General features: G+C 38.0%; 2 protein-coding genes, 3 long non-coding RNA genes and 1 other non-coding gene across 39 annotated transcripts; 3 read left to right on the top strand and 3 right to left on the bottom strand.

Annotated features, from left to right (window-relative positions):
- Nucleotides 1-52,509: 52,509 nt before the first annotated feature.
- LOC148225553 (uncharacterized) lies at nt 52,510-134,393 on the bottom strand. 8 transcript variants are annotated; one of them, XR_015808260.1, is made up of 3 exons: nt 134,087-134,393; nt 131,122-131,416; nt 52,510-61,656 (listed from the first exon to the last, which is right to left on the bottom strand). It is a non-coding gene; the product is annotated as an uncharacterized LOC148225553 (long non-coding RNA). The 8 variants fall into 8 exon arrangements; XR_015808262.1 differs by lacking the exon at nt 134,087-134,393 and adding an exon at nt 133,908-134,076; XR_015808256.1 differs by lacking the exon at nt 131,122-131,416.
- Nucleotides 134,394-153,858: 19,465 nt separating this feature from the next.
- ABRA (actin binding Rho activating protein) lies at nt 153,859-161,013 on the top strand. Its single transcript, XM_014879376.2, has 2 exons — nt 153,859-154,760; nt 158,969-161,013. The coding sequence occupies exons 1-2, from the start codon at nt 154,015-154,017 to the stop codon at nt 159,444-159,446; spliced, it is 1,224 nt and encodes a 407-aa protein (XP_014734862.1). The 5' UTR covers nt 153,859-154,014; the 3' UTR covers nt 159,447-161,013.
- A 3,192-nt stretch (nt 161,014-164,205) lies between these two features.
- On the bottom strand, nt 164,206-423,068 carry OXR1 (oxidation resistance 1). Of its 23 annotated transcripts, none has more exons than XM_088178110.1 (18): nt 422,825-423,068; nt 388,726-388,804; nt 301,520-301,685; nt 294,046-294,242; nt 226,139-226,221; nt 220,337-220,444; nt 219,121-219,240; nt 215,805-215,957; nt 207,384-207,568; nt 203,338-204,128; nt 200,080-200,248; nt 196,825-196,987; nt 179,019-179,099; nt 175,579-175,704; nt 173,291-173,443; nt 167,613-167,708; nt 166,951-167,024; nt 164,206-166,217 (listed from the first exon to the last, which is right to left on the bottom strand). In XM_088178110.1, exons 3-18 carry the CDS (start codon nt 301,576-301,578, stop codon nt 166,082-166,084), a joined length of 2,694 nt encoding a protein of 897 aa, XP_088034236.1. In that variant the 5' UTR covers nt 301,579-301,685; nt 388,726-388,804; nt 422,825-423,068; the 3' UTR covers nt 164,206-166,081. The 23 variants fall into 23 exon arrangements, with proteins under 23 accessions (XP_088034236.1, XP_014734810.2, XP_088034231.1 ...); XM_014879324.2 differs by having other exon boundaries at nt 422,863-423,067; XM_088178105.1 differs by lacking the exon at nt 422,825-423,068 and adding an exon at nt 422,240-422,354.
- On the top strand, nt 238,550-247,920 carry LOC148225552 (uncharacterized). Of its 3 annotated transcripts, none has more exons than XR_015808255.1 (4): nt 238,550-238,805; nt 240,326-240,584; nt 242,301-242,381; nt 247,340-247,920. It is a non-coding gene; the product is annotated as an uncharacterized LOC148225552 (long non-coding RNA). The 3 variants fall into 3 exon arrangements; XR_015808253.1 differs by having other exon boundaries at nt 238,550-239,012; XR_015808254.1 differs by having other exon boundaries at nt 238,550-239,012; nt 240,326-240,609.
- On the top strand, nt 371,484-371,566 carry TRNAL-CAG (transfer RNA leucine (anticodon CAG)). The gene has a single exon. It is a non-coding gene; the product is annotated as a tRNA-Leu (tRNA).
- A 2,593-nt stretch (nt 423,069-425,661) lies between the features above and the next one.
- On the bottom strand, nt 425,662-511,758 carry LOC148225550 (uncharacterized). 3 transcript variants are annotated; one of them, XR_015808250.1, is made up of 8 exons: nt 511,581-511,758; nt 497,850-497,895; nt 486,192-486,223; nt 485,469-485,513; nt 476,471-476,578; nt 448,527-448,680; nt 426,300-427,729; nt 425,662-425,960 (listed from the first exon to the last, which is right to left on the bottom strand). It is a non-coding gene; the product is annotated as an uncharacterized LOC148225550 (long non-coding RNA). The 3 variants fall into 3 exon arrangements; XR_015808251.1 differs by having other exon boundaries at nt 448,561-448,680; XR_015808252.1 differs by lacking the exon at nt 476,471-476,578.
- Between the last annotated feature and the right edge of the window lie 11,937 nt (nt 511,759-523,695).

Here is a 523,695-nt window from a genome sequence, read left to right as displayed (position 1 = left end):
AAAGATGCAAATTGAAATGTGATGTTTTCCTTGCCTTATATGTTCTTCTGTCATCCATTCAATCATGTTGTGTGACAGAGACAAATCTCCTCTGATCTCTTACCCAGAAATTCCTTCTGCTCCATTCATTTGTATGCCTTTTAACACTACAGTGATCAGTTTAAACATCTTTTAGTCAATTTATCCTCATTCTCTCAGGAATTTTTTCTTGATTGACTTGTTTGTTATGTTCCTTCAGGGACACACAGCTTTTCAAATCAACACTAAAGGTGCAAGAAACTATATACATAAGAACATATTTTGCTCCTAAAGTTGGATGAATATGTACTACATAAATTGAAGAGTTGCAATTCTTAAAAATGCTGGGTTTGGAGTAGATTTGTATTAAAATCTTACTTGCCTTGAGAGATAATAAAAAAGTAGTCATTGGTCAGTGGTAGCAGTAACTTTACTATTTACCCTTCACAGATAACTGTTCCCCGATTTATAAAACAAGAAGACAAAAAATTTTGAAAAACTAATAGATGTTTTTTCCAAAGCATATTGCTCCTTAATTTTTAATATCTTTTGAGGCTGAAGTTGTTATTTAAATGCACACTTTCTTAAGTGTCCTAGTATCCAGTACTGACCTTTTAAGTAGGTAAATCATCCACATTTATAGTCATTTGTACAACTGTGTCCCAAGACAAAATTCCTTAAAAAATCCTTCCAGCTATAAAAACAACTTTCTTCTCTGCAGACTTGAAGCTCAAACCACAGCTCTGACCATGCCTCAAACAATCTTGTTTGGGATTGGCACGGTTTCCCCTTCTCCTCTGGGAAGAACAAAACTGAAATAGCAATCACAACAAGAGCTTAATTCTCTAGGTAGGATCAAGCGTAATTTACAACCAGACTTGTGCTGCAGTTGTGCCAAAAAAACATTCCTACCTACCAGCTTTTACATGAGCTGGACAGCTTGAGGAGAGAGGCACTAATCCTGAATACAGCTGCTGCTGCTGCTGTTGTCTGACTCTCAGCTGTGGTGTGCACACAGACACACATCCACACGCAAATCCATACGTCCAGAGAAAACTTGACACATCCAATCAAAATGATCTTGCCTAAATTTTAACTAAAGGAGCTGTAATCTCAGGTCAAAAAAAAATTAATTAAAAGAGCCAATGTCAAGCAGGAAGAGCAGGAAGGGGAAAGACAGGGATGAAGAGAGGGAAAAACAGACAGATAAAAAAGAGTTGAAAGGAAGGGATTACCTGTGAGACACAGCAGCTTCATATTTACCATGCCATGACTATCACACATTGTGGGAACTCCCTTGTCTTCTAGGACTGTCCAAACCCCCTCTGCCTGGCTCTTGCTCATATGAGTAGAAATCTATGGATATTATTTCTTTTTATATGCTCTGAGTGGTTTATTTGTCTGTATGTTTTTTAAATCTTTGCACAGGGACCAATTTAGTATAGATTTTTGAGAAGACATGCTGATTATGGCTATGTCAAGTTAGCTGTGTAGCAAGTCCTATAAAAATGAAAAAGTTCCATTAGAAAATATTGCACTCTGCTTTGTGACTTTTAAGCACTGATGATGAAATAGAACCTATGCTCATCCAAAATCTTGTGAAATTAGAGATTTTGTTCTTCCACTAGATAAAATTTCTAATGCCCAGTGCAGTTTTCTGACCCAGTGAATACAATCAAAGAACATTAAAGAATGGATATATACTGTAAATATGACTCCCAAATGATATATTAAAGTACATCAAGGCCTAAACACTAGTCCTGTGTTTTGATAGAAAGAATCTTGAGCCCTGAAGTCTTACCACAAATTTTCTTTCTCCTCTTCCACTTCTCACCTTTCTCCCACTTTAACAGTGTCCCTATGACTCCTTTGACTCCTTTTAAACTGCTGGCAGCGTTTGCCTTTTGCTGCCTGGAAATAGTCACAGGAGGCGACCACCACATTTAGCAGATCTGTAGATGCATGTGTTCACAACCACAACACCACCTGTGGGGAGAGCAAAGTCACTCCCCACCAAACTGCAGGTAAGGAACATTTCTTGACACTTGTCATTTGCTCTGCAAGGTTGTGAAGGGAAAAATAAGGCACACAGAAGTCCTTCTTTCAATTTAAACAAGAAGAAGATGCTTTGCCAGGCCAGCCCTGAAAGGGACTCCAGAAGAGTAAATTGTAGACAGCTTCTCTGCCACAGCAGAGAAATGGAGGGGAATAAATATCTCCAACAAGGTAAGAAAAAAAGAAAAATGAATAAGTTTGATACACTAAAAGTGGGTAAGAAAGAGTTGAGTGAGAAAAATGTTTATTATGTGATAAGAAAACGATGAATGCAAAGGAATCAGATTAGAAAGCTGAAGGCAAGGTCAGCAAAAGAAGGCTGTTAGTCTGACAAAAAGAATACAGAGAAATGGCAGAAATGAAAGCATTGGATAAGAAACAAATTAAGACGAATCCAGCAGAAGAATCGGTTAACATTTTTATTAAGGCATAATTAGCATCCAATTAATTTTCCAAAGCCTAAAAGGAATAATACCACCCTTTCACTTTTTGCCTTTATTATTTACAAGGCAGTGGAGGTACACTAATAAAATCTAAAACAATACTTAGAAAGCAGTTCCTTCTTAGAGGAATTTTTGCTAACATGCTGCCTGAGATACAGTATATGCTTTTAGCATGAGACACAAAGCCACCAGTAGAACAATCAGCTTTGGATATTATTTATTATTCCGCTAAAAGTTGTGTATCTCCATCCTTTTGTAACCCACTAATACTTTTATTAAGAATCATTGTCTACTCTAAAAGAAACTACACATCTCTGACCTGATGTCATTCAGCTGCATTGTGGAACCATTGCCTTATTTTATTTTGAATAATGGAGCAGAACTCCTGCATATGTTTTACTCCTCTTTCTTTGAAGGAAATTATTTTTATTTTCTTTCCTTTTTTTTTTTTTTTCAATTTAAATTCTTCTAATTTGTAGCTCATATTTCATTCAGAGATGCTTATTTAACCTCTTTGCTGGCTTCACTTAGTGCTGTTTCTTCTGTAAAACCTCCAAGCAAAGTTCTCCTGAATTAATGCAGTGGTTCTTGTCGCCATCTTCTGCTCTGCCTTCATGTGGACCATCACACAGCCAGAAACCATCACAGTACTTTTTGAGGGGTTTCATTCAGTCCTTCCAGAAATCTGGAACTCTTGAGAGCAACATCAGTGCTGATCCTGGTGCCCACAAACTCTGGTCGTGGGTCCCACATCTCCCTGTGCCCAGCAACTGCCCACTGGCCAGCCACACCAGGGCTGTCTGTACCTGCATCCAGGTAATGGGGGCGTTATCACATCCCCATCCCACCCCTGTTTCCCTCCTCCCTGTTTCTCTTCCTGTCCCAGAGCAGAGAGAAGAACGGCCCAGCAGCATCTGGACAGCTGTTCCCATGGGATGCTGTCTCTGCACGCCTAAGGCTGTGCACACATTAAAGCAGCGCTTCTGGAGTGACTTTAGAGCACCTGCTCACAAGACAAAGATGATGCAAACACATGTCGATATATTTGAGGAGTACAATGGCATTAGCCAAAAGCCTTTCCACTAATTTATTCTATTTATTAGATTAAGGAATCAGTGCTAGTTTTGCTACAGGAGCAGGCAGACAGTTTTCTAAACATGTAGGTGAATATGTGTCTAATGCCCCTTGGTTTTAGTGTGTTACAAAAGCTCTGGAATTAGTTTGGAGTTTTCAGGGCTTTGGGAAAAGACAGTAATAAATACACTGGATTTTGTCTGGCAAAAATAAGTTTATAAGCAAGAGCAGTTTTACCCAAAGCAATGTGAAATGCAGAGACAGAAAATTTAAATCTCTAAGTGTGAATATGAGTTTATGAATGGAGATTTAGACAGGAACCAACAGATCTCTCACAGCTTCTTTTTGGTTGAGTGACTTATGCAAATTCGCTTGACATCAGCATCTCCTGAATGTCCTTTCCAGACTGTGTGAGTTACCCCGCAGCCCAGAAAAAAGATCAGAAAAACTGCCTCAGTTTGATATAATCTAAAATAGATTAAGTGCAAGTATATATAAAATGTTGGAAATCAAAGATTTATAGGGTGACTAACCTGTTCAGGTTAAGGTTTATTCATGTAAGAACTCAGTAAAAAATCAAAACTGTTTATATTTTCAGTACACTTAGCTATAATACAAATGAATAAAACATATAGTTTAAGTAGCCACTGTATGTGTGGAGAAAATATAAAGAACATTCATTGTGGAGCAAGGCAAGCTATCCTGCCATCTCAGCTCACTCAGAGATGCAGAGGAGCCTTTATTCATGAAGCTTCTGCTGTCTGCTGCCACCTGTGGTTGGAAAAGAAGCTTTTCCAAAGATAAATACGTCATTTGAATCACTAAACATGCAATGAGAAAGAGAAGTAAAGGAAACTGAAAGGACAAGTAAAAATGGTCAGGATGTCTACCATAGATATCAAAACGAAGTCTATATTTAGGTAGATGTTTTCAGTTTTAAAAGTACTGAACTCCCACTGACTTCAGTTTATTCTAAGTGAATTAAAAATGCACTGGTTTTATAGCAGTGTAGACCCTCCCTAAAGAAAATAACTATATGTACAGAGTAAAACGTTGCTCAAAAACCCACGGGTGATGAAGAAAGGGGAATAATATAAAACCATTCTAAAAATATATATTGCAGTTATTACATTTTCACTAGACCAGAGTTATGTATACAGACAACACCCATCAAGAGGCCAAAGGAAGAAGCAAAAACCAGAAAGCCATAGTTCAGAATGGGAACTGAACTGCACTTGAAAAATTCCACATTAAAACAGTCTTCAAGACAAATTCTTAGAAGTTGTAAAGGCAAAAAATCCGATTTAATCTTTGAATCTAAATTTAACCAATTTATGCATGAGTTATCCTAAATGTTTTAATTGCTGTCTCATAGGTTTTATATTATGCTTCAAGAATCACATTTCAATGGGATTTTTGATTAATGAAGACTAATTAATTTGGAAATTAAAATATATACTTATAATATTTTATTTTTAACTTCCCAACTAATCAGCTTATTTCAGTGTCTTTATTTACTCTGGAGTCATATTCAGCAATGCAAAAGATACATTGTCTTTTCAAGAGTTTAAAAATTCCTTTCTTCCCCTTAAGTGCACCTGAGTGATATGTGCCATGGGATGGTCCAAATTAGTATCTTCAGAGCAGCCCAAACTGCTAATCCTGTTGCCATACATAAGTTATCTCATTTCACTGACCTTTCACTTTCTAGTGTTCAAACCAGAGTCGCACTGAGGTTAGGATCCACAGGTCACAAGGCCACAGATAACCTTAGATATTAGCAGGATTTCATGTCATTTCTTACAGAAACCAGAAGTAAATCAATATTTAGAAAGCTGGAGAAACCCATTTGTTTGTGCACTCTTGTCCACTTTGATTTTCAGAGGCAGCCAACATAGCATCTCTGTACAAATGAAAACGACTGCAGATGAAAAAAAAAAAACAGAAGCAATTTGGTTACCCACTGGACGCAAGCTCGATGGACAAAAACCTTTCCATGGTTGCCCCAGAGGAGCTCCAGCTCCACAGGCAGGTTTGATGGTGCCTGAGGAGCAGCATGGAGGAGCTGGCACTGTGTTACACAAGTGGAGAAATTTCAACCTCAGAACCTTGGCTGTTAAGAAACAGGATTACAGAATAGGTATCCTTAAAAAAGCAGAATTTTGAATGGTGGTTTAATGGCTGAAAGGCCATTTTTCACAGCAGCTGGGCCCTAGGCCTGTGGGTTCAACTCTCATCTGCTCTGCAGGTGACCTGGAAGGCTGGAAGCCATGGAAAATGAGACCAATATCCTTCCTGCCATCTTGTTTGGGTCAGATGAAGCTCTGGCCACGAAGGAGCTCAGATGCCACATCTCATACTAACAAAAACAAAGCCAACTCTTTCCAGGGTTGTCACTATTACACAGTCTGAAGGGGCCCAAATCAGCATCATTATTTCACATGCTTCTAGACAGACACTTCCACTCAAAAGTTAGACACTGAAATGTTTTGCAGATGTGATTCTAACAGATCAGTTTGTTGACTCATAACAAACCTCACTGCTACCCAGTTGTGGAGAACCCATATTTGTACTTAATGCTACAGATTTCTTAAATGAGATTTTTTCCAGTTGACTACCCTACAAGGAGGACATCCAAGAACCAGCACTTTCAGAGCATGTCACACCTAGTGAATAAGAGAAAATGAATGTCCTCATGACAAACAGTCCTACTCCTACAAAAAGAAAGGCAAGCTAGAACATAAAATCAATGTGCTTTTCAAAGTACTAACACTTGTGCATTACATGGACAGCCAAACTATTTCAATGGGGACAGAACTGCCTCCTTGTCCTACCTTTTCTTCAGATTTTAGCACTGTGTCTCTTGATGTCTTTATCTCCTAGAACTCTGGGACAGGTTCAGGACCTATCAAAATGGATCGTGAATTTGTGGCCTTTAATCTGGAACATAATATAAATAAAACCAAACCAAAACAGAATCAAACATTCTTCTTTCTTCGCAAAAATAAGTCAGGGAATGCTAGTTGACATTATTTCTTACTGTATTCGTTTTTTTAGAAACAGCACTCAACAAGGATTTACACAAAATAGCAAGGCAGGGAAAACAGAGATTTTGCAGTCCATGAGATTTCTGTATTGTCAATAGGAACATGGAGAAATTCCATTTATGCATGCACCTGTCTGAGCCTCCTGCTGGCATCACAAATCACCGTATTAAACTGCTTTCCAGGAAAGAACATGAGTAGCAACATACCAAGCATGTCAAAACACGGAACGGGTTATCAAACAGATCTAATTTGTAAGAGAAAACTTTATTGCTCAGTGAGTGAATTATGTGATTAGTGTCATGGAAGGGATAAGTTTGGTATTCCACCAGGAAATACCAGGTTACTCTGTGCATCCCAAAGTATTTGTCTCCAGATAGTGCTCTGCACATTGTTATCAGAAACAAGGTCTGCACAATAAGCTCTAATGAGCAGTCAGCAGGACCCTGCCAAAATGAAATGCCCTCTTTGGTACTGTAAAATGAGCTTCACTGACAAGGGCAAGATTTCACCTTCCTTCTTCCATAAAGGCCAAACCCTCGAGGGAGTCTTTTCTGCTCTTGTCATCTTTCCTTGTTTGCACTGCTCAGCTTTAAACTGAAGTTTCCCTAGGTCATCCTTTTTTCTTTTTTTTCCCCTTCCTTCTATAAAGTGCAGATGAAATGTTTTTAAATATTAATATTGACATGTTTCTAAAACGGCTCCATTCATATAGTACCTTTCAACAGCCCTGTTGCAATTAATAATTTTGAAGCCTTTTTACTGTTCCTTCATATGACACTTATGAAGAGGAACCAGAAATTTTGCTAGATATGTGTAAACTGCAGCTGCACTACTGGGACAGCTAAGTAGGTGCCACTCAAAGGCTTGTCGAGGACTGAGTTGTCCTTTTCAGGCTTCATGCCTATACATCATGGAGTTAAAAGTAAACAACACAAAGCCTCTCCTTTCCTTTTTCAGTTTGCTGGGAATGGCTGGACCCTAGGAAGCCCCTATGTGCACTGGCAAGACAGTACAGGCTGACAAGGAAGATTGAAAAGCTTCTTCTGAGGAAAAGAAAAAGTTAAACATTCTCTCTCTAAAAGTCATATAACTGTTTGTCAGTGGCTTGGAAAGACTGGTGGACACTTCAGCATCCAGGGGCATCTGTGTGGTTTGAAGATGGCTGAGGAGTGAGACTGTCGCCTGACAGTCTGGTCAGGATTCCTCCTTAGCTTCAAGAGAAGTCTTTTGCTGCCAGCCAGTTTTTGCTTTGCTCAGATTGGCCTATTGCCATAATTCCAAGATCAGGCCCTTTGTGGGATGATGTCCTGTCACCAACAGCATTGCTGGTGATTAAGGGTGTAAGAGCTTTCTTTGCAGAGCAATCAGTGCCTGGGCTATTCTCAACCAGGACCTTGCTTATTCCATATTGGCTACAGTACATGACCTATCCAAAAAACTGATGGGCAATTTCTCAAAAACAGTATAGATCTTAAGACTTTCTCATATTTCACAGCTTATAAACTTTGGAACACCATACACTATTTTCTAGAGGAAGTTTTCTGCTGAGTTGTGATCCATCTTAATTTTATTTTAGATATCTTTATCTTACTTTGTATATCCAGGTGAGACACACAAGCTGAAAAATGAGAATCTGTCACTTCTTGCGTGTGTTTAATGTTGGACAAAGGAAAAAAAGAGCAGGCTGAGGAAATATTGAGAGATTCCCACGGAGATATTCTTAGAAACTGGGATAAACAGAGTTGAGGAAGAGAAGAAAAAGTAGCAATTAAAAAGGTTTAAAAGTATTTCTGAGCTTCCATCACACAACCTGCTAGAAATAGTAGGAAAAGATGGAGCAGAATCACCCCAGAAACAAAGTTTAAAATAGTGGTATGGCGCTGGTGATGCTCCGTCAAAAAAAAAAAAAGATTACAAAAATAACAAATATATTGCTTGTCTTTGTCTTGAGGTGACCGTCTCACTGAGGTGTGAAAAGTGAAGGAAGGATGGTGCATGATCAGACTCTCAAGTCCTGGTCAGTTTTGTGGACCTGGGCAGTCACTTTGTTTGCTGGTGATGGAGCTGCCCAGTTCGTGTTCACTGGCCCCTCTGCTCCCTTTAAAGCTCCTTCACAAACACAGAGACTTGAAAGGAGAAACAGTAATTCAGGAAATCTCTTAACACAGCAGGGTTACATTTGCAATATGGAAGGGTTAAGATTGAAAACCAAAGTAGTTTAATTCTATTTTCAAAAATCAGTACCTAACAGGATTATCTTTAATGACAGACATGAAGGTGTCAAAGGACTGTGTCAGGTTTCAGACCTTTCCATAGTTTAAATTCCTGTGTTTAATCAAAGGTTAACTGAATCATTGCTGGTAGAAGAGTTACTTCGGTGCAGTGCTGTTGTGGGTGGCCTACAATAAGTAATCCCATACTCAGTCTGCAGTCTCCTACATGCAAAAATATTTCACATGTATGTCTCTACGTATAGAAAATATATGTGACAGAATATACAGACTTTCTCAGGGAAGTGTAAAATATTTCTAACTTAAATTATTTCTTAATAGTTTCATCCCTTAGCTGAATAACTTTATTTCTTTTGGTTGTAACTCCACTAAAATGAAACTGCATAAAAAGAACTAGTAGCACTTAGTTTCTTTTAATTCTTGAGTGTCAGAACTCATATCAGCAGAATTTCAACCATTTTGTAAGGTTGCATTTTCTTATTTTTTCCTGCACAGCATATTACTTATAGAAAAATACAGGAATTAAACTTCTATGAACTGATAATTTATTGGTTTGGCAATACTCAGCATATATGCATAAACTAGGATATAAAATAGAAATTGATTCGTATCCTGAAGTTGAAACTTCTATGTTATTTTTTCCATCTCTAGTAACTAGCAGTGCAAATAATTTCTGTGAAAAAAATAGTATGTCTGCAGAATCCATAGCTATTCTTTGTGTTCATACAGAGCTTTGTACGAAGTTCAGAAAAATATTCCTTCATCTCCTTTATTCCTTGCTATGGTAGCTTTATTGTTGTTCAGTTTGGTTGATGTTAACACCTGGAATGTTAATGACTTATATTGATAAGCTTTCTCCTAAATACTTCTTTTGATGAAATTTATATTTTCATGCTTCACAGAGCTTGGTTATTATATATAAAATTTCTATGATACAATAAAGTATGTTAACCTATAAAGGCTTAGTGTATCTTATACTTATTCTAAATTTTTTTTACAAGATTTCCAAGTCTAAAAAGCTGAACAATGTCATCAACTGAGTTGTTTTAAGAAAATTTAAACCTCAAAACCATTCCACTACAACTAAATATCAAAAATATGCTCATCTATTTCTACAAAATGTGCTTTTACACAGAAGGTTTGCTAATAAAAAGAAATATTCAGGGAAGGGGAATTTCTCCTTGGAAATATTTGTGGCCCCACTGAAAACCTCAGAATGAAGTGTGTGGGTTTCCAATGAAAGATCTACATATTTTGGTATTATGGTGGAAAAGTTATTTTTTTTTTTATGTACTCCTCCCTTTCCACCCCCAAATTTCGCTAAGGGAATCGGCAATTAAATGTGAATAAGAAACAATAATTATTGGTTTTCTGAAAAGGAAATCGTGGGCAAATTTGAATTCCTGCCCCTTACCTCTCTATTTTAGGTATTATAGAAATGTGATTAAATATCTGAAAGAATTTTCTATATTACTTCCTCTGTAATACAGCACAACTATTCCAGCTCTTCTAGAAACAAAATTGTATAAGGAAAGAATGATAAGTTGAAAATGGGAAGTATTCCTTACTTCAAGTGTGACCAAGTGTCTTGTATAGAATTTAATGGAAAATGGAGTATTTTTTGATTATGTATATTTTTCAATAACATCCAAAGGAAAAGCACTGTTTGTCTCAAGCACCTCCAAAGATAACACAGGACTTGAAAACCATCCAAATTTATATAATAAATAAACTGGCAGTCAACTTCCTACTCATTATCCTGAAACTCTGAAAATGACATGGCAAACTATAAGAAGTAGCAGGAATTCTTTTTCAGTTCTGGGTGGTGCAAGAAATCCTTCTGTTCATATACCTTTTTTCTTTTTTTCTTTTTTCTTTTTTTTTTTTTTTTTGCCTCTGGCCTGATTCCAAACTCACCTTCAATCAAGCAGCTCATATGGAAATGAAATTTCTCATATTTAAGAAAGCACAAGTTTCATGATAGCCTCACAAAAACCTGCCCCTTCATTCAATGAAAAAAGGAGATCCATTCCACAAAACAGAGTTGCAGCATTCTGTGTGGTCTGGATAGTTCACTAAATTTCTTACCAGTTTTGGTCAAACATAAGGTCAGCCCTGGGTGGGTGAATGGAGAGCAGTGAAATCTGCTGGGCATCCAGAGTTATGTAAATGCACTGCACAGCCAAGCCAGCCTCTCCCATGCTGGATACATAAGGACATTAAGAGAAGGAGAAATCTGCATCTGCTCTGTATTTATGGACAGGCATAAAATGATTATTGCAAGACTTGTAGATAATATGATCTAATGTGGATACAAACCTCTGGAGTATCTAAGGAATTCATTTTAGTTTTGAGAAGGCTTTGATCTGTCAACATTGACATTTTCTGCCCTAAATAACAATTAAGCCAATGGAGCAGTATGAATGAAGCCAAGTTGTCCGTAGATTCCCACCCCACAGCAATAGATGTCAGACTGTAACACAGGATAATTTATATAACAAAAGAAATAATCCAAATTTTGCTCATCAGAAAAACCCTTAATATAAAATCAAATCCAAAAATGACATTTGCAATTTTAAGCAAAATGCTGTTACTTGAGTGATTAGATATCATTTTTGACCATAAAGCATTCATGGCCTGCCTTTATTCCAAAATCTATCGAAACTGTGAATTTCTATTAGTGATTTGTCCAATAATTTAGACTACAGTAAAAGTAATTAAATGTGTCAATAATTTGTTACTTTAGACTCCTTGCCTCAGAAATCTGTTTTCAATTCCATCTGGACTAACTTCTACTTCTAACAAGTTTAGATATTTCAACATATCCAAAGCCAAAAAACAAGTCTAGTGCTAAATCAAAAATCTGGGGAAAATTTCAGTGACTCAATTGGAAATAAGAATGATTAGTAGTCACAATGTCAACGCTAAAACTTAAAAAACAGCTATTGAACATAGGAATGCACTCCTTGATTTTGTGTCATCTTCAGTGGGAGCGAGCTTCAGCGAGATTTCACAATGACCAAGACTAAGGCTGGTGCTGAGTAGGACAAATTCCACAGCAGCTGCAGGGTTCACCTGAAACCCCCAGAGAAGCCTTGGGGATCCTGCTGCTCCCATTCAGCCCTGCTGGCACACACCAAACCCAGCCTGCACCGTCAAGGAGCAAAAATGCCCCTTGCTTCTCACTTGTTTCTCCTAGTGAGACTTGTACTCATTTGACAGAGATATGTGGGAGACACTTTATTCAAAGAAGCCCAAAAGTCTGTGAGAAAGGGCTAGGATTAATTTTCATGGTCATGTCTTGACAGCAGCTAGAGAAGGAGAAAAAAAAAATCATCCTCTTCTTCTTAAGTCTTCCCTTTTATTTTATGCTATAACACAAAATTTCAATTTTTGTTTTTTATATAAAGGCAAAGGCGATGTTGTGATGTGTTGCCTCATTTTCTTTAGGTGATAACAGCATGCTTAACTTTCTCTTATGAGTAGAGGTTTCACCGCAGAAATTTAAAAAATACTGAAGATGCAACCACTATTTGTAGATGTCTTTTTGTATTTTTTTTTTTTTTATTTCAAACCTGAAATTGTTAACATGCACAGGTTAAAGTCGTCCCATTACATATATTTGCCACTCCTACAGTAACAATCTCTGGTATTTTCAGTGGATACAGGGCTCTTGAACTTTATTGAATAACTTGGGATATATTTATTTTGAGAATTTAGCTATTACTTTGACTTACTGTAATCCCATGTCACTCAAAATAATTTACCCTTGATATAATTTGATTGTTAAAGCTCTTTCCTTAAGATCTTTTGGAAACCTTTCATTTGACATCTGTTCATTCTGTTAACTGACTCTTCTGTCTAATCCATGCAATCTGGGAATTTTATGGTGATCATGAAATCTCAACAGTCATCCAAGCTGCAAAGTTTAAAGTTCCTAAAGTAATTCTTCTTGGAACAGTAACTTCAGTATTCTCAGAAGATGTCTTCTCTCTGTGTGCTCATCTAATAATCTTTCCTGAATGTATATTTCACGACTGGCAGTCAAAAAGAAATCAGTTGATCCTGGTAGATCTGCTGTAATTTAGTGCACTAAACCAAAACCAAAACCATTAATCTTAAAGTGATTCTAACTTTAAACATACTGACACAAGAGCTTTGCAAAGATCTGCTAAGCCTGTACTAAGCATTGTCCATGTCCACAAACTAACCAAACCAAATTAAAATTCCTTTTCTGTAGTCTACTAGAGACACACAGTGCTCTTCTGAGTCTCCCAAGTGGCAGAATACAGTTTAGAAAAACCCTAAAATGTTTCCAAGTTCCTTTTGCTTCCTGTCTCTTTTGCATTTCTCTTAGTCTTAATACTGCAGAAATGGGAGTATATTCAGGAGTATTCTTTTCACTGTGTACAATCCTACAACATCTCAGACATTCTAAATGCAAAGTTTACGTCTGAAAATGGTTTAAAAACCATTAATCCAAAGGAGTTTAAGAAACAACTTGAATTTCATGAATCAGTTTCACTTGTCCTTGAATCAGAGAACATTAATCCTCACCAGTTTTGAGTTCTAGGATGTTTACACGATCAAAATACCTGAACAACCACAGTGCAAATTCTGTGTTTTTTGTTTGCTACTTTAGCAAGTCAACCCACACCTCTCTAGTAATAATATCCACCAGGAATTCCAACCAGCTGAAGCATGATCTCCACTTCCTGAGAACATGTGGCTGTTCTCAGGCTGTCGATTTTTCTAAGGGTATCTTTATTTGATCTCATGAAACACTTCTGTCCCATATGAGGCTAAATGCATTGATATATGTTTTGTAAGTAAATCCCTAGAACACTTTTTTAATAACAGGGTTATGCAAAACATGGCCCAGTCCTTGGAGAGCTTGTTTGTACTAAGCAAAATTTTATAAATATCTGCTTAAGCTTCTCCAATTTCTAGCCCTCTTCCCTTATCAGCTTTGGACAAATATTTTTTGGCTTGATGCCTTGTCAACAATATCATCCCTTGACTCCTTAATAATCTTTCCTAGTGTGGTTAATACAGTCTTTAACTTTTTGTTTGATTTCCAGAAAACCTGCATTGCTATTTTAGCCTTCTCAGACTTCACAGTTGAAGCAGCATTTACAGCACAATCATTCGGCACCTTTTCTATTCCCTATGGTTTGCTTTTAAACTTCAGACTGTCCACACCACCAGAGACAGCCATGTAACTGTAGTTTGCAAAAGAAACTTGATAAATGGAGAATTCTCAAAGAAAATTCATTCCAGCAGTGAGTTCACATAAACTACAGCAGTTCAAAGTGACATATGTTGCAGTGAAACAAATTTTGGTTTGATGAAAAAGATACATTTTTTGCCTTGATGGCTATTCCCCTAGAGAATGAATTTGTGATTGGAAATATCTGTACAAGCTTAACAATTTATTTTCCCACTGAACCATTTACTGAAGATACCACTGTCACTAAATGCATTTTATGTCTAAACAGGTTTCTTCTTTACTTTCTCCCACTTTTAAAGCTGTTTGAGACCTGCTGATTTTCTGAGTCCAACACTGTCTGACATTGCTCAAGTCTGAAGTGTTTGTTTTCTTTTCACTGTGACTCTCCACTGCTGAGGTGACCCTCAGTGAGGACAAAAATAAGTGTACTTAGGGAAGATCAAAAAGCTGTCCATAGATTACTACTGTATAGCTTTTACACAATGGAAGAACCTAAATACCAATTAGAGCAGGAAACCCTACCCACACAGTTCTTTTCTGTGCATGAAAGATATACACAAAGCAGCATGTGTCCTAATAATTAACAACCTGCCAGAAGAGAACAGATGGATGAAACAAACATATTGAGTTGTAAATATGTCATCTGTTCCCAAGAAATCTCAAAGCTCTAATTGGAGTCAAAAGGCTAAATTTATACTGAGTTTATAACCATTGAAGGGATGAGAAAAATTCACTAACCACTGTTTTTTAATCAAAATTGAGAGAAAAATATTTCCTAGTATATATCACAGTGACACAAGAACTGTTACACTGGAATACGAAAGGACTGATTTTACTTGGAAATTTAAGGATTAATTTAAAAACAAATGTTAGTTGTTGATTGTCTCAAAAAACGTTTTCTTTTTTCTCATGGTTCTTTGAGTTTCTATAGTTGGAAAAACTGAATAACTGTTTTTGCAAATGTATCTCAACTAATGCTTTTCAAAGTTATTTGCTGCTGTGTGGGCTATCAGATATTAGAAGGGGTCAGACCTGACAGGTTGGCAGCCACTCTGCTTCAAGCAATTGCATTGCTCCTACACATTGTCCCACATGATGCACAGCACTACTTCACACAGTCCTGCTGTGTGAACTGAAGCAACCTTCAGATCCTTGAAAATCATCCCAGCAAGGGATAGACACTTAAAGCCTCAGGTGGGAAAACCCATGGCTATTTAAATCCCACATGAATTTCCACTCAAGTGGTGGCAGCTGTCCTGCCCGGGGCACTGAGGGCTCTATCAAAAGCCTACAGTCCATGAGGTTTGCTAAAATACATTTATAAGCAGCTGTGGGTGGTACCTTGCTTGTGGTTCATGTGCTCTCAGCACAGAAGGCATCCAGCCACACTGACCAAAACATTGAGCAGACAGTCTTTAAAACAAGTAATCTTTCCTAAAATCAGCAAGCATTGCAAAGTTGGGACACAGCATTATTGCTTCATGAATTATGAGCTAAACATGCAATAATCCCACATGTACTGTTTAGTCCTGTTGCAGAGACTGAAAAATGAGGAGTAAAATGATAACGTTTTATCCTTTAAAATACTAGTTTTTAAATAAAGATTTGTATGTCTGTCTTATCAAGCCTTCTGTGCTATTTTATTCTTGTCTTTCTTTTGTGCTTTTAACTTTTCATTTTAAATTAAACTGACACTGCAGTGGTGGTCTATCACATTTTCTTTTCTCCTCAGCCTTTCTCCCTCCTCTGGACAACTGGTATTTACAAGCTACAACTTCAAATGGATAGCAGTTTCCAAATTATAACATAGGAAATCTTGTATTAGGCAAAATCAAACTTTTTCCTATATTCTGCTTTTCTATAGAAGAATCCCTATGCAACAGTTAAGTCTGAGAAAAGGGATAAAAGGAGGCTCAGAATGTAGAGATGATTTTCCATAAATATTGATCAGGAACTTCTTTGTTCAGAGGCAATGTTATTATCTAAAGACTGTAGATTTTTCCCAATATTTTTTCAGATTACATATTTTAAACCATTTGAATTTGTAATATTTCCAGAATTCCAGGCTGAAGATCACATCTGCTTGTGCAGGAAGGACAAAGACAGGAACAGTTATTGTCTGCTCTACACGCCTATTATTTCCATGAACTATATATTCCTTCCTTTTATATCTTGCTTAGTAGAGTTTCCTTCTTTATTTCTTTCATAGAAGCTGTTCCAAACCTTTATTAATTCTTCTTGCCCTCCTGTTTTTCACCTCCTTCTTCTCTTTCCACTGCTATTGTATTCTCTTTTTAATGGAGGCAACATAAATGCAGTCATAATTCAAGCTGTAAGAGCTCCATACCACTGTACAGTAATTTCTATTTTTTCTTTTCTGTTCCTTTCCAACATATGAGCTGCTTTTCTGACTACTGCTGAATAATGAGCTGATTAGATAACAAGGTAAACTCTAAGCTTCTCTAATATAGCTCTCTCCCACTCTTGCATATGCACTAAAAAAAAAATAGCAGATCCAGTCACAGAGCAGATGTTTTCAAATGCTGCTTGTCAGAAAATTTAGTACTCATTTGCAAAGCCAGAAAAAAAAAAAACCTGTAACAATATTTTTGATTCTATTGGAAAAAAAATAGAATATTTTCTTGTAGTTATTTCAGATAGATTATGGAATATTTTTTAATAAAAATGTTACTAAAAGCTCCCTACTTTTTAAAATCAAAGTTTCAATTCCATGTCTAAAGAAAAGAGAAAACTTCCACTCCTTTTACCCATGTTAATAGCCTTTTTAAGGCATAATGTGCACTCACTAGCACTGACTGAAATCCAGCATAACACTATTGGCTTAATGGGAGTGGATAGAACTTTGGAGTAATGTAGCACTTTGGCAAAGTCCTTTCAGGAAAACTTTTTTATGTGACAAAAAAAATTTAATATTAACTACTTTTGAAAAAAAGCTTTTAAGAACAGTGGATGTATTCTCCATTACACAGTCATTATAAATATCTGTCATTTGCTCCTGAAATTACTTTATAGTGTGAAGCAAAGTCCAGAAAAATCAGTGGGAAATCTTCAATCTGGCCCCGTATTTGCAAATTCATTCCTCTGTTCAGATATATATGAGCAAATCTATTTGACACTGATGTGCTAAAGCCTACTGTCTTTTCTCTTAATTAGTTTTGACTAATTCAGTTGATGAAATATGAGTTTTTCCACACATATCTAAGATCAGAATTTGGCAGAGTGTTGACAATATATCTTAAGATATAAGATATTGCATAACTTTCTTCGTATGGTGTACTGCTGAATAAATATTTTCTCTGAGACCAAGATCAAGTTGCTTCAACATCCCTTCCAAAGAGTGGAGTCATATTTGACTGCAGTATCCAGCTTTTCCTTAGCACAGTCTGTGTGAAGGACACATTTGTGTCAAGAACAGCATGTCAGAACAATCACTTTATAAACTGTCACGCAAAGTTAATTTCAAGTTGCCATAGTCAGTCCCTTCAAGTAAGTAAAGAAGTTGTACTCACTGGTCTTGGTGGCTACTGTGCCACCATCACCCTTGAGAGCAATTCCTCATTCTTGAGAAGGAATCATTCAGAATCATACAGTAGAAAAATTGTCATTTGAGCCATTGAGAGTGTTAGCCTTTACAAATAAAGTGTGTCAGAACTGGACTATGGCATGAAAAATTATTAGCAATTTACTCACAAAATATGCAAGTTAGCATTGGCACACAACAGTTGGACCAAATTCAATCTTGTTTGGAATGGTTAATGTAGGCTATGTGACAATCTGATGAAACTTTAATCCTGATGCCCACATGTGTCCCAAGGCTTGGAGATGACTGGCAAAAAAGGCAAGGCTTGAAAAGACTGCACTTCTTTACCTCAGTGCAGCAGCGCTCCCTGAAACATGAAGGTAAATCCCCATGCAAGCGATTTAAAAACAAATAACAGTGGCATTTCATGTATGGCTACCTGTTTGCATATTGTAAGTTGATATGTTCACAGTCCTGTGAAATACCAATGCCAATGGCTGGTTACTTTGTACTCCTGAGACTTGAAATCGTTCATCTGTGCATATTTTGAACCTGGGGCACTAGCTGTAGCAGCTGCAGTGTTGTACACACTTATGCACACACATATTGTACCCTTAAATAACTCCTGGGCAGAAAATTGGAGCATTCAGACATCCAGGATAAGGCAGCAAGCTGACAAAAATGGACATCTGGATTTTATATTAACATTTACAGAGTGTGGTTCCCAAATGTTCAGCTTTATATATATGAAATGGAAAAGCAAATACAGAATCAGAGAATCACAGAATGAGCTGAGCTGGAAGGGACCCACAAGGATAATTAAGTTCAACATGATAAATCATTAGAATATATTTACACTACACTGTAGCCATGGAGGTATGGTCTAATTCAGGGTTTATACTGTGACCTATGTGAACAAGGTGTTGATTTTAGTTCTCCTGAGAGTTCCACCTAGGAGACCTGTGGGAAAATGAGCTTGAGATGGCACAAGGAGCTTTCGTGCACCAGTGAGGCAACAAGAACTGCTGGTGCTGAAAGGGGGTGTGTCCCATGAAATAAGAAAACTGGGAATGATTGTCTTGGCAGAGGATTGTGTTTATTCAGCATTTGTCACCAACAAGACTACTGTGTTTCTCCCTGTAGAACACATGGTGGAGAGCAATGATGAGGACATCGAAGCCCAGGGATGGCTTTTGATGGCAGACTTCAGGTTGCAATTGCCATTTCAGGCTTCTCAATGATTCAGGCTAGAGCATGGAAGAGGTCTGTTGGCCAAATACCCCATAGCTCAAATAGGTCCCTTTCCAGCTCTCAAACCCTCTGTCTTCACCAAAGGGCCCTCAAGATTCAGAGGCAAAAAGGGACAACAGAATAAAAGAGTAGCTCTCTAACTACTCCAGCTTCCTCTACCCCTCAGAGGCTTCAAGTTCCTTTGCTTTCCAAAAATCTGTAAAAAAGCTGTAGTATCCTAACCCCTCATTTTAAGCACTCAGGTTCCTTACTCCTTCACACCATTTGGTTTTCTTGCTGCTGCCAGATCCAGTCCTCACCATGATGGTATTAAATCCTGAATTTTACAGCTATGTCTACATTAGTAAAAACGGACTAGGATACATCCTGTATGTCCCCAAACTGTAAGGACAAGAAATCAATACCCTGCCCAGAAATGGAAAATGGAAAGAGTTTCAGGTGATGAGAAATTTAGGGAAAGTGTTCATATCCCTTTGATCCAGCATCACTTCCTCTCTTCCATGACCTGTGAAGGTATTTATGCCTATTTTCACAGTGGTTTCAGTATATTTTCATAAATAAAGCAACCGAGGCATCTTTTGAGCAATATTAACAAATAAGACCCCAGAATACTTAAATCATATTTGTTCTGTTATTCTGAAATGACTTTGCTGACATTTATGGGTAAGGAAGCTTTCTTTTTCCAGAGTGTTCTGTGACATTCTGGTAGCTTCAGCTGAACATTTTACAGGACTCAAGACAAATTCACTCTGGGTCAAATAACTGAAATTAATATTTCATGCAGTGTATTTTAGAAAAAGAAATAGAATGAATCAATAAGACATGCGGAATTATAAAGCTTAATTAATAAAGTTGAGAATCAAACATCCTCAAAAACTCTTGCCAGATATCTTGGATTTACATTCACAAGAGAAGGCTGTGATCAAAGTGTGTTTTGGAGATATTTGAGAGTGATCAGGTAAGTGTTTGCTAATGTAAAGAAGAGGTGAAAATCCAACCTCATTAGACATAGAGCATGTACTTTTGAAATTATGAAATTTGATTGCTTAAATTGAGTTGATGGAAATTATTCAGTTAAAGACCTATGGACCATACATTTGATGAATATGTTTTTAAAAAGAATACTTAATATTGATTTTTATTTGTGACTATTCAATTTCTGCTAAAATCATCAAAACCCCCAAATTATATCTAAATAAAAAAATATCTCCTAGTATATGAGTTCAGACAAAGCTGATCTACTAAAATATGTTTTCATTCAGAATTTTAACTAATTTTAGAAGTTTTAATTCTGTTGCCAGTGCTTCTGCTAAGACATGTTTTATTCCATGTGTATCCCAATATCTTGGGATAAAGAACAGAAAATCTCTCCTTCATCCATGACTCTGATTCCTTACAAGAACTCTGATCATTTCACTCACTCAGCTATCCCCACCATCACTCACCTTGGACTCATCAGGACAATTTACCATAGCTATAAGACAAATTATTATGGCAACTTAGGGGCTGAATCCACAAAGGGGAAGGCTGAGGACTGCAACATTTAACTCATAGGTATTTTACTGATATCTTCACAGTGAGAAATAATTGAACAGCATTTTGCAAATCTCTGTTTTGGACGCTGGATGTGTCTGTGGTAATGCAGTAGTACTGCAGACACTTGGAGGTGAGCAGGACTAAATAATTAATGCAGCTATTTTCAATATCCAGCTGATTTGCCCAGAGTCAGCTCTACAGCTATGTCCTGTTGGAGACAGGTACAGCTCTTTCTCAAGCTGCCAGCTCCCTAAAGAGCCAAGAATTAATAAGATTTCAATAATTAAATTATTAAATAGAAACAATATAAATAATATAAATAATAGTCAATATAAATTATTGAATATTATAAATATAAATATTGACTGTAAATATGAATATTAATGTCATATTAATAGTTTGCCTGCATTTATTCTTTGAGAGTAAAAAAAACAAAAAAAACTGCTATTCATTCAGTGGATTAACATTAGCAATGCAGACATTTAATATTTTCTTCAGCACAAAGTTGCTTCTTATAAAAATGAAATTTGAAAGATGGAAATGATTCCTTAATTTGAAGTTAATTCTGGGAGAATAAATTCAGTCAGAGAGGGGGAAGATTCGGAAAAATTCACATTGTTATTTAGGAAGGAATTTCTTTAATTTTTAAAAATTTGCAATTTCAAAATTGCAATTCTTTAAAAATTGTATCCCAAAGATAAAGCAAACGTGTCTAAGTTTGGCTCAAACAGTTTATTTTTCTTGTTCTATACAATATACCTCAGGGTTTGAGGGTTTTTTAGTTTTTCATGGAAGAAACAAATAAAAAAAGTTGCTCTAAATTTTTAAGTTATTAAAGTTTCTTCCTCTAAATCTTTATCTTACATAGACAAAAAAGAGAAAAAAGTTCTAATGTTTGACTTCCAGATAAATATATAGCAATTGTAAATACTCATGTTTATATGTATGCTCTTGCAGTGTCTCAAACAAATTATTGTCAAGCTGCCAGTGCTACTGTTTTTGACACAGAAATTTGCTCCCTAGCATTGACTCAATTCTGCAAGGCAGGGAGCAACCTTCATATTGTGTTGACAGCACTGATTCACTTCAAAAGTCTTTGCATAGACACCAGACAGTGTCCCTGAGTGTGGTAAATTGATGAATAAGAAGCAAAAATGTGGGGCTGTAGACCTCAAATTCAGTCCTCTGTTTCCCAGTGAATATTTAGTAGGGAAAGACTGCATCCAATTGCTCCTATTGCAAGGCTTTGGAAAAGAATTTTCAGTCAATGTATTCTGGTTTACAGAAATAACCCTCTCCAAGAATAATCTCTGAGGGCTCTATTGAACAACAAACAGTTCCTGAGCTCTCTGAGCAGAAGCCAAGGAGAGGCCACAAGTGACAGAGACTGGCTCTGTACACAGACAGCTGATTTGGCAAGGCAATAACCAACACACTGAAGAAGGCTCTTGGTTTTCCTTTCCTTTAAATCGTGCTCAGTACTGAAACTGCAAGAGTTGTAAACAGGTTGGTGCAAGCAAAAGCATTTCAAATGATCCTTCTTGTCCTGGAGCCACTGGCTAAACTGGGATAATTGCTTGAACTGGTTGAGGTAACCACTACTTTGGTAATAAAAGCATTTTAATCCAGTGTCACAACAGCTCTTTGTTACATTTGTTGCTATGAAAGTGGTCTCAAAAGAGACAGTATGATTATTTTTGTACTTAATTTTTTTTCCTCCCATAGGGAAATCTTCCTTTAACTGAAAGGGATATGACCTCTGGTGCTCTTTGTGCTTATTTTTTTCCCCGTTTTTGCTTTTTTCTCTGTACACCCTCAAACAGCTTTCTGGCTGACCTATGTGCCTATTGGCTGACATCAGCTGGGAGAGTTGAAGAGTCCTGAGAATATCCTCATCATTAGGACCAAGATGTTCAACTGATATAAGAGCCAAACAATTTTGGGACTCTCAAGTGCAGATTGATTAAATTATATTAATAGATTTACAAGAACTTATTTGTATCTTTACCAAAAATGTTGACAGAATATAGTAAAAACAATTTTAAAAGTCACTAGAAAAAATCACATCTATTTTTAATTAAATCATCATTGTTACTTTGTTATACTATAGCATCATCTCCAGATTTTTCATATACTGATCTCCTTCTAAAAAGTGGCTATAATGGAGTAAATAGAGAATCAGTAAAACACCTGCCATGTCAAATTCAACACAAGCAAGAGACTGACACTGACTAGGCAGCCAGTCTAAGCTTTCTTGAAATCTTTAGAGCTTTGAAGGGATTTTTAAGATTCATAAAATTACATTAATTTTAAAAGCCAAAAAAAAACCAGTTTAGAAACAATGTAATATAGGAGCTGAAAATTATCTGGAATTTAGAGACAAACACCAAGAACCACATGGGTGCATGATATGATGCAGGAGCTGGGGCAGATCCATTGGCATCACTGGAATTATACTAACCTAAAAAGACAGCTTACATGTGAGATCTACTTTAAAGACTTTACACTCTTTTAAATAATGTGAAAACAGCTGGAGTCAGTCCCAATACCAACACATTTCAATACCCGCAGTATAAAAAACGTCAGATTACTTGAGACAAAGTGAACCTCATGTTCTGCCATTTTCAAACATGTCATATGTTGGTAAATTGAAGACAAATTCTAAGAAATATCACTGAAAGACTGTCCTAGTCCTTAGTGCTTTGCAAATCAGATTATTGTCACAACAAGAAAAGATAATCAGGTCTTCAGGTGCCATCTGCCCCCTACCCACACCCTTTTCCTTGCTGTTGTCTCTGACAGGCAATATGATTTGACCAAAGATCAGAACACCAGGTCAGAACTGCAGGAGGAAGTGTCTGGATTTGTCCCATAATGAGTGCATTATAGAGTTAGGGGAGTTGTGGTGATTTGATTGACTTTGACACAAATAGGCCTGAAAAGGAGTATAAAATTCTGCTGGAGACTGGAGCAGCTGGGCAAACTGGTCTCCGTAGCAGGCAGCTTCTGGGCTGATCATGCCCTGGCAGGGAGGTCTGCAGGGCACATCCAGCCCAAAGACAGGCAACACTCACCTTTGGAGAGGTGAGTTAAAACGCTAGGATCTGGTCACATGCAGAGATAAAATCTTAAAGTAGCTACATAGGTGCTTTGTTGCTTTCCAATTATTCATTCTGTAAGGCCAAAGACTTTAAACCTGTATGTTTCTAGCTGAACCTGCTTATCATAGCACTTTAAACTTGCTTATATTTTATACTGCACTGATAATATTTAGTTAATGTATTAGCAATAAATATAATCATAGTCACTCACATAATCAGTGGAATTTCTCATGCCTGACTGAGAGACTTCTCTTTACTACTTTGTTACATTTGTTATTATTAAATACTAGCAATTTTCTTCTTCTGTTAAGTATTGTAGAAAATGAATTCTCATGAAGGCTGTGATTCTCAAAGGTTGCATGGCCTTGCCAGAGGACACATCACCAGAGAAAAATGAAATCTCATCTAAAAAGTCTAATTCTCAAAAGTAATTTTAAGATCAGTCAGAAAAGATTCCTAGAAGAAACATCTTACTTTCTGATAAACTATGAGTGTATCCGGAAGGACTCGATGCAGTTGCCTAAACAAAGGCTCCTGGTGCCTTTTGAAATGTCCAAAGGCAGCTGACAAGGTGCCACTAGTGAAGAGGAAACAGATCCTACCAGAGAACTGCATTGTTGTGGAGCAGCAGTTGGAAGCTGGGTTGTAAATCTTGTTGATCTACCTCCTCCTTTTAGGCAGCTGAAAGGAGAATGAATGCTAACATATTTATAATTAGTAGGGCATCAGAGTATAGAAAAACTCTAAAAAGTTAGCACATATTTTTATATCTCTAGCTCTGAAATTAAGACCCTAACTCATCCTAGAATTAGTACTTTATATTCTGTTGAAGTTAAAAATAACTTTGGGGTACTAGAGCAATTTTTCCATTAAAAAGATGGAAGTCAAAAGTTCTTGGAAATTATTTTATTAAATTGAAAAAGAATTGAACATAAACATCTCAGTTTCAGTAAACTCTTGGGAACAAGTTTTAGAAACAAATCAATAAGATACTGCTAGATAATTGATTAATCTGAATTTTCTTTGGATTTGTGTGACCTATGTGGTAGATATTTAGCTGACAAAGTGCTGAGAAATATTGTGGATGATTTATGACTGATAATGTTCCTGTGTTTTAGAGTTTGCAAGAAATGCTTGCTACTATCTCCCACTGGCTTTAGGATAGCATCCGGTCTTCTGTGATTCAATGCCAACAATGATAACTCATTTCTTCACCGTGCTCCACTTTGGTTACAGCAATGCAATTTACTGAAACTGGAAAGCATCAGCCCTGGGAAAGTTGCAGCTGGTACAGATGCAGGAGATGTTCTCGTCCTCAGACTCATCAGTCACAAACCCTTTGATTTGCACTTGCAGCTCACATACCCTCTAAATTGGTCTCCAGAGATGAACTCCATCTTCTCATAAGTCCAATAAAATCCTGTGGGTCTGTGTGACGCTTGTTTGGGACACTGGCTTAAGGCCATGCAGTTGGTAAGATGAACTCAGGCCAAAGTGAGGCTGTGATTTCTATGCCATTTCACTTCATAGGAGGCACACCTCAGTCCCTTTCCCGGACTTTATTCCTTGTCTAGAAAATTACTGTATCAAAAGCCATTTTACTATTTGGGAAGCCAAAATAAAAGAAGTGGGTTTTTATAAAAATGAAATATAGGAAGATTTGTTTCATTGCTCATGGGATAAAGGAAGTTGCTGGGTGTGGAGGCAAGTACAGATACCAAATTTGTTGGCTTATATAAATAATCAGGTGTCCACCTTTAACACATACAGAAAACTACTGTAACATATCTTATTGCTAATTCTCCAGGGTTTCTTTTAGATACTGCTAAGCCTTTGAGTTACACTATAAATTAGAATTGCATCAAAATTTAGAGTTTGATAGAAATTTAGTTGAAAGCCTTCAGGAGTACAGTGGTGGATTGTCACATATAGTACAAAGACCAGAGGCTAGAAGTAGACTGTCTCTTTTTCCAAAATGACCTGTGCTTATTTACAAACCTAAGAGTATAATAATATACCCTAGAATAATAAAATTGCTTGGATTGAAAGGAATATTAAAAATCAGATAATTCTATCCCTCCTGCCATGGGCAGGGACACCTTCCACTGAAATGTTGCTCAGAGACTTTTTCCCTATGTACACATAACCACTGCTATCAGTTTGCTCTGCTTGCTAAGCAGAGGATATCCAGCACCCAAAGGAAAACTGACTTTGTTGATTTAACCTTCACGATTCTTTTGTGGAATATTTTGTGTATGTTTTGCAATAATTAGAAGTGGATTTTTGCAGAAAGCTTTAAGATTTTTTTCCTTTTGTCTATCACCTAATGTCTCCTTTGAAAATGCCTTAATCAAAAAAACCCTTGAAAAATAACCTTTTTTCTTGAGGGTGGGAACTGTGCTTTATAAAGTCACCAACAACAAAGTGCATCCAACTGACATCAGAAAATATACATTAAAAAAAAAAGGACAAGGGCTTAAAAAAACACAAAGAAAAAATCTGCTATGAAAGGTTTGTGCATAAAAAAGTTATATAGAAGAACAAGGAGAAAAAAGAGAGGGGATGGAGAAAGAGAATGTCACCACAAGCCATACCAGCTAAAATCTTGATAACAAAATATGCAAAATATTTCTAAAGTATACTGCAGCCTACCCGCTAGCCACAGAGTAATAAAGACCTCACATAAGCAGAGACATTACTTAATATCTAATCTTCATAGACAGATCAGTTCCATATAGTCCCAAAGTTCAGAGAGAAGCAGTCAATTACATTTATTGTGAATATTTTGCCAAGTATAGACAGGGTTCAATTGTACTGAATGGTTCCTAATGTCATCGAATATCTTTTTGCTAAGGCTTCCAGCTGGCAACTTCATTCTCTCACTGTCTCCTTTAGTCTCTGGTGTTTATTTTACAAATGTACTCATGACAGCAGAATTACTGAACCAGTCTGTGCAGCCATAAGATGGTTGTTTTCAACAAAAAGTGTGTGAAAAGTGGTTTGTAAGCAAGTGATTCAGATTACACTGTTCAGCCCTGATCTCACGCTTATAATTCATGTCCAAACTCTAATTTGATTTTTTTCCGGGCGTTTTTAGCTTCTGAAAGTCATTGTCCAGGAAAAGGAGGTGAACTGTTTTACCAGATTTTATTAGTAAATAATAGACACTCCATTTGTAAATTGTGGTTGTGTATTCTGGGAAACAATGGGAATTAGTGTTAGCATTTATTGCACATAGACCATAAAACTAGCTGTGTGTTGAGAATCAGCTCTTTGCTCTCACAGACAGTCTCCTTAACTAATCCACTGTCTACAGCATGACAGCAGCTGAGCCCTCTAACAATATGTGCAACAGAAGAGTTTCACTATTGACCAGTCAGATCCTTTGTCCTCTAAATCTGGCAACATTATGCTCGTTCTGTCTTGGCAAGTGCAAAGTTGAAAGCAGCCCATTGCTGAGAATGACACCAGCTACATGACTGCACACAAATCCTGGAAGTTTGCATGAAAGACAAGAGTAAAGGAATCCAGTAGGGTCTGAAAAGAAGGAAAGCTTCTGTACAAAACTGAGGGATGTCATCTTCAGGTGTTTACATGGAGGCAGTTTCACAAGAGACAGGTGATTGCAAGGGGGACCCACAGGCAGAGCCCTGAGCAGCTCAAGGCACCGTGAATCACAAAGCCCCAGCTGATCAGCTGAGCATCTCTCACTGCTGGTCTAACGATTTCATGTCCACAGGCCATGAATCTGAGTGCACAGCAGACACACATACAGACACCCAAGGTTATTCATCTAGGTCTGCTTCCCTCTGTAAAGTTTAGCTGCCTGAACAGAGAGACAGAATGACATCTGATGTGTCTGTGTCTCAGGGGCCCCTGTTCTGTCCTTCAGGTGGGTGAGGTTTTTAGCTCCTGTGTCTTGTGTGTTGCATGGATAACAACCTGAGAAACAGAACCACAGCCCAAGAGAGCAAGAGAACCCCCCCCCCCACACACACACACACTTTGGGGAGGAGGGGGACATTTATTTTAGGATTTTATTTCTATAAAGATTTTTGCATTGGACCAGTAGAGGATGTCTGAGAAGCAGATGGACCTGTTTTAGCAGGACAGTGGAAAAATTTACACTATAACATTCCTCTTATCACTTTATTATTATTTTTAAGTTCTATGCCCCTAAAGTAACTTCAGCATTTGCTTCTACTATTTTTTGTTTGTTTGTTTTGCTTTCAATTCCTAAATATCTACTGTGGGGTTTTGTACAGCAAAAATGCCGGGTTTGCAGTATCCCATGTTACTGCAGCACTGAACATTGAATTTCATTAATACGTTTATCTTCCCATTTGCCCAGGGCCAGCCACTTTATGTTTAATGAAAACATATACTGCTCTGAAATGGGTGGTTAAAATTTCCTGGGTTTTTTACAGATTTGGTATTAAAAATGGTTGGATAAAATCCCAAACATTCCAAAGAGGAGATAAGGACCTTACAGCTGTGTGCCCCAGCCTGCAGAGAGCATGTCCTAGTGGGCCTGGGTCCAGGGCCAGACACTAAACATTTAGCAGACAGAGATTTTATTGCATTTTTCTTTTAATTATTTCTTCTTTCTCTTAGCATTTGCTAAATTCATACAGATTTAGTTAGGCAAAGGAATTCTTATTTTTCTTTTGAATTTATATCCACCTGTTCTCACTCTAGCAACTTCTGCTTATAATCCGTGACATCCTTACATTGTGAGATTTGCAAAAATGTACCACTTTATAAAGGAAAACAAGGGTTCCAAACCTATATTTAATGATATTTTCCCATTTGTTTTGATGTGGTCTGAAAAACAGCATTTCTCTGTCTGGAAATTAGGACTCTCAGACAGACATGTCACGCTTATAATAATTTTTGACTTTTTTCTTTCCCTAATTGTAAATCTTTTACCCTCCTGAAAGTAACATTTTCCGTAAGTGGAAAGCTAGTCATCCTAGCACTTAACAAACGGAAAAAATACCCCAGATGCTACTGTCATGCAAAGGAATAAGTTAATGAAGTACTAAATTTATTTTAAATGTCAGGACTGAGCCAATACTTCACAATAAACTTCTGCTTTTTCAGACTGTGAACTCCAACATGAAAATGCAGCCACTGAACTGCTAGGGGTTCTAAATTATAGGTTTTTCCTTACTTTTGCTAAACTGATAGATAATTTTCATTTGAAATACACAAGGAGTCAATTTACGTCAGATATTTTTCTGATATATAGAAAACAAGACAGGAAGACAAAGATGTGGACATAAGAGCCATTGCTCCAAATTCTTGCATTTACAATTGAGGACATAACTGTGAGAAAATATATTAGAAGAGGAATATATCAATTCCACTGGACTGTGAAGGAAGAATTGAAAATCTTCTCCTTTTGCCACAACTTCGACAGCTGAAGTTGTTAAGATACCCTAAACTGCTTTAATCTGTTGGACTCCTGCACCTTGAGAGTTTATAAATCTCCAGTGTGATATTTTTGAAAAATTCAGTTCAAATTTTTCTGGAATGAAACATTTAAAATGTTCTTCCAAAGGAAATATTACATATCTACATTGTGAATGGCTAGATAGGTCTATCCTGCTAAAGCACTTGGGTTTGACAGTAAAAAAATCCCAACACATGGGAAATCTAAGTTCTTAAACAGGTCTTACGTCTTCCCTAACACACACACACACACATTCCAATGCTGGGGAAATTCCCTATTTAACAGTGAATTATGTGTCCTGTCTTTCAGAATCAAAATAATGTGACGGGCATTTGAACTCATATAGCAGTTCAGTCAGTGTTTCAGGTGATCTGACGTTTAGGGAAACAAATATTTCCCTTATTAGTCACTTCCTCCTCCCCCTCCCCCCCTCCACGCTCCTTCCAAGGAGTAGTAGGAGTAGTAGGAGTAGTAGTAGTAGTAGTAGTAGTAGTAGTAGTAGTAGTAGTAGTAGTAGTAGTAGTAGTAGTAGCAATTTTTTAAAAAGAAAATGAGATGGGGAGTTTAGGCTTGGGAAAGAGGACCACAGAAATGTTGAAAGGAAACATTAATAGAGTGTTAATGGTTTGCTATGGCTACCTCTTCTTCCACCTAATCATAATGAAAGTATCTCTCTGAAAAGAAGCTAATTGCTCCACTTTGCTGATAAAAGACCTTTTCATGTAATTCTTATTTTTTCCTCTCTAACCTTGCATCAACAGAAATTAAACAGGAATTTGGCTTATAAGTGATAAGAACCTTTTTTTTTTTTATGGTTAAGTAGTTCAGTCTAAACTAAAAGAAAATATTATTGCAAGTGATTTAATTTTTGGAAATTCAGAAGTGGAATTTTAGTCAGAGTCACTTTGTATTTTGACTGTAGATACAGGAGGTACCTACAGTCAAAAAGTTAGAGGCAAGAACTTGTTTAGACAATGGGAGAGGAAGGGAAGAAAGAAGAGCACCTATAGAGAATGAGCCACTGAGAAGGAAATGGCTCTCCAGCATCAGCTCCTACATTCCTTCACCAAATACAACACAGCACTAGTGGTCAGTAATCATAACCCACCTGGGTGTGTTAAACATTCACCCATGTGCAGGCAGCCAGTGCAAAACCAATGCATCATTTTCATGCTCAATTTATAACTTCACTCATATAATGCCTTTCCTTTGCAGAGGTGCACAATCCTGAGATAAAAGCAGTAGTTATATTGCATGAGCTCATGTCAAATACTTTCATCAACCAGTCCTTAATACTCTGTTCTGCTTTTCTTGTTATTGAGTAAACCCAAAGGTATAGTATTTTTGGCTTAACAAGACTGGACCCCACCTGCCCACCCAAGATAAACATATGCTAAAGAAAAAAACTACCTTTTGTTCAAATTTTTAGATTTAAAATGTAAATTATAGCATTAGGTCATTGGCCTGTTTTATGGGTGAATAAGTGATGTTTATAAAGATTTTATTACTCAGTAATGTCTTCATTCAAAGCATGAAAAATTACTAGATAACTATTTCCAAATTTAAGCACAGGTGGGGAATTCTAGTCACTGGCAGACAGAACATTCCATATGAAAAACATTGATTCTCTGGGCTGACTTGTCTACAACTAAAGTTGGTGATTAGGAGACACTTTGTTAAGCATCTAGCATTTCTATAATAAAGATGTTAGTTCCTTTCTCTCTCATCTTTCTTGCCTTACTACTTATCTTCTATGAATTATGTCTGAAATTTTCAAACATGTCCAGTATTTAGATCAGCAGGATTTGACTTGTAGACTTCCTGAATGATTCTGTAGACTTCAATTCATTTCCACAAGATGGAAAATGTCAACCAATGTGCTTTATTATATGCTTCATTCCAGAAATTTTATGTACATAGAACCAAGGAGACAATGCATAGACTGCTGTGCAGAATTCCATTGTTCTTATGTCAAAATCAGTTTGTGAGAGTTTTGTGAAATGAGAATGCATGATTTTACACAACCATGGGGTTTTTTATCTGAAGAATAAAAATGAATTGTGACCCTTTCTGAGGAAAAAAAAAATGCTTTCCTGGAGTTTCTTAAAAATACAGGCTAAGAGATTTTTGTTCCTTTTTTACTTCTTGGTTGCAGTTATCTTTCTGCTAGACTTTGGGGCTTTAGGGTGAGGATCTTTGAACCACAGCTGATCTGAGTAATAAAGTAACTTTTAAACCTTAGGAAAAATAGCATGACAAAGGAAACCTAGCAAAATATTCACATTGATGTTGGCATTATGGAGTAGAGTGGTATATAGAGGCATAAATCTACAACAGTGCTACATTATTCTTTACAAAGTACCTAAGTAAAATGAGGAATAGGTTAAAAAAGGCTGAAAAACAACAGCAAGCTTTTCCCCATCTCCCCCAGGCCCCGCTCCCAATTTTCAGAGTTAACAGGCAGTAGAGAAAATAGATGGACATATCTTTATTAATTGCATTTATAGGTCTAGAAATGACCCACAGAAAGATTGAACCAAGTGATGTCACAGAGGTTGTTTGTGACATCCTGGGACAGAACCCTGATCACTCAATCCTGGATGAAAATGAAAACATCTAGTTTCCAGAAACTACTGTAGATTAAAATGCATCTTGTCACTGATGCATCTTTTACAATTAAATTACTTTTACAAGAATTCAGTTATAAAGGAATTGTTTGATTTAAATAGGAGCGACCCATTTCCTTGACCACCAGATACATTCTTCTTCAGCATCTTCAGCTTTCAAAGACAAGCACCCATGACACAGATTCTCAATTTACCAAACACAGTTGCATATAGAAAAATTACATATTGCCTAAGGTTTAGTTCTTCTGAAGTGGAGTGCTATCATTGTTTTATAGAATATCTGAATTTCATCATATTGTGGTCATCTGAAGTCCATGCTAAGCAGAATAGATGTTTGTTGCTGTGCATACGTATAAGAGATGACAGAATATTGAGTTTTACACAAATTAGGGGGTTATAAAAACTCAAAATAGTTAACAGCTTGTTCAGATTCATGAAAATTACCTCCAAAAAGCAAGCATTAGGCAGATCACACATCATGAGGCTAGGAAAAAATATGTTACTGTCAGTTTCTTCTCATATATAAAGGTGGCATTTTACAGACACTATATGTCTAATAAAAATACATATATTTGTAAGCTGACTTTTTAAATATTTATAATTTTAAAATTGTGTTCTTCTCTATTACTGGTCATAATAAAAAACTTCAGCAACTGAAGTTATTCATTTCTTCTCAAGCATATTTCAATATTAAATGAATATTACAATATTATATTATTTGTAAATAACAAAAATCTATCAACATAGTTTTTCTCACATTTTACAAGAGAATATTGGATCTGCCTCTGCAAAAAATTGCAACTGCTGTATCAATTCTCATCTTCTTTCCAAAAACCTGGAAGCTGGTGTAGCTTAAAAATTCAATTTCTGTTGAACATCATCTTTTTCAGTAATCTCCATTACTAAGGATAAAACAATTGTGCACTAATGGATAACTGTTGTAGGAGCTACTAAATGATTGTGTGTTTGAGACACATGAAAGGCCAAACAGCTTGGAATTAACTTCAACTGTTGAGAAGATGAGATAAGAACTTGGTTCCCACATTGAATTAATTATCCTAAGATGATAACTGGCAAGAGTTGAATAAGTCTTGATTCTTTACCTAACCTAGTAAGGCTTATATAAGACTTTGGGGAATAGCTGCAGACCATGTTAAAAGTTTCATTTGAAATATTTGTCAGGATTTCCTCTGAGAAGCTTGGAGGACAAAACTGTCTGTCTTTCCCACAGGTTCTTCAACCACAATATCTTCCAAATACCTTTTTCTATTACATACATTTTGTACCTCGACATCGGTGCCTCAACATTTATTGTATTTGGCTCTTTTGCAAACCACCTCTTTCCTATTTAAAAAGTCTCACAGTTATCGTTTACACCTACATCCCTTCTACAGCATGTGAGAGAACAACTCTTACTCCCCTGTGCATACTTTAATGCACCAAGCCTTTTTAAGTAGCAGAATTACTGGGGTCCTGGATGTTTTGGTTGGTCAAGTGTGAAAGCAACAAAGTATATATACTCGAATACAAGTTACTATTTATCAGGATGTAAAAGAATCTCATGTCAATCAGAATTAGAAAATTATATTTCTGACATGGGAAAGGTTCAGACACCACTGAAGAGCTCGGGAGCAACTTTGAATCCACGCTGGGCCATTATTGCATTAAGTGTGCAGAATCTTGAAGTACAAACAGAGCTAGGATATCTCCGAGCATTTTGAAATACGAGGTTATGTATTGCTTAAGTATAAAAGTCAAAAGGACAAGGTTAATATAGCATAAGAGAAATAATAAAGGTGAGAACAGACTATATTGGCAAAAATTACTAGAGAAGGAACTAAAATAAATCGGTCTGTATGACACATTAGCAAAGATTCTGCCATTTCCACTGAGGATAAAATAAGAAGGGACAACGGAAAATCTGGAAACTAGGAAAAGACATCTCATTTTATTTTTATTTTTGTACAGAAATAAAATTACTAGTATATATTCTGGTGTCTTCATTTGGATTAAGGATTCCTTTTTTTGTTGTTGAATTCAGACAAGTGTCAGACAATTTAATAACAAGAAATCAAAATACAGAAAATTCTACATAGTACACAACCAGAGCTGAACACTGCTTTATTTTCTAGTTGCTAAAGCTGGATAATTATTTCAGAAATTTGACTATTATAAGGTATAGTAATTTACTATTACTGTGTTCTGAATACACTCTTGTGTTAAAGTAAAATTTCTGAATCATTCAGCATTCAATCATCAAAATCCAGGGGGTTTCTCTTTCTATGTGTGTTTTCAATAAGGTAATTATTTAAAACTTTCTAATTCCTTTGTAATGTAAATGGACACACCCAAAAGTCTGTTTCATTCCACTAAAAAATATTTAAGGATGTAATTAGGTCATTGCCTAAAATTGGTCTCTTGTTGTTCAAATATGAGTGTTAGAAATGATGAAATATAGAAATAGAACAGAAATAACTAGTATGTAAAATTAATTTTACTTGCAGGTGTACATTTGTGAGCTTATTAGAAAGTTATGCCTAAAGAAAGCTCTTGAGGAACAATGAGGTAATGATCTTTCACAATGTATTGCACAGTCAGAAAATGACACAGACTGCTTTCCTCCATTTACTGCCACAGGAATAGAAGCAAAACCCAAATATTTCCTAGGGGATAGGAGAGAATAGATATTCCTTTTCCCTCCATGGTGTTCAGTAGCCACATTGAGCTAGAACAGCTGAGAAAGCGTGGTCCTGTGCAGTTAAGAAACAAAGACTAAATTAAGTTCAAATCCATCCTGCAAGGAAAAAAGGAAAGGTAGCAGAAAGCAGTACCAACAGCAAGCAACAATGCCCTGAAATGCCTCACACATCCAGAAACAGGGAACCTTAGTGTTAAACACAATAAAATATCAGCATTGTCCTCTACTCCTCTACTGTTGAACACAAATACTCTGACACATTGCCCATATTAGCAAAACTCTTCTGATTCGAAACATGAAACCTCTAGTCTGTGATAAGGGGACAGGCAACTATGGCTAGGATTAAAAAGTTTTGTGTAAATATCCAGTGTTGTGTAAAACAACTGCTAATCCACTTACATGGTACTTTGTCAGATCTTTTAACCCAAATCTCCTTCTGGGTAACTTGTAATACAGAAGGTTAGGTAAACATTTTCATTGCTCAGAGTCTTCCAAAATAATTCCAGTCTACTTTTGGTGAACAGAAGACCAGATCATTACATAATCATTGTAAATTATTAATCTTAATTAATTGTAAAGCAGCTTCTCACTACTTATCTTGAAACTGAACTCCAACACTGATTCCCCTGTCTGCAGAATTTCAGGTCTTAAGATTCTCCTGATGAGCCACAATTAACATTTCTAAGTACTGAGGGCTTTTGTTTATTATTTTCTGTTTGGGGTGGGGTTTTTAGTTTGTTTGGTTTTTTTCCTTTTTGTATTTGGCTTTTGGGTTTCCATTTACATATGTTGGCACATGTCATGTTGGCAGTGTAGGCATCTATAATCCAGCACATTTAGTTATTTATTTCTCCCTTTCCTGGTCAGTAAATCAGTAATCAGCTTTGACTCTGGTCTATGGTATTAGCTCTGCAGGTTTCGAGGAACTCAATAGTAAAGAGCTATGACTGTTCAGCTCCCAGCTTACTCATTTATAACTAATTTCTAAATGTCTGTTCAGAATTCAATTTCCTCATTACCTCGAAGAAAAATCGCTGGGAACTTGCCATGTCCCATGTTTCTCTCTATCATGAAGATTTTCCTTTCTAACATGGTGAAATGTGACCTGTTGTCAGATAATATTTTTTTTATTTCTTTCTTGGATGAGAACTGTTTACAGGAACATGGTTATCCCAGCACAAATGCATTTTGCTGTAAATGTTACCTCTTATTACTCCCCACAGGATTCTGGCATTGTAACAGGCAAAAATGATGACCCTTGTGCTTGATGTGACATCAGCTGCAGCTCTACTAATGAGAGCAAGAGAGGGGTGACAACTGTAGGGCAAAAAACACTGTTATAATACGATTAGTAGAAAATAGCATTTAGAAAAGTTTCAAATTTGGTATGAGTCCTAGCCAGTGCTGTAAGCTTAATGCCATATTCTGGCGATTCCTTCATGCCACATCATGAGCAATGTTTCAATTTTCCTTTTAATTTTGATGAAATATTTATTTATTTCTTAGTCACTCCTTATTTGGGTGTCAGATTAAGATAAATGAAAATCAAAACAAGTAATCAGACATTAGATTTTTTTATTGCTCGTGGAACAGAAACAGCAGTAATGTCACAGACCATGAAGGACAACACCATTTGCTCTTCCTTGGGTTCTCTGCTTTATCAAGAGCCACTACAGATGTGGGGTGAACAGGCAAATTGAGTCCTGGGCTACAGATGAGAATCTGTATTGCATGTCCCTTTCTCTGAAAAAAGATCCCTATTTTTATAGATGTTTCTGAAGCAAACATGTTCACATCCTGGTTTGTATTAATGGATTATTTGCAATGATGCTATTCAAAATACATCACCTGAGACATACATGTGAGAATGTCTGCTTTTTTTTTGTTGACTTGCAGCAATTGCACCATCATGACATAGCATAGATCATAGATTAGATACCAGAAAAGAGGCAGAAGCATTAGCAAAATATTAATATCCTGAATTAGCAATAAAAAGTACATCTTGGGAAAAAGCCTGGTTTTCATTAGAAATAGAATGTCTTGGTACTTGGCAAGGAATAACCCTTGCCCACACTTAATTCTGTTTCCCTTCAAAGCATGGTTGGCCATATTGAAACTGTCCACTGAGAATAGTTCCTGGCCTGTGCTGAGTCCTTATTTATGCCTGGAACTTGTTGGTCATGGCTGTGACTGTTCTGAAGGCCAGTTCCAGCAATTTAGTGGTATGGATGATGGAGTTTCAGGGTCAGAGGGCAGTATTTGGGAACATTCTTTTCACTAGTAAAGATGTAGTCCCAAGAACAGCTCCTGGGCTGCAACATCGTTTAAAACACCTTCAAAACTAGGGAAAAAGATACTCTCTTCATGTTTTGTATACCAAGTATATATTTCTGTGAAAATTATTTACAGAAAGAGAAATGAGAGAACTATTTTTATTTCATTTAATGAGAATGACAGGAAGAATATGGTGAGACTGTACAAAGAATGATGTTCTTATTTTAGGAAAACCCAAACTAGAAATGCATTTGCTAATCTGATGATTTGGGGTTTTATAGATATTTTATTTTGTGGCCCCAACAATTTAAACTCTTATTCTGGAAGAAAAGTAAGACAATAGATCCCAGCAGAGTGAACAGAGAACACAGCAGTCAATAAATATAAAAAACATAACTCTGAACTATTCAACACCACATTTTTACAATTTTCTAGCAAAATTAAGGATTTAATGTCTTCTAAATGTTGATGACACAAATCTGAAGTTAAATGGCTGGTTTTCAGAGGCAATGGTCATCTGCTTTACTCATAGACTTCTGAAGATAAAATATTAAAAATATTTTAAAATCAAGAGTTTTGGACTAGCAGTAGAAAATAACATTTAGAAAAGTGTCCTGGATGGAACACTAAACACTCAAGAAATCCACATTTGCAAGTGCTCCATGGAAAGGTTGTGTTTGCATTCAGGCCACTCAATGGAAAATGGCTCAAGGCAGCCAGGAGCATAACAGTGATTAATAACTCCCTTTTTGTTGTTTAACTATAATGTATCAAGCAAAAGAAACAGCTGGACACTCCTAGACTTTACAAGACTTCTGGATTCTGGGAGAATAAAAGATTCACAGCTTCAGTGAGCTTCTTTGAACAGTGCACTTTGCTCACTTACACTTTGGGAAAATCCAGGGTGAGTCCAGGCCTTCAAGTGACCCTGCACCCTCCTGGACTGGTGCCAAAATAAGCAATGGACAGGCTGCAGGTGAGATGTCTGAGCTACTGCAGGCAGAATGAAAAGAAAAAAATGCTGACACACGTGTGAATCAAAGCTGTAATTACATCATGTATCCAAATCCAAGAAATTTCTCAGCAACTCCTCAAAGAAGTTCTGTCAGATGCCATACATCATTGAGATAGCAAACCTGCATAAAAGCAGTATGGATTACTTTTCTTGGATGTGAAAGCCCAAGGCAGGCTCCTCCCGGAGATCTACCAATGGGATTTTAAATTACATGGAACCTCTAAGCCAACACAAATATAGGATCAGCATTGGTGTAGTGCCTATAAAACATTTGAGAAGCAAAAAAATAAATTAAACAGATAACAAATGTGAAAAATCAAACACATTAAAAGCTATACACAACAGAGACTCTGAAATTTGCTGTGAAACCATGTTGATGAAGGATGAAGAAGATCAAGAAGAATAAATTTAAAAAGCTATAAACTATATCCCACTAAAAATAAAATTAAAATGTCAAGAACATATTTATGTTTTATTGATAAATGGCGACTTAAATGTGATGGAGGAAATACTTCTTTATTTTAAAGAAGAAAGACAATAAATAATAGCTGTGTATGTAAGAAAAACAAACAAAAAATTTAATGAAATTATAAATAAATAAAGGAACCTGATTTGGTTCTGGAAAAAATTGCAAATAAATGAACTTACTGGTAATTCAATTTGCCATTTTTCAATAACGTGGTGGCATATGTAATCGGAGCTCTTGAAAGTCATCTCACTGAAAGGGACAACGTTGCTTGAATGCTGCAAATAGCATTATGAACCTCAGCTGATCTGTGTAAAGAATCATCTCCAGCCTCTGTGATTCCAGAAACATCCATCTGCACCCTCTCATGCATGGAGATATGCTCTGGAAGTTGCAAAATCAGGTCCTGCAGCATTACATCCATAGAGACAGGTAACAAGTAGAATTTCAAATTGAAGTTTGTGCCTGCAGGAAATGCCCTGCTTCTTTTACCAACCACAACACCAAACTTTGATCGTGGTGTTCTCTGTCGGGTTCTGTCCTACTCTATCACACCTCAGTGGCAGCATGGCCTTTTCTGATGCTTTACAGTTTAAGATACCACCTCTCCATTTTAATTTGAGGTGACAGTCACCAGAACCCTCACGTTAGGATGTTTTTATCCTTCACCCTGGCCAAATACCTAAGAGGACATGAGACCTATAGATCCCTCTGCAGCAAGCATGACACCCTCCTCCCTACTTCCAGATTTTTGAATACCTTTCCTTGGCCTAGTAGTAAAGGAGGACATGCCATGCGTTCTACAAATAGGTCTTTAATCTCTATTCAACAGTCACTGTGTTGAGAAAATAAAAATAAGATCTTAAATGATCTGAAATGTTCCAAAAATGACATAAATAACTCTAAAATCTTTGTTCTAGAAACAAAGTAAGTAAAGGAAAACATACAAACCAAGTGGGGCATATAAAATGGACTACCAGTATTTAAAAGAAGACACACAATATAATCTTACAATTTCAGAATTTTGAAATTTTACATCAGAAGGCCTAGGATGTTGCATTTACTTAAGATTTTATATTTATGTTTAGGAAAAAAGTGCTCCATGTCAGGAATTCAGTCTTCAGGAAGAGGCATTAAGATTGTGTAAATAGACAGACACACAGATTATTCTCTTCCTGTACAGAATGTAAAACACATTACAGATTTAATCCTGACTGAGTCATTAGACATTAAGATGATTCCAGATAATTGGAAAAATAAGGAGAGAAATTACATAAAAACCCTGATAAAATCTTTAAGGATGTGACAAGTTACACTAGTTAAAGTGTGATCAATCTCAGGAACCACTGAATCACTTCGTTGTATTTCGGATTATACAGCCAGCCTTCCTGCTTAGCATCTCTGAACAGCTAAAGCATGACAAGGAGAATTCAGCACTCTGTGGTAGGACTGAGGGAGAGCTGAATTTACTGCAGGAGTATTTCTGAAGTAGACAGTCATGATCCTTTCCTTTTTGGGACCTGACTTGTCTTGCTGTAGATATAAGCATGTAGATATAAGCAAACATCAGTACTTGAAGGAGTGAAGAAATAGCCAGCACCAGCCCATGTGATATCTAGGACCAAACACGAGAAGCTGTTGACACTTTTACTCCTCATAATGTATTTTCAGGATCAACACTTGCATAACCCTGAAAATAACTGTAACTGGCAGTGAGTGACAGTTCCTATGACAGACCCATGCAAGGCTCTTTTTTATGTCATACTGAGGCCCTCTCCTTTGAAATATGTTGACTAAACCTTGTTTGCCAGAGGAAATCATTAGCACTCTCTTCCTTTCACATGTGAAAACTGTTCTTCAATATTGTCTTGGTATAAGGCATTGTGTTAGGAGATATCTGTCCAGCCACAGTGACTGGTTTCAAAACTGCAAAAATCACTCCAGATTACATCTCTTAGGCAGTGACTTGCAGTGCTAGAAAGAGGGACACAATGTCATTTATATGATGGAAATTTTGCCATAAAATGGTGACTCAAAATGTGACTCTGGAACATAACATCATGTTTTGATGTACAGAAATTGCATCTTCTGTCAGTTTTAGTGGTTTTAAACCACCTCAAAGGATCTCCATTGTGTAATGGTACTTAAAAGGAGTGTGGAAAGGACAGGAGTAGCAGAGAGATGGGGGCAAAGAGCTTTGCAGTTGTATAACCACTATAACTGCCCCCTATCACGCCTCCTGGCACTCCTTTTCTTGTGCTATTGAGTGCTCAAGCTTTGCTCACGAGGTGTGGTGGCAGAGGGGTGCAGTGAATGCAGGACAGAGCAGGGCAAAACAGAAGTTTGGATGTGCCACAGGCCGGGAGAGCTCTCAGAGTGACATGGAGATAAACATGCAAATTCAGAGAAAGCACAAATGACAAAAATCACAGTACTTCATCAGCAGAAGCAGTCACTAGCAGCACTACTGACTGTATCAGCCTCTGCAGCAGCTGAACACTGAGAGCAGGAAAACAACTCTTTTCATTCCTTTTCTCAGCTGGCTAATATTTGTTTAGTATGTTGTGTTGTGTATGTTTGTTTAGTATGTTGTGTTAATTGACATTGGTAGTAGAAGCACAACCATATTTCTTAGCTAATGAAAATGTGAGTATAAAAAGATATTTTTACATTTTCTTGTTTTTTATAACAATGTAGCAATATGTTTATTTAGGTTCTTACACTTGTGGAAAGCACTTTTTTTTTGGTTTCAAGAAAATCTTTCCTTAAGTGGTTATGCATGGAAAATATCAAACAGTAATAATAAAAAGCCAGATAAAGTGAGGATTAGGGGGCAGGATTAAAATTAAATAGCTACAAAAGCAAGAATGGCAATATATAAATTCTGTGTGCTTAATCACATGATCAGCTATATTCATCTGTGTTTCATCTGTACAAAATCATGCTAAAAGAAGATGATAACCTGAACTGAAGATGTTCAGAAGACATTATAAATTGCAGTCTCATGCTTTAAAACATTTGAATAAAAATCCCAAACTGATAATGTTGCACTTAAAAATAGAAAAGAAGCAAAAATGTAATTGTCAGCTAAATCGATAGTAATGCATTATTCAGTTGTAGAACATATGTACTAAGAAAAGGCCAGATTGAGAGTCATGAGTTTGTAGGTGCCAAAACAAATGAAAGTCATTGCAGAAACTAGCCAGAACAGCACATCTGCAGCAGAAAAGAAATTAGTTGTCAATCTGGCAGTAGCCACTACAAAAAGAAAAGCAATATGTTACTTGATGGTAGAAATTTAGCAGATCTGAAGCCAGTTTTGTACTGAAGATTTACATACTGGAAAGAAGTGTCTTTATCTGGGGAAAAAGACCATGGATACCAGGAAAGCTGACTGTCTGTTTTTCGTGGTTTATGAGGTTTTATGGAGGTCCCTTTCTAAGGAAAGCAAAGTGTCCAATTTTGCAGTCTCGAGCACTTTTTATATCTATATAAATTTAATCCAAAAATTCCACATACTCTTATTTGCACACAATATGCTAGGTGCCCTGAAGGCAATCATCAGACAGTAAATAAATATAGTGAGGAAAGAAAATAATAAAATTCTACATACAATACAATATCCACTACCCTCTCTATAGCCTAAAACCTTTCTTATGTCCACTGTGCTTCATGAGGAATTAATTGTCTGCATCTCACCACTGCTGTATTTGAACACCTGCTCAACTCACCCTTTGCCCATTGCTAAAAAACTCCCAAGACATCCTTTTTTGCTCTCTTTATGGAAGGAATGTAGGCACTCTCACACAAATACAGGAACTCTGGCAATGAGTTGACAAATTGTCTGTTCATTTCTGTTCATTTCTCATGTACTGACACACCTAAGTAAACGTTTTTTAAATGCTTATGTTCAATGTTAGTGACAATTCTAGACATTTATAGGAAACTTTTCAAGTTTTTAGTCTGAAAATCTTTCAAGATTTTGGGCATGCAAACAATCATAGTCACCAATATGACACTAAGTGCCAGGATATAAAACATCCCTTTATCTCTACATCACACATGCATACCTGTTATGTTTCAACATTTGTTGATTCTTCCAGACCTCTAATTCAAGGATATAAAATACACTCAGTATTTATCTATATTTCTATACTTGTATATACCTAGATAAAGAAATGTCACATAAAGCAACCTACAATTGCTATGGATATTTTACCATTATCAAATCTATCATAAGTGTAGGTAAAGAGAAGTAGTGGTGGTAGATCTAGTCAAATGTCTTCGACCTCATCCTTCACAAGCATTTCAGCATTAGGCCTACTACCTTTCTTTCTTATTTTCATTTCAAGAATAGGCAGGAATATTTTTAACCTAAAAACATAATTCTTCACTTAAGATCACTTAGTTCTCCCAGACAGGGAATGGCTTTATTTGACTTATTGGTCTAAACAAAGCACGTGTTTGTGTTTATCTGCAAGTAAAATTACCATCCAAAGCACCTCTTTACCTTGTATTTAATTTCAGAATTAAGAATGCAGAAAATCATATGTTGAGTCCTAGGGCTACTAAAACATATAAGGAGGACTCATTATTTTTTGATGAGACTTCTTCTAAGTCACATTCTGAATTACAAATATTTTCATTACTGTTTTTGTACCAGAAAATAAGAATTGAAAAAACATGGATATTTTGTTATTTTGAGCACCATATATATCTTTTGATTATCACATCTATATTAAGATCCATATTACACAGAAGGTTTGTTCCTGAGTCCAGTACACCTATTATGACCTATAAAATGTCTAAAATTAATATTATCCATAAAGGTTTGCAATACGTTTCAGTGGAAGTGCTTTTTCTATCACTAAAATCTTCTGAAATCAAAATGTTTGTATCTGTATTTGCATTAAGCTGTATGGCAAAGAGTGACGCAATGTAGCTAAAAGCAGGCAGTATCTCTTTTCTTGTAATTTCCCCTAAAAATATCACAAGATTTCTGATAGTTATGGAGGCTGGCCAAATTTCTGGGCTATGTCCTGTCTTGGACATATGATAATCCATGAGATAAACTAACTTCTTAAAACTAGTCTCCAAAATCCAGTATAAATGTCACAAAATAAGTCACCCTTTAAAATTCCTCTTTTCCAAATAATTTTTTCAGACCTATTTTATGCTTCTGAGAAACTAAAGGGTATTTTTATGGCCATATTTTAAAACACTTGAGAGCACATGTTCTGCTGTGAGAGGTCCATCAATTTGCAGTGAAGTAACTACCCCCAATTAATGTGAGGTATTAACATATCTGAGAGCTACACTCTGGAGTATAGAGAAAGCAGAACTGAACCACCAGAGAGTCTAATGAACCAAAGCTGCTAATTTATTCAGTGCTAGATAAGAAATAGGATTGCAAATCTCACAACATCATCACAAAAATCCCTCTGGGAAGCAATACAATGTGTCAGTTTGGTGCATGGGACCCTAGAAACCATTACTGAATCAGGATACCTAAAATGAAATGTTTCCTTATTTAGAGCAATGAGAGCATTGCAAGTGAGTTCTGACCAAACACATATCACAGTTAAGGACAGGCTGTTTGCTGATTTCAAAGGGTCTAGACACACTGTTCATAACAATCATGGAACACCTTGGATGGGAAAGACCTTAAATATCATCTAGTGCCAACCTCTTGGCCATGGGCAGGGACACCATCCACTAAAACTATGGAAACAGCAATTTGTACATGCACACAAATATACATACATATATTTATAAGGCATTTACTTACTATGCAAATAGAGTAGATTGTAGCCAGAAGAAGAGGGAGAGAGAATCAGGGAGGCTCTGGGTAACATAAATGAACTTTCAGGTTTTCACTGTTTGGGTTGTTTTTGGGTTTTTTTTTACCTTATTAACTCTCAGCTAAACAGAACATTGAGCTAGATTTTAACCTCAGTCAATTCTACACAACTTAGATTCATGGGGTCATATTTAAGTTTGAATCCACCTGTTAACCCAACATTGTGTTCACCATTAAACCATATACCCAACAGCTACCTCCAAGTGCCTTTTGAAAACTTCCAGGGACTTCGATCCTATCACTTCCATGGAAAGCCTACTCCAGTGGTAAAAGTTTGTAATGCAAAGATTGGTGGTCCAAAACAGCTCATATAAGAGCAGTATATTGGGCTGGAGCACCCTGTAACTGCACTTGCCTCCTTTTCTGACAGAATAAGGAGCCCTGACAACAAGCAAAGGACCCTGGGCTGGATGTCTGTACCAAAACATGAGCCCTTCCAACAGAGTCTGAGGTGAAACAGAATTTAGATTTATCTGTGCATAGTTCTGGGAAATGATTAAGGCATACCCAACAACTCCAGGACAGGCTACAAATTTCAAATGAAAGTGGTAGTTGTAAATTGACATCCTTCATATGTTCTGACCCATAAACCACTCATCACTCCCTCTCTCATTTCTACTGTACAGGAAAATGAAGAAATCACAAGAGACAGCTTTTGGTTTAAATTTTCTTGAAGGGTCAGGCTGATGACAGGAACATCTGGCAATTGAAAGTGGCATACTTCTAATAGCTACCTAGGAGATGAGGTGTGAGAAGCACTATTACTCAGCTGAGACCTAAAAAATGGAACAGACATGACAGAAGAGAAAATCATGGCTTTTAATTGCATCCAGTTGTTACTTTGGAAGTAAAACAACCAGCCTTAGTGATGGCTTGATTATCATATTGGCATCCTGTCATCTCATAATAAATTTAGGAATAAAATTGCTGATAGCCTGGTATTTAGTGTTTATCTACTGTGTATTTTAAGGTTATTGAGTTACACTTGAAGGCCAAAGTCATTTGTAGTGTAAGTGACAAAGCACAAACTGCATTCTACTTAATCTCTGGACAGGTGTTGGAAAGAAGGCCAAATAGTGACATATGTATCAACACCTCTGCTTAGGATTTTTTGCCAGTGATGTATTTGCAACATCAGCCAAAGTCTTTTACTCCTAACACTCCTTCTGCTAGAGTACAATCATCTTCAGTACCACTAAAATAGAAAGTTGTGAGTTTTTTTAATCACCAAGGAAGAATCATTGCAATGAAAAAGTAGGAAAAAAATTGTGGCCTGTCAAATTAATTAATTACCAGACAAAATAATTGCTTTTCATATTGTGCATGCTTTCTGACCTCTTAGTGCCCGATAATTACATTGACAATGAAGGGGAAAAGGGTGATATATTATAAATAGAACAACAAAATATTCTCACCTAATGAATCTTCTTCACCCTCTGAGTGACAAACTCAAATTTCTTGGCAAAGCCATGCTAGCTCTCTTGAATCACAGCCCTGTCTTCCACATGACTTAGCAAAGCTTCTAGAAGGATCTGTTCCATGATGCTCCCGGGCACAGAGGTGAGGTTGACAGGTCCATAGTTCCCATGGTCACCATTTCTAATGGTTTTTTTTTAAAGATGTGTACAGTGTTTCCCGTTTTTCAGTCACCAGGAACTTCACCTGATTGCATGACTTTTCCAATATCATGGAGAGTGGCTTGCCCACTCCACCACTAGGATAGGCTTGCAATTAAATGGAATGTTTTAAAAAAAGACATTAAAAAGGAAAAAAAATATAAACACTTCAGTGACGAAATCAGTGGTTAAAATTGTTAACACTTCCAAAAGCCTTCTTTTCATAGGTATTAGGAGACCAGACATCACTAGTCAAATATATTTATATACTTTTTATACTGCTCTCTGTTGATGGCCAGAAGCTAGACCCTCACCACAGCCTCTAAGTTTTAACAGAAGTGTCAACAGCAAAATGTAGAATTTTACTTTAAATTCAATTCTATACTTCTGAAGTATTTTTTTAGCATTTTCTGGAGCTGATATCCTTATTTTTCCCCATCAATATTATTCACCAAAGCAATGGATATTATTGAATTTTGTCACACCCGTTTATCAGTAATTTGTAATCTTCACCCAGTAGAAGCTCTGGATTTAAAGAGGTTATTTGAATTCAGAGAGTTTTTTTCTGAATGTAGTGGCTGTTGTCCATATGTTGCTGTTTCATATGCCAGTACTATAGCCAGATAGGAGAAAAAAATCCACTTTTAACTGAGCCTCAAAATGATTTAATGTAATTTCCTATGTTTTTAGCAGTGTGGTTCATAGCAAGTGCCTTTCTCTTAATTCCACAATCTGTTCCCTTGATCTCCTTCAGGAAACACAAGCTGCAATATATGACCATGCAGTCTCTCTCCTTAGTTGTTTCCCCAGGAATAAAGTGATGTTGTCCAAGAATTGGGGTAAACACAAGCAAAATGCTGAAAACATGATAGTTATTTTACATTTTTTACATAATTATGTCATCTTCCATTTTCAAGAGAGAAGCCTCTAGTACGTATATGTGAGAAGAAAATAAAACCATTGAAAAAGCAAGAATTTATAGGACGTTTCCCAGTGCAGTTAGAGACTCAGAAGTTTTAGGGCTGAGGAGTGAAATCACTTATCTGGATCTATTCTGATTCAGAGTCTTCTCACATATTCTTCTTTACTAAAGTTAAACATGTATTGGTCAACACGGACTATCTAGGAGACAAGAAATCAAGAGCAGTATAAAAATCACATGAGAAATTTGCAGACAGCAAAAAAAATTGGTGCCATTTTTATAAAAAAACTACACAAACAATAGAACAGAATCAGGGTACCATTTTCATGTGACTGTCAAATAAAGTTTATCAATAATGATACAGAAGCATATATAAGCAGGTATACATGTGGAAAACGTAGCAAACAAGTATATATAATAAAGAATACTGAAAAGTATGTGCAGCCAGCAGAGAAGTGTTGTATCTGGACACATATTTCATACAAAAATTTACATGAACAGAATAAATCACATTGGCCAAAATACAAATGTTTAGGTTTTTTATTTTCACTTCTAGAGTGCTTGATCTAAGACCACTTAAGGCGTTTCTATTGGGTGAGAGCTCAGTCATCATTGCATTGGAGAACAGCCATGAGAGACACAGAAATGTCATTCAGAATTGATGCCTTAAGGAACACATGGACCCCTTTATCTTGTATCTTAATATTCAGTGTAAGGTTTCTCAATGCTCTGGTTAAACACACAAACATCAGACAATTAATGTGAAGTCCAAGCCTCTAAAAGATAATGAAGACTGAGTGTTTTGAGATGGATGGCTGAAATCATTCAAGATCCAATCCCTCTTTTCATAGGGGTTTTCTGGGAGAAAAATTTCAAGTATGTATTTCTAATTATTCCCTGAACACAAGTAACTTCTGATGTTAATTACATGAATGCCTGTATTAATAGCAAGTCACAATTTTTTGACCTCTTGCTAAAGTTATTCTGTCATTAGGACTGCTCATATACTAAAAATCCATGTTGACTGTAAGCCCCATGCAATCTTTCCTGGCATGGTTAATGCAGCTGGATTTAATTTTTTTAATTTAAAAGCCTTCTGTGGTTTTAAGATGTTCATATAAATTAAACGCTTCTATTTGAAGCTACTGGCAGTATGGCAGATGTTTCTGTCAGGCCTTGATCTGTGCAAGCAAAAGCAGGAGAAATACACAAGAAGGATTGAGTTGCAAGAATTGGCCCAAGCTATTTCTGTGTATACAAGGGCACTGCAGATGGAGTTTGCCCCTTAGGTACCACCTCCCTCAGTTCAACCCTACCAACATACTCATGTAACTTACTGGCAGGCTCAAAGATGGTTCTGCAAGGCACAAAGTGTTCTCCAAGCCTGCACTGCCCCAGATCTGCATCCCCCTTTCCAAACCCATGTCCAAACCCTTCAGATACTGCCTCTACTGCCCACAACACTTCCTGCCCAGGCTGATTTTCTACTTCTCTGGCATGTGATATCAGCCTCCCCAGACCAAGGTGTTCACCCTTCCACATACATCTCAGCTCCACAATCAGTCTAATCACCCTGGAAATGCTGAGTTGATGTGGACATAAAGGCTCCCTTATCCTCTAGAGCCTGAAGAGGAGTGCTGGGGAAGGGAAGTCCGAAGAAGCATCCTTGCTCTGCAGTACCCAGGAGGAGGCTGGAAGGGACAGCCTGTGGCAGCTCTATATTTTGCAGCTGTACATGGACCAGCCACTGCTTGCACTGAAGAGAGGGCAGGAGAACCTGCTCCCATTCACCAGCCAGGCTGGATCTGCTCTCACCAGTTTGAAAACTTGAATTATACTTTGTATGTAATAGCAGATAAGAGAAGATGACTAACACACAGGTAAATTATTAGGGTTTTTTTGTTTCTTATTTCCTTCAGCCTTAGAGCTTTATTTATATTCTTAAGAACACAGCAACATTTTTCTGGACAGTAAGAGAAATAAGAAAATACAAGGTAGTTCCAGATATCTGCATTTTTGGTGCCACTTTCTTTTTTGCCTGCATAGAGTCAAAAGTTCTGTCATAAGACCAAGAAATTTTAGACTAATTAAGACAAAAAGAGCTGGCATGGAGGAGATCACAATGGCTACACAATTTGCTTGTATCCTAAGACAAACAAGGCAAAATTTTGCTTGTTAATCTTTATTCCTACAGTAGAATTTCAAACAAATTTTATAGTCATTACAGAAGAAACAAAGATAATTTGTTCTGACCCTTTATTCTATTTTGAAAGATGACTTTCAGTTATTTATTTTGGAGTACTCTTATTTTACCCTTGGGATAAGAGATAAACCAAAATCAAAGGCTCTAATTCAAGGCTTATTGACTTCAGTGGCCCCTTTTCCTCCATCTTTACTGGAAGTCTCTGGCACACTGAAAAAATTACCCTAAAACCTTTACTTTTTTGTGAACAAGTTAAATTTTATATAATAGTAGTAACTGAAACTGCAGTGGTTTAATGTGGATTAATGGGCTCTAGGGAATTTCTGTCAACTATGATATGGGTGGCTCATGCTGACAACTTCCTATGTGTAACAGCATATCCCAAGTCTGTGACTACATACCAGAAAGTACCACGATTATAGCAAAAAATACATTTTAATGTCTAAAAAATTCCATGTAAAAAGGGTAAATGTATAGTTTTAAAAGGATGTTTTCATTTAAAAGCAAATATCAATTTAAATTTTTTAGAGTTTCATTAGCAACAGCTTTACAAAAACTGTACTTTTTAAACTGATAATGTCACCTCTTCCAGCTCTGACAAACAGCTATTTTTTTTTTTTTTCAGAATTACATTTATGTCAGCTAAATAATTAAAATAAATTCCTTTATGTGCTTATAAAGCTCCTTGGTAAAAGTCCTTCTTTTCATTTATTTTTCTATTTGTTTTATTATGTTGCCTATCCACAATAAAAATAAAATTGTTCCTCTCAAATGATCACAGAGATCAGCATCTTTTATTAAGCCTATTCTAGACATGTAGAACTTCTGAATTAAATACAATCAGAATTAAGTGGCAGTAAAAAAGCTTATGTTACCTACTTCCCAATCCATTTCTTGTGTGCTTGATTTATGATGGCTCTGATAAGATTTTTTGTGCCACCTCATATCTGTGTAATTTACCACCAGGACTAGATCAGTCAAGAAGGATATTAGACAACTTTTTTATTACCAGCTAAGACTAATGCTATAAACTCAGGGATTAAACAACATGTACAGACTCATGTCTGGACATTTCAGTTTCCAAGTCACATTGACAGAGCTCATTTATAATGTTCTCTTCCTTGGCCAGAAGTGTAGATTTAGACATTGTCATTTCCATGGAGAAGTGGTCAAGTTGAAATATTTTCACAAGCTTTGCTGTATAATAAGGCAGTTTTCAGGAGTATCCCTAATGTAGTTCAAAATTATCCCCAAAGTAGTCCAAAGGATTTTGTCTCATCTGTATCAAAGCAATAACTCATCAACACTTTAAAATACAGTAGGAAACACGTTTCCTTTCCCTAATGGCATATTTTGAATGTAAACTCATCTAAAAAATGAAATTAAAATACTTACTTTGTCTTCACAAGAAATGTTTCCAAAACCATGTCTTTATATTACACTTTAGTTATATGAGTTAAGATTTTTGGCTAAGATCATCCATGGTTCAAGGAAAAACCAAAAGCTATCAGTCTATTTCCTTCCTCTTTGCATTCCTTTGTTTTATTCATAAAGCTAAAGATTATTCAATTTGCTCCAGCAAATTGACACTGTTGGGTGTCGTGGGAGGCAAAGGGCATGCCCTGCTCAGGTGGGTGCCACTCGGTTTGGCCATGGCCAGCATTACCCAGATGTGACCCAGCTCTCTGCTGCAAACCTAGAGGTTGCACAAATGGGCTGTTAAATCCAATTCAAATTTTCCAGCTGAAAAACTGGAGACAGAACAGCCAGACCCTGCTGGATGGCTTCCTGGCCATGGCTGTCTTGTGTCAGGTTAGCAGAGAGCAGACTGGGCACAGGCTCAGCCATGCTCATCCTTTGGCCTACATCCATCTGTCTTTGAATTACCTGGGATTTTAGCTCTATTGCCACATTTTAGGATACTTTAGAAGTCAAAAATCAGGAAATTTTCTGTTGTTTGACATCAAAGGCACTTTATTGTCACCCAGTCTTTAATCATGTAGGTTGTTTTTGTTAATGGAGAGTTAGTTTGATTTCACTTGGATAAATAGAACCCCAAGATTCTTTACCTTCGCTGGGTCCTTATTCCACTCCTGGGAAAATACTGAGCTTTCAGCCCATACCAGATATTTGGTTGTTTTTTTTTTTGAGAACCAAGAATATTTTTGTGCATCCTCAAAAAAGTTATATGCATGTGTCTTCCATTTTATCAGTCAGAGATATTCTAAGGAGATAACTTTCTTTTCCAGTATCATCAGACTGTCATAAAGCTGTTAGTATTTTTATATTAAAAACAACAGGATATTTGCCACTGGTTTTAATGAGGATAGGATTAGGGCCAAAATCTTAACTGAAGGGTTGTTTTTATAAAGAAGAATTATTTCATACCGTTCCCTTGGTTGTGCTTTATCTGGCTAAACTGCATATTCTATGTTAAGTATTTATTTTCAACTGGATAAGGCAAAAATAATTTTCGTTGGCATTTACTCTTAAGTGAATAAGTCCTTAGAAAGCCTTCAGAAAAGAATTGAACTCAAACCTTTTTTTTAAGCATGGATTAATATTTTAATATTTTACAATTAATCTTTAATGTATTTGAAATTTCTTTTATTGCAACAGTAGATAGAAATTGCATCTTCAAATAAAATACCTTGAACTAAGGAACTACATTTTCAGTCCATCACTTTAAAATTCTGTGGTGAATATTTTCACTTGTATAAAACACTTTGTGTGTACTATCTTAGACATTTCTTCATGACTGCAATTCACAAGGTTTTAAACTCATATCCTGAAAGTTATTTTATTTTTATTTTTGTCTTTCAGTTCAACAGTGTGTATTGATCAATCCTAAAATTTATAAGGACAGCAATTGTAAAAATGTCAAAATATGCTTAAGAAACATACCATAGAAAATAGGATACAAGCAGATTTTTCCCAACCAGTTTATAATTTAAAACAGGACTGTAAAAGCATTGAATAAGAAACAAAAATTTATTTAAGTATTTACTCACTTGAATACTGTCCAATGTTCTCTGAAATATAAGGTTAAAATAATGGAGATAAGAAAGAACATGCTATCTTCCTATGTAGTTCCAGTTTTACTTTGATGTTTAGCAGCTCATTATGCGTTATTTTTAGTAGTGGTAGGTCAGTTTTCTGTTTTGATTTTATGGGTGTTTCATCGAGTGATCAGTGGGAAATAGTATTGAAACCATACAAGAATGGTAATCCTTCAAATTGTTTTGGTTTTTTTTTCTTATGTAGCACATTTTTATGTAAGCCACTTATGTACTATTTTGTCTCACAATATCTCCCTTCTTTTGATTCATAGTAACCTTTGAATATACTTTGCAAGTAACTGTGAAAAGTTATTTGTATAGCTACAGCAAAACTTACATTTTGCTTACTAAGCTTGACAGCCTCTTTCCCATCTGCATGTCACTAGCATTGCCAGACTATGGAAGACATATATTTCTGTTCAGAAAAAAAGATTGAGCTCAAGATCTTAAAGTATTTTTCTGTAAGTTATTTGCAGTACATATTCTGCCTTACTTTAAAATATTTCAGAATATTTTATATAAAATACCCATATAACTAGTATAACACAAAAGGTTATTGGCCTGGTTTTGGCACCCAGGTCAGTGGGAGAGGGTGTGGCCAAGACCCAAATTATATTTGATACCACTCCACTTCATGGTTGGAGTAGGGCAAAGAGACTCTCATTTCCATGAAGAAGGGCATTCCTTCTGGTGAGAATGTGTCAGGTAAAACAATCTGGTGTTGTTTTATTTTGGATGAAAATAATTTCTTTGTCTTATACCTTTTTTGTTATTAATATAACAAATCTTACTCTTGATCTTACTCTTTTCTTTTGTTTGCGAGTTTGAAAGCAAACCAGTGGGAGATCCCAAGTCAGAAATATAGTTTAATAGGAAAATTAAAATAAAATACAGTAGTACAAAACCAGTCACAGAGTCAGAATACAACCTGACATCCTGTTGGTCAGGGTGTTGGTACAGTCCAGTTAAATGGTGCCTGCAGTCCTCTTGAAGTGACAGATGTGGTTCTGTTGAAGCAGTGATCCTGTAGAAAGGTGTTGTCTTCCTCTGAAGATCCAGTGGTGGTCCAAGGTGGAACTCTTGTCCTCTGGGAATTCAGTGGACAAAGGCTGCTCTGATGTTCCTAATCTCGGATTGTATCCAGGTACGAAATGCTTGGCTCTTCTCCCCGGGTGGAGCATCTCACAATGGGATGATGTAATTTTATCAGTCATGCAGTGGGACTCATGGGCCATTAACAGAAGATATCTCCCTGGAGGAAGGATGGGTGGTGGACAAGATAAAGAACACTGCCCCACCTGGTTTTAACAGTTTATGAAGATGGTGATAGTACACAATACTTTCAGATACATTTTACATTGTAATCTAAGACATTAAGTCATTCCTTTTCCTAGAAAATGAAAAGAAATGTAAAGATCTTTGTCTTTTACGCCTCCCACTCAAGAGAGGAGAGGAGTGGCTCGTGGTCTTTTTAGTGGGAATACTAAATTGGGGAAAACTATTTCTAAACCACAGCAGTTGTGGAAAATGTTACTGAGTCAAGAATGATATGGCAGCCAAGCTGAGTTTTCTTAAGCAAAATCATCAGATATTGCTTTCATATGTATATCTATGTTCCTTATAGAAAATTATGGATAATTAAAGCATGGCATTCAACAATGGCATGGCATTTGTCAATCTTCAGTATTTACAGACCTAACTCAAACTGAATGAAAACATCATAAGATTTTCAGTTTTCTGCATTGAATTGTTTATTATGAGCAGTACAGCTTTCTTCAACATATGATAAAAAGCAAAATTTTCATCAAACTAGCTCTGATAGGACCCTATACAATATTTTTTGAAGAAGATGTAGCCCTCTTTTTTTTTTTTGTTTGACTGGCTTTGAGATATCCTGTGAAACTATGAGGACATTATATATTTACATACTTTAGACATTCTTAAAAATTTAGATTTCTGGTAACTAGCTGAATCTGTAACTGAAATTTCTCCCAGAAAAATATCTGAATGTGAATTTAACTGCATGCACATACTTAAAATTCATGCTACAGCATTTTATTCTAATTATGAAGTTCAAAAAGGCTTGTCCAAAAAAAAAAAGGCTGATTTTGCAGTTATCAACAAATAAAAATAACCTCATAGATCTGCTTCTAATGGAATTAGGTGATACTGTCAAAAATGAGGGGAAAAGATATTGCTTTCAATCTTTCAACCATAAACTATTATACTGTACTATTATAACAGTACTATGCCATTTTATAAACTGTCATTACAAATAAAACAGTAAAATTTTCTACATTTGCTGCAGATTTACAACATATCTCCCTGAGTTAGTTCTGGAAAGCATTTGAGGTGATCTATTCCTCGATTTTGCTCATTATTTGAGGCAGGGTTGAAAGCCAGACGTGGGTTTATTACTGTCACCTCATCTGAGGGAATGGACCCCAGCTTTCAAAGGTTCAGAATATTTTGCTTCTGCTACGCTGAAGTGTTTCAAGATTGCACTGAAAATCCTGCAGCAACTCAGCTCCAAGTTAAAGTGTTGGTCTGTATTTATTTTTGTTCTAGTGTATGAAAAGCCTGTTAAAAGAGAAAAAATCTTATTTGCTTAATTTTCATGAGATAGCAAATATTTTAAATTCTAACAGCTATTTCTATTTTTCTTAATTTTGTTTTCCAATCTCCACGCTTCTGATACTCATCAGAAAGATCCAACAAAGTTGTCCAAAAGTTTCCTAGTGTCAGTGATTTGTACTTGAAGTAAAACACTGGTCCAACTGAAAATAAAAACACTTGATTTTGTATTACTGGTAAAACACAGTCAGGAAACCAAACTAAAAGAAGCACCCAATAAAAATGAGAATCTCATTTTGACATCAAGCCAATGCACATTTCTCTCAGAAGTAACAACAAAGTATCCAATGTATTTTCCCTGGCTTAAACTTTACTATCAGAAAGATAACTAAAAATCTTCTCTCTATTTAAAACAAAACCAAATGATAATACCCAGTTGATTTCCATTTTGACAGCATGAACCTAGGCAACTGTGTTGGGACATCTGAAACGAAATCTCTGACCTGGGGCAGATACAAGTGGTCAAAGAGTTCAGTTGAGTGATCAAGTATTACTGCTGATGAAGTACCTCATCCATCAAACAACAGCTTGAGGGAAGAGCTGAAAGAAGGAAAGAAAGGCAAAAAAGAAAGTGTCTTTCTTTTGTTGCATTTCATTTAAAAATCAGTATAAGATTTCTTAACCTCTTCTATAACCTTTCTTAAGGTTTTTGTTACCTTTCTGCAGTATTACCAGAAAGTTGCCTTTCTTTAGGAAAAGAAAAGCCTTTCCTTGCAATAATGACAATTGCTTACCCAAGTTTCCATTATGATTCTGATTTAGCTTTAGAGCAGATCTAAATCACTCTTTGGGACCACGGAATTAAGCAGAGCTCCTGGAATCTTAAGGCTCAGTATGAGCTGGAAATTACTTGTGCCTCAACTGGAGTGAGAGCTAGATAACAAGGATTACCCATAGGCATTAGGATCTAAAGGAAAGCTCATTGGTAAAGCCACAGCAGCAGGAAATATGCAGACCTAACCTAAAGAGTGAGGTCTGGTGAGATGAGAAATAATTAATTGGCTTTTTGGGTGGGAAGGGATGAGATCACTCTCTGGTCTCTCCATTAAGGCTGGCAAAGGAGCAGGATGTCACTAGATTTAAGGGTGATCAATCTTTTAAATTTTCATAAGGAATCAGCGTAGTGGGATCTCCAGCAAGGGAATGGGAAATTGTATTCCCAAACCCACAGAAACAGTGCCAGTTCTGTTTGACTGGCAGAAGGAAATTTTGGTTCCTTTCCCTTTTAGTGTGTTTTTGCTTTGAAGAGCTATTTGTGGTTTCTGATGTTTTCTAATAAACACATACATGAACACAATATGATGGACAAAAATTTAGGAAAAAACAGTTGAAAGCAGTAAGGAAAAATCTCAATAGATTAAAATTCAATGGAAAAGCAAACTGTTGTTCTTTTGCTTACAATTGAGAATGTCTATAGCTTACTTAGAATGTACTCATTATTTCTGAGTTGCTATCACAGAAAACTAAAATTAGATTTATACTTCACATCATCACCCTCATTTGCAGAGCGGGGGACTCAAATTTTTTGGAATTAACTTTCTCCTGCATAAGACTTCCCTTCTGTCTGGTTTTAATTCTGACTACAAGGACTACCTCTTGTAGCCATTTCATTATTCAGCTCCTTGATAAACTCATGGGATGGAGATATTCTAAATTCCTATAGACATATGTAGTCAGAAAATATATTAAATTTGTATTAGTAGCAGTCAAAAAAGTCCGTTAACCCTCTTGGCTTTCCTGAGCATCTGGGAGTGGTATCTAAATATTTTCTTTTGCAAAAGGTTTATGTCTTCAAATTCGAAAACGCTTACTTGCCCCAGTATTTTTTAATAACTCCTTGACAAGGAAAAGAAATTTCCTACATTCTCTTTATAGTCATCAGTGGGGCTACCTGTCTGCATTCCAGAGTAAGTTAACAAATCATATTATTTATGATCATATCATAAATAAATATCATATATTTATAGCTTAAAATTGCCTCATTGCTTTCAACTCAAATTCATGACTACAGCTATGTAAACACATTCTGAACTTCTAGAGTTTTAATTTTAATGGTTCATGATCCCATGCTGTCACTGTTTGTTGCAATATGATAAACACATTGAAGTAAAAGTTATACATTTATTTTAAGGTATTTAATAGAGTACTCACAATATAAGGTTTTTACCAAATTAGTGTATAAATCTGACAAGTGTAAATAGAACCTGTTGTTTTACGGACTCTTGCTTTGGTAGATCTTTCTGGAAACATATATTCATTTGTGAAGGCCTTGTTTACAATTCAGAATAAATTACTTTTACTCAGGAAACCTGAATATTCCCAGGAGCCACTTAGGAGCAAGTGGATCAACCTATTTGGGTAGGAGTTTATTATAGTTAATATTTATTTCCAGATCACAGAGTATTCTGGGTTGGAAGAGACCCACAAAGATCATCAAGTCCAGCTCTTAAGTGAATGGCTCATAGGGGGATTGGACCCAGAGCCTTGGTACTGTTAGCACCACGCTCCAACCTCTGATCTCAGGGTCATTCAGCAATGGTGAAGAGACATCTCTGAGGGAGGGTTCAGCTTGAGTTGCTTTAAAGAGTAAGCAGTTTATACCTAGCTGGAAACAGACATTTATCTTAGCTTTGTGCCAAAGACATCCAAAAAGCAGTAAATAATCTCATAATATGCAAGGGTATCATCGTCTTTTGCTACTGGCTGCTTTTCAGATTCTCCTTTTAATTTGTTAGCATTTATTTGAACCTTTTCGTCAATGTGGAGCATAGTTGGGGCAGCACAGAGGTAAAGTCTGCATGACACCTGCACCAGCCTTAAATATCAGCCAGAGATGGTTTTGACTCTGCTTTCCTGAGCATTAAATTCACTCAAGTGCTGAAATGCAAGAAGTGACGATTATTACAGACAATTAATTTCTGACCATTTAAAGAGAACAGGGTATGCGACTAAATCTTCATCTGGATTTAATGTTTGGACATACCAGCAAATTTACAGCAATAACAAGGTGTGCTGATATCACTAAAATTAGATACTGGCTACATTTTTCAATGGAGAAATAGATAATAGACAATGAGAATATATTTTTATTTCTGATGAAAATGTTTTCTCACTAAGAGTTTCAGTCCTGATTTGGCCTATGTTTTTTTTTGTATGCTCAGACTTTTCTCACTCTAGGCCAGCTCTCCTGGTTATGTGCATTATCACAGTGAGCTCATTCTCATATAGTTCTTTCTATTTCTCAGAATCTGGAGATTGAAGGAGCAATTAATTTGGATAGGATAAAATTAAATAGACACATCCAGAAAAACTGGAAACTTACTTGTTGATGCTGGCTACAATGACTATCTATTTTTATTGCACTGTTTTTCTTTGCAATACACCATTACAAGTTGGAAAATACTCTAAAACCTGAAAACAAGCTTGGAATGCTACAGTCTAAAGATTATCATTACTCTCCACTAGAATTATTGACTGCATCAATTAACTATTTTAAATAGTGCAGAAAGTTTAAAAATTAGATGCAGCAGAGTTCAAACTAAGCCCTGCCTTGTGTTCTAATTATGCTTTAAAAAATTACAGTAAATTACTTTTGTGAGCATACAGTTTGGCAACTATAACTTCAGGTTGCAAGATAAATTACCTAGGGAAGTGCTCTATCTTGTGCATGACAGGCACCAAGGAAATCAAACTTTCATTGGGAAGAAACAGATCCTGAAGTAGGAGAGAAGCAAAATTCTTGGCTTGTTCACCGCATGCCTCTCTAAGCAATTTCTCTCAAAATTATGGCAGTGTTAAAGGACGTGTAGCTTTGCTTTAATACTGTGTGCTAATGCAGTATTTAATCTCTATGTTAGAAGCCATGTTTCCACAGTTGCCATATATTTATAAATCCTAGCTCATACATTTTCACCCACTTTTCCTGTGAAGCTTTGATAAAGCTCATCAGAAAGGAACACTCATGAGGGATTTTTAACTGATTTTTGGTTTGGTGGAGATTTTGTTTGAATAGAGAGTTGCTCATGGAAATTTATGTTCATCCAAAAACTTGAAAACTCTGGAGGGAACTTCTGCCATAGAAAATCTGGTAAATGTCACTGCAATGATTGTAAAGCCCTTAAACAGACCAAAAAGGATCTACAACTGCACCTACAATTTCAAAGTTTGGTTTCAGGATACTGATGAAACCACTTACTGATGTGGAAAGGTTACCACAATGGTTTGTTTGCTATAATTGGACAATATTGTGTCAAAAAACATAAAATTGAGAGGCAGAAGCAAAAGGTGGCTTTGTGCTATTGGTACAAAGTTGAGTCTGTTTAATTTAGTAAAATTACTATTGTGCATGAATGTAACAAATCATAAAATCTGTTCCAGTGGTTTTCATTTACCACTGCAGATGCAAATGTTTACCTTTAATTTAAATGGAAGATCTTAAGGAAACTATCTCAATTGTAAGGGAGAGAGAATTCCAGTGGGGAAGAGCAAAAAAACCAAAAACCATGAAGAATAATATGTCACCTTCATCTTTACTGCTTTCCAGGGAGGACTTTATCTAACCAGCAAGGAATGAAGGTCTTGTGTCAGTCAGCAAGAGAGATTCTCTTACATCTATGCAGAAGTAGTGACTCTTAGACATAAGCTGATAAAGCAATACCATAAGATGAATGAAAGCATTAAAAGAAATATTCTGATTAAGAATTGTACATAGGTTCTGTACCATTAGTATTTATTTGCTGATATTCAAGATTAAATAATCATTTTATGATAAATCTTCATTTCATGCAATATTTTTATCAAATGAGGTAATTAATAGAGGTAGAAGGGGAAAAAAAGCTGTTTAATTAGTTGATTTTAAATTTTATCATCTAGAGCTCTCAGGAGCTAAATATCACTATCAAAGCCAGATAAACATATGGGCAGAAACTAGTTAAGCCAAGTTCCCAGTGTCAGACAATTATGTAAAATATGTACTGATCTCCAGGTGCAGGCAGATATCTCAACAGGAACAGTGCCACGCCACCTAGGATTTAATAAATTGGAACTAACATCTATACCACTCAGTGTATATCCCACCTGCCATATGAGATTCAGTCATTAGTGAGATGTCTGTGATAACTTTTGGTGAGTAGCTTTTAGTTTGACTACTTGATATATAAAATGTCTGCTTTTGTCAAATTTTAGCCTGTTAATTGCAGCATTCATTTCGCTCTGCACTAGAAATGATAAAATGATGACTTCCAGTCTCTTCTTCTCACACTTTTATAGGCTTCTGCTGGATATCCTCAGGCATTCTTTTTCAGCTTGCCAAGTCATAGTCTCCATAAGATGTTCTTTGTACAGAAAGTCTTTCACCTTCTGTGTTCCTGTTCCAGTCTTGTATCTTTTCTGAGATGTGAGGACAAGGCCTTTGCAGAGCAGGCAGGACACAGGCAATTCCTAGAGTACACAGTGGTATACTGAGGCTCTGTTTATTGCCTGTTCAACATATACTCCAAATACAGGTATTTCTGCCTGTCTCACTTTACACCTTTGTATTTCGGAAGCAGACCATCTCATAGTATTTCTTCTGCAAAACTTTTTTTCAAAATATTGTGATTTGCTTGGTGGTCTGTATATGAGAATAGGTCTCCACATTTAGGTATAAAAGAGAAAAATGTTATTTAAATTACATATGAAATTAAGATTCTTACTGCTTCTTAGTAGCAAATCAGGAAAAATCACACCTTGCCCAAAATAAAATAAAATGATGAAATGAAAAATAATTACATACATTGTAATGTGAACACTTTATCCTTCTAGAAGAAAGCATTATAGGTTATTTCTTCTGAAGTGAGTTATATCTGGGAAAGAAAGGAAGCTTGGACTGGTTCTTATAGAGATTTCAATACATGTAGAGATAGAGAAGAACTCATTTAGAAAATCAATAAAATTTGAAAGAGTCCTCATCATTAATAGAACTTGAATGGTACCATATGTATAAATCTACAGATATGAGCAATATTCATACAACTTGTGCTTCCAGGCTCTAATATATAGAAAATGAGAAACATAACTCTTTTTCATTCTCTTTTGCCCATTATGGATAAAATTACAAGCCCCCATCGAATAGAATAAGTTTCAAACCAGGGATCAATAGTTGATTGAGCTGAAGGAAGTAAAACATCTACAGATATCTACAAACAAGAAAATCAAGACAAAAAGGTTACACAAGTATAGCGACCTTTTTAAAGAAGTCATATATTAACAATACACTATGAATATATATTAAAATCAGATATAGTTCAGAACACTCTTTTGTAAGTGTGGAAAATTAACAGCATGGGACAGACAGAACTGCTTCTAAGAGCTGAATTTACCAAGAATTTGCATTGGCATGGCAACTGATTAATATAAAAATTCACCAAGAACTTGTGTAAGCTTGAGGAACCTTCACTTAGATTCAAAACCAATTTCTCTATGGTGAAAAGCCACTGAAATGTATAAGAAAAGAATACATTTTTTCTATATTAAGCTTCTTTAGTGTATTTTGCATAAACCAGCTCCAGCTGACATTAACTCTAAAATCCACAGTATATCCTGATACCTAGTGCTGAGGTACTGCTCTTTATTTTGGCAGGGTTGTTACTTTCACAGTCACAGGTCAAGAGATAAGTCTTTGGCACTAGAACTGATTTTCACTTGGTTTAACCCGCTTTTGTGTGAAGTCTTCCAAATCTGAATGTTTCCAGTGATTTGCTGATTTCATAACCCTTTTGTAGTTAGAAGTAGATCTAGTAGTATTGTTACTCTTTTTGATAATTTTCAGTCCAAAAAAAGGAACTTTGATTTAAGGGAGAAGTACAAGTTACCTTAATTGCAAAACAGAAAAAAACAAACAAACAAACAAACAAAGAAAAAAAACCCAAACAAAAAAAAACCCAAACAAACGAAAAAAAACACCCTAGAGGTATTAAATTTTTTCTTCTTGAATGCATTAGTAACTAGCTCACTTGTACTAAGGACTTAGTCCAAGATACTGGAATCAGTTAGAGCTAGGAGGTAATATGGTAGAAGTTAACTTATCTTGAGTTCTAATTGTTTACTTTCTGTAATCTGCAGAAGCAGACAGAGAGGGAATCAATACAGAAATGTAAAGCGACATTCCTCTGGACGCCTGCAGATTCCTCTTTGCAGAAATGGACGGGGGAGAAGATAGAAAGGGATCAGGATGGGATCAGGAGGAGTTGTGTTCTGTTTCTTCAGAAGCATAAATCTCCTTTCTGAAGCAGGAAACTGCTTAAACAGACTTTGAAAACTGCTGAAAACACCAAAAACATATTTAGTGGTCTGTGTTAACAACAAAAATTGTGGATAAGCATGATCTTTACTGAGACACTAAACAGATTCAAGTGTGACTCAGACACATTGAGGCATATAAGATTGTAAAAAGATTGTCATTCTGCATTGACAATTAACAAATGAATGACACTTTCTTGTTATTCACTAATTTAGCTGAAGTACAGGAAGGCATTAAAAAGATAACAAGTAGGACTCCCCACAAGAGAGTGGGGAAACAACTGCTACACTTAAACATTTTAATGGTATCTTTAGGTTCATTAGTTAGTTTTAGATACGAGCCAGAATGTTTCATAAATCGCTCCTGCTATCCATAATTGAGTCATCAATCCATAGCCAGATAATTTTCTTCAACCTCTAATTGTACAACCTTGTTCATAGGGGCTCTCTATCTATTTCCTCAGAAATTAAGCAAAAGCTAAAAGAATAGATTAATGGATTAGGGAGATTTTGAAAGTGTTTCTAAAAGCAGAGCAGAAGGAGAGCTCACATCCTTCCCTCTATGAATCATCCAGCACCTGTGGGCTTTATCACATAAATGGTAATGGAATGACAATTATGCCTTAGGTTTTTTTCCAGGCATCAACACCAACAGAAAATTCACCTCCCATTCCTTTTCCTCCTCCTTTCACCATTTCTTTGTCCCTTGAGACAGCCCATGTGGTTCTGTGGCAACTGGAGACACATTTTCCTTTTGTCACAGCCACCACGACTAAACAATGACATGCAGTAGCATTAGAGGCTGAGGATGCACAGAAAAAAAATCAACACTGTAGATACACCAAGGAATTTCAAAAGGATTATATTTCACTGTAAATAAACTTTATTTCGTAGGTCAAATCCTGCCATTGTGTCTCTCCCGTCAATCCTCCTGTATTCATATAGACAGTGCAATTGAAAATTAAAATAAAGTTTACAAGGTATTTTAGAAATGTTCTTTCTTGGTCACGATCAATGTATAATTCATAACGAATTGTGAATATTTTCTGCTATTAGCAAGCATCTTGCTTTTGACGTTTATATATAAAAAGAACGCTGTTTAATTTAACCATTGCAAATAAAAGCTGAAATATCAACTAAACCAGTAAGCAGGAAAAAATGCACTAATGTTGCAATTTCACAAGCTGGTACTGTGTAAAATGAATTTGTAGTTACAGGCCATGCTGTGCCTTTGAACAGTGAAATTTTTTAATATCTATTTCATTAGTTTGTTCTAGTTGAATCTGTTTCCTGACACAAGAATTACTAGTGAGTCTGCACATACCTCCTAACTCTCATGCAAGTGAAAAAGATGCTTCTACTATTGGGGTTGCTCTGTTTTAGTCGATCAAATGATCCTTCTTGCAAGAAATGCCATCCCTCTTCTGGCAGCCAGGGGTCCAGTTTCTCCTACAGGGCAGGAAGCTGCCTGGATAGAATTCTGCTTCTCCTTTCCTACCATACTCAGGGTTCCTTCCCAATCTGTCTCTAAAGGAAACGAGATCTACAAATCTGGCATCGGGGTCACTTGTAAAATGCCTGTGTCACCTCTGACAGCCTAAGAAGAATGAACTTTTCCTGGCTGGGTCCTCTCAGGAATTGTGGTAAGGATGGCCCATCTGACCTAAGTTCGGATCCCAAGTGAAAGCAGTAGTGCTGAGACACCACTTTTTTTTTTTTTTTAATCTTAGTTCTAAACAGTTTTCATATATCTTCCCAGTCTTCCTGGAAAAGGCTCAGATTCAGTTTGGTTTAAGCACTGGGCAGAGGTTCAGTAAGACTGCATCAGTAAGACAGAAGTTTTCTTGAAAAGGCAGATTCACGTTCAGAAGAAAAATAAAGAATAAACAGTTGAAGAAACCTAAAGCCTCTTCCTACTTCCATCTCTATAAAATATCAGCAAGTGATTAGATTATATTTCTCCTACTCATTTTCTTTAATGTAAGAAAGGGACACATATAGTTTAACTCCCAGCAGTAACTCAGATTAGTGTGGAAAATACAGTTCTCTGCTGGACTCTATTTACATTTAACCTATTAGATAAACGCACAGCCAAAGCCTCTTCTCATTTACACAAAGAAATCTACTAGTTATAGCATGGCTTGGTTGTTACATGAGGAAGGATTTGTTCCAGTTTCTTCCATATAGCCTGCACTTTTGATTAATTCCTTGCAAAAATCTATCTTACCACCTTTGTGCCAAAATACTCTCAGGCTTAAGTAACTTTCAATCCGGTTTTTCCAGCCTTGAGACTCATCATGGCAGTTTGGCTTTGGTGTATGTGCTGAAAACTAGCTAGAATGAGGGAGAGAAAAATAACTCGATATTGTGCTGTGGATTGGCATGAAGGCTGTGCTGGCACACGGGTGAGTTAATCACATTACTCAAGAGTAGCAAAGTTTCAATGAAATTATTCAGGTCACCCCAAAATCTTTAGCAGCTCTTGTAATAGGTCCAAAATATACCATAAAAGCTCATTTAGAACAATGAAAGTATTTTTGCTCAATATATATTAAACAATACCGAGTGCATCGTAATATTATTCAATGAGATAGTACTGGTCTTCAAAAAATGCTTGTTTCTTGGTTGTTTTAATTTTAAATATATAACATGGAAAAATAATTCACAAAATGTCTTTCCTTGAAGCATCTTCAGAGGCACTGTAGCACAAGAAAAAGTAGCTTAGATACCTATAGAGGATTTCTGCCTCTCTCTTGCACCCCCCACATATGTGTTTATTAAAATATATATTTTTAATGGCCTTCCAAGGCATTCTCTAAAGAAAACAGTAATCCAGTAAGTGGAAGGCATTATGAAAACAACCGAAGGAGATATTGAACCAGCAAGACAACCCTCTGCAGGGATGAACTTCAAATCTGAGGGGCACAGCACTGAAGGCAGATTGACTGAAGGAATTCCTTCTGAAACCTGGTGTTGACAGGGTAACAGCAGTGCTGGCTCCTACAAGAGCATGCCAGCATATAACTCAATATGCAAGCTGTGACATACATTAGCTAAAATTAAAGAAAACATTAGGCAAATCAAGATAATGGATTCTCAGTTGACAACAGGGTCAGTAGTAAGAATGTAAATTCAAGTGTCAGACTACATCTCCCATCAATGAGATCAGTCATGATGTACGCGGCTTCTGCTATTAAATTCAGTGACCAACACCAATACAATTTTCATGAAAGAAAATAGAGAAACAATCAGAAATATACGTGACTGCCCATCTGCATGTGGATCACTTAAAGATCTCTTCCTTACTAATAGTTCTTTATAGATGATCACCTGAATCAAGGACCTCAGTGCAATTTTATATTTCCTGTACACTTTAATATGGTCTAAAAATGGGAAGAAGGAAATACTCAATACTGCATAACTCTAACAGAAGGTTTTCTACAACAGTTCAAAACTATTTATAGTATTCAAACCATGTCTTCTCTTCCGGAAAGCCCTGTTTTGTGAAAGTATAATATAAGGAGGGAAATAACTTGCACACAGCACATGCTTTGAAACTGTCCAAAGTCAGGGACCAGGGATTATAAATTTTTAGGCAGACATAGCACTTTTCTGGGTCTATGTGGTGTGAGAGAGACCTGCAAGGTTCTTTTTAGTGGTATAAACAATAGTTGAATGAAGTGCAGCTCCAGCTGATATAGAAACCTCTTCTTTACTAGAAGAAGTTTGGAGAGGAGAGGAGAGGAGAGGAGAGGAGAGGAGAGGAGAGGAGAGGAGAGGAGAGGAGAGGAGAGGAGAGGAGAGGAGAGGAGAGGAGAGGAGAGGAGAGGAGAGGAGAGGAGAGGAGAATATAGCAAGTCAAAGTCCATTTACATTTTCATCAAAAGACAAACATAACATCAAAATATTTTCTATTTTAAGCATAAAGTTATCATCTCTTTTTAGAATATATTTGGCTTGTTCTGCTCTTTCTATATGCTGGTATGAACTAGCAGCAGTTTTATTTTCTTTATCTGGTAAATCTATTATCTTGAAATATCCTTCTGTAACACTCTTCTAACACATCTAAAATTAATATATTGGAAGGGAACTGTAGCCAAAAGCTACATAACCTCTCTTATACATTAATTTTTAATCTGGGTATGGAAACCAAAATATAAAAGTCAAAAAGTCAAAAAGTCAAAAATATAAAAGCCCATTCTAACCTTTTAAGTATAAGATAGGCATTTGATTTGTACTTGATAAATGATTTTTTAAGATGGAAATTTTTTTTACTAAGTATAGTGCAACCTCCATTGTTTTCACTTGCTGATCTTACACTTTTTTTAAAATATTTTTTTTCATGAAATAAAAATTTGTAACAGTTTTGCAAATTATAAGTGCATCTTTTCAAAAAATTCTTAAGGTTTCAATTTCTCAGTCCAATTGCATTGAATCCTTAGACTGTTCTTAGGAAAAGAAGCATGCTACTGTTACTTCTTCATTCACATCAGCAAAAATCTTTTTAAATTTACACCAAACAAGATTGTGACTTTAAGAGATTTTTAAGTATATGGCTATTAAACAGGTATTTACTGCTACCATTTGGAATATAAACAGGAGCTGTGTGATATAAGCACTGATCAGAAATATACTGAAGAGGAGCATCATGCAACCTTTATATCAGCAATAGGCACTCTTAATCCAAAATATAACGTGAAAAATTTTTGTTAAGCAACTTTAATCTCAGCTAAACTTTAGCAAGTTGTTATGATGAGCCTTCTCCAGTATCAACAAAGGGAGCTGCAGTGTGACTAAGCCTGAAGCACCTTCATTCACCTCCAGAGAACATCTGGAGCTCATCCAGTCCAGTCCAGCCCCACTTTGAGCAGGGTCAGCCAGATACGGCTGCTCATGTCAGGTTTGGAATATCTGCAAAGATGGAGACTCCATAACGTCTCTCAGCAGCCTGTTCAAATGTTTGACCACACCCACAGCACAAAAGCTTCCTCTACCATTTAAATGGAGTTTCCTGTATTTCAATTCTTGCCCTTTGCCTCCTGTTATATCAGCGGGCACCACTGAGAAGAGTCTTGATTCTCTCTTTTACACTCCCTCCTGAGCCTTCTCAAGTCTGGGCTAAACAACCTCTGCTCTCTCAGTCTCTCCTGATTTGACTGAAGCCATTAGCACCCCTTTCAGAAGGTAGTGTGTGTATAATATGGCCTTGTTGCACTGAGCTCAGAGTTCGATGTTTGATACACAAAAGTGCAATGTGTCTTTTGTGTATAGCTATTTACTTCATTAATTACCTTATTGAAATAGTCTGGTGAGAGAACCACATTTTAACTTTCCATCCAGCATGTATATAGAATTTTGCAGAAATTCTTCTGAAATTTGAATCATCCACTGTATATACCAAGATCTACCGTACAGAAATCTAAACTTATTTTTTATTTTCCATAAAATGTGCCATGGTTATCACAAATGACACTTCATAATTCCATTAGAACTGTCAGTAAGAAAGAAATGAACATTTATATCTCTCACATTTCCTTTTAAACTTGATTCCCAGAACTTCTGTGTTCCAGTCCATTGTTACAGTAATGTGAGGACTAATGAGTTTATTGACCTTATAGATAGTTTTCAATTAAGAGGAAGGAAAAATTCTTAGAAACAAATTGTGCCTAAGATCTTCTGTCATCAGTGAGAACATCTCTCAATTGGACAGTAATAACTGTCTCCAACAGAAATATATTCAGAAAAAAACTGGCTCAAGAATTATTGTCTACTTGTATCAGATACCATTTCAAGTGCAGATGAATAGACACTTCCACTGCAGGAAATAAAATGAAAAGCTAAGGCAAAGAAAAAGCTCTGAGCAAGAACAGCAAGGCATGGAAAAGTAAGGCAGTATAAAGCCCAGTTTCAATGCACATGGACCTTTTATAGCACCAAGTTAGGAGCTGCCAAGCATCTCCTCAAAGGAGCTGGCAGACTCACCTAAAAGACAACAGCTATTGGCAGTTCAGAACAGAGATAACCAAAGTCACATGCAGATTCTTAGTGTGTATACATTTGTACCTGACATGGCGAAGGGACATTCATTTCCAGGGCCATCAATCACATCCAGATCCCCTAATTTTGCACTTTTAAAGCCAACTGTTTTGAGGAAGATTTTAAGCCAAAAAGAATAGCAAAATTTTACTATAAAATTATGTTTATTCAGATTATATTATTAAACTTCCACTCATGACATTCAAAATGCTTTATATAATGAAAAAATGTATCATTTAGGAAATTTTAAAGTGACTAGCACTAAAGAGATATCATTACATTGTTTTTTGTCATCATTATACTGTTCCAATTTAAAATTGTTATATCTATTCTCCAAAGGATGTCTTCAAAATAGTATTTTCTTCTACTTTTTCCTTTTGAAAGTCTATTTTTCTCAAATTTATTAAAAAATCTTGACTTCTGTTCATAAGAAAACAGTAAAACTTATCTTCAGCAGTCTAAATGCACCTCTATATTAAAGATATGAGCAAAATAGAATGAAACACTTTAGTATGTACCATAAGTCTATCTCTAATGCCAGATACAATTGAAAAAATTGGTATGAATATATAAAGTAATTTTGCTCCTATATTTTATCTATATATATAATTATGCCATTAGTGTCTCAATAATTAGACATAATATATTACTCATCCTTATAGAAAAATATATACATATTTCAGTAGACAAGGTATTGCTAAAAATATCCTCATTTTGTTTCAATGCCCTTTTTGTTTCCAAAAAGACTAAATAATACAATAACTTATTCTTTCAAAATATCTGGATTCTTTTTCTCAAACATCAGTGATCTAGATGAAGATTAAAATATTGAATTAACTAATTTTCTCTGTAGTTATTCACACATATATCTGCACATTATGTATTCATATGCCATAAATATATCAGTCAATACTAAAGAAATCTGAGAACAAGAAGAAAATATGGTAAATGATTTTTTTGTTCTTTTGCCATAAATAGCATTTCAGAGAGAAAACAGTTGTGCCAAATGCTAAAGCTGCTCTCTTTCAATGGTTTATGGAACTTTATAATATAAAGCACATTCTTCAGGATTTTAGCTCAATTTTTCCCCTGATGTAATATTAATACTTTCATAAATATTACTGATAAGATTCTGAACAATATTATTTCCAACTTAAACTTAACTTCTTTCTCCCACAGTATAACAATGATGTCATTTAGCCCACTAGAGTCAAAGTGAATCATGCTATTAATATAGTAGACTGTTAAATGTAAATCTAAAGAATCCTTTGAACTATTTCTTTAAAGGTTTTCCACCCTGTAGTAGTTCCATGAAAGTACATTTGAAGGGCAATGAAGAGGAAGGTCATCAGTCTGAAAAAATGAAAATATAAGTTCAGATCCTAAATATACCTTCCTCTCCAGGTCACAGACATATCCTCCTCTTTTTTCCACTCATCTGTTATAACTGTTAACAAATTTCCACCTCCCAAGGGACCATTTCCATTTCCAGGGAGGAATTTAGTGAAGAAAGCAAACATTTTCTTTTCCTATTCCACTTGGGAAAGCATATAGTGGAAAATAAAATGAGAGCTCACCTCCAGCATCAGAGGTATATGTCATTTGTAAGAGACAGGCTGGGAGAAGCTAATGTGAAGAATATAACATTACAGTGATATTTTATTTTTGCATATCTATTTTAGCAGAAGTCTTCAGTCTTGTTCTTTAAATATTATGCAATCGAATCACAAAATGTTGAAAATAAACTGATGAAGAACAATAAATATTTAACTATGTTTGGAGATTTGGGCTGGTTGTGGGGTTTCTGTAGTAGGAAGAGAAGAAAGCAAATCAAAGACAGTGAAGAAGTAAACAATCAAAACACTAGAGTTTGCTAATATGTGCTAATATGTTTCCCTAAGGAAGTTGATACAATAGAGATTATTTGTGTTTTGAAATAGGAGCTAACAAGAACAAGAGCATCATTGTGCTGCGTGTTATATGGTGTGCTATATGATGCATATTTCCAGCAGTTTACAAAGCAAATATAAATTCTATCCTTAATCTAATTTGCAAGTGAAATATTCCCAGTGTCAATATTGCTAAAGTACAAGAAATGTAAATTCAAAGCTCTTCTCATAATTCTGTGTGATTTAATTTTTATAGTGGCTAATCTGGAAATATGGGAAGTCTCAGCAACTTCTCCAGCAGTCCTTATTTTCCTTGACCAACTTATAAGAAACAGTAATATTATCCAGAGTACTGCCACTTTGAAATGTAAGAGGAAAACGTACCTGGCCAGTGTAAAATTAAATTTTTAGCAAAAGCGACAAAATCTGTGTTACCATAAAATATTTCCCTGCTGACATAGTGTCAAGTAAACATTTCTTGTAATTAAGGACAGAAATGTTTTCTCATTTTCATTTTCGAGACAAGTTTAATTAAAACAAATATTGAGAGAAATCAGACGTGTATGGAAGAAAAAGTTTTCCAGTGAGTGAAAGATAATCCCTAAGGGATAAAGTTACAGATTCAAGGAATACATTAATGAAACCTTCATATTTTAAGACCATGACAATATTGGCACTATAAAGCATCCATATGGCACCAACAGTAAAGCAGTACTAGCACATTAGCACCACATTGTTCTGATATTTTGTGTAGTGTTTTCAGAAACCTTCACACTGGACTAATCATATTAGTGTACTGTGCTTTCTAGGGGTTTGGCTTTATTTCGACAAGATCTAGTGGTAACAGAGCCACTTTCCTTGCAAAACTCTTCTACTCATATTTTTGATCACAAAACCTATGTGATTTAAAGGACTGACTCTAAGCATAGGAATATATTGAATTTGCTTATGAAAAGAAGAAATAAAAACACAAAGTTTGGAAGAATTTTAAGATTGTGACCCGGCAAAGATTGGCATAGTTGGTTTTAATCCCTATTCACATTTGAGTCACAGTCATATTGATCAGGAATACCAATACTTGGATTGGATTAAGGTTTTCTTTAGTTAAGAGAAGTTTTCTTTAGTCAAGGGAAGTGATGATACTGATGAAACTGTGCCCTTTTATTTATGGTCTGGTGCACCAGTAGACAGCATCAGCAAGTACGTTAAGAAAATTAACTTTGTGCACAGGTTTTTGAGGAAGTATGCCCAGAAACAACCCCTTCTCCTTTTTTACACGTATAGTACTGGTTCCTGACGTATTTCTTGTAAATACATTGGTGGAAAGATTTCTAAGTAAGGTAGATGGCTTTGTACTGTGTCAGTGTCACCTTTGGCTCCAACCAGATGTGGAGGATTACTGGCTACTGCTATTCTGCCCAAAATGTCTCAGATGTGACATTTAAGCTGGGGTTCTCCAAGGGAAGTAGCTTCTCAGGCCACTTTTCTATGCCATATTTCCAAGGATTTCCAAGGATTGGAGGTATTATGACACTGAAGAACTACAGTTACAGAGGCCTGTTCAGTCAAAGGAAGGACAAAAAAGCTTAGACACCTAGAAAGTAAAGGTAAAAAAAAGTAATTTTAGGTCTCTCAAAGGGAGTTTATCAGAATCCTCTTTTCCTTCCAGTTTATTCTTTCCTTTGTTTTAATGAAAGCAAGCATGCAAGTAAGCAATAAAATGCCCCTGGAAAAACTCAATTATACAGACAGTTTCACTTATGCCTCCACTTGCTCCCATTGAGTGTATTACGCACAATGAATTACATCAGTTTATAGCATGCTATTTTTACAGGATTTCTCCTTGAATCTGAGTACATTCTGAGAGAGATTTTTCTGAGGGGTGTGGATGCTTTTTTAGAATTGGAAATCTCCCTTGGGGAAGTTTTCATGTCAGCTAAACAATCTATAGAAGTGTACAAGTGTTCTGTATTAGAGTTCCTACATAGGCTTATGCATGCATTACCATAAGTGCTACATTTACTTCTCTCATGTGTTCTTTTTCCTTTGGATTTCAATCTCAAAAATATTTTTGTTAGCAGAATTTTGTGAATACTTCCAAGTTTGAATCTTTGAGGTTATTGTTCTTCCCAAAAGAGATACTACTAGTGCCAACACAATTCATGGATGACTGCATGTTATTAAAGTTGGAATTTATCTTTTTTCTGATGATGATACTGACAGCTCAATATTAAGATTTGAAAAATAATCTTTTAGTTTCACTGTTTTTATCTACCTGTCTGACAAGTTTGGTTGGTTTGATTGCTACCTAAATTGATCTTTTTCTACCTAAATATTTGCTGAAAAGAGTGTTTATTCTATGTCCTATGTGCTGCCTGGTTTTTATCCTGGCAATTGTTATTTCAAGCTTAAAGTATTCTCTGATTTATGAAGCAGGGTAACATAAAGAAAGTACTTACATAGCACATTATGCACTAGAGTAATGAACATCTCAGGTTTGCTACCCTAATTTCCATTTTCCAGTATGTCGTGTCTTTTATTTGAACCTGAATGTTACAATTGTTAGTTTAAGTATCCAAAGTGGAGATCCACTTATTGCAAAAAGCTTCATTCAAAACAGCATACTAATGTGATTCTGTTAATTCACTGCAAACAGCCCTGACAGCTTCTGGGTTCATTCCCAGCCATTTTGCTGTGGGAGATTCCTTCTCACAAGTCATGCCGTTGTTCTGCACTCTACCACCAGCTGATGCCAGGTTCCCACACTCCTGGCTCCATGGTCCCTGATGCCATGCTCTGGAGGTGGCAAGGCTGAGCAAGGGCTGAGCATGCTGATGTAGTGCCCACCATTCAGTTTTCCTTGTTGTGACAACGTTGTTCCATAAAGAAATTTCCTTTGATATTAAGTCTCCTCAATTTAACAACATCAGAGAAACAAAGCAGCTCTCTCACTAGGAACAAAATGGAGCTAAGAAAATCATATTTGGCTAAGTTACAGTGGTGCTACTAACCTTAGCACCAAATACATCGCTTCAGACCTCCTGTCTTCAGTTCATTAGTCAAAACTCCTCTGACACGAGCATAGTTTTTGTATGTTTCTATCTCACAGCCCTTGTTTCTGTCAGTTTTGATGTTGTTGCTATGCATAAAATCAAACTAAGTCTTGTTTTACAATCCCAGTGTTGCCTGTGGAATCTGAGCAGTGCAAGAGCTCCATTAGCAATGTTATTCTTCTCTATGGTCACTGTCACACTCAATTTAGCTCCAGTTTTATTTTTTGTTGTAAAACAGCATTCCTGGCCACAGTAATTCTGTTACCACAATGATCTAAGAGCCACTAAAGGACATTAATGAATTAACAAAGTACATGGCTTAGTGCATAATCCCCAGGCTTCATTGAGGTGGGAGGGCTGAAAGCTGTATCAGTAAATGTCCATCCCTGGGGGAGACCACAACCCAGTGAGCTGCCTGAGAGTGGTCTGCTGAGGTTGGGCATCAACTCACAGACAGACCCTTGGGGTTTGGAGTTCTGAAGTGAAGGCAGGACAGAAAAGACTGTTCAGAGGGCTCTGGGAAGAACTTGTGTACTGGACTCTGCTGGTAAGGAGAACTCTGTCAAGAAAAGGAGCTTTAGAATAAAGTAGTTCCCCAATCTCCAGTAAAATACACTTTCCAAATGTCATAAAACTCATGGATTGAAAACACATGCTCATGGCCATCTGTTTGTCCCTCTAGTGAGAGATGACCGATGCTCTACATGGGAGTCCAGCATTTTGTTCTATGTCTATGAGAAGATCCTCATGCTGGCAGCCATGGGCAATCATCCCATCCCCTTAGCTGTCTGTGGCTGTCTCTCAGCTCTTGGGTGCTCTGTCACTTTGAACCCTCTGTTGCTTGCTCCAGAAAGGGAAGAGTGAGAATGGCTCAGCATTTGACCAAAGCTCTTTCTGAAATTGATGGTGGTTTAATGATAGTACAAAGATATGAAAGCAAGGCATTGTAAAAACATCAAGTAGTAAATTATTTCTATAAACTGTTACCATATTGCTGGGCCTAGGAATGAGATCCACATATTGTATATGGGCAGTTGGTTTTCCTGTGGGACCATTAGTGACCCAGGCATATATTAAAGACAAATGAAAACTGAAGCTCCTATTTTCATATATATCTAAAATGCTAGTAATTTAAAAGCAACTCTGAAATAAAGAAATAATGCTTAGACAATTAAGTATAAATGAGTCAAACTCATAGTCAAGGCCATATTGTACTGTTTACTGTACAAGTAGAGGACAAGAAATATATTCCTGCTTCAAATGTGCAAGGCAGGCTGTCATTACTGCTCACCTCCAGCCTACTTTTTCTTAAGGCTGCTATAGGACAAAATTGTGGTAGAAAGGGTGAAAATACTTGATTTGTCTAGTAAGTTAAAAGTAAAGTTTTACATGTTCTTTCTGATACTTTCAATGTCAGGCCTGTGAGCTTTATAAAGGTGAGCAATAAGAGTTGGAAATCTATTTCACTCTATCACAATATTTTGAGTTTTATTCCAACATTTTGTCCTATCTTTTAAAATATTATAAACATGACAATATAGAAGTCACTTTCTCCAGCATTCTAGCTTCTTTCACAGTTTTGGGACAAGGAGAACTAGGAATAAATGCATGTATTAAGAGCCTGACTCATGGAATGTGGTGGCAGAGTGCTGGCTTCTCCAGATGTGAGAAGATAGTTGACAGTTGTCTATTGAAATTACAAATAGAAGCCCTACAAAAAAAGGCTGAAGAGGCTGCAATGATGAATACCAAAATGTGATTTTCCAAATTAAGACTCCATGCCAACCCTTGCTCTGGATATCTTTTGAAGTTCCGGTTAACTCAGTCCCTCTGTTCCTCAGGTATCTACCTGGAAAGTCGTCCACTCATATAGTTCTTTTGGTCTTTAGGTTCTTCAAGGGAAAAGGTAATTTTGTGTGGCTGCCATTCGAGACAGAGATGTTTTAGGCAACAGAGTGATACTATCTACTCACTTTCATTCCCCAAGGACAAATAAAATAAAACCAAACCCAAAACAAAACCATCAGAAAAATCAAAACACAAAATGTAAATTTTTCAGAAACTAGAAATCATAGAATTAATATTCTTGTATATATATACTTTATGATATTAGGTTTATTCATATAATGTTCACTGTTGCTAAATACAATGGAAGTTAGTCTCTGAAAACAAAGTTTTAGAAAGAACATATATGGAACTTCAGCAGTTATAAAATTGAGAAAACACATGGAGAGTTGGAAAAACTAAGCACTTCTTTTTATGATAAGAGCACACAGAAGAACAAAGAAAGGGTTCAAAGGCAATGAACTTTAAGGTGAATTGTTCAGTAGATATGTTCATGCCTTAGTATTGAGTATGGAAGAAACATGGAGGACTAAATTTTGGTTAGACACTTAACTTTGAGCTGGCACAAGTTTTTCAAGTTAAGCCTTATCCTAAATGACAAATTGACCTTAGATAGTAGAATGTGAATGTTTGTTTTCCATAAACTTTTATAGAAAATACTATTTTTAAATCCTGCACTTCCTATACCAGGAATTCTCTTTAATTTAAACTGGAACTCTCAGAAGCCTTTAGGCATTATATTGATGAATTAATGATAACAAAACAATGGTTGTTTTTCCTGTGAGTGATCATTAGCATGAAATGTTTTATGTAATGTTTTATGGTAAGCAAGACATTCTTTCTGCTGCACAGTCAACCAGTGCAGAAACTTGAAAACAAGAACTACTGGGAGATGCAGGTTTAAGAGCTCCATTCAAAACCATGCTATAACTAAGAAAGTTTTGGAGGTTTTTTAGCTCTTTTCCTGATGTTCTTCAGAATATGAACAAAATTATGCACTGGAGGAATTCTTAACAGATGGTTGCCATTTCAGCCTCAGATGGCAGAAAGCCCTAGAACCAAGCAATTACAGAGTTCTTTGATGCAGAACCAGCTGAACAGATTTTAATAATTTCTTCCAAATTGGAGACACCTGGCCTCCCAGAAAGTGCTGCAAGCTGGATGATAGTGGAGTGCAATAGAAATACATTCCTGATGTCACCAGCATTATTTTGGTGACAAAATCATGAAGACCAATAGGAAATAATATGAAAATTACCATTTTTCTTTCTACTATAAATGCTATGAAATGTTGCAAATGGCCTTGTAAAATAATTTTAAAAATACTCTGAGGCAAGACTGTTTTGTTTTGATTTTCCATTACTATAACATTTTATCTCCTGTCAAAGAATGCTGTACAGGATATGGATACTCAACAACACCAGCTTTTATTGCTCACCTTTTTAAAGCTCATGGGCCTAACTCAGAAAGGATTTAAGAAGCCCATGTAAAATGTTACTTCATCTAACTTACTCTTATTCTATTTTCCTCATGTAACTCCTGCCTTTGGGAAATTCAGATATATTCCCCTAGATGCACCATGCGCCCTAGAGAAGCCACTAGGCCAAACCCACTGGTATGACACTTCTGGGACAATTCTGCAACATGGAGAGAGAAGAAAAAGGGCATTATTTCTGATGTTCAGCTTCACCTGAGTCACTGCCAAATTCTTCCATTCTCTTCCCATTCATTCAGCTCTGTCTCTGCTATCATAGGGTTGCATTCATCTCGTGCTTGGCAAAGCCCTGCACAATGCTGTTCATTCTCTAATACAGGGGAGCTGCAGCCAGACAATTGCCTGGCTCTGGCATGGGAAATTAGTGCTATGAGTGGTGCAAATGCTTTGCAGGGGATCTGGTAAATCAGTTTGCTTTGGTGGCTGACAGCTTTGGTCCAATGAGCCAACTGTACTTGAGAAAATTGAAAGGAATTTTACAATGCTGTCCCTGGACTTCATAACCTAAGACTTCTACCCTGTGGGTCAGTTTTCCTGAAAAACTTCTCCTTCTTAGTAAAATTAATTTCTTGGCATAAAACATTAAAGTAATTTTGACTGTGTTTTTAGAATATCATGTATTCTTTGGAATTTGAATTTTGAATATAGGTGCATAGAAGGGACTGTAAAAGTGCTAAATATTACAACTACAAGTAATAAGAACATTATTTGTTATTAAATGTTATTTGTGTTACAAAAAATGTACCATTATAGCATTTCTGAAGAATTCATTTTTTTAAAAAAAGAACAAGAGACACAAATAAAATTTTCTGATTTTCTCAGCTAACAGTATTTTTGAAGTGTAGTGAAATGGGTTGAGTAAAAATGAGGGGAGGAAATGCCATGATTCTATTTAGGAAGCCACATATCCTAATCCAAACCGAGCATTTAAAAGGCTAAAACTTGCATCCCAAAGCTGTATGTACAGTACAGCCAAGATAACACATTTTTAACTTGGCTACTTTTATATGTATAGAATCAGTTTTCATTTTCATGAAAATCAAAATCAGAAAACTACCTGTGCATAAGATGCACAAACTCAGTACAGACATCACACATCCTTCTGGTTTTCCTTGTCCAAATTATATTTGACTGATTTATGCTACGTTATCATATACGATAGCTTTTTACAATGTATATCTGGCAAAGTTATCCATAAAATTGAATACAATAAACATTATAGTGCAATCATTCAGTTTTGGTTTGAGATTTGGGAATTAGTTCTGTTTAAGTGGACTGCTTTTCACAATATGATCCATTCAATTGCATGCTTTGTCTCTTCATTGGAAGAGCCTCAGTAACAGAATAGATTTGTATGCAGTGCCTTGCAACTTAGTTTGATCTTTTTGTTTCCTACAAAAAGGAATCAGTAGACTCAAACACTAGTGACCATTTTTTACAGTCAGAACAAAGTGAGGTCTAATGGAAAGCAAGCATCTTAAATTCATTCCCAAGTCTTATCGGATATTTTCACATAACACATAAAATGTATAAAAATACTTAAACAAGGTTACACAGAAATCTCTTTTCAGACCTTTCTTCACCTTCACCATAAATAGAGACACAAAACATCAAATTTATTGGTAGTCCTCCTCAATCTTTAAAAGTCTCCCTCAGTGTTTGCTACATTATTTTAAAATGCCTTTTACACACCCACAATTTCTGTAAAGTAAGTCAGTGTCCTGTTCCTGTTCCAAGTCTGGACATTTTAAAGTTGCAGATGACAAGACCCAAATTATGTCAACCATATTATGATGACTAAGTGCCATGCTGCTGCAAAAGTGGGGAATTAAAGGTGAATTCCTGGACTTCCTGATGCAGAAGATAATGCTGTTAAAAGAAAAGTACTTGGCAATGCCCATTAGGAGAGAAAAAAATTATGAAGAAATTGCTGACTTGTTCTGTGAATGAGCTGCAGTTAATATGTGCATATATGTGGAAAGAATGTGCAGCCTTGAACTTTCTTCTAGAAGTATAACTTCATTTAAAAAAGGAGTGAAGGAAGGAGGGTTTGAAAAAATAAACTTATTCGTGCTTTTGCAACACCTCGGATTGGTAAAGATAATTGGGAAATGGTTGTCCTAAGCAAGTGTCAGGTATGGAGGGATGGAGGAAGATTTATTCCTTAAGTTGGAACACAGTTGAAGTTGCCATTGCCTGGTTGCTGTGAAAAAAAGCACCTACTGCTTGTGATATCTGACAGTGTTATGCCTTCAACCTAGAGTAAAGAGATAAGTATGAAACATCCAGTTACAAATACTTGCTTTTTTTTGTTACAGTACTATGTAAAGCACACTGTAACTGGCAAATGCAATGAATTCTGATTCAATCTTAAAAAACTAAACTAATTGCTAAAAAGCACAATCACATTATAAAATGGACAAATCAATGGTATGTTAAATTCTAGGACAACAATTATGTAAGATCAGAGTACGAGCTCTTAGATTGGTTTATGTAATTTCACTCACTATGACATTGATTCTTCTTTTCCATCAGTGATGAAATTATATTCACGAGACTTTGCACACTTCTCTAAAACAATTTGCCATAGTTTTTTGCCTTGCAATTGCTGAAATTTGACTGAAGTAACTCAGCAGATAATTACCTAGGTCTCTCTTGAAGACAGAGAATATATCTTCCATCCCTCCACATTTTGCAGATCACACTCAAGACGGGTGTAGCCATGGTGTGCCTCCTGATTCTGCACAGCTGCACTGTGATTGATGTTGGCTGACATGGAAAGATCACACTGTGGCTCCAGCAGTTCATCCATGTTCCACAACTCACAGGATGGGCCCTTGGTAATGATATTCAATACCAATATAGTGGGATATAATCTTCGGCTGTGCTTGATACAGGTGAAATAAAACTATGGTATTGGAAGTCCTTTAGGAACTTAGTAGGGAATATATATTTATCCATGCAGCAAGCATGAAATGAAACATTACTGGTCAAGAAATGTGTTTTGTTTCTTAGTGTGGTGTTTTCATCATTATAGCTGTGACAGTTCAAAAATTATTTCCTTGGTCTCTATTTATCTTCTGCCTCTCACAAAAGCCCATCCTGAAATGGCTGGTTAATCTTTTGCTTCCCTAGTCAACTTTTCCAACTCAGAGTACTATTAGTGTTACCATTATTTATAAGAAGGAAAGTCAATCTTCTGTAGCAGAATGGACAGTACCATTAAAGTCTCTCAGAAGATCATACAGACTCTCATCCTGGCTCCAAGAATGACTGATTATAGACTGATGTGAAGGTCAAATTCCATCCTACTTCTAGGTTTTCTCCATTCTTTTGGGTATTAACATTTGTATATGTAGATCTCCTGTCTTCTGTGTGGCTATGATGTGTGACTGAGAAATACTTTCCTAGTGTGTGGTAGGTTCTGTGGTTTTGTTCTCTTTGTTTTCTGTGACCTTTTTTTGGAACTTGTCTTCTTTTTCATTATTTTTCATGATTCTTACTTGCCAAGTACTGCTTGATCTCTCTGCTGTCACTGTGTTTTTTCTCAGCTAAAGACAGGAGAGGTGTATGTGCCAAGACCAGGCAGCCCATTGACTTCACCTCCACAAACTCCTTCTCCTCTACTAAGGCTAAAACCAGATGTCTGGTGAGAAATTTCAGAGCAGAGAAAACCTAAAGGATGTATTCAGTCAATGATTTAGTCATTCCAAAATATTCTTCCAGCCTCCAATATTTTGTGCCTCGGGAACTTCCTAAGCCTGCAGATCTGAGTAAAATGATCATCATCAGAAGAGGCAAAATCAAATATTATTAATTTTTGCCTAGTAACATTGCACTGAAATTGCACTACCGAAAGAGAAATGTATGCATTTCACACATGATTAACAAAGGCTTAAGTAGATGAGTATGACTGTAAAGGTGGCAGGCTAATGCTGTGTGCCTTCATCTTCTGCTGGTTACTGGCACGGTAGCATGGGCAGCAGAACAGAAGATACTCAGCACAGCTCTGGTACTCTGTTAGCACCTTTCCTGGAACTGCCTTTTGTGGTTTGATGTAACTGTGAGCTGTGATAGCTGAGGAGAGAGCAATCTGAGCTTTGAGACATTCCAGTCTCCATCAGGACCTTCAGCACAGGGCCAGTTAGGACAGCTGAGGGTGACACTGCTGCCTAATCTAAGGAAGCCCCAACTTCCAAAGCAGGGGACTCAAAGTCACTCTTGATGCCAGCTTCTGCATAACACTGAAGCTAAGCTGAATGAAAGAACAAACATCTGGACTCTTGTTCCTATGAGATGAGGGTTCTTGAAGACCTCTTGTCACCTTATGAAATTTTCAGCTGCCCAAACAGAAGTGATAAACTTCAGTAAAAGCATGTCTGTTACTTATTGACATTTGAAACAGCTAGGGAGTATTATTTGGCAGTAAATCTACTGTCTTTCAATAGCAAACATGCTTTAGTAAATAACTCATACTTGTAAAACATCTGTGTATCACATTAATTTAAAGGCTACAGAACTTGCTAAAAATAAGCATGGACTTAATAGAAAACATTTTATGTCCAAATCCCTAATTAAACTGCTGTAACCAATTTAGTATAACTTCAAACTCTTCCTGCCCTTCTTTCTTTTACCACTGTATCACATTCCCCCATAAAAGGAAAATCTCTGTTGATAATGTTTGATATTCTTTAGTCTACTGGAGCCAAGCATAACTAAATGATATTTTTATTATATTTCACATTCTGCTTACTAATATTTGTACTATGTGACTAAGTTTCACTAGAAAAACAGTCAGTGTATCCAGCAACAGAAGTAGAATAGAAAAGAGTACATTAAAAAAGCTTGTTTCAATAGTGTAATTTATGAACTTCAACAATGTAAACCTTAGACTGACACACTCTTTCTGGTTTCTCAAAAGAACACCTATGGATGCCTGCTGCAGCACAAAATTATAGTATTTGTGTAGGTTTATACAACTCTGGCCTTAGTTATAAAGATTTCAATACATATTACTTTTAAATAGATTTATAGCTTTTGTGTCTTGTTTCCATGACCTTCCCAATTCAGTCACACTTTTGTCTCAACTTTACAGAAATGCTTTGGGTCATTTGTTTATTTTAATCAGCATGGAATAACTCTATCTCAGTATACTCAGAGAGAGATGAAACGTTTGAGGAAAGGGAAATAAATCCCACATGTAACCAACAGGGAGGTATTGGGGTACCAAAAATATTTCTGCTTACTTCTGTCACCACAAGGTACTTTGAAACCCCAATTCTTTCCTAGGCCTTTATTCCTTGGAGAATTTAAAGAAAAGTGAGAATATTTAGACTTGTAATATAGGCATTTCTGTTGGACAGACTAAATATTAGATATGCTTGGCAGTGAGTCAGTTGGATTATAATCTGGACAAGTATTTGTTGGGACACGCAAATGATATTTTGATTCTTGTTCTGACACCAACACTGAGTTTCTATCTTGCTCTGAAAAGCTCATGTGATATCTTCATTTTTCCCTTTTCTAATTATTTTCTGTCTTGTATTTTTAATTTTTTTTTAAAACCTCATTAGTGTTGGGACTGTCACATTCTAGCAGATTGTGAAGTACCTCACATAAACCTGGTCCCAATACAAGATGAGTACCATTCCCAAAGTACTATATGTAAACATCTGGGAATTCTCAAAATTAAATTTCAGGGATCCAAAAATATTAAAACTTGTTTTTCATATCTGTCACTCTGAACTAATAATTTCTGGGGAATTTTCAAAATATATTTGTTATATTAGAACACAGTGTCCACCCACCGTCAACTGCTAAAATAAAAAATCCCTTCTTCTTGTCAGAGTACTCAACAGAAGAGCCTCTGAGGCTTTTGCTGGGTAAGAAGAAAAATCAAGAAAGGACACAGATAAACATGGTGCTAAATTCTGGACATGAGATAATTCATCATACTAAAGTTATGTTTGCTTGCAGAATTGCCAGGGTCACCATTTAGGAAGAGCCAGCATTTCATCTTGAAAACAACTGGAATTCTGATACTCAAACTGATTCAAGCGCTAATTAAAGTAAAAATATGTATTACCAGCCCTTTGTCAAGCAGATTATGCTGTTCCAAACATCATACTGAATACACAGCAGATATACAGAAGACAGGAAAAATCTTGAGATTTTCCTGCGTTTAATGGCATTTTCAGAGAACTCTACCAAGAAAAAATTCTGGTGTGAAAATGAACTCCCACCTTAGCATGACTTTTAAGCTGTGCAAAGTAACAGAGTGTCTGTGTCAGTAGATTTAGTGAAAACCTACCACTTTACAATTGGAATGAAAAATCAGCTAGCTTTATAAAAAATGTGTGCACCTCTGAAGCAATGATTAGTCTAAATTCAGATTTATTCTCCTCTCTGGGCTACCTTCAATCCCTCAGAAGACAAGTGAGATGGCTCTGACACCAGACCTGTGACTTTCACCAGAAGCAGTCAAGGAGAAGCCACTTTACTGATCCTACCAGCAATTTCACTAACCAATCAGTTCCCTGAGAGCAAGATACTCAGCTAAATTGAGTGGAATAGAATGGCTTATGCCCAAGAGAAAGCAAAAACTTATAGAGGCTTTTTCATTCTTTTACCTAACTTAAAGTCATTGCATTATCTTAAGAGAGCAATTTCATACAGGAGGACTCTGAGATGCCCATTGTGAATCCTGATGGACAATCTAGCCTCCCACTTTGCAAGAAAAAACTAGAAAGCATCACATTCAAAACTGGGTAGCCTGCTTGTGTGTACAAAGTCCCAGCTCACTGGGACTCCTGGGCAACAGGAGTACAAACTCCTTGATACATATTTGGATGTTCAGGAGTTGGAAGGAAGTTTGGCACATGGGAAATGTAACTGCTTCCCAGCACATCAGCAGCAGAGGCACGTGGTTTTGCATGATTTAAATCTTGGGTTTAAATGCCTCAACTTAGCCCCAGCACTCACTCTCTCTACTACAGGAAACACTTTAGCTGCAGAAAGTGTGACCAGTTTGACATCTGTCCAGAATTCCCTGTGCTAATAATGTTTTATTGCATTTTAGAGAACTCCCAGCAAGGTTCCTGCTATATAACTCCTCAGGACAGGTGGACACCAGACTGCAATAATACACTACTATAGTTTTATATATATATTGGATCCTACATGACAGCTATTATATTTTAAATACTATGGTTATTTTACAGGTATTTCAAGCATAAATTTTGTCATCGCAACTGTGTTACTTACTGCTTAATTGAAATAAAAATGCCTTACATATTTTTCCATCTTGGAAGAAAATCCTCCCCCATGCCCCCCAAAATTTGCACATTCCTACAAAGTTTACAACTCCCAGTGGAATTGTAGTTTAAAGGATTGAGAAGCCCACTATGACTGAACTCCTTTCTCTGTAAAAGAAAAAACAGTGACTTAAATATTTAATATTTTAGACTAGTACATGGATATTATAGACTAGATTAGAAACTTCTCTTTTACCTTTCATTTACCACCGTACAAGGAAAAATTACATATTGTAAAGCATTATGACTTTCAGATACTAATAAATTTGATTTTCCCAATCACAGACTCTCTTTAATAGTTTTGGTAAAAATTAATAATTTTTTACCACTATGCCATTTTTAGTATTAATAGAATTCATTACCTGTTACAAGGAACAATTATATGTAAAAAACTTATCCTAGCTAGTAGCTCTGATTAGATGTCTAAGTGGTCTACTGATATTTTTTTGAGTCATAACCTCTTTTGGTGACCACTGTTCACTAGATGAGAAAGAGAAAAATTACATACAATGGTTTAAGCATCTTAGGGGGATATTACTAGGAGGCAAAAGTTATTTTATGGCATTTCATACTGAAACACACCATGTGAATATCTTTTATGCATGTTTGGAGAAGATCATGGTCTAAGTTTGTATCATGGTAGCTCTACCTGTGATATGACTGCTCATTTGTGTGGCCTTTGGGGCAGAGGATTTGCATTTTAAAGAAATGCTTGAATCTGAATGCTCTTTGTTAACACTTTTATTTGTATTACAAATCCAAACCCACCCCTTATCCATATAATTTGTGAGTTTTCTTAGTAGTGCTTAGTGGTAGAACTGTGTTCTTAGAGGGCAGGATGGAAAAATGAAAACAAAACCAGAAGGGTTAAAACATATATCTAGTGTTCTACTGGCAGCTATGACTTTAAATATTTACCTCCAGTTACACTACTTATAAAATTAAGTATTGCTATCACATTCTTGAGGTTTTCAAGCTATTGGCATATACAATTCTACAGCAAGTCTGTAGAAATAAGACCTTTCCTAGTTTTTTCCTTTTAAAATTAATTTAGGAAACTCAGATATATTATTAAACATTCATTATTCTTTTTGCATTGTTTTTTGTGTTTATTTATTTCCATGTCCTTGGATTAAGATTTTTTTAAATTTGATAAACCAATATTTAGACATATAATTAATTTTGGACTCTGAGGGTTTTTATTAGAAACAGTAGAAACACTTTATTATATTGCTTTTGGTGTGGGCTTGTGTTGATGTTCCTGAATCACTCCTATACATACTTGGAGATTCAGACAGATAACCTTGGTTTTCAGGCATGAAACCTACACAACATTTTTGACTCTGTGTCCAGAATTCACATAAGCAGCAACAAAGACAGCTTTTCCATGTATTTTAAGCTGAACAGGATTCTGAAAGGTTTGCTGCATGAAGAACATAATGCTACCTCCAGTCATAGGTCAAAAATATTTATGAATTTTTACAGTTCTTGTCACTTTTATGAGATGAACCTAATTCTTAGAAAGGCTTCCTAAATGGAGATCTGGGCTGCTGCATACAAAAGGCTTCATTTTTGTTAGCTATTGAATGACTGCTGAGTGATCAAGCCCGAGATTTGTCTCCTTTATTTTTTTTAGTCTGAATAAGTTAATGAAATTTTCTACTCATAGATCACAAGCGTGTTCTTCGTGTAGGTATCTTACAAGAAAAATAGAGTTGCAAGTCTTAAAATGTTGATGAAGTATTCTCTATGTTAAACATAGCACAAGCAAATTTCTCTTCATGAGAAGAGAATCATGTACATTATGATTTTATAGAGGGTTAATTTTTAACCCTAAGGAGAAAGAAAAATCTCTTCTGTGCTAGTTATAATATTACAATAATTCTGAAAAATTGTAAAGGATTGAATCAGCTATATTTTATTCCTCTGTTAGACACACTACCTCAAGGGTGAAGCAACAATCATAGTTCTATGTAGTCCAACCTTTCCCCTTGTTTGCAGTGTATGCACCAATCTGGATTTATATATATTTATATATTTATATATGATGGAAGATTTTGGCATGGAGATAAAATCTCCCTGGTTTTCCTCCAGAAGATCAGGATACCACAAGCAGCTGTTGGCAGATCTTCGACGTATCTTCTCACTGTCAGCCCCAGCTCCACCCTGAAATAAAATCTGGGACTTGCTAGAATTTAATTGACCATATTTGTGTTTACACATGCACATGAATTTACTAACACAAATAGAACGTTTCTGCATATGTGGACAACTAATTGTTTATTGTTGTGCCAAGCATATCTCTCCTCAAGAAAAATGGTTATTTTTTTTATGCAATAGATTTCTTTGCACTCGTATCCAGATGAATATACTTGAAAAACAGAACCCAAGAATGACAATATAACTTGTAATGAGCTTTCAAGAAGAGGAAGTAGCTAAATGAAACTTAATACTTTGTTAAATTTGAAACACTAAATAAATATGTCAGGAGATTTTGAAAGTTGAATATCAAATCTTACTTTTGCAATTGATGAGTTTTAATTGATGCATGGGTTTGAGTGTGCTTTAAGTTACCTGAACATGGTTTTGGTTTTTTCAGTTATATTATTACTGCTACTAATTTGGGCACAGGTTGAACCTGTGATGCATTATGCAGGAATGAAGGCGTGGTACTCTGACAAGCAGAGTCTTTCATAATTAAAAACTGCCTACATCAGTTTTCTGCAACTGTGGCAAAAGAAGGAAAGTCAGAGATGAAAAAATGGTGCTTTTAAATAAAACTGATGGTAGAAAAAGATAAAAATATTATGGAAACATCTCTTCAAGGCAAATACTGAACTACCAGACTGTTGACCTTCAGGTTCAACAACTGAGCAATATTAGGTTCAACAACATGTATGTAGAGTGATATAATGTTATAGGGGCCTGACCCTATTGAAACCAATAGGAAAAATTTCAAAGAATTTTGAGAGCTTTGGATATGATCCAAAAAGTAAACTGATACTCCTGGGGGAGAGATTTTGCATACCACTTTTGGATTGCCATTTGCACTGTTATTGAATATGTCATTCACCTTAATATTAATGTATAGAACTTGTAGGGATCTTTTAGTGACCAGAAATTATATTTCATTCTAGCAATTACTACATAATTGCAAAGGACAGGATATACTGTGTTTTTCATGAGAATATGGGTGTTTTTCCCTAGAAATATTTAATAGTATCTTATCTTGAAACACTTAGTAGATTAAATGGCTTTTTTCAAGTACATCTAGAAAGTAATTGTAGCTTTTTTTTTTCCAGATTTATTTGCATTTAAAATTACTTTTTAATTGTTTGTTGTTTTAGGCCTAAAGTCTACAAGTAGAATAGAGCATAATCTGAGATTCTGGTCTTTCATCTGTTATGACAGAGATCACACTGAGGACTTTTTAGTTCCTGAACTTGTATTCTTGTTTCATAAAGACTGTAATGTTAAATTTGGGTCAGTAAGGGAAGAGCTTTGCTGACCAAAGGTCTCAGATTTGTTTGCTTCAAAAGAAGAATGTTTTTGAAAACATTTTATGTTCTCATTATGCTCACTATAAATCACCAGACTGCAATTTTTTAAGTTTAAAAGCTGACAAGTTGGGACTTTGAAGCTGTCACAAAACTATTTCTCCACTGGACTCTCAGTCATGATGGTTCAGAGCATTAGTCTCTGCACAGGAGTAGTCAAGCTTTCTGTGCTGATAAAAATGCCATTACTTCATGAAAACTGAAGTATTGCCCTGCTCTGCTTCCCTGCTATTACTCCCATGGACCCACCAGACTGAGTCTCTTCAGAGCTTCTGGAGGCATGTCTTGAATCCTGCCCACAAGATCACTCAAGCACATCCCACAGGGCAAAAGAAGTGAAATTCCTTTCTATACAGCAGAGAGGGAGCAGAGAAATCAAGACCCAAAAGCAAACACCAGTTCCTCTAATGTCTCTGGATACCAATAGGCAAGTGAACTTCTTCTGGAGGACTTCAAGAAGAATTGGGCAATTGGGGTATTGGTGTCCATATTTCTTCCATGTCATACCAGGGCATATTCAATAACTTTTTTTCAGAGCTGTGTTATAAAGTATGAGGGTTTCATATTCAGTGTCTGTTTTCTTCGTTGAACACTCCCCCTTGAGGACAGCAAAGCTGGCAATCTTGTCCTGTGACTGATACTGTCAATGGTTTCATTAGCTGGACGGAAAATTTAGTTACAAAAGCCAGCTCTCCAAGATCAGTTTTTCTTCTAGGTTTAGGTAAGCTTTGAAAACAGATATTACAAAAGGAAATCCTTTACTTTCTGAACTACTAGGAGAGATCAGTATCCCTGGTTAGTGTATGAAGGAATAGTCATTTGGAATAGAAAGACATAAAGAAGTGATTATTGTTTCCATGGAAAAAAATAAAATATACTTGCACTTTCATTTCACTTACAATTGAGACTAACAACAATTATTTATCCATAGCTTTAATTTGTGTTCTCTATATGCCAACTCTTCATACATTATAAACTCAAATAGTTGCAGAATATGAAACCTTCAGCTTTCTTGTTTTCTTTTCTAATGTACTTTTCTAATGATAACAGATGGTTTTTCAGCTGAAATTAATTATTTTCATATGCTTGTATTTTGTATAACTTGGAATATAGCTATTAAAATGTGTGGATATTAAAATGATTACTGAAATATGAAAACCTAATTTGTGAGGGTTTTAAAATATATTTTAGTACACAAAGACGAAAATGCCAGGGAAACCTTCTAGCAAACTTATACTACCTAAAGGTGGGGCCTACAAGAAGGCTGGGTCTGATCTTTGGTTTTAACTATAAAGACAAAATTTTTTTAAAAGTCAAAAAATCTACATCTGTTAAATGTTTGATTGGCATATTTTCATAGTTTCAAAACAACTGCTTATTCAAGAGTCTGTCTCCTTGCCTATTAATAGCTAAAATGTATCAGCAAGAACACTAAAAATGTCACTGGTCATTTATCCAGGTTATCCTGAATTTTCTTCTCCCTGCTATCTGTAGATATATCAATATATTTGAGCATGCGTGTCATACCATGTGAATGGTTAAAGAAGATATTCACAAGTGGTATTACCTGAATTTATGCTCTGATGCTTCTTTTGTTGTTCAAATATATCAAATATCAGAAAAATAGATACAGACAAGTAGGTGAGAGACTTGCAAACAGGTGTTCCTATGCAGCTGTTTAATCAATATACATTGGCATAACCTTGAAAGAAAAACTTGACAGAAATCAGTCTCAGCTGATGGATAAAAAAGGAGGCCTTCAGGAAGCCATGGAAATAATTAACATGGAAGATAGACCCAGAAATTATTTTAACATTAAGTATAGAGAAATATTTTTTTCCTGGCTGGTGCTCTACTGGTGTCAGTCATGAGACTGACAAAGCAGCTGCTCTCGCTGTGATTAACCAGCACTGAACACACACTTGACACATCCGAGATTTGTATCTGCTCAGGGCAGGGTGGGGTAATGTGAGCCTTATGTTCTCACTCTGACTGTGGCTGGTCTTGGCAAGCACTGATCCTTACAGGATCTCAGGCTGACATGCTCCAATACTATTAATCTGATTCATCTGTGTTTGCCTTTCATATGCACTCCAATGTATCCTGAAGAAGAAGGGCATGTTTTTTTAGAAAAGCAGAATATACTGGCCTGAGGGATGATCTATTTTGATAGAGATGCCTTTATTTGCCATACCAAAAAAGAAAATTATTTACTGTATCAGGCCAAAAATACTTTGCATTTTCAGCCTTTCCCAGTAAAATATTATGTTTAATGCTCTCACTACATTTGAAGGCATGGTCAATAAAGCTGCTTCTTGACAAGTTCTTGACTCTTGAAGTTGTTATTTCTTGGCCAGGATATGCAAAATAAGATTATAAATGTGTTAATAACAAAGTCCTGATGTATAATTCTTGAAATAAATGTATATATTTCAAATGGTTTGAAGTGAATCAATTAATACCACTTTTGCAGAATGATTTGGGCACTTAGACACCAAGTAGCATTGGTTTCTCATTGAAATTCAGGTGCAGGAACCAATCTCTTCTGGTTTGTAAGTCACTCAACTCTTGCTAAATATAGAGTAGTACAAAATTTGAGGTATCTAAAGGAGTTGATTGCGAAAATATGGGATAAAGGGAAATGAATAGGTCCTTAAGCAAGTGATCTTCAAAAACAGTGGAAAGTTGTTGGGGTAATCAGAGGGACAGAAGCTGTCCAAAGTCCCAAGCTTGTGCTTTGGGTCTGCTTAGCTTTCCCCATCCCCCAGTGTCCTCCTGGTCTCTGCCAGTTGGAGCTGATCCCACAGGAGATGCCCTTTGCTCCTTCACAGATGTGCCTTTCATCCACCCAGATCCCCTCCCTTAGATCACAGACCACCCGATCGGAGGAAATTATAGAAAACATTCATTTACTGGGTAAAAGATGTTACAATTAATTGTAACATAGTTTGCAGAGATATAAATCATTAGAATGTCAGACCTAGCAGTTAATTTCATCCAGAATATTAAAGAAGACAACATAAAAGGATGTGATCTAACAGTCAAGTCAAGATCTTGTATCAGTCAGCATAAGAATATAATTAGCTTTGAAAAGAAATATCAACTATTCCAACCTGAATTCCACATCATCGTGGCTTTGGAACAGGCTGCTCAGGGAAGTGGTTGAGTCACCGTCCCTGGAGGTATTTAACAGACATGTAGATGTGGCACTTAAGGGTGATATTTCGTGGTGGGCTTGGCAGTGTTAGGTTAATGGCTGGACTTGAGGATCTTAAGGATCTTTTCAATCTAAATGCTTCTGTGATTTCTTGCTTTACCCTCCAGAACTACTGATTAATGTTTTTATATTTCGCTCACTATAGGAATAACATTCTGTAGTATAGGACAGATGTGAAGACACAAAGGAGAGGTACAATGTCCAGCACTAGCAGTGATAATACAGTGTCACCACAAAAGCTCAAAGGACCAGAGAAGTTGTGACCATAATAAAAAAAAAATCAGTAAGTACATTGAGTTCTCTAGATTATTTAGCAACACTGCCACAAAAATAGGTTTCTCAAGACCAAATGTGATGAATTTTGATTCATTATAAGAATAAAGTACTCATTGCAGGGGCAAGTTGAATGAGCCCGTATATTAACAAAATTAATCACACAATATCTTCTCTGCTCCTTGATTTCTCATAGTGCAGCTGAACTTGTCTTTCAGCTACTTGGCATCTTTTTGTCTCATTTGTCTCACTCCTGCTGACAGAATAACATCAAAACTAAAATCAGTGCTGAAGCAGTCCAAGAACTAAAGCCATGTGATCTCAGCTTAGGCTAGAGCATGGGGAATGAAGCATTGCCCAAAGCCAGTGTCCTGGTGAGTGACAGTATAAAGCTGTGGCATGAAATCAGCTGACTGGACTGCACCAAAATTTACTTTGTTCTTTCACCAGGAGCACTGCTGGCAGCCTTAGAGCATAGTGTATGCTGTATTCATCAAAAAGAGCCTGTTCAGCCTCCCCTTCCAGAAATCATGGCCCACCTAAAGCAATCATGATTTACTTGTCTTCACAAACCCTTCTACTGACTTATCTTCAGCATGAAGTTCAGAAGCTCTAATCTATTTTTACTGCCTTGGTCTGATGCAGTTTAAGATGACCCTGCTGACCACACTGCAGCTCTTTTAAAGTTAAAAATTCTCTGTGTTTCTGAAGATCCTCTGCCAAGATGCCTGCATGCACACCAGAGCCAAGGGGAATCCACAGGTTGCTGGCTGCTATTTCATTCCTCAGGTACCATACCTTCCCATCTTGCAGAATACTTCTGAGCTGTATGAAACAACATGCCAGGGCAAATTTTTCCTCACTAGATGCTAGAATTATAGACAGAAGAAAACACAATTGTCTCCAACATGGACTGAGTCCCAAGAGACCCATGCAGTGCGTCAGTCATGGATTAGAAAGATGATCATCAGGTTTTTTCTGTGAACTGGAAAGGCTGTGAGAGAAAATACCAAGCAATCAATTTTGTTTCCTTAGCAATGTTAGTCTTCAGGACAGTAACAGAGGTGAGCCCATTTCTCTGTATAAAACTATCAACCCTGATCTCAGTCACTTGTTGATTGAGTGGCCTCAGCCATTCAGTAAAACACTAAATATGTAGAAATGTAATCATGGAAAATGAAAGAGAAGTAAAACATTGATACATTAAATCTATAGTAAAAATGAGATGTAACTGTCTCAACTATGATAACCTTAGATTTTCTAAAATCATCTATTACTTTAGATTTTAGGAAAATAATGTAATAGAAAAATCAACTTTGTTTTAATTTTTAGACAGTAATTCCATGTAACCAAGGGAATTATGCACTCCACTCACCACAAACACTTTTAGCATATATTTTTGTCTTAAATTTTGAATAATTTCACACAATTACTCTTTTCTCAGTATGACTGTAATATCATTATTTTTTACACCTAGATTATTAATCTTTGGGTGTTCATGGGTCGTTTTTAAGGAACTCACTAAATATAGTGAAAACATCTTTTAGAAATACAGCAGAATCTAGATATTTTAAGTATCTGTGCATTGATAAACCTGCTATAACCTATGTATCCCTGTTACAACTATAAGCAAAGACTTGCATCGGATGTAAGATGCAAGAATTCAAATGGTATGAATACACTACAAATAGGACAGAATAATTCCAGTTTTATCTGCAGCTACTGTGGTAATAATGGGTTTGGAATCCTACAATTAAGTCCATTTCCTTGTGTTTAAATCCAGCTTACTTTCCTCAGACTCATCCAGGACAGCTTTAGACATTTGAGTAAGAAATATCATTTTTCTCCACTGATTTGGTAAAATGTCTCTATCCCATCAGTCTGTGACTGGCATGAGATTTCTAAATGGCCAAAAGCAGTATGACAACAATCCTATCATTTGCTTATTAATTGCAACTAGTTGAAAGAAGAGGAGATACGTTTTTCTTTTCTGTGTCAGCCACTGTAGCTCATGAGAGATGGGCTGTGTTTCCTGCTCACTCCTGATGCTATTGCATGGAATTAGGCTATCATTCTGACTTTCCAAGCTTTAGAAAATTAACTTATTTTATGAGTACTACTTAATACAGCAAACATGGTGAGTGAATTCTTTTTCAGAAGTCCTGTCTGCATCATTCCAGATATGTTTTATCAGGATCTTTCCACTAGAGATCAACTTCAATTAAGTTCTTGCTTGATTGATGTGTTTTCTTTTGCAGGAGAAAAGGCTTTTACATTTTGCAAAAAGAAAACAATATCCTTTTTTTACAGTTAAACATTTTCATGTGAGTAAAAGTATATAAATTTAAATACATTCTTTTGCATTTATTTGAGATTTTTGTCCTTTCAATGACATACTTTAAATTTATTTCCAGGTGTTTTTATTTCATTTTAATAATTTTTTTTAACTGCATGCTGAGTTCTGATGATCATATAGCCTCAGACAGGTCTTTGGATATGTTTCACTGGTGCCTTCAGTAAACAAAAAATTATGACAGTAATGTTTCGATCATTTTTGAAAGTATTGCTGGAATTATTTTCTATATACTTGTTACAGTAGGTTGAGATATATTGTGTTATGAAAAACTGAAACTACAGTCCAGTCCTGTAATCCTCATGATTTGTAAACCTGAGCAGTGATATGGCTGAAGTATAGAATGAACCAAACAAGAGGAATCACCTGGAAATCATCTTGTTCAACCTACTAACCCAGATCACAGAAGGTATGGTTGGAAGATACTACAGTGACTCCTGTGGTCCAGCCTTGCTGCTCAAGTGGGGTCATCCCAGAGCACATCACACAGGATTGTGTCCAGAAGGTTCTTGAATGTCTCAAGTGAGGGAGACTCTGCAGACTCTCTGGACAATCTGTTCCAGTGCACAGTCACTGCACTGTAAACAAATTCTACTTTACCTTCAGGTGGAAGTTCCTGTGCATCAATTCCTGCCCATGCCTATTGTCCTGTCACTTGTCACCACCAAGAAGAGCCTGACTCCACCCTCTCGATACCTTCCCTTCAGGTACTGATAGGCAGTGATAAGGACACCTTTCAGTTGCTTCTTCTCAAGGCTGAACAGGTCTCACTCTTTCCTCTCTATTGTCATAAGAGAGATGCTCCAGTCCCTTAATCATTTTTGTCACCCTCCTTTGGACCTGCTCCAGGAATTCCCTGTCTCTCCTGTACTGAGGAGCCCAGAACTGGACACAGCAGTCCAGATGTGCCTCACCATGGCTGAGCAGAGGGACAGGATCACCTCCCTCACCCTGCTGGCACTGCTTTTCCTGATGCACCCCAGGACACCACTGGCCTTCTTGGCCACAAGAACACACTGCTGGCTCACAGACAACTTGTTGTCCATTGAGACCCCCAGGTCCTTCTCCAGAGAGCTGTTTCCCAGCAGGTCAGCATCCAGCCTGTACCCATGGGGTTGTTCTTCCTCAGGTGCAAGAACTTGCACCTCCCTTTGTTGAATTTCAGATGATTCTTCTCCGCCCATGGTTCCAGCTGCCAAAGTCTTTCTGAAGAGCTCACAGCACTCTGGGGTATCAGTTACTCCCAGCTTTGTGCCATCAGTGAACTTGCTGAGGAGAGATCTGCCCCTTCATTCAAGTCATGGGTGAATAAGTTAAAAAATACTGGGCCCACTATTGCACCTTGGGGAACACCACTAGTGACGGGCTTCCAGCTGCACAGCATGCCACTGACAAAACATTCTGGGGTGCGTCGTTCAGCCAGTTGTCAGTCCATCTCACTGTTAACTCATCTAACCCACGCTTTCCAAGTTTGCCTGTGAGGATGACATGACACTGTTGAAAGCTTTGCTAAAGTCGAGGCAGACAATACTCATTGGTCCTTTTCTCCACCCAGCTAGTTGTTTCATTGCAGAAGGCAATCAGGTTGGTCAAGCCTGATTTACCTTTAGTAAATCTCTGCTGAATACTTCTGATCACCTTCTTGTCATCCATATGGATAAATACAGCCTGCAGAATGAGGTGTTCCATCAACTGGGAAGGTGATTGAGGTGAGGCTGAATGGCCCATAACTCATTGGTTTTGCCCGTTTTTGGAGACCAGAATGGCATTTGCTTTCTTCCAATCCTCAGGCACCTGATTGCCACAACCTTTTACAGATGATTTTGAGAGGCCTTGCTTCACCTTGCTCACCTTGGTTCACCAGCTCTTTCAGCACTCATGGCCCATACTGAGGTCAGAACCAATTTCAAATTTAGATCAGTTGAAGCTTGTATTGGAAGACATTGCTCTTCTCAATCCTCAATCCAATATTCTTCCAATTTTCTGCATTCCATAGTGACATGGTTTTTACTGTGACATTGGAAACTCCTGACTGAGCAACTGACAAACTATGACAAGAATGACCCTGGCAGCATTTTAGCTTTTCCATCTATATGCTTGATTTGTGATTCTTCCATCTTAGGTATCTTCAAGGTTTGATTCATTCCATCTGAAAAAGTTGATTGTAAATTATGTGGTATTATTTTCTCTGTATTTAAAAAAAAAATCAAATTGGCAAATGAACAAATTTCAGCTCAGAGACAGACAGATTGACACCAAATGTTATCTGTGTCTTATGCCTGTGGGCTTTATGCTCACAGGTAGATAAAAACAAGCTGGACTCTGGGAACTCGGTTTACAACAGGAAGGAGATGTAGTTTCTTCTGCCTGTGTATGGCTGTGTTTAGATTTAAAAGACCTCACTAATATAAAACATGAATTTTTCACCAGTGCAAACAGAAGAAAAATCAGCCCCTTGGTAATTGTTTTTCATGCTGGAATATGTTATTTATTTTATATTCATCCTCTTTTCTGTAAAAAAGTGGCTTTAGTGACCACCAAAAGGCTTAGGACAGATTAGATACAGACTTGTGACACAAAACATTTATTTTCAACTGGAGATTCAAAATGTTCTATTCAGCAGACATTAAAATAACTCAAAATGTTGTCTCTGTCTTTGATGTATGAAGCCTGAAGAAATGTGGCTGCCAGCATTATCTGAGTACTGAATCTTTATGGTCTGATACATTCTAGGATGCAGAGTTCAAGAGATGTTTGCATTAGAGTGTATAGGTAACCTAGGAATTGTCAGACTTTAGCAGACCAGTAACCAATTATTCTCTCTCCAAGTATTAGCTCTATAAGGGAAAGGTTCCAGAGGTCATTGGTAGGGAAAGACTTGCATACTGTATGTAACTCATGTTTCAGTCTTGTATATAAAAAATCACTTATCCATTTGAAAGTTAGAAAAATTTTAAAATAACTTTTTCATATACAGTATAAGTTATTTAATTGCAAAAATTCCTGTAATATTTTTTTAATATCTAAATGAGTCATCAGAGAGGAAAAAGTTTCATTTTCTAAATGTAGATGACTGCCTATTCATTTCTCATACATTTCATTCTTATCCTTCCTAAACTAATGAGGACCAGCTGCAGTTTAGAGATACTGAGCCTAATGGAGAACTTTGATGACATAGATGCAACTCTTCATGAATTTAATAGGTTGTTTAGTTGCTTCTTTACATTCTTATTCAAGTCCAGTTAATCAAAGTGGCTAAAAGGAAGGAAGTTTAGACTTGAAGATTCAAAACAATGTCTATTTCTTCTTTTTTCTTACTGTATTTCCCTCTCTTTCTCTTCTACATAGATATCATTTTATACAGTATTTCCCAGGATGCAGAGGGAAAGATTTGATGTGATAAAATGTGCCATAGAAATCCTCAGATCCAAATTAATTGGCTCTGTCTTTTCATTCATTCATCTTTTTCACTCATTTTTCCAAAATCTTAAAATAACCTAAAACATTTTCAAAAGTATTTGTCACAGAAAAAAAAAAAAACAAAAACAACAACTTATTTGAACTTTTCCTTTACAAAATTTCCCCCTTTATCAGGCCTGTTTCCCCCTTCCCAAGTTCTTGAATATTTCTCTTTTTTAATCATTTTCATTCCCTATTTCATTTTACCTGAGATCACTTCTCCTTGATTCTCACTTTTGTATTAAACAACCAAGTCCTTGTATTTTATATTAAAATATATATTAGTATTTGATTGTGGAAGGAATTAGTTACAAATTGACCCTTATTTTGTGTTTCTGGATGACCAGAAAACCTCTTGATTTATTAAAAACTAATCTTTTTTTTTATTACAATTGTCATGTGAAGCTCTACCTTCCTGATCTCAGCAGCCTCTTTCCCCACAGCTTCCATGCTCAGTTTTGGAGGGAGAGCCTTGAAAAAAAGTCTTGCAATCCTCTTGGAAAATAAGTGGTTTTACTCTTCTTGGCTACACCGGGAATCTGAAAGTCTGAGATCCAATCCACCTGTTCCCATTATAGGAGTATTCTCGGTCCTAAAAGTTTTAATTTCCAGTGTAAATGACACATTCTGTTTTGGTTCAGAGCTAGACAACTGAAGCTAGGCAGGTGAGGCATGTCTAAAGAGAAGGTAAGACATAATTTTCTTATAAACTGGTAGAAGTCAGGTTAGTTTAGCAGCAAATATATTGCTTTTGTTCTTCCCACCCCCAAAATCGTTAGAGGAAAGTTTTGTGTAATTATAGAGAATAAACTTGCAAACACTGTGCACTTTGATTTGCGTAGAAGTTTTGAAAAAGCCACATCTTATTTGATAATAGACTTACAAAATTTACTTCCTTGGTCTCCTTCAGAAAAGTGTCATTAATTCCTTTGCAAAAGTTTAGAAATTGAGTTTCTGCTGAATGGTCAAGTTCCTAGATAATACTGCAGCATAAATAAGCAATTTCTGGCATGCTTTGGCCTCATATGAACCTTTTGAAGAGAAGGCAATTATTTTCTTTCACCATCAAAAGCCATTTCAACCACGGTAGTCCAATTTTGAGAATTTGCTGAGGTTTTCTTATTAATTGTCTTTCATCCTTCTGAACACCATTATTAAAAAGAGCATAAATGTTAAATTAAAATAAATCATTATTATAAATTGGACCTAAAAAAGAATGCACCCTGAAGTCCCATAGAAAGAATCTAGTTTTACCCCTGGATTTCAATACATTTTCCCAACTGTGAAAATTGTGATAGAGATTCAATTGAATTGATGCAATTCAATTAATTGTGATACAGGCTCAATTGATATTGAATCAGTGAGAAGTTTAACAAGACTAGGAATGATACACTGATATCATTATAAAATCAGAACTACCTTTGGATTAAGGGAATTTATTTTAATTCTGACCTTGGAAATTCACTTGATAATAGCTTTTAAAACTGTTGCATTCGTGAAGAGAAAAAATCTACTTTGGATAAGTTAGCTATTTTTTTCATTTTGCTGCTTTCTTCAGCTCAGAATATCTTTAATGAGCAAGGTCTGGTTTTAAGTGGGGAAGTAGAAATTATACCAGATACACATTATGTGTCCTACACTTATGCAAATGGCAGTTTTATTCCTGGAATAAACAAAACTCAATCAAATGTCTACTAAAATGCCTGGAAATTGGAACATTGCCACTCCAGTTCTGTGTTCATTAGCACCAGCAAACGCGTGAACTGACACTTCTTGGGCAGTGCCAAGCATGCATAAAGTCAGGGGGAGTTTAAAAATGCTCCCCAAGCAATAATAACTGAGTATATTAAAGTCAAGCTGAAACTTCATAGCAGCGGCCAAAGGACTTGCAGGGCTCCTTGTATTCCTTCTGTCCCCCACCTAACCTCAAGGTCCTATTTCACTGTGTTTGGTTTGCGAGAATTTTAAACAACTCTTCTCTAAGATATTTTTCTCATGGGAAAACTATCATGTCACTCCTCCACAGCCTTACTTCTCAGGAAGAGTTGAACTGAATTGTCCCAGACTCCTTGAAAGATTTTAGTTTGAATTGGCTATCCTGGTGCTTCAAAATGTAAGAGACTGAAAGAAGGAACTAATGACAAGAAGCCTTACTGAAGTCTAATGACAGATAACACTGAAAATCCAGCCTCAAGTGGCACATAAACTAAGCTGTCTAGCTCAAATGTATTTTAAATTAGGTTCATTTGCAATTTTTGCTTCCTTCCTTTCTTTCATTCTTTTTTGTTTTATTTTAGTTTTGTTTTTAATGATTTAAATCTAAATCGTACTTATTTATAGAAGTTCTGCTTTTAAGGTATGGGGAGATAAATATGATTTTGGCCAAAACCTAGGAACAATTTATATGTAACTTTAGTTGTTGAGCATCTGGGATTGATCACACCGAACCTGTGTTAAAAAGAACACATTTGATGAATCCCAGATGTTTTAATATGGCACTCCCCCCAAACTGGATCAGGATGGGAAACAAATAAAAGATAAAAGTTTTAAAATTAAAGAGCTAAGCAATCTTAAATGTAGGCAACTTGAAGGTGATGGAGATGGTGGCATTGTGTCCAAGTAAGTGGACACAAGTCCAAGTCTCTATATTTTCTTTATTTGGTTGTTTTTGAGGGCTGAAATCTCATATAGACTTAGAACTAAAGGAAAATGCTTGACCTTGACAGTGAAGATGGTGTTTGGATTCACTTTCTCTTGCTGGTACCTGTGCTTCAGCCTTGTTTCATTCTACAGATGGGCATGCTAATGATTTTCTAGCAAATTTTAAACTAATGCACATGGTAACTTCAAGGATAAGAAAAGCAAATAGCAGTGGCAGTCAGATAAAAGGCTGCTAAGCTTTTACCAATTTCTATGTATATTAATAAGAGACAGACCAGCTAATTGATTAAAAAACACACAGTAAGTTTGTTAACATTTTCCTACAGCTGACACTCCCAAACATAGCACTATCTTTGACTGTTGCATTTTTCTCTTTTGGGCTATTTTCTCGTCCTTGATTTTGGCTAAGTCAGGCATAAAGTATATTGTTCTTCATAAAATAGTCTGGCATTTTATCTTTTCCTCTTTCCTCCTTCTAACCCATATAAATTGTGAGAAATATGATTATACAATAAGAAGGTTGCTGTTGCTGTGACTTGGAGAGTTGTCCATCGTTTTTGCTAGTACAAGGAACAAGGAGGGGACAAGGGTCTTTTGCTTCATTGTGGTAGTAGATCAGCAAAAGCCTAATTCTATCCTTTCCAGAGTGCTGTGCAGACATAAACAGCCAATACTTAAGATTTTATTCTCTGCTTCCCACCAGCAAGCCATGTCCAACCCATTCCTGTGAAGCTCTGGTATACAGGGAGGTTTCTCAGGAAGAGAAGTAGTAAATAAGGAATGTTCCCACTTCCTTCTCCTTTTTCCTAGCTTGTATTGCTGAGAAACTTTAAAGATTTTGCCCAATGCCAGCCTGCTGGTGAGGTGGGAATGTTGGAAAGAAAGCCCTGGTGCTGTGTCAGCACCATCCAAACACCTTCCTCATTACCAGTGCAAAGCACAGGACTGTGAGAGCTGCTCTGGAGAAAATGAGCTGCCTCTGTTTGGCCCACTCCTATGTGGAAACTGCCCTCTATTGTTCCAGGAAATCCTGGGCATTATCATCTTGATCATCCATACCACTTCTATTTTATTTATTTTCTTTTGTGCTTAGCTGAACCTTTTTTTGTTCGTTTTATTTATAGCCAGAATTAATGTGTATACTGTCCTCTAAGTGTGTGCATGTGTGCATACCTTTGCTACCCCGTGGAGTATGAAGAGAGATTGCTAACAACATGAGTAAGTTTCACTCAAAAAGTATGTGCTATATTATAGAGAAATAAAGTGTTTCATTTTCGTGAATGGGAATATACTGTAAACCTGTACCTACAGAAATGAAAGCAAGTGCCTTTACAGAGAACTTAGTTTTATTTTGAGGCAAAGTAATTAATTTTGTAACTCGTGACTTAAAAAAGCCTACATTTAAATGTCTAAAGTATTGAGTTATACTTTTTCCACCTAAAACACTGAAGTATATGTAGTCAATACAACTCCTAAAGCAAATGTTATGAATTCATGATGGATAAAATTATTAAATCATTAAATGATTTAAATTGGATTGGAAAATATTGAAAGAACATATTTCAAGCTACATTAAAGACTTGATTAACATTCCAGAAAATTTAAAACTAATATATTAAAAGCACATAAATCAACAGTGACAACACAAATCCAACATGAAGACAGACTTTATGTGATATAATATTACAAATACTTTCACTTTAGAAGAACCAGTAATGATTTAATCAGAATTGATAAAAGGAAAATAAGTCAGAGATAAGGTTCTTACTTTGAACTACTCTTGACCTTTTTTTAGGTGTCTTGTCAGAGTAAATGATCTTTTACTGTTTAGCATGGGATGTCTCAGGTGCAATAAAGTACAGTCTGGTAACTTATTTTTCAGAAAAAGCCCTGTTTCTTAGGAAAAAAACCAACTGTGCTTGAGCTCCTGTAAGCATGGCTGTGATGGGCTGGACTAAAGATTCTTCTAGTCCAAGATCCTGTCTCTGACACTGCCAGTAGCAGTTGTTTCAGAAAAAAGGAATAAAAATCAAATGAGTATAACATGATAGTCCCCGTGGCAAATCCTTCCAGATGCTGGCAATCTGTGATTTAGGGAAACCCTGAGCCAGAGGTTGCAACTTTTCATTCACATTTCAAAACACTCCATGAACTTACTTATGATTGTACCTAATAGCTTTTTGAACCATTTCTACTTCTGGCATCCTGCATACCTCGTGGCAATGAGCTCAACAGATTATGTAGAAAGCTGTGAACAGCTGTAGCTTCAGTTTGTTTCAATCTCAGACTTGATCCTTGATTATTCTTCTAATATGAGGCCTAGTAAGTACTCACCACCTTTTCATTACTTCTGCTTTTTCTTTATCTTTAGTTATAAATCTTCTCAGTTGTCTTTTTCTTCACTGAGTTTTTGAGGTTTTAACTGAACTCTCCTTCAAAAAAGGTAATTCTGAATCTGTCTCTTGAAAATGTCTTAATGCACCTACCTTTCAGAACTGAATTGCTGAAGTTAGGGTCTTGTTTATTTATGATTCCTCCAGTGGCAGGTGCACACATGGACCAAGACAGAGAATAACTTTTTATCTGCCAGGATTAAAAGAGAGCTACAAAGACAAGCATGGCATTTAACTTTAAAAGGATCTGTTGGTGTTAGAAGCCAACTACAGGTTCCAAACCACCGAAGACAAGTTGATCTAAGGGCAAATTTTGGCCCTAAAACTGCATTACATGAAGTAAGTGCTATTGGGAGAAATTAACAATTCACCATCTGCCAATAAATACATAGATATTTTCTTTTGGAAGAATAGGGAGTGAGTGATATATTAGGTACCATTTTGTAATGACAACCACTGTACCAAAGTGAAAGTTTTAAAACACTCAAGAGGTCTTTCAGAAACTAAATCTTATGCCCTTTGTGTCATCAGACCAAATATATGACACACAGAGGAAAAACTGGGACACATCAGAAAATGTGTGTAGTGCAAATACTCTCAGACCACAGTCACAGGACAAGGTTGCATTAACATGAAGAAAACGAGGTTGCATAATACACAACTTCAGTTTTAAGGACTTATGGAGAGTTTGTAAATAAAATTATAATGCAGTTAAGAATTGGAATTCTTCACCTTAGTGAAGTTGCAGTTGAAGTTCAACTCATAAAGAATAAGAATGCATTTAAACAGGAATCCTAGCAGGCATTTCAGAGTTATGTGTTACCTCTGAAGAGGCACACAGCTTTATGAATGAGCACCAGTAACATTCAGCCAGAAAATCTGGTTCAGTCATGAGAGAAGACAACTGCTTTTCTGATTTGGTGAGCTTGACCAAGGCCTTGCCTTCACCCAGTCCTAGATGCAAACACAGGTTACCATGCCTGTGAAGAATGGCCTCCAACACAGCTCAGCCATTTGACTTCGTGAAGACATATTGTAATGGAAACTTGCTGATGAAAAAGAACAGTTTTAAAATTTCCAGGGATAATTTTTTTTATAAACTTTGAGAATTTCCCATTATTCCTCAACTGTTCTCATATTATTTTCATATTGCTGCTATATTACTTGTGCATATCACATTAGTATTCTTCTTATACATGCCCATAAATATTCAGTGTTTCATATTACTCATTAGTAAGTATTGAATTTTATTTTAAAGTAAGTTTTTCTACTAATGAGTTCCATCCTTTTAATTTTAAATTTTTCTGTTACACTACAGCCATCCACCTGTGAAATGGAGCTCTTCATAGAGAAAACATAGTACTCAATCAGCCTGTAATTTTCTCCTTGATAAACAGGCTATTTATCAATCCTTCATTATAAAGTAAAATTTTCAAACAACAAATTACCATCTGAATTTTTTAGGAACCTCATTAAATATTTCAATATTTTTCTTAAATTACATAAATTACATATACTAAATCTGGGTTTCTTTGAGAACTGCAGAGGAAAAAAATACTAAATTGTACATCACGCACCTACTCCTTAATATTTCACTTTATATAAAAGATAAAGATTCCATTAACATCTTTACTCAAGGAAAATCTTCAAAAATTTACAGTGAACTGACTGTGCTATCAAGATCACTATAGCGTTTGCTACTTAAACAAGTCATCAATATTATTGTAACTATGACTTACTATTTTAGTTCCACCAAGAATAAATTTCTCATTTTGCCATGAATTGATTTACATTTCATAGGTTGTCTCTCATCTGTAGGGTGATCCACTCAGTCAACTGCTTTATCTCTCACCTAAATGTGGAATTATGTGTAAATAAAATCAGTGGTAATATTATGTTTCTTCATTTATGATAATTTTTTTAAGCTCAGGACCAAGAAACCTTAAAAAAAATGCATTTTAATACAATTTCCTCTTCTATGCCAGTAATAAACCCCAATTTACATTCACATACACTCAAGGCTTAATCCATTCAAAATGTATAATTTGTAACACTCTGATTTCCGAAATGAAACCTCAATGGTATAATAATTCAAATATTTAATAGCACATTCAATATACTATGTCATTAATATTCTGTCTATGGACCAAAGGGATGATGCAATGTTGATATGACCAGTTCTACAAGCCCATGCTGACTATTGTTAATTTTACTGAGTCCCCCTTGATTCTTTATTAATTGATTACCATACCATCATTTATCAAAGTTATGATGACAGGTCTATGAATTATTCAGATTTTTTAATATCTCAGTTTTGGCTTGGCATTAGCTTAGTTTGGATTTTTTTCAGTATTCCCTGGTTTACTAAAAATAAATGAGACAGCTCCCAAGACGTAGTTTTTAAATCTCTTGGACACAGTTTATCAGGGTTAATAATTCAAAAATACCTAAAATTTACTAATCACCTTATGAGATCTGGCTAAGATTCCACTGGAGAGCACATGTGTAACATTATGTAATGTAATCCTATTTTTTTATCTTAAAGATAAATAATAATCGAAATAAAACTTTCAAATTTTTTACATTATTTTTCAGTCCAATATTAGTATTGTAATTTTCCTTGTTTCTAGCACCAAACGAAAATTCATCAGAGTTCTACTTTACTTTGCTAGGCTAATAATTTTCATTTAATTTTTTTCATTTCATTTCAAAGGTATGTTTTATTTTTCAATTCAGATATCACAAAGATATTCAGTTTTCACTAAGAATCATTATCTCCAATTCCCATCTCATCATTTATGTCCATTGCTATAAAATTAAGTTTAGATTATTCCATTTCTTTTCTAGACCAGGTTGTTATGCTTATGATTTGGATTTTTGGATCAGCATGGATTTTTTTTTCCAGACTTTAGTTTCTGAGGAATTCAGTAAAGTTTTCTTCAGCATTTTCAGATATGAATTATAATTTTCTGTTTAAATTTTCTTTTTGATTACTTGACTCATATTAATTTGACTTTTGAGAAGTTAGTCTCTTATGACATTATATAATTACTTATATGAATCAATTTCTTTTAATTCATTCACAGTATTTTAAATCTATGTATCTAACAAATTTTTACCTTGTGATTAATTGTTTCATATGTGACAAGATGGGAAGAAGTAGAATTTCACATAATGGCTGTAATTCATTTACTGAATAAAATTCATTTATCATTTCCAAAAATTGTGACATTTAAATATAGTCAACAAGACAGTACAAGCAGCTGCTTATATTGAATTCCACCATGATATTGTTGTTTTACCTTCCCTCTGTAGTTCTGTCTTCAGGTGTCATTTGCTGACTGATTAACACTAGCTGTCACCTAAGTGACCATATTCTGTGTATGTATTCAATGAAACGAGAGTAGGCAAGGTGTTTTTCCTTCTCCTTAACAGATTAGAGGTCTTAATTTTAAATACAAGAGTCATGAAAATCTTGTGAAGATGTCTGATTAACACTACAATACTAATTTTACCCTTCCTTATTGCTCTTTGCCATCTTATACATCAGTTTGTTTTTTCTGAAAAATGAGATCCTGTTTCTATTCTGCTGGGCTATGAATGTATTCAGATCACATAATTTCCATCTAAGATAGATCAAAACATTCATGTGTACAAGTCTCAGGATTCATATTACCTGTTCTCAGGTACCTAAAATTATTGAATAACATCTTTTGGGACTATAACGTAGAGTTCCTTGAACTAGACTATGAAGTGCTTTGCGCTGGAAACCATATCTATGTCCTGGTGGAAGGTACTAAATTTAGCTCTAAACTGCCACAGGAAAACAGTCCAATAGGTATGCTTAAGCTCTCAGTTCCCTTGGATAGAACTGAGTCTAATGCAAAGCTCACCTTCTTTCATTGCAAAGCATGCACAAAGAAACACAAAGAGAAATGATAGCCTGAAAGCAATGACCTACTCATGAAAGCATATCCTCAGGAAGCTGGAAAACAGGTTTCTAGGTTCATTTCTGCCCTAGGTGGTTTGAACTCACTTTGCTGAGCAGCAAGATGCAACTACCAGGTTAGAATTTTCCAATTTTAATTTTGAAGCTGGCATAGTGTTACCAGAAATGTGGTAATTGAGAAGCCAAATAAAGACTTAAACTTGATCTTGACCCTGTGTTGATCAAGAATAAATGCTAATTTTATTCCCTCAATCACTGGAGTAAGTGGGATTGTCCTTGGTGCCTCATCTTACCTAGAAAGGATGAGGGAAATCATCTTCATGTGATGCAAGTGGGGTAATGCTGCTAGAGTTGAGTGACATCACACCTCTCTGTGGCTGGTCACTAGTTCCACAAATACACAATGAATTGTGCTAAACCTTTTTTTCCCTCCTGTAACTATTCCAACTGCTGCATTACCCTGTGTTTAATTTTGAGGCCTCTGTCTCATGGCCTGTCCCAAAGAGAAACTGTGCAGAAGCCCCGTGCACAGGGGCGTGCTGAGGAGCACAGCTGCTGTAATGTGCAATGCTGCAATGCTGCCCACTTGGCCACAGCTCACAGCCCTGGGCTAGAGAGAGTTTAGACTGTGGAGTCTAACACAAAGAGGACAAATTGCTGTCCCTTTAATGAGTTCATTTTAAAATCCTAGAAGCAGGCAAAGGTATGTGGATGGGCTGAAAAAGAACACCCCAAACTTCCCACCATGTAAGGCAGTGTGACTGCCAAAGCATGCCCACACACAGAAACGTGGCCCTGTAAGACAAACCTAAACCACAGAGACATTCCTCCAGCCAGGGATTCCCACAACATCTCCCATCTGTCTGTGTTTGTCACAGACATGCTCTGACTACAAACAGGATGGTGATACACATCTTACCCTGCTCCCTGTAAGACATAGAGGAATGACATAACGGGGTGTTAAAACCCCGATGCAGCTGGGAAAGCATTCTTTCAGAGCAGGCAAGACAACATCACACATACTCCAAAAATCCAATCCACAGCCTTGGAATAATTCGAGCATGTGTTATGTTTCCCTGGACCCTGAGTGACTCCTAAACTCAAGCACTTTAAGAGATGACAGCACAAACACCTCTGGGGCAAACAAACACTCATGTAAAGACATACTTACAATTTCCCTTTCCCCAAATACACTTTTGGATGGAATCTGAGATAAGAATTTCTGAAGGAGAAGAATGTTAAAGAAAAGTCTCTATTCAAATGAGCATTGAAAGATTTTTTTGCTTGGTATTCCAAAGCTGAGTTTGTGACACCTTAAAAATGCTGACCTTGGAAAGTAAACCATTGGTGAAAGCCTGTGTTTCTAAAGGAATGAACTACAGGCAAAGATAGAAGAAATAAATATAAATAAATAAGATTAATATTGAAAATGTTAGCCTGGCCAGAGTATAGTGAGGCTAGGGATGTGTTAACAAAGAGAAAACACTATTTGGTAATAAAACAATAAGACTAAAATTTATCTGATAAGGAGTCTTTAAGAATGAGAGAAACCCACATCATAGAGAGTATGCAAGATTCATTGCTGTGTTTCGTAAACTTTGCAAGTGAAAGATAAAGAGTGAGACTGATTAGAGCTATATGGCACTTTTATTTATAACTTTTAACACAATGTATACTGTGTTAAAATATTTGTACCCATTAAATGTGGGCTTGCAATTTACCATCTAAGCTGTTCTCACTGAATTCAGCTTACCGAGAAATGCAAACACTGTCATATGCATGGTAATTAGGTACAGATGTGATTATTTGACAAATAATCATAACGAATAATTGTCACTTCCTTGTTTATAAACCACTAATTTAAAACATGTGTGTGCTGACCTAACCTCACTAGTGCACCCTTTTCTAATGTGGGGAGTGAAGAGGGAGAGAGGTTCAAGCTGTTATCTTTTCTCCAAGAAAACTAACCTTTTGTTCTCTGGTTCTAACTTTCTGCTTCACAGAGTTACTTTGCTCAGAAGCACGTTTCCCACTGGCTTCTGTTTTGCAACACTTGTCATGAAAAACCACTTTAGGAGAGAGGAGCAGGAGGACAGAGGCACAAGACATGGTATGTGGTTGATACCATTTCTTCCAGACATAGCAGTGAAAGTGGTTTACATCATTAGAGGGCTGCACAGCCCCAGACATGAAGGATACACGAGTATCTTCTCAGTACCATAGCTTAGATTAGGGCAACAACGTAATTGAGAGATATTTCTTGTGTGAGACAATGAAAAATTTCAGAGAGAGAAACCCAAACTACTTTCTCGCTTTGCACATAAGAAAAGTTTTCAGTTTGTTCACAAACCAGACATGAAACCAGTAATGGCATTTAAGAACACCTCCTATGTTCATAGGAGACACATGAAATTTAGTTGTTTACATATTAGAAAATAAGAATTTAAATTTGCCCATTTGCATTAGTAAAATCAAAGGTAATTTCACTTCAATTAATGATGTTAAACCAAGGATAAACAAGTAATGTCATCAGTAATGATTAAAATGGTATATTTCTAAGATTGCACATGTCACGTAACAGTGTTTACTTTGAAGTATGTTGTTTGTCAGTACTGAAAAATGTTAAACCCACTCTTCAAACAATTTAATTTAAGTTTGTAATCAAGTGCTGATGTTGAGTCTTTAGGAAAAAAGAGCAAGACTCTTGGTGAATGTTTATGTAAAAAAATACTGTTTACATTTCAGCTTCCCCTCAGGATCTTTAGTGTTATGTTTATAGAAAGCAGACAGCAAAGTTGTATAATTTTATCATAATGAACAATACCATTTAAATTAATTATTATAACTTTCTCCTAGATCACCATTGTAAAAAATGGAGATAAAAGTGGTCATGTACAATCACAGGTTGGTGATTGCTTGTCTCTTTATTGTAGATGTTTCCTGTAGCACAATAGAAACCCAATTTTTTATGTTCCTGAAGATGCTGCCAAGATCTACTCTTCACAGTGATATCAGTGCTGCTCTCCATGCAGAGACTCTGGCCGTGGTGAGGATGCAGGGTGGGTGCACCCACACCCCTGGTCCTCAGAACACTCTGTCTGGGAAGATATCAGAGCATACCACAGATTCCTCCCTGTCCACAACCCCAGGTTGTTTTTGAAAGGAAACCAACGTACATAGGAACATGACAAGCACACAGATCTTCTCTTGGAGCTGAGTGAGAATGAAACAGATCCTGGTAACAAAACAATCAGAACTGGGAAGTGAGACATGAACCACATCCTCCTGCTCAGCAAGGATTCAGCATGTTCTTTGGGTGTAATTGAGCTTTTGTGTATCTGAATCTGCTAGAGCAGTAGAGACTGCAGTTAACAAACTTTCCAACATTAATAAATACTTCTCAATTGATTAATATTATTCTCAAATATGATTTTGAAAAATATTTATTCAACTCATACCTTAAGGCAGACTTTAAGAGCAAAATCCATCCAAGATAAGAGAATTATACTTTTCTGAATAAAGTCCTCCGTCCTGCTTTTGAATTTATGAGTTGATCAAAATTATTCATACTACACTCTGAATGTTAGTGTCCTGGGTCCTGCAGAGAGTGTGCACAGCTAGTCTATCCCAGAAAAGGCAGACAACAATATCCTTGATCAGCACATGACCCTGTGTAGGACCACAGCACCTCAGAATTCTCCAGAATCCTGCACCTCAGGAGAGATCGGGGATCATACACCAGTCTTGTCTCTCCAACAACATCCCACAGCATTGGCACTATCTTCCTTCAAATCCTCTTTACAGCAACCTGTACCACACACCACCACACACCACCACACCTCCCATCCCAGCCTTTTTCTCTCACTCTTTTTTATTTTTCTTTTCTTCCATGACTTTGCAGTCACTCTACAGAGCAGACCCAAAGCTCATTTCAGGAGAGCAGTGGGAGCCCAGCTGGACGTGCCAGGTTGCAGCCTTAGCTGTGGGACTGAGACAGACTTGCCAACCCAACAGCTGAGGTTGACTCAGTGGCTCTGACCATCCACACAATAAACAGCTGCTTTGGCTCCCAGGATTGGGAGAAAAACCCAACTACCACACCTGATACTACCAAACCTCTCCTCCCTTCTCTTCTCTCTACTTTTTATCAAAGAGAGCAAAAGACTGAAATCAACTCTCTGCTTCAGAGTGATTTGTAGAAATCTTCAGTAAAAACAGTTCACTTTTCTCTATTAATAATTAATACTAATCTAGACTAAGAGGCCCTGACCAATATCTCTGACCAAAAGAAAGGCTCACTAAACTCCCAAATAAATTAACTTTACGCAATCAGACTGTTTCCTAAACTTTCAGCTTCAGAATTTCACGTGTTTTGGTTTGTTTTGCTGTGTTTTTTCCTCCAGTACAGTCTAATCTAAATTTTGTGTGTGTGTGTGTGTGTGTGTGTGTGTGTGTGTGTGTGTGTTTAGCACGAATATTCCAGTTTATTTATCATGGGAATTAACCATGGTGATCCAGGGTCTCTGTATTCCAATATCTGATATACTTGTGACTGCTTTACAATTAATTGATTCAGGTTAACACCTTTGTGATCCTTGGGTCCATTGACTGTATCAAAATTAATTCCATATTTTGATTCCACTATGATTGTACATTTTTTAAAATGTCATTTAAATGCATACATCTAAAGTAAATAATTCTACAGAGAAGCTCATTTTCTGAATAAAGTATATGATCTTTCCTCATAGAAATTTCCTATGGAAAAACATGTATACTTTTAAAGCTAAATCTGTGTTTTGCTAGATTAGTCCCTAAATAAATGCAAAAGGAGATCTAGTTCAATATAATTTAGTTAAATTATGAAGACAAAAAGGCCAGAAAGCAACCTTTACTCCAAAACAATTCAGAAGGAAAGCACTGTTGATGCAACATCTGTCCTCCTCAGCTCCCCTTACTGTCTGATCTCAGCATATTGAGACATCTGTTATTTCTGTGTATTACTGGGGTCAGGGAAAGAAATTGGCTTCTTTCATGTCCTGACACAACTGTGGAAAGAAAATTTCCAATACTGAGGTCAACTTCTGCTCACCCTGCAAAAGACAGAAACAAGTGGAAGCAAGGAGTAACTGACAGATATACTGAGAAATATATATATATATAAAAGTAGTTTAAAATTTTAAAAGGAATGCATTTACTTATTTTTGTCCACCACCTTAGGAGAATGAAATGTGCCAATTCTAGAGTGTCAACAAAAGAAATTGACTCATTTAGTTTATTAATGTATCTTTGACTATGGCACTGGGAATAACTTTTCTATGGGTGTGTGGTAAAAGAGCAACAGGAAAACAGAAAAGATGCAGTGAAAACCTGAAATTCAGGGAATTATCACAGCTTTTCTGAATTCCCTGAGTAAGCTGGCTTGCTAAGGCACATCAACCTGATGTGAAGCTTTTCTGTGTCCTTGATTAACACGTGTATAATCAATCTTAACCAAACACAACTCTCATACACCTGCTCTGGCTTTGAGAAAATTATTTGATGGGGTAGGTCTACAGAAGAAGTACTGCTTAGCACTTGACTCATAATTTTCCCTGACTAATGGTACTGCTTACCCAGACCTGGCTCTTACTTGCTCTCCTCAATCTCCCTGGTTGACTGCTGGAGGTTTGATGAAATATGAGATGTTCCTGTACCCTCAGTCTCACTGCAGCAGTCAGCAGTTCAAGTTGTCTCTTTCCTGCCCCCTACAATTTGTCTGTGGGTTTGTGTCAGAAAACAAAGCAAAATACATCACCACTGCAAAGGCAAAAAAAAAAGAGAGAAAAGTAAAACCATAAAAAACAAAAAAAAAGACCCACAAAACCAAAAGCATAATCAATCATACTAAAGGCTCAGTGTATGTGGTTACCTTGTTATAAAAGTCTTAGCACCTTACATTTCAACAGCTCCTTCACAGCAAGTCCCCTGTGTGCAACTTGTTTCTTGAAAGCTCAGATGCAATTGTTTGCATTCCTTTAGACTGGGGCTCACTCTACAAGTGAAAGAGCTAAATTACATCCTCTTACTGGCCAGAAGCAATATAATTGAAGAAATGTATTCACCTTAGATCATGAAAAACTGCTTACTGCAGACCTGTGTTACAGATATATATCTGATTTTTTTTTTGTAAATTCCTTTAAAAACTACTAGAAATAAATTTTTAAGCATGTCTTTTATGCCATAAGTAGTATAGAAGAAAAAAATATATACTGTTTATCCATGGAAAATTGATTTTCAGAAATACTCTACTGTATCACATTTTAAATGTTTCTTGAGTGAGTATTTTAGTTATTCCAGGACTTCATTTTTTTTTCCATTCTGTTGGTCAGAATGCAATTTCCATTTCTGTACTGCATTAGTTACATCAAAATGCTTGTGGTGTGACTTTGGGAAAGCCATTCTGATTAGTAGCAGATGAGTAACAGTCAATTAAGATCCCTCCCTAACAGTGTTCAAAATCCTACTGAAATAAAGAATATTAGAAACATAGAAACATTAGAGTTGGAAAAGACCATCATTGAGTCAAATTTTTATGCTCATGTTTATTTATTTTCTTTATCTCTGATTTTTTTCCACAATTATGCAGAAAAAAAAAATGTCATTGATTGAAAAATCTCAGAGGTTGTGTGAAAATAAAGTATTTAAAGGTGGATGGGAAAATATTGAAAATTGTATTTAGCATATCAGTTATTGTTCTTTGTCACCAAAACATTTAAATTTAGGCAGAAATAATAGGGAAAACAAACCAAGACGATATCTAACAGCTCTACCAAAATAATTACGTATGTTTTGGTGAATAGCAAGCAAATTACAAGGTAATATCACATCTTTCCTTCCTGAAAATTGTAAAGCACCTGGAAAGACTCTAGAGGGAAGGAGTAAATGATGTCTTAGAAAGATCTTCACTGAGGAAGGGATGAAAGAAACAGGATTGTGCAGCTTAACAAAGAGGAGGATGGAACCAAGAGAGTGGAACAGAGTAGTACCCTGGTATGCAGATCATTGATACAATATATTTAATTGGAGACTTTGCTATTAGCTATGCCCCCCCAAAAAAAAGTGAGGAAAAGAAAAAAAAATGTGGAAAATAAGATGAAGGTAAGAAGATTGAGGAAGCTACTCAAAAAATGAAATAATCAAATATCAGAGTAGCTTGCCTGGAGGGAGGCCTGGAAGAGTCCATTGCTGGAGGCTTTAAGGCTTGGTTATAGAACTGTCATTGGGGACACAGATAGACCTGAAAGCTCAAGTGTGACCTGGATGCTGCTGACTTTCCATTACTAACTGTGCTGTGATCTGTGTTAGAACAGCAAGTGGGTAGAATCTAACTGCTGCTAAATTTCTCAGCTAAAAGTCACTCAGTGTCTGCTTTGACTCTTCATTATTTGTGCTGAGGGAAAATTACTCTCTATTCTTTCAGGTCCTCCCTGAATAGTTTTGAAAACAGAAGATTAGTGACCAAAATGACAAGAGAACAAATAATAAACTGTGAGGAATGGATACTCTTTGACAGATGTGCTTGGTTGCGTGTGAATATGGGTATTGATACAGATAGAAACCATTTATCAAAGTCTTCTGTGAGAAGAAATCATCTGTTTATTGAAGACAATAGGTTGCAAATTGGCGAAACAAGCAAGTCTTTAAGATTCCACCCATTGTTACAAACCATATGCAGGGTTTATCCAGCTCCACTGTAGGTTACAGAGGCAGGGCCAGGGCCACTACTGATGCAGGCACTGTTCAGCAGTTAATTACATTAGCTAATCATAGGTAAAGGTCACCAAAATTCCTCATTTCATCAGGATGATTTTGGACTGGGTTCTATTTTCTCCCCCTAACCTTCTGGTCTTGTCAAAGACAAACCTGTCACTTCATGGACGTACAGCATTCATTTCATCATGTATTTATAGTGCTAAGGTCAGTTCTGAGTCTTAAGCCAGAGGAAAATTTATCATTTCCATATCCAGAGTCACAGTGAAGTGTGGCATTATTGGGTCCATTTTTTTGACATCTTCAGTCTTCAATAAGACTCATTTCTATTTCTTCTTATCAAGTCTTGCTTAGCTTATGTTTCTCTTGGTCTGAGATGTTCTTCAGTCAGTCATTACCTCAACTGTCCTCCCACAGAATAGTCATTCCTGAGCAGCTTTTCATCTCTCTGTCTCTCCTTAACTTAGGTTGTTGGTAATTTATAAATGTGATAGCTGCTTTCAAAAGAACTGAACACTGGATGTAGCACAATGTGTGTTGGGGGACATCTACAGGCTGATTCCTGGCACTGAAATTTAACAGAGAAGTTTTTCCAGGCAAGTCAGGGACATCTCAGTCTCACCTAGGTGGTCCTCCTTTTTTGTTTTAATTAGTCAGTCTTGAGAAGTTATATTATCACTCCAAAAACAAAAACAATAAATCCATGATTCCACATGACATATATACAATTACAAGAAACTGCTTATTGCCATCCAATACCAGGAAAGCAATGATTTTATTTCAGAGCATGAAATGATATGGTGTTACACTATAACTCTTATGTCTAAAGATTTTGGCAAAGCAAAACCAAAAACAAACAAGTAAAAAGCAAACAAACAAAAACCCCAAAACAAACAAACAATCAAACAAACAAACAAACAAAATATATTTTAAAAAAAGAAAACCAATCAACCAAAACAAAACATAATTAAGTATTCCCACCTCCAAAGTAATTTGTTACACACTACTCCAATATCATAGCTGTGAGGTAAGCAATAGGCAAGTTTTTCACAATTTTTTCCTTTTTATTAACTTCTAAAAATCAAACTAGTGAGAAAAATGAAAGTCTGCCTGACATGAAAAGAATATGGGTAAATCTAGCTGAAAATTTAATTTCTCACACATAAAATTAATATCTTTCTTCTGAGTCTGTGAAGATGTCATTAGGGCAGCAAAAATCAGGTCTTCAAGGAAATGCCGGCATCCATTTCCTAGTGGACCCAGGGATGTTGAGAAATAAAGTTGGCCTAATTAGCCTATAAGAAGATGCATGTTGAAATGTACATAGTATATCATACTCAAAGTTTGCATTAAAATATTTTGTGAGAGACAGAGTTATGGATGAGCTTGGAGGATTTCCACCTGGAAATGTCCTGTGGCTTTCATATATCCTCTGTGGCAGAAATTACCTATTTACCAGTATAGTCTGGTTCACCTATAGCATAACTTTTCTGGAAGAAGTGTGCAGCTGTCATTATGAAGTGTTTAGTTTACATATTTTCTAATTCCCAAACTGTGTGGTCACATTTTACTTCAGTCACCACTGCTGAGAACTCCCTCAGTTGGGATAGGGGACAAAGCAATTTTTTAATTCAAGATTCTCAGCCATATCTTCCTAGCAGTTGAGTATATAATGAGCGTCAGTCCCAAAAAAACCCAGGAGTAAATGAAGAAACATCCACAAAAATCATATTTTTGATCTCTGGCTCAGAGTTTGCCTGTTCAACTCTAGCTTATATTTAACACTCAAGACTGGATTTAGAAAGGTGAAAGTTGCCTCATAGAGAAATTTTCACTAGAAGCCTAATTTGTTGGGATTTTAGTGGACAGAAGGAATCCAAACCTCATAGAAACCCAAAGACTTTTAAGCAGGAGGCAAAGGTTGCATTCATAGCACCAAGTAGGTCAGTCCTCTTCTCTCCTCTGGCATCTCATACCCAGATTTCTGCAAGAGCTCAGCTACATGAGTGCCAAGCAACCAGAACAAAAAAGGTTTGTGTGCTTTCAGCAGATATTCAGGACTGTGCTCCCAGTGCTTATGCAGCTGAGCTATTGGCAGCATCTTATTACACATTTTCCAGCAGAGAAAATCTTTTCCAGACCATTGATTCCTTTTTCTTCGCATGTGCCAATGTATTCAAGTGGCTCCACACAGGTGAAATTATATTTCCCATATTAGGCTGAAGGACTGAAGGATCTGGGATTTAGGCTGGAAGCCCTTTGTTGAATACAGGCATCTAGTTCCTGTGATGATATTTCTTTATATCACTGACTAATGCCAAGGTCATTTCCCTTTTCCCATCTCTACTATGACTGAACTATGATAAAGAGTGACCAAAGGGATAACTAGTGGAAGAATGGAGGGGAAGCATTGAGGAGAAGCCCTTGGTAGACTCTTGTGGTCTCTTCAGATATCTGCAACAGAGGGCTTTTGAAACACAAATGATATGATATTCTCATTTGAGTCTATCCTAGAACTGCAAGAAAAATACAAATGAATTTTCAGTTGGCAGTTAAAGACTAATCGACTGGGTTAAGGTGGTGTATTTTGCAATTTTCCCTGAAACTCTGCAGAACATTTTTTAAAAAGGCAAAGTGGTAGTGTTATTTGATATGAAGTTCATCATAAAGATTTCCAGCCATAATTTAGTTGTTTATTAAATTTCTTCTTCAAATTATTCACTTTTCTTTCTGAAATAACTAATTTTCAATTTGCCTTCCTAACATTTCTTTTTGAAATACAACTAATCCATCTGAAAGACAAAAACACTAAAAACATTTTCCTTGTGTCTGGAGCAAAAGGTAGGTTCAGTGGTGTGTTGATATTCTTAGTTACTCCAAAAATATAATTCACAGTCCCAGACCAAACTTCAGGGAGTTGTTTTAGTAATGAAATTTTATCCATACATTTAAATGCATTCTTCCCTAACAGCAACCTGGGATAGAGGATTAAAATACCATCGTTAAAGTGTGGGTCAGATTTTAATATAACAATACTTTCTATGTTAAAAATATTTATCTGTACCATATGCTCACATTCTGGACACATAAAAAATAAAGATATTTCTCCCCCTCAATATTTTCAGTCAGCACACAATTCTTCTGAAGATATTGAAAAATTGCTAACTTGCAGAGGTAAAGATCTCAATTGTTAAATGAAGCCATATTCATTATTTATTTGCCTGACAATCTAGAGAGTGACAGCTCTCTGCAGGTCATGTGGTGATACAAGAGAAGCAAAGCAGGAATTGGGCCAATATGAGAACTGTGATGCCATTTCTGAGCACCTGAATTCCCTGGCAATTGGTGACAGTGTCAGAAGGACCATGCACAAGCTTGTAGGTTTTCTACCTTTACGCTCAAAAATGATAATATTTTAAATGCAAATTTCTTCCTCTAAATCGGCTGATATGAGACTTAGGAAAGAATTTCCCTTTATATGCCCACAAATACTTGACTACCTTGAGGACATCATAAAACCTGACACAATCTGCTGTGGTTCAGAAATTCAGAAGAGGGAATGCAACATTTCAATGTTAACATTTCAGCATCCATTAATTACCGTGTTTTTTAATAGCAGAAGTACTGCAGTTCTTGGAGAATAACTTGTCTTCTGAACACTACCATTTTAAACTAAATAGGAGACCAGGTCGCCAAAATACTCTGGCAAATCATGATCTGCAGCTATGGAGAGGGCCTGTGAAAAAACTCCTTGTAACAGAAGAACACGAACAAGATTTCAGGGTCATTCAAGTGCTAGTTAAAATCAGCTCTGTTTCTGTTAGTTTTGTGCCTCACAGGAAAAGTATCAAACAGGCATCATCTCTTGGCATAACTCTTTCTACTCCTGCAGCAGGTATGGATACCCAGCACTGCACTATGGAAGAGAACACATGACAATGACTGTAGTCATGTGCACAGATACCTGCCATTTCTTCACAAAATAGTCACTGTCAAAAGCTAAGATCATAAATCTGTATCTTTAATCTTAAAGTCATACTAAGGTATCAGCATGGTGTACTATGCCTTTATAAATTGATTACCTGAGGATGATCTCTTTACAGAGATGAAAGCTATCAGCTTTCAGGTTTTTTTCCAAGGGAAATATTTGCCTCTGCTAGGCCAAGACAAGGTCTTAGAAGTGTTTCTTGTCCCTCATCTGCCTCTTTCAGCAGATACAAAAAAGGTTGAATGTCCATAAGATACCTTATTTTCCTGAGAAGAGGTAAGGTTTTCAGGCACAGCACAACCATTTTTCAGAAGGTCTTTTTTGCTCAGCTTCTTCATTTTAGTAAGAAATCTGTCATAATGGCATCCTGTGCATGGATGGCACATGATAACTGCATATAATGCATATAATGCATATACACAGGCTGCTTCTTTACACAAAAGCCAAGGTTTCACTCTTGCATCAACACTGGTCACCAGCATCTTGATGGTCTAGTGAAGGAGAGTGTGCTGGGCTTTGCACCACTAATTAGTGGTTTGTCATCAGTCTCTTTCTGTTCAGGATTATTAGAAAGGCAATTGAGACAGATTCTTATGTTCGGACATGGATATTTATTATATTTTATCAGAGAACTACAGAAAGCACCTCTAGCTCCTTGCTAGAAGTAGGAAAAAAGGCTCCAGCTGAACTTGCTTCAAGGCCTTTTAAAGCTAAACACACCAATAAAAGTTTTACACCTATATTATTTATACTTTTGACCCATTAATAGATTCTCACGAACCTTAGAGTGACTTTAGACTGACCAACCAGAGGTTACTACCTAAATTCCGTGAAGAAGAAGGAAGAGAAGATGAACCAGAAGAAAAGACACCACCCAAAATTCTCTATCTTGTCCCCTAGCTACCACTATACTATAAAACCCTCAAATTTAAAACCTATCACCCAGTGAAAATACACACATCTAACCCACTACACATTTGTGATTTCTAACTCATTATTTATATTTACAAGCTTTCTCCAAGGTTTCAGGTCCAGAGCAGTGTTTTCCAGGGTGTTTGTGCCTGGAAGCACAGAAAGCTCAAAAACTCCAGATTCCTGAGATCCAACAGTCTAGCAGCTCTGTATGTTATCTCCAATACTGCACAGACTGCTTTCCTGGCCATCCTTCTAAGTGGGTGATATGAATTGCTGTCCAGCCACAAGACTTGCTATTACCCTATCACCTCCTACATCCTTTTATCAGATAGAGACTTCATCCACATTCTCATCCCACAAAATCTGTCTTTCTCAATTCCTGCTCTGTCTCTTCACTTGACTAACAAAGGCAACCCCAGTGTCCTAAAAAATACGCTTTTTTACTTCACCTGTGTTGTCCTTGTGCTAGCAACCTTGAGGGAAATGCAGATTGTAGGACTAGGGGTGTTTCCAAAGCAAGCACTATGAACAGATGAAAGATCACAGGAGGAAGTTATCAGCATTCAAGTGACAAGCACTCAATTACACCATCTGCAAAAACTGCTTGCATTAATCTCTTTGTCTTCTGAGTCTTATGGCAAACTGGACACAAAAGCATAGACCAGGCTATTACCAAATGATACAGAGAGAGAGACATACTCACTGACACTAAGGAATTAAGTAGGAAAAGAAGTACTTTATTTACATTTCATGTTTATTTATAGAATTCCAACAATAACCATGAATTAAACAGTAAAGATAATACCTCCTAACCCCATAAGTCTTATCAACTGTTCATCAATTTTCTTTTCTTCCAAAGAGAAATACAAAACATTCATTATTTACAAGAACAAAGTAACAATCAGAAAACTGAAACACAAAAGCAACACCAGATTGTGCAAAACTCCTGGAGAAAGTTGTTCTACACCTCAAGTAAAAAGCCACAAGCAGGGAGGGTCAGAATGAAAGGATGACTTCATGCAGATAGATCACACATAAAGAAATTCTTCAAGAAGGGCCAGGGAGGGGCTGCATCTTTAGAGTGAGAACTAAATCTATTGAATTAAACTCAGTTGCAACAAGGAATGTACCCAGGCCCAGGGACTCAGCCACTTTTTCTATTAAGTAATTAAAATGGTCTCTGAATATGTTTTGGCTTCCCAAACAATCTCCTTTTCTCTCTCTTGTGCATATTTTTGGAGTCTGAATAGGCCACTGTTGCCATCAATAGGCAGCTGTCCTGCAAGTGACCACTTAGATGTGAGAGGTAGAGTAAAATAATGACAGTGATCCTACTCCACTCCAGGATTCAGTGCCAGGGAATGGACATGGACAAATTTAGCCAGAATGGATGAGAAACCCAAGGTCTGTAACTACAGCTCTAACTGAGAGACACAAGCCAGGAAAGCTGTGACAGGCAGAAAGCCCAGCTCAACAACAGGAGATTCATCCTGATGCATCCAGCACTAAGCTGCTCTCACTATCCTTCGAGGCTGAACAGCCTCAGCCAGGCCTCCTTCCCTTGGCTGAAGGCTCAGCAACCCTATTCCAAATGATCTCCTGAAAATAGTATTTCCTGTGTGCTGAAGATTTGCCCCAGAATGTTGTAACTCTATGCAGCACTGCAACATTCGCTTTTAAGGGATTCATGTATCAGCAGTGCACCACAGCGTGGGAACTCTGATTCATGTGTCATTAATCCTGCCTGGGGATAAGAAAACGAAGTGGGTGACCTTTTGAGATCTTTCCTATCCCTTTCTTCTACGATAAATATGGATTCAGGAAGCAAACTTTCAATTTTCTTTTCTTTTTTTTTTTTTAAGTCATTCCCCAATTTCGATACTTCACCAAAAAGAAAGAAAATATTTAAGGAGATAATCCAAGCCATGTTCATTTAATGCCTGAGAAAATAGATAGGTCTGCCAAGCTCTGTCAGGCTCTGAGACCAATCAAGGAAGCCAGTTTTAAATTCTGTGGATGTCCCATGAGAACACTTGGCTAATATTTATATCTCTGCTCCAATTTGGGTGATTGCCCAACCTCCTCAGCTGAACTCATCCACTAACCCAATGTCAAGAGAAAAGAGACAGTTGTTTCTCCCTTGTGAAAGCTGCACCACAGGGCATCCAGCCCAATTCCAAATCCCAAGCAGTAGCCACCAAGAATAAAAGATGAGTAAGCCTAACTGCTCTTTTGGGTCAAGAGACTTGGGGTTTTGTTGTGCTGATGCTTCCAGTGATGCTCAGAGTATTTATTTATGTTTTCATATCTAAGTTCTGAGACATGATCACTGACTATATAGAAACACGGCTACTTTCCCTTAAAGGTTGATTCCTCCTGGGCAGGAATGCACTTTCTCAGACAGGATATGGAACATCCAGTTGCTTCTAATGCTATGGCTTCAGCTGTGCCACTACCAGCATATGAGAGACAAAACTCAATACAAGATTCTGACAGAAGATTTCTTTCTAGGTCCATCATTCATCCAACTGTCATCTAGCTATCTGCATTGTAAAAGTATGCTACAGATTAAAAAAAAAAGCATAAAAACTTTTGAACCATCAGAAAAAAAAGCTAACTAAACTCAAATTATTTTCAATGATCAGTGACACAAAAAAGCTTATTGATATGGAGTTTAGCAAAAGTTCTATGTAAAATCAAAACACATAATGGCCATGGCCAGTATGCAATTCTTCCAAACACCAAAAAGTCAAAAACCTGCAACTCTTTTCTACATCGTTATTGACCAAAGCCAACTCAAAGAAGAGAAGGAAGATGTTCTTTATTTGAGAATATTATTTTAGGCCTCTCATAACTATGTCTTTAAGAAAGCCCTTTTAGAAAGCAGAACTGAGAATGTTTGCTCTTTCTCACCTTTAAGAAAGACTCCTGATTTTCCAAATTCCCCCAGCGTTTCTAGATAAAATTATTTTTAACGTACCATATTGCTTTAAGGCAAGTGCTCCTTTTAAAGTCTCACGTTAACACAATAAAAAGAATTGTCAAAGATCCATCATGAAATATGAAAAAATAGTCTTCATAAATCAGAGGCTCTGCAGGTAAATGAAAGGAAGACCCATCTCTTTGTTCACCCATCAAAAAACCTACAATTGCAGAAAAATGATTTTCACACCCTAACTACTGATTTTAAAATATCAGTTTGACCACAAACTTTCCTGTTCTAAACCATTATACTAAAAATGCAGTAAATTCCAAAAGAAAGGTTACTTACACATCCAAGCTGGTGAATAACTTCCATGTAAATTGACTGTATCTTTCCCAACATGGAGACAACAAGCTTAAACCACAGCATAACTGAAACTATAAACATGTGTTGCCAACACAGTCTACATCCACCATGGATTTCTACTCATAAAATTCCATATTTCATAATTCACTAGTAAGTGACTCTCCATCTTTTACTTGTGAGGGAAATCTACTCATTTCTGATAATTTCTTATTTTTCAGCTTTGGGTCACAAGAATTTTGTCCACATCTGAGGGCCATTCCTGACAGCTTCATTCATTAAGGCTTCTGGAATTCTATTTCAAACCTTAGAGCAAAACTTTTGTAGCAAATTTAAATTAGAACAGAGGAAAAACAATCTGTTTTTTCATCACATCTATAAAAAACAACTCCTCAAACAAACAAAACGTTATTCCCCTTTTGCTGGTTCCTTCTGCTCACAGTGTGAAGAACTGTCTCTGCTAGATCAGCTAATTTCTTGCATCACCTTCTGTTACACACTCCTATAAAAAAATTTTGCATTTCAGGTGCGACTGTTATTTCTCAGACTAAAGTCACACAAGCTGTTGTGTTGGCTACAGATTAAATCATTCCAGTCTCCAGACTTCCCTTAATGGTCATTCCTGCTATTCTACTCCTATGATGCCAGCAGGATATAACATTTGTTTGACCATTTTATGACCTAGATTGATAAAGAATTGGTTTTTATTTCAGGCATAAGTTAAGGAGCAGGAAATTCAGACAGGTACAGAGCTAACAGCTAGGAGTGAGGAGGGGATGAAAATAATATAAGTCAGATATTTTCTTTAACCTAATTAACTAGTGCAAACAGGCTGTAAGTGCACTTGGCAAGTGGAAAAGCTGACCAGAAAAAGTTTTAAAAGGAGACATCCTGGTATAGAGGTCAGATTTACATTTTGTTCAACAGCAATTTTAGTAGCACATATGAAGGGAGAGGGACCTGAGGCATGGAATGAGAGCTGTGGCTGAGGACGGGAACAAGGAGGCAGGAGGAAAGTTTTCCTAAACCAGAGTCTCTGTCATGACTACTACAGAGCCTCATTCTTTGCAGTGACTCCTACCTTGGTTTACCAGCCCCAGTATCAGATATTCAGGAGCAGCACTGGGCTTTGTACCTGGGCTCCAGCAATGATCATACAAACCTCAGCACCATGAAAGCTGTTTGCAGCCTCCTCTTGGGAGCACAGCCCCATCAGCCTGCCTCCCACTGGGCATCCACTGCCTTCCTTTTGAGGAGGAGGCAGGCCACCTTCCCAGCCAGGATTGTCAGCTGCCAAACATCTCTACAGGCTCTTCAGAGACTAATCCAGGACTCAGTCCCCAGAAGAGTTAATAATTTCATACAGACTTATCACCTTCTGTCACAGATTTGCTATCTTCTCACTTTAAAGATGTCTGTCTCTCCCCTGTCAAATCAGTTCCTGTGTCTATACAGCTCTCCTACACATGGTGAAAAATTTGGTGTTGTGACTGGAGCTCTCTGTCCTTGCTAAGCTGGGGGCTGACTGTGCTCCTGCCAGTGTTTGCACAGCAGCCTGCTAGGAGGGAAGACAGCCTGGCTGACACTGGAAGTACTTCCCGATTGTCAGAGTACTTTGATCTGAAGAAAAGATGTCATTCTTCCATAATGGTAGTATTCCAAAGCTATTGAAAGCTTTTTCAAAGTTCACAAAAGGCAGGTGCATCTCACAGCACAGAAAAGTGTGTCTTGAAAGCCAGAGCAAAGGATGAGAAAGTGCTGAAGGAAACAAATCTGTTCATATCTGTTCCTTTGCCTTGCCAAGGACTCCAGACTAACCTTGATTCGTATTGCCTCTACTCCCTGTTTGTAATCCACATTATGATAAATTATATGAGTTGATAAGAGCCAAATAAAAGTGATATTTCTAGTTGCAAGTGCTGGATCCACCTTAGAGAAAGATGTGTTTCCTCTCCTTCTCAGGTGGTCAGAGTGTGCACTGGGAAAGCCATAAGGGGGGCTGGTGGTCATAGATTTGTTAGGAAATGAAAGCCTATTGAAATCCATCTTAATCCACAAAACCAAGATAACACTACAAAGTACTCTGCCTAAGAGGGAGCTGGCTTTCCTACTTCTTTAATCCACATAAGGCAGTGGCTTATAAGCTTTTAGGCATTAGTGCCAATGATCATTATTTCAAAATGTCAAGAATACTTTTTAAAGTCTTAGTCCCCTTACCACCCTAGCTCCCCTTGTTTTTCTTTTTCTTGCATTCTTGATAAATTGAATGGGAATTTAAATCAGTTCCAGTTCACCTTCCTCTGTGATAGATTTCAGCTTCCTCAGAGCAATACATCAGTGTGCTGAGAACTGTCTGCTAGGCAGTTCACTATAGGCATAGGCTACATTAATTCAGTGATGAATTAATGGGGGGAAATGCAAGCAAGAATGGAGGAAAAGATACAACCAAATAGCTGGTTTTTAGAAAAAAACATCAAAGTAGTGCATTTAGTGTTGCTACTATGGTAGCAACATTTGTTTTCTGGGTATTATTAAAGTAGTTCATATGTCTCAGCTAAGACCTGGAAATAAAATTCCTCTTTTAACTATAAAAATGTGGACTAAGCTTCAGAAGCGACTGTGTAATAAGCTGGCATCCAGCCTAGAGAAGGGAAAAGCTCCATTCGGGTAGGCATTCATGTACTAATTTATAATTCTAGACTTAGAAAACACCCACTTTGTCATTTTATATTGTGGTGAGACTAAATTGCATTTTCTTTAAAGTGACTCCTCATTCTGCTAAACCAATAGATGTTTTTCCAGGAAAACATTAGCAAGAGTAACCTGATTGATCTTCTGGATGAACAGAGTTCAAACAGAAAAATACCATAGTTCACCCTAGTGTAAGAGTAGAGAACCCTGGGCTTGCAGCATGGGAGGCAAAGGCACAGGGCTCATCCCCTGAGGGAGGAATGCACTCAGAGGAGCCAGATAGGTGTGTGTGCATGGCACCAAATCCTAGCTTCAAAGCTCTTCACTTCCTGCTCATGTGGATTTGAAGAAAGAATTAAGGAAGAATTTCTTTCAAATCTTGTTTTTAGTGCATCCTTCCTTCAAAATAAATTTACCAGTCTATGTAAACAATCCCCATGGCCTCAAGCCCTAGGAACATAAGTTTCCTTTCCCAGAAGTTCCCACATCTGCCATTCTCCAAGCAGGCCATAGAAATTTGGACAATTTCAGCGTAATCCCAGAAGTCTACTGGCAAGCCAAGACGTGCCCTGTTTCTTTTCTTTTCTTACTTTCAACAAACTATGTATCCTAAATGATGTCCCACTTGACAGATCAGCATTTTGTGTCTGAAACCGTTTCCTTATGCAACTCTCACACTTTTTTTTGTTATTTTTTAGCAACGGCCACCACTGAGCTCCACAAATTATCCTTCTCTTTCTTGTAATGGGGAAAAAAAAAAAAAGTACCCAAATAAAATTCCTAAGCAGAAATTACCATTTCATCTGAATTTTCAGGAATCAAAACTTCTAGAGTTCCCATGAGGACTTCAGCTTCAAAACATTTTCCTTTATTTTGTAGTCCTGATGTAGTCCATGTTAATTAACAATGATTTCTACCATTATTAAAGATATTAATTAACATAGAATTGCCTTTTTGCCAAACAAGATGCAGCCAGAAATGGAGATAAGTAAAAATTAAAAAGTAAAAAAGTAAAGATCATAAATAAGTAGGGAAACCTAGAAAAGATGCACCACAGTGCACTGCTTTACAGACAGTCAAGTCTACTGACAGTAGTGTAGATGCTGAGCTCTAAACTTAAAGGAGAATGAAATTATGTTCTCCTTATTCTGTTCATACCCCACTTTCCTGTAGATTCAAGTGATTTCTGAAGGAAAAGAGATGTTATTCAACCGGCAGGAACAAAAACGCTGTCCTGGGGGCATCAGGCACAGCATGGCCAGCCGGGCAAGGGAGAGATTGTCCTGCTCTGCTCTGAGCTGGGACAGCTTTGGGTGCTACAATACAAGAAAGACATTAAACTACTAGAGAGCACCCAAAGGAGGGGAACAAAGGTGTGAAAGGCCTTGAGGAGAAGCTCTCTGAGGAGTGGCTGAGGTCACTTCAGCATGGTCTGTTCAGCCTGGAGAAGAGGAAACTGAGAAGAGACCTCATTGCAATCTAGAGCTTCCTCCTGACCTCTCCTCTGTAATGACCAGTGACAGGAGCCAAGGGAATGGCCAGATGTTGTGCCAGGTTTAGGTTGGAGGTGATGTTGGAGGTTTAGGTTGGAATTTAGAGAAAGGTTCTTCCCCCAGTGTGTGTTTGGGCACTGGAACAGCCCCCCAGGGAAGTGGTCAGAGCACCAATCCTGACAGAGTTCAAAAAGTGTTTGGGCTCTTGGACACCTGGTGTGACTCTTGGGGACGGTGCTGTGCAGGGCCAGGAGCTGGAAACAATGATCCTTGACAGACTTTTCCAACTCAGTTTATTAATCTGTGATTCTGTGATTCTGTGATTCTGTGATTCTGTGTGTGGACCGAGCTCTGTACATGGTGGCACTGCTGGTTAGACCCATGAGGCTCAAGTGAATAGATTTTATGCCAAGCTAGAAGCAATAATTTACAATGAAGAAACACAAAGAATTATTTTTGCAGCCAGCAGCATACATGCAGTAATAACACTGTGTATGATAATTAATGAAAGGCTTTTCTGCAGCTATTTAGAAGGGTACTATAGATGCAATCTTGAAAGAGCTAATGGATGACTGTTTGAATACATAAGGAAGAAATTATTTGTTTAATCGCTGAACACAATAAATTAGGATTACATGTTATTTTGATTCCCTGGGAAATATGGTTCACTGCATTTGTATTTTCAAAACTATGCCTAAAAAGGGCCAACTCTGTAGCCTAAGAACAGAACTTTTTGCTGCCAAACAAGGACATACATTCAAATCTCAGGTTTGGTAGGATTTAGATAATACAATCCGGAGTAGAAATGAATAGTCCTAATTTATGCCACAGAAATATTATGAGCTCACAAAGGTAAGATTGATTGTTTTGCTAAAAGTGTGGCAAGCCTTTCCAGAGATCTCCATGCAACATCAGCCTACACTCTGTGTATAAAGACAAAAATAAGACAAATAGAAATGCAAAGAGGTTTCATCTTATCTCATCAGCAATTTAGTTACTCAACATCACTGCCTCTGACCCAGAACACTCAGTACATACTTGTGCTCCCCTGCTGTGAGGAAACACAATTTGCTTCATGTCAGGGACTAAATGGAGAGAGCACTTGGAATCTCTGAGCCTCTACCAATTGAGCTGGCTAAGAATATCATTCATGTTCTTTGAAAATAAAGCCTGCATGATTTAGTGACCTTAGTACATACTGAAGATTTCATAGATTCCATCCTAAAGGTGTACTTCAAAGAAGAATATAAAATCACTAAAGGGAAACTTTATCTTTGGATTGTTATTATAAGGCTTATTCTAAATAAATTTATTACCAAATTGCCTAAGGAATATCTTGATATAGTGCAAGATGCAGCATAGTGTGAGTGTACTCATTTACTTATGCAGAACCCAGAATATCAAGGAGATAATTAAACTGGATTAAGTATGAAAGATTCCTCTACCCAACAAATAGACACAAGGTAACTCTTCAGTTAGTCACTATTTGATATGAATACACAAATTAATCTTAGGGAAGTGAACTCTGTTAGCTGTCGTTCCACTATGACCAGGAGCTTGAGTGACTTTTAACAGTGATAAAACTGTCCCACTGAGTTACCTGCCCCTTTTCCCAAAAAAAAAAAAAAAAAAAAAAAAAAAAAAAAAAAAAAAAAAAAAAAAAAGAGAAATCAAGTGCTTTCTAAAGCACACTCAGAACTTAGTTCTGAGAGAAAAAAATTGCAAGGGAAAGATGGAAATTGAAATGTTATCACCACCTTGAAAGATTGGCCAAAAAATTACCACCCCATAAATTGTCACTGTCCTAGCAATTGGATAGATATTTCTTGATCCTTCTACCTTGCCTCAGTTTTATTTGAATATTTCCTACTTTAATTAATAGATAGTAACTTTTATTTCACTCTGTTTTGGTAAGATTTTATGTTTACATGCATTTCTGTTTAGTAGTTTCTGCTGTACAGCAGATTTTGCTGGGTTTTTTTTATCCTACCATCTTTTTTCCAAGTTGTAGATAACATGAAATCAAAGCCACATGGAAATAATTGAAAACTTGTCACAGATTAAAACAAGTAAAAGAAGTTCAGGATAGAGTTTATAACTGTAAATTGTTCCAGCCATCTAAGCTTTTCTGATTGATAGAGGAAACTTCACAAAAAGACACATTTAGGTGAGTCAATTTCCTTTATCTTTTTCAGACATGTAAATGAAATGACCTTGATTAGTTACTGGCCTTCTATAAACTAAGACAGCCTGGCTACATCTGCTTCTAGAACTGAATTTAAATAGCTGGAACTTGATTACACATACTTGATATATGAAAGCATGGATGTTTCTGGTATGTGGTTAGGATTGCAATTTAGAGTGTTTCTTAATTCATGCATATAAGCTTAAGCACAGGCAAGTGGGATAATGCACAGATGTAGTTCAGGTTTGTGTTTGTGTGCTGAGAGCTTCTCTGTGGTTGCAAAAAAACAGATCAGGAAGAAGAAGTAAAGAAAATTTCTTAAAGACTCAGTCAATATTAATGTTCCAGTCTGAAATATTTCTCTAATGACCATGCTCAGGGTAATATAGTCTATATGTTCAAATTAGGAAACTGAGACATTAGCTTCAGTCATATAACACCAAGGGAATGGGAACATGGAATCACATTCTAGCAAGTTTTCTTATCAAAGGACAGTAAAGAAGAGCTAAAGTCTATTATGCAAGCTTAAAAAGCAAACAGTACATACAAATACAGATTTCATTTCCTTGTCCTCACATTTGTATCTGATCGTGTTCTCTCTTAGCCAAAAAGCATTTGATAAGCTGAATATATAAACAGAAGTGTCTATCAGAGAGGTTAATTATATCAGTTCATTAATGAGAGGCTATGCCAAATCGAGCCTGTGTCTGTCTTTGCTGACTTTCTTGGCAATCGGATCTATCCGGACTTAGGTGAATATGATAGTCTATTGCATGAGATATTAATAGTTAAACCATGAAAAATAGAAGCAATAAAAGTATTATGAAAGGCTGAAAACAGCTGTGGGTAGTGGTGAAAGGTGAAGTATCAGATTGAGAGAAGAAAAAGGAGCTACAGTGCAGCCCCGCGAGGCTTGGCTTGGGGAGGACTTTCATTACAGATTTTGTCACAAAAAGTAGCAAGCTTGTAGGGCTTGCTGATGACACATAGTTGGAAAGCAGCACCAGAGGTAAATCAAAACAGCATACAAGATAGACTGGTGATCACTGGCAAGAGAGGGACATAAGGACCAAGAGTGGGAATAGGATGAAATTCCAGGTACATGCCTATGTACAAAATGACTAGTGAGAATTTTGGTATAAATTGGCACAGTGTCACAGTGCAAAATGAGAGGCAGTGACACACTGTTAGGCAATCCTAAAATAGCTATGTGTTCTCAAATGTTGTAATCTAAACAGGATATACAATGCAAAGGGTTTTTACCTCCACCAGAGGCTGTGTCAATACCATTTCATAAGGTATGGATGGGATGAGAAGAAACACCAGGGACGGTTGTGTCTGAAAGGAGGTTTGAATGCTGGAAAGCACTGAATAGAAAGAATAAATAGATTTTATCCAAGCTTGTGTAGAGCCTTTCTAGGGCACAGAGACTGAGTCCAATGAACAGTTTTCTACCTAGGAAAGCAGAGTTTTCTTTTAACAATTATTCAGAGTAGACAATTTTTTACAACATAGAGGTAGATGATGACTACTGTTCTCATTAATACATGTAGGGTGTACTGAAGATAGTAATCAGCTTGTAGTGAAACAGTGCTGGGTCTCCAGAGGATTACAGGAAAAGGCAGGGGTAGGAAGTTAGAGCTGATAAGATCTTCTGCTTATCAGTTACTGGAAAGAAAGGACAAAAAATCCAAACAGTCACTGATGAAAGTAAGGCCAGACAAACAGTGTCAGTGGCTTCTCTCTGGTCTCTCTTAGTGATCTATGAAAGGACAGCCAATGGGCTGATTTTGAGATGACATTAAATTCTAGCACATCCTTAGTTATTTTGTGTAAGGCCTTCAAAATGGGCAATTTTAACAAGAAGCAACCAAGTTTGGTGCTGAGACAACCTTCTCAGCTGGGTTTCCTCCCCAATACCCCGTTAAGAGCAGACAGTATAAATTGTTTCCACAAGCCCAAGAATAAAGGATTATACTGTTTATTTAGTTGTATTAGCATGCAGTGTTAATTTGACACACAGATGACTAAGATCACGGTAACTTTTTTGTTTAAACTCCAAATTAAAAAACATACTGAGATCGTACAAGAGGTAGTTGATTTAGAAGCCCAATTTGTTAAGTTTGGATTTAACCAGTGATAGAATTAAAAATTCAATCTCTTAATCTCCTTAACAATAAACCCACAGAAATAATCCTTGTCAAAAGTTTCTCAGCATCCACCACCTCATACAGTTTCCACACAGTTGTCACCATAAAGAAGTTGACGTGCTCTCCCAGAATTTCCCCGTGTAGCCTGTCTACAGGAATCAGGTTTTCATAGTTTATCTGTCACTTTTCTCTAGCTCACAGCCCTCAAAGACATCCTGTTTCTGTTAGTTCTATTGCTAATAGAATGTTGCAGAAATCAGAAGAGGCCTTCACTGTCTGGTTCTTAATGGAAACTTTATAGTTGTGAACAGAACTAATGCTGGTAAAGTCATTTAGAGGAAAAGCAAGCTTGAGAGAACATCCAAACCTTTCAGTATCCTTTGGGTGTGTGACATGCAGAGGTAGGTGAGGACAAATTCTCCTAGTTAGGAACTGCAGAGTTGTCACCTCATGATTCTGGGCTTTTCTGAGATCATGATAAAACCTGTGGGCCTACTCCCAAATACTAAAATGGATTTTCTCACAACAGTACCTCAGCTGATTAGAAGGGTAAGATGTCTCAGTACTAAACACTGTTACTTACTTCTTGTAAAAATTTGCTTTTTGAAGGCCTTACACTAATATACTCCATCTTTCCAACATGAAAACATGCTCTGGGTTCTGGCTAAGGTGTTATTTTTGTTTGAAATGCAGTGTCCTCCATCTGGAAAAAAAATACAGGTGTTGACATATGCTCTCCCTGATTTTTAATCCAGATTTCTTGGTTACAAATTCAGTGGTTTTGGTAGTCTTACCCTTCTCCATCTCTCCACTTACCATGGTAAGACACTCCATTACTGCTCACCTCTAACTCCTGGGGAATTGTTTTCTTCTACCTAGGTGTTGCATACACTCAGTTTTACCTCAAGCTCATCATGTTCTCGAATTTGGTTACGACTGGTAACTCTCAAAAGGCAAAAGCTGGAGTAAGGAGTTTTTTATACTTCCTGCTTAGTGGCTGTAAAAGACTCCAGCTACATTTCCATATGATGCAGTAGTAAGATCCTAAGCCAAACAAAAGGGCAGTGCTTTCTCTTGCTCATCAGTGATAAACACGCTGATCATCTCTCATCTGAGATCTGTTTGGATCTCATAAATTCTCAACAGCACATCTGAGATGGCCTCTATAGGTGTCATCTGCATTTGCTTACTGACACAGACAGGGAATGCAGCCATTGATTCACAAGGGTTCTATGTCTGGATGTCCATATAGTCTCCAGAAACCTGACATCCCACTTTCCTTGCTCCGGGCAGTCAGAGGGAGAGCAGGTGAGGGTTTTGCATACAATATTGTCCATCTGGGTCTACTCATATTTTGATACTGTATGCCCCGTGTTTGATCTTGGTTTAGGAGTTTGGAGAGAATTGGAAAACAGAAGCGGGAATAACATTACTATGCTTCTAGTATTGACAAGGACATTTCTTTGCCTGTTTGTGCTGAGCATCCACATCTAGCAACAAAAAAACCCCACTGAACACAAATCCTATAGGAACGTACCAAGAGGCTTGGAGAAAGATGTCTGTTGCCATCTAATTCAACAGCTCCATGTAACACATCATAAACTAGGTTGTGGTTACTCTATTTTGTATACAAAAGGTCACAAAAATATTTTCTGTGTACAGGGCTGCTGCTCCTGGCTGTAAGATGTCCTGCTCTGTGGCCAGTCCAGTCTGCTGAGAAGAATTCTCTGCTGAGAATCTCTGGTAGAGAGAATGGATGGGTCACTGCTCCCACTGCCTTGGCATCCTCCCAGTGAGTTTGCAGTACTGCTGAAGCCAGAAAAACAGCACTCCTGGTTGAAGTGATTTATTTTGATTAGTTAAAAATTAATAAAAAGTATGGAAGTAATGTGAAACCATCTTTACTTAATAAATTCCCAAAGGTATAATAATTTTTAAATTGTCTTAAAGCTGTAGCCTCGTTCAGTGCAGTCTCAGTTCCCCACACGAGATGGCAGCTCTTCTTTCCTTCTGCTCAGCTATTCCTCAGTGAAAGCTGTCCCTTTCACACTGACACTGCAGGTGCTACTGCAACACAGTAATGAACCGAGCTGGCCCTGAGACTCTCATCATTATTCACTCCAAAAACAGCATCTCGCACAGAACAGCATGGTTTGTGAGAGCAGCACTGTTTCATTCAATACTCAATTTATCTAATTCCAGTAAGTAGCAGTAATTGACTTGTACTTTTGCTGGTTTGGACTGAGCTAAAGTTAATTTTCTTCGCAATAGCTGGCACAGGGCTGAGGTTTGGGTTTAAGCATGATAACACAGAGATGGGCTTTTTACTGCTGAGCAAAGCTTACATAGAGCCAAGGCCTTTTCTGCTTTTGTCCTGCTGTGCTGACAATGTTGGGGGTGCATGGGAGACCGGGAGGAGAAACAGCCAGAACACGAGACCCAAACTGACCAAAGGGATGCTCCAGACCATGAACTATCATACTCAGTATATAAAGTGGGAGCAAAAAGAAGGGAGGATGTGATGGAGTTTGTCTTCCTAAGCCACTGCTACATGTGATGGAGCCCTGCTCTCCTGGGGATGGCTGAACACCTGACTGCCTGTGGGAAGGAATAATAAATTCCTGGGTTTGTTTTGCTTTTGCTTTCCTTATTAAACTGTCTTTATTTCAGTTCAAGGGTTTTCTAATTGTTACCCTTCTGATTCTCTCTCTCTCAATCCTGTTGGTAGGGGAGTGAGTCAGTGGCTGTGTGATACATGGTTGCTTGCTGGCGTTAAACTGCAAACTTTTTTGAAGTTTGAAACTGCAAACTAAAAGGAGAAAAAAACCCAGACCCTCTTATTTCAGTTCAGATCACAGGACATTCACTTGCAGAGAAGGACATGACCCCATGCTCAAACTTAGACCGTGTCTGCTACTACCCTGGCTGCACTGTCATTTAGGGAAATGTAAAGTTGTTTGCATTTCATATTTGTTTTAGCCCACTAAATAAGTGAGTGTATTTCAGGCAAAGCAACAGAAAATTAGGTCTTTGTACAATTCTGGCTTGCTAGAAAATAAATACTAGGTTCTCCAGCCTGGTATCTATTTGACCCCAGCATTGCACTGAGTGTCCCTGTAAAGTCAGAAACTCTGAAGTGGATCTAACAATTAATTAATGTTTCACAATGTCCTGTCATAAAAGATGCCAAATTGCCGGCACTGCTGTTTCATTTTGAAACATATGATGAGTCAATTTGCACTGTACAGCTTCTGCTCAGCTGAAACTCTTGTTTTCTTGAGTAGGTTATGGGATGCCTCATTCTGTGGTGAGCCAGCCCCCAGCTGGTGTGAAGTGAATCTCTGCTCCATTGTCACCACCTTGGCCTGTCCCATTTTTGAGAAGAGCCTAAAAGAAATACTGAAGCACCTAAGGATCATATTTGCAGTCCTCTCGGGTGCAGAGGGGAGATATATTTCTTGCGCCATGGTCATGGCATAATGTAGGCTTAGCATGATAAATATTTGTTCTAGATGTATAAATCGCCTCTAAAGTTCAGCAACCAGCAGCTTAGAGTATAGAAGGCAGCAACAGCGAAAAGAGAGGAGAGGAGAGGAGAGGAGAGGAGAGGAGAGGAGAGGAGAGGAGAGGAGAGGAGAGGAGAGGAGAGGAGAGGAGAGGAGAGGAGAGGAGAGGAGAGGAGAGGAGAGGAGAGGAGAGGAGAGGAGAGGAGAGGAGAGGAGAGGAGAGGAGAGGAGAGGAGAGGAGAGGAGAGGAGAGGAGAGGAGAGGAGAGGAGAGGAGAGGAGAGGAGAGGAGAGGAGAGGAGAGGAGAGGAGAGGAGAGGAGAGGAGAGGAGAGGAGAGGAGAGGAGAGGAGAGGAGAGGAGAGGAGAGGAGAGGAGAGGAGAGGAGAGGAGCTGCCTCTCTTTCCCACCCAGATGTCCTCCAACATTCTGAGCTTCCCTCCAGCGGGAGGCCAGCAGGTGTCAGCAGGAGTCTGGGAATGGGACAGAAGCACGCTGAACCCAAGGAGAAGCAAAACCTCCTCGCTGATATAAATTAAAAAAAAGACTTGTTTACTGATTAATCAAAAACCCCCAAACATAGCAACAAACAAAAACAAAAAAACAAACAAACAACAACAAAAAAAACCCTCCAATCCACATCTAAACCCAAAGCAAAACAAAACATAAAAACCCACGGCTTTTTAAGGGGATGTTGATCTCAAAAGAGCTCCCGGTCCCTTCCCCCTGACTGACTTCCTGCCGCCGCGGCTCGGGTGGGATGCTGCCTGTCCCCGCTCGGAGCCTGTCCCCCTGCCCAGCTCCCTGCCGGGGACTCACCGGTGCTGCAGGGCTCTCTTGGCACAGCGGCCGATGCTGCCGGCAGCCAGGGCTCCAGCGGAGGAAGGACAGAGGGACGGCGACTGCTCTGCCCAGCGCCGGAGCCGCCGCCACTCTCCTCTTCATCCCCGCTGTGTACCTCATGGCAAGTGTGACCTAATTAATTGAAACTTACTTACTTCTCAATTATGGTGCAAATTAATTTGTTTTTCGTCTCTTGAAGAGTGCCTGGTAGCTGAAGAGTGCAGGAAGATAGTTACCATAGAGAATTTACCATGGTAACTTGTCCTTTGACAGCTTGTTTGTATATCAAAGTCTTTATTTAAATATGCGTCTTCCACAAAAAGCCCTGCGAAGTCTGGCTAGAGAGACCGAGCAGTTAGCTGAGGATTAGCTGCCCATCATCAGCCCTCTGCACGGGTCCTGCAGCGCAGCCCTTGTTCCTACAAACACCTCACGGGTCCCTTTTGTTCCAAACAAGAGAAGATCCCGTGGGGGACCCAGCACCATGGAGCAGTGTTGCTATGCACCAGCAGCTGTGGTTTGTTATCAGGGTATCAGACAGCATTACATTATTTTCAACAATGTTTCTTCCAAATTAAGTGAGTCAGGCCCTTTGGTAGAGTCATAGAATGACCTGCGTTGGAAGGGACCTTGAAGATCACCAAGCTCCAACTCCCCTGCCATAGGCAGGAAACATTCCAATAGACCAGGTTGCTCAGAGCCCCATCCAACCTGATCTTGAACATCTCCAGGGATGGGGATTCCACAACTTCTCTGGACAAAATGTATCAGTGTCTTACCACCCTTATAGCAAAAAATTTCTTTGTAATATCCAATATAAATCTATCCTCCTTCAGTTTAAGGCCATTTCCACTTGACCTATCACTAAATATCCCTGCAAAAAGTCTCTCTATGGCTTTCTTTAGGCACTGGGAGGTGCTCTAAGTCTCCCCAGAGCCTTCTCTTCTGCAGCTGAACAGCCCCAGCTCTTCCAGCCTGTCTTCACAGGAGAGGTGTTCCAGCCTTTGGATCGTCTTCATCGCCCTCCTCTGGACTAATTCCGGCAGGTTAATGTCTTTCTTGTGCAAGGGAGCCCAGCTGGACACAGTACTCCAGGTGGGGTTTAACAAGGGCAGAGGAGAAGGAGAGAATCACCCCCCTCGACCTTCTGGTCATTCCTCTTGTGATACAGCCCAGGATACAAGCCTTACTGAGTTTTTATTTGCATGCTTTTTTTTTTTTTTTTTTTTTTTTTTCCTTTCTTTCTTCTATAGAGAAGTTTGGCAATGCAGCAGTGTAGCAACTTTAAACAAAAATTATTAATTTACTAATAAGTTGGAAATTTACTAAGTTTTTTTACTAATAAGTTTTTTATTTACTAATAAGTTGGATCACCAGCACTTGAAATATGTGACTTTATGAACATATATACAGCTAATGTTACATCTTGGAAAAAGTTGAGAAAAACAAAAGAACAAGAAAATCATTTTGGTAACAAAGTCTTGGGTTGCAAACACAAATAAAAATGTTGGGGGTTTTAAAAATATTTTGATCTGTCATTTTCAGATGCATTTTCTGGTTTAGGGGAGGGTATTATAATAAGATCTTCCAGCAGCTCTTCAAGAAGTGTGAGAAGGACTAGAGTACAAGCTGTGTCACATCACTTTTCTTCAGATTTTTCAGGGTGTTGGTGAGCCAATCAGGGTTTGTGTGTATCCTGTAATCAGGACAGTGAAAGCTGAACCACAGCTTGTATCATTGCAGTAGGAAAGTGCTGCCTTACACTATTAGTAACTGACTGTCAGTGCCTGCATTAGTTTTGCCTTCATTCCCAGGTTTACAGAACCATTTTTCATTACCAAATAGTAAAAATATAATACCTATAGGATTTAGTGGCTCCACTCACCGATTTAAGTTCTGAGTGCATAATGACTTTCATTGACAGACAGTGTCTTGATGAAAAATAATTCCTTGTGGAGGTAACATAAATAACATTAAGTATAAGAAGGGTCTTGAGAAAACAGTACACACTGTTCTTATTTAAAGGTATGTCTCAGGGTGTGTTAGGAATCTTTCCTGAGATAGTTATTTGAAGTGTAAGGTAATACTGATTTAAAATTTCTTTGTAATGTTAGAGGAGTTGAAGGCTCTATAGATAGCAACATTACAAAGTAGAAGCAGCTTGATACTTCTGGACAACATTGTGCAGCCAGAATGGCAAAGTGCAGGTGCCTGGTCACAAACTGAAAATACCCACTGACCTCAGAGGGAGTTGCACATTCCAGAAGAGTCTTGGGAACAACCCTGAGACATCTCATGGGCTGCAGCCAACTTCAGTGGCAGTTTAGCGTGCCCACCCCAGCAGAGCCCTCTTGCACCCACTGCATTTGAGTTTCCCTGAATGCTAAGACAATGTGGCTTGTCACCCCACTAAGCAGAGAGAAGCTGTGTGATACAGGGATAGCTGCAACTTCACCTGGGAAAGGTGCTAGCCCAAATGCGGGCCCAAATTCCAGGAGAGAAAAATGTCCTTCTCCTCCCTCCAAACCCCTATTGCCAGAGTGTTCCTTCCCTGGAAAATGTCACCTTTCACAGTGACTGCTCTACAAACAGAGGAAGCAGCTGCAAGACTTAGTTGAATATGTCTAAAATATTTTTTGCTCTCTCTGCTTGGAAATAGCTGGGCCAGGTTTCCTGGGACGTCCCAAGTAAAGCACCTAAAGGAAACATCCTGCTGAGCAGCAGGAGTTACAATATAGGAAGTTGCCACTGGAAATGCTGAGTAATTGTACAAAAATGTGCTAGCAATATTCCCTTAAAAAGTATGTAATCATCTTTGATCCAAGTTTATAGAAATACTTCAAAAATAATTGCTCCTTGATTTGTTTGACAAGCCAGGTTCAAAATTCAGTTTCCCTGACAACATCTGAAGACATTAAACTACAATGCATTTAGGAAAGAAAATAAAAGGGAATGGAAAATTACTCCTAAAAGTTAGTTAAAAGGATATGCAGAGAGAAGGGAAAACAAGAGTGGGCAAATAGTCACACATCAATAACCTCAAAGATCAAATATTTAATCTTTCTTACTTTTGCAGGAAATAAAAGACTAAAGCTGGTAGTTGCTCCTGTTGCTTTTATCATCCAGTTGATTTGATTGCTGCAGTTAGCAATATGTGGCAAAAACTATTTTGGCTGCTTCTAAGAAACAAACAGGCAGAAGACTGCACACTTTTCTCCTTAAGCACAGCTGGCCAAGGCAACCTTGCACAAGCTGGGCTAAGCAGCCATCTGCAGAAGTGAGCACTGGCACCTCTTGTTAAAAGAAACCACCCGTGTCTGTGTGCAGGGATGATGGCAGCCACTGGTGAGACACAAAAGCTAATGATCAGAGAACACACTGAGGGTCCTTGGGGTCCCACAGGCATAGCCTCCTGCACAGCTCTCTTGCCCTGCACAGAGCCTGGCAGTCACAGAGCAGGGAAGGTGAGTCACGTCCAGCCTGCAGCACAAGCTCTGGCACCCGGCCATGGCTCCTGCCCCCACAGAGCTCCTGACAAGCAACATCCCAATGGAGCCACTGCTGAGCCCACCAGAATGGGTGAGAAGCTTGGCAGCACTATTTGCAGAGTGGCACTGTTTGCAGTGTGGCCTTTCTGAAGTTTTCATTTATATGAAATATAAATATATAATATATAAATATATTTATATGAAATATAAATATAATTCATATAAATGAATTATCTTCCCCTTTGCCTGAGTTCTAATCTGCAGCTGGAATATTTCTGGGGATTCACAGAGCAATAGCTGATTAAGAGTACTCAGAAGTGTTACTGTACTTCCCAAAAGTGAAGGAACTCAGTGAACTCACTGAAAGTGCACTCAGAAGAAAACGAGCAGACCCCTCTCCTACCTCCTGTACAAATGATAGGAGAGAGTTCTTTCTGCACAGAATCACATTCTCTGTATTGAATAAACCATTCGACCTTCTGGCCTATTAGACCCACACTAAGAGAATAATACAACAGAACTGTAGGTACTGTAGGTACTATGCCTACATGTCCTCCATATAGCAGTAATGTTTACCTGGAAAGACAACACTGAGAGAATGTGACTTGTTTAAGAATCAGACAGCTGTGTCATCCAAAATGATTTGTGTCTGTGTGCTCCAGTTCTCAACTCCACTAACTGCAAAAAATAAACAAAAGCCTGAAATTGCAATGAAGCACCAGGTATTTATTGAGCCATTTATTGTGTCTCCAGCCTGTTTGTCTCTAGATTGATTTAAGAGCTCCTATCCATGTTTTGTAAATTAAACTTGTTTTCTAGCCTCATTTCACACTAAGAATGATTTTAGAGTGATCTGGCACATTTCCTGCCCCTTTCCTCAGGAAACTGTGGATGTACTTAATGTGAACTATATTACACCATCCCCCTCGGCCACAGGAGTCTCTCCTGTCCATAAGGAATACTCCAGGTTGAGGGCTGACAACAGGAACTTTCAGATTTCAGGTGAAATATCCCCTCTGTAACTGCTAGCCACTGCCAGATGATCAGATTTAGGAAAGCACAATGAAAACTGCCATAGCAAAGGAACCAGTGGCTCTATTTTCACATGAATGGTCCAGTGCTGTTGATGATACTCCAGGGGGGCAGCAAATACCTCTGATGCAGTAGTGAATGGCTGTGACTGTCATGCTCTTTTTGATTATGTTTAGCAGGAGCTAGTAGGAAGAAATGAGTGTTGCACAAGGTGCAAGATCCTCATTGATCATAGTATGAACCTTCTTTCAAGAAAAGTTCCTGTTTCTGTACCTGCCCTTTCTCTGTGCAAATTAGAGGAAGGAGAGCAAATCTGATCAGAGCAAAGAAAGATCAGTCTTAGTTATGGGAGGGAAATTAAGCTATTGGAAAAAAATCTTTAAAGAAATAAAAAGAGCAGGTCTAAGAACCAGTCAGTGGCTAAGAAGCTATTCAGGTAATACCAGGTAGGATTTGAACATGCTCTTGATGTGAAATTCCCTCGGTCTTCAATCCTATAGTCTCAGTATGATTTCAAGATGTGAGGACCAGAAAGGTTGCAGCTGGCATTCTCTGTGCTGAGATATGAGCCATTGACACAGAACAGCAGATTGTTCCAGCCACTGGCTTCAGCCACTGGCAGAGGGAGAGCAGCAAATTATCATTAAAGTGTCACGTCTGTGCCCACGTCTGCCCAGGCTCCAGTTTCAGGAACATGGCATGGTCTGAAGCCATCCTCTGTCTCCAGCAAAATAAACATCAAATGCCTTTCCTTCGAAGAAGCAGCTTTCCATTTTTGTACCAGCCCTGGGTGATTCCTTGTTGGCAAAGTTCTGCCCTCAGCTGCAAACCAATATTGCCTGAGACTGTTCTGCCAAACTGATCATGCTTCCTTGAGATGTGACTTTTAAACTTTAAAGGCTGCCCTGAGTTGCTTGGAGAAGCAGTTTACGTAAGCAGGTGCTGTATGAGAAACAACAATATATGAACAGTCGTTTGCTGAGGAAGGTTACAAGGCTTATTCTTGCTCTTGTGGAGCTTTATTTCAGAGAATGGCCCCAGTAAAGACTCCTGCCTCCCACATATCATTATTAAAATTGGAGGCTTCCTTGTACCCAGGAAATCATTTTTATCAGTGACCATCTTCATACTAGAGCTTTATGCAATCATTAAAAAAAACAAAAAAAAAAAAACAAAAAACCACAAAACCAACCAACAAACAAACAATTTTACTCTTTCCACAATAAGAACAAGTTCTCCAATATGGCTTCTTTTCTGTGGAAAACCACTATGGAGAAAAGCAGAGATTTGAGGTGCTTGTGAAAACATCTGGTGTTGGTACGATGCATAGTACTGCTTTGTCCTGGCTGAACATTCCTAAATACACTTTGCTGTGTGTTCATTGATGTCACCTGGCTCCTAAATAAGCATATAAGCTTAACTGAGGACAATTTTGTATCCATTAGGCTGGAAGATAAGGCTGAGAAAGAACACTTGCATTGTTTAAGGAGCCTTTATGTGTTGCCTTTGCCTATAAACAAACGAAAAAGAGCCATGGAAAGAGAGGGAATGATAACAAGACAGCTGACACCAGCCATGGCTTTCACAGCCTGCAGCAGCTGACATCCACACAGCCTCCATTTCCCACACAGCTTTCGATAGACTTGTGGAGAAAAAAAGAGAATTACAGAATATGGCTGTAGGAAGAAGACAAGGTCTAGTGGCAGACATTCCTTTCTTAACCTTTTGGGGACCCCCAGGAAGAATCTATCAGATTTTAGTACACTTCTCAAGGCTTTACTGTTTTTTTGTGGTCTGCAGAGAGGTCTAAGGACTGAGGATCAGTTCCTGCCCAGCGTCTATTACCAACAGGGGACCATCCATCACTGACTCCAAAATTATTTCCATTCCTAGTCATGACCTGAATCCATGTTGTGAATGATCCACTGTTACATTCAATTAGAGAAACTTGCAAAAAATCTTAGCATTTTGTTTGTGATTGCTGGGGAATGAGAGGTTTGACAGCCCATGGCAGTGCTAGGTGGCATTTCTTCCATGTTGGCCATGCTATGATGCCCTAACATGGAACAGGAAAGTTCTCCCTGAGTGATGTGCTTATTGTAATCAAATCTGGCAGCAGTTTTCCATGATTCTCACATTAGTTAAAAGATCATGGAACAGCATCACAAGGTTTGGGTCAAGATGCCATTAAGATAGTCTTTCACCGTGCCATATCACACACACAGTCATTCTTTTTTAAAATGTTCTGTGTATTTGGAAGATTTTTAAAGACTTTATTTTTATAGTAAAATGTAGTTAATAAATGTGTTGATGTTTAACATTTGCAATCCAGTTTAAGGTGTTTGATTGAAAATTTTAAGCCCAAGGCTCTGTTTATCAACTTTTTATGCTGTCAGCTCTATTCAAAGGAATATTGCAGAACAGCCACTGTATCAAATGGAAATACCATTTGAACAAAGATGGAGCCAGTGAGGTGCAATAAAACAAAAATCAAGAAAAAGTGTGACCATAGCACTTTGTAAAATCTAAATTAATGATTATAGCACTCATATACAGAATGCTATTAAGTTTAAATTACTCTAAAACTTCTTTGGGTTTGATGAAAAAACAACCTGGGCAGTCAGTGAGAAAAAAAATTCAAAAGAAATCATAGTCCACAGAATTGTCGAGCAGCCTAATTTCAGTGTAACAAATACTTGAGTTCACAGAAGTCTAGCCTAAATCGAGATGAAAAAGTCCAGAGCATTGTGTGGAAATAAAATTCTCCTACATATCATTATAGAAACACATAAATAGGTTATTTCCAGAATTTCTGGGAAACTACAGAACTGCTGAAGTCTCAGACCCTGGGAACTGCTGACTGAAGGTGTTGCAAAACTCATCAGTTTTATTTTGGGAAGGCAGTCTGGTCAGGGTGGTAATGGCAGTCAAGATGAAGATAGGAGGTCTGACAAGGACTGCAATACCTTAGTTCAGCAGCTGGCAGTGCACACAAAGCACACGTGTGTGACACAATAAGTAACTTTCTTTTTCAGATGAGGCAAAAAATAAAGTCCCCTGCTTTCCTTCCAAATGAAAAATCAGTGAAGGAATCAGTATTTAATTAACTAAGAAACCCAACAAAAACGGTTTTATTTTCTTTCATTGCAGAAGTAAGGCTTACAGTGTGAGGTTACATTTAATATTACACACTGAATAATGAACTGTCATATTTTTGATTTTCAAACTTTGAAAGGGAAAAGTTTTGAATTTTTACAAATTGTTTTTTGTTTTCCTTGTAAACACTTTGGGTTTCAGAGAGTGCAGGTGAAAGTTTTAATGTGGCAACAAAATATGAAGTTTTTTAAATTCCTGACATTTTGTCAGAATTTTGTTGAGACTGAACTCTTTCCAATAAACTTTTGGATTTTCTATAACGTTATATTCCAATAGAGAAGGTGGCCCATAGAAAATTTTCTACTAAACTGTAATATGCTTTGTGGCATGCAAAACACTGCTGTTGTTGAAGTACAGTATTAGGGGTATAATTGTAAAAAAATTTTTAAATTGTGCTTCTGGACACCTGCTCCCCCTCCGTGCCAGGCACTTCTCTCTACCCAGGAACTTTGTCACAAAAACCTTCCACAGAAAATTCTCTTCGTTCAGCCCACAGGGATGAAAATATTTTGCCACAAGCCATTATTCTTTTTATCTGAGGTTTGTTATCACACACTACCCCAAGAACATCAACAATAAAAAAATGTTGATAGCAGTTGTCTGTACTGATAGTGGTCAGCAGTCATAAAGCATTCAGCAGCAGGAGATGAACCATTCCCATCATTCAGATAAGAGGTGTTGATTATAAGAGCTCTTCTTAATGTGCAACATAAAACATGGCATTTAATATAGTTGAAATAGAGCTCACTGACAACTTAGTGGATAGTTAGTAAGAGTTATCAAACACTATTTGCCACTATTTTGGCAATCTTTCTAGGTGGGTTCAACAGTCCACCCATATTCAAACAGGAGAAGCTTTATTAGTCACTTATTCCTGATAAGCACACGTGCAAAAGCCATGGAGTGAGGTGGTGAAGGGGTCTCAGGTGCAGAGGAACGTGTGCCTTCTGGGGGTGTCACACAGACGAAGACACCTGACCCAGGGTGGGCTCAGGTTTCCCAACAGATTGGTGCTGGGAAGGTTTTGCTGCTAAGTGACTGTGCCAGTCAGATCAGAGCTGAGTCTTTCTTGTTATGCTAAACCCAGACCAGGCCCTGGCAGCATGACCTCCTTAACCTCATGACTCTTGATCTCTCAATTATGTCTAAGTCTCCACTCACAGAAGAATTCGGGACGAGTCTGGCTACAACACTAATTTATTTATTTACATAAATGATCTGTTTACATTGGCTTGGAGGTCAGCATCTTTTTTTAAAGACAGCCACACTTCAAAGAGATTATGTTTTTGAGATGCCTTAATGGTCTAATAATACAGATGTGGGACAGAAGTGTTGTAGAATTTAACCTGGGAATCCATTTACCATCCAAAATTTCAGCGAGAAAACTAAAAATTATGTGTTTGAAATTACACTTGAGATTTATTGCAGTCATGCAATTATATGAACTAGTCCTGCTAAGCAATGAAAATTCCCTTGTTCAGAAAGCAGCTGAAATATAGAAAAGAGCTAAGCTGTAGGAATATATCAAATATGAGCAGAGAAAGAAGACACCAGTGTGCAAACAGAAGGAGGTGATAGCTCTGTGCTTACACAGAAGTTACCCACACTGCTCATTACCAGGAGAACATTTCTATATGAAGTTATCTATATATATATATATATATATATATTATATATAGTAAGCAGGCTCTGGATCAATGCTAGTATCTTAATCCTGTTATTATTTCTTCTGCAGCCCTTGGTGTCATGTTCAAAGTCAAAACAGTCACAAGGACTTTTACTTCTTGTTCTATCCTAGACTCACACAGGATGCAAAACTTTCGACACAAAGTCAATGTCAATTTGGCAGAGAAGTTTGCTGGCTATTGCTTCAGAGCTTCATGTGCTTCTCATAAATTCTCTCCAATAGTAGCTACTTCTACTACTATTTTCATTTACAGAAGTACATGAGGAACCTTGAATCAAGAGCTTAATTTGATGAAAGATTTTGTCCAGAGAGGTTGTGGGGACTCCCTGGAAATATTCAAGAATCTTCTGGATGCAATCCTGTGCCATGCGCCCTGGGATGACCCTGCTTGAGCAGGGATGTTGGACCAAATGACCCACGGTGGTCCCTTCCAACCTGACACATTTTGTTATTCTGCTATTCTCAGATTAAAGTCTTTCTAGAGTTAGGCATGCATATAAATGTCCTATGGCAAATGCTCAGGATTATTCATGACAGCCAAGACAGACAACTTTTTATTAGAATGGAGTGGGTAGGAGTTAGTTTTAGAAATATCTTTGTAGGTTAATGTGAATTAACTCATCATACATTGATGTTTCTCTGATTTTCAGTGTCACTGAGGTACTTTTAAAACTACTGCCATTGTTATTCTCAAACACATTAAAGTTAGCAGTTGCCAAATGAGCAGGCAGGACACTTTTCTAAAATTCATATAGTAAGATGCATCATGTGTTCCACAGGGAAATTCCATTCAACACTCAAAGAAACATTGATCATGTATTCAGATTTGTTTGGGTGATTACACAGTGACTATTTACCTTTGTGTTAGTATGTGATATATGTATTCATCACTGCCATCATTTAACTCTGCACCTTTAGCCTGGGCAGCCAGGAGCCTTGAATTCCATTCCATGCCCTCCATCATCTGGTTTGTCCACGCTTGTGCATGTCTTCCCATCCCAATAACAAGGGCTTTCCCATAGCTCAATTAAAATAGAAGTTTTTTAAGTCATCTGATGGACCACCACCCTTCATTGGATCAGATGAAAATCACTTATCTTGCCAGTGTACCCACTAATGCCATTGCAATTCCCTGTGTAATGAGCCTTAATCAGCAGCAGTAGAGATCAGAAACTGATTATTTCAGATTTCCCTAGATTTTAACTGCTTTCTTTAGTAAAACATTAAATATGCTTAAAGTAAGATATCCAGTATGGTTTTCATGTAGAAAAAATAAATTAAAAAATAATAAATAAGAGAACTACAGCACTTTCATCTGTGTCTAATACTGCAACTTCTGAAAAGTGCCATTCCATAGATGGACCATGTCTCTGGTCTGTTTTTAATAAATCTCAAGGAACCATCCTGATCTAGAGGCAAATCCACAAATATGGAAGATGGAATGATTCAACACAGTGATCTACTGAAGATTAGATAAAATTACACTCACTCATAGAAATCAAACCTTCCCTTAGACATTCTTCTATATTGTTAACCTACACTCCATGGGAGCACTGAACACTCTATGGGAGCACTGTACACTCCATGGGAGCACTATGCACTCCATGGGAACACTACATTCCACAAGAGCACTGTGCGCTCCATGGGAGTGGTTGATGGGCAGGAGCTCATCACAGCAAGCATTCCTCCATGGACTATCAGGAGAAAGGACCCTTGAAGTACCTCATAAGGAATACCTCCTAAACAATGACAATGAGAAATGTTCTTCCTACACCCAACGCTTTTGATTGCAGTTTCAGTGTATTCACAGCCGACACACTTCCTGAGAAGGATTCTTCCTAAGCTGCAAGTTGTGAGGAATACTGTATCCCTGGAGTCTGAGCAAACTGTATCCTTTTTATTATTCAACTCACAAAATAGGAGAGGCCTGAAAGAAGTACATATCCCTGCTCAGTCCTTTGCTTTGTACCAGCCTTTGCCTCTGGATTTCACTCATTGAAATGCTTCTCATGTGATTCTCATGGGTTTCAAAGGTATGAAGATTTTATCTTTATTACATCTCTCTTACCATTCAAAAATTTCTTCTTTCCTGAGTAAACCTGGAACCTTATAAATCACTGTCTGAAGAGAAATACCAAGAGGGAAATAAAGAACAATATTGATACGCTGCAGTAATTTCAACAACAAAAAATATTGGTAATTATATGGCTAAGAAAAGAGAAAAACATAGATTACTTTCAGCTGATTTAAAATTTTGATGTTGTTATTATATTGGGAAACCTTTTAAGCCCTCAGGGACAGATCCATTGCACTCTGCCACAATCCTTAACAGGTTCCACAGAGAAAAAAAGAAAAATGCAATTGGCTGAAAATGACTATATCCAGTCAAGTAATGTGAGTACCATAATACTCTTCAAATGTAAACATATGTTTCTCCTTTATTTTAAGAAAAGAGCTAGAAAAGTTGAGGAAGCACTCTGGAGCTCTGTGATAATAATTTTTTAGTGTTCACTGAAATTCCATGCCTACCAATCTCCTGATATATACAAGACTGGATTAATTCAGCAGTGACTAGTGAGTGATGTAGGGAAAGGGCTAGGATGGTCCAGGTCTCCAGTCCAGTGAGAGCTATAATCAGTTTACTCGCTTGAGAAGCAAAACACTTCAAGCTGACCATCACATATTTTCAAATATCAAAAATTATCCTTGAAAATTCACCACCTCCTCAAATTTTCTGTACTGAAATGGCTGACACCATCATGAGGGATATTGACTTGGTTCAGTCAAGCAAATGAGATGAGAAAGTTGTTTTTTCCCTCAAAATCACTGATAGTACATTGATCTGTATTTTGAGTCACTGTCATTTACTGGATTAACAGGCATAGCTGTCTCTGTGCTGAAGCATGAGGTAGCCACATAATTAGAAGATCAACTTGATGACAAAAATGAGTATCTACTTGTCACTGCCTCCCAGAACAGTTCATTCCAGTTTGGGTGCTGCTACCAGCAATTAGGTATCCTTGCATCCTAGAGGAAGGCATAGCTTGCTCCCATACTGCAAATCAAATTATGGGCAGTTTTAAATAATGACCTCAAGGTCCCAACTCCTTTCCCCTCACCTTCTTTTTGTAAAGAATTTTACCCCATAATTATGGCCCGTTAATTACTGTCACATCATGTAAGAAGTCAGGCAGATATCTGAAGCATAGTTTTAAAATGAGGTAGGTGTGGAATTTAGTCTAATGTGGTTTAGAAGTTTCTGATGAAAACTAGGCCATATTGGGCTTCTCAGCTCTTCATTGCCAGCTTCGTTGGCAATTGAAGCTTAGTCATTGTTGGAACACTGGTCACTGAAAATTTTAGACTTTCTGTGCTGACAAGCACTAACCCCCAAGAGAACACTGCATTTGACCTGAAGCCATGGAGAAGGCTTCCAAAATTGAATTATAAAACTAGAATCATAGGTGTGTAGTTTGAATAGAAGTGTGTAGTATCACATAGTAGAAAACCTAGAGTTTAAAGTTTTAAAATATAGTAATATATATAAAACAAGATGGAGGTTTTAGGGCAGAGGCTAGTCCTTCTTCTTCACCTTCTTCTTCATAGATTTAGGTGATATTGTGTAATTAAATAAAAAAGTCCGCATTGCGGGCCACAGGTAGATAGTTGTTAGATTAAAAGTAAAAATAATTTAGGTGGCATTTCATAATTAGGCAGTTTACCATTTAAAGGCTTTAAAAAGCCTTGTAGAAACAATAAATAAAGCGCCATTTTTAGTTTATTAGCTTAAAGTACTGTCAAACTCACAATTTGTAAGACTGTAATATAAATAAAAACTAATAAACAAGTCATGAGCCATGGAAACACCCATATGGCACTGTAAATATCACATGATCTTCCAGCAATTCCCATCACTCACTTCTTGACACCTAAAGTCAGGGGGGCTCAGGGAGCAGCTCCTGTGGCAGGCTGGCCCCGCGTTCCGCCCAGCTAAAGCCGGCACAGCCAGGGCTCTGCTGCGCTCCAGCACCACAGCTGCACGCTGTTAGAGCAGCTGCTGGCCAAGTGAGAGCTAATAAATAAGGGTCTGTCCCCCTGGGGCAGCGGAATGTGATAGCGGGGGAGCGGGCAGAGCCAAGGGCTCCCGCGGGAATTCATCTGCGTTCCCAAAGGTCAGGAATTGCAGGCGCAGGTTACAGCTTCAGCACGCTGCTACCGCCGTGAAAATGAGACCCTCCACACCGCAAGAAAAACTGCAGTCAACTAGTCAAGAGGATTTCTGCTTCTTACCATAGATACCTCCAATCCTGAGACATAACATCAGCTGTTTCAAACAATCCTTTGTGTCAGGATATGGAGTAATAAAAGAGCTGAGCATGATTTTGACTGAGGCATTGAAAATACACTAATTGCTTTAGCCAACTGATAGATTAAAACAGAAATGCAGTGTTTACCTAATTCAAGGTATTTCCCTCAGTGAATACTAAAAAAAAAAATTCACAATAAAATACCAAAATTATACTTAAGGTTTGTTTCTTGAGTTCTGAATTACACTTTAAAGCAAATCATGAAATATTGCATTTATATTATATGCAGACTCCATTTTTCTGGTTTTTTTTTCTTTTTTTTGGTGTAGAGTTTGCTGCATTCAAACATATTTCCTAAACTTTGCAGTCTGTTTTCACTTCATTCTCAAAAGATAGTCTCAGAAACGAAGTTTTAATTTTTTTTAAGTTGCAGTACTTATAATGTAAAGACAATAACTAGCAACTGCATTAGAAGCTAAATGTAAATTTTCAATGATCCTTCCAAAACCCCCTGGTAGGTCCACTATACACATTGAAGGCACAACTGTATATGTTTTATACTTTTTATTGACAGATTTTAATATGCTATTAAATATTGTGGACTGTGAAGATGATACAGGTGAACCAGGTGATGCACATACAGTGATACGTGGAAGAAAATCCACTTTAAACAGACTAATGATAAAGCAAACACTTGTAAAGTGGTTTATTCAGGTCTGCTCTAATTAACCAGACACTATCCCTGACAGGAATTTTTTTTTCTAATTGTGAAAATTCTATTATCTTCTCACATTTGTCACCTTGAAATCTGAGAAACATCCATTAGCAGAAACATGCAGTTAACATTACTCTGAAAACTAAAAGCCACAATGCATGGAAGCACTGCCTTGTTAATACCTGGAGGACACTGATTTGATTATGCCTCTTATCTGTTGTTTGTAATATATTTTGACTATATAGAACTGTGCTTTTATTTACTTTATTTACCTGTGATTTCTTTCTTGTAGATGTGTAAAATACATTTATTATCTCTCACATTACATCCAGGTGTCTGATTTCAAGTTCTCCTATTTTGGTATGCCTCCTGTCCGTCTTGTATTGCAAAGTTATGTGAAGACTTTAAATTCCCTGTATCCAGTGTTCTTCTCAGATTTCAAAAGCAGCAAAAAGCCATATTCTCAAAGCCATAAGACTATTTCTAGGTAAACTTTATACTAAGATATATAATCAAGTTGGAACCAGAAAATTAAATTACTTATAATATTACACAATTTTCTTATCAGAAAAGGATAACCATTCACTGACAAATAGATATGATCAGTATAAACTTGAATAGCAACATATTTGTGTATTTATTTCAAAGGCTATCTTGTTTAAATAATCTTCAGAAATTCCTTCATAATGCAAATAGAACTAAACGACTGATGCAAATGATTTAATGCGTTTGCTTATACTTTTAAACAAAATTGCTTCATCACTACTTGTTACTTGTTTCTGTTCATTTACTATAGATATTCAAATAAGAGATGTATTTATGCTCAAAGGTAAAACGGGACTAAAAGCATGTGGTCTTACCTCTGCTTTCATTTCCTGTATAAATTTGATTAAACTTGTATGGATTTCTTGCAGGCATCTGATTCCAAAAAAAGGCTGTGGGCACTATATGCAAAAGTAGGAAAAGGGTGCCAAAGTGCTTTAAGGCTCCACATCCCAGTCTTAGTTTTCATCTTTGAAATGTGAAGACAACTTTAGAGGAATAAAATATTCAAGACAGTGAACAGTTTTGTCACTTGAGTAGCAGGGCTTGGGTACGAACTTGAAGATATATGGATACATGTAAACTCATCCTGAATTGGGTTTTTGTTGAGACAGGGAATTGAAAAGTAAGGAATAGTTCATCAAAAAACCAAGACAATGAGGAATGCCTGACATTTACTCTGCTTGCAAAAATCGGGAGGAGAGGCAGACTGCTTTGTGATAAATGGAGCCAGGACTTGCAAAAAGGGTGAGGGTGCAAGGCTACCAGTGATAAGTGATAAATCCAAGCTTTACCAGCCAAATCTCTCTACCAGACTGCAGTGAAAAATTATGCTGAATTCTCATCCTCAGCCAGTTGAGAATCTGCAGGGCTGTTTTCTATTACTTGGGTGGCTTGCATTTAAATCTATCTCACCTGGAGGGAGAGGAGCTTTGGGGCTGCACTCCACAACTCACTCACTGCAGCTGCTGCTACTGGATAGTGCATCTTCCCTCTGCCCCATTACCCTTCTACAACTAAGAGTCTTTCAGCCTTGGTTCTGACTAGGGTTTTCTTGACAGTTTGCTGGATTTATTTTCTTCACAAAGCAGGGCTGCCATGATAGGTCATGGATAAGCCCTGATCTCTCATATAGGTGAATCCTGACGACATATAACCAAATGCAGACTCAAAATTCAGTGTAATTGCACAGGGATAGTTTTTCAGTACAACATAATTTCAGCCAAACAAAAGAGGCTGTGGCCAGATATAGGATACAAGTGTAAGAAACTGCATGAATAAATGCATAAACTGCTTTCAGTTAATGGCTGGACACAACTCAGTTCAAAGACTCAGGAGCATCCATTTCTTGGAGCTCAGTCTTGTCCATGTCATGGACATGGATTGTCTATGAAACTGCACACTGAATGAGACACAGCTGCTCACTGCTGTTGTTAGAAGGAATTTGTTTGACGTGAACTCTCAAAATAAGGAAATCCCAAACTCTAACTCTTTTTACAGGTTTCCTGTGATAACTGGCAATGTATGATGTTACGACACTTGTCATGGTGAAAAGAATTCCTGAGATTCCTGATAATGGCATCTGGTTATACTTAAGAAAAAAACACATCTTGTTCTCATTATTCACCACTAACTCTGGGGAGGAAGACAGCATCTTTCATACACTTACAATTGGTAAATTCCTTCCTTACAAAATTAAATTCCTTGGAATCAAAAACATTGAATGTCTGCCGAGGTAAAATAATGTATGAAGGATCAATTCTACCTTTAAAGTTTATTATCCTTAAACAAAATTTAAAAAAAAAAATGATGGCATACTGGTCTCCCAGAGACTGCTAGTGTTCAACAGCAAAGAGAAAATTAAAGGATTTTAAAATAGTTTATACAGAGAAAAATCCATGCACGGGGAAAACAAAACCAAATCATCACACAGCAAAAACATCCCAACTTTTACCTCTGACACTGGCAACCTCTCAGCTGGTCCTTCTCAACTTTGGATTCAGGAAGTCAGAGGTATCATGTGAAATGCAGCAATCCACAAGCAGCAACAAGGTCTTAGGGACATGTGCAGACTCGTCTAAAGGTGTCAAAGAGATTAAATCCCAGAACTGTAGGCAGTCAGGGTCAAGGACAAAGGGAGTTTACAACTTCAGCATGTGTCAAGCTTGCTCATCAAAGTTAATACTTTCTCCAATTACATTTTCTCCTGTAGATCTTCTGCAAGAAATGGTCCCTCCACTCTGGCCTTAAGGATAGTTTCTGAACTTGTGAAAGCCTGTGACAGTCACCCTCACCTAGCCTTGCTGAGCATTTAGAGATATTTTTTGACCTTGTGATGTATGGAAGACACATAGAAAATACAGTTCAGGTCCAGCCTACCTAAAACATAACTGTGCCTTTAGGGCTGGCTATTGGCTTGTGGAAGTCACAGTAGGGAAATTACAAGCAGAAATGTAACCTTGGCTGATTATCTCATTAAGAATAAAAAATTTAAAATCATAAAGTAATAAATTCTAGTCTTACTGCAATAAAACATTTGCAAAGTAAACAACACACAAAGTATGAATATCACTGGATGATTTGGACATAATTTATAATTAACTTCTTGCTGGCAGCACCACCATATAAAATGAGACAACATTCAACACATTCAAGGCAACATCACTGTACATCCTAAAATTAAGCATTATAAAGATACTTATCCTCAGAATAATTATATCAAAGTATCACTGGCACTTTGGACACATCTGTGATAACACTTCAGCTTAATATAATAGTGATAGATTTTAACTAAACATTTGTTTAACATATTGTTGTGCAATATGGATTTAATAGTAGTTTAGATATGTAATCTTGGTTTTTCATTAGTCTGTACCCTTTCATTGTCATTTATCTAAGCTATGTAAGCATTAAGTCTGTAGGACTATGACCAGTATACCAAGGTCAGGTCTGTTAGGAAAAAAAAGAAGTCTCTTTATTAACAACTTCTTTGAGATGTGCTGTAATTTCTAAATGTTCCTCAGGAATGCAATTATTTTTCAGTACCATGAATTTTAATAGAACTATTTGCAAATATTGTACGAGAGCAAAAGTGTTCAAGAACTTCAAGAGTATATGCAGTAATAAACTGAGAAGAGGTCTTTGATTGCAAAATACAGCCAGTTAACCAGTGGAATAGATTGCCTAGACAGTGGGAACATCTACTAGTCTTTAAGAGCAGGTAAAACAGAATCCAGGACACGTGGAGGTGGAGCTGACCCTGCCTTATAATAGGGGTTTCTATTGGCTTTAAGCTCCAGGATTGCCCTTCCACAGTCACTTGTTTCACTGCAGTCCATCCTTGGCCTTACCCCTTATCTGTATTTAGCTTTCAGCTCATTCTAAAACCCTCAGCCACCTTCCAGAAACCACACAGAATGACGTAATGAACTGGTGTAATACTTTATTCTGCATGTACATTATTTTCTTTTACTTGCCTCTTCCTTGTATTTTAGGGAGCATACACTCCCCTGCATGGATGCATAGGCATGTGTGAATTCTATGCACCAGAAGTTCCCATTCCTGATTAGCCTTAAAATGACCCCAAAATAAATGTTTGGTGACACATGTTCCTTAATCAAGTTGTATGGGTAAATCTCACAATGTCATCTCACAGCTATGACGCAGTGGGCAATAGCTGAGACTGTACAGTGCATAGAGGTGACACATTTCTTTCCAAAATAAAAGCATGAGTAAATATGTAATAGCAACACTAACTTGATTTATGTCATCAGTTTTAAAGAGGAAATTACTCCACAGATTAATGAGGAATTCTACATGGAAGTCAAAGGTATGTAGTCTTAAAGCATTAATCAAGAGCTAAATATGATCTGACCGACTTCCAACAGCCCAGCCTTTAAGAGAGAGAAGATAAAAAAAAGGCAGAGTATGAGAGCCCATATTTATCTCTGATGTAACACCAACAAAGCCAACAGAATTCCTTGAAGTTCAGTGTGCCTCAGAGCACACGTGGCAAGTGGCATGGGTCATCCTGTAATCCGCAAGGTATGATGGATTGAAAAAGCAATGACATTTTCCGTTCCTATTTAGGAAACATTATTCTAAGAAATAAGAGATGACAAGGACTGTCTCTCAGAAAAATGTTTATTACCATGCAACAATGAATGTATCAATTCACTAAACAATTTCACAAATTTGAATATGAATGCACTCTAGGAAGTCCTCTGGAGTGAAAAAATCACAAGGTTTCCTAGAAAAACAGATTTTTTTCTATATTGTACACAGTAAACATAATTATGTTGTATATAATTCTATTAAAAAGCAGTGAGAAATTAAATAAGTTGTATTTTATTTTCTCAAAACCCTAAAACTTGTAGATCATTCATCCATCTGATCAAGTCAGACTTACTATACTGATCCCCAGACATAGTGATTGCCTCTTCTTTAGTGCTGACACCAAACATGATAGTGTTCCCAGGCCCCCCTGAAGGTACATTCTAAAAAGAGAGACATTAATAGATAATGATTGGGAAGAGAACACATAAAATACCTTGTAAAAAATTAACAAACCTCGATTTCCTTGGACACATGAGCAATAAGAAAAAGACACCCAGTATCTTTTTAGGAAATACCTCTAAAAATGTCTCAGTCATAACTTGTCATCTGGCTTCACACTCCACGACAAGGGCCACTATTTTCTTGTGATGATAAGGAGTGTCCACTCTGGCCAAAGTTCCTAGCCACTGACACAGCCCTTCACATTTAGCATTTTCAGTCACTCTGATCAGGATCTCTAACTGAAGCGCTGCATTTCCAAAAGAACAAGACCCTTGCCAGCAAACTGGGAATTCAGCAATCCCAGGGAGAGGAGACGAAAGGAGCTGTTACTGTCCCACTATTTCCAGCACAGGTCTGTGTCACACTGTTCACATCATGCATCATTCATCTGCTGTGATGAAATGTAACCCCGCGTTTTAAAAAAAGACCTCTGCAACAGTGAGGATACTTTATCTTTGTGAGAAGCATTTCACATATTTTCCATGGGCATCAACTGCTCCTGCTTCTATTTAAATCTGTGTGCCCCTCTTCAGAGGGCATCATTCACTTCAGGAAGTCCATTCAGAAGGTGCTGAGCATAAGAAGAGGAGAAGCCAGGATGGCAGCAGACATGGCTCCTGAAGAAAAGCCGAGCACTGCTCCTGTGAAAAGGGCTGTCCACAAGATCCGAATGGCCAGCCAGGTCTTCAGCTTGGCACGAGGCTGGCAGCAGTGGGCATCTGACCACCATGTAAAGCAAGAGCAAGAGCCCTCTGGATGGGTCCCCAATGCAGAAAGCTCATCAGCTCAGCCGGTACAAGAAAGTTCCCTTGAAAAATGGCAAATTCCATCCATCAAGAGGGACCAAGAAAAAAATGGTGAAAAATCCTTAGCAAAGGGATCGGTGACAATAAGAGACGCTGAAAAAAAATCAAGGGAATCGGATGAAGACCTCCAAATGTTCAGCATTAAAAGCAAAGAGGTGACCAAAACAGTCGTCAGCAAAGCCTATGAACGAGGGGGTGATGTCAGCCTGCTCAGTGAAAGATACGAGAACAACAACAGCAGCTCCGAGATGACCAAACTCAAAGAAGAATCAAGTGCCATTGACAAACTTCTTAGTAGCAAATTACCTTCAGCCGAAAGGAGGAAGTGTTCAAATGTGGTATCAGAGCTGACCAAGGGCTGGGAGAAGATGGAAGAAGAGGACAAAAATGGGGCCAAGGGAGAGCTGCTGCTTAAGTGCCATGATGACAGCCTGGATGCCCAGGACAGTGGCTATGGGGAAGCAGAGGACAAGCTCGAGCAGGAAGACAGTGACAATGAGGTGATGGCTGTGAGGATTAAACGGCCTGTCCCATCTCTGTAAGTAAAGCATCCTCATTACATCAACACAAATGGCACAGCAGGACAGCTTTCCATGAGGAAAATGGGCGGGGGGGGGGTGGATAGTAGGAAGTGGTCAGAGAAACTATTATTCTTGACTTAGAAGAAATTTATCAAAATTCAATAGACTTTCACATATCACTCTGTGCTTAAGTAGTTACTCAACAACATTGGACTATGTACCTACTACAAAAAGTCACGAAGTTATATTTAGGAGATGTTATTTATATTTAATTTTCACACTGGATTTACTGGTTCATCAAAGTAACTACTTACTTCTTAATATTCAGTCCATATTTCAGAATCATTACTTTTACCTCATTAAGAGCCTTCAATTATTAATTTATTTCAGCAAATGCTGTCTAAATCAATATATTTGACAACTAATATTTCCAAATATTACTTTAGAATAAATATTACTTTTTACAATATTTCCAGTATTTCCACTTATTCATTATTTTGCTTAGTATAAATCGTAAATATTCTCAGGAGCAACTTGAAAAGAATGTCCCAAATTAATGTTCCAGAAATTACTTCCATATACTTCTTACCAAAAGTTGGGTTCACTGATTCTCTTTGGGAGCCTTCCATGAATTTGGAATTTACCAATTCAAATAAAGGAAAATTCCACAGATCTTGGACCCCAATTCATACCATATCTCAATTGCAATTTCAGAAATTAAAATCTGGATCATCACTGATGATGAAAAAGTGATGAAAATGCCAAAACAGACTTTGTGATCCCCGTGCAGACAGGCAGGCAGGCTCTATCATGGTCACTATTTTGGTTTTACACATCACTACTGATGAACATTATCGTAACTGTTAGATTGTGACTAACACAGTTATGGATTTCAGCCATACATTTACATGTACATTTACATACATGTACATTTAAGCACAGCTATCTGAGCACACACCCCCAGAGCTATTTTAGCTATTCAGATGGGATTAAAACGATGCTTTGCTGTACAGCTGAGCAGTCAGCTCCTGTAAAAAGAAAATGGTTAACAACCCAAGTGAAAAAAGCTCCCCAGTAACCCAGGGATTGAAAGTTTGTGGTACCTGCTTTTGGCAAGGACTGTGCGCACCATCCTTTTGCAGAAATTAGGGCCTCAAACCAAAGATTCCAAATATACAGTAGAAAAAGTATATATTTGCAGCACTTATCGGAAAAAGACTTAAATTTAAAAAAAATTTCAGTTTAAAATGTTACAGTAGAAACAGACCAACTATCTAGCTTCTGTGAAGCTCTTCTGGTATTTTCCACATATGTCTAATTGTAGTGCTGCTATCTTGAAAAAAGTTTGATTAGCCATATTTACTGTGGCCAAAATGATTGAAATAACACTCTCTGTTACTTACAGCTCTTTCTTCCACTGAAATTGGACACAAAAATAATTTTCTGCACTTACAGTGCTGCTACCAGTACTGTACTATCTTTATAAACATTTTAATGTGGTTTAATCTTCCAAAAGGCCATAAGCATGCAGTTGTTAAAGTGTATGTCCCATTTTCCTCTCTACATTCCAGGAAAAAAGCATCAGTGGAAGTATTTTGTTTTCCTCTTATCAGCACCTTCATTATATCCAGCTTCACTGCTTACTGAAATAAGGTTGCTTCTTTAGTAGAAGGCCTGTTGACTCCTCCTCCTTTAAAGAGACACTATTCTGTTCCTGCTTAGGAGCAAAAGGGATGCAAAAAAAGGGTTATGAAACTCAAAACATTAAAACGGGATTCATCCCCTTCCCCTACAGACAGAACCAGAGTGAACATGCAACATGGATATTATTTGCCTAGAAGGTCAGAATGCATTTAGGATGATCATTCTGGTTATCAGGTTAATTTAGCTGATTGTTGCATGTACAACAGTTCTCAGAGTGGGTGAAGGTTCAAAATCTTCACTTTGGATGCACAATCCTTTGTGTAGGTGCAGTAGAAACATGAAAAAATGCTTCTATGTGTATACAACTCATGTTTTAAACTTGCCATTAGGCTAAATAATGGCAAAAATAGCACTTCAGCAACTTGAATTGGCTGGATTACAAGCTGCATTTAAAAAGTAAGGTTTTTTTCAAGCCCACATGAAGCATGGTAAAAGCAAAAGGATAGATAAGATGGTTTTCTCAACCACTGAGAAGATGATTTGGATGAGGAAGGCAATAATATTCTACTAGAAAGGAAAATTAGTTTCAGTAGAAAAAAGAGGGATTACATTCCGGAACGTGAAATTAAAGCAATTAACAAAGACTGCACAGCCTCCTGCTGTCTCACTCCCCCTCTTCTCTCCACTCAACCTGGGGAACCGAAGCTCTAAGACTTTCTTAAGAGGTCATAGTCCCTGGAGAGAAGGGGAAGCAGCTGGCTGTGGAAGAGGAATAAGCCCTCCATGATGATAGCTACTCAAAAACTCCACTGAGACTGATGGCATCACTTCTTCAAGGCAATTTTGATTCACTTGGGATTTTTCTTCCCCTGCCTTAACTGATAGCTACACATATGAAGAGCTAGTGAAGCAATCTGAGCTTCAGTTGGAGTTCAGACTGTACTGGCACAGGGTTTCTGTGACCTTTGAGGTAGTCATAGGTTTCAGGAGACAAATTCCTTTGCATAGCCAAACCCTGTACCCACAGTTCTCTGGACAATGGAGACACAATTCAGGCAAAGGGACAAATGATCACAGCTTTCCTTTTTTTCTGTTTGACAATAGCTCATACAGAGGAGCATTTGGTTTATTGTCAGGAAACCAAATTGTCTAGATTTACCCCAATAGGATATTTTAATGCTTTCCTGCCAACACTTGTTAGTTACTTACAAAAAATAATTAGGTACAGACATGCTGCCTACTCTTAGGATGCTCTGTAGGCACATCACAGAAGAAAGGTGCACTTAGCAACTCCGTACGCTCACTTCTTCTGACGGTTTTTCACTAGATTGATAGGGAAGAGTATTTCGGAGCTTTTTAAACACAGCTCCTCAATACAGCTAAGCCAATCTTTGGGCAAGTCCAGCTAATAAAGTAGTGCAGCTCTCCTAGATCATTTTCTATCCCTGGCACTAGGTGTTTGCAATTCTTAGCCTAGCATAGCCCTGCCCAATACAGGCACCTTTCTGGGGCACCGATCTGAACTGGGGACATCTCTGTGACTCCTATTCTCTCTTTCAAGCAGCTTAGTAGAAAACAAAGGAATGGCCAAACAGCGGGGGAACAGAATTTTCTGCAACTTTGCAGCCCTGTACGCTGTTTGCAAAGTACATTTTGATTCTCCGGTGTTAATATTCAGCTGACGTTACTGGGGAGGTTTCAGAGCAGCCTTTTGGGGAGTAAAAATATTAGAAAATAAATTACTTTGGCAAAGTCACAGCACAACACAGTCCCAACTGAGTTCTGTACCTACACATTGACAGGATGTGGACAGCACAAAGACTAGCTCAGACTATCTATAGCTCCCCCATAACATGTGAGATTGGCCACGAGAGGATAGAGTGTCTGCCTGGAGTCATCCAGAACTATTACACACAGAAAAATAGAAAAAAAAATCCAAAGGTCTTTCGTTATCCTTTGTCCTTGACACTTTCATGCTTCTACCCTACCGATGGGAATGTGAATTTTGGACTTCAATATTTGTTCAGAACCATACTCCAAATACAGAAGCATAGACAGAGCTACTGCACTCAATTAGCTTTTTGTTGTTGTTCTAATCATAGACATCTATTACAGAGGACAGATTTTTCTAGGCACTACCCTCTAGTTTTCAGCCAGGTCATACACCTACAGCAATCAGCATCTCTAGCCTCAGGGCAGGCATACTTCAGGCTTGACCAAGCATACAGAAATGGGGACCTGCGTGACTGGCCAAAGGTACAGAAAGTGCAGCAACATACTGTTTCGCTCCCTTACAGAATTAAGTCATTCTGGTGCAAAGTTTGTCCAAATGGGCTCAGACTGGCACTGGAAGGTGGTAGTGTAGACAGGATAAAGCTGTCATCACAGAACTTACCTTTACGTGCAAACTGAATGTGGACGAACAGCCCCTAGAGAACTAATTTACAAGTGGTGAACTCGTGCCACCTGGTGGATTCCAGCTCGTCCCAAAAGCACAGTAACCCAGTTACAGCAGAGAGCAGGAAACAGCAGAACCGCATCAGGAAAGCGAGGCAAGGCTCAGTGTGTTTGTGTCTTCCAGCGCCAGCCGGCTGAGCGAGGAGGCGCGGAGCAAGGCGCGCAGGAAATGCAGCGCCGTGCACAGCCTCAAGGACAGGTGGCAGGAATGGGCCGACCAGCACATCACAACGCAGAAGCTGAACCCCTTCAGCGAGGAGTTTGACCACGAGCTGGCCATGGCCACGCGCCTGCACAAAGGAGATGAAGGATACGGCCGCCCAAAGGAAGGAACCAAAACTGCTGAGAGAGCCAAGAGAGCTGAGGCCCACATCCACCGGGAGATCAGGGACATGTGCTTCATCATTGAATCCATGGCCAAGCCACGGCCTGATGGCAAGATCCAAGTCACTTTTGGGGAACTCTTTGACAGATACGTTCGTATTTCAGATAAGGTTGTTGGGATCCTGATGAGAGCCAGGAAACATGGGCTGGTGGACTTTGAAGGAGAAATGTTATGGCAAGGAAGAGATGATAATGTCATAATTACTTTATTAAAATAAGTTAGGCTATAATCAGAACAGCTTTTAGAAAACTTTTCTTCTCCTTTGCCATTAGCATTTGCACATTTTGAATACAGGATTCCCCTATTCACCACATACAAAAGAGTATTTTTTGAAATGTGCATTTTATAACGAGTGCATGATAAACCAAACATCCAAATGGACTCCATTTTGCACCAGAAGTGCTTGCAGGACAATTAAGTTAACTACTACAAGAAAAATAAGGAGAAAAATCTATATGAAATATAAGCAGCTGATGATAAAAGCTCATAGCAACATAAATAGCAACAAACTAATTCCAATTTCTACTTCTTGTTACATTAAGATATTCCCAACCTGTTTAAACTGGAATATGAAACATGCCAGACGAGAAGCTGAATGATAACATAAATTCAAAGTTTTTGATCTGAAAAATGGTCTGTGCACGCACTTCCTAATTGATTTAAATACAAGTAGAATTACCTTATTTTAATACAGATCAAGGAAACCACATTTGTTTTCTTTACAAGCACAGTATGGAACTATTACTGCAGCACTATCTTGTTGATCCAACTACTGACACAGCTTTCTCTTACATATCACATTAAAAAATCCTTTTTATAAATGGGGTTTTATATATTTATTGTATTTCTAGAACTAATTTTTTAGATTGTTTCATATTTAAACTTATGGACGTTGGAATGTAATGAATAAGAGTTTTGATTAGATAGCAACCTAAAACATACCTTCTATGCAACATTGTGCAATGCCTCAATGTCTCCTCTGATTATCTATGTAGATACTGTTCTTATAAATACAGGGAAAAATAATATGTAACATATAAAAACTAGACAGGTACTTGTACTTTTGCATACAGCACAAAAGTGACTAGTATCATCATCTTGCATTGAAATGTAGCTCTTTGAGAAAAGAGAGAAATGGCATCCATAACTTTGAGGAAAATGTTGTTCCACATTACACAGAAATACCTAATTTTATAGCATTTTAGAGCATTCTAATGTCACTAAAATAATGTATTTCAGTCCAGGTGATGCTGAAGAGGACTGAATGCTAATGAACTAATGCTTCTAGGACTTCAAATTGTATTTTCACAAATTTGAGATCTCTGTAAGGTCTCTGCTACTTACTGGATTTGAGAGACAGTAAAAATAGCTGTCCTATTAAATGTGTGTGCTTCACATGAAAAGCATTTGTTTCAGAGCAGATGCCTCTGCAAGTAATGAAAAAGAAGTGTTTTTTCCCCTTATGATTCTTTCAAACTGAAAGAGCAAATATCTTCTTACAGAAGAAGAGGTGTACTAACATCTTGATAAAACAAATATTGCTGTCTTATTAGGAGTACAGGTACTCCAATTTGAAGCTTCAATGTAAAAATAAACCAAATATTTTATAACTTAATGATATGAGAACTAACTACTACATCTATTCTAAATCTATGTAAATCATTAATACTTGAGGCATAGTTATATTATGTGACTCCACAGAAGAAAAAAATTTTAAGATGGAATCAACTGAGCTTATTTAATGTTTTCTTGAGATCTCAGACTACTCAAGTTGACCTATAAAACTGACGTCTTAGTGTAATACTTACATAATATCATAATTTAATATGTAATATAATTTTTACCTGCATATTCTTATTTCTTTACATCTTTATATAATGACCTTTTATAGCTAAGTTGTCTTGACAAAAATTTGTTGTCAAAGGAATATATGAACTATAAATAAAACCCTTAATTATTTCTTGAGTTATCCTCACATACACCAGAAAACAAATATGTGGCATATTCAGTGAAGTAAAATATCAGTAAGTTGCTTCAGAGTATAAGCACATTCTCCTTTTCATGGCTATTAAACTACTTCCTGTGAAGGTTTCTCCATCCAAAGCACCAGAAAAAGATTTCAGAGTACATGGCAATAGACCTTACACAAAACACCTGTACAAAGAATGCACATTAAAGGCATGTAAGTGTTAACTGAATTACCTATTTCTGCTCCTGAGAATTCCCATCTTACCACAGGAAAACACAGCAGCTGTAACAATGTAAACACTACTATGTATCATCAACCTCACTGACTGACAGCTCACTGCAGGTAACTTAAGCCTCCCATTCAGTCACCCCAGTGTTAAAATCTATGCAAAATAAACCAAACCCACAACTTTTTTCTATTCTTCCCCTCAAACTATTTTATTACCAACTGGATGAGTAAACCACGTGACATAACTAAGAATTGAGTATTTTTGTTCATACTACCCTCCACTATTTGAGTGGGCAGTATCATGCAAAAGCCCTTTAATTTCTGAAAAGAATTTACTATTTTTGTCAAAAAGAAACATTAAATACTGATATAAGTTATGGTGTATGGAAGCATTTCATGTAGGTTATATGCTTTATAACATTTGTTTACATTAAGTTTCGTGACAAATTTATCCATGGTGTGGGAGATAATAAATCTGACCTCATTAAAAAAACAACCAAAAGTACTCCCCGAATTACTCACTCTAACTCTCCTACTATACTGTGTTACATTCCTCTGAAACTAGCATAACTTCAGCCAAATTTAAGTATTTCCTAGTTCTGACTTGCTTTGAAAATAAAACCTTTCACCTTTGAGACAATAAGCAACTCTCAGCTACTCTCATAGTATCCCATAATTGTACATCATTTTCTTAAATACAGTATTCACTCCCAAACTTTTTTTTTAATGTTTTCATGTTTCAGTGTTGCACTGGAAACAGAGCTCCCACACTCTCCTGTTTGAAGCTAGTGTTGCTTTAGAACATCCTTGGTAGTGAAAAAAATTTGTCTTCTAAGGAACTTACATTTTTCATATTCTAATACAGCTATCAAGCTTAAGAATCAGCATGGAACTTGTATCACAAGAAATAAATTTGACTTATACACCTTTGTATTTTTTCAAGTCTTAAAACAGTTGCTGCAGTGGCTTGAAGTGAGTGGAAGGTTCACTCCCAGCCAGTAGAAATCAGCTCCCTCCTCCACAGCAATAATTCCTTTTTACAAATATTTCTGTACAGCCAAGGCTCAGTAATACAGCTCATTTTTAAAACAGGGGAAGGCTACTGAAATAAAATTAGCTGTAGTGAAGAGCATACTATTCATGGTGATATGTTCAATCACAGAAGAGATACTGGCAGGCCCTCTTCTCAAACCATTTCAGTTGCTCTGCCCCAACATCTCAACTAAAGCCACTGCTGACACCTCAGGGCACAAAGTAGTTTAGCATTCACCAGCACATGTACTATCAGCAGTGTACTTATCACAAGAGAAAAAGGATGATGACAAAGCTTGTAAGGTAAGCAGGACAGCAGAAAGCAGGGCTGGCATCGGCACTTCTGCAGTGAGACAGCCAGCAGGACTGGCTTGCATATACAACACCAAGCGTACACCATTCTCAGCTGGACAATTCCTCTCTCTGCTCCAGGAGCACAGTGTAGCCCTCTATCATTGCAGTAGCCTGTGCTCATAAGAGAAGAAAGAGGAGGTTTGCTCCCTTAATTGAGTTCCAAACTGCAGTGACAACAGTAAAATACCCTGATGACATCTGTTCCTTTATGAAGGGAGAACTTAAAAGTAGGATTTTAGATTCAAATACTGTATGAAGAACACAAGATTATTATTTTTTATTTGAAGCTGAAGGAATAGTTAATAGTCATAGTTCTTACTCATCTTCCAAGAGTAAATTTTATGCAGACATTCTAATTTATGTACCAAAAAATAACTCTAATGCAATATAAACAGGTGAGCAGGTAGATACAAGCACAAGCTTTACATCACAAATTATGACCTTTTTGCAGGTTACACAAAAGCAGTAACTAACACAGATAGGATTTAGAACCAAAAGATCGTACTTGAAAAAGCCTGTGTTTGGATCTGAGGTACCCAAATAAAACATCAAGTGACTCAGTGAATCCATCCAAGTATTGTATGCTGAGACAGTCTTCTGGCAGCAAACTCCAGATAATGTGTCTCATAAGCCTTCAGCGAATGTCAAACCCTGAGCTTTACAATCACAGAAGCAAACCTTGCCAGGAAGATGGAAAGGAATTCTATTGCAGAAAAAGGACAATGAATTGAAGGCAGAAGGGACATCAAGACAGTACCTTTTATGTGTGTCATACAAAAATTACCTACATCTCGGGTAATAAAATTCATGGTCTTGCTCAAATAGACATGCACTACTTTCTATAGATCCCTTACAAAGCCAGTTGCTTCACCAAGTGTTTCCATAGTCACTTATACTTTAAATCAAATGTTCTTCTATTCCTTAATTAATTCAGTATTTTACAAGCATGATTACTACTGTACTGCTTACTAAACACTATCCTTGATTTCCATTTTTTTGCTTTTCCAAGACTGGTCCGACACTTGGAAACATTCAGCTACTGAAGATTTTTGTGCGCTTTCATTCAATTCTTCAAAGTATAATTCTTTATCAAGTTCTTCACATTGCTCTCTAAAAAATTAAAATATGCTTTATTTGCAATATGAGCTTAGGATAGAGACTAAGCAGTTGAGTTAATGGTTTTGTCAGCAAGGATGATCTGAGACCTTTTCCTTCTCCCTCTTCAAAATGGTTGAAGTCAACATATTTCATACCCATTGCTTCCCACTGGGCTTTAAAAAGCCTCAGAAATGCCAAAAAAGATGAGAAAATGCATCCTATACATTCAGTTGTTAAATGAATGGCATTTGTGCTTCTACATGAACTTTACCTTCTAAACAAACTCCAACTCAAGTTTATTTTTACATATATTTAGATTTATTTGCTATACATCACTGTGAGCTTATAGAACTTAGAATCCATTACAGGATTTTTTTGTTGTTGTAATAATCAGTTGTAACTCCACAAAGACAATAATACTGCTGTGGAAGACCAAAGGGGAGAAAAGCCATTTCAATTTATTTACAGTTCCTTATTTTGTAAACATTTACTCTACACATTGTACTAAGTTCTAATAAGGATAAAGAGATATACATAGAGACAGGAAACAAAGCCCTGTTTTTCTATTCATATTGAGCATTAGCATATTATAGGTGAAACATCTGCCCTTTCTCATTACCATAGCAGTAAGCTGTCTTCAAATAAGTTTTTTTTTTAACTTTCCAGAAATGTAAATATTTTGAAATATACAACTACATCTATGTAAGCCAACACATTTGGCTTTTATTCCATTTCTAGAATAATTTAAAGTGCTATAAGCAACCCGTCAATCAACACTTTTCTATAATAACAAAACTACTTTAAACATTAATTTACAAGAAAATATACAATGTTTGTCCGAAATAGCTGAAATTTCAGCACAAAGTCAGTCACTGTCACACTTAACAGCAATTTTTTTGTTCTTTTTTGGTTTTTTTTCTTTTTGCAGAACATAGAATAAAAGCTTTGAAACAAACAGTTTTGTTGAGCTGTTATTGCCACAATGGCTTATCAAGTTTTCTACAAAAGTGGACAAGAGCTACTGGAACTGTATTCTAGCCTGTCATTTATTTTTTGAGGTCACATGACAGTAAGTTTGCATATTCCACAAGTCTACTGAATTACAATATTGTCTACCTATGATACATGATGTTATTTTAATCAGAGCTGGTGCTAATTGTAAATTTACAACATAGACCCACTCAAAAACATCACAAATAATTTTTTTCTTTGGACAGGAATAAGCTATATTCTTGGAGCTGATGTGCTACACGGCTACAACAGTATAACAGTATATATCTGACACTTTATGTTGAAGAAAGATGCATCTGTTTCTGTACTTTTAATGCCCTACTATAGCTACAAATTGTTCACTGAGTTTTGCTTGCTTTAGCCTTTTAATTTTTTGGAACTATCATATTACATTCGCTTGCTATTTTGTAGTCTTTGCCACTTAGCTCAATATTTTCAGTATTTGTCCCAAACCTGCAGATCATTAACAGCATGTGCAAAACACTCTACATACAATCAGCATGCAGCTACAACACATATTAACTGACTTTTTTCTACACATGAACAAGAAACAAGACAAGTGGCACTGTTGACTTTGGATACCTTCTAACTTCACCACGTGTGTACTGGGCTGCGTTAAGAAGGAATGCTCAGCTTCTCATCCATTTGTGGCACCAATTGAATAACCCATCATTGGTCTGGACCAATCTCTGCAGTGCTGCTGCCAAATACCCACACGCAGCTTTCTCAGAGGTTCACAGAGGGCAACTTCATTCATAGACATAATTTGAATACAAAAATAATAACCTATATTCAATGAAGCAGCCCCCTAGCAGGATTGCAGGAAAGGTGTGTGTGGGAAACCTGGGAGGCAACTGTAATATGGATAAGAAAATTTTGCAGGCCACAGGGCACAAACTAATGTTAATTTTTAGTCTACAAGGTCAATATTTTGTAAAAGAGTCTATAGCTTAGAAAAAGTATGACAGTATATTACAGATGCAAGAGCATGAAAAAACTTCTGCTATTTAAAAATAATAACTAATGGCCACACTGAAAAATTAGAAAAAAAACCCAAAAAACCCAGATAAGTAAAATACATTATATTGCTCCTAGGGATTTTTAAGCTGCACTGATTCATGTCAGGTTTGGGACAATAACCTGTAGAAATAGTGAAATACTTATTCAAAAGCCCATATTTCTATGTCTTGAATAGTGAAGTCTTCTCGCTTAGAAAGTGTGTGATTCCCAAATGTTTTACATGAATGACTTCTTCCATGGTAGAGATCACCATCAAGCCAAAGAGCAAACTCTCCTCTGCAAGACAGACAACATATTAAAGCAAAGACTGAGGGAGTAAGCATTGCATCTATCAATGTATTTTTAATTCAAAATTTAGAAATTAAAAGGAATTAAGTAATGATTTTTTAACACAAATACCTCGTTGCTGTTAATAAATTTATGCTACAAGGATTTAATTATTTTTTAGTATTATTAATTTGGGAATATCCCATCTGCAGATATTCTGAAATAAGCTGACTAAAATTCCTTCATTTTCAGCCTCTTCCATTTTTATTAAGAGATGACAAATAGCACTTTTATATCTAAAGAGAACGCTGATAACAAATAAGGAAAACATTCCAGAAGCATATGCACCTGCATGGCAGGAAAAAGCCAGGACAAGATGATGTATGATTCCTGGAGACCCTGGCATGTTTTGGGATGGTTCAGTTTCAATTCAGGCCTCTTCTAGTTACACATAATTTTCACATTTACGTCTTTCCACAATCATATCTTTTGAATACAAGAAGACACACATGCAAGTCAAGCATGAAAGGCATCATAACCTTGCAGGGCTGAAACTTTATGCCACTCTATGGGGAAGACAAACCTGTTTAAGTTTAGTCTGCATTGGAAGCTAAACACCCGACATACTAGTTTCTTGGCTGGTAACCACTGACTCCTGAGCTACCAAACTGAAGTCAACTCTGATTTTTCTTTTCAAAGGTGTCCAGACAAATATTTTTAGCAGATTCTAATTGTAACTTACCCTCCTCCACCAAAAGCAAGAGAGTCCATGTCTCCTTTAATGAAGAACATGTTGTCTCCTGTCCATTTAAAAACCTAAGGAAAAAAAAAAAAACAAAACACCAAAACAGACTAGGCAAGTAAAAATACCTGAACTTTTCATTTGGGCAGAAGGGAAACCAACCATCAGTAAAGACAGTCTATGGGTGGCTAGAGGCCAGTTTAATGTTGTTGACACAGAAAATTCAGGAAACAGATAGTTGCAGACAAAAATTGAGGTTTTACACTAATTAAAATAAGGCCATTCAAACCAAGTCATCTTTGAGCACCAAAACTCCTATGCAATGAACAATACCAAGAAAATATACTTAGATTAGTTGATATGCCCCTAAAAAGGATGCAGTTTGTGAATTTTCAGACAGACACCTGGAAGAATTTAAACAGCAGAAAAATCTTCAATATAATTAAAGAGTCAGGTTGAATGTGTTGTTTAGCATGCAAACACTACCAATTCACCGTGCATTTAAAGATTCCATGAAAAAAATTAATGTGATGACTTCCTTTGGGCCAACTTGTAACATTTTCAGATTTACAGTCAAATTTATTCCTTAAGTATTTTAAGATCATGCATTTGGGGTGGTGGTGAGGAAGGGAGCAAAAGCATACAAAGTCATTACTACTTACCTCAAAATCTGGAGAAAAAGTGAACATAAAGGTCTCCCCAGTGCCATAAAAGCCATCGCTCACTTTAAACGGTTCAGATGCTAGTGCACCAAAAACCTGCAGCAAAAATACATCAGAGCAAGAAAAACTTCAGAGAAACTACACAGAATTCAAGAATCTCTAACAATAGTAACTGATAAATCATATTGCAAATACTGTCCATTTGAAATTCACTCCATGAATTTCACTGTACCACGGTTTTGAGGGCACTGAGATATGATACTGTGCTTTGTGGTACAATAGAAACTAAGAGCACTCATCCTCAATAAGTGAGCACAGTAAGAAAAAAGAAAATCTAGTGGATAAAAACTAAACTTCAAAAACTCTCAAAACCAGTGTATACATACTTAATATTTCAGATTAGAAAGTCCTTCTTACACAACTCCTATTTCACTTCACTAGGCTATTTTCAGCAAGTTCCTAGCTGAAGCTGAGATATCTTCCACACAATTTATTAATTTTAGTCCAGATACCAGGTAAGCACCGATTACCCTGTCTTACAATGGGACAGATTTTAACAGAAGGACAGGATGCCATCCAGAGGGACCTGGACAAACTTGTCCTGTGTGAACCTCATGAAGTTCAGCAAATCCAAGTGCAAGGTCCTGTACCTGAGTCAGGGAAATTTCCAACTTAACTACAGACTTGGAGATGAACTCACTGAGAGCAGCCCTGAAGAGAACAACTTAGGGATTCTTATGGATGAAAAGCTGGACATGAGACAGCATGTGCTTACATTTTGTTGAATTCAAGAATTATTCTCTTGCAATAAACTCTTATTAATTTTTAAAAATTATGGACAACAATTTGATGCAGGTAGTACTGTACATGCTTTGACTCCATTGTTAGAGAGCAGACAAGAAGTAGGACTTTTATACCAAACTTTCTTTAGTCACAGTGCGTACATAAACTTCCTCATATTACTACTACTTTATTTCTTTATATTACCATTCTTAAGAACAAAATGTCACTATACTGACAAGTTACTTTACTCATGTAAAATGGTTCCTTTACAACAGTGCAAAGAATTACCTTTAAACATGTATGTGACCAATGCTTATAATCTAACAACCTGATTCTCTAGAACAATATTTAAACTCACTTGACAAGGGGATGAAATGAAGTTTCAGAGTCAGCTAAAGGTGCTCACTTTTCTGATACCTGTATCAGTTTCAGACAAACTGTTAAAGAACAAATTCAGTCTAAAGACTTGAAGATCCCTCAACTGAGATGCATGTTTCCATACCCTTGTTTTAATGCAAGTTCACGGGAAAACTAGCTCAAAATTTTTTTGCAGAGGTATTTATTTCATTCAACATCTAGGATCCAACACTGGGAAGATATTTCTTTATTATTCCACGGTCTCAATGTCAAGAACAGCTTAAGACAGAAAGAAACTACTACATTTTTGCTCTTGGGGAAATCAGGCCAAAATAAATGAATTGTATGTTTTCTTGCTTGTTTCCAGAAGATGCCTTTCCCCACCCATATATTTTTAATTCAAGGCTTGAAATGAGTCCCTAACATTATCAACACCTTTTTTTAGCCCATTACTGGTTAGATGGAATCATGGGAATTGGAACTTCAAGACAGTATTTAATGTTTAGTTGATCTTTACTACCTGTAGTTCAACTACATGTAACTGTTAAGGCTAGAATTTAAAGATGAGTCAGAAAGAACTTACAATTGCTGTAGTAATTTATGCCTATTTCATACTGTCTTTGTGCATGTAAACTCTAAAAAGCAGGATAGATGAGACACTTTTTCCTTTTTGTTATTTCAAGCATCTGGGTCTGTAGACTAGACTTCAGAAAACTCACCGTTAACTTTTCTCTGTCAAATATTTTGTGACCTTAGACTGCACTTAGCATATGCAGATAAGTGAACTTAAATAGAGCATTTTTTAGCATAAAAATCCATAATGAATTCAAATTTAGTTTCATCAATGAATAAAACAAAATGTGCTGGTGAAATACATAATATTCCATATTTAAGTAACTACAAGCATATTTTCAAGCAATGGGAACCCTTGCAACTATTTCTTAGTCCTCTAACTATTAGAGTCTCTGTATCCTAACTTCTTTTAAGGGCTCAAGTCATTCTTTGAATAACTGCAGCAGTTCTGGTAGCTAAGCTACAATCAGGTAGCTATTGCAGAAATACAGCTGGAGAGCAGGGCTCAGAGCACTGCTCAACTCATGACTGAAGTGGACATGCCTTACTTCAGATAAACATCCTTAGGGCTGACACTACATCGAGTAAATAGAAATAAGTAAAAAAGATAAAAGTAAATATAAGATTTCATTAACAATAGACATTCCTTGAGAGGAATTAACCTTCAGTTAAAGTAACAAACAGTTTTGTCAAACCTAAACTATCTCAGTTCAGCCTCCACACAGGTATAAACTTTTCACACAACACTTATTCCAGTGGTTGTCTTGGATCCTCTCAGGGATGTTATCTGTATACCCAGCAAAACACAAGACTAGTACATTCTAACCATGTAGAAAACCTACAAAATAAAAGTGTTTTACTTTAGAGACCCTGAAGCTTTTTTTCTAATTATGGAATAAATTAAGCTATTAAGAACCTCAGTCTCCCACATAATTCCCTGCTCAATGGGGGACTGATTCTGAAGCTATTAGGTTGACTCAGTTTTGTCCAGTTGAGCTTTTGAGTACCCTCAGGAATCAGGATTTGACAATTTTTCTATGTTCTATATACTTCAAGCTGAGTCTTGAAAGATCACCTCTTTGCTAAAGCAACAATAAAAGAAAAAGGCTTTACAGAAAAAGTGCAATTTGCTTCCCAACCGTTATTTTAGTTCTTGAGAAGTTATGTCCCTTGGATGTTTCCATGAGATCTGACTTTTGTGGCTAGTTGTTAGGGTGGATAACTACAATTCCCACATCCTAGGTTCCATGCAGTGCATACAATCTGAAGAATGACTTTTTATAAAACTAGACAGTCCTTGAGGTGGTTAGCTGCATTAATCCCATTTCTAGACCACCACTTATTTAGTGACTCATTTTCAGGAATCAGGTACCAATTTCTTTTTAAATAGCCATCGGGGTTCACTAACAGAAGCACATACCAGTAGATAGACAAGCCATAATAAAATTGTAGTGATGTAACTATAGGTTTCATGGGCACCTTTATTAAAGGATCTCCTGGAGTAGGTAATTTAGGTGGTTTTAGATTCCAAATTCCAACCAGGCATTGCTCAGCTTTTACACAACTAAGGTTTGCAAAAGTTCAATGGTTTTGCTTATTTTTTTCTTTTGTTTGTTTGGGGGTTTTGCCTTTTTTTTTTAACAGGCATTTAAATAAAATTACTAATTATTCTGAAAAAGAAAGCAAGATTAGAAAAGATTTTTGAACAAAATTCAGTAGAGTGAGGCTTAGCAACCCTTAATGGAACATTATGAAATGTTACAAGGTACACTTGCTCCTTACTCAACCTATTATCAATGTAAAAAAGAAGTCTTCATAAACACAGACAACAAAGAAACATATCTCAGGGGAAGCAGCTCAGGAAAGAAATTCATTCCAGTTTAAAAGAAAAGTGCCTCAATCAAGGATAGAACAATTCCAGTATCCTTCATAAACACTGAAGATACAAAGTGAGCAGAACAATGAATACCAAAGAGGACTGAGCAGATATGCTCAGAAAGTGTCAAGAAACTATCGGGTCATAATTCTGTCATTTTTCAAAATGGCTGAATCTCATTTAGGATCTTCTCTGAACTAGTATCTCAGAAAACAGGCAGTGATCTTGGAGGGTAAGGTATGAATAATCACCTGATCTCTTAAAACACATTTTTGGAGGGCATATACAGTATTTATCTTAGCATACTGCTAGGGAACTATTCCTGGACACATTATCCTCTGAAGTATTTAGAGTCTTTTGCAGTCATGGAAAGCATTTTTAAAGGACTATCTGCCAGGAAAATACAAGACATTAAAAATAAATTAACCTCTTCCAAAAAAAATCAGTAGCTTCACAAATAAATGAAATACCCATACTAATTCTCAAAGAGCAAAGTTGGTTACCATTGTCTTATTTTTCATGATTGCATGAACAGGAAAAAGATTCTGTGCTGAATATCCGTATCTGCTAACAAATGTAGACATTTTTCATTAATAACATGAGGCAGAGCTACTGAAAATACCACTCCCACCACACTGGTGAAGGACTGAGCATGTAAAACTCATCTGAACCACTCCTGCATATACTGCTCACTGAATAAACATGGATTTCCCCCACTTGTGTGGAACCTAGGTAAGGTTTGGCATATGCTTGAAAACTCAGTTCAGTGACTGCTTAACCCAGAATTCCAAGGCATGCTTTCATACATATTCCTAGGTATAAGGCTGCAAGCTGAGATTCACCAAGGTTTGTTTCACCAAAAAAAAAAATGTATCTATGAACTCCATGTTTTGACAGGGAAACTGTGACACTTTTTGAACATTCAAGCCAAGATGCTCATATACAGAAAGAGTATGAATTAATTCCTGCAGCAACAGACAATACTACACAGTGGTGGCAAAACAGCCCCATGAGAAAAAGGACATTTTTTTTCTGGGACAGATAATCAGGTATTAGGAAGCAGGTATATCTTACTAATTTATCTAGAGAAGCTAATAAGTGAATTAGAGAAGTCACCCAAATACATTTATGAGACTGATGAGTCTGCTGAGACATCTCAAGTCAATTCAATAGTTTCTGTCCTCAATATTAAAAGGTAAATGAAGAAAAATTTTTTTAAAGAACTTCTGGGAAAGAGTGTGCTACCAGTGGAGAGTTAGAGGGGATTCTTATTTTTAAGGGACCCTTGGGGTAGGAAACAAGGAAAAAAATCAAGTTATGACTTGAAAAAGAAAAGATACTCTTCATTTACTGTTTTCAGACTCCCTGAATGAGACTATGGTTACCAAACTCAGAGAGGTAAGTGATCTGAATGCTCCAGTGGTGGATTTTTTATGGTGGTTCTGGCAATTTTTCATGACAGCAGTAGCATGCTTCCACAAGCAAACACAGAAGTTGCAGAAAGAATCAAGAAGTTTCATTCTGCTTGCAGTGTTCATCTGTTCCTAGATTATTCAAGAGAGGATGTTTGCTATTCAAATAGTGAGATGTGAGCCACTTTCTGAAATCCATAACCCAGTCAAAGAAAAACTGAGCACAACTACAGAGGCTCAAAGAACAAGTTAATAATGTAACAAAGGTAGTACAGTTCTTGAAAGATGCTGGCTGCAGGCGCAAAATATACCAAGAAGCACTAGCTACAGCTAACAACATTGCAACTCAACAAGACCTTACAGCCTAGGGAAGTTTTAGAGACTGCATTTCTCATGCCTTAAGTGCATTAAAAAAAATAAATTAAATTAATTGGATATTACCAGACTCCTGCATTACAACAACTAATTAGTATCATTAAAATATTTCCTAGACACATAGTATGTTGGATAACTGCTTAAGTGAAACATTAAGGAGAAAATTTGCTTGATACAGAAAATTTTAACTTGCTTGATAAGTACAATTTTATCTCCCACGATGGATTGAAGCATCAGCTGTTCCTTTGTATTCCTCAAACATTTTTCTTGATGGGTCTACTGCCACACAAATATTTTCCTACCTGTCCATCACTGTCTTTGATAACCAACAGCACAGGCGTGTCTAATCCCATCATTGTCCGATACAAGGTCTTCAAGCTCATGCCATGCTTTGCAGTACTGTAGACAAGAGTCCATGGATAGCCAATAGTCCGTGGTGGAAGAGACTTTGTGAGCTATTAACAAGAAAATTACAACCCTTTATTCAATATATGCTTTATATTTAAGAATGTTTTGCATGTAAATGAAAGAAGATTATGTTCTGCTCAAAAATTTTTACATGGCCTTAAAACCTAAGAACTAAATCTAAAATTTCACATGTATAGTTTCTTCTTTTGGTCACTCAAGGAGGTTTCTTTCCTTCCTCTACTAATGACCTACAGAAGAATGACTTCTCAACTAAAGAACATGTGCTTGTTAAGGTCTCTAAAAGGTTTATCCATATAATTACTCTTGCATAACAATATTTCATGTCCCACCAATGTCACAGTATTGAGTAAGCAGATCACACAAGTCAGCAGGTAACAAGCTGAAGGGTAAATGCTGCTTATTGCCCTGTTCTCATGCTTTTTAATCCAAAACTTCAATTAACACATTTGTAATGAAATCACTTTGGACTGGACAGCAAGAACTGCAGTACTTTCACTGATGTTTTCAAGAAAGAATGAAAGTAAGGCAAAGACAGACAAGAATCTGCTTTTTTTTAAATCTTAACTTTAAATAGAATACACCATGTATTCAGACAATCTATGAAATGTGCTCTGCTTCAACACTTAGACAGACACATGTCTATGATGCCAGATGGGATCCACGCAAGGAAGCAGATAGAGCTGGCAGATATGCTCACTGAGCCACTTCCCACCGTTCACCAGTATTCCAGGATAACTGGGGATGTCCTGGTTAGCACATGGTAGTGTCCATTTACAAGATGGCCTGTAGGAAGGATCCCAGGAACTACAGGCCTGTCAGACCTCAGTGCCTGGGAAGGTCATGAAACAGGTCACCTTGAGTGCCATCTCATAGCACATGCAGGAAAACCAGGGTATCAGGCCCAGGCAGGGTGGGTTCATGAGAGGCAGATCCTGCTTGGCAAACCTGGTTTTCTCTATGACAAGGTGACCTGTTCAGTGGATGAGGGAAAGGCTGTGACTATTGTCCACCTGGACTTCAGTAAAGCCTTTGACACCACTTTCCACAGCACTCTCCTGGAGAAACTGGCTGCTCATGGCTTGGACAGGTGCACTGTTTGCTGGGTAAAAAAACTGGCTGGATGATAAGGCCCAGAGAACGATGGTAAATGGAGTTAAATCCACTTTGTGGCCAGTCACTTGTGGTGTTCCCCAGGGCTCAGTACTGGGGCCAGTCCTGTTTAATGTTTTTACTAATTAACTGGATGAGGGGATGAAGTGCATTCTCAGTCTGTTTGCAGATTACAACAAGCTGGGCAAAAGTGTTGATCAGCTGGAGGGTATGTAGGCTCTGCACAGGGATCTGGACAAGCTGGATTGATGGGCTATGGCCAACAATACAAGGTTCAATAAGGCTAAGTGCCAGGTCCTGCACTTGTGTCACAAAAAGCCCCTGTAGCACTACAGGCTGGAGAAACAGCAGCTAGAAAGAGGAAAAGGACCTAAGGGTGCTGCTTGACAGACAGCTGCACGTCAAAGTGTGTGTGCCCAGGTGGCCAAGAATGGAATCATGACTTGTTCCCCTGTACTGAGCACTGGTGAGGCCACATCTTGAATATCATGTGCTGTTCTGGGCTCCTCACTAAAAGAAACATTGAGATGCTGGCATGTGTCCAAAGAAGGGCTGATGATGGGTCTGGAGAAGACTGAGGGAGCTGGATCAAGTCTAGGGAAAAGGAGGCTCAGAAGGACCTCATCACTCTCTAAAACTACCTGAAAGTAAATTGCAACAGTCAGTCAGTCTTTTCTCCCAAAATAGGACAAGAGAAAATATCCTCAAGTTGAGCCACTGTAGGTCTGGATTGGATCTTAGCAACAATTTCTTCAGTGAAAGAGCTGTCAAGCATTGGAACAGGGTACCCAGGGAAGTGGCTGAGTTACCATCCCTGTTGAAATATTTCAAGGAGGCATAAGATACGGCACTTAGGGAAAGGGTTTAGTGATGTACTTGGCAGTGCTGAGGTAACAGCTAGACTTAGCCATCTTTTCTAATATATATAGTTTATTTTCTTCTGTTTAATATCACAAAAGATCTTTTTACTGGTGTGTTTTACACTACAGTCATAGTATTTGTGTTAAATTAATGCGTTAGAAGAAAAAAAACGATATATCCAAGTCCATACCTTTTCAATTTGTTCTGGCTGTAGTAATTCACTTGGATCACTAAGATTTGGCCGGAATGCTTCAGGCTCCAGGTCTGTTTTGATATTTGTTGCCTGTTTTGAATTGGTATCTTCTCTTGTTGTTATCTATGAAAAGAATAGCAAGAAAATAAGTATATGCCATCCTATTAGCAGGCAAGCTAAAACGTCACAGGTTTAAAATCATGCAGTTATCAATTATGCAAATCCTTTGGAAGTTTAGAAATCAAATAGATTTGATCTGACCAAGATTTTCACTGTTTCTGATAGCAAACTGGTACACAACTATGTAACAATAACTTACAGAACCATCTAGTCAGTAGCAAGCTATGGTTTTATGCTAAAACAACTGTGTATGCAGTTCTCATACACAGCTGCAGGGCTTCAAATGCTTTTCAGAAGATACCTTAAAAAGTTATTGTATTTTAATAGCAATATAGAATTCTAAGTGCAATTTTAAAAAAATCAGAAAGGAAAGGAGTTAAAATTTCAACAACGACATTTCTCAATACCTTATGAATCAATACTCTTTTAGAGTACTTAAGAAATTTTTCAGATATGCAGTAGACATCTGGGAAGACTGCTGCCATAAATTTTGAGTAAGCCATTTGAATAAAGCCTTAGAAACAGTGCTGCTCCATAAGCTGATCTGCTGGAGTACTCACAGGAATCAAAGAAAGAATTGAGAAGGTGGGGTGGGAAAGCAGCAATAATACTGAAGTTGCATAGTGAGCACTGAGGTCTGGGAAAGATGCACTATGCAGAAAGGTCCTGCAGTAATTTAAAATACCTGACCTACGTATCTATCCTATTGAGTGGAGATGGCAGAGGTCACAAAATTCCTTATCAGATGTAGCTCACAACAGCTTCTTACCCAGTCAACACTCACTGGCACTTCTAAGTTAAAATGCCGTGCCTTGATAACTAGAATAGCTGATTTCCAAACATATTTCCATCTACAAATCCAGCTGCAGGGATATTTAAAACTCACTAGGAACAGTGAAATCTGACAGAGCAGTAGGAAAAGTGAGGTAGTAAGATAAGCCACTGCAGCAAGACGTACTAAAATGTTGAGAGAAAAAAGAAATCTTAACAAGTTTAAGTGCATCTGAAAAATGTATCAGCCTAAACCAAGTTTCACTAAAAGCCAGACAGTCCAAATGAAAACCTGAATCCTGAAAATTTCAAGAAAATACCCACCAAATCCAGTTTGCCACATTCCTCATACTTTAAACATACAGGATACAACTGCAATATTTCACAATATCACCACAGTAAACTTTGCCAAGCTTTTGTGAACTTCCTTAGTTAATTAAAAAAAAGCCAAATCAAAGAAAATTCTGAAATACAGATAAGAATATTTAAAAAAAATACAGCCACCTGAGCAAAACAAACAAACAAAAGACATCTTTCATCTCCCTCAAGAACTATGAAAAAAGTTCCTATCACAAAATCTTGTTATTTAAAAACAGGCTTATAAAGTCAATATATCAAAATATATTCATACAGTAACTCAATTACAGAATTAATTCTAAATCCAAGAAAATGTATGCTTAAATTGAGTATCAAGCAAGAAAAAAGCTGAAGCTTTCCTTTTTTCAGTGGAAGGTAACAAGAACTTCCAACATAGACTAACTTCCATATCACAACAAAAAAATGCAATTATCCACATAGATAATTTTTTATTTCACATACAAAAAGATGACCTGCAGGTTGCTTTACAGAGTGCTCTCTCTAAAATGTTATTTCATAGTCCAAGTATTTTCCACCTTAAATGCTTTGCATACATCACATTACTGTTTCAGGTCCAGAGAAGTTCGACATTGTCCAACTGTAGAGTAGAAAGTTTTTTCCCTTGTTATTCTTTAATTCCTGATTAAAGACTACCATGCAAAACATGATGGTCTTGATATATATATCTGTGGTCTGAATAACTTGGATTCAAGTGGTGTGGGGAACCGAGTTTCTTGGTTTAGAGTTTTTGGGGATTGGGGTATTTTTTTGGATGGATTTCTTTCCTTTCTTATTATTAACGTAAAGCAGTTTTCTTCTAGGAAGAAGCAGTCAAAGAGTATCTGTTCAAAAGAATCTGAGAGAAAGCACTCTAGCTTGAAAATTTTCATATTTCCCACCAAAGTTGGGCAGAGCAGACAGACTGATAGTCAGATTCCAGGGGCTTCCATGATTGGTAAATGTCACACAGTCAACACCACATTTGAGACCACAACTGTCAAATGGCCTCAGAGCAGAGTTTATAGGCTGCAGCCTATCACATCGGACTTTTCTAGTCAGCCTAAACCTGGAGTTTGAGCATATCAGGTGAAAGGTATTTGGAAAGAGCTCCTACACTTTCAGAATATTAATACAGGGATTCTCCACCACCACTTGCCAAAAACAGAATAGTTCTGTTCTCAAGCAGGAATAGTTTTGGGGTTTTTTTGGGGGGGGGCAAGATTTCTGACTTTCCTCTAATAGTGCAGCTTTTGGGTTCAAGGTTCATGCTCATTATTGATCTATGTAATTATACTACTTACACAACATTTTAAAGTGATTAATTACTGATTATTAAACAAACAGAAATAGCAGAGCTAAGAAAATGTTTGCTTATGTGTAATTATATTTAAAAGCCAAGAGCAAATAAAAAAAAAAACACCCAGAAAAAAATTTTAAATTTTCAGTAGCCAAGTACTAGAGAAAAACAAAATACTCAATGTTTCTAAGGAAATCTAAGCTATGCTTTCCACCAGTAAGGCGTGTATGATGTGCACAGCAGCTAACCATTCTTTAAGTCTCAAAACACTATGGAGCACCTAAAGAGAATGCAAATATCAGTTTCAATCCATATCCACAGACCTTCAAAAATCCAAAGTACTGATCTCAAAGTACTGTTTCGTGTGTATGTGTATGACATTTGCCATGTTGAACGGCCTCAATTACCTGCTTTTATAATGCAAAAAATACTTACCTATTTCAGAGAAGTTGTGAAGCATCATACTTGCCATGTACTGTAAGATTCTTGATGAAAGATTCCTATATAAAATTAAACACCCATGCAACAAGGTTTTGGATTCTTCACCTGTTTTGCATTCTTTTTAGGGAAGCTTCTAACACAACACACCAGTCTAAAGTAGAAGTTAAAACACAACACTGCAAGTCAGGCAGTACTGAGAACAAATTTTCAAATTCTAACAGAAAATTCCTGTGTGAAAAAGGTGGAAGTAGTAATTCCATCATAAAATTACTGATGCCATCATAGAATTGCACAATTAAATACATCCAAAACAAAGAAATTTTCTGTTGGATCCTTGTAGTGCTGAAGACAAGACAAACCCACTAAGTGCAGGACTTGCCCAGATCCAAGACACTACAAAGGAAGATGTTTTAGTATCTGGAGATGGGGTTTAAACTACTGAAGAGGGCACCTGGAGACGTCTGCAGAGTGTGCGCAGTTCTTCGCTATTTAGAGCATCGATCCTGCGGTGATACTCAGCCACTGACACTACCTGAATATGGAGACAGGAAGACAATAATTCCACTGACAGTTGAAGAAAAGTAAAAAGGTAGGAAAGAAAAAACTGGAGGAGAGTAATGAAGGGAAAATGCGCAATGACAACAAACAAACGAGAAGGGCCAAAAGATGTTTTTGTTTCTGCAAGGACAGTGCACATGTAGATGATTTTAGACATATGAGTAAACACAGCAAGATTACAAAATAAACACTACGGGCACTAGCAGTCAGATATCTCACTGATCTAGGATGAATAAAGAACTGATATAGGAGTGCATAAAGTTTCCAGTATCAGGATGCTAAATGAAAAGTCAATCAGAGTTACATGCCTTAACCCAAACTCTTCAGCCCAAGGTCCTCTCAAACATTCTTTACACTCAGATTAATGAATCCTGTGAACCTGGTTTGCTTTCCTAGATGAAGACTAGAAGCAAATCTCAGGCTTCTCAGAAAGCTCTAACTCTTGTGTCTGGCAGTGAAGATAAAGACAGTGTAGCAGGACTACAGTTTAATAACATCCCAATAGCACCCGACAATTTCTTTACCCGGGACTTTCTATTCCCCTCCAAAGCTTCTGGAGTTGCTCATCTGTCAACACATTGACTTCAAATGGCATCTCCGCTTTGGCAGGAGGTGTACAGCCAGAAAGTCTTTAGTCAGAAAGCTCTAGAACATGCTGCTCTGGTGCAACAAGCTGGCTAAAGGACTACAACAGTCATTTTGATGTAACTAGAGCAAATAATGTGATTTTGAGAACAACTCAAAATCATCATTGGTATGAAAGCATCTTAAAACAGCTGGTGGAGAGATTAAATGGATGTCCCATGTAGTAAGAGCATATTAAAAACTTCTAGAGCCTACCACAGTGCAAAGGAAGACAACCACAAGTCCAGCAGCTCCCCATCTACCTGTCCCTACTACAAGGAGTTTGGCCAGATACTCGCCACTGTCCTGAGTACAGAGCCCACAGTCATGCATGACTGGCTCTTGAGCAGCGATGGTTCACTCTACCCCATGCAACTGCAAGGCAAGGAAAAAGGAATACTTGTGACATCCAGCTTTATTACTGAATAATCCGTAATTACTAGCACTCAATTTATTTCCGTTATTTTTCTACTGTTCTCTTAAAACAGATCATGGATATTGTTGCAAATTGTATTATTGGCTTGTGCATTCTCAGAGTTAAATAGCTATATATAAAACTTTAACAGTGTTCCACTTGAACATGTGATAGTGTAGTTTTATCCTTTTATTTGCTTTGACACTTCATTGCAAATTTACACTGTTCATACCAGCACCTTATGAACATAATCCTGAAAAGCAGTAATGTAAGGACCCATTAGCCTTATTGCTTCTTTAAGATACACCCTACCACATGAGGCAGTAAGTAACTTACAATAGGCCATAAATGTGTGGTAATTCAAGGAGATTCTTTAGAAAAAAAAATCTCAAATCCCTGACATCATTATATAGTTGTTATTTCACATAATGGAAATGTAGTTTTATGGGCACTGCCATCGTGTCTTCAGCCTCTCAAATGCATACTTATCATCTTGCATCTGTGACTTGCTTATCAGCTTTTTAACTCAGAGATTGACCTTTCCATATGCCATGGCAATGCCTTATTTTTCTTACTTGAGAGAAACATGAATAACTATCCAAGTGTATACAATATAATAGCTTCTTGGCATGCTGAACCTGTTGCACACTGTCACATTCCATTTGTTTTGCGAACAAAAGCCTGAATAATGGCAGACCATTGGTATGCAATGACAAACATCAAAAACAGCATATCAAACAAGGTCAAACTAGCCACATGAAAATTAAAGGAAAAGAACCCAAGCTCTCAAACTCAGAGCTTATTTTAAGTATACAATCTGTACTTAGTAGACAGTTCATACTAAGTTCTGCAAGTAAACCATGAAACACTGTCTCAAGTTTATCCACTCATCACTGAGCTAGGTTTCAAATGATTATATTAAGATACTTCAACCTTTCAGATGCAGCACCTGGCCTTCTATATAATGCCCGTGGTTTAGGCCAACATGCTTTATTCTTGCTTTGCAGCGGACAAGACTACATGCTTCTTGATCGAAAGAGCTACTTAAAGACACATATGTCTAAGCTTACTAGCAACTACCTTCAACTTAATTCAGGAATTGAGATACATCTTACAAACAGACAGCATTTTGTCACTGCCAGGCTCAAAAGCACTGCTTTGAAACATTAGTACTAACATTAGAAGGTTATTCTTCCTTATAACATGGTTCAATTCATAGTCTGCTTATGTTATTTCCTTTTCTATCAAGATTTCCTCATGTTCCTTCCTTGTGGTCCTATTCATCTTCTAGTCTACTTCATCAAGCTAAATAAACCAGTGTTTTCTTCCATCTCCTGCCCTACTCCCTGCCCCCCATCAGTTGTTTTTCGATCATTCCAGGACCTACTTATACTTTGTTCTGTGTTTGAGAATCAAAGCTCAATGTAGAATAGTCTTGCATACAGTATGAGAAGTACCTAGAAAGCAAGACATTTCATTAACTCCTATTCATGATAGTGGACTGTAGTTTTCACTACAAAATTCTTCGTTGTAATAAAATTCTTCCATTAAAGTAATTAGGTGAAGGTGTACCTATATAAGTTTGCTATGTGCTTTATTTACTATGCTCTCTTCACTATGCCATATCAGCATCCAGTTTCCTGGATAACCAAAGTTAATTTTTTAGGATTGGGAAATGCTCCAGAAGGACACACTGTTCTCTCTAGTCGTTTTCTGCTTTAAAAAGAATGCAGGAAAAGAGAACAACAGCTAAACCTCTTAAAGTTAATTTGGGCACTGGTTGGCATAGAGCAAAACAAGTAATGTGTGTAGCCTGGATTGTTCATGTACTTCAGGGCAAAAAGGGTTCTGCTTAGGGACTTGAAATTGTCTACTGCAGATGATACAGCACTGGGAAGAGCTGCTGACTCTCTTGAAGGCAGGGAGAGAGACCTCAGCAAATCAAAGGACTGAGCAACCACCAACCACATGTATTTCAACAAGGGACAGTGCTGGATTCTGCTCCTGGGATGCAACAACTCAGGATGCAGGTACAGACTGGGGAATGAGATGCTGGAGAGCAGTGCCATGGAAAGGGATCTGGGGGTCCTGGTCCATGAAAAGTTGGATAGTCAGCAGTGCCCTGGCAGCCAGGAGGGCCAGCCCTGTCCTGGAGGCATCAGGCACAGCATGGCCAGCCAGGCAAGGGAGGGGACTGTCCTGCTCTGCACTGGGACAGCTTTGGGTGCCACAAGGAAAGACAGACAGAAAACTATTAGAGAGCATCCAAAGGAGGGCAACAAAGATGCTTTGAGGGGAAGCTCTATGAGGAGAAGCTGAGGTCACTTGGTCTGTTCAGCCTGGAGGAGACTGGAGAGAGACATCACTGCAGTTACAGCTTCCTCATGAGGGGAAGAGGAGGGGCAGGCACTAATCCCTGCTCTGTGGTGAGCAGTGACAGGACCCAAGGGAATGGCCTGAAGCTGTGTCAGGGGAGGTTTAGATTGGGTATCAGGGAAAGGCGTTATCAGAAGGTGGTTGGACACCGGAACAGCTCCCCAGGGAAGTGGTCACAGCACCAGCCTGACAGAGTTCACGAATTGTTTGGACAATGTTCTCAGGCACATGGTGTGACTTTTGGGTATGGTGATGTGCAGGGTGGGGAGCTGGAGTCGATCCTTGTGGGTCCTTTCCAACTCAGCTTATTCTGTGATTCCAAGTTTGAAAAGACATAGAATATATCCTTAGAGATCTAACACTACTCACTGTATTCATATTGGCATCATTGGTGAAAAAACAGGATGAATTGTATGACTCATGGCATGACTCTTGAACCATTGACTCACCATGTATATGCAAGTTAACCACTTAGCAAAACACATAACAGTTTTAATATTTAATGCAGCAAGTCAAGGGTTTGCATACTAATGATTCAAACAATTGAGAAGCCAAGGACTCTCCTTTTGGAGGATCATGCTTTTAAACATTGTTTTTTTAAAGATATGTCAAAAGTACCTAACTTTTACAAGCTATGCTGGCCATTTGTAGTGAATGAAACTGAAGAAAAAATTCCAAATATGGAACATTTCTTGTCCTTCAACAACACACATGAAAATGCAGTTAAATTTTTTAAATGTTTGATCAGACCTTTCAGCCACTTGTCATATCATCCTGCTGTAGGCAGATTAAGCAGATGTAAAAAGAGCTTTTTACACCAGTGAAGGATTCCTCAGTTCAACAAAGCCACAAGTGTCACTCTCCTCGCATCTCCCCCCCCCCGCGCTGTCCCCTCCATTCCTGTTTGCTAACAGGGAGGAGCTTTCATTGCTGCCCTCAAAACAAACACAGCTAAACATTCAGAGCTAAGGAGTAGCTGAAACTGTCTCCTCCGAGAATGGGAAGGTCTTATCAGAGCTGAACAGTGCCTCTGGAAGTTAAGAACAGATAAAGCTTAACGGCAGAAGCGGCTTTCAAACATAAGTTATCTATAACCTTGTTACCAACACAGAATATGAAATAAAAGTATTAAGAAAGAACACAAGCCAAACAATTTTACTTTGCATCTTAATAAATAGGTGTAAGCTCAGATGAACTGTAAACTTCATGAACCTTATTTCTTGAGATTCAGAAGTATTTCAGGATATTTAATTGAAAAAAAACTCAATGTAGTTTTCTTACAAGTTATTCTAAAGTAACTTCGAATAAAAAGTGCCTATGAGAATTGAATGCTGCTATGACTACTTTAAGAGAAAACACTAACTTTATTTTTCAGACAAATTTAGTTTCCTCCCAAAAATATTAGACTGCTGGAGAGAAGACAATATTGAAGAAGCAGTCTGCTCCATCGCATCAAATATGATTATTTGGGACATATTGATTAAATCACAAAAATGCATTAATTCCTGGGGTATGCCACACCAGATAAACAGTTGCAAGGTATCAATTGAAAAAACCCCAGATCTTAAGACTAACTTAATTCATTTTTAAAGCATGTGGCTGCAAAGCTATTAATTTTCTGGTTTGGGTGGTTTTCAGTCAATTCTGCTCCCTGTCACTATTGGTGGCAAGGACAGGAAGGGATGACAGCTGGCAGAAAAGGACCATAGAATGACAGCAGTTCCCTGGTTTGATTGTCACCACGATTCTTTCTCTCAGTATTTTTAAGCCATCCTTCTCCAAAGTGTTGTGCACACCAGGGTGTTTTCCAGAGCAGGGACAGAAATGCTGTGTAGGTCACATGACAGCAGCATTCTCCCTGTGACCAATATTGTCCCCACAGCTTTGCAGAATGTGCTGTTAAATATCTGCCTCAAAGTGCTCTAAGCACATAGCAACTGTACCAAGCTGTAATTAACATATACTGAAGATAAACTGAAGTATCTGCAATAACCAGAATAAATGAACTTGAAAAGAATGTAATCAAAGCCTGAAGCACACAAAGTGTTACATCAAGTCTGTAGACCATAATAAAAAGCTATGTTTTTTCAAGATATGAGAAAACATTCATAGAATAGACGTGATAATACCACCAAGATAACCAAATTTAACATGCAAAGCATTAAACAGTTTAGGATGTTTGTGCAAAGAACTAAGAATTAGATTTAAGAAAATTACTTTCTAAAAGAGGCAGGCCAGACAAATTTACTCATTTTGTCCAAATAAAAAAATATCTGTAACAACATGACCAATACAACCCAGCTCCCTTGCAAAACTATTTAAGGAAGTTTCAACCCTTGCAAGCAGAGGAACTAGAGAGAGGTTCAGCTGCTGAAACCACAGCACCTGGTGCTTGAGCTCAAGCTGCCATTACAGGAGAAAGCAGACTGAGCAAGGTTACATCTCAGTTCTAATACTGCCCTGCAAAGATCCTCTCAGGCATGACAAGAAAGCACTAAGCAGGCTTAGAAAGTAACTGAATAACAGCCCAGTATGAAAATGTTTGTCTCTTGCTTGAAGCAGAAAAAAAGACAGTTAAGGATCAACTTCAGATTCCACACATCACTAAAAACATACAGGAAAAATATAAGCCTTCTTAATCATTTGCTTTTTTAGACTTATCAATCATTTCGAAAACTTCTCTGCTACTCTGACTTTGTCGAAGTAGACTAACATTTCATAATTATTAAAAATGCCAACAATATAACACCAAATAATTCAATGGAAGAACTATAATTGAATAGTTCAGGTTGGAACAGACCTTACAGATAATACAGCTCCAACCCCTCCCCCTGCCCCCCACCATCATGGGCAGGGAATCTTCCAATATACCAGGTTATTCAAAGACCCATCCAGTCTGGCCTTGAACTCTTCCAGGAGTGGGAATTCCACAAATTCTCTGGGAAATCTATTCCAGTGCCTCACCACCCTCAGAGTGAAGGATTTTTTCAGAGTATCTAATCTAGACCTTTTCTCCTTCATATTAAGGCCATTCCCCTTTGTCCTATCACAACACATCCTTGTGAAAAGTGCTCTCTTACAAGAGAGCCCCTGTAGGCTTTGCAAGGTGCCATAATAAGATCTCCCCAGAGCCTTCTCTCCTCCAGGCTGAACAGTCCCAATTCTCTCAGTCTGTCTTCATAACAGAGGGTCCAGCTGATACCAAAACACAGCCCTTGGATCAATTTACTGGCTCTCCTCTGGACTTGTTCCAGTCATGGCAAAAGCACAAACACGATGCATAAACTCCCAAATTACCTGGGATAATAGGGCAAATATCTGTCATCATGGAAAGGTTCTAAGATAAGTGATCTGTATAAGAAAGTACTGGATTTCACTCTGCTTTTTTATTACTGAAAATATATAATTAGTTGACTATTACTTAAAAACTTAATATGGAAAACTGATTTAAAAAATATTTCAGTAGTATTACTGAATTGATGCAACCTCGCAATTCTGACATCCACAGAGAAGCACTAAATTCTCCTCTTTCACACGTAAGCCCCTATTATTATACCTTCATAAATGCCAAAGAAATACAGGCATTAGCTTACCAAATAAAGTTAACAAGTAACTCAAAACGTCAGAAGCTATGCAAGTCTCAAACAGTTCAAGCTATTAAAACCAACATTTTAATTCTCTTTGCATGCTAATAACTTGAGAATATAAAAGCCAAGATCAGTTTTCATTGTTTTTGTCCCCTTTGGCTATGCTGCCCATCCAAGCTGTGCAAAGCACAGACAGGCATTCCCAAAGATGGCAATCCACCTTTTGTTCCCTTGCATTGTCTGGTATCTTTTGTCTGAAATGCTTTAATAGAAAGAACATTGCTTGCATTTTTGACATTCTAGAAACTTACTGGCATCTCCTGTATTGCCATAAAATAGAGACAGTAAATACCAAACATTTACTAAAACGTGGGAGGCTGACATTACTGGCTTTTTAAAGGGGGAGCATAATAGACCAATTAGTCACCAAAATCTTTATTTCTTACCCTGGGAAAGCACCAAAACCTTTCAAGGCTCAGCTCAGATTAACAGTATCATCAGGAAAGTAACAAAAGCCTTTCATGTAAATAATCTAGGTAAACTTAGTTGCTTCAATCTAGTGTTTTTGTTTTATTGTATCACTTAATTTAGCCCAGCAATTTTTATTTCCTGTCAGATGAGCCTTCCTTGAAATTCGGAACAAACATTAAATGAGATTCAGTCAGAAACCTGTAAACTTTATATGCTGCCAGTCTGCTTAATATTCTTTCCACTGGTTTTGCGTAACATAATTATACCAATACTCCTTCCTTTCTGTAAAAAGATTACACTTGCACTTTAGGTTTATGAACATTCATTGAAGAAAACACCCCAACTTCGAATAGAGCTTGTCTTATCAACATAGCAACATTTGAAAAATATCCCCATCCGTAGATACTTCTGTACTTTCTTTTTCCAATTTGACTTTTACATGTTAAAATAATCTGTTCTCTACCTCTCTCATAGCAAAGTTGATCCTTATTCTCACAGAGTCTTCTTTAGTTAAACTGTCTTTAAAAGTTGATAAGTATTGTTTTTATAACATAGTTAGACTCTGGCTAAAGTTCAGTATTGGTCCTAAGGGAAACTATTATAACAAGGGATACTACTACTTTTTAAAATATCTGTGCAAGTTATATCTATTTATCTATGCATCTAGACACAGGATAAAAAACACATTCTTTGTAAACTGAACTTCAGATAGTTTTTACACTGCTACAGGGTATGCTAGAATAACCTTTCCGTTCATTTAGGTAATGTATCTCCATTCTACTCCACTACCACAGAGGAAAGTTAAGGGCCTACTACTTCAAAAATGTGTTATTATTTAGGATCACACGTTTTACAGAACCATTTGTTGCAGCAAGTCAATTTCATATTTTGCAAGTATCCTGGCTAAAAATAAAAACAATACATAAGAGATAAAGACTAAAACCTGTTAACAAATAAAAAATAAAGCCTCAACTCAACATCACCTTGAAAGTAGTATGTTTGAAAACCGGCTAAGATGTAATTCTTAAGAATTAGACCCTCCTGTCACAAGGAGAGTCTAAATGAAAACTATCTTCCAAATTGAACAGCGGGTAAAAGCACAGTATATTGTCAAGATCACTTCTTCCCTATCCCAAAGATGTTTTGCAAGTCTCACTGAAAACTTTTTCCTTTAGATACTACTACATATTAAACAGTACCACAAAAAGTCTTCTTGGGGAAAACAACACTGAAAAAAAACCCAGTTCCTTTCATATATCTAAAACTGCAAAACCAGTATTTTTGCTTCCTCCCCTTCACTATAAACATGAGAATGGGACTACAGTAGACTCACATCTATGAATTTAGAAGTATTAGCAACCTTTAAAGGGTTGACTGACTTCTGAGAAGGCAATGGTAAGTCTGGAAATTTACACTTGTATGCCCATGCAAACTCTTGTTCTTGGTGCTTTGCTATAAAGCACATTTTTTTTGTTAAAAAATGCATTACTCCAAGGGAAAAGAAAGGAAAAAAACCCACCTTAAAACTGCTGAACCCCTTAATGCTCAAAGTACTTTCTCTTATCTAATGCCAATGGAGTCTCAGTAATTAGGTTATGTTTTAAAGATAATGAAAATTTGTGACATCCTGTTTACACATTCAAAATTTAAACTTCCAGAAACTGTCTCTGCACCATAACATTTAAAGACCGCAATAACAGACATGAACATACTACACTGAAAATTACCAGAGTGCATTTACGATTAACTGGCTGGTGCTTTCTTCCCTTCTTCCCATACCAGAGACGAGACATTTCCCTTTAAAAACAAAATGAGACTAAAAAAAGAAATGAAACAAAAAACACGGTTGAAGGCTGTTAGAAAGCATTCTCTGTACCTGCTGTCAGTTCCAGGCACAGGCAGATCCCCACAGCGCCGTGACAGGATAGTTTGCTGGACGCTCGCATTTGACTGACAAGGCAGGGAGCAAATGAGCGAGTGTTCAGCAGGGGGATGTATCGCAAATGATGACGATACACAAGGAGGAAGGCTTCCTGTGCTCAAGGGCGGCTGCAGAGCACTAGTTTGTCAAAAGGCGAAAATATTTAAAGATACAGAACTTAATTGTTCATACACAATATTGATGAACACAAAAATAATCCCCAAGAACTGCTTGCAGTATTCTGTTACAAGGTAATTGCTCATAAACAATTTCTAATGGTAAAGTGTTTGCATTCAATATTAAACTAATAGTTTGTCTTCCTTATGCTGACAACCTTACATAAACCCTGTCAGTCATTTCTTAGAGTCCAGAAACAGAAGAGTGGTCAGTGAAGATTTAAAATACTAAAAAAAAAAAAAAAAAAAAAAAAAAAAAAAAAAAAAAAAAAAGGAGGGGGGTGGTTTAAAGCACTTGCAAACTGTTAGCCTTGCAGCCTTTCCAGTTTGTAAGCTACAAGAAAATGAATTCTTTTGTCTACAAGCTAAATTTGCTGTATGGGTTAAATGCTAGTCTCAGTAAGAAAGTATTTTGGAATCATGATTATTTTTTCCCCTTAATAAAGGATGTTTATTTAAACAGGCATGCGCAATAGTAAAAAGCATGACAACCCTGTAAGAATCTCCTTGTAGTAGCACTTGCAGTCTTTCTAACCCACACCCAAAATTAAACACCTCCCTTCCCCCTCAACATCCTCTAAAACAAACAACAATCACCAAAAAAATCCCCATATCACCCATGCTCCAAGTCCTGTGTGAAAGTATTAAACTTTCACGCAGTTTAATGAAAGTGTGAAGGGCAGCAACTGAATATTTAATCATTGTTCACTCAGTCTCTTGCACTGTGATATAAAAGCCAAGACAACCAAGCAGAGAAAACCAGGATCAAAACTTGTATTTTACTGCAAACGACTTATTGGAACACCTCACCTTGCACTAGTGTCTAACATTGTGATAGATAAATTTTTTTTTTCCAGTAAAACCTTTTATTGGGAGCTGGTATCTCTAAAAGTAAAAATGTTCTAACTTATCAGAACTATTAAGGTGGCAAGTAAAAACGTTTTTATCATTGGAACATGAAGCTGGGATTTAAGAAATTCAAATATGCAACTATGATTTGACTAAATATATACTCAAATGGTGTACAATTACAATAATAAGCCATATGCCTATTTATGTGTTTGAGTTTTTTGTTGGGATTTATTTTCAAGTAAGTGAACTAATATTGAGGGTTGAAACAAGAACAAAAACCAGACACCCTTAAAACTGTTTCAAACAAAAATTACCATCAATATAAAAATGTAACACAAGGTACAGACGTCACCCCCTTGTCTGCTAAGACTGGGGAATCTTAAAGGAATGGAGAATATGCAGCAACAGTATTTCAAACCTTTTCTGGAAACAAAACCTTTAAGACAGAAAGCAAAAGCTAGTGATACAACTAACTCTTCCTCAGCCTACTTTATCAGTTTTGGGTTTTTTTTTCCCTGAAGGGCAGGGAAAAATTCCTCCCTAACAAGAGCCAACACGTTGTTTCTCCAAAGCTGGGAAGGAAGAAAAGAATCTGACAAACTGAATCCTCTTTTGTCCTGCAACATTTAAACTTAAACAATTCTAACAATTCGCTTAAAAGTTTCAAGCTTCTCTCTGAATAAAAATTACTTTTCCCAGAGCTTCTCAAAAGAATTTTGAAAACTTGCTCAAAAGAAAAGAGAGCAATAAAGTTCTGTTCGAGCTGACAACTGACTTTTTCACTTAATTAGAGCTGCAAAGTTAAATGGGGATGAATGCACAAGTAATGTTAAGAGATGCCTTGACAGTGTTTTGCTGTTCAGTCCTGGAGCAGCAGCTGCCCCCATGAGCTGGCAACTGCCCTCAGCTGGGAGCATCTGCTGCAGAGGGAGGGCAGGAGAACCTGAGCAGCATCAAGACACAGCACACTCAGCAAAGTTGTAAAACTTGTCACCTGTGACAGATCTCCACCCCAGCCACAGAAAGAAGCCCACATGAGAAACGTGACCCCAACAGCAACACTTAAAGATAATAAATTGCCCTTTTATTTTTTCATGCATTTGGGGATTGCAGTACTGCTCTGTTAACTAGGATCAGAATCTCATATCTTGTTGCAATTAATGTAGGCCTTGCCATCAGTGCTCTTAATAAAAAATTCTAGTGAGGAGCACCAGCTCACATATGACATCTGTGCAGAACAGCAGCAAACACAGAGCATCTACCTATTTCTTAAATACACAATGGAGCAACAGAAAATGTATCTAATTACACTGAAAAATATTGTTATTGTCATTGTCAATTTACAACCAAGATAAAGATCTCTACACAATCAATGTGCATAATCCTTTCAGTAATTTTACCTCACAATGTCGTTTCTTCTAATAAATTAATCTGTCTCAAAAAAATACTGAAGTAGTAGCAGAGAAAAAGGAGTGACAACAAATAAAGGTACAACTTACAGAATATCTTATTTCTACTCCAAACCAATTACCTGGTTTAGACCTTTTGCCATACCAGATTTCAAGTTATAACACAAACAGGACAGTAAGCATAGTAACCCTCAACTTTAGTAGGAAAACCAGACTTCAGGTGTGAGAAAAGGTTTTTGCAGCTGGATAAGATGGAACTATTTTGTTTCACATAGTCACCAACAACACCCTGATACCAACTGCAGCAACAGCAAAGCCGTGACACTGAATTCTACAATCCCTACATTTAATATTCATGCCTTTTGACTGAGGTTACATCAGTAGACGGTATATTTCCTGTGCTCCATCCCTCTTAAGAGACCGAGGTTAGCCTAGAGGGATAACAGGACAGGCAGGGAGGCATAATTACTCAGTTCATTACTCCTGAACTTGACACTTATTCATGTGGAATCAACAGCAAGTTGTAAATAAAGTTAGAATGCAGTTAAAATACTAAAATAGGTACTAGCTTCCCAACAAAATTACTACTATGTCTTCTAGAACAAGTGAGTCTAAGTAAAAACTGTTGCAGGTGAAGCTAACCTGGCATTACAGCTAAGTGAGGTCTGATCCCTTTTCCTTTCACAGGTACAAGAAACATTATAAAAAGCTATCTCCTGTAGTATCAATACAACATGGATTGGCACAATTTCCTAGTTGGCTGAGAAAGTTTCCATAAGAAAGGAAGTCTAATTTGAGAAGTCATCCTTTGTTTCCTGTCAACAACTTAGGGAAAGGGAGTGGGGAAAAACAGAAGTATTTTTCCATCACAAAGTTTTCCTGAGGATTTTCAAAGGTATGCTGAAAGTCATTAAGAATCTCAAAAGCACAAGCTTTTTAGTTGAATGGCTCTGCTTTAACTCTTAGCAGAGGGGCCATCCCAGTTCCCTCTATTAGATACCTGAAATAGTCATCAATTACAATTGCACATTCACAATTCCTACTACAAGACATTTCCAAGCCATCAAAATCTCTGAATTTCCACTTACAAGTTATAAATAGATTTGAAATAGATTAAGTAGAACAGCACAACAAGAAACACCCTAATGCATGAAGTTGAGAGACAGTACGATATCATTCAAGTTAATTGCAAAATCAAGAATGAAAGTTACCAATCTCTACAAAGAGCATTGGATTGCATAGACAAAGTCTTATTCTTCAACCACAACAAATTAACAGAAACATTTCTACTATAGCACATGACTGCTAGAATTGAAGAGACTCATCCTCCAGTACAAAAGCAAAGCCTATTAAACATTCTGTGGTAATGCACAGCAACACATGCATAGTGACACATCCAATCTCTTAACTGACAATACACAATATGAAAACCAAATAACCATCTAGCTTGTATAACCAATTCATTATCTTAGAGACAGCCTTTCCAGAAACATATTGGAAAAAATTCTTATTCTGAAGACTGTTAGCATGGTACATCTTTACACATCCTAAAGCCTACAAGTTTCAGGCTTCCTCTACTCTCTGCTGATCCAGTATTATCCAGCTTGTCATACAGCATTATGTTCATATCACATTTTAAATTGTAAGACACAACAAGCAGATGTTGCACCAGCATCCAAGCACTGAAATACACAGTAGAGAACAGAAGCAAGTTTATAGAAGGAATATGATTAAGAATGCAAAAACTAAAGACAGCAGTGCATTCTGAAACTGCAATATCCAGTTTAATATAGAAATGTAGGCTCCAGTCCAGATCTAATAAAGAACTTAACATCTGAAAAAGGTTTCAAGATTGGAATATTGGACATAGGTGCTTACCTAACCAGGAGACAATCACTGTTTGTGACTTTCACATTTCCATAAATACACAGAAATAGAATTCTGATACACTCCAGAAGTTACAGCTTCTGGAGAATGGTAGATTGCTGAGTGTCCAAGTCAAACAACATTTCAAGATGACAGAACTTCTATTGCAATTAATGGTTTTATCTAGTAGGTATTTTCAAACCACATCTTAAGTTCTAACTGAAATTCAGTTGGAACAAGTGAGCTACTGCTTTTCAGAAGCATTGTATCTGTGTTTTCTACAGACATTCAGTAGGCAAAGACAAAGGTAATTACTATGAAATGCAAGTCCAGAACATGACCTATCATGTCTACGAAAAAAATATTTGCATTAATGTATCAACTCAAACTTTATTTTGGAAATTAACTTCTAGATAGTTTTAAATCAAACTAATTTTCGGTATTTCCTCCACAATTAACAAGTTAATGAAAAAAATAAAACTGATAAGCTTCCAACTATTTTAAGACCAATTTGTGGGTCCTAAGACAAGAAATATCCTGTTTTCAAATATCTTGTGAATGAGCATTTAGATTTATATGGACATTAAGTATGACTCAATCTTGAATAATGGCAATGAGATCAAATGACAGGGAAGGGAAAGGAAGAATAAACGCTTTAAACAAGAATTACTCCAATGCTGAGCAATTCAAATGTTTCCTTAACAGATTTCACGTTTAAATAGGATATACTACTATACACATAACTTGAACTTAAAAAGGAAACAAGATTAGACCATAAGTACCAATGGAAATTGCTTCTGAGACACTGCACAACAGAAGGCATCAGCTTGCTGTCAAGTCTTGCCATGTTTAGATGCAAGTATAGAATATGCTTAGGAGAAGAAGTTTATTAACACATAACAGTATACATCATTTGTGCTAACAGATACAGAAAGCCATTAGCACTTGAACTTAGATCAAGTAAAAAAATACCATGATAAATACACCTTATAGCTCAGTACAGATGGTAAAAAAAACCAGCACCAAAACAACCCCAAAACAAAGCCAAAAAAAACCACAAAAAACAAAACAAAAAAACCCCCAAAAAACCAAACAAAAAAAGAAATCAAAAAAACCCCAATCCCACACAACTCAAAACACCCTCTTCCTTGGTGTAAGCCCATTCACTAAAGTACAAAATAAAGGAGACACTTGAGAAAAATGGATGGGTATAACACAACTGAGAACTTAGCATCACCGTTTCATTTCTTAGATAGCATATTAAATAAAGTTATTGCCTAGTCATTTCTAGTGGCTACCAGAGACAAGTCTTTAGCATGGGCTGATCTTAAATGAAAAAGTATCCTTTTATAAAGCTTTTCAAATGACACAGGAAGGGGCCTCTCTGGAAGATACTAAGCAACATCAGCAACAGCAGCTACAAGGTGTCTCAGACAGATTGTTGCAAACTCTATGAATTAGTCACCTTTACTGACAGTAAAGCAGTAGATTCACAGGTATTTCTAGTAAGTCAGTTACCTATCAAAGGTTCAACACATAAAAAGAGAAAGCTAAAGGATTTGCTGGACTTTTCCCTGACACTATGCACAATGCAGTATTTGATCAAGGTAGAAGCAAGCAGACAAAAACTGAAGTTCGAGTAAGAGTTGGGTCCTATTCACTCAAACTTAATAAACCAACACCTACTACTTGTTTCATGTTACTGATCTTTGCCTTTGCATATTACTTCTTCCCCACTAAAACATAGGGTTTCTCAAAGTTAGAAAGCTGCTCCTGAATGTATTAACAGAACTAGCAAAGAAACAAAAGCTGTTTCAGAGAGCCACATCTGGGTTACCCATTAATCATCTTCCCTAATCTTCTAGTTTTAAGATACTGTACACAATGACAGCAGGGAGAACATATTTTTGGAAAAGACTACTACTCCATTCCATAACCTACATCCTTTGGTAGATCAACAGTACTTTGTCATATATTTCCATTTCACTTCCCCAGAGATATCCCATCTTTGTCATCTGAAAAAGGCAGCCTGTTTTTCAGCCAAATACCCAGAAACAGCCTTCAATTATACTGTTCACCTGCTATTTCAGATTGCACCTGGAGCAAAAACTGACAGAAGAAAAGCTTGTTGTATTGAAGGAAGTATATGATTGAAAATAATGGCTGAAATTCAGTGGAAATAATGAGTATGACGGCCATAACAAGGGCTAAAATTCCCTGCATTTACTCATATTTTCTAGCATACACGTTAAAAGCTACTAAAATACAGTTTTATGTAAAGACAGCTCAAACCATCCAGTACTGTCAAACATTTCTGATTAGAAAGTTTAAGAGCTTTGAGATTTGTGCTAAAAGTCATAGGAAGTCACATTATTCAAATTAAAATGCACAAAAGACCACATTAGCATATTCCTTGTACTTGCATAACATTTTTTTATATCCTTATCCATCTCACTAATCACATTAACATGTAAATCCAGAAATTATTTGATAATATTAAGAGAACCAAGTTTGACAATTTCACATAACACATAGAAATAATATTTTTAAGATGTTTCCTATAACTGTTTCCAGAAAAGACCTAAACACAGGCTTAAGGTGTGGCTTCATTCTGTGGTAAATAACTTACAGATTTTAGTACTTGCAAAAAATGTATTGCCTCAACTACTTTCAGAAATAGCTTCTAAAATCTACCACATTCCATCATGAAAAAAATATTTTCATTATATTCTGTGAAAATTATTCCATAGTTATATTAAGGTGCATAATTACTGAAGAGCTCACTAAAAGAGAGCTAAACTGTGCTTTAAACCATAATACAGATCACTAGTCACTGATCTCCATGCTCTAAAAGGACAAATTTTAAAACTCCAAATACTTATAAAGGCTTTGAGCAAGAGTTAACACCAAAATACACTGCTGGTAAAAACTCAAGCAATACATATGCTGAAAATACAAAAGTTAGAGACGTGCTTTTATGGTGCTAATTTCAATGTCTCAAAGCAAAAATGCTTCATGCAATACCACTCAGTTGCAGAGAATGTTTTGCAACCACAGCCTAATACTTAAACTAGCTACATTTCAACTCTGAATTCAGAGTTCTGTGGTTCTAAGTTTTGGAGCTAAGCAGAAAACTATTATCTGTAATTAGACTATTGCAGTTCTTCAAAATTTCTTTTATGCTCTACATAAAACAGTGTAGACTTCCTTAATTTCAACATGTTCGACTGCAGGGTAGGGGGAAGAAAACCAAAAGAAATCTTACAGTCAGAGATGGCAATTGCTGTCCAAAGAATCAAATTGAACAGTGCTGATGGGATGCTTCTACAATATATATACGACAAGAATCATCAAACTTTTGACCAACACTTGAATGTACAAGACTAGAAGTGCTGTAACTGCATGTACATTACAAAACAAAACCATGTAGACGTGTAAAGATGTGTCCATAGAAACACAGTGGACACAGAGTCACATGAGAGAAATGCAGTTATTATTAAAAAAAGCAATAGTTCCACTTAACAGCATTTCAATGCATGAATAAGTTTCAACTGAAAAATTAATTAGTAAATTATTGAAAAAAGTATGTCATTAATAGCTGTTCTTTTCTGCTTTTGTTGTCCCATCCCTTTTTTAAGGGTCTTACCAATGACTACTGAACACTCTAGATACAGGAATAATAAATAACAGAAAACTGTCAGTTTATGAGACTGAAAATTAAGTCTGCTTCACCAAAATTCAAACTTGGTTGCTGTACTCACATTTCTTTCCCCAAGAGTTTTAAGTTACAATTTGCTCCACATAAAAATGATTTGGAATTGTGAGATGTTACCCTGATCTGATGTTAGAGCAAAGCATTAGGATGGCATAAACTGAACAGCCATGACCATGATAATCAGACTAAGAAAGTGCTTTGTTTTTCCCCTTGGAAAATAGTTCATAACATTTTAATATATTCTTAAGAATGTATTAAAAAAAATCTTTGATACTGTTCTTCCTTACCTCCCATTCTTTAGCAGCATCTTCAGTACTTGATTCTTCAGTAGTTTCAGGCTCTTCCTTCTTTTTTACCACTATAAATCCAGGTTCCCGAAGAGACTCCCCAGTATCTTCTGCATATATCTCTGGACTCCACTGGATAAAGAAGACATACAAATGATCTGTCCTAGAAAAGTCAAGTTACAACAAAGAAAAGAAAAATAAGGTGAGTTTGTGATCTTTACAGTTGTGTCTAATAATATTAGGTATTTAAGTTTAAAATAAAAATACTATTTCATAATTTACTAAATATTAGAGACACATTTTAAAAAAATAGCTATTTTTTTTTATTTTTAAATATATGAATCTGACTCTGGAGAAAAAGTCAGGAAACAAGTTGGCAGTGGATTAGCAGTGATTTCATATACAAGCACTGTCTTTCAACCACTTCTGACCAATTGGATACCTCTGCTTAAAAGTGAGGTAACTCCCAAAATAAAACATTTAAGACTTGGAATTATTTAGAAAGAGTTACTTAAAACCAAAGTTAGAATTCAAAAAATATCTGCACGTCTGTTTTCCCCACTCCTGAAGAATAGCTGAGTACTTCCAAGATATAATCAGAATCATACAAATTGTGGGAAGTACTGCAGATGTAGAGTCCCCCCCCACTTCAGATGTGGGGAAATATGGCTGGAAGCATGCACATATATGTATAAATCATACAACCATCAACTACAGACTATTCTAACTATCACAAGTACCAAGATTCAAAGTTACCTCCTTTTAGGTTATGTGCCACAAATGGCACTGTTCTACAGTTTAGAAGAGCAAAATCACCCAAATTCACAGGAGGAAGTTATTTGCAATCCTAACAGATGTCAGTCTATCCTGTATTTACTGCAGGTGCACAGACAGAGCATTCAGGAAAAGGACTTGCAATGCACCCAGTAGTATCTCTTGATCACGGAAGAGAGATTCAGAGCTAGAGCTTCATGGCTCTGGTTACAAGAGTTTGAATACACCTCATGTCTTACTTCTGAGATATTTGCTATATCTGTGCCCTGTATTAGCATGAATAATATTTCAGCCTTTTTTTCTCCCTTCCTTAATAATCTTTGAAAAATTGAACACTTGAAGACAGCAAGAAATACAGAACTGCAAACTTTCTCAGAAGTGTAGTTGTATTTTTCATGTGCTTCCACCTAAAAGAATGCTGCACACAGGTATGTAGTAACTGCCTCTGAATAGGGTCAGTTATCTCAAGTCACCCTTGTTAAGGTTTAGGTTTGTGAATAGCAATGATAAAATGAAAAAAAAAAGGGAGGGCAAATCTTTCTGTGGCAGTAGGAAAGAACAAAACATTCTGGGTGCGTAAGGTTAGGTAAACTTTATCACAGAAGTCCAAACAAGAAGCTGCAGACTCCTCATGGACTGAATGAGACATCAGTTTTAAGTTGTCATACAAGTATGAAAGTTTGCTATAATTATACATAACTCAAAGTTCTTGAAAAGTTAAAATTGGGACTTAACACAGTTATAAAAGTACATGAAACTTGATGCTTAAGGAACTCTAAGACACTCCTTCCCAGACTGGCTCATTTGAGACTAAGAGCACTGAAATAAAGCTGGTTTGTCAGATACCTACTTTTCCCTCTTACTGTTCGGTGACAAAGACCACTGGATTGGCACTAAGTACTTTCACCTATGCAGACTAGCACTCAGCAAGGTTAACACCAAAATAAGATAATAAAACACCCCACTATGAGGACATAGCTTTTTCTTTACAAAAAATATAGGACACACGTTGAATGAATAAAGAACTGATACTGATAGCACACTGTCCCATTCAGTTAGAGACCCTTCACACCTGAAATAATTTCCAAGGAGATCAGTACAGACTGCAAAATAAGAACCATTTCTTCCAAAACAGGTGAGCAATTCTGCTTTATGCTGAAGCAAAGTGCTTGCTACATTAGAAAATGAACCAAAGAGACAGTAATAATTTTAAACAACTAATCTAGATATCATTGCCATATATGAAACATTTATCGGTTTTCAAATTAAATATGATACTACTACAACAAGCAGATTTGATTGTAACTGCAAGAGAACTCCTGGCCCAGACAGGATTAACAGCAGCAGAATTAGTGGGACAGATCTTTGACTCAAAACTTTGCATCTCCTCTACCACTTAAGAGGTTGCAGGAGTGATGTTTAAAAGCAGGTTAGTGATGCACTACCATGGACTCAATTCTACCTCCTGGATGAGTATAATACTTGGATGCAATTTCAGTCCACAGTGGCTATGACAAAAAAAAAACCTCCTGCGTTTCTTGTAGCATCTAACTTCAGTATAAAGTAATTTTGTCTGTAATCAACCTTTTCACCTTTAAATTAAAGAACCCCACTTACTTCTAATTTTCTTTATATGTTACACTTGCTAGGCATTAAATAGTCTTGCTGTTTTCCTCTGGACTCTCCAATTGATCCATATCTGTCCTCAACTGCAGTGCCCCAACTGGACATTCTATGCCATTCAGCTCAAAAGAAAAGATGGAAAAGTGACTTGAGCATTGTGGGTAGGGATTTATACCAGATGATAACTGATAGTTTTTTGTTTCTTTCTTTTCCCCAACTCTTTTACAAGGATCCTAAAACCCTTTGACAACAATCCTAAAACTCCTAAAAAACACTTTTGAGTTGAAAAGAATTCAGCATTTCCTAGTAGTAAAGATCATTTCAGTATACAAGATTGTACCAGTGAGTGAGAATGAACATCTTATGTCTTTGAATGAGTTCAACAAATTTAGGTATTTTTCCAGTAGACATGCTTAAGTTGATTCATGGAAAGATTATGTTCCATACACAAAGATAAGACAAAAGAAGCTCAGCTGGCTCTTCTGAACTCAGAAAGGAGTTTTAGGAAGTTTCCAAATAATGGGAAGCACAGGTTTTGCTACAGAACTTACTCCACCAGATAGCACTTGAATCTTTCTTTCATTATTTACTTGCTACAAACAAAAGCCTAAATAATAAAATGACAAACTACTTCCATACTTACAAGTAACTCAAGTAAATCAGTAAAATACCAGTAAGGTTATTAGGTACTCCAACGGCAAATATAATAGAAGCCAATCAACAACATTCTCAGATGCTGATCCTTTTCTGTGATTATTTAGAGATACAGTCACTGCAAAATTTTGAATGGTGCGAAAAAATAAAAAGCTGCAACACCTACTGTCAATTGCTGATTTTTAAAGTTTACCTATTTCTTACCTTTCTTGTGGAACAGCAAACCAGTACTCATGTTTTTTGTCCCTTTGTGCATACTGTTGCATTGTTGCACTTGCTTGAGAAACAAATGTTTTTCTCATGGGTTTTCCAACCCTGAGACACAGAAACTTGTGAGATCGATGCCGTCTTTTTTCTTTCATAACAGAAGAACCTATTAATAAAGACAAAGTAAGCTGTCCACAATGTACTGAAGAGCTTAACAAAATCATAAACTAATTTTATATTAGACAATTGAGGGATCTAGGACTTTTATATAAATAATGGGAGATGGGGTAAGATAGGTAAGTTTCAGCTTCCCAGGACACACCTTTTCTTCACAGCTGAAGTTCTCTTTCACTGTTTATGCAGAACACAGATCCACTAAGCACAGAAAACATCACCTTCTTGCTCTATAAACATTGCAACTATGTCTTCTCAATGGGATTTTCACCATGAAGTTTAGAACATCACTGTTCCACAGAAGACTATTTTTCTCCTAGTAACTATTTAAATGTGTGCCTCCTAATTTTAGATTTACACCTGCAGCATACAGTATAGTAAATTAGCCATAATAACATGCATTATTTGAAAGTATTTTATTAATGTGTAAGCACAAAGGAAAATTGTCAGATTGAAACAACACACTAAAAAGAAACAAAAATAAACAAAAAAGCCTGTTTCATAGGACTGGCATGCAAACTCTGTGGTAGTATTAGATAAATACTCTTCAAATTATTTGTTATTTGTGATTTTGGTCCTTCAGAGGCAGCAGATTAGGACTTCCCTGAGCTCAGAGAAGTGGGATTAAGATTCCCCGCTAACAGATAAGATAAAAAACAATTTAGCCCTGTCCCAAGTTTCAAAAAGACTATTTCAGATGCCTTTTCTTTGTGAATTCTCCAATATCTTCTTGTATATTTGATACAGAATTAATGAGAAAATATTTCAGCAATGGTTAGTGTGTCTCATGTTTGTCTTTCCTTTCAATGTCTGCCAATATTCAGCTAAGCAGCAAATATTTTGACATGTTATCATTAATGATATTTTAGCTTGTTTATACACACACAATATTATAGCTTGTTACAATTTCTCCAAAGTATCAACCACATCCAGCTTTATTTCAGTCCAATGGTTAACGAAGGTGTCTATAAAAACAGAAGCTTGGGCAACAAAAAAATAAAAGTAGATACAAATGAGACCTTTTTAGTTATTCTACTACTTTTTACTTAGTCTACTCATAAGTATCTACTTGCATTATATCACCTGTTCAACATTCAGAACAAACATCCAGATCATTAATTCCAAACTCAAACATCTGATCTCTGTTCAAAAACAGTAGTTCTCAAAACCTAAATTGTCAAAACTGCCACAAAAGAGGAAAAAATTCAACTAAGTTCCTGCTATAAAAGAGACAAAAATACTATCTAGGTAAGTTAAAAACTCATAGTATGACTACTTCAGTTTTATTTTGAAAAAGGTTACTTGAAAATGTTTGCTATATTTCAAATTTTAAATGACCTGGTGTTTTTAGTGACCTACTCTTAATAGATGTCATATTCAGTGTGATGGTTTTCAAGACTATAACAGATCTTTTACCTTGGTTCTGTTTAATCGTGCCTGTAGAAGCTCCACCAAACCTGTAACTTCATAATTTACTCGTTTATTTGCATTCTGCTAATACAACATGCAAGAATAACAAATGTAATACTTCCTACTGAAGTTGGATTGAATCGGTACAAATCTCCAAAAAAGGATTTTGTGCTTCTTTTATTTTTTTCTTCATACTTTACCCCATCAAACTTGAGTGAGGCAGCAGCACTATGTGCATATAAGTTTTCTAGCCAACATTCTTCTGTAGGATTGTATGCAGAAACTTTTTTGGTTATATATATACATATTTACTCCACAAATGCACAGATCACACAACATGCGAATAACCTGCAGTCCTTCAATGATACAATCTTACAGAAAACCAAAACTAAAGCATTTAATGCAACTGAGTTACAAATACTCATTTGTAAAAAGAGCAGCAATTGTGCCAAAGAACAGTTAGTACCTGAATTTTTTTAAAGTCCCAACTGGCAACTACTGCTTCCTAGCTGACATTTGCCAAAGAACTACTTCTAGTATTTACTGCATAGAAGTCAAACTTAGCACAGAATGATGCAAGTATTCATCTGCTTCAAATTTCAAAATTCAGCTACCTCATTAAAAGAAGGGAAAAAAACCAACCCGACCAACCAAAAAAACCCAATAAAGCCAAAACTATTAGATAGATTTTGAAGTGTAGACAAATTTCTGTTAACCAAAGAATGTACTTCTATTCAATATAATTTCAACATTAACATAGTGAATTTAACCTTCAAATGCACTTCACTTGTCTTTAATGCCTGCCACACACTAATAGATTCTTTTCTAGTCCCCCAAATATTGCACAATTAAAACAAATAGTTCAGTTATCTCCATTAGTAAAATGAGAAGACATCAGAAAATAATTTGCCAATTTTTTAGAAAGCAAAATCAAAGTCATCCAGAAACATATTTAAGTCTTTTAAAGGCACAGCATATTTCTATATGATAAAAACTTTACCAGACTTTAAGTGTAACTTCCAACAAATAATCCCAGAATCTGATCTTTGCAGAAGAATCAAGGTACTCAAGAAATAAAACCTACCTCTTGTAGTGCTGTATCCACAGCACTAGTTTCCTAGCACCTAGACTTTATTTGTCCTGAACCAAGTTTTTTGGATTCTTAACCTTGTTCTAGTCAAAGTACGACAAGATGCAAGTGAAAGAAGATTCTGAAAGCAAACACAGGTCTTAACACTCCAGTGTTTGCTGCTCACACCATAAACCTTGACCACAAAGCACACATGCTACAAATAACATCAAATTAATTCCCTAAAATTCATTCACACGCATGTGCACTGGGATCAAAATTTAAGCAACAGCTAGCTAATTGCTAAAGAACACTTTCAAATATCCTACAAAGATACTGTGATTTAATATGACCATAAATATCATTTCAATGACAAAGAATTACAAAGTTATCTCTGTTCTCAGTTTCCTAAGCAATACTTTCTCCAATCATTTATGTAAAATTTAACTTTTGAATATCTTTGAGTCATTGAGAACTATAACCAAGCACATGGAGAGATATGTTGTACAGAACAAAGAAATCCAAAATTTCCATTAAACTGGAAGGTGATACATTGCAAATCTGAAGGTTAATACTGTATCCATAAATACCCATTGACTCACCTTCTGACCGCCCATCTCCTGCAGATACAGCTTTCTGACTGATTTCTTTTTGGGAATCCTGGTGCATGTTTTCTCTTTGTTGTTTTGTTTGTTGCATAGTGTGAGTCTTCCAGAGCTTGCGGAGTTCTTCAACTTCTGCCTCTGATGTTGAGTCTTGACTTGGCTCTCCCATTTCTTTTCTTTTGCTAGATGTCTCTTGCTTTCGAGAGTCTGTGGTATCTTCACAACCCGGACATTCCTCTTCCATCTCATTACCTGCTTTTTTTCCTACTGAGGAACCTTGATCCTTGCCCACTTGTGTCTCCTTGCTGTGCTCCTCACTACCCTGTGATCTTTGTAAAGACTGCTGGAGGACATCTGCAGTATTTTCACCAGGTTCTTGTCCTCCCTTTATAGACTTTTTAGCATGTTCTGAACTTAAGTGGGTACCAAACTGTTTAACATCTCCAACCACTTCGGCACTGGGCTTTAAGTCACTGGCAGCTTCATTTGAGTCTGAAATGACTGTTAAACATTCAGCACTAGTCTGGTTTATTGTTTGGACAGATTCTGATGATGCTCCAGAAGATTTATCTTGTCGAAGCTCATCTGAGGAAATAAGTTCCTCACGTATTGGAGAGAGTTCTGATTCTGTGAATACATCTTCTGAAAGAGACTCCTCTGTGCTTCTTGGGGCAGTACTAGCACTGTCATTGCCTGTGTCCCGAACCCTGGAATCCGTGTCATCTGTATTGCTCTTTGCAGCTTTCTTGGAATGGCCAAGTTCCCTTATTGACAGCTGGTCTACATCTCTGTTGAGAAAAATAACAATGTTGTTATAACAGGTACCTCTAAAGTATCAAGCTCTTCACTATGTTTTTTGTTCAAGCTCTTAAACACCCTAAATAACAACTTAATCTAGAGCATTAGTAATAATCAGTAATAACAAGCATAAAATGTGATACCATAATGGTAAACATGGCTGATCTTTTGCCAGCATAACATAGCTGGGACTTCCCAAGCTCATGACATTACTTACACAGGAAACTCTGTTATGAAACTAACAAGATTGTGAGGGGCACTTAAAGTGTAAAAATAAAATAAAAACCAAAGTAAAACCAACAAAAAGCTACACACAACTATAATTTCTAAAGGTAAAAATCATCCAGTCTTTCAAGTTTTGTCTCCCCAAGAGGTCCTAGGAGGGGACAGATATGTCCCCACCCTACAAGGAAGCTGATACCTAGCTCACAGATAAAAAGTGAATGGCAGAAATCATAGAAATCAATGGCAGAAATCAAACCTCAGATATCAAAGCCAGTAAATGCAGAACAGTAGGAACCATCAATGTATGTCTCACTATTCTGCCTATAGAAAATACTTGAAACAGTGTTTAGTGTCTTCAGCAAGTACTTAACTTTGAGGATATCATTGTTTGGCAAAATCAATCCCAAACTACTTGATACAACTGAAGAAGCTGATAGTGTAAAAAAAAAAAGCAAGCATAAAAAATTATTTTACTCAGAGGAAATAATCTTGCTTAAACCTGCTTTTCAAAATAAACTAACTAGAAATTCTATGACTTTTAGAAGAGGAAGACTAGAAAGGTACCATGAACATGCTCAAGTAGACCTACAGAACTCAAGCTTTTCCCTGTTGTCAAAAAAACCTGGGCAATACACAGCCTTCACAAAAAATTCTCATATTGAAATGTACTCTTGACTAGAGTTCTGAACATCAGCTTTTTCACTATGAGAAGCACACCAACTCTTCCATTACCTAGCACTAAATGCTTTTAAGAAGGTTGTACATTAACCTGTTTTGAAGGACAATACATTCACTCCACAGTCTCACAAAACTTTATATCCAGTTACATCACATTACTGAGATGCTGCTAAAATTCAGCGAAGTGTTTGAAAAGCATATGCTCTTTCTTATCTACTCATTAACATAAAACTTGTAATAAGCTTTAGCTGACAGAGTAATTTTGCTTACAAAGCATGTGGATTCAGCTTTAGAATTCATTACCTATGAGACTGGGCCATTTCTTTAAATTTTCAGGATTATACTCATCATAGGTGCTCTTATACAAGCACAATGTAAGGTTCGTGAAATCCATAAAACATCTCTATGCGGTCAGACATTTTTGGTCCAGTTTCAGCATAGATTGTGGCTTATAAATAGAAACCATACTGCACAAAATTTCACTTTTAAGAACAAAAGCATCCATTTGGTTTATGACCATTTTCCATATCAGTCTGAATAATGAAAATAAGATTGCTTTCCCAAGTTTAAGCAGGTTTAACAGTTGGCAAAATTGGGAGAGTAGAAGAAGATTAACTACAACAGTGCAACATGTAGAGAAAAAAAAAAAACAAACAGTGAGAAAATATGATTTAAGTGTCAAACACCACAAGACACTTGGGTCTTGTCAGATCTAGCTGACTAGGCCTTCTGTTTATGGACTTAAAAGATTTGATTTTTGTTTTCCCCAAAATTTACAAATATGCCTCATATTTAGCTAAGGAAGAAAAGTGCAGGGACTGAAGAAAATGCTAGCAGCTAGTGTTCCACCCACTAGTTTATAAAGCTGACAAGAAAGATATATCAAATTGGACATACAGGCCTCTGAATGCAGAGTGTGACCTTTTATTAGCAGACACCTTTTCATTCCATATGCATTCATGCTATAAACAAAACAGAAAATGCATGTGCTACAGGAGCACAAAAATCAGAGGCATTATTAAGTCATTAATAAACTAAACATCTTAGAAAAATACTTGTTTTGCAACCACAGTATCATGATCCAAGCACAGAGTCATCTAATTCTTTCCACTGTGTATCAACTGAAATAGGAATTGTGAAAAACTTTTTAAAACTCAGTCTGGAAAATAAACTTCCAGAAAGAAATCATGCTGAAGGCATCATCATTCTACATCAAAAGCCCCAAAAGTACTACTGTAGCAACATGTACTTCAGCTGCCCTTTCAACAGACATGTGACATCAGGCAGTAAACAAGGCCATACCAAGATGGCACTCCCATGTTTACGACAAAACTGAGCTTAAAAATGGTGTGAGGCAAGTTACTACTTCTGAGTGTCCCTATAGTTAAGACTATCAAGAAAGAGGTGCCTAAGGTACTACCTATATGAACAGTAAGAGGGTATTTTTAAGAGTTACTGAGTATCTTAAAAAAATACAACTATTTTAAGTAGGGTATAGCGTTACATAATAAGCAAACAGCTTTACACTCTCTCGGTTAAAGAAGCCCACTTCCCTGCAGCTAGATAATCAAGGAAGTCTGTAAATGTCTGTGCTTTATGGGCTGTGACAGGTAAATGTGGCATGATTTTTTTTTAATCCTTTTTGTTTTTCAAAAGCAGAATTTATCTTTTTCTGATAACAATGTAAAAGCATAAAAACCAGAGACAACTGAACAAGGATTTCTCATAATGGTCTTCAAAGTTGATTTTAAATGCCTGCTGCAATAAACACCAGTGCTTAGAGCTCACCAATCCAAATTCACTGTTTAAACCAAAAAAAGACTACACCTAAAGGTGACTATGCAGTCCCTCCCCCAGCCATAAAAGGCCCATGATAATATATACAAATCTTAGAAAATGAGTTTATATCATTTGTCAGAGCAACAAGATTGAGAAGCAAATGAAAAACGCTAAACAATAAAAACTTATACCTAAAATTGTCAAAGCTACACTTTCTTATTGTGAACACCAGTTTTTAAATTATTGAAGAACCAAACAACACCTATTAACTGTTGCCACAGTGGGGAAGGGTCAGAGGAAATGATGTGGCACCACAGAGCTTTACAAGAGACTATTGGAGGAAATTAGAATCCACATATATATAGAAGATTTATCCTGTCTCATACATAGGATGTGAGAACTGAAGATAAAGCCAACTTTCTACAGGATCTTTCCAAGCCAATCTTTGATGTCCTTTCCTAAGAAGAAAAAGATGCAAAATGCTGGCCTCCTATACTGTATAGTCAACAATGTGGCTACAGTTCAGATTTACTCAGAACTTTACAAATACTGTTCTATCTTACATGCTTAATGACTCCTTAATTTTGCTGTCGACAATTTCCTTATACAGAGCAGCTGACATCACTTCTTCCATTGGACACATGATGCCATATTCTTCACAGCCATTCTCTTGGACCAGAGGATCCATTTTATGAGGATCAAACATGATGTTATTTGGTGTCACTAGCAGCACACCATTGACCGTACCCTAAAATGAGAGGGAAAAGAAATGGTAATTTTTCTCCTTCAAATTCCAGCTTATTCTTCATTTTTCAGTAGGAAAAAGGTGTTTTCAATTTTTTTAAAATAAAGCTGTTTTTAATTTATATTTAAGCAACCTGCTATGTTACTAAGTCACTGTTAAACACAAGAAGCTGTAACATTTTCTGGGGAAGCAAATTAATACCACCTGCTTTCCTAAAAGAAAACAGTTTTACTCTTTACAACTAATCAATAACTGGTGTTAGTAAAGTAAGAGAAACTCTTACACACTGAAGAGTACACTAAACAGCTCCTCTGAGATAAGGAGACATCCTTCCCAGATAACCACAGGGCTTAATTGGTAGGTTTGAAAGCAATTTTTGTCTAAAACTTGACTCTTAACTCTTCTCTCTCACTTTCTAGCATTTCAGAGAGACCTTCAAAACTTGTCATTTATCTTAATTTGCTTTACACGAAAGTAACAGAGAGGCCGATACAAGTCCTACTAACTTAACGGACACATTGACTGATTGGACAAACATTTACAGAATGAAACCAGAATAAAAAATACTCAAGATGATCAAAGATGAAACTTTGGATGGTTTTAATCACAATGATACTGCTCCAGTACATGAATGCAAGTAGAGTTTAAACTTGCCTATGAAAAACTTTGAGGTTGATATTGATACTATGAATTGTAGGGTTCTTATACAACACAAGTATAAAAACAAAGTTAATTTACAATATGCTGAACTTTTCTTGAACAAAGAAGTTAGAAACACATTCAAACAGCAATTGCCTGCTACAGAAATTAATTTAACTGTTGGAACAGTAGAGTTCGAGCTAAAGAATACTTCAGTCCCAGATCTTGACTTCTAAAGATCTTATAAATCTGGACAGACATTCCAAACTTTCATGCAAGAACTCACTTCACGTGCTGTTGAAGGAATTAAATATTTATCTTACTGATAAAACATTCACAAGAATTATAAACGGTGTGTATTGGAGGAGATCGTTTTCAATTTTGTTGTAAGAAGACATTAGCAGAGCACAAACACAGATACAGTTCTTCCTAACTCAAGAAATTTTGTTCCCAGGTGATGGCTGATAACCTTCACAGTAGAAAAACGAAGATCTCAAATAGTAAAAAGAAAAGTACAAGTTATAAAAGAATCCAAAACAAAAATATTATTAAAGTCTACAACAACGAGCAATGCCATTTCTAGTACGGAAAAGCGAAGACGTGTCTCAAAAGTAGCCCAAGCATCTGTATTTGAGTTTCTTAGTTGTTCAGTGCTTAATCAGATTTTACATACATCTTTTAGAGTGCAACACATGTGCTGAAGACTTTGAAGTCAGGAGAAGACATTTACATGAATTCCAAGGTGTTTAAAGTACTCAAGGCTGTTATGGGCATTTCTTTTCTATATTGTGGAAATAGACTTTCAAGGTTGTCCTCCAAGAGGACAGCTGTCAAGAGAAGTCAACTTTTTTTAATATATCTATGTGGTCTAGAAAACAAATTTAACATGACTTCAGAAGTCAATGAGTTTACTAGAAGAACAACTGCTTCTCTTTGAAGAAATATAACTTCTGTAAATTCAGTACATAATTAAAAAAGCAACAGCTTTTCTACATCGGAGCTCTTTCATTAACGGTCATGAAAACTGAATTTCATTAATACTCTCTAGATCTGACCCAGAAATTGTCATAGTCTTGATGGCAGTTGGATTAAATAATCATTGTAGATCCCTTCCAACCAAATATCCTGCTCTATTCTTTCACTGTCCATACACTGCTTGCAGATCTTCAAAACAGCCAAGTTGAAGAGAAAACGGTAGGGTTGTGTATGACTGCTCTATCTGAAGGATTTAAGTGTTCAACACCAACTCCCACGGTTATCTATTACTCAGTAGGAAAAAAAAAAAACAAAACAGTAATTGAGTTCATTACAGAGCTCTTAATTTCTAGAATAATATTGTCTTCATTTGTGCATTATCTCATGGACCTTCCTTAATAAATTAAGTACACAGGAAGTGCTAAAGCTTTTGAGGCAATAAAGAGATTATATTTTTCTGTCAAAGGGTGCTGTGAAAACTGAGATATCACTCACGTCAACAAGCTCCATAACTGTATAACTTGCTTTCAAGAGCACAGATAAGACTGCTTCACCTGACAGCACAGGCAAAAAATTAAAGAAAAAAAGCTTTGTATATTTGACATGGCTTATCTGAATACTAGAGAGTCACATCATCAGAATAACATGTATGAAGAGCCATCAACCACTCATTTCAGTTGTCATGCTTCAAATTCAGTTTTAGCAGTTCAGAAAACACCAACTTACCCCTCCCAAAGCCCCCCTTAGTGTCTTAAGGAAATATCATTATATTAAGGACAAAACATCTGTGCATGTGAAAGGCTACTCAGTATATAAGAAAAACAAGCTTAAAAGGCCTCCTACTGTAAACAGAAGCTTCCTAGACAAGACTGACAATGATACATCTAATGGCAAAGAATCCCAAACCGGTACCTTGACATGGCCTTAGCATATATGGAACACCCTAAAGCCTCCCCCTGCAGCCTCAAAGACACAGCTAGAAATAACAAAAGCTTATCTTGACCTTAGAAGAAACTCTCAACACCAATAGGTAGACAGGCATTCAACACGAAAATTAATTGGGAAGTGTATTTCCACGCAAAAATTTACTACATCAATAGAAATTGAGAATTAAAGACTCAGATGTATCAGACTTTTATCCGTATTTGATCAAACACTTCACTTGCAATTACTATAAAGAAGTGAAAGATTATAGAGGTATCTTCAAAACAATGGACTTATAGCATCTTAACAAGATATGACCTATTTCATTCTCATCTATTTAAAAAACATAATGCAACACTACTGACTCACAAATTACTAGACATGGTCCACAGTTACATGAACACTTCAGGATATTTTTCTAGAGAAGAACTGCTGGGCCAAATTAATAAAAATTAAGCTCCTAATAATACACTAATTAGCATTAGTATTTCTGTCACTTTTTATTATTACCCCCAAGGATCACTAAATATTAACCCAGGTAGCCAAGTAATGCTCAGGTAAGAGCCAGATAAAGAAACATTTTGTTTGGCTGCAGATTTTAATTACTCTTTTTCAGACAAGTCAATGTTTCTGGCACTTTCTCTTAAAATTTCTATGACTCTTACAGGAGAAATACCTTCTGTATTTACTACCTTCTAACTTGTTTGCAGGAGTAAAGGTTTCCTTAAAACCTATTACTCAACAGATGTTATTTCTAGTGTGGACAGAAACCAAGTGCTATTGATTCTGGGAGGAAAACAGGATAACATCAGAACAAAATATACAAGTGGGAGCACACAAGCCTTTAGCCAGCTGGTTAAGAGCTGCTCATTGCATTATGCTAGTCTTCCCTGAGAGATGGAAACTGCAGCAACTCCAGCCTTTGAGAGCTAACACCACAGCTTTGTGTAAGTCAAGAAAAAAATTGCTTCTTTATGTACCTGAAACGTCATTTCCTTGTTGGCTTGCCATTAAGGACCAGACAGATTTTTATGTCACCATTCCTAAAATATATATACAACTATTGTATCACAGCACACAATGATGAACTCCAGAGCATTTTAGGACCATGCACTCATTTAAGGTTCTGAAACAATTTTTCTGGTTACTCATACACATTTATGCACTATGGCAGCAGATGTCACAATTGTCTTGTAAAATACCCAGGAATGGGTAATGACGGTGACACAAGAATAAAAACAAAACTACAGCATCTCTGTATCAACAGTGTGGCTGGCAGGACCAGGCAGTGATTGTCACTCTGCACTCAGCACTGGTGAGGCCACATGTGAAATACTGTGCTGAGCTCTGGGTCCCTCAATTCAGGAAGCACATCGAGGTGCTGGAGCAAGTCCATAAAAGCCAGTTGAGCTGCTGAGTGATTTAGAGATTAAGTCCTGTGAGCAGCAGCAGAGGGATCTGGGCTTGTTCAGTCTGGAGAAGAGGAAGCTCGAGGGGGACCTTATTACTCTCTACAACTACATGAGAAAAGGTTCTAGCCAGGTGGGCCTTGGCCTCTTCTCCCAGGCAACCAGGGACAGGACAAGAGGAAATGGCCTCAAGGTGTGCCAAAGGAAGTTTAGGCTGGGCATCAGGAGGAACTTCCTCACAAAAAGGATTGTTAGGCATTGGAATGGCTGGGCAGGGAGGTGGTAGAGTCATCATCCCTGGAGGTTCAAGAAATTACTGAATGTGACAGTGCCATGGTCTAATTGACAACGTGGTGATCAGGGAAAGATTGGACTTAACTTTAGAGCTGTTTTTCAACCTAAATGATTCTGTAATGCTCTTCCTGGTAAGTTACTTCCAACAAGCTAATTGCCCCTGCTATCTTACAAGTACCAAAGATGACTGAAAGCCTAGTCTACTCCCCATATAATCTCCTTAGTTCCTTGCTTTTGGAGCGGGGAGAAAGCTCCCAGGCTCGTTCTCTGGCCTGTAGAGCTACTGAAAATATTTTCAGTGTGAATATATTCTTCAGAGTGAGGAATATCATGGGGGCTTATTTATGAAAAACAAAGCCCTTTCTCTGCCCTTGTCTACCAATATTAAGACAAGATGATGAACCCAGCTTCTCCTTTGTGGGCTATTACATTGGGTCTTCAGCCCAGATCCATTTAAAATAAATCAAATACTCACTTAACATTTCAGAAACAGCTCTTCGACTTTATTTTTTACCAATTCAGTTTTTCAAAATAGCCACGAGAATTATTTGTATTAACAATGCTGTTAGAGAATATGGTCTACAAATCAGAGCACAAGTTCAAGCAAAAACACTGGACCAATGGCATGCACACTACCAACTGTTTTATGACTCCAGTATACTGATGTTTGCTCTCATCTCCTAGTTTTCTAGTCCTTGGGGGAAAAAAAATTAAAATTAACATCTATATGTTGCTACAGAATCTTGGGAAACAGCTTTTTAGGACATACTCCACAAAATAACCAGTGATTTGTTTCTCTTGGACCATAATTACTAAGTACTTGTTGAAAGAAAAAATGCTAAAAATACTGTATGAAAATGAAATACAAATTAGACTCTGCATGTAGCTAGTAAGTATTACAATATGATACTGTTACAGGAAGTTCTGGTTCTGGAACAAAACTCCCCAAAACAGCACACTTGTAGAAGTCAAGTTTCCTGTACACAATGCATTTTTTAAGACATGAAGTAAAACTCTGTTCAGATGAAGTTCAGATTTAAGATCCTCAAAGAGATGCTAAGCCACTCTTGGTAAAAACCATGCGGACATACTAGGTTATTAAAAAATAGATCCCTTGAGTCTTAAAGCTTGTCCAGAAAATATTAATCCAGATATATAAAAACATACATATTGAAAATAGATTAAAGTGCACATGGAGATATTCAGTTCTGAATCAGTTTTATCTTCTTACCATTAAAACTCCTTACATCTCAGGAAATGGATCATCCAACTCCTATGCAATACCTGAGACTGAAATCTGAACAATCCTTATAATTGGAGGTTTAGAGCTAAACTATCACACTGGTGAGCCCGCACATTAAGATTAGGCAGTTCAGTAAAACCTTTCTAAGAAAGTTTGAAAGGACTCCTAAAAAGAAATTTTCAAAGATAAGCTCTCTAAATAATTCCATAACAGTTTTCAACACAAGGTTGAATAAAAATTGTAATTTATGATTTATTAAACTTTTACATGAAAATAACATTGATTTTATGTTTTGCTTCTTGTAAAGGTTTTGAACCTCGTCAGTGTCCTTTTCACTTAATGAACAATAAATGTGTGCTTTCATTTCCACATCAGTGGTTTGGGTTTTTTCAAACTTCAGTATTAGGAATTTCCCAGTACATACTACATTTCAAAACAGTTAAGTAAGTTAGCAAAAATAACAAAGGATTCCAAACCCCCCTTACTAGTTCCAGTTACAATCAAGTAGCATACTTTTTAAAGTACCTTTTATTTGCCTCAAGGAACAGTGCAAAGAATGAAAAAAAACCCAGAGCAGCACACTTTTCTATAGCAGAAGCCAACAGTTCAGCTGTAAGACAGGGCACACCCACATATGCAGGAAGCAGTGAGTGAAGCAAGATGTGCCTGCACATACTGGTTACACTGATTTATTGTCTGTACAGAATGTGGCATATTCACACGACCCTGCTCCTTACTGGGCTCAACAGGCGTCTATCAGCAGCCATAACCAGTTAACACAGAGCTAGTGCAATGAACAGACCAAGCATTCCAGGTTCCAATCACTGCTCCTCAGAGAATTCCTCTGTGCTTGTCCAGAAAGTCACAAGTGTGACTAAACCCACCTCCAACCATATACAGAATAAGCAGTCTCAAAAAATGGGAAATGAGACAATCTTATCCTAATTAAAGCCTTTTTGCATAGACACGCTGAAAAATAGGCTTTCACTAGATTTCAGTTTACAAAGCAGCAGTCACAGTGATGACAAACTTCAGAGTTAGCTATTCTTCAGGGCTTCAGCTATGAGCTTCAAAAATCACTTTCAGAAGCAGAGGATGAATCTTTTAAGCTTTCTCCAGAAACCTTTTGAAAGTTTATCATCCTGCATCGTGAGAAAATGCATCAAGGAGAGGCAAGACAACATTCAAGAGGACATTCTTACCATATGTAGCACAAAGTCTAAATTACATTCTAAACTTACAAGATCTGGCACTCAGATCTGAGCAAATCAGAATTCATTTTTCTCCCACCCACCTCTCCAAGCATGGATAGACACCGCAATGGGTTATACAACTTTTTAGAAACAGAATTCTCCCTGAAGCTCTTAGAAAATAAGCTGTAATGCTGCAAGTCCAATACAGGTGCAGTTAATACTCCCTGTGTAGTATTACACTCCACTACCTTGGAGTGCAATTTGAGGAGAAATTACAGCACACAAATAAGCTATAAATTTCAACCCCAGATTTTTTCCAGTATATCCAATTTCTAACAAAGGCTCACAGGTCTCAATTTCTCTGCATAACAGCACCTAAAACTGGTAAGTAAGCATGTGCCTAGGATCAACCTAAAAAATTCACCTACAGACAGAATGCAACAAGTGAAGACGATTACCTGCAAAGTAGAATGAAGTTAAAAACAAAGTTGTTCCAGTATTTGCCTCACCAACTTCAAACAATTAGCTTTTGTCAATACACATATTGTCAAAAGGCTCCAAGTCTAGATATATGTAGATTTGCAATCCTTTCCCCATCAGCCAAAAAGCCAAAAAATTGCGGTTTTAGGAGATTCTTACTAATCTGTTTATCATTAATGTACCTTATTTGCTAAACTATGGCTGAACAATACAGAAACAGTGGTAGTTTTATATACATACCTGAACTTCAGGCAAAGGAGGAAGTATTACAAATACTTTGAATTTTATTGCATTCATGGAGTGAAGGCATTTTTCATAGATAAAGTGTCTAATAGTATTTTTTTCTGTGAGGTAAGGGAGCAGTATATTTTGACTTTTGGTAAAGTGTTCTGAGATAATGTCAAAACACTTTACCTCAGTCCCTAGAAGTCTGTGCAAGACTCGTGCATTGTGAGCTGAACAGAGGTTAATTAAGTGTCACTAACTTGGAGGCACTTTGTGTAATGATGCTATTTGAAAGAACTGTAACTGTTTCAAAGAAAAAAACAAAATCAAGGTTTCTAACATACCACACCAAGCCAAATGGCAAATGCAAATGGCAAATACAGAACTTATTTGCAGAATCAGGTTTATTCTGCTTACCTTGTTCTGCTTTAAAAAGATTTAAAAAAGGAAGCAAAGCTATACAACTATGTATTTCCTAGTAGTTTCCTATTTCCTAGTGTACTTCCTAGTACTGTTTAAGGCATGTTTTTCTCCACTGTAAGTAAAGAAAATTACTTATGAGAGATACTAACATAAAGAACAAACAGACCTCATGCCCTCAACATACAAGACTTATGTAACAGTACAGCATCAGGGATGTCTGTCACGTATCAACTGCTTGCATCATGTCCTGAACAAGAGACCTGGAGAATCCAAATGAAACAGTGAGTAAAAAAATTACTATATTTATACAGACACATGCACGTGAGTTGATTCATGTATTCATCCCTGACTAAAGTCTACTCTATGTCTATTCTTTAAACATGTTTAATTATTAATTCCTATACAGTAACAGTAAAACCTGAATGTTTCAGTACCTTGCCATTAGTGATGTACTTGCAATTAATTTTTAGAAACTTCTCTGTAAATGCTTCCTCCTCTTCGGAGGTAGATGATACCACTCTTGAAGGACGAACACACGCATGTGCTGGTGAAACAGCTGACTCCTTCTGTTGGACTCCATCTGAATCCTGAAAGGAAATACAAAGAAATGAAGAACTTAGCAACTTGCTTTTTTCAATATCAATTTCTGGAGATTTTCTGCTGTGTAATTTGACCATAATCTGATGGGCAGATTATAAAAGAACTGCCCCAATAGTGACTCCCAAGGATTTGAAACTGACCATCACAGCAAACAGTGCTTAAGGCCAGGCTGGATGAGGGTCTGAGTAACCTGGTCTAGTGGAAGGTGTCACTGCCTATGGCAGAGGGGCTGGAAGGATATCTTTAAGGTCCTTTCCAAGCCAACCTAATCTATGATTCTACAAAAGATTTTTTAAAATGCTGAGTAAGTTTGAACACAATGATTTTTCTGGTCCATGTTCTACTCTACCCATTCAGTTCACATTTTTCCAGTATTTTAACAAGGAACAGTGTCAAGGGCCTGGCTCTAGTCAGGATAAGAAACAAGCATTGCTCTTCCCTCATCTGCTGAGCCTGTCATTCCCACAGAAAGCAATCAGTTTTGTCAGGTATGATACTGCCTTAGTAAATTCTCTCTGGCTGTTTCCAACCATCTTTGTCATTCACATGCCTGGATTTAACTTTCAGAGGATTTCCTTCATGACTTCCCCAGGAAGATAATAGAAAGAGCTACCTAACTCACTATCTCCTATATCCAACTATGTAGTGAACATGTCCCTACCGGGGACATGACAACAAAAAACATTTGTTTTGAAACTAAAGCTAAACAGTAGACAGACTTCACCAAAACCTATTTTATAGGCACAGAAACCCTATTTTGGAGCCTCACCCACATCTAAAGATTTCATTTTATACATAATTGCTCTCTTCTGTTACTAATAAAATATTACTATTTTTAGAAAACAGGAACTCCCATGTTCCCTTTGGTTTTCTGCTTTCCTGTTCAGTCTTATTCATTAGTACAGATTACAGATAAATGCCATTAATCATATCTAGGAACATTATGCACAACTGTTTTCAGTTCATCTCTCTGGCACTACTTTAGCCTTTGCCAGCATCTTTCAACATTCATTACAGATCAACCAAAAAACCAAAACAATACACAAAACACTAAACTGAATTCTGCTGAAAAAGCTAATCAAGGTACAATTAGGAAACAAACCTCCCGGAGATGAATTCTCCTTCTACACACACCTTCCTACTGAAAACTACTGAAAACTTGTGACACAACTCAGCAAGTGCCTCTGAAAGTGCTCAGCTGATATCCAAGCCCACTCTGAACAAGCCAGCTATTTCTCACCATACTGCCACATGACACAATCTCAGATCCCAGTATGGCTTAGGAAAGGGAGGGGCAGGGGGGATGCACTACCACAATGGTAGACTTTCTAATTTAATGTTGATGCCCCTTGTCACTACATATTATTTTGAAGTGGAATTTAAGCTTTATAAATAGCAAAGCACATAGGCACATATTTGAGAAGATCCTAAGACTGCTGAATGAAGAAATCTTTTACAAACCCAGCAGCAACAGAAAAGCTTCAAAATCTAAGCTAGTTCTTAAATACACACTGACAGCAACAAAATTACTGAAATACACACTGAAATTTTACCTTAAGTGTAGCAAATTTTTTTTAAAAAAGCAAACAAAACAAAAAAAAACAACCAAGCAAAAACCTACCTAACCCCCCCCCCCAACTTTAACAAAATTATGCAGGTTTTATAACAGCCACATGCTGGTTTGTATCCAGCCACATAGCTGTGGTAAGTGCTCCAATGTTCAATAAAACAGAAGAACAAGCAAAGAACATAACCGGTTATTTCTGACTGAACAGGCATTCACATATTTTTTAGCCTTCTTAATAAATCATAACAAAAAAATCACTACTTCTATCGACCAGAGCAGAGAGAAGATGCCTTTATATATGCAGAGCAACATATCTTCACCTTGAAACATGTTCAAATTTCAACTGCAAATGCGTAGTCAAAACTGGAGGACAGTCACAGAAGACAGACATCAAGAGTATTAGAGAATCTATACTAGTATTTCTTTCTTTCCTTCACAATGATAGCAATCAGTAAAAAGAAAAAAACCATGAAAGACAGGTGCTAAGATGAAGAACAAAACCCTCCAGCCCTAGCTGCTCACAGAGAAGTTGAGTGCCTTTTGTGCTGCTGGAGAGACTGAAAACAAAATCAAATGCAGAGTCCACACTGTGATTTCTAATAACTTTGTAATGCAGTTTGGCAACCTGTTCAGCAACAAAGCAAAACCTTTGTATTTAAACCCATCTGGACCAAACCATATAAACAAATAAGTAAATTATTTAAGTCTCAAACCTTCCTAAACTTTGAGCACATAAAATTCTGGAATAGATGTTTGACAGCTTGACTGAGTACTGTCAAAATAGGCTACCAAGAAAATTTCTTATTTTGAGAGGAAAAGATAATAACTGGGAAAAGAACAGTGGTGATACATGAAGAAGCATCCAAATAAGATCACAATTGCAAAAACTGCAGAGAAGCTCAGGCTCAAATACTGAATCTTCCTGGCTGGACTGCTTCCTATGGAATGCTGCTGAGAGCAAACCAGTGTTCCTGGAAAGACATGCTTCTACAAAGCCAGCTCCTAGCCAAAAATCTACATTTGAGCTGAATAACAGTGCAATGTCGATGGCTAAACATTTTTAGTATTTTGAAAGTCCACAAATGTAGAACTACTGAGTAAAAGGCACCTGCAATTAATTCTGTATTACTCCTTCATCAAAACCCCCCTTTTTTTAAATGTCATTTTGTGAAATTAAACTAGAGGATCCTCTCCCACACTCAAGAGCAAGTGGGGGGAACCTGAGCATTCCTACCAATACATATTTTTCTATAAAAACTATCAAAAAGATTACAGACAAATGTTTAGTGAGCTCTGAAATGTAACAAATTAAGAAATGCAACAGTAACTAATTAACGTTTCAGAGTGCAATGACAGTATTTTGCTACAAGTAATTTGCCTTCAAATCAAGTTTTCACATTGAAAACTGTAATTTACAAAGATTAAAATCCTTTATTTATAAATATTTACTTTTAAAAAGGAATTATTTTACTTTCAACTCTAAGTGTTGTCTTATACTTTCTCCCCAAAACAAAAGGATAGTTTAAGAAGAAAGCATAGCATCTGTAACATTTATCTTGTAAGGGAAAATTAGGTATACCTACATTTACTGTAGCCTTGTCAAGCTCTGCTTCGGAAGATGTAGGTGATAGGGGACTTACAGGACTTAGAGAGGGGGAGCTGTCCACACTAGAAATGTAGTCTGGGTCAGGAACATACAAAATCTACAAAGAAGATATAATGTAGTTAGAAATTAGTTATGTTTTCAGATTTACTTTAGATTTCCCACCACTAAGATATATTTACTACACTTTCTCAAAATAAGCTATGCATTCCTGCTTCCATTGTTTTTAAAAGAATTATGAGTTGAGGGAAAAAAACACTATACAAAGTACTTGAAATTTTAACATTTCAAGTTCTTAAAAGCTATATTGATATAATTTTGATTTCCAATCATAATAACCAAGGAAGAAATTCAGATAGATAGCATTAAAAGTATACAGCATGCCGGAAATGACAGTGTCTAAGGAAGATGTCCAATTATTTCCCTTGCTATGACTATTTGAGCAATGAGGAAACAGACTCACAAAATATATTTTTAAAATTTCAGCTGAAGGTGTTCATGCCTTTAATACATTATTTCAGCCATGGTAGGCATTCAATCTACCCAGAAAAAGTTCTGCAGCAATCAAAAATGAACACAGAACTTTATCAAGCAAAGAGCAATACCAAATGGCCAATGGCTGATATCACAGTTGACCTATCACTTGTTTCCAGGCCTGGCTTTCAAGGAGTAGTGAAAACTGAAGACAGAGACAGAAAGGGGGAAAAAAAAAGGCAATAGTGACCTGTATCAAGTGAATGGTAGTTCATATACTGCTGGTAAAAACATCAAGTTTCCAGAGCAGAACAGAATCATTATTAAATTTCTTAAAATAGAATTGCAGGCTGTAATATGCAGTCATGGAATGTTGTTTGTAATGCAATAAAGCACAGAATGCTGTATCTTGAATGTGTCTGCTGAGCTAGAGTTGGTAAACAGCCAGCAATATTTGCAAAGTGTTATTATTGTACCATTAAGTACATCTAGTTTTAAAAGCCCTCTGTTCTTAAATAAGGGACCCAGGTAGCTTCCTTACATGCTTCCTTTTCAGCAGTTATTTAATAGGCATAAGGAATAGACTACAGAAAAAGTAAAAACTCTTTTACAAAGCCAATAAGAAAAATCAGTAAGAGAAGTACTTTAGCACTCCAGTAGGAATAGGAAATACAGGAAAAGAGGACTTTGTTGTATAATTAACATATATAGTGTAATGGTACCTGTCCAGGAACAACTGCTCTGGAGAAAAGCTTATTTAATTGAACCAGTTCATTGGGTGTTGTATCAAATTTCAAGGCAATACTGTTTAAAGTATCTCTTGATTCCACCTGTATCAAAAAGCAAACAAACAAACAAAACAAACCTGTAAGCATTTAGTTCAAATACTGGCCTACATATTTTAACATGCATAGATTTACCAAGATTGTGATAAACTTTAATATCTTAATTTCTTATAACTGCCCACCCTCCAAAAAAACAACAAAGCCATCACAAAAAAACATACCTACCCCCTAAATTTTAGTCTATTGCAACCCCATGTAAAAGTAAATGCCTTCCCACTATGTTTCCAGGTGGCCAGAAGTGTCAGTCACACAGTTTGAGCTTTAGGCTCAGCTACTGTACCAGAACTTCTGGTCTACAAATTCACTATTGGTTACCACTGGGCAATACATCATTGACTGGATTCACAGAATAATTCATTTCCCCTCTTCAACTGTTTTTCTCCACTCCTTACCAACAGAAAAGCTGAAGAGTTCTCTCTACAAATATAAATACAGCCTCTCACTATTGAAATAAGCTTCTGTTAGATTCTGACTTTCAAGTAAAATCCATTGCTGAGAAAATGCAAAAATCCTGAAGCAAAGCAGGCCAACTACTATGACAGCAGATGGAGCATAAGCATTTTGAGAAACTGATTCTCAGCTAAGGAAAGTATTTTTTTCAAGCTCAGATTCTTGGGAGACCTCCATCTCCCAAAGTATATTCAAAATGAGCTACCAGAAGAAAGCAAAAGGAAAAAAAGTTTTATACAGAAAGACTATTTCAGAATAAAGAATTCATAGTCTTAGGAATAATGGCAATACGAGGAAACAAACAGTCAAAAGATTTACTGCATAATGGCACAAGGCTTCATAAACACTGTACCAGGAAAACACAGATTTTAGCAGTTAAGACAAGATGAAGCTATATAAGCTAAGATACATTTGCAGCTAAATGTAAGCAGAGTTAGAGAATTCTTTTCCCTATAATCTTGTAAAGGTGCACTTGTCAACCTAGATTCACTAACGAAAAGATATAAGCACTGCCAAAGAAAAAGCAATTAGCTTTTTGAAGATAGGATTAGAAGTCTCTTATGAAAATTATTTATACAGGAAGCCAATAAGCTAAACAAAGCAGCAAACATCTCTCTACACTAGTATTTCCAGTATGGAAGACCATTGTAGTAGCTCTCAGTTATTCAGTACTGTATGATCACACATATGCAAAAAAAAATGAGAATATTTTCATATGCCACGTTTAACTGGTACTAAAGCAGAAATCAAAACAGGACTGTAACAAAACCAGATATGTACTATGACTTAACAGATCATAACAAAACTAGTCACCAAATCATAGAACAGTAAGGTTTCCATCAGAGGCTCTACACAATACAGAAAGTTTGCAAAAACAAACTGTAAAGTAAAAGTCAAAAGTTTTGCCTAAGTTTGCTCTCACATACATGTTGAGGGACAACAGTCAGCTGCTGGGTAAATATTTCTTATGCATCACTTAATGATTGAAGCAATTGAGATTTTAGACTAACTTAGGACATAAAACAAATTAAAAGCATTCAAACCACAAAGCTTAAGCCTTTTTAGAGTGCATTCACTCTTTACAGCCTTCTGAAATAAAAACATCTTGTGAGATAGCTTGGCAACATCTCACTCATGATAAACACAATGACAAGTATAAGCTTCCTTTTTGTTTGGCTGTCAAGTTTGCACAGGCAAATTTCCACAGTACAGGGCTCTTCAGTGACCAGCAGAGACACCTTCTCAAAACAAAGACACTGCTCACATAACAGAGACTTCCTGAAGTGTCTTCCTAGATTCAAAGGCGTATTTCCCAGTTCTCAGGCCCTCTACTATTCTAAAAAGCAAAACCTGAACAGCCAAAATCTCAAAGAATAACTTGGTAGAAAAGCACAGATCTAACAAGATTTGATTAGTGCCACCACACTGGATCCCCCAGCTTTTCTCCTATCATTTCACTACTGTAAGAGAGGGAAGAAATTATTCCTTCTCTCTCAGAAAATAAACTTTCTATACATTGAGGTAGCTACTTAAATGCTATTCTGAATGTTAAAAATATTATCTAAGTATTTGAATATTAAATCTTCATTGAGAATACACCCATGTTTTCCAGGTGTGCTTATGCATAATAGCAGACAGAGAACTTCAGGCACCATGATCTCTGGTTCAAACTACCTTCACTTCTCTCAGATCAACAGCTGGCAAAAAAACTTTACATTTAAAAACTTTATTTTAAACCGAATTCTCTACTGGTATTTTAATGAACTTTACTGTAATTGCATCCAAACAGTCAGAATTCATGCATTCCCCCATTAAAAATTAAACATCAAATACACATGAATCAGAGTGCAGAAATAATTATTTTTTAATTTCAGCACTAGATGTCCAAGGGCCAGAAAACAATCAAATAATATTTTAAGGACATTGAAATAAACTAACAAATGAAATAGATAGGAAGACTAAAAAAAGGGTGAGAACAAAAGAGCAAGTAACACAACTTTGGCACTGTACCTGAGGCTTTAGAAATACCAATTATGATTGCATTAACTAATTGTTAACAAGCCTAATTTATATAATATGCAACATCAGTAAAACAAACCTTGTAAATATCATAAAGCCAACTTCAAAAATAATTAGCAAAAGACAACAGATGAAGTAACATCATTATGATCTACATTTCCAGTATTCCCCAAAATGGCTTAAGAGTATGACAATGGCATGCTCAAAAAAAAAAAAAAAAAAGGGCCACCAAAAAAAGAACACATTCCTTAGGTTTGAAATGGAAGAATCAAGAAATTAAAAATAAACTCACAAAAAAATCCAAATTGTATAGCTTTCCAAATAGCATGAAAAGGCTCACAATAGCAATAGAACTAGTGGCACCAGGAGAGAACCCTTAGCACTCTCTACATACAGGCTGAAAACTCGGTCTTGAGGCTATGATCTACTAAAGGCTTCTGTGACCCTCAGGAATAGATAGTGGGCTCTTTCCATAACCTGGACAATATAATCTGTGTATTAAGTACTTATTCACGACTTCAGGAGAGCACAGCCCTCAATTCTCAGAGAGATAAAGGCAAGTCTTACATTAGAGCCTCCAACACTAATAAACCAGATCATCAATTTTAACTGCTCACTTATAAATGCTTTTTTAAACAAAAATCAAACTTATTTGTAAATAACCACAATTATTTATTTCTTTTCCTCAAAAGGAAGAGCAGTTAGAAGGCTTTCACTGAAGTCACAAGACTGCTAGCATGCTACAGTCACTGGTGATCAGTAGGCAATACTCTGCTCATGCTCTATTATTCACCTGTAGTTGGCTCTTCTGACACCTCTAAGAATGCACCAGATGTGTTCCTACAACACAGAATGCAAAAGGCTGAAGGGGAAAACATGGCTTGAGCAGCAACTGTGAATTCTGAAGTAACAGACAATATCAGCATCTAATATGCTGACTGACACTGAGGAAAGGAAAAACTTTTAAAAGATATCTGTTCACCGTCTAAGCAGTATCAGCAAAAGTGAACCAGTTTTTTCGGTACCATTTAGAAGCAGTTCAGGACTTACTTCTATTAATTAGTACCGTATCTGTTGACGCCTGCTGCTGCTACATACAGAATAGCAGGTTCAAGTTTTCATGCCTTGGGAATTTTACATTAAAATCTAAAATATTAACTGCATTGTCCTTAGCTTTAAGGAGAAAATGAATTTTATTGTTCATTTGTCCCACAGTAATTTTTTTTCCTAAAAAAATTCTGGTGTAAAGTCTACTTCATACTAAAAACCCAAAGTTTGCATAAGTGAGATGTCAACTCACCAAACTTCACTAATAGAACCTTCCCTCCTAAAACCACCTAGCAACTGGAAAAACTAACATATTAAATTATTATATTAAAAAAGGCAAAAAACATCACTGACTTCAACAATGTTAGAAGGTGACAGGGAGTCTGGTTTCTGCCATCATTCTCTACTACTTCTCAAAGAAGCAACACATGCAGGTATATAAATGTATGTGTACGTGTGTGTACACGTGTCACCATTATGACAGGAAGTAGGACTGTCAGAAATCAGACACAAATGCACCTCTTCACATTTAATAAAGTAAGAAATAACAAAAGTAGCAGATTACCACAACAGCTACCAGACCTCTCTTACAGAAAGCATAACTCAGTTCCCAAAGGTTATAACCATGCATTTTATTAAAATATATGCACACAATATTAACCAAACATGATTCTACTCAAGTGTTTAACGAGCAAAAGTACAGCAAGACCTGACAGAATACAGTATTTGTGAAGCTGAAATGCACCATGTTCCATGCATGCAACCGGCTCCTTTAGAAGGTGGACAAAGTTTAATGACGAAGTCTTTGATTCCTGTGAATCATCTTTTTGACTCACAAGGAAGTGATGCATATTTCAGTACATATTAAGAAAGCTATTTTTGGATCTAAAACTCCACCTACTGGAACACAAAAACCTGCAGAAGTACATGGCAACTTGACACGAACACACAACAAATTAAAAACAAGAAAAAGCTCGTTGCTTTTACATTGCCTGGAATGCTACATACCAAAGTAAAAGCACTCACATGGTGGCAAGAGCAAAATTACAGGTTTTACTGAGTATGGATGCCAGTAATACAGAGCTACACTTGAATATTTTTTTTCAGACCAAATGAGGTTAACATAATATCAACAAGAGTCACATTAGCATTCTTCAACTGCTAGAAACTAAGAAGCAAGAATTTGTTTTGAATTTCAATTTCAAAGAAGTCTTTAGAGCAGACTAGAATTATATTCAAATTCCAATAAAAGCCACGCTAATGAAATGCTTCCTGCTCTACTACACACATACTCTGTCTCTCTCCAAAAGACTATCACAGCCTTCTCAGTACTAAAGCAATTATCACAGTTTGGCTTAGTGTAACAGAGTTAAGTCTTCCCCTTACCTCTTATTCCTGGACTAAGAGAACACCAAGAGGTCAAGTGAAGACTTTTCATAAAGAAGTTCTCATTTTTATTTCTCATGTCCAGCTTCAAAAGCATTCAAAGATAACTATGGCAGACTTTCCCTATTTTAACAACAACTCTATAAGCATTATTTATAGGCTTAATTATATTTCCAGTACATAACACAAGATAGATACTTCTCACTTCTGTTTCCCTTAGTAACCACAAATGTGAAAGCTGACTGCAGCACAGTTTGAGGGTCATTTCAAGAACAGAACAGGGAGAGAAAGGCTCCATTTTCAGATACTGAAGCAGAAACAGAGTTATACAGTAAAAGGCACAGATCTACAGCAATTATTAGAAGAATACCAGAAAGTCATTATCAAGATACAGCTTCCTTTCCCAACTTTATTCCGTTACTTCCCCTGACGGCAACAGTTTATTAATAATGCTCAAAGAAAAGAACATGCACATAATTATATAACTACTGTTATTTGTTGCTAACTAGTTACCTAAAAGTGAACCAGTCAACAGTTTGATTAGCTTGGGATTTCTAAGGAAAAAAAAAACAAAAAAAAAAACACTTAAAGGGAAAAAACAGCCTTAGCACTACTAGCTAATTCCCTGATTTAATTTCTGTCAGATTAAACTATCAGATACACACAATCCTAACATTAAAGGCAATACATGTTACAGTTCTGCTTATATTTTGTAAAGCAACTTTTTAGCCTGCACCTGCTTTGCAGTAACATTCTAACAATAAAGCAGTAACTTACAGAATATTCAAGAGTCCCTCTAGGTTTTTGAAAAGACATTCGTCGCCCATCTTTCTTGTCTGGGGTCTTCTTCTGGCCAGCATCTGAAAAAAATTGAGGCAATGCGTGTGTTAAATTCATTTTTCTCTCTCAATACTGTCACAGGCTGCTGACTACAGCCTCGTGGGCAGACATCTAATCCACCAGTTACACAGCTTACTCCTGCTGATTCCAACAGACACCAGCTGCTAAAATAGGGACTTCATTCCTCTGCAATGCCTTAAGAATTTGACCAATACAAACAACTGATAACTGGAAACCAACTAACTGCAAACGTACCTGCTGCTATCCAGGAAGTGATTAATGAAGACTAAGTAGGACATTGACCCCAGGCAAACAACATTTTTGGAATTGCTGTGTTTAATTGATTTTGTATCATACCCACTCTGCCTTCATACGAGAGGAGATGATCTAGAGTTCCTGTATGTTCTAATCACTGGAGATTTTTTGTCACTGTTTGATAAGTACAGAGTATTTAAAGCTTTTTTATAAAATAAAGAGCAATAGTATTAAATTCCTAACTATCTTGACTGTAGCAAATACAAGGAGCTAGTAAATAAACACTAAAGATTCTATATATATAATACAAATAAGAATGTTCATTTTATTGGGACACTGTATTTTGATGACTCATTTCACAGGCCAAGCAAACAACCATTTTCAACTAAAGCATACTCTATTATTTTATACTAACTGGCTTGATATTTATGATAATCACGATGCACCAGTGTAGTTATACAGTTCAACAAAAAGCACGTACATCTCTAGAAAAGTGGTTTAATATCTGCATCTATACACACACGGATTTTTATTTTTAGATGAATCTCCTTCACCACACGGCCTCCACCTTCAGCAGTTAAATATCTGCTATTAAGGAGCCCAAAATACTCATGTGAATGAGACCTTAAGTTTTCATGCGACAATGGGATTAGTTATACGCTCATTTTGATACATTCAAATTTGTTACCATAATTTGCCAAAATATTTTAAGCCAAATTGAACAGAAGCAAGACACTAAAATGCAATAAATGTTACAAAATGTATTTTTTAAAAATATTTTAGCATGGCTACATGGAGAATAGAAAATGTAGTGTAATCCTTTTAAGCCTCACCTGAAGTACTAAGGAAACATGCCATAAACTAACAGCATCTTTAGTGCACTATCAGATTTAATCAGTATCATGACTCCAATACTGGAAAAGAGACTAAACAAATACTAGCACAACCTTCATACACTAACTCCCAAATTTCTGTACAGATAGCCAAAAGTATAAACTATAGAGGGCAGGGAAGTCACAATGTAAATTACATAGCAAGTTCCGCCAAAAAAGAAGAAACAACACAGCAATTTTTAGCAGATCCAACATAAATAATCTCCTGTAGTACTCTTTATATAGACTAAAAAAAAATATAAACTTTGGTCTAATTCATCCTTTTTATATACTGAAAAAAGCCTGAGGAAGAATGCACCCATACCTAAAATTGATGTAGAGATGGTAATAATTATGGTAAGTTTTTGCAACTAGTTTTTACAACTAGCCAACTCAGAAACAATAAAACACACTAGAAGCTTGTGCATAGGCTTAGCAGCAGCCATGTTCTCATCTAGGTCAAATATTTTGTTACCAAAGTTTTTACCTGACCTTGCAGCACAACAGGTGCCAGCTCAGCAAGCTACAGAAAATCTAACAGTTGCTTGACTGTAGCTGCTCCAAATTTTTCAGCTCTTATCAAAGCTTTGCCAATAGCCTAATCATTTTCTTTCAAGAGCAGTCTGGGTCAAATAATCCTAAGCAAAAGTCAAAAGATGCAACCGAAAATGGACCAATCTCATCCGAGATCCCATACATGCCTTAATAATCTATAAATTGAGAACCCTTATTTCATAACAAGAGTGTCTTCTTCCCCTCCTCCTCCCCATTAGATGCAAGTAAAGAAGCCCCATACTACAAATATATGGACACACTCTTCAGTTGTGTACAGCCCAATGTAGTTTGTGAAGCATTTTTCTCAACCCAAATTTAACTTCCTTTTTTCTTCTTACTGGCTCAAACGTCTGAAGAGCTTGCAGACAGGTGCCACTCAAGAGGTCAAGACAAATTATGTTCTCCTTCACCAGTAACTGAGCAGCAGAATGATATCTTGAACAGATACCCACTTCTGCTGCTCCTTATGCCAGAAATAAAAGTGGGAAATTATTTGTTCTTCACAGCAAAAGAACCTCTGCTTTACACTTAGAATCACACAATCATCATAAAATATCCTGAGTTGGAAGGGACTCACAAGGATCACTGCATCAACTCCTGGCCATGTCCAGGACAACACCAAAAATCACATCATGTGCCTGAGAGCACTGGCCAAACTCTGGCAATCTTGGTGCTGCAACCACTTCCCTGGCGTGACTGTCCCAGTGCCCAGCCTCTGCTTGAGGAACTTTTTCTTAATACCCAGCCTAAATCTCCCTTGACATGGCCTCATGGTGTTTCCTTAGGTCCTGTCACTGGTCAGAGAGAAGAGCCCAGTGCCAGTCCCTCCCACTTCCCTTCTCGAGGAAACCTTAGATCATTACGAGGTCTCCTCTTCTGCAAGCTGGACAGGCCAAGTGACCTCAGCCATCTCTCCTATGGTTTTCTTTCTAGACCCTTTGCAATCTTCAGAGATTTGAAAGAACTCTGGTAACTTCAGAAAAGTAAGATCAAACAGAGGGCAAGGATCAGGAAGGCAAATCTCTGTTGAAGGTACTTTTATAGGAAAGCCAAGAAAACTCCTACCACAAGTTTTCCAGGAGTTTATTATAGTCTGCAGTTTGGGTTTTTTGATGTCCTCCCCTCCCATACCTAAGGCAGTAAATGCTGCCCTTCCTATCAGTACCCACTTCCATTCCTTCGGTCTGTGAAAGCATTACCTCCCCCTCACTATATGGGTACAGGATTCAAGTGTTTCATAACCTGACACGATGTAAGTCTCCCGAGTTAACAAGAGATGGAGGCAGGCAACTCTGAGCTCCATGTGTGCTGACTACCCAGCTGGCCAAGCTATCAAAATCCACACCTCTGCCCACAGCCCAAGTGCTTGAGCTGTCTGTTCATATCAAACACATCAATTTTGACCTCACCTCTCAAACAAAACTAGGATGTATTTCAGCTGTGAAAATAGGTCAGAGTAGTAGAAACACGAATTCAACCTCCCTGATAACACACTACAAAGCCTCTATCTCTTACTAAATGAGCAGGCTATTCACTTTTGAGGGCAAAGAGAATGTATCTTTCAGCCATTCCAGTGCCCCTGGTATTCTAGGAAGCACATGCAAGCAGAAACAACCGCCAGTATAGAATGCAGTGGTCTGAAACTGCTCACACCCAACAAAAGTCAGTCTGATGCTTTCATTTTACTTATTTTCCAGGTAACTGTTGCACAGGAGCTCATTTTGTTAAGTTACCACAACCATTACTTCATCTGTCTGCAGAAAGCCAGTGAAACTAACAAAGGCTGATGCTCTTAGGCCACACCAAGAAAAACCTCACACTAACGATCATACAAAACACAACCTGAAGAGTCAAGTAACTCGTTTAACACGGGAGATGAGGTGCTATGTTATCAGAGCTCTTAGCTGTGCTGTTTAAGGCAGAAAGAAGACAAGACTTTTTGTAACATCAGGATTCACGCTTTAATTCTCAACTACCTTTTCACAGGACTAGATGGGCCTCCACAACAGCTTGAAACACTGAAGTGAGAAAGTGCATGCCAGATCCACAAATGACAAGAAAATATTTCAGCTAGGATTTAAAAGACTAGAACTAGAAAGATGCAGAACACAGTGTTCAAAATGACACCAGACCAATATGTAGTCTGAATGCAGGTGCTCAATCTTGCAGTTAAATGACTGTAGCATAAGAAAAATTACATATTCTCATCCAACACAGAGAGGTCAGCTTACTGCCACAACATACTTATACAGGATAGGAAAAGGAGGTTTATGAACATTATGTTTTAGAAGATGCAGTTTCCAATAAGGCAGCTTTGACATTAAAATATGAACTAGTCAGTAGCACTCAACTGAAAACAACTAAAAGTCAAATTCCAACACTTATAGCTGGGCTTCTATAAAGTGCCTCTATATGGTCCTGCGCAATTGAATTTTGGTTGACAAAAAATATTCTTGTGGCATGGCTAGCTCAAATTATTATGATAAGAGTGGCATTTCTCATTTCTTAGTATGCCATCTGAGATTAATTGCAGACCTCCAATTTGCTGTTTATTGATGCTTTTAGCACATTCTTTGGACTTCTGGAACTAAGAGTTGGTAAAGATAAGGATACAAGCTAAGAACTGCTTAGAAGGCTCTCAAAGCTCTGCACAGAGCAAAACATATGCACTTTACCCTTCTTGTCTGCACAATAAGATTAAATCTCAACTTGCAATATTTCTCAGCTGCTATTCTATTCATTTCAATATAATAAAAATAACAAAAATCACTTTTTCCAGACAAATAAATTGATAAGCCAAACAAGTATCCTCTGAGAAAAAGCAAAGAAGCTGACAGGTCCATGATTATTGCAAATAGTTTAAAATAATAAATGAGCTTATTATGACCAAGAAGCTAATAAAAAGATTATTCATCCAGCATCCCCCAACACACATTTTTGCATCACATTTACAGATGTTTAAAAAAAAGGCAGCAACTTTGATTCATTACCCCATATGCACTGCATGTTTAAGATCCTGTGAAAAACTGTCCTAGACAAGAATTTGACATAGTAATAAAAGTAGTCTGAAATATTTTCAAATACATTTTTATTTAGCAGTACATGGAAACAACGCACTAATTGATAAAACAGGAAGCACAGATATTACATCTTTATTAGATTAGTTCTGCTCAATAACAATTAGATTATAATCTATTCATAAAGAAATGAAAGAGATTAAAGTAAGAAATCTTTATATTCCATAAGACTCAGTGACCTGACACTCCAAACAGCAGGGACTCCATTTCAGTCAGCAACTGTCTCATTAACCCTTCTCTCCCTCCTGCAGTTAGATATGCTTACAATAATTACAGGAATATTATTTTCAGTTTTCTTCCAATGTCTTAGGAACCAGAAGCAGAGGCCCTAACAACAGCCTACAAGATACTTGTAGTCTGCAGGTTTTTTTAGCCAAAATGGTAGGTTTTCAGACCAAGGCAATGTCATAATGCCTCCTTAAGTCTCTTCTTGCTAAGCAACTGCTATTTATTATGTGATTCAGTCTTCCCAAGTCATGCTCTCAAAACTCTTGATCCTTATCACTGCTCTTCACATGATGCTTTTGTTCACATTTTTCCCAAGCAAATCCCCAAGCTCAATGAATCTGAGACCTTGCTAATGTTGCATTAGCACTTTGAACACATCAAAAAAGCTTTTTCCTGCAACAGCATCAATCCAAGTTCATTTTGTGATCCCCCTAACACACAACACTTATCCAATCAGATGCATAGCATGTAGGTAGAAATAATTAAATTTATGATTTCAGGAATACAAACAGCTGAAAAGAAACAAACTTAAGACAGGACACTTCTCCAAATGGCTAGGAGACAAAGTCAGCTCTCTGTGCATGACACTCCTGGTATGTGAATCACATGGGCTTTCTTCTAAAATAAGACTTCACATTCAAAGTAAACAGAAGTGCTTTACCAAATTTTCAGATTATGCCACAGTATGTGCTAACAAATAGTAAACTTCCTTTCCTGTTCCATTTGCAATATACATGTATACACTTGAGTACCTTAGAAACTACCCAGCTCCAATTTCCACCTTCTGTACAATCCCTCTGCAGTCCAAATACACCTTTCAATGGAAAGTTGCAAAAATCTTGTCTGCACTATTGATACAGCAAGTCAACTTCTCCAAGAACTCTCCACCTCTTTTAGATATTTAAGCCAAATCAGTCATACTTACTCCAGCCTACACAATACCACACCAGCAGTTTGACCATCAAGCAGCAATATCAAGTTACATCCTTACACACCTTCAAGAATTTTCACTTTGCCTTATCACACTTAAGCCCATGGTACCTATCTTTTCTAAGAGTTCAAAATCAGTCTTCTTATCCTGCTGACTTGTGCACTACAACTGCTCTGCCCACATGAAAAGGGACCTGCTGTGGATGTGGAGTCATTTCAGAGCCTCAGTCAACATATTACTGTACAAGTTCATTGCATTAGGTTTGCAGATAAACTGAGGGGACCAGTCAACATAGATGGTAGGGCTGCTGTTCAGTGGGACCTGGACAGGTTAGGGAGCAAGCTGAAAGGAACCTTAAGGAATTCAGCAGGACAACAGTCTTCTGCACAGGAAGGAAGAGCCCTTGGTGGTGTACACTTGGCACTGGCTCAGCCAAGGAGCAGCTCTGCTGGAAAAACACCCCAAGGGTCTTGGTAGGCAGAAGCCAGAAGCATGACCTGGAAACAAGGAGGGCCAACAGCATCCTCAGCGGTATTACTATGAACAGAGGTCAGCAGACTGAGAGCACACCTACTATCCTTGCACTCCAATTGCTTTCTGGAATATTGGCTCTAGTGCCCCTCTCCCTGCCCTCATTCAGTATAAGGAAGGCAAAGATAAACGAAACTATTCCGGTGAAGGGACACCAAGGTAACTGGGGGCTGTGAGAAGAGGCCAGGAAAACAGAGCGTCTACAGTCTGAAGCAGAGGTAGTTTTGAAGGACTGTAACAGCAGCCATACTGCACCTTCTACATAGCTTTCCTAGAGGCATCAAGATGACAGAACCAGTCTCTTCAGTGACATACAGCAGGAGAACAAAAGGTAACAGACAAAGAAACAAACGTGCTTCTGAGTAGACAGAAGACAAAAAACCTAAGTGAACAGTCCAGCTGTGCAGTTTCCATCTGTGGACATTTCCAAAGCAGAATAAAGCACTGAGAAATCTAATCTGAAGGCATCATCTTCCCTACTTTAGCAGGGCTAAGTGATCTTACCTGCAATTTGAGTTATCTGTAACTATGATTCCTTCCATTTTTCTGGCAGGCAATACAGATTCATAAGGCCACCCCACCAAACAAAGTCACAGGGAGATTTACACATATAACACAAGGCGTGTTGCTTACTGATCAACAGAAACTTATTACTCATACATGTAGTGAGCTGAAATGCTGCTATGAGTACCCAGGTTCTCAATAAAATATCACCTTCTAAACTGTTTGAATGTTAGAGATGGAAATTAACCAGAAAAATTAAGACAAAAACACAACCAACATGACACATTAAAACAAAAATGCAATACAGTCAAGGAATACCAGAATACCAGAGAAAACTTATGTTTCAGTCATCTGCTAGATTAGGTTATAAACTTCAGTTAAACATTTGATACATCAGAATCCTGATGAACAGAAAAACTGGATAAAGAATTGTGAAATATGTAAAAAATTCAGTAAAGGGGAGAGAGAAATAGAAATCAGGAGAATGGAGTAGTATATTAATGAGATCCCAATGGAATAGTTTTTAAACACAGTTCAGTTGCACATCAGCAGACAAATTCAAAAGGACAAGCAACAGCAAAGGCTGGGCAAAAGGATACACAATGAATTCTGAAGTTCCAAAGCTTGGAGGAATAAAAGCAGGGAAAGATACAATAGTACCAAGCAGAACCTGAAGTAAAAGATCATTTAACACCACATGTACCAAGGGAATACTCAAGAAATCCTGTACACGAGTAGTGCAGAAGCCTGAAGAAGAGCTTGTGCATACATTAACATATCACAAGATGACTGAGTCACCAGCCTGATACATTCCAAGACCACATTTGCTTCTTATGCCTGTACCAACTGAATTATTTTCAGACATGAAAGCAAAGCATTGGCGTCTTTGTAAAGGGTGTTGGTACATTTCATATGTGCTTCATCCGGAACAGTGTGTACAAGAAAACTCACAAAAGTGCATCTCCTCAGTTTGAATCCTCATTTCTACTTTATCATACACCTGGTAATTTCTTAAAAATGAGGTACTGAATAAGGATGAAATGAGAAAATAACTTGCCTTATTCTTGAATTTGCTTTACTTACTCTAAGATAAGTTTTTAGAAAGAAAGATACTAACTTTAATAGCAGGACTTAAAAAATGTATCATAAGTTGGCACTGCAAATTTATCTTTCTAATGTACTGCTGCTACCTTATCCATAGTACAGAGGACTGACAGGTCACACAGTTTACTAGATATACTGTGTATGGTAACCTTACCAATCGAGACTCCAAAGCTGGTATGAAAGAAATGTAAATAAACCCACAGGCCACAAGGTTCAGAACTGAACAATCAAGTTGAACCTGAGGGAGAAAAACAACAACAACAAAAGTTTCAATAGAAAGCAGCAGAAGAACTTCCCTGACAGACTGGTTGAGAGGAGTCCCTGAATCACTGTTTTTAACTTCTGTACTTGATGAGAGCCACCAGAGGAAGTCAGCACTACCCTTGCAGTATATCTTCTTCCTCCATGAAGTGACCACAGAGAGAAGTGAGGTGAAAATACGTAGGAGGAAGAAGCATAAGACTCCATGTATGAAAGTATATCCTCACAGAATCAAAGGGTTATAGCATGAAATCAGGTCAGTTTAAAGCTGTCCCAGTGATGGATCACTCCGTGTGAAGTTTTTTTCTATTGTCCAGTTTGAACATCCTAAGCTAAAACTCATGGCTGCTGCTCCTCCTTGATCTCTTAGCACTGAGAAGAGTGTGTCCCTCTAGGTAGATGCAGGGCATAATTAGATTGCTTCGGTCTCTCTCTGCATCACTAAGGCCCAGCTCCCTCCACCCCTCCTCACAGGTCCTGTGTCCTGGCTGGACCCTGTAGCTCCTCCAGCAGCCCTCCTTAACAGTGGTGCACAAACCAAAGAGTACATTCAATGTATAGCTTCAGCAGTGTCACAGAAAACATGCAAAACCATGTCACTCACTGCTGGTCACACTCTCCTTACACAGCAAAACAAATAGCAGACTCAACTATGCAATGTGCTGTTGGCTCATTTAAGTTAAAGGTTTGTATAGATAAGACTCAAATTAAACTGAACATTCAAGTTAATTCTGCAGAAAAGGTAATTCTTAATCACACATTCCCTAAAGCCTTGAGTTGCATCTTAAAGCAACTAAAACCACATGCAACTTCAGCATGCTAATACCTATAGTACATAGCAATAAATAAGAAAATGATGCTATTCTAGCTAAAGCTTCTAGGCTTGAATGCACACATATAGCTCTTCCTATGAATTATCAATAGATTGTATTAGAAATTATATTTCAAAGCTTACAGACCTTTTTAAAAAAAGACTAAGTTTACACACTGACAATACCAGTCTTTACTAAAGCCAGATGCTTTCTCTTGATTTTCTGATTATATTTGCATTTTTATCCTCCATCACAACCATTAAAAGACAGAAAATCTTTATGAAGTTTTTTCACTGACTAGGCCGCTGACACAAACAGTGTAAACCGGATAAACAGGTTTACAAACCTCCTATGACACTACTCTGTCGTCCAGTGTGTCCTTTCTCCCTACTAAGAAATACTATAGATTGTTCTGCATGTATCCAAAACAGTGATTTAAAGCATAGCATTTGAGTAGACTTGCTTCCCTGAACTAGGAAACCTGATAGAGAAGAGTTTCAGCTGTTCAAAAAGACAAGCATGAAAACAGTAAAGGTAAAATTATTAATATTACATTAATTACATTGACATACTTCATTGTACAAGCTAAAGAAGGTTGATTTTTATTCCAGAGAAGTTGAAACATAGTTTTGAGGCACTTATGAAGAACTAGTCTCTTATGTAATGCACAGCCACAAGTGAATCAAGCAAAAACAAAATCAAAAAAAAACACACAAAAAACCCAAACCACCACTGAAAGTTTTAAATGGGGAAGAAAAACTACAGGAATAGGTAGGCCTGGATCCAGAACACTGCAGAGACTAAGCATTTCAAGCATTTAGAATCTCCATTAAGTCTTTAGCTAACTCCAGGAGACCCATCTCTAATTAAAACAGAAGTTTGATTTCAAGTGAAGCATTGTAATAATTGTTACAGCTTCCACAGAACCCATTACCAGAGCATAGGTGGTTTATGCAAGCCAGCAAAATGCTTGACAGAAGAATTCTACAGTCACAAGAACTTGTTTCTGCCCATAACTGAGAGAAATCCTGTGAAGGGGAAGGCAGCACGGGAGGGCCAAGGTCTACTTGCCTTGTGCAGTGTGCTTTGCCTACTGAGGAAAAAGGCACATCAAAGTCCATATACTCAGAACCTCACCCTGCATTCTGGAACTTGTCATTAACACAAATTTTAAACATTACATTATGAAAGCATCTGAGAAAATACATTTGCTGCTCAAATCTAGAGAAAAAAGACTGCATTGTGATGTTTTGGGGTTAAGTTAATCCCTTCTCCCAGAAGAAGAGGGGGAAAAATAGAGCCTTTCCATCCAAGAAATCCCATGTATCATAGGAGATGCTTTATACTAGGCTTTCTAAGGGATTAAACAAAACCAGAAGACGCTAAAGCATTTTACTGCTATTTTGGTCCAGCAAAAGACTGTAAGTAATCTTTGTCAAAAAGTCTTTAACTGTTTGCAGAGGCCTTGTTCAAGGAACTTCATTTCACTGCTGAAAAACAAGTTACTGTTTCTTTCTCTGTGTACGCTGCAGGGAGGGACGTGAAATAAATAAAGAGTGGCATTGTAAATACAGCCAGTTACCAATTATCCTTTCTGTGCAAGAAGTGTGATCCAACGCACACAAGGAAACACCATCTACATCTGACTAGCTGCATGGGCATTCCTAGCACCTTGTCTGCTACGCTGAGTACAAGACCTAATTTCCCTTCTTTCTGCAAATCATCTTCAAGGAAAACAACTATTTTACTCTTCCAAAATAACGTATAGTAACAAAGCAACTCAATGTATTTTAAAATTTCATTTCAGGAGAGACCTGGCTTCAACTTCATCTAAAAACTATCACAAACATTAATTCATCCACTTCACACAGAGCTTCTCAAAACAGGGAAAAAGAGGAAAACATTTACTATTTATTCTATATGCCTCTTTATTTATTACAAAATACTTTCACAAACTTAACTTCATATGCCTTTTTCCTTCCAAGCAATCATTAGATCATGCTGCTCTTACTAGTTGTGTCATGACTTGTTTTAAACTCCCAATCAATAGCATTACCTCTCTAGAGTTCTCACTGTGCTCCTCTTCTGCATAAAGAGGTGTGTATGCATTCACTGACCACCTCTCCAGTTTTCATGGTATTTCTTGCCAATATAAGTGCTCACATTACATACTTACAACACCTATACCAACAGCAGCCCTCTTACTCTAGGCACAGGACAGGGAGTCACCTCCTACTGTCTCCTGGCTGACCTGTTTGGCCACTGAGCGGCAGAGATGCTGTCTCTATCCTTAGCATCCCCGAGCCTACTTCCCAGTAATGCTGCCTGCTCCTCAGGAGCACCTGAGAGGTAGAAACAACCCCGTACACAAAGGACATCTCCAAAGGTCCAAAGGACCTTTTCTACACCCTAGTCTGCAAAAATACCAGGAAAAGGAAGTTAGCAAAGGAAGTGGAGGAGTTGTGTCACAGAAATTAGGACGCTCAGTCGGTTTACTGCTGTTAGACGCAGCCCCAGCGCAACCCCTCCGCGGCGCTGCCCCGGCAGTACCCGGCCCCGGCCCATGTGCCGGCCCTTCCCCGCCCGCCCTGCGCCTCCTTCCCCGCCGCCTCGGGAGCAGGGCACCAGCCCCTGTCGGTCTCCCTGACTGGCTCGGCTGCGAGCCCGGGACACGGCGGGCCGCTCCCGGCTCAGAAGGGACCCTCTCCCCCGGCTGCTCCCGCTCTCTCTCGCTTCCCCCCGAAGCTTTCGCACTCTAAGAAGACTCGCAGGGGCGAGTGGCCGCGCCCGCTGCCCGGGGAGGCCCAGGCCGCCCGTTGCCCACCGTTGCCCTCCGGCCACTCCCGCACCCCCGACCCCTTCCCCAGCGGTACCTGGCGTCGGCTTGGCGGGGCCCGGCTCCCCGCGGCTCCGGCCATCCTGGCAGCGGCTGTGGCGGAAGCCACCGGGCACGGCGCCCCAGAGGCGGCTAGCGGTGCCGCGAAGCAGGCGGCCGCCCTTGCCGGTGAGGGCGGTCAGCGAGTCCATGGCGGCGCTACCGGCCGGGGGGCGCCATGGCCGGGCCGGGACCCGCGCGCCGCCGGCCCGCGCCGCAACTTGGGCAAACTTTGGCGCGGCCCCGCCCCCTTTTAAAGGGGCCGCGCCGCCGCCGCGGGGCGGGGCCGGGAACGGCCGGCGGCCGAGCGCTTGTCGCCGGGACGCCCGGGACACCCGGGACACCCGGGACACCCGGGACACCCGGGACACCGCTTCCTTCTGGCCTCGGGGAGCCTCACGGCCACCTCTACATCCCTATGGACTCACCCACAGTTCGGGCAGTTGGGTGTGTTTCGTGGAAGCTCGGTGCTTTACAACCACGTGCTGCAACGCTTTCTATGAACTTCCAGCTTTCCTGTCTCAGCGTTCCCAAGCGTGAAAATCAGGGCAATCTCTTAAATCTTTTCACAGTCGTGGATAGGAAGATGTTTTTGCACTGTAAGTGTAAAACGGGACCAGCCGTGACACCGTGTGGTTTTGCAGCTCTGTGCCTTTCTCTGGGTGTCCCTGCCGTGGGATGCCACCATCCTTGCCCGTGCCAGCCGCCATGTCCCGGTGCCCTCCTTTGGGTGTTTGCCAACATCCATACCCGACTCAACCTTTGAACCCACTAGGTCACCTTAGACTTCCAGCAAAACTTACTAGGTATATACGTTTGCTTTCTTTTTCAAAAAGACATCTGATTTGTGGCATTTATTTGTACTTTTGCATTCTTCATCCCCATAATTCTTAAAACTTTTTTAAATTTTGAAAAAATAAGACTAATCGAAACATGATCCAACAGTTTCACAGAAAACTAAATACCTAAGGCACTGAATGTCATTATTAAGATCTGCCTTACGATGTGTCCTGCATGTTTTGAGGCTGAAAGAACAGCCATATAATGATATTTATACCTGTGCCATAAACCTTGAGAACACAGAAATGTAAGCTAACATGCTTATATTCTAATATGAGTATGATACAATTATATGCTGCATCTAGCTGCAAATGAAGGCATTGTTTAATAAAAAATGCTCGTGTTGAGCCAAATCTATTGTGTACATGCAGAACAGTCGAACAAAGTGCTGAGCTATTTCAACTCCTATTCACTTGTAGCAGCTGCTCAATTAAATCAGAGTTTAATGTCAGCATTTTAGAGTGCTGATTTCTGAGGGTTACTTGATTTAAACGGTACATTCAAATCAACCTTTCTGCTGCTCATATCTGTTCTTGCTGAGGAGATAATGATGTTCAAGATTTTTTCAAATAAAACCTTTCACTGAAAGAGAACAAGAGAATTTTGACAGAATTAGCTCCAGTTACTTTTTCCCAAGATCTCCCAGTAGAAATGGGTGAGTAATCTGTCTGTTCCAAGACTATGAATAAATCTGAAACTGTAGTCACTGCATGGTCTAAGTACCAGTAGATGTTTAGAATATAAACAGTTCTACCAACCAGATATGTCTTGCCCTAAGCAGTGTAATTAGTTTTCATTTTATGTGACAGGGTTTCTGCCATGAAAAAGTTATGATTAGTCTTTTGCCCTTCTGATTCTATTTTAGACAAAATCTATTACATCTTTGCATGAGAAATGAGTTTACAAACGTGATGATCAGCACATTTGAAACTTCCAGATCAGCTGCCCACCAGTATTCCAGCCACAAACACACCTCTGCTATTGTATTGATTGCATTGTATTGATTTCTTCTGTGGTCTGAATTAGTCCTTTATATATATAAAACCATAAAATTGTTTAGGTTAGAAAAGGCCCTTTAGATCATTAAGTCCAACTGTCAATCCAGCACTGCCAAGACCACCACTAAACCATGTCCCTAAGTGCCTCACCCTCCAGGTAACTCTACCACTTCCATAAGCAGCCTGTTCCAAGGCTTGACGATCCTTTTGATGAAGAAATTTTCCTTAACATCCAATCTAGATTGGTTCTAAATTCTATTTTTTTTTTTTTGCATTTACAGTGATCTTGAACACCTTTACAGATCATTCTACCTTTCTGTCCTCAAAATGTCTGGAAACAGCCAGGATTTTGCTGAGGAGGACTAATAAATCTGATCTCTGAATGTGCAACAAGGATCTCTTCTGGGTTTATCTTCTGGCCTGTGGTATCAATAGAGAAAAGAGTCTCTCTGTAACTCAGCCACTTAAAACTGTCCGTCCAAAAAAAGGAACTGGTCCTACTTGCTTTTAATTGCTTGTTTCTGTTCCTATGCTATGAATGTAAGCACAAAGATTCATTTGGCAGGTGAATGAACTGTGTTGTAAAGCTGATCAATTTAAAAGTAGCTTTTAGTTTAGTAAAAACTAACTAAACTTTTTTTTTTAATTTGTTATTATTTTGTTTTGAGGTTACAATTATCCCCAGTTTGATCTCCAGATCTCTCTGAGTTGTGTGTAAACACCTGAAGAAACACAAGTTGCAAAACAAGAGATGAGTCTAAGCGGCTAGGAGAGCGGAAAGGGAGGGAGGGAGAGAGAGAGGAAGTTTCATGCCAGCCTCTGTGTCTTCAGTGCCGGTGTATATTAGCTCAAAATGAGAAGTCAGACTGCACAAATAGAGATGCCTTCATATTGGTATTATACACAAACCCACGTTCAGTAGCAGCAGAAGTGTCTGAGAGAATATGTCTGCATTTATGATGTAATATTTCCTAACACATTATGCTAATCTATTGCACAACCTGGTCTTGTAGCTGGATCTCCAAATCCTAAACCAGAGCAGGTAGAGAACTGATTGAGCTGCAACCTAAAAGATGGGAAAGAGACCAAGAATCCATTTTGGTAAGATAGAAAAGGACACAGTGAGATAAGAGTATTTCCAAAGTATGAATATGTAATTCTATATAAAAGTATTTCATAGGAGAATAAAAAGATAAAAACATAGCAAGTGGCAGCTTTATCAATTTTTCATGGATAGATTTGTTGCTTGTGAAAATAAGTGCAAATTGTAGCTACTAATCCAGCAAAATGCCAACAGATGCTGTTTAACTTCCTTAGGGCTGGGCCAGTTCACGTGCCTGCTGTACAGGATATGGGCCTCTTGCAAAAAATATGCCAAATTTGCAGTGCGACCAAGCTGCAGGCAGAAGTGCACCAGGCAGTAACAGAAACCCTTCACTCTATTTTGTGAGAAAGGGGGTTTGCACATGACAGTCTAGGTGTCAGTCATTTGGCAATTAGTCAGCGTTCATTTGTATATAAACAACCTCTAGGCAAGTATGTAATTCTGGCAGCTTGAACCAACTGACCCATTTAAGCTTCCTTAGTCATTCTGGAGGCACTGACTGCCATGTAATACTCTGAGGATGCTGCATGCCTTTGTTAAGTATTCTAAATACCACCTCTGGTCAAGACACTATCATTTGTGTGTTGCAAAACCCTTAATTGGCAAAAAAATGAATTTGAATTAGAATTTCTTAAAAACTTAACCTCTTCCTTAATTTTTAATGAAATCTATTTTTAGTAATGAAAAATAATTCAGGATTTGTTTGGGTTTTTGTTTCCTTGTGAAAAAGGTAAACTCTTAAGACACAGAAAAACATACTGCACTCTGTTTCCAATACAGTTTCAATAAAAATTGAACAGAATGTAGAATGCACGTGCAGTCCCTGAAGGAGGGACCAGAACTCAGGCATGCAGAACTCCCACATTCTCAGGTCTATTTCCCTAGGAACAAACTAATTTGAATGATGAAGTATGGAAGTACACAGTTCTAGAAGCAAAAAAACATTTGCACAGATCTATTTTGGTGATTAAGAATGTTCAAATTATTCCAAAAGGAAATTCAGTGTCGGTATAAATTTGGGAGAAATTAAAAAGAGATAACCAGTAGGTGACACCAAGTAAATGGGTGTGTTTAAAGCAGGTTCTTCATAGAGAACTGTGGGCTAGGTGTGGCTGTTAATAAGGTTTCACAGTACCACATTCTCTTTTCAGATTAGGCACTCAAAAAGAAAGAAACTCCCATCTGCATACTAGCTTCAGAAATGGCAAACCTGGAATTTCAGACTTCAGCAGGTATGGATATAATTCTGATTTTACTAACCAGCTCCCTGTAAGATTGAAATGATATGGGCCCCTGACCACCAACGGTGTTCACTGTTCAGCAGAAAATGTCACTCTGAAGGGATAAGATAGAATAAACACGGGCAGCAAGGGAATTTGGCAGTCCCTGATTCTGGACTGGGATACTTCAAGTATAGGTTATTTTTTGTATACAATTACTCTTGAAATAACACTGGAAAAGACAAGAAGCTGTAAGAGCATCTCTTGTAGGAGAGCTGTTTTCTTAGTAGAAAACTGAATCAAATGCCTGCTATGTTAGTATTTCAAATATGGCTCAAAAAATCTTTAATTTCTTAAGAAGCTGTATAAGATAAAAGTACCACACCTAGATATGAGGTTTCTCCAGGCTGAGGAGAACATTTGGACCTTAGGCATCTCAGCTACCCTTACAGTATATTTTAGCATCAAATGATGCACTGCTTTTTATGTTTAATTTCATAACAGCTAAGTACTATAACATTCATCGTGTGATTTTGTGTTTTTACCAAGAAGTTGAATACATAAATATTATGGTTTTGTTTGTTCGCTATCTAATCTACTCCAAAATAGATGATTTATAATTAGGACAGCCCAAGTCCATTTCAACTTTAGGGACAAAGCAATTTCTGCTTTTCTAGCCAAATTTCAAAAATCTTCATACAATAATTTAAATTTAGATAGTAAAGATAGAAACACCATGCAAATAAAACGAACAATCAAATCTGGGGCATTACTGTAATACATTTATATGAAAAATGTTAATTGATTCACAAGTGTCCTGTACTGGCATATATAGCATAGTTACAGGAATGCATACTAAGCATATGAAACCCAACAGAAGTGAGTATAAATTAAGGAGATTTTACTCCAGTTAACCTCATCTTGCAAAATAACTTTATCAGATTTCAAAAACATGCCACAATTTTTTGACACTTTTGGATGTCCCCAATTTCAGCTGTATATGGTCTGAATTTTCAGAGATTCAGGTAAATAACAAGCTTTGTTGCCCAGCTTCTCTGCAAAATTACAGAATCATAGTCACCATCCAATTTGTACTTATGCTTTTTTTTTCATAAAACAGTGAAATAATTAGCATTGCAAAAATGAAAATTCGAAGATTAAATATGTATTTTTCTTATTTTCCCAAAGTATACTTATGTTTGGATGTTGAAATGATCTATTCTACAATAACATGTCAACATTTGTTAGAATATCGGTGATATCAACATGGAAGTTTTCAAACATGGCTTGAGAACAAATGCTTATCATATGGGGACTTCTCCATGTTTACAGCAGAACTTTAGTTTCAGCTGCAATTACACAGCTCTTTATATAGACTACCTTATCAAATAAACATGAAATGACCTCCAGGTCTTCAGTTCGTATTTTTCTGGTCAGTAGTGGCTCATTATAAACAGAACACTCTGTTCTTTCAGGGAGTTGTATGAAACTGAATTTGGACCCAAGGCAGTATGAATGCATGTTCATAGAGACAGCCATACATTTTAAGGATGTTCACTAGTTATGCCACTTGCTGAACAGAGTCAGTTTTCAGTACATGTCTTCTGTCTTTGTGTCATCAGCTCACTGACATTATTTTGCTTTCATCATGTGTTTTGCAACTGAATGTGGAAAACACTGACAGTATAATTGATGACTCTGTAGTATTTACTAGCTAATCTCATCCTCCACAGAGGCATAAATTATGCAAATGATAAATAATTGCTTATGAAAGGTGTTCAGAAAATTGATTATTCATCAGATATTTGCATCATAAGCAAACAGTATTAACTTAATATTTTTTTCCTTTTTGCCATATAAGTGTAACTGTTTTTTCCTTAACACTCACTAAATGCTTATCAAGTTGTTAATGCACTGTATTCCTGTAAGGAGGTTGCTTGTACTTGCTGAGAAACAATAGAGCCAGATTCCAATTCACTTTTTACATTGACTGGCTGGTTCATGATAAAATAGAATGTCCCTCTTGTAGGATACAGTTGTTAAAGTTCAGTCTGGTTCTATTCTATTTCTGAAGACTAAGCAATCATAACACAACTCAGATTTCAAACTAAAGCCTTGATTTATAATATTAATAAGAAAAATGTTTTGTGATCAATATCTCACCACCTCATGACCGGCTGTATTCTATTCCTCATGTTTATAGGAAAAGCCACATACTTTAGAAATCCAGAGTCCTTCTTGGGGTTATAACACTAATAATCTTCAAATAAATAATGTCTTTAAAATGATATAATGAACTGGTTCTGTCTGTTTGAAGAAATAATGAACTGCTTGTCACATGTTCTCATTACGTTTGGTTGGCACCAAATGAGTTTCCAATTCAGAAAACATTATGGCTTTTAGTAATAGGTTATGTATTTTCATTGCAACATTTAGACCTGAAGATATCTAAGACACAAGATCCTTTCAATTCACTAGAACAAAATTATTCTTCTCAGACACCTGGAAAACACAGCCTTAAGAACAGTGATGAACAGTCAGTTCTATGTAGAAATGCCATCTAAAGTACAGATATATTTACTAGAAAAATGGGTCGAAAATATAATCAGAATTTATCTTAAACTAGAATAAGGCTAATGGAAACAGCTGATTCTTCTGATTGGAAATTTTTTTATTCTAATAAGAATTACTGATTTTCTATTTTACTTGCTCCTGCTTAGGCAGTGCATTCTAGGATTAAGGATTAGTTAAAAAAAAGACTGAATTCTGTTCCTGTCTGCTACCTGTTTTTATTCTGGTTGTTTCCCTTAAGTAAAGTAAGCATATGAAAGCCTTTTGTACATACCTTTTCCCGAGCCACCTACATTTGTGCAGGACATTCTTGAAATTTTCTTTTGAATGAAAGCCCATAAGAAGTATGTTGATCTTAGTAGAAGGAAGTTCTGCTTTTTCTTTCTTGTTAAATCTTGCTTCTTAAGGAACATCTGGTGTCTCTCCCCTCCCCCACTGGCACCACATCACAAGCATATGCCTGATTCATTTGCTCCCATAATATCATGTAGAAAACTTGTGGATGGTTATTCATTCTGTCCTTTTGGAGATAATTACTACAAATTATCCTCAAAAATCAAATCCACTGCATCTAGCTAGCTAAATCATTTGAAGGCTGTCCATTACTGTATTATCTCTGATTTAAGAAACTCGATCCTTTATTCAGTAGTTTTTTCCCCTGAGATTTCCTATCTTAACTCCTGTATCTCTCCCATGTTTTATTATCTTGGCTTTGATTACTGTCACAATTTCCTCTGAAATGATTTGCAGTGTGTTGTCTCTCTTGTGTTCAGCTGCATTTAGCTGCAAGGCTGTACACACCACTGAGAACCTATGCATATACACAGTTTTATAGATCCTACTTGCCTCTTATTAATTTCCTTCTATTTGTTTAGATGAGATCTTCTGTAGGCTTCATTTAAAATTGTAAAAGGTATTTCTTGCCTTGCATTTCCTTGTATTTCATCTAAGGATGAAATATTGTGAACATATATTGTGTACAAAATCTCAAAAGAACAGTTCTTTTCATAGGTAATTAATGGTTATCTGTCAAGGTTTTTTACACCAGTGCTTCAGGATAAAGACTTGGAATTTGTAAGTGATTTGACAGACAGAGGTTAAGGGTGAAGCACTAGTGACGTGCTTTTTATCAGGGAACCAGGCTGTTGTATTTCTCAGAAGTCAAAAGCTTATTTCTTCCAACTATAGGTCCTAATATTAATAAATTAGGCTATGTTGGAAATACATACAGCATACTAGTTTATCATGAACCTTAGTATAGTCAACAAACCTCAGTGAGAAGGGAAAAATAAATATTGTCTAGCCTTGATCTATTTTTGTATTAAATACAAAGAAAAAATTCAGTTATTTGAATCGGAGCTTGAGTTCCTACTAATCTGTCGTTGAAGTTCTGCCTTGGCTATGGCTGATATCTCAGTGTCATTGAAGAACCTCCCAGGCTGCTCCAGTGCTCTGGAGCTGACACAGATGGAGCTGCCATGAGAACGCCCAGGTGTCCGTCTGCCAGAGCCTGGCACTGGCACAGGAGGGCAGGAGAGATGGATCCTGAAGCCAGGGGGGATGAGCTGCTCAGCAGGGTGGCACAGCTAAAGAGGGGGTAGAAAGGTTATAAACTATCAGGGGCTCTGAGGAGGAGACTGGTGGAGACAGTCCCTACCATCCCTGAGGCACACATGCAGCAGACCTCGCACCAGCAGAAGGAAAGGATCCCCTGTGGCACTCTTCCTCCTCCACCAATGGGATGGGGAAGGGAATCAGGAAAGAAAAGAAAATAGTACTCATGAATTGAGATAAGAACAGTTTAATGACTGAAACAAAGTAAAAGATAATAATAATTACCGAAGTAAAAGATAATAATAATAATAAATACTAATAATACAACTAATAATAATTGTAATAAAAAGAAGAAGGAGGGAGAAATGTGAAGCCCAGGAAGGACAAGTGGTGCACAACACAATTGCTCACTACCTGCTGACCCCATTCCCGAGCACTGATCAGCCCCCTTTCAGGTAACTCTCCCGGTTCATACACTTGGCATGACATTCTATGGTGTGGAATATCCCTCTGGCCAGTTTAGGTCAGCTGCCCTGGCTGTGGTCCCTTCCAGTTTTTCTGCACCTCCTCACTGGCAGAACATGAGGTTGTGAAAAGTCCTTGACTCAGAGTAAGCAGTGTTCAACAACCAAAACATCCGTGTGTTATCAACATTATTCTCATGCTGAATTCAAAACACTGCACTGTACCAGCTACTAAAAAGAAAATGAGCTCTGTCCTATCTGAAGCTAGGACAGGATCACTAAAGCAATTCTGAAAAAACCGAGCACCACAATCTTTTAATAATTTAGGCTTGTTTTATATCCTCAGTAACTTTCTTTTTGTTTTGATTTTTTTTTATGCAGAAAGCTTTGATGGACTCTGTGGTGTAAAAGGACCTCTGACTTCATGAAGAAATTGTAATAATAATAATAATTAGAAATTAGAAATAATAAGAAATTGTAATAATAAAGTTAGAAGACATCTGGAATAAGTAAAACAAAAAATCAACAACTGTTTTCATAGTGGTTGGCAAATCTATAATTTTCTATAGGAGCTGATAATCATTTGGATAAGAACAATCTGTTGATAGCAGTGTACTTGTACTTTCCGGAAGTTTTTTACAAAGTCTGCAGCAAGGAAATGAAGCTGTTGTAGGACAAGATGGCTCATCATTTAGGATTGTTTAAAGTACAGTAAGCAAGAGCCCAGGCTTCCTTTCCCAGCAGAGGAAGAAATATTCTCAATGCAGCCCAACAGAGATGCATGCTTTTGAATTTACTGCATTATAAGGCTAAGGAGAGAATAAGAAGGTGATGGAGTTCGCTGATGATGCAAAATTATGTGGAAAAGTAAAATATTCTGGAAAGAGTTAAAACTGTTTCATAATACAAAATATAAAGCAGCAAGGTAAATTAACTGTTAATAAATGCAGAGTAAAGACAAATTTTCCTCTAAGTGCCTAACCATGTTTATACATACACAGTGATGAGCTTTACATGAGCTATCCAATAGAGATATATGAAAATGTCAGTCAATAAACATCAAAAAGGCAAAATAAATATGAATTATTAGAAAAAATATAGTTACACTATTCTGTATATTCTTCAAATCAATATAGATTGTACTGCTGGTCACACAGTCTCAAAAAAAAGATGCAATGTACTCAGAAAACGTACTGAGAAAAGCAACAAAGGTGTTGAGTTCCAGCTTTCTAGGAAAGCAGAAAAAATAATAGAATGTAGGTAAGCAGAAAATAGATCAGTGAAAAACTATTCGCATTTCTCATGGTAAAAGAAGTAGGGGCACCTAATGAAATTGCTATGAAGATTTTACAAAAAGAAACATTTTATTACACTACATAACTGAATCATAGAATTCATTATCACAGGTTGTTGTGTATGACAAAACTATGAATGGTTCAACAAGTAATTAGAAGAATTCATAGAAAGCCCATCAAGACTCAATAAGCCAAAGAATGCAAATGCAAACTCTGTTTTCTGGAAATCCCTATGCCTCAGAGTGCCTAAAGCTCAGAGGAAATATCAGCAAAGTGTCCTTTCATACTTGACCTCTTCTATATTCTTTCCCCAATTACCAGCTGCTGCTGGCTGCTGTGGAAATATGACACCAAGCTGGACATGAGAAGAACATCACCTTCACCTCACCCTGCCCAGCCAGCTGATGTAAGGATTGCCATGATACCACCCTGTCCCTCTGCTCTGGAACCACGAGAAGTTCTTGGCAAATGCTTTCCCTGGGTAGCTTGCAGTCTGAAGGGAATGACCTCTGCAGATGGAGGAAGCTCAGGAGAACAGGTCTGGGGTCTCAGGGAGATACATAACACCACAATCACTATGGATGTTGAAGCAGAGAGAGAGAAAAGCTATTATTTTGCTTTCATTTTTCTCCTTTTTTATCTCCTGAAGTGAATACAAGATGGTGTGGCTTTTCTACCTCAGTTGCCTTATCCAGAAAATTGGAAATCTCACCAAGTACCAGTGTTGTTAACTTAGTTTAAGGAGGAGTCATGAACATAAAGTGTTTCTGGAAAAGAATCCAAATACACTATCAGAACATTTTCAGATGTCTAAGTCTTAAGGGCTCTGAAGTTGTACTCTACACAGGGAAACAAATGCGAAAAAAAAAAAAAAAAAAAGCGTTGGAGGAGTTGGAGGACAACAAGGAGATTTTGCCAAGCCTGGGTATATTGTATTATAGTGGCTGTAGACTGCCCTGAGAAGCCAGCTGTGATGCTGGAAGGGCAGGGAATGAATCCTACAGCAGGTTTAGATTTAGCACACAGATATCCCTCTGTGCTGGTGCAGCTGCACTGCCAAGCTTGCTGGCAGGCAGGGAGAGGAGCCTGCCCGTGCCCTGACTCCATGGATGCTGCTTTGCACTCTAATACAAATAGCTGGCATAGGAGTTTCACAGCACTGTTCCTCCATGTGCAGACATAGGATAAGGGATTCTTTGGTTTTCAAAAATTAAAGCTAATCTTCAGAATTCAAGGCCTTTAGGAAAAGAGATTATATTTTATGCATGTTTGTTGGTTGTTTTTTTTTTTTAATCCAAAATTATATTTTACTGTCATGCAAAGTTATTGTCAGGAATGGAAAATCTGTTACAATTAAGAGATGAATTGCCTACAGAAGGAAAAGGTTCTGAGAAAAGCTTGTAACCCACTATGCATATTTAATTTTTTAAAAATCAACCTGGAAACAGTTTATCATCAAGTATAATGGTCTGTTCATATATGACTTACCAAACAGAATGATACTTTACCAAAATAAAGCAGCAATATCCAAGGTTTGTTTGCCAAAGTCTTACAATGTCATTAGAGTCATTCCTCTAATAAGGTACAAAATTCCTACTTGAAAAAGGTGCAAGATTGAGCTAAAATAATTTCAAAACGTAGTCAGAGGGATGGTTTTCTTAGTGTTGATGCACAGCACAAAGCACTTTGCTTTCTTTAGCAAAATACAGAGACTTTGAGCATGACTTCCCCAAAAGTTCTGTTCCATGCCCAAATGAAGAGGAACCTGAGGACTGTACCATGGAGCTATGATCACTTGTGATTTAAACTTTCAACACTCAGGTGTTCTGACTGCTCAAGCACTTTGATAAATTACCTAGAAACTACCATTTATTTATATTTACATTTATTATACCAGTTTGTATCAATTGCCAGCTGGTATGACCTGGTAGAAGGCTACCTTTTACCTTACCTCTCTTGATGCTACCACATTTCTCCCTTGTTACTGATGGGATAGTATGGGATAACATGGGGAGTGCTGGCTGCTTTTTTAGAACACCTTTCTGATAGTTCAGTAGTGCAGTCAGAGTAACAGCAGAGAATTAGCTCTTCATCCTACCATGGACCACAGGAATCAGGTACTGAATTAACAGAATTAGTAAAGTATTTTAATAAATACCATCATTATTATGACTGTCAACACTTTTAGGAAAAGTGAAGGCTGGCAGACAGTTTGGATTTGTTTGGCACTGAGATTGTTTTTAGCTGAATGAAATACATGGATATAAAACAAGCCTGTGGCCCAAACAATTAATCATTTAAACAGATTTCTGCAAACTAAAGTCATGGCTTCCTGATGCTGAAAACCTTTTGATTAAATGATTTTGCTTCAAAGGTGAATGTAGGCATCACGAATATGAATTGGTAGGTACAAAATGTCTACCCACCTACAAATATTTTACATTCTTCGTATCCTCCATGCTTCCCATGTCATCTGGATTAAGAATATTCTACCTGATTCTATTTTGTATATAATTCTTTATTTGGCTGTTGGACTTTGGACATTTTATAAGGAATTTTATTGTATCTGTTTTTATGAAACGTAATTGTCGTAAGCCTTAATAAATAAATATGCATCACTTGTTTTCATATAATGCTCATTTTCAAGTTACATGAAATAAACAATTTTTAAATTAAGATATTCCCCTCTGAAAATTATTTTAGCCATAGTACCATAAGGTTTCTAAGCTTTTTACTGTGTAATTTGTATTCTGCATAAGGACATCAAAATAAATACCATTTCTGGCATTAAATATTTTATTTCAAGCAATAATTCTTCTAGAAACAGATATGTATTTTGTTTTGTAGTTCACAGAAAAACAGTAATCATTCAAATGAGATGTATAGTAAGTTTTAAACTGAATCGTATTGGCCCTTCTGTAACTTCTGTGAAGACTAATGTTTTGCCTTTACATTTTGAAGCTAGCAGGTAGAAAACAAGATAAAGTCTCATTTTATGTTTTCTTATGCATGCAGTGTTTACTTATGTGATCAAAACTGTTGAGGTCGATTAGAACTTTGAGGCAGCGCATTAAAGCTCACTATTTCTCAATAGTCTTAACATGTAATATTACTTTTAAGAGGCACGATGACATGCCACTTTCCAAAGTTACTCACACTGGATGACACAAGGACTTGCTTGTACCATAAACATTCCCCACCCCTCCTACATGGACTGCACGTAAGCCTGCAAAACAAGCTTTAAAGTGCTGCAGGGCCTTGGAGGGGTGGTTTGGCAGCATGAATAGCATGCCACATGAATAGCAAAGGGGAGTAAGCCTCTAGTGCTGATATAAATAGGGATTTCAGGAGCACTATAATGGTGTGTGTTCATCATAACAAAATGCTACCTGTGACACATTATGACCGAATGGTCTGGATGTAGAAGCTGTGTTTCCATTTTATAAATTGGTCAGAATCAGGACAATGGTGTCTCAGTCAACAAGCCAGCATCACTGGGTGGTTAGTCTAGGCCATATCTGTCCTGGGAAAGAGGGTGTATCACACATGTTTGATATCCACAGCAGTGTGATGACTGTTCAAATGCTTTTCCATTTGATTTTGTAACAAGAATCTTCTTCAAGTATCATTATTATTACCCTGAAGAAAAAGGATTAGGGATAAGTTGTGTGCAGCTTGCACAATCACACAAGTCTTTTGGAAGAAGTAATTAGACTTTTGAGGGCAGATTGCCATAGCATATTGCAGATAGGAAAATCTTGCTAAATTTTGTGGTCTGCCATGACTCTTGCATTTTACAAAGGCATCTTGCATCATTTGAGGGTAAAACATTCTCCTAAATATTAAAAAGCAGAGGAGCTATGGTTTGTTTTATTGTCAAGCAATATTGTCCTTTCCTCTCCCAAAATTAATTTTTCCCTTTTCTTAACAAAAACTTTTATAGTCAGATGTTAATACCACTAAATTCTGACACTTTCTTTTAAATGAACTGCTCTTCTAACACTTTTTCAGACTTGATGTGAAACAGAATCTTGTGGAAGTTATGAGCCAATGAAAGCATAACCATGCTGGCCAGTCAGCCCTGCTGCGACACAAACACACTTCATAAAAAATATTTTATTGCCATCTATATATGTAATGCAGAGTTGTATTTTTGATAACAGGATCTTCAGACAGATCTCCAGTGTCTAGAAGTGTTTTGTAAGATCTTTGCCTTTTGTTTTCCAGAACTCACGCTTCAAAAAGAAAATACAAATATTAGTCTAAGTGCAAATAGATCCATAAGGATGATCTCCAAGCAATTTTTAGATGGCAGTCTTCTTAATTGCTTAATTAAGAAGATGTGCAGTCTCACCCAAATATACTTGAGATACTTCACATTTCCTCCCTGTTCTCCCTGTTACAGATCATAACAATGTTTTTAGGAGGGAAAAAATGCCCTGAATTTCAGTGAACAGTTGTCAGTAAGTGCAATACATTCTCCTTCCATTAGTTAAAGTTGAAGGATCCTGTGAGCCAGTTCATTACTTACAGCAGAGTAAAAAGCAATTGATTCTGTTGTACTTCAGTAAGTTACATTCCTCTGATGTCCTTTATTCTTTTTCCTCTTTCATGGTTTTACTTATATAAAACACAGGAAATGTTTTAACTAATGCTATTGTACATCTCTAAATTAAGTTTTCAGGTGCTCAGTGGGCTGGTTCTGTAACAAAAGTATGGTGCACTCAGTGAAAAGAGGGCATTGCACAAGTTGAGACAGCTCTTGCAGATTTAGGGACAAAATGCTTGGTTTCTCTAATAATGATCAAAATAGCACAGCAAGGAAACAGCAGAAAACTGTAAGTGGCAAAGTGTTTTCATGTATGATAAAATACAGTGGATTGCCTACTTGGAAATCTTATTCTTTGCATAACCACTAGATAAAGTATTTGAAAGAAAGTGTATGGACAATCCTCTCAAAAATATTACCTTTCAAAATATGTCAGTCAATTAAAACAGCATTGCTAGAAAACAGTAATAAACTGCCTGACTCACCCAGTTTTCTCAAGGACATATTATGCTTGATGTCGTGAATGAAATACAGCTGTTTTTCAGAGTTGCAGTGCTAAATGCTTCATATAGTTTTATATGCTTCATATTATTTAATTTATAGTTTTACAGAGTTGATGTTAAAGATAGACACTAAAATGTCTGAAGCAGCATTGAGGAGACACCAATTGTATATTAGCTTAGTGTCAAATAGCATCTTTAGAGGTTTCTTTTCTTAAACACTTGGTCTCACTTGATTCCTTTTATTATCAAGGACTGTGTACTGGATCCTTCAGGATGGATAATAGGGGGGAGAAGCTAAGAACTGTTCCACTCACAAGAAGTGAAATCCTGTGGCCTTTTTCCTGTTAAGAAAGTTTGACAAAGGGCATGAACATTTAAGGCTGTATCTTCCATTACAACCGACAGATATTGTTCTGCAGGACAAAACTTACAAGTGAAGAAAGCAATTATTTACCACATCTGATGTGATTTCCTGCAGAAAGGGCAAAGTATCATTACATGATTTTCCAAAGAAAGGACATAGCACCATGAGTCACATACCCTGAATGAATTCCTTATATGTTCAGGAATAAATCTTGCATTACTGACCTCTAAAAAGGTACAATCTCTGGTGTTAGCTTTATAAATCATATCCTGGAAACTTCTCCACAGGACAGTCTCATGCAGGAATATCGCTTCAGTACAGAAATATTTGATGGCACTGGTATAACAGCTTGACTCCAAGGCATATGGATCTAGTGAAGGAGCATGGTCAAAAATGTAAAAGATGCTCTGAGCCAATTTCTTCTGGCTCCCTGGGTCATACTCTTAGCTTTGTTTCTGGGTTAAGAAGGGGTTTGGTTGAAGAGCACAGAGTGAGATGGAAAGCACTGAATGAGGCTCAACAAGATTTTACAGCAGAACTCCTGTAGTGCTACTGCAAGTCCTGAATTTTGCTTCTCTTATTCCACTCCAAGATCTTATTTCCAAATGGCAATAAACTAGCTAGTACCCTGGGCAGCAGAGGGTTAATCAAGAGAACCGTGAAAAGGAAACATTCTCTACTTCTTAATTGTTTTCAGAGCTAACCTGGCATGCAGAAGAATTAAAGAAAGCATTTGACCAAGCTTTGTTCATGCCAGCCACACCTTTTCTTGCCTCCTCACAGAATACAGAAATGTGTATCTCCCTGAGGACATTCTGCCAAGTTTTGAGATGTAAGGTCTTGACAGTGGAAAAGTACAAGTCTAAATATAGTACATTTTGTCAAACTTTGTTTAAAGGAATGTTCCAATAGATATCTGTTCAAAAATGCACCTTGCTATGGGTTCCTATGCAAACCCCTTTATTAATAGTGATCCTGCAAGCCAATAGTACCAGTATGAGGCCATATAAGTGACTGATTGTTTTGGCAAATATTCAGGCCACACCATGGCCTTTGGCTCACAGTCATATTTGTCACAGTCTGGAATGGAGAAGGTTTTACTATTTTGTTTCTTCATTTTTGTTTACTCACTGGTTCCTCTTCTCTGGCACATAAGAAAATGTGTCCTTAAAAGGCACAAAAAGTACAGTTAGCTACTTCATTTCCAGAGCATTTCTTTCCATAGCTCACAAATTTCCATTTATACAGAAGGAATAAAACCTTGTAGTGAGCAGGCATAAAGAAGGAGACTATAACAAGTCTTTGAAACATGGAAATTCAGAATCTGAAAATCCACACAGCATTGAAATCACAGACATCAGAGGTAGAGTTTTAAGGGGAAAAAAGGTAGAACTAGTAAAAAGACCACTTTGTCTAGCAGCCTGTGCTTCCATCATTATAGACTCCCCTCATTATAAAAAAAAAAAAAATCCACACATTTCATACTGCCAGGAGTAGGGGAGGCACAGGCACCGGTACTGGAAGAGAAGGAAAGATTCATGCAATTTTTATTGCTCTCCTTAAAGCTTTTTCTTGGTGCAAGTGAAGGACTCACAGGAGGCACTTCATTCACTCCCCCACTTCTGTTTTTGATAGAATCCCTGATCGGGAGAAGGTGACCTCCAGGAAGCAGCATGCAGGGAGTAACAAGCAGGTCAGGATCTCCTCGTGAATAACAACTCTAAGAAGTGTGATTTTTCACACTTTACTGAAGCATTAAGTCCAACCTTTCACTCCTCCTCTGGGACCACATGCATGGATTCTGCCTCATCTAAATACCTAGAAAATACTTTATATTCCCCCTCTTTATTTTCTTATTTACTTCTAAAGCTACCTATTCCTTGCAGTAGGTTTTTGCTCACATTGTATAAACATCTCTTCAGGCACTGCTGTGATATTGTGCATGCCTACTGGAATGAGAATGAGAGAATGACAAGGAAACAAAAATTACGAAGGTACAAGAAAAAATCTCAGAAGTGGTGAGAACACATGCATTTTGCAGCACCCCAAGTTAGAAGATGAGATTTTAGATTTCAAAAATGTTTTAAGGCAGAAATTATGTCTTCTACACACTCTGATTACAGCAATGCTTACTACTATTTTTCTTTGCAGCAGAGAAACTCTGCTGGAAGATATGGCTCCAATTTCCCCGTAGGAAACAATGTGGTGGGGTATACCCTCCACACCTCCCACCAGGAATTGTTAACAGCAGGTGAAGACCCAGCAGGACACAGAAATGAAGATGATTTTTTCAGCTCTTTTCCCCCCAGCTCCCAACCCAAGAAATGCTTAGGTAGCCCCTGATCTGGCCCCTGGCACAAGACTACCATTTTCCTGCTGAGGAAGCACAAGCATTTCCACGTTCCCCATTCCTCTTTGGGAACTTCTGCACTGGCACTGTGACAAACTCACTGACCTCTGTGGAGGGACTCACAGCCTCCATTGACATGGGTTATGAGAAATTGATCCTACATGTGGCAACAGAAGCGGCACAACCTGAAAAGAAATTCACAAATGCTTGTACAGAACTTTGTACTTAATGTAGCTGAGCAAAGCTGCAAGTCATACCATGGCTCAGACTCTCTCAGTGTCAGCTGTGAAGACTCATTTATGTTTAGTTAAGGCTCATCCTCAAGTTTTAGTCTATCTTTAACAGCAAACTTAAACTACTTTTTCCTGGAGAACTCTTCAACCTACATGCAGTACAGCTCTAGAGTATGGGACAGGATTGGAAAAGATTGCCTGCATAAAAAAGTATTTAGATAAGTTTCTCCAGTATCCAAAAACATATATGATCATTCCTGTGAAAGAAGAATGAGAGATTTGCAGAGGATGCTGGATGTTCTATGTATTTTTCTGCTGAGTAATTTCCATATATGTGAATCTTCCCTTGGAGCCATGCTGGAGACAGAACTTACTCTAAACTTTAAATAACGAAGCCAAATTTTGTATTTCCAAGGAGTTTATACACATAGCTCCCCTTTTCTAACTGACCCTCTAGAGAATTTTTTTAATTAACAAAATATTCATTTATTTATTGGATCAAAAGCTGTTCTCTTTAAAAATTCTGACCATGTATTATAGCCATGAGAAGATATGTTCTTTCCTCCCCTCAGAAATGGACTGGCAAAGGGAAGAGCCTCCAGAATGCACAGCCTGGGAAAAACAGTGGCCAATAGCCACGTGGAGATGTGTTTAGAGAAGTCTCTGCCACATCCAGTCCCAGCTAGGAGACAGATACTGTCCCCATCCAGCTGGGAAAGGTGGGGATTACAAGCACAGCTACAAGCTTCTTTTAGTTAGCAGCATGAAATCTTAAGTAATTTCTTAGAAATGTCTAGAACTCTAACCTACTGCAAGGAGATTGTCAGCCCGTGGCTTTGAGAAGGCCTGCATGAGCTGTCTGTCCCAAAATCATAGCATTACAGGATCATAGTATGGTTTAGGCTGAAAAAGACCTTTCAGATCATCAAGTCCAACTGTTAAACCAGTACTGCCAAATCCACCACTAAATCATGTCCCCAAGTGGCACAGCTACATATCTCTTAAATACCTCCAAGGACAGTGACTCCAACACTTCCCTGCACAGCCTGATCCAATGCTTGACAACCTTTCAGTGAATAAATTTTTCAAATATCCATTTTAAACCTCCCATGGTTCAGCTTGAGGCCACAACCTCCTTTCAGACAGTTGTAGAGGTCACCCCTGAGTCTTCTTTCCTCCAGGCTAAACAATTCCAACTCCCTTAGCCACTCCACTCCTCTTTAGTCTTGTGCTCCAAACACTTTACCCTCCAGTTTGTATCCTCTCTGCTGTGTTGCATTTCCAGCAGACATCTGGTAAGTTGAAGTCCCCATGACAGCAAGGAAAAGCGAATATGAGAATATTTACAGAATACTTTCTTTGTCTCTTTATCCTGGTTGGGAGTCCAAAGCAGACTTGCACCTCAATACCTGCCCTGCTGGCCTTCCCCCTGATTCTGACCCAGAAACACTCAACCCTATCCTCACCATCATTAAGCTCTGGACAATCTGGACAACCCTGACATAGAGGGTTACCCCAGCGCCTCCCCTTGCTTGCCTATCCCTTCTGAGGAATTAATAGCCATCCATTGCAGCATTCCAGCTGTGTGACTCACAACATTTCCATGATGCCATGAATGAGGGTAAAACATGAAGGCTGTTTGTGTATAAGACAGCATTGGATAAACACCAAAAAATCCCCAACTCACCACACATTTTAAAACAGAAGTTATATATTTGTTTACCACTTGGCTTTAAGGTAACAATCATTTATCCAAGTGTAAGAGTATTCTAAAGACACAGTGTTCTCATTTGCTATGCTTCTGAAAGGGTGCTCTGTAATTTCCTTAGTAAAGGGTGCAGATAAATATTCCTGCCAAACTTACAGGCAGGAGCTGAAGATAATTTCTGACTCAACGTGGATGTACCAGTCTGAACCCTAAAAATTCTGGTTTCACTATATTCCTATAGAAACTCTTGGTCTACCAGAGGCAGATCTTTCAGGAAAGACAGAGCACTGAGAACTTCAGTCTTTCAAGTCGTATCTCCTGACAATTACCATCCTAGCATAAAGAAACTGCCATCACAAGCTGTATCTGCTATGTTCTTCCAAAATTTTTTGCCAGTAAGTAAAGATTTAAACTGTCAGAGGGGCTTTTGACAAGAGTAGTGATTTCTCCCTGCTCTCCTCCAGTCCCTTTTACCTTCTAGAGAGACTCTTCAGTGCAGTTTGAATTTGCAGGCGGCACTTCTGATGTTATTTCCCTTAAATTTTTGCACTGCACCTTTATGCCTACAGAGGAGGCATAAGAGAATGTAGTTGCTTCCTCTATGACAACTTTTCTTCCTTAAAATTTTATTTATGTAATATCAATAGATGATAAATGATATGCAGAACTACACAAGGAAAGCACATTTAAAAATAGGAGTTATGGTCCCTCTCTATCAATTTTGATCTTAAATAAAAACAAAAAACATTTTTCAAAACTTTTCAACCCCTGAATTTGAGTTTGTGCTGAAGGAGAAGACTACATTCATTTTAAATTGCTTCTCCTTTTTATTAAAGGTGATCTAAATACATCTGAATTGTTTTTCTTTAACAAATGATGCAGTGCAACAGAACCTACACTCAAGGAGTAAGAGCAGCTTGTGTAACTCTGTGCTGATGGTGACTTCTGAGTACTCTGGATACAAGCTGTAAGTTCTGACTGAAAACGTTTTGTGTGCATAATATTAATGCTAAAAGGAATGCTCATCAGGACAAGGTCAGTTTAAGCAAAGAACATTTTAAATTTTAAATTCACAACAGAGCCAGATGTTGGAGCCATTTGAAAATCCAAGCCAAAAGCTGCCAGCAGTGGGGGAACTTCACAAGAATCTCTCAGCACTAAGGTGAGCACCAGTTTGCTATCAGACTCAACCCCAGATTTCCCTCATCAGACTTTTGCCAATATGCACATTTTGTACATGATCTTAGTCTGTGTATTGCAAATCTGCATTTCAGCTTCACAGATGGTAGCTTTGGTCTTCTGGATGGAAATATTACAATTGGTCTTTTAAATTTTAGATCTGGGATTCCTTTCGAGAGAATCTCAAGTGTATGTTCCAGTAAATGCATCTATTTCATTAACTAGCCAAGCCTAAAATATGAAAACTCCAGTCTTCCTTCTGTGGCAAAATGTGCACTGCTGCCATTCTGATCAAATCCAAATGTCCTAGGATTGTGAATACAAACCATAAGAATAATGACTTGTAATATATCTTTGTAGAGGTGAGGAATTCAAAGCCACAAAATACAAGTTTTCTAGTTATGTGCTAAAATAAAACTACATTTTATGATGAAATAATATGTTTGCAACTACTTGCGAAGTTTCCAGCAGCAATGCAATCCTTAATTAATATTTACAAAACTGACATCCTCATTCTTGGTGATTCAGTGGATTGCGAAAATTTTTCTTAAAAAAGGGTATTTTAATAAACCTTACGATCTATTTCAATCCTTTTTTCAATCATAATTGAAAATAATTCTTCCATGAAAATGTACTACCTTGACATGGAACAGAATGAGGAAAAGACAATTCTAGTTGAAACTTTATGTTAGAACATTGGACCTGTCTGAAAGTATATAATTAAGTTATTTTTCTTATCCTTGCTGTTTTATTGAGGAAAAGAGTTTCAAGCTAATACTTCCATACAGTTAAGGTTTCATATTTGATAATTCTGTCATTGCTAACAGTTCTTTCTAATAGACAGCACCAAGCTCACACTTAAACCTGCTGCCAAAGATGAAGGGGGTTGGACTTTTAAAGGTCCCCTCCAACCCAAACTATTCTATGGTTTTGTGATTCTAAGACTAAGACTAATCTATCACAGACTAGCCTAGACTGCTAATGTCTCATAAATATAAAATATACAGACACCACAATAATTTTAAAGGAAAATTGCACATGCTGGAATGGAACTAAATAATGAAACATACGAAGTACATCAAATTTGTTTAGGGAATAAAATAAACATTTCCTTGTGGCAAAGGAGGAAAAAATTTAGGAGCAATGTTACTTGCATTGCTGCTTGTAATAAAAAAACCTCAATCCTTCAATTTTTTTTTTTTAAGATCTTCTTTCACATTTCAGGTATCACTTATAACTGAAAGTTACAATAACTTATGGTGACATTATACATTTATAGATATCCATATTTTAATCTTTTTTCCCCTATAGCAGATTGTTTCAAATTATAATAATAAAATATTTTCAGCACTAAACTGTTTTGCTATTATTTTTTAACATATGGATTGTGGAAATAATTATTACTTCTCACTTTTTCTTTCTTTATTTTTTTTTTTAATTCATAGCTGCACAGGTTTATATAGCAGATAAAATTTCCATATAAAACTCTAAAATACCATAATTGTTCCTGAAACAGTTCAGTATAGTTCCCAAAGCAACCTACAGTTATCATAATTACTTTTATAGAAATTAAGTGTGGTTAGACACTTTGCAAAAAGAAGGTTTAATTCTAAATCACATCTACAGTCAGTTGAATATCTGCTGTTATAAAGCTGGTTCATCAAAGCCCCAGTCCATAGTAACCACATCACTAGTCTGAAGTATGTCAGTTGAGAATGTCCCCAAAATGCCAGCCACCATCTGGGAACAGATGTAAATCACAGTAGCTACTGCTCTGATCCTTTCTGTTCCTCCAGTATTCTTCAGGCAAAGAAGCCAAAACAAAACCAACTACATCAACAAAACTACTTCAATGGCCTTGTGCAATTTATGCACTTGGTCTAGTTTTGTAAACTGTCTTTTGCTATTTTTTTTGTCTCCAGGTTATCCCCAGCTTTCCCATTCTGACCTCTTTCATGTCTACATCTTCACCAACATGCCCAGATCCTGGGCATCCACATGATGCATAAGCTTGGGTGTACTCGAAAGTGCTGGAAGAAAGTCCTAACAGGTATAAGGGGGTCACTAAGACCTCAGGTCTACTGATCCTCTGCAGCACTCTGCATTGGATACTCACTGGCACCTTGGGATAAAAAATTGGCATGGGAGTGCCTTAGGTCACTCCCATGTAGTGACCCACAAACCTGAGCTCCCTCAGGGCTCAAAAACCTTCATGTGTAGGAGGGTTCTTGGGAAAAAATTAAACGGCCGAAACTTTTCACCTTGAGTCAGTTTTGGCTCAGGTAGTTTTTCCCTCTATGCTGCACAGCCAAATGAAAGTTTGCTCAGTTAGCATTGGACTATCTCAAAAGCCAGCCCTAGCAGAGCCTGGGTTTGAGCTGGGACAGATGCTGTGCACTGGACATGCATACTTGGCAAGGCTGTGGCCAGGGGCCTCTTACAGGTCCATTAGAGGGCTCCTCTTATTGTTTGGAGGCTGATGGAAAAATACTGAGTATGGTTTTCCTTGGATGGCTCCATTGTTACTCACAGGAGCAAATATTGCTGCCAGAAGAACATAGTTTTTTGAGGAGAAAGGTGGGCATTTTGTAGAGGCCAAGAGGTTGATCTTGGTATTGGTGATAAATCACATATAAAACAGGGAATACTGGACTTGAAAAAAATAAAATGTTTCCTTTACTGCAAGATTCACCAAGTGGGCTCAAGGTACTTGAAAAGAGATCTCTAAGAGGTCTTCAGAACACATGGCCTGAACAAGAGAGTGGTTGGTTGAATGGGAGATTTATAGGAACTTTGGTTTTTTGGATGTGTATTTCCAAAGTTCATAAATTGTGGCACATTAATGTATATAGATGTGGTTGATCTCAGACAAAGCATAATCTAAAAAGGCAGGGTATATCCAACAAAGTCAATTAAAAATTAAGTACCAAAAGAAGGAGGTAATAGCCTTGCTTTGCAACTCTGCTCTGTGTTCCAGCAAACATCATATGCTTTGAGGTTGGAAAGCATTGCTTGACAATTATATCAGATCTAATCAATCTAGCATATTTAAATGGACTTCTTTTGCAAGTACATACTCTATTTATTCATGTTTTAATTCTTAATTTCATTCTTGTCATCTGGTTTTCATGTCTAATACATATAGGAAGGAACAAAAACAGGTTTGGAAAACTAAGTCCATTACAAGCAAGTATTTCCTGTTTGCATGCTCTGTGCAAAGGAGCCTGTTCTCCCCAAATTTAAGGAGAATTTAGGTGCCTATGGAACTGAAACCATAAAAGTCAACCTCTTCAAGCAAAGTAAATTTACAAAAAGTGCAATATCCTTTTTGGAGTTCATGTTTCAAAAAGGCTTCTACGTTCAGTGGAGTTTTAATATCCCACACATCAGTCTGCAGTCAACTCCAAGCATATGGGCCATGGACTGAAGCTAAAGCAGCAGCTAAAGCAGCATCATGGTCAATGCCATGAATGAGGAAAGATGGCAAATTATGCATACAAAAATAATGTGTTACATTCATTCCCTCTCCTTACAGCTGAGTAATTTCCACAAGCATCATGCAATAGCTCTGGTTGCTCTAGCCACAGGCAGTACATGTCCTGCCCACACCTTCCTGCATCAGACACATAAGTGAATCAAATGCAAGTTCATTAATCAGCCATGATTCCTTCTCCACAGTTTTGACAAGCTTCTGAGAGCTACTTATCAGAAAACAGATTTTCATTTTCACAGCAAGGTCAAAGTTCCACCTTTTATTTAATCATGCAACCCAAATAAATTCACCAGAACATTTTTGCATAAGTTTGTGAATGCACATGCACAGATCTGCAACTAGAATAACAGAGCTGACTTTCTATTATCCCTGCTGAAGTTAGTGAGACATTTACCTAATTGTACATTTCAAAGAAAAATAAAAAGCCTTTTTTTGACATGAGAAACTTAAATTACTGGTGGCTTTTTATGTCTAGGAATTAGAACTTTCACATCCATTTTTAAAATCACATGAGGGAATATCCATTTTGGAATTCATAAGCAATTTCACTTAACAGCAAAGTTAGTGTTCCTTTCAGTGAGAACCAATGTAAAAATAAATTTTCTTCTACATATATGCTGTTATTGGTAGAGAATTAATTTTGTATGTTTGAAATGCAACAAATGCTGAGCCAGATAAAAAAATAAAAAGAAAATGAGAATTGAGTTATCAGCATTAAACTGATGTCCTGTTTTCTTTAGCAATCAAAGAACTCTAAAATAATAAATCCACCACAGTGTTGCTTGATCATTATTAACAGACCATTAAAATTGTTGTCAGCTAACTCTTTTGCAGGCCAAGCTGCAATCTGCTTTTGCAGGCCCATATTGAATGACTTCCCAATTTTTTAAGGATAGAGCATGTTCAGGCACGTTTAACACTAAAATTTACAGTAATATTTGAAAATAGTCATAAAGCACAGTTCATCTTTTTAATGAGACATGTAACATTATCTTCTGTCAGCCAAAAAGGCCCCTGATTTTAAAGACAGCAACTACCTTTCAATTTTACAGAAGAGAAATGTGCAGCTCTCCTGCCCACTTACAGTGAATGATAAATGACATGCAAATGTCTGAAGTTTGTCACACAGTTCTCCTTTTTAAGTTAAATCAAATTATCTTTAAAAAAAGCCCAAAATTTTTGCATCCTACACTGTAAAACTACCACAAAATATTGTGTTGTCCTGTTTCTTTTTTCCTTTAGAAACAAGGTCATTCCTCTGAGTCCAGCATGATGTAGCATATTTTTTTCTGTGAGTCACAAGCCTTTCCAGTGCAGCAGTTTCCTTTTAGCCAGCGGCCCAGCAGTTGCAGGCAAGGCATGAGGAGCTGACACTGAAGCACTAGGTATCTCCTGATGAGCCACTCTCCAGCCAGCCCTTCCTTCTCCTGGACACAGGGAAGGGACCAGCCACCACCTTAGGGCTCTGGAATCCACATTGGAGGGGATGGATCCAAGGCAGAGAGATGAAGAAGCCCTCAGGGAGGATGAGGAGAGGAATGGGACACAGCATGAATGCTCTAGTTCTGACCTGTGCCTTGATCACTAAAACACAGGCGTGTGAGAATACTACTTGCAGATTGACTTACTTGTATACTGACCAAATCTGGATTGATTTATGCTGAGATTCATGCATAGCTGATCCGAATTAATTTTTGCCATATGCATGTGCCTTGATTCTGCACAGACTTACTTTGCCTTCTGGAGGGAAGCAGGCAACACCAGAACACACTCATTCCAAACTAGGATTTACCAGCTTGTACCAGAAGCAAAGAGTAGACGTTGGAAAAGATGCAGTCATACAGAAATTTGGAAGAATTATATATGATAATGAAATCATAGAATATCCTGAGTTGGAAGAGATCCACATGGATTATAGAGTCCAACCCTTAGTCCTGCAAAGACAGTCCCAAGAGTCACATCATGTGCCAACACATGATCACCTTGTCCAAACATTTCTTGAACTCTGTTGGGTTTGGTGCTGTGGCCAATTTCCAGGGGAGCCTGTTCCAGTGCCCAACCACCCTCTCTCTGGGTGAAGAACCTTTTCCTGATATCCAACCTCAACTTCCCCTGGCTCAACTCCATGCCATTTCCATGAGTCCTGTCACTGGTCATGAGAGTGAAGTATTGGTACCTGCTCCTCCTCTTCCCCTCATGAGTAAGTGGTAGACTGTGAAGAGGTCTTTCCTCAGTCTCCTCCAGGCTGAACAGACCAAGTGACCTCAGCCTCTGCTCATACAGCTTCACCTCAAGGTCCTTCACCATCTTTGTTGTTCTCCCTTGGACACTCTGTAATTGTTCATATTGTGGCACCCAAAGCTGCCCCCAGCACTGGAGGTGAGGCTGCCCCAGCTCAGAGCAGAGCAGGACAATCCCTCCCTTGCCTGGCTGGCCATGCTGTGCCTGATGTCCCTAGGACAGGGCTGGCCCTCCTGGCTGCCAGGGCACTGCTCATGTTCAACAGGGTTGCCCCATCCCAGGTGCAGAATCTGGCACTCTCCCTTTATGAACTTCATATGTTTGGTAATTGCCCAGTCCTCTGATTTGTCAAGGTCTCTTTGCAAAAAATATAATTGAATCCTTAAGTGTTCATCCCATTTTTGATCAGAACCTATGTTACCTGAAGGCACTTCATATGATGATGCATATCTTTTTTTCTGCTAAGTTGTTCAGCTTTCATGTACCTGTTTATTTCCAGAGTGAAAAATGACTAATGACTAATTAATTCTCTGTGCCTTTCACAACACACTATTTTTCAGGGTTTTTTTCTCCATGAATTTTAAAGATTAGAGTTAAAAATATAAATGCATACACATAAACATATATCTCTCCAATACATTCTAAATTACTAATGTGGAGCACCATGATTCTCCTAAAATAACAGTTACTCTGATGAAGTACAGCAAAGCATTATACTTAAAATCACAGACAAGTGATTTTAAGTCAGGAAGCAGCATCAGGAATAACCTGGCATGACCTAAGAGAAAGAAGCATGCTATGAGGGAGAGTTCAAACCCTGGAAATGTGAAATGAAAATCATATCCTTATTCAGCATTCATGTGCCTTCAGGGTTTAACCACAGTGCATGTCAGTACTCCTGCTGTTGCTACAATTTAGGACAAGTGAAAAATCAAAACAGCCTAATCTAAATTAGTTGAACATCAGTTATTAACAAATACAAAATCATAATGTACAAACTCATTGTAAAATTAGCTGGTATCATCTACATGGGCAGAAATCTGTCACATTTATGTCTCAAAACAGGGAACAGCTACTGTAGATGGCAACTAGCACCCTATAAGCAGAATCCCTACCTGTGTTACCCTGTTCCAAGTGCCTCAGGAGAGCAACAACACTGACACCTGTTAGCTGGTATTTCAGGTTGTACCTACGAGGAAGCAAAGGCTCAAATGGGGAATGCTCACAGCAAGAAACAGTGGCTGACAGGAGAGGTTGCTTGTGTGCAGAGCCACAGCAAGGCTGTGAGGATGCCCACCCACATCTGGAGCTGCCCCACCACTGGTGCCCAAAGGGAGACAGCAGTGATTGAAAATATGGGTATTCCAATACACATGTGAGGTGAGGAATGGGACAAGAGATTTGTGGCTGGAGCTGCTGAAGAAAAGGAATCTGCCAAACAGAGGCAGCAGTAAGGCAGAAGAAGTTATAAAGATATTTTGAGGTAGTCTTTGTGATGTGCCTACGTTAATTGAGAAGATACATATGCTACCTGCTGGGACTCTGCCTGACTGCCAGCTATATCTACAGATGACTTCCTGTAGAAGTATTTGCTCTCTGGGGTCTGAAGAGGAAGACAAGAACAGTACTGCACAGTAACTTGTTCACTATTAATAAAACTTCCAACTTAACGTAAACCAATTTCATTTACCCTGAAAATCAGTCTTGCATTATGCAGGAAGAAAAGTAGGGTTTTATGTTGTTGCTGCACCCAATGAAAATACTGAAATCTGCATTAAGCCACCTCTCTAATATTACTGAACCATCAGGAAAACAAAGTTCAATGATTAAAAAGAAGTAATTTCCTGTTTTCTGCTTTTTTTATATGAAAGACCTGATTGATGGGAAATAATCAACAGAAGTGCTTTCTAGCCAAGGAGCTGCCCCCACCATGGGGGAGGCGGCAGGGACAGCCCAACATCAGATACTCGGCTCCTTTGCTGCTGATTTCCATGGGGTTCGGGGAACAGGTTTGGCTTGAAATACAAAGTGAAAGGCAAACGCCTCTCACCTTTCATCCAAACAGCGACCTCAGGGGGAAATCCCTGCATTTCTCCCTGCACTGACAGTGCAGCAGGTCTTCCAGCACAGAATATGGAGCAAAACGTTTGTGCATCTATGTCAATGGGTTGTCACAGTGTGCACTCTCTGCTGGTTGTATTAAAATTCCACAGTGATCAGCATCTGCGTATAATGAAACACTGAAAGCTCAGTTGCTTATTGAACTAAATTTCTCTTGGACAACAGATTTATTCCTGGATGAAAATTAGGAATAACAAAAAAATAAGACCTATAACAAGTAAACACTCCAAATCCAAGTACAGCTCATAAAGCAAGGCTAGAGATTTTTTTCCATGTGTAATATGTTATTTTTCTTTGATGACCTAAAGGTCAGTCGCACTAGCTGTAAGCAAACCCAGACACATGAATTGGACAAGTAAACAAGACCCAGTCCTTCTCTTTTTTTTTTTTCTGCAAATTCTATCTTCATTTCTCCTTGCAGAAATGCATTATTCCAGTATCATAGCAAATACAGGGAGTTAATTCCAAGACTGGTGTGATCATGTAAGGACCTTTCTGCACCTTAGGAAAAGGTATCAGAGTCTTGGCTTCTGGAGCAGGGACTTTCAGACCCCTGAAGACACAGCAGTGAGCCAGGGCTCAGTCTGCAGGGTGTGAGGCACTGCCCCTTCCTCCCAGTGTGACCTGGCACACACAGGTGCATCGATGTGCAAAGACACACTTTGGATCTAAAATACACTTTTGGCCAACCTGTTTGCAGGATGCATTGTGACAGAAACAGATTCAGTAAGAAGGGATCTCTGTCCCAAATTGACTGTCATCAAATATGGATGCAGAAGATTTCAATCAGTAGTTATTAACAAACACTTCATTAAAGAGGGAGAAGAAAAGAGAAAGAACAAAGCAAGCTTGTCTCCTGAATCATGAAAGGAACAAATCCACAAATGCTGACAAATTTCTTCTAATTAGTCTTTAGTAAACATCTGCTGCCTCATTTAAAAAAAAAAAAAAAAAAAAAAAAAGAAGAAAAAACCAACAGAAGAATCCAATAAACAGCCCCCCAAAATATACATTCTGCTTAGTAATAAACCTGAGCTATCTCCCATAGATTTTCATGAGGGCAGAAAAATGTTCTCTTCAGATGTTACCAAGGTTATTTATCTAGACGTTTATCATTACTTCTTTGAAGTTCACATGAAAAAGATCCTAGAAGGTTGCAAAAGGATATAATCTATATTTTACCATTAGTGACTACAGAGGGTTTGTGACTCATTCTTGATCTCACCCTAATCAATGGCATTATTCATTCACTTTGATAGGCACAAGATGAAACTAAAAAGTTGAAATCCTATTTTCCTGAAATCAACAAAATTTTCTATCAATTTTGCTGGGTTCAGGATTTCAACCTGAAGCTTTGAAGAGAACAGAATATAATCGCTCCTCTGCAGAGGTCTAATATAGTTTCTGTGTGCCTAAAATCCCCCTAAATCTGGTCTGAAGGCTCTGATAATGTATAGTGCTTGCATGTCTCACCTGAATTATGGCAAAGTTGACCCCAGAGAGTAATAGAGCATTTCTGGCATATTTTAAAATGTAAAAGTCTATAAAAAAATACAAGTCTGTTTGGTTTTTTTCTTCTCCCAAACAAGACTGCAAACCCTGTATGTGCACCCAGTTAGTAGTTTACACTCATATTTAGCCCTGTGCTGAGTGGCAAAATCTGTTTCCTACTTATACTCCAATACCATTTACAGACATTGTAGTATCAATTGCGTGGATTACACGGGTGCTATCCTGATTCCGGGGGGAAAGATTTTCTTCTGTTAAGAAAAAAAAAAGGCAGGAAAATAATACTTTTATAACATCAGCTATCTAGACTACCTGCATTAAAAATAGACCAGAATATTCTCTTCCATATGTATTTCTGATTCTCATTTGGTTAGGTAGGAAGAACCCCAAAGATTTAGTGTTCAAATTATATCTTGTACACTTCAGACTCAGCCTAAATTAGAATGCAAGAAATGGCAGGGGACTCATTGGCCAACACTTAAATGCTGAATATGTCCTATTTGCATAGCTCCTACTGCCTTCAATGAACTGGTTGATTTGATTCCTGTTTGCTAGCTTAGCATTTTATTCTCAGAAAAGCCCCACCTATCTCTAGAGAGTCTGTTCTAGTCTAATTTAGATCAGGAGTAGCCTCTGGAAGTCACTCCAAAACATCCATTGCTGTCCCTCCATTCAGTGATCTAGTCACCTTGCCAGAGGATGCATTCAGTTTCTCAGACACCGTTTGCCCTTGGTAGCCCCATGCTGGGTGTACCCAGTCATGCCTTAGCATCTGTGGGCCTGCATGTGGCCTCTGCTCCCACTGAGGTGAGCCTGACTGGTCCAGATTCTCTCTCCTGAGGACGGGTGTGCATTTGTTTATTTCCACTCCCCAGGAATATCCCTGATCTGCATGGCCTTTCAAAGAGACAGGGACAGAGAGGTCTTACAACTGGCCAACCCCTCAACACCTTCAGATGCATCATGGATTCCTGTAAACTCTGGTACAACCTTCATATCTAATTAAGGAACTGTCTTTATAATTTTGACCTTACAGACAGGACTTTTAAAACACTACATCGTGTACTTACATACAGAAAAAGAAAACCCAGTTATGTTCTTATTTGGTTAAGAATACCAAAAAATGTAAGGCATATATATAAACCTGTTCTAACAGTAAGTGATGTAGCTTCAGTTTATCCAAGGCATTCTGGCTTCCTGGAGTATAAGGTCTACTCAGTTTCCTATTCATCTCTTCCACCTTTTTTTTTTTTTTTTTCTCTTCCTGTCATTAGTTTTGTTTATGCCTCTCTCAAAAATTGGGGATTTTCTTCCATATTCCTTATGAACCTCAATCACAGCTACTAATGTTACAAGCTATAGGCCTAAGCTCAGGAAGACTAAGATAAGCTTTCATTACAAGGTATCTTTGTAATTAACCTTTTATAACCATGTATAAAACAAGGTAAGAACAGAAAAGATCACATACAACTCTTCCATCCTTAAATAAGTAATAAACAATTCTCCTTACTAAGGAGCAGTATTCTAAACAAACTTTTTATAGTAATAGATGTCACAATATTAGTGTTGCACTCACTCAGTCCTGGCATATGGGACATCCAGGCAATGATACTTATGATTCTTAACCCATGAACTTTACATAAATGGGAAGCCCTCGATGTTGATACAATGATTTTTATTCCATGCACTTTAACTATATAAATAGGAAGCCCTTAATGTTACGTATAAAATACTTCAAAGAAGCAATGGAGAATCTCTCAATGAATTCTATGCATGGATGCCAATTCATCTGAAGCATGGCAACAGGGCTTGACTTCAAAGTATCCCAATACCAGGGAGAGGACAGAGCCTGAATGAGTGACACTCACATTGCAGGGGAAGTCCCAGATGACTGGGACTAATCAAAAGGAGCCACAGGATTAGAACTGCTCAGGAATCAGTTCAGCTCTCTCCCCAGCCCAGGGGTGACACAGAAGAGGATCACAGGTTAACTGAAAAGATCCTGAACCCACTGGTCTGGATCGACCATGAAGAAATCTTAACAAGAGATGGTGTCAGTGACTGCCATCAATCACGGCTTTGATCTCTACACAACATTAGATCTTGTCTCTAGGCAATGGCAGCTCATAAACTGAATGGGTGTGCTAACAACCCTCGTTCAGGCTACAGGAAAGCCACGGCTGAATACTTCAGTGGACTGAGATAACGAGACAATAGAAGCTACTGCCCAGGGCAGTCCTGCGCATGATAAAACCTAAGTAAGGCGATACTTTTAATATTCCCATCTGTCTTATTTGGAAAACAAACGAACAAAACAAAACCACAAACTAAAAACAAACAAAACCCCAACAACTTTAATTCGTTCCCCATTTAACCAGAGCAGATAAAAGTCAGCATATCCATTAGCTTCCACTGTATTTGAAATTGCCTCAAAAAAACTCAGAGGAGCCAGCACAGTTCATTAACTCAAGGGCAGCGCTGCTTTTGTTGCTTCCAGGATCTGTGGACAATCTGACCACTTGAGTTACCCAGGGCAACCATCCTGCAGAGCCAAGGCAGCTCACAAGCACACTGTGAACGGAGTGACATGGGCATACAAGTGGCTCTGCAGAGTGTGTTAAATTCAGTGGGATTTCCTTTGCTCTACTCGACCTCCCAGAATCTCTGTTTTGCACCAATCTCAGCATGCATGGCTTCGTCAGCCCTCTCTCAGCTAGGTCGGAGACAGCCGAGTGCATCTCTGTTCAAGTTAATGTAGTCTTCCAGAAATGAGAGCGCTGAAAAGTAAAATGAAGAGATGCAAAATAGCTCGGAGAGAGCCAGGCTGTCCTTGACATGGATGGCAAGCAGATCCTGCTGCAACCTAAGCAGCTGCACTCAGTGCTGCTCTCATGCCTTTGCAGCACATGCAAACCTTCCCTTACCCAATTGTCACAGGTCTCTTTCCTCCCTCTCCCAGCCCCTGCCAGATAAAAGCAGGCGATTGGAGAGAAATCCTCAAATCGCCACTTTCCCAGAAAGACCTAACAGGCTGCATGGGGTTTTGGGGGGTGAAGTTATTGGTTTTTTTCTTCCTCTTTCAGAGCCTGCTACTTTTGCCAATATTGTTTCCTAAAGAAAATCTTACACTTAGTAAGTGTACTAAGTACACTTTAGTAAGTAGTACTAAAATACTCACCAGTCCTCAGAAAGCTCAAAATCACAGATTCTAGTCTATGGATGCAGGACAACACATACCAATGAACAATAAAAAAGCCCACACAACAACTTAAAAAAAACCAAAAATAACCCAAATGAATTCAGGTTTTTATTCTGATTTTCTCTAACATGTTTTCCTCTATCATAAATTTACACCACCAACATCTAGTTCTACATAGTGAAACATGATATTCTAAACCCATGCAATTATTACCAGTAACTAAATATATATTTTAAAGTACTACTACTGTATACAGCTATTGAAAGACAAAAGGTAATGACAAGTTATTTACTATATTTCTAGAAAACTAAGGCATAAATTCATTTAAAATACACTGTAGTATGATTGCTTCCTCAGAATTATTATACTGTTAACATCTCATATAAAATTGAATGATTAACATGGTAAAATAAACTTACTTAGCAAAAGAAAAGCTCTGTCACAACATTGTATTTTAGGCACAACACTGTATTTATAAGCTCTCCTGAAAACATACTGGAACTGCCAGATCTGTGCTTGACACACAATTCATACAGCTCTGCTAAGAAAGGAGTGAAACCAGGCAGTGCTAGGGATGTAGGCGTGCAAATGCCATCTGAAGACATCTTTGTGGAAAAGTGCCATTTTGGTTGTGTAACTGGAGGCCCAGAACTCTCATCAAGGAACAATTATATTCTCTGCTACACTGGCAATGATCTGATTAATTCAATCTAGTTGATAGATGTCCTTAGCAATTTTGGTTAGCAAATTGACTCCATTGTATTTGCAGGTGTGACTTTAATGCTATTTGAGGGCTGTGCCATGTCAAATGGCAGGATTTGTGTCTGACCCATGTCTGAGAAAGTTATCCACATCATATGTCAAGAAGAAAGCTTGCTGAGCACGTTGTGCCCTTTAAAATGCTATTCCAGGAAGAAGCAGTCACCACGCAAGTTGTTTCCACAGTTCACTACTGCAATTGCCTGTCCTACATGAACTCCATAGGCTAACAGCAATGATCTCATTTGGAACACAAAAGTAAAAGAGAAAAGTAGGACTAAAATATCTAGCAAGGAATCACTCACAAAAAAATCCAAAAAAACAAAACAAAAAGAAAAAAAAAACCAAAAAACCCCCAAAACCAACAAACTAATCCAACCAACCAATCGACCAACCAACCAAAACCACCCCCCACCAAACAAAACCCTGAGATGTTTGTGAACCATTTTTAAAGGTTAAAAATATTTTCAGACACTGTACCAGAGTTCTGTGCACTTTCACAGGAGCTTACAGAATCTTTGTGGTTTCTGTAAAGACATTAATAACTAACATTTTCTTTTATTTTAATTCATCCTTCCATTATTCATCTCTTTTTGTATGCATAGAAACTGCAGATCCCTCCTCACGTCATTTCTATGCATATTGTGTCACATGAACTTCCAGTCTGTCACATCTGCTGGTCTTTGTAACCATTTAAATGTATACCTGAACCCTGAAGGCCCAGCTGTGTGCTCTGAGGGCAGAATAAAACTACAGCAAAATAAGATGGGTGCTGAGAAGACACTTTTATCTAGGGAACATGCACATGCCAAATCCTTTGGTAGTGACTGCTCTAAGGGCTTTTTAGGCAGAGCTTGCTCCTCTGCTCCACAGGCACCAGCTGTGTGCTCTGTACAAGCCTGCATGGGTTTTGTTCCAGCTTCATCCAAGCTGGATGGTTCACAAAAAAAAAAAAAAAAAAAAAGTCCTCAGCAACCTTTCCCTGCATATAATCAGTTTGAAGGTGGAAACAGTTTGCCCCTGAATCCCTACGCACATTCTAAATTATGCATGTCTTCTAAATTAACATACCATACAGTCATAAACTCACAGCTACATTGTCTTTCACCATACAGTAACTAAATATTTAGAAAAAGGAAATAAAAAGGAATATTGTGATGACTTTTGGCCTGTGTTCAAGGTGCTTAAATGGTCCAAGTTTGGGCTGGTGTCATTGTACCTGACAGCCCTCCAAGGTACAAGCCCAGGTTAGGCAACCTTCAGATGGAGCTGTAAGTTTTGCTGGCATAAGTAAGCAAAATGCTTCCTTGTGCCACATACAGCTGGCTTGGTTCCTGTTCTCCAGGAGTTACAGTAGAATCTAAAGGTAATGATTATTAAACTGGAGCACTGCAGACTGGAGACTCTGCTTATTTAACATGACAGACAGACTGCCCTGCTGCAGCCTGAGCACATTCTCAGTGCCTTCTTACCAATTAAGTTAAACACTGCTCTGGAGAGTCCACTTCATGGGTGAGAGACTAATATTTACTTTATGTTTCTCCACCTTTCAGACCCCGTGCCACAGCTGCTACTACAGCAGCCCATCAGTATTAACTGGTATAGTCTTTTATGACACACTTGAAGAGTAGAAACCATTCCCATATCACCAGTTCATTCCAGAGGCACAGATTCTGCTCAGTGCCACCAGCCTACATTAGTTCTGGGCTAGTGACCAGAGTTGTAAAGCTTGCTATCCCCCTGTTAATTCAAAGAGCTCTTACTAGCATAATTACAGAATATTAACTCAAACAAGGGTAACACTACTTTTCCCATCAGTTTAAATATTTCTTTTCTTTTCTTAGTTTATTTAAAAATGTAACATTCAGTGTTCAGTTGGGAAGATGTTTATATTCTCTACAGAATCACTTAAAAGCATTTGACCTCTCAAGAAGAAGTAAGTACTTCAGTAAATTCAAAGTATCATAACAGTGAGTTATTATTACATACACAAAAAGAAAAAAAAAATAGGTCTTGCAGTTTTAATATTTAGAAAGAAAAGAGTTTTTCTTGAGAGCATACATGGTCATAATAATTGTGTTTGTCAGGTACTTGCTGTTTGTCTTTTCATAAAGAAGGACAGATTTGGAAACATTTTCCATATATATTCCTCTGGCTGCACCAATAAGATCACCTCATTTAAAACATAAACTGCTATATAAAACATAAAACACTTACAGTAAAGTCTTTAAATACTCTTCTGTGAAGTACAAAAACATTAGATAAACAATAAAGAAACTGTAGGAAATCATGAACATCAGCAACTTCAGGACATCAATTTGATAACATCTATGCTGGATCCCTTGGCTCAGTTTATCACTTTATACACAAACCCAGGTATCTACGGGCAGGACTACAGGTGTCTTCAGGCCTGCCTCCTGAGCTGGTAGCTGGCAAAAATAGGTTGTTTGATGAAAACAGGCAGCTGAAAATCTTCCTATCACCTCTACTATAGGTCTTAATAGTGCTGTTGAAGAAAGTTTTGCAAATAAATGAGGCTTAAATCAGATTTTTTTTTTCTCTTGAAATTTTATTCTGTATTAAACAAGTTTTAAATTGTATTTCAAGTGTTCTTTCTTGCCTCTGTGTATTACCTCTCTGAAAAAGACAAAATAAATTTACATAAAGATTTTAAATAAAAAATGTTTCCCTTCTTCCCCTGCCAGATCAGCCCAAGTCCACCATGGGCACAATCACCCTTTCCTCTGTGCTGTTTATCTCAGATGAGAAATCTGAGAGGCTCAAGGGCTCAAGGAAGGACAATGTGGGTCTCTGGTCCCGTTTGTAATGGATCAAGCACTGGAGGTTCACTAATGGGGCTCCCAGATGTCAGAGTAATTAAGAGTTTGACCACTTTGTATTACTTGTAAGCTGCTAAATGAGATAGGTACTGGGAAGACACTGTGTTCATTACACATGCTGTCACCGCTTAATAAAGTAATCTTATAATTAGCTTGAATCAGTCAAAAATTTTAACTCAAAAATTAAATAATGGGCTTTAACAATGTTGAGGTGTCCTCATTATTATATTTTAGTAAGTGTCCAACATTTGAAAAACCTGACATGATGAGGGAAGTGGTTAATTCATTATGTGTTCATTAGTAAAATGTTTGGAGGTAAGTTTTTGTTCTAAATTAAAATCTTATAAGGTTTGAGAACAGAACAAACAGAAGTATTTCTGTTTTTTTTAATGAGCCACTTTTTCCACATTACATCTCCTATCTAAATAATTATGAGCACAAACTATTTGTATCATCTCTGCTATGAAGATCACATCATTTATTTACACAATAGATGCAGAGCTCATGTCTCACAAGTTGTGCTTTCATACTGACAGTCTACAGCAGTAGCTGTAACTACACATATCCTGAAAAAGCATTCTTCTGCCACATTAATGTCACAGCAGAAGTTAAGAACTCTTAGATTTGATTACACATCGGCACAGGACAGATGTCTACAGATGGTTTGGGGTGGATGGTTGTGAAACCGCAGTGGCTGCGCAACCGTGTGCAAGACCAACCTGGCGTGAAGAGGTTTATTTCCTTTGCTGCTATGATTACTTTATGCACCAACCAGAACATAATTTCCCCTCCCTTTCGTGCCTCAAGAAGTTTTACTTCAGTGATCAGATCCTGATTAACAGAGTTATTACAAATTCCCACATGGTGCTCTCATTGCATGTTTTTGTTTGAAAAGAGGTGAGTGGTCTCCAAGAAGGCAATTCCTGCAAAGTAGTTTGGCTAAATTCTTTCCTGAGTGTTGTTCAGCTGTTTCAAAGAAAAAAAACCACACAATGCAAACAATTATTAAAAAGCACCCATCTATCAAAAATCACCATGATTTGTAGGGTACAAAAGCAGATATGGACACCTTTTGGGCACCACAGTGGTAAACAGCTGGAGAAAGCAGAATTAAACACTTCCAATTAAGTTAACAATTATACAAGTTTAAAAGGAATTCCAGTTCCTGGACTGAAGCTATGAACTCAGCAGGGCTAATTTACAGTTCTATTTTTGGTGCAAATCTGTTGTGACAAGAAGTGAGGGAACAACCAACCAACTTTTGTCTCACACACCCCTCTGCTTGGGCAGTGCACTGTGCGCACACACGCCCTGCCTGGAAGGTAAGGAGCTGCCAGACTGTTCCTACTGACCACATAATTCCATTCTTGTATTTGAATCACTGTAATTCCTAACACACCACCTTTATGCAGGTGAAGCCAATTTCTCCATTACTCCCTGCAGCCTCCTGGATAGCATTATGCAGAAATGATGAGCACATTCTGCTTAAAGCTTTGATGAAGCAAACTCAAAGTCAACTTTATGAACCCTGACAGCTTGTGCAGATTTATACCTTCATCTAGGACTCACTTCTGGACATAGTAGGATAGATTATATTGTACGTGAAGAATTACACATTTTTGCCTCTGCCTCCAAGTTTTGTGAAGCTTACTTGTTGTTTTTAAATTATCTGAATTCATACAGAGCTAAAGGGAAGGCAATCTAATTTGATAATCAGATTTGTAGGCATTGATGCTTTGAAGTGGTTAACTGGGTAACAGCTAATTTCCCTGTGGGATGAGCAATGCACTAACCTCTCCTCCCCCTGAATGACGGCAGCATATAAATATCTCCTGCATTTGCAAAGCTCTTAAATCACAAGCCATTAAGAAACGCTAATAACTAATACATAATTTATTATGAAGAGACTAATGTGGTCTGTATCAGAATATGTTTGCAACCCCTGAATCTGTTGAAGTTTCTCCCAACTTCGGTGACTTCTGCTAGGATTTCCAGTTGGTCCAAATTATTATCTGCCAGCACTGCCCTTTACCAGGAAATTCTACTTGTCTGGTTAGGACAGCCTGCCCTCACATATTTGTAGAGTTGTTCACAGGCCAGAAATATGAGCTGGAATCAGGAACAAGGAATGTTACGACAGCAGAGCAAATAATCTGCCTTGCAAAGAAACTAATTTACCTGCTAGTATTATCCATATATGAAAACAAAGGGGATCAGCACTCATACAACAGAGGAGAGCTACCCATTTAATTTAGCCCATGGCCACAGTGACTGAGTTTGAAATCCATGGGAATAGTTTAGTTTACTTGAACAGGAATTTGTATATATTTCAATACAAAATGTAGAGCATTACAGTACTGGAAGAAAAACTCTTGATTTCTTAAGAAATTAATTTATCTCTGATTTCAACAGCCTTTTTGGTGGGATTCTGCTCAGAAAGGTGGTGGCAAATTGCTCAATCCTGTTTGCATCATTGAAACAAAACCCAAGATGAAACATAACGTGATGAATAGAAATCATCTGAATTGAATAGTCTGAGCTGAACCTGCTCCTGTAGCATTGATGGCAGCAGTATTACAACAGTTTGTTGGATTACAGGCTAAACAGACCAAAACCATTCTCTTTATAGGTCACGTAAATACAACAAGAAAAAAGTAACTTTAAACCCTCTACCCACCAGCAAATACTACAGCTGTCTACAAAGTATCCTTTTATCAAGTTTTGTTTATAAAAAGAAAACTTTATAATGTATCTATTTTATATACAATCCTACTTCTTCAAGTGAAGGATTCACTCTAAAATAACTGAAAATATCATAATGGCATGAAAAATAAGGGCTCTTATAGACCCCAATACAAGTAGCACAACTTTGAGTGTTTATAGAAGCTTGCAGAAAGAAACCCTAATTCTGCATTAACTGTTTGCTGTGAATTTAAAGAGAAGGAAGGAAGGAAGGAAGGAAGGAAGGAAGGAAGGAAGGAAGGAAGGAAGGAAGGAAGGAAGGAAGGAAGGAAGGAAGGAAGGAAGGAAGGAAGGAAGGAAGGAAGGAAGGAAGGAAGGAAGGAAGGAAGGAAGGAAGGAAGGAAGGAAGGAAGGAAGGAAGGAAGGAAGGAAGGAAGGAAGGAAGGAAGGAAGGAAGGAAGGAAGGAAGGAAGGAAGGAAGGAAGGAAGGAAGGAAGGAAGGAAGGAAGGAAGGAAGGAAGGAAGGAAGGAAGGAAGGAAGGAAGGAAGGAAGGAAGGAAGGAAGGAAGGAAGGAAGGAAGGAAGGAAGGAAGGAAGGAAGGAAGGAAGGAAGGAAGGAAGGAAGGAAGGAATCATCTTCCCTCCCTCATTTGTACAAGAAAACTAATTTCCAAGAGTGAAAGAGTGAGAAGACTTATTCTGTTTCTTATATATCCTTGCACCCCGGGAAAAAACAAGTTCTGGTAGAGGGAATACAAGTATTAAACTGAAAGCATTGGTTCCCCCACTATACATTAACTTAGCAACTTACAGCATTTCCCTGAGTGGGAGATGCTTTGGGGGCAGCTTGCTTCAAGCAAGGAAATCTGATTACACTTTAACTGAAGACTCTGATTTCATTAACAAACTTGAATACAGCTAAAGAGTAAACTATTTAAAATCCTTAATCATTCTGTACGACTTTATCAGTGCTTCCTGAATATACTGCAAGGGACTCAGTTTATGCAATTTTCTCTTGCTATGATAGTAGGCTGAATAACAACAGGTTTATTGTGCTAATACATCTACAGTGTTAACAAACAACTGATACTAGTTGGCTGAAAAACTCCTCAGAGTTGCAAATACCTTCTTTTGTTAATATGAATTTCTCCACTACGATGGAATCGCATTCCTAGGTACTTTTCTACATAAATTACTCCAGCAGGATCATCACAGATGTCACACATAAATCAAACCTGCCTTCATATATCATTAATTGATGCTGAACTGTTCAACATCTTTGTGGATGGCTCTCCTGGAGACGCCGAGCTGTGTGGTTGGTCAGCACACTGGAGGAAAGGGATGCCACAGCTGGACTGGCTTTAGAGGTGAGGCTGTGCAAACCTCATGAAGTTCAACAAAGTGAAGTGCAAGGTTCTATACCAGGCTCACAGCAATCCCAGTCCCAGGCACACCCACAGATTGGGCAGAGAACTGATTGACAGCAGCCCTGTGAAGAAAGACTTGGGGGTGATGGTTGATGGAAACCTCAATGTGATCTGGCAGTATGGCCTCAGAGCCCAAAAAGCCAACAAAATCCTGGGCTGCATCAAAAGGAGCATGGCCAGCAAGTCAAAGGAGGTGATTCTGTCCCTCTGCTCCTGTGAGACCACACCTGGAGTGCTGCATACAGTTCTGGCGCCCCCCAGCATAAAAGGGACATGGAAGTGTTGGAGCAAGTTGGGCCATGAAGATGGCAGGCTGAGAAAGCTGGGACTGTTTAACCTGGAGAAGAGAAGATTGTGGGAATCTCACAGCACCTTCCAGTACCTGAAGGGGCTTACAGGTGATCTGGAGAGGGACTCTTCATCAGGAACCGAAGTGATAGGACAAGGAGCAACAGGAACAAATTAAAAGAGGAGAAATTTAGATATTAGGAAGAAATTATTTGCTTTTAAGGGTGGTGAGGTACTGGAACAGGTTGTCCAGGGAGATGATGGATGCCTCATCCCTGGCAGTGTTGGGGTTGGATAAGGTCTTGAGCAACCTTCATGGGAGGTGAGGGTTGGGACTAAATTATTTTTAAGGTCATTTTGAACCCTTAACATTCCATCATTCTGTGAATAACCTAAATTCAAACTGCCATCGTAACAATTAAAACAATTATCCCACATGCCTTGGAGTGTCACAAAAATAACATTAGACTGATATTTGTTAGAACATTGTCCTGATTCTTCTCTCATTTGTGCTATATTAGAAGCAGGCAAGTTCAAAGGGATGGATCCTTCTACCACAACCAAAGTATGCCTCCCAGATAATAAATAAAATATGATAAAACAGATAAAACATGCCTCCCAATTTTTCTGATACCCAGAAAAATTGCAAAGAATCTCAAAAGCAATCTGTTCCTCTCCTCCCTCCCTCCCACCAAAAACAAAATCAATAAAAGCCCCGACATAAGCACTGTGGTTATGATGGAACTTACAGCAGAAACATGTTAGTTATGTATGAAGATTTCCAAACACTAGCCTTGGGAGGAAAATTATGCTTTACAACAGAGCTGATCTGCAAATATTTGTTGAACCAAATTCCTGTAGCAGCAAACCCTACATTTTATGCTATCACCTGGTGGCACTGTTATACTGCCTGCTACATCTCTGTTTTCAGCACTCAGCTCTGGGAGTGCACATGGTGTTGCAGTTACCTTGGGGTTACACAGGGTAACCTCCCAGGAAGCTTTGGGATGGAGGGAGCCAACTGACCTAGACACTGGGTTTTGTTTTGGGCTTCAAAATATAGCTGGTCCCCCAAAATAGGCATTTTGATATTTGGGAAGAACAAGTATCTAAACTCCAGGCTGGTGTTGGTATAGATAATATCGAATATTAATATTAATGATAATAATAATAATATGTATAGCAATTGGCATGTAAGTTTCATATTTCTGATACTTCTTCCATAAGCAACACACTAGCAAGCTAACTGAAGACTTGGGAGGTTTCAGTGGGACAAATACCAGAAGAAAGCTGTAGTATTACTGCAGATGGTTTTAAGGGAATTTGTTTCACTGAGCAGATAAATATGAATGTCATGTAATATAACCCCCCAGAAAATAAGAATAACTGCAAATATTAACAATCTGCCCAGATTGTAGAAATAATATTTTTAACTGTTTCCTTTAACAAAAATAGAATATGTATAGAATACATATATAGAATAATCTATACATACTGCTAAAAAACTCCAAATCAAACGGACCAAACCTGCATCTCCTATCTTCCAGATAGTATCCTAATTTACAGGCAGCTGATGAACATTCAAAACTGAAACACCAGTTATGCTAATAATCAACAGATACCTCTTCAGTCTATGAGGTTAGTTACCACTATACATAATTTTGCATTCAGACATATGATGTGTATTGGTTAGAATAATATGATCCAACTGAAGTCTCAAACAACTAAAAATCAAATTATATTTAGGTTTTTACCCTCTATTTTTACATTCTGTTCACATGTAAGTCATCCTGACAGTAGGAAAGGGGCAAGCATAAGTCTATAAGGCAGTGAGTACCTAAAACATGCTAAATGTTTCCACCTTTTTATCTCACAAAACTATAACTGAAGCAAAGTACTTACCAGTATATTAGAATTGAGATTTCTGTATTTTTCCTAATAAGGTACATTACCTAGAAATTCTCTCCCTGTTCTTTAAAATTAAAAATGTCTTAATATCAAATGTGATTGATAGGAACATTGTCAGCAGAACAATAATCTGAGAAGGCTGATTTTATTAACGGAACACTGGATTATGAGACAGGGCTTTTCTGATGTTCTGTATCACTACTTGTGCTTTTATCAAGTGAATGTTTTTGATAGCTCTGCTCCTCTTCATTGCCCGGGCTCCACTCTCATTTACTTGCACACTTAGTCTTGTGCTGCCCTCTTCTTGTATTGGTACATCACTGACACTCTATTCTTCATATCTGTGGTGCTGCCATTCCTTGTCTCCAGCACCTTAACACTGCAATCAGGTACCACTTTCTTTACCCAAGCAGAGTTTAATAACTCATGGTTTATTCAGATGAAATATACAGCCCTCAAGACATATTTATTTCAATTCTATGAAAACATCTTTCAGCCTTTCTTTGCTAAGTAATATAGATTGAAGTTGTAAAAAAGAATTTTTGTTACCCCTCAGTGTAAGACAGTTCCACTATTCATGTTTAAAAAATAAAATTAAGTATCCTTTTTTCAACTTGTCCCTAACTGTCGTTTAGCCCGCTCTCTGCTTTGAAAAATACAAAAATTAAATAATTCAAAAGAACTTGAAGCATCTTGTTGTTAGCAGAACGAAGAAAAATATTTATTGCTCTGGAGAAGAAATTTGCCAACTATCCAAAAGAAAATGAAGTTATGCTTTTTCTGTCTCTGGTAGATGAAATAAGAAAATCAATTTGATGACATATATGGCAGTAAAACAGTGAAAGAGATGGGGCTTTTAAAAGACAATCAAATGCAGGAACCTCACTCAATGAATACTGAGACTGTTGAGTTGAACCCAATCCACCTTTATTAATGGGGCTTATTGGAGAAAGTGTTTTCTGGCAGGTTATTTACAATCACAAGTAACAATGACATGGCACTCCTAAGACTACACTATTCCACTTGGATATATTCTCATTCAAGCAAACAATCTTTCAGAACCACCTCGTCAAGGAAAAATCATTTCTCCTCCTTTGGAATATCCTGCTGTAGAGTTCAAAGTGAGCCCTTTACTTCTCAAATTATTTATCTTTACTCCCATATTTTTTACTTGTGATGAGTTACAGTCCCACTAGTAACCCTAGCAAAGAAATGTGGTATTTAAGGAAGGCCAAACTGCTTGGGCTAGGTTTGTTTTCCAGCAAACATTGAATAAGAAGTTTTATATTTTTCATGTGGTCTATTATCTTATTCTACCTGATAGGTTTGGAAAGTGTGCATTTAATAATGATCAAAAAAATCACAAGAAATCAGTGCAGATTTAGATCAGTGTCAGATAACATGACAAAGCTGTTCTATTCTAACTAAAAATACCAAAATCAACTCAACTGTGCATTCTGTAGTTGCAAGCTCATAGGGATTTATCTTTTTCTACTGGAGCTGAGTTGGGCCAAACCACTAGATTAATTTTGTTAGCTGAGAGTCAGCAGTGGTGTCATTCATCATTTTCTCAGGGTTCACACTGGTGCTGGTTTGTCTCCAAGATCCTGGCAAATTTCAGTACCTAACTGATGCTAACATTAACAGCTATGCTGGGAAGTGTTTACCTGTGAACAATCAATGTCTCAGGTTTTAATAAAATGAGAATTTATTGTTTCTAAATAGAACATGTCATCTAGTTTGTAGATGGAATTTAAGCAAATTTCTCAAATCATCATTTTATTTCCTAGTACATTTAAGTTTTAAAAAATGACTGTAGGGAGGAGCTATTTTCTCTGAGATTTATTCAGAGCAAGACCATCAGAAACTTGGCAAGCTATTAAAGAGCCAAGCTCAGCACTGTTTTACATACAAGTGTAAAGGGAAAAACATAATTCAAAGTGTAGGTAGGTGACAAAAGCACCTAATTCCATACCCATGTGGTCAGAGGTTCCTAAGCAAATGTATGGCAAAAGTACCTGAGAAACTGCAAGTCAACAACCCTCAGAACAGGTGATGCTTGCCACATTTCCTCTGGCAGAGGAAAGAGACTGTCATTCTACCTCCTACAAATTAAAAGAATAAAAGAATCTCTCAAGCATATTAATTAATGAGATTCATTGGAAACATAGCAGGCTGCTGCCACTATTTAGTTTTCATGAACGTATCTGGCCAATTAGTATCCAAATTTATAAAAATAATTTTTTGTACATGTTGAATATTTTATGCTTGTAAAGTCTTTGTATACTGCTATGTGCATACTAATGCTCTGTAATTGTGGAATGTTCAGCAGTACAATAACTCCATGATAAAATCCTACTGTTTTTCCTGGTTCAAGATAAAAATCCGGGTTTAGCCACAGCACTCAGTTCCCATAATGTTTTTGAGGGAAAGAAGCAAAACAACAAGCCAGTTTGTTAAAATATAAAAGGACCTTCACAGCAAGCTGAATTAGAGGTGATCCTAACTCAGATCTGTCTTCTGATAATCCCATCTCACTCTTCTTTATCTCGCAATATTTATCTAGCAAAATCTAGAAAAACAGTATGATAAATAATCAGAAAACATGAATAGAGGAAAGGGTAAAAATTTGTTAAAAAGGAAGAAATAAAATGGCAGTTTGTTTGAAGCCCAGTGCATGCTGCAAGATATTTGGTAGCCCCTCATGTTAAGGACCCAGAACTACTAGGCAGTGGATAAGGTCTGTTCTGGCACTGTATAAATGGCTTGAATTAGATCTTTGAATTTGATCATTTTTTGCAGGAAAACAACCTCCTTGAACAGGAGAGAGACAGTCCCACCCCATCAGCACAGGCCACCTGGTGATGGAGACTGAGGGATGTCGTGCCTCTCAGGATCAGCATCCCTGCACAGCTGGATTCGGTCACTTTATTCCAGACTGACTTCAGTTTCAGTGTAGTTATTCTACAGCACATAAGATCAGATTTGGATCTTAGATTTCATGCTCACATATCTGCTGTATGCAAGGAAACTCAATGGCTTCATTCACCATCTCACTGTTAGCTTCTAAGGGTGAGGAAGTCACACTGCAAACTGAAGTTACCACCAGTGTTTGTAGTTTGAGCCTTTTCATAAGATCTTTTCTTCCATCCCCACACCCCCTCGTCTCTGCAGGGTTTTTTATGGATTCAAAGAAAGTTTAAGGGAAGAATTAAAAAACATATGAGGACTTTTGATGCTGTCAGTAAAGTTGAGTTTCTGATTAATGACCCAAAATCATAGCTTTCATGATATATATCCAGAGAACGGAAAGAATTCCTAAACCAGAAATATGACACTCCCTTTGGGCCAAGAGATCTTTCATGATATTTTAAGAACTTTTAAACATTCTTTTTTGTTTGTTTGTTTTCTGAGTGGAGAATCAGAAAAATTCCACTACCTTAAACTTTATTTTAACTATAAAATATGACATTTTTTTATAATCAATTTTAGTACATTTTTTAGCTATATAGAATTATCAAGCTGTCTGAAAACATTGCACTTGATTTCAGAACGAATAAAATACAAATAATCACAGCAGGTGCTTTGGTGTGGTAACATTCCCTTTACTTATAGAAGATAGAGTTGTCAGGTCTTAAAAATCTCTAAGGATTGAGACTGCACAACCTCTTTGCACATTCTCATGCACTGGGAATTAAAAGGTTTTCCTTACATTAAGTCAGCCAGTCTCTAGGCTGGTTGTGTGCTGTTGTTCTGCTTTGTACCACTGCAAGGAGCAGATGACAGATATCTCATTTTTGGCAGCCTCCTTGCAGACAGCAGCAGGCTGCTCTAAGGTGTCACCCAACTCTAAGGTGTCCCTTCTCTACTTCCCTCAGCTGTTCCTCACAGGGCCCCTGATGATCTTGGTGACTGCTGCCTTTAGTGTTTTTTCCCAATCATGAAGTAGAGTTTTTTCCAACCACTTAGGCCACAGTGCCCCAACATGGACATAGGACTGTTCTGGAAGATGATTAGACCATTAGAAGTGAAGCTGAACAGCCTATGGAACAGCCCTGGACAATCCTTCTTGCCCTTTTTGAAAAGCAATCTAGCATTTGCCTTTTCCTAGATGTCAGGGTCCTCCCATGATCTCCATAACCTTTCAATGATGGAGAGTCTCACCATGTCCTCAGCAGTTCCTTCAGCATCCTTACTATGTATTCCAATGGGTCCCATGAATCCCTATGGATCAAGATCTTTCTCAAAATCACTAACTTAGCTCTTTTCCACTACCAGCAGTAATTGTTCTCCCAGAACTATGTCTCCAGATTCAAAAGTCTCAGTCCTATCTGCCTCTGTTATCACTAAATCACAAAGCTATTTCAGCACTGAATCAGTATTTTACTTCTTTGTTCTTGCACTGGTAGGAGGAAGACTTTGCTATTTCCCAGTGCCCAAGAGACTGGTGCTCAAGGCACACTATGCTAGAAATCACCTCCTTTCCTTTCAGATATTTTTCTCTTCTACAGAAAACCTCCAAGGAGAGAGAGTGAAGGTGATGCAACCTCTAGGAGCTGAGAGCTTATGGGTCAGATCAGTTTTTTTCTTCCCACAGAGATTCAAATATTAGTATCCCAAGTGTACACATGATTAGCTGATCCTGCAAGCTGGGTAGCTTGCCTACAGAACTATAAAATATTTCATCTTTACCCTGATGTGAAGCAAGAAAATTAGAAAATCCTGAAATACTTCTTGCCCAAAATGACTCAGCAGATGATATGATAGCATTCTATATGATTAAAACCAAAACCAGATGCTAAGAAAAGGGAAATACTGAGATGAAAGGACATTAATGAGCATCACTTTTCTGGTAGATGCTGTCTCTGTAGCTCAGAACTCATTTATATTCAAAGGATATGCAGAGAGTATCTTTAAAGGACAAAAGAAGGATACAACACTAAAAACTGGCTTCTAATGGCTCCAAGTTTGAAATACTAAAAAAGAGAAAAACAAAGACATGAATAAATGCTTGCTTGCTCATCCAGAGTAGCTATGTGATCTGAATCACTAATAAAAATCTTCAGAAAGGTTGAATGAGTAAGAATTTTGCATAGTTACTGTTGCTATGAGAGATACTTTCTTTATTATCCACACATTCCCCAAATTATTTCCCTTCCCTTATCGCTCATAAACAGGTAATGAGGTGCTAGGAAAACAGCCTCCTCTTCTAAAAGTTTCTGAAATCATATTTGAAAGAAGGCAGTCAGAATGATGCTTCTCAAAAAGTACTGAGTTTTCAATAAAGAAATTATAAGTGGAGTGAATGGGACAGAGTCAAACTCTGCAAATGTGTCCGAACAGCATCTGGATCCTCTGAGACAGAACTGGCAGCTCCATCTCCCATCTGTCCTTCTCGAAAAGGGAGAAGATGCAGCTGAAATTTACAGCACCTACTGCAACAAACTCCACCACTTATCTAACAACTAATACACCTATGTATGTTATGTGCTTTGCTAGTATCAGCAACAAATAAACAAAATAATTTGGGAGTCACTACAAAAAGGAATGACATTAAATTATGCAGAAGAGTAGAAGCAAATATATTCAATGGCCAAATGATAAGAACATTATTTGGAAAGAAAGTGAAGTATTCTTTGCAGGAAAATCTCTACAGTAAATATACCAAATATCAGATAATGTCTTCTAAAAAGAATAATATCTTTCTAGAGCACCCCAAATAAAATCTTGCAGAGCAGGAAGGGATTTTCACACTGAAAACAAGAGTACCACAAGTCACAATTTTGTCTTTCAAACAATTTTCATGCTTGTTTTAGAGAAGGTAAGAGGCAAATCCCCTGTTTTAAACAGTGGCTACAATAATGGGTAGTCCCAGGAAGTAAACTCCATAAAACTCTCAGCTTGACTGCAAATAAGTTTATATTTCCAGGTGGATCAATGTTGTCCTTTTCCAGTTTTGAGTCCATCAGCAGATTCACTGTAATGTCTGACTAGCTGTCTCACAGCAGCTCCAGTATTTCCAGCAGGGTCAGAGATCTCAGATATGAAATCACCACTTGAACAGATGTTAGTTCTTATTAATTAATTAACACATTAATTTTATATTGGCAGATTCTGTGACACCATATAAATTTAGTAATAACTGTGCAAAAATTCACATTTAAACAGATAGTTCTGACATATTTTAAACTAATATTTTTATGGAAACAAACTGGAATGTATGCAAACAAAAAGAAAATTCATCTATTGCCTATCTAAACAATATGATGTTTCCAAATCATTGTAACAGTCATGGCTTAAACAGACTCACTGGAAAGCACATAGCACAAAGGTGAGGTATAATTGTATCTACTAAATAGTAGCCGATACTTTTCATTTAGTTCTTCCTTTCATAACAGGAAGAATAGATTTATTAATCACTTGAAAAAAACATTATGTTTTAGGTTTCGGTTTATGGGGATAAAATCATCTCTATTATACACTCACTTTATAAACACTCTTTTATACTTCTTTTTGCATTAGTAGTAATTCCTGTGACAAGTTATAACTTCTATTTCTATGCATTAAATTCTTTGGAATATCCATCTTCTTTTCACAACAATACATTTAGAAGTTCTGAGTTATTAGTGGTGACTTGGGGGTGCTGGTTGACAAGGAGCTCAAGCTGCCCCAGCAATGTGTGCTCACAGCCCAGAAAGCCAAACGTATCCTGGGCCTCATCACAAGCAGCGTGGCCAGAGGGTCAAGGAAGGTGATTCTGTCACTCTGCTCCACTCTGAGAGACCCTCCTTGAGTAATGCTCCCAGCCCTGGGGCCTGCTGGAGTGAGTCCAGGGGAGAGACACCAAAATGATCACAGGGCTGAACAGCTCTCCTATGGAGACAAGCTGGGACAGATGGGGCTGCTCAGCCTGGACAAGAAAAGGCTCCAGGGAAATCTTATAGCAACTTCCCACGACCTGGAGGGAACCAACAAGAAGGGTGGAGGTGGACTTTTGGCATGGGCATGTAGTGACAGGACAAGGCTGTAAACTAAAGGAGGCTTGGTTTAGATACTAGAGAGAATTCTTTACTGCGAGGGTGCTGAGGCATTGGCACAGATTCCCCGTCCCTGGAAGGATTCAAGGCCAGGCTGGATGAGGCTTTTAGAAACCCAGTCCAGTGTTAATGTGCCTGCCTATAGCAAGGCAGGTGGAACTAGATCAACTTTAAGGTATCATTCAACCCAAACCATTCTGTGATTCTATGATTAAACTAATGCCAGCAAAATTTAAAGTGACTACCCACTGAAGCTTTGTTTCTTATAAACAAGATTAGGAACCCACATAAAAATCAGTCTTTTCCCAGTTATCACTTTGGCATTAGTTACTAGACAATTGTTTCGGAAACTTAGTCAATTAATATGTATTTATTCAGACTTGCTTATCCCAAAAGCTTAATTTCTCTTCCACACTGATTTTATATTAGTTAATTCAGAGTACTAATATGGCAAGGTCAAGCTAGCAGAAAATATTTTCTCTGTTAAGAATTCTACTGACCTCATTTGCAAGAGAGTATGAAGGAGGAAAGGGCTTTTTTCTTTTTTTCCTTTTCTTTTTTTTTTTAAACAAGTAGAATATGATTTTTTTTTTTTAAAGGGATCACTGGAGGGAAGGGAACTTTGGCAATTAGTATTTCCCAAGTGTCCTCATGCTGCATATTATGTACACACATACATACTTTGGCATTCTGTCTAAACTACTAAATGTGTGTAGTTGTAGCAGCAACACCTTCCAACAAAAGATGCTTCCCGGGGCAGTTGATAGGTGTCTTCTAAAGGAAATGAGCTGTGCAAGCAAGAGTCTGACCAGCAGCATTTGCATTAAGGCTTTCAATAGAAGATACAATTGGAAAAAAAAAAAAAAAGACTGCATTCCTCATCTCCCCACCAATACTTTACTATAACATTTCATAGTATGAATTTCTGTCCTTTTTCATAATTTCTTTTGCCTGATCAGGACATTATTTATATGTGACCTTCTTATTTTTAAATAATGTATTTACTCTATACCAGTGCTGCAGTTTTATTTTAATGGCAAATAGAACAAAAGAAGGCCTTTTACATCTACAAAAGCAGGGTTATTAGCTAGACAGTCCACTGGGTATGTCTTCTTAGAGGTATCTAAGCACTACACACCAGGCTTGCACAGCTGAGTATTCACCTCAAATGCATGTCTCTATAGGGTAACATTAACTACTGCATTCACCTTCATAAATTGCTAAAAGTATATCCTGAGGCATCATACTGTGAACTATAGTCCTACAACCCTTCAGCTGGGTCCTACAAACAGCACAGCTGTGAGGCAGCCACCTGAGAACAGCTGTAGCTCTTGAAATTGGACAGGTCACTAAGCTGATACAGCCTGACTGCTTTGAATTCAGGTTACCCCTATCATTCTCCATTGTTTGGTATTCCAGCCCCTTTTTCAGAGTGCTGAAGACTCAGGCACCTTCTTCTTCTCTCTTGAGGGAGCTGCTCAACAAAAAGCATTTCAGAAATAAGTGGCCTGAATTTTTAAATGCCTGAAGCATCTAAAAAGTCTAATTTTAGGTTTTTATTTTTAAGTGTCTTGGGTGCTGTTTCTAGAGTTCTCCAAAAAACTTCATCCCAACCCACCATGCAGACTGTTTTTCCTACACTCATCTTATTAATCTAGAGGTTCCCACTCAATTTCTTCACACCAGTTCAGCACTGGAGGTGCTGGAGCCTTCCTGCCTGCTGAGCCTGCCATATGGAAGAGCTATTTATCCCCCTTCACTGACTCTCCATTTTTTATTTCATTGCAAGCAAGCACACAACTTGTTCCCCATTGCCTATTTCTATCCGTTCTCTTTCTTACCTACTTTTCCCACCTCTTTTAAAAAGTGTAGCTAGACTCACTAAGTTTGGAAAGCACCTGAAGTGTAGTCCGTGGGAAAGATGAAATGCAAAATAAGTAACTTGTTTATAGCTGTCTAAAGTAGGAGCAGTGCTGATGAAATTTTAAAATCTCTTGGAATTACCAGATATTCCTTCCTCATTACTCAATCAGTTTTGGAAGGTCTGGGTAAATCTGTGTGCACATAAGGTGGCAAAAAATAAATTAAAAATATTCTGATGCTAGAGAGCCTTTAGAAACACAACCTCTTAGACAATTGCCTGTGCCTACTCACAGTAGCTGCAAGCATACACAAACTGCTACAATTTCTTCCATATGTGTGCAAAGTAAATGCTCACATCTCTGGATCTGCAAAGCAGAGTGTGATTATAGAAAGATCGCTGAAGTGTTTCCTTCATAGTCAAATCAAAAAAATCCACATATTTTTAAAAAACCTTTGATTATTTTTAATACTTCCCATGAATTGATAAAGCAAAACTGGTTACACATTTCTTACACATAATCATTAGCTGCATGGCTATTTAATAAAATGGGCAGATATTAACAAATCCAGCTAGGCACTAAAGCAAGTTTGAATTTAATAGACAATGTGATGCTGACAGTTCCGTTTTAAAGCACAAACTGTCTATATGCACAAGTCTAAACATAGATGTGATACTTTTTTATGTATTTGAGCTCAGTTGTCATATCTATAAAGTACTTTACACATCATGATAACTACTAAAAATAAATCCTTAAGGAGCAAGAAAGTAACACGAAACACATTTAGCACTTGTTAGCTCAAGCTCAGTTACTCACTGCCATAAACACTATCATTTGCCAATTTGTTCTGAGGTTAATGTAATAGAATACTAATTTCAAAATAAAAGAAAAAAGTCAGCTGAGAGCATTAATTTTCTAACATATTTTCTTAACCCATTTACTTGATCTTGAACTCAGGTTGCTTTTAGTAGAACAACATGAAAACCAGGGCAAAACATGGTAAACCTCCGTGTAATTGTATTAAGTCAGCAATAGATCTAATGGGCTTTTTTATGCTATATAACTGCCAATCATGTGCAAAACATCACAGAAATCTGGGGTTTTTTTTCTATTTTAGAGTATGAGTCTATTACAGGTGTGTCAGTACATTAATCCTCAGAAAGTAACAAAATATTTTATAAGATTTAAACTATATGAAATTATTTTTGAGACAAGTCACAGAAAATTTCTTTTCAGTCAAGAGGGTGACATAGGTCATAAATTAACATATGCTCTATGAAGATAATTATTCTTTCAGGTTACCAAAGCCATAGACTCAATATTGGAACAATTCAGTCAGTACAATAAACATTTTCATCTGGTATCAGTACTGTGCTGTCCTAGATTAAATCATTCATTTTCAGAGTCATCAGGAACATGTGCCATCAAACATTTGAGAAGATACAGAGAAACTCTTGTGTCTTTCATTTACCTGTCAGCAAGTCCAACATAATGCACTATGCAGTAATACTAGCTCTAGCAACTTAATCTTTATGATTTAGAGAAGTCCCAAAGGCAAGGCTGTATGTATAAGAACAGAAAACCAACACCTCTCCCATTCTGGGTCAGTCCAGATGTCTCTGGACTCTCCCATTACCCTGTCCAAGGATAATGGAAGATGATATTTGGAAAAAACCACACAAGTTTGGCCACTTTCTGTGGTCTGTTCCCCTCACACTTCCCTAGGGTCTGCAACTGTTTTTCACTAACATCAGCATCTGTTTATGGGCAAGCTGCCCACGACTGCTGTTGTCTGTGGACACACTGTCCATGTTCCAGCATGACAGGCAGAGAGGCAGTGGAGTATCCACCCCTGGAGACTGTCAAAATTCAGCAAGACAAAGCCTTGGCTGTTCTATCTGGTGTTGGCTGAGGTCCTGCTTTAAACAGGACACCAGACTACACAACCTTCAGAGGCCTTTTCCAGTCAATCCAAACAAATTATTCAAATGTATGAACAACATTCTGTTCCTTCAGCACAGGGGTTACATCCTGAGCAACTAGTGCTTGTGATCACTCGAAGCACATACAGATGGGAGTTCACATTATAAAGATTGTGTAGAGTCCCAAAAGAAACTGCAGTGAATCAAATTTAACAAGTAGATAAACACAAACCTTAATCTGTAGTTCCATATGCAGACTGTGTTTTGGGTGGTCACAGAAGAATATTCAACTATGGTCAAATTGGCAACAATATGTTTTAATACTGAATTAGATTTAGAACTCATTTTGATAATGTGGGATTTCTACTTTCAATGTTACTCTTATGAAACCCACCCCACATTCTAAATCCTACTTCATGGATAAAGCAATTTTGGTTTATCTTTGACATTCCTGTAGGAGCATTTGCAGAAAAGAGGAGAAAAAAAACCACCATAGAGCAAATTTTTGGGCATCAGAAAAAGGCAAACACATACAGTCACTCACCACTTAAAATACAGGCTTCATTATTAAAATGGGTAGATTGCTAATGAAGTTTCCTTCTTTAAAAGCAACATAACTTACAATGACAGCCAGTTTCAAGGGATCAGACATAAAAGAATGAAAGATTTCTAAGGAAACACAATTTTCTTTATCTTTTAGACAAGTTAAAGACATGTAAATAGCTCCTTTGGAGCAGAAGAAGCAATCACATTATACTGCAATAATTCAACAGCTCACAAATTATTGCCAAGCAATAGGACAGGAGGCAATGGGCAGAAATTGATGCACAGGAAGTTCCACGTGAACATGAGGAAGAACTTCTCTCTGTGCAGTGACTGAGCACTAGAACAGGTTGCCCAGAGAGGCTGTGGAGTATCCCTCACTGGAGAGATTAAAGAGCCATCTGGATTCAATCCTGTGCCATGTGCTGTGGGATGAGCCTGCTTGAGCAGGGAGATCAGACCAGATGACCCACTGTGGTCCCTTCCAGCCTTGCTGAAATGAGTTAAGCACAATCTCAAATTTATTTATGGGGAAGCAGGCTGCAAAACATGTTCCAGAGTGCCTAAGATGGTTTTATAAGAGCCATGGAGATGCTGACATCCCAGATGAAGATCCAGAAAACCAAAATATTCAGGGAAAGGTACCGATAAGCCCCCTAAATAATTCTTCACACTCAGAATACCTCCTCCCTCTCCAAACTGGAAATCCTTTCTAATCAGGAACCTTCTAAACAACCTCTATTGAAATTCCAGTGCAATCCATTGTAAGAATTGCATTTTTCCTAAAGCATTCCTTTCAAAATTGCTTCTATGCTTTTTTTCAATACTTCTTCTTATGGAATTAAAAAAAATAAAATAAAAAAGGAGTAAGAAAGAATTCACGTAAATAAAGCAGGTTAATTCTTTAGAGTAATTTGACATCAGCATTAGGATATGATAATTTCTTGCTTGTTGTAAGTATTTGTCAACTTAGTAGCCAGCCAAGATTAAGCAAAAGAAATAAACCACAAATAAACAGTCAGACCCTGCTTTTGCAGCAAATATAATTGATTTTTTTCTGTGAAAGAAAACTCACCAATGGTGTAATATCTCTTCAAATCACTCCTCCGTGGGTGACGCCTCTGGGTGTTGGTGGTGTTGTCCTGCTCCTCCTCGGAAGCTGCTGTTGGAGTGGCAGGTACAGCTTTGCTGGGCTGAGGTGTCTGAGCTTCAGCTGCCACTGGGTTGCATCCTGGCCCACTAATATCCACCGACTGGGACTTCTTCTTTAATCTAATGGCAATTTAAGACAGCAAAGTACTATTAATCATCATTCTATACCTAGATTATGTGTAGAATAACAGCGATATTCCACTGTTCATTGTACAATAATTTGTGTATGTCACAGCCGAACACGGACCAGCAGTGATAAATGAGGCCTTGCATTAATTTCCCCTTTCAGGTTCTGCTAAATCAGTTACAGCATATCCATCTCCCATGTAGCTGCAAATAGTAAACTGCCCTCAGATCAGATGCAGAGCTGCTTGAAGGATCAGTCCCTAATCTATTCCCAAAATGAGCTGCACACCATTCCCACCCTATCATTAAGTTGCTTGGCTTAAGTTTCCACAGATGAGGGGAGTACAAAGAAATTAAATAATTTGCACAAAGTCACTGAAAGCCTTGAGAGAAAAGAATTGATGTATGATCTTCTGAATTCAGATGTAACTCTACAACTGCATTTCCCATTCTGCAATATTTCAACACATTGTTTCTCAAGAATCCCACTAACTCCAAGTATCCTTTTTGCACTGCAATAGCAGTGGACAAAGAAAAACAAATTCTCTATTCTGCAGAAGAAATTAGTGTTCAATCATTACTGGCATCTGGGTAGTGTATGAATTATTAACCACTATTCTCTGAGCCCAACATCCAACTAGTTTTTTACCCCTCTAATTGCACACACATCCAGACATCACACCACAACCTGTGCACAAATATATTCTCAGACATTGTAAATATCCTTTTTAAAGTGGAGGCAAAGGACATTATCACTCCCAACTCCTCTTCAGACCTAGATATTTTATCAAATTTCTGAGGGAAAGACTTAACTAACTCTAAAATCCTACTTTGGAGTGAGGTGAGTACACCTCCATCAGTGATTCACAGTAGTTCTGATATCTCCACTTTCTCTAGCAATGTAAAATAGAGGTTACTATGCTGCTGAAGTTAATGAATAGAGACAAATTACCTGTTACAATGAAATTCACAGCATACACATTGGATTTTGTCAATACTTTTCTTAAATTAGGTCTCTATAAATGTATATTGCTGACTACATGATTTGATCCTGGAAATGAAAGAGGTTTGTGACATTGCAGTGAGATATTGATTTGAGAGGTAGGGATCAACAACTCTGATACAACAACTCTGAAATTTTGAAGCAAGTGAAGTAAAATGATAAAGTTCTGTAATGCTAGAGGACAATTTTATTAGGCTAACAATTTAATGCTAAGCAGCCCCCTCTTAACTCTGCACTTCCTTACTTTTCAAATATTTTCTCCAGGTATCGGTTGTAATTAAACAGCATGGACTACTCCACTGAGAATGGGATCTGCTAGTTTAAGATATTAACTGATTAAATATTGTCATAATAATAACAACTGCTCTAAATAGATTGGAAAATACACCAGTCATGATCAACCTCTGGAAGATATGCTAATGTATCAATGTGCATGTAGAATATTATGAATGACACTATGAGGGCAAAATAACTATACTCATAGAGAGTATCAATTAGTCCAGGGAAAGGACTAGAAGTTAGAAAATTGACAGTTAGAAATCTACTTCTTTATTCAGTAAAACTACTTTCACTAGAATCTTTTTATAGACTAGTCCAGGGTGTCTTGCATTTGAAGGAGTGGTTCTCAGCTCCAGTGACTGCACAAACAGCTCAGGTTGACAGGGGCATTAATCCCTCCTACATATAGGAAAGGCTGTACTGCATCATCTCAACTAATATCTCTAACAAGTCTATCAATGGATATCTTTCCAGCCTCTGATTCTGGTTTATGGGTCTTTTAACTTAGACACTGCACTTTTGGAGTTACATTTCTTGGTTTTGTCTTTAATTACTCCAGAACTCATTTAAAGTTCTGAGGTAGGCAGCATCCAGCCTTGACAATTTCTGGTTTAACTCTGCACTGTGTTCATGCAGAAACACCAGTAGCTTATTTTAATGACTTATAAGAGTGACATTATGAGTAACAATGAACAACTACTGCTCCACATAAACCAGCTGCCTACATTTGCTCTTGCTGTTCAAAGAGCCCTACAGGTATGGGAAGAACTCGTTACTGTGATAAAATATCTTTACTTGAAGGGTCTTGGTCAATGGACCTGCATATGGAGTCAGTGGAGACACAGCTTGGGATAAACTAACAGCACTACGAGCACTGATACATGTAAAATCAAGAATGGGCAGGGCATCCTCTCTGAGTAAAAATTGTGTGAGAAGAAAAGAAAGCTCTTTTGCTTGAAATTATGTTCCTGAAACTGAGACTTTTTTTGAACACTTATAGCTTTGAGACTCCAGCTGATCAAATATATTTACCCAAAATGAAGGCTGGAATATTTCATTGAATCATTAATAGGGAAACGGTATTCCATCATAATGTTATTCTGCTACATTGTTGAATATACCATCTCTCAGGTGATATAAAATGTCTTTTTAATTCCTTACAACTAGAAACCTTTGAAGATTTAAAGGATGACTTTTGAGAAGACAATCAGTACTTTTTAAGAAGTAATGCTCTGCCTCAGACCACAGCTTTCACTGTGATTGCAGGATATTGCTTCTGTGTTGTGCAAAATAACTGTGGGCAAAGAGGCTACAAAATGTTTAGCACCTCTCCATAATCCCGAGGCCTCCAGATCAATAAGTGTACATATGTCCTGCATTATGCAAGTCTCTGTTCTGCCCCAAAGGAAGACAGCAGGTGAGTGGAAATAAATTTTACAAATTGAAAAATATTGTTATGATTTATATTTTCAGCTGTGTTACGAACACATTTTTCACCACCAAGGCTGTCTGAAGGACAGTCCAATTAATAAAGCTGTCTGAAGGTAGCTAATAAAATAGCTTGCTGCACTGTGGGGAACACCAGATTGTTATTACAAATACACTGTCTATTCTTCTAGCATCACATAGGAATAAAGGGATAATACCTGTCATCTGTGCAGTAAAATTTTCACATGGCCTTTTTCAAGTGACTTATGATTAATGAAAGACTTGGCTGAAATGCCTGTAGCAAATTAATGTCAAAGAAGTTATCTATTCTTGAAATTGAGAATAATTTAAAAGTAAGACTTCCAAAGAAATAAGTATCAAAATTAACAAAGCAGGAGCATGACAGCCAAGCAAGTGCATGTAATATTGTCAAACTGTTCTTGAGAGACCATGGTGACAGTGCTTTTTCTGGCAGGAAAGACAGAAAGATACAGGGTCTGAATTAATCCAGACTGCAATAACAGGGTCAGCTGAGTAGGACACAGGTTCAAGCAAGGACACAATTTCATGGCAATGACTTGGCAAAAACAAACAGTTTACTCTAATGCATCTTCCTTCAGCCCACCTGAACTGTATATTGATACAGCCATGGCTAGAAAATAGTTTGAAAAAACACTGCAGTCTTCGAACTGCATCTTCAGTAGACCACCATGTCTTACAAGTAAGTCTGAGTTCTGCATGCATTTTAAAGCCAAAAGAATGAATTCTCCGTAAGCCTGACCCTTCTCCAACACCCTGCTTTATTGCTAGCTTTGTGTTGCACTCGGTTTTGGGTTTTCTGCTGTTTTTTTTTTTTTTTAATATATATTACAGCTGCACAGTTGGGCTGAAATGATTTATTCTTCTTCAGAAAGGAATCTGAACATGAAATGCCTTGGGATCACATTCCTCATTCTTGCTTTGTTTCAGGCTGCCTGCTTGTAGGAAAATAAATAAAAGATAAAAGAAATACGGTGGCAAATCTTTTTTATATTTTATTCTGCATATTTTGTAGCAGTCTTCACCTAACTTTTCAACAATTGGTAACAGAGGTCTTTCAGTATTGCCTGATATGACACAAAATGTTGCTGCTTGCTGCAGCCTCCCAGCTGACAGCCAGATAATGATGGCTGCAAAGACAGGCTGCACTGGTCAGGCTGGGAAAGGCTTATCTGACAGCAAGGACTAAGTCCTAACTTGACTGAGATCTGAAGTAGAAGGGGCAAAAATTTCCTTTTCTGCAGCTATCCTTAAACCATAGGAACTCCAGGGGAGAGAAAATTATGCAACAAAACTAGAAAAGCTGCATCCTCTGGGACATGTGGAACCCTGAGCTGGTTACTGCTGCTGGCTACTGGCAGCTTCTGTGAATTATGGTTGTGCTCTCCTTGGGATGTTAGAAGAGACAGACACATTCCTAGCAAAAGTGGCTAGTTCAGAGGAGAAGCTATCAGGGAATAGCTCTGAAGGACCAGCTGCTGACAAGTAATCAAGACAACACATCCTAAGGCCAGAGCTGGGGTTACTCACCTGCTGGTGACCAGGTCTGGAGAGGCTGTGTTTCCTTGGAACACAGCTGAGCAGCACCTTGGTTTGACATAACCTGCTCAAACACACATTTGGTGCTCCTGTTTGTGTAGTTCAATTTCACTACTGCTAATAAGCCATTAAACTCCCATTTTCTCCATTTCTATCTCACGGTATCTTCCTAGGACATACACTGCTCATCCCAATAACTCCAGCTGTTGGAAACCTTCTATGCAGTCTTGGTACCTCTAATCTACTGAACAGAGGCATAAAACCCAAACCTGCCTCTCAGCACCCTCTGGTTACCAATCACTGAGGGTTTGTTCATTCAGCCACTCCAGGAGGAATGTGCATCTCCAAGCTGTGTGATGACATCCCTGCAGGCAGATACATGACTAGCTGTTGAACTTGCACTTTATTTCTCTGTCTTTCCTCTGCATACAACTGCAAGGTTTCCTACTGCATCTTAAAAACTACCCAACAGATGCTTTGACCTCCTCCTGCCCAGCTGGCACCCTGAGCTCTCCAGAAGCACTTACCCAGGAATGGGTCACTTTGAACAGTTCCCTACCAGTTCCCTCAAAAAGAAAATGTCATCAGGGGCTTGGTAGGCCATACGTGTAGGAAGTCCTGGGGATAGTGAATTACCTGGAAATTCTGCTGTAGAATTTATGAGCATTAGGATTTAATTCCTGGCATTTGCTATAAAAAACCTATTCCAATCCTAACAAAATCTATGCATTTTTAAAAATATTACAATGTCAAACAGCATTTTTGTAAAGCAGGGTGACAAAAAAATAAGGCACTATTTTCTAAAGAGGTCCTGAAAGCCATTGTGGCTGGCAGTCCAGTTTGAAACAAAAGAGGGGGAGAATAAAAGGAAACATTTAAACCATTTATGATGGAAACAAGCAACCATAAGAAGCATCTCAGGAGCTGGGAATCCGTACAATTAGGTCTTTGCAAATTTCTAACTGCAACAAAAATTTGGAGGAAAGCCTAGCTCATTCTTATCTACTGAATACAAAATCCCCCTCTCTGTGCCCCTTGTGACTATTGCACAGATTTTACTACACAGTTAATAGGAAAGGCAAAACCTTTCATTTGACAAGTGATGTTTACTCCTCAGATATATATTTAGTATTTTTGAATGCTCTGAAGAGCTGGTTATGAATTTAATTTCTTTATAGCAAGAAATGTGATTCAAACTGATGTCAACAACCAGTTTTTACCTGATTTTGGGAAAAAAACAAACAAGTAAACCAGGTAAACTTCTGTTTTAAACCCAACACTGCAAAGGTCTGACAGCTTAAACACAGGAGAAGGCCTAACCCCTCATGTCTGCACAGACAGCTCCCAAGACATTTATTTTATTCTCCTGTGGACACACGGCTTGTTCCCCACAGTCAGGACAGAAATCTGCATTTGCACATGGTTGGGGCATTTTTTGGCTGCTTTGGCATTTCAGAGGGATCAAGTAAAAGGCTTGTGGTCTGCAGGTGGGCTCCACTTACAGCCCAACACTTCTGTGTGCCTGCAGCATGAGGCAATGCCATGGAGGGATAGAAAATATTTTGTTTAATGCTCTTGAATACGACCTGGTTATGGCTCCGGCCATCCCCTCCCAAAAGGAAGATAGCAGAATTAGACTGGCACAGAAAAAAACACCTGTGGTGATGATGAGCTGGTTCCTCATGGTGCAAGACGAAACAGACTGTGGGAAGGAATTACCAGCAGGGAAACAGCCCAGGGATCTCTACAGCCATCAGCAATCAGAAAGGGGGAGGCAAATGGTTTTACACCGATGGAAATTGCAGAAGAACCAAAGGAAGGCAAGAAACATGTTTGGAGCAAACAGAGCTAAGTACTTCTTTGAATGGTATACATAATTGCACAACAGAAATAATTGTATAGACAAGGAGGATCACTTGGTACAGAAAAGAAAGACACGAGTCAGGCAGAAAGCATCCATCAGAGGCTATGAAGCATGCAGGTAGTTCAGCAAACATATTCCTTGAGCCAAGGATTGCTGGAAGGTGGAGGTTTTTCACAAGGAAAGAGTCACTCAGTACATGCTCCATCTTTTGTATTATTACTAATTATCCACTGCCAAGTACTGTAGGCAACCGAGTGCAACAAACCTGCAATTCAAATCTGAATTGGCCATTATGAATTGCAGAGGAAAAGAAACCAAACGCCACATAGCAAACTAGAATATAGGACAGCGCTAAATCAATGTCTCACAGTAAACAAACAAAAACCTGCAGAAAAGCCCTTCAGTCTGTTCCTTAATGTGTTGATCATGCAGTAAAGTTTTCAGAAAATGCAAGCAGCATATGAGATCATTCGACGGCACAGAGCAAACACAACGTGATCTTCACATGGGGGGCGATAGGAAAGGATTGGGAATGAATCCACACCCACACAGCCCACACAGCAATTGAGAGTGGCAGGTATGTATTAACAATGTAACATTGAGCCCAGCTTCAGCAAAGAAAACATTGCAGGCATGAGAGCTATGTAAAAAATAAATAGAGGCATTTCAACATTGTTTTTGCTTTATACTCCTGACATTATGTATTTGAGCAAGTAGAGGAAGAATACAAAACACCCTTTTTCATTCCTTTATACGCATTCCCAAAAATTACCTTGCAAAGACACGGCAATTGTTAATCGTCAGAGTACCAGAAAGCAAATCAAAACCACCCTCTCTCCACATCCTAGTCATCCTTATGGAACTGGCCACAGCACATGCACATAGGAAAACTGCCACCATCCCTCACTCTATAGCAAAGGACAATGTCAAACCAGAAGTTTTGACCAGGCTTCAGGGAGAAGATGAATAGTGTCTAAATAATTGAAAAATAGGGGTTTTTTTTTTGCTGTGTGGAACAGGCAACCCACACCCTTTTAACAAGATTTATAGACAAAGCTGGAACTTCATGGGTTTCAAGGGCACATCACAGAATAAAGACTTACAAAAATAAACACAAACCTTGTGATTATTCCTGGGAGCATGACAGCACTGCTACAGGTAAACCCTTGGAGGATCATTTACAGAAGACATATAGATTGGTTGCTGCCAGGTTAGATCCATGAATTCCAAGCGGGAGAATCCAGAATCCACTTGTGGTTCAAGTGTGACAAGACATTCTCACTGCCTGGGAGAGAAGTGTTAGTGAGTCCACGGGCAAAGGAGTCAAAGTGCTCTCCACACCACACATGGGCCTGGAGATGTACATCCAGGAGGATGAGGCATGGCAGGAGTAGGGAGAATGGTGATGATGATGATGATGATGATGGAAGAGAGGAAAATGGCAGCGATCACGCTAAATACATAATGCAACTCAAATAGTCATAGCATATACAATTCATTCTTCTTCTCCTGCCTAATCCTTTGTAAGGATTAACAGCTCACGATCATATGGCTTCTCCAAGGCTGTATAATATTTTATAGCTGCTTTACGTGGTGGAAATAATATGCTCTGCTACTAAGGTTTGTGTTTTGTCAGGGATGAGAATTTCTTGATCTGTTCTTTCAGAATTTTGAGAGGGTGGGTTGCAATGCTGTACTATTTGCTGACAGATATCTTGATTCTGGACATGTTTTAGAAGAGATGTGTAAAGTAAATTACTATTTTGAATCTCACTATTTTGTTAATAGCTGCTATACTGTTATTTAAATAACTCCCACTAGTTCCATTTTCACAAAAGCTCTTCCAGTGCATTATGCAAATCTACTTCAGTACAATTTTCATGGGTCTTGAAATTTCCAGCTCTATCATATTCAGCAAAGAAAAATTTTGCATAATGGTTGAAAAGTGATAATGATTTCTATTTCATTCTTATTTGTCTCAATAATGTTGCAGGAATATATCTATTGCAGCTTTATTTATAAGGATAGATTCAAACTATCCAGACTATTTTAAGGTTTTATCTCTAAGGAAAGTCATTACTTCACCTGATTAGAAGTTCTTGAAAGTTGCTTTATTATAGGCTATGCAACCAGCACCCAGATCCTACTCCCCTGAAAATGACTGTGAGATTGTCACACATCCTGTATTGTGAAGGATCACATTCTACATTACCATCTTCTCTCCCATACACTGAGTTGAGAGTTTTCAAGGGCCATTGTATCCAGTGGTCTGGGAGATATAAGGTATACTCTTAGACATACAGAATACCTTGCTTACAGTGAAGCCATACAAACTCACAATATTTTTCCATGTAATTAGGCTTGTCATAGTATCAATTATTTTCTGTGCTAGCTGCAAGTAGTTTATACATCAACAAAGCTGTTTAATCCACGGACTTTAGGCAATTGCATTTATATTTCTGATTCCAACCCTTTGCTTGGCTGTTTTCTGAGTTGTTTACAAGTCAGCTGCAATATCCCCAGGCACTTAATGTTCCCGAGATTTCTGTGCTATATGCGATCATAATATGCATACATTTATGTAGTCAAATTTGGAAGCAAAAGGGCTTTTTAACTTCTCAAAGAGATGGCAGAGCAGGTTGAAAGTTACACTGCTCTTACAGTACCACAGATTTGTGTGTTCTAGTTCTACCATCTCAACGAATAATCATCGGCACAGCAGGCAACCACAGCCCAGGTTCAAATAACATGCTGTGGATATGCTTGTCATAAGATATGGAAACGTAAATCTGCATATTCTTCTGCCTTGCCCAGTAGATCATATAGCTTGAAAAAACTTTAAGACTTCTTTTGAAATACGGAACTAATTTATACATCATTATGACCTCTATTCCATAAGATAGAAATGGGATAAGACATTCTGATTTCATCACTGAAAATTTAGTGATGTATAAAGGCATTTTGTGAAAGGGGAATTGATAACAAACCATCAGTGATGGAGATCCAGCCAGCAACATCTGAGCCCAGGCAGACACAAGAGCCCTGAGGCTGCAGTGCCCCCAGGCAAGTGAGGACCTTTAGGTCTGGCCTTCCCCCTGCAGCCGGGCATCCTGCACTGCCTCCTGACAGCCCCTGCCTTGTTACCAGGGGCTGCTTGGCAGCTGGAACGCCAGCCCTGGGGCCAGAGGTGCAGCAAGCCAGAGTCCTCAGTGAGAGCAATAAGACATGCTGCAGAATGTAAAGACCATGCTCTGCGAGCTGCCAACAAACCACAGGGCTGAGGAGGGGAGCCAGTCCAGGGCAGCAGTAGCACAATCTCACAAGAAATCATCCAATCTCTCCTCATGATCCTCTCCAAATGGAACATCATCTTCCTTGAGCCACAAGATTTACCCTTGTACTGAGGTTAAAGTGCCTTTTGGGCAAAGTCTCTATAGGGAGGCTAAAACAGCTAGAATTTCTCCTTGCCAGGAACATAAACTGATTCTCAGAGCGTTCTGCAGGATATAATTTTATCAGGTAGATCTCTGCGGAGACACCTAACTTGTCAAAGGCAAGTTAGAGACTAGGCAAAATGAGAAATCTTTCCTCATCATTGCCAAAGCAGAATTGAATTTTTGCCTTCCAACTTATGCATAATTCAAGTATTTTGAATAATAAGTAGCCTTTTAGCATTTTAGTGAAATGTGCAGAAAACATATAGACAGGATAAAATGAGCTTTATATTGGCTGGCTTTTTTGAATATTTGATCTATACACCATATCCTCCACTGAAAACATGTTAATTTTAGCTCTGTTTTCTTGAGGGAGTTTTGCCAGGTACTGGCCGCACAGGTTTTAAAAATTCTTATCTTGTTCTTTGGGCATTTGTTATTCATAAATCAGGTTAGCCTATACTAGATGGGAAGATCTTCAAAGATACAGGAATATTTTATACTTATGACAAAATGATCCTCCTACTCTTCTGTCAGGAGACCCTCCTGCTCTAAGCATTTGAGCTCTGATTAACTCCAGCCAGTTTTCTCTTTTCACCCAGGGTCTTTAACTTGGCCAAACTTTTCCAGCAGAGCTCCCAGAATGGCCCAGGGGGCTGAGTGGGGATGCCAGCCCATGCTCTGTTCATTCAGCACTGCAGCTGCACAGTAGATAGAGATCCAGAGCCCTGGTAAGGGCCCACTAGATGCAAATAGAAAATGGGAAGTCTGTTAATGGCACCTACTGAGAAAATGCTATCTTGGGCATATGTTTTCATTTCTTGTCAGCCTAAGAAGTAAGAAATGTCCCTTGATAAGCTGACTAATAACAGGTTGTACTGAGAATCTATATATAAAGGAGAAACATAGTTCAGAACAGATAGGTTGTGAAATACTGCTTACTTATTTAAAAACAAATGGGAAACCCACACAACTATTTTGTTTCTCGGTTTTGTGGAAGTAGGAGGAACATTTTCAACAACTTTTTACTTTGTGTTCACAAGCGTATAAAGGTTGTAAAGACATTTTTTAATGCCTTCACCCTCCAGGCACAGCCCACAATGATGGTGATACAGCCCTTGGCTGCAGAAGGGTCTGTGCAGCAGGGGAAGCTCTGCTGCACCAGGCAGCAGGAGCCACAGGAGGCACAGAAGCTGCAGGAGTGGGAACCAGGGCATGAGCGTGCCCAGGAGAGAATGAAGTGGCTCAAGCAGGCATAAACATGTGCTTGCTTTGCATGTGCAATGATCGAAGCATATCACTGGCTGCCAGAAGCCACTGAAGATATAGCTAGCCATGATTCATTTGGATTTTCCCCATTTACTGAAAAGAAGGCACTTCTAGACTGCAGAAAACATTGTCATCACCAGATCTCCAGCTGGGGCTGTGTCTGTGCACTGTGCCAGGGCTGTGGCTGCTGGGGGTGGCACAGGTGTCTGTCTCACCTCATCTTCAAGCAGGCAGGGTAGACATTCCACTTACAGCCATCACAGAAAAAATAAATATGTCCTCCAGTACTTACATAATTCAGATTTATATAAATATGTAAGATTCTTTAGAAGGTGTATATTTTCAAAAATCTACTTTAAAAAAATATTTAAGCACACCAAAAGACATTTTTCAGACTTTCCTGAAAAGAAATCTATACCTTGTTTCTATTCCATATAGTAATAGTTTAGGAAAGGATACATTGGGAAAGGATATAGCCTAAGAAAGGAAGGTACTCTTGTATTTTATAAGTTATACAGTTCTTTTTGTTATCTACAGATAGAAGGCTTCATTTTGAATTTGTGTGTTTAATAAACCCAACTTGACATAATGTACTGCAGTAATGAAGTTTGTCAGCATTTTTGCAGAAACTGAACTTTCTTCTGACAAATGTTTCCAGTCAATTAAATTACAATAGAGAGCAGCACGATGTAAGTGTGTTACTGCTAAGTCTTTAATAAACCAGTTGTGCCTTCGTGAGTCTCTCCCAGCTTCCTGACAGGGGTACTGAGTCCATGGCATCCTTAGGTCCCTGCCTGATGCTGAGGCCACCAGCAAGGTGGTTCAGCTGTCTCCATCCCGGGAAGGAGGTGACCATTAGTGCACCCCACGGCTAATCAAGGGATACCACCCAAGCTTTTTAACATGTGCAACATAAATTTCCAGCTTTCAATTCTAACGTCAATGGTAAAAAGAAAGCTCTGACTTGCAGGAGGTTAAGGTACCTGGGCTCTTCTCAGCATCCTACTCTGGCAGAATTACATTTCTTGAACCAGCTGTAGAGGCAGATCACAGCTTGCCAAAGACCATTTGGCTCAGTAGAAAATGCACGTGCTAAAGTTCAAGAGCAGACAGCTTGCATCCTTCTGTGGATGCAACCCACTACACCACAAAAGCTCTTAAACATTGAAACACTGATTATGCTGCATTTAGAAGCCTTGTAAGAAATTGCATTAATAAACATGAAGTAGTTGATGCCTGAGAGGCAAGAAAGTGCCCAGGATGATACAACCCTGTTCAGATTCTTGACTTAAGGCACCAATCTTGGAAAGCAAAACATTTCAGTGTAACACCAAAGAAAAACTACCCCTCTCAGCTTTTCCCTTCCTTTTTTTTAGGACACATCTTGCCTCTGTGTTCCTGTGCTTCAATGAACTCCCTTGGGTCAGCAGTGTTTGAGCTGCTGTGTCTTCAGTAACAGCACTCTCTGTCAGGAGCGTGGGGAGGATTTTTGGGACCACAGCCCCTGGGCTTGCACACTGCAATGAGCACAAGTGCTTTATTCTTTCCTTCCCAGAGATTTACACAGGAGCTGCTTGACATTTAGGAACAGTTACAGCTACAGTCTTGGTGGATGGAGCAGGAAGGAACATGCTCCTAGAGGGGCAGTTCTCACAAAGCCTGCAGTGACATTGCAACAGGTTAAAATGAGATGACCAAGCTTTATCCACAGATTGGAGATCTTCTTAACCTTTCAGCTGCAGATGGGGGAGACACTGGGGGAAAGAAAGGAAGAAGAGGAAGGAAGGGGAAGACAAGCAGCACTCCCAGGCAGCCACCTCTGCTTCTGTAGAGGCAGCAATAGCTGCTGCCCAGGCTGCAGCTCGTGTGCACTGGGAAGGGCTCACCACCACTTTATCCCTTTGCAGATGGGACTCACAGCCAGCACATACTGAGATTCAAGAAGGCAGTCTAAAGCCATAATTCAGTTTCATGCCAAACTAAAGACATGTCCTCTCCAGCAGACGTGGATGACCTTTCCCTTGAACCACCACTTAGATTTATGCCTGTGACAAGCAACAATCTTTTCCCATTTTTTTTCTGCTCACAATGATACAAAATAGAGTTGGACAAGCATAGAAACAGGACATTACATAACACAGGTGCCCTGCAGTGGTTTTTTATTATACTTCTTTAATCAATAAATCCAGAGACTAGAATAAGCACTGCAGCTACGCCCACTGCCAGACACTGGCAATCTATAGGTACAATAAATGGCATTAATGAAAGAAGAATCCAATCAAAAAGCACTATACTGAGGTTTATCAAAGCACAGTGAAGCTTTTTTTTTTTCCCTAGTCCAGAATAAAGAGCACCTCAAGGCTGGTGCCTGGCTGACATTGCCAGGTTAAGATCCCCATGATCAAACAAACCTCAATGGATTGATGAACAGAGAAATAAATACAGGAGATGAGGACTTAGTGCCTGACAGTCTGAAAAGAAGAAGCCAAGGAGATATTTAAACAGTTTCAAAGGATCAAAACCAGAGTCCAGAAGACAAATGAGGCCACAGCATGTTAAATGAGGCAAGTGAGTTTGGAAACATTTGTGTATTTAGCTTCTAGAGCTCAGCTCCAAGACAGTAGTGTTAACCACCTGATCAGAATTTGTAAGGAAACAGCATATAAGCTAAAACATGGAAGCTGCATTTAGATGCATGCAATAAAACTGTCAAGATTTTAGAAGTCCTGTTAGATAAATCAGATGCTTTTTGTCTAAATGCTAAATGAGAAACAGTAAATCACTTTTCCTTTGCAGGAAGTATTGGCAGTATTTCAACATGTATTTAACTCATCTCACAATATGTGGTTTTTTTCCTTGGTTAATCTTCTATGAAAAGGAACTATTAGAAAATCAAAATATTATGGCTAAGCCTTGCTAATTGCTCTTAGGCACAGAAAGGTAAAACCTCTTTCACTTCACATGAGAAAAATGTGAGAAATAGGAAAAACTTAGGAATATAAAACAACAGAAAATAAAAATAAGAGATTGGAATCCATTCCCTTAATGCTGTTCAATAGCGCTCTGTTTATATATGGAGTTAGTTCAGATCCCAGTAAATTTGGGGGCAACTCCTTACCACATTAGTGGTAGAACATATCTATTAAAACCTGTGCAAATCTTCACACAAAATTCAAAGGAATAGAAAAGGAGAAAGGCAGTAGAATTGCTCACTCTCCTGCCCATCCATACAGGATGGAAGCACTGTTTGGTACCTGCCCTCACTGAGCATATCCTGCTCCTGCCTGCTCTACTGGATGGATGGCTCTGCTCCAGCTGCATGAACCAGGCAGGATCCTCTCCTGGAAACCCTGGGAGCATAAATACTCAAGCCTAGCTGCTTCAGTAAAGACATCCAGTGTTTCATGAAGTCAAGACTTCCACTTTCAGAATAGTTTAGGCACAAAACCCCCAACTTTCCAACAAAGTTAAAACTCAGAAGTAGTCAATTTGGATTGGGAAATTCTTATGCTTCCCAAATTTTGTCTAAAATACTAATTCCCTCTAGAAAAATGTATGGTTTTTGTAAAATAACTCCAGAATTAACAGACTTGATCTGGCTGTAATATTAATGATAGGTAAGATTTATGATAGGTTTGTATTTTCATAAAAATATTTTAAAGCAACCACAAAGATTCATCTGGAGATAGCTAAAGTCAGACAGAAATCCAGCCCAGCGTCTTTCTTAGTAGTGATCATTACAGGGACCTCCTGCTGATCCAGTCCCACAGCTTTCAAAGATAATTGGGTGCCCACAAGATATGTATTTTGAACGCTGCTGTACTCATAATTTATGTGAACAAAATGCAGAGTCCCTCGACCTTCCATTACATTTATTCTGCAGTATATAGTGCAGGGGAAAAGAAAAGTACATATATTCTGAGAATATAAGGCTTTTGATGTTAATATGGTAGAAATTAGTAATTTCCTTCTATAAAATGACTTGTAACAAACAAGTGGAGAAAGGGTAGATACAGTATGTTATGTATGAGAACTGATATCTTCATCTGTGCTGCAGCTACTGCATTTCATCTTTACAGAGTGCTGAGAAATCAAGAAGTTATATAACTTAGTGAAAAGCTGATAGGGCCAGTGACATTTTAAATCCCACTCTGTGAAAATCAATTGCAAGATGTGAAAAGAAAAAAAAAAACCTCTTCAGGAACCAAAATCTCCATCCCATAATACATCCGTATACGCGTACACTTTAAAATAAAAAAGAGCAATGGAACTTTGAAGAAAAAGGGAGTGTGGGAGGGAAGTGGAAGGACAGGCAGAGCAGAGAAGGAACAGATTAATCACAGATCATTTCAAGATACTGTTATGAGGAAGCAAAAAGACAATTTATTTTGATGGCACCCTTTTGATTCTGCTTATGCTAAATAGTAAATAGGTAACATAGTAGCAATTTACAACATGGAGCTTAATTGGAATTAGAAAGCCAAACAATCCAAAAGCATATGCTTTTTTTAACCTGGAAACACAGCACAGTCCTACTTGGATCAGTGTACTTTTCTAAGGGAAAATGGCCCCATCAAAAGGATTTAAAGCTATCTGTGATTGGAAGCAGATTAGGAAAAGTCAACAGACCTAATTTATTTTCCAGTTGTCTCAGCAAGAAAAAACAAAAGAGACAATGATACTGACTCAGGAACCATAAAATAATCTCTACAATCCACAAAAATAGATTTTTTTTTTTTATATTCACAACCATGACTCTCCCTTTTTATCCATTCAAACATGGGCCACCATGAAGAAAAACGATCTGGTAATTCTCATTTGATTCATATACAAGTGAAGTGAACTTTCAGAGAAGGAAAGCAAAAGAAGACTTTTTCTGTAAAAAGGGTGTAACAGATGAAAAGGAGCCCATTCAAAATACGCCCAAAGCACATGAAAAGAGAATTCACTGAATTAGTGAAATCATGTTTCTGCTCGTCCAGAAAGCAGCTATTGAAAATGTCCACAAGACCAAGGTCTGCACATTTTTAAGCACAGAACTACATCTGGATCTAGTCCTGGGAGCAAAGGTGAGAGATGCACAAGCACATGGAGACAAAAAGCACCACTGCCATACTCAGCAAAGGAAAACCTTGCACTGAGGAGAATGCCAAGAGCTAAAACTCTTGCTTGATCATCAGCATCAGCAAACTACAAGCATTTTGATGAGCTGGACTGTTATAAAATCAAGGCTGACTCTTGAGCACAGCAAGCTGGCAAAACACAAACCTGCCCTACCTGCACAATGCTTCCTACAGCAAACAAAAAGCAGTTTATTTTACCAATAAATTTTGCGTGATAAGGACAGCTGCCAGCTGAACCTGGCATCTGCTAAACTTGCTTTCACAAGAACACTTTTTCCTCCCAGAATTATATTTAGTATATTTTAGAAACAAAGAAATGTTCACTGCATTTTGTTCAGCCGTTTCAGGATTCCCCCCACTCAAACAGCAGCAGCAGAATTTTAATGACTGGAAAAATGCAGCAGGGCTGTAAGAGAATATTGTACTGCAGCAAATCACTGCTTCTGTTGGTTCCCTTCACTGTAGCTCTGATTTCCTAAATCTGCTACAGCACTGGTACATATTTCTGTAAAATGCAGCTCTAGCAGAGATTAATTAGGGGAAAAAAAGAGCTTGAGAACTTCTTAATCAACTTCTATAGTTACAATACTTAGGAAAATGCTTAACCAAAATCCCAAAAGCAGAATTCCCAAACAGTTCCCAGTGCCATCTGATATTTCTTTCTTTACTTCCTTCTTTTTACCCCAAATGTCTTTGCATTTTAAAGTATCCATACATTCACTGTACCTTTCTGCCAAACTGCCTTCCATGAAGCAATTAAATGTATAATTGAGATCTTCAAGTCATTACAAAGCAAATTCAATGTCTTCTGGAATGATTGCAGGGAATGAGATGACAAATCAATTTTATGCCAAGATATACTTTTGAATGCATATATTCAATATGTATCACACAACCTCTCATATGCCTGAGGGGCTGCTTCTTCCACAAAGAACATTTCCAAGGTTTTCAGGGAAGGCATTTTCAAAGCTTTAAGATAAAGCTCTTTACTGTGAATGAGCTCATCAGCTAAATATTAAGATTTTAAACTTTCTACTGGCAGTAGGTATTTAAGGCTAGATTTATAGATAGCCATGTTGGTCCAAAGAACATTTGCCTTTCTCCTCTCATTTTGTTCACTAGTCATTAGTGGAGCTAGATTGAATGTTCTTTGAGACTCATTCCTCTATTTGCATCTTAAGGCTTCTGACAGGAAGCACTTTATCACTACCTTCTTACAGTTGACATTCTTGTTTATTCATGAGTGCTTCAGTTCACCACTCACATGGATTATTTAGTCATTCATCACTACTCAGAAAGAGTCATTGATAAAATTGTGTTTCACTGGGGGGTGACAAAGCTAAAAATTCAAGTTGCTGCTTCCAGGTTTTGTCACAATCTCCAAAATTGCAAGAACAATATACCTGCATTTTATTGCCTTTTTCACCTCATCTTGACACAAAATGTTTCCAAAAAAAGACACTATTAAGTCATTTTTTACATCTCTGTATCTTCACATCCATAGGAATGGCCCATGATTCAGGATGTGCAGGCTCAGCAGATGGTAAGTGCTGCCTTTCATCTGGATGACCCTGTAAAACCACATCAAGTCTCCTGCTTCCCATGCTTAGCTCTCCTCTAATTCCTCCTCATGCTTCCATCAAGCAAATGGCACTGCTCTGAAGATCTCTCCATCCTAACCTCCTTGTTTTTCTCTAATACTTCTCCATTCACATTGCTCCACTACCTCCATGATTTCAGGACTAAAGGAACATAAAATAAAAATGCAGATAAGAAAATTCATAGAACCGAGCTGAGCCACTTCAATAACTAGTTTCACATGGACTCCTCTCTGCAGGAGGGTTTTTTTTCATTTTTCCTTTTTGTTTAAGGAGAAAAAATGGGTAGAGAAATAATATAAGCAATTAAACCTTGGAAGGCTTCCAAGAGCAAAAATGTCAGGAAACTACTGCAGATGCAGTAACCTGCACATTTCAATCAGGAATACAGACAATAGCTCAAAATCTATTAAAACTAGCTGTGCATAGCACTGATAAGAAATCACTTCCATTTTGTTTCTTAGGCCTTTGTTTGAGCAGCAGTTTGAAATGATCACCCCCTGACAGAGCCTTTCACTCAGGAAGGCAGGGCTTTATCACAAAAGGTGTGGCCAAAAGACATGAAGCATCCCTGCCTTATAATTTCAAATTCTCTCCCTCTTGCTCTAGCAAACTGCTTTTCCATCCCAAAGGCCCATTCTGAGTGCTCCATGCCTTCTTTTTGTGTTCCTGTTGTTTCTTTCCTCACAAAAGGCTTTAAAGCCAAAGGTATCCCCTCTGATAATATTATAATGTGCATGTGTCTTTCTAAACCAACTGGAATTGTTTTACCCATTGGCCTGCTTATGAGAAAATGAGAGAGCCTTAATACCACAGCATGAAGTTGGAAGCACCTTAGACAGGATGCTGTCAGTAGTTTTAGAGCAAAAAGACTGCTTCAGAAACTGTGGGTACTTTCAGATACCATATACCAAAAAGAAAAGCTGTTTTTTAATATTCCTAATCTCAGCAAAACAAGACCTGCATTAAGAAATGACAGCAGCATTCAAAAATCATTTCTCCATGGTGCTCCTCTAGTACCAGGAATGCTTGGTTAAAGCAATTCATTTTCTAAGTGGCTTTCTCAGCAGCCACTTGCCATGACACTGATGTCAGCCTCTCTCAGGTCAGGGCCTGTCATCATGAGAGTTTATCTCTTGTCACTCCAGAGTTGTCAGTGCCTTCACAACTGCTTCACTCAGGAGACTGCTTAATCAGTGCCATGATTTAAAATGCAATTCAGCTCTGAAATTAATAAAAGAGAAGGTTGAACATTTCCTTCTCCAGGTGCAAGTTTCTATTGCCTTTATCCTTTGACTTGAGACCACCAAAGAGGTCACCTTATCACTGATGAAGCCAACTCCATCAAAACTGTTAGGGTCACCAAGGAACCACATCAAGTATTTGGGTTTTTTAGCCCTAGATACTCGGTGGAGAAGGAAAGCTTCTGCTTTTCCCTACCTCTTATCCCATCTCCTGTACCTCCTACCAAATATACCAGGGACAGATTGAAATGAAAACCCTTGGAGCCAGTTACCTTCCCTCATCACAAGCCATCTCACTTCTACTTCAGTGACTCATCCAGGGCAATCAAATAAATTGGAATTCTCCAGCTTTTCTTCAAGTCACATTTTATTTCTCATGCTCTTCATTTTCACCAGCAGTTGTTGAGTGCACTAGCTAGTTCTTAGAGCTATCCTGACACATGAAATGTGAGAATATAGCAAACCACAAAATTTTATCAGGGATAACAGGCTTGTGAAACTGCAGTTTTAAAGAAACTTTGCAAAAGGTTTCTGCTTAATAAACCCCATGAATCACATTGTAAAGTTATAGACAACAAAACAGTATTAATCCTGTTGGAAATTGAGGAACTGCAATATGACTCTTTTTCTGATTATAGGAAGGATAAAAACACTGAAGGTGATCTGTGAAAGGAGGAATACATCCCTAATTTCCCAGAAGAAAAACAGTTTGAGATATAAACAACTTCTTGCATTGACATTAACTACAAATATGGCAGGGAAGTAAAGCAACACCAGGGCTGTTAGCAAGCATCTCTGAAAGCAGGTGGCTAAAAGTAACAATTGGAAACAGATAAGCAATTTATTCCCATTTAGCTGTCATTTACAGGAAGAGGGAATATAAAAGTAAGAACTAACTTAGTTATTTTCCCCATAAGATGATGTATCATTGACAACACCTAAACCTGTTACATTTAACATTGTGTAAGAGTGAGCCATCCTTATGGCAAGTGTCTTTTAAAACAAAGCCTCATAAAAAAATTAAAAAGGCATTTAGGTTTCTATTTGATTCCTGGCTCCTGTAATAAAATTAATGTTCCAAAGGCCATAAGAATAAAATATCCAGTAAAATCGTAACTGTGATTATTTTAATAATCTTGGCCTCTTAGTTGCATCTTGAACTAAAAGGTTTAGCTGGGAACGTGCTGACTCTTAGTCTAAATTTTTGTTCTAGTGGCATCTAAGGGACATATATTGTATTTCAGCACTTTTAAAAGGTTGAATGCAAATTCAGGAACTGATATCAGCAATGACCTTAGGTTCACCATTTGCATTTACCAAAACAGCAATGATCAGATCATTAAGATCACCTTCCAAACAAAGCAAATCACATTATGTAGCCCATGGTGTTAACATCCATGCTATTATAAAACATTACTAATGCAGTTTTGTTTTTCTGCAATGGTGTCTTTCTTCCTGTCCTTTCAAGGTGAATACATGGACAGCCTTATAACTGGCACAGGCCCTGACCATTACTCTTCTTTGTAAACTTCCACCTCGTAAACTGTCAGATCAAATTTCTTCATCTTGATATTTATGAAACAGAAGCGTATCATTAGAAAGGCTCATTTCCTAAATTAAATGGTTAGCTAACATCCTTCTTTGTATTACATAAAGGTACTAAAAAGAAAAGGTACCCAAAAAAGAACTAGCTATAAAAAAAAATTTAAAAGAATAAAAGATTAGACCACTCATGCTGCAATATTTTCAGTTTGGTATTTCTAAGAAGCTTTATGTAAGGTACTGCTTGCACACCCAACCCTACATTGCATGGTATCCTCTCTAGCAGAAAAGTTCACTGCAATTTCTCTTGTTCCTTCGTAATATAAAAGGTACAGAGAGTTACGAGCACCAAGGCACATGCCCATAAATGAGAGAATACAGTTGGGCAGAAATTAATGTCTAGAAATGTGGAGCAGAAGAATGTCCATTCTCTGTAAAATCTACTGATGAATGCAGATACACCAGAAAACTGATATAGCAATCATATGACATCTCTAGTAATTTAGGCAGTGCCTAAACTCAGCTTCCCATTTAGGAACATACTGCATCACTGGTCAGAATCCTTGCAGCTGAAACTCTACAGCTTTACTTCTCCATGTTTGTCCCTAGTCCTCCTCCATATCTCCACCAAGTGGGTGAACACCTTTCTTTGACACATGCAGCAAATCCACTGTGCTCAATTCCAGATCTTCCAGCTTCAAGAACTTATGTGCAAGGAAACTGGAGAGCATTTTAAAGGCTAACAAGCACAAGTAAGCAAATAAGAGAAAAAACTACATGCTGTGATATTCATGGCATGGATGCTACAGTTAATTTTATCTTAGCAACAGTTTTAGCATCAACCTTTCTGGAAAATGAGTGTACATATGTACCTACACTGCTTTGGAAGGCAAAGCTTTATCAAGTGTATCAGCTCAGTTGGTATTTCCCAAATTCAGTAGATAAAAAGTGAAGTACTATATTTCTTTCTCATTATTTACTTTGACATGTTTCCTGTTCATCAGGAGGAACATTTAGATTCAGACCACTGAAAAAGTACAAGTTGTCTCCCTGTTCTGTTCTCTGCAGCACAAATCTTTCTCTTCAGCAGTTTTCTCTGCTTTGAAAGGCAATGCAATCAGATGCTGAGGGATAGAATGGAATTACTATTTCAGGCCATGAATTGCACTATTCCCATTTAGAGGAACATCCTGTGTTCAAAAGCACTGAACAGTCAGAAACACCTATTGAAATAAATGCTAGTTAGTGCTCAGAACCACAGCTAAGTAATATTTTTTTTTTTTTGCATTGAACGAAGAGTTTAATTTCAGCATCCAAAATGTTAATTCAGTATTAATCTTTAAACTCATGGATTTGAGGTTGGTTTTGTTCACAGAGTAAATGCCTTGAACTCCATCTTTACCAGAGAGTTGCTAACACCTCCATCTGTGAGTGGAAAATCAATAATGAACTGAAAAAACAGTAACAAACCAGTCAGAACACAGGAGGGTTACCGTGCCAAACCTCTCTGCTCTGCACATCTATAACATCTTCCACTGCTGTTCATCTTCCGGGGTCATATTCACCATCAAATACAAGCAGAAAAAACAAGACAAAACAGAAGCCACCAGCCACTCAAGGTGTAGGCAGCTAACTGGGACACAGAGCAGTTCTGGAAAGTGACACCCACAATTACAAAACCCACTGTCTTTTCTCTGACTGAAGCCTAAGGGCTGATACGACCATTTTAAGGTTTTGCCATAAATCCATGACATTAAATATGGATCCATTGACATGGAATGTGTGATCTGTCTAATTAAGACAAATTGAACTGTGAGTCCAGGATGCAGAGATAGAAGTTGGCAATGTGGTACATGGGCACACAGGTCCCGAGCTTTCCTTGGAAGACCATATCCCTCCTCACTCCCCAAGAAGCCATATTTGTAACAAAGCTGGGTTGTGACAGGTCTCTTTAATACTAAAGCACTGGTACTGAGAAGCTCTCATCATCTCTGTACAGCCATTTTCACAACACTTATATTTCCTGTTCTTTAACCTCCTCTCTTCTCATGTTCATGGCATCATATTTGACCCACAGCTTCCCAAAACACCATCAGCTCATTAGAGCATCCTCTAAAGCTTCATGTCATGGAAACCACCCACAGCTGAATGGCATCACAGCATACCCACCCTTGAGCCTGTCCACTCAATGGACAGAGAGGAAGAACCTACAGTGTAATCCAAGCTGATCCCTTCCTCAGAGGTGTATTTCATTCCCAGTGCTCATTACTTCACCTCAACTCCCCACTTTGTCAAATGGAAGTGGCATCTGTACCCTTACCTCCAGCTCTGCAGAACACCCATCTCAGAAAGAGCAAGCAGGAATCAGCCAAAAGGGAAACATGCATGACCATATGGAGGGGAATTCAGGTACTAAGAAATCTCTGGAGTTTCCACCACTGGTCCTAAGGAAAGGCAGGACTGATACCCTGGTAACACTGCATCCTCAAAAGCTTCTGGGAAGAGAGTAAATACCATACATCTGTTATTTATAAATAGTTTTTCTCTTTACATGTTCAGTACATGTGCATCCTCTTCCAGGACAGGTATCCTAGATTAGCAAAGCTTGACTGGCAGTGGGTAAGGCCTAAGTATACATTGTGACCCATCTCTGCTGATATATTTTCCAAACCCTTAGAGCAAAGGAAAAATGCAAGCATGAAAACAAAGCATCACTATTTTTAAATCAACATTTTATTTATTTTTTCTAAAGCTGGTGGTGAAATAATTAGTCCTAAGATACAGCAGCAATCTCCCATCTTAAATAAGCTCTTTAAGAAACTCTGACTTGCAGCAACAAGGAAAGGACTAGGAAGATCCAGAAAATAACATCCTGATGTGGGAAAAAAAAAAAAAAAAAAAAAAAAAAAAAAGCGCAGAAGCATGCTTGTGAACTCACCAGGGGTTCCTTTGGTGCAAGTAAAGGATGTGGCATGAAGACCAGTCTCACTTAGCTCAGGTCACACTCTATTTTCACACAATCTACAACACTAGGGCCTGTGGAGCCCTCTGAGCACTTGTCGAGTTGTTTTCTTCAATGAGCCAAGTAGCTAAGAGTTGTTACAAAGTTCTTTATTGCAGAAGCACATCAGTCTTAAAAGTCACAGATGGTAAAGTTGCTAAGTTTTGGTATAAAGTTTCAAATAGAAGCAGAAACAAGGCAAAAGTAATGGCAAAAAGCAATGGCTCTCTTTAATGCATGTTCTTATATAGAAACTTCCCAACAAGTTAAGACACAAACTCTCCTAACCTATTAGAATTTTAGTATTTCAGCAAGCTAGGAAACGTATAAACTACACATATGGTCTATCTTGCTCTATTTGAAAAATGTAAGCAATATTTTTACTATAGCTTTATTATGTCTAAAACTATGTTCTTGGAGCCTCCATGGAAACACTAGTATTTAGGACTATGTTTTTCAACCTTCACTAGCAACTCACGCTTTTACACTGGCATTTAAGACTTTTTGCTTACTAAAAGTACTTAAAACTTATTCTATTTACTTACTTATACTGAAACTTAAACTTTCACCTCTGCCTTATGTGTGAGTGGCTTAACATACTTCATTCTATCCAAAGGCTTTAATTCAATTCCTACACTCTGATATCTCTGAATTCAGAGAGAATCCTGACTTACTGACTCCAACAGGGCCAAATTCCTGTAGCAGTGTAAAAAGCAGCAGAACCATTTTCCTGATGCAGCACTGCACTCATGAGGCTGGAACTGAGGCTTGCATTTCTGTAGGCACACAAAAAAGCAGCAAGTGCCTGTAGAGATTGTGGCACATTTTCCCTGCTGCCATGGTCTGATCAAGGCTGGACTCTACAGCCAGACACAAATGTTCATTGCAACCTCACTACTCCATTCTGCCAGGAATAGGAGACTGACACATAACTGCAGGCAAATTCATGGACTTCAAGATTTTAAGCCCTATCTAAGCCCTGGTTAACATCCCTTTATTTATTCACCATATTGCTTGGAGAGGAGAATGAGAATTGGGCTCACTTCTGGCACCTGATAGAGCTATACCAGAGAAATAAAGCTTGGTAATAGGTAGGAATGAAAAATTAAAATGAAAGTTTTGACACTCTGTCATTGAATCTTGCTAAAAGAATACAGGCTGTTCATAAATTTTCCATTGCAGAGAAGCAAACAAAGTCAAGTAATAAAATGTCTTTGCAAACTGAGGGATACAATTAAATAATAGTTGAGTAAGAATCTGAATAACTGTTCTGTTTGGTTTTTTTTTTTAATTTACTCACCACCTTGTATTATGTGGAGGGTGATATGACCATTCTATGGCAACATCATGTATATTGCATCCCTAAATACTTGGAAGAACTCCAAAGATTTCACAAGTCTACATTTAGTTTAAATGTAATAACAATAATATTTGCATAGTAAGGACACATCCTTCTGCAATGGGCAAACTTTGGTTTTCCTTTAGGCTGACTGGTCCACTCTGCCCTTCCTTGCACTCTTCCAGGTCAGGCAGTTGATTATGTGACAGGTACTGTGAATTCTCAGAGCAGTTAATACTTTACACCAAGGGAACATCAGACTTCCATACTCCATTGCAAGCACATGCACTTGCATGTAAGGTTACGTGAAATGAATCCTTTCTATCTTAGATTTTTTTAACTGGATATTCCACTAATTTTTTTCAATTCTTCTTCACTTGAAAGTTGCTCTTCATATTTTGCACAAGTTTTAGTGATCTCAAATATTGTACTGGTCCTCAACAGAATAATACATTTTGGCACCCATACATTATCACTCTCCTTTGTCTCGATTTTATTTCTCCTACCTATCTGTCTTATTTCTTCTTCTCATTCTTACATCTCATTTATTTTATTGCATTATTTTTCTTTCCATTTTCCTTTCTCAGTAGACAACAAAAAAAGTTAGCAAGTACTTTAGTTTTACAATGTCCTAACACTGTTTTAGGGATGCTTTAGGAAGAAATCTCAACTGATGAAATTTTTTGTGAACCTCTGTTCTCTCTAAAAGAACGTTTTTATGCCCTGTCATCATAATGTTGTATAATCAGCAGTCAGAGCATCATGTGGACATGGATGAATTCTGACTGCATTGGCTGCACAGAGGGCTCAAACTGACATTACAGGACTTGTCACATGTCTTTTCTGGGTGACAATCTAGAAGAATCTCGTGGGAATGCACTTTCCCAGAGAAATGGGGTATCAATAATGTCGGAACCAAAACAGTTAAAAAAAATGGAGATGACCTAGATAAAAGAAAGGCTAGAATTTATAGGATATGTAGACAAAAGTGTTTTTCTTCTCATTCTGTTGCATTGCTATGGCAAAGCCCTTCTCTTCATGGCATATTTTGACAGCTTGCCTCCCAATTTTGTCCATTCCAAACGAACCAGTAACACAAAGCAGAACTGGACCTGGCAGCCTGTTAGCATGGCACTCAAGCAGAAACTTAAAATGTCAGTTGTATTTAGGAGTGGAGGGAGAAGTGGCCCTTCACAGAAACATCTCTGTTGGAAAAGATTTAAGAAAACATAACAGAAGAACAAGCAATGTCTTTGTCTACAGTCTAATTGGCTTAATTACACTACTGTAGGGCTGCTTTACTCTGCTACATCTACACATCTTTTAAATTACTCCAGGGATGATGACTCCATCTCTTCCCTGGGCAGCCTCTACCAATGCTTGACAGCTTTTTCAATGAAGACATTTTCCCTAATATCCAACCTAAAACACGCCTGGTAAAGCTTGAGGCTCATCTTACCACTTATAACTTGGGAGAGGAGACCAAGACCCACCTGGCCACAGCCTGGTCTCAGGGAGCTGTAGAGATCTACAAAGATCCCCCCAGCCTCCTTTCCCTCAGGCTGAACAACCCAGCTCCCTCAGCTGCTCCTCCTCAGACTTGTGCTCCAGACCCTTTGTCCAGCTCCCCTGCCCTTCCCTGGACATGCTCCAACACTTCCATGTCTTCTTTGGAGCAAGTGACCCAATACTGAACACAGCACTCAGGGTGTGGCCTCACCAGTGCCCAGCACAACAGGACAATCCCTTCCCTGGTCCTGCTGGCCACACTATTGCTGGCACAGGCCAGGATGCCACTGGCCTTCTTGGCCACCTGGGCACACAGTGGCTCATGTTCCAGCCCTGATACCCAGCCCTCCCAAATGACTTAGTGAAAAAGACTGCATTCATGGACAGTTTCTCACTGGAGCAACAAAAAATCATTGGAAAACCCTACATTTCAAATTTTTTAGACGTTAACAACAAATACTTTCTATTTTCTTAAACAATAAGAAGCATGAGATTTGCTTTTGCTGTATTTTTTGCATTATTTTCATCAGTTCTAATGAAAACACAACAAATACTGCAGTAAAGTGATTAGTCTAGGAGAAAACATCCTATTTTAGCAAAAGCCACAGTAATTTTGATTTCAGTGAAAACTCTCCTATAGTTCCTTTCCCTCTCTTAAGGAATGCTGAGAACTCTGAACATTTTAAAGACTCTAAATACTGAATATAAATAGATATACCTTCCTGCATCTAATATGAAGTAAGCAAGTGGACTGCATTGAAATACAATCTATTTTCTACTCCAAATAGGCACATTCCAGCAATTCATAATAAAGGCAACATACAATGGGGCATATTCTCAAAACTGAACAAAGCTCTTCATCTTCTATTTTTTAAACATACTGGAGAGAAAAAATGAGATTCTTAAATGTATCAATTTCTATTAGCTCTCCAGCAGTGATATCTTGAGTGTTAAATTCAAATATGCCTCTCAATAAAAATGTCCAAGAAACAGACCTATTGTGATATTTTTGCATTTCAAGATTTAATTGATTTTGCACCAAGAGCATTTCCCATTCTCTACAACATATCTGGGTTCTTCCAGAAGTTATCATACCAGCTTAACAGTAACTTGAAATTTGGCTACTGCAAGAAAAATAAGTGTAATATCTTGGTTTCCTTGTTATTTCATTCCTGGGAACCAGCAAATGGCAATATTCCATACTACAGCACTCTTTATTCTGAAAAATTCTCTACTTCTTTCTGTAATTTTAAAGTTTTTTCTACAGTCTTCAGCCTGGATCCTATGGCATGACAAGCATCTGCTGGGATGAGCAAGAGAGGCTGAAGGAACCCTAAGTTCAATGCATTTCACAGGGAGAAATTCATCCTTGTAAAATAACATCCCTCCTTCAAAATCCTTTTAGATTTCTTGTCACAATTCACATACCATTAGAGAGGTCTAACTGCGAGCAAGGATCAAATTTAGACCAAAATTTTAAATAAATTTTGTGCAAGTGAAAAATGGCTACCTGCATAGACACTTTTTGCAATTAAAGGTGACAAATTATTGCTGCAGAAGAAACTAGCTCGAGGTCAAAATCTTATCACTGTAGAAAATAATAATCATAGTTTTGCTTTTCAACAGAAAAAAATGGCTCATTTCTATGAGCCATTGTCTACGTCTATTCCTAGTCAAGAAAGAAGTTATATTAAAAAAATTAAAAATCATACAATGCCAGCACAAATCTTCTAATTCTGTGACAATCAAGTTAGGTATTTCCCTTTTCAGCCAGTGTCACTTTTTCTTTTTTAAGAGTAAAAGAGAGCAAGTTGAGTTTAAATGGAGCATCACTGGAAATGTAGGATTTTGGGTGTTTCTTTTTCCCTGAATGTCTGAAATATAAACTATGGTGCGGCACATGCTGGTATGTTGCATCAGTAAATTATTTTTATTATGTTTAACATATTTGGAAACAGTAAAAAGTGTTTATCAAGGAAATGCATCTTAATTGCAGACATTACTGAGTTTCCAGAAGGTGTAAGGAAGATGAGTGTGGAAAAAACAAATGGTTACCTTTTTGTAATGGCAGACAGTAACAAATATTGGGAAACCAAGTGTGAAGAACTTAAAAGGTACAGATTGCTGTGGTGGTTGATCCCACCTGACAGCCAAGCAACCACTGGGCTGCTCACTCTCTCCATCCCCAATGAGACATGAGAGAAAATAGGAATAATGAGAACGAGAAAGCCTATGGCTAGAAATAAAGACAGGGAAATCACTAACAAAGTACTATTGCAGGCAAAACAGTCTGACTTAAGGGACATTTAATTTACTGTCATTAAGTATAAATATTTAATTAATGATTCGTATATTGGGAAAGAAACAAAAGAGGAAGAAAAGCCTTCTCTCTCTCCTCTGCCACAACCTTATTCCAGACCTCTTTTCCTTGTCTTTTCCTGGACTCCACTCATCCTGTAACCACTGTGGGCTATACTCAGCCCCTTGGGTGATGGCCAGAGGATGAAGGGTCAGGTCAGACCACAACAGTTTTTCTGTCACTCTCTTTTCCCCCACTCTTCTCTTCCACTGCTCCTTCCTTCTCATTTGTTCCATCTGCTCCAGCCTGAGCCTTCCATGGGCCATGGTCCCTTTGGGAGAGCACCTGCTCCAGCATGGGCTCATCAATGAGCCACAGTTCCTCTGCTGTGGAGCTCCTCCTTCTGCTCTGGCCCTGCTTGCTCTGTCTTCCTCCTCTCCATATGGGTGCCCCTTACCCAGGCTGATTCCAGAGGTGCCCCCAGGGTGGCTGATGGGCTCAGCTGAGCCCTGGGGTGGCTCCCGTGCAGGGCTGGCTGAGCACAGGGCAGCCCCAGCCTCTGCTCACAGAACCCATCCCAAAACCCCCCTCTGGCAAAACCTTGGCAGGGGTACCAAATACAACAACAATACACCAGACTAAAGATTTAAAGTATCTGGAAAAAGGCTTTTGTAAATAACAAGCATGGAGATATTTTTAAAATACATGCTGCATTCTAAATTTAAAATATTTACCTTAGCAAAAACAATGAAAGAGAAAGATCTTATTATAAATAATAAAAATGCTTAAATGAGAAAATTAAGTAGTTAAATTATTAATCTGCAACCAATTGCTTATATCTGGAGTAGTGATTTTCTCTGAAAGGATCAATAATTCTGGAATTGCTTATTGTATTGATATCTACCATGAGAAGGATCAGATATTTTTCTGAAAATAAGGGTTTTCTAAAACTTTCTAAACTTCTTAGGTTTATACTGGTAAAATTTGTTACTTTTTTATTCTATCATTAAAAAATTCCTATAAAGTACTATTTCTCAGCTTTATACTTACTTTGTTTAATACATAGTAATAGCAGAAAAGGACTCTTGACAAATGTAGTTGATGGCTTTGGCCATCTGTTTCTCAAGATCTGTGTAGGAAAATTGTAAAGTATGAGAAACTGCTTGTAAAACAAATAGTGTCTTCAGTCAGGTCTTCTTTCCCCCCATCCCTGTTCCAATTTAATTTTGCAGCTTCTAGCTTCAGCTAGAAGAGGAGAGAAAAGCCTCACAAAGCTGCAGGTCTCTAAGTCTGCACATCCTGGGGAGGATTGGCCACAGACCTCTGGGCTCCACAGGGTAGTTCTTCCAGAAGTTTATTTCACTGGCTTCTTGTGGGGTTCAAAGCCCATCTGAGCTCCTGCTGCACACATTTATATACACAATTTGCTGGTGTATTGGAGAAGATCAAGGGATTTTGAAATTCTTCTGGATTTCCTTTGAAAACAAAGAACAGTTGTGGGATGATTTTACTGCAACAACCTAATCTTCCAGTAAATCTGATACAGCCAGGCTGTACTCAGACAGTATTTGATGTGAGTTACCAAAGGCATGAAAGCAACTGTGACAACACTCCAGAGTACTGCCTGAAAACAGCAGTGGAAAAATTCAGGTATTGAACTAGAGCTACTTCATCTGGCAATAAATCAAACTCCAGAGAATTTCAATGGCTGTGTGATTTACATTCTTATGAATTTCCAAATAGTTTCTCCCATGAAAAACAAAGTCTTAAGAACATACCTACTCCTTAACTTTCCCATACATAACTAAATCTAACAATCTCAAATCCAAAGCTACTGCAGAACATAAATCTGGAACATATTTTGGATATCAATCAGAATGCTTTTAGACACAATGAATCCCTATACCCTAAGGGTGCTTCAACAGTGCATAACTTAGACAGCTTCCCAAAGGCCAGAGCACCCCACAGCAGCTGCAGGAGAGGAACCAGAGGCAGAGGCAGATCTACCACCCCCTGGCATGGCACATCCCACCAGACAACCCGGGCAAAGCCTTCCAAGAATTTTGAAGCTAACAGAGTTCAAGGTCTGATCAGAGATGTGCTGGCAAAGACATACTGAGGATATGCTGGCAGGATACAACACACTTGGCCTGGCTTGGCTGATAAAAAGCTGCCAAACATTCAGAAAAATCCCTGCAGCACAGCTGGACTGAGCAGCGTAGCAGCGTGCTTAAAAACAATGATCTGAACCCCATTTCTCAACCTGTTCAGCAATAGGCTCTTGGAGTTTGTTTCTTCACCTATTGTCAGGGACTTCAAAATTGAAGAGCAGCTGATATGAATACGCACCATACATGGAAAGTTACGACTTCAAGAACAACTGGCATCAATGCTTCTTCTAGACAGGAAAATGACACCATGCAAGTACCACAGAACTGACCAACCTCAACTGCAGTGACACAAACGCAGTGACAAACACGTGTCCAGAGAGCTGAATGATACACTACATCAGCCAGGATCACACAGATCTGCAAAATTCCAGCTTCTTTGCACAAGTAACACCATCCTCCTTACCTTTCCTCTGCTAGGAGATCAGCTCTACCACAGGTCCCAGCTGGGAGTGCAGCAAAGTCACCAGCTCCTTCCTAAGGGCTACATCAAACAATGAGCTCAGTCCAGCCCTACTTATTCAAGGAATCTTTGTTACAACAGCTGGTTTACACGGTATGTGCTGCAAACTCCAGAGAACACAAAATGCATCTGGAGCACACACTTACGTCAGCAGAGCCAAGCTTGCGTCGAGGATGACAGCATAAATCTAAAAACATTTTCAGCTTCTCTTTGAAGAGAGATTTCCTTTCTTGGCTAGCACTATTTATTCAGTGCAGAAGAGTCACTGGGTTTAAAAACAAGATGACTCATACTTGTTTAGATGTTTATAAATTATGTGCAGTTAGGGAAGATGTTTGGAAAAGATGTCAGGAAGGTTTAAGTACTGTTCTTTGAAGGTGGGGTGAAGTGATAGCTAATGTATTAATTTCTGAGAGCAGGGACTTGAGCACTAAAATCAAAGTGACTTGGCTTTTTCCTTCATCATTTTATCAGTGTACACCTCTAGTTAACAGATCTTTTAAATATAAAACAGAGTTTTATAACAGTGTGCAGTGTTTAAACACATGGAAAACATGATAAGGATTGTCTTGATGTTACAGCCTGAAAAATGGCACCTCAGCACTGACATTTTACAACAAAGACATACAACTATGGCTGATAGGACTGTAGAATTGATGTAATAATGCTCAAATAACCCAAAAGAGGGTTGTTTCTTACTCCTGTCTGTATAATTAGAGCAGCACAATTTATCTACTGCACACAGTGGTAAATATGATGAAATTTTCAGTATTATTATTATAAAATTATTATCACTTATGGCTTTGGTTTCTTGCTTGGATACCAAGGGCAGAAGAAGAAAGCTGTGTCATACCATCCACTACCAGGTACTCTTGAACTCTGCTGCTCTGTACTCACGATACTCCCAACAACCCACAGAGGGTAAGAGACAGAGAAATAACTTTGTACATCATGTGGTAGTGTTTGTTCTTTTTACTTACTGTAAGGTCTCACTGAGTCCTAGTCCACATCTTTTTCTATCCCCTAGAAAAGGAGGCAAATGCATAGCACACCCCAAGCTAAATCTCCTCTTCCCTACCCTTCATAAAAGCTAAGTAAAGACAAACTAATCAGAGAATAATTAGCTACAATTTGCACAGTTTTGTCACCATAAGTAAAAGAACTTTTTCTCAAGATTAAAGAGACTGGAATGCACTATGCAAAACCTTTCTTGACTTTTTCTTCTCAGGGGAATTTTTGCAAAGCTTTCTTTCAGTACTTGGTGCAAGGATCTGATTATATATTTTCATTTGCTTTCCCTCTAATTAGTCGGAAAAGCTGGGTCATATGAATATTTAAGCAACTTTAATTTGAGCAAATCTTCTACAGGGATAGAAATTATATGAGTTAGAATTTGGGGCACTGAACTCAGTATGCCCACTGGTTTAAGAAGCACTAAACAGCCTTGGAGGATTGGCAGCTGCAAATGAGATTCTGATTCTCTCCACCCCAAAGAAACCAAGAATTCATGCATTTGCTTAAATTTAAAAAAGGTCTACAGAGCAAGTTCTCAGAATAGCAATCTAGGTCATGCATAAGGATATGGTCAAATGTTCACCTGTCAAGCAGAAGCAATGATTTAAAGGAGTTGTACCTGTGCTGCTGAGATACGATAATTCACCACAGTGCTCTCATAAACTGTGTTAAACTAATTTATCTTCCTCTCCACTGAAACAGATCACAAACACCCATATGTTACAGTAGAGGGGATAGCAACATTTTAAACAGCTTTGTCTCACAAGGAAACACTTTTCGAGGAGCAAGCTTCCAGCCTAGCTGGCTGTCACCAAGTGCCCACTTCACAAAGAGCTCAGTGCCTCCTTTCGCTTGCACTTGGATCGTCTGCCCTATGAGCAAAGGCATAGGCATAAAACTTGGCCAGATTAATTAGTTTTTCTAAACATCACAATAGTAATGAAGGCAGCAGAGGCATGCACACCCACAACACTGATCATATTTAGGATTGGGAGACAGGGTTAAGAATATTCTCTAATTCAATGTTTTTGAGAATTACACAAAGAAATCACTAAGCCTTGCTCTGAATTCCAGGTACACCAAAGAGCTGCATGACAAACGATATATCTGCCTTTTCGAACAGCTATATTGTGAGGGCAGTGTTTGCTTATTGCATAGCACAGTCCGGAATCAGGACTTCCTCAGATGTTTTACATTTCTTTTTTTCTCAAGAGTATTTCATTACTCTTGATGAGTGCTGTTAAAATTCCAAAAGCTTACAATCTCCTGTCGTTGTGCTTGAGCATGAGATGATTATATTACTGAAAATTTCGTTAAATATTTTTCTTTATGATGCTGACCTCAAATATTGGTGATATATTTTTCCTTGATCACATTATTATATCATCACTGTAAACAGTGGAACATGCTAACTGTTTATTGCACTTCTTGTTCTTCATTAATAAAATGTATTAGTCTAACATTGTATTAATGTACCATTTGGTTTGGTATTTTAAAATTTTAATCTTTAAAAGATTATCAAAATCACACGTTCAAAAATGCTGCAAACTTAGAATCCAACAGCACGTCTTCTTACCCCAAAATTTCCCAGCCTAATATTCTTTCAGATTGAACTGTTTATTCCACAAGTCTATTGACATCTGAAATCAAGGAATTTCAAATTAACTGTCCATTTTAATAAATGGAAACCAGTCTGTCAGTACTATTGAAAACTGTCAAAAGTAAAGGATTTGTATATGTTAAATTGAGCTTAATTCAGGTGATGGATGATTGAAAAAGCAATCTTATAAAGATAAAAAAACAAAAAAAAATGCAGGAAGATTTTTGCAGCTGTAATAGAAGAGAGACAATTCCTTCCAACCATTTACTACTAACAAAAATGTCGATGAATCTGGAGAGCTAACAAAATTTAATCCAAAATGAAATTTAAAGTCCAAAATGAAAGCCTAACTTTAAAACAAAAAATATAAACCAGGGCTGACAGTATTTTACATTTAACAGGGATTATATTTAACAGACTTTGTATTTCTATTGATACCTACTTTTACCTCATGTGTAGCATTAATATAAGCATAATATTGATACAGCTATTAAATTGTTTACTTATAGCTGTACTTTCTGGAACTGTTCTTTAAGCAGTACTAGAGAGGAGTATTTCTCCTTATCACCCAGCCATAAGATGAGCTTCTTTTAGATTGGACAAACCAGAAATTTGCTGGAATACACCTCATTATAGTCAGGCCTTCTACAATTAGGTCAGTTGTCAGGCCCTTAACCCATTCTCACTTTAGGTTCCATGTAAATTGTGACAAGTACTTTTCTTTCCATGCAAGAAATCCAGTGACACTGTCTTTTTACTGTTACACATGGAGGAGAGCTCATGCTCTGTCACAGATGTGATACAACTAACACACATATTTCTGTTGCTTAGTACTTTATCAATATATTCATCATATTTGATAAAGATCAGCATGAATCTGCCATTTAGAAAGCCTCATAATCAGTAATGGATATAAGGCAAGGAAGAAATATCCCCACCTTACACTTACAACTGACATCCAAGACAGATTTAACCCAAAAATACAATTTTGGAAAGGCTTTACTTGAGCCAGTTCCTATCTGATGTCCAGACTACACAGGTCCAACCAAGCTTGGGCTCTGTGCAGGCTCCAGAAGAGCAGCAGGAGCAGAGCTGAGCAGCACAGCTGCAGATCACAGAATCATAGAACCATTCTGGTTGGTCTTTGAGTCCAACTTTTTCCTACCCCAGCCCTGCCAGGTACACCACTAAACCATGTCCATAAGTGCCACATTTACCTGTCTTTTAAAAATACCTCCAGCCATGGTGACTCCAAGCACTTTCCCGGGCAGCCTGCTCCAATACTTGACAACTCTTTCTGTAAAAAAAAAATTTCCAGTATCCAAACTTTCCTGATGCAGCTTGAGACTATTTCCTTTTGTCCTATTGCTTGTTACTTGGGAAGAGAGACCAACCCCCACCTTGCTACATCCTCCTCTCAGGTAGCTGCAGACAGTGATAAGGTCTCTCCTGCCCCTCATTTTCTCCAGGCTAAACAACCCCAGTTTCCCCAGCTGCTCCTCATAAGGCTGGTGAATAAACAGGACCTGGCCACGACCACCTCGGCTCAGCTGGGTTTTTAACATATAGGCAATATTCTTCTGTGGTGACCACACGATATGAGAGACACTCAATAGACAGGATGACCAGGCTTTTTTCAACATCACAGGCCTGTGGTGTTGGGATGTGGGATTTGCAAAGGTTTCTCTTGAAGACTGCATTCACACAGGGTTCAGGACAGGGAGTGTGCTGCTTTGCAAGCCATCTCTCGAGCTCTATCACTGATGATGACACAGATAAATGACCGAGACATCTTCAATTAATAGAGATCATGGAAAAGAAATCTATAGATATGCCAGGAGGTAAAGCAGTTTAGCACTCCTCCCCTTCTGCCTCAACGTTCAAATTTTTCAGGATCACAAGAGGTTTCCTTCCCACCCCCTCCTTCCAGAGACTCAGGTAACTCTTCGTTATAGCTCCTTCAGAAAACAAGTTTACCACAATCTTCCTTGCACAGAGCTGGAAGTTCATGCTGTGTTCTGTTTGCTGAGGTACTTCTACAGCCTGTGCAAAGCACAGACATGCAGATCATGTCATAGCATATTTCTCTGTCTCTTCTCACAGACTGTCTCACACTAACATGCTCCTCACCATCTCAAGGCTATGCTGGCTATAAAAAGAGTTGTGAGGCACTAGCAGCAGGCAGCCAGACCTGCAGCACATTCTGGCAACCATGAAGCAGATGTGTCTTCAGAAAATGTGTGCCTGCTTTAGATCCTGAGCTTTGGGGAGCTTTGTATATCAGAGAGTACATGGAATGAGAATTAATTAATTTCTCATTAAAAGTTTTAATGACAAAATAGATTGTGCTCACTCTCCTAATACAGCTGGGAATTTATCCTTGTCTCCAACCTGTAGTTTCCCTTCTGGTAATTTCCTGTGCTTGTTTCACACAGTGAAGTGTTTGGTAAAGTCAGCCTTGTCCAGAAGGATAAATCCAGAACAATAAAATAGATGTCCAGCTCCTAAATAACTGTTTCATCTGCTTTGTTTCACCTTCTCTTTGGCTGGCAGCTGAGTTCAAGCAGTCTATTTTAGTTACTAGGCGGGGCTCAGGCTTTGGATAGTTTTCTGTCCTTGTAATGTGTTATTTAAGCACTTCATAGCAATGGTGGAAAGAAACAAAGAAATAACTGGACACAGAGTGGGAAGCTGTGTCCTTTGTGTGTGCCACTGGTGTTGGGTGACAGTCAGGCCTGGAGGATGGAGGACACAGGAACAGCAGCCATTGTACATGATTTGGGTTTCTCCTACATCACCTCGCAGCTCAGTCTGCAAGTTCACTCATTTGCTGTGCTGCTCTGTACAGGCTGTCTACATAGACACTGAGTCTTAACATTTCATGTTTAAGGTGCTCTGTGAGCCCTTCGAGAGACATATGTTTAGACTTTTTCATGACAAATGCAGAGGTTTGGGATTGATATAAAAACCTACCTCTGTTTTACAAAGGTGCTTCAAATTGTCTTCCTACACAAAGAAGGTAGGCAGACAAAACACAGCAGAATTTCCCAAACTTTTGGTTTTTGAGCCCTAACATATGGACTCCTACACTCAATCTCTTATTATAAATTAGGCAAAATACGGGGGAAAAGACACAGCTTTATCTGATTCTAGCTTTCCATTTTTCTTTTTGCAGTAAAATTCATTAATTAAATGTAGTTAAAATAAAGAAAAACATTGAAGACAGTCGTGAAAATTTTCATAGTCTACCACTGCAAAACTTCTACAAATGTAAATTTTCACCAGACTAGTAAGAACTGAAAATGAATATTTATGTTGAAAACCTTTTTCACTCTAGTAATCTGAATGTGTATGAACAAAAGTAATACAGATGCTATTCAGATATATAAACTAAGCAAAATTCTACAAAAATATCATTACATATAATGTGCCTACAGACTTTATAGTACCAAAGAAGACAATACTGAACACCTAAGTACTTCTGAGCTTTTATCTCACCCAGAGACTGATCCAAAACCTGCTGACATTGAGCTCTGTTGAGCAGAGTTGACTTTAAGCAGCCTGACCCAGAGAACTGCTTGGATTAGACACTCTCTGACACACCAAGGAAAATGCCCCACTGGTAATCAAAAGATTAAGAGCCATCTCACTTTTCTCTTGGCTCTCTTCTGTAGTTCTACAACCAAAACCCTTGGCAGTTCTGTTTTAGAAATAATGCTATTTTTAAAATATCTCTTCAGACCTAGCATTTTTTCTGTAATTTTGAAAAAGCTCTAATTAAAAACAAGAAAAAAAAAAGTAAATCAAAGGAGATATCAGTTTAAAACAGCAATATTTTCAGTGCCTCAAAAGAAGGGCAAAAACATGCCATGAAAACAATCCTTCAGAAGCACACTATGCTATTTTGCATCTTAATACACTTTTCAGTACCAGCACTTTTCCTTCTCTCCACATTAAATCAGAGGCTTACTGGCCTTAGTAACTTTAGAAAAAGCAATTTCTTCAATTCCCATAGTATCTGGCACATGGTGAGCACTGGTAATTTCAACACTTACAAGAACACATTACACCTGCTTTACTGTTTGCTACTTTCTCTGAAGGATATAATTTTCAAAGAAACATATTAAAACGTTTAGAAAACAAGATGCTGAACAGAAGTAACTTATAGCATTATGAAACCACATAATTATCAATCCTGATGTAAAATATATTACAGACAGCTACTGCAAATCTCCTTGAAATTATATCAAATCATTCTAAAAGATCTATGCCTTATTTGTTTGCAAATTAAAAACAAAGCAACTACAGATAAAAGCTCTTGGATACTCCACATATGCCCACAGTTCCTGAATACCAAGAATCCTGATTTTCATGCAAGTTTCATAACAGCATAGTTATACACCTTACTGACTGTGAGAGAAAGGGACATATGCACTTTACACAGTTCACTTGCAAAATGTTTAAATACATTGGCATTTTCAGCAGAATTGGTATTTTCAAGCATTAATGTTGAATAGCACTGTTATTGGCAGTTTGTTATTCTACACATCCAACAGCATGCAAATAGGAATTAGCTACCACATTTCTATCTTTGAGCAAGCACGTGCAGCTGAGCAGTCAAAACTCCAACAGCAGATTTCCGTCTTATCCACCAGGAAGTCACTGTAAATCATGGTGTCAAAGAGACCAAGCAGGAATCCTGTCTTCCTCAATCAATGCACAGGCTCATCAATATTACATGGACCCTCCTAGTTGCATGCAGAGCCTTAGAAAGGCAGCCAGGCACAGCTCAGCTAAGCAGGCATGTTTGGAATAGCAGAACAAGTGGGAATTTTTTTTTTGTTTTCTCTTTTTTCGTTGTTTAAATGTAGTTTCACTTTCCATTAAATACCCAGCATAACCATGACAGTACAGGAACTGTAACACCAGCCTAAAAAACTCTTTTTCTCTTCATCAATCCTATTCCCAAGAGTAGCCAAAAACTGGAACTTACAGAGAGAGCTTAAGAAAAATGGCAAACATACTATTCCTCTGTATTTATCCTGCTGAAAATTGGTAGCTTAAGAACTTGGTGAATATACCAAAGAGATTATATCTGGACCACTGTGTTTGATCCTTTTTTCAATCTATTTATGATTTTGGTCTCTGCAGGAACCTGTGGTAGTTTACTTTGGTCTGGGTAAAAAAATAAGTTCCTCTGTTTCTGTGTCTGATACCCCATTCCTGGGTCTGGGAATATGTTTAGCAGAAACAACACCATTTTCTATGACAAACTACACAATATGCCAGTGTGCTGATCACACCCCACCCCTCTCTCTCTTCCCCCTTCCAACAGTGTGGCTGTCACCAGGATGTGATGACCGTGTTACAGAAGAGATCACTGTCCTGTCAGCTGTACAAGAAGACCATTTGCCCACCAAGCACTGTCACTGGGTTATGGGGACACCATTAGGGAATAGGGAAGGCATGTGAGATATTGCCCATAAAATCCAGCAGCTGCAAGTCCTAAGTGGGATACAGACTGGAACTGCTGCTGGACAGGAAAACCTGTGGCTCCTGGTGGTCTGGAGCATTCCTCCTATTGCCTGCTTCCTCTGAGACTTAGTGACTCCTATGACTTTAGGCCAAGTCTGACCCTAGACTGTGGTTATTATATCACATACAGATTATTAAGAGTTTGACCCAAACTGTAGCAGGTCCAGGTAATGAAAAGCCCTACGAAGCAAGAAAGTTACACTAATTACTAGAAATTCTGTTTAACTGAACACTATGATAATTGCTAAGGATATTTTACAAGCTATGCTAAGGGTAGCTAAACTGCACTAACTGCTAGAAATAGTAGATAAGAATAACCTATGCTGATTATTAAAATTTTAATGCAATAATAAGTCTCTAATTATAACTACAACCCCGTGGCCAATCCTTACTCTGCCAAGAATCCCTAAAAGAACCGGCATGCCCCTGGGCAACAATTTCAAACCTACCAACAGCTAAATGTAAGGGATGCTGTAGAGACATTATATGTGTGTGTGTGTGTGTATACATATACTCAAACCAGAGTCCCTGCACACTTTCTCCTTCTGTGGAGGTTATGCTATACCTCTGAGCACCTTTGTTTCCCTACTCTGCCTGATTCTGGTAAAAACTGATTAAACAAAAAAAAAAAAAAAAAAAAAAAAAAAAAAAAAAAAAAAAAAAAAAAACACCACCCTAACTAATGCCAAAATTTTGCTATATACAGAAATCATCCATTGCCATTGGTAAGCACATGCTAAAGCAAATGTGAAAATCTGCTTAGAAGTTTTCCACATAAGTACAGACAGCTCAAGATGGCCGTGAAGCCAGACTTCAGGTTTGTGTCTTTGCTGAATTGTTGTTCTACTTGAAATAGGAAAGAAACAACTAACCAACCAACCAACCAAACAAAAACAACAACAAAAATTGAAACAGTTAATTTCATTTTATTTGTTATATTACTTCCATATGTGGTTTTCCATATATAGGGCAACTGTGCTAGGATATTCCTTATTCAAAGTAAGCATGATGAATTATAGAAATACAAATGAATTAAGTATTTTGAACACAAAGCTGCCTTGGGGAAGCACAATTTGAAATAAATATGTTAACTTTGAGTTGCATGCTAAAAACCATACCAGTTCCAGCACTGGTAATAATTATGCATTTTGGATTCATCTGCAGTGATCAAGCAGAAACCCAGGGCAGACCTGTCTGCTGGTTAACAAAGTACCACAGCTCAATTACACAGTGCAAAAGTGACCATAGGCTAACATTTTGTGCTTGAAAGAGGCATTTCTGTCACCATGGAACATGATTTGCCCTTTCCAGGATAGTTCTTTCCCTTGAACCTCTGAATGGGTGTCCAAATTGCTTATTTCCCAAGAGATACATGACATGCCATTAACATATTACAAAATCTTTTGTGAACTCTCAGGTTCCATCACCACCTTTCCCTCTGCAACCATTAAGAAAGGTGGATCTGTCTTATTTTGAAGTCTAACTTAACATGCAACCTCCCACTATATCTAAGTAGGTGAGCCAAGGAGAACTTGGAAGCTTCACAGAGCACTCTGGTTGGAGTCTGAGCCATATAGCAATGACCTCACCCAGATCTTGGTTATTTGAGAAGGAGACAAAGAAACGTGGGTGAGAAGGGTCCTCATTTGAGACAGTGAAGAGCTTAGAAGCAGAAGACAGGCACCACTCAACCTAGAAATGGTCATAAAGGCACAGTGCAAGTTTTCCAATAAAGCCTAAAATCTGTACTGCTGCGCCCAACAAACTGTTGGTTCCCTGCCCTACCCAAAAGAAATATGTGCTCCAGACATGAATTTACAAAATTAATTTTCAAACAAACCAAGCACTTTTCAATAAAAGTGAGTTAAATAGTTCTATTCACATATATAGTTTTATTCACTGCAAGGAGAGTTTGCTAAAAATGTAACTCGAAGCCTAGGACAGGCTCCATTTTGCTGCAGGGACAATATATCCCAAAATATGCCAAATGCAGGCATCTCTGAGCTCAAATTACACTCGACCATTTGAGAAGTGTCAGCTCCTTAGATCTTGAAAAGAGATGTAAATTCAAATCACTTCATATGAAGTGATAGAATTAGCCTTTAAAAGACCATCCTGAAGTTCGAGAAAAAAACAGGACGCACAGAAAATGTCTTGCATGCAAAAAAAAAGTCCTTTTTTCCTTAAAACTGTCTTAAGGGAGAGGTGTCTCAGATTTTGGTCACTTGACAAAATAATATTAGACCATTTAGACCAAGTTCCTATTTCTTTCATCACAGTTTTCCACTATTCAGCTTGATATAACTTAATTCAAATAGTCCTGTTCAAGAAACTAAAAAGAAAACTGAAAAGGTAAATAGCCAACAGGAATGATCAAGACACTAGCACTGCCTGAGGCACTTCTGCTGAAAGGGAACTAATTAGCTTAAAGATGCCCAGATGAACCCAGCAAGGGAACCACTAAGTCCCAAGGTAAAAGATCTGTAAGATGTCAGATATTAAGAGGTCAGACCTATCATTTTAACTGCACAAATGCAAAGAAATAAAACTTGAATCAATGATTCAGCAACAGAAAATCTTTCTACAAATACTTCTCTGAAAATTAAATTTCAGCCTAAAATTGCAGTCACACCAAAAATCTTTCTGCAAATACTTGCCTGAACATTTCGTTTCAGCCTAAAATTGCAGTCACACTGAGAATTTAATTACGTTAATATTCTGGGACTTAGGAACTTCAGATTCATTCATCTTTTGATTTTTGGAGGCAGAGTGGAACAGGAGGAAAGAAGTATAGAGCTACATTACCACCCTTTCAAAATGAGTAAGCAAAAAGTACAACCAAAAAAAAAAAACCCAACAGATTAAGATTTCTTAAGAATAAGAAAAACATTGCAACCACTGTAAATTGAAATAACATTCATTTCTAAAGGGCAGGAGTTCTGAGGGATGCACAGAATCTATCAGGGACTTGTTACTGCAGACAAGTTTGCATGACTCACGCTTGGTTGCTGATGAAGTACGGCAGTACGAAGCTGCAAAGCAGGTCAGGAAGACCTCGGAAGCAGAGAGCCCATCAGTTTCACATCACGGCCAGCCTTGTTGCTCTATCTCCCCGAGTGTCACTGAGATCTAATCTTTCACCAGCCTAACATTTATACCAGTTTCTAATGTTTGTAGTGGCCCCTGGGACCTGCTCAGAACAGCTCAAGGAAAACAAGAGAAGAGGGCCCTTCAGGCTGCTGCTGCCAAGAAGCTGCGAGATGTGCAACAGCCCTGTACAAATCACTTCAGGTCTGTCAAAGCACATCCAGGCAGCTTAACTTGCATGATCACACTGTGTTCCCTGGTGCTCTTACATTGCATACCACAACAGAAATCACTGGCACGAGCAGGGCACACCACCCTTTACACCCATTACATACATAATGCAGGCATGGCAGCTGCCTCCATCTGCTGGGAAGGGGCAATTTCATCATGGGAGGTTTTGCCTGTGCTCTTCTGCTTCTTGACAGCAGTCTCAGTTGAAAAGGACATCCCCAGCAGTGCTGGCAGAGTTCTGCAGGGATCCCGGAGCCCTCCTGCCACCAGGAACCATGACCATGAAAAGGTTCAAGAGGAACAAGTTCACACCCCCGAAAAGGCTGAGGATGGCAAGCCCTGTTAGGCAGGGCTGTGGATCTGTGGGGTCAGGGCTGCAGCCAGCACTCCCTCTCACTCCTCCCAAACCAGAGCACAAGTTCGAGGTTACTGAGGGCAGTCACACGAGAGGGGCAGCCAAAAGCCATGAATGCCCAGAGGCGCTTGCACAGCTCCCTGAAATGTGGGTCAGCACATGCAGAAGGGTCCCAGTGGGCATCTTCTAGGCTGGGTATCCTTTCAGGAATGCTGCTGCAGCACAGACACTTCTGATTAATTTCAAGGTACCATTAAAGGGCCTTGGGTGTAAAAGGTACCACAGAATATAACAACACAACGACACCTATTCCCTGCAACACACTTTCGTAACATTTTCATATTGTTGGCATGCTCTTATGTGATGATATGTGAATGAAGATATTTTGCACTGATTTTGCTAAGAATTGTGCCATTGGATTAATAGCAATAATATCAAAGCAATTAGCCTTAAATAGATTTTTATCACAAATTTCTTGATTAAGGTTGCTGGGAGATTAGATACAAGTTTAAGTCATTTAGGGAAAAAATTCTTAGCTTCTGTTTAGAAAAAAGTTCAGATAAAAAAAATTCTTTTACTTCAGGAATGTTTGAAAAATTTGGGTCAGGTTGTTATTAAAGTAATTTTCTTTCCTTCAGCATCTCAGCATCTTGAAAGGGTAAAAGCAAATATATTGCTGGAGATATGGTGGAAAGCCCGATGTTTTTTGTAAATAGCATATGGTTTTACACTGTACAGCACCAGGTCTTTGCTTTGGGAATTCACGTCCTTACTGACATAGCTAGTTTTAATTATTGCGTCATGAATGTTTTTTTTTTTTATATATTCCAGGAAGCACATCAGTTTATATTTCAGTCTCTGTGAATTTGTTCAAGTGTTGGAAAAGAAAATAATGGAATCATTTAGGTTGGAAAAGATCATCGAGTCCCACTGTAAACATAACACTGACAAATCCATCACTAAACTATATCCCTAAATGCCATATTTATACATGAAGAGATAGACACAGCACTTGCCTACTGATTAGCTTGACTTTACCTGTTTGAGGGTTATTTAATCTCTCTACTGATGAGAGGGAAGTCATGGGAAAATTTGTCAGCAAAATGTGATGCGAATGAATACAACTCAGTGTGCCAAACATTGTGCAGTTCTCTGAATTCAGGCAGAGAGGTCATTTGAGCAGAAGCTGTGCATTGGGGATTAGGCTGCTTTTGTTAGAAATGCTCATAAAGCAGAACTGTCCTCAAATGGCAACAAAATTGAAATTAGGCACTGTGAGAAGATCAAACATCTGTATTTGAAGAAATAAATAATGATCATGTTTATATTCTTCTTGATTTTAAGTCTAATATATACCATGAATTTTCCTTTACCAGAATGAAACATTGAGTAAAAAACTTCAAGGGTAGAGGAAGCTAGACAGGAAAGGAAAACATCTATAATAAAACAAAGCAGGAACTCCTTTAATAAAATTAGCAATCTAGAGCTACTGTGCACAAGTATGCTCTGTGTATCTATCTGCTGATGTGCATATGTGCCTGTTTTCCCAATGCCTCCCCTGATTATATAGAAAGCATATGCAGGAAAACAAAAACCAAAAAGCAAATGGAGGACAATGGACGATTTTTTTTTTCAGTTAGACACCTTGAGTGTAATAGGATTTGGGGAAATAAATCCTGGTTTTGATGCTACATGCAGTTTTCTGAACAGCATAATTTCTTCTAAATGCTCGGTTAAGTAATTAGAACAGATACTTATTTTGTTTAATCCCAGTTACAAATTATTGTTTAGGTTCCTGCAAGGATTGTAAGGCAAAATATTTCTGCACCCTATAGCTAGGAGGAAAAAAAAAAGCAACAATACAATATTAGTAACTGAGAAATTTCTTACGATTTTTCATGTAAAGCTGGAGTATAAAATACAATAGAGTCTCTGTCTCTTTACATATCTTACATCAAGTCAAACCAATGGCAGGGGAATTGTTTGTCCAAAGTGACTGTGAGTTCTCATTGCTTGGTATGCAGATCAGCTGTCATGCACTGGCATAACAAATTGTTTCTATTGGACATGGTGCCAGGTTTTAGTGATGTATTTATCAGCTCTTGAGACAAGTTAAACAATGGACCATGAAATATTGGAGTTTGCTTACAACCCATGAGCCAAAGTCACATAAAGGTTTCTAAAACTGTCCCTATATGAACCATCAAAATAAACATATTAAGCACCAAGAAGAATACAGAGGTTTTGAGGCATTTTCTTCATTCTGAAAAACTTAAATTGTTCAATGCTTGCATTGCAAACAAGAGTTAAAGTATTTGTGCTGAGTCTGGTCTGTTCAATACAAAAAGTGATGTTAGACATGCATTTTTGTTTGACTTTTAAATCTTAGAGATCCACTCTAAATTTTTTGTTACAAATTCTGCTGTCTTTCATGGCACCTGTTGTTTGTGTGTGGTGGGCCTAGGCTGTCTGTGGAGTGCCCACCCAGCTGCTATCATTCCTCCTCTTCAGCAGGACAGAGGGAGAAAATAAGATGGAAATGTTCGTGGTTCAAGATAAGAACAGGGAGATCACTCACCAATTACCATCACAGGCAAAACAGACTCGACTTGAGGAAATTAATAGCAAAGTAGGATGGTGACAAATAACAAAAAAAACCCTAAAACCACCCTCACCAACCCTCTTCCTTCCCAGGCTCAACTTCACTCCTGATTCTTCCATTTCCTCCATTTTTCCCCCCCCTTTCTTAAATATTTTACCCCAGAGGCACCACCACATTGGCCAGTGGGCTCAGCTGTGCCTTGCAGTGGGTCCTTAGAGAGGCCACTCCAAAACCCCGACTGGCACCCACTACACAATGGTTGGTTTAAGACACATAAAAACCTGTTTCTTTGGATCCTATTAACAACTTTTAAGGTAGAATTGCATAATCATATTCATTCACATCTCAAAGTTAATTTCAAGCAAATTTAGATACATCCAAAGATCTCCAGAGAGGTCTATGAAACAGAAGTCACAAAGATGGGCCTGGCTCACCCACCCTCACAGCTTCTTTCAGTGCAAACATTGCATTTTCAGAGAGGGGAAAGCCATATAAGATATCTGTTATACAAAGTAGTGATTCAGAGGGAGGAAGGGGAAAAGCAGTGCCTCAGGAGGAGAGAGAAACATTTTTATATTACTGACATTCTACTTTCTGTCCAAGGAGGGATGAGCAAACACATCCTGGATCATGGTTACTGAAACACAGACTCTTCAGAGAGCAGAGATGAGAGGGCTGTAATATCACACCAGGTGGATTTGTGTAGTTAAAAACGTAACTGCTGTCACTTTGTGAGATTTATTAACCACACTGCAGTTTTATAGGAAGAGTTGTCCTCTGCCAATCCCAAGTAAAAGCATCTGATAGTCCTTCCAGGATATTCATCTTTCATTGGGATCTCAAGGTACACTGCAGGTACAGGTAGTTTTCCATACAAGCTAGGAGTTTGCAAGGGACCTTTAATTCTCATCTAGTCAATATTCCTGTAATGAGCAGGACATCTTCAACCAGATCAGGTTGCTCAGAACCCTGTCTGACCTCACCTTGAAAGTTTCCCAGGATGGGGTATCTACAACCTCTCTAGGCACATGTAATAGTCTATTTCAACTTTCATTAAAAGTTAATCACCTTCTATAATCAGAATAGCTTCAGTAAATAAATATTTTTGCTCCTTAAGAAAAAAAATGTTTAAAACTTTTTCACAATTACAGATATCCTCAATTAATTGCAACTTATGGAAGTATTATTTCTTTTCAAGAGACCTATGATAATTAAATTTCCTTTGTGATATTCATGCTACATATTCAAAAACAGATTCATTTTTTTCCAATTTCAAAGCAGAGCTTTCTGCCTCACACCTTCCCAGCACTTATGCAAATCTGTAGACAGCGCAGTCACATCCAAAGATGTTATAAGTCAAGAATTCAGTCACTTGTCTGCGCTGCTCTTCCTCCGTGGCGCTACAAGAGCGGCTCGGAGCAGGAGCAGAGCGGAGCATCCTTTACAACCCAAAGCCAGGAATGCGGTGGGCTGGGTTTGGCTCAGCCTGCGGACCGGGAAGCACCTATGGAACAAGTCACACTGCTACCTACAGGAACTATTTATTTTACTCGCTGTTTCACTGCAAAGGGTGCCATAAGCTTGTGCCAGGATCCCACCCCTGCAGGATTCCATCGCCCGCTGCGGTGGGAGAGGAGGATCGCCACAGGAGCGCCCACCGCATCCCCGGGACGGTGGGCGGGGGGTGTTGAAGCACAGCTACGTACGGCTCTTAGAGCATTCTGTACAGCCAGGAGGGCACGGGAGGGGACAGAGCGGCTCTGTAATCGCCCTTGGCGCACGAACACCGCCGGGCTCGCAGCTCCCTTCGCTGTCTGGCCGGGGAGGGGCGGGGGAGCAATGGTCCCTTCCCTTCCCTTCCCTTCCCTTCCCTTCCCTTCCCTTCCCTTCCCTTCCCTTCCCTTCCCTTCCCTTCCCTTCCCTTCCCTTCCCTTCCCTTCCCTTCCCTTCCCTTCCCTTCCCTTCCCTTCCCTTCCCTTCCCTTCCCTTCCCTTCCCTTCCCTTCCCCCGGTCCCAGCGGAGAACGGAGGGGTTTCAGCGGGCCCCGGGGCGCTGCCGGCGGGCACGGAGCCATTGGGAACACCGGCACTGCGGGCAGCATCAGCCGAAGGACACAGCGTGTGGGTCCGCCTGTGCCCCATAGACATGTGACATCACCTGTTAAAGTATGCCCCATGTCACTCTGGGTTGGGTTTAGCCCTGAACGCCAAAATAAATTTTAATTTCACACATCGAGTGTGGAATGCTGTGGAATCCCTGTTGGAGTCCAGAAGAGGCCACCAAGATGATTAGAGGGATGGAGCATCTCTACTATGAAGAAAGGCTGAGAGAATTGGAATTATTCAGCCCAGTAAAGGGAGGTCGCTGTGAGGCAAGGGAGCAGCGAAAAAATACAGTGATGCAGGCTTCATCCAGAAAGTAGAAGTGATTTACTGCAGGAGTAGGCACATTTTTATAGACTGGTTCGCTGAACCAAAGGATAGAATAAGCTCATTGGTCCAAGGAAAGCAACATCTCTTGTAAACATGCTTTGACCAAAACATCACGTTCCTCATGCATTCCTCCTGTCCACAACACCAGGTGGTAAACTTTTTTATTAATTCTTTCCCTTCTGTTTTCCTTTGAGTAGCTTGGGAAAATTCAAACTGCTGTTTTCCCTCGCTCTCACCAGAATCCACAAAGGGAAGGCTTGAGGAAGCCAGTTCCTGAAAGGAATCTACAAGAAAGTTGGAGAGGGACTTTTGAAAAGAACATAGCATCATGGAATCACGTTTGGGTTGGAAGAGACCTTAAAGATCATCAGGCTTTAACTCCCTCTGCCATGGAAAGCTGGAACCCATCCTGTGCTAGGTGTCCCAGAGCTGGATGTAATACTCCAGGTGGAGTCTCATGAGAGATCTTGAGATCAGCTTTTAAACAAGCTGATCAATATACTAAATAAAACTTTTCATTCATTTATCACCTGGTACTTTAAAACAAGCAGTGTGAAATGTGTCACTACAACATTATTAAAGCAGCAGTGTATTTTTTTAGTGGACAAGCTCTAACCTATTGGATCTATGTGCACCACATAGTGCTCCTGTGAGTACAGAAATAATGTTTGCAGGGACAGAATTTTGACTGATATGTGCAACACACTGCACATGCCAATGCATCTGATTCTGAAAAACATCACCAAGTACTAGCACTTGTCCCAAGTGTTGTGTATCCCTTTCTACCACGCATTTGGACTAAGCACAATTTTGTCAATTTGTTCTTTCATACATAGGTCTGTAGTCCGAGGAACAGGAGGAGACAGACTTTGTTAGCATCTATTGACAAATTAGAAAAAGGCAAATGATAAGGGCATATAGAGAAGTATTCAGCTTTTCTAGCTAACATTTTTAAGTCTGAATGACACTTTTGTTCATGTTAGTTTTCAATGAGACATTTGGTTCCAGGCCAGTAATTTTTTATATCACCTAGCAGGCAGTGCTAGATGCATGCTTGTGTCAGAAGGCCAGGGGCTGCAGTATATTTAAAAATATATCTTTTTAGGGAAAAACTGTTCCTTTTTTTCTTCTTTCTCTTAAGAGAAAAAAAGGGAAGCAAATAGTTTTAATTAATCTGTTCACTCTGAGACTTCTCTGAAAAGAGACTAGATCTTGTTAAAACTTGACAAAATATTTTGGGTGGTTTTTGCCATTTTCTTGGGTTTTTTTCCCACCCCACAGATTTATGCAGTTCCATCAAGGGTATAATGTTTCACAGGGATGTATCAATTTCAGTGGAAAGGTTTCTGTATAGCACATTTTTGTCACTTGTGGTCCATTTTTGTTACTTTTGAAAAAAGATGCCAAATTTAAAATAAATAAATAAAAGAGTCTCTCTAATCTGAAAGCAGACACTTTCACACAATTTCATTTGTGATGTTGATATGAGCTGTTTGGATCTGTTCCAGCACAGAAACACATGGAAAAATGAACTTCTTCAGAAAGTTTAACTTGGAAATCATAGATCTGTGTCAGCATGGCACTTGTGTCATCAACATAAGCACTTCTTTATTTGCATGCACCATGACAGATTCTTTATGTCCTTTTAGACCATATTAACTTAGAAACAAACATATACATTAATTTAGAAGCAAACATATATAGACCTTCCTTCTGAGGCCTTTAGTTAAAAGGTTATAGCTGTTCTGACAACTTCCATGTGGCCCAGGGCACAGTTAAGAGTGATGCTCTCGAAATGCAGGCTGTATTTTCATATTTCACCACTGAACAGTGGATATAGACTCTTCCTTCTTGGGATCTATATCCAGACCATATGTCTGTGCTACATGAATCTGTCAGATTGAGGTACATGAAACCAACATCAGCTGCTGCCCTCCTCTCTCGTTTCTCTGGCACTGGTGATTTCGGGCATTTTATTGTACTCATGCAGCATTGTTACTCCTACAAAAGCCCACATTTCAGATGGAGATCACTGACTTGCCCAATCAATACATCCCCAAAGAACTGTGATGCTGCACTGAGCTGGTTGCCATGTGTCTCTTACAAGCATTTTGTGTTCAAAGGGTCTTCCCAAGGGAAAAAAACGCCACAGATTCTTGCTGGTTACAGCCTTCTGTCACTGCCTACCATGTGACACAGTGCATAGAAACAGTTTAATTACAAAGGGATAGGAAGCTGTTAGACTTAACCCAAATCTGAGAATTCATGAATAAAAGCTGGACAATATCCTACGCCAACATAAAGAAGCAATGACAAGAAGTAGGGAAAAAAAGAAACCCAAACCCAGCAGTGAAGGTTTAGCAGCTGGCTTCTAGAAAAAGTATTGCTTGGCACCTTGTCTTGCACATCATAAAAATCCAACTAGCCCAAACAAATAGGAGATCTAATTGCAAATGTATTTGTAGTATATTTCTATCCACCACTCATCCTAAGTTTGCATATATTGTGTTCTTGTACTGGACTCTTGAGAAGAAAAGGAACTTCCCCTGATGAGTAATAGCCATGGTGGTACTAGTTTCAGAAATATCTATGCAAGCTTCCTATGCAGTTATATTTTGCTAATGGTTTACCCAGGACTTATAGGACCTATAATTTTTACTTCCCATATTCTTCCCATGTAGTTACAGGTTTGAGAAGCACAACAGATGGAAGAAACATGAAATAACTGTTTCTCACTGAATTTCCAATGCACTTGATAGACTAGATTTATTTCACAGTACAACAGAAAACTGCTCACAGCAGCAATGTGAATTGGAAGGAGTTACTAAGGTGATGACTGTCATCATCCCAAACAGGGATGATCCTATTAGGGCTAATAATGAAAAGATTCAAGCAAATATATAATCAGTGCATGGAGGTAAGTTTTCCTAGGCTATAAAAATCCTCTAAAAGCCTCTTGCTATAAACAGCTCTAGCTCTGCTCCTAATGTACATTTTCTTTCTACATGCATTCCAAGGACTCATGTGGACACAGAAGCCTGCAGTTTACATTCAAGATAACAAACAAATAGGAAACCAATGTAACATAACTAAAAATAAACAAATCTCCCATTACTATTGTTGCTGCAGTGTTGTGCTAATGGACTGGGAACCAGTTTGTCTCTAACCCCCTTCTTCTCCAAACAGGCTTTTCTTTGTCTTCCCTAGCAACCATTTAAACAGCACAAAGGCAGAAGATATATGAGCCTCCTGAATACCAGGGTTTCACACTCATGTTGCTGTTGCTAGACCCCAGCCATCAGTGGCAGAACCACTCGGTGTGCACAGGTCAGGCAAGCTATGTCAGAGTCACTCTGTCTGCCATCACAGCCACTGCAGTAATGGCTTCTTCTGTTTAAAAGTAGCTGTCAACTGTCAAGTGGTATTTATTTCTTCACTTGGAAAATGGTGCTGCACTAATAATAGCTTAGAGATTTTTAGTACAATACAGGAAAAGTAAACAAAAACCTACACCAAAACAAACTCAAACCCAGAAACACAGCTAATGTAACATACAGCCTATTTTACCATGAAGGGTACTGTGAAAACAAAAGAAAACATAAATATTTAGTATGATTATGGAATAATCTGTTCTAGGGTTCAGACATTATTATGGGCATAAGTAGACACATACCTACTGAGAGAAGGATATGCCTGAGATCTGGTAAGAATTACAGCAGTGCTGCATCTACCCCAAATTAGCAGCAAATTAACTAAGGATAAAAGTGTTTTTCTTACATTGTTCCCTTCCAGACAGCCCAGAAAGACCAAAATAAGATAAATAAATACTAAAACATCAGTAGATTTTGCACACATAGCTTGAGTGCTCTGCAACATTAAGATCTGAGAAGAGGAATAAAGAAGAAGAGAAGCTGGGAAAAGGACCCCTGCTTTGCTCTGTGCAATGTACAGTAGGAAAGGAAGAAACTAATACCAAAACCAAGGCATGAGTGCTGCTGCTACTGCACTGTTTGGCTTCTCAGTGCACCACAAGGAGATTTGTGGGGTGGAAGTCTTTTGCCCGTGTTGAGGGATGAAAGCAGAGAAGTGACAATGCCCAACTCTGAAATTGCTCATGAGGAGAGTACTACAACAGTGAAAGTTTCCGTATGTTTACTACATTCTTTCTTACTTTCAAGATTATCTAGTCCAAAATACTAACTTTTTTTGCCTTTTAAATCACTGATGAAGAGTGACTGGCATGACTACCCAGCCTACCACATTGCACTGGGAACCACCTTCCCAGGAGGAACAAGTATTTGTCCAAACAGGCAGGAATTGCAGTCTGAATTATAAATAAGTTTGAATGTTTTAATAAACAAACATCGCTAGCTTTCCTTTATCTTCACTGTCAAGCAAAGTGTTTTGTTTTATATCCCCAAACTGAGTTTATAGGTTTCAAGAATTTTTTTCAGAAAAAGGTAATAGCATAAATAATCACAGAAAATTGGTCTTAGGGGAAAAAGATCAGTGTTGAAATTAAGACAACACATTAATATTTACAGAAGGAATATGGAAAGAGGGGAAGGGAAAATAATGACACAAGGCAGAGATTGAATGCCAATATAATGATTAGCTCTGTCCTTCTGCAGAGCAGCAGCAGATGCCTCAGCCCCTGCAGTTCTGCCTCTGGGAGAAGGCAGGAGAATCAGAAACCAGTAAGATGTTGCTATAATTTTATTTGCACACATTTAAATCCATCTGAGGACAAAACTGGACAAAGAAGACTTAAAGACTGTTCCTTTTAATATTATTTTCATGTCAGACTCGTAAACATGTGATGAAACACATCTTCTTCCAGAACAGACTAGTGAAAGGACTGATGCAGCAACTTCTTTGCTATTCATAATGCTTCTGGCAAAAGACCAGAGAAAAACTCAACACTAACCTGTTGTTTCACACAAAGGCATTTAGTCTAAGACTAATAACTTGCTCATCTACTACAAAAGGTCGCTGTATTATTACTTCCCTTTCCTAATGTTATTGTACAACAAATATTGAACTGTTTCCAGCACATCATTTAATGGCAGGCTCTAGCAGACACAATGTATTTTAGTAACAATATATCTCCAGTTTTGAATAGAAGTTTTACAGTGGGAGACTCACTATTTGGATGCTGAATATCACCTGACATAATAAAAGCCCAACTTAAAAAAAAAGGAAATAAATATATAAGGTGATAAAGTTATAAATCATTCGGATAGGTGTTTGGCTTTACATTTTGCCAGTAATTGCTTGGAACTTATTTAGCTATCAGTGCAAAAAAAATAGGTCCAATGAGTAGTTCCTTAAACTATCAATCTCAAATTTTCATTACCTGAGAATGAAAAAATATGCTTTTCAGAAAAAAAGTCACAGATTGAAGCAATGGTTAGAATGTCTCTAAAATATCTTTTTTTTTTTTTTTAATGAAAAAAAAAAAACCCCAAACATTTTCTTAGGTATTTCTAAATTTTTTATCAAAATTTAGTTTAAATGCAAACAGATTTTTTCTTTTCTTCTGCTTTTCAAGTGGAAATATTACCAAACTAACATGCAAATGTGTTTGTTCCTAAGCCCTCATTTAAAAGAACAAAATGGAATTCAAAATTTGATAAAATATTCTTTATAGTATTTATCTTAAAAACTATTTTACTATTTAAATTGACCATAGTCAATTCAAAGCTTCTCTTGTTTTCAAAATATTTAAAGGTTATGGATGCCTGTTGACCATTAATTTTATGTGGTTTTAAATTTAGACTAAAACCACTCAACATTTTTGCCAATTTTTTTAGCACAATGTGACATCTGCAATATTTGCTGAATGAGAATTTTAGTCCCCACTCAATTTCTGCAAATGCAATGATATTCTTCCTCCATTTCAAGGATTAATTTTGCAAATGACACTTTAAACACTCCAAGCACAATGGAATAAGTCAAAAATAAATCCTACAAGTGCAAGAGGCCAGTGCAGATGTGCAAGAGGCCAGTGCAGATGTGCCTGAGTCTCAAATGCATTTCATTTCCCATGCTGACAGTCTTACTGTGTCCGATAAAAAAAGGCCATTGAGAGCACCACACTAGCAACATTAAGCTTCATCTTCTCTCCTAGCTGGAAGGGCATTCAGGTTTATGTAATGCAGCCATTTTATTTTCACCACAATTCTTTTGCATGCCTGGGCAATGCCTTCAGAAGGCAGAAGTGGTTGTCCACCCATATCTCAAAGCAGACCAGCCCTCTAGTAAGGATTTTGGGGGGGTTCAAAAAACTTCTCATAGAACTACAAGCCCGGGATTTCTTGGTGCTCCCAGTATTCAGTTTAAGCATTATCCCACATTGATTCTTGTGCCAGTACTTTAGCTATCCCTCCTAGTCTTTCACCTCCAGCCCAAGGAAACCAGACTCTGGAACAGTATCAGATGCTGGAGCTAGCAGAGACTGTCACCACTCCTGGGGACACAAAATGAGCAGGATGCCTGCTCCAGCTCAGTGCCACACATGGGCAATATGTGCTGCTGAGTTTGTGCACAAGCAGATAGAGTTCCTCACCGTTTTATACCTCCTTGGCACCCACACTGCACAACAATGAGCAAGACTTGGCATCACTGTAAAGGAAGCAACACCACCCCAGTCTGCAGGAGTCCCTCTGCAGCTGGGACATGTGCTCACACTTTTAAAGAAATGTCTAGATGCATTCCTTGTTTTGTTTTTGAACCCCTACTCACTGGATATAAAAGGCTGATTTACTATTTACATAATTTTCTATCTAGTTTTACAATATTCAGAAAAAATGTGTTCAGAAGTTTCTAATGGGTTGGACACCTTCAAGCTCACTGTAGGAACTGGAGTGAGAGAAAGGGACTGCAGGCAGAGCTCAGAGCCAGGGTTCATTTCTATCGAAGATTGTTTAATAGCCAAAGGCAAAAACACCCCGAAGGTCAGTGACGTTCCCCTCTCTATTTCCTGAAAGCAGATGGTGGAAGAGTTTGGAATTAATAGCCCTGCAGCGCCCAGCTTGGCACCAGCTCCCTGCAGAGATGATCAGCCTTTTCTGCTGACAGCCTGCGAGACAGCTCTGCATCCACGTGGCAGCATGTGTGCCCAGAACCCGCCCTGCAAATAAAATCTGGGAACATACATCACTGAATGGCATCAAGTGCATTAAGAAAACCTGCTTGCTTGTTTATAGTAGATTTTACTGTGCAATTCTGTGAAAGTCACTGACTCTTTTCTTATTCGGTAATTCTAATAAGGAAATGTGCATATCAAATCAAACCCCAAACAGTGTCTTGCTCCAATGAACAATGTAGCAACATAAAACATTGCTTTTGGTAAAAGGCCATCCTCTCCTCTCCTACACACACTTAAAATTAACTGTAAATGTCTAGATTTAGATTTAAAAGCTAGTTCAAAATCTTTTCTCCTCATTAAAATGCGCTAGCATCTACTGCTACCTAAACATATCCTTACCACTCACAGAAAAATTCAAGACCTCTAAGATTTTTTTTACTTTTGTCATCGTAGTGATTACCAATAATTAGATGTAAGAAAACTAATTAATGCCAGTTAACAAGATTTTTTGAAAAAAGTTTTGTCACTTCAATGTTCTTTTTTTGTTCTCCAAGATAATATGTTCCCCAGTAAGGTTGAAAGATTTTGACTTGGAAGGAGGCAACTCAAAGAGAGAGATTTGGTTATCTAAAGCCATGCCTGCTTTCTCATAAAACCTGGGTCTAGTGCTAGGATAAAATAGTTCAATCTTTCTCTGTTTGTATGTGATTGAATTAAAACACTACCAGATTAAAATGACACTTCTGATGATAAAATTTCTTATTTCTACTTACTTCCTGAAAACTTTGAAGGAGAACAAAAGTAACCCTGCAGTTGAAAAATAAGCCCCACAATGCTAAATTAGAGTTCAATCTACTCAGCTCATAAGGGAAGGATGAAAGGTGAATTGTCACTGAATTTAAATGATTACGTATGGAAAATACTTAGAGGAAAATTACTTTCCAGTCTTGAAAACAAATACAAAGGATTCAACACTTCTAACCAAACCTTAGATGAACAAGATCTTAAAAAGATTAAATTTCCAGACAGTAAGAGAAATTAAATTTCTGCCTATACTTGAGGAAAGGAAAAGAAATTAGAAAGGTGTCAGTGCCCAAGCCTGGTGACTCATTATCCACAGTGGTGATACAACTGTCCTTTAGGTACAATTACAGCAAAATCTAATGTGAATACAAGGCTTATACTGAGGAAATTTCTCTTTTTTTTTATGGCTATCCCTCAGCAACAAAATTTCTATAAAAGAATGTACAGTTGTACATTCAACTGTTCATTTGCTTTTATAGAAATATTTGTAAAGGGAATATAGGAGGTGATAAGCAGTTCAGCGATAATGTTACCAAGGGCAAGACCACATAATCACATACACTTTCATGTTATATACCATAAAATTACACATGGTTAATAACTCATCCAGACTCACTCCTATCACAAGGGATATAATATTCCATGTTCTATGTAGGTCAGAAGTAGCCATTGTAAGCTGATAGCAGCAATTAAGAGGCTGTGTTTTTGAAAGATTTTTTTTAATTTTTTAATTTTTTTTTTTTGTGGAGTAGGAATTGATTGAGGTTAAATGGAAACATTTAGTTGAAGTACTCCTAGTGTTTTAGGAAAATGAATCGGAGATCCATTGGTCTTAGGAGCCACCCATCTAGGTCACACAACTCCCAGAAGAGTCCTCCTCTCTGCCACCCTCCTCTTACCTCCTATGTTCCTTGAGAAAAAAAACCAAACAACAAAAACCAATCTCTGCTAACAGTCTGCAGCATTATCTGAACAAGTTCCCATGTCCTGCCCAGCACATTCACTTGACATTTGGACTGTTTCTGTAATCTCCTCCACAAAAGAGTCTGATTTGTTCAACGAGTGGTACCTGCTCTGCTTTCATCAACAGAAAGATGCACTGAACACAGTGGGAGTTAGCAAAGTCTAAAGCAAGGTGCCTGCACTCTCTGTTCCAGAAAATATTTTTAGTTAAAGAACAGTGATCTAGCTCGAAGTCTCCCAGGTCTACACACAGAAAGTTCAATTTTCTCAGATTTGTCACCTTTCAGCTGCTGCTTCTTCTGCGCTGTGTCTCTCCACAGGATGCCCTATTTCATATTGGTGCCACTACTTTGTACCTCCCACCTGGCTTCCACTGCTGGCACATTTTGGAAATAAAAGTCAGGACAGGCAATAGACTCTGAAAACAGGGAAATATGCAAACTGCAGCGTCCAGCAGAGATGTAGTATAAAAGTTTTTTATAATTTTGTCTCCAGGCAAAGACTACTGGAGAAAAATCCACATAGTAATCAATTTCGGAGGTATTTTAGTTCCCTAAAAACTACCACCCAAAAAATGCAGTTACCAAGATGTCCCAGTAATAGTAAAAACTACTCTTAAAATCATGGTTAAAAACTGAGTATCCTCTGGGCTTGAAAAACAAAATCAACACTAAAAAAATATTTTTAAATGTACTTTTCAAAATAATCCAGGCATCTACTCTGCATGTCAGTTGCAATCCACTCTTAATACATCAGAGCACTCCTCTGTCCAGAACACAAGCCAAGCATTTTCCAGGCCTCCTGACAGCTCTAATCCCTAGGGCTCTGGCCCACCAAAACTCAAATAGTAGTAAAAGGTCAGAGTCAGACCTTAGAAACTCAGTACTGATAATGAGGAACCTTGCATGCCCAACAGGACTATTTCAGAACTGTTTGTGGAATAGTAGTTCTGATTAGGAATATTAGAGAAACAAAAAAATTTAGTTATAGGTATGATTTTTAGTGCCACAAATTATTTTTTATTTTAGATTATTTGTATCATTATTAGTCTGCTGAATAATTTCATATTTAAATATGCTGTCTTAGAAAATCAAAATAACTAGTAAATAAAAAAAAAAAACAAACATCCTTTTAAGTTCCCCTCTTCCTTTTATAATTTATCTGAAGAACTCTTGGTTGAGCATCTCTGCAGATTTTCATAAAGACCATTGCGTAGTCTATTACAAGTTCTGTGAAGTACTTCTCTTTCATTTCCTAATCTACTGTTATAGAAACAAAAGAAGAAAAATGCCACAATCCTCATATGCAATGAACAAGGATAAAGCCCCATCAAGAACTTGCAGGCCAATCTGGTTCTGTAAATACAGCTTTAACACGCATCCAGAATCCCTTCCCCTGAACTTCCAGAGGAAAAAATATAATCAGTAACTCAGTGGAAAGAAGAGGATGTGAAGATTTAGGAGGTTGTTTTGTTTCTGGAATTTTTTTAAATGGAAAGCTTGATTTATGAGAGTAAAGCAGGCATTAACCTTGGTGAGATGGCTACTGCAGCTCTGTAGGAGCCCCTTCCCAAAGGAGCCAGCGATCAAAGCTGGCTGTGAGAAGCTGTTAAAAACTCTGTGCCATTCCTACTGGGAGTACAACTAAAAATACCAGCCCAAATTAGCAGTGTGCAAAGACAGTCATCAAGCACCTTAACACCTTCCTGATACATATGCAGAGCTTCTACTGAAATTTTATTACCATGCACCTGAACCAGGTATTGGTATTGAACCACAGCAGTTCAAAATATTTTTAGGCTACTGCTGGGAAAAACAAAAAACAGCAAAACAACAGCAGAAGTATTAAAAGGAGACTATTACAAAAAGAGTTCCTCTCTCTTTCATATATTCATGGAATAGTTACTGTTGCCTTTTTCCCAACCTGGAAATGAAACTCGAGATAATTTTAGTAAGGAGGTAATATAAAAGAGTATCTTTATTTGAAGGCTTTCAGGAGCAGTTATGGAAAGATGTCCACAGAAGTTCAACACACCATCCCCCTAGGGGTGAATACATGTTTGCAGGTTTTAGGGAATTAGCATAATTGATAAAAAGCACCAATTAGGAGGACAAGTGGTGATGCAATTCCCCCCTAGGTCAAGCCCCTTCTCTGGAGCCCCCCTTTCAGCACTAGTTGTATTTTGTCCAGGAGAATGTATCTCGAAGAGTTGTTCTCAGCCTTGGTTCCCAGAAGAACCAAGAGAGCACAGAGCCTTGTACCTCCTGGGGCTTGGAGTTCTGGAATTTGCTTTGTCTTTCTGCTTAGGGAAAGGCCATGGAAAATTACTGGGAAACTAGCTACTAATACAATAGGCTACAGAGCTATAAATGTATGTGTGAAGAATGCAGAGAACATATAAAAGTTAAAAAAAAGGTAAAACCAAAGCCGGTATCACTACAAGTAGTATATTTATGTATAAACCACTTTAGCAGAATCTGCAATATCCTTTAGAAAAGGTGAGGCTCAGACACTAAGCTCTGCTGCACAGCTATTGAAAGCATACACCATACCTAGTCATGCAACTACTTACATTTCCTTTTGCAGTCATAGTTGTTCCTTGTATCACTGCTTGTTTTTAACTTCCAAAATCCAAGCCTGATTTATAACATGATTTTAATAACAGGAGCTGGTGGAGGTACCTGATTAGAATTGCTCAGGACAGCTGATGGCTGATAATTTATAGTTATTAGTGACACTGTTTCACCTTACTAGTTAGTTAGTTTTGCTTTTTTCCTGAACCCGTTTGTGTCAAAGCAACACAGGAATGAGGCAGCTTGGGATGTTGCTAATTCAGAGGATGCTGGTGTTTGGCTGGGATAGGAGCAGGGAACAGCTCATCACCGACCACTGGGAGACAGTGGCAACAAAGCCAGCCAGCATTGTGACTGCGAACCTGCCACACACTACATTTCACTTGAGCGAAATGAAATTACTTGACTGCTTTAACTGCCCTTTTTTCTGGGTTTAGCAGTGTCAGCTCTGCCTCCAACTCTACCTCTTCCCCTTCCACCTTCCATCAAATGGACACACATCTGGACCTCTAACTGTGACCCTTATCCATAAAATCCTTTAATTTTCTTCCATTGTTTTAATGTCACTGATCATCTCCTTGCCTCCAGGTAATGCCAATGTCATTTCAATGCCATTTTCAGTGCAACTCAATTTTGGAGGCTGAGCTATGTAGGCATCTGAGCATCCCTATCCTCCTTTTTTCAGTACAACCAACAGCTTCATGGATGTGCAGTGGAGAAGTGAGCAGCAGCAAATGGCCCATACACTAAATGTCACCTCCTCCAGCTGTGCTGCTGCTGCTCCTCTGCTGCCTGTCAGCAGCCAGCACTCAGATAAAGATCACACATTCACTTTAAAAAATCAGATACAAGGTTTTGATACTTGTTCCCCTTCAAATATAAATGCATTCAACTCTCCACTGAATCACTTCTGAGGATTTTCTGGTTCTACACATTTCAGGATAGAAGATGGTAACTGCTACACAATTTTGTGCATTTTCTTCTCTCCATATCCTTCAGATCTTCTAGGCGGCAGCTAACTCACATTCATGAGAAATGAAAAGAGAAAGGGAGTAATCACCATGCTTGTTCTCTGCTCTTTATTTCAAAGTTTTGTGGAACACTGTCTCTTACAATACTCTGCAAGGCTCTGACAAACTGCTTTGCTCACAGAGCCATGGGCTGCCTATGCTAGCAATGCCTCCAGCCCTCCTTCTCCTCTCCTTGCAGGATCTGGCACATCCAGGGAAAGCAAAAAGGCCTTTTTCCTTCTGCAGAGGCAGCATATCTGCTGCTGCTGTGACCCTGCAGTGTGAGACATGTGCTCCACAAAGACTGTAAGGCTCCCAGCACAGTCTCTGCCATCATAGCAGCAAATGCAGCACCAAAACTGATCATTCGTGTGTGAAATATTGTACATAAGCATTCCAGATAATCAGTCTTGGACTGATTTAGTTACAAATTTTCAGGTGTAAGGGATTCTAAATCCAGACTCTCTCAGTACAGGTACCAGTGCTAAAGGCTTTGCTTTAGGTGTGGTAGAAACGCCCATCAGGATGTTGTGGCATAGCTCGAGATTTTGGCATGTAAACAGACAGGATGGAATGGTTACTGTATTTAGCAGTCCATCAATAAGCTGCAATCTAATTTAAAGTGACATTTTTACAATTCTTGCAGAAACAGGAAAATTAGAGGGTCAGCTTCTTTAATAAAATATGGCAGGGTTTTTTTAATATGACATTTCTCTTTTTTCTATTCTTATTAGAAATAATTAGAAATTTAATTAACAATTGATGCTCAGACTCACTGATGAAGCCATTACTATCCACATATAAAACAAGCTAAAAAAGGCCTACAACTAAAGCAGGCCCCAAAAGTAAACTTACATTAAGTTAAAAAATCCTACAGACAAGATTCTCAACTTGAGTTGAAGCTATCCTTCTTTGTAACTGGGTAGCATTGACTTCCACAAACACTTATGGCCTTATACTTCCCGAGTAGAGTGTTAGTTCTCTTGCAGTCTAACCTTCCTTGTAAGCATCTTCTGCTCTCTGGTTAAAAAGGAACCACTAGAGTTAAAAATACTTCAAAGTATCTGATTTCATTCTGAATTTCTGTCTTCACCTAGCAGTAAGAGCTGTCTATCATTTATTGTTTGTAAAAATCAGGATCTAAATAAATAAAAAAACCTTCATATTTGAGAAAAAAATCACAACAGCAGCAGAACAACAGTTGTATAACAATAGTGACTCAAATGACAACTTAACAAAATACTACTAATTTATCACTCAGTTACCAGTTTGTAGTAGTCTGGGATAGCTGCTTAGGCCAAATGAAGTCCTTCTACCCAGAACAGTAAAGTTCACAGAGACTGATAGGAAATATATTTTTCCAGATTATCATTGCCTCAGGCTTTGATATCTGACCTTCCTTCTAAAAGGAATATCACCCAAACAGCAAATCTCATTGGAAAAGAAAAAAAGAAAGATGGTTATTTCTCTGCTATTCAGAATGAGATAGGAGCTTCAGCAGACAAAGGAACAATTCACTGATGCTTGTATGTAATTTTGAAAAAATAAAGATCGTGCTTTGATCACGAGAATTACACCACTTACTCAAAAACTTGCCTGCAGTTAGGAACTTAAAACATAATTTTTAATAACTGAAGTGCACGGAAGTGAGCTTGAGACTCTCAAGAAAGAGAATAAATCAATAAAGATATCAACAGCCAGCCCTCCTTACCCCCCATTCCTGATACCATCAATCCAGCCTAGATGGATTAGTGAGACATCCTCCTGCATGACCTTGCTGGCACAATGAAGGGTGATACAAGGCTGATCCCCCTCTCCCCACATTTGGCCGTGGGTAGGGGATTTCAGGCGTGGGTGATCATGATCATATGTGCAACATGATGAGACCTCCCACCAGCACAATTTCCACACCCACACAAAATGTGTCCCAGGCACCACAAACATAGGGGATACTAATGGAAAGTAGGGAGAGCTCTCCTTTCACTACAGAAAAATGTCTGAGGCCTGGCATGGACTATTATATGTGCCTCATCAATTTCCACTCAAAACCAAATTACTTCATCTCTTGATTGATATCATAGTGGCAGGAATACATCACAAGGTACAACAAAAAATGTTGGAGTGATCCTTGATTCCCCATAGGGTATCTTCAGGAAAACCAGCCACAGAACCTACAGATATGCATCAGAAGGGATCAGGTTCTGTATTTATAGCCTATTTTAGCTTTTTGTGTTTTTAAACTTTTACAGAGATGGGGAACACCAATAAACTATGACTCAGTAAATAACCTAGCAACTTGCAATGTGGAGCCACTGAAATTCTGGAGTTGTGCACAGAAGTCCATTTCTTTCCCTAGGTTAGCAATCACTTATTCTGAGTGCTACACTGGAGAAGTCATTAGGTGCCAATTTCTTTACAATACAAGACCATTTAAATTTCAGATCTAGCATTAGTCCTGAATAATATGTTACGATCAGTTACCTGCTTTTTTTTTTTTTTTTTTTTTTTTTTTTTTTTTTTTTTTTTTTTTTAAATAGCTTTAGGCCTATAATGCCTCTGGTTTACCATAGGCTAGGACAATATATTTTCTTCCATACGTGTATTTTAACCAGGCAGGGACACTCAATAGGCAATTACAGTATAAAATTATACAAAACAATTTTCATGCCAGTCTCTCTCTATTTCTATGAAGAAACATGAAAGATAGCCACTTATAAAACAATTTCAAATACCAATTGTCAATCTGCTTGCAAAAGCAAACTAGCAACCCTTGTTTAATCTCACATTGTGGATCCTGCTGCCCGGAACTCCAAGTGTTTGATCTATCCATCCAAAGTTTGATTTGTGTTTTGTGACTTGGCTCAGATATATCAGCCTGCACTGAAACAGGCCTGCCACCTTCTAAGGGAGAATAGTATATTAGTGACATTCATTTCCCTTCCTCCATAGATTAAAAGCTGTGGTTTGTCCTTTCATAGTCTGTGTGATGATGTTGACTGTCCCCCAGAACAAATCTTGCAATGCCACCAGTATTTGAGGACCTATTTCTGAACTGTAAATAGAAACTATATCATTCTGGAAAGTGGAGATAGAGCTGAGGACACAAAGCATATTGATTTTTGTTGTGTTTATCTGTCTCTTTATATCGCTGAAAATCTCTAGTGTTTCTGATATTACTTTTTAACAGTGCATTTTTCCTGTTTCCCACTGAAATAAATGTCAGCAGATGACAACTTAGTCTTTGTTGTTGCCATTTGGTAATTTAACTGCACTAAATAAGGAACTGAATCTGATTGCAGAATCTTTTTGCCCTAGCTGTGTGTTATCTTAACATCTTTTTCTGCCGTCTTACTAGGTTGAAGATCAAAAGTGTAAATGGCAAACCTGTTATCAGCTCGTAGTTCAGCATCAACCACTTAAACTGTGATTCAGCAACTTTGCAAAGGTGACAGATAAAATTTATATAAGAATCATAGTTTTGGCAAACATTATTAACTGCTTAGATTTAAGGGGTTTTGATAAGGTTATCTCAGGGAAATACAAATAAACCATCCAGCATATTATGCAGAATCACAGAATCAGTTGGGTTGTAAAAGACATTTAAAATCAAGTCCAAGAATTACCCACATATACTATACCATTCCCAGTAATGTAAACTAATTTCTGCCTATTTTCTTGCACAAGACCAACTTTTTTGTCCTGTGCTGCCAACCCTTCTGTTTATTTTGATCTATGCCTTTGGTGTGTAAACCATCCTTAGAGTTGGTTCAGCCCCCCCTGTTCACATCAAGACTAAATATCTCAGTTCTGCTCTTCTATCCTTTTTGCCCCGAAGTCCATTTATCCCATATTTCCAGACATCCTTTAGAAATATTTTCATAAAGACTAAGAGAGCCATAGCACCTTGAAAGAGTAGTTATGCTGCCTCTGGTGGTTTTTTAACCACCATTTCCTCACCTCATTCACAGGGGATGCAGACTGCTCTGGAGGACTCCCATGGGGCTCCAGGTCAGTGAAAGTGCTGGTGGGGGAACATGGTCTAAGATCAGCCCTAAGGGTAGGAAACAACCTATATTAATTCACCTTTAAAATAATTTAATAAAAAATAACCATAAATTGGAAAGCATATGCATTTCGGCATTGTTGACTACCCTAACAGTTTATAGGAGCTGTTCTAGATTTTGAGTAGCTCTGACAACTAGATCCAATATATAAGCAAAGCAAATTTTTAATACTTATAGGAAACTACAAAACCCAAATGCTAATGTCTGCAAGTAAAACAGAAGATTCAATGGCTAAAAATTTAAATGGTTGCTAGTAAGCCACATGCTTTAAGACTTTATCAAGGCACTGTCAAATCAGAGAAAATCACGTTTGCATGAAGTTGTCACCCGTCACCTTAGATATTCATTTTTATTTATTGGAGCTTCATCTCTTGTGCAATAAGTGACTCAGGCTGCTCCAGGATCCAGCATCTTTCACAGTAATGGGTTCACTAAAGCTGTAGCACTGCTCTTGGCTTCTGCTCAGCAGTTGGCCTGAGGTTACAAACTGTACTGTTTATTGAGCCTCATTAAAACCACTGTCATGTGGAATCAGCTTAGCTTGGCTTTAAGAAAATGTAGAATTGTCTAAACGTGCAATTCCTTTTGAAGTCAGAATGCTAAGTTTGTACCATATTCCAGTGATTCTAATAATGATTCTAATCCTATTCCATGAGCAATAAATGACCACATGTGTTTGTTGGTTTAAAACCTGACTCTGCAAAGGTAGTAATTATACTAAAGCCATTTGAAGTCAGCTTGCAATTAATGTTGCAAAACAGTATTTGTCTAAGTAATAAAACTCAGATCCTAATCATGCAGGAGTTGTAAATGCATAGTATGTGTCCAATACTTTTGGCAAAAAAACAAAGAAGTATTTTAAATTTCATATTTAATGTTCAGTTTATCTAGGCTGGCCCAGAATATTTATTGAGCTGTTATCTCACATACTATAAAGCAGTGATGAAGTGGGTTCTGCATGAATGCTCTTATATATCCTCAATGTGCCATTACAACTGGTAGTCTTTTTGTAAAACAAGACCTTAGCAGCCTGTGATATATTGTACAGTAATTGATATAACAAGCCTGTAATATATTATCATAGTGTTCCTGCTCCAGAAGTGGAGCTGTCTTCTTGGAGATACTGAGGAGAAAAAACCTTCCCCTAATATGTTTGTACATTCCCTTAGAACTATTTTATTGGTCCATCCAGAAAGAAAGTGTTAGAAGACAGAAAGGAGTATTTAAGCAGTCATTATAAAGATGGAACACGGTTAATAGTTTTAAAGTGGCAGAGAAACAGGTTTAATAAACCTTTCTAAGCTTTTTTGCTACCATAAATTGTGATAAAAAACAAAAGAGAAAGAACTAAGTCAAGCTACAATAAGGAGATAATTCTGAGCAGAAACATCAATTAACAAAGAAATCATCCAGGCATTGAACTTGCTTCTGCTAACATCAGCAGCAAAATTCTTGGCAATTTTGTAAGATGACATCCAGCGCAGGAAAATTAAAACTTCCTTATCAAACTACGTGCTGCAGTAATTTCCTTTGGGAATGAGGCTCTTTTTTTTGGAAGTTATTCCTATTATAAACTAAATGTAAATGAACTTTCACCTACACAGAGAATTCCCTCTCTTTTGTTGCCCAAAACTTTTTAGAGCTGGGACATAGCATTAACTTATGTAAGTTACAGATGAAGGTCTTATCTCCTGACCAGAAAGTCCACTGTTACCTCCCTGAGCAATGCATGTGAAGGTAGAGTGGGGACCAGAATAAAGATATATTCGGCATCCTTGGGGTACAGCCCCTGGGAAGCGTTACCATATTCTCATGGACCCAAATTGCCTCCATAACTTGTCAATCCATCTTCTTCATATTCCTTCTTTGAATTCTCTTCACTTTTATTAGTTTTCACATTCTTTTCTGTACCTTCCAGGGAATTGCTCTACACTACTAAACATATATGGAAAGAAGACTACTAAACATATGTGTCCGTCAGAGAAAAATCAGATATATGAATTTCATCTTGTATATGGAATACTTGATAACTTCTACATTTTTATGTGACTGTTTTAAGTCTAGACATAAAATAGGAAGAAGGCTGTGAAAATCCTCTGCTAGTTTACTCACAGGGCAAAATGAAAAGGAGCTTTCTTTCTCCTTTTACTCTGACTTGCATATTTTTTTACACAAAGTGAATTTAAGACTCAGTAGTGCACCAGGAATTAGCTCTTCCAATGTGACATTATCTTTACATTTAATCCAGTGTTTTTCTGACTGCTTAAATTTAATGCCATTATGGTTCTTAGCTGTAAATCATACTCTCAAGTAATCACGGTTTGCAACCATGAGATAACCAGGTCAATTCAAGTATCCTTTTTCCTGATGAAAATCAGAACCTAGAGGAAGAAGTGAGTGCAGCATGGCTTGTTGTCCTCCATAACCCAGCAGGCCAGAGAGAACTGTGAGAAAATAAATGCAAAACTCTTCAACGTCACATTTGATATAATGATATCAATCTAGTCTTTTTCTTCTCCTCTTTGAAAAGTTATTCAAATTTCTTTTCATCTCTCTATCATTATGATCATTTCAAGTGAACAGTAATCTGATAGTCCGCTTTATAGCTTCTTTGAAATATTCTTGAAAGTCTAGGCTTATTTTTTTTGTTACTATATCAAAAGTGGCTATTATTAAACTCTAAAAGAGAGTTTAAAAGTCAGTAATTTTAGTGAAAGAAATCAAGAAAACAGGAACAATCCCACTCCACCTCATGGTGACACATAAAAGCAACACATTAAAAAGAATTGGCAAGTTTAAGAGCAAAGAGATGATTGAGATGTCTATGCAGGAAGCAGTAATAAAGCAACACTTCAGCACTGAAAACCTCAACTCTCCTTTCATTAGCCCAATGAAGCAAACATTTAACTATTTTTTAACAACAAAACACAAATAATCAGGAAAAAAATCAAAGACTCTTCTATTAGATGAAGTAGTTCTATGCTGAAATAAAAAGGTAAACCCTCTTTATGACCCAAGAAAAACTAAAACAAAACTAAAGAGGCAAAAATAGCAATACATGCCTTCATCTTGTGAGTAAATTTTCATTTAGTTGTACTTAAACACGTCACACAGAAGTATGAATTATTAAGTTTTGATTGTGGTCCATTATTATGGCAGATGAAAGGCCAGCTAATGTGACTCATTACACCTACACCTAAAAAGCTTTTCCTTCACTGCAGAAATGGGAAGTGGATGGAGTGGCAGGCTGTAACTATGATGGCTGCAGTCTCCTTTTTGCTTGGCCATGACTTCAGAAGTAACCTTGGCAGATCATAATGTTTTCAGAATGGTGCATCACTTTTGGCCACTTTTTTCTAGCATGAGTTTTGTGATTTAGCCTCATTGCATAATAAGAACTAAAACACCACAAAACCCAGTGTAAAAAGCCACAGTGAGAACAGGGGTCCTATTACTGACAAGCAGCAGCACCCACGAGTACAACCCAAGGAAGGCTTCTTCCAGACTCTTGTCAGCCAGAAGTTTCATTCCTTGAGCAATAGGGACTTTTCCTGCAATCCTTAGAAATAACATCACACTGTCTTCACAAAATCCTTAGTGTTTCTTTGCTGCTGACAAATGTGAAAGCTTTTTTTAACTCCCTAGAAATTTGGTCTCTCTGACATCAGCTCCACAGGTTAATTAACTTTTTGTGTTAAAAAAATACACTTATTTTCAGTAGGCATAAACAATCACCTTTTAAATTCTTTGAAATGTTTGGGGCCCTAAGTATGACTCAGAGCATAAAATGCACTAGGGTCAAGTGGATTTAGGTAGCCTTTCCTCTCTGCTTTTCTTCCTTTTCAGTCACCTTCTTGATTCTGTGGTCCACTATTCAGTTTTCCTTTTTCTATTTTTGCTTCAATTTTATTTTCTAAACTCAAGTACTTGGAAAAAAACCTAAAACTTATTTTAAAAATAGCGATTTCTTATGTTCTTTGTCTTTCCTCAATAAATAATTCTGAGTCTCTTCATTTTCCTAGAATCGTCAAAATATTTATACATGTGTAACTTTTCTGTTTCTAATTTTCATTCACTCCCCACTCCTCTCACCTCTCTTTTCTTCATCTCCTTTCTTTATTCATTCAGTCTTCTTCTTGGCCCTCATTTATTCAGTGTAGTGCAGTGAGGCAAAAAAAGCAAGCAGAGTTCTTATAATGAACTAGTTATGCTCAGAAAAGAATAACAACAGAAAATTTTATGGCCATTTAATGACAAGCAGATTAGGAAGTAATTAGCATCTGCAGGTCTGTGGCACTGAGGTGTAAGATGCAGTTCTGGCTGAACAAAGCCCTCTTCTCCTGGGATGGGCATGGATGCCCATTTTAAGTCCAAGATCCCCATGACAGCAAGCCATGCCATCCACATTACAGAAAACATCTGTCATTATTTTCACCTCATCTATCATGGTCCTTAAAAGCAAAAGACTCTGCACAGTGAGAGACAGAAATCTGAGCCACACATTAGATTCAGTATGTTTACTAAATACCGAATTTAAAGTGGATATTAGATGGCTCTTTCTCCTCTATCTGCCAAACATTTTAAAAATTGACTGGATAAAACTATCCATCCTGAAGAGCATTTTAGCTGTGAACATGTTGTAAATCCAGATTTTTGCACGGCAGAAAGCCGCCCTTCCTACATTAATGAAAAAACTGAAGGGCATTATTTTACTCTTGAATGCACCAAGTAGTTTCTGTTGAGGCTAATGTACTACTCACAGTGGTAAGTGCTGCTCTTCATAATTACCAGCTGTGGTCACTGGGTACTTTAGATAACATTCCACTTTTGTGTAACACCCCATACATCTCATAATAAGTGCCATACTTTTTGACACTCTCCCATGGCCTGGGCAGCACTACTGGGCATTGGGCAGAACACTTGGCTACCCTGTACTTTGACACCTACTCACAAAGCAGAGCAGATTACTCTGTGGGAAGTTGAGAATGTATGCCTATTGTACCTATGATTCTCAATTCCTGAATCCTACAGATTGTCTTTCTGAAGCCAAATGTCATCTCTACTTCTTTATATCCAAAGCATACTCATAGAGGACACCTCTCACCTCTCTGCTTTCCTATCTACTGAAGCAACTATTTCACTACCATTATGTGTAAAAAAAAGGCACAGGGTGTTGGGTTTTTTAAGCAGCATACAAATACAAGTCTACACTTGAGGAGGAATGAAAACAGAAACACTGCACTGCACAAATATTAGAATATACATAATTTTAAAAAGTTCCCAAATATTAGACAGTAGGAATGAGATTTTTACCTATATAATGCAATTTGTTATTTTTCTTATGTTCCTGTATCCCTGCTTTTACTAAAATGCAATGTTTTAAATTAAAAGGCCTCAGCTTCTTCTCTTCCTTGGGAGACATACATAGAAATTCCACTGGGAAGTGAAGATTAGTGCCTGAAACCAGAAGACCTATTCTGATAGCTGCTCCTGATCTTACCTTAGCTGAGAGGACCCACCCAGCCCAATGGGTTACATCTCCCATATAGTGGCATGAGGGTACAGAGATCTCTCACAAGGAAGGGAAAAATAATATTGCAAATACATGCCTGAAATTGCTGGAGATTCATGAGGCTGTAATATTGCTAGAAGACACAGGCCATCTGCCTTTACATATATAAATCTAAGAAATTTTCATAAAGAAGGTACAGCATACAATTAAACTCTTTTGTAGGCATTACAAGGAAAGTAATTTGATCTTGTCACGACACTAATGCCTCAAACATGATTTCACTTCATGATTTCTGGCTGACTGCCTCCAGCTAATGATACAAGCAGGAAGGACCATCTGAGAAATCCTTAATCAAAACACTAATTGAAAATGTTTCTATCCACAGGTCAAGGTCAATTTTTTCGTTATGAAACACATACAAGACAGCCAAAAGGACAATTTACTTAAATCAGTAAGTAATAATACCTGCAGCGATTTACTGCAATAGTAGAACAACATGCACATTCAAAAGAAGAGTATCTCCTCATCTAGGTTACAAGGCTCTTTAAAATAGAGCCAGAGCAGCATTTAGTTCCCTTTGGTTGCAGTGAATAGTTTGAAGGTTGAAATTACATTCTCTGTTGATCACTGGAAGACAGGGCTAGGGACAGACTATTGAAAAATTTCAGTGTCCTTTTGGCTGCCTTCCAGTCCCATCTCCAAGTGGCTGCTGTTCTATTTAATGTAACTGGAGTCTACCCTTAGGATGAGTATCTTTCTTCCTGACAGTTTTTGTTCTTTTTCAAGGCTGGGGAACAGCCACAGACCAACAAAGACTGCCTCTTGAAGCCTCAGCCGAAGGGCTCAGGATGGAACAAACATGGCCAAGATGCTGCTGCTGCATGGCTCTCTTGCAAACGAGTTCCTCTACACTTTCACTGAAAATGCAGACCATATAATAGCTGATAATCCCAGAGACAGAAATGTTTTTCAGTTGAAAAGATTTTAAAACAGCAATGGGTTTTGAGGAAAATCTGTCCCATAGCTGCAATACATGAACAGTCAGAAAAAGATATAGTCTTGCTAAAAGATTGCAAGCTATAACTGATTCTTGTTGGAGCAATATGGGCATTTTTAGTGCAGACAATTGCTAAACAGGCTGTTGCATATAAGAGCTTCAGATTTTTAATCCAGGATTCCAGAACAAAACCCAACCTGCTTAAAAATTCTTCAAAACCTTCACCCATAAAAGGTTACATAAATTCTCTAAGTGGACAGCCCTGGGTTAATAGCTAATGTAATTATGCCCTGTTTGTACTGACCAGATAGAAAAGTTATGGCAGTGCACAGGTTCAGCTCACACACATCAGTCTGTGTCTAACCTGCAGTGCCCTTGGGGCACACCCTGCACATACCAGGGCACGTTCCACTATGTGATTGTTCTCCATGGCTACTGGTTTCAAAATTAGCCAAGCCCCAGACTGACCAATTCTGTGGGTAGAGTTCCAAGCTTCCCTGGCCTTCAGGCTTCACCAATTACCAATGCTCCTCATGGACCTTCTTCCTGCTCTGCACTGCAGATATTTGTGCAGCACAGAGTCTCTGAGGTACACAATAAATTGGTACCTTCTGCTTATTATATCTGCAAGAAGAAAAACACTGAGGAGTTTAGCAGACATTTATGCTCCCCAAAATAGCCAGGACTGATTCACATTTACCCTGACTCACATAAGTTATCACAATCACATTACTTTCAGCAAAAACATCAGTTAAAAGGAATTTGTGTCAGGGCCACAAGCAAAGAACTATTCCATTACAGCATGCCTGTGCTGGGAAGTTGTTAACATCTTCAGCAATTCCCTTAGGAAATGTCAACAGCAGCACCAGAAAAAAAGCAAACATATTTGTTTGTCTAAATATTAAGAAGAGCCTGGAACAGTTTCTAAAATGTCAACAAGAAAACCACACTCCAAACCAGCATGATTTCTTTTTGTTGCAAACATAAATAGTTCTTATGTTAGTTTGGAAAGCAGTCGAGGGGGAGTCAGCCTGGGTACCAGACTGAAGCAGATATTCCTCTTCACAGTATGCAAGGAAATAATAATGCAAATAGAAAGAAAGCCTTTTGAGGGAAAGACAAAAAGATATTATGTCTCTTTGGGATAAGAAAAGTAAACATGTAAATACCATGCTTTTAGAAAAAGAGAGACGTCTAAGGCACAGCTAATATCTCACAGCTACTGTGTTACTGTTTTCTGTACACAGTGAAGGGTGAAGTATCTTGCACTTAACATATTGCTTATTTCCTTTACATACTGCATAACACAGCACAAGACTCTAGTATTGACAGTTGCACTAACAAAACCCACTTTCCAAATATACAACACTCTTAAGAAACCTTCCACATTTTCTAATAAGCTAATAATTATTCAATACTTTAGTGTTCTTATTACATAATAGATATTATATAATATCATCGTAACTTCTCATTATCTTTACTGTGTGATAATTAGCAGTGCTGCACACTGGTTGCAATCTTTTTTATTGCAAATAGACCCATATAAAATCATCTGGAGGTTCATTTCCTCTGCACCTCAGAAAAATCATTCACCTGTTATCAGGGAGCAAGTGGCTGCAGATCCCATGCATTCCACCTGGAGAGGAGAGAAAAGCTGCAGTGTTCAAAAGGAGGTGTCAAGCACAACTAATATCCAATACCAACAGGCCTGAGATTTACTCTTCCATACAATTTTAGTAAGTAGGAAGTGGTTTTATGACATGGAAATAGAAACCAAGCTCCAGTAAGTTTACTGTCCTTTATTCAAAGCTTGTTTATTATCCTGCAAAACATCTGGAAGAGACAATCACCTGCAACACTCTACATAATCCCATATGGTTCTCTCTTCTCTAGCTAACATGAGGCAAGCCTTTCTTGAGCTCTCCCTTCACTAAATCCTCTGTTAGCTACATCCAGCTCTCCACAGCCAGGTCTATCAAACTAGCCAAACCCCTATTTAGCCCTGTTTAAGCTAAAACTTCTCTACCATGTCTCAGCTTTCCTGGAAACTGCCAAGAGAGGACACAGGGCCTCCGCCACAGGTCACGTTATAAACTACTTTTGTCACTCGTTTTTCCACTTGAGACTCTGGGCTACACAACATCATCTGATTCATTTAATATAAATAATTGACAAGACTCCTTCCAATTCAATAGTTCGTTTGCTATTGCCTTTATAAATAAGGACAGAACTTTATAATAGAGTAAAAATGTGCAATTGTGCTTCAAATATTTTAGGAACTTGCTATATAAAAGTAAAAATAAAGTCCCCTTTAACAATAAAATATAGTTATTCTGTCACTGCAAGTTTCCATGTGTATCACATCTCCAATGATTTACAGCTTCTTTTCTTTTTTCCCTTCTCCTAACAAACACAAGGACATTTTTCACTGCTGAACACTTGAGCTGGAAGCTGAAAGTCAGGTTAGATGCTTACTCATCAATTAGTAATTAGGATTTTGCAGGTCAAGTTCTACCCCAGAATCAGCTATCAAGTTATCTCTTACTGCAGCCATTTTAAATACAAACCTGCGTCCATACCCCTGCACTGGTAATCATAAATTTAACTACCTCCATCCATGGGAGTTGATGGTCACCAGACAGGAAGAGGACACATTGGGAACAGAACTGAGCTCAGCTCTTCACCTGAATGTGTTCTAGTGAAAACAGACAGGAAATCCACTGACTAACCTCACAGCTTTTAATGCCTTGCCTTAAGCAGGAAAAAAAGCCCACCTATGGCTTCTGTGAACAGCAGACATGAAAGATGAAGATGTAAAGGCAGTTCTATCTTTTTTGTTTTGAAGAACTCTTCAATTTCACTTGGAGTTAAAAGTATTAAGAAAAAAAGTTATTTCACTTCAACAGGCAATGAGTTCTCCAGTTGGTGCTCATGTTCCTGATGAAATAGTGATTTGTGAGGAAAGAAAAGCTGATACTCAGCGTCCATATCAAAGAGATAGAAGGAATCATACTTCCCCTGCCTCACACATCGATGTTGTATCTCTTCTGGATCCTGCTGATAACATATGCTCCTGAGGCATCTTCTCTTATTATCACAGACAGTGCAGACATGCTATGCTATGCCAGCCTTCTCTAGTATTCCTGATCTCCTATAAACACCACATGGTTCCACACATTTAATCTGTTTTATATCTTCAAAGGGAAGATATTATTTAGGAAATTTAAAGGAATGCACTTAATTCAAAGGAGGTTCATGAGTACTCTTGCCTATAAGTTGTTTTGAGCATGAGTTATCTAATAAGAAAGACCCATTAAATTGAGTGAGATGATTCTCAACATACTTTGACTAGAGTAAGATGATTACTTTTTTTCTCAGTTGTGCCCCTCAGATCTCTAATTCCCACTGGAACAGGGAATATGCCCAGGAAAAAGCCTCTATTACTATTCCTACTTGTGACTACAACATGACTCGAGGTTCTGCTGCAAAGACAGCTGGCAGCTGAGACAACATGGTTCTGACACAGAGCAGTCTCGTTTCCAGTCTATAATCTCTTTCTGCTAATGGTGTAAATAATTTTTTCTTATAAATTAGTCTGGTCCCTAAAGATTACAGGAGGCAGAAAGAGAGCTTCCTGCCTTCTGGACAACATTTTGAGTCTATGCATCTCTTCATATTTCTCTTTGTGCAACCGAAAAAGGCCTGAAAACAGGATTAGAGATACCTGTAAAGTCAAGCACATCTGTTTTTGCAGAACTAGGGGCAAAATGTGAAGTTATAAGAATAGTCAGAACATGTACTCAGGAACCAGTAGAGGAAACCTTTTCAATGGGTAATAACAATGCACTTTATATCCCAGGGACTTTCCTTTTAGTGGATAGGAACACATCAGCTGGAGCCCAACAGCATCCTGCAACACAACAACCTCCAGCCTCAAGTCTGATGAGTCTGAATGTGTGATGGACAGTAAGTCTGTGCCAAAGCATTTGGGGAATACATACATCTTTTTAAATATGACATTTTTATTGAGGTTTTCAGTTCAATTACTAGAGCTCAATTCAGTCAGCATGGCAGCTGCATACCAAGTACCACTACATTTTGACCAGCAAGTCAGCCAGCTCTGCAGATTTTTAGGGAAGACAGCTAATGCTACAGAACTTTAGCTTTGTAGTTAATGAAGTTCTGGGCCTAAAAACACCCACTGTTAAGAGAGAGTTGCCCAGGAACAGCCTTGAGCAGATTCTTCACCACAGTCACTGCATGTTTGGTATGCACTTCCTGAGTGACCTACCAGTCTGGAAGCCAATGGGTAATGCTATCTTTATGACTTAGCCCTGATTTAAATTAAGACCTATTTAGTTAATTTCCCAGCAATTCAAGACACATTCAGTCAGCTTAACATCATCAATATGTTTTGAAGTAGGGAACACAAGGTTTTGGAACTGCTGGCTGAAGACCCAGACAGCTCTGTGCTGACAGCAGAAGAGTGTAGGCTGCAGCTACTGCTTGTTCTGGAGTTACTACATTATGAGTAGACTTTGATGGTCAAACTTCTGCCATCTGTATTTCTGCTTGTTGGACTCTGCTCATCTTGCTATACACCAAAGCTGGAAAAAGTCTATTTCTGTTCAGTCAACTTGCTATTTAGAAAAAACCAACCACCCAATCAAACAAACAGCACCACATTGGCTAAGACTCTTATTTCAGCACATGTAAACATGATATTACTAATTCTAAATATGAGACAGTTGCACAGTCCAGTAAGTCAACCAAGCCAACCAAAACTGCTGAAATGCATTACAGCATAACTCCTGGCTCCCAATATAACAAGGAGTATAACATTTCCAGTATGTTACAAGAATATTGGTTACACAGGCTCATCTTTTCATTCTGCTAGGCCTCAGACAAGACTTGCCCTAGAATGAGTAAAAGGATAAAAGTGCAAAGGTTCAGGACACATTACAGCATATCCAAGATACAGCATTAGTACTCTCAATTCATTGTTACATAAAATGGCTCAAAATTATGGCACATAGTTGTAGAATTACAAGAGTTTGGCTTTGAGCACTTTAGCACTTACCTGCTCTAAAGTCTTGCTTGAAGCAAAGTCAACTTTAAAGATAGGACTGACTCTGAAGTCAGGACAAGAGACAGCCTTGTCCAGTCAATTCCTGTGTGTCTCTGAGGAAGGACATGGCCAGTAGGTCAAGACAAGTCATTATTTTCTTCCACTCAACACCCATGAGATAGCACCAAAGTATTGGGCCAGGACTTTGGGCTCCCCAGTGCAAGAAAGACATTAACAAACTGGAGCCAGAAGAATTGGTTTCTCCATACAGCAGCAACAGTATCAATAAAATCAGTGCCAATTTTTGGCCAATCTAGTAGATACAGGTGCCTTTTTTTGGTCATTGTAAAATATTGCTTCTTAAAGTTCTAATAAATGGTTATATAATTCAAAATAAGTTATTAAATTTATATTAGATTTATATTAAATTTATATTTAATATAAATTTAATAATTTATATTTTAAATAATTTTTTTCTTGCCATTTCTGACTGTCAGTTTCTGGTTGTCTCATTTCAATACTTTTTTTCTCCCGTAAGTTTATATTCCAAATAGAGACACCACACTTTAACCTGATGCTTCCAAACAAGCACACCTCTTGTCCTTCATATTTACTTATTTACTTTTACTCCCAAATCCTGACCAAATTTGTATATTTAGAGGTTCCTAGATTCAGTTTTCAAGCACATGAGGTTTGTTTTTTTTAAATCTTTATCAAGGAGACATACAATTTGTTTCAGTGTCACAATCCTATTTCAAATATCAGATAACTCTTACCATTAATAACTTGTACATATCTCAGGGGAATTTTCATAGACATTACAGGAAAGAAATCAGCCTTAGGCAATGTCCTTGTAAAACATACAGCATACCACATTTCTATTACAGCTGTACAGCTTCAAATGTCTGCTTCATGGCGTATGTAATATATGTGCAAAAGTACCTGCTTCTTTCTCAACACGCTAACATTCACTCACAGAATGCAAAGGCTGCATGTATAAATAAACATCAGTTATTGTGGTTACCAGAGAGTCAACACAAGATACATTTTCATTCGGAATATTTTTTACCACCCACCGTGCGCAGAAAAACAATATTGCATCACTAAAAATATCCACAAATAGACAGCAGCGGAGCCGCCACAGCACCCCCACGTGGGTCAGGATGGCCGAGCGGTCTAAGGCGCTGCGTTCAGGTCGCAGTCTCCCCTGGAGGCGTGGGTTCGAATCCCACTTCTGACAGCCCAGTTTTTGGGCCGCAGCTGAGGATTTTGTGTTTGTCTACTTCGGGAAAAAAAGAGGCTGAGGAAAGACTTGTGGCACTCCGCACCTTCCTGAGGAGGAAAAGGAAGAGATCCTGCTCTCATCATCCTGGTACCCACTGACAAGAAGGTGCAGGAATGGTTCAACGCTGCGTCAAGGGAGACTCAGACTGGATAGGAGGAAGCACTTCTTTACTGAGAAGGTGACAAAAAGCTGGAACCTCTCATTCCAAAGAGGTGGATGTTGCCCAAAGCCTGTCAGTGTTTTAGAGGGTTTTGGACAATCGACTTAAAAACTTGCTTTAACATTTGGTCAGACCCGAATTGGTCAGGCAGTTCATGATTACTGCAGGTCCCTGCCAACTGAACTTTCTATTCTATTCCGTTCTATTCTAAAATTTTAAAATGGTATCTTAAATTAAAATGGAAAATCTAATTGTTTCAACCTAAAGCAGGGAGCAGTTCATAGTGCAGCCCCCAAGATCTGGTGGGGTTTCGCTTGCTCTCCACCCCCCCCAGCAGCCACTGCACCAGCCCCCCACCCTCCCTGCACTAGCTCTGATGTTGGATGCCAGGCCAGCACCTCACCTGTGCACTGAGAAATGTTACTCATTTCTCAGATGGGCTTCTGTTGCTTTGGGGAGTGGCATCCACCTGCCAGGCAATCATCTGCAGGGTTCTGGCACTGGTTTAAGTGGCAGGAGAAGGGGAGTGAGCAAAAGAAAGCACAAAAAGGAGAAGGCAAAACCTCCCTCTCTCCCACTTTTGCCAGAGGTGAGCAGTTATTTTGACTCTAGAGGTTTTCTAAAACTGCAGCTTCCAATGCTAGATGCGTTTTTCTTACTTTTAACTTCCTCTCCAAAATATTCTGGATATTGCTTTGTGTTCTTGATTTTTTTTTTAATTAAAAAACCTCTCAAAAGCAGATATGAACCAGTAAACCAATTAAATTTTCATGTTATATATTTAGAGTTAAATAGACATTAAATGAAATCCTAGAATACAAAGTATTTCTGAGAAACAAGATCACAAACATTCTTCCCATGAATGAAGTGGAAGACTAGGATTTTTAGTTAATGTTAAATATCCAGCACTGCAAACACTCAGCAGACGTACAGTAATGATCTCTGAAAACATATAACACTAGATCATTATAAATGAGCAGCTAAAATAGGTGAATCAATGGATAACTATCCCAGCGGAAGAAACAAACTGAGGTAGTGTTTTAATTACATGATAATAACATAAACTCTGACAAAGGTAACTTATTCCTTCCATCTGCAGCTATTACTGAACAGTGCTTGAGCAGAGTGCTTACCTGCATGAAATACTTATCTACCACACCTTGTGTACAGAAGTTCTATATCTGTTTTTCTCCAGGACTTAAACTATGGGGTGGTGTTAATTCATCCATTCTTACTAGGCAAGCAGCACTACAGGCTGTCAACATACACAGGGATGCTTTCACCTCCTGAACTGTTAAAATGTTTAATTCCATTCCTGACAGCAATTCTACCAGTATAGGAATTATGAAAGCAGCACATTTGTCTGCTATGAACACACAGCAAGTTCAACATGTCTGGGTCTGCCAAACAGAATCAATAGGCAGCCACCTAAAGCAGTAACCCTGAACTCTGAAGCTGCAGGACACAGAGGTGGATGGTCTTCCTGTGGGATCCATTTTGGACAAAACCTGAAATCAACATCATCAAGTCCCACCAACACAATTTACAATAGTAGTATATTATCTATCTTACAAAGGAACCAAATCAATATTATTAGGAGTAATTTAATCTAAACTAAGAGTGTAGACTCTTCCTAAAGTTTGAAAAAAAAATACAACTGAATTAGATATATAGATATGCTCATAAGCCATTAAATAACTATATGTCAGAAGATAAACAGCAACATTGAGGTCTTGAACCTCCTCAGCTTCATTTCAATTATAATATGAATATTGAGATCATATAAATCAGAATAGGTGTATCTACAATATGAGATATTTTGAGCATCCTAGAAAACTGTGAATGAGAAGACCATTAAATAATTATGCATTTTTTCTACAATCCATTCCTGACCCTACTTTAATCCCCACTCAGAGGCTTGCATGTGGGGCAGAGAGAGACAGAACTACAAAGGGCTCCTGCCACCATTCAGGATAAGAAAAGCCCCAATTCCAGTGGCAGCTCACAAGTTACTTCAGTGGTCCTAGAATTCATCCCATGATGCAAATCTTCTGTGAAACAGCAGCAACATTACAGATGCACAGAGCCTCAGGATAAAAACTCTTCAGCCCAGAACTCTTCCTAGTTTGTAGTTAACAGCATTTCCCTTCTAGTAACACATTGTAATGGGTAAATTACACATGCAGATAAGATTTAATTTGGATTTTCAATATAATCACAAAAAACCTTCATAATATTCTTCCAAGGCAACCCTTCCATAATTACAGACTATAAGAATGAACAAAACTAAAAAGGGAGAGGGAGGGTTAAATCCTAGGCTATCATAAACAACAGAGACCATAGGACTTCATTAGGAAATCTCTGCATAAAATTCTATTACTTTTCTCAACCAGATAATTTTTCCTGAATTAAAGGCCTGAACAGAACAAAATAATCTGTCAAATCCTTAATTAATGTTATGTATATAACAGTCACTTTTACAAATATGCACCAATTTTGGCAAAACACATGAAAACTTACAGAACTGACAAAAACTAATTCTGTGGAGACAAGTCTCTTCCTATAAATTTGCTTTCAGAAACTTTCACAAGATGGAATAGACAGAATCTAGAGAGGTATTTGAGGGGAAGAAAACAATCACTTTTAAAAATATGATTATAAGCATGTATGCTTGGTATTTCATAATCACATGCCGATATCTGCATTCATTTATATACATGTTGTTTGTGACTCTAGGAAACTCTTCACATGAATATCAGCTCTGTAGTCAATTTAAAACTAAAATAATCATAGTAGACAAGATCTTCAGACTTAAACAACTTTCATTAGTAAAGGAAGCATATGATCAGCTTTTTCTGAGATAGAAACTGCATATATCTCAGCCATTGCTAGTCACAAGGATTGAGACCAAACTCTCAACATTTGCATGTGCTGCGAATATTTTCTGTGAGAAAATGTCGCAAGGTGAGAAGTACAGAAAAACAAAGGGTTCAGATTTTTTTTCTCTCTATGGTATGGTGTACGAGGCAGCACTTCTGTTAAATAAGAGACAGAGAATGGCAAATATTTTCTTTTTTCTTTCTCTCTCTTATTTCAGAAAGGGACTATACATGTTCTCAAACAAACACATTTCAGGGAGCCAATGCAAAAAGCCACAGAAAGCTCCTGTGCTTTACCAAAGGCCAGTTTGCTTTAAGGAAGTCTCTATTAAATACAATCTTTAAATTAATAAAGAATAAGGATTCCCTTGCAGCTCCAGCCCGGACTGTACATGTGAGCAGAGCCCTTATTGAACAGAAGGGGAAAGAACAGAGGCAGACCCCGCACTCTGTGTGAAATCCCCTTGAAGGGGTTTCAGGGAAATAGATAATTTTATGGGCAAGCTGGGACTCCACCACCACTGCACCATCCTACATCTGAGGATATTGCCACATAGAACTTATTCCTTCAGGTAATTTTTTTTCTCACAAATAAATGGTTATCAGCAAACTTCTCTCAACCTGGTTTTACGTATGTTGCCCATGGACTAGGGCAGAATGCAGCACAGCAGAGACCATCTCATCTGCTCATCACAAAGCATAACAGATACCAGATCTGATCTGATCTTGCCCCTCAGCATGAGACACTGAATGACCGAAATAGATGGGAACTACTTCCAGTGTTTCTCTCCTGACACCAAAGCCGCACGTCACTTTGAAAAGATTTAGATGAAGTTCAGACAAGGATATGCTAAGTATGTGGACACTGAAGGAGTTTTGAGATATCTCATTACTTCTACTGCTCATTAGTGGCTGGGACAGGATATTTCCAACATTTTCTGGTTTTCAAAGTTTTTTTTTAAAAAACAAAGTGAAAAGAATAATCAGGATACCACAGCTCACCAGCTCCCTTTGTCATTGAAGCAAGCCTACACTGACAGTTCAAAGTATGTCTGAATTTGCACTTATCTTACCGAGAAACAATACATTACCAGCCGCTAATGGCTTTTGGTTTTCTTTTTGCCCGAATGAATCTACCTTGAAAGGAATCTACCTGGGGTTCCATGCCGTTCACAGCTATTAAAACATGAAAATTGGACTAACTCTGTTAAGGACATTGATGGTTACCTCTGATGTTAATTAAACGTCAGCTTTATGAACTGGAACCCATTCAGACAATGCCAGTCAATCATCGTATTAAAGATGATGCATGCAGCAGCTCATCTCTCAGTACACGCATCCTGGATCTCTACTGGCATAACTAACCCTGCAGAGGGGCAGGCCCAAAGGGCAGTTTTGGCATGAGGAAATACAGGTGCCTGGAAAGTGAAAGTAACACAGAGCTGTTTCTGATAGCATAAAGATCCGTGTGACAGCAGAGGCAAAAAGCTACCTGCCACAAGTCATGCTTGCATCTGGATCTCCTGCAGAGACACATGGTCAGAATATGGGGCAGCTTGTTATTCTTTCTGCTGCTAGTGCTCTTCATAAAAATTATTGGATAAAACGGTATTTTTTGGGAGGCATGCCTATCCTTAAGCCAGTCTTGCTCCATTTGCAAAAGCCACATTCCCCTTTTAAAGGTAATGCTGTCTTTTTACTGTCAGCCAAACCACTAGTTGTTTGCTGCTAGAAATAGTAACCTTTATCTCAGAGTGGTAATGTCACACTCATGTTTAACTGGAATTAACTTCGGAAAGGAAGGAACTTATGTTCCTTCAGTGCTAGTGCCAGTGCTACTGCTATGCTCTGGCAGCTCCCACTCTCCCCAGCACAGCACAGCATTAGTTGGATGGTCAGACCAATGGTCAGCCCAGCTCAGCATTCTCTGGGATGGTGGCCAAGATCAGCCCTGAGACAGAAATCAATACAGACAGTGGTAATCAGCAGGACAAACAGTAGGACAAAGTTTCATTGCTTCCAGAAATTTGGGTTTCAAAGTTTCTTATTGTAGAGGTATTTCTTTGTTTCATACCCCACAAGAAAGTCACTGGGGCTGGTGGGGCCTCTTGGGGATCTTCCCCATCAGAGCCAGCTCAGCTGCAGCAGATTGCTCAGGGCCACAGCCAGTTTTGATTGTCTACCAGCACAGAGACCATACAATCTTGTGGCAAACTCTTTCAGTGTTTTACCACCTTTCCATTTAAAAAAGTGGGTTTTGGACATTTTCTGAAAGTTTTAGGATTCACATGCTGCTTCAAAACATTCCAGAGCGTGCCTGTGCACTGCCTGAGGAACTGTGTGCCAGCCAGTGTATGGGTGAGGGCAATGTTCCTCATGTCTTTCTACACTGGACAGGACCACTGCTCTACCTTAATGTGAAGCCATGATCTTATAAATCTTTTAAGACAATAGAAAAAGGTTTTAAGAGCACAGCATTCATTACTTTAATTGGAATACTCTGAGATACATAGTGTTTCTGGGTTTTCCCTATGTTGTTCATAAAGCTTTCTGTCTTTGTCACGAGCTGTGGAGGCATCTAGCATTGCTCTATAATACCCAGAGAAACAAGATCATTCTGTTTACAACAAGTTTATCATAACAAATGCCAAGATATTTCTCATCTCTCACAGTAATAAAAGTCAGGCAAAATGCAACGATTTGCCAAAAGGTAAATGACCTTTTAATACCATCTTTAATTCTTGGAACTAAACTACTCTCATAGCTTTTTTGCTCTTACTGTGCATCTGTTGCATTTATTTCTCCCCTTGCCAGGAGACTCCCCATCTACTATATACATTTGAAAGAAGTTCACAGGCTAAAGGAAGCTTCATATATTTCAGTCTTCAGACTCACATTTTCATAACATTAGCAGGAATAGAGAAATTATAGAGAGGTTTGGGTTGGAAGGGTCACCTAGTTCTAATCCCCCTGCCATGGAGGGATGTCCTTCCTGCTACACCAGGGTGCCTCAAAGTCCCATTGGCCTGGTCTTGAACACTTCCAAGCACCCAGAACTTCTCTGGACAACCTGGTCCATGGATTCAACATCTTCACAGTAAGGAATTTCTTCCTTATATCTAATCTAAACCTACTCCCTGTCAGTTTAAATACATTAGCCCTAGTTCTACCACTATAAGTCCTCGTAAAAAGTCTCTCTCCTGCTCTTCCATAGCCCCTCTTTGGGTGCTGAAAGGTGCTATGAAGTCTCCCTGGAGCTTTCCCTTTTCCAGGCTGAACAGTCCCCAGCTCTCTCAGCCTGACTTCCCAGGAGAGGTGTTCCAGCCTTCTGACCATCTTTGCTTCTCTTCTCTGGACTTGTTCCAGCAGGTTCATTTTCCTTCTTGTGTTGGGGACACCGGGGCTGGACACAACATTCCAGGTGGGATCTCACAAGAGCAGAGCCGAGGACCAGAATCTCCTCCACTGCCCTGCTGCCCACACTGCTTTTGATGCAGCCCAGGACACGTTTGGCTTTCTGGGCTTTGTCACATCCTAAGCTACTGGTCCACCAGCAACCCCAAGTCCTTTTCCTCAGGGCTTCTCTCAATCCATCCTCTGCCCAAGACGATGCCCCAACCATTGTGCAGGACCTTGTATTTGGTCTTGTTGAACTTCATGAGCTTTGAATGGGCCCACTTGTCAAGCCTGTCCATGTCCCTCTGGATGGCATCTCTTCCCTCCAGTATGTCAATCATACCACACAGCTTGTTGTCATTGCCAAACTTGCCAAGGGTTCCTGCCAGGTTCAATTCCCCTGCCCATGTCCTCAATGAAGCTGTTAAACAGCAGCAGTCAGCAATTCTGACCCCTGAAAAATGCCACTTTTCACAGCTCTGCACATGGATATCGAGCCCTTGACAGAAACTCTTTGATTTTGACCAACCAGCCAGTGCCTTGTCCACCAAGTTGTGCATCCATCAAATCCATATCCATGTTAGAGTCAAAGGATGTCATGTGGGACAGTGTCAAATGCTTTGTACAAGCCCCAGTAGATGACATCTGTTGCTCTTCCCTTATCTACCAATACTGTAACCCCATCATGGAAAGCCACCACATTTTTCAGGTATGATTTTCTCTTAGTGAAACTGTGTTTTCTGTCACCAATCACATCCTTATTTCGCATGTGTCTTAGCACAGTTGTTAGGAGAATCTGATCCGTGGTCTTGTCAGGCACAGAGGTGAGACCAACTGGCCTGTAGTTCCTCAGGTTTTTTTTTCCTTTTTAAAACTAGCTGTTATGTTTCTCCCTTTCCAGTGAGTGGGAACTTCACCAGACTGCTATGACTTCTCAAGTGTTATGGATAGTGGCTTAGAAACTCCTCTGAGAACTCCCTCAGGTCCCACAGATGCATCTCATCAGGTCCCATGGACTTGTGCATCTTCACGTTCCTTAGATGGTCTTGAACCTGATCTTCTCCAGTGTGTGGTTCTTCATTCTCCTGTTTCCTGCCTTTGCTTTCTGCCACTTGGGCAGTGTGGCTGGAGCACCTGTTGGTGAGGACTGAGGCAAAAGAGGCATTGGATGCCTCAACCTTCTCCATACCCGAGGTAACAAGGTCTCCCATTTCCTTCTGGAGAGGGTCTACAATTTCCCTAGTCTGTCTTTTATTACTGATGTTCCTATAGAAACTTTTCTTGTTGCCCTTGATGTTCCTGACTAGATTTGGTTCTATCAGGGTTTTAGTTTTCCACACTTGACCCTGATTGCCCAAACAATTTCTCTGTATTCCTCTGAAGCCACCTGTCCCAGCTTCCACTCTTTTCTGAGTTTGAGTTTACCCAGAAGCTTCTTGGTCATCCACACAGGCCTCCAAACATTTTGCCTGATTTTCTATTTGTTGGGATGCATCTCTACTGACTTTGAAGGTGATTGAATATCAACCAGTTTTCTTTATTTCCTCTTCCCTACGATTCTTTATGCCATGGTACTCTGCCAAGAGGAGTACTACAAAAGGGACAAGGTCTGCTTTCCTGAAGTCCAGGGTAGTGGGATTGCTGTGCACTCTCCCTGCTGCCCTAAAGGGTATTGAACTCCATCATTTCATGGTCACTGGAGACAAGGCTGTTCTTGAGCTCCACATTTCTCCCCAGCCTCTCTTGTGGGGTGAGAACAAGGTCCAGCATAGCACCTCTCCTTGCTGGTTCCTCTATCCCTTGGAGAAGGAAGTTACCATCAGTGCTTTCCAGGAACCTCCCAAATTGCTTATGCCCTGCTAAGTTGTCCTTCCAACAGATATCAGGGGGTTGAGGCCCTCCATGAGAGCCAGGGCTTATAAGAATATGAAGCAGCTCCTATCTATCCATAGAGGGCCTTGTCCACTCAGTTTTCCTGCTTGGGTGGCCTGTAGTAGATCCTATAATGTCCTAATTGCCCTCCCTTTGGTCCTGACCCATAAGCCATTGGTCAGCTCTTCATCCATCCCAGAGCTCCATGTACAGCTGGTCATTGACACAAAAGGTGATGCCTCTCATCATCTTCCCTTCCTGCCCTTCCTACAAAACATGTATCCTTCCATTCCAACGCTCCAGTCACAGGAGTCATCCCAGCACATCTCTTTGATATTGGGAAATCAGATATGGAATTCTGCATTCAGAAAATAACCTTGTTCATGTTAAAAAAACAACCAAAAAAAAAAAAAAAAGAAAATGAGGCCTTGGGAATGGGGGAAGCTTTCACAGAAGAATAGGCATTTAAACTAAGATGTCATACAGAGGAACTAAAGAGTCCACCATGACAGGGCTTGAGTGTTGTTCTTTCACTGTGGTTATCTAATGCAAAGAATAACTCATAATTACACTACAGATGGAAAATCAAACAGGGACAAAAGTTAAGACCGTGTGATCATCTCTAGCTCCTCATGGAGTTTGTTGCAGAGTTTTGGATTGGGTGTTGAGGAAACTCTAGTTCTTCTGGAAAAACATTTAGTGAATAATAAAGCATGGTTGAAAGGTGGATAAAAGGATGGAAAGCACTCTGTATTAAGGCCCTAAAAAGATTATAGGGATTAAGTCAAATCCAATATGACATAACGAGCCCTGTACCAAAAAAAAAAAAAAAAAGGTTGCCCCCTTTGAGCTTTGCTGTAATACAGACAGAACAATAAATTATACACCAAACATTATCCAAAATAAACCATGGACCATATCTAGTGGTAAATTAATTATCACTGCTCCTCAGAAGTTCTCTTTTTCATACAGAGCAATCTCTCTAGACAGTCTGAAAAGAACTGAGTGCATTTTTTTTTCCTGTAAGGGTGAGAAACAAGGAAATAGGGCTAAAATTCCCACGTGATAAGTTCCATTTCAACAGCTAAATTTTAATATGTCTACCTAGTTATAAAATATTTGCTACCAAAATTTTACCTTTATTAATGTATTTTTGGATGCTTACAAGCTTAGAAACTGCTACAGAAAGGACAAATCAAAAATATTTGCTGTAGGCAAGCCGGTTTCCAGTGTTCTAATAATTACAGTTAGGGAGCTTAATGAAATCCAGCGTATCAGATTAGTTTTACAACCTCTACTCCTCTAACTTGTACTACCATGACATGTATCTAAACTATTTCCTCCATTCAACAAGTATGAGGCAAATGGGTTAGATCTACAGAATAATGTTATATAGTCTTCTCTTCAGACTCTCTTCAGATTTTTTTTCTTTTCTGATAATATTTAAGAAAATATTTTCCAATTAATTGAGAGCCTTTTAGTACTCCCACCAAATTACTCCTCAATGACTCCTCAAACACCTTTGATTTCTTCTCTGCACACACAGACATGCACTTAATTAAAACTTTCCATTGAAGTGGCATTAGTTAGACACATAAGGCATACCAAGTTGCTCTTAGGCTTCCTGCCAGAAAGCCAGCAGTGCTGATGCTTTCCTTCATTTACTTTAAAGTGTCAGCAAAACAGGCAATTTATGGCCACATAAATATGGAGCCAACAGCCCGTGACCACTATCTGCAGCAACACAGCACAGACAGACGGTGAGCTGGTCCTGCTCCCTGGGCCTGATTCATGTTAATGAATACAGAATCAGAACACACTTCACCAAAGTGTCTTCTGTAACACCATAACAAAATACATCACCACTATGAGTGTTTAAAAAGGTATCAGGGAGCAGCATAAACAAATCTCATTTACAAAGCATGGAACTTGTGCAGGTATATATTATTCACCACGCTGAAAATTTAACCAGGGGATTTTTTACACATACAAGCAGGATGCAGACATATCACATTGTGAAATTAAGTTTGGTTTTTATCAGGATATTGGGATTTTTGTTAAGAAATAAAGAACAGGGAGAAAAGCCTTTTGGTCTGATACAGTGTTGCCTTTTGGGCAGGGATTTAAAAAAGCATCCAAAAAAAGGGAGACATCTGAGAATTCATGTAATTGCCAGAAGCATCTGAAAAAGTCTGTAAGACACAGCAACTGCTTTCATTATATGATACCAGTTCTGCTTCAGAAGGCTTCAGAGATGTATCTGGCAAACTAACCTTGAGAGAAAATATATTTCTGACCACCAGTGTATTTATTCCTCCACATGAAAACGCAGCACAAGTTGGATGATGCCACTTAGCTCTGTTAAGTGCTTATTGCCACATGTGAGCTTTTCACATTGAAGTTGGAATTAAACAAGAGTAGTTTCAAATTGAGAGTAAGTTTCACATGTAGCAGCAATAATAATTCTCTAATCTACAGACCTCATTTCCTAAAAAATCAGAAAAATGTTACTAAGCTATTTTTGCAGCCAGAATCTAGCAGGAGCAGCTCTGTTAAGATTAGATATATACCACAGGAGATATCTGCAGGGCACTGAGGCCCCAGATCAGCATGAAACCAAAGCATGAGGAAAAGTTCATCCTTGTCTGGGAAATTTCTTCATGCTTTCTATGCCTAAAGAAATGACTGAACTGGGGCATGAGTACCTTCAACTGACTCCATCATTCAGCAAGACTGACCTTCAGTTTATACCTTGGCATATTTTTCTTCCAAATGCACTTTTAAAAAAGAAAAACAAAACATTTTCCTCATCCTGCATACTCTTGCTAAAGAGCATTATTAGGAAATTCATGTGAAATACTGACTTCTAGAATAGAAGTAAAAGAATTCCACTGATAATGGAAATGCAGCAGTTTTCCCTTCAGCAGGAACCTGAACAGGGTGTAACAGCAAACACATCCTTGTGTAGTAAAAAGCCAAGCCACACACACAGTATATCTGAAGGTCTTGCTCAGAAGTTCTGCACCTCCTGAATCTTCTAAAGCATAAAGGATCTGGAACCACAACAAGAAAGGTATCTGCAGTTTTACTCACACATTTATTGTTTGAGATCAACTGAGAAACAAGCACTTTTCATTCCACTGCAAAGAAAACAAACAAACAAAAAAAAAACCCCATCACTCATATATTAGGTCTTCTTTGTATTTTCAAGTGCCAGCCTTTGAAAGCTTCTTCCTTTTGAAGAAGGAACTTGTGGTATTAAAGGTTATAGCTGAAGTGCAAGTGTAATCCTATAATTAAATAATCCACAGGCAATAATCAGACATTTCTACAGAAACTCCAAGATAAAGCAAATAAACACATGAGGATAATTAAATACTTCTGAGTACTAGACCTACAGCATGAAGTTGGTGTAGAAATAGATATTACTTTCTCTAACAAAATACAATATGCCAAGTTAGCTGGTTAGCTTATGTAAATGCCTTTTAAAGGCTCTACATGAGGCAGAGTAGAGCCTTATTGTGAAATAAAATTCTGTAAAAACAAAATTGAGAACATATTAACAGTCTAGAAAAATTTAAAAACACTTAGATTTCTTTTATATTTTCATTTCTTAAAACATACAATATATTCAAATATTTATTCACATTTTCTAATTAGGGATGCAGTTTCTTACAGCAAATTTTTAAAAGCTGTTTACCATTGTGTAAAAATTTTGTGAGTTTATTTGTAAATACAGGAAGTCAAATTTTTATTGGATGGATTGTTAAACTAAAAAAAATTATTTTCAATCTTTTGTTATATATACAATCATTCTATTGGAGCTTAAGCTTCAGCATATGAACACTGATTGGGCTTTTGACATCAAACTGGTTTGGACTGGAATGCAGTTTATTTTCTTCACAGCAGACCATATGGTGGTGTGTTTTGAATTTGTGATTTAAAAACTGTTGATAACACATCAGTGTTTTGGCTACTGCTTACACAGTGTCAAGTCCTTCTCTGCCCCCCACTCTGTACCCCTGTGTGTGTCTGTTACAAACTGTGTTGCCCATGTGCATCTGTATTCTAGACTGGGTCTGTTCTGGTTGAATAAAATCCAAGACTCACAGCTGCCTTATCATTTTACATTAATCAGCCTCCAGATCCCTAAGCAATGAAACAGTGCAAGAAATTAAAAGTTCACATTTTGTAGTTGGTTGTAAACTTAAAAAGAGTCCATGTCAATAGATTTTTTTTTTTTTTTGCAGTTCACCACCATAACAAAGTTCAGCAATAAAAAAGTTAATTCTGTAACAGAGAAAATGACACAAAGTATGTTATTGTTTCATTTAAGGAGTGTCACTTCCAATTAAAAAGCAATTGAAAGGGGATGATGAGCACCATGTGAATTTACGTCAAACCAGATAATTATTTTTGTACACTTAGAAATCCCAAAGAAAAAACTCTGGCATGTGCTCCTAGTGCTCAGTAATGGACAGAGCTTTGTGGGCATCCACTGGCCATGCTTTAGAACCTGGCAGGGGTATCAGAACAAGCACAGCAATAGTCCAGGACTAATGCAATTAAAACCATGAAATTTAGAAATCCTGTGTAAACACAGTTTCCATACAACAATAATAAAAGAAGAAAGTAGGTTTATATTATCTTCAAAATAATCTTGGAAACACTACAGTCTGTTCATATCAGGAGTTCATAAATAAACTTTATTTCCTTAACTTTCTGATCAAAACCAGATATGAGGAAGTCAGTAATTGTCAGTAACTAAAAAGCTGGCATGTCTTTCCAAATCTCATCATCCTCCTATACTAATCATAATATTTGTCCAGCTTAACTATTATATAAGTTTATAAATATAGAAATATGATTAGACACTGGAAGAAAGGTTTGTTTTCTATTTATCACAGGATTCAAATTGCTTCTGACAGACCTGGCCTAAGAAAATTGACTACAGATTTCCAGGATGGCTGATTGGAGTATGATTTGGAAAGAAAACTATTTGCCTCCAGAAACAACTGCTGTGTTACGAAACTCTTGGGCCACTGGCCAAGACTGACCTGGCCAACCATCACAAAGCACCAAAGCAGCCATCAGCACCTAGCATAAGCTACCAGCTGCATTGGCCACAGTGCCTCAGGCTGGAATCACACCCTATAAATAAAATGCTCTCCATAAAGAAGAGTGCAGTAAAATAAAGGCTGAGTTCATATCAGGGCAATCAGGGTCCCTAGAAATAAGACTCCTTTCTTAATTTTTTTTTCTTTGCTTTTTCTTTCCTTCTCCAAAATAGTTTGAGTTAAATTGGGTAAAACCCCTCAATAGCCTAACAGCTGACAGCAGATCACAAAAGAGCCACACTCTTAGCTCCATGGACCTTTCTGAGGTTCAAACCAAAGGAGAAGGAGGCACCATACTTATTGCAGGAAACAGAGTTGGATGTGGCAGCTAATTTCTAATTACCCAGAGGTACTAGAGGACCCTCAGTGGACTTCACAGGACCAATGTGGTATTGTCTGTAAGACCAACTCAAACATGTACCAGTGCAAGGCTCTTCAACAAAGGGACAAATGGATGCAGCTCCAGGAATGGAGCAATATCTCACACACACTTAAGAAAATGTCCTTGTGCTCTTCACATCCTGCTTCTCACAACTGCTTCCTTCAGTCTGATAAATTCATTTAGGGACCAACTGGCTTGGCTCTGAGGGCTGGATTTGTCACTCAGGCTATCTTTTGAAGCACTCCAATCTAGGCTAGAGAAAGAAAAGAAAACTGAGCATGCCGCACGGAAGAAATACTCTCCAGTTACATGGACACAGTTTAAATGAGCTACATAACACGAGGTTTCCAAAGTGCAGAACATAAATAACTGCAGCTAAGAATACTCCTGAACATCACAGCAGTGGTAGGTAGACAGTCAGACCGACCTTGCACATCCTGAGGATGCACTGATTTGGGCCTATCTTTGCAGAGCATCATCCATATATAAAGTTGGTTCCCATAAAATAAAAATCCCTTCCCTAAAGTTATTTAAATAGTTTTGCCTTCCACATGAGGAGAATGGTATCAGCAATTGCTCTTGAAAGATGGAAATATGTACACAACATGAATAATACAACACACAGGAACTCATTGGTATATGTATACTGACCACTGCTATTTCAATGCTGGTGTTTATTGCAGATTTAAATTAATTGGGGAAAAATTAGCATGATAGAGAAACAGATGAGGGCAGAAAACAAGACCAGCACAGAGAAACAACAACAGTTCAGTATTTAAAATCATGGGATCAGCTCTCAAATTAAACTGAAATTAAGAGGAATTCACCTCTTCATTAGCTATGTCAGTTCACATTAACAACACAGTCTCTTATAAAGCAGGTGAGAAATATTTGCCTCACATACAAAGTTTGTCAAAGCTGTTGTGCTTGGAGAGTCACTTCCACCAGCTCATCCAACTACGATTACCCACTAAAAATTAACTTTATATGCAAAATTAAGAGACAATTATCAACGAAAAAGGAGTTGAGATATTATATACATCTGATAACTTCCAACGACATCTGGTGACAGGAGATAACTCCATTTTTTAGTCATGCAGTTTCATGAAAAGTTCAATGGAGATCATAATTAGTAATGTATTATTAGAACTAATTAAAACCAATTTTTTCAAGAAAATAAACCTTAAGTCATCCTTTCCTCCAAAAAAACACATTTGGTCTTCATTATATTTCCAAATTAATACAGTATTTACTTTTAGGAAAAGAACTAAGCCAAGATTTCAAAAACTCTGAACAGAGGCAGTTTATATATAGAAGTTTATAACCTTTAAAAATTATCAATAGAACCTGAAAATTGTCTTGCTTACAATATATAGTTCTCTATGAAAATTAAATTCAAAATGCACTGAAATAATTAGAACAAAATAACTGACAAGTACTCAATCACTGCCTAACTATAACATGGTACCAATCTCAAGAATACATGATGGAATGTCCCAGTATACACATGGAAGGCTGCTATTATGGAGGTCTCCTATGACTCTTTCCCTCCAGAAAGTAAAACATCCTTTATTTATTGCAAGTGGTTCAGAACAGTCTGCATAAAATGAGATATGGCAGAACAAAGTACAGTGGAGAAACAAAGAGCTTCTCTTCCCCAAATGCACCTTTTTTTCCAAAAACCTTGTTTACAGATAAGGAAGAAAATTTCACATTGTCTATAATATTCTTTACGGGGAATTTTCATTTGCACAGTAATCAAGATTAAATTTGAGAGGAAAAAGATAAAAAATTACATTTCAAGCCTACCAATCAAACACAATTCTTAATTTTGCCATTGTTTTATAACACTAAGAAAAGATAGAGGTGATCCTAGGAGGGAAAAATTGTTCAGGCCAGGCCAGAGTGTTCATATAGGGTTAAGCTACACATTGGCAAAAATAACTAGCCCACCTAAATATAATGCAATGTAATAAATTATTTCACTTAGTAGAACGTCTTTATTTACTTGAGTGTTAATATTCTGCAGAGACAACTAATTGACAGCAGAAATCCTCAAATGAGAAGTTTGTAATCGTTACTGTACCCTCTTCAGCAGTCATCTCAAACTCATCATGCTGACAAAACAACACGTTCTGTCCTTAGCTAAAAATTAGCTAAAGTTTCCTTTTATTGGAAAGATACTCTAAAATTACATTGCATATGCATCTGGTGTACAAGGTAACAGTCTGGAGTGGGCTGCCAATCCCACTTCAGCCAGACACAGAACACCCTGCAGAATTCTTGGCTGTGTGAGCACAGGGGAGTCCCTGGTAGCATCCTGACCCTGACAAGGCTGCAGCTCACACTGCAGCCCTGTGCAACTCAAGCAGGAGCTTCAGAAAACCAAGCTGATTTTCCTTATCATTTGTCACCTCTGACTCCTGCAGGCATGCAAGATCCTGCTTCATACGTGTCTCCTATGGGCAAGGCAGCCTCCCCTCTTCTCAGCAGTTCAGAAGGGTGATGCATTTCCCCAGGTACAGATTAAAGGTGCTCTGCTGCTGCACAGGGCAGGCATTTCACTAGACTGCCATGCAACTGGGGCACAAATTCTAAAGTCTTTGACTAGCTTTTACTAAAAACCAAAGAGCCTGCCAACAAGCACAAAAATCAGGGAGTTCACAATGAGGGGAATGGTCTATAGTATCTCTGTTATGCAGGGAAATCACACTCCCCTGCAGAAAACCCACAGGTGCAGTAGCTGAAAACCTGACAGGATCCCTCCAGGTGCCGTGGGGGCTCCTGTGGCTGCAGGAACTGTGGGGGAAGCAGGGGCTGATGACAGATACAGATTACCTGATGCTTATCAAAGATGCAGGAAGTAGATACCATGGACTCAAAACCATTGATTTTTTTGGAGACATTTGGGGTACGACATTTAATCACAGAGAGTAAGAGATGGATGTTACCTTATACCAGTACAGACTCCCTAAAATGACAGAGAAGAACTTACACTTGTGCTTTGGTGTTATTTTCCATACTAGAAAGCAGGAGAGATGCACTAGCACAGTATATTATTTGGGATTCTTGCCTTGGGGATGCTATTTGCCATTTAGGCTACCTGGCCTGCATGCCACTTACCTGACAAAGTAGGCCAGAGCTTTACAGCAAGAAAACCTAGTCATTATAACAGAAAAAGTGACATATCTAGCTGATGAGTTTTGTATAAAAATACTTTTAGAAAATGCAAGAATTTCAGATTAGTCACAACAGCCATATTATTTTGGTTTTTTGAGATGAAAAGCTTAATAAACATAGAAACTGACCTCTTAGTGCCAAACATGATGGTGCGGGCTTGTTTCACATTTATGAAGGCAGTGTTCTGCACAGGCTGCTTATATTGACCTGGATGAGAAGAAAAAGATATTTTTAAATTAAGAAACTCAGGACCTTGATTTTAACATCCTGAACAATAAGTACATTAGTAAATATCTTCCAGTGAAACTTCAGAGAATACCTGGCAATTTCACAGAAATAAAAAGGTTACCAAAAGTACAAAGGCTAACAAACACAAGATAAAAGTTTAAAATACCTAAGACCAAATCCTACTACTAGAGCTTAAACCTGACATTATTAGAGCCATTACTCAAAAAGAGTTAGGCATAAAACTATATGATAGTGCAACATCTTAAAGTCTTTGCCTCTTACAGTGAAATTCATATGCTCAAGTAAAATGCATGTACTTTAAAGCAGCTAAACAGGTCTTCCTATATTTTCAGTCTGAACAAAGCTATATAAATTTAAATACTAGCTGTGTTTTGGTGCTCAATTTGTTGCATGACTATCTCAGTAACTAGTAATTTTTCCAGAAAGAAAACATTATTATAAATAAGAAATTTCTGGTCTGTGTCTATTTAATACCGACCTTGGGAATTAGTATTAGCATTACTACAAATAAATTCCAACTTTTACATAAAAATATGAGATTACAGAATATTAGAATAATTAGGTCAGGAGAAACTGCTAGTCCAGCCTTCAGCTCAAAGCAGGTACAAGTAGATCAGGCAGCTCAGGGGTGTGTCCACTTGGGTCTTGAACATGTCCACAACCTCTTTTGGAAACCAGTTCCTGTACCTCATCACCAACATGGTAAAAATATTTTTCCTAACATCTAATGAGACTTTTCCATATTACACCCTGTGTGCACTGCTGCTTATCATATCTGCACACCTCCAAGAAAAATCTAGCTCTGTCTCCTCTATACCCTTCACTCAGGTATCTCTTCTGACCCTGAGTTGAGTCAGTTCTCTCAGCCTTCTGTTGAATGCCATTTATTACAGTCCCTTGGCCACCTCATTTGGTCTCCATAAATTGACATCCTTCTTGTGGGGAGCCCAAAACTGGACACAGTGCTCCACAGTCAACTCACAAATATCAAGTAGAAGGCAAGGATCTCCTCTAAGCTTTTGCCCATGCAGTCCAGGCAAACAGGTGACTTTTTTGCTGTAAGGGCACCCTGGTTCTTGTGCAAATTGCTGCTCACTAGGCCCCTCAGATTTCTGTACCACTGCCTCCCAGGCATTCTGTCCCCAGCCCATCATTTCACATAAGGTTATTCCACCCCATTGGCAAGACCTTGCACGTGCTTTTGCTGAACTTCATAAGATTCCTGTCAGCTCATTCCTTCAGCATGCCCAGGTGTCCCTCAATGGCAGCATTGTCCTCCAGCAGCTCCTTCCCCAGGCAAGTCAGTGCCTCACTCAGTGTGTGGGTCCCCAGGAGAGGCTCTGCAGCCCCACACAGGCAAGCAGTAGCCTCCCTTCATGTGCCACCCAAGTCAAGGAGTCCAACGTGCAAAGGGCTTCAGCACCAATCTGTGACACGGAACTTGCCCTGTGGGGTGCTGAGACCACCCCTGCACACTCTCCACACTCCTGCAGGCAAGTTAGAGCAGAGATGCTGCATGTCTCTGCTGTGCTAACAGCTGTGCAAAGGTTGACACTGCTGCTCCCCAGGAGCTTCACCCTCCTCGAGCAGGATTCAGCCATTCCCAGCAGCCAGAAGCAGCTCCCAGCAGAACTGAAAGCAGAGACTCAAAATACTGCACAAACTGGGAAGAGCAACCATGATGAGAAGCCCAGGCAGTGTCCAAGATTCCCTGCACGCTCCCAGCTCCACAAATGAAGTCACTTTTGCAACACCTGTTCACAGCACTCTGGTCCATCATTGCCTAAGGAGCACTTAAGTACCACCTGGAAAGTGCAGGCATGTGCCAGCCCTTCCAGCCTGAAGCTTCTGCCACCAGGTCCTTCACAAGAGAATGCAGCAGTTCCCAGCCCTGGTTCACTTCGCTTGTGATTGTCATTGCACCCACCCACTGCCCTCAGAACTCATAATATTGATGCTAATGAAACCTTTCTGCCCTTCTCTCAAATGTTCAGTTTAAAGCAAAAATACCTTACAAATTCAGACATTCTATCCTAGTTTAGTTGATTTGTTAAATGTAAATGTGATATCTAAATGCAAATGTTTTGTCCATCAGGAAGAAGCTGTGATTACATGATCTTGACTGACAGGAGAATTTTTGTCTACAAACTCCCTTCTAAATTTGTAAGATGCTCTGGGGGACTTCACGTCTCCATGTCAGATCAGATAAAATGACACCAGGTGAAATGTCTTGTTACTTCCAGATGAGGAAGCAGCTTTTTCACAGCACTTATATTTCATTATGGGTTGGGGCAATGACATTTTTGTCTCAATTTACCAGCTGCTCTTAAAGGATTTTCTTGTTTGGTTTGTATAGGGATTTTTTTGTTGTTGTTTCAGTGTGTCTCCTTAACTTGTACAGCTGCAACGAGTTGAAGGGAACCTCCCTCTTCCTTTCCATGCCCTCTTGTTCCACAATTACAGCCTTGCAGCTGGGCAAGAAGCACAAGTATCATCAGCCTGAAGTACATTTTCCTTCCCATGCAATTATTCTCCCTGCCACTTACTAACACCAGTCCCTCTACACTGAGAGCAAAACAAAAGCCTGCTGCCAGTTAGTTGTCTTGATTGGGAATTTCTAAAGGCTTTAAGTAGGCCAAGTGTCCACTCCAATTGAAAATCAATGGATTTGGGGCATGCACATTGCCTGCATGTTCTGAGGAGTCACCCTCCAGTTCCCTATTTGTGATTGTCAGGCTAACCAGAAGCTATGCCTACACTGGCAGACATGCAGCTCAGAGATGAACCATGGATGAGATTAAGGATTGCAACTCAGCCTCTGCCCCAGTGCCTGTATTGTCTCAAGCCATTCAGGCAGCTGATTATACAATGTGGAACCTAAATGTGTAAATGTGCTAAGAGATCTGAGTCAGGCATTCCTTTTCTCTTAGAAATAACAAGGTTCAAGCTCCAAGATTCAATTTTCAGAAGCATTTCAGTTGTGACCTAGAAGTCCAGCTCTCATATTTAAAAATGGCACAGTTGCTTACGACCCCATGAGCATCAGTGGAACTTTGACATTGAAAGTTTTAAGCCAAATTTATTTAATCATTTGATTACCTTCTCCATTTCCACTAAAAAACATAATTCACAAGCATCTTACATTAGTAGGCAGGACTGCCTTTATGTTTGCAAGAACTTTTAACTGAAGAGCTCTGATGTTTCTGTCTCTTTTTGGATATAAATAAAAACATTAGGGATTGCCATAAGGTGCTGAAGTTCTCAGGGAACAGCACAAGCTATTTGAGGGAAACAAACAGGTATAAAATTGATGAGTAGCTGACGCAGATTCCCTTCCCTTGAAGGTGACTGATGCAGAAGTAGGAAGAAGGTGTTGAATACAGAATCACTGAATTGTTTAGGTTGGAAAAACCCTTTAAGATCAAGTTCAGCCATTAACCCAGCACTGCTTCCTACCTCAGCAGAAACTATGCTAGCCTCATCAACTTCCTTTTCCTCCAGGCACAGCTATATCCTTTTTTGGAAAAAAAAGAAAAGACTGATCCAGTAACCAAATATATTAAATTAAACACTAATTCAAACTTTGGACTTTCTTCCTTTACACAGAAATGTTTCCCATAGCATTTCACTGGCTTTTTGAAGGTAACTGTGTGTCAACTGCTGCCTTTCGGCCGAACCTACTCCCTCTCTGGTGGAAGGTACTGTACACAGGGCAAAGTGGCATAATGGCCCTGGAAAACCACCCTAACTTTCTTATGAACAGCCACTTTGCACCGAAGCAGATGCAAAATATAATTTATCTACTTGGAGCCAAATTCTGAAAGCTATGACTTTCAAAATGAGAACCTTCTTAACAGTAATACTGATTTCTAAAATGTCTTAAAGATACCACTAAAACTGGCACAAAGTCTCAGTGAACCTTTTCATTTGCACCAGATACATTTAAGCATAGTTGACAGAGATTCACACTGACTGCTTAAAGCCATGTAAATCTGAGCACAAGGATCAAGAATAAAAATATTTTCAGTTAAGAAACAATTGTATTATAGCAAAAAAATATGGCAAAGGATGTTCATACAGAATTACACAATTAGATCTTTGTCAAAGACCTGGAGGAAGCAATGGAATGCACAACCATCCAGTTTGCAGATGGAGATGGCCCCAAATTAAGGGAGACCAGTTGAAATACTTAGGGACAGGGCTGGCACCCAGGGAGAGTCAGACAGGCTAGAGGCATGAGCTGACAGGGATCTCATGAAATTCAGCAAGGACAGATACAAAGTCCTGTATTTAGGAAGGGAGAAACTCTTGCAATGGCATAGGCTGGGCACTGCCTGGCTGGAAGGGCAGCAAATTGAGCATGATTCAGCAGCATGTCCGGGCAGAGGGATGGTAAACAGCATTCCAGACTTTATTAGCAGGAACATTGCCAGCAGACAGAGGGGAGGGATCCTACTGCTTTATTAAAAAGCCATCAGACCCTTCCTGAAATACTGCATCCAGTTCTGCAGCCTGCCCTTGATGCAAGAATGACACTGATAAACTGAGTGAGTTCAGGTCAGCACTGAACCACATGGCCCAGAGAGGTTGTGCAGCCTCGCTCATTGGAGTGTCTCAAAACCCATCTGAATAAAGTTCTGAACAACTTGGACTGACCTTGCTCTGAGCAGGAGGATGGACTAGAATCCTTCAGAGATTGTTTCAGGATAACTCCAAATTGAGTTATCCTGTGATCCTGTAAGTCTAGCTATAAAGAAGGGAGAACATAGAAGGGGATGTAAAATGATGGTTGAAGCTGGGATAACTAAAATATAATGCTGGTACAAACACAATGCAGGATAACAGATAGTTTTCTGCTTGAAGGAAACAGCAAGTGTAGCTTCTGACAACAAAGCCACACAATATATTAAATGTGGTGGTGTAGCTGTGCTCTATCACTCATTCCCTGTTAGATCATGCACCTCTGTCTGTAGGCAATTCAAGATAAACCCTAAACTACTGTAATAGGAAAGAATTTCTTTCCATGGTCACAGAGAACATGCTAAAGAAATGTATTGATTTTAAAATCAGAGAAAAATTAAAAAAACAACAATTTGCCCTAGATATTTTACCCTCCTTCACCTCTGTAGCAGCACATAGAGCTTCCTTTCCTACGATTTCAGGATAAAGGGACATTCCTCTACATCCTTTAGACAGTCTTAAAATCTAAGTTCCTTGAAAATCTAAAATGGGAGGAGGGGGAAAGACTGTTAAGAAGTGCTGTCCTTCTCTAGGCACAATTGCTGGACCATTAATTATTTATTATTAATTAAGCAGTGGATGTGCAGAAAACAGCATGAATACAGAAAAGACTCACAGGCAGTAGCCAGGATTGATCAGGTTTTAATTATTTTTCTTTATTTACAAAGATTTATAAAGCTTGACAAAGTTTCTCCCACTCCTCCCTTCTTTCCAGGCTCAACTTCACTTCTGACTTCTATCTCCCCTCTCAGGCAGCAAGGAAGATGAGAAATAGGGGTTGTGGTCACCCCAAAATGCTTCGTCTCAGCCATTCCTGTTCCAGTGTGGGGTTCCTCCCACAGGAACCAGCCCTTCAGGAACTGCTCCAGTGTAGGTCCTTTCCATGGGTGCAGTCCTTCAGGCATGGCCTGATGCAGCACAGGTGCCCTGCAGGGTCACAGGTCCTGCCAGAAGACCTGTGCCACTGTGGGCTCCTCTCCATGGGCTGTCTGTGGGCTGCAGTCTCCTTCAGAGCTCGAGCATTGCTGTGGCATGGGCTCTCCACTGGCTCAGAGTGGATATCTGCTCCACCACGGTTCCCCATGGGCTGGGGAGGGCAATTAAGTTTCTTCTGGTCTTCTCCACAAGCTGGAAGGAATGTCTTCTCTGACACCCAGACCACTTCTTTCTTCATCTTGGGATCTACAGAGTTGTTCTTCTCTTTTCCCCCTAACTCCTCTCTCACAGCTGCCCCACAGATTTTTTTACCCTTTCTTATAATTGTTATTACAGAGGCACCACCAGCATCACTGATGGGCTCAGCTTTGAGCAGCAGCAGGTTCATCTTGGAAAATCTGGAACTGGCTCTGTGAGACATTGGGATGGCTCCAGATGATGTCTCAGGAAGCCACCCCTGCAACTTCCCCACTACCAAATCCTTGCCATGCAAACCCAGTTTTCCTTCTATCTGATTACAAGCCATTTGAGAAATTGTATCAGATTTCCATATATCATTTGCTAATGCTGCAGACAAAATATAACACAATTATATAACCTACATTAGCAGAGGGAGGACTGCAGGGATCGTAAGTAATTCCACATGAATAAAAATGTAGAGATCAGACAATTCCTGGGACCAAAGCTGATGAACTGCACTTTTCTGTGCTCTTTTGCTCTATTATGAAATGTAGTGGTGCTGTAAGTCAATCCAGCATTTCACAAGCATTATGTTTTTTAACAGGTAAACACCCTCTCTCCTCAGAATAAAATAATGTCAGTTAAATGTGATCAGCAGCAGGGAACAGAACTTTACAGACTGGAGTCTCTAGTCAACCAAACCAAAGGTAGCAACTTCTGGAGGACAGAGAAATGAAGATGAGCTTTGGCTGTAATTATCTGAACTAATTCAAGAGACTAGAATGAGTATGACTTAGATAAAAAATGAATATGTCAAGTACATGAGTTTATTAGCTATTATCATAAAAAAGAGACATAACAGGGTTTTTGTACCTAATTACAGATGCTAGAGACAACAACAGTAGTAGATTCATCTTAGGAATACAAAGATTCTGTTCTTCAAATTTTGACTTTAATGCTATGATAATGATTTTCATTTTAACTACAGCTCCAGTGGTAATTACTTATATCTAAATTAAAGATGTCACTTAACTACACAGAAATAGTGATTTCAATATATCAATTTCCTATTAAATAGACACTCAAACACTTTCACTTTGTTTAGCTTGTTATTCAAAAAGAAGAAAATAAAAAGAATGACATTTATTCAATACAATGTGAAGAGTATTTGTGCTTAGTCACTAGCTAGTTGAAGATTATACCTGAAGATATGATAATGCAGATTTTCCTAACTGTATTAAATAAAGCTCTTCTCAGTTCACTTATTAAGTCTCCCCTAACCAGCTCCCAAGTCTATCTATGTATTTCCATGTTATCAACACTAAAATATCCCTTTCATTCATAATCACTGTGATTGTCTCACTGCCATTCACTTAATGATATTAATGGTTTTCATTCTATCTTTTGAAAGTCACAAATACAGAAATGACAAAAGAAAATATTTACAGCACCTTATTTTCCTTTCACAAATTATATAGATCCAGTTTTGCTGCTTTCTACTTCTGCCCCTTTTGAAGATGAAAGTTATGTAGTGAAGTTCTCAGCTAGAAGCAGATCCAAGAGTGCTGTTGCCTATAGACTGTGTCACTCTCAGTCCAAAATTTTGGACCAGATCGGTAAGAGCTAGTAAAGAGTAAAGAGCTAGTAAAGAGGTCTTTTAGATCAAAGCTTACTTACCCTTTCAGTTTGATAAATAACTAAGTATTCCACTTCTTGGCACTATGCAGCTTTCACCCCACCAAGCACAGCTGTAGTAAAGGTGGATATATCATATATATATAAAAGATTCATGGGTGACTGTGGCCCCTAAAGGTAATTCTTCACTAATTTCTCTCTCAGTACCACCCTGAAAAACACTGGCTGCAGCCACAGTTCTAACTCTCCACTCCTAAAGATCAACAGACCAAGTTCTACTGTTTTTCTTTCCGAGCAGAAGTTACAAAAATAACTCTCACAGAAGATACTATTCTTAGGAGACATATTTATTTATTTTACAAAGTCAGCAGAAAATAGAGAGGAAAAAAACCCAGGAATACCCCAAAACTGAAACCAGCCAAGGATATGCTCAATGAAGAAAATCCTCAGCTTTGTACAGCTCTATTTGGCAGACAGGTGGAACAAACAGTAAGTGGATCACAAGAAGTGTCAGAAATTTAATGAATACAGAAGAGTGCTAAACAGCTAAAAGTTGTCAGGAGACTACTTATTGTTTAATCTTTGTCCAGAGCAAAATATGATTTATTTAAGCAATTTCTAATTTATTTATTCTAACATATTGGCCTAACTGCTGTTAAAAACCCCAAAGCATGGAGATTGTACAACCTGAAATTCTTTGTGATTCTAAACATTAGATATCTGCTCCCGAAAACAGAATTCTTTGCCACAGCTCAGGCAAATAACAATATTTGTTACTTTCCCAGCAGACACAGAGAACAATACTTTACTCTTTCTCACAAAAGCACTTCACATACTTGAGTGGTTTTCCTGCGTGTCCCCAGTGTTTCTTTTGTACCCACAACATCCACTTAAAATTCATTTTTTACCAGACATCATGTTTTTTAGGTTTCTGATCACCCTTATTCATGTTTTAAACTGTGGATGCCCAAAACCGGAGTTGGTATTCAGTGCAAACTGAGTAAAATAGGAATTATTTACTATCCTGCATATGGCAATGCTGGTTCTACATTCCATTTTGGTATTTTTCTTTTTCCTCATCAGTAGCTAACATTCAGTTTGCTGTTCTTCTCTCAGGATTTTTTCCTAGTGCTCCTACACAGCTAATCATTCCCTGTCTCATATTTGTAAATTCTTGGAACTCAGCAACATATCACACTTCTCAAAAAGAATTTATTAATGAGATTGCTTCAGCCAGCTTCCTATATGTCTTAGTGTGGAAACCATTAAGCTCATAGGAGTTAAGGTTTGACTAATAAATTAAAACAATAAAACGTCTAGTCTATCAATCATCTGTGGGGGCCAAAATATTTTTGACATTAAAGCTACAACACGTAGTCTGAATGCAGTATATTTTACCACCATCACCCTGCTCACTGTCATGTAGAGGTACAGGAAATACTGCACTGCTGTTAACCTCTGCTGTCCTCAGGCCAAGAGCTGGTAAGAACAAACCAACTCAGAGAATAAAAGATTAAAATTACTTTCCCATCCCTTACATCTTCAGATAAGAAATGCCTTATCTGAATTGCACTAGAATGCAAGGTATTTCTGTATTTTCTTGACATGTCTCTTAACACTTGCAGATTTCAATTCACTTCCTCTACTGCCCTCCCCCTGTCAAAAAAAAAAAGTCAGCTCTAGACTGCCAGAATCTCATATTCTGCAACTGCAATGTAGCCTTTGGCCAGAAAGACAACTACAGAAAGGTCTTGCACAGTCCTGAGCTGCTACAAGTTTGCCAAATCTCTGAATAGGCACCTATGTCATACATACCTTTCTCTAGCAGCTTTATAAACATAAAAACATTTATAAACAAGGAGATTATAGAATCATACAATATGTTCAGTTGGAAGGGACCCACAAGGATCATCAAGTTCCACTCCTGGACCTGCACAGCACACTCCAAGCATCACACCATGTGCCTGAGAGCATTGTCCAAATGCTGCTTGAGCTCTGTCAACCTTGGTGCAGTGACCACTTCCCCGGGGAGCTGTTCCAGTGTCCAAACACCCTCTGACATCATCTTTTTCTAATATTCAAATGAATCCTCTCCTGACACAATTCCAGGCCATCCTGTTGGGTCACTGCTCACCACAGATGAGTCCTCAGCCACTCCTGACTGGATGGTGACTTCCAGCCCTTTCACCAGATGTGTTCTCCTCCTCTGGCCACATTCAAGCACCTGCACGTCCTTCTTAAATGGTGGGGTACAGAACTGTGCTCAGTGCTCAAGATAAGGCCACATCAACACCAAATACAGAGGGATAATCCCCTCTTTAGCCCAGCTGCTCATGCTGTGTTTGATGCACCCCAGGTGCAGTTTGCCATCTCTGGGCTGCCAGGGCACACTTGGCTCACACTGACATGCTGTCCCAGACCCAGCACCCCCAGTTCCTTTCTGCAGGGCAGCTCTCCAGCCACTCCTCTCATAATTTATACTTGCGTCCAGTGTAACTTTGTCCTAGGTTCAAAATCTGGCATTTGGACATGTTAAATTCATGATTGGGAAGGTAGCAGAGCAGACACCAAGAGTTAAAGCTGAGTATTAATATGACCCCTTCAAGTATAGAAAAACATCTCTCAGACCACATAGACTTTTGGAATGAACAGCCCATAAGGCTACTCACATCAAATAGTTTATTAATAAAAAATAACATATTTAATTTGGCATTTGAAGCTATGTTCCAAGAAAATTTTGCATGGTATCTTAACTTTTCCCAGCAGAAGGTTAAACATGGGAATTACAGATCTTTAATATAAACACTTGTGCCTGTTCTACAGTTGAAATGACGGCTCCTCCATTCACCAATGATGGTATTCCTATTGCTGCAACAGATTTATAACACCACCAGATTATAAAAAGCCTAATCAATGCAAGGGTGTTGAAGGAAGTTTTATTTTCATTTTAATAGTTCATCATTTACTAATGTTAAAAAAGTACAGTGAAGGAGTTTTGTACGTGCCTAATTTTACTAGTCAAATTTGACAAGGAAATTGATACTCTTCCAAGACTAAATACAAGAGTTGGAGAGATGTCTTTTGGCATCTCTTGGTACAATACTTTACCCAATTTCTGCAGGGAAAAAGATCTTTTTGCCAAAAGTACAAGACATATGGTTGGAATGAAAGGGAACAAACCCACAAACAAACAACACCATGAAAAAGTCCCAGTTCATTTTAACTGTTTGGAAAGTTTTGGTACCATCTTTTGGGTAGCTGTGATGCAGGAGAAATGTAGGGTCACTCATGAGGTCTGTAGGTCACTACTACAAGCATGCAGAGTCCCATCTGCCAGACACATCATGATCTTGGTGTCCAGTAGAAGCCACCAAGGGTTCTCCACAACCAAAGATTTTTCTTTCGGATGCAAAGGACCATATCTGATGTTCAAAGCTGAATACCAACTCTTGTATGTGGTAGAGAAACAAAATATGTACTGGTACTGGAAGTGCAGTGATCTGCTGGAGACTCAGAAACTTTATTTTGTAAGAATAAAATCTCCAAGAAAGTATTAGGCAAATGTCTTTTAATTGTTGAATCAAACACATGGCTTAGCAGAACATTTAACAGCCTATAACTCATAGTCCCAAGTTACATCACCTGTGAGTACTGCACTTGTCCTGTGTCACAAAAATAAACTGCCTTTTCCCCCCCTTTCTTTTTACTATTATTATTATTATTATATTGGAGTTGGGTTTTCCAGAAGTCACTAGTGGACTTCTATGTAAGATGAAAACAAAATAGGAAAACTAGATTACTACATGCTTATCTTCAACATAACTCTCAAAATCTTTGCTGTGACAGAAGAGTACATTATCGACATTGAAATGCAAATTTTCATGAGAAAAAAATATAAGCCTTAGATTTCACAAAATTTATTTCATGTTTTCCTTTGGAAAGCTCTTTCTTGCCTCAAATCCATGTAAAAGCAATTATTTCTCTCAAAATATTTGGAATGGATACACTAAGAGGTAACTTAATCCAGTGTATCAAGTTACAACATTTGTGGGAGACATCAGTCTCAGGGTCACATTTTCAAGTGCTCATGAATTCCCCATCTGCACACCAGCTCAGACCACAGCCCCTCTGGGTTCCAGGCATGCCAAACACAGATGGCTGTTCTGCAGGGTTTGAGAGAGGGCTGCTCAGATATCAGTTAACTATAATGAAGACCAGTTCCCTGAGTGCCAAACTACCTTCAAACATAGGATCTACAACCTTTTCTTCTAGGATGTTTTTAGGGAGACAGTATTCCAAGAGGAAAGACTGTCATATCTGTTGGCCCTGGCACATCCCTGGCACTCTAAAAGACAGCTACTAGAACAACTGAAAATGGTCCTTGTCAAGGATAACATCAGTATTACAGGATTTTGCAACCAGAATAAGCATTTTGGGTAATATAGGAAACTGATTACAGCTGGCTAAGAACACAGGTCGAGCTAATGATTTTGGGGTCACATTCAACTATTGGAATAGCTTTAAAGGACTCCATTGAGAGTACCTCCTAAAAACATGCAAAAATGCCACACTGGGAGCTGAGCCCAGGAAATCCCAGTTGTAGAGATGCCATAGCCTTCAGCAAGCCAGAAAACCAGGCAACCTGCAGGCATGCTGCAAATCCTGGCACACCTAATCAAAAAACTGAGACTATCACTCAGTGTGTGCAAGTGAAACTGTTCTTCATCTCTTTCCTGGCACATTATTCTAAATCAAAATTTATCACAACTGTTTGAGAATCTTTGGAAAGCGTTGCTTTTTCCAGGTTCTAGACATTGGAATGTTCTGTTTGGACAACAGCCTGCATGTCCATGTCACTACCCTGCAAGAGTCTAGAGCTTCAATAAAGTCAGAGTTAACTACAGGTTTTGAGAGTAAGACATAAGCAAGAAATAGATTATTCTGGTCATCTTTGCACCCTGAGGAATCAAATATGTCTGTTGCATAGTAAGTTCTGAAAGAATCAGCAACACCCTGTTAGATGGAAACAGTCAAAAGCCTGCTGTAGCTCTGATGTAACAAAAGCATTGCACATCATCACTGAAGACAAGAAAAACATTTTAGGATAATTGAATTGACCCTAAGATTTTTTTTACCCTCTACAGCCACCCTTCTTCCATTGAGTGTCATAGCAGTGTTCTTTTTCTAAGACAAAAAACTAAAGACAGCATTTGAAAACTAAATAATGTGATAAAAGCTAAAGGATTTTTCCAAATCTTTATAAGCAGAATGATACAGTTTGTGTCACAAACTTTTCAAGATGCCAAACAAACCAAAAGGTAAACGTAAAATAAATAAAAATCATGCACCAGACAACAAGAGAGAAGGAAGTTGACTCTTAGAAATACTTTGAAATTCCAAATTCATCAAGAACTGATAAAACTACTGCTGCAATTATCTAAATACATGAAAAGAATATTCCTACAAGCAGATAAATGTGGCATTCTTGGGTTTATTTTGTCTGAGAGAAGAAATCTAAATCTGATCAATTTTGTCTTGATCAGCTTTATTTATGAGAAGCTTGGAGCAACCATACATAAGTCAGATATTGAAATACATTTTTTGAAGCCTTGAGAAAATAATAAAAACTAAAAATAAAGTCACCATGCTGTATAGAGAACACTAAAAAAAATTTTTCCTCCAATTGTGCTAACTTGCAGTTCCTTCTGCCTGTTAATAAAATTAATTTTGTTAGTTGGTTACTCTGTACACAACAATGAACTGTAGCACTTTTCCCATTTTTTAGGATTTTTAAAAATTTATTTCACTGGCTAAAAATAAGTAACAAAGCTGAGGATCAGTTTATTCTTAAGATCTTTCATATAGGTCTGCTGGGAGGCACAGTCAGCAACTGAGAAGTGAAGTCAGGAGGGATGTCATTGCCCTTGGGTAGCCAGCATTCATCACAGCAGGCAGTCTTTATTGTCCAGCATGCTGTAATAGTTTCTCAGTAGGGAAGGCAGCATGTAGTAGCATGATGACGTGCAAGATAATGCCTAAAAACACAAAACTGTTTGAGAGGGTCTGGTAGGAGTGAGTGTTTACAGTGGCAGCAGAAGGGAAAAAAGGCAGAATGACCTGGTTCTCCTTTTAGTCATGAACACTGGTAAACATTTTTCATTCTGTATTGTGTTCAGGGAACCAAAATAAGTTTCCTTCCATTATGCAGTTTTTATTTGGTCATTGCTTGCTTACCTCTCTTCTGCAGTTCTCTCCTTAACTCTGCCATTTATGACATCTTGTTTTCCCAAAACAGAAACTGAATATAAGCAGGAAACACTTAGGTCTTTAAAATACTACAAACTGCTTCATAGTTCCTTATATGACAGGCAGATCAATTATCACTGTCACTGAATATATTTTACTTACTTAAAATGGCTGGAGAAGCTGAACTGAAGACACAGAATCATTGAATAGTTTGTGTTAGACCATCTAGTTCCAACTTCCCTGCCATGGGCAGCAACACCTTCCACTAGACCAGGATGCTCAAAGCCCCATCCAACTTGACCTTGAACACTTTCATTGATTACTTCTCCGGGTAAACTCTTCTAATGCCTTACTCTTCTTAATGTCACAGGAAATAATTTCTTCTTATCTAATCTACTCTTTTTCAGTTTAAAGCCATTGAAGTCAGTTATGGTAATTAGAATTAGCTGAGGAAAAAAGCAAACAAAAAAGGATTACAGCAAATAATTTTATGCAGAAAAATGGGTAATTCAGATCCAAAATCTTTCTCTGAATATCAGGCCACAGTACAGCATGTTATTTTGGCATGTTAAGCCAAATTGCAACTGATGCAAATTTTCCATTAGAGACACTACAAAGGTGCTGTGCACGTGGGTATTTGTGCACACATGTGAACGTGAGTGAGATGGCCATTCTCCTGTTTCTCAGTAAGTCTCCTAGATTTCCTTGAATCAGATTTTAAAACTCTGTTTACAGATTTACTCCTAATTACATAGTTCCACTCACTTCAACAAATTCAGTTGTTATTTAGTGTGAATTAAAATGGTACCAGTTGGCATTCTACTACACTGAGTAACAACAGAGCCAGTGAAAGACTAAAACACCTGAAGGCAAAATCCAAAATACCTTCCAGAAGCCTGTCAGCTTTTCTAGTGATGCAAGGTGACACTGATATCAGGGATGCAAGAGGCATGAAGTCAAGACAGGCGAGCAGGTGCAAGAGATGCTTCAGTCTGCTATAGAGTTACTCAATTATGTTTACAGAGTACCTGTCCACTGATTGCAAGACACGGTGTGCCAGGACAAGATGTGCTGCATGCCACCTTCACAGCGGTGCAATATTCCCCAGTATCAGAGCCTACTCTTTTACTTTGGGAAGATGCAGGAGTCCACTAAGCATAAAAAATACAGCAGCTCCTGCAAGACTAGGAGAATTCACAAAGCAATTAATATAAAATCAACCAAAAGTTCTTCCGATAGAGATATTACTTAGCAATGTGCTCTTTGGTTCAGCTTCAAGTATACTTTTGGTTTAAAAAAAGAAGCAAGAGTAAATAGATTACTTCTCTATTAGTAGGAGGAATTGGCTGCAGCCAGCACTTCTGAATAATTCACACTGTCTAACTACTTGATTCTGAATTTGACGTTTTTAAATCACAAGATAAAAAGGTTATGTAAAGGGAAGTGGGTTGCTACAAGGCAGTAGTTGGATCCATAGACACCACTACACTCTCACTCTGCAGCTAGGATCCATGTGTCAAGTGCTGATACTCTGAATGGACATACAGTATGAAAAGGTCTCCAAGGTCTTCCCATACAAAAGGCAGCAGGAATACCATCACCCCACTGCCCAGCTAAAGCACCACTGAACTGACACAAGAACAGATATGATTGACAGGGCATAAACTGGGCTGAGGAAAATGCAAAAATATGTAGTCTTTGCAAAATCTGGTCCTATTTTCTTGATAAAATTGCCATAGTATTGCCCAACCTGACATTTTTTTGGTTGGTTTAATCTCAGAAAGAAAAAGGTATGCAAGCAAATTTCCAAGGATGAAACGTCTCTGAGACTCCCACTAAGAAACTTCTGCTTTCTGTGTGAGAAATGGAAGATACAAGCCACTGGATTACTATTTTAAATGTCACAGCAGTAATATCTTTTTAATAATTTTAATTCCTTTTCAAGTACCTTATTAGAAAACAAACCTACTTGATGTTCCTTCAGTCTTGCAGATGTTTTGCTTTCAAACAATTATAATAGTCATATTGCCTCTCAAGACAGTTTCTACTGAGAAGCCCAATTAAAACACAGCACTTTTAAGAGGTAGAATTTAAGAGTTTGGTGTTCACCTTTTTTTAACCAGCTAAATGACAAGCATGATTTATTTTGCATAATAAAAACAAGAATAAAAAAGTAACAAAAAAAGACAACAGGCCCAGCAGCAGAACACTTAAATGCAGCTTGTTATGAATCAATTTATTTCACACAGTGGTTTCTAAGCAGCACAAGTGTATGTGTATTGTGAGCCCATAAAAATAATGGGAGCAAAAAACTGGACACTAATTCTTAAAGGATGCCGATCACTGAGGATTAAAAGCATTGCATAAGAACATGAAAACAGCACTAGGCCCTCAGCTATGGGATAATGCAGTTATTTGAGAAATCTATGGCAGAAAGCTCTGGCTTCCATTTTTATTTGAGCAATTTAGGTAATGGGGAAAATGCATTATGCTTTTCTGGAGCTATAGTGATGAAGCACATCCAGAACGAGCAAGGTCAACAACCGTATCTGTTTACAAACAGTCAGATTACAAATCTGCTAACTTGCATCCTGAAAGCTCCTTACTAAGTCAGATTAACATGGAGTTTCTGCTTATCATCCTGACATAGCTAAAGAACACAGCCCAAGGAATACAAATCATTCCGTTTTCAACACTGTAAACTTCATTAAGAGCCTGCCTATTTCCTGAATTTACAGTAGAATGTCTACAATATTTCTAAAGAGCTGTATAGGAATCACAACTCATCTATCCAGGTACATCAACTGTAATCTCATTTATTACCTAAATGAATTTTTGAAGGTTAAAAAAATAGTTACTATGTTTTATTAATAATTTAGGCCTTCGGCACATGTATGCATGCAAACCAGAATTTAAAAACTCTTTGGCCAGCAATGAATGAACAAAACTATGATGTTTAGATGCTTAAATCTAGCGGGACACTCCACTTATGGAGGTTTATGGAGATTTTAATTTTAAGTCATTCAGGACTAAGTATATACAGCAAATTACAGTGAGACAAGCAGATTGCCTGGATTGCCCTGTCTGTCACCCTGTCATGGGGTATTACAGCGGGCCTGCCTTTTTGGGAAGCAGCACTACTGTTTGGAAGCATATTTGCTTCCATCAGAAATCTCATTCTGCAGTGAATGCTGTTTTTCACAGGTCTAAATGTATTTTTTAGAACTGAAATCCTTCCTTTCACTAAGACTAAATTAAGGGTACAGAAGATGATAGAAATTAAAGACTCAATATTACACATGCACAGAACTTAGGAAAAACGTTGATTTACATATTCTGCCTTTAAATAAACTAAATAACCATTGCTCCAAGCCCTTAGTCTACTCCTGAGTAAGAGAATGCAAACCACCACTGTTCAAGACGTGCTGGTTTATGAATACACAAATACACACAGGAGAGAAAATAGAAATGAACAAATATCAGTACATGTGTTTAAGAAGATGAACTACAGGTGAATAAAGTGGCCTAGATGGTGGCAGAAGCATCCTCTGGGTCCACACCTTCTCCCAGAGGGGCCTCCTTTCCTCTTGCAGGCATCCCTGCAAGAAATTACAGTTTCCCAAGGAGGCATGGGCAAAATCTGGAAAATTGGAAGATTGTATAGAAGGAATACACTCCCATGAGACTGTAAGGAAAAAGGGCAAGTCACTCACAAAGTCTACTGAGTATCAGATTTTGTCTGTGATGAGAATTATCTTTAAACTATTACATTTTTTATTTGCTGCTATATGTCTATGACCTAACTATTGTATTTTGCAGGAGCCAAATGTAGGTAAAGGTCAAAAGAGATCATTCTTTCTGCAAAAATAGTCATATTTTCTTTTTTTTCCTAAGCAGTTTTACTGAAACTCATGAGACTGTCTCCAAGATGCTGCTGAATAACTTCTTTTTTTTTTTTTTTTTCTTATCTCAATGCCACATTTTTCCCTGGTTTTCTTCCTGATATGAAAGGATGCTGCTGGGCTTTTTTTTTTTTGTGTTAATTAGAAACAAGGTCTCAAGACCAATCTAGCAACAGCAGAAGAAACTATTCTCTCTATGAATACTTCACAGTGTTCCTCTGTTATATGATGCGAATTTTAAATATTGCAAAAAACTGCTCACAGAACGCTGATCCTAAATTACCAACTTCCAATTACATATGGAAGAGACAATAGTTCATGCAATACTTGACACAATACTTCATCTGACAGCTAAAATGCAATTTAAAAAAAAAATTAAGCCTTCCCATTCAAGTTGAACTATAATTTCCAGGTAGTATGTGCAATAGAACTTAAAGAATTTGCAAGAAATCTAGCTCAAAGCAATTTTGGTTTTGACTCTGTGAAATAAAAATAAAAAATAAAAAAAATAGATGAATCCACATGAAAATTAACATGTTTGAGAGAGAGAGAAAAAAATCACAGACATACTCAAGACAATATAGATCAAATAGGACATGAAGCAGTCTGAAACTGTATGTACACATCTAAATATTTTTTAGTATATTTCCAAAGGAGTCATTCTTTATTTAACATACCACTGGTCAAATCAGTCCCAGTTCGAAACAAATAACTTCAAGACAAGCTGCAGCAGAATCACAGTTTGGATTGATATCTTCTCTGGATGGAGCTTTCAACTTAATGAGCAACAAGTCCATGAAATCTTGCTGCCAAAATTATACCCACTCCATTCTGAACAGGGGAAGAAGCACAGAGATGAACTTTAGGTTCCACTAACCACCCTAAATACATGTCTAAAACTGTCTTTATCCTTAGCACTAGAAAGGACGTGTGATGAATGACTCAAGATATTAACATCAGACCATTCACTAAAACACAGACTACAGAAATTCTAAGGAAATGTGGTATGACAAGGCCAGAGTTGGATCAAAAAATCCAATCAAACTTCTTAACAAAAGCCTGTAAAATCAGTTCAGTGCTTATCTTGTACATAGAAATTTGCTTCATTCAAACAAAAAAAGGAGACTGATTTCACAGCAGGGAGCTTCTTGACTCATAAAACTGAGGTCATAAAGTCATTCTCAAGAAGAAATTAAAATATAAAGCAAATTAAAATTCACCACTGCAGTAATGAAACAGCACACAGGTTTACTTTGGCAAATGAGAGATATTGTAGAAAATATATGAATCAAACTGACAAGGAAGTAATTTACTAAAAGCTACACTATTTTCAAAAGTAGGAGGCATAAGATTCACATTTAGATACTCAGGAAATTTAACACCACAACTAGGGAAATTTAAAAGCACGTTATATAAATTCCCAAAGGATCACTGTAAAATACTTCACCAGATATTTCACTCGATTTGTTAGCATGCATCTAACATGTAGTTTTGTGGCCAAACACCTAACAATGATTCTTTGTTTTTAGTTTTCCTATAACATGGACACAAGCAAGAAGTCAAAGGGTTGAATTGAGTTACACGTACTGCCATTTACAAAGCACGAAAACAAAAAATGCCATTCTCAAATTTAACCTGAAAAATAAAGACACAATATTTGTGAGGGCTGAATTTAAGAAAATAAGGTAGTATGTCAAGTAGTTAGGGTCATACACGATAGAAAGATAATCACCCTCATTGGAAAATTCAGGAGCAAGGGTCAAATTTAGTTACGCAGAATTAAATGAATGATGGAGTCTGGAGAGATTAGCCTTGTGTATACTCTGCCCTGGCATGCAACTTTGTCTGATTTCAACCCTCATCACCACACACAGCTCTTACTGGCTTCAGTGAAGACCCAAGTATTTTTGAACTTTTAAAAATCAGTAAGAATTTAGGACTGCAGAAAATCATATGACTGAATGACTGAATTGAATTCTGTTTAGGAAGAGATAAGACCCAAGATTTAGAACAGAAAAAAAATAGCAGCACAGACATAACACTGCTTTGATCTTAGCATTGAAACAATTAGCCAATTATATGAACCTTTTATTGTGATATTTCTTTTATTTTCTGGTCAATTACACATACAGGCATAAGACAGAAGCCACAAGCACCACATATACTCTTAAGTCATTATGCTTTGCTTTGATCACTAGGAATGCTAAAAGTGCTATCAGTACTAGAGTTTTCTTATTTTGAAAATAATTAAGTTCTGTTGAAGCCCTAGATCCTATCTTACGAAGCTGTAATTCCACTAAAAATTCAAAAGAGAAACAATCTAATTATTTGGTTTTTCAGAGAACCTTGAATTTATGGACTGTTACTATTGCATTCTGAACCTTTAGCAATCAAGTTGTTTGAGAACATTCCTTAAAAACTACTTGGGACTGAAAACCGCATGTAAACAGAAAAGAAACTGAAACAAACCTGGATGGATTCAGAGGTATTTGCATTATAATATTAAAGTGCAAGAACTGCTGAATGACAGCAAATGGTAATTGAAAAGACAGATCTCAGATAGAGAAGCCTCATGAGGGAATATCATGAAAATGGCAAGCACTTCAATTTTAAGATGGATTTGCAATTGTCTATTTGTGAGTGTTGATAACACTGTAAGATCAATAAGACAGAAGTGAAACATGTGGTGCCTGTATTCAAGTCTCCATTTGCAGAGTTTTAAGATTTATAAATGCTCCCATGGGACATTTCAACTACAACACAGAAGAAGAAAATGGGACCTAGTTATGCCTTTGTAATAAAGCTAATTATACAGTTAATCTTTTCCTAATTAGAATTTAGAATTGGTTTTAAATTTTTTCCTATTCTTTTTCCTAAGAAACATATCTATTTGCCTCTTAATGTTCTATTTTTTGCAAGTCATTATTAATATGAAAATCATCAAAAAGTTAAGTAATATTTTATTTTTTATTATTAGATTCAAGTCTATAAGCAATGATATCAATAATAAAAGTTCTGCTTGCCCAAGTGTTACTAAAATGACACTGCACATTCATCCCACTGTTTAGTAGTCTGATTTTTAGGATTACAATAGTAGAATTGCAATCAGGATTGAGGAAAGACATCACATCACATATTAACTACCAAACATTTTGACAGATCACTGGATAAAGGTCAGAAACCTGCCTACTTTAGGAGGCTGTTCTCAGCAGATTAAAACAGGAGGGGACCAATATGGGAAACCCCTAGATCTCATTAGCTGAGGAGGAAGGGAATTTTTATGTACTCTTGCAGTTCCAGGTGGAAGTCCAAAGGAAAGCCTACATGTGCGTCATCCTCAAGCTTAGCACTGTTCTTTTTTTAGCCAAAAGGGGCTTATCTTATTACCCTTCTTAGCTGTGATGTCCACTTATAACCTGAGAACTGCATCATCCCAAAAAGTACAGGCAGCACACAGGAAAGGGGCCATGCAGACACCTGTGCCTTGCCAAGGCCTAACTGGACACTGTTGTTAGTCCAGCTTTGTACATCTCGTTAATGTAAAACCATACTGCTTCTTTGCTCTTCATTCAGATTAAATTATACACTGTAATAATTAAGCCCATGACTATGAGTTTTAAAAACTCATATGGCTTTCTTGAACTAGAGTGGAAGCCACTATTTTTTCTGCCAGGCTGGATGCACACACAAGTTTTTCACCAACAGCTGATGATTCAGGCTGTCTATATTTGTGCATAAATAGTTTCCTTTATTCTGTTTCAGGTATTAAAGTGCAGCTATTACAAGCAGTTTTCCATAATTTCAGACTGTCTGTGTTAGGCACTTTTCCCAGCAATATTCAACTGTGGCACTTGCAAAGTGATTCAGCAAATAAGAGGAGCAGGACTGACACTGTACATTCTCACCAAAATGACTTCACCACTATCCCAACACAACAAATGAGGGCACAAATTACTTTCCATTCAGTGTAAATCCATGCAAATAATGGGGGTGCTGGAGAACAACAGAGCCCTCTGACAGAAACCAAACACTATCACATAATCGAAATAAAATCTCAACACTTGTCAGAGGTTATTTATTTAATGTTCGTGCAGCTTACAAATTCTCCATTCATGTAGAAAACTCACTGCCACAACCATAGCATCATAAGTAAGAGATGGAGCTGCCTGCACCAACATAATTATAACAGTTCCTGAGTCACAGACAAAAATCTGGCCCATGCTGATGCATTATGCAGAGCATCCATAAAAATGACTGTGCTGAAAGCATTAAATAAGAACTATGACCATGGAATGGGAAATGTCATTATTGATTCCACAATGCTAAATTTATCCTTCAGACAACAAATAGAGGGATATGAAAATATGAATACCTTAAAAAGATGAGAAATTCAACAACAAAAAATTCTACTGTCTACTCATTATTTTTATTCAGGTCACCCAGTATATAAGCCAATATTTACTGAAAGATTTGAACTGTGAACTACAATGTTTCAAGGTCATTCCTTTCCAAACATAAACAGGATTTTAGCAAGAATCAAATTAATTGGAAGAGAATGAAGGGGGTTTTTGCTCTGTTCCTGTAATCTCTTTCTTTTACTGGCAAACACAGTAGAGCTACTTGAAATTTTTGAAGCAAAAGAATCACATAAAACATTACTGTATAAAAAACTTATTTTTCTTGCCACGTCAGGCTGGACATCATAAAGAACAAAATTGAGGCATTTGTTCCTATCTATACTACAATTAAAATTAAAACAGTCAAGGATTTATATCAGAGTTATATGTGTTCTCTCTTCTGACCACACGACCAACAGCAATATGTTTTGCTGCCATTCTCTTCATTGGGGTAAACAACATTTAGGTACCACTCACATGTTAAAAAAAAAAAAAAAAAGAAATATATATATATATAAGTGGCGCTGGACCAGAAAAAGTCTTATGTGCTTTTAAAGCTCATAAGAAAAAAAAAATACAAATTCATACTTATAGTAGCATGCATAGCCAGTTCATGGTAGTTTAGTTCCACCAATTAGCCAGAAGGTAGAAGACAAAAAGTACACATGGACTGAATTATAATAAATATATAAATATAAACATGCAATGGTTGCTTCTCTGTTGACGAACAGAAGGTAGGAATATTCTCCACACATGGCTCAAAGCTGTTAACAATACTCTATCTGACCCTTCACTAATACATGGGAAGAACCTATTTTATACTACTTGTTGATTTGTAGAGCTGTTCAAGAGAAAATTATCCAGCATCTTCCATATGTTAAAATAAAATTAGTCAAAATCCGTCCCTGTCCTAGACTCTAGAGCCTGATGAAGTAGCTTTTTAAAGGAAGGCTTAAACTTTTTTGTTTTACTGAGGAACTACTGTAATTCTATACAGTTTCATTTGGTTTAGATCATAAATTCATAGTAAAAACATCTATTGATAGGAAAGATCAGAACTAGAATTTCCAAATACAGACAGCACACAAGAAGGAAAAAAAATACAAGTTTAGGCATGAATTTCAGTGTAGTAGTACTCTGAAAGAGACTAAGCCATAGTTTCTGTAATCTCCTGTCACAAGCTCTATTACTTAATACCCTAATTTAAGGTTGAAATTAAATGTTGTTCTTGTAGCTCACCTTTAACCAACCATTCCCAAGTCATTTTAGAGGACTAGGCTCCCAAAGTACAACCCTTCTTAAAACATTCCCCTAATGCTCTCACATAAACTACTTTTTTGCATCAACATTGTTTTAAAAAAAAAGGAAAAATTAGTGTAGACAATTAGCAATATTAAAAGCATACCCATAAATAACTAAAGATTCAAGAAATCCAAAGCATGCAGAGGCAGGCTAGATGATTCGGGGTAGGCAGAAAAAAGTTTTGACCCAAATGATCACCTCAGATTCAGTGTTCTTCTTCATAATTAGGAGTCATGCACTCTCACAAGTACATTAAATCATTATTATACTGTATAAATGCAAATGCTCGTTTGCACAGAGTCAAACTTCTTCATACAAAGTGATACATATATTTATGCATCACTACAAGCATGTTCTCTTCAACATCAAGTTCCTAGTTGAGACAATGTCAAAACAAGTAACACAAAAAATTACTGTTCCAAAGAACAGAAACTTTTTCTAAATGTCACATGCTGGGGAACAATGACAGTAATCGTGTTTTAGCTGTGATGATTTACCAGAATGACAAAGGCCTGCCTGTGTTCCTCCTAACTGCTCTTTCACAAGGCAATAGATACGTGTTTGGAGAAAGGTTCTACTAGAAGGTTCTATTCTGTAGTCCTTCAGGAATATTGTTGCATTTCTAATCCACAATCAAGAAATGGATGATAAGCTTGTTTTCTTTGGAGAAAATACTATCATGTTAGCTTTTTTTACCTGTGAGGAAGTATGATTAACAATGCACCAAGAACGGACTGGAAGATGTACTAAGATTGTCTTTCAAGTTAGCCTGTTATTCGTACCTTAAGCAAAAACACCTTTGCAGGATTCAGGTGTCCTACAGCTCAGAGTTGGTCACAATCATTAATTTATCACAATTCAATTTGTATTAAATGAGAATCTTCCTACACAAAGACACATGACAAAACACTAGTGGTTTAAAATTGCAACAGTCCAGAACTCCAAACAAACTTGAGTAATACAATCCTGGCATGGAAACTGAATGCTTGACATGCTGAAATTTGCATGGTGCCGCCGTTTAAGCACCGTGGTATAAAATGTCAGGTACAAGCATCTAGAACTCTACAAGCTGCCTCACACCATATCAGCCTGTAGTTCTGTAGATTGGCACAATTTGTATTCATTTATCCCACTTTTTTCAGACTACTCGTTAAAATCCTTCTAATAATTATCATAGAATGATTCAGGTTGGAAGGGACCTCAAAGATCTTCTAGTTTCAGCCCTCCTGCCATGGGCAGGGACATCTTTCACTAGACCAGATTCCTCAAAGCCCCATCCAGCCTTGCCTTGAACACTTTCAGGGATGGGGCATCCACAGCTTCTCTGGGCAATGTGTGTCAGTATTTCAACATTCACTTAACATGAAGTGACGAGTGACCTAACTCATAGGTATTAAAGCATATTGCTTTTGCCCTCACACAGATATAAAACGGACTCATTTTGGCAAACATGAATTAATGCACCTGGAAAATATTTACATAGCTTTGGAAAACTGAGTTATTGTGCTTTTCCTAGGAAGTTATTTAGACCAAATCCTCTTATTATCTAAAGATCTACTGGCTAACATAGAGGTATATATTTGGAAAACTAAAACCAGAAAACTGATCTAAACATGACTGACTATTTCAAAAAGTGGAATAAATAAAGGAAATGTTTTAAAGTATTTTTTTCTTCTTCTTCTTTCTTTTTGATTCACTCAGACAGCAACAGAGACAGGTATTTTTGCCTTAGTGAGTTGTAATTAAAATAACTGCAAAGAGGAAGTAGAAAACAGGATGCAATTAGCAGTTACAGGAATTTAAAGATCATGGAGATGGAACAATTTCCTCCCTATCAATGACAACTTTCATATTTCCTCAAGATTTTCTTTACTTCAGCTGAAGAAAGATCCATGGGTTCCAACCACTGGTCTCCTATGGTCCCCAAAGGAGGTGACAGAAGATGAAATATCAATAAATTAGAAGAATTCATTTTTACTGCCCGTTGCCACAAAGTCTTACAAAACCTCTATCTTTTGGTACATACCTCCGAAATAGAAGTGGTTAGAAGGGACTGAGGGCATACTGGGAAGGGCAGTAACAAGTTTGCATCCAGCCTGTGCTACAGTTTTACCATGTCTGACTTACAGGACCCTGACATCTGGGGAAAGCAGAAGGTAAAGGAATTTGGGGAAAACACATATGGGAAGGTGAGGGTATCTTCTCTGGGTGTTTCTCAATATTACTATATTTGCAATATCTTCCCTTTAAAGCTTCAGTGAGGTCAAGCTTTATATCTAGGTATCATCTAAGCCTCGCTCAAAACGTCCTGCAACAATTACTGCAACATTTGTTACGGAACTGCAGCGAGACACTTTGTTGTTCACTGTGTCACGGTAAATAATCAGATACAGATTGCCCATAGAAGTTGTTGATATCCCATTTACTGGCAGTGTTCAAAGCTTGGTTGGGTGGGACACTGGGCAACCTGGTTTAGAGGGAGATGTGCCCATGGCAGGAGGGGTTGGATCTAGATAATCTTTAAGGTTCCTACCTATAGTGTCTGGTTACATTTCATTATCACATCGCTCTCCTTCCAAACACTGCAAACTCCACCCAGACATTCTTCTCCTCCACCTGGGCAACAACAACCATTGCCTCCATCTCTGGGTTTAACCACTTTGCAGACCTCTGCTAGTGCTGTTGGATATGATGTGCACATGTACTAGAGTTCCACCAGACACATAACATGATTTTGATACCATTTCCTTAATTGAGTGTGAGGAAAAGTATCACACTCACCAAAATCAGCACCATTTGTATCTTAATTCTGTCTCACTTGCTGTTGTCTGTATTTACTTACTCTCACTAATGATTAGGCAGGCTGTTACACAGATCCCTTCTTTCATGGTCACATTATTTGTACTTCTCTCCCCCAATTCAGAAGGCTGGTTGCTGAGGACTTTGATAGGTACCAACACCTCATATACTGTGGCTGCTATTTTGAAAACAGTTAACAACCACAGGTCACCAAGTGCCTAAAAAATCTTCTCCAAACGGAGAGACAGAGTTTTACACAATTTTCAGCTATATGTTCACAGAGCACTTCTTTCCACCAACACTCAGACACCACCCTTTACTGACTAAGCAGATAAGGTCTTTGGTGTCTAGTCTGATCAGAGTTGTTCAGCCTATAGTCTTAGGGTACTGTAGCTAAGCTCTGCTAGGATGCCAGAAGTATCAATTTCCTCAAGAGCATCTCCAAGGTGATCATTACTACCATATCAGAGTATTTCACTAACGTTAATGAACTTATCTTCTCATATCATGCTATGTTGTGCAGCTAGTAATATCTTCATTTTACACATATAACTGCTACTTCAGTTAGTACCATCTCAAAACTTTCCTTGCAATTTCTTACACTTAGCTATTCAACTGTTCCCATTTTAGAGGTGTCTAAGTCTCTCATTGCTTCAGGTAAAACTTCAGTGAAGCACAAACTGAGGTATGTAAGATTTCAGGTGAGGCAGACCTCAGTGAAAAACAAAATGTGAAAAAAGAAAAAGGAAGTTATGACAGTTTGCATATGGAAAGAGTTTCACAGTCAAGCATTCCGCATGAACCAGCTAATTCCTGTTACTATCATCCTTTCTGGCATACGAAAACTGCATGCAAAAAAACCCCATGATTTATTTTTGCCATGGCGATATAGTAATGGCAACAGAAGGTATGAGTGGGAATTCTATCAGTAGTTTAAGTCTACACACAAAATTAGTGCAGTTCTTTGAAAACTATCCAAGCAGAAAGTACAACAAAGGGATTGAGGTTTCATGTAGAAGCGAGATTGACTACTAATGAATTAGCATTACTCCTATACCTATAATATTTCACTGCAGTTAATGTTTATAGTAACTCCAGGAAAATTGAAAAAAAAAGGGGGAAAAAAAAGTAATTCCAGAGAAAATTACTGAAAATCCATGGATACTAACAATAAGATCCCAATGGAGAATTAAAGCCAGAAGAAAAAAAACATTGCTTCCTTTATTCTTGCTATTGGTTCTTGTAGTCCTGGATAAGAGTTGTTTCCACTCTAAAGCAGATTTAAAAGCAGTTACAGTTTCTCTTTCCAGAAGCTATAAAAGATGTAACATTAATTGATCAATCACCTTGAATATCCTTTTATCAACAACATGGATGCCCTGGCTTTTTTGTGCAACAAAATGCATAAGACCACTTGGAATTCAACTGTCAGAGATTCAGATTACTGAATAGACTGGGTTTACATCAACAGTATACAAATATCAATTTCTGAAATAGAACAGTATTAATAATTTAAAATCAGAAAGGAAGTATAAAGAAGACTCACAAGTGAATCCAATTGCACTGCAGTGACTATAAATACTAACATTTTAATATGCACTGTATTATTTATGAAATAGGATTTTTACTAAGGTTGTATATAGCTACAGTTAGGTTAAGTAATATCTAATGTATTTACAGTTATTTTAGGAAGTATCTTCATGGTATATGTTTTTGTTATGCTCTGAGGAAAAACACAGTTCTGACTATGGTATAAAAGTCTTATCTGTGTACGCATGTCATATATCAACTTTATGTAAAGATTTCTAGATACTATTTATCCATGCAAGTACTTCAGTTGAACTGTGTGTTACCTATGAAATTTGTTTCACATCCATGTATCCTAAAAGCATTTTATATGAAGGAACACAGGAGACAATTCTTTTCTGTTTCCACAAGTCAAGTTCACAGTGAAATGAATGAGAATTGTATGTATAATGTCTGGAAAGAAAAAGCATATCAATTAATCAGCTGTGCTATATGTTCACGTTGCACATTGTCTCTCCAGCTTTGATGCTTGGAAGGGTGAGATCACCCACTGAAGACAGACAGGATGGTTTCTAGTGATCTGTCCTGATGGCTGTGAGAATACCTTCCAGAAAAAAAGTCTACAAACTATATCTATTGAACAAACAAGGTGCCTACATTTCCAGGAAGCAATACTTCCAGAGATTGATACAGAACTGCTACAGCTTTGTGTTACATGGTCAGTAAGAAACACCTTACATCCATGATTGCAAATATGTCAACTGTTCTTCACAGGGATGCAAAGGGTATGTGTCTCAGGCTGACCCAAAGTGTTAGTCCTTGGTCATTGATGACTGAATAATGTGTCAACTACAGCAGTGGATCTCGAACAACTATGGCTCCCATTCACAGCCTAACAAAGATCACATATTCCACAGAAATGGTCTTGCTTTTGCTAAGGACTGCTTAACTTGTGCTTAGTGTTCAAAATTTCTTTTGTTTTCTTTCACTGTTGACCACTGACAGGTTTACCAACGAAGTACAAGACAGCTTGTACCTACTTCACCACCAGAAATTTCTGTACATTGTCTCCTTCCTATTATTCCTATTCTTGCCCTTACCATTCAATTTATGTGCACATTAGGAAAAGTATTTGCATCCAGGCTGCAATAGGTTCATAGCTTCCAAGAGAGAGAAAACAGTCTAACTGACCAGACACAAAAATAAAACAGGATTGAAAATACATAAAGAGCAAAAGATTTGATAATTCAGTCTTATCAAGAGGTCTTCATTAGTTGATACAGACTTTCCCATTAAAAAATTGGACAATAAGTAGCTATTAGAACAGGCAGATAGCCAGACACGATAGCTGGAAATTGAATAAAAACAACACCAGCCTGAAAATTAGTTATTAATAGCAAAAACTTGGGCTAATTAATAACTGGAAAGCACACAATGGATTTGAATGCATACTCAAGTGTTGAGAGGGATTTACTCCAAAATATTAAATTAACTTTTTTCGAAGTGGTAAGTCTCATTCAACTAGAAATTTACTTGAGTCATCCAGTTTCTATTATATAGCAAGTCACTTCAAGTCCCTCAAAGTCTCTTCAAGTTCTACAATTCCATGGCTGTCCTGGAGAAATCTCCTTGTTCCTTTACAAGTTTTAAATTTAACTCTCCTTTTCAAATCAGTTGAGCTTCCAATGCTGATTAACTATTATGCAGAAAGTAGTAACCTTGGGGTGGGGGAGGGTAGGAAATAGGGCCCAAATCATATGGAATAAAAGCTCACCAGAAATATATAAATCGATTTAGTCTTATCACTCTAAGCCTGAAAACAACCAGCTCCAGCAAAAAGAAAATAAAGAGGAGACTGATACACCTTTCATATTCTGCAGCTATTCATGACGGAACTCACACAATCCCATTTTTTCCCCTTGTGTTACCATCCCTAGTACGGTCAAGACATTACACATTAGCCCCAGAGAAAATCCAATCCTTTGTTTTATGACAGGCAGTGGTTTTGCTCTGTGTTCATGCTCTGCTGAGAACTCCGTTATGACACAACCAGCTTGTAGGTAGCTGTCCTCTCTTCCCTTTGCTCCTATGTCTAACACCCCTCTCCTTTCATGATTTCTCAATCCTCAAATCATAAAGATAATAAGTGTATTTCTGAGGAGTAACAAAGTGGGGCTGATTGGTCCTCATGACATTTAAGAGTTAGGGAGCCAAACCACAAATTAGTTCTCAGTGTAATATCTCTGGAAGATGGAAGACTGACACAGGTTTATGATTTTCCCCCTACTTCTCTCCTTTTCTCATTTTACTCTTAATAGGTAGTAGAATAAAAAAGAAAAATTTAAAAAAAAATTAAAAAGAAGAAAATTAAATAAGTCTTTAATCCCTGTTTTGCCAGAGTAATGTAAGAAAGCAGGAGGTCATCACTTGCTTCAATGCATAGTTGAGAGATACAAGCAGTAGCTTTATGTACAGGAGAAACTCACTACTTGTATTGCTGCAGCCACAGATAAGGTTTTTCTCTCACAGGGGCCTTTGCTCTATCTGAAAGATTTTAACCTGCAGATCAAATAACTTCCTATCTTAAACTGTATGACACATCACGAGATATCCAGGAGCTACCTTCTCTGTATCTACATCTAATCTTCAGTAAAACTTGCTGGAGCAGACGCTAGAAGAGCAGGGTAAGTTACAGCTCACTGCTACATGAGCCGCACAGGCATCTGGCCCTGGCCCTATGATATTAACAGAGCAATGTCTGTTTTGAACACCTGAAGGTCTTCTTCACCAGCTTCAAAACATGTGCAACTCTTTGCCTAATTCAAAATGCTCCTTCTGCCTTTGATGGCGAGAGTTCACACACCAGAGACGTCCCACTTAAATATCAGCTGCAATGAACAAGGGAGTCATCCCACGTTTAAGTAAAGGCTCTGCTAAACAAAAGTATCAGTACCTCCTGAGCTAAGCCATTCACAATCATGTAACAATTCTGTGCTGATCTGACACCCGAGCACGCTTGTCAGTAGTAACTGTCTGTTTCTGTAAGGTTGTCACCTCCCATATGTCTCAACAGTACGCATAATTTAATGTTTTTGCTACAGTAACTTAAGAAACAACGGCAGCTCACCAAAGGATAAAGAAGAAGTAAGTCACAGTAGCTCATCAACAAAAAGAAGTGCACAAAGACCTTGTGAATGAACAGCTGATCATTAGTGCTGACAATCCTAGACTATTGCCTTCTCCTAGCAGCCTTAAATAATTATCACGTTCCTATGAAAAACATGTTATCTCATTACTATCAGGGTTTGAGCCTTTGGGGATTTGGGGGGAGGGGGGTGTTGGCGCGAGGACCAAGTCGGGGTCTAGTTTTTAAATAAAATTCAACTTTAAAAAAAGCATTTTTACATTTCTTTCCATAGTTCTGTTATTCCCCCCAAAGCCGGGAGGTGTATGTATATTTCTTACAATGCAAGATGACACAGTTTGTTCAAACAAACAAACCCATGGAAGATTTTCTTTAGATTAAGCAAACAGTGGAGAAAAAAAGTTTTCAGGGAAAGAAAGATATGCACTGAGAAAGAAGATTAGTTACATTTTTTTTCCCTGCTTAAAGGGAAACATAGCTGTGCAAACACTGCAGCTGCTAACTAAACAACTAATATGTAACCCCACTGTTATTCAAATAATTTTGTCATCTCCACTAGTTGGGCTCAAACCTGGACAGGAAAAAGGAATCAACTGAGACGCTACAGGAATTATAATTCACTGCATAAATTTTAAGGATATCCTTATATGCTCTATTAGCATATGCTTTGACTATTAAAGAATCCTTATCTGGTAAGGATGCTGAAATAATTCTATTAATATGTATGAGCTCTAGAACTAAAATAAACAGTATTAAAACATCCTAACAGTAAAATACAACCCAAATGATTAAACGAATTATTACTCCAAGAACATTAGGAAAGACATTTTTAACATTTCAACTTTGATGATTTCTCATATTTTAAATAAATTTATTATTAAATACCTGGTATTTCAGATCAAATCTAATCACATGAGAAAAATGGCAGGTTGCCATGCACAAGAATTTCCCTATTATTTCTCACTATGCTGTCAACATAGGCTGTTCTTTCTTGTTACATTCTCTTGTGGTCTTTTGCAGCAGGCAAAAAGCATCAACTCAAGAATTCAATTCTCCTCCATTATTGCATACTCATAAAAATGAAGCTGACAGGACAGTAGTTTATTCACGCACAAACCAGAGCCGAATCACACAAACTGGCTTTCAGAAACCCACGGATCAATTGCTACTCTCTGGGAGCGCTGCCTTGGTGGGCGCAGGTGATGGAGTTTCATTTGGGAGAAGGGAAAAGTTGAAGAGTTGCACGGGTACTGAACCCAGCAGCCTTCCCGTCTTGAGTAATTAACAGACTCGAGAATATACACAGTAGGAACGGCATCTTCTGCGTCCGTAACTACTTTTAAATGCACCTAAATTCTGATAAGGCTTAACATACAGGCACTTAAGCTTATATGAATATTCACATATGAGTACTACTCCAAATCTAAGTCATTGTGCAAAGATAAGCATGGCTTAAAAGTGTTAAAAGTCGGGTCATTAGACTGACAACACCTACAGGCATAGCCAAATGAAAATTAAGACAGACTGTCCAAGAGCATCTTACTGGCCCTCAGTCCAATTCCTTCACCAGTGACACACTAAGCTCCTCAAAGTCCCTTTCCCCTATTATGATATTAATTAGAAAACTATCTTAATACAACTTTGCAAACATCAAGAATCTTCGTTTAAATAGGGAAGCAGCTTCTGAAACCTTTCCTCGGCTTCGAGCACAGGGAAAGAAACTAGCTACACCATGCCGCTTTCAACATTAGGTGAAAAACTTTACATTCCCTAATATTAGGAACACATAGCGTTAAACATGTGAACGGAGCAACAAAACAAGCATTTTAAAAATTAATATAAAATCCCATTTTCAGAGGCAAAAATCTCGGGGCATACTTCGGTATTTGTTGGTTACTGACAGTAAGTTAAAAAATTGTATCTCTTCTAAATTGAAGGAACATCCATAATACATTGTCACACGGGAGAGCAAAAACCCTGTGTCATTACAGTTTCTCTCCGCAAACTGTTTCTTTCCTGCGGTACCATCTGTTAAATCAGAAACTCCTTTGAATACCGCAACCTCCCTGACTCTTACGGTGCGCTGGCTGCGCCGACACTCGCCCGGTATTTTCGTATCGCGCCCTCTCCGCGGGGCCAGCGCAGCCGCCCGCCTCTCTCAGCGCCGCTCGCAGCCGGGGACCGCGCTCGGACCGCACCGCGTTCGGACCGCACCGAGCCCGGACCGCACCGAGCCCGGACCGCACACGCACCGAGGGATGCGCTCTCCCGCCGCCGCCGACCCGCGAAGCGCGGACCCGCCGTGGCCGAGCCGAGCCGAGCCAGGCCGCGAAACGCTGATCCCGGGGCGGGCAGCGGAGAAGTTGCGGCCGCGCCGAGGCGCGCACGGAGGCGCCCGGGCGAGCAAGGGCAGCCGGTGCCGCCGCGCGTCCCGCCCGGCGCCAGCCCCCAGGTGCAGAGGGTGCCGAAGCCCGAACCCGAGCCCCTGCCCCGGGCCGCCCCTGCGGCGCGGAGGCGGCACAGAGGCGGCGGCTGCCCCTCGCCCGCCCGCCCGCGCCGGCACCGCGCCCGCGGACAAACTTACTTGCGAGCGGCGGCGGCGGCGCCCGCGCCCTCCTTCCCGCGCTGCGAGCGAGCGCAGCCCCGGCGCGGCGGCCGCTGCCGAGCGCGTTCGGACATGCTCAGTCCCCCGCCGTGCGGAACCTACCACCGGGGGGGACGGGGGAGCGGAGAAAGAGGGGGCAGAGCTGGATGCTACCAAGAGGACGCGCTAAAAATAGGCGCCGCAGAAAGGAACAGCTGGAGCTTAAAGGGGCGGCGGCCGCCTCGGTGCCCGCAGCCCCGGGCGAGGGGCGCCTCCGTCCGCCGCGGGCCTCCCCGCGGAGCCGGAGGGGAGAGGGGCTCTGCGGCCGCGGCCTGCGCTGCCGCGGGGCTCCTGCCCGTCGGGCTAGCGGAGGAGCGGCTCTGGGAGCGAGGCGATGCCGGCGGTGCCTGCGCCACCGCGCCCGCGTCCTGCCCGCGCCTTTGCGGCGCTCGGCTGCGGCTGCTGCCGCCCAAGCGCGCAGGGGTGCGCAGGGAGCCGGGAGCGTCTGGCGGGGCCGCCGCCGGGCTCTGCTCCCCTTCACCCCAGCGCCGGGCCGGGAGCCAACCTCGCGGCCGGGCCATTTACCTCGGGGCCAGGAGCGTATCTCGGGCCGGGCCATTTACCTCAGGGCCAGGCCACCCCGTGAAGCAGCAGCTTCAGAAATGAGTTCTCTAGATAGTGAGGGAGAGGATGCCGAGCGGCGTTTTCATGCGGTGTTTCACCGGAGACATCTCCATCCTGCTAGGAGGCGTTAGGTTGTGCGGACGAGGCTTGGGGAATGACAAACACTCAGGAACTCTCCCGTGAAGCTCGGAGCAGTCAGATGAGAATGTGACAGGTCCGAGGCGAAGAGCGTGAAGAACAGCCCTCCTAAATATAGTTTTCTAGGCTGGAAGATCTATGCGGCAAGAGAAATTACATGATCACCTCTCGCTGGCACTACTCTGTTTTGAAACTAAGAGCTGTTGAAATTAAAAACCGCCTAAGTATTTGTGAATGGGAATTTCTGATGGTGTTTTTAAGCTGTGGCTTATCATTCTCTACTTTCCTAAAAGACCGACAAGAATAAACGTAAGAGCACCACAATGTTTAAGATTTATATAGAGACTACAGAGCCTAAAACTGTATTACCCTAGCAGGAGTTCAGAGGTATTAGTGAATTCAGCTTTTATGGATACAGAAAATTACTGTTGCACAAAAAAAAAAAAAAAAAAAAAAAAAAAAAAAAAAAAAAAATCTTCACAGAGTACTAAACTACTTCTAAGAAAAAAAATCAGAAAACATCTACATCATAATAATTTGCTATTCTGATGACATCATGTACAACACTATGTACACTCAAGACCACATTCAAAAACCTTCATTTATGACATGAGAGATCACTGGAAGTTTATCTTCATCGGAACTCTAACAGCCTTGAGTAAAACCTACTGCAGAAAAAACCCTCAGTTACACGTAGGTGGGTATAATCAGGAAAGGAAGTGTTACTTGTCAGTGCTGTCAAATAAAGTGAGAGCAAGGAAGCAATTTCCCTCCCAGACTGACATACAATGGGATAGATTATTAGACAAGATTGTGTAGGTAACTAGAGCAGTACTTTGAAATACGAAAGATGACGTCACAAAGATTATAGTATTAAAAAGGGAGTAAATCAGGTTGTATTGGGTTTTTTAGGCCAAGCTTTCATGTGGGGGAAAGTATGGGAGGAGGGGGGCGTGCAGGAAGCTGGGGAGGTACAGGGGTGACTTCTGTCAGAAGCTGCTGGAAGTTTCCTCCATGTCCAACTGAGCCAATCCCTGATGGCTCCAAAGATGAACGTGCCACTGGCCAAGGCTGGGCCAATTAGAAATGCTGCTAATGCCTCTGTGATAACAGATTTAGGAAGAAATTTAACAGATATATTGGCAGTTGCAATTGTAGCCAGAGAAGAGCAGAGTGAGAATATGTGAGAGGAACAACTCTTGAGACCAAGGTCAGTGAAGAAGGAGAGAAAGGAGCTGCTCCAGGCACCGAAGCTGAGATTCCACTGCAGACCACGGTGAGGCAGCTCTGCCCCTGCAGCCCATGGAGGTCCACAGGGATGCAGAGATCCACCTGCAGCTGTGGAGGAGACCCATGCTGCAGCTGTGGATGCCTGGAGGAGGCAGTGACCCTGTGGGAGGCCCGTGGAGAGAGGGGGCCCTGGTGCCAGGCTGGAGCAGTCTGTCCTTGGAGGACTGCACCCCCTGGAACACTGCAGCAGTTTTGGGGGACTGTTGTCCGTGGGATGGACTCACCTTGCAGCAGTTCACAGAGAGCTGTTTCTCGTGAGATGGAATCAGATTGGGGAAGTTCATGGAGAGCTGTCTCCATGAGAGGGACCCCATGATGCAGCAGGGGAAAAGGATTCCTTTCCCTGAGCAGCAGGAGAAGCCTCAGGTGGTGAACTGATTATAACCCCCATTCCCTGCTTCCTTGAGCTACTGGGGGATGAGGTAGATCTGGCAAGGAGGAAAGGGTGAGGGGAAGATGTTTTCAAAGTTTTATTTTACTTCTCATTATCCTGCTCTGATTTTGTTAGCAATAAATTCAATTAATGTCTCCAACTCGAGCCTGTTCTCCCCATGATGGTATTTGATGAGTGATCTCTCCTAGTCCTTATCTCAACTCATGAATCCTTTTTTATATTTATTTCCTGTCTCTTGTCTAGCTGTGGGGGGTATGAGAGACAGCAGCTTTAGTGTGTGCCTGGCATCCAGCCAGGGTCAGCCTACTACACATGTTCACTAATTCTCCTCATTGTCCTCATTCTCTGATCTCCTAAGGCATGAGATACACTAGTCTGTGTCCAACAGCCACCATTACACTGTGTATTACAAAAAGTTGTAAGGTATGCAGGAGGCATAACTGTACAGTATGAGGAGGAGAAATTATGTAATTCTTTCAACTGGAGCTATTGATCTTGAGATAGACTGCAGGGGGAAGAGAAAAGGCAGTCTTCTGAATGCAGACTCGGATTTGGGATAACAGTGGGATAATGTATTTCTGTCTGCAGCTGGATCTCTGCAGGAGCAGTAGGCAGCCTCTGGAGAATTTCCTAGAACAGTTTGCACCTTTACCATCATACAGCTCGGGGTAAATCAGGAGACTGAATGATGTCCTGAGTCTCAGGAGAATAGCTTCTAACTGGGGATTCTTACTGTCTAGGGAGTTCAGAACACTCTTCATCATGAGAACAAATGTTAAAATAATGGCAAAGAAAACATGGGTTTTTGCTGCACTCTGCATTATCATTCTCCTCATATCTACCCTATATGGGTAATTATACTATAATTTCCACATTTTTTTTTGTTTATGAGGAATCTCTTTAGAACTTGTCAAATACAGATGCTTTTGACAAGAGACAAACATATATGGATTTCCTCATCCAAACGACAGTGTCATAAATTGCATTAAATTTTATATATGTATACATATACACATACACATATACATATACATATACATATACATATACATATACATATACATAGCCTAAGATAGCAATTTCCAGCATTCAAAAGACCATAATCACCCAGACGCAGATTACCAAATTGGACATTAGCAAGTAAGTGGTGGCTGCATCTGCTGTACCAGCCAGTGAGCTATATTTAGAGGTAGACATCCATCTGAGTATTGAAAGCTGTTCCTTTCTTCTTCAAGTTTTGCTCAGCAGAAATATCCATAGAGCTTCATCTTGTACCTACAAAACAGCAAAAATTTAAATATCTGCTGTGCTGCTGTGTCCCATCAGACAGGCACAGAAAATGTGCAACTTTGCACTCCATGCTTTATCAATCTCTCTTCATATTGCTTGAGGAGGCTCTGGTGAAATCTTTCTTTTTCAAATGTATCTCATATAATTCCATATTGCTGATGAGCTGAGGCTCTGACATACCACTGATTGCTTCTGGCTCTCAGACTTTTACCCCAGCCCTCCTAGCTGTCTCCTCTCATTGTTATTTTCACCCTTCTCCTTGACAGCAATATTCAGATATACTGTATCCTTGTGTAAATCAAAGGTACATTTTAGCATCCTTACCTTTCGAGCTCACTGTCCTGGAGAATTTTTCCATATAGTGGAGTACCCAGGCTTCCTGTGTGGTAGACAGAATGTTACTTTTTTTTTTTTTCTTTGCTTATAGGACAAAGTTTATTTTCAAGGGATAGAACTTGCATATTTGAGTATCATAGACCGATAATAGAATCCTAGAATGGTATAAATTGGAAAGCACCTAAAAGGTCATCCAGTTCAATCCAGCTGCCATGGGCAGGGACATCTACTACACCAGGTTGCTGAAAGTTCCATCCAGCTTGGCCTCTCCAACACTTCCAGAGATAAGAAAGTGCTTCCATGCACACAGCTCCTCTGGGCAGCTTGTTCCAGTGCCTCACCACTCTCAGAGTGAAAAATTTCTTTCTAATATCTAATCTAAACCCCACTCTCTTTCATTTTAAAGCTATTACCTCTTGTCCTACCACTACCTGTCCTTGTGAAGACCCTCTCCAACACTCTTGCAGGCCCTTTTTTAGGTACTGGCAGGTTGCTCTAAGTTCTCTCTAGAGCTTTTTCTTCTCCAGGCTGAACAACCTCAACTCTTTCAGCCTGTCTTCAGAGAAGTACTCCAGCCCTCTGAATCCCCTTTGTAGCACTTCTCTGGATTCACTCCAAGGCATCCATATACTCCTTATGTTGGGGATCTCTAGAAATGGATGCAGTACTCCAGGTGCTGCTCTCACCAGAGTGGAGTAGAGAGGCACAATCAGCTCCCTTGATCTGCTGGCCATGCTGCTTTTGATGTAGACCAGGATGTAGCATCACATGAGAGACATGCACAGAGAGAATCAGTCTGTGGTCCAAATGTTCTTCAGAGTAACAGGAAAGATTGTGTGATTAATCTATGCAAAATTGTGCTCAAGGCAAGAGATTTTGGATTACAGTTAAGAAGCACAATATAAAACCAGATGACTGATGCTTCATGGTGCATTTGGATTGGAAAGGGGACCAGCTCCCAACAAGCTGAAAGTATGGAAATTACACGTTGGGGATAGCAATGGTGGTATAGGTAATAAAGCACATGAATGTGGGGCACAAAAATCTCCCTGCTGTGGAGACTGGTTTCGGAGGGAATGAGAACAGAAAACAAAGAATGTTTTTTTAGGACAGGAAAATAAGACATAGGGATTGAGAAATAGTTATAGTTATTTCCATAAGGAATAACTGAGACTATTGCATGGAGTCCCTGGAGTGAAGGGGAAAGAGAAAGAATCACAAGGCTTAGAGGAAATAGTCTAAATAGTCTTCACTGAGCTCAGAATTTTTAGCTACAACTCAGTAATCTCTTGGAGTCGTTGTTGATTACTCTCTGTAGTTCCCAGTTCGATGTGTAGCAGTGGTCAAAAAAGCCAATGAAGGGTTAGGCATCCTTGGAAGCAGGGGCTGGGCTGCATCTGTGACCATGAAGGACAGAGCTGGAAAAGATACAGAGAAAGGCAACTGTTGTAAGCAGGCTACTACCTCATGAGGGGAGAGTGAAGTGGCTGGGATTCTTCCATGTGAAGAGAAGCATGAAGGGCCTTGTGGCTGGGATTTACAAAATTGTGAAAGCATTATATATGGAAAAAAGTGGATGAGAATTATTTTTTCACCAAATCCCACAGTACTGCGTAAACTCAGTGAAACTACTGCAAGTGTAAAAACAGATGAAAGGAAGTACTTTCATCCCTTCACCTGGACATAGTGGACAGTGGTCTTCTGGAAAGTATAACCCCAAGAAGTTCTGTAGGCAGACCAGCAAAAAAGGATCAGCAAAACCCATAGGCAACATCTGTGTGAAAGGCCAGGGAGTGCCTTTGGTACCTGGAATCCAAGGCCTGTGAATTCTAAGACAATACTAGGGGAACAGACTTCAAAATTCAATCTTATACACTGTAGTCTAACAGTATTTCTTGTTATTGCTGGGACAGTATGCTGGGCTAGATAGTACCTATGATAAATTCAGATAAATTCAAATTATGTGTGACTCTTAGGATGGATCATATCCATGCTTTCAACCACGAGTGCGATCTCTGTTAATTCTGGAGGTAGCTGATGGTGTGATGCTGTTTTTGGAATTTAAGCATTGTGCAGCAAAAACTTTCTTTACATTTGGTAAATCAAGATGTTATATAAAAATTCCCACTTCCACTATTAATATTCATTAAGCATTAAGCCTTTGGAGGCTTGGTATAAATAGCTTTCCCTGAACTGGAATTCACAATGGCCAAAATCCTATCTCCCATATAAGTCCTGAATACATAGATATCTTGCAGGAGCTGTTTAGAAGATTTCTATAGAATGATCTAACCATAGCCCACAGTTCCTGATAATTGGTGGTTGCTATAAATGACTGTACCTTCCATTTAGCACACAAGGGGTTTTGCTACCATAGTGGCCAGTGGACTTGAGTGGTTTGAAACCCTTAGAAATATATTCTTCTATAATTCATTATCTTTATGGTATGTTTTCTACTTCCTTGACCATATTAAACATCCATTTTTGTTGCTAACAGCTCAGAGCAGCAGTTTTTGGTCCATGAGAGGAAAACAGTGACAACCCATAGATTCTCTACAGCCTCCTGACAGGGGAGTTTGATAAGAGTACAGCTGTAAAGGTTCATCCTGCTATTGCTACAGAGAACATGCACTGACACCAATGCAAATGTTGCCCAGTGTTTGGGCATTCTTTATTGCAAAAAGGTTTTGCATGTAAGAAATAGAAGAAAGAACTCAAAATGTAGCTGGATTTCAAACAACAAATTTCATATTAATTCCTCATTAAAGTGAAAGGAAAATAGCCTTATATGATAATATAGGAAGAATATGGAATGTGTTTTCACTCAGAGTAAGTTCGGCATTTCCAACATTTAAAATTTGTTGACAATCATAGTCTCAGACATTTTCTTTATTGTAATCAGTATTTTTCTCCCAATCAATATGAAGTTGTCTATTTTTTACTGCCCTTTGTGGGCTTTGAAGGTTTTTTTCCCTTAGACATTGAATTTAAATATATATGCTTAATTTCTTTAACTGAAAGTTCTGCCAGGCAGTTGAGGTCTTGAAAGTGAACATTTTACTGTAAGCTTTTTTGTGAGCTGTTCTCAGTAGTGTATAGGAAACTTTTTCAGTTCTTGCATTACTTTCACACATTACGCAAATTTGTATACATTAGATTAATTTGCTTTGTTTTCAAAGACACCAATAATTGAATGTGTTATAAAAACAGTCACAGGGTTATATTACTATGGAAATGTAGTAAATGCTTCAGAAAGGTTTTCTTAGTTCTCTTTACTAATAAAATTAATCATAGACCAGTTCAAGCCTTCCTTCAATGTTATTCAAGCTGAGACCCCATGAAATAGAAAATCATAGCTTTTCTGTTATTTAATTATTGTACGGCAGACCCAAAATAAATACAGAATATGAGATTTTTAGTGTGGGAAGAAGTGCATGTTTAGAGTACTCTGCACCAGGAAGCTGCTGGAAGCCTCTGTCTCTCAGAGTGCAGCAATAAAAGCAGTGTGCTATTAGTGCTGCTATTAAAAACCAAAGAGAGAAGTGCAGCATACTACTTTGAGATCAATATTCAATCTAATATGGTCTCATGCTTTCCCTTGGTAATCTCTAACAAGCCATATGGTTGTTTACAAAGGAAGATGAGACCCTGGTAGTCAGCAGAGCCTGGCCAGTGGCATGCACCAGCATGAATGTGCCATTGGTTGTCTTCTGTAAATCAGTACAAAGACTAGAAATATGCTGATATCATCTATGATTTCACAGAAATCATATATCCCACTATTGTAAAAGCTAACAGCAATGATCATCTTTAAAAGGGGGGGCCTCTAATAACCAACAGGAATATATACCATGGGGGAAAAAAAGCAGCTTTGGAACTAATTAAAAACTTCCCTTCCATGCAATTTCCATGTGGATTTCTAAAGCAAAACCCATTAATAAAAAAAAGACAAAAAAACCCCAACAACAAAAAGCAACTAAACCAAAATTTAAAAATAAGGTTTTAAGTAGCCTTTACTAAAAGATAAAACATGCTGAAAATAGCAATATCTCATGGATACTGTTCTAAGGAGAATTAGTTATATGCTTAAAAAAGAGAGACATGACAATGTTTCATAAAGCCTTATGAATTTTGAATCAGCTCTGGAAAGTATGGCTTTTAACCACCTAGAAAACTGGTGCCACCATTTAAAATAAATCTCAACAAACTATGCAAACTAGAACCAATTGAAAAATAAATGTAACATCTCTTTTCTTAAATACTATATGTCATCCCTGATATTCTAACTCTGGCAGAAAAATACAGAGTTGCAGTAAGCCAAAAGGTAAACTACTTCTGAGCTTGTTTAAGGATAAATGCAAAATTTAAATTCAAGCCACTGGAGAAAATTATTTTAGCTAAACCAAAATCTAGATCTATAGCATATGTGCTGTTATATAATGACATATAGGCTTCCCAAAAATAGCTGGTCCGGGTATGTACTTGAAGTGGCATTTCAATATTTGTATTCAGGCATCATGCAGGGTTGGCATCCAGAAAAGCAATGTTAAGGAGCATGGAGGATGTTATATGGCAAGGAAGGCACAGAAAAGACCATGAAATATTCATGCATTGTAGAGTTTGCTGAGATATAAATGCAGATGAAGGACTCTGGCTACCTGAGTGAATGTGCCTCTTACATGTGCCCATTCCATTCACTGATGGAATTGCTGTGAAAAAACTGTCTCGACATTTGGTGATTTCACCTTGGGCATAACCAGCCAAATTTCTTTTGCATGTTTTGTGTAAACTTTAAGAAAAACTACCTAGAATGAAGCATTAACTCCAACTGCTATCTGTCACAGTGTCCTTGGGAGTTTGTTGACAAAATATCAAGGCAAAGAAAGTTTTACAGTTGATGCTACTGAAAATCAAATAGGTATTTTAGGATCAGGAAGACCAAGCCATGCTTGTCTGGTGAAGGCAGCATCACTAGGTCGATGCACTTCTGGCTGGAGGCAAAACAAGGAATGATTGGATTGCAGAACTGACATAGCTCCTCTCAGACAATGCAAACATATCCCAGCTGCTGAAAATTTCTTCTTCAACTCCAGCTTTGTTTGAAGTTAGACTAGAAAAACAAATAAATAGACACCCAAATTCTCCAGCTACCATAAAAATCCTGAACTAGCTTAAGTAAAAATTAAAATTTTCATTATTTTGATAGAAATTACATAAGAACATACCAAATTAAAAATTTTTAAAAAGGGGAAAATGGGGATTTTTTAGGAAAAAAAATCTAGTGTTTCCTTTTATATGAAATAAAAAGAAGAAAAACATATCTGCTCCACAATTTGATCTTGACATTACAGAAACTGTTTACCTATCCTTTAAAATATGCATGGATTTTTTTTATTTCATTTCAAAATAAGAACAAAATTATTCAAAGTTATGTAAGTGAAATATTTCTGAATTTTTCAATTCCATGTTGGAGAGAAAGGTGGAAAAATACAGAGGTATTTCCCCTATTGAACCCAATTTTTAAAGGTTTTAATTCCATAACTTTTTTTTAAATAAAATACCATAAATTTTCTCTTACTTAAGACCTGAATGGCCATACCACCTTTTGCTGCCACTGTGAATTTCTGGTCACCATTAACTTTTCTTTGCTGAATGATTCAGAGGTAAATGGCAGCAAACAACCCATAGCATATTTTAAAGTAGTATTTAAGCCAATGCAAACAGGGGCTCTGATGGTGTTTCTGTTACAGCAAAAACCTGCTGTTTCTCAGCAGGCTGGACGCTTCTGGCATCTTCTGCTTTCAGGTCCTGCTTTGCAAATAGTTTTAGAAATGAAGATAAAGCATTTGCAAAAACAAGTAAAAGGGTCACAGGTGCACATTACTGGCTGTTTTGATTGTGGATTTTCAAAGATTCTGAGTCACAGTAGTTATTTTTAGCTGTGCTTTTAACCACTATTTCTGCTACATTGCCTAGATGGAAATTATTTTAATAGCGGTTTGATCTTGGTGCTCATTTGCATTTAGATCCTTTGTCAAACAAGTACATCTCTCAAACTTCTTTCAATACACAGAACTCTAGCTACCTGATTGTTGTACCACTAAGCTTGCATTTTAAAAGGCATATTCCTTATATTTCTTAGGACAGAAATCTCTTTAATTACATTTTTGATTGTATAATGTATGATATATAGTTATCAATTACATTGTTGTAAATTCCAAAAAGGGGGCTGATAGAAAATTTGTGGGGCTTCATAAAATAAATACCTGTGTTACTATTGTTCTTCTATATCCTAAAACATTATATATTATTTATTTTTTACTCAAATAAGGTTTCTGCACAAGAGCCTGAAGTATAACTTCTGCACTTTCAGGCAAAGTAAAGTTTAATATATACAAAATTAAAAAAAAAATTAGAAAACATCAATTCTATTCAGGTTTGTCTTCAATCCTTGCTCACTTGTGAGTTCCAGAAGCAAAACATAATTTTTATCTGTAAATTGATGGTCATGGGGGATTACCTCCTGATTATAAGTTTAATTCTGATTTTTATATTTTGATTGAGCTTTTAATTGAAGAATGATCATGTTTGGAGATATTTCAGAAAAGTCATAGTAGGAAACATCCCAGGGGGCAAAAATCTGTAAAGTGATGCAAATATAGATCTAACAGATCTTCTCTGTTTCTGATTTTTGCATGTCCTCACCTAAATTCATAAATATAACCAACTCACTCTTTGATAATAATTAGTGATGCAAAGTGGAACAAGTATTGCAGTTTTACCAGGGACATGGAATGTTCACTGGAAGAGAAAAGGAAGAACAGTTTAGCTCATTTAGCTTTGTAAAGCAGAGGCTGGGAGGAGAGATTTTGATTTCCCTAAATATAAAAGAGGAATAGTTATTGACAAGAGGAAGAACTGTTGCCTTTTTCCCAACATGGAAATGAAACTCGAGATAATTTTAGTAATGAGGTAATGTAAAAGGGGATCTTTATTTGAGGGCCTTCAGAGGGAGTTATGGAAAGATGTCCACAAAAGCCCACTCCTAAAGGGATGAGTACACATTTATAGGTTTTAGGGAATTATCATAATTGATAAAAAGCACCAATTAGGAGGACAAGTGGTGATGCAATTCCCCCCCAGGTCAAGCCCCTTCTCTGGAGCTCCCCCTCAGCTCTAGTTCTATTTTGTCCAGGAGAATGTATCTCGAAGAGTTGTTCTCAGCCTTGGTTCCCAGAAGAACCAAGAGAGCATAGAGCCTTGTACCTCCTGGGGCTTGGAGCTCTGGAATTTTTGTCATTCTGCTTAGGGAAAGGCCATGGAAAATTACTGGGAAAACTAGCTACTAATACAATAGGCTGCAGAGCTCCAAATATATGTGTGAAGAATACAGAGAACATAGAAAAAAAAGACAAAGTCTAAATGGTATCAGAACAACTTCTTCCTCTGATGGCAAATGTTAGTACAGGAGTAAATTATTAAAAATTAGCTATATATGTATATGTAAATACATATATATATATATATATATATATATATATATATATATATATATGAATGATAAAAAGAGAAGAGGATCCTTGTCTGAAAAAAAAATAAGATTCCAGAGACTTCATGGATAGGATTGTGCAACCTCTCTGCCTATAAAGCCAAGGTTGGAAATCAATGAATGGAGAGGTCTTTCCTCTGTTTCTGACCTCTAGGCAGCCCTGGTCAAAAATTGCTTTACTGAAGTTCCTGAGAGACTGGTCAACATGGGGAAGAGATTGTGAACCAAATAAATTTTTGATTAAAATTTTATATATGATACTAATATTGTAAACTAGAAATTTCCTTATTATAAAGCATGCTGGAATATCTGCACATTTTCATCTTAAGGCTCTAACTCTCATTAGGGTTATATTTTTCTGCTTCTGGGTATATTTGTTGGTTTGGGTTTTTTGCTCCTTTGTGAAGAAAATGAAAGGACACATACACTCAAAAGAACCTGTGAACTCTGAAAAGGGGTTGAAAATAGCACATGCATAGAAACAAGTGAGTATTCTTTTTCTGTTCCGTGCAAGTAGTTTATTTACTATCCTAACTATTTACAAATCAAAACTTAAATTCTATTATGATTGAGTACAGTTCTCTTTACTGAAGTGAAATCCTCATCAGCCTTCATCAGAAAGTACCCCAGCTGAATATGCTGTCATGGTCTATTCCTGTTTTCTATTTAATTAATGCATGTGAGAGCTGGACCCTGACAATCCCACTGGGTGGCCAAAGATTTTGGAAGTGGTTTTAAACTAAAACTAGTCAGATTGAGGGACACTAGACATCAGTGATACAATGCCTTGATCAGATGGATCAGAATATACTGATTGACAGTAAAAAACCCACCAAAAAACAAAACAAACCCACCAAAAAAAAACCCCAAACAACCAACCAAACAAAAAAAAAAGCACCAAAAACCCAAAAAACCAAAAACAAACAAAAAACCAAAGAAAACCCAAACAAACAAAAAACAAACACAACCAAAAAGGCCAAAAAGACAGTGCCAGAATTTTGGGTCATCTTGGTGATTTGAATCCAAATTCCTTTTGTGACTTCCTCTGTGTTCTCTGTGTGCTCTGAGGCCTATTTCAATGTGTGTGTGTGACATTCCTATTGTGATTGACATACACTATCAGTCTTAAGACGTCCACCAGAATTCACAGCCCTATGTTAGGTGCTCATATTTCCCGTAGAGAATTCCCCACTGGAAGAGTTCTCAGCCTGAAGATGACATTCACAAATGAGGGGAACCACTTAAGCAAACCAGTAAGAAGCTGCAGGAAGGGGCATCAGGAAGGATCTGTATTCCTCACAGTAAATGAAAATGTAATTCTGTGGAGTACCATGAACTCTTTTCTAGAATGGTGAACTCTCTTCTAGAACGAGCTAGTTAAAACATGGAATAATCTCAGTGTTTTCTTACCAAAGCAAAAATACACTGTGCTAACACAATATTTACATTATTTTTGGGGTTTTTTTCTCCTTCATCAATCTTACACAAGGGTCTATTTATTCAAGAAATAATTCCTTGCCCAGGACTTGTACAGATCTGCCCTTTACCCATGTAGGTCCCAAGCCATCTGGATGCAAGCATGCTGCAGCCAAAAGCTGCTCTCTTTGAGCTAAAAATCCCACAGAAAAAAAAGTATTTTGAGACAGGGCTGGTTTGTTGCCCATGGCTTGGGAATCAAACACAGGTGAAGCAAAAGGCTGTAAGCATAGAAAGATCTTTAATGGAAAGAGCCAGGTAAGAGCTTTCCTGATTTTTCCTTTGAAGTGAAAATTCGAAGATTGTCACTTGAGTATGACAGTTGCCATGTCTGCCAAAGAGGCAGAGCTGGCAGTGTTTGTTTGACCAGATCACAATTCCCCAAGTGTATAGAAACAATGGGTGAATGTAGTTAGCTGTGGGGGACTCTCCTACACTTTAGCTGGGTCCTTAAAGGAGCTATCAAGAGATATATAGAGTATGGCAGTGTAAGTACAGATGCATAGCTGTATGAATACCTACCTGCCAAATTTACTCCTTTTTTTATTGATGTGATGAATGATGAGGAGATATTTCCTTAGAATATTTCTTCAAATAATTATATAATTAATTATAGCCTATGATTTTGTTAGATATGCTTTAGGGTTGAAAGCTCAGGGTATTTCTTTTAACATTTTCTGTATTTAAACCAACTTATAAATGTTCCCTGAAACTGTAATTTTTTTTCCCCTGACAGCAAAATGCAAAATTTAAAAAAAAAATCTTAAAATGCTCAGTTAACATATATTGGTGATTCCAGAGTGCTTTTTCTCCAGGACTGTTCAAATTCAGATAATAAACACTACATGAATGGATGTCCAATGTCTTTAAAACAGCTCATTGTGACAGAGATTATCTAACCCCACATCTTCAGATCCCAACACGCCCTGAATTCTGTGTGTAGATAACAATGAAGACCACAATGAGTAGAGGCTTAATATTAATTATAGTTTCTATACAAAATTAAAATGGAAATTAGTACTTTCTTGCCATTTTTATTTCCCAACTTTCTCTAAGTATCTAAAGTTCCTGGGCTTTTTTGAAAGACTTTCTTAAAATTTCAAAGTAATCCAAGCAAACAGTCCTGAAGAAAAATCCAAAGTCTGATTTCCTATGGATTTCTGTCTCCTGTGAGTTAAAGAATGAGATCTGAATGAAGCATTTGCTATCATATGCAGAATTTGTAACTATGCTCTCATTTCTGCATTCTCAGACATTTGGTAAAATTTGGAGTGGTACTATAGCCATTTTTTTTTCTCCTTAGTCATTCTACTTGGCTATGTCATAAAAATCACCTTTCTTAGACTAGTGCTATTTTCCTGCCTTGGAAGTTTTCAAAAAGCACAGACACAGAGGAACGGACAGAGCAAGGCTGCAACTGAATACATTTCATTTACAAAACAAACTGTGAAGAAACACAAGGGCACCTAGACTTTCATTCCTGCAGCAGAAATATGATTTTAACACCTCTTTATGTAATTTTGAATTCCTGGGACAATAGGTAAAATAAAGATTTCTTGCGCATGGACAATAGGTAAAATAGAATTAACATCCAAAGTTAATCCCCAACTCTATCACTCACCTGAAGATAAAAATCACTACTCAAGATTTTCAGAGAACCAGAGAATAAATCAGATATTCCTTATGGTTCCATGTCATACTCCCCACTGTTTCAGGAAAGAAAGATGATGGCTTTCACAAGGACTATGTGATCATATTGTCTAAAATAACATATTCTGCTGAATATAATCAATGACAGTTTATCAGATTACTGACAGGAGCCTGGTGTATTTTAAAGACATATACGCTTCAAGACAACATTTCCCAGTGACTAATTTATGAGTATAGTGAATCTGTTCACTGAGTGAGTTTGAATACAGTGCAGTCAGTAGATACCATTCTAGTACAGGAATCAGACAAACATATGATGGAGTGAAGACAAAGAGGATATGTCACAGAAAGGGTATATTTATTTTGAGGGTTACCTTTGATGTACCTCTGCACTTTCCTAGTCTGGAATTTTTTTTTGCTAGATAAGGCTGAGGTACTTTCTACAGTGAAACTAATAAATTATTTTAAAATTGCGGGATTCAGCACACTCTCAATGGTGGGAACAAAGATTATGGCCACATAAATTTGTTTCACCCTTCCTGTGCTGCACTCAGGCCTTTAACATAATTGCAGCACAGAAGCAGAATGACTTGTTGGTAAGAGACTGGGGAGGTGGTTTGGTAGCTGAAGCACAAAGGATTTATGGCCCATTGCCTGATCCCTTCAACCACTAACAGAAGGCAAGAGGAAGATTTATCTTTCTTAAAACACAGAACAGGCTAACACAATATATGGTTTTCTAAACCTCTGAAAATATTGTTCTCAATGTCATTCTCAACAGCCTTTCAAACTGCACACTGCTGAATAGAGATTTAAATGTTTGGTATTACACTCAAAAGTGATAAACTTATAGAAACATTTCAGATGGTTAGTAATATGTGTGGTTGAACTTTAAAACAGATATATTGACAGTTATATTGAATTCTACAGCTTTTAGAACTTGCTCCATAAAGAACAATTAAGTCAAAGATTTATAGGGTGTCAATACAAATGTATTGAAAAAAACCTCATAATAAACTTAAGGCTCTCAATAAGGGATGGTTCTGAACTATCATAAAAAAAACAAGCACCAAGTGTGCCCTGCACTAAATAGGACATGCTATCTAAAGGAAGTTGTTTTAGAAATTTTTATTTATGATAATCATTATGGAATTTCATTACTGTGAAGTATTTCAGTACTTCACAATGAGAGGAATGTTGAATTTGTCTTTACAAATGAGTTGTGGATCAGCCTATAGATAAGGCTAGCATTGAGAGATAAAAGAAACAATGGGATGGATTCCACTAATTGATGAATGGAAAGAGATACTTGCCTTTACAAACAAACTGTAGGGCTGCTGATAAATGAAATTGGATATCGAAAGATGAAAGAAGCAACGGGGGGAAAACTATGAATTCTATAAGAATTAAAAATTAAAAGGAAGGGTTATACATTAGAGGGGAATTTCAGGTATCAGGCGTTCCGGGAAGTCTGTGCCTCTCAAGTACCTCAGCCAATGGGGAAAGAGAGAGGGAAATGCGGCCGGGAAAATAGGATAAAAAGGAGGCTGCGTCCTCCAAAAATTTGAGAGATCCCAGGGGAATGTCTCATGGCCTCTCCCTTTATTCGAATAAAGCAAAAAGGACTCCTCTGTCTCCTTTTTGGACATAAACCTCTGGTGTTTGTGGATTAATTTTCCTGACAACAATAACCATATAGGAATAAACAGCATTTTCTTACTTTGTTTCTAAGTTTAGAGTTTGGAGTGCAGCAAAATGAAGGCAGGTTTGTGATAAAAGCTTGTAAAAATCTTGTTCTTAATAATTTTGACTATGCTACTGCCAAATTCTGGTCATGGCCAAACTCCCTCATTATCAAAAGTTTTGATAGTAGGGGTCCTTATACCTACAGATCTGTTCTGGAAATTAATAGAAATGTTTTTTCAGCCACTGCAGTGATGAGTTTCTCTTACACAAATCCTCCCAGGATTCACAGACACAGCCTGTTTCTTTTATTTGGGTGAAGAAACAATTTGAAACCTGAACAGCTTAGGTTTACACAAGAATACAGCTAGAAGAGAAAGAAGTATTGTCATCTCTCAAGTCGTTTTCAAGCAGTTTGAGCGTTCACTCAAAAATGTATGATCTAATTGCCTCCTCTGCCTGACAGATCTTAAATCCCTGTCTCCCACTTCCCTGTAGGATATCCAGCAATCAGACTCCTGGGTAGTCTAAGGTGAAGTGCTATGTTTGTCTCTTTTGCAGAAGCGTTTCATTTTGCATGAAAAAATCAACGGCTCAATGGACAATTCAGTGAAGATGTGAATGTCACTTGCTGCTCTAATGATGGTATTCAGCTGGGAAGGTGTACTTGCAGCTAAGGAATCTTCAAGTATTTCAGATTAAATATGTACTGGAGAAAAGTACACAACACAAGTTTCTCTCCTTTCTGCATAAATTTTCTTATCAGCAGGCTGGAAGCAAAACTCACTTCTACTTGCTGTCTTCAACATATTTAATTTACCGTTTGCAAACAAAATAGTCTTCCAAAGGAGTCTTATTACAGAGCACCAGACTGTCTCTGCTGCTCAGGACACTCTTCTGAGAGGTGGGGAAGGGTTCCCATCTACTCAGAAAGAGTGGTGAGTGTACAGAACATTCAGCTGTGGCATTAAGTATTTCTCATCTTATCTATTTTAAACAAATGACCTCTTAGCATTTTGGTCTAAATAAATTCTATTTTGCTCTGCCTTTTTCACAGTTTAGGGCTCAGATTTCATTCAATAGTCAGGCAACTGAAAGTCTACAGTTTGAGGCTTGTCTCATTGCCAGGAGGTACAGATAAATGCAAAGAAGCAGATTTTTGCTGTCTGAGAAATTACTGACAGGATCAAAACATGACTGGGAGGAGCCTTAAACTTGGAAATTAAAATCTCAAAAACCAGGGCTGAGCATGTGTGAAAATACTTGAATTCTCTTTATTGCATTTTTTTAAAGGCTTCTGAAAAAATATACAAAACCTGTTTTCTCCCAGCTCGTCTCTTATTTAAGTAGCCAGAAGAAACACAAGGGGAATGCCTTTTAAAAAGGAAGATATGGCGATTGAAGAGTCTGAAACAATTATTCAGTGGCAGATTACATCCTTTCTTTATTGCAGAACAATCTTCAATGAGATTAATGAGAGAAACAAAATTAGTTTAAAAGGGAAATTCTTTAGGGATAAGATGTTCATGCTATGCATCTACTGTTACCATATAATCTTGTTTTAGCTGATTAGATTGTTTTATCAGAAGCCTGGGTAGAAATGTAGTGAAAGATGGAGCTCAGCATGATACTTCCAAATTAAAGCATATAATGGTAGTCTCAGGTCACGCTGTTTGGTGTGACTGATGCACATGCAGGAAGAGTTAATAGCATTGCATTTCAATAAGCTGTCCAATTTCTGTGCTGTAATTTGGATGTACCATTTTGGTGGGAGGTTACTCAGATAATGTATAGTGATATTGAAAAGTCTCAAGATTTAGTCTCACATTGTCTAAAAAAGGAAATAAGATTCAGGTGTGAAATTTATTTGAAAAAGATCACCTGTGGGTTTTATTCTACATAGAACCTATCCCCTTTCATGGCTATGTGAAGAGTGCTGTGTTCTCTCTTAAAAAGTCACTTATAGATCCCCTCTTGTTTGAGCCTTATTCCTTTTCTGGAATACAGAAATACAGGTATACTGTATAATACACAATATTTAATACAGGTATACAGGATATTTTTTGATTATTTGAATACAAGGATGAAGTGACACAACAGTGGTGTTACCTGGACAAATCACTGAACAGGTTTGAACCTCCTTAACTGCTAGAACGTCTGGTTGGATGGTGGGGAAAGGGTTTATAATAACAGAGAAGAGCTAGAGCTGATTTTACTGAGCATACCCTAACATCACAAGAGAGAAGATGAAAGAGTGGAATTGAAAGGTTCCATTCCAACAGTCTCCTGAAAAATGTGAAAGAAGAAACCAGTAAAGCTCTTTTTTTCTCATCTTCTTTTTTTACCAAGAGGCCTGAACCACGTGCGTTTAAAACCACCAAAAAGGAATCATCAAATAAGCTTTCTCAACTATGTATGTTGACTTTTAATAAAGTTTAAAACACAGGGGAAATTACAGAGAACTGGAAAATCTTAAGCCAATATTTTAAAAGGGCAAACTACCCATCAAATCTCAATCCTAGTCAAATAATATAATGTTTGACATCATCATTAATAAATAATTTTACTCCTCTCTTCTTAATATCAACTTTCTTTTATGAAAAATAAAATTTTTCAAACTCAATATTTTTCCTAGATTATGGATCTATAAATAAATTGATAAATAATATAATATATGTTATATGATATGTTATATGTATATATATAATATACAATTATGTATGTAAGGCTGGGAAAGATTGATGCCTCGAGATATTTTGGGATGTGTGGGAGAGAGAGGGAGGTTGTGTCTTGCTCTGGCGAGGCAGTGCCCTGCTTCACACACCACATCCCCAGCCCAGAGCTGGAGCATCCCAGCCCCGCAGTGTCTGTCATCAATCAATCAATCAATCAATCAATCAATCACACTCCAGGGGCGGTGCTAATCCAGCTGAGTGACCAGGGTCCCACCTGGGGAGAGGACCCACGTTGGCCTGAGGTTTAATGGGCTGACTGAGAAGTAAGCACATGTCTTGAGCATGCCCCTCTTGGAGTTTATTTGTGCTGGGATCCACGATTTGGTTACTGGTGTGTGTTTCTCTATGTTTTTTTCTATATTTCTCCCTTTCTTCTTCTCCTAATTCTCTTTTCGTGGAACATTTTAGGCAACTTAACATCAAATGGATTTAAATTTTGCAAAGTTGGATAGGCTAAGACAATGCTATGATAAGTGGTTTTTGTTAATTTGATATTGTATTAAATCCTTTGTTGAAGTTCCTTGACTTTCTATATTTTCCCAGTAAACTTTTGTATAATTTTGACCTCTTGAGAATATCTGGTGGGTATTTCTCCTGTGCACTTAACCCAGAGAAAAGGAACGTCAATAAACTTCTTTGCATTTAAATGTCTTGGGGTGTTATAATGGGTCACACACATCTGTGCTTGAACAGTGTTGGCAAGAGTGCACAAGTTGGGTTTTCTCACAAGCAACAAAATATACTTTAAATAGGGCAGCTGTAGTGGTTTTGGCTTGTTAATTTGAGATTTTTTGGCTAATGTATCAAATAATGTAGTAGGTTTAGTGTTGCTTAAATGTTAATGTTCTTATTAGAATTTTTTTGTTGTTGTGAGATAGGATTAGGAGAAGAGTAAAGTAGGCTTAAATTTTGAAGAAAGTATAAAGAAAACTTTATTCTAATTCTTATTATTCTTCTTTTAGTTCCATTAATAAACTTTTAGAACACTTTTCTTTCTCTTTACACTTTTTTTCTTTCTTATTGATAATGTTTATTATCTTTAAAATAGTTTTTTTAAAGTTTATTTAGGGAGAGGAGTCTCTCTTGTCATGTTATGGAGACTTTTTTATAAGAAAATAGTTTTTTAATGGCTTTTAATTCTTACAGATAGCAGCTGCCCGGAAATTTGCAATTGTGAAGTCCTTCCCATCTTAGTTGTGTTTATGGGCCATGTCAACTTATGGGGTATTATTTTAAGGATGAGTTGTTTAAAAGTAAAGGGTTTTTTATTTATTTTTGAGATTATTTTTAGTTTTGGGAATAGAGATTTTCTTCTTTTTTCCCTGGGGGTAAAGGGTTTTTATTACTTTTATCTTTTTTTTTTTTTTTTGCTTCAACTTTTTATGAGATTAAAGCTACTTTAACATTTGTTTGTTTATTATGGATGTTGCACAGCAGCACAAGCAAGCCTGTGTGTGTTTTCTCAGAGAGCCTAGAGCCGTTGTTTCCCTTCTTTGTTGCATCCCTATCTGCTCAGAACAGCTTCTGCTGCAAACTTGCTGAACAGTGATATGTGCATTTGAATGCAAAGCACACTGTAGGGTCTTTGAGCTTCAGAACTGCTCCTTGATCTGCTCCCACAAGACTGCAGTGAAGCAGTAATCATCAAACATGCCCTTGGGTGAAGCCTACAGCCCATATGCTTCACGTACTCATTAACTCTGAACTTCTGTGTGGCCTGTGGTCACCTGCACAGAGATGATAAAGCCCTAGAGAAGACAAACCCCATCAGCTCAGATACAAGTCTTACCAGGAATACCTAACAGAGCTGGGGTGTTTTACCCTGGAGAAAAGGAGGCTCAGGGAACACCTTAGCACAGTCTACACCTGCCTGAAAGGAGGCTTGAGCAAGGTGAGTGTTGGGTCTCTTCTCTCAAGTAACAAGCAATAGAACAGGAGGTTATGGCCTCAAGTCAACTCACAAGAGGTTCAGAATGAAAAAACTTCTTCAGGGAAGAGATTGTCAGGAATTGTAGCAGGTTGCTCAGGGAAGTGGTTGAATTGCCATCAAGATGGTATTTGAAAGACGTGCAGATGTGGAGTTTAAAGACACGATTTAGAGGTCAACTTGGAAGTGTTTGGTTAACAGTGGGATCCAATATTTTCCAATACAGCCAATTCTATCATTCTTTAATGCTACTAACTTTGTGTTTTTGAGGAGGTAGATAGTGTAGGACCAACTCCTGTCTCTCTGAGGTGGCAAACACTGTATTGTATCCAGTGCCCACATATCCACTGTGATCTAGGAGCACCTGCATTAGCAATACACCATAAAGGCACAGTGGAACAAGTTTCAGGTATACAGACTTTGCTGATCAACTTGCCACTTGCATTGGCCCAGGGAACATCAGCACTACTGACTGCCTTGAAAAGCTGAAGATATTGTAGGTAACTTGAATAAAGGTGTCCAAGTCTGGTCTGAGGAGTGAATTTCCCTGTCTCAAGCCACTGTCCTTGTGAAGATAGCCAAAATCCAGGCGTGCAGGTGGTTGCTGCATCAGGGCATGAGGATGAGTAAGATGGCATGGCAGGGTGAGGCTCTTGGAGGAAGGCATTGGGTATGACCTTTCACAGCCAAGTTTTACTTACACCCACAGTCTGTAAGCTCGCTGAAGAGCACGCATTTGCTTTGACCTCACATCTCCTTCCTTCAAAATACCTACATTTTGACCAGTAGCCTGGCTCAAGCCTGCCTCTAAACCAGTGCTTTAGGATGGAGAGAAAGAGTAGTTGATTTCTCAGGCAGGGTGATTAATCTATCCCAGCAGTGGTGTCAGAACTAAGGTCACTGTCTCCTTGTTCATCTGAGTTTGCCTTACAGGATGGCAACAGTATTGCAAAGAGCAGAAACTGCTGAAGAGTCGTAGAGAGCATTCTGAGAGTGGGCTGGGAGGAGAGGAGGTGCAGCAAGCATGTAAGGCATTGCACTGTTCAGTTGCAAATTTGCATGGCGTGATTCCTGTGCATAATTTTGTCATTATATTGGCTTTCAGCAAAAACTCACCTGATACACTCTCAAGCCACCCCTAAGCCTTAACAATACTGACAAAAAGAAATCACTTATCTAAGAACTCAAACACTGCTCTGAAGGAAAGTATTACTATACCCTGATGACAGCAGGATGAAAGAATCAATGTAGCTGTGATAGCTGTAATACTGCTACCATAGACAACAGCACTGAAAAAGCTAGGAGAGCAAGACTTCAGTCTTGACAAATAAATGGGAAACAGAACCTGTGGGGACCCTCTGTGTTTACTCTGTCTAGACGCAGTTTACATGCAGAGATTCTGGCACGAGAAACTTTTCATTGTTATGCAATATGGCCTGACCTGACAAACCCTTCCCTTTACTCAGCAATTCGTTGCAGGCTTGAATCAGTGAACCAAAGATGAAAGATCAGCAGTTTATTCAGTATCATTCAGCTTCATCAAGCACACCTGAAATATGAGAACAGATGTTGCAAAACTAGCACGTCAGAGTTAGAATGTTATATTTACATTATCATCAGGAAGATTCCTGCCTTTTTAAAAGTTTGGTAAATGTTGTAGCATAAATGTAAAACTTGCACAGTGATAAGCTATATTTTGGCAATAAAATACATGAGTATGAAGTTGATATTTACTGAAAGCTAAAATTCTATTAATGCTAAAAAAACACCAGTACCAAGACACTAAATTCAAAGCATTTTTACAGTAGTTATACTTGTATTTTTATCCAGCACCTGTTTTAAAGCTGAGCTCTCAGTACTTTACACTTTTCATGCAATATCATGCTTTTTTCATGTCATATGTGATGGTAATCATGGAGTTGAAACATGAATCTAATCCACTATTTAGTGAAGTCTCATAGCAAATGTTACAATGTTACTCTCCCTGCTCAGTACAGACAGTTTCACCAAGCCCAGCACATTCCCAGATTCCGCTCTGAAGGAACTACGGCAGTCTCCTACTTAGTTAAAACACAAGTTGTCAATCTTTGTGCATGTCAAGTAAATGTCAGCTTAACGTGTTTTTCTTTCTGTTTCCAAGAATGGCTAGAGACCTAGACATGAGCAAGTTACAAATAAATAATATTTCACAGAATGCATGAAAATATATCTATCTTTCCTTCAAGGAGACCATGAAAATTTCAAACACTAAGTTTCTCATTCATTCATATGAGAGAAGTAGGAGACATTGGTTTTTAAATGGTTTCCTCTTCCTCCTCAAAAGACTTATTTTCTAGGAGAAGTTCTCACATGCAGAAGCCACAGCTGCTTTTCCAGTTTACAGCTGCTCCTTTACCCTATTCTGCAGTTTCTGGTCATATCCCATCTATGGTTCTCTAAGGCAGCATCCTACAATGGCATTCTAGATCTGGTTGGAAAAGATGAGAAATGCCCTTGGGAAAAAGTCCCTCGATCCCAATTGTCACTCTGGAGTCAGAACAGGCAGTAGCACCAAGAGTTCTGAATCTGAGAAATTTAATATGATTTGCTGCCCTTACAGTGAGCCTGGTGATATTAAATACTTGGACAATTTATGGGTAGCTCTGGTAGTCAGAGAATATATGAGATATAAATTTTTGAATAGTTTGTAACTAGGACAGGTGTGGGCTGCTTTTCAAAATTCTGTTCCTAATGCAAAGGTTTCTGGGACAAATTTCAGATCCATTTTTAAATTTTAGATAAAGATTTCTTCAGGTGTGAAAATATATACTTTTGTCTTACCTTGTTCTCAAGAGCAGATACATTATCTTGTCTAATTTGAAAAGAAAGCAACCTCCCTCTAAATATTACCATATTGTGTCAGACCAAAGTTAAAGTTTAGCAAATGGTACAAGTTAAAGACAACATGGTACATAGTTGATAGCAACATACTGTGAACAGATATTTGTACAGTATGACTTAATTATTGAAGGCACCACTTTAAAAACTTACAATTTCATATATTATCATAGAATCATATCTCTAGTGGCCCCTTAAATGAATAACAAATTTTACTCTTGTAAATACTTGAAATTAGTCTTGATCAGTGGAAGCAGTATGTAAAGTTACTTTAGCAGGTATTAAATTAGTGAATAATTCATACTGGAAGTTACTAAACACCAATAATTTCCAATAACTGTCTGTTTTATAATATGCATGCAGCTTTAAGTCTTTTCAGTAACAGGAACTACTTGGCATATGCCAAGAGAAAATATATTTAATCCTCCTTTACACAAATTTCAAACAAGCATGATATTCTTGGGTTAATCTTAATAGAAGTATATAGGGAGGAAAATGTTTTGATAACACTGAGGATTCATTCTTTCTTTAGTCTTGTCAGAGGTAACCTCTTAGATGGAAAGACACATTTGCACTGTTCCCATACAATGCACAGAAGACCAGCTCTCATTCATGCACACTCACTTTCCTCCAAGTAACAATATGCAGCTTAAAGGTAGATTATATTACCTCCCAATATAGAATAATCCCTGCCAGCTCTGTAGGGATCAAATACAGGAAGATACAATCATATTGCTAAGCACCTCTAGAGATTTTAAGTTATAGAAATGTTTTCTGCAATACTGCTCTTCTCTCAGGTTTTATTTCATCACTGACAATGAAAAAGAATCAAACAACTTTTCCTTCTTCCCACTCATCCTCAGTCCCGTGTATAGGAGGGCACTTTAGACTAATTTCACCGCATTTAACCTTCATCTCATGCCTTACAAGAAGGTTTTTCTACTGGAGACTATTTTTGAAGAGTTTCAACTCCTTGTAACTCTTGAAGTACACTAGGAGAATTACACACCTTTTATCTCCTTTCCATGGTTGATGTATTTTATGTTGCATTAAAATGTCTTTCAGAACAAGCAACATCCTGCCAGATTTGCAGTTTACATGTGAAGAACACAAGAATAATTTATCCAGCACAGTTTGTCTGTGGTTCCATCTATCTGGTCATGAGACCTTGCAAGTCACCACAGCTCACTGTTAAGCATCCTGTAACAGAAATGTTCAAAATTGCATAGTTTTCCTGTAATGCACATTAATGTTGTATTATAATTCACCATGTGCCATAGCTCTTTGGTTGCTCTATGACTCAGAGACCTTGTCTCACTATTAATCATTTCTAAACCAAAATATGAAGATTGATGTGTGCACTTTCTTTAACCACAAACAGCAGTATATATAAAGCACTATCTTTGCTCTAGCAGTGTTCTGCCCTCTCTATACAAGCATATAAATTACTATTCTCTTTTCCACCTTGTAAAAATGAGGTCCATAAGCAGTAATTGCTCTACTCTGTATTCCTTGCACAAGCTGCTAAATATTATATTTCTAGTAAGGTACTCTTGCATTCTAAAGATAACTTAAATGCATCCTGCTTTCATAAATAATATATTGGTGACTCACTGATGTATCATAAGACACAGTTAAGTAAGAACCATCTGTAAAACAAATCAATATTAGGTACAGGGCAGTTTTAACATCTGTTGGTTCCTTTAAAATGAGGTTGTGGAGACTTGTTAAACAATTAGTTTCCAACTTCTGCTTACACTTACAATCACATCTACCGCATGTTCTTTCCTTCATGAGATTAAGTTATTTTGAATCTAAGCACAGTACTGTGGTTCTGAGAAGCACTGCAAATACCAGCCACAGGATGGTGTTGTCATTGAGTGCATCTCAATGAATGGAGATGTTGGTGTAAAAAAATAGTCTTTGGTGTGAGAGAAAGATTGAACTTTGCATATACTGAATAACGCATATACTGAAAAGCAGGTGAAAGCAGTGTAAAAATCCTATTTAAATCAAAATAGAAAATATTAGGAAAAGTGACGAAACTAAAAGTTAAATTAATAGGTAAGGCCAGTATTGCTTCACGAAGCTTTTAAATAACTTTTTCTCTGGCATGGATTTTTTTATCTGATTATAGAAATCCATATGTGTTGTCATTACCAAGTGCATTTGAATGATGTAAAGACCAGAAAATCTATTACTTCAAAGAGCAACATGAAAACAGAGGCTTGTAAAGTGACTTTACACTGCTTTCCCCATGCCAGGGTTTTCCAGTTTTAATACATACTCCTCCCCCCTTTTTCAGGTTGACCATGCACCTGAAACACCATCAGCAGTGTGTACATTTCCCACCAAAAAGTTCAGGTTCTTTCCTCTCATCTCTGTATCCACTGAACACACTTTTGTTCTGGCAATCCCAAAGTGCTTGGTGGGCAGGTAAGGACAGTCACTCCTTGTTGGTGCTCTCTGCTTCTGGAAGATAAGAGGGAGACAGCACACAGTCTGAGCTTTCCACAGGGACCAGCTGATTCTGTCTGTAGACTGTTTTCCCTTCTCTCACATTAACCCACCCAATATCTTAGATATTCATGTATCTCAGAATGAGGATCAGTTTACAGTTTCAACTCACTTCACTGCACACATATGTGACAGGGAAAAATTATTCCATGAAGCCCTGGCGTGAAAATTTGACTTTAGATCAGTATAGCACAGGTGAAAGTATTTGAACACATGCATTATTGGACACACTAGGTTTTGTCCTAGTATCTCATTTTCTAGTTATAAAAAAGCTTAGTGATGTCTACTGTCTACATGTCAGGTTAAAAAAAAAAAAAAAGAAAAGTGGGCACAGCCCAGAAGTACACACTTCAGAAATTCCCCCTAAATTCCTCTTATTTCATCTATCATTAACCTTGACAATAACTTAACACTGGCAACAATCCAGTCAAATCAGTAATGTAATTACTTAAGTTATTCCTTAGTCTGTTCAGAAGCACATGAGGATCTAATGTCTAACAAGATAGTTCCTAAACTGGTTCAAAAAGCTTTCAGCATTCAATTCTCAGAAGACAGAAGTACAACCTCCTTCCTGCTGTTGCAAATTTCTTGGTTTGATCCATAATCTTAATTTTCTTCCAAACTCTGACTTTTTTACACTCTTAAAAAATTGTAGAGGTATCTCATTGAGGATTCTCTTCCCTCAATATATATGATCTTAACACTATCCCTAAACTTAACTCTAACCTGAGTAGAGAAGGTCACCTGTGCTCTCGCCTTTGCCAGGCTCCCAACGAGCTCCCCATGGAGATCCTCATGCTGCTGAGAAAGCTGCACAGTCAAAAGCAAGACCAGAGCCTGCCAGTGTTCATGGCTTCTGCCCTGCTGTGTTCCACATATCCTCCCAATGTCAGAAATCCACTTGTGTTGCAGGTCCCCTTCCTCCTCCCCTGCCTGCAGAACGGCTTTGGGCTGACCTAGATTTGGCAAGCCCTTCCTGATAGTGACAACGTCTGCCTGCAGAGCAGAGCTCTGCCAGGTGCCCTTGTGTCCCAGAGCAGCTGCTGCACATGGTGGTGGCTGCCCACACACCTCCTTGCCTCTCCACTAGCCAGGAGAAATGGCCCTACCAGCCCTAGAGCTTTATATAGAGAGTAATGCAGCCTGCAGCAAACTTACAGGTGCTCTAAGACATCCTTAGAGAAACAGGGATAGCTTTTCCCTGCATGGAAAATGCTGTGTGTGCTGCACTGTGTGAGGAGGGCCTGTGGCCACAGCCCTACATGTCCCTGCTGCCCCTGCCCCAGCAGCAGCAGTGGCAGGCAGGCTTGGCTGGGGGGCAGGACAGTGCAGCATCCATGAAATCACAAGAGCATCCTGCCTGGGAGGCAGATGCCAGCCTGACAGCAAGTGCACGTGGGCAGTGCAGATGTCAGCCAGTCCCAGCACAGTGCTAATAATGCCAGGGTGGGTTGGACTCGATGATCCTTGTGGTCCCTTCCAACTCAGAAGCATAATCTGTGCATAATCTGTGACTGCATTTGAGTGGAAGTGCGGGCAACCCCTGATGTTTACAAGCTTTCCTCACCTCCACCTCCCAGCATATCCCCTCATTGTCAGTCCTTCCATTCCCGTAACTTATTTCTCTTCCACACAGACTGCTTGTCATATCCATATATACACAATGCCCATTGCTTTGGGAGGATCCAGCACCTTTAGTGCTCATTCTCTGTAGAGAAAGTTTCTCTAGGAGAGAGACATCTGCACAGCTGGCCAGTACGTGAGGGCAGGCACTGTGCTCCCCTTCCCTCAGACACTGTATCCATCACTGATGGTGAGAGAGGTCAGGCCAGTCAGGGTTGTTCTGATGCATTTTTCAGGGGCAGGAAAGAGTGAAGAGCGCTTTAAAAAAGGAGACTATTCTATGTTAGGTGTTGTCACACTTCTGTGCATGGATATCAAAAAATCCTCCAGAACCTGACATTAGGGATCTGTGTTTAGAACCTTTCTGTTTCTCATATGCATCATCTCCTCGCTTTCCTGAGACACTATGAAACCAGACATCTGGCAGAGCTAGCTTAGAGGCCTGAAACAAGGACTGTGAAAGGCAGGAGGTGCCTGAAGATCCTCCTGGTCTATGGCGCCCAAGAAAAGCTCTGTAGAATAACTCCACCTGGTTTCAAGAGCTACTGCTTTTGAACAGCACAAAACGTCACCAGAGTAGGATATACTGCAGCTCTGCAAATGCTACTGGGCAGGAACAGGAGAAGATGTTACAGGGTGTGGGGCAATATGCCTCAGCTGTGGCTGTGAGAGGGGGAGGCAAAAAGGTCCTTGCCAGATCCTGGTGATTAAGAAGGGGGATTAGGAAGGGGACAGCAGATGTCCTCAGTGTGAAGGCAGTGACAAGCCTTCCTTGCTCTTCCCTCCTGCCCACCTGGTCCTCCCTCACAGCTGCCCAGCCTGCTAGTGTGGACCACAGGGGGAGCTTTGCACTGCCCAGGATACATGGAGAGAAAAGTGAGTGTAGCTTCAGGGTTGGAAAGGCCAAGACATGAGCAGAGCACAGCCAGGGTTGGACCTGTAAATGCAGCTGCTTTTGCTGGTTGGTATGGGAAGATGTATATACTTATGAAAATGCCTGGTATCCAGATAAAGATAGTTTCTACAGATTTTTATCTTTCTGTGTGCTTATGCACTGTTATAAATTGGCCATGAGAGCATGGTTATCTACTCCAAAAGGCCAGTGTGGGCTGACTGATAAAAGAGGCATTCAGGGCATCTGAGAAGTTGCAGTGTGTGCATATGTACTGTGAAAACATGTCACAGTTTTTCCTGTTGACCATATTCATATGCAACTGTTTATGAGGTAATTTGGATTGCTTAGCAATGATGTTTGTACTTCTCAACTACAAATCTTGGGCCAGAGCCCTGCAGTGACCCTGAGGAAAGGGACACATCTGAAAACCAGACACTTAGTGTTTGAATTTAGCAAGAGCTGTTGCCCAGTCAGTTCTGGACTGGTTTCATTTCACCTGTGCACGGAAAGGCAGCTAATTGTAAAACGAAAGCAGTATAAATGGTCAGGGAATATGGTCTCTGTGGACAAAAGATACCCCATTGTAATAAAAATCTTATGGCAGACCACGCAATCTCTGGTCTTACAGCCTAAAGATTGTTTCAAGAAATCGCCTCTCATTTCTGTAGCACATGATCCATTAGTGTCAGATTGACTCCGTGGACTTTGCATGCAAATCTGGTCAAGTACTGAAAGACTTTCTGCTAACTGAAGTCTTCCTTTATATGGACTTCATAGAACAATATTCCTGCGAAACTTTCAGTGAAGGAAATCTTTCCCTGTCATAATTTCATAATTGATTGTTTTGAGTGAAACTTTCCAAATGTCATCTTGAAGTAGCACCTGGCAGGCAACCGTGAGAATGAGAGTCTAACACAGTTATAAGAAATTAGAAGCAGAGTCTTATAATGCAAAGTGCCAGGCAAGCCTAATAACAGCCTGTGTTGCTAACCCCCTATGAGAGAATGGAATATTTTTATTCACGATAATGGTTTAGCTTAAGTTGTGTAGGTGGCAGATTTTAGCAGGTGCAGAATAAATATTTCCTGAGAAATATCCCCGAAGAAATTAATTTGAATTATTAATTAAGGTGTTGTGCTAGCCAAATTAAATACAGATAATGTTAATATTAATTATTCTGCCATTTTATTGATCTCTTATACCTAGCTTTTTAATAGCACTGTAGATCCACCTCATCCTATTCCACATTCTAATGTATTCTGATTTGATAGGAGATATTACATGCAAAAGAGTGGCTTTTTGAAAGGCACCTTTCTGCCCTTCTGTAAATGTTAGTAAATGTGCATGTAATGTATGAAATAATTGTCACTTCAGTCTGGTAGGGAAGATTAAGGGAAAGATTTTACCTCTTTTGAAGTGTTTAATAAAACTAATAGCATTATATATTTTAAAGTGGATCTTTCTATAATTATCCAGGTCCTTTTGATACTAGTTGGAAACTAATCACTGCTTTCAACAGGTTTGGAGTCAGGCCCTAAACTGTTCTTACAATTTATGAAAGTCTGAATTCCATGAATAATTGAGTCATTCTTCAGAAGCAGTTGTAAATATTTTTAGACCAGCTTCTGAGAAGAAACTACGCACACACACATACACACACAAAACCCGGTGAAAGTTGTGGCAATGGTAATGCTCTGCTTTAATTCAATCTCGTGGCAAAATCTGCAGAGAAGCCATGCTTCAAACCTGCTTGCACTCATTTCTGCACTTATCACTGACATAACCTCACTACCTCTTTTCTTTTTTCTAAATAAGAGGTGCAGGAATGCTGTCTTACCTGTGAGATTGGCTGCTTATCTGATAGCGCAGAATTCCTCCTGCTACATTTGCACTATCTTTACATGGAAATAAAAGCTAGTAGATGAGCAATTTACCTGCATTGTGGGCTGTGTAATCCAGCACAATCTAATACACCAATTTACATGAACAGGCCTTGTTGGCCATATTTTCTTCGCATAATTTCATAGTCTTTTTAAACACCTTCCTATCTTGACTCTTATGTCATATCTCCAAATGTTTTCTTGCTGTGTAGGCAGCAGACCTATATTTGGCAAAAAAGGGTTGTGAATCCTAGATCCAAAACAGGATACAGAAAGGCCCGTAAAAACATAGCTGACAGATCTGAAGCAAGTCTGCATTTTGGGGGAGAGGATGAAGAGTTTTCAGCAGGAAGGCAAAGTTCTGAAATCAGTTTTCAGTTCAAGTATCTGCAAAGGAAAATGGCTACAAATCTGTAATATTCATGCTTACTTAATGCCACAGATTAACCTCATAGCTGAAAAAGGATTTTGTTAATATGAACTTTTTAGGAAGACAGAGAACTAGGTGTTTTGGGGTGGCTCCACAGAGTGGCACTGTGCTCTTGCTGCTGCTGAGCACTCCCTGCCTTGATGCTGCAGGTGGGTGACCAAGAGATGAAGGCTTTCCAAAGGGAAGAGACAGAGCAGCAGTACCAGGTTCCATGAGCAGCAGGCTAAGGAGGCACAAGGCACCCCTGCAATCAGCAGCCTCCCAGGTAAGGGCACTACTGGCACTTCGGTAGGGTTTGTGGAGTGTAGGAAAGCATTGCAGCATTCGTCTGTGGAGCAGAGATAAAGCTGTGAGAGATCTCAATCACATCTGGGGAACAGAATGGGAAAATGAATGGAGCAGGATATGGATGACAGTTCTGGAGGAGGAAGTCCTAATGGGATGCAAACAGAGGGGGTCAGGGTAAGTAAGTATTGACATATTTGCTGAGAATATGACATATAAGTATTGACATATGCTGAGAACGGATAGTTTGTCCCACACTGTGGATATGTTTAAAAGAATTAATCAAAGACTGGGAACTGCCAGTCTGTCTGTTCATAACAGCATGAACAGCACTCTTCAGAATTCAGCTAGACATCTAAGATGGAGCATGTAGGTTTTGAAGCCTAAGTTCAGGTCACTTCAGGAATTATTTTTTCAGCTTCTGCTCCTTTGAAATAATCCTTTCCAGTCTGTTCAAGGGTATACACTGAGGAATGTGTTCAAGAACTAAAATACCAGAAGAAACTGTACATGTATTTGCATCCTGTTCTCTAACTCCACACAGAGCAATGTTCTGCTGTCCTTGGGGGAAATGGCCATAGTGCAGAAAGAATTTCTTGTTGAGTCACCACATGGTGAGGTTGTAGTGATGAGGAATTAATTAGTCTATGCACTGCCGACCTGCCTGGTATTTTAATTACAATTTTTCATCTAATCATGGTATATGAAAGGAAAGCTACTTGCATTTACATTTCTAATTTTTCTAAATGTGGGTGCTGCACCAGTCATTCATGCTGATGGATTGACAGCAACTACCCTCATGTGAAAATTTGGTATGTGAGCGTTGTCATCTCTGTTCCCTTTTTGAGTTGCTAGGCATTATCCTGTGAACTTCTCCATTTCTCCTATGGCTTGTTCAGAGCTAGCACCAACATGCCAATTATATGACAACAAAAACCCCAGACCTTCAGTTCTTGCAATAGCAGCCGTTTGGCGGCAGTGCAACAATGTGTGATGGGGCATACAGAAACTCCCTGGGGAGCAGTGAGGGGGAGAGAAGAGACTGCCATGAAAAGATGTATCACAGAATTTATAGTGATTCTTATAGCTCTGCATAAGATTTTTATTTAAATGTTTAATTTACTTTAATAATTGTATTTAAATGGTTTTATTTTAAAACCACAAGATTTAAAAAAACTCAGTAGGTTCATATAGGATGTTTTCTAACTCGTGTCTGCAGAGTTGCTTGGACACAAAGGGAAAAGCAGCCAAATGTTGCTGTCCATAGTGGGGAACTTGGAGAGATGGTGGACTCACTAATGCTGGATCTTCCCCAGTGCTTCTTATTATTCAGGCCATGCCTCTTTAAATCATTGGATTTATGTTGAATTTGCAAGTTGGCAGAAATATAGAGTATCCTCATCTCATAACAGAACAGATTCTTTCACACAGTTTTCTGGAGGCTGAAAAAGGGAGTAGTATTTGTGAGATGGCAACAATAAGGCAGAAATGCCTTTGTACACAGTAGTAAGATTTTATTTCACACAGAACAGAGATTCAACACAGCAGTGAATAAGGAGAGAGGCTGCCAGTGCTCCTCTTGGTGCTGGCTTAATCCTCCACATGGCCTTTTCATGTAGCCTCTTCTGGTGCTCCCCATGATCTCAGTTATTCCTGCAAGACCTGTCAAAATTTTCCAAAAAGAAAATTCCTTTTCTAAAAGCTTAGAAAGAGCTATTTAAAATGAGAATTAATACAAATTAAAAGGAATGTACTTGATTTAAAATATCTTTTGTATATAGTATCTCTTAATTATCTTGTTTGTAAATTAAAAAACCCCAAAATAGCAAAAGCCTCTTTTCTTACGAAAGATTTTATTTAGACAACTTTTTAAATAATTCTTTTTCTCTTTTTAATAGTCTTGAACTCTCATCACAGCTTTAATTAGGATAACCTTTTATCTGTTTATGTTCTACAGTGACATTTGAAGATTGGCCTTCAGTGAGAGCTTTGGGTGATGTGTACACTGAGGCTTTGGAAACTTCTTCTGGACAAGCTGCCAGCAAACAATTACCCTTCTAAATGTCAATAAGCTAGACATCAGTTGTCAGCTTGCATCATTTCTAAAAGCCTGCTCTCTCTGTAGATTACATCAAAAGTGGAATGCAGACTTTAAAAAATAGAATTTGATTTTCGTCATGTAATAAGAATTTTTATCCCTTGAGACTTGGGTAAAGAGTGTTATACTTCAGAGACTTTAAGTTACTCTTGTACTGTTCCAAAAACAAAGATTTGTAGATAAATTTTTAGAATATTGAGCAGAGGCCCTAAAGTGTTTTTTTTTTTAATGTAAAGTTACATCAAAAAAGGATATTTACTGAGAGGAAAAATATAGAATGCCATTTTTAAAGAAATATCAGTACTAACATTGGTTTGTGTTATGGGAGCACGGATTGGAAAGTAATTGTGGCTGATGTTGAGTGCATTTAGTGATGAGACCATGTGTTTTACAGATCAAAAATACTAATGCTGAAGAAAACACACTACTTACTTTTCACTGTCACTTAGTCATTTTTTCCCATCTTGTATTAGTGAGTTAACTTTTGTATCAGAACAAGAAAATCACTAATCATTATCAGCAAGGTCTTGAGCAATAAGCTAATTTTAATTCTCTTGGTGTTAACACCGCTCCTCTCTTTTGACACATCCAATTTTTCTGGATTGGTAGGAGATGTATGTTCCTTTCAGTAATTTCCATGGCTAAGGCAGCTTCTAATGTAATCTGCCTCTTCATTGCAGGGTTATACTTGAAGAAGAAACTGCAAAGTATTTCCATTTATAAAAATATGAAAATGAATGTTGTACATGATACATAAATATATAAATGAAAAATACCTTAGAATGTGAAAAAAATAGTCCACACAGTGATTCTACCTTCCTTTCTTCCTACCTTTCCTTGCTAAAGGACACATATTTTTCTGTTATTGTCCATTCAAAGCAATTTAAAACCTCCAACAGGGCCATAATCATAGAACCACAAAATGGTTTGGGTTGGAAGGGACAATTAAAGATTGTCTATTCACAGCTCTGCTGCTGTGGGCAAGGACACCTTCCACTAGACCAGGTTGCACAAAGTACCATCCAGCCTGACCTTGAACAATGCTGGGATGGGACATTCACAATGAAGATATCAGACCCAGTTCTCTGGATACAGACTGTAAAATCTTAGTTAGCTGCTTACCAGCTACAACACACATTTACAAACAGCTCCATTTGCTTTTGATGCTGCTGCTCCTGCAGAAACTTCATTGTCTGTGTTTAGAATTTGTGCTTGGCTTTGTCCTCTTTGGGTTTGATGGAGAAAGTAAAGATCACTGTGACAATCTTGTCATTAGATCCCCCACCAACTCACACCTCTGGAATGAAACACTCCCTTTCCCACTCCCTCTTCATCTCCTCCATGTACTTTAAATGATATTAAATTCAGAGCTAAGAAAGATTTGCCCCAGAGATACATAAAGCACTTATAATAGTATTTCAAAGATTTATACTTGAATCTATAATCTATGACAGAAGCCCCTCATATATCTACTCTCGATCACAGCACTTTACTTCGGAGTGTGTCTGATAGACAAATTGATCAACTCTTCTATTCCAAGCAAACTTCTATATCCCTTTTTAGGTTCTCTTTTTCTTTGGCCTTTATCACAACCATAGAGTTGTCCATCTGGTAATAAAATACATGATGGGAGATGGGGAGATCCCTTTAGTATTGACTCTCTTTGCAGAGCTTGGAAGTCATTTAGTGGTTAATTAGAGATATGCTACTGATGTAAAGTTACTAACTTGACTTACTACCAACCTTCTCTTTGCCTTACAGAGTTTTACCAAGTGTAATGGATGTAGCATGTACTGACATAAGTATTTACACTACATATCAGAAATATTGTTAATATGATTGTTACCACTAGCAGCCAATCAACGGATGAGATGAAGAGCTTCATCTTAGTAAACAAAAAAAATGCATAATACAATACATTTGTCTTATTGTTGGCTGCTTTTCTAATACAGACTTTTTCTCTCTGCCACATCAAGTAATCTCTGTTAGTCTCTTTTTACTTAAGCCAAAGAGAATATGAAAATTGCTTGTTTGCATCTTCCACTGTGCAATGGCTTAGCCCACCTGTCAACTCAGCCCCACACAGCTGGTTGCTGACTCCCCCCTGGTGGGGTGAGGGAGAGAATTTAAAGGGTAAAGATGAGAAAACTCATGGGTTGAGATAAAGTTTAATAAGTAAAGCAAAAACTGTGCATATAAGCAAAGCAAAACAAGGTGTGCATTCACTGCTTCCTGTGGGCTGGCAGGTGTTCAACCATCCCCAGAAAACCAGGGTTCCATCACAATTAGTGGTGTTTTAGGAAGAAAAACAACATTACTTGAACATCCTCCCTTTCTTCTTCTCCAGATTTAAATGCTGAGCATGATGCCATATGATCTGGGAAATCCCTTTGATCAGATGGGGTCTGTCACAGCTGTGTTCCCTTCCAAATTCTTGTCCACCCCCAAACACATTGCTGGTGGAGTGGGGTGAGAAGAAGAAAAAGTCTTGACTCTGTGCAAGCACTATTCAGCAATAACAAAAACATCTCTGAATTATCAATACTGTTTCCTGCACAAATCCAAACCACAAGCCCATATCAGCTTCTATGAAGAAAACTGACATTATACCAGCCAATACCAGCACATGCTGTGTGAAGAAACTAATGCTAAAATGATGTGGCTATGATGTCTTGCAATTGGATTTGAATTCTACAGTAATCATTCATCTTTAGTAAGCTAAAACATAGGCAGCAAGTCAAGACAGTGATCAAGACTTCACTATAGTCAGGAGATGGAGGGTGGGTGATTCCTCCCACCTCTTTTAGACATAAGCTCAGAATCAAATGAAGCACACTCTGGAGGTGTATCCAGTCACCCATTGCATTGGAAACATAGATATGCAACTTAGATACAATACTTAACTTTTCGATTTCTAAAGTTAGATAAATCCAATTCAAACAGCTTGCTCATGACTGTTGAACAACCTGAATTAACTCATGTGAACATAAGTGGAACCTTACCATTGATATCCATGGGACCAAACCCATATTCAAACATCAATATAGTTATTGTAGTGTGTTAATGTCTTATGCTAACAGTTGTGCTAATGATAGTGCTGATACTTGATCACTGAAATTACTCAAGAGTTAAAATTGGTTGAAAATTATTTCTGAGGATGGCTTTCCTGTTGACCCCTAAATCTCTATTTCGTTGCCCTTCTTTCATTATCAGACAGCTTACTGCTCAGAAAGAAATGTATTTTCCATTTTAGATTTGTATAGACTAGATTAGATCACCTCCATTGACAAGCATTATGAAACCAGCATAGTTACCTACTGAGTATTGACTGAAAATTTTACTTGTAACTGATTCATCTCTTCATGTGTTCCTAAGCACTTATTAAAAAAAAAAAATAGGCCTAAGGCAGATCAAATAGAAAAGGATAGAAGGGATTCAGAAGGCTCAAAGTGAGAAAAGGTTATTCCCAAAAGCCCTCTGAAATGGCAGTCTTCAAGTCTTCAGCACTGAACTGAAAGTTATTATCTATTTGCAAACAGAGCTTGGAGCACGCCAACAGGGAAATGGTCTCTCCTCTGTAGGGATTAGTCTACATCCCAAATAAAACCTTGTTTCTTAAATTACACTTGTCTTATGAACTAGGAATTTTCAGCTCTCTTTCTGCATTCCTTTTGCATTTGTGTAAGTTATCCTAAGTGTTGCTATGGTGTGCAACAGGCTGGCACAGCATTGATTGCAGCGATATTGCTCTAGCAGCTGACCTTACTCAAAATGTTCCAACACTCAAGGTATTTCTGAGCATGCATAAAACATCATTTAGACTTGACATATTTTTTATGATATCTCCCTGTAGGTTGTGCATTCACTGTCTAACATTATGAATTATAGGCTCAGGATGACAAAATTTTTGGAAACAGCTTGGTTTAAAAACAGAGTACTTTTTGTTGAACAACCCCTCCTGAAAATCCACATTTTTTTTAGTATCTGGAGATATTCTTTATGATAGAACAGATATGTTCTATATTCATTAAAGATTTTTGCAAGTCAGTATGCATCACTTTACTTTACACATACACTTAATTATATAATTTGTACAAAACTCTTAACATCTCTTCTTTTGGCTTATCTTCTGCTGTTCTTACCCATTCCTCATGTAACTCAGACATTTTGTACTGCACTATTTAATTTATATTTTTTTATGTTAACTTACATTCAGGCTGTCATAGTGTTACTGCACTGCTACCTAGCATCACCTTAGAGTCATGACATAAGTTGAAACTAGAGTTGAAACGTCCTCAAACTAGACATTCTCTCATTTAACTATTTTAAATTCAATTAACACCCAATCACATATATTCTCCTAGTGATAAGTTTAGCTACAATTATATCACTTTCAGAGACAGCATTTGAGCCTCTGTTCTGCATAGCCCAAGAGAATTGGCTATACTAAGGAGGACCATCTTCTCTTTTACCTATTCAAACTGCATTATTTTGTATAGAAAATTTGCTTATTACACTGGGGCAGGATAGAAGATAGGGGTAAAAGAGAGAGAGGTTGTATCTTATTAGTTAAGACATCATTTAGTGGGTGCAAATATTGGTGATGGGTTGCAATAAATAAACTTAAGAGAAAAACCTGCTTATCTGATACTGTTATCTAATTTAGCGTCCTAAATATTTGGCTTACTGGACTTACCCAGGGTGTGATTTCAGATGCATTATTTGAGTCATACAAATCTGAGCACGATTACCTAACCTTTGAAAACGTTTCCTTGTGGGGGCCACTTCACTGGATTAAGGCTCAGCAGACATTCGAATCTATATTCTGTGTTAATTTGGCTCTATTACCACTGCAGTGATGACAAATATTTTCAACTTTGGCCATAACCCATAGGGAATTTTTATATTAAAGAAAGTCAGTAAACTATGAACCTGCATCCAATAGCTATGTCTGTCCTAAAAGTGTTTATTTTTCCCCTATTTTTTTTTTTAAGGTGTAACACTTGAAAAGGGTACATTAGTTTTGATATTTTAGGATCAAAGGCCTTACTCAGCCATCTCCAGTGAAACAAAATATTAATTGAAGGAGCCCTCCAGCAAAAACATAGTAATATACCTTTCAAATCTGCAGAGGAGGTGGCTAACTTTAGTATTCATAGATTTCCTAGGAATGTTGACTTTTCTCTCTCTTTTCACATTCATGATCAAAGAGTCCATAAAGCTTCAGCTTATGAAGAGAGATTAGCCTCTCTCTTTCTAGGCAGTACCATATGCATTGGCAAACTTTGGCCTGGATTTGTAATATTTTTTAAGGTGAGCAATTGACTGACTCATAAATGTTGGGGACTGCTCATAGCACACTAATAAAAGAAGACTCCCCAGCTGCCAGAAACATCAAATTTTGACAAGATGCAAGGCAAATGTGAGACGTCTCTGTATCTCCTACCATGCAAAAGGGCTGAAGTGCTCTCTCACCACTCCCAGTGGGAGTCTCTGGATATTTTGTCACTATTGTAGCATAAGTTGTGTTTTACAGCAACTACAGGACACAGCTGGTATGATTCAGCCTGCAGTCATTTGAGATGCTGCAGGCTTTCTGAGATATCTACATGAGGCTGGCAGAAATTGCTCTGCAGCTGGTACAGCAGACCACCACCCTTCAGAAGACATAAAAGGCAGACAGGAAAGATACCTGTGGCATCTCAAATGACAATACACACTCTTGCCTGGACAACTGAATCATACCCAGCAAGCCAAGGCAGGAACATTGCAGGAATTAACAAAACTTCAAAGTGTACTGACTCACTGGTTTACAGTGCTGTTTTAAGGGTATGTTCTGATTTAATAGCCTTATTTCAACATGTTTTAAATGATATATGAAGTGATAAATCCAAATCACTAGAGGCATGGATGTTTTTTGTATCATTATGCTGTTCCATGCAGTTAGTTTCCCTACTTGTTGCAACCAATCACCAAGCCCCATCTCCACCCTCCCAGTAATTTCCAAATGAAGTATTTTAAAGTATTTATGAGATATTTATCTTTATTTATTCCACTCTTCATCTTTGCAGGGCCTTGATCTGGAAATCCTCTATTTCCTGTAGCTGGAATAAAGTGTATAAGCAAATTGCCTACACAACTTCCCTTATTACATGTCATTGTTAAAAATACAGTTAAGTGCAACATCATGTAAAGAGATAGGAGTAGAAATACTCATAGTTCTGAAATTAAAATATTTGAAGCATTTTTTCCGGTTTTTTAGTTCATGTAAACAGTACAAAATGTTAATATCAACAATTAGCTGGGTAGACCTGGCAACTACCCCAGACAAGGTATAAGTGGAGTACAAAGATGGATTGAATATCTTTCCACAGTTTCTCCCAGCACTGTTTTCTTCAATTCAAATAAATGACATAAACCAATATGGAAAGCTTTACATTAGTCAAATAGTATATTTGCTTTACTGTAATTGCAAATATTTGCAATCTTTAGAGGAAAGAATAACAGCACTGTTAATAACTACTGATCATAATTAAGCATCTGGAAACACGTTTGGATTGAAACCCTGACTTAAAAGAAACCAAGATATCACCTCCAGTTCTTTCATGTTCACTTATGCATTTGGACCTCAAGAGGAGTCAACTAATGCTTCAAAGTTATTTTAAAAATTCAAGCTGATAGTATTTGAGTATATCTGGCCTGCTTCACATCGACATTTAATTTTGCTCTTCTGTCTTTAGATATACATTGTCATATTTCTTTATCTGTTTTCATTTGAAATGTGCATTAGTCATAGTACCTCTTTAAAAAGAACAGGTCATCTGGCTTGATGATTAATGCCTCTCATCTTCAATAAAAGCACTAAGAATACTAAAATCCTCATCAGACTAATTAGTAAGAATGCCCTTGAGCCAGCTGCAAGTCTTGGTGAGGATCTATCATGAGTTCACAGAACTGCTATGTCTGATCTTTTTAGTTAATTCTTTTAAGTAATATCTGGACATTCAATGGAGATCACAGACACAGAAATCACTGGCTTGGGACTATTAGTACTTTTTCCCCATATAGTTAATTTCAATGCACTGCGTTCATCCCAGTTTTCATTAATGAAATTTGCGCATATGGAGCTGATTGTATGGCAATGTAACAAATACTGGCCAAGGAAGAAAAATAGCCAAATATAAAATACTTAACAAATTGAACAGGAAAGCAATGAAGAGATCACAATCTCCTTCCAAAGACCTGTATTTTGCCATATAGGGAAAAATAAATAAAGGCACAGTGGTCAATATATTTTTGGTTTTGCTTAAGAAGGATTGTATTGTGCTTTAATAACTTTTCTGAAGTTTGAGTCAATCCTTTCTTTTATTTACTTTAGTCTTCCTAACATTATTACTGAAGTACTATTATTCCTATTTCAGAATGATATAATTTACCAATGAGTCAGAGTCATAGTTCCATATAGCCTTTTATTGTTAGCATACAATCAAAACAATTAAGATTTGCTTGAAGACAGAGCAACCAATCCATATTTACCAGTGTCAGCTTACTTCCCAGGTCACTTCAAGGCTTGATTTACCACTATTTAAGTCAGTATAAACACTTCAGGAAATGATAATGAGCACAAGTCTGCATTAAACAGTTCTGGATTTTTTTGTCATGAGCTGTCTTTTTTAATTTTTTCCCCAATTACAAAGTTTTGCCCAGAGCTGAGATACTGGCATTTCTGAGAAGCAGCACAGGATTCATGCTCGAAAACTGCAATCTTATTCTACTGTTGATTAACAGCATTCCACAAAGCGAAGTCCAGTGAGATTTATTTTACTCATCAATATTTAATGGTGTTATTAAGCTTCAGGATCAGCACTAAGGCATGTCTTCTATCCTGAAACCCACACTCCTCAAATCCTAAAATCCATATTTTCACACATCATCTTATTTGTAGCTGTGGAAATTATTCTATACGCCCAACATGCTTTATGATTTCCCAGTTGCACACTGTGAGATGGAATCATAGAATAGTTTGGGTTGGAAGGAACTTTAAAGATCATCTAGTTCCAAACCCCCTGCCATGGGCAGGGACACCTTTCACTAGATCAAGTTGCTCAGAGTCCCATCCAATTTGGTCTTGAACACATCCAGGGGTGAGGTATTCACAGCTTCTCTGGGCAACTTGTTCCTGTGTCTCATCACATTCACAGTAAAGAATTGCTTCCTAATATCCAATTTAACCTACTCTCATCTAGTTTAAAGCCATTACTTCTTGTCCTGTCACTACAAACCCTTGGAAAAAGTCCCTCTCCAGCTTTCTTGAGGCCCTCTATAGGTATTGGAAGGTGCTCTAAGACCTCCACAGTGAACAATAGGACCATTGTTTTTACTACAAATGAACCATTTAACTATATCTGCCTTACTGTCCTCAGAACGTTGAAACATTCTTCTTCCTTTCTCTCTGTTAGGGCCCAGTCCACCCTGGAATTTCAGGGTTGAAATTTCAATTCCTGAAATCTAGATAGGTAGATAGAATTTCATTACAAGCTTTGTTCACAGAACAAACCTATATTCTCCTACATGAAGTGCCTAGTTTCCACTTGTTGTTTGTTACTTGGCTGTTTCCAGTATCAGCAGAAACACTGACAATGACACAAGAGCTCAAAGACACGTAAAACTCCAAGAAAAGGGTTTCTCTGCCCTTCTTGCTGCCTTTCCCCTCACAACTGTACAGACTAAATAGCTGAATAGCACCTGCAGATTGTGCCAGGCATTCCTGACACCTTCACAGAAATATCTTTTCTGCTTTTGTATTCAGTAGGCTTACTACAATAAAATATGAAAAGTGATTTCAGCAGTGTCAGTGGGGTGACTTCACAGTAAAATTATTTCATCATTAGTTGACAATTCCAAACAGAGATGTATTTGAATAGGAAAGCAAGAATGACAGCTCCATCCTTTGACTTGCTGAGAAGCAGATCCTTTAAGATGCTGCTCTACTCTCAAAAGCAGTGCTGCAAATAACAGCATTGTGGGTTCTATTCTCTTTCAGAGATCTCCTTAACAAAGAGAGGAGACTTGTAAGTACAAGATGCTTCATCTTATGCCTCTTTTCAGAAGGGAAAGACAAATTGTACAGTGACATACATCCAAGGGTTAAAAGTATTAATAAACTCCTTTGTGTTTGCAATAGATAAAAAATTACTTGGCAAAAAAAAAAAAATCCAGTTCATTTTCTTAAGAAGGTGTCAGCTCTGAAGCATTTATACCAGGCAGAATGTAATGTGGCCATGATCACAACCAAAAAACGTACAGAATACACACAAAAAAATAAATTACGGTTTAATAGGTTGTATTTGCAAATAAAATTAACTATTCAAACCAAATAGACTTGAACATATGACCTGTTTGGAAATGTGGTTTTAAAAGATGAAAATGATAGGTAACAGTTTCAGCGCAAGTCCTGAATTTCTGTTGTTTAAGAATCTACAAATCTCTCAGCAGCTCCCTATAGAAGTAACTTTTGTGACTGATTATCTTTAATTATGTACCTGTAATTATATTTTGAGTCCACTGAAGAAGGGATTACAATTTTTATACCTGGTTCAAAGCTAAGATATGAACACAGTATCTTTTATCAGGACCTAAATTTTACTGTTCTTTTCCAGAACTGTTTAGTGATATTTCCAGCATGTTACTCTGCCAGTACTGTTTACATTATATAAATATGTTTGTGTGTGTCTAGATATGTTTGCGGGGTGATTTTTCTCCTTCTAAAATTTATGCTTTGGTGGTTTTTTTCAATTTCTATCCTCAATCACTAGTACATGATCCTTTGTAGAGGATGGATGTCACAAATGGTTAACAGTTTTGCCTCAATGCTTTTGCTTTACTATTTGTCATGCCCAAAGTCCTGGCCTAGCAGACACATTAGGCGTCTTGGTTAACATACTAATAATGTTATAGTTTTGGTTTTCCAGTTTAAACATACTTATTTTCTGTTGTGAGACAGAAGCAGGAGCAAAAGTAAGGCAGGTCTAAAACTTAAAAGGGTATAAAAAGAAATTTATTAACTACACAAATAAAAGAAAACAGTAAATTCAGAATGAGATCTTTAGACCACTCCCTCTTTCCTCTTCCTGTTCTTTCTTAACAACAAGATACAAAGACACTTCAGTCAGCTCTTTACTTAAATAATCTTACTCAGTTTACTTCAGAGAGAGGAGCTTCTTCTTGTTTGGCTATAGGGATTTCTTTCCCAAGAGTGGAAGGAAACAGTTTTTCTTTGACTTCACTTTTGCAAGTATCAGCCACCCAGGAATCTGGAATCGTGGCACTCTTCCCAACTTCACAGCCTTCCCAGAGCTGTGCTTGTGGGCCATGTTAAACTCATGCGGTATTTACTTTTAAGAATGAACTGTTCCAAAGCAAAAGTTCTCTTTATCTCTTTGTTTCCTATTCATGCATCATTCTCAGAAAACTGAGATCCCCTTTTTTTCCTCGGGGCAAAGATTTTTAACACAGGTGGTTTTGGTCAATTGATCTATCACATGGAACCCTCCAACCTTCTAAGTTTTTCTCCACGGTTTATAGGAATTTTCAGTTCATCCCTGCAGCTTGCAAAAGGATTTTCAGTCATCTTCACGGCATTTTTTCACTCTCCTTCCATTTAAAAAACTTGGCTCTTGCTTCACTGACTTTGGAGTATTTCCCTTTTCCCCCCCCTCATTCAAAGGAGGGTTGGAGGTCAGTAAGTCTTATCCGAGCACTAGAGAGTTAAAGTTTCACACTGAAGTTACAGCAGCTGGGCCAGGCCCAGGTCACACTGGGTGAGGGGCAGCTGAGATCTCAATCAGCCTTTCTGGGGCTCAGCTGCAGCTGAATCATGGTTTTAAAATGTTAAGATTTTTGCTAAGGGAAGAAGTAGTTTCCATGACCAAGATGTAAGTTAGGGAGGTAAATGGTAGGTTAATAATTACTAGATGCTTAGGCTAGAGCCAATTGTCATAATTATCTGCTGTTATAAATTTACGCACAGAAGAACATAAAATATGTAAAATGTTAACTATGAAGCACGGGGCCTTGGATCGTGCCAGAGGGTCACCGAGACCTGATGAAGACTCTCCTGACTTCATCCTTTGAGACCACTGACCCATTTCGAGACCACCGACCCAATTCAAGAGAAGAACTGTGCACGTGTGAAGGACTAATGGGCTCATTTTAATATGGGGTGGGGATGGGACGTGTTGGGGTTATGCATATGTAATGTATGTAAGATTTTGGAGAATAAATAGATGGCAAAGAACCTTGTTCGGCGCGGTCACGCCTTTCAGAGGTGACTCCCGTGCTGCCCGCCAGTGAATAAACATACCACTTTCTAACTTTAATTAGTTAGAGGGTCTTTGTCTGTGATTATACCGGTTTTTTTTAATGATTCACAGCCCCACACTGCCATGGCCACCCCTGCTCCCCAGACAGGCCCGGCTGCCTCCCCCCAGGCCGTGCGGGGCTGGGTGGGCTCGGCCCCTCCGAAGCTGCTCGGATCCAGCAGCAGGAGCCGGGCACCCTGAGTGGCGGGGGAGGAAGCCGGGCTGAGGTCTCATCAATGAGCCTTTCCTCCCTCCCGGCCATCGCGTCCCTTGGTTTGTGAACGCGGCCCAGCGGCCTCCCGAGCCCCCCAGCACGGGAGGGAAGCCGGGAGGTCGATATTACCGGACCAGCTACTGGAAATAAAAGAGAGCTTTTTCCCGGGTTACCTTCTTCAAAATGTGTGTTCAAGGAGCAAAGTAACTTTCTCCGATTGGTTTTTCAGGCTGTCAATAACCAAGCCAGCCTTCAATTAGTTCCATCAACTCGCAAAGGAAGTTCTCATAGAGAAAAACCTCTCTGAGTCTATCCTCCCCTAAGTGTAACCAGCACATAGGCAAAACATCCTTTCTAATTAGCCATTTAATCCCAAGCAAGACCTCCCATTTTACATGACAATTACATATTAGAGTTATATATTTTCCAATTTTTCTTTTCTCAGTTGTTGTTACTTTTCTAATCACAAATATTTGCAGCATATCATTAATCTCTCAAGAACAGTATTTGTTATATTTCCACAATGCAGTGTAAATAAGATATCATTTATGGTAAAAAAATCCACAACACAATCACTGAATTATCTGAGAACTTTTGTAACCTATTCCTCGCACAGAAGGAATCCAGTGCTTAGGATAAATTGAGGGGGTTGCTGATAACATTCAGGAAGCGTGCATGGGAAGTCACAATCCCAGCTCTCCAGCCCACTGCCTAACATATTTCTAATGCCAAATGAATATTTTAATACTTAGGTGACTATGTAAACTGAGCAAACAATATGCAAATCACCCATCTTCCTCATTTTATGGAGAAGATACTGGCAGTCTCATTCTAATGCCAGTCATGGCTTCATTCTCTTCACATATATAATTTGTATCTTCTGCATTTGAATTCTGGAGATGTTTTGCTTTAGTTAACATTTTAATTCATTATTTTGTTTCTTCAAGAGAAATAAGAAATTAGGATTTTGCTTCAGAATGTTTGGACAAGGCACTTTTTTTAATATTGTTTGGTTTTAGAGACCAGAATTTAAAAAATCAATGTCCATTTTACTAATAAGCAGTTGAAAGAAGACAAATAAGCAAAGCAAGGGTAATAATTAGCCTGGCTCCCACCTAATTTGAGCTTTGTTGATTTTCTAAGGAAGTAATGTGTTAATTGCTGTGTCTCTTACCTCACAGATGTTATACTAGTCAACTAGAATCCAGCTAAAAATACCCAGATCCATTGGACTTACTGAGTTTCCCAAACAGAGCAGACCTTGGTCCTACAACGCTTCCTGATTTCTGACACCCTTATGAGAAGTGCAGTCAATCAGTAACACATGAGCTAAGTAGGACCTAAGAACAACCAGTGCTTGGTCTGATAATTCAGCTGTTCAATCTCCTCTTATCTCCAACATCATTTTATTTGGAAGGGTGAAAAGATGAAGGCAAAGAATAAAAAAAATTCTAATAAGTGCTGAGGCACATTTTCACAAATTCTCCACTCTTATAGAACAGAAACTACATGGGAAGAAAACTTAATCTTCTTGCTTCATGATAGGAAAGAATAAACTTTTGAGGGGATGCAAACTTCTGTTTCTCTCCACTAAGTGAAGAGACAAAGTTTTCGTTTGCTCTTTCTCTGCTATGGAATGGTTCTGCATACTTTCACTCCTTTGGATGAAGGATCAGACTTTAGTGCTTAAAATTTCTTTGATAATGTGATATAAAATTACGTTTTGTCTTGTTTCCTCCAGACTAGTGGAGAGAAATGAATGGTCAATAAATTAATACGTAAGTTTTAATTTGCACTTTTATTGAAAAAAAAAAATCTGGTCTTAGGTTCTGTACATTTGTCCATTAAAATAGCTAAACAGATTATCATTAAATGCTTTCTGCATAAAATAATTGTACTTACAAAACTGTGTGGAAATGAACTTTGTCCTTTTGCCCATCTTGAACTTTGTTGTTGTTGCTTCATTAGGGTATTATTCCTTGTGACTAACAGAATTTTCCAATTACATGTGGTATTGTCTTCCTCTAGTGGCTATTTGAACACTCAATCAATATTACTTTCACTGGGAGCTATACAAATCCTGATGCATTTTAGAGTTTGGAACCATTATAGTCAAATCTTGATGAATAATTTCTGCCAACAAAACCCAATTAAAAAAAGAGAAAAGTATGTATTTTCAACATAATATAAAAATGAACAGTAAGCTATGCCTAAAAAGGAAATTTGTGCTATTATCTGATATTGAAAAACTACCCTGAATTCCCATTTCCTTGTTTTTAAATATATTGGGACTAATTCTACTGTGGTCACCAGCTGATGCCTTGGACCTGCACACAGGCAAAAGAGAAACTAGGAAGGGCTGTTAATTTCATAATTCTCTGAATGCCAACTATCATGACATTTCTATCTGGTAGAACAATGCACATTTCTGAGTATATGGATTTACACTCTTGTCTGGTAATACCATTTTTAGATTATTTTTGTCTAATCTTTGCCAAGATTTACTCTTGGCAGAGTGCAATTGAGCATTTGTACACATGAAAAATAAACTGCAACCATCACTTGCCCTTTTAACATTTGTAGTACATTATGGCATGATGTCTGCTATATTCACCAGACACATACACAATCTGTTTGTGACAGAGCACTGTAGATGAGATTGGTAAGGATTGGGAAGGAAGTTGCCATTTTGGTCTGTTCCAGACTTTGCATACCCATCCTAAGTGTAGAATATATTGATTGAAAGATTCTGACATTTCACTTTCTATTACAGCAGCTGTTTCCTAAATGACAGCCAGTAAACATGACCAGTGCCCTCCAGATATTTACAGCCTTCAAATTTTCTAATGGCTCATTATACATTCCCCACATACTGTGTTGGCTATGGGATCTCTAAAAAGTAAGATATGGCATTACATCAGCCACTTAGAAAATCCTGCTATGACTCCATGACAGTAAGAATATTACTAAATCCCCAGTAAGAATATCACTATTTGTTCCTTGAGTTTCAGCACTCACCTCTCAAGGTGCTGCATACCTTCACCCTGCTTGAGTTGGAGACATGCAGCCCACTAGGGTAAAGTTTAGCTGCATCATTGGACCGGTGGGAAGCCTTGTAAAGTTAGATCTGCACATTGAATTGACGTTGTTCAATGGAAGGTGTCCTAAACCCACAAAAGTTACTCCTATTATTCCATCCATGTTACATAGGATCCCTTTAGCTGAAGTCTAAAACCCTTTTGCCAAATAGGTTTCTGTATCCTACATTAAAAAGTTCTATTTAAAATCTAGGAAATATTTTCCTTGTTTACCTAATGCAGATCTCCTTTTTCTAAATGTCTACTGGTCACTTCTCACTTCACAATGGCGGAATCCAGAAATATCATAAGAAATGGAGCTACTGAATCATTCTGGATATTCAAAACATAATTTAAGTGCTTTCCCTCACTAATTAAAATAAATTTTTCTAAAGAAATACTCAAGGTATATATCTCTGGCATCACAAGGCAACAAGTAATGGGTACTTATGAAGCCCCAGTTGATGTGATGCATGGCCCAGTGGCCCCTGCACCTGGAGCTGACAATGCAGTACATTTGTCTTTGATCTTTAAAACATTTAGCACTTGCTTCCCTGGAGTGATTACTGCAAAACTGAAGATGATTCAGTGTTCCTTTTGATAAATGGTTCTTGAAAGCCCAAGACATGCTCTGTCTGGAAGAATTCACAACCATCTGCTGGGAAGCTAATGTATTCATCTCGCACATACAAATGGCTCTGTGGATGATGTTTCACTGCTTTGCACTAATATGACTTTATTGGCATTGAAATCAACCTGCACCACTGCAAAAATGGAGTTATAATCTGGCCCATGGATTCCATTTAATGACACAAACTCCTCAATTACAGCAGCAGTAAAACATGTGAGAAGAAGGAATTCCTGTAGTCTCTTCCTTCTAATTTTTCCTTTACTAAAATTTGCATTTGTCTCATATAGAAGAATAAACCTAAAAGACTATGCTTCTTTCTTTTTTTGCCTTCTGCCCCCTCCTTTCCTCCTCCCCCCCCCCCAGTCTAATCCAACTCCTTTGGTTATTCCTAATTGTATACATAATTTTGTAACTGAATATGGATAGTTTTTAAATGGGCTAGGAAATCCCTCATATATTTTCCTCACTGACATAGGGATAAATGTTTCTGAGGGATATGTATTATTTTTGATTGCATGTTGGTGATGGATATAGTTTTCTTCAAGCTACAGAGATTGTACTATTTCACCAGTGTCATCTGTCTCTGAGACTTGCCTTCTATGCTCAAGAAAATGTATGGAAAAAGCTGAGGCTTACACCTATGAAGTGTGACATACTTCAGGTATCTTTCACCCCGAGAAAAATCTCATGTGAGTCCCTTACATCGACTCTCTTGAAGTCACTGGAAAGAGCCTATTGACCTCAAGGGTGCAACTTTGGATTTGAAACTGATGCAGAATCCAAATCTGCTGTTTCAAGCCTTCACTTAGTAAGAGTCACATGAATTATAAAGTCAACATTTTCAAAGCCAGTGATGCAGAGATCATGAACTCCTTTTCTGATGCCTCATCATATCAGATCCTTGGTTTACAGTCACAGCAATTCCACTGAAGTCAGGGAACCACCTTGGCTGTGGGATGACACAGGTGTAATTGGAAATAATACTAAGTGAGACAATGTGTTTAATAATTGTAAACCAATTAACTTACAACACAACCAGGGGCATATGTTTGGGCTTGTGAGTCCATAAACATCAAAGGACACAACTTTTTATGCTGCAATGAAATTAATTTAGACTCAGAGTCAATGGGCAATTTGGCCCCTCTGGAAATCCAATAGCTATTCCATAATCTCTTTGCAGTTTAGGTAACTACAGCTTAATATCTAATTGGTGTTGTTTACATATCTTTTTGTGGTTCTAATAAATCATAGTACCATTTCAATCATCAGTATTTCTGGATAATTTTCCAGTTAATTCCCAGGAATTAAGCAGGACTGAAGATTTCATGAAATAGCCTTTAGCCACTCCCTAATTTCTTACTGTAGTCAGGTGTTCTCAATAAAGAGCTAGGTCCTGTTTTCCATAGATGTCCTTCTAACAGCTTTACTCATATATCAATAAAATGTGTTTCCAAGCATAATATTCTCTTGGCATAATCATCTATTCATTCAGAATTACCATCTGTGCCTTGCTGGAGACTTCATTCTTTTATGAAACTGGCAGTGATGACAAAGTTCATTTGAATTCCCAGGACATGCAAACATCAAACAGTTTGAAATTTTCTTTTCCAAACCAGTTCTCCACAGTGATAGAACTTTTAAGAACAGACAATTCATAATTTTTTGTTGTTGCTGTTGTTGTTCCATGTTTCACAGAACACTGTCCACCATCCTTCCCCTCCTCCCACCATCATTTTCTCTACCAAGTTGTTAGCTAAGGTTTGATGGATGAGACTCCCTGTGAAGGCCATCAGCACTTATTTTTTAATCAGCAGTACAGATTGCTATTGACTTAAATGAAGCATATTTCCCACCCAGGGACTGAGCACATTGTCTTCAAGCAGATCATATTTAAAAATAATCCTACAGAAAGATACTATATCATATAAGGCATGAGAAAGAAAAAGAAAAAAAAAAAAACAAAACCACAAGCAAATATCTTTTGAATGCAAAGATAAATATATTTTCCTTATCATATTTATGAGAGGGATAGGTTCTTTTTTGCTTCTTTGTAATACTTAAAAGCACTGAATTCACTGCTAGAGTCCTGTAGCTTTTGAACCTAGCAGCTAGAAGATCAAAAAAGGCTCAGCTTTTCTTGCTGTTGATTCTTTCCACTAGATATTTTCAAAATTTTCAAGTTTCAGTCAGAGAATTCTAGCAGATGACATGGTAATTTACTTTTCTGCTTGTTTTAAAGGTATTTTTGCAAAGAAGAGAAATGTATGGCCTTGGTTGTTGGTACTGTGCAGGACTTTCAATCACAAATGGAAGAACTAAAATCTCTGATTCCTCACTAGGAAATATAATAGATTGAAGATACCTAGTTCCTTGAGTTATGTCTGAATCACAGCCCCTTTTTTTCAGAGCTTTCTGTAACTAATTTGTACAAGGTTATCATATACTACTCCCTGCACATTCTGTTGGTGACCTAGAAACCTGACTTGGAAGGTGAATTTTGAGGTTTTGAAGTGACCAAGTGGTACTTGTCAAGGTGGAGGACTTTAGGCCAGCAGAAGGAGTTATACAGGAGCCTAGAATCTGGAACTGGCCTCAGCCTCCCTCTAAAGAAGTCCGTCTCTCTATAGTGATTACAATCCCTGATGTTTTTCTCAGAAAGACCTGGATTCCAGGTCAACACAATGGAGTGGTGTTCTATGACAGGTAACACAGCTTGTGGAGGGGTGTCTGGCCTGAAGAAATAGGCAAAAAGGTGGGACAAGTTCATACTGTGAAGCTGAACTAGAAGTTCAGTTTTACTGTCTGTACTGGGCTCATGCCAGGGTGGTTCACTGTGGTCATTCACTAGAAATTTCTTTCCATCCTGTTTCCCTTTGGTTGTGTGTGACATCATCAGAAAGCTGTATTTCTTGGTGATGAGGTTTAAATTCTAGAAAACAACTGCATGAGCAGAGACGGTCTGGACATTTCAATTTGGCTCATATATTAAATAGTTTTCTAGACATACCTAGAATGAATTACAAGCTGGTGTGCAGTGTGCAATGTATAAAATCAGGGAGACATGAGCAACCACTGTTTCCCTGGTGCCACCAAGCAGAGTCCAATGCAGTGCAGTTCTGTGTGCTGAAGGAGTTATTAACTATTATCTCGAGGAACAGTCTTTCCATTACCTGAAGTTAGACATTTCTTCTAGAAAAACTAAGATGTTTCAAACTGTTAATAATTAAATTATTACTAATAATGTAAGTATAAATTAAACTGTAGGCTTTTCAGAATGTATTCCAGAAAGGCAACAGAACTCCTGCCTTCCATTAGCTTACACGGAAGTTTTCTATAGTGCTGTCACCTTCTTCAGATCCGAGGAGGCAGCCAGTACCACCTGGCTGCTCCAGGTAAGCCAGGAGAGAGTGCAGAGAGGCAACAAGGCTGGCAGGCACCCAGACCTCAGCCGGGAGGGGCTGGGGTGCTGAGCAGCGCGTCAGGGTTGGACCAGGTCTGGAGACAGTGATCAGCCCAGTGACTTCCCAGCCAGTCTGCAGGGCTCAGATGGCACCAAGGCCAAGCCAGAAAGCCCCAGCAGTGGGGCTGAATCAGAAGAGGAACAAGAAGCTACTCCAAGCCCCTGCTGCCAGCAAGGGAGCTGGCCTCGGGCTCAGGACCCACACCTTCATCCTGCAGCTGCATCCCTGGGAAGGCAATGCACTCAGGGCACTGGCAAGGTCTGGGATAAATAGAAGCTGTAAGTTTTAAGTAAAAACTTTCATAATAACCAGCCAAAATAGCTGAAGTGTATTTAGAAAGAAATTTGTTAAGGTAGGCAGTACTACGAGTCTTTTATTGATTCTCAGGCTCTAAATGCTGGTGATTAATTTACACCCTGAAGCTTGACTTTTACCACAGTCATTAGTGGGAACATAGAAGATGTTGAACTCTCAGCAAAGCCAGTGATATAACTGTGCTGTTTGGCGTTACTATAAGGGAAAAAAAGTATGAATACTTGTAAAATGCTTAGCTTAATGACTTCTGTGATACCAGTAAAGGGTTCCATAGCTTTTCTAACACTAACAGGGAGCTTTTATTTTTTATCCCTAAAACCTCATCTCCCTGCTGTGCTGTACAGATCAGTTTAGTCATATCCTAGCTATTAATTTTCTTCCAGCTATGGATTTAGGGGAATAATAAATATGCATTTCCAAGATCTACCAAAGCAAGAAGAGGGTTATTTTTCTGTATGTTAGATTTCTTGAATCAACAAATACTCCCAAAAAAAGCTCCCAGGCTTGATTAGGCCACCGGTTTATCTAATGCAGTATCTTGTTCACAACTCACAGAATTCAAATAACAGCATGTTTCTGAATTTTAAACCTATGCATCGTAGTGTTCTACAAATTCACTTTATATGGCATAAATAGCCCAAAGTGATCTCAATAGCTTGGCACATCTTATGGTCTTGCATAGCTTTGACTATTTACTGGGGCACTTGCCAGTTGACATCATAAGAGGCTGAAAAACACTTCAGAATTTTACTGCATTTTTCACCTGTAGCTTTGTGCTAAAGCCAGCGAAGTTTAGAACATTTCTGGATCCATGCCCACAGCTCACAATGGCTAGTCAAAGATTTTGTAAGACCTTCTGACTTGACTTACACTGCAAAAGCAGATCAAGATTACCCAGTAATATAGACAGAACTATACTGTCATCTGAAGAAAACAGCTTGTCTAATGCTTAGTATGAGGAGAGAAAGGGGAGCAGGTAGAGCCAATGTTCTGCTGTGCTGAAAGGAATGCATGACTTGAACTCCCCAGGATGCTATTTCAGGTTAAGAACTTTTGTTCAGTAGATACACTAACTTTGGAAGTTAATACTTCACCATGTACCCTGAACAGATGAAAACTAAGCTCTAAGCTCCAAAACTAGCAGAGGATTTTCAAAAATTTTTTGGCCAAAAGTGGTTCTGGCTGAAAGGTTCCATAAGTATTGTTTAAAAACACTGAGCTGGCAGTCCAAAGACAACTTCCCTAAAACATCTAAGGAAAGGATCAGGTAGAACAACTGATAACTTGTCTTACAGCTTTCTTACAGATAAAGTGAGGCTTTGAAGATTTAGTGTATCCAGTATTATAGAATCTTCCTTGGCTTGTTAACTTTTTTGGTTTTTTTGTTGGTTTTTTTTGTAGAAGTAGTGAAGAAGCTTTGCAGGTACTGAGCCCATGGTACCTTTACTAATATAATTGGTCTGTTTAGGTTCATACCTGATGCTGCTGTTAGGTTTGTCTCCAGATCTGTAGCATTATGGAGACTGAGATGAATTAGGTCTTCCATCATAGACTGCTCCCCTTCAAAGTAAGTTGCATCAGACTCTGCAAAAGCGAGAATTACTTGTTTTGCTCAGGAAAATTTGTAAAAACATTTTTCAACTAAATAGACCTTACCACAATATATTCACAGTATATGGAACTGGTAGTATAGCTATCCCTTCTTTTAGTATAAGAATTACCTCAGCCAAGATTGTCCATAGAAGATACTCTTTTGATACATAACACTTGACGATGTTCTTAAAAAAAAAGGAAAAAGAGAAAGTAGCAATAACATCTTTCTAGCAGATTCCTTGCGGTGTATAAGAATACACACAGGTTACAAAATCTGCCCTCACATAATGACTGTGTTACCTTTCCTATTGCTGACATGGGTTTGAATTCTGGGTTTATAGCTGGTGATGACAGACCCAACATATTACCAACACGATTGGTATTTTATACCACATAGCTATGGTGAGGGAAATACTCACAATATCACCTTGACATGTCACTTACCAAGTTACATGAAAGCTGAAAAAAGGCAGGAACTTGCATTTCATGTAGTGACCTAGAGTAACTTTGGAGAACTTTTTTTAGAAATATAGTGCAAACCATTATGTTAAACACATGATCAAGTTAACATGAAATTAAGACTTTTTCTTGTTCTTACAGAGGACACATACTCCTGATTGTCACTGCTGTTATCTGAGCACTAAGCACTAGCCAAGTGCTAGCAGGCAGACAAAGTAGTCACATTAGAAAAAGAATGTCAGCATAAGCAATCTCGCAGCAGTGCTGGACCCAATACATTGTACCAGATTATTCACACTTAATTCAATTCCTTTATTCTTCAGACCTTTGTTTTGTAAAATGTTCTTTAAATTTTGAAGCCGAGGAATGTCTTACACTTCCTCATCCATGCAACAAGTTATATATATTTATATACACACTGCATACACATATAGATACATATAAACACAGGAACAAATGAATAGTTTTTTGGGTTTTTTTCTTTCTTCATGACTTTAAGCATCGGGAAGGGTGATATTACCTAAATAACTTTTATTCACAGGAAGTGATATAATTATGAGATGCCACAATTATTATCTACTAGGTGGATTGTGCATTGTTGACACCTGTTTATTCTTATGCGTGTCATTTTTGACAGCTTGAAAGGAAAATAGCATTTGAAATTTTTAAAGAAACCTGATTCAGACAAAATCAGTGGCAAAGGGAAATGTACTTGAAGAAGTATAAGTTTACTTCTTTGTTGTAGAAATGGCGGTTTTCCTTTTCTGCATAAATTATTTTATGATAATCATTATGAATGGCAAATATATCTAGTCTGACTTTAAAATTTCTTATCCCAGACACTAAAATGCTATTAATAATTTTGGTCAGGAAAGTTGCTGTGAGTAAACAACCAAAGGCTGTGGCTTTACTTTTCATATGAATTGCCAGTGGTGTCATATCAAAGATGTGGTAACTGAGTAAACTGATGCTGAGGTTTGCATAAACATTATTTCTTGTGAGACGTTTGCCATCCATTCTAACACTGGCAGTCATCTTCAGCAGGAATGAATGAATTCTGAGTTTTAAAGTCAAAACCTAGTGATAGCAGAGTTCTCCTTACAGTTTAGCAGGAATAGAGTTCGAGTATATATTGGGTGCACCAGGTCTGATAATAGCTCATTTCCCCAAGTGAGGAGAGGATAAAAAGTCCCGGTATATTGGCATACTCGAAGCATGAAATTACTTATTTTTTAGACCCAAATTATAAACTTCTAAAACAAATAAAAGGAAATTTTTCCTGAGAGATTAATTGTTATGACTGAAAGTCTGTACCAGCAAAGTAACTGACACCCTACACTCAAAAAATCAAGCATATATGAATGTTTATTTTTCTCCTTCTATCTGGATGAACATGATATAATTTCAGCAAGATCTTAAATTAATGAAGTCTAATGGAGACATCTGACTGGGAAGCACTCCATGTGCATGTTGATTAATATGCTCATGTGTATTTTCTGTATGTGTAAATGCATTGCAAATCTGATTCCACATACTCAGAGCCATATGTTATGGCACTTCACAAAATAATATCATATTGCACATTGTGATTTTACAGGATTACTTATTATTTAACCATCCTTAAGATTATATCTATTCCAAATTATTTAACTGCAAGCACAAGCTAGCTGGAGGATTTCTTTACCACGCTACTGACACATCACCTTGCACTGCCATTGCTTCTCATCTAGCCACATCTATGATTGCTATCATTCCTCTGTCATTAGATAACTGGATTTTTAATTCTCAAAGCAATTCTTTCACTGTGAGGATGGATAATTTTTAAGAGGGTGAAAAATCCTTTTTTTTTAAATATACAAGGAATAACCCACACATACATTTCATTTTGATCTTTGTTTAACTCCCTAGATGCCTAGGGAAGGCAGGACAAGACATTTGGTGCAGATGAATGACAGAGCAGGGGCATGGATGTGCTTTCTCTCTCCCTGCAGAGCTCCTCTCTCCACCTGAGTTTCTGAGCCACATCTCAAAGACAAAGAGTTCCCATTGACTACATGGAAATCAATACCATACAAGATGGCACTTGATTAGTTTCTAAATTAAGATGAATTTGTGTTTTCTGTCTGCTTTGAAGGGACAGTCCCAGCTGCCAAGGCATGGCTTGTGGTGAGCCTTGCTGGAGGACCCTACAGGGAGCATGAGGAGATCCTCAAGCTTCCATGGATAAAAATTTAAGTCTTCCCATTCCACCGTCGTAACTCATGCACAGAAGATGAGAAAATGAATAGTACATTAGTAGCTGATGACTAACATTGCAGAGCATTCATAGGCTCAGTTAGTTGCAGGTAGTTTAGAAGAAATTAAGCCTAACTTTTCTTGCAGATGAGAATTTCTGCCTCTGACCCTGTGTACGAGTTCAAGCTCACTCAGGAAGGGTCTTTGAATCATTTGTAGGGTTTGAAGACACTCCCACGGTTAGAGGTGTGCTTCTCTGGGAAGTCAATTCATGACTGGGTCTGTGGAAACCTAGCTTTTGTTTAATAAGCATTTAGACTCCTCACACATGGCACCTTGGTACTACTATGCCAGAAGTAGTTAACATTTGCTATGTGTATATTTGTTGTATTTTTCATGTATTAATGAGAATATGCTCAGAGAGAATACACATATTAACACTGCAATATTTAGACAGTGTAAATTTTTCTTTGCTCTCCTCTACAACTAAATTTTATTCTTATCCATATAGCGTTCAACATTTTTTGCATGACACAGCGTCTCTCTGAAGCTGCAGTTTAGAGAAAATATCGTTTGAAATTTTCCTGGAGTTTGAAAACCCACCCTTTATGGAGAAATTGGAAGCATTTCAAGTGACTGATACACAATAGCAGTGGCGGATGTGCACTGATCCAAACAAAATAACATAAAGTGCAAGTCTTAAATAAATTACACCAGGAAAAAGAAGAAATCATAGGGAACAGTTTCTAGGAGTTAGACTCTCATGTATATTATCCTCTAATTCATAAAACCAGGAGGACTTTTTAGAACGGATTTTCCAAAGGGTCTTTTTGCATTCAGTATAAATTGACCCAAAATTTCATTATGAATCCTACAGTGCTTTAGGGAAGCGCATTGTGATTACCAGTACTCTGCATCATAATGACAGTGTGAGAAACCAAGATAATCAAAGATCAAGATTATGAAAACTTCCCCAGATTCAGAGCTGCATCCCAGGTGTTTTCCAGGTCAGTATAGGTAGCAGTAAAGGAGCTGCAGCATGCAATCAAACATTGTAATGTGACTAGAGGCAGTTCCCTAAATCTGCAGATATGTATCACAAGTAAACACATTGTAAGAACTCTGCCTGAGATTGTGTAGGTTTGCCATGACAATTCAAAACTTGTCTTCATGGCTATGCAAACCTAATTATTTCATACTTGGTATAAGAAGGAGAGTCTGACACTGTAACAGTCCATAAAACTGCTGTGAGAACAGAAATGGGGAAAAAAAGTCAGTCACATGGGCAGTTCAGGCTATCACTGAATTCTTTGCAGTAGTCTTCATACAGTGCCATACACTCTGAAATATGGCATCAGCTAAAGCTGCACAATGTCTCGAGCATAACTTTTGAGGGTATGCAGTATCAGGTTCTTATTTACTGTACTGTGTTCATGTGGCAGGGTTTTGGTGGCTGGGGATTACAGGGTGACTTCTGAGAGAAGTTGGTAGAAGCTTCCCCCATGTCCAACAGCTCCAAGACAGATGTGCCAGTGGTCAAGGCTAAGTCCTTCATCAATGGTGGTAGTGTCTCTGGAGTAAAATACTTAAAAAGGGTGAAAAAACCCACCTGTGCAACTGCAACCAGAGAGGAGTGAGACTGTGTGAGAGAAACAGCTCTGCAGACACCAAGGTCAGTGAGGAAGTGGGGGAAGAGGTGCTCCAGGTGCCAGAGCAGAGGTTCCTGTACCCTGTGGTGAAGACAGTGGTGAGGCAGGCTGTCCCCTGTCCATGGTGGAGCAGATGAATGCCCAAAGGAGGTTGTCAGAGTTTGTGGATCTTTGAAAAGAGGAGCAGGTTTGCTGTGATGCTGTGATGGACTCACATAGCAGCAGTGTGTTCCTGAAGGACTGCACACTGTGGAAGGGACCCACTCTGGGGCAGCAGCAGAGCTGTAACCTGTGGGAAGGGCTCACTCCGGAGAAGTTTATGGAGGACTGTCTCCTGTAAGAGTGACCTCACTCTGGAGCAGTGTGAGAATCCATCCCCTGAAGGAAAAGGTAGCCCCCACCTCCCATCCCCCTGCACCACTGGGGAGGAGAAGGTAGCAGACAAAATCAGGAGTAAAGTTAGGCCCAGGAAGAAAGCAGGGAGGGAGGTAAGACATTTTTAAGATTTGGGGTTTTTTCTTCATTATCCTACTCTGTTTTTTTCTCAAGTCAAGTCTGCTTTGCTCATGATGGCAATTGCTGAATGAACTCTCCCTGTCCTTAACCCACAAGCCTTTATGTATCTTTGTGTCTGTCAAGGGAATGATAGGAAGTCTTTGGTGGGCATCTGGCATCCCATCAGGGTCACCCCATTCCATGCAGCAAATTCTACTAAGGTAACTACACTGATAGAAATATTAATTATACAGCAGCTGGTTTTATCCATTTTACATTAGAATTTATGCACTTCTTCACAGTTGTGCAAATATTTGTATGCTTAGTAGTACAAAAACCCTTAACTACTTTTCAAATAAGATCAGTCTGTCTTTAAAACTGGAGATGAAATGTTGAAATATACAAGTCTGTGACTCATCATTGCTATCCACCATTGGTGTCACATCTGCACCTTGACCAATACCTTTTGAAAGCTGCTTATTTTCAAGGACTTACATAAGTGAAATGACCAGGGGTTTACAGCATACTTTAGCTCTCTTGGAAGATTTTTTCTATGTTCTAGTACTGTAAACTTTTGTCTTTTTCTTCTGGCTATGCAATGCATGATGTGTATTTTTTGATATTTTAGCTTTCTGATATCTTAATTTATTGTCATGTCCATTTGATTTGCTTCTCTACTTAATTCCTTCTACTTCCTACTGGTGGTGAGAATAGAGTTTCATTTTGCTTTTGACAGACTACCTCTTCAGTGACAGAATATCAATGCTGGAGAAATTGTCAGGTTTGGGTTTTAAAGAGACTGATGTGCAGAACAACTGTGAATGCACTCTAAATAGATCCTCCTTCCATTTTGCTTCTACCTTAATAGGTATCAACTTTGCTACTGTGTAAGAGTTCAGCATTAGTTTTACAAGATTACATTTTTACTGCTTGCATTCCATTTTCTTTAATCTATCTTGGTCCCCAGACAGTATTTTATGCTGCAGATCCTGGGTTCTCTCAATTATCTGACCTTTTAATTTGTGCAGGGTCATATTTTGACAGCTTCATTTAAAATAAGAGTCCTTTACTCCATTATTACTCACTCACATTGAAATCAATTGGCATCATATAGGTCATCTTTAGTGCAAATACAGCAAAAATTTGTTTTCCTGTAGCTGCAGAAAAGTAATAGTTTCTACTGATTTTTATTAAATGATGCATCTCAGGTTACCTATTTGCCTATATATTGTGGCCTTTGAACTGTATCCATGCATTGTAGCCATTGAATAGCTTTCCCCTCTGAAGTCCACTGATTCTCAAGAGGGATCACTAGTACCAGTTTCTCTGAGACAGGTTTTTTACAAGGTGGTGATATCACTTTGATTTTCAAAAGTTTATTTCTTCTCTCTTTTTGTCTGTATTTCCTTCACACTCATTTGCTTCTTGATTTCCCTCTTGTTTTGATTTAATTTATTCTTTACTCTATTCAGCTAGTTGGGCAAGTTAGCTTTTGAGAGTGAAACCCTGATTTATCTCACTGAATTTTAAAAATGGAGGATCCAAATTTAGGAATTTATGATAAATTAAGTAAAACCTTCCGTGATTCAGGGTTTCTAAAATTTCAGTAGTCCCTTGAACATGACTATTTCTCTGTACTTACTATGAAGCTCCTGAAATAAGTACTTCAGTTATTGAGGATGTAGGTGGAGTGAATCTAAATGCTATTTCAAGCTTTCATGCATCAGATGAATGACTGTTGCTGGAAAAGTTATGTCAATTGATAATCATGTTTCTAATCTGGCTTTGTTTGACTTTAACTTCCAGCAACTGCATCTTGATGCTCCTTTGGTAAAACAGAATGGGATTGTTAAGCAGATTGTCCAGTCTCCAAATAAACTTGATATCTGTCTTGAAAACCTCTTATTTTCCTTCTGTTCTTTCTGCAGTGCTGACAGTTTAACAGACAGCAAGCTTCCAACAGTGCCACGTACTGCAGGAATGCACAAAGGTACCCTCTGTGTTTTGGCTGCTTTCTCTTTGTGTGTCCAACAGCTCCATTGGGTCTCTCAGGCATTGGGAGTATAGATCCTTCTGAGCTCCTAAATCTTCTTTTTCTCTCAAATATGTCTTCTTATGCAAGATAATGCCCAATTGTTGCTCATCAATCCTTGAGCTGTGCTTGGCTGCTCTCAGCTGTGTACTGTTGGCATGGGTGTCCCTGGGCAATGGGGCCACAGAGCTCTGCAGAGTTGTCCCCCCCTCTGTAGAATTCTCTCAAATACTCTTTAAATTTTCTGTTCTGTTCCATTATAAGAAGATGAAATATTTGAATCCAAAACTATACCTTGATTCTGTTTGGGCAAATTATTTCTATAGAAGTGAGCCCTAAGAAATAAACCCTCAATGGCAGTCAATGCCTTACCTTTAGACAGCCATTCTCCAGAAATTCTAGTTGAGTTTAGTAGCAATGGAAGAAGTGATACAAAGAATGGTGTACATTATGTGAGAAAAACATTCTGCAATTATAGTAATCCTAATATTAGAATCCCTTCCTATGCACAATACTGTATTCCAGGACAAACTAATGCACATACATTTCTGATTTCAATTTTGCTCTATATCCCTGTTTACAGAACCAGAAAATCTGTCTAATGTTCAAGTCATTTTTTTCTTTATAAATTATGCTGATCCAAATGTTACTTTCTAGCTACAGGGCTCTGATGCAGCTGGTGCTGTCTCACACCAGTAAGTCTTTTTCCTGGACATTTCTGTCATCTGAAAAACACATGTACTTTTTAAACAATATATTTATATCCTTTAAGTGATTCATTGAACAGCATACTTTTGCTTCCTGTTTTTCTGTTAAATTCAAATTAACTTTTGCTGCAGTGCAGAAATGAAAAAGAAATGCATCATGTAATCCATTGATTATACATAGAATCAATATATCTAATAGAGATGTAAACTCTGTACTGCTTGTGAACTTTCTGTCTACCTTGTTCACTATTACAGAATATTAGAATTGAAAACACAGGCTTGTAACAGGCTAACAGTTTTCATGGGATTCATACAACATTTTCATTTCTGCCGTGATCATGTCATAGTTTACCACAGTGGGTAAATTTTTAGTTTCTCTGCAAGTGAAGCATGGTAGATATTAAAAGGCACCTACCCAGTAACCTCCAAAATCTTATCTATGTTACAGAGTGCATAGGTAAATATGCAGTATTTGTGTTAATAATTTGTGTAACTACTCTGAAGCTGTTCTGTCACATCAGCACCAGAACAAATGTGGGTACTGACCAAAGCCCAGCTGCTCCCTTTTGCAGCTGACAACCCAGGGTTCAGCTGTCCAGGAGCAAGATCCACTTTGGTGAAGCTCAGTTTGGTAACTTTAAACTGGTGTTTCAGAAGAAAATATTCTCTAGCTGAAAGTGGATTCATAGGCTAAAGACATGTGACAGAAGGAAATAAAAACACAGATGCTTATTGAGCTAGTATTAGTAAGCCAGAAACTCAGGAAAAAGCAGAGTGAAGGAAGGGCATAAAATCATGAAGGGAAAAAAAAAAAAAGCAGTCAGAGGTTTAGCTCAGGTTTCCAAGATAAGAAATTTCCAATGAGAGACAGAAGCCAACACTTCCCTTCTGCCCTCTGCCATCAGTCACCAACAATCATTCCTTGAATGCCTTTGTTTGGGTCTTGAAGAAGTTGATGATTAACCTGATATCATTTTAGTCTTGCCTTTCTACAGAGTAAATAACTTGTATATACCTATAAATAGTTCATGAACTTGTCTTCAGAAGGTCTTCATGCAGTAGAAGACACGCAAACCAAATTATTCAGGCATTATGCCTGCTTTAAGGGTAGGAAACAGCATGTCTTAGCCCTAACTCTGTTGTGTTGCATAGAGATATATACAGACATTGGTTTTTGCAGATTATTTTCATTAGTAATTCAGTGATGTGAATTCTTTTACACTGGTAGAAATAAGATGAGGTGATGAAAAGCAGTCATCCAGATGTCATTTAGATGCATCAATTCCAACAAATTGATTTCCTACCTGTTTTCTCTAAGGCCCTTGAATAGGTTTCAATAGTACCAGGCTCTGGGAAGATAAAAAAAAACCAAACAACCCACATGTTATAGAGGAAAGAATTCTTTGAACATAGCTTTCCCAGTGGGATACTTAGATGTATTCTACACAAATATAGAATTTGTGTCTGTGTGTGTATGCGTGTGCATGTAGAAAGGTAAGGGTAGCTGTGCTAGCAATCCTCACACTGCTTCAGTCCTTTGTCACCCACAGAATATATTCCTATGAACACTGAAGCGTATTACAATTTCCAATGGGAAAAAGGAGTCTTTCAAACGAACACTAACAGCCAAATGCTAGGATTATCACTTGTCTTCTCTTTGTAATTGTAATGTAATTGACATCCTACATTATATTTCCATTTCAAAGAAACAAGGGGCTCTATTCAGCAGCTGTGCAATCACTCTCCAATTACCACTCCCATTTAGTCTACATAGATACTCTTGGTGGCCCAGGTTTTAGATTCACTTCTATATTAGAATAAAACAGATTCATTTTAAACATCAGTAATTATGCAAGTGAAAGACATTTTTAATGGCAGAAAAAAAAATCACATTCATTCCTGAAATTATGATGGCCAGTGCAGTGCAAACTGTCCTATCAACACAGGAATCTAATAATAGAGCAAATAGTTTTGGCTTAGATCTAAGCCACTGCTTATAGCAGTTTAATGCATGAAGTATCACTTACCAGTTTTCCTAATGTAGTTGTGGTCAACATATCTGTGAAAATAGAATATTCAATACCGTTACATTTTATCCAAAGGAGACCAGATTCTTCTACTTCTATTGTTTCTACTTCTTCAGATAATAAGCACCTTTCACCTCTGGAAATTGACAAATTAGTTGTTTGCTATTCAGGCAGTTTTCCTCCTAAAAATATGTGTTCTGAAGGACATCATCATAGGAATAGGAAGTCAAGTTCTTGAATGAATTATAAATGTGGAAATTTTAGTTCTGTATTAGAATACAATCTGAAAAGGGTGATTTTCATTGATTTGGAAACAAATAATACAGTCTTGATGACTTAGAGAACTTAACAGAAATTATGATCCCTGTACACTGCAAAGGATTGAAGACCCCTGCACAGCACATATAGCCCAGGTCTCAAACACATTAAGTTTCCATTAATACTAGAACAGAGTCTCTGTGTGCTCTAAAAGAAAAAAGACTAATAAAAATGCAAAATACAGAATTATTGAGAGAAAAAATTTAGACTAAGAGGATATGATACACTTAATAAAAGCCACTGCAGGTCTGATTTTTTCTGAAGTAATCCATAATAGTATTTATTTAATATTTATTAAATTTATTTATTTATTAATAATATTTATTACTACCTCAGAGCTAAGACAGAAGGGGAAAAATCCTTCTTTACAATTGTGAATGAAGAGGAAAAAAAGGTGGCCCACTTATTTTTTCATTCAAGTATTGTAGAAATGTTCTAATTAAATGCTTCTTCATGTTAAACTCTTGCAATGGTTTTCTCTAGACAATTTTCTATGTACTACAACAGAGAATTTATTAATTGCCTTTTACAGAATAGGTTTTATATTTATTTATTGGTGCCAGGACTTTATGTCCTTCATTTGTGAAGATACTTTAATAGAAAGGTCCCATTTTCATTTGTCCTGCACTTCTAACAGAAGACTTTCTCTGGGAACTCACACTAGGTAATCTAGTGCAGTTTCAAAACCTGGCATAAATGAAGGTGAAAATGTGTGGATGAGAAAGCAAATGCTGCTTGAAATGAAATAGCTCAGTAACAGAGAGCTAAGGGTTTAGAGTTTCTCAAAAATATTAGTATTTCAAGTTGCATATAAATTGTATATTCCATATGCCATTTAAGGAGCATAGGGAATTCTCAGAAGAAGTATCCATGCTGCCTTCGGATTTACTTTGCTCAGGAAGCAAAAAAGTGTCTATCCAGGTGTTTTGAAGATACTTTGAGCCTTAAGTCTTATTTTTGAATCCCTGTCCAAGTAGTCTGTAATTTAGACCTATTTTCTATCATGTTTGCCAGCTGCACACTCAATATGGTTGCCTCGCTGAAGGATCACAGATTCCAGGTCCTAAGTTAGCTGTCACAGAGACTGCACTGTGGAGTCCCTGTCATGGAGTTCATGAAATGAGCTTTCTGAGTATGGAAACTCACTTTAGGTTCTTATTTGTGCCTTAAGCCCATCCATAAAATAACGTATTTGTCTATTCACCACACCTTTTCCTTTAGAGGTCCAGGATTCCACAGTTATGAAATAATTCATTTATTTCTTTTACTTCCAAGTGAAGAAATCTGATTAGTATAAATTCTGACAAATAAGTCAGACATCATTAAATATGTCAGTCCTCTATACAAGCTTTTTGTATTTGTTGATATGGAGCTTCCCAGTGTTGTGGTTTAACTCCAGCTGTTTACTAAGCCCCACACATTTACTTGCCCAAAGAGAATTAGAGGAGCAAAAGTGAAAAAAATCATAGGTTGAGATAAGGACAATTTAACAATTGAAGTAAAACAGTGGAATCCATTCACCATGCCCCAGGGGCAGGCAGGTGCTCAGCCATCCTCAGGAAAGCAGGGCTCCTCCCTGAGGGTACCTTGGGAAAACAAATGGCATCAATGAGAACATCCCCCCACCCTCCTTCCTTCTTCCCCAGCCTTACACGCTGAGCATGGCACCATCTGGTGTGGGATCTCCCCTTGGTCACTTGGGGTCAGCTGTCCTCTCAACCTGCTGGGGAGGGGTGAGAAGGAGAAAAGGCCCAGCAATAATAAAAATATCCCTGAGTTATCAACGTTGTTTCCATCACAGATTCAAAACATAACCCTATACCAGCTACTATGGAAAAAATTGACTGTTCCCAGACAAAACCAGCACATGCAGTTTCACTATTTTTTTCTCTTATTGCAGATAAAATAATTTAAATTACATAAATGCTACATTTCACATAAAATATACTGGATATATGATGGGAATACATTTATAAAACAACTATGGCTTGGTGTGCATAAAGTATTAAAAATCTCTGCACAGGCCGGTTTATCTGTATTTATTCTTTAGTATGTTTCTGGGCAGACCTACATGCCAGAGAAATAGTGAATAAAGACTGCTGTCAAATACAATCATGCTAAGAAAAACTGAAAAAAACACTTGTTTAATTTAATCCTGTAATGATCTTGATTTTATTAATTTTGGACTGAATGTAATTGCTTCTAGGGAGTCATAGTACTATATCCTTCCTTGTACTGGAAAACCATGTTCCTAGATGAGTCAACTGAGTTTGAAGTTTTGCTGCAGAGTTAATTTACATTATCCTAAAGTGCGTTAAAATAAATTGTTTTCTCACATGTCCCTCAAAAAAAAAAAATAAAAATAAGGAGAGAAAAGAGAGAAAGAAAATTCATGTAAACTATCCATTTACACTGCTGAATTGAACCTAGTCTTTGAATTTGTAAGCAGGAAACAAATTTATAACATTTCTTTGCTTGTTTAGTCTCTGAATTCAGTTCCTGTCATGGAGAAGGACAAGGTGATCACTAAGATAACTGTCACCCATAGTCAGAAAAGGCCAGCTACTTCTTACTGTGATGAAATCTTCCCTCTAGCAAACAAAGGTCACCAGCTAATCCACACACCTCATTGGAAGGATTCTAGGAAGATTTGAATTAGCATCTCAATTTCTCAATCTCTGTACCAAGGTCACAAAACCAAACTTTTTGAATTATGCACTGGTTCCTCACATTCATATATCATTACCTATCAATAACCCATGCTCAGAGTTTAGATCAAAACAAAGTAAAACATAATTTTTTTCAAATTTCAAAAAAACTAACTTGAAAGTTAGGAACAAGAAAATATTGATAGGTAAAGGGAATAAAAATATTCACCCTTGGGTCAAAATTGCTTTGTCATAGTAAATGGCATTCTTTGTCTTGTGTAACATATGTAAATATTGATGAGCAATCTTTTAAATTCTTAAGTGTTGTGAAAGTTTCCATTAATTTGTGTTAAAAATGTGTATATGTTGTGCAGCTTTTTTTTTTTGTCTTCTATGTAATTAGTTCTTTTCAAAATTTTTGCTGACTGGTAAAAATAAGGTCTACATATTATGATTTTCAGGTAGAGAAATCCAGTTTAAGAATCAAGATATAATATTGTCTTCTATATCATTCTTGTATCTGTTAATAGATTTTTCTCTTATAGTATCAACTTTCTTTTAGCTTGAAATATTTGATAAATATTAATTTAAAAATTTATTTTTATCTCAATCAACTCTGAGTAACAAATTATCTTAGTGACAAATTTAATGAGTGTAATCTTGGAAATTTGCCTATGCAATATACTTTTATTTCTAATAATCTGATTCACTTCCTCTGCCTGAAAAAGATCTGCAATGATGTGATCTTTTTTTTTTTACTCCAATGACATCTAAAGCTAAGTACAATCAGGGACATCTTAGGCTTTTTGGGACTTGTCTTCAGGAATCAAAAGAACACTAAAATGTAACAAATTAAAATATGATCCATGTGAAGTAATGAGTGGTAAGTGTTCAGACAATGGAACCAATTTGCTCATCTTAAAGTAAAATTACTGTCACCATGTGGTTTTCTGACTGAATCATTCAACTTCTTTTATCACACATACTTTGGCTGATATAATAATACTCCATTCTCACAATGTTGCACATTAGTAAGCCTCCCATTGTTTCACGTGGTGACATTTCTAAGATGAGCAAACTGCTCACTGAGAAAAGATGCCTTCCCTTTTGTCAGACCATTAGGAATAAAATCTTGATCATCTGGATGCTGCTCATTGCTGTCTCAGAGAGTTTATGTAATATTGCAACCAAAGAAATTGTATTGCATAATCAAAATAAATAAAACAGGGACTTTTCTTAAGAAAACTTTGAGGTCGATTGAATTTTTTTTTAAATAAAAATATACTAAAAACTAGAAAAAAATCCACTTTTTTTGCTGTTTTTTAATCCATCTAAATTGCCAGTTGGTAGGGTTGATGGAAGAAACTCTGGTATCCAGTCAGAATGGATAAGAGAGTGAGAATTTGGCTTATAAGACAATTTGCTTTATCTTAGATGGTCACACATGGCAGCAAAATTCCAATTTCACAGTAGGTCACTAGAAGACACTGACACTCCCACAGGTCATTGCAGGTGTGGATGACTAACCTTGAAAATAAGCAAGGAGGCAAACCCCAAACTTCCTAGGAGTTGTGATAGTTCCATTGGGAAGCTCTGCCATCTTGTGTTCAATTAGAAGATAAATCTGGTTTCCCCAGAGGATAGGAAGTGTAAGACTTAGTAAGTTCTTACCTTTTCTAAAATAAGTGCAGGCATAAACTCATTGGCCTGTGACTACAGTGTAAGGGTAAATTCTTAGACTGGCTTTTCTTTACGAGCATGGGTGGCACATTTAATGTCACACATGAGTTTGTGCTATCAAACTCCACATTGCCTAAACTGGACAAGATTGATGCCTTTGTGATAGGTAACACAGCTAGCCACCTGAGTTTGCCTCCAGATTTACAGGATTATGGCACCACTTAGAGAGTTCACTTCTGTAGATTCCCTCTAACAAGTCAGGAGAAAGAGTGCTCCTTTACTTGCTGAAATGTTAGTCATATATTAAAATCAGATTATCACTTGTTTGTGCTAAAGAAATTGAATCATGTCAGTCATTAATGGATTAGCTGAAAATGCTGTTGAGGTACAGACAAGATATTGTGAGTGACTTGTGACTTCTTTTAGAGCCTGCAGAAAGCAAGCTTTGAAGTCCTGCTTCTGAAGAATCTCTTAAAAGTCCTTGTAGAGGGAAATTATGCTAAAGTACAGGACATTATGTAGCAAGAAACAACGCTAAATTGTTAGAGATACAAGGCAGAAGGGTTGCTTTTCCAACAAGCGGTGTAAGAGATGTGTCTGTGTGTTGCAGCAGACCTCTTGTTAGGGGTAGAGATGAGCCAAGACACAGACTCTCATTCACCAATAGGAAAAGGGTCCTGATTTATTCCTATTACAGATTATCCATCCTGACTCCAAGCGGTCACAAACTTTGACTGCAGCAAACTCCCAAAACAGGTTTCCTTAGCAGACTGTGAAGGCAGAATATTTCTTGCTAGAATGTAACTGCAAGTATTAGTTTGCAGACTCTAACCACAAGCTTTCACCCTGCTCAATTCTGACTGCAGACCCAGACTGACCTCACAGCATCCCTTCAGTTCCTAAGGGCTCCTCTACCCCCTCCAGAGCCCCTGCCCCCAAGCTCCCCTGACCAGCCAACCCACCCCTTTTATCACACTTATTGTTATAGTCACATCTGTGACCCATTAAGGGCAAGGCAATTCTTTGGTAATTTGTACAGCTGTGACTATCAGGGGCAAGGTCACCTGTAATCTCTTCTTCAACACCTACATCTGTGAATAATGAGTTTGCTGGCTTTGACAGTTTGCTTCTGTTTAGCTTATTTGTTTTAGGAAATTTTGCTTCGTTTTAGAAGTTTGACAGATGGAAAGTTGACTGAAGACTTGAAGAGGACAGAGTAGGACCATTAGGAGATATTTTTTTTTAGTGTAAATCATAATTGCTGTATCATTCTTCTATGTAGCCCTGTGTTTATTGATATGTCACAAGTTGGCTTTTTTATATGCTTGGGGAAATTGTTTTTGTGGTAATTCCTGAAAGTTTTATAAATTTCTAGGTTGTCCAAGTTCATTATTGATTATAGAGTTTAGGAAACCTGTTGCTCAATCAAGTATAATCAAAGCAACAGCTTGACTGAGAGATCACAGCTACTGATTTTGTGAAGGGAACCAACTAAGTTTTCAGATATTCATTATCTGGATTATCTGTACTCTTAGCAAATCAAACTTACTAACTTAAAAATCACTGATAGTCTTCAATGACTATTGTGTATATGTACTTTTATATATACTTATATTGTGTATAAGTATATACACTCCTTAGTATATGTAATCCAGGGATTACATTGATGCAAATGAATCACCTTCTGTAGATATTGATCAGTTACTCCTTGCAAAGAGATGATGCTCTTCTCCTCTGTTCATGTGGATGCTTCTGCCCCATGTTACTTTTCCAGGGAGGGTGGTCTTCAGAATACTGGACATGGCACACGTGGAAGTGCAGGGTGCTGTGCTATGTGCTCAGGGAGTCCTGCCCCCTTCAAAATGTGGTCTTGCAGATTGGAGTAATGGTGGTTCTTGTTTAATGCTGATCAACACATAAAATAATTCCGTGGCTGATTTTATTTTCAGAAGCACACATGAGATACCTCTGTTTTTCTAAGACTACCTAGTGAAAGCAAGCTAGAGAGTTAATTTCCTGGGGATAAGCACATGCTTCTGTTGAACTATGTTGAATGGAAACCTGAAACTCAGTCTGTTGTTTAGATTTTAGTTTTAATAGAGAAACAAACACTATTCAGGTTTTTCTGCTGATGTAAACTAAAACAAAAATACCACAGGAAAATAATAATGAATGGAAAAAAATCAGATGTATAAAAATTTAATTGCAAAGATATTTAATTTTGGCAGCAAAAGAAGGTGAAACTACTTGCTGCTTGAACATCTGTCTATGTCTCCAGTGTCTAAGTGGAATAACAGCCTTTTGCAGCTTTTTTGCAAACTGGTACAACCTGGCCTTTCAGTGTCAAGGAAGTGCATAATAATTTCTTTTCTGGTCTCATTTTAAAGCCTGAATTGAAGAAGTGTGACTCATCAGTTTAACAAGCAGGAGATGGATAATATGATATTTGTATACCACTCTCTTACACATTTTTGGCTGTAAAACTAGAGTGCTTTAACCCCTTTAACCCTGTGAGCTATTTTGGCTTGAAGTGTAGATTAGCTTGTAATCTCCAGTGTTTTCTGCCCTGATTATCTGTTCACACTGCTGCTTCCTATAATTTCTGCATTGTAGGTATTATAGTTCATATTAATTAAGTTTTCCTGGGTATAATGGCTCTGCATCATCTCTGCCACTATTCTTTTTGAGAGGTTAAGTCTGGATTCCCTGGGAGTTACTGGAGCTTTGCAGGCCTTTTTTGATATATGGCATTCTACTTTATGCTTTCAAGATGTTATATGATTTTCACATCAGTCAATATGTTTTCAGTGTTTAAGTCTTATCTAACTTGTTACACAAAATTCTTGTCTTCCAGATTTAGCAGACTGTCACCATGAAACTGAGCTTTCCTTTCTTTTGAAAATATTTCATATCTGGATTACTATCCTACCTGACTAAATGATTCACCTTATTTCTGAAATCCACTTGTGTTTCCATGCCAGGAAGTGAGATCTAGTAATAATTTCAAATTAAAGGAAACTAGTAATTCGTTCCTGGCACTCATGCTCATTCTGTACATATTTGCATGCCAATATTTTGTAGAAGTGAAGCAACAGAATAAAATAATAAAAATGGTGTTATATGCATAAATAATATAAGAGTTTAAAGTATCATTTCTATATCACGGAAAAACTGAAAGATAAAGGATGCTACTTAAGAGAAGTAAAGGGATGGTATAGGTTATTTATTGGAATAAATTTGCAGGGAAATATACTGACATATGATCAGAATTTAAAGACTAGTTTTCAGATGTTTTCTCTACTCAGAAGCTTCCATTGGGATATTTCTAGTCAGGCTAATTAAACAGTTGAGTACATAACATACTAAACTCTTGAAACCTTGGTTACTGTTTTCAAAAAAGTATAGAGGTGAGCTTCTGAAAATATGGATCACACAATGAGATTCTTCTGCTCCTTGAATCTGAGTGTAATCCAAAACCAATAAAAGTCACTGACCTCAGTAATCTCGGAGTCAAAAAAGTTCACTTTTAATTTCTAGCTGGATTGACATTATTCTGAAACACATGACCATATGTACTTACTAAAAAAGCAGAAATGAAGACAGAAAAAGGGTCAGTACACTGGTCCATTGGAAAGGTTATTAGAGGAATGTGGTTTCCAGAGAAGTGGCCAAGAGCAATTTTGCTCTTTTGCTGGAAAGAAGGTTTTTTTGGTTTAGAGCATGGGTTCAGCTGGACAACTGTGTTTCATGAAAACACATAGGACAATAAACATATGATTATGAGAAACAGGCTCTTGTGATTGTTTTTTCTATTGTGTTTCATTCATCATATACAGCTCTCATGTAAAGCCAATGACAAGCAGTTGCTTGTTTTTCTTGACTAATGCTAAATCCATAATAATGCATAGGAGAAATTACTGGGTATCTTTTAATGACATCACAAATTGAGTTGACCTAGTGTTACAAATATACAGGACCCTGCTCTAAGAAACAATTCAGAGCATTTCCAGCCAGACATCATCCCAAACATCTGCTACCTGGCACTCTGGGATGTTTTGTGGTTTATAGGCTTTTGAGGTTGGAAAAGGGGCCTTCATCCTGACATTCTGCACAGACTCTAAAATTGCTGGAGAAAAAGGAATAATTTCTTCCAAGAGTATCTCAAGGAGATGTAGTTGGAATGACAAAATTCTCAGGAATTTTTAAGGTTTTAGATTTTCTGTTTTATAGTACTAGGAAGCAGAGGTTTGGCTAAAATTTTACATTTGCATTCATGCCATCATAACATGTAACTCATTAACCTTTCTTCAACTTTTATTTAAGCTTCCATGTATAGATGACTTGAGTTTTGTCATGAGGAAAAGAAAGGTTCTCTTAAGCTGAAACAACTTTTGTCTATAAAGCAAACATGCAAAAATTTATTTCTAATAAGTTTTCCAACTTGCTCATCAAGTAAAAAGCTCCAAAATAAATACATACCTCATCAAAGATACATTTCAGTTTTAAATTATTATATTTTTGGCTATTTCACAGTAGTCAAATTTACCTAATTTTCAAATGTAAGTGTATTTTGGAGACTTTTTATCTTATTCTGTGCTAATGTGAAACCAAATTATATAAAATATATTAATTACTTCAGTGTACTGTTGACTGGAATATATGAGAAGCTATTCTATGCAGACTAAATTTAATCAGAAGTGTATTACCAATCTACTCCTGTATCTATTACTGTAAGTGTTTCTAGAGTAGGGAATGTGATTTCTCATAGACATCAGAGATCGTTGTTTAATTATTCATCCTGAAATTTAATTTCAAAGCTTGTAATCATTTAACTGTTTAAGATGGAATTTGTCACTGAAACAAGCCAAGAGGAATTAGAGCATTATTTAACACTGACTCATTTCAGTTTCAGCATGCTTAATAACAGGCTCATTTAATGCAAAATCTGTGCAGGCCCTTGGAACAAGCCACCTATGATATTGATTATTTTGGTTCACATAGAGTAGCTGAATTTCCCCATTTATGAATGGAAATGTTTTGTGCCTGAGGTGCACTGCCTTTATTTTTCCTAGTTTATTATTCATATATCAGGGTGTCTCCTGTTAGTGAAAAAAGAATAGATCTTTCTTCTCTGCCACTAGCTCCATCCTACCAATAGCTTTGCAATACCCTTGGTCAGTGTGGTCTTACTAATGCAAACCAAAAGGTTTGTGACTTGAAACACAGATTTCACAGTAAATGAATGAAACTTTTTTTTTTTTTTATGCTCCCAGATACACTTTAAAAATCAATACCTAGTACATTGCAGAAAGTCATTTCTGTATGTTCGGGTTTTTTTCTCAGCATAGTCAGAGAAGTAGGAGCTAAAGCTGTCCCTGCACTTAAAATATGTCAATATGTAGTGTAAGCACAAACTGGTGGCAAATGACTGTTCTTTAAAGCATCTGTCTTATCTCCTAAGATGGCTTACAGTAGGCTGGAGCTGTTTTTACAGAGATTTGCAAGGAAGCACGAGAGGTCATGATGGGACAGATATTGTGATGCACCTATAGAAGTGCATTCAAACTTTGCTTCCAACAAGCCTTGCGTTAGCAGAGGGCTTCTCCATCCTGCATCTGAGGCTGACTGCAGCAAGTGAAGGCTGATGTCACTGTGGCTGGCCTGGTCATTGTCATTGCTGTTGCTGACAGAGGTCGGGCAGTGCATCCCATGGCGAGGGAGCGTGAGCCCAAAGCAGGCATTGTTTTCTCCACGGTGTGCAGAGCATTAGTACTTTGGAAAGAGCATTAGTACTCTGGAAAGCACTGACCCCAGGGTGAGTACCCACAGTGGGGCTTTCCACACATGCCCAGCCTGTGAGCTGAACCACCTTGGACCCATGTCATTGTATTGGGCACCCCCAGGTATCCCAGCCTTCTCTGCAGATCCCTGGCAAGTGCTTGTAAGGCTGTCATTCCCCCACACATCTGCCATGTCCACATGGCTGCCTGGCCCTGCAAACCCCTCAGAGTTTTCTTGCACAGGACTGTGAGAGGCAAAATCTGAAAACCAGGGAGCGCCCCAAAAGAAAAGAGTCAAAGACATGAATTGTGTATTTTTCCTCTGGCTTTGCCTCAGTGCCTCTTTGTGTGCCTTTCTTAAGCATAAACCTGTAAGAATGCAATGAATAGTCATCAGTTGCTCACAGACCCTTTCTCAGAGCATCTCAGAATTCCCTAGGATGCTGGAGAAGCACAGCATTGCTGCAGCCTCTGTATGAACCATAAGTAAGCCAATTCCACAAATTAAAGATAACTCAAACTTATCCAAAATTTTGTTCAAAGTTATCAGAAATTATCACTGTAGAAACTTAGAAATACACTATAAATTAAAAAGCATCTTATCAAAGGAATCTGTGTGAAGCTCTCCAAAATTAAAGTATCAGGAAGTTTATATCTGCCTTGACTTTTGAAGAATCACATTTCTCTTAAATCTAGGCTGATCTTAAATGAGGAAATTAATTAAAATTAACATTTAGATCTTATGTCTTCTTTTGTATAATTCCTACCAGATATTAATATTCTGCCAATTCAAAGTTATAATTCAATTAAAATTTAATACAAAAGCAAGCCTTGTTGAGCCTGCTTAGTCTCAAGAAGAGAAGACTGAAAAGAGATATCATTAATGCACATAAATATCTCAAAGGTGGGTGCCAAAAAGAGGGTGTCAGACTCTTATCTTGGTGCCCAGTGACAGGACACAGAAGAGTGGCTGGAAAATAAACCACAAGAAGTTTCACTTCTACATGAAAAAGAAATTTACATTGTGGGTGACAGAGCACTAGAACAGACTGCCCAGGCTGGTGGTGGAGTCTTCCTCTCTGAAGACATTCCAAACCCACCCGGACACATTCCTGTGTCACCTGCTCTAGGTGACCCACCTTGGCAGGGGCGTTGGACTATTCTGTGATTCCTTGTCTGAACTTGCTTGTAACATGTGAAAACATTTAATAATGAAATAAAGAGGCCCTTACCGTCCAGGGTTTTTTCTGTTGGGGTTAATTTCTTCATCTTCCTTTCCTAAATAAAAATTGCAATAAGATATCTTTAATTAAGTACTTGAACAATATCCTTCAGATCTCTAAACCAGATAGTTTAATGTACTCCTTAATGCAGATATTATGAAAAAATTATTGAACTCTTCAGGTTTCTTTTACATAACTGGAAGGCCAGGGCTTGAAGTACATACGTACAACCATGCAGTATTTCCTACATTGACTGTGGAAAGTAAAGCAAAATGAGAAAACATAAAATATTAAATATTTTAAGGTAAATTTCTCTGCATCTTTTTTGTGAAAGAAAGGATGGATCTTTCCATTTAGATAGAAAACATATTTGTTGAAGTAATCACATCCTGTAACTTAAATACTGCTTTCAGTTTCAGAAGAAATAAACAGGAATAACTATTTTCATACTCTATGTTGAAGCTAAATTTTGCATAAACATTAAATCATTTTGCTTTGACATAAATATTTAAGAAAAGAATAAAATGCACCTTAAACTACTTTCCATTTTTGTTTACCTTATTTTACTGGTTGTTATTTGTTACTCTGTTTCTTAGTTTCTTTGGCAAGCCATTAGGGTTTAACAGAAAACTCATCAGGAATAAATGCGAAGAAGAAAGAGAAAAACAACACTACTTGTCCAATTGATTTGAAAACAATCATTGTATCTCCTCTTGCTATTCTTATACACAAGGTCATGAATATTCTGTATTTCCAGTGTTGATGTAAAGTTCACTGAGTCATAGATCAATTAGACCAAATGGATTCCTGTTGGTAGAAACCAGTGTATCCCAATTTAGAAGCTTATCTGAGAGAATTTGAGATGACAACCTGTCATCTCTTACTTTGAAATACAATGGTTAGTAGAGGAAACAAAACAAATTAAAGATAAGCTGCAAAATTCTGACTAGTTCAGGAGAGTGCTCAACTGCTTTTGTTTAATTACTTCCTTCTGGATGCACACACACATTTCTTACAGAATTATTCTATTGGATTCAGTCACAATTTATATCGCATTGGTTAATCAATTATTTTCAGGCTTATTTCATGCTAGAAACAGGTGGAGAGTCTTTAATGGAAGTAGAAATCTTTCTTCTGTTTTGGAAACAGTTTCCTTTTATATTTTTGAAGTATCTATAATAGCTGAAAGAAATAATTTCTAGTTTAGTTACTAAAATAACATGAAAATCAGAAGTTTTTTCATTGTTTTGGAAACAGTCTGCTTTTATATTTTTGGTGGTTAATAGAATCACAGAATGATAGAATGTCTTTGGTTGGAAGGGACCCTAAAGGTCATCTAGTTCCAACCCCCTTGCCATGGGCAGAGATGTTACCCACTAGACCAGGTTACTTAGAGCTCCATCCAGCTCAGCCTTGGACACTTTCAGGGATGGGGCATACACAACTTCTCTGTTCCACCAACATGTTCCAGTTCCTCATCACCCTCACAATAAAAAATATCTTCTTAATATGTAATCTAAATCTACTCTCTTTCAGTTTGAAGCCATTCCCATTTGTCCTGTCACTACAGGCCCTTGTAAAGAGTCTCTCTTCATCTTCCTTGTGAACTCCCCTCAGATACTGGAAGGCCTCAAAAAGGTCACCCCCAAACCTTCTTTTCCAGGCTGAAAAATTCCAATTCTCTCACCCTTCCTCGTAGGAGAGATGCTTAATCCCTCTAATCAACTTGGTGTCCTTCCTCTGGGCTCACTCCAACAGGTCAATGTGCTTCCTGTGCTGGGGACCCCAGACCTGGCTGAAGCACTGCAGGTGGGGTCCCCAGGTGGGAGAACAGCATAAAGGAGCAGAATCCCCTCCCTAAACCTGCTGCCAAAATTGCTTTTGATGGAGCCCAGAACACGTTTCTGGGTTGCAAGCACACATTGCTGGGTCATGTCCAACCTCTCATCCACCAGCACCCCCAAATCCCACTCAGTAGGGCTGGTCTCTGTCTGTTCATCCCCCAGCATGGATTGACACCAGTGGTTGCCCTAACCCATATTGAGCACCAGCACTTATTATTAAACCTCATGAGATTCCCATGGGCTGCTTGCTTCTCAGTTTTGTCTGAATCCCTATGGATAGATCCCATCCTTCAGGTGTGTCACCTACAGGTGTGTCAGCTTAGTGTTTTCTGCAAATTTGCTGAGGGCGCAGTCAATCCTTTTGTGACATTAATAAAGATATTAAATAACATTGATCCCAGTACTGGCCTCTTGAGGGACACCAGTTGTCACTGATATCCATTGGGACTCTAAGCTGTTGACCACTGCCCTCTGGATGTGACTGTCCAACCAATTCCTTATCCATCTAACAGTACATCCACCAAATCCCTCTTTCTGCTATTTAAAGAGCAGAATGTTGGGAGGGATTATGACAAAGGCTTTGCAGAAATACAGATAAATGACATGTGTAACCCTTCTCTTGTCTACTGATGCTGTCACTCCATAATAGAAGGTCACTGGACTGGTCAGTCAGGACTTGCCCTCGGTGAAACCATGCTGGCTGTCTCAAATCACCTCCCTGTTCTCTGTGTGCTTTAGCAAAGCTGCCAGGAGGATCTTTTCCATGATCTTCCCAGGCACAGAGGTGAGGCTGACAGATCTGTAGTTCCCGGGGTTCTCTTTTTTAACCTTTTTAAGATGGGTTCAATGTGTCTCTTTTTCCAGTCACCTGAGATAATTGGTGATTAAAATTTCACTGTTTTCACCTAAACAATGGAAGTTAGAAACAGTTCCCCAGGAGTGGACATCATACTAGGAGCATGAAATTGGATGAATACATATCAGCTTTTAAACAGTTTTGGTTTGTCTTGAATTAGTTTCTTAGGATGGTATACACAGAATTAAAATTTGTCATTAAATTTTGTGGTAATTTACCTACTTGGTAGTTGTTTGGACAGCAAAGGAACCAGTATTGAAGGAAGTAAAATAAAGTGTAAAACCCCCGCATTCATTTAATCCTAAAAACTATGTTAATTAAACAGTGTTATTTATCTTTTATAATATAGAAACAAAGGAATATACAAAGGCAACATATTTATTAGAGTGTGTGTAAATAGTGCACATATCAACATATTCATATGTGCACAATTAGCCTGTGAAACTCACAAAACAAAGGGAAATGACTTCTGTTAAAATTTTTAATGAGTAAATCAATATCCTAACTTAATAATTATAATGCATCAGTTCTCAGCTACATTCAGCTATCACAGTGACTGTAAAGTTATGCTCACTCTCCAAACTCTCCTACACAGAGAATATCCTTAAATCCATGAAAAAATTACTTTTCTAGTACAAAGAAGATATTTGTCCCTGCATGCACCATTCTAGAGGTCTACCTCTGAAATAGCTGACAAAGACTGTTGTCAAATTAAATAAATGTTTAAAACACTTGATATAGAAAATTCTTCACTGCCAAAATAGCTATCTGTCAGAATAGTTATACTTCTTCATTTGTTTTTTCATATTACACATAATGAGAGTAAATTACAGAGATAAATATAAACTTTTTAATGATGCAGTCTAGCATACAAGCTGTATAAATTTCAGTAACCTCAGCCATCTAAGCAGATGATGTCTATACAGTTATTTGAGCACAGGCACATAGTGGAACTTGAATTCCTGCTTGGTTAGTGTTGTACTGCCCGGGCATAAATCTGTGCTCAGGGTCAAGAGCCTGGAGAAGCAGGAGCCCCCTTTGCTGCTCAGCCTGAGCTTAGCCTCAGATGCCCTTTACACTGTGTGATATCATGCAAGTAACTTCAGGCAAACAAATAAGCCAGGGGCTTCTTCTCACAAACGTTTTAGCTTGTGCAGGAAGGAATGGCTGCTGTGACAGGAATATAGCAAAGGAAATGTACAGGGTATGCACAGACTGCACTGATCAATGACCAACCATTGGGACCTCCCATGAAGACTATCCAGAAATAAACACAACCACTGCAGCTTGCAAGTGCCTTTAATAAAATCTAAATGCCAATAATAAAGAAATTCTAGAAAAATTATATAGAATGGTCATAAGAGAATAAAATAATAAAAGAAATATTTAACTTTCAATTTTTGTTTGTTGCCTTTTTTCCCAAGTTTCACTGCAGCATATTTTCATTCTGTATGTTGTGTTTTCACTGCCTAAAATTCTAGAATGTGTTGGACGGAGCATTTAAGGTCATTTAATCCAACCCCCCCACAATGAGCAAGGGATATCTTCAACTAGATTCAGGTTGGGCAGACACCCAACTCACCTGACCTGGAATATTCTCATATTCTACCACATCTCTGGGCAACCTGTGTCCATGCTTTACCACCTCCATTGTGGAAAAAACTCCAAACTTCTTCCTTACAGCTAATCTAAATCAACGCTTCTTCAGTTTAAACCACTGTGCCTTGCCCTATCACAGCAGGTCCTGCTAAGTCTATCCCCATCTTTCTTATGCTCCCTTTAAGACTGAAAGGCCACAATAAGGTTTCTCCAGACCTTCCCCTTGTCCAAGATGAACAACTCCACTTCTCTCAGCCTTTCCTCACAGGTGAGGTGTTCCAGCCCTCTCCTAATGTTCATGGCTCTCCTTTGGACCCATTCAAACAGGTCTGTCCAGCACAGGGACCCCAGAGCTGGATGCAGCACTCTGAGTGGGCTCTCAGCAGAGCAGAGGGGCAGAATCCCCTCTCTCCCCTGCTGCCCACACTGCTCTGGATGCAGTCTAGGACACGTTTGACTTTCTGGGCTGCAAGTGCTGGGTCATGTCCAGCCTCTCACTCACCAGCACCCCCAAACCCTTCTTGGCAGGGCTGCTGTAAATCTGTTCATCCATCAGGCTGTAACAATACAGGAGGTTGTTCCACCCCAGGTGCAGCACCCTGCACTTGGCTTTGTTGGACCTGATGAGGTTATGGGGCCAATTCCTGAACTTGTCCAGGTCCCTCTGGATGGCATCCCAACCATCAGGCATACTCCTGCGCCAATATCAGTTTGTGTCAGCTTATGGTCTCCAATGAGTTGCCATCTTTCACTGCCTTTGAAGGACATCCCCAGAAGGCCAACATAAAGTAAATCATCCTGTATCAAATTCCAATTCCAGCTATTACTAGACATGAGTCATATATTAGCACGCATTAACCAGGTTTTGTTGGCAGAAGAAATTCTAAGAAAGGTAAATTGAAGATGAAAAAGAATAAGAAAAGAAGTAACTTTTGGCTTTTTTCTTTTTCTAGTTATACTTCTCTTTGAATTAAGGCTCTTCTAAATTGTCAGGTACTTCAAGCCTTCAGGCTTTCATTCTCTATTATGTCCTGAGGTATTTCTGCCCACAGAGTTACAGCTGCTGAATTGAAGATGGCTGTATCTCCCATCATGTAAGTGCAATGCTTAGTCTGGAGAAAAATTCAACCCACTTGATAGTTTGGGTGAATCTTCATATCTGAAGTGTTGAATCTTTATGATTCAGATTTCAGCTTGTAAAGACTCATTTTCTAATCTCTCTTGTGAGAAGCTGAATATTTCAGGTTGTATTTCAGGAAAGTGAGGCAATATTTCCTTCCTGTGCTTGGAAGGAAAGAAAGTCGAATTGCACAGGGCTTTTTTTGTTGTTTTGGTTTGGTTTGGTTTGGTTTGGTTGGTTGGTTGTTTATTTGTTTTGGTTTTTGTTTGCATGTTTGTGGGGTTTTTAATTTTGTTTTTGTTATTTTTTTTTTTCCAGAAACAGGCAATGCTGCTGTTAAAGGCAGTAACAGTTGCTAGAGGCAATTCTAATAACTTCACCTAGAGAGCTTTTTTCCAAGTATGGTTTACAGTATGACCTACAAAACATAGTTTGTTATTGGAAAGGATGGCAAGGACATAGATTTTTCAAGGGCATTTATAGCACAGTCTATGTTAAACTTGCTGCTTCCCATTTGCTTTCATGTTTATAATCCAATAAGTGTTTTCATTGCTTCCAGTAGTTTAGTCTTTAGTATAATTAGATGTAGTCGTTAAGCTGTTTGATATTATATAATACAGCAGTTTTTCTTTAAGCAATATCTTTATGCAGGCAAGATAAATTCATATTTTATCCAAACAAGCAGAATTCCCACAAGACAGTCCAAGTTATATTCAAATTAGAGATATGCTAGAGGCAAATTGATACTGTCCTTCATTAAAGTCTTTTTTTTGGTTTTGGATGCTTGGCAAAGCATTACATGTAATGTAAAGTACATATCCTGAGGTGTTAGATGCATATATCTGGATTGAGTCCATGTGAATTAGAGTCCACATAGTTGAAAAAAAATTCTCCTGGTGCATGGTTTCCCTCCCACTGGTGTGAAGATTTCTATTTGGTTTTTTGTACAGCATTGTTACGATGGCAGTAGGAAGAAATAATTGCACAAAAAGAGCTCCATAGGGATATTATAATAAGGAGTAATATTACTGAAAACTAAACTCCTAGAACAGTGTATTTTTCAGTATATTTTTAGCAGTTGCCCTCACAATTTAGCTGAATTAACTTCAGCATTTTTTATTTTTAAAAAATGTTCAACTGATGTAAGAGCCAATATCTGGATTAAACAATTCTGGCTTTCAGTTCTGGTTTTGTTTGCTTTCCTTCAGATATTCTCTGTAGAAATATCTAAAGAAGAAAGTAGAAAAGCCTCTCAGACTTCAGTTTACTGCTCCTCCATGATGAGATACATCCATCTCTCCTAAAGTTCTTTTGCTGTTGGTGTCACTTTCACACCTGCCTTTAGTCTTTTTTGTGTGGTGGTTTTATTGTTGCACTGCTATCGGCCAGCTGCAGCCAGAGGTTTCCTTGAGCAGGGATTTCCACTGCTTGGAGATGATTGCTGCTGCTCTGGTTCTGATTGCTGTGATTAATGCTCTCTTTCAGGTGTTTATTGGGAGGTGGGTTTCAAAGGCTCTGACAGAGCTGCTTGAACCATCCATCTCAGCTGATTGATGCCTAATTGCATGAGTGGTTTTAAGGATTTTTAGATTGCTTTATTCTAAGATATTTAGCTTCAAGGCAGCATTACTTACAAATAGGATTTATAAGACAAAGCTACTAGGTCTCCAAGTACAAGGTTGGACATTGCCCATTGGCAAGTACCAAAACACTTCATCTTTAAAACTTTGTGATTTGAGGCTTGTGAAGGCTGAGTGCTTGATAGTGTTTTGGCTATTCCTCCCTCAGCAAAGCAACAAGAGTAAAGGTTTTAGCTTCACTGCTCTTTCTGTAGCTCTCAAAATTGGGAGAAATTATTACTGTGACTCCAGCTGCATTCACTGCTCTGCTTTTCTGGAGCTCTGCTCTTACTGAAATGTGAACTGTGAAAGAAAGGCTCTGAAAATTACTTAAGAAAATTAAACTTCTGCAACAAATTTATGTCTGTTCTCGAGACAGTGTTTATTTTCCAATAGATGAAGTAAATGTAATATAGAAGTAGAATATGCATGCAAGTTCATTTTTCTGCAATTCCAAAGTAAGGAAGTATTCAGGTCAGTGTAACAGCAGTTACACTGAATTACAGAGAATTCACACTTTTCCTGCCATCAGAGTGAAATGTCATAACATAGTGACGCATTATCATGGTAGGAAATCTTGTCCATGTATTCTTACCATAGGGTTGGTTTATTTTGCTGCCACTTCCAAGAATTTCAATATAATCCATAGAAAGTCTTACACATGATGAATTTGTGAGGAACTGTAGCTGCTCATACCTAGAGCTATACAAGATCTGAAAGAGTACTGGCATGATTTTTTTCCACAACATGAAAGTCATGATCCATGAAAGTCACAAAAATGCCTATGGGTTTGCTTATGAAATATGGAAGAAGATGGATTTAATTATTAAAATGAAAACCTTCCTTCACTTTAAAATATTTTTTACTTTTTTCATAAATATTCTTTTGAGAGAAAACAATTTCTGAAACCAGTTATTTTTACTAGTAGCTATAGTTAGGTTTTTGCTAGTACTTTTAGTAGGGTTTTTGTTTAAAATCCCAGATTCTTGCAGAGAAAAGTTCTTGCTACTTACATTGTGAATGCTGCAAAAGCAAAGCACCTGTTACAGAGTTTTCACATTTCCTTTGAAGTTTTATTCTTTTACCAATATTGGTTTTCTATGTTTCTTTCAGTCCAGTCTTCTGCAGTGAGTATAAATTATTCTATAGCCCTTAAATACATTATCTATGCTTTGAACCAAAGTTAGTGTTTTCTCTTACTTTCTTTTTAATCTTGTGAAAAAGATTCTAAAATAACTTTAATGGTTCCATTTGGTAGTTCCCCTCTGAACTTCTACTTCATATAGTTTAGCTAATTAAGGAATCGATCATAGTGGGAAAGCTCAGACTAAGAAAATAAATGTGAAAGGCTATCTTTAAGAAGAACATCTTATTCAGGTAGAAAAAGAGACAGAAACTTATTTTTTACTACCTGAAGATCCACATGAACACTCCTGCTGTTTTATTCATTCCTCTTCAGGGTGCAATTTTGGCCTTGAACTCATGAGAAAGGAACCTGTTTTGAGCACATCAGTGCTGCACCTCAGAGTGTACCTTGTGGTTCCTTTGGTATAGAAGTAGAACAAATTTGTGCACCAAAGGAACCCTTGAAGTACACCAAGTAACCAATATAGACCTACTTGGTGTGACTCACAGCAGCCATGACCTGGTTAAATGGGAAGGAAAAGGTTCCTTTGGATAGTTATACACCTCTTTTTGTCTGCTTTTCTCCTTGCAAACACACCTTTGACCCACAAACAGCAATTTTCTCCCTCTAGTATCTTGGGTAATTTCATAGATTGCATTTGTCTGTGGCAGTTTTGATTTATCAGTTTACCCAATAGAAGTTTGTGTTTCACATAAAGAGGTTCCACTGTTGAAATTTTTTAATAAATTGCTTAGAATATTATAATTCAGGAAGAAGCAACATGAAGTTAGAATTAAGAACTTTGCAATTTACCCAGGGCAGGAACCATAGATCTAATGTCAATCTACATTTACTATTTTGCTTAGGTCTTATGTCAGACCATGATTTCAGTTCTACTGATTTAATAATGCATACTTTTAAAAAGTGAAAATGCCATTGACTTAAAGGACCTTTGACTCATTCCCTATGTGAGAAGTATTCTGAAAATGTGCTGTTATCTCAGCTGAGGTGTGTTACATTCCACAAGCTAATGTGGTATCAATTCACAGGAGAGTGTGTGTCTTCAGTCAGACCACTTTTCTTGGAAAGTTCTCGTTCCTTAAAACTGCGTATAAGACCTTCACTGCACTAAGGTCAAACTATCTGATTTCTAATATTTTACCATCCAAAGCAATTTTCAGATAATAAAAGTTTGCTTCAACTGTCCTTGTGGAATCACTTCTGAACTGTATACCTTACCACTGTTCTCTGATTTCTATTCCAATCTTGGTTCAGAAATACTTCTCACACTAACCCCTGACTTTTCAGAGACTCAGTTCAGAAGAAACCTGACTTCGTAGACCCTGCAACACATACAAAGTAGCTAATTCAAGTACCAAAAAGCACACCAAAAAAGTGAAAATTAACCTGAGTGAAATTGTTACAGGTTATACTGCCGTGGTACCCAATGCAGTACAGACCTATAGGAAGACCTCAGAGAAAGACCAGGGTAATAGGGCAGTAAACACAATCACTGTTAACAGTGTAAATACTAAACCCAGAAAAATAATAGCAAGACTATTTAATTTCTTGAGACATACCAATGTCAACGGGACCAGTCTAGATCAGAGCTGTGTTACAAACCATATAATTTTCACACAAACAGCAACGAACTATTTCCATTCTTGAGAGCTTGCAATTAAAATAAGCATAAAAAGGAGAAGGGCTGGTGAAAGGCAGTACTGCCAACCATGCTGTTTCAGATGAAGAATCCAATACATAGACAATAACTAACACTAGAGTTCAGCTCCTGTGTTGCAGGTTGATATGTTAAACACATCTGTTTTCCTGTGCTTTTAAAAATTAACAATATCAACCACATTATATCTATTGTTTAACATTTCTAAAGAGTAGTAAACTTCAGTATCTTAAGAAAATCTCATCATAAATCATTGCATTAATACAATGTCAGGGCACAGATTGTGCAGATTTTTTACAAAAACCAGCTATTTGTCTCATTTAATGAAAACAGAAATATTCTCAACATGAACTGTATTTGTCAAGCTTCTGTAGTATTTAATATTACAGGTATTTCTCAGAAGCTGCTATTATTTATCATAATGTCCTAGAAAAAGAGCAAGATGATTAAACAATTTTTTAGATTTCCTCATTTGCTATTAGATGCAAAATTTAAATCACATTAATTAGTGGCAGAAAAATTTACACAAAAAAACATGCCTAGGTAAAACCACTCCATATATTCCTTGAAACTATAGACAGTGTTATATGCAACACGTTTAAAGGATACTGCCACTTGCAGTTAAATACTAAGAAATGCAGAAATGACAGAAAAATCAGAGCTACAAGTAGGTACAGCCCTCTCATTTGTGCCTTATGATATGGACATGCCCACCGCCACAAAAAAAGCACAGAATCCACATTTCTAGGGCCTTAGTCCAAGGAGTTACTGAAGCAATTTTTTTTTTGTCTCTCCAGTAGCTTGTACAACACATGAAAAAGGAATTCTGCAGAAAAAATAACAAGTATTCTTTTCTTTGGAGGCCATGACAATGACAACCATAGTTAAGTTGTGAAGATGAAGAACTGAACCCACACTTCCACCCTTCAACCCCATCATATTCTCTCATCATATTTTAATGAGTTCTGGAAACTGATGAGTAGAAAGTAACAGATTGTAACCTTCATCTGGGAATGAAATACTCTCCCTTTCCCTGGGTCGCTCAGTCCATAAACTGGTAGCTCTTGTTCAGAGTGACTTTGCTTGTTCTTATGAATCCAAACTGCTTGTTGAGAAGTGTCTGAATGTTTTTGCTCACTGTCCCCAGGCTGGTGAACAGGGTGAGCTCCTGCAATGTGTGCACTAAACCTCTCCACTTGGGGCTGTCAGCTCCCCAGCCTCTCTCATTTCCTGTGGAGGAATTCTCTAGTCTTGAGGATGCTACACTAAAGATATGTCTCATTGGTTGCTGTTAAATGCATCATCTCCATTGCTCACTAAAGCTATTCACACTGGACCTTGCAAGTGCTCCACTGGATCACTGTAAAGCTTTGGATGAGAAATGTGTGTGAGAGTAATGCCTGAAAGATTTAGATCCCAAGACAATAAGGCAGTTCTACCTGATGGACATCTTTACTGGGCAACATAATCCTGTATTCTAATATAAAGTGCTAAAGATACTGCAAGGAAATTAAATTGAAATTCTTCCTAATTTCTTCTCATATTAACATATTTTAGTTTATTTTAACACTATAAATTTTCTCATTGTTATATATACACCTTTCATTTTTGCACAGTGGGGGTGGGAATGGGGAGAGTATTGTTTGTATATGTGTGGTATGTTTGGCCAGAGAAAGCAGGAGATGTGACTGTGCAAACATATATAACATGTATTATCTCCACATCACCTACATTTCTCTGTGTTTCATTGAAGTTTAGAAATGAGATCCTCTGAAGCACTCTTGAAGCCTACTAATTCCATTTAAAGGCTTTTACTGAAAGTCAGAATATTATAGGCTAATATCTGACTCAGTTGCCAAGCTCCTAGTTCCAGCAAGAGCACAAGAGTATTAATTTGCTCTTGACAGTGTGTAAGTTCCTGGGGATATTTTTAATCTTGTACAAATATCCTGCAATAAAAAATTCCTGTTAACTTTATTACCAAAGGACAAAGTAATTAAAGAGAAGGTCAATGGGAAAGATCTGCAAATCTTTGATGTTAAAATATGTGTATCACCATTCCTCTGGATTGTGTTTTCTGTAGTCTAATTATATAAATCTAATTGTAAAACTTTATTTCTAAAAAAAATTGTACTTATTTTTCTAGAGTAGATGAGCATCTTCAGAGCATAGTTTTTTTAGGTAAAAGAGCCATATATGCTATGTTTTTAATTTAAGGAGCACTGTATGAGGAATTGTGGATAAAACAGTGCATATACTTTACCCTTGCCAAAAAAAAAGTTCTTTTGCTCTTCCAAGGCTTTCAGTCATCACATCCAGAACTACTGCAATTCTCTGAGAGAGACTAGGGGTAGGAAGAGAACAAGTTGGATTTTGTTTACCATTTCACTTTGGTTAGCTACAAACCTCATCATTGGCCTGGCCCCATGCCTCAGGTCTTTCCTTCAGTGATTTAAGCCACCCACTGGGACCCACAATTTTAGTGTGAGTGAAAAGGAAAGTGGAACAACTGGGATTTGTCCAAGCCCAAGCAATGCATCTGCAGCAGAAGCTGGAAGTAGAGCTCAAAATGTTGGATCAAACTATACTGTCCTATGAAGGAAAAAAAAAAAACCAACAAAAAAAACCCCAACCAACCAAACAAACAAAAAAAAAACCAAAACCCAAAAGAAAACCAAAAACAAAAACAAAAACAAACCACCAAAAACCAAAACCAAAACCCAACCAAAGCTGCTTTATGATTGACCAAGAATTATTGTACATATTTATTTAAACTATTACTAGACTTCCATGCCATGCAGGAAGGAAAAAACAACTGCAAATATCTCAGGTAAGTTTCTTGGTAAGCTGCCTCTTGTTAAATAGCTCTTTCTTCTGGGGAAAGAAACTCCTCCACAAGCAATCTTAGCTCTTGTTTTCAACGTGATGATACAGATTTGGCTTTGGTTTGTGTAGGCTCAGGCAGGTAGATCAGTGAAAGATGACTAAAAACAAATACAGATTTGAACAAATCTATTGCAAAGAAATATATTGAGAAGAAAGACCAATATTTTCAGTCACTTCAGTGAAAGGATGAACTGGACTTTGTATATCCTCAGTGAGCCCTGAAGAGCTGTGCTTCCTATCAATCTAAAGTAACAATAAATAAAACATTCACTATCTTTGCCATTCACTATCTTTGCCACCAGATAGATCATTGAAACGTGTAAAGAGAACAGTACTACTCTTCTTTTTCAGAGCAGAAATATATATTTGATGTTTAATGCAGGGCTACTCTCAACTGGGAAATGTCTGTTCATTCAGTAAGAAGAATAATTTTTTTGCCAGTAGGCTTTTTAAACCTATGGTTTTACTCTGTCTAAAGCAGTTTTATATTAAAGCAATGGGACTCAATATTTAATGGGGACATCTTAGTAGGAGTAACGGAAACAAGGCAAACCCCTTTTTTAAGACTAATTTGCTGAATGTTCTATGATTTTTAAGTTAGAATTCATGGCAACGAATTTTAGCTATCCAAAAATTGAGTAGCTAATTGAAAAAGCAAATCAACAGAGAGAACCAAATACAAGGGTATTTATTTTAATTTTAAAATAGGTGGAATTAGTGACTGGCTTATCACAGAATTTCTGTAGGATGTTTCACCTTTGATTGTGGAGGGATCCTGAAAGCCCATCTTGGACTGGAAGCTTAAATGTTAGATTGCTAATACTGGCTGAGAATTACATTTTAGCCTTTACCAACACTTTTTACATTAAAAATTCTGACCACTGAATTGATTATTAATGACCACTGAATTAATTAAGGCCTTTATGTATTATAACCATAAGGACCGGTTGTTCAATTTCTTTATTAACAACATATCTGCTTTTATTGAAAATTCTGAAAGATAAAAACTTACCACAGTGAGATTCAGGTCAATGAAATCTTGAAATGTTCATGGTCAGAGACGTGTAAAACTAACATATATGATTCTCTCAGCTGGAAATAGTAGGAAAAGGAAGGGGAAAATCACATATTCATATTTCCATCCTTGCAGTAGCTATGTGCAGCGTAGATATGTGGCACCCAGCACATCGTGTTATGTAATAGAACTAAACTAGGAACAAGGTTCCTGCTGATTTTTTTCTGGGAAAGAATACTTCAAATACTATGCAGCTTTGAAGCAGTTGGCTGCTCAAGTCACGACTCAGTGGTGCCTGAGCATCTGCAAGAAGTCACATAGATCTATAGTGGCTGACTCATTTCCAGTTCTGTACAGAGATATGTGCGTCACATCTTTGATTAATGGCACTGGTGCTGAGAAGGATAGCATCTGGGAGAAACTGAGGAGGTCACTGCAGTCACACTCGTTTGTCAGGCAGAGTCTGGTGCTGAACACAATAGTTGGAATTGCTTTAAAATTTTCTGACTTTAAATATCATTCTTGCAAAGAAAATTGTATAGAGTTTTCAAATGCAAAGAGAAGAATATGAGATTTCAGTCGAAGTCAAGGATTTTCCAGTATTTGATAAAACTTATACTTTCCCAGCTCTGTAGAAGTGACAAGCACAAGATTTCTTAACAGAGGAGTGTGGTGTCAAAGATCAGTTCAGCAAGTGAGCTTCTCTCTGCTCAAAGTAAAAACCTTGTGGATATTCTTATACAAGCAGCAAATTTTTTTTGTGTTTAACAAAAGAGATACTCTGCATGGCATTTTCTATTTTGGAAAAATAAAGTAGCATTTCCACTATTTTTCTCAGCTCAACTAATTTTCCACTATCTGGCATCACCAGGGTTTTCCTTCTGGATATTTGTACAATACTGGTTACCAGTTTGGTATCTTCCATTCAGTATCTGTTAGCTAGAAGATACAAAAAGGCTTCCCAATATTCCCCCTACTCTGGAGTGAGAGGGATGGGCAGAGACATCCTGGCAGTAGGACAACATGTGGAGTTTCAGGCATTACAAAGGTGAGTCCATGGCCAAATGCCAGAAGATTCCTGCTGTTTGAAATATGACAGAGCCTGTTTCAGCAATACTCCTGAGTCTGCCAATGGCAGGTGCAAAATCAGTGACAGATGGAAGACATTGAATGGGCTCCTCTGTCTCTTTAATCGAGTCTGGGGATTTACACATTGAACAACATTACTTAGATTTTTTTTCCTTAATTCTGTTATTTCAAAATATATCCAATTATCTCATGCTAGGATATATTTGTCAAAACAAACATTAAAGCAGAGATTAAGGCAAGCAAAAATCAGTCACTTCTGTTCAAAAGTATAGTAATAGAAATGAAATAATGTGTCAGAACATCCTATAGACTGCTAGCATCTACTAAGTTTAGAACAAATTTGTGTACTGTTAGAGTTTAATGCCTGAACTCTCTTGTAATTGCATAAATTTTAACAGTAAATTATTGTTTGACATTTGTGTGATTTAATCCTACAATTTGAAATGTTAGATGTGCAAATTGAGGGATACCCCAAAAAAAGTTGGTGGCAAAAATGATAATAAATATAGAGAAATTAATCTCTGTTAAAGTTTTTTATATTCAGCATTGGTCACATAATTCAAGAGCAATCACAGCACAGGAAAAAAAATTGCATTGCTTGTAGTATTTGCTCTGGGAATGTATTTTAAACAACACTTTAATACCAAATAGACCACATCATCTGTGCTGGCTCATCAACTTAAAAGTTAGTGTTGCTTCTCATGTGCAGTGGAGCAGGAAATCAGACAGTAAACACTGCAAGAATTATCAACAATCTTAGGCAGTACCTAATGTTAACTGAATAAATATGAGTTTTGTGAATATAATTTGTACTCGGAAAATGAGGGGAGCAGCCTGAAGGAATGAAAACGGTACATGCTGGATTTGCTGGAATAAACAGTCTTGTTCATTTGTAAATGAGGAATGAATGAAAGCAATGTTTTGTCAAGAAATATCATTGCAAGATTTTGTCTCAACCCAAAATTTTGGTGATTTTCAAGAAGCTTTCAGATTGACACATACACACACATATAAACACACACAAACCTTAAAAAAATTACATGTTTTGCTTTCAGTCTTGACCTAAGGATAATTCTTCAACATTTTTATCTATCACCTCTAAATGCTAGTGCTTTTTCTCTCCTCCTGTGCTTTAGCAAGAGTGCATGAGGGGTATGCCAAGAATAACAACTGAATGCTATTGCAGGTATTTTATTTTAATGACATTCAGAACATTAATTTATATTCATGCAAATAATTAATCGAAAAAGTTTGCAATAGAGAGAAATCCCTCCCCTGCTACTTCCTCATTTTGTCTGTGCAGAGCCAAAGTCTATTTTAAGTGCAGTCTGTTTCCCTACATTTTTAGAAGAAATATATTCAGTACTTAGGATGAAACCATCTCATCTGCATTTATAAGAAGGAAATTGTCAGTGTTTTAGTATTCTTAATGAATATAAATTAAAAGATGCATCCTATTGAACATGTCAACATAAAATTAGCTTGACATAATCTACATTAGTTTGTAGAGTAAAAACTCAGAAAAACTACAGACTTTTTGAAAAAGCAAAACTATTTCAAATTGGTTCTTTGGAGGTGTGTGATTAAACGACTCTATATTCTTTCATTCCCCAAGATGAAGATATTGTTCTCACAGATCTCATAACTTGAAAAATCACATTCTGGAGTCACCAATGCTGAAATGTAATATAATAATGAGGTCCCTAGTGCACTTAAATTTTATGAAGCCCAGACATAGTCAGGGAGCTCATATATCAAAAAGGAAAGGTCAGCGATATTTTCTTTTTTTAAGAAAGTTAAGCAGCCACTAAATTGCCTTAAAATTGGAAGAATACCACTTATTCAACATAATCCTCCAGTAATCTATTGGCATTTTTTTTTACTTTTTCTTCTGGAGAGGCCACATTGGGGCATCTTTGATTGGACTGAGAAGTGAGCAGTGCAGAGACACTCTGACCAGTCTGGCTGCTGTCCTGGCTGCAGTTTGGGCTCCTTCTGCCTGACAGAGGGAATCCAACCCACAGAGTTGCTGCTCCTGCACAGCTTCTTCCTATGCCCAGTGCTTTCCATATGAGGGACTGCCTCCTCTGGAGGTGCTGTCTACACACCAATTTTTAGTGTTAGCAGTACCTCACAGCAGCAGACCACGTATGATTACTGCAGACTGGGCAGGGCAGGCTGCTTCCCAATATCTATTTCTTCTCCAACTCTCAACTGCACCACGTGCAAGGAGTCTATCCTGTTACATGAGATACAAATATGTGTAGGGAAAATCCCTAAAGAGTAGAATGTAAACCCTAAGTGCATCTTAGACTATTTAAACTCATTATATGTCCAGATGTATGGCCACACATGCCACTACACTGTGTGGTAACCAGTCAGCCTTCTAAGGTAAATCACTCTGAAATTACACACCAGATTTTGACTTGTCAGAACAAATCTGGTTCATTATTTTTTCAGTGTCCTTCATAATCTTGTTGTCTACTTTGTCTTTCTCTGTCTACGGCTCTTCTGACCATATTTCTAAACAATGTGCAAAGAAAGACAAGGTACTAATTAGATCATCAACTCTATTACCATTGTTCTCTTTAAAATGTACCTTTAATATAGTTCTTTTTTGAGAATATTGATTTTCAATATTAGAATGTAAGTATGCGTTCTCAAGATTTGAGAGAAACAATCATGATTCTTAAAATCATAACTCATGATTAAATCATAACTCATGACTTAAAATCCGTAACTCATGCCAATGAGTTTACAGGTTTTATATTTGCTTAAGGAAATAAGTTGCTACAAATGGAAGAAATACTAAAAGTGTATGGAAGATGACAGTTGGGCAGCTTTGCTATTATATATTGAATGCATCAAAAGATTAGTGAGATGCACCAGATGATCGCCTTAATAGGTAACTAGTGACATTTTATTAGAAAGCATAAAATTTTCAAGTGTGTTTGACCTAATAAATAGCAATCATAATATCTGGAACAAAGACCAGTCAGGAAGGAAGGCATTAAGGGTACAACAGGACTTTATCTCTGACTATGACTGACTTAAACAGTTAAATATCACCTAAACTAACAAACCTAAACCTAAAAGAGCTATTTCTATTGTCAAGGATGAGATAGAAGCATGTTTAAAGCCCAGATTCTGGTGTTCTGTATATACTTCCTGGAAAACTTGGGTTTTTTTTCCAAGCATTAAAAGAGGACTACTACTTCTGCTAAAACATGCTAAACCGTGACTATAGTTTTCTAGGTTTTTCCCTTAAAATTAATAGGCTTTCAAATATGGTAGACTCAGTGACAAAAATCTAATTTCCTAATGCAAAAAGGAAGCCCCAAAGCTCTCAAAAGTGTTTCAGATTTACTGGTGAATAGTGAAAAAGAAGAAGCTGATTTTTTATTTTTCAAGTTAGGCCTAAAGAAGACTTCTATCATTACTCTCAGTGGGAGTAAATTCTAACTAGGAGCTGCAAGCTGGCCACAGGCAGTCAGAAGAGTGACTCCTTTACCAGGCTTTGTTAAATGTGGGGTTTTTCCTGCGTTTGAAACACAAGTTTGTATTTATTGTGCATATTAAAGGTGATGTTATTCAATAAAAAATGACAGTTTGTGAACATAAAATAAAAAGAATTACTATTTCTGGTGGTGGTAGGAGATGAAATACAAAATTGTAGGAGAGTATCACTGATTCCTATAAGGAAGATTGTTCCCCAACTGGAGTGATTTGAAAAATGGCAAAGGAAGAAAGAGAAAAAGGACTTAAAATATCAGACAGAAATGATACTTCTTTCAGATAGAAAAATAACACTCTTCTCCATGAGCAGATAGCTCTGCTGATTGAAATCAACTGGCAAACTCAAATTAGTCAGTTGAGGTGATTTACTCAAGCTGAGCACTATCCCTGAGTTTCCTTCAGAAAGTAAAGATAAGCAGATGTAATAGTAATAGCTATGTCAGTTCAATGTTCCTCACAATGATTAAGCCTTCATTAGAGAAGTCAGAAAACAAACTGTGTTGCTGAAACAAGGAATTTGTACCATTTGCACTTATTTGAACATTTCAAACAGTCTTCCATAAAGATAAAAGTACAAGGTTTTGAGATAAACCTAGAATAAAACTGCCAGAAGTAAAACACCTGTAATTATGTTGACATCAATCTATGGAAGTTTCATGTGTAAGTCTTCAGTGAAAGGACAGATTTGATACTGCAGTTCCAGTGTCTGCAATTAGGCACAGCTATAATCCTGAGGATTATTATAAGCACTCAACCAGAAGCCTGTCAACAGTTTTTCTAAAAGCTACCCAAGATAATTGTCATACTTGGGGGTGGGGTTCATTTTCAATGGGAAACAGCAAGAAGTTACCTAAAATATAGTCCTTAACAACTTTCAGAGGTTTAAAAAGAAGAGTAATATAAATAAAAAGAAATGAAAAGTTCAATCAGTAACAGAAAAAAAAGAAATCTTTTATCTTTATCATGCAAAGCAAAGTCCAGAGTTCTCAATATTTCATTAAATAGAGTGCACTCTACTGACAGTAGAATGAAAGGATGAGGAAAAATAAGATTAAACAAAAAACCATCAAAATCTTCAACATTATGTCCATGAATGTTATCGAATTTTAAAGTTGAGCTTGCTAAAAAAAAAAAGAAAAGGAGGAATTTTAAAAATGCTGCTAAGGTAGAAAAAATAAGTAAAGATAAAGTAGTAGTAAAAGCCAAGTAACTGAATTGGCATACATTGGCATTCCCATTGGGAATGGGGTGTAAAGGGGTAGCTGAATCCCAGTGTCTCCAGGAAATGGCACTCCAAGCTCTTGTCCTGTTAGCCCCATAACCCAGCTGGAAGTTCACTAGCAATTCGCACAAGTAGTCTCAGAACAAACACACACACAGAGGATAGTTATCAATAGCATTTAATAAGAATACAGGACTGACCACAGCGATCATGCACAGAACTCAGTGAGACAAGTGTTCTGTGCAGCAGGTGACAAATTATGCCCCCTGTATACCCCTCTTCCATTTTGCTTTGTCTGGTCCTCTCTGGTCCATCTTGATCCCTTCTTTCCCCTGCCATTGAACCATCCCTTGAAGATCCCATTATAAGTTTTGTACCATCTCCAAATTTTCTCTCTTCCAACAAAATATTGTCATTCAACATACAATGGATCCCATTTTTGCACAAAAGTCCCTCTTAGTCTGCTTTCTCTGACCTGGTTTTACGTATATGTATGTATGTATGTACGTGTGTATATATATATATACACATAATATATGTATGTATGTGTGTGTACATATATATATATATGTATGTGTATATATATGTGTGTGTGTGAATACATATCTATATGTGTGTGTGTGTGTGTGTGTGTGTGTGTGTGTGTGTGTGTGTGTGTGCATACATATATATAGTTGAAACATGGGACCATGGCCTGATCTTTCTTTCTTGGTGATGATTTTATGTGCTGCCTGATCAGTTTACTTGAGTTCCTTAGCCTGTCACTGTTCCTCTGGTCATCACCACTCTCTGTGGTTGATTTAATATGATAACCTAATGCACAAGATTGGAAAAACATTCCCAAGGACACAAGTCTACTCCTCTATCACTAGCAATTTCCTCAGGTAATTTTCTCCACAAACTCTATAAGCTCCACCTTAAAAGTAAGGCTTTTTCAGTTATTGCTGTGATTGAAAAATTATACCAAGCCCCTGATGCTTTGAGTTTAGAAATTTTCTTCTAATTACCTTCTTAGCCATAAAAAGACATTTGTTTTTCTGCCAACTTTGTCTATTACATTAAGTTGTTCTCTTTCCCTGTCTGCACTTCCTGTATAGAAACAGTGATGATAGCTCATTGCAATGCCAATTTACCAACCTAAATATTCCAATTTCGATTAGTTTTTCCTCATATGAAACACTTCTGATTCTTCTGATCAGATTTCAGGGCTTTTCATATTAAAAAAAGGAATAGAAATTACAATGATTCCCCCAAACACACAATTAGGCTGGAAGAGTCTAATATCATCTCCAGTCTATGAAATAATAACATAAAACCTCTTCAGCATTTTGATTGTATTAGATATTAGGGTTTATGGTGTAGCTATTTCAGAGAGTTATAAATGATCATGTTTTTATGATGTAATTTAACTTGACAACTTTAATGAAAAGGGAGATGATGGATTCACAGCACTCTTTGTTAAGCAGCTTTCATATAATTAACATAGAAGTTAATAACTTTTGAGCATTTCCTTATGGATCAGTTGCTTCTTAATACAGTGATATAATTAATAGCATTGAAAATAATTTTGTCAGATACTTTCTCACTAATTATCTAAATCAACATGTTGTTGGAGCCTGACTCACACGGGACCTTCACAATGATGTCTTGACCAGCAAATATCTACTGCATTTTGGTTGCCATCTTAACATCAGTTTGAAAAATTACAGTTAAAGGTAAAACTTTACCGAAAATCGGAAATTAAGGAAACATGAATTAGTCTAGAAACTGGAAGAAATCATCCAGTTGACAGAATCAGATGCAAGAATAACCTTCCAGTATGAGATATCAGGAAAAGCCCAGGCAGTTTGGCCTAGACATCAGGCAAAGCTGGTTTGACACACTATCACTACCAAGCTATGGTATGTGACCCCAGGGGACTTGGTGACATCATGTCAGCTGGACTCCAGGTCTCAGAGCACACAGCCAGCTTTCATCCAGCTCTGTGAGAAACCAGCTGCCATCCTGCTGCTAGGGAGGGCGTGCTAGAAGTCTACATGGCAATAAAGGCTGAGGTGTGAGCAGTGCCTCTCTCCTCTTGGATGACACCTTCTCATGACACAGAAACAAAGACTCCAGCCAGTTGAAGTTAGAAAGGGGTATGTTTATTACCTGGGTACACCCAGGAGAAATCCCCTACAGGGATGTGTGAAGTACACAGGGCTCTTGCCTTATTTTATCCACAAAATTCTTACATATTCATATAATTACCCAATATTCCTATATACATGCATTGCCTTACCCCTCCTAGCCCTGCTTCATATTAAAATTAGCTCAAAGTCCTTTTACCCTTGCACAGTTCTTTCCTTCAAATGGGTCAGTGGGTGTTTGAAATGGGTCAGTGGTCTCCTAATGATGAAGACAGGGAGTCTTCCTCACCTTCAACTTTTCACCTTCGTCTTGTTGCTGGGTTCTCAGGCCTCTTGGCCACAGTTCAAGTTCCCAGCCTGGTTCTGCTGGTTTTGGGGTTCAAGTGAAGTTACAGTTCCTTCACTTTGACAACATCCCCACCACCCATCTTGACACAACAAAGCCAAACAAGTGATTTATTGTCTTAGCTCTACTGGCTCAGCCACTTTCTACATTGCTTCTACTCTAATCATTATATGTGCAGCTTTTATCCCTCAGCTAAGCCCTTAACCCTTTGATTTTTGCTTCACTCATTCAAGAGCAGATGTTCTGGAATGATGTGAACACAGAGCCAACCTGTCAAATACTGACACCTTGGACCTCTTGTGCTCCAGATCCCTGTAGGGGGAGGTATCCAAGGGTAGTTCCTTCAGCTTCTGTTCGAACTAAACTTGCCAACCGGTCAAAGTGAAACCTACAGGAGGAGACAGTGTGCCCAGAAATGGAGTTCATCCATAGAACAGGCAAAGCTTGACAGCATCACACTTCTACAGGCCTCCAGGAAGATGTCTGCCTTGGGCTCAGGAACAGAAATGGCAGCTGCAACACAAGATTAGAGCTGACCCAAACTTTAATCCTCCAGTAGATTTTACCACATGATCAGTGGAGCAGAAATTTGGAAAGGCAGTATTAGTATGGTGTCTGGACCACTGTCAGCAACATGGCAGTCCAAAAGTTACTGAGTTTTGTGTCTGACTCTGTTGTTGTTTAATCCCAGTTGTCAACTCAGCCCCACAGAGTCATTTGCTCACTCTTCTACAGTGGGATGGGGAAGAGAGTTAGAAGATTAATAGTGAGGAAATTTGTGGATTGAGATAAAGACATTTATTAGGCAAAGAAAAGCCACACAGGCAAGCAAAACAAAGTAAGCAATTCACTCACTGTTCTCCATGGACAGGCAGGTTCAAACATCCCCAGGAAATGAGGACCCTACATAAGGGTGACATGGAAAGACAAACACCATCACCCTGAATGCCCCCACTTCCTGCTTTGCCCAGCTTTATAGGCTGAACATGATGCTATATGATATAGGATATCCCTATATCATATATAGGATCAGTTGTTGTCTGCTGTCCTGGTCGTGTCCCCTCCCAAATTCTCATGCACCCCAGCCTCCTAACTGGTGGGATGAGGTGAGAAGCAGAAAAGCCTTGACTCTATTTTAATGCTGTTCAGCAATAACAAAACATCCCTCTGTTATCAACACTACTTTCAAGAAAAATCCAAAACAGTTCCACCAGCTACTATGAAGAACCTTAACTCTGTCTCAGGCAAGACAATATCCTTCATGATCAACCTTTCATACATTCTGCTGGAGTGAAAAGACATTGCTGTTGAGCACATGAAGTGTAGTGCAAGGAGTCTGGAGGCTCAGAGGCCCAGAACCAGTGTGACTGTGATATCAGTGAGGAAACTGGAGCCCTCATGTAGCAGTGATACTGAGCTTGCAAAACTGGCCTTGTACCTAACAGATGAGCTGTGCTATTTTCTCATTGGCAGGGTCTTGCTGCAAACATCAACATACTGCTTAGCTGAGGAGACAAAAAGGCAGGACAAAATCTCTGCTTACATGACTTTAATGAACACGTATTCACAGGGCAGCTTTAGCTACTCTCAGGCTAACACATTTTTTAGAATGGTTTTGTGCACTGTGTAGACATTGCAAGAAAAGCCTCTGCCCTGGGTGTCTGCCCTGCTGCAGCTGTATGTATGCTGTCTGCTGAGCTGGATTTTACAGTCTCACGTGTCAAGTGCTGCATCCTGATTATCTCATACTGCTGGAAGCCTTCCAGGTTGATTTCCTAATCCCTCTCATAATATCAGTGTTACATCAGTTTTATCACTGGCAGACTTTATTCCTGCACAAAGCTAGGACTCCAATATGTAAATAGGATAGAGAGGAAATACTGGAAAGAATTATAATGCCCTTTTTTTTCTGTCAATGCTTTTTAAGTATCTGCTCCAGATTCTAGTAGAAAAATTAATTCCAGTCTATAGATTTTCCTCATTCCTACCTCCTTCAAGGCATTTGTATCAGAGAAAAGATAAAAGGAATGTTTAAGCAAATGTGAAGTTGTATAGATTTCATGGGCTCCATGTCTTGTTCACAGCTGGGAAACATCTCTGTAGACTTTTAAATTTATTCAAAATTTTCTAATTACTAAGTAGCATTTTGGGATGCAGATAGTGAAATATTTAAAATGCATGCAATTATATTTACATGTAAATTAGGTGCCACACATGCAAAAGACCTTTCCTAAGATCAACTGACATTTTTCAGTACCTACAAGCTGACTTTAGAAGATAAGTGATCTTTAAATCTGGTTTTATTCTGACTTTCAAACAATTCATTACACAGACAGAATCATTTTATCAGTAAGTTAAATATGCATGGCTCCCACTTTCCCTCAGGCTATGGGATTTGGTAGTCATAAATAACCTCTGTTGGTGGGAATAATTTCTCAACTACTGTTGTGTGAATGTAATTCTGATTTGAGAGATGGTTAAAAAGGTAAAATGCTATACAGATGGGGATGTAAAAGGCCACAAGTGACAACATTCAGCATAGGCTGAATAGTTGAATAATGAATAGGAAGTTTTAACTTGTCTAGCGGAAATGAGGGGGGGGGGGAAAAGCTAAATCATAAGGCACTTAGGGCAGAGTTTGAATCAAGTTTCTGGGACTGGGATAATAGTCCAAATTTTGTTATTCTGGATGGTTAAATATATATTTAGATTTTGTACTATTTTATTCTCTGTATCTCTGGTGTCTAGTAGATCACCAGTTTGTCTTGATTTTTAGCCTTTACCCATTTGCCCATTTGTCATGGAGAAACGCAGTAGATTACATAAATGTTCCCCCCAATCTTCTTTACCCTATAAAATCTGCTAAAATATATCAGTACCTATCAGCTTTGCATGCCAGTGAGATCTGTTTCAGCACAGCTGACCTTTACTGTGCATTAGGGATAACTCTGCAGATAACTTTGTTTAAAAAGTTGTTCTGTAGAGATGGTCTGTGCTGCCTACAGACAGAAGTTGAAAATGCTGTAGAAAGTGTCTTCCATTACATATTTTTACATTTTCCTAGTTATTTGTAAATCAAAGCAAAATGGATTCTGAAGACTCACTTTAAATTGTTGCAATTGTTTAGCTTCCATTTCCTTCCAATAAAACCCTTAATTCACTTGAGATAGCCAAGATTCTTAAATAATCTTGTTCACGGATTTTACTCTTTAGTTTTAAAATGTTGTTTTCCCAAGTTATATTTTTAGTAATTTATTTGTGTTTTTACTGAGTTTTTGTTGAATAATTCAGAGAGCATCTTGGGTTAAGATTTCCTAGCTGTAAAACTTTATGATGTATTTTCAACAGTCTATCAGATATTAACTGGTCTATCATATACTAACTGTTGTCACTTATTAATAGCAGAGAAAGCAGTAGATCCTGGTTTGGTAAAACAATCTATGCCCTGAAACCAAATAGAACAATTAATTCCAAGTAGCATCCTTTTAGTTGCACTGAGACCTCTTACTTTTACTGGAGAATAGCTTTGATTTATTTGCAATGGAAATGCTGGATGAAACTCAGTCTGGCAGAGAGAAAGCACCAAGGCTTTTACAGTACCATAACTCTTGTTCTATACACTCCAATCAGTCAACTGAGCATTTAAGACAGCAATCTTAACTCCTGAGTGCTGCGTGAATTCCTGTCTAGGCTTTGGTGAGCTTGTAACACAGAAGTTCTCATTGCTTGCTGTGGTCTTTTCTCTATTGTAATTTCTATGAATTTTTAAGTCGTCATGAGCATATCTGAGTGTAGTGTTAGTCTGGTACA

The sequence above is a fragment of the Sturnus vulgaris genome, chromosome 1 (assembly GCF_052056855.1).
Source record: "Sturnus vulgaris isolate bStuVul1 chromosome 1, bStuVul1.hap1, whole genome shotgun sequence".
NCBI lineage: Eukaryota > Metazoa > Chordata > Aves > Passeriformes > Sturnidae > Sturnus > Sturnus vulgaris.
This window is presented reverse-complemented; position numbering and strand designations above follow the sequence as displayed.

Bases quoted from the DNA above. Each gene is read 5' to 3' on its own strand.
- ABRA (XM_014879376.2), top strand. From the start codon at position 154,015: ATGGCAGCAGACATGGCTCCTGAAGAAAAGCCGAGCACTGCTCCTGTG. The intron at 154,761-158,968 runs GTAAGTAAAGCA...TGTGTCTTCCAG, and splicing joins AAACGGCCTGTCCCATCTCT to CGCCAGCCGGCTGAGCGAGG.
- OXR1 (XM_088178098.1), bottom strand. From the start codon at position 422,858: ATGGCCCGGCCCGAGATACGCTCCTGGCCCCGAG. The intron at 204,129-207,383 runs GTAAGATAGAAC...TTTTCTCAACAG, and splicing joins ATTAAGGAGTCATTAAGCAT to AGATGTAGACCAGCTGTCAA. The intron at 166,218-166,950 runs GTAAGTTACAAT...TCTGTCTTGCAG, and splicing joins CTTGCTTTTGGTGGAGGAGG to AGGAGAGTTTGCTCTTTGGC.